The 576,716-nt window shown below is 42.3% G+C and overlaps 22 protein-coding genes and 1 long non-coding RNA gene across 50 annotated transcripts in view; 9 read left to right on the top strand and 14 right to left on the bottom strand.

Moving 5' to 3' along the window:
- smad5 (SMAD family member 5) overlaps positions 1-4,678 on the top strand; it is a 9,539-nt gene extending 4,861 nt beyond the window's left edge. The window contains exons 3-7 of the mRNA XM_058063774.2: positions 295-585; positions 1,446-1,553; positions 2,336-2,557; positions 2,621-2,877; positions 3,751-4,678. Of these exons, the coding sequence (XP_057919757.1) occupies positions 295-585; positions 1,446-1,553; positions 2,336-2,557; positions 2,621-2,877; positions 3,751-3,894 (1,022 nt within the window). The 3' untranslated portion in view covers positions 3,895-4,678. The remainder of the gene's footprint in view (positions 1-294; positions 586-1,445; positions 1,554-2,335; positions 2,558-2,620; positions 2,878-3,750) is intronic.
- A 1,724-nt stretch (positions 4,679-6,402) lies between these two features.
- syvn1 (synovial apoptosis inhibitor 1, synoviolin) lies at positions 6,403-13,268 on the top strand. Of its 4 annotated transcripts, XM_078788296.1 has the most exons (17): positions 6,403-6,618; positions 7,111-7,263; positions 7,358-7,450; positions 7,524-7,676; positions 8,380-8,428; positions 8,609-8,712; positions 8,783-8,909; positions 8,989-9,088; positions 9,781-9,846; positions 10,158-10,274; positions 10,591-10,745; positions 11,356-11,490; positions 11,571-11,717; positions 11,819-12,002; positions 12,435-12,529; positions 12,604-12,763; positions 12,849-13,268. In XM_078788296.1, the coding sequence occupies exons 2-16, from the start codon at positions 7,132-7,134 to the stop codon at positions 12,747-12,749; spliced, it is 1,803 nt and encodes a 600-aa protein (XP_078644422.1). In that variant the 5' UTR covers positions 6,403-6,618; positions 7,111-7,131; the 3' UTR covers positions 12,750-12,763; positions 12,849-13,268. The 4 variants fall into 4 exon arrangements, with proteins under 4 accessions (XP_078644422.1, XP_078644421.1, XP_078644420.1 ...); XM_078788295.1 differs by having other exon boundaries at positions 6,409-6,618; positions 7,117-7,263; positions 12,604-13,268; XM_078788294.1 differs by having other exon boundaries at positions 6,409-6,618; positions 7,114-7,263; positions 12,604-13,268.
- A 151-nt stretch (positions 13,269-13,419) lies between these two features.
- Positions 13,420-16,374, bottom strand: gpr137 (G protein-coupled receptor 137). Its single transcript, XM_078788298.1, has 8 exons — positions 16,212-16,374; positions 15,241-15,669; positions 15,105-15,154; positions 14,775-15,015; positions 14,558-14,707; positions 14,371-14,496; positions 14,164-14,282; positions 13,420-14,096 (listed from the first exon to the last, which is right to left on the bottom strand). The coding sequence occupies exons 2-8, from the start codon at positions 15,622-15,624 to the stop codon at positions 14,000-14,002; spliced, it is 1,167 nt and encodes a 388-aa protein (XP_078644424.1). The 5' UTR covers positions 15,625-15,669; positions 16,212-16,374; the 3' UTR covers positions 13,420-13,999.
- Positions 16,375-16,389: 15 nt separating this feature from the next.
- Positions 16,390-24,170, top strand: pld7 (phospholipase D family, member 7). 2 transcript variants are annotated; one of them, XM_078788291.1, is made up of 12 exons: positions 16,390-16,644; positions 17,023-17,121; positions 18,968-19,861; positions 19,942-20,120; positions 20,878-21,055; positions 21,127-21,241; positions 21,626-21,753; positions 21,930-22,121; positions 22,194-22,333; positions 22,473-22,638; positions 22,709-22,808; positions 22,878-24,170. In XM_078788291.1, exons 1-12 carry the CDS (start codon positions 16,525-16,527, stop codon positions 23,078-23,080), a joined length of 2,514 nt encoding a protein of 837 aa, XP_078644417.1. In that variant the 5' UTR covers positions 16,390-16,524; the 3' UTR covers positions 23,081-24,170. The 2 variants fall into 2 exon arrangements, with proteins under 2 accessions (XP_078644417.1, XP_078644419.1); XM_078788293.1 differs by lacking the exon at positions 16,390-16,644 and adding an exon at positions 16,681-16,896.
- Positions 24,094-25,221, bottom strand: smim19 (small integral membrane protein 19). The gene is made up of 3 exons (XM_058063650.2): positions 24,928-25,221; positions 24,523-24,647; positions 24,094-24,441 (listed from the first exon to the last, which is right to left on the bottom strand). Exons 1-3 carry the CDS (start codon positions 25,059-25,061, stop codon positions 24,389-24,391), a joined length of 312 nt encoding a protein of 103 aa, XP_057919633.2. The 5' UTR covers positions 25,062-25,221; the 3' UTR covers positions 24,094-24,388.
- Positions 25,222-25,845: 624 nt separating this feature from the next.
- On the bottom strand, positions 25,846-29,633 carry fam199x (family with sequence similarity 199, X-linked). The gene is made up of 8 exons (XM_058063003.2): positions 29,493-29,633; positions 28,532-28,710; positions 28,036-28,255; positions 27,809-27,967; positions 27,580-27,741; positions 27,335-27,518; positions 27,158-27,261; positions 25,846-27,077 (listed from the first exon to the last, which is right to left on the bottom strand). Exons 2-8 carry the CDS (start codon positions 28,696-28,698, stop codon positions 26,904-26,906), a joined length of 1,170 nt encoding a protein of 389 aa, XP_057918986.1. The 5' UTR covers positions 28,699-28,710; positions 29,493-29,633; the 3' UTR covers positions 25,846-26,903.
- commd5 (COMM domain containing 5) lies at positions 29,592-32,190 on the top strand. The gene is made up of 7 exons (XM_058063007.2): positions 29,592-29,831; positions 29,945-30,105; positions 30,347-30,375; positions 30,460-30,510; positions 30,580-30,675; positions 30,756-30,831; positions 31,282-32,190. The coding sequence occupies exons 1-7, from the start codon at positions 29,711-29,713 to the stop codon at positions 31,381-31,383; spliced, it is 636 nt and encodes a 211-aa protein (XP_057918990.2). The 5' UTR covers positions 29,592-29,710; the 3' UTR covers positions 31,384-32,190.
- A 1,423-nt stretch (positions 32,191-33,613) lies between these two features.
- Positions 33,614-43,497, top strand: LOC131110176 (LON peptidase N-terminal domain and RING finger protein 3-like). Of its 2 annotated transcripts, XM_058062998.2 has the most exons (12): positions 33,616-34,413; positions 36,276-36,394; positions 36,467-36,589; positions 36,699-36,815; positions 36,879-37,047; positions 37,108-37,168; positions 37,250-37,364; positions 37,759-37,880; positions 40,290-40,448; positions 40,518-40,680; positions 40,758-40,907; positions 41,123-43,497. In XM_058062998.2, exons 1-12 carry the CDS (start codon positions 33,699-33,701, stop codon positions 41,303-41,305), a joined length of 2,196 nt encoding a protein of 731 aa, XP_057918981.2. In that variant the 5' UTR covers positions 33,616-33,698; the 3' UTR covers positions 41,306-43,497. The 2 variants fall into 2 exon arrangements, with proteins under 2 accessions (XP_078644234.1, XP_057918981.2); XM_078788108.1 differs by having other exon boundaries at positions 33,614-34,413; positions 36,699-37,168.
- A 4,157-nt stretch (positions 43,498-47,654) lies between these two features.
- Positions 47,655-76,668, bottom strand: LOC131110173 (uncharacterized). Of its 12 annotated transcripts, none has more exons than XM_058062988.2 (17): positions 76,111-76,668; positions 62,053-62,102; positions 60,608-60,690; positions 59,814-59,988; positions 59,006-59,132; positions 57,288-57,428; positions 57,165-57,218; positions 56,156-56,299; positions 54,489-54,588; positions 54,218-54,422; positions 53,696-54,149; positions 52,220-53,537; positions 52,036-52,139; positions 51,219-51,363; positions 51,016-51,134; positions 50,803-50,896; positions 47,655-50,702 (listed from the first exon to the last, which is right to left on the bottom strand). In XM_058062988.2, exons 2-17 carry the CDS (start codon positions 62,100-62,102, stop codon positions 50,224-50,226), a joined length of 3,792 nt encoding a protein of 1,263 aa, XP_057918971.2. In that variant the 5' UTR covers positions 76,111-76,668; the 3' UTR covers positions 47,655-50,223. The 12 variants fall into 12 exon arrangements, with proteins under 12 accessions (XP_057918971.2, XP_057918972.2, XP_078644239.1 ...); XM_058062989.2 differs by having other exon boundaries at positions 60,608-60,687; XM_078788113.1 differs by lacking the exon at positions 76,111-76,668 and adding an exon at positions 67,866-68,576.
- A 134-nt stretch (positions 76,669-76,802) lies between these two features.
- On the bottom strand, positions 76,803-79,125 carry dcps (decapping enzyme, scavenger). Its single transcript, XM_058063005.2, has 6 exons — positions 78,816-79,125; positions 78,324-78,474; positions 78,119-78,264; positions 77,944-78,057; positions 77,629-77,739; positions 76,803-77,546 (listed from the first exon to the last, which is right to left on the bottom strand). The coding sequence occupies exons 1-6, from the start codon at positions 79,011-79,013 to the stop codon at positions 77,280-77,282; spliced, it is 987 nt and encodes a 328-aa protein (XP_057918988.2). The 5' UTR covers positions 79,014-79,125; the 3' UTR covers positions 76,803-77,279.
- A 763-nt stretch (positions 79,126-79,888) lies between these two features.
- On the top strand, positions 79,889-86,532 carry ids (iduronate 2-sulfatase). Of its 2 annotated transcripts, XM_058063000.2 has the most exons (13): positions 79,891-80,117; positions 80,409-80,545; positions 80,613-80,790; positions 80,881-80,969; positions 81,081-81,281; positions 81,576-81,746; positions 81,824-81,950; positions 82,198-82,359; positions 82,529-82,635; positions 83,768-83,884; positions 84,555-84,665; positions 85,035-85,160; positions 85,223-86,532. In XM_058063000.2, exons 1-13 carry the CDS (start codon positions 80,051-80,053, stop codon positions 85,307-85,309), a joined length of 1,680 nt encoding a protein of 559 aa, XP_057918983.2. In that variant the 5' UTR covers positions 79,891-80,050; the 3' UTR covers positions 85,310-86,532. The 2 variants fall into 2 exon arrangements, with proteins under 2 accessions (XP_078644423.1, XP_057918983.2); XM_078788297.1 differs by lacking the exon at positions 83,768-83,884 and having other exon boundaries at positions 79,889-80,117.
- Positions 85,821-184,141, bottom strand: aff2 (AF4/FMR2 family, member 2). The gene is made up of 26 exons (XM_058062976.2): positions 183,918-184,141; positions 150,501-150,621; positions 146,114-146,783; positions 145,141-145,532; positions 127,907-127,951; positions 125,272-125,358; positions 124,520-124,556; positions 122,314-122,374; positions 119,446-119,500; positions 114,624-114,661; positions 105,056-105,173; positions 103,732-103,837; positions 103,491-103,641; positions 103,069-103,284; positions 101,829-102,030; positions 100,558-101,583; positions 100,307-100,422; positions 97,125-97,347; positions 96,522-96,658; positions 95,531-95,594; positions 94,807-94,943; positions 94,105-94,176; positions 92,952-93,045; positions 91,880-91,932; positions 90,391-90,602; positions 85,821-89,280 (listed from the first exon to the last, which is right to left on the bottom strand). The coding sequence occupies exons 1-26, from the start codon at positions 183,968-183,970 to the stop codon at positions 89,159-89,161; spliced, it is 4,608 nt and encodes a 1,535-aa protein (XP_057918959.2). The 5' UTR covers positions 183,971-184,141; the 3' UTR covers positions 85,821-89,158.
- A 7,247-nt stretch (positions 184,142-191,388) lies between these two features.
- On the bottom strand, positions 191,389-200,975 carry fmr1 (fragile X messenger ribonucleoprotein 1). The gene is made up of 15 exons (XM_058062999.2): positions 200,525-200,975; positions 198,431-198,483; positions 198,250-198,343; positions 198,022-198,093; positions 197,695-197,843; positions 197,494-197,587; positions 197,214-197,330; positions 196,977-197,147; positions 196,640-196,718; positions 196,331-196,473; positions 195,559-195,645; positions 195,216-195,444; positions 194,920-195,114; positions 194,772-194,851; positions 191,389-193,796 (listed from the first exon to the last, which is right to left on the bottom strand). The coding sequence occupies exons 1-15, from the start codon at positions 200,573-200,575 to the stop codon at positions 193,602-193,604; spliced, it is 1,809 nt and encodes a 602-aa protein (XP_057918982.1). The 5' UTR covers positions 200,576-200,975; the 3' UTR covers positions 191,389-193,601.
- Positions 200,395-205,885, top strand: LOC131110185 (uncharacterized). The gene is made up of 3 exons (XR_009120856.2): positions 200,395-200,432; positions 200,924-201,016; positions 204,812-205,885. It is a non-coding gene; the product is annotated as an uncharacterized LOC131110185 (long non-coding RNA).
- On the bottom strand, positions 201,709-207,299 carry rab33a (RAB33A, member RAS oncogene family). The gene is made up of 4 exons (XM_058063006.2): positions 206,855-207,299; positions 204,794-204,934; positions 204,000-204,080; positions 201,709-203,915 (listed from the first exon to the last, which is right to left on the bottom strand). Exons 1-4 carry the CDS (start codon positions 207,212-207,214, stop codon positions 203,691-203,693), a joined length of 807 nt encoding a protein of 268 aa, XP_057918989.1. The 5' UTR covers positions 207,215-207,299; the 3' UTR covers positions 201,709-203,690.
- A 2,003-nt stretch (positions 207,300-209,302) lies between these two features.
- On the bottom strand, positions 209,303-224,023 carry LOC131110170 (matrix-remodeling-associated protein 5). Its single transcript, XM_058062972.2, has 17 exons — positions 223,578-224,023; positions 221,285-221,408; positions 221,055-221,191; positions 217,956-218,085; positions 217,385-217,623; positions 217,157-217,308; positions 214,083-216,803; positions 213,843-214,012; positions 213,454-213,739; positions 213,173-213,370; positions 212,482-213,000; positions 212,240-212,411; positions 211,880-212,140; positions 211,647-211,773; positions 211,470-211,550; positions 210,243-211,389; positions 209,303-210,155 (listed from the first exon to the last, which is right to left on the bottom strand). Exons 2-17 carry the CDS (start codon positions 221,369-221,371, stop codon positions 209,602-209,604), a joined length of 6,981 nt encoding a protein of 2,326 aa, XP_057918955.2. The 5' UTR covers positions 221,372-221,408; positions 223,578-224,023; the 3' UTR covers positions 209,303-209,601.
- A 5,140-nt stretch (positions 224,024-229,163) lies between these two features.
- Positions 229,164-233,602, top strand: hdac3 (histone deacetylase 3). Its single transcript, XM_058063001.2, has 15 exons — positions 229,164-229,349; positions 229,540-229,622; positions 229,768-229,910; positions 230,062-230,143; positions 230,499-230,555; positions 230,802-230,857; positions 230,929-231,062; positions 231,345-231,425; positions 231,520-231,593; positions 231,742-231,806; positions 231,881-231,970; positions 232,036-232,094; positions 232,189-232,268; positions 232,385-232,542; positions 232,903-233,602. The coding sequence occupies exons 1-15, from the start codon at positions 229,295-229,297 to the stop codon at positions 232,970-232,972; spliced, it is 1,287 nt and encodes a 428-aa protein (XP_057918984.1). The 5' UTR covers positions 229,164-229,294; the 3' UTR covers positions 232,973-233,602.
- myot (myotilin) lies at positions 232,838-245,570 on the bottom strand. Its single transcript, XM_078788192.1, has 17 exons — positions 245,481-245,570; positions 245,282-245,405; positions 245,140-245,199; positions 244,750-244,891; positions 244,594-244,617; positions 244,256-244,375; positions 243,987-244,168; positions 239,485-239,724; positions 238,547-239,418; positions 237,282-237,432; positions 237,115-237,216; positions 236,556-236,593; positions 236,327-236,465; positions 236,042-236,249; positions 234,996-235,161; positions 234,783-234,916; positions 232,838-234,639 (listed from the first exon to the last, which is right to left on the bottom strand). The coding sequence occupies exons 1-17, from the start codon at positions 245,486-245,488 to the stop codon at positions 234,497-234,499; spliced, it is 2,853 nt and encodes a 950-aa protein (XP_078644318.1). The 5' UTR covers positions 245,489-245,570; the 3' UTR covers positions 232,838-234,496.
- A 6,941-nt stretch (positions 245,571-252,511) lies between these two features.
- On the bottom strand, positions 252,512-286,544 carry LOC131110175 (traf2 and NCK-interacting protein kinase). Of its 4 annotated transcripts, none has more exons than XM_078788360.1 (33): positions 286,178-286,544; positions 284,578-284,741; positions 276,187-276,243; positions 274,119-274,244; positions 273,875-273,985; positions 272,291-272,381; positions 272,026-272,156; positions 271,716-271,770; positions 271,523-271,601; positions 270,335-270,507; positions 268,286-268,358; positions 268,033-268,156; positions 267,672-267,773; positions 267,458-267,592; positions 266,579-266,638; positions 264,456-264,809; positions 264,021-264,155; positions 263,615-263,749; positions 262,436-262,506; positions 261,846-261,916; positions 261,310-261,398; positions 260,955-261,052; positions 260,690-260,777; positions 260,394-260,537; positions 259,983-260,091; positions 258,839-258,994; positions 258,613-258,756; positions 258,003-258,137; positions 256,717-256,817; positions 256,255-256,404; positions 253,592-253,751; positions 253,339-253,478; positions 252,512-252,844 (listed from the first exon to the last, which is right to left on the bottom strand). In XM_078788360.1, the coding sequence occupies exons 3-33, from the start codon at positions 276,217-276,219 to the stop codon at positions 252,761-252,763; spliced, it is 3,657 nt and encodes a 1,218-aa protein (XP_078644486.1). In that variant the 5' UTR covers positions 276,220-276,243; positions 284,578-284,741; positions 286,178-286,544; the 3' UTR covers positions 252,512-252,760. The 4 variants fall into 4 exon arrangements, with proteins under 4 accessions (XP_078644486.1, XP_057918978.2, XP_057918979.2 ...); XM_058062995.2 differs by having other exon boundaries at positions 284,578-284,643; XM_058062996.2 differs by having other exon boundaries at positions 260,955-261,049; positions 284,578-284,643; positions 286,178-286,543.
- A 2,714-nt stretch (positions 286,545-289,258) lies between these two features.
- Positions 289,259-495,103, bottom strand: il1rapl2 (interleukin 1 receptor accessory protein-like 2). 6 transcript variants are annotated; one of them, XM_058062863.2, is made up of 22 exons: positions 495,049-495,103; positions 494,626-494,736; positions 471,167-471,436; positions 435,342-435,453; positions 351,694-351,712; positions 351,543-351,621; positions 350,526-350,629; positions 342,676-342,862; positions 342,429-342,582; positions 317,594-317,668; positions 306,537-306,669; positions 304,345-304,490; positions 298,227-298,367; positions 297,697-297,757; positions 297,244-297,353; positions 295,780-295,925; positions 295,578-295,655; positions 295,395-295,511; positions 292,903-293,025; positions 292,357-292,599; positions 291,907-291,937; positions 289,259-291,707 (listed from the first exon to the last, which is right to left on the bottom strand). In XM_058062863.2, the coding sequence occupies exons 4-22, from the start codon at positions 435,430-435,432 to the stop codon at positions 291,619-291,621; spliced, it is 2,127 nt and encodes a 708-aa protein (XP_057918846.2). In that variant the 5' UTR covers positions 435,433-435,453; positions 471,167-471,436; positions 494,626-494,736; positions 495,049-495,103; the 3' UTR covers positions 289,259-291,618. The 6 variants fall into 6 exon arrangements, 5 of the variants coding, with proteins under 5 accessions (XP_057918846.2, XP_057918843.2, XP_057918842.2 ...); XM_058062860.2 differs by having other exon boundaries at positions 351,543-351,712; XR_009120848.2 differs by lacking the exons at positions 471,167-471,436; positions 494,626-494,736; positions 495,049-495,103 and adding an exon at positions 467,499-468,486 and having other exon boundaries at positions 289,259-290,264; positions 290,789-291,707; positions 351,543-351,712.
- Positions 495,104-504,109: 9,006 nt separating this feature from the next.
- LOC131110128 (pro-neuregulin-2, membrane-bound isoform-like) lies at positions 504,110-543,442 on the bottom strand. 2 transcript variants are annotated; one of them, XM_058062868.2, is made up of 12 exons: positions 542,327-543,442; positions 524,073-524,235; positions 523,369-523,487; positions 522,261-522,384; positions 518,821-518,879; positions 515,105-515,128; positions 512,016-512,118; positions 511,505-511,634; positions 510,727-510,854; positions 509,761-509,976; positions 508,677-508,860; positions 504,110-507,844 (listed from the first exon to the last, which is right to left on the bottom strand). In XM_058062868.2, exons 1-12 carry the CDS (start codon positions 542,736-542,738, stop codon positions 507,368-507,370), a joined length of 2,139 nt encoding a protein of 712 aa, XP_057918851.2. In that variant the 5' UTR covers positions 542,739-543,442; the 3' UTR covers positions 504,110-507,367. The 2 variants fall into 2 exon arrangements, with proteins under 2 accessions (XP_057918851.2, XP_057918852.2); XM_058062869.2 differs by lacking the exon at positions 515,105-515,128.
- Positions 543,443-546,125: 2,683 nt separating this feature from the next.
- Positions 546,126-551,235, top strand: LOC131110131 (transcriptional activator protein Pur-alpha-like). Its single transcript, XM_078788303.1, has 2 exons — positions 546,126-547,471; positions 547,922-551,235. The coding sequence occupies exon 1, from the start codon at positions 546,218-546,220 to the stop codon at positions 547,061-547,063; it is 846 nt and encodes a 281-aa protein (XP_078644429.1). The 5' UTR covers positions 546,126-546,217; the 3' UTR covers positions 547,064-547,471; positions 547,922-551,235.
- Positions 551,236-551,519: 284 nt separating this feature from the next.
- Positions 551,520-576,344, bottom strand: psd2 (pleckstrin and Sec7 domain containing 2). Of its 2 annotated transcripts, XM_078788300.1 has the most exons (15): positions 576,062-576,344; positions 569,369-569,897; positions 568,010-568,735; positions 559,304-559,501; positions 559,141-559,221; positions 558,740-558,852; positions 557,736-557,794; positions 556,370-556,459; positions 556,234-556,277; positions 555,963-556,153; positions 555,768-555,838; positions 555,255-555,412; positions 555,035-555,179; positions 554,784-554,927; positions 551,520-554,667 (listed from the first exon to the last, which is right to left on the bottom strand). In XM_078788300.1, exons 1-15 carry the CDS (start codon positions 576,111-576,113, stop codon positions 554,437-554,439), a joined length of 2,832 nt encoding a protein of 943 aa, XP_078644426.1. In that variant the 5' UTR covers positions 576,114-576,344; the 3' UTR covers positions 551,520-554,436. The 2 variants fall into 2 exon arrangements, with proteins under 2 accessions (XP_078644426.1, XP_078644427.1); XM_078788301.1 differs by lacking the exons at positions 551,520-554,667; positions 554,784-554,927; positions 555,035-555,179; ... (3 more) ...; positions 556,234-556,277; positions 556,370-556,459 and adding an exon at positions 557,161-557,286.
- Positions 576,345-576,716: the final 372 nt, after the last annotated feature.

Here is a 576,716-nt window from a genome sequence, read left to right as displayed (position 1 = left end):
CTGAGAAGCCTTTTGCCAAGGTGAACTTTCATACAGTTTTTGAGGTATTGAAGGATATGCATATCTTTAACGATAACCAACCACCTTAACTGCAATCCCCTGTATTATTGTATTATAAGATAGTGGGTTTATAAAGGAATTAATTGGTTTGGCTTCTATCAGTTAGCAAGTGCGTGTGTGAATAAATGTATTTGGAATGTCGTCTGAGTGCAGTGCCTTCTCCAGCACACAAACACTGGTATGTTCTGCCTCTTTTACAAGCCAATACTAATAAATGTTGTTTGTTCTGACCAGTGCTCCCCCCTGTCTTGGTACCACGACACAGCGAGTTCAACCCGCAGCACAGCTTGCTAGTACAGTTCCGCAACCTGACCCACAACGAGCCGCACATGCCCCTGAACGCTACTTTTCCCGAGTCCTTCCAGCAACCACACAGCGGGGGCAGCAGCACTGGCGGAGGTGGTGGCGGAGGAGGGTCTTTTCCCATTTCGCCCAACTCTCCTTATCCTCCTTCTCCAGCCAGCAGTGGTACTTACCCCAACTCTCCTGCCAGTTCGGGGCCCTCCAGTCCATTCCAGCTCCCAGGTAAACTCAAGCGATGACCCATTGTGGTATACGGCTGCGATGAATGATGATTGTCTTAGTGGACTAATCCGAAGCTCTTTCCATTGAGTAATGGATTTGGCTGTAGACCAGTTGTGTCCAAAGTGCAGCCATTTGCAGCCTGCTAAAATAGAAAGATCTACAGTCATTTTACAGTTTTATATTAAGACCAACACTTCTAACAAGAAAGTCATAATGAGGGGGAAAATACCGTCATTTCAGTAGCATATAGTGAAAATAATATAATCCTAATATTCATATATTCATATTCATAATATGAAAAATAAAATAATTCAACTTTTTGATTAATTGAACACCAAAATAGGTACCACATTGTAATTGGATAATCAATTCATCCATTAATTGTTGCAGCACAGCACCAGACGACATTTTTGTTCTTGATTGCAGACATTAAATATCTCCATCAAGCACCTAATGGAGTCACTCCTCTTTTCTGCATATATTTGAATGTGGAAGAGTGAGGGTGTGGCAGCTGGTGAGGTTGTTCCTGAATCGTCGTCCTAATCTTTATTTCTGGCCTGTTTACTTTGGACTTTTGCATTTTCATGGTACAGCCTTGAAAGTAGACGTTTCTGTCTCTCTCGATATGGTCTCAAACGGCTCATATTGCGTCTCTGTCGGGAATCGCTGGCATGTGACTGCTCGGCAAGCCTCGGACATGTGAAATCTGACACCTTTCTGTGGGACTGATAGTGTGATGATTGTTCAGATCTTGTGTGTGTGTGTGTGTGTGTGTGTGTGTGTGTGTGTGTGTGTGTTGAAAACATTTACCAGCAGCAGCAACTGGCTCATCCTCACTAACCACTCTGTTCTTGTCCCAGCTGACACCCCACCCCCAGCATACATGCCTCCTGATGAGCAGCTGGGCCAGGAGAGTCAGTCCATGGAGACGAGCAGCAGCCTAGTGCCACAGAATATGGCCAGAGGAGGTGAGCAGAAGGAACAGCATTGTACTTTTTTCATTCAGGATATGAATCCCCCAAAAATGGTATTGTTTGAAATTGACTCAAACGTGCACGCCAGGTCATCCGAGATCCACTGAAAGAGCTGTATCAAAAATGCTAGTGACTGAAGTTGTTCTATAACTGCGCCATCGATAAGAGACAAGGTCACAAAGCCAAAAAAAAACAAGTCAGCACAAGCATACCAGATATTTAAAAAGTAACATTAGCGGGGATGCAATTGCAACATGATAAGTGTTGAACAGAGGGTCACATGTATCATCAAAATAATGAAGCTGTTTGAAGTTAAAGTTATGTTTTAAAATTACCGCACCAGCAAATTTGGAAGTGGTCTTTAAAGTGCAGTATTATTGTTTTTGCACATTTAAGAAATTAAGTTATTGTAGAATGAAGGGTGGTATTCTTAGTCAACTAAACTTTCAATAATGATAATATAACAAATATTAACATAAGGAATATTGTGTGGAATCTCTTGAGTTGAACACAATCCATTCATTCCATTCCATCCTGGTCTTTGCGTTTGAATTTAAAATTGGAAAATATCCTAAAGGAAATTGAATTAGCCCATTGTCCTTGATGAAGCCAATTTAGCTATACAATGGTCTCGCTGCTTCATGGTTCAAACATTGCTCCCTGGGAAGTAACTGACACTTAAATGGCAGCATTTTGCAAATTGTCTAATGAAATATGCTGGTGAGTAAATGTTTGTGCTAGTGTGTCTGACTGCTGTTTGCCTGGCAATCGACTAGATGTGCAGCCAGTGGAGTATGAGGAGCCAAGTCACTGGTGCTCCATTGTCTACTATGAACTCAACAATCGTGTAGGCGAGGCTTACCACGCCTCATCAACCAGCGTATTAGTGGACGGCTTCACCGATCCTTCAAACAACAAGAACCGCTTCTGCCTCGGCCTGTTGTCCAACGTCAATCGCAACTCCACAATCGAGAACACCCGTCGGCACATCGGCAAAGGTACGCAAATAGCCAACCTGTTACAGGCGGTAGTTCTGACCGTCAGTCCTAACTGTCCACCAGGCGTTCACCTGTACTACGTGGGAGGGGAGGTGTATGCTGAGTGTCTCAGTGACACCAGCATTTTTGTCCAGAGCCGTAACTGCAACTACCACCATGGCTTCCATCCTACCACGGTCTGCAAGATCCCCAGTGGCTGCAGCCTGAAGATCTTCAACAACCAGGAGTTTGCACAACTTCTGGCTCAGTCCGTCAACCATGGCTTTGAGGCCGTTTATGAGCTTACCAAAATGTGCACCATCCGCATGAGCTTTGTCAAGGTAAGATTGTTGGGATGAAGACACACTAACTTGACAAGACACACCTCATTAAGAAGAAACACTTGCTAAAAAAGATATTTATTTAGAGACCAATTCGTAGTATTAACATTTCAGCTCCTTCTCTACATTTTGTCTTTTGCATCAGTTTTGCTGGGCAAATGGCAGGCAAATAAAGTGGCTTCGAGCCGCACTTTGGGCACTTAACATCCTTCCAATGTTATATCCATAAAAATACAAACTAATGGTATGTCGATGTATAAGTCCAATTAGTGATGTAACGACATGAACATTTCCTATCACCATTATTGTAACCAAAATGTTCACAGTTATCATTAGCACTATATTGCCAAAGGTGCTCAAAATGTAAAAAAGTGCTGATACACATAAAGTTGATAATAAAAAAAAAACCACACAGTTGTACGCACACCCACTCTGTAAATAAGTGCCCTTTGGATGTTTTATTATTTTAAGACGATTATCTGCCAGGCACACACACTGTTACTCCTGTAAAAACATGTTGCAGTCTTTCTACTAGGATTTGTTTTTATGAATGTCTTTATTCTCCAAATGAAGTGGTTCTATGTCAGCGTTTCTCACTCGATGGGAAGGGAAGTGTTCCCAGCACGAGCACCAATTAGCCCCTAATACACGACTTTAGGTGTGAAACCTGCCCAAGCTCTATTGCATCAATTATTGAAGGGGTACTTTTGATAGTAGTAGGAAGGAAAAACCTACTTAACATGACCTGTCATGTTTCACCAACAAAGAGAAGAGAAGAGAAGAAGAAAAGATAAACCCAGAATCATAATTCAGCCCTCTAATGTTCCCCCGAAATTGTCTCCATTGTGTGACTGATCTCTTTGACTGCTCCAGGGCTGGGGAGCGGAGTACCACAGACAGGATGTCACCAGCACCCCCTGTTGGATCGAAGTGCACCTGCATGGGCCGCTCCAGTGGTTGGACAAGGTCCTGACTCAAATGGGTTCTCCCCTTAACCCAATCTCCTCCGTGTCCTAATAGTGGATTTGATTTTTGTTGTCTTTATTTTTCACCTTTTTTTTCCCTCCATCAGTGATTTAATTTAAAGCGGTCTTAATGGCTGAACTGTTTACACCTACTTTGGGAAGGGCTTGTTGGACTAGAACGGCAGCAGCAGCCACAATCAGTTGTTGAAATGTTCATGTCACAGGGAGAAAGAGAAGAAATTCCCAAGTGGACTTCTTGACAGCGCTACAAAGTGCATCCTTTGGGGCGTTGTTGAGCTTCGATAAATCCAATTTTAACCCATCACATCAAAATGATTTTTTATTTCTCAATTTTTAGTTTTGAATTGAGCTGAATGGTTTCATTACCTTGCCTTATTTTTGACAATTCTGAATTTATGGAACAATTTTCTTATATTGTTGTCTCAGATATTTACATGTGGAGACAGAGGCTCAGATATCACACATGCTTTCTTTTATAGTCTCTAATTGTAGAAATGAAGACTGGGCTCTACTGCCTTTCTGAGAAAGTTTGCTAACGTGATAGTCTTTGTGCTGGGAGATGGATCACCGAACACGTTATTCATGCCATAAGCTAACACATAGTGAATGTTACATCTGTTGCAATACAACTAGTCATGCAAGATCAGTTTTTACTTCTTTGTTGTTTCATGCTCCATCAACTTGCATTGTCCACACACTATTAACAATATTGTGCACTCGAGGTTTATGTGGAGGCATGTATTAAATGTTGCCGTGGGTTACAACATGTTGATGAATGACTTCATTAGCTCCATTAAATAAACTGGTTATTTGGTTCCTGTGCCTGTTTTTTTTAAGTTGAATGTTTTTTTTCCCCATTTCAGAGATGCAACAAATTGACACATTTAATGACACATTAATGTATTTAATTCCAATTTAAATGAATGATGCAGTTAATTGATGGTACAATTTTTATCCAATGAATTAATGGCACATGTGCATAAGGGTGATTATAGGGGTGTTATTTCATGTTGAGAGTGCTCTAATGAAAAGTGTATTTAGAAGTTAGTAAACAGGTTCTCTATGCTCTGCCTACAAAAATATTACATATGTAAATAAGTAATTCATGGTCAGGCCACGAACCAATTAACTGTGATAAATGAGGGATATTTAGATTTTTTGGAAGGAGAATAGCAGAAGTCCAACTGGACTAGATGAACAAGATGGAATACAGGAAGTGAATAATTGTAGGATTAAATCGGACTTGCTTCTTTCTACTCCTTTTGATTTAGATTTTTGTGGAAAGGTTTCAAAGCTGCTTCTAGATGAATATCACTTTGTGTCATATTTCCTCATGGCTGTTCAATAACTTGAGTTCTTGACTCTCACATACAATCATATAATTCCAATACTGTAGATTCCCAAAATGTAGCATCATTAATCATCATATAATTCCAATACTGTAGATTCCCAAAATGTAGCATCTTTAATCATCATATAATTCCAATACTGTAGATTCCCAAAATGTAGCATCATTTGAGCCTTTTTACAGTAGCCACAATCAGGCTGTTGTTACTTTGTCCGACAGTAGGCGGTGTTGTAACAACTAAAGATTTAACTTTGTAATGTTTATAAAACATTTAATTAGGATTAATCACATGTCCACAATTAACTTACAATTAATCACAGAAAGATGTTCTTATCGGTTGTAATTTGTCAACACAATGTATAAAAAACAAACACAACAGGGAGACACTGGCAAACTGTCCATCAATCCAAAACACCCGGCAACTAAGTGGAATGAAAAAAACACAGCGGTCAAGGACATTCCAGAACTAGGACTGCACCCATATACTGTCGTGCATAGAGGCGTTACTCTCCTCAGAGGATCGGAGTATGTGTGAGCATTTAATTGGCTCAAGCTCGTGTCAATCAAGGGTGTGTGTGTCGCTCTCTAATGTACAAGCATGGCAGCTGGCTTTATATGGTTGCCAGGCAACCTGTCAGCGCAAATGCAAATAACAGTGCAATCATTGGCTGGTCTACAGTACTTTTATTGTTGAAGTCTAGTCAACTCTCGACACTTAGCTTTGTACAAACCCCGGAAAAAAGCCCTGAAATCATATGGAGTTTTTGGTAGAACACCTCCGGGCTGGCTCCATCCCAACATCACTGCCCCCTGCAGCCCGTCACCTGAAATACAGCTTAGAACCTCACACACGCGCCTGCCTTTGCTACAATATGATATATTATAATTAATTGCGTAATAATTGCAATCTATGTAGAGGAGTACACGTTTATTTGCGCATATTCCAAAGGCAGCGTTTTAGTGATCACTACACATATAACTCTTACGTCACATATTGAGGCAGGCAGACAACTTCCGATTGGACCACGTTGATTTCACCGTAATTCTCATAAAACGTCGCTGACGTGTTGCAATCATAAAGCAGCTACATTATTATGCACAAACAATAGTACTGTGTATAGCTCGTATTTTTTAAGTTAGCGCATATAAAGTAATATTGAATCACCGGTACGTGTGATTTCACCATTTGAAATCTGGTTGCGTTAAATTACCGTAAGAGCCGGATGTGATGTGGCCGCCAGACAGCAAGCCAAAGATAAACACGTAGCCCGACAAACAGGGGCGAGAATTAGAGATACCTGACAAAGGCAGCTGTAAACCCTCGAAATGGAGTGACTGGCGGGGAGATAGATATCTTAGAAAACGAGGAAACGCTTCATAAACAAGACTTCCAGATACATTGGTTTGGTGAGTCCAGAAGAACTGACAGTTGTGAAGCTACCGGCTAAGCTAGCTAACGCTAGCCAACAGTTGCTAACCGTCTCATGTCCTTGTTACTTTTGAAACAAACGAACCGAGATCAAAATTCATAACGTGCGCATTTTCTGCCAGTGCTACATTTGTCAGTTTTCATTGTATTTGCAAATGTCTCAGTCGTAAGCTTCCGCAGGGTTTCAATTTCAAAGGAAATTCTTAATGGTGCGATTAAAGAGCATTTTGGTATGCTGATGAGGTCACAGTACACACTTGGGGGTTAGCATGATTTCATTTGCAAATGTAACCAATCACTGGCTTTGAATTCATTAGTTTCTTTAGTGTCTCTGGAGCCCAAGGCAAAGATGTGTCTCAAGACAAAAATATTGAAAAATGTTAATATGGATGAAAAGACTTTCACGCATCATTGCATGTTGTTCTCCTCAACTGCCATCTGACGCCTCTAGTTTCCCCTTTCCTTCACAAAAGCAGTGCTTGGAGGCCAAGATGGTGCGTGCTGCATTGGTCACGGCCACTAGTCTGGCATTGACTGCTGCTGTGGTGGCTCATGCCTACCTCCTCAAACACCAGTTCTATCCAACTGTCGTCTACCTCACCAAAAGCAGCCCCAGCATGGCGGTAAGACCGCACTCAAGTCAAAGCAAACACCACTCCTGACCACTGCTTGTGCGTCGTCATTTCACGGTCACCTGTACCTTGTGTCTGCTTGTAGGTGTTGTACATACAAGCGTTTGTATTGGTGTTTCTTCTGGGAAAGTTCATGAGGAAGGTGTTTTTTGGACAGCTGAGGGCTGCAGAAATGGAGGTACTTTTGATATGCTGTTTGTTGTTAATTGAGGATCATATGTCTCATGACATTCCTGTTTCTGTCCCATCAGCATCTCATCGAGCGTTCTTGGTATGCCGTGACGGAGACGTGCCTGGCTTTCACCGTGTTCAGGGATGACTTTTCCCCTCGCTTTGTTGCCCTCTTTACCCTTCTGCTCTTCCTTAAGTGCTTCCACTGGTTGGCCGAGGACCGGGTGGACTTTGTAAGTGTTGGCAGACAAATCTGATTCTTTTATCTCCTCATTTAAGCACAGGGGATGCCCTTTGAATCAACCGCACAGCATTTGAGTTATCTATTAGGCTATGTCGGCATGAACACAGATATTACCGTATGCGTGCCCTATTTATATATGAGAGTTTTACGTGTGGTAGCAGCTGTCACTATGGAGAGCTGCATAGGGAAAATAAGCTTTGAAGCTTATGGTGGTTGCAAATAAACACACTGCTAAATTCCAGGAGAGACATTGCGTCATTATAATTCTGAAATATGAGTCCATTATGTCTTTTAATATGCATGATTCACTATGAAGTGAATATATGTTGTTTTATACTACATCATAGTCAACTGAAATGTATGAAGTTTGGATGTGTGTGGAAGATGTATTAGAAATATGTAGAGAAAGCGCACAGAAGAATATCTTCCTGTGTCATCTGTCATTGCACCTGCCTTCCCCTCCCACAATGAGCAGCCATGCGAGTCTGCAGCTGCTTTTGAATGTAAAATTCTGATAATCTGCATACATCCTGCAGGCAGATTTACAAATGGACTATTGTGAAAGTGCTGTTTTTGTTGATCAGCTTTGCACATCTTACTATACATGCAAACCTTTGGCAGCGCATTCTAAGTCGCCATGCTTCATAAATTTGTTTTGGCATTTTTAATATGTGTGCTTTTATCTTTGTCAGATGGAACGAAGTCCAAACATATCCTGGGTTTTTCACTTTAGAGTGTTATGTAAGTACACGCGTCATCATTTCATCCCTTTTCACTTTTGTCTATCTTAATGCTACACTGAAAGCGGTAAAGTCAACATAAGGCAATAGAGGACTTTCCATGTTAGACCTCCACATAGAAACAACTCATACCTCCTGTACTCCTTTATAAGGACTCATTTGAGTGTGTTGTGTTCTGCAGCACTGATGGGACTGCTGGCAGTCTTGGACTTCCTTTTTGTGCACCACGCCTGCCAAAGCATCATCACCCGTGGAGCCTCAGTCCAGCTTGTTTTTGGCTTTGAGGTTTGTCACATTGGAATACAGATGAATTAGAGCTCCTATTTGGTGTCATTCTGATATTTTGTACACTCAGTATGCCATCCTGTTGACCATGGTGTTGACAACGTTTATCAAGTACGTCCTGCATACCGTTGATCTGCAGAGTGAAAATCCCTGGGACAACAAGGCCGTCTATATGCTCTATACGGAGCTTTTTACAGGTAAGGGGGTGTGTATTTCATTGTGTATTTCAAAGTTGCCATCCATATTGTAGTAATAATCGCGTACTTTTTTTTCCAGGTTTCATCAAAGTGCTTCTGTACATTGCCTTTATGACAATTATGATAAAAGTTCACACCTTCCCCCTTTTTGCTATTCGACCCATGTATCTGGCTATGAGGTGAGGCATCACACATATTGGGTAGTTTTAACACTTTACACCTGTTTGTAATAGTAGTCCTTTTCAATGGTTTGGACTGCCAGGATCACGCAGCTTTTTTAGCTAACCAAAGTATTGGAAAGGTGTATTAGTACAGTAAAACCTCATTTAGTGCAGTTAGTTGGTTCCAGACCTGATCATGATGAATTAATTTCCATGTAGTGGGAGTATTATAGGGTAATATTTTTGTAATTACAGCATAGATACTGTTAATGAAGCACAGTAATGCTGTTTTGTTGTTGAATACAGCCTGTTGCTAGTCAAAAGATGCATATTATAGAAAACCTGTTTGTTTTTTAACATATAGACATGATATAACACCCCTATAGTCACTTTTATAATCATATCACCCAATATGATAAGCATGATGAGAGAAAATGAGCCATTTAGTAGTAAGATATTGACTTACACATGCTAGCATTAGGGGAGTTGTTACTTTTTACGTCATTACTTAACTTTTTTGCTAATAGGCTGTAGTCAACCATAAAACAGTGCTGATTTTTGAATGAATATATTTGGAAAAACCACGAGAGTGAAGCTCTGAAATTTGAAGAAGCATAAAGCGGCGAGGAATGATTGAATCATGCATTTCAGCTCCATCACTGACATACTGGTTATGTTTTTAATGGGGTGTTCCTTCTCCCTCCTTTTAGACAATTTAAGAAAGCCGTAACGGATGCTATCATGTCTCGGAGAGCCATCCGCAACATGAATACACTGTGAGTAATACAAGCTAGTTCTCCCCAACTTTATTTGACATGCAGGAAAAACATCAAGTGTGCTCGATTCCATTTTATTGTCTGACTTAATATGAAATGACAGATGATATACTTTTGGTCTGGAAAATGAAACGTTTCCACGTACTCCCTGCTATTTGCTTGGGAATGACTGCCCTCAAGTCGGGTGTCCTTTCATGGGGACTTTAAAGGTCACTGACATGATATTTTTCAACGCAGCAACCCCCCAGTCATATTTAGATACAGCAAAACTTGTTTCTTCAAGCAGCATAAATCATTTGTTTGGTCATCAGCTACCCTGATGCTACACCCGAAGACCTACAGGCCTCTGACAACGTTTGCATCATTTGTCGGGAGGAAATGGTGACTGGAGCTAAGAAACTACCTTGTAATCACATCTTCCACTCCAGGTAGGTCCTGGGAAAGAACCCGACTAGACGCGCTGCCGCTTGGTGGCTCATTTTGACTCGCTCTTTCTTTTTATTGGTGGTGATTGTCAGGAATATGGGCAGGATGACTCGTGGACGTTTTCATGTGTTCACCATGACCCGATATTGCCGTCCCACTTAGCACCACCCAAATGTCATCAATCTGCACACTGACAAATGTATCATACATGACATGCATAAGTATGACATATGACATGCATAAGTATGACATATGACATGCATAAGTATGACATCCTGATAACCGAAGCCTCTCTTTCATCTTTCCCTTCACACACAGCTGCTTGCGTTCCTGGTTCCAGAGACAGCAAACGTGCCCCACCTGTCGCATGGACGTCCTGCGGGCATCCAGTAACAATCAGAATGCTACGCCTGCACAGGCTCCGCCCCCTGCGCCCGTTGCCCCTGCCCATAACGCTGTCCCCCCAGCCAATGGTGAGAGCAGCCACTCATCCGGCTTCAGTACCTTTATGCCCTTCGATATGGGCGGCTGGACTAAGTGAAGTGCTTCATTCATGTCAGTCTTATTCCAGAATATTACAAATGTACCTGAAAGGCATGGATGTTTCCTCAAAGTCCCACCAGGTCATTGAAGCATTTAGGTTTGAATGAAGCATTGGTAATGAATGTTTCCTCAAAGTCCCACCAGGTCATTGAAGCATTGAGGTTTGAATGAAGCATTGGTAATGAATGTTTCCTCAAAGTCCCACCAGGTCATTGAAGCATTGAGGTTTGAATGAAGCATTGGTAATGAATGTTTCCTCAAAGTCCCACCAGGTCATTGAAGCATTGAGGTTTGAATGAAGCATTACAGGTGACACAGTAAAGAAAGTAAAATGTATCACGTAGTTCATGTTTTTGGTATGGAAATGGAAGGAAATGGAACATTTCTGTTTAGAAAGAAAACACCGACTGACTGGTTTGAGGGCCCCCCCCCCCCCCCCCCCCCAATATGCCAGACGTGTCTAACGTACTTAATTGGAGGTAATGGCTTGGAGGACTGCAGCTTTCCAGGGTTGGTAACACATCTCTACTTGGCTCCCAGTCGCTCCCGGCATGTTGCCTGGCTTTCCCCCGGGCCTCTTCCCCTTCTGGGGTCCTTTCCCTCCAGCGCCTCCACCAGCAGCGCCCGGTGCTGCAGACGCTCCACAGAGTAGCACCGAGGCAACCCAGGCAGCCGGTACGTGATACGACCCTAAAGGTGTGTGTGTGGGGCGGGGGCATGGCTATGTGCTGAGCTCGTATGCTTGCTTCCATCAGGTACCAGCCAGTCCACCTCTCCCAGTGCGGACGCAGCCTCAGCCGCCGCTCCTCCAGGCTCCGCAATGCCAGGATTCCCCTTCTCCATGCCTCCTCCCTTCCCCAGTGCACCGTGGCTGCCCATGCCGCCGCCGCCTCCTCCTTTTAGTAAGCTTTAGCCACACCACAAACGCTCCGCATTGCATTTGCTTTATGCCTGTTTCTATTTAGAAATGACATGGTTGAATAACGCCTCCCTTGGCTTTCAGTGTCGTCTATGCCTCCTCCTCCTCCGTCTCTAGCACGCCTGTCAGAGGAGGAGCTGAGGGAGCTGGAGGCCGAGGGTCGACGGGGCCTGGAGGCCCGACTCCAGTGTCTCCAAAACATCCACACCCTGCTGGACGCCGCCATGCTCAACATCCACCATTACCTCAGCACCATCGCCACGCTCACGTAAGCCGACCTTCCGCTCGCAATCATCATAGCTCATCCTTCGTCTGAAAAAACACGTCATCAGTGCACAAATAATTTCTTTGTTTTCATGAATGATGCCCCCTATGGGTAGGCATGCTGCAACAGTTTCTCATCATTTCATTCATTTTCTACCGCTTATTCTCACGAGGGTCGCAGGTCTTTTTCATCCATTTGTGCATATTTTTGTCCTGTTTGTTTCATAACTCACACAGCTGCTGCACTAAACGTCATTGTATGTTTTCACTGCATATGATGCTGAAATAATGCTTTTGTACAGGCACACATGTTTTTCCTCTAACATTAACAACAATAATATACATAATATATTATCCATAATTTAGTTGGGACAGTTAAGCCAGAAAGATAATAGAAGGTTATGTTGCCATTTCTGAACCTCTGCTTTCTTGTCAGACCTCCAAGGGCAGACGGCAGCACGGCGTCATTCCCCACTGCTGGTACCAGCACCACCCCAGAACCCAGCCAAGAGAAAAACTCCTCCCCCGGCTGTAAGAAACCTCCATTCCATGAACACAAAGTTCACTATCAATCATGTTGTAATATTTCACTGTTGGCGCCTCAGTGAGCACAGCCCAGACGGAAGACTCTTTGGCAGATAAAACTGATGAAGGATCAGAGGATGAAGATGGCGAGCCCAATGCCGCTGAGCTGAGGCGCCGGCGTCTTCGGAAGCTGGAAACGCCGTCGCCCGTGCCTCCAGACAACTGATGGAACAGATGGAGGCAAACAGAGCAACAGAAAGATGACAGATGACATGTTGGTGATGCTTTCTGAGCCCCTCCTCTCTACGCCTCTCGCCTTCCGCAGGATCCGCTTTGAGAGCACGTCAGGCTGCCGGGATTTCTCACTCATGTGACCGATTCATAGCATGTTTTTGTTTCTTCTCTTCACTGGTTTGGCCACACAATAGTGGGATGGGAGGACTGCAGGCACTTTTGATGGACTTGGTGTAGAAGACTGGGTTAGGTGGTTTGCCTGAACTGTGATATTTTTTTCTTTAGTCAGCCAGCCTGGTAGGAAGCTTGTTATGCTGCACAGTGATCTTTTCAGATCTACATGAATGAAAGAGGAGGGTAGAAACTTTTTTTTTTCTTTGCACTTTGCATCCTGTTTTTTTTCCAACTTGGCAAGTGCTGTAACATACAGATTTATTTGAATGTACATACTGTATAAAGAGTTTTAATAGGATGAATTGTACAGAAAGAATAAAATGTGCGACTGATGAGTGATGTTGGGCACATTTCTTGAAATAGCAACAGATGCATACATTTTTTGCAGTGGCGTGTCTATAAGATAGCAGGCTTGTGACTTATACTTCACTGCAATGTCGGCAATCTAGCTAGCTGTTGAGCTTCATGAGGAAGCGAACCACAGGGACTGATGGACATCTGTACTTTTAATATACCAGCATGACAACACTCCACATTTCACTGTAGCAGTGTTTAAGTATCTTACAAATTTGACACTTGCGTTCCTTAGCGACAACCTGGACACGCTTTAGTTGATTTACACAGTAAATATGATCAGATACACAAGGGACTCACTTGTTACAATGAGCTGTCAAATCTAATCAAATAAGTTAAACATTGGTCAGAATTCTGAAGAATAAAGTATTAGAGTAAACAAAATGTATAAAAGAATAGGAGATGGGAATGGTTCCATAAACAACTGGAATAGCAGAGTGGGGTCTTATAAGACTTAAAAAGGAATGATAATGAGGGATTTTTAATGAATATACGGTGTTAGCTATTAAAATGCAACATCACTGAGTATGATGTTCGGCAATTCATGTCGGGGGGGGGGGTTGGTTCCTTTTGACAGATTTTCCAGGTACTTGTTTGCTGCTTAGGGACAATTCCTGAGGTTTTCAGTGCAAAAACACACTAATATACACACACACAGGTTGTACTGGCTGCTAAGCTGGTTGTCTTTGATCAAAGGACATCATGAGTCATGGGTCAGTTTTGGGGGGTGGAATAGAAAGAGTGGTGCTGGTGGTTTTGGTCCGCAGGCTTGTTGGCGAACAGCAACGGGGTGGTCTCTGATCCAAACCAGCTGAGAAAGAGAAGAACATTATAGATGGAAGCAGGACGTTGACATCATCAAGTGGCTGTCACCTGACCTTGAGTGCGCCTGGCAGCTGCGATTCCAAGGAACCGACTCCTCCTGGCCGCCGCCTTGAGGGTCATCAAAGAAAAAAGGGCGAGGTAGGACTCTGTTGTTGATGGTCAGACTGCTGACCTGTCAGGACCCCACCACAAATACGAATGTTGCACAAACATGGAGTTGGCCTCTGCTTTTGGTGGATAATGCAAATTAGGCAGCATACCTCCTGTGTAGGTCTGCGAACTCTGAAGATGAGAATGAGCAGACTGGTTGGCAGCAGCTCCCAGATGAAGAGGATGGCGCCAAACGCCAGGTAGCCTCGGTCGCCTAGCTCGTTACGCAGGTCCGCCTAGCAGCATGTTTCCTTTTATGAAATATGTTTTGGAATATAGATATACATATTTCACTACCTGATCAGAGACGTTATACCAGTCAAAGTCAAAAGACTCAACATGGTGGTTCTGGGACAGGACAAGGACGCTGAGGTTGTAGCAAGCTCTGCTGGTGAACAAAAATATGACCGCCGCTCCGAGTGCCGCCATGCGACACACGCTGGTCCCCTGCACACACCCAAATAAGAAGACCCATCCATCCGTCCATCAAACCGCGCATGTCATCCCTGCTCACCTTGCTGCTCAGGTACGGCCCGGTGGAGTGAGAGTGGCGCGTCAGCAGCAGCAGCACGGCCGCCAGCAACACCGCATCCAGAATGAAGAGCAAGTCGTTGACCAGAACCCGGACCAGGACCAGATTCCATGTCCTCTCCCCCGGCCCCGTGCCGTCACCGCGGTCCCCGAGAGCGGCACACACCACATTGACGCAGAAGAAGATGGCGTTCAACGCCCCGTATGTGCAGCGAGCCGCACGGCTGGAAAACAACAACAGGATGAGTCGCATGGGACAAACAAAGATATACAAACGCCAAGAACACTGTATGAATTAAAGATATTCACTCACAGTCGCCTGTCTACCTCTGCACTGTACGTTTCTCTAGCTTTGAGCAGCACCTGTGGTACCAAACAAGAACAACACAAGAATCACATAAACACATCCTGTCCTACGTTGCTCGTCATGAAAATTGCATCGACCTCACCTGAGTGAAATACAGGTTGATAAGACTGAGCGTGAAGAACTGCAGGCAGACGGGGAAGCAGTAGAGCAGCCAGTAGACAGCCACGGGAAGGTGGTTGGCCTCCAGCGCATTGTGGAAGTAGAAGGAAAACAAGGTGGTGCGAAGCGAGGCCCACAGCAGGCAGAGGAAGAGAAAGATGCTCTGATAGCTCCATCGCTTGTGTCGGTAGAAGTAGAGAAGCCAGAGCTGGGCGTACACCACCAGGAAGAGTGCGCCGTACAGGGTGGTGTACAGGACAGTGAAGCCCAGCTGGACCGAGGGGGCCAGAGCCGGATGCAGGGGAAGAGGGGCCGGCAGGGCGGAGGAGTTGGGAGGAGGCGGGGCGGCGGTGACTGGAGCTTCCATTGCCGACTTAATAAGACAAAACGTCCATTATGACCACACGTGGCTCTAAAATGGAAGACAGCGTGGATGAAGGAATCATAACATGGAATGACATCAATGAGTGTTATATCTGTTCATCTGAAATCACTGTACCCTTATATCAACAACTACAGGCTACAAGCTATTTCATTGACCTGCTGTTTGTAAATGAGCCCTAGAATTAGCTGGAAATGTCAAGTACAGCTAGTAAGCGACAACGAAAAACATCCTACATGGAATTGTAGTATCATTACTGTTGATGTCGTACATCAGTCTATTCATGACGTTAGCTCCCCAACACACCAGTCTAATAAACATGTACTATTAACAATGGACTTTTATTTGACTTGAGTCTGAGTGTGCAGCGACCTGTGAAGCTTGACTGGACAGTCAGAGGTCTTTAATGGGATGTTGGTGTCGTAAACAAGCTAGCTTTGAAGGGGCCAAGCTAACCGTCACTGACGCTGATCAAAAAGCAAAAACGTCAATCTAAACTATTTCATAGTCACTCCGTCATGTGTTGCCGATAAGACGTTTAACGTGACAAGCGATATGTGGGAATAACATACCTTATTCCAGTGGAAGCTGAAGGATCTGCAGACAGGCGACGTCAATGTCGTTATTTCCGTGTTACGTCACGTGCGTCACGTCGGATAGGCGGAGCCTGGACTGTTTGATCTCAAGCACCAATCAGCGATGATAGGAAATCGCGGTTTCTTTAAGTTTGTTGTTTCCTCGCTTAAATTGACTGGATATAAAACTACCTACACCAAGTGTGTATTTTGATGAAACGGGCAAGTATTCAGTCGACATTTTGGGGACTGAATGTGTTAATATCACGTTCACGCTTTTAAGTCCAAAGGCGCTATAAAAGGAGTGAAAATGCCGATGGTGTTGCGCTCTAGAAAGTCAATGTACCGCAATGATGGCGACGAGGAGAGGGACGTAACAACAACAGAAACGACGCGGTCGTCCCGCCTGCGAGAGAGACCCACGTCCACGGTGAGTAATATCACTTTTCCGCTTCCTCTCTCTGCAGCGGAAAGAAAAGTCGAGCGAGCCACGTAGTTCCTCGCTGTAGCATGTTTGGCTAACACGGACGCTAGCATCTTTAGCCCACTTGACCGGGAAAACAAAAGCAAACATTTTTATTGACGTGGAACACTTGTGTCGCTTTACCGTCATTATCTTACACCTGTCGGCTGAAGTGCGTTTTGCGTAAGTTTATTAAAGCTCGCCAGCTAGCGTGTCATGGTGAGTCTTTTTTATTCTGACGTCATTTGATGATGTCAGCGTTTGTCCTTTAGTGTACATCGCACACACCGCATTCATTTTTTATAGCGCTATCGTTACTTGCCGACTCATGTTTATTTTTTTTAGGAGCCGGAGGACGCGGAATCGGACGCCCTGCAGAGCCAAGTGATGGAGAGACTTCAGCCTGATGAGGAAGAAGAGGAAACTCTGGAGGAGACAGAAACGGTAGCAGGATTGTACTTCCTGGACACAAACTACTTCCTCACGTAGCATCTTCAGACAAATTCAAATGTGCTAAATCTATTATGATGTGTATGCACAGTATAGGCAGTGACGACCTGTTATATACACACATTGACCACATGTATGGATGTATAACTGCAGTGACGACCTATTATATACACACATTGACCACATGTATCTATGTATAACTGCAGTGACGACCTATTATATACACACATTTACCACATGTATCTATGTATAACTGCAGTGACGACCTATTATATACACACATTTACCACATGTATCTATGTATAACTGCAGTGACGACCTATTATATACACACATTTACCACATGTATCTATGTATAACTGCAGTGACGACCTATTATATACACACATTGACCACATGTATCTATGTATAACTGCAGTGACGACCTATTATATACACACATTTACCACATGTATCTATGTATAACTGCAGTGACGACCTATTATATACACACATTTACCACATGTATCTATGTATAACTGCAGTGACGACCTATTATATACACACATTGACCACATGTATCTATGTATAACTGCAGTGACGACCTATTATATACACACATTTACCACATGTATCTATAACTGCAGTGACGACCTATTATATACACACATTTACCACATGTATCGATGTATAACTGCAGTGACGACCTATTATATACACACATTGACCACATGTATCTATGTATAACTGCAGTGACGACCTATTATATACACACATTGACCACATGTATCTATGTATAACTGCAGTGACGACCTATTATATACACACATTTACCACATGTATCTATGTATAACTGCAGTGACGACCTATTATATACACACATTGACCACATGTATCTATGTATAACTGCAGTGACGACCTATTATATACACACATTTACCACATGTATCTATGTATAACTGCAGTGACGACCTATTATATACACACATTTACCACATGTATCTATGTATAACTGCAGTGACGACCTATTATATACACACATTTACCACATGTATCTATGTATAACTGCAGTGACGACCTATTATATACACACATTTACCACATGTATCTATGTATAACTGCAGTGACGACCTATTATATACACACATTTACCACATGTATCGATGTATAACTGCAGTGACGACCTATTATATACACACATTGACCACATGTATCTATGTACAACTGCACTGTGTAGTAACGGAGAGGTGCTTCTAAATTATTGAAGACTGGAGTGACTCAGCTCGGCTAACACGGCCCACAGCCCAAAGTAAACTAAAGCACAAATTAGACGGTACTCTGCTAACAAATGCAAAAAATGACATAAAACACACACCACACATTTGCCACTTGGTGCTTTGAATTTTGAGGTTGACCATGGTTTTTCTAAATATATTCATAAATCATCACTGTTGTGTCAAAATATACATGGTGAAGCAAATGTTGTTGGGCTTAAATTAAGCATTTTCAAACATAAAAGTGGCTTAAAATTATTTTTGTCTTACCTTATCTTATTATGTTGACTATTTTGGGTAATACAGGTGTAAAAGTGACTATAGGGGGTGTTATTTAATGTCTAGAGGGGCTCTAATAATGTTAGAAATCATATTTAGAAGGTTGTAAACAGTGTTTCCATCAATTACCAATTACAAATATATTCCATTTATAAATCATGAATCCTACTTTGTGAACTTTATTCACAATTATTATTTATACAGCATATAGAAATAGGCAAAAAAAAAACCCAATTCATAGTTTGCATCAGTTTGAGTGCTGGCATTGTTGCCAACTGTAAACACACAAGGTCTTCTGTCTTCTTCAGGAAATGAAGCACTGCAGTGTTGTGCTGGACCGTCTCCGTTTGCAAGATAAGGCTTCCAAAAGAGAATCCGAAGAGAGAGACGACACGACCCGCAAAAGTGCTAAGCCTGCTTCCCGCATCCCGACTTTTCATAAGCGGCCTGGCACTGGGAGCGCTGAGGTGTCCATGTCCAAAAAAGAGCTTCTGCTCCCAGTAATTCAGCCTGCTGAGAAGCCCACTGGTGTCTCTGTGGACACGTCCAAGTCCAAACCTGATATTGCAGAAAAAGCGCATCCCCAGTTATTAGGACGCATCCCGAGACTTGGCCTTGAGGCACCCACAGAACAAACGGCTGTGGGGTCTACACCCAAGTCGTGCATGTTGTCTGAGGGGGGGCAGCATGGTCTCTTCATGGTGAGCCCCAGGCCTGCCCTGAGAGCGGAGGAGGGCCTCTTCCAAGAGCAACCCGACAGCCGGGGAAGCACCGCCACTGAGATGGATGACCTCATAGGTCAGCTTCCATGCGTGGACCTCAGCCAAGATAATCCTCTGGAAGATACGCCAAAAAGTTCTGATGAGGGAAACAGTTCCCCGACCAGCACCGAGTCCACAGAGGACGCTTGCATGCCTGATGTTAGCCACACGGAAGGTATCGTGAATGAACAACCACCGTGGGAACATCCACACACACCCGAGGCAGACGACTTGAGGTCTTCGTCGGATGTGGACAGCGAGGATGAATTTGCGATGGGTGATTCCGGAGACGCAAAAGACCGCAATGAGGTGCACGTAACCACCAGGGCGGAAGCGGAGTACGTCTCAAAGGAGGAAGTAGACGATGACGAGGAAGACAAGGAAGCCTGCCTCGCGGCAGCAGAGAAACCTGGCGTAGCTCCATCCACCAAGCCAACAAAGGTGACAAATACTGAAGCTTGGGAATGCTGACACATTCCCATCCTTGTTGTCATTCAAAACGCCCCCCTCGCTTTCTCCAGGGATCGGGATGTCCTAGTTTTGTCCTCTGCTACCTGCTGCCGGCTACTCTGCTGCTGCTTGGGATGCACGCTTGGCACTTTGGGCTTCCCACGTCCGTCAGCCAGCTCGCCGCTCAGCTGGAGCTACACTGGCTGGAGGGGGTGGGCCTCATGGCAGAACCGTGTAGCAGGGATTGTCGGTAAGGAGTTTGCATCAAATGGGAAGGATTCAATCCAATCCAACCACTTTTAGTTCCATCCAATGCTGGGAATTCTTGACAAATGTTTGTGACTCTGCTATTGATGATATTGGTCTTTCCCACCCTTTATGGAGGCAAGGCTCATATTTGACATTACAAACATCCCATCTGCCAGCGAGACAAACAGTTTGACACATTTGGTCATAGACCCGAGTTCAATCCCACCCTCGGCCATCTCTGTGTGGAGTTTGCATGTTCTCCCCGTGCATGCGTGGGTTTTCTCCGGGTACCCCGGTTCCCTCCCACATTCCAAAAACATGCTAGGTTAATTGGCCACTCCAAATTGTCCATAGGTGTGAATGTGAGTGTGAATGGTTGTTTGTCTATATGTGCCCTGGGATTGGCTGGCCACCAGTCCAGGGTGGACCCCGCCTCTCGCCCCAAGACAGCTGGGATAGGCTCCAGCACCCCTTGTGAGGATAAGCAGCAGAAAATGAATGAATGAATGAATGATTTAATGAAGATTCGGTGATAAATGCTGTCATTCAAGTGTAAAAAGAAGTTAACCACCGTTTTAAAAAGTATTGGTACGTGGGAGTCTTACTGCAACGATTGGCCGTTGTCGTGTTGTTGAGGCGTGTTGATCTCTTGTCTGAATTGCAGGTAGGATGAAATGACACGAGAGGTCAAAATGTTGAAGACGGCAACCTGACTGTGGATGTGAGTGAATGAAAGCGCTTTAAATGTCCATGTTCAGGGTTCATCTGGTGGAGAGCATCCCCAGCGGCCTGTACCCGTCCAGCCCATTACCGCAGCAGAGCACGGCCACCAGCTGGCTCAGGCTGCTGGACAAGGCCGACGGCTCGGTCAGCATCGCCGCTTTCTACGTGGCCCTGCGGAGCAGCCAAGCCGACTTCGCTCCCCTGGACACTCAGGCAAGAAGAGCGGCCCCCCCCTCACGTGACGCACCAACCACCCCTCTGATGTTTCCGCTATATTTCTGCAGGGCAGGAAGGTCTTTGAGCGACTTAAGCAACTCCTTTCCAAAGATGTGAAGCTCCACATGGTCGTGAACAGCCCTCAGATCGCGAGTCAAGACACCGCCGAGCTGGCCGCAGCAGGTTTGCACAGTAGAAGACCCCTCTTCTCCTAAATCTTCTTTCACAGCTTGCTTTTTGTTTGGAGTCTTGAACCAGTCATGATGTGCTATATATATCACTATATTGACACTTACTATGGTACCCATTATGGCATTGGATGCTCATATCACCCAGTACTTCCGTACGGGACAAAAAAACCTTCAACTTTATTAGGAAAGCAGGAAGTGAACAAATGTAACAGTTAGTGATTGTAAAAGTACCAGATGGAGGGGTAGGATTTAATAAGCTTTGCTTCTTCCTACTCCTTTTGGACATGTGGAACTGGGAACTGATTATGGGATGCACTCAATTGGAATCTGATGCATGTTCAAATGAAATGAAACCATTCCCATTGCCATTGAACAGGTGCAAACATCAAAGAGTTGGATCTGAAGTCTTTAACTGGAGGCATGGTCCACACCAAGATGTTGGTGGTGGATCAGAGGCACCTCTACCTGGGTAGTGCCAACATGGACTGGCGCTCTTTAAGTCAGGTAAAGGATCCTTCCATTGCTGGATGTCTCCAGACTACACTGGACTGCAACATAAGAAAGCAGTTGAAGTTCCAAGGTGTTACACTAATAATACAACAGAAACACACTTTCCCCTGTGCGTGCGTGCGTGCGTGCGTGCGTGCGTGCGTGCGTGCGTGCGTGCGTGCGTCATCCAGGTGAAAGAGGTGGGCTTGGTAGTGGAGGACTGCAGCTGTCTGGCGCGAGACGCCTCTCGTATATTTGAGCTGTACGCGAGGCTCAATGGTTCCTTGCCACCATATTGGCCTGCTCGCTTCACCGCCCTGTCCAGCTCCCAGCATCCTTTGTGCGTCGACTTCAATGGAGTGGCCGCCCAAGTGTATTTATCTGTGAGTTTAAGCGTCACTTCCAAAGTACAATTTCAGTCAATTTCATCAAACACTTCCTGTGGTCTGCTGCAGAGCTCCCCCCCACACATCTCAGCCCGTGGACGCTCCGACGATCTCGCCACCATCCTGTCCGTCATTGATGATGCTAAGAAATTCATCTTCATCTCCATTATGGACTATCTTCCGTTGTCAGAGTTCACCAAACCACTCAGGTAACTGAATTGTATGTTCATTTTTATTTATTTGTATTTTGAATGAGTTTTATTTATGTGCTAAAATAATTCCAATTTCAGAAAGCGGCTTTAGCGTTGAACAGTTTTAACGCTCTCCATGTCTTGTCCCGCTCTCTAGGTTCTGGCCCGCCATCGACTCCGCCCTGCGTGCAGCAGCCTGCGCTAGAGGCGTGAATGTGCGCCTCCTGGTTAGCTGCTGGGAGAACTCGCCTGCTGCCATGTTCGTATTTCTGCAGTCGCTGGTGGTTCTCAACAGGCCTCCGCTTAAATGCAACATTGAAGTGGTGCGTTTAGAGCATCTAGCGTCTTTTTATTGTTCTGGACATCAGTCTTAAATCTTTTGTTTCCCTGCAGAAAGTCTTCACGGTGTCCTCAACCGCAGAGCAGATGAAGATCCCTTTGGCTCGAGTCAACCACGCCAAGTACATGGTGACGGACAGAGTTCTCTACATCGGTATGTCACCTCCTTGCCGCTGCTCTCATGTCTGCACATTGAATGAAAGAAGCCATTCATACATGACAGGCACATCCAACTGGTCTGAGCTGTACTTCACCGAGGTGGCGGGAGTGGGCTTGGTGGTCAACCAGACCGGCTCGGAGGTGAAACAAGGACAGCAGACGCTGCAGAGCCAAGCGGAAGAGCTCTTCCTCAGAGACTGGAGGTCCCATTACGCCAGCTCGCTCTCGGTCGCCGACGTCAGGGTGTGTCCTCGCAGACCACACTGAATTCCGGAATAATCCTGCTCGCTGCCTTTCCAATGTCCTCTTTGCAGGCCTGCCAACACGCACGCATTTTGACTTGAATATGCTTTGCTGCGGTGTTGATGCACGCTAGCTACACCAGCTTGCTCCTCCTCCTGCGTAGCACCAAAAAAATCTAACCTTGTGTGCCAGCTTTTGGAACATTTCCAACACAGCCCAGTCTCCGATTTCAGATCAACATTTGCAGTAAAAGTGTTGTAACACGTCGCTTAGTTGCAGCTGCATTAACAAGTTAATTCATTCATTTTCGACCGCTTATCCTCACGAGGGTCACGGAGGTGCTGGAGCCTATCCCAGAGGCGGGGTTGCACCCTGGACTGGTGGCCAGCCAATCACAAGGCACATATAGACAAACAACCATTCACACTCACATTCATACCTGTGGCCAATTAACCTAGCATGTTTTTGGAATGTGGGAGGAATTGAACTCGGGTCTCCTAGCTGTGAGGTCTGCGGGTTCATTCCCTTTAATTCCCATTGTTCACTCACAAGAGGAGCTAAGAAGCTAAATAGTGGAGGACCGTTGGGTTGCTATAAGAGCAGGGGTGTACAAAGTGTGGCACAGGGGCCATTTGTAGCCTGTGGCTCATTTGTCTTTTAAGTATACATACGATATAAATACAGCAAACTTTTTTGGCAATTTTACAAAATTAAATGTGTAAAAAAAAAAAACCCTCAAAAAATGGCCCTGGGTTCGGGTGTCTTAACAGAGAATATCAGCTTGCTGACTTGTTTTTTATTGCATTTTGTGTGTGCTGGTAATATGTATATTTAGCCATTTTATGACTGCTTTTCAAATCTTATTTTTATACTGTTTTTGTTGAGCGCTATTGAATTATTCATCTCACTTGTACACTTCCTCTTGCTTGAATCTATTTGTATATGTTGAGCACATACACCTCAAATCAGAATATGCTTCCAAAGAGCTGGAACGTGGAACAAAACCTCAATTTTCACATTTTGACTTTCCATAGAAGTTGAATCAGCTTGTGATGTCATATTTTCCTTTTATTATGAGTTCTATAATACAAACGTTGACTGGTACAACCCCCAATCTGCTCCTTTTTTTAGGCCTGAATTCTAACAACCATGGCACGTTTAACACGTAAAAAAATGTTACATTGTAGGTATTCTTCACCGTGGATGTTCTCCAGCATGAAAAAGTTCAGTGACAGTTTTGGTTCCTCTCTCCAAGTCACCTCACAGGTGAAATCCATCACAACATGAAGTGTCATGGTGTCCATTACAGAGAAGAGCTGCAGAGAGCCGTCCTCATTCCATGGAGAGTTGAACACTGTCCGCCTGCTGCTGCTCAAGCTTCCTTGCTAGAAGACCAAACAGGAGGACACGGGATGACCAAGACGACCACTGGAGGAGGGTGCGCGTTAAAAACCGGTGATACTAACCCAAAGAGTACATCTCCAACTGTTGTCGCAGACGGACTTTCTGCAGGCTGTCGTAGAAGTTCGGTTCCGGGTTGCTCCCCGCCGTGGGAGGCAGGGTGAAGATGCGCATGATCTTCCGCTTGTTTCTGCATGATGAGATACAACATGACGGCAATTATCATACATTAGATGGGTACATTTATAGATTATTTATGAATTACAGATTATAGTCACATGCAAGTTACTAATCAGCAAGGTAAGGACATTCAGTTGTAGCCAAGCAAACGTGAAATTGTATGACTTTCTAATGGAGTTTTGTGTGCTATAAAAGACAAGACGAACAAATAATATTTTCCAATGTGCTGCTGTGAGCAACCTAACGATGAAGGGGAAAAAAGCACAAGAGGAACAAAGATTATTTCTCACTTTCTGGCGTAGATCAGCAGGCCGAAGCTAACTAGAATAACCAGCAGGTAAACATTAGTAGCTTCGTTCCAGGCTTCGTGCACAGAATAGTCGATAGACTCGGGCTCGTTGCCCAAAAGGCCATGAGCCCCCATACAAACGCCACTGTGGTGCTACAAAACGCTATATTAGATATTTGTTTTCTTGCGTGCAAAGAAATTGTTGGCTATCTTATTCTGTTCGTGTTAACAAGCCAACGAAGGATGTAAACACGGCAGCTGTATATCCGTATTTTGTTATTAAGCAGCTTCAAGTGCACTACCGCCATCTACTGGACGGGAGAGTGGAACGGAGCAAATTCAGAAATACATATTTTGGCAACCGTTGTGACGAGCTGTATTTTGACTTAAAAAAAGTGTTGCGGTAATATTGTGTAAATGTTACATACATATATTGTATGTTGTTGTTCCGTTCGTGCTGATAAACTAGCGAAAGGTGTAAACACGATGACGTCACATTACAGACGTACATCCGGATATTCTTCGCTCTGAAATGGCGGTTGGCAAATTAGAATTAAGGCGCATTACCGCCACCTACTGGACATGAGTAGAACGAGTGCACTTACAGGAAATAAATATTTTGGCTGCCGTCACAAGAGATTTATTTTGCTTGACTTAAACAAAAAATGTAATTTTGAGTGAAAATTCTGAAAAAACGTATAAAAAAACTATACATGTCTTATACTGTCTTTTTTTGTAATACTTACCAGCAAGGAATAATGAACCTGCTCCATTTGTTTTAGTTTCATATAAAATCTTAATTAGGAGCAAAAGCGAGAAAAATACTATTTAAATACTGTTAAATATTGCAATGTGTATACACTTCTGAACAAAATCTCAAAACCGGTTTACATTCAACCAATCATTTCCCATGTGACAGTTATTTTTCCAAAGATGTTTAATGTCATAATCATCAAAACTTTATATACACAATTAATTGCAATGAATCACTGTCACTTTTCTTTTCAAAATTATGTTTTTCCTCCTCCCCAAAATAGTTTTTTTACTACTTCAACACTACGGAATACATAGAACTGCTTTGGAAAATAATTGCTGCAATGAAAAATCCATTCAGGAGAAATTCGAGTATACAATAAAGTAGAGACTTAACTGTGTGGTTCAACACATCAGAGATGCAAAGCAGAGATGGAGAAAACAAGCGGGCTGTGACTTTTAGCTCAGGTAGCTTCAATGCCACCAAACATTGGTCGTCCTTGCCTGGGTATATTAGCGTTCATCAGAAACCACAGCCGCTATATGTACAGTACATGAACACACAATCTTCCAATTCGCCCTACTCATTCACAAAGTGTTGGTGGCAGAGTTACATTCGGAGTGCTATCAGGAAACAAACAAAAGGGTTGAAAGCAACAAAGTAAACCCAAATGAGTCTAAATATGATTGCGCAAAGCGTCTGTGGCATCTCTATTGTCACACAGATAGGAAAGGAGAAAACATCAAATGAAACCTTTATCACTAGGGCTAATCTTAAAAAGCAAGCAGTAAATATGCAGTTATTTATTTACAACACATGGATAAGGGGCGGGTCGATAAAAGGAACAAAGTTATGGAACCATGGTGTGGGTGAGAACATGCAGTGCGTCAGTGCTCCCTCTAACGCCTTGGCAGTGCAACGGCACCAGAAGATAGGACAGAGCAGCTCAGTCCTGCACGTCAGAAATCCACTACTTAGATACGTGGGTGCTGCATCTGTCCTTCTACATGCGGTGTCTCGGTTAGTTAGCTTAGCTAGTCTACAATGTTCTCGATCGTCAGAGGCATTTAAATAGTGCAGGGATTAGTCAAAATAGCCACTGGCAAAGGTATCATGTAGACAAGTACCAGAAGAATGTTGGCGTTAGCCATGGCTAAGCATGCTAAGCTATCTACGGCGGCGAGAGCAGGCGTTTAGAGGGAGCACTGATTGGTTCACTGGTGTCACATAAGTATGTCCAGGTCGTCTCCGTGGTCGTCCTCCTCGGTCACTCGCAGCGACAGCACCTCCTCGTTGAGGAAGAGGCCGCTCAGACGCTCCTTGCGGGCCTGTCGCTGCTCCTTCAGCTGCCGCTTGCGGAGAGCTTTCTGCTGGAGCTTGCGTTGCTTGGAACGCTTCTACAAAATGGGGGGAAAAAATGGAGATGATTGATTCAGGCTGAAATTGAGTCAGGCTGGAAATGAAAGACATTCCTTACTTTGGAATCTCTGATGCGTTCTGCAGCGCTGGACAGATTGCCGTCGCTGTGGGCTCTGCTAATGTTAGCGACGCTGCTTCCGCTGCAGGCTGAAGCTGTGCCACCTAGAAGGTGTTACACACCAGCCCGGTCAAGTACAATACCATGTCATCATTATTCATGCGTGTATTTCGGTACCCGCTACAGAGTTGGATGCAGTGGAGCCCGTCGAGGAGCTCGCCGAGCTGACCATGCTGGCGTTGCTGCTGCTGACCCCGCTGACGCCGCCTGTGCTGGCGCTGCTGTGGCTGCTCCTCTTCCAGCCCTCTCGGATGCTGCTGGCCCGCTGCCTCGGGCTGTGCTCTCGGATGTAGTTACGCACCTGGACATGGCGCCACGTTAGGAGACACGAGGATGGAGCAGAGCCGTGTCACATGACCCACCTGCTTGAGCTTCTCGTCGGTGAGACAGTTGAGCTCAATGATGAACTCGCTGTCCGTGGGAGAGATCTGAGCGCAGGGGTCGATGATCTTGATGATGTCCAGCTGCTCTCGCAGGCCCATCTCTGTGCTGACCTTACGACTCAGGTACTCGATGTACTCCACCTGAAAGACCAACGCAGGTTTCTGCATGATGTCCTCCACATGCAGACCCCGCCCGTGTTGGAAGTACCTGTTCGTCATTGGTCATGGCGCTCCAAGGCAGCTCGTCCAGGTTGCGGTGCGGGTGAGCTTTGGGCTTCCTCTTGGGAACCAGACAAGGTGAACTCGGGACGCTAGGAATGATGTCGGACAGGACATCGCTGCCGCTGGTGATGTCGCTTCCTGGCAACTGGAGGACAGAGTCTTAGCTCGCATTCATCTACAATCATTTGAATGAGAACTGAATCGCCAACCCACCTGCCACTCAAACTCGCTGTCAGACCAGTCCCAGTAGGTGCTGATGGAGGAGGAAACATCACTGCACACGCTGCCCTCGGGAAACAGGTCCAGGGATGTAAGATCCTGGTCATCCAGTAGGGAGTAGCAGTCGTCCTGGTCGCCTACAGACACAGACGAGAAGAGCTCCTCGCTGCACTCGGAGCTGGCCACACTTGTCCCGCAGGAAGTCAGGTTCCACCTGGAGGACCACAAGCGGATGAATTATTAGTTTACAATTCATCAAAACATGGCGTGCTCGCTCGCTCCACAGTACATTCATGCACTTCATAAAAACAAATCAAAAGCGCTATACAAATAAAATGTATTATTATTAAAAGATAAGTCTTGGTAGCAGCGCCAACTCTCCCGGGCCTGGCCAGGCCCAAGAGGAGGACATGTCGGCCATTCTGTGATTATCATTACCTTTTACAGACAAATCAGTCCACCTCTCACGCAGGAGATGACGACTACTTGCCTGTTGCCGTGGAAGCGGCGGAGGGGGTCCGTCCTGTGACAGGATGAGAGCTGACAGCCAAAATCACTGACATCAAGGGTTCCCACGTCACTGAGATTGGCTCTTTGGGAGAGGAGAGGGAATGGCTCCTCGGGGGCCAAAAATTTCTCGTACAGAGAATCAGACATGGCTGCATGTACCTGAGGTCAAAGGTGAGACATTAAAATGACATGCAGAATAACAGTATGACAAAATGTTGACATGGCAAACTATCGGTTAACTATATTTAGGGATTCTGCAATAACAAATTTTGATAATTGTACTATAAATTATCATCAATAATCAGTATAGTTTTTGACAATTTTTGTCACCATATCGAGATGATATTATCTGAGCCAGTATCATAGTATAATATCATGAGCTGTAATTCAAAAATACATTCTAAACACGACAAATGTCAATATATGTAACCATTTGATACAATCTGAATTTAAAACATAGTACCAAACCAGTCTAGCCATTATGACAATTTAGATGACAGCCACTTTCAACGACAAAATCAATTGATAGCAACTAAATACATGTTATCGTTTCATTTTCCAGTGTAGGTTATAACTAAATGTTTTACTTGCTGCCACTTTGACGTCATCCTTGTTTCTTCATCGTTACATGAAACTTGCTCTCGTACACGCCAAGTAAACACGTAAAAGGAAGCTGAATTGTGTCTTTAGAGTATTGTTTGCGGTACGTTCTTCTGTTGTTTTTTACAAGTGTTTTTGTTTTGATCATTGCCGCACTGAATGCAGCAATAACGCGGCGCTAGCTAATATTGTTAGCTTGCGGCTATTGCTAAATGCCAACCAGGCGGCGACGAAAGCCATCAAATGGTACCAAAGTCAGTTTACCAACATACGAGTGACTATGAACACAATAAATTCAACTTGTGGAGATTTGTGGGGTAAAAATGACAAAAAGTACCAACCTATTGTCGTTCAAAGTCTGAGATTTTCCGCAACCTCCATTTGCAAATCCTCGCCAGTCGCCACCAACGAGCTGTGTTGTTCTCGCGAGAAGTGACTCATCGCGACAAGTACAACACCGTCATGTGACACAACGCGGAAGTTATCATACACACCGAAAGCTACGCATGTATGTAATTCCGTTCTTGTCACTACGTTGTAGGGAATTGAATGTGTTGTAATGTCACTAACCCAAGGAAAGGACAACAGCTTCCTGGGTGGTAGAATACCCCCAGAAATCGAATCTATGGCAAAATACCTCACGGATGTGGAGCAAGACATGTTCAGGAAAATACTGAAAGGTACTGGCTGCTGAAATCGACGATCGCTTGAAAACAAAACACGGATTTCCCATTTGAATTCTAATTCTACAACAAACAGCTGAGTGCTGTCATTGTGCGTTCTTTCATTGTAGCCGTGGTGAATGCCCTGGAGGGGAAGGACTGCACAGACACGATGAAGTCAATAGCAGAGACGAGTATGCTGCCACAGGAGAAGCTCAGTCACGTGGTCGCTGGAATGTACCGATTATTGTCTGAGGCTATCCGCGTACGACCGGCATTACTTAAACAAGAGGTGAGCTGTTTCTAATACTTTGAACGGTAGAGGTCAAAAGTAACAAATTGTGTGAGTATTGTTTTCCAGTAACGGGTGATGTCATTAATTCCTCTTTTCAAACATTACAACGAAAGTTGTAATGCATATGTTAGCATAGTATGTTAGCATATGCACTGAGCTCACACTCAGGAAAACATAGCTGGTAGTTATGTTTAGAATATCCGATATGATGTCTGATAAAGTTTATGTGCCTTCCTAGGCCTTCAAAGAAGATCTTCGCGACCTGAGGCAAGAATCTTCATTTATTGATCACCGTCCTCCATTTTGCTGGTACTTCCTGTCCTGTTAATGACTTCTTTGTTTTGACCTCAGGATACCAGAAGACTTCATTACTGATTTCTGCAGTGTGGTTTTTGGAAATCGGTACGTTTTGCGCACAGTTCCCTTTTTCCATTACTCACCTGAGAGTGAGGTATTTCTCCATATTTTCAGGCGTGCAACTCTAGAAGCAGCGACTTCTCAGAGGGACCCCCACCTGCCTACAATAAATGAATTTAAATGGAGAGTGGATGTCGCCATTTCTACAAGGTGAGGCCGAACCAACGTGCAGACTTTTTTTAATCCAGTTTGGTGACTTGTATGCTCATTTTTATGACATTTGTCCTCAGCTCTGTGGCCAGAGCCCTGCAGCCTTCTGTGCTCGTGCAGATGAAGCTGTCTAACGGACGTTCTCATCAGTTTGAGGTATTGGATTAACTGTGCGGATATTAATGACAATGTCATGTGCAGAATGTTTCTCATATCCGTTTTAGGTATTAGTGCGGGTTGAAATAAGTCATCTACAGTAGTACAATTTAACAGTATTCATAATTGAAATTGCAGAGCTGTAGCTAGTTCAATAGTTCAATAGTAAGATGCTTCAGTCGGGGAGGGGGGGGGGGCGGACACTCTCCTCACCTTCTCCTCAATAGAGGCTAGCGACTAGCGACTGCTGTAGCTGCCACCACAAGTGGGGGCAGAGGGGAAGTGGATTGAGTCTGCTGCCATTCTACCCGCTGGAGGTGTTATACAATCACATGACCGCACGTTAGCATAGCATCTAACACCAGAAGTGACTGTAGTCCAAGCAAAACATTGCAATGAAGACAACCAATGTCCAACCGATCCAAGAAGAGTTGTTGTTTTCCTGTGCAGGTGCCAGTGTCGAAATTCCAGGAACTCCGCTACAACGTTGCTTTGATTCTCAAAGAGATGAACGATCTGGAGAAGAGGAGCATTCTGAGGATACAAGATTGATGAACTTTGGGTTTTTATAGAAGCGACCAGAGAGCTTGAAATTGAAAATGATTTATATTTTTATTATTATTATTATTATTATATTAATTATAAATTATTAATAATAATGTTATATTAAAATAATAATAATTATATTATAATTATTTTAAATCGTGCACTAAATATTTTACAATAAAAATATATTTTTATAGAAGCGACCAGAGAGCTTGAAATTGAAAATGATTGATATTTTATTATTATTATTATTATTATTATTATTATTATTATAATTATTATATTAATTATAAATTATTAATAATAATGTTATATTAAAATAATAATAATATTATATTATAATTATTTTAAATCGTGCACTAAATATTTTACAATAAAAATAATAAAAAAATAATATTTGCAAAAAAGAATCATTTTTAATGACCTCTCATGGCCCACCTGCAGTACCACCGCGGCCCACACTTTGGGAATCACTGCCGTAGAGGATCCAGAATGACCAACCACAACTTTTCCTTTTTGGTGCTTTGAATTGATGGTAGTCTTTGGGGTGGACATCATGTCAGTGGGTCCATAATCTTCTTCCAACCCGTTGTGCCTCGTGTGACAGATACCAAGCGCCCGTACCGGTATCGATGACATTGCTCAGGGTGTGACCGATGCTATGTCCAAGCAACTACGTGGGATTTGGGTGCTGGATGTGCACCAGTACAGATCTGCCACCTTTGCAGTACGGTAGGAGCACGACCGATTGACTGTAGAGGTGCTACCATGATGTAACACCCCACCCACTATAACACCCCACCCACCCCACCCTCTGCATAAGCTAAAATCATTCACAGTATTTCATTTAGTCTTCAATGGATGGATCATATTTTTTTTTGCTATTGGTGGTAGCTTAATTCAGACATACTGTATGATGAGTGAAGCTGATAAAGCCATGCTCGATAGTTATGTACTTACAGTATATACAGTATTATTTGCTATTGTGTGTATTCATCTTCACACTACTTTTTATCCATTAAAACATATTTCATTACGAACAGTATTGGAGAAATGATTTATTGCATTACCAGTACCTGTCAAATGATGTGTTTTGTAACCAGGGAAATTAGTGGTGGAAAATTGTATATTCCCTTTCATCGTGCACACGAATGCATTGTTCATGAACACTTGTCTTTCCTGTTGCACACTGGAATGTTTTAATAGATCGACAAAGGTCACAGTATCACATTTACATCAGCGTCTGCCAGCTTGCATAAGTCTTTGTATTTAGTCTGTCTGTCTGTAAGAGTGTGTCAGTCTCGCTGTGGTGTGTGTATCAGCCTTAATATCTATGGGAGGGATTGAGTACACGGGCGAGACCGGTCGACCTATATTTAATAGACACTCTGGGTTACTACTAACGTGGACACACATCCAGCTGCGTAATCTTTTGCACTACTTCCAGATTACCAAACATCTTTATTGTGACATAGCGGGAAATAGCGATGGCGGAGTAAGGTCAGGTACGACCTGTCTTTCTTACCAAACACACACAACCAGTATGTGTCATTGTGGTCTATTTTAACACTGAATATTAATTGAATATTCAGTGACTATTCAGTGATTTTGTCGTTTTTAAACACTGGTTAATTGCTTTTTACACTTTTAAACTATTAAACACCTCATATGTGATCCCATACCTTTCTGTTACACCTTTGGCGGTCTATTAAAAGTCTTTTATTGTTTCCATATTAACATATTAACAACTTATTTTTATACTTGCATATCTTTTAATACACTTGAATTTAACCTTAATTCATGAAATTAAACTCATTAAAACACTTTTAAACATTTTATTTATTCATCCTGGAAAAAAATGTTTCAATTTCCAAGTTTTCCTATAAGACAATTGTTGATATAATTGTTTTCATTTTAAATGAATGAATTGTCAATGAATGAATTTGTGTCGAACTGACTGATCTCATCCACGAGTTACATTTGGGATTTGTCGGGGTATTACGGAGTGAGTGACAGACAATGTAAAAAGATAGAAGTATACACGAAATGAACGGTATTATGTGACCGCCCAGAGGGACCTGAATGCGGGTCAGCCCGGCTGCTGTCCCGTGCTGAAAGTGTTACATGGCAAATGGTTTTGTAACCGTTTCCCCCGCAATCGACCAATGAGAACCTCGGAGCGGCGTCACGTGACACCATTTTTACGTAACTTTTTTTTCACCCTCTCTCCGGGTCGCTCGTTCAGGGCTCCATATGAGCTTCATGGAGGCGCGGGCGAGACGTCACTCGGTGCTCCCCGGTGCGAGCTAACATGAGCGGGGATGCTCCACACACTCGCCACCAGCAAGCCCTCCACCATGGGGGCAGAGAGCGACAGTATGCTGCAGCTCGCCGCCGAGGCTTTCCGGGCCAAAAACTTCGACCTGGCGGCGGATATTTACGAGTGCCAGCTAGCGGCTTCGGGGGACGGGGAGTGCCGTCAGAAGTTGATGGTGAAGCGGGCTGACGCGCTCGCCTTCGGGGGAAAATTCTCCGAAGCTTTCGAGGTGTACCGACAAGCCGCGGAGATCGAGAGACTGCGACCCGTACACCTGCTCAACCTCATCGAGTACCTCACCTCCATCGCCAAGCCGGACAGCGGGGACGCTCACGGCGGCACCCCGGGCGAGGGTGCCAAAACCGGGACACCGACAGCGGGTAGCCCCGGTGTCGGAGCCGCAGGTCGCGCCGACGCAGACTTCTCCTGCCGGATATGTCTGAGCTCTCTGTTCGAGCCCGTGACTCTTCCGTGCGGACACTGCTTCTGTAAGAAGTGTCTGGAGAGGGACAGGAAAGAGGTGGTCTGCAAGCAGTGCAGGCACACCTCCAAAGTGGCCGTGCACACTTTCAGGGTCAACGTGGTCCTCAGCAACCTGCTGGCTAAGTGGTTCCCCAGGGTGCACCGGGCCGCCCGGCTGCGGCGGGAGGGCAACGGCCTGTACGCCGAGAAGAAGATGGAAGCAGCTCTGGAGAAATACAACCAAGCCATCCTCATAGGTAGGACTTTTCTTCCTCTAACTTGTCTTCTGCAAACTGTTACTTTGCGCCTTAATGAATGAGAGCGTGTCAGCCATTAGTGCGTGCGTGTGTGTGTGTGTGCGTGTGTGTGTGTGTTTGGAGAGGAGGTCTCCACGTGTTGGATAACATGCTTCATGCTGGCGGGGCCACTGGGCCAAACATTGCGTAAGCGTGTAACCGCCCCCTGGCTCCATCATTGTGTAATGTGAGAATGACACAAATGTGGGTCAAGGGTATTACTGCAGGTCACCACTAGAAATACACAACCCCCCCCCCCACCCACCCATAGTGATGCCAAGTGCTCCAATTGTGGCGTCCAGACATGGCAAGATTAACCTTGTGGGCATTTATAAACTGCATGAGTGACATTATTTACTTCAAGAATGCACTTTGGGTGTAAATATTAATACTTATAAATATTGTGGCGTAGAAATCATTCTAACTTACTAGAAGTGTTGCAGGCCGGGCTTGGTCTGGTGTTTTCTAACATTTTACTGTGGTGCATTTAAAGAAGCCCCATTTTGCACATTTCAGGGACTTTAAAAATACTATCAGGACACTATACTACATTTCTTTAAATAAAATACTCCATAAATCTATCTTTGTGTTTTTGACACTACAACTTATTCACACACAACAGTTATGACTTTGGGAAACAGTGATTGACATTTTTGAGTCAACATTAGCTTCAACATTTTGTAAAAAACAAAAATGGCGTCATCTCATATTGGGGTCAGTGTGGTCCTTTCATAATTTACTGGTCAATGTCGCCGTGTTTGACCTTTCCTTTGCCAAACGCTGCATGTGTCAAGTATTCATGTACACTTGCATGACTGAATCTGCCGTCCATAAACATGATCCAGGGCTATTTCCTGGTCTGTGGCTATTTTGGGCGGTGTGTTCGGAGATGGATCTTAGTTATTGGTGAAGTCAGGGCAAGCCCTCAGGGAGTCAGTGCAAGTCTAGCAGATTAAAATTAGCCATTTAGGAGTGTCTGGGAATGTAGAAAGGGTGCTTATCTTGGTACTGACTGATTAGCCTGCTGTGTCACATCCACAATATGTGGATCACCGTACGAGGATTCAAACCTTCTCCCAGGCTTTCTTCTTCTTTGTTTTGTTTATTGATTTGCTGTATTATCTGCATGCGTGCTAACATGACATCCAAGGTTATTCTTTAGGCTAAATGCTGCTTTTGCATAAGTTCTAATAGTTATGAAACCAGGAATGTGGGTGACCTTGATAGTGCTGCATGGTTTTGTAAGGCAGGCGTTTGTAGCCTCTCATGTAGCCTCTCATGCAGCCTCTCATGCAGCCTCTCATGCAGCCTCTCATGCAGCCTCTCATGCAGCCTCTCATGCAGCCTCTCATGCAGCCTCTCATGCAGCCTCTCATGCAGCCTCTCATGCAGCCTCTCATGCAGCCTCTCATGCAGCCTCTCATGCAGCCTCTCATGCAGCCTCTCATGCAGCCTCTCATGCAGCCTCTCATGCAGCCTCTCATGCAGCCTCTCATGCAGCCTCTCCGCGGTTTGAGATAGTCATTCTAGCACGGCAATTCTTCCTGCGCATGTTATGAAAAAGCCATTATTATGAACATTTCATGACGATGAAATGTGCTTTAATGTAGCTTACGGGACACTAATTAACGACCCTTTCAATTATTGAAACAAGTTTAGTAAATATAGTATCATTAGTGCGACAGTCAAATCATAGTTTAAAATAATCTACATTTTTGGGGGGAAAAATCAATTATATTAAATCATTTTATTGCTACTTTTTTCATTTTTAATGACATTACACATGGTAACCTTTTCCTCCAAAATATATGACACCCTTGCAGCACCCACAGACCACATACTGTTCAGTAACCGCTCCCAGATCCACTCCAGTCTGAAACACTTGGATGAGGCTCTGAGGGACGCCGAGATGGCCTGCAGGCTCATGCCTCTGTGGTCCAAGGTATGAGTCTATGATTTGATGATTTTTGTGTTTTGATTCTAATCGGATTAGCTTCTTCATCTTCGCCATCAGGGTCACGTTCGGAGGGCTCAGGCTTTGGTGTCCCTCGGAAGAACCGAGGAAGCCCTGAGAGAGTACCTGCAATGTCTGTCCATAGAGCCCGACTGCAGACTGGCTAGGAATGAGGCCAACAAGGTTTACACACTTCCTGTTTCATATTTGCTCATTTGGACTTGAAATGAGAGAGTCTGCCCTTTTAGTAACGCTCCATTCAATACATGTCATATTCATCCTTGTTTCTCAGCTCCTCAGTGACCTCCTGGCCCCAGTGACTGACCAGGTCCCTGAACACATCTCCGACTTCCCTAACTTCCTGCCCTCTAGAGGTCGCATCAAGAATAGCATCAACACGCCCTCCCAGGTAGGAGACGTCATCCCCGTCTGTGCGACCGTCGAGCGTAATCATCTTCCTTTCTTCTCTCAGATCCCAGCCACGTTCTTATCGGGTTCTGCAGCCAGGGGGTCCAACAGCAGCGAGGTAAAAGATCAGGGGAAACCCGAGGACAGGAAGCTTTATCAGTGTCTCCTCAAACGGAAGCGGAGCAGCATCAAGGAGGAGGAGGAGGAGGAGCATCAAAAAAGACCCAAGTGTGGTGAGCACATACTAGCATACTTTAAATCAAGTCCTGGAGAAATAATATCTGCTCTTTTAGAGCCAGCAGAGGTGAAGGACCTTCTGGACCCAGCAGATCTGGAATGTTCTCTCTGCATGAGGTGAGCTAGTCCTTGGAACTTGCAATGTGACGCTTCTATGTTAGCATACCTGCTAAAGCGTAGCCTGGTGTTCCCACCCAGATTGCTCTACGAGCCGGTGACCACGCCCTGCGGTCACACCTTCTGTCTCCAGTGTCTCAAGAGATGTCTGGACCACAACCCAAAATGTCCCCTTTGCAAAGAAGAGCTGTCCGAGGTATGGCGTACATCTTTGTTGCCGCGTAATAGACCGTATTTGAAATAAAAATAGGTTTTCATGTTAGCTGTTACTATGATATCGTATTTTATGGGCTATGAGACACTTTTTTCATAGGTTGGCTGTTCCTGCGACTTATACTCCAGAGCCACTTATAAATGAATACACTGTTTGTGTTCCTTACCCCCCCAAAAATGCGACTTATGTATGTTTTTTCTACCTAATTATACATTTTTGGTCTTGTGCGACTTAAACTCCGGAGCGACTTATAGTCCAGAAAATACAGTACTTGTCTTTGAATTCTATTAATAGTAACAATTAATTCTATTCATACTTAATGAATTGGTAATTAACTGTCCTGAAACTAAGCCTCATCACGTCTCCGTCCTAATAGTACCTGGTCCAAAGGCAGTACTGCAAGACGGCATTAATGGAGAACCTGATAGCAAAGTATCTTCCATCTGAGCTCATGGAAAGACAGAAAGTCCACCAGGAGGAGATGGCTGAGCTTTCCAAGTAAGTCCACAGCCATTGAACCTTGCCCCCCCCCCCCCCCCCCCACCCGCCTAATGTTACATGGTAAGACTGACATAACTGGTGCTGACGTATGACCCACTGACCCACAGTCGCTCGACTGACACGCTGACCTCTTAGAGGGTCATGGAGGCATGGAGTGGCACAAACAAACAACAATACAGCAACAATACAGCAAGTATTGAAATATTGAATAAATAACTACACACTCCAACCCGCTTCACTACACAGAGTCCACTTAAGTTGACAGACCCGACCCCTTATGTCGACGTCACGTTTAGGACCCAGAGGTTTCAAATACATAGGCTTCAAAATAAAAGCATTCTATGACAGCAACTTTATTGTCGTTGTCGTCAAGACATACCGCAAAAGCACCGCAGCAGCTCTCTTTGGAATGTCACATGAAAACAAGAAGCTAAGTAAAAAAGCTAAACTGATTAGGTTGAAAAGTCATTTCCTGTCTTTTGGGAGTAACTGCGTTAAAAATAACGTCTTAATTGTTATGAACATGGTCCAATATGAACATGGTTCAATATGAACATGGTCCAATATGAACATGGTTCAATATGAACATGGTCCAATATGAACATGGTTCAATATGAACATGGTTGAATACGAACATGATTCAATATGAACATGGTCCAATATGAACATGGTTCAATATGAACATGGTTCAATATGAACATGGTCCAATACGAACATGGTTCAATATGAACATGGTCCAATATGAACATGGTCCAATATGAACATGGTCCAATACGAACATGGTCCAATATGAACATGGTCCAATATGAACATGGTTCAACACGAACATGGTTGAATACGAACATGATTCAATATGAACATGGTCCAATATGAACATGGTTCAATATGAACATGGTCCAATATGAACATGGTCCAATATGAACATGGTTCAATATGAACATGGTCCAATACGAACATGGTTCAATATGAACATGGTTCAATATGAACATGGTCCAATATGAACATGGTTCAATATGAACATGGTCCAATACGAACATGGTTCAATATGAACATGGTCCAATATGAACATGGTCCAATATGAACATGGTTCAATATGAACATGGTCCAATACGAACATGGTCCAATATGAACATGGTCCAATATGAACATGGTTCAATATGAACATGATTCAATATGAACATGGTCCAATATGAACATGGTTCAATATGAACATGGTCCAATATGAACATGGTCCAATATGAACATGGTTCAATATGAACATGGTCCAATACGAACATGGTCCAATATGAACATGGTCCAATACGAACATGGTCCAATATGAACATGGTTCAATATGAACATGGTCCAATATGAACATGGTCCAATATGAACATGGTCCAATACGAACATGGTCCAATATGAACATGGTTCAATATGAACATGGTTCAATATGAACATGGTTCAATGCTACAACACGCTAAATAAAATGAGTTTTAGTTGCACACACTCAGGAAAACACTGCCCCCTTGTGTTTTGGTAGAGAATCGCAAGTCACAAACTCAACTATCAATAAATCCTGATTCTTTTATTTGAAGGTTTATCAAAAAATGTTACCTTCCCTGCTAACTAATTACATTTATGAAGTAGTCGTAATTAAACTGCCTGACACAGACGACCAATGAAAACGTCACTCAGTCCGAGGGGGCGTCGACATAAAGGTTCCAGTGTATCGTTATATAAGTCCCTATTTTTAAACCAGCGGCCTGTGAGTTATTAATAAATACATAATAATACACTTTAATAATACATTTTATTGTATTGCGCTTTTCCGAGTACTCAAAGACGCTTTACAGTAGAGAAAAAAAGAAATAAAAATAGAGTTCAGTAAAACAGAGTAAACGATGCATTAAAATACAATATTCAAACATTCATTCAGAGCTAAGAGCGGGCCAAGAGCGGGCCAAGAGCGGGCCAAGAGCGGGCCAAGAGCGGGCCAAAGAGCGGGCCAAAGAGCGGGCCAAAGAGCGGGCCAAAGAGCGGGCCTAAGAGCGGGCCTAAGAGCGGGCCTAAGAGCGGGCCTAAGAGCGGGCCCAAGAGCGGGCCTAAGAGCGGGCCTAAGAGCGGGCCTAAGAGCGGGCCTAAGAGCGGGCCTAAGAGCGGGCCTAAGAGCGGGCCTAAGAGCGGGCCTAAGAGCGGGCCTAAGAGCGGGCCTAAGAGCGGGCCTAAGAGCGGGCCAAGAGCGCCAGGCGGGGCGCATCAGACAAAAGACGTATGCACTAATATATTATATCATGATATTTTACGTTAGAAACAGCAGCCTTTATGTATTTTATGTTTATGAATAGAGTGCAGACTAATATGATGCCGAGGTTCCATTGATGAATATGAAATGAGTTTTGAATTGACATTCCTCTTGCTTCCCTTCAGCCTCAACAAGAGCGTGCCTATATTCGTGTGCACCATGGCCTTCCCCACCGTCCCGTGTCCGCTGCATATCTTCGAGCCCTGCTACAGACTGATGATTCGGCGATGCATGGAGACGGGAACCAACAGCTTCGGAATGTGTCTGGGGGATGAACTGAAAGGGTCGGTGTCTCGCATGGTGGGAAAACGTGCGGCTTTTGCCGGTCTAGTAACCCTCCTCCTTCTTCCTAGGTTTGCAGATTACGGGTGCCTGTTGGAGATCCGTGACGTGAAGTTCTTCACTGATGGCAGCTCGGTCGTGGACACCATCGGCAGGCGGAGGTTCAAAGTCATTCAACACCGTGAGCGGGATGGGTACAACACGGCGGATATTGAGTACTTGGAAGACGTGAAGGTAAGAGTGCAGTGGAGTTGATGGGCTGCTAGATTCCCGGGTGGTTGATTGGTCCTGGTTGGTGCTGGCGGTGGCAGGTGGAAGGCCTGGCGAGGGGGGAGCTGCAGTCTTTGCATGACACGGTCTACGAGCAGGCGCTGGCGTGGGTCAACTCCCTGAAGGCTGAGCAAAAGGAACGTATCGAAGGGCACTTTGGACCCATCCCCGAGAAAGACTCTGAGCTTCAGGTATCTCCTTATGATATATGTTTTTGGTTGTTTTTCTTCTTTATTTGGAACATGAAAAACATCCAAAGCACAAGAAAGCAACCAACATCAATAGAAATAAAAATACCTATGTACATGTAAACGTACACATGTTGGACCATGTTGGTTATGGATCCTCGTACCCTCACGTTATAAAGCAGTGATGTATTGGTGTCCTCTTTGCGCCCCCCCTCCAGGCCAGTCCCAACGGTCCCTCCTGGTGTTGGTGGTTACTTGCCGTTCTTCCCCTGGAAGGCCGAGCCCAGCTGCCATTCCTGGCCATCACATCTCTGAAGGACCGCCTGAGCGGAATACGCAAGGTTCTGCTCTTCATGGCCCACAGCAGACATCGGGGGCACCCTGTGGGCCAGCGGTCCTAACAAATGACCCCCCACCCCACATGTATCCATTCAACTTCCATTCATCCTCATACTTCTCACACCAGCCGGAAAGCACATCTGGATGAAGATGAATTCGAATCACGCTAACGTGCACACGCTAACGCCGCCGCCTGACAACTTGGACTTTTTCTTGGTTTTTATGTTGCAACTCTCAGCTCTTCCTTTTGCATCGTTCCCAGATGAAGCACCAAAATAGAATCTTTTTCTTGAGGGTGAGCTTTAAAGAAAGTCCAACGTTTTTCACACGAGAGACCAAACTTTGACTTTTTGCACTCGCTGCAGTTCAGTGAATGAAGTTATTAAACTGCACACGTGAGCAGATGTTGTTGCTTTTAACTTCACATTTGTCTTCTTTTCTGTTTTTTATGTTGGGCGTTTTGCATTTTCTTCATTATTTATTATTTTTTGGATTATTTATGCATGCAGTGACATTGTTTACATTTGTTTAAAAAGAGACTAGGAGCTGCTGGAAGATTCGTTTTGTATTTGCCATCAACATTTGCCGTCTTTCAGGGCAAATTAAAAGTTGAGGACAAATTCACGTCTGGATTTTACATCCCAACATTTATTCTCAATTTATGTTGTATTTCCACTCAACGTGGGGATTCGCCATTTGCATGTCTTCTTAAGAAAATGACTTCCATGTCAATGGAAAACACGTTGCAGTGCTGTTTCATATTTTCATGCAAATTTTTGTAATTCCAATTAAAATCCCCACAAATACAGTAATCCCTCGCCACTTTGCGCTTCAATCTTTCATATTTTTCCAGAAATCTATGAATAAATCATGCTGTCTGGTGTTGAAACTATAATGAGTCCAAAATATGCATATTTGATCATATTCTATGTATTTTTTTAAACCTAAATTAAGCATATTCAAGCATAAAATTCAGAAGACGCGTTCAAAGACATTGTGATATGTAGGTTCGAATTATCGCACAATAATCTCTAAAAAAAAACAAACTCAACCTCAACATCACTTCCTGTCCGCCCCTCACCGGAACACATTTACAAGAACACACACAAGCCTAAATCTTATTCATAATGTCTTACTTTCACTTATTATGTCTACGACGTATATTGGGTAACGTAAGTGTAAAGGTGAATGTAGGGATGCTATTCAATGTCTAGCAGGCTCTAATGTTAAAATACTACTGTTAAGTAATGTTAAAATGCTTCTATAACATAAAATCAAGTGTCTATGCTCTAAGAAACGGCTTCTCTTTGTGGAAATTCACTTATGACGGTCGGGTCTGGAGCCAATTGATAAACAAGGGATTACTGTATTATAGTAATAAATGAGATACATTATTGCCTAAAATATCATGAATTATCATGAATGACATCCACAGTGTAGAACCTGCAGATAGAGGGGACAACTCAACCAACGCATCATCATCACAACTTCATAAAAAAGGATGTAGCTTTCGTGTTTACATGTGAACTTTGACATTTTTGTCAATCAATTGTCTTCTAATGACAGAAGTTCTGGTGCCTTAAGTTGGACTTCTTGCTGTTAATCAATACCAACTGGAATGTGAGCAGCCTGGTGTTCCTTCAGTCACGTTATGAGAAGGATTTCATTCAATAACTCTTCCAAACATTGTGGTCCCCTTGATACCGTTGAGCAAACCGCGGCGTTTGACCCCCTAGTTTCTTCTGATGCTGCGTCATCAGTAGCTAAATGAGTACCTTCAAGGTCACAAAAAAAGTGACCAAGTCGAGATGGTTCGATGATCGCCACTTTCTGTGGTTTCATGTTAAAATCGACTAAGTGGCGCTTCATGTTTGAGCATCACGTTTTGAACATAAGCACATTTGAAATCATACATTTAATCGTGCTTCCATTCAACTTCCATTCAACTTCCTGTACTTCCATTCAACTTCCTGTACTTCCGTTCAAGGCGCTTCCTGCACAAATGTACAATGACTTCTTGCTGCCCGTGTTTTGTTCCTCAATCATTCTAATGTGTTGTATCACTGTCAAATAGATGGGATCCACCAAGATCCACCAATAGATGGGATCCACCATGTACTATGTATGGGTTCATAAGGGTTCTCTGTCATTCTGTAGCAATGAAAATAATCATAAATGTACTTGTATTGTCCAACTGGCAATATGATAATAAATGTGTGAAAGTCTATTTCTACTTATCTGTTTTGTTGCACTTTTTCCGGAAAATAAGAAAAACATGAAAAAGTCGTGTTGTAAGTTACCGATCCTGTGTACTAATGTACTAATATACTAATGTACTATAAAGTAGCGCTGGATTTAATCCTTTTTGGCAACAACATGTGAGCATTTTGGTTGTAATCTCATGTTCTTTACACCAAGTTGATCCAAGCATGCCATGACTGATGTATTTTATTTATTGATCAAAACTACACAGTACTATAGTACAGTATATAGTGTCCTGTCTTTGACCTTTCACCCACACGTCAAGGAGTCTGATCCCAGACCAACATGGTCTCCAGCTATTAAAAGGAAAAGGAAAACACCCAAGTAAAACAAGACTTTGGTCTCCCTGGCGAGCAGCACAACACACACATTATAAAACATGGAGGGCGGGAAAGCGGCCAAAATGGCTGTTGACTTGTTTTGACATTTCATAGGAGAGAGGAAATCAGGCACGTAAATGCATCAAGTGACAGCGTCTTCCACAACTCTTAAAAACCAACATGGTAAACGTTTAACAGGACAATGGCCACGCTGTTGTTTGGCCTCATGACACGAGGAAGGGATGGGACGAGTTTATGCAAGCTTTGCTAAAGTAGGTCAGCAATGAGGCTTAGACAAAAACATTATGAAAAATTGCAGAAAAGAAGGTCAAAAGCAACATGACATAACACAACATAACATTCACTACATCATTTAACACAACATAACATTCAATACATCATTTAACACAACATAACATTCACTACATCATTTAACACAACATAACATTCAATACGTCATTTAACACAACATCATCCTGACTACCAGGGAAAAGAATCACATTCATTTGGAAATTCACGACTCTTTCTAAAGTCATTGGAATATTGAAGAAGAATTAAAAGAATATCATGTGTTCACTACCTACCTACCTACCTACCTACCTACCTACCTACCTACCTACCTACCTACCTACCTACCTACCTACCTACCTACCTACCTACCTACCTACCTACCTACCTACCTACCTACCTACCTACCTACCTACCTACCTACCTACCTACCTACCTACCTACCTACCTACCTACCTACCTACCTACCTACCTACCTACCTACCTACCTACCTACCTACCTACCTACCTACCTACCTACCTACCTACCTACCTACCTACCTACCTACATACATACATACATACATACATACATACATACATACATACATACATACATACATACATACATACATACATACATACATACATACATACATACATACATACATACATACATACATACATACATACATACATACATACATACATACATACATACATACATACATACATACATACATACATACATACATACATACATACATACATACATACATACATACATACATACATACATACATACATACATACATACATACATACATACATACATACATACATACATACATACATACATACATACATACATACATACATACATACATACATACATACATACATACATACATACATACATACATACATACATACATACATACATACATACATACATACATACATACATACATACATACATACATACATACATACATACATACATACATACATACATACATACATACATACATACATACATACATACATACATACATACATACATACATACATACATACATACATACATACATACATACATACATACATACATACATACATACATACATACATACATACATACATACATACATACATACATACATACATACATACATACATACATACATACATACATACATACATACATACATACATACATACATACATACATACATACATACATACATACATACATACATACATACATACATACATACATACATACATACATACATACATACATACATACATACATACATACATACATACATACATACATACATACATACATACATACATACATACATACATACATACATACATACATACATACATACATACATACATACATACATACATACATACATACATACATACATACATACATACATACATACATACATACATACATACATACATACATACATACATACATACATACATACATACATACATACATACATACATACATACATACATACATACATACATACATACATACATACATACATACATACATACATACATACATACATACATACATACATACATACATACATACATACATACATACATACATACATACATACATACATACATACATACATACATACATACATACATACATACATACATACATACATACATACATACATACATACATACATACATACATACATACATACATACATACATACATACATACATACATACATACATACATACATACATACATACATACATACATACATACATACATACATACATACATACATACATACATACATACATACATACATACATACATACATACATACATACATACATACATACATACATACATACATACATACATACATACATACATACATACATACATACATACATACATACATACATACATACATACATACATACATACAATCATTTGTCCAATCATTTGTCCCGTCTCCTCACCTCTGGGCTTGCTTGTGATTGTGCCAACTTTGTTGGTTATATAACCTGTAAATGAGAAGGTCAGCACCCAAAAGTCATCTCTGTGGAGATCTCTTGGCACTCTCACACACAGTACCTCTTGACTGGTCCACTTTGGAGAGAGAGAGAGAGCGAGCGAGCGAGCATGGAGTAGAAGTAGGGCAGCAACAGCAGCATTACCTAAGTCACCCAGAAAAGACATCTGGGAAGTTTGCATTGCCCTCCAACACATCATAGTCTCACACACTGTACCTTGTCTGACTATATTGGGGGCACCAAGGTTTTTGTCTTTTACAAAATGAAAAAAGCCAAGAGCTATTCATTTGGTTTTATTTTCTTATTTCAAGGCCAACAAAGCCATCATGCTGGTTTTTTACGACGTCAACAAAATGTTTGTATCCACAACTCATATTTTGACTTTCACAATGCATTCATTTCTAGTTTTCTCATATTATTAACTAAAAACCTGAATGAAAAGCAGGTTTGCCCACCTCTGCTGGGTCCTTCCAGCCGCATCCGCTGCCTTATGAACCTTTTCCGTGCCCTTGGCATCCTGGAGAGGAGACAAAATACCAAACTTGTTGGTCATCTTGGTACCATTGCTGAAATCACAGCAAATGTACACAAACTGCGTTTCTGGCTTACGGATCAACGCATTCCGAGCTTCAAACTCACCGCACCCAGCCTAGTGCCGCATATATATATATATATATATATATATATATATATACACATATATATACACACATATACATATATATATACACACACACACACGTATATGTCCACAGCAGAAGTTGCTCTCAGCGCAGGAGCAAGGGAGCAAGAAAAGTATGTCCACATAGTTGATGCACAAATACATGTGTGTATGTGTGTGTGTGTGTGTATGTGTGTGTGTTTCATGGCACAAAGTGGAGGAAGCAGAAGGCCCCGGTGTCAACACAGGAAGTCGTGCAATGTAAATGTGCCTGCCATGTGTGACTGTGGAATAAAGTGGACGGTGTCGTGCAGGTTTTCAGTCACACCTGCTGTTGAACCTGAGAAGGTGCAGGCTACCATCTGGTGGACAAACAGCAAACTTACCAGGAATTCCCCAACTGTGATCTGGGAAGTCGGGGGTCCTTCTTTATGAATGCAATATTTCCCCACTTAGAGCATAGAAAACCTGTTCACGACATTTTAAATATTTTTTTTTACATGATTAGAGCTCTCTAGACATGAGATAACACCCCTAGAGTCACCATTACACTTACCCAATACAGTTGGCATAATAAGACTAAAGAAGAGCGCCATGCTTGTTGCTCTCTGCAGCGAGTGACTCTCACTCCGTGTTTTACTACTAATGGGTCGTATTCAACCACAAAAAATATACTTAAACAAGTGGAACGGATTACTGTACTCCATATATACCATGGTCTTCTTGCTGGTAATGCGTGGCTTGGTATGTTTACCAGTGTGTGAGTGATGACCTCATCCAACGGGTCGCCTTTTGAGCTACACAGGAAAAGACATCAAAACACAGAAAAAATAATTTCATTTGTTGTTTACTGCAGCTTTTATGTACACGACCAATTCTCCAAGGAAATACAAAATAGAATCAACACTGTGGGAGATAGATGACCCATAACCAAACCTTTCTTGCGTTCCTTGATGGAGTTCTCTGCATGAGCATCACGTCAACCTCTCAATGGCTGACGTTGTCGTCTGTAGATCATCACTTGGTGGTGACAACCATCACATGGCTGTCAACGTGATGTTACAGTAAAAAAACAACAACAAGAGACTTCAATCATTGATAAAACTCGTTACACACTGTTAACTGTGGTTTCAAAATACCCAAAAGTAAGCCTGGAAAATACACGGAGCAGCGGAAAAGTTTCCGATTCGCCTTAAGAGCTTGCAGGTGGAGATCAGCACATCGTGTTGGGTTAACTCTGTATGCTCTTCCAAAATAAATGGGTCCAAAAGTAAGCACTCGCACACACTGAGACAAAATGACCATTGCCTCTCACACTTTGCAACGTCTCCAATGTCTCCAACGTCTCCAACGTCTCCAACGTCTCCATCTCTTAGCAGCGAGTACGATGACCGCAATGGAAAGAAAAAAGTCCAACTTTGAGTTGTAAAGAGTAAAAGATAAGTTGGGGATAATTTCAGGAAGACAAACAATGAGCAGTTGGCCGTTGAGAGGTTTAGAGAAGGTCTGTCATGTCGGACTTCATGTTCATAAATTGAATTTGTTTTAGCAAAAGCACAGAAAACCTGTTTGGCTTTCTAACCGTTTTATAAACTCATTCTTATTTCTTAAAAACGTAACACCTCCACACGGAATGGTCTGAGGACCTTGTCTCACGCCATCATGTCGGACATGCCATGGCTGACTTGATGGAGTGTTGAGGTAACCAAATGTAAGGTAATGTCTCAATGTCGTATGTCATTACTGCCACCTAGTGACCAGAATACTACATATACTACATTGTATTTCAAGATGTTTTGACTAATAACGGGCCGTTATCTACTGAATATACGTCGTGTCAGAACGATAATCGAACCGTGATATTACGAGGGATGACTGTATCCCTCACTTTTCGTGAGTAGTGTATATCACGGGTATTTTTTACTAAAGAAAAATATATTTTTAATATAAAAAAAAATGACATCGTAATCCTATGACCAAATGTTATGACATTTGAATTCATCTGTGATATTATGAGCAAAAACGTTGAAAGCAGTTGAAGATTCTTATACAGTAGGGCTGCCAAATGATTTTTAAAAAAGTAAACTGATTAATCACACACTTAAAATTAATCACGATTAATCACCATTTGGAACCATGTCTGAAAAAAGCCAATTTCTACTGTATTTTAGTAACCAAAAGAGAAATAACAGGATGTGTTACAATTCCAAATGAGGTGAAAAATGTAAATCATGACAAATATATTTATGTCTAGAAATGATCATTCATCCAATCACTGTAAACACGATTAATTACATTAATTAGCTACCGCAGTTAGAAGCATTGTTTTGGACAGTTTTTGAAAAAATATCCAAATAATACTTTTTATTTACTCATACCATTCCTACCTTTACCATGTTTTCATAATTGTACTTTTTATTCCATTCTTTGTGTGCAGGAAATCCTTTGTCCTTCCTCTCCATCAGCCGGTTATACCTTTTCCCTTAATTAGGCACCTTAATGACCAAAAAGTGCACACGTATGGATGAACGTCATTAATGCTGTACAACATGTCAACATGAAGAATTAGCATGATGAAGACTGAGATGCTTAGAAACAAGACCAAAGCAGGAGAAAACATTTGTTCCTGTGCAAATGCAAATGGTGGTCCATCCAGGCTGTTAGTGGAGGACCAGACCTTTGCCAATGGTGGTCCATCCAGGCTGTTAGTGGAGGACCAGACCTTTGCCAATGGTGGTCCATCCAGGCTGTTAGTGGAGGACCAGACCTTTGCCAATGGTGGTCCATCCAGGCTGTTAGTGGAGGACCAGACCTTTGCCAATGGTGGTCCAGCCAGGCTGTTAGTGGAGGACCAGACCTTTGCCAATGGTGGTCCATCCAGGCTGTTAGTGGAGGACCAGACCTTTGCCAATGGTGGTCCATCCAGGCTGTTAGTGGAGGACCAGACCTTTGCCAATGGTGGTCCAGCCAGGCTGTTAGTGGAGGACCAGACCTTTGCCAATGGTGGTCCAGCCAGGCTGTTAGTGGAGGACCAGACCTTTGCCAATGGTGGTCCAGCCAGGCTGTTAGTGGAGGACCAGACCTTTGCCAATGGTGGTCCAGCCAGGCTGTTAGTGGAGGACCAGACCTTTGCCAATGGTGGTCCAGCCAGGCTGTTAGTGGAGGACCAGACCTTTGCCAATGGTGGTCCAGCCAGGCTGTTAGTGGAGGACCAGACCTTTGCCAATGGTGGTCCAGCCAGGCTGTTAGTGGAGGACCAGACCTTTGCCAATGGTGGTCCAGCCAGGCTGTTAGTGGAGGACCAGACCTTTGCCAATGGTGGTCCAGCCAGGCTGTTAGTGGAGGACCAGACCTTTGCCAATGGTGGTCCAGCCAGGCTAACCCAGTCAAGTACCAAGAGTCAAGTACCAGACCTTTGGCACTGAACTATCTGCGGCATCTCGCTCCAAGCTTTGGCCTTCTTCTTGGCCAGAGCCATCCAAGGCGGCTCATCCTGGGGCAAAGACGGAGGTGGAAGACCACGCTGGGGTCCCGGAGATGGACCGGAAAGCGTTGGAGCTCTTGGCCCCGGCAGGTGGGGGTGGATTCTTGATGAAAAAGAAGGCGATGCGAGTGTTGGCTTGGGTGGGGGGGTGCTTGTGGAGGGAGCGGGTGGGTTTGCGCTGGTGGGAGACTTTAGGGGAAGGGCAGTCGAAGAGGACGGGGATGGATGGGAGGATGGTTTGGGGGTGACGAGCGGAGCCACTGCTTTAGGGGTCACAGGACGGGCCGGCGGTTGACATTTAGGAGGCTGAGGTGGCACCGGAGTGGGGGGTGGAAGAGGCTTCTTGGTCTCCTTTTCCGTGGATGATGACAGCTTACTGGTTTCTGACAAAGTCACTGGAGGAGGGAAGAGGAGGTTCTGGATGACTTTGTGTCTCCAGGAGACATTCTCGGTATTTGTGAGTAGAACGCCACAAATAAAAGTTTGGTGTCTGACCTTTTCCGGTGAATTCGGGGGTTTTGTTGCTGATTTCCTTCTTTGCAGCAGAGCTGACGTACGTTGGCAGCGGAGACTTCTTGTCTTGTTCCTCCTGAAGAAACACGACATCAGCAGTCATGAGCATGGATGAACATCTGAGAAGACGGCCAATCATCTCTTACTAATCTGACAAGCTGGAAGAGAAAAATGAAAGCAGGGCTTGTAGATCACCTTTTTCACCGTCGTTTCATCCAGCGGGTTTTCTTTGTAGGTCTTCTGTTTCTGTTTGGCCACAGAGATCCAACTGGGACCTTCAGATCCAGGAGAAACACCACGGAATGCAGACGGCTCTAAATGGACGACACAGCCTGATTGGAACTTGCTTGTTTGGGTCCAATGTTTCAACAGATGATTACTAATACATAAATACGCACCCGTGACACGTTTGGCTTTCACTCCAACGTCTCCGTGAACATCAGGTTTCTTGGGCAGGGCGGGTTTGTTGCTGCTTGGCGGACTAACGGAGGCTTTGAAACTGGCGCTGGTGTCAACTTTAGACATGGCAGGCTGAGCTGGAGCCTAAGAGAGGGAACATCAAATATTTAGACAATTCATCTGACGCCCGATCCTGGGCGTTCAAAATCACATTCATAAAAGGCTTTGTTGTACCGTCCTGTACATCTACCTCTACCTGTACCTGTACGTCCGTCCGTCCGTCTTTCTACCCACCCGTCCATCCATCCATCCATCTACCCATCCATACATCTACCCATCATTTACCCATCCATCTACCCATCATCTACCCATCCATCTACCCATCCATCTACCCATCCATCTACCCATCATCTACCCATCCATCTACCCATCATCTACCCATCATCTACCCATCATCTACCCATCATCTACCCATCATCTACCCATCCATCTACCCATCCATCTACCCATCCATCTACCCATCATCTACCCATCATCTACCCATCATCTATCCATCATCTACCCATCATCTACCCATCATCTACCCATCGACCTACCCATCCATCCATCCATAATGCCAGCTCTGCCATAAAGATGACTATTATTATTGTACATAAACTATTATTGTATATACTATATATACTATGATTATCGTATATCCTACTATATATACTATTATTATTGTCCATGCTCTATATACTAGAATTATTGTTATATTATATTATACTATATATATACTATTATTATAGCAGCATAAACTAAGAGTAAAATATCCACCTGTGTGTTTTCCAGGTGGGAGTTGAATCCGTGCAGGACTGCGGTCTTCCTGAGTCGAACTCCAAAGGGGGTGTCGTATCTTCCCTCCACCACCACATGGTCCCCTGTGAACGGAAGAAGAGGAGGAACTGCAGTTCAACTGCTTGGAACCAACCTTTGAGTCATCTTCTAAAATGAAGAGGACCTTCATGGTGCACACCAAGTGTAGATCTGCTCATGCTCCATCTTGGTTCCTCACCTTCTTTGGCTCCAACAGCAGTGGTCTGAGCTTTGACTGGGACCTGAGACACGGTACTCAGAGGTTCGACAGACACTTCTGTATCTTCATGGAGGTCCTTCTTGATGCTCCCCTCACTACCTTCATCTCCAGGGCCTGTGTCGGCAGGTTGGTAAGAGAAGGGGGTGTCTTTGGAATCTCCCCCAGAGAGAGACCTCTGCCAGGCAGGTGGGACGGTGAAGTGGACTTTGCTCTGATGGGAACCACCTGAGGACACATCCTCCTCTCCTGCTTCCTCAGGTGAGGGAGGGCTGGCATCAGATACCTGTTCCACCTGCTCTTCAGCAGCAACTGCTTCTGCCACCTTGTCAGTTGCTTCTTCAACTTGTTCTGTTGTTCTGCCATGAGATGGTGATGGTGATGGTTCTTCATCAGTTGGGGACAACTGAAGGGCCAGGGTGGCTCCTGTCTCTGAGTTTGGAGAAACAGGGTTCCTGTGAATAGTGGTGGTCTCCATGGAGGTGATGGTATCATTTGGAAGGATGGTATCTCTAGGACTAATGCTCTCATTAGGACTGATGGTCTCATTAGGACTGATGGTCTCATTAGGACTGATGGTCTCAGTGGGCGTGATGGTCTCAGTGGGCGTGATGGTCTCACTTGGAGGGACGGCCTCAGTGGGAGTGTCATTTTCTCGTGAAGACTCAAAGTGCGAAGAAAAAGAAGGCATGGGTGATCTGGATTGTTCCTCCTCCTCCGTTTCTTCCTCCTCCAGATCTTCATCCACGTCTTGTTTTGCCTCCAAATCATCCTCTCTTTCCAAATGTACGTTTAAGTCTTCATCCTCTGTTCCTTCGTCTTCTCTATCGTCCCTTTCATAGTCAGGATTTCCATGATCAGTCGCTTGGTCGTCGTGTACGGTGGCGGCTTTCTGATCACGTGACTCTGGAGGAGTTCCATCTTCATCGTGTGTGATTTGTGTATCGTAGATGGCATCTGCACCTTCTACTTCCTTTGGCAGTGGGAGAACATTGCAAACATCTCCGCCTGCTGCATCGGGAGTCAACCCCTCCGCTATCTGTTGTTTCTCCTCCACCTCCTCTTCCTCACTCAACTCCTGACCTTCTTCCTTTTCCACCATCTCTGCTGTCTCCTCTTCCTGCACTTCTTCATCACCTCTAATCGCTTCCTGCTCTTCCCGTTGGTCAGATCTCCTTCGCAACGAGTCTTGTTCTTCTTCAGGTGTCTCATCCTGTGGTGGCACCTCATCTCCTTTGTCCTCCAGCTGAAAGAGAAAAACAGAAATATTCAAATAAGGGAATAAAGTGAAGATACGTCATTTTACTAACTACGATAAAAAGCCTTCATGACAAATCATCATTGAATGATTTGAACTGGAGAATCAAATTATTAATAAAAAGTTCTAGGAAAGAAAATACATACACAAGGTGGACTGAATCTTTCCACAACCAGCTCTTCTTCTTCCTCCTCCTCTTCATTAGCTTGGCTTTCCTCTTCTTCATCTGCATACAGACGTAAAGCAGCACTCTGGGGAGCTTCCTCCACCTCTTCCTCAGTGGTTTGGCCCACAAGCAAGGCATCAGATGGGGCATCCTGATGAAAGACAGGCTCCTCCTTCACCTCTTTCTCCTCCTCCTCCTCCTCCTCCTCCTCCTCCTCCTCTCTCGGCTCCTTGTCCTCCTCCTTCATCTCCAGGACAACATCATCGGAGTCCACACATGAGGAACAGGAAGGTAAGGAGCTCAGCACTTCCTGTAGGAAGGAGCCGTCTTCCTCCACAGCCTCCTCGAGCCCATCCATGTTTTCCTGGGCTCCACATGCAACAAGCGGATGGACCAGGAGGTTTTTCTGGCCAGCAGGGGGCTCTGGTGAGACCCTGAAAGGTACAGTACACATGGTTTGATTAGCAGGAGAAGAACATAACCAGGAAATGATGTTAACCACCTGGGACCGTCCAGAGAGGAGGTTCTGGTGCTGCGCTGTGGGGAGGGTGGAGCTTCCTCCTCTGATTGACAGGTTTCCTGACCATGTGACATATCCTCTTCTGCTTCCAACTCATCCTCCCCTTCAATGCTCTCCTGCTGATCTCCCAACGAGCATTGCTCTTCCAGATTCTCCAGCTTCCGGTCTAGCTCCTCCGCACTTGCATCTGGACCATAAAAGGAAGAAATACGATGGAGATGTTTGTGGTGGAGGAGAAAAACAAAGCCCTCACCTCTCATCTTCTCATCCTCTTGGACCTCCACAGATTCTGTTAAGGGAATGTTCAACGATCCATTGATGCCATGATGTTCCTCAGCTTTCACCTCAAGCCTCTGCAAAGGACCAGACACTAAATAATACTAACATCTTAGTATTATTGCCTAATGTTGCTTGTCATAAACGGAGCCGCCATAACTGATGTGTGTTTATATTATGTCTTATATGGCTTACTTTATGATATTATGTCTACTATGTTGGGTAGTACATGTGTAAAGGTGATTATAGGGGTGTTATTTTATGTGTGGAGGGCTCTAATAAAGTTCATTCATTCATTTTCTACCGCTTATCCTCTAATCTAAAGTAGTACTAACATCACGACTACACAGTGAAATAAAGTAGTACTAACATCACGACTACACAGTGAAATAAAGTAGTACTAACATCAGGACTACACAGTCAAATAAAGTAGTACTAACATCAGGACTACACAGTGAAATAAAGTAGTACTAACATCAGGACTACACAGTGAAATAAAGTAGTACTAAGATGAGGACTACACAGTGAAATAAAGTAGTACTCAGATGAGGACTACACAGTGAAATAAAGTAGTACTAAGATGAGGACTACACAGTGAAATAAAGTAGTACTAAGATGAGGACTACGTACACAGTGAAATAAAGTAGTACTAAGATGAGGACTACGTACACAGTGAAATAAAGTAGTACTAAGATGAGGACTACGTACACAGTGAAATAAAGTAGTACTAAGATGAGGACTACACAGTGAAATAAAGTAGTACTAAGATGAGGACTACGTACACAGTGAAATAAAGTAGTACTAAGATGAGGACTACGTACACAGTGAAATAAAGTAGTACTAAGATGAGGACTACGTACACAGTGAAATAAAGTAGTACTAAGATGAGGACTACACAGTGAAATAAAGTAGTACTAAAATGAGGACTACACAGTGAAATAAAGTAGTACTAAGATGAGGACTACACAGTGAAATAAAGTAGTACTAAGATGAGGACTACGTACACAGTGAAATAAAGTAGTACTAAGATGAGGACTACACAGTGAAATAAAGTAGTACTAAGATGAGGACTACACAGTGAAATAAAGTAGTACTAAGATGAGGACTACACAGTGAAATAAAGTAGTACTAAGATGAGGACTACACAGTGAAATAAAGTAGTACTAAGATGAGGTCTACACAGTGAAATAAAGTAGTACTAAGATGAGGACTACGTACACAGTGAAATAAAGTAGTACTAAGATGAGGACTACGTACACAGTGAAATAAAGTAGTACTAAGATGAGGACTACGTACACAGTGAAATAAAGTAGTACTAAGATGAGGACTACACAGTGAAATAAAGTAGTACTAAGATGAGGACTACACAGTGAAATAAAGTAGTACTAAGATGAGGTCTACACAGTGAAATAAAGTAGTACTAAGATGAGGACTACGTACACAGTGAAATAAAGTAGTACTAAGATGAGGACTACGTACACAGTGAAATAAAGTAGTACTAAGATGAGGACTACGTACACAGTGAAATAAAGTAGTACTAAGATGAGGACTACACAGTGAAATAAAGTAGTACTAAGATGAGGACTACACAGTGAAAAAGAGCCCAAAGAAGCAGCGCTAAGGTAGAAGTACACGAGTTCTTACGTTGGCAGGTCTCCTCCTGTTCCAGGCCTTCCGTCTTAGGCCCAGCTTGTGTTTGGCAGCCGAGTTGTCCAGGCAGCCAAAGGGGCTGGCAGGTTGACTGAAATCCCCAGGAACCGCCACAAGGGGGCTCCCTGCTCTGGAGATCTGGAAGAAAATGAGAAGACGTCACTTTTTAAAGTAAAGTAATATCACATATACTACTACATATACTGTAGGTATCACCCTGCATAGTCAACATGAGCCACTCCTCTGATTCAAGTCTGTAATGCTACATACAAAACACCCTTGAAAGCGTGTTTAATGATATCGTTATAGTTGATTCATTTCAATGGATTAAGTCCAGACAAAGCAGCTGACATCACACACGGGTCACTGTGGCTTTGGGAGGGAAACTTCCCAGGATTCAATCATGCTTGATAGGTGTTGAAAAGTTAGCATGTGGACTTGGAACCATGAAGCTTGCAGATAGGAAACGGACAAGGAACTAGAACACGAGTGTGTGTGTGTGTGAGTGTGTGTGTGTGAGAGAGAGTCCAGCTGTCTAAATATTGGCGGTGCTTGAAATGAAGCAGTAACTCCGGTGGTGTCTCTGCTCCACCAAATGTACGATATCACACTGTAAAGAATGATCATCAGACCAACGTCTGTCATCATTTCATATATAATATACATTATTATTCTTAAAGTGGCCTGCATATGTTTGTTATAAAGCATGGACTAACATCATTTTCACTCATATTGAAGCCACCTTTGCAGCCTTTACAAGTCTGGACCAGCTTTGGAAGACATTGCTACACAGCTGCATTAACCCAAAGTGGTCTTTGCACCACATTCCTGTGTGGAGGAGGCCCACCATCTCCATGATTGTTCATATCTACAGCATATTTTCATCTCCAAGCTAAATCATGATGCCTTTTAAAAGATGGCGAGAGATGGAGATCCATCAGCATGAAGGGGAGGGTTTATTTGGATCACAGATGCTAAGGGTGCTGCTCAACTCCTTCTTTACCTGGTCTTCATCACTGTCGGTCCCTTCCAGGCTGACGGAGCTGTTCCTCTGAACCTGAGCCCAAGAGTACAAATGTTAAAAACAAAGTGAAGCAGGTCAGAGAGGAATTGGTGATGGTCTTACCACGGCTGTGTGAGGTGAAGTGTACTCGGGGGGGCTGCAGGGGAGCCCATCATCTTCTGACATGGTTCCGCCATCTTCCATCCTCTTGACACACATCAGGGATGGAGGGGAGCCCAGACGGATGGCCTGCTTCAGCTGGAGCTGCAAATCCATGGAACTAAATGAAGACTACTCACAAAATGTTACGAGTAATATGACGAGTAAAAAATGCTTGGGAATGAAATTGACCTTGAATTGACCTTTTTTTAACTTTTTTTACAGAAACTACAGCCAAAGTCCTTGAGTTCCGTGTTTAAAAATGAGTAATTTTGGTCCGTAAACACGAGACTCTCTTGGGAAATAGTTGTAGTCCACGTCAGCACAAGAATGCGGTGTGGGCCTTGTGCAGGGTTTCAGACGCCAGTGTGTACCTGCGCAACCACACTCAGGAAGAATAACATCACTTACTAGTTAACGTTTTACACATCCTGATGCTTACCAAACGGCAGTACGCCAAAAAAAGCCATTACCATGAAAGTGAAAATAAACATCATTAAAAGCTCACAGAGAGGAGGCAAGTCTGGTTGAGTTCTAATCTTGTGATGTCTCCTTTATTTCACAACTACTACTGTTCCTTTAAATGGTGTGTTGCTCACAAGTCAGTGAGGGAATGGCGGCGCTTTCTTTGGGAGGAGCCACTCATGAGCTCCCAGTGCACTCATGACGATCTTACAAAGAACATTAAATCATCACACAGCAACTTAACAGCAAAAGGGATATCTAAGAAAAATACAAACTAGTACCAATACGACTTTAAAATAAATGAAAAACTATTTGGCCCTTTTCCTATAATGCGTTGTGTCCAAACTGCAAGCATGGGAAAATGTAAATTTGTTTTGTTTTCTTTTTTACTTGTATTTATACTAATTTGTATATTAGGTATACATTTTGAGTGTTAAGTTGCTGTGTGGTGAGTTTAGTGTTCTTTGCAAGACAACACTGTGAGTCATGACCTCTTGCAATTTCCAATGGGTTGATAAGCTCGTTCTGGGTTTTTTCATCGCTTGACTGGCTCACATAAAGAACTGCCTGGTCGTCACACATATGTTTGCATGCCACAATATTCCTTTTTATGATGTTAACATGCGACTTATGGTCCGGTGTGGCTTATGTATGTACTGCTCACTGTGTCGAGCTCCAGCTGAATAAAAAAAGAATGAAATTGGTTTCCATGTTTTAATTATAGGGTGTGGACTTCAATACTTCAATAAAAATAATGTTTTAGAAAAGAAAATGTAATTGGTGTTTAGTTTGATTAATGGAAAACTCATACAGTCACTCTAACTGGGACAGCAAATGTTTAATTTTGTGTGTGTGTGTGTGTGTGTGTAAGTATCACAGAAACTAAAACCTTATCTGTTTGCTTCATGTTACCTCAGGACGGATTTATTCAGGTGTGAAGACAAGCAGGGTGTTTTGTGTTTCTGACTTGTACTTACGGGTGCAGTGATGTTATCAACAATAACACACACACTGTGACAATATTTGATTCTGCCGAAGATAAGATTATTCATTTCTGCACATATTCTGTATCAAAAAGATTAAAAAATGACACTTATTGCGGGTTATTTTGGGAACCTATCCTTCCCAATAAACGAGGGAACACGATAGAAGCAACTTTGGACTTGCGAATTCCCAATGAACTTGTCGCTGGTTTTCACATAAATTAATAAATATACCTGAAGAGATTTCACTTTTCCATGAATGCTGTCCTGAGATGCCCCCAGAACCTCGTTGGCTTCCGACGAATCCGAGACAAAGACGGAGTCATGTGACAAGGCCTTGCTGCCCAGGCTGATCTTTGACCTTTGGACAGCAGGAAGACGCAGAAGAAACAAAAGAACCGAGTCACCATTTCACCAAAGCAGACAAGCCACTTGCATCCTTTTTAGTTTGTTTAGACGTGGGGCAACAGCCATCCTGGTAAAACCAGGGTAGAGCCACAGCAAGAAGTGGTAGCAAACTTCTCAAAAGAAAGGAAATGAGGAGTGTTCGCAGGAAGATGTGCTCTACTATTAAAACAAAAACAGGAAGCTACAAGACAGGCAGGATCAGGGGATGGACACTTAAATCCCTTTGTCATTCTATAAAAACCGTAAACCAATTCTGTGGTTTACGGTTTTTATAGAATATTCCCACGTCCTATTAGAAAAATAAATGAATTTATTAAAAATGAGAGCTATTATTAGCATGGATGCAGGATACAGAAAGTTCAGGCTGGTGATATGATATGATATGATATGATATATGATCATCCATCAGGCATCGGCTATGAAGCCTCGGTCTCAACCTGCTGTACTGCAAAATTTGGGATGATTACCGCCTCAGTACGGATTTTGGAGCATGCAGATACTCTGTAGTATTTTTAGTGCAGGAGCAACTGAGGTAAATTAAGAATAAAAACTCCTATGAATCCTATGAATGAAAAGCCAAATGACTATTAGACTGATGGCTTTCAACTTTTGGTGTGAGTGAATGCGGTCTTACCCAGAGCCTTTCTCCTTCTCTGAGCGACAGAGTGCACCGTTATCAGATGTTTTACTGATGTCGTCACTTGACTGGCTGCCTTTAAGATCCGCATGATCCCTCGATGAGTACGAGTCCTTTTTCTTCTTCCTGGCAAAGAAGTTTTTAAATGTCTGGAACTTGGACTTCTTCTTTCCTGAAGGGACAAATGAGAGAAATATGATGACAGACTCTTGCTTTCTTGGGGCTCATCTCCTGCTGTGGTGTCCAAAGTTCTCCCACTGAGGACTACATACTCAGCAGCCAAAGGATGCAGGAGCATCTAATTACGCACCGCCAACATATAAAGGGCAGTTCACACAATGTGCCTGCCGGCTTTAAAAAAAACCCACTCAAATGAACCCCCCCCCAAAGACTCAGCCAAGTGACTGTGACTCCATTAATACTGCAGTGCAAAACTCAACAACTCTTTTATAACTCCTTAAACATGGGCAAAGTGCTTTCAGTCAGCAATGTACTCAGACTGGGGGAAATACCCGCTGGTGCGTTGTCGGCCTTAACACACTGAGAGCACAAGCATGGACAGAAGAAAATAACTCCTTGTAGCTGCACTTCATATTTGCAGCTATGGAATAAAATCATAAATAAGCAGGTTTAATGATTATATTTGACATCCAGTTAGTTTGTGATAAGAATATCACAAATTTCACCGGATTTACGGGCGGAAACTATCCTCGCCAGCCATGAACCTCCCCACGCGTCACTGGCTGACGTTTTATTGTTTGGAGATGGAAAACGTGCACTAAGAGCAGTACCTGAGCACTCCTCCCCAGTCTCAGCAGACTCCTGGTTGGCCGTCACGTCCGGAGGTCCTGATGCCATGGTGGCGGCCTCGCTGCTGCGGGAGAGACATCAATGAGCATCCTTCCTTCTCGTAGACTCGTGTGTTTATTTGGAGCGTAAATATGGTATTAAATATTAAATCAATTGTTTGCTCTCTACTGGGGCTCAATCTATTCTTGTTGGTCTTCTTTAACGCTGCAGGGTGATCAGACATTAAAAGGGATTCAAGTCTAATTCGGGAATGCTGTATATTAAAATAAACTGTTTTTAACTTCTGTAAGAAAGTTCTATTTTTACCACAACCCAAGGATTGGGTTACACGTGAATCAAATTGCTTCTGACTGAGCAACCACTGAGCACCTCGGCTCTGACTTTCACTCTTGCTGCTGCTGATGTCCTTGGAGCTCAAACAGAAAGTGGAAAACATCCCAGTGTTAAAAGTGATGCCATTATGTCCACTTTCTCGTTAATCATTCAACTCTGTTGAGGGTCAGCTGGATGTTTTGCACCAGTTCCCTGTTGTCTGTACAGTACAGCGCATTCATCATTCATACTTTAGAAGCAAGCTGAGACATTACTCATAATATGGTTTACGGTGTTTACACTACTATTATTACATAATGTTACATTATTACATTACGTTACTATTATTTTGGAAAAACAGAACGAAGAGGCAAATGATAAAATACTGTGATGTACACAAACTTGTTCTTTTTCCGTGGGTCGGAAAATGTTCCCAATTTCCAAGTGAGCCATGTTCTCCATGTTTTTCCATTAAGGAAGCAGCCTAAGAGCTTGGTGTCATCAGTGTTTATATTGTATAATGAAGACAAATGGAAGCGTCTGGAGAGTTGATCAACAACCTGATGGCCTTTCCGCAGCATAAACATCCTGTCACCAACCTTATCAAAAATTGCGTTTGCCATTTTATTTATTACCTGCAGATGGGTTGGAATTGGTTTTGAGCAGAATGTTTTATCACTTATTCCCAGAGACATCGGGATGATGGTGGAGATGGAATCACTTCATTACACAACCCAACACAGGAAACAATGAGGTTCTCAGGGGAGAGGTGAGACCAATGTGACTGATTGATTGGTCAAACATGAAAATCAAAAGGAGGAGACTCGACTGTATATGATTGTATATGATTGTACATGATTGTATATGATCGTACATGATTAGCAGGCTCCTCAATTGAGCCCTGATGCCAAGGTCCAGTTCAATATGTTGCATATGAAAGCTTCTCCTGATGAATGAATGCGGCCAATGCATGGTTTCTTATTGAAGTCTTAGAAAGGGAAGTAGCACCAATGCCAAACTAGTCCTTGTACAGGTCCTGGGACAATCCGCTTGGTATCATAGCCTTATTGTCTGTGGGAAAAAGTTCTGCCGTTTGGGGGTCTACATGACTGACCTCCGCCCACTTCCAAAGCCGGCTCCCCAAGGCGACATCCTCCGCTTCATCTATGAGAAAGATGGGGGACAGCGAGAAGGAAGAAGGATGGAAGGGAAAAGACAGAGGGCAGCGATGAGGAGTCAAGGGCACGAATGAGGAGAAAAGGGGGAGTGAAAGAAAGTGAGAAAACAGTGGGGACAAATATGGGCGGAGGAAAGGGGTCACACATCGGGTTGTGGGAAAGAGCAACAAAAAGAGAAAGGAAAAGCAGTTAGATAAACTGGTGAATATTAGGAAGAGGTCAGAAGAAGGAAAACAAGACTTTCAGCGTAAAGCTTTTTTTGGTTGGAAACCAAACGAGACAAAAAGCCCAAAGCAAACTTATTTCTTACGGTCATAATCAAGGGAGGTGGGAGTTGGGAGCACAGTTACACAAACAAATCAACACACTAATGGTCCGTGCTTGCAAGGTCCCCCCCTTCAAGAAGACACAACAACAGCTGACTCGAGCTGAAATGATATGATCATTTTGCTATCATTTGGTATCATTTGGTATCATTTGGTATATTTCTCTGAACAAATATTTTCACAGAGACTTCAACAAACAGTGAAACACAATTGAAGACACGTGGAAGGGTGTGGAACCCCCTGGAGATATATTTGAAGATTTACTGGTTGTATTTAACCATGTCAAGAAACTGTAACCCCGCCTTTTAGTTTCCATTCACATATGAAAAAACATTCTAGAAGCCTGAACACGTTCTCTTGTGCAATGCTTCTAAAATGCAAAAACCTCAAATACCACCGTGAGGCTTTCATTCCTTCATTTTATCAGGCAAATGTTGTCATCTGACTCTTTCATGTTTTTTAAGACAACTATCTTAGTAGCTTTGAGAGAATTAAACAGTGTCTTTAGTTTGTGCCAGCCAAAACTTACATAACAATGGATTAGCACAGAAAGGCCTGCCTTTATTAGGCAGGTCAAACAACAATCACTCACCCTGACCCTGACCCTGACCCTGACCCTGACCCTATACACACACTACAATACATATTTCTTCCAAACAGACTGGAGACAATATGGCGTGTGCCGAGGTTAGCGTTGTTCAGATGTAGAAGTGTGCAAACAAACAAGAGCTGCGGGGGTGTGACTTGTTCTGAAGGCCCCTGCCTGCATGACGTAACACAAATCCAGTCTAATTCTCCTTAATTCCTCAATGAAACCAGTGTCACCAGACTCCCAGCAGGGTGGCCATACACCGCTTATTAATGAGCCACTGGGATTGCTTTATATCAATGATTTCATCATCATCGAAAAAGGCAAGATTGAATCAAGTGACATTAAAATGCCTTTACAACAGAGAACCAAACTAGTCTAGTCTAGTCTAGAACCAGAATGCCAGTGGACTCAGCAAAGCTAATAAGGGTTTGACTGTATTAGCAATCAGGGGGCCCACAGAAAAGAACACACAGGCGGTCCTTGTTTTGTAACGTTCTGTGCTTCAACGTTACATGGTTACTAACATACTCCCATAATTAATGGAATACTTCACACAAAGAAGAAGAGGATGAGTTACGTGCGCGTGGCAACAGAATACGTAGATGGAGCAAGTCCTGGTCGAAAACTAAAGTGAAACTAGGAAACATCGTGTTCCCCTTTCAACGTTTTTTTCCCCCCGACTTTACTTTTACCGTTTATTTACTTAGATGACACTCATATCTCAATTACAAATTCCAAACAGGGTCATGCAGACAAGAACTTCTTGTTCTATGTTTGAATAAAAAACAAACAAACATAGAACTGAAGTGAAGTCATGTGACTGATAATAAAATATATCTTATGCAACATCTGAGGCACTGAAGCCCAGAGGAGAGGATAAACAAAGGAGGAGCAGATGGGTCGAGTTTGGTAATGTGACATTGGTAAGCTGCTGATGAACCCCCGGCCCTGGATTTACAGGGAGGGAAGGATATGGATGACGGGAATCCAGAAACCAGAAAACCTAAAGATGACTGACACACGAATGGAGACATTCCAATTACAATGTTATGCTAAGAGGGCACTGGGCCGGCGCCAGTTGGTGCCAGTTTGCGCCAATGCAATTTGCTGTGGCGCCTAGTGTGGCCAATAAGGTGCCTAGTGGCGTGCAGTGGCTCAAACTGCCTCCCAACTGGCTCGTGGTGGCCCGTAGTGATGTCAAAAATTGAGTTTGGCGGCAAGAAAATTTCAAAATGTTTCAAATCTTCGTCGAAGTGTCCACCAAGTGGAACCAAATGTCACAAACAATCCGCCTGTTGGAATCCACTGGAATTGTAATGGCGCGAGCCAAGTTGCGGCAATGATGCTAGGAGTCCACTGGGCTGGCACCAGTTGGAGCCAGTTGGTGCCAAAGATTATGTGATTGGTGCGTAGTGGCTCGCTGTAGCGCCGAATAATGGCAACGTGGCAACATGCCGAGCGAACTTTAATTCAGCGCCACAGCGAGCCGCTATGCGCCAATCACATAATCTTTGGCGCGAACTGGAACCAACTGGCGCCAGCCCAGTGGACTCTTAGCATTAAATAAAAAAATGTACATCTGGGAATCCCAAGAATGCTTGTGACGTATTTGCACATGCTCAGACACGGCACTTGAAGTGCACGTCCAAGCCCTCCGCTTTTACCGATTACGGTTCTCATCATCTCAGCAGCGCCACTGACCTTGTTTGTCTGGTATTGTCTCACTTTCTCTCTCAGTTGATTGGTGTTCCTCAGCAGGTCCATAAATCACTTGGAACACACGCAGAGGACAAAATAAGTCATAATAAATAGAAAAAGTGAAACAAAGTGTGCTGGGCCTTCACATCAGCGGCGTCCACCGTGATTCTATTCATATTCCTACGTGTCAGGATAAGTCATCATCTCCCATCTCCCATCTCTCCTTGTCTTTCCAGCAAGCCTGACATTCTTAAGTGAGAACACGACTCCTTGGCCAACATACTTCCTTTTGAGACGCTCATCTCCTGCGTGGCCAGCAGACAGTGACTACGGGTGAAACTATCCAACACATTTCACTCACAATTCCAATCTGGCACTGGTGATATCGGCATTATCACGGGTGCAACATGCTCCCAAAGGGTCAGTGCCATCAATGTGAGAAGTTGAATTTGAACGCATTTTGGTCATCTGGCAGCAGTCAAGGCAGCTTGGCCACGAGCGGAGTCTTATAAATAAAACAGCCTGTGACAAAGTCAACTCGTCGAGGCCTGAATAGCTGCAGGGAAATCACTCAATTGGAGATTTGAGGAATTTGTCCGAGAGGATATCCTCAACTGTGTTCTACTTCTCATCGGAACAATAAGACACTTTAACAACGTCTTAGTGAACGAGTGGTTCCACGCACACTTGAAATAATCCATTCCCTTTAAAAATTCATTCATTATTAACGATTATTCTCATGTTACGCCCTTTGTATTGTGTTGTGGACTCCTATAGAGCAACTGCACTCAATAACCTGCACTTTCTAGATCTTCCAGAATTTGAACCTATTCCAGCTGTATTTCCTTGCAGTACCAAAACGGTCTGTTTTAATATACTCCACCCATGGCCCGCCACTGGGATTGATTCCACTCAGCTTGAACAGTTTGAACAGGATGTCACCGGCTGGATGGGTACACTAAGCACGATAAACCACGCAGAAAGCTTTCGAGACCTTCGACCAAATCGGGGGTTCAGAGAGGAGTTTCAGCTTGGCGTGGGTCAAGACCACGAGACTTGTTCCTGTTGTGAGACCATTCCAGCCTGCAATAAATGCCGATTGTTGGGATGATCAAGTCCATTCCAGTAACATTACTGATATCTAGTGACCAGAGTAGGATTCATTTTTTCGGCTTGAAAGTTTGACTGAAAGTGCAAAATGGCGAGGGATTACTGTACTCGCTAAGAAATAACTGAGGCCAAAAAGAGCTACATAGCTTTCTTGTAAACTTTCTCATGCACTACATATCATTATTAAAGAGGGGTAAGATTGAATAAGGTCCCTCCTACTCCTTTTCAGACATGTTGATGTGATGTTCCTTTTGGGGTTCCGTTGTCTCAGAGATCTCTATCTGCGACATGAGGTCCTCTGCCCCCCCCCCCCGCCTGAAATGGGAACGTGTTCTTAGCAATGAGCCTTACAAGGACTCCAGACAGAACCTGACCAAACATTGTCATCAGTCACTGTGTACTGTCTACATTCATTTTCCTCTGCATCGCCATTCCTGCTCAACAAAGTCATGTTACTCCGGCGCCAGTGTGCATCTCCTCACGCCAAAAAGCTTCGGACGAACACCAGCTTTGTAATAAAGCAAATCATCCATCAATTGCGGCACTGTAAACTTAAATGTTTTGCTGGTGTCCACTTTGTAAACGTCCCTTGCCATCCATCCCCAAATGAATTTAGAACAGGAGAACACACAAAGAGTGCAGTTATTGTTCTGTTGAAAAATCCAGTCATTAGCACACAGAGCTTCAGTCACACGGCCAGCTGCCGCGTGACGCCCCTGCACAACCTGAAGCTCCATTGTTCCATTGAAGGAAGAAACACAAGATGGCAGTAGCTACAGTCACCATCTACCACTGGTAGCTACTTTGCATGAGCTTTCCAATGCTGTGTGGAATGCATTCATTAATGCGTTAAGGCTAATGCAGTGAGCTTTCAGAAGATGCATTCAAAGATGTGATGATATGTAGTATTCTACACTGGTCACTAGGTGTCAGTCATTCCAGTGACTGGAATTGTTTGATGAAACACACAAGCACCAGACTTGATCCTCCCAGCAACAGGCTTTTATTGCAGGCTGGAATGATCTCACAGCAGGCCCAATGTAAGTGTAACACATGTAAGTGTTGTGGTCGTGACCTACGCCAAGCTGAAACTCCCCTCTGAACCCCCGACTTCCTGTCCACCCCCACTCAGTCCCCCCCAGGACGAGAACACATTTACAGCAACACACTCAAAAAACCCCCACTTGCCACACACCCCCCGTGTAGCAATTTTAAGTCAAGTTTTACAGGTTTGAAAAGACGTTTTCTACCGTAAAATATGCGCCTTTGCTCAAAAAAGGTTGGGAAACACTGATTTAAAGCAATCTGCCTGTGAGCTCACTGTGCCACACAAACAGACCAAATGTTTGCCAAGTGGGTCTTTTCAAGCCTCACATTGTTGTCATGTCATGAGACCCAGAAGAAACATCAAGACAGTAAAATGGGTTAAGCTCTGCATACCACATCTGGAACTAAAATGATGCTTGACTGTAGATGAAGGCAGCTCAAGGCAGTCATTATACAAAACCTCTATACTCCCAGCCCAGCAGATTGCTCAGTGTGTGTGTGTGTGTATATATATATATATATATACATATATATATATATATAGAACCCTTCCAAAAGCACATACAGTAAATCACTTTTAAGAACTTTACCGGGACTATCCAAAGCAAGACTGTGACTGATGCTGAGTCATGTCTGTCGTTAATTTCCATGCACAACAACACAAACACAAACAAAAGGTTCACTTCTGGGATAGTGTGAGCAATCATTCACTTGCAGCAAAACAAAAAAATGAGTCTATCAGCTCTGACTCATCCAGCTGACTGTCAGTGCCAAACTACAAGTCATCAACTGTCTCAATCAACGAAGACAAGAGCTTCATTAGCCAGCATACTGGAACAAAAGACAACTGTATAGGAACACATGCCAATACAGTATATGTGTGTGGGGGGGGGGGGGGGGGGGTGAAAATGACTGCAGTCTTTTGGGAGTGAAATAATTCCTCTTGAGAAAACATCATATTGAAGTGACAACTTACTTGTTGCTCTTGAAGCATCCATACAGTCCTGCCATGCTGCACTCGCGAGTCAAACCCTGTTAATAATAATAAAAGAAATAGTCCAACATGACGCTCTGGAGATCCCTCAAACTGCACACAAAAGATGATCTCTTCTCTCTGAAAGTGTGCGAGAAGATCTCTCGTCCCGGTCAAAGTCCTCCCACTTCTGAGGCTCCACTGTAGTCAAATTACATAGAGAATTCCCTTGAACCAAATGTTGGCAAAAAGAGGCCAATGTTAACTGCGCCTGTACTCGCATGCACTGATTCTTTGCAAATGAGTCAGGAGTTTGTGGTCTTTTTTCCTGTGGTAGCAACCCTGTGAGAGCGACAGACAGTAGAGTGTTGGAATAAAGAGGAAACAATGGACTACATGACTAAGTGGCTAAATGCTGCATGCCATGCTCCTCTCCTCCTGGTCACCATGGATGGTAATGCTGCACAGGGAGGAGGGCCGGGGGAGGGCCGCAGGAGCGGGAGGGGGACTACCCGCAAACCTTCCTTCACTCCTCCATCCTGTTATCTGAACTTACTAAGTTTTATGTCCTGGATGACAAGCTATAAAGTATTTATATTATAGTTCCAGGCTGTTTAAAACTGTACGTGTTTTGGGCCTAAATGAATTAAAACGATTCATTTTCCATCTTAAAGGGGACCTATTATGCCGTTTCCACTTTACTGACCTATAAATGTTGTTAGAATGTTGTTTTCTCGTGTTAAACGATGCCAAAGTTTCACATAATGAGGTTTGCCCTGAAAGACGCCTGGGATCTGAACACTCGGTTTTTCCAATACTGGTTCACAGTGACATCCATCCAGTCGGTGACATCCTTGTATGGGTGTGCCCGGGTACAAGCTGAGTGGGATCAATCCCAGTGGAGTGGGCGTGCCCACAGGCGGACCATGGGTGGAGTATATTAAAACAGATCATTTGGTAGTGCAAGGAAATACAGCTGGAATAGGTTCAGATTCTGGAAGACCTAGAAAGTGCAGGTTATTGAGTGTAGCTGCTCTATAGGAGTCCACAACTCAATACAAAGGGCCGAATATGAGAATAATAGGCCATATATATAAATATGAGGCATTCAGAAGACACTGATCATCCACAACATGATTAAACCTGACTTTGATTCCTTTAACAAGGGTGTACAACTGTACTCAACAACTGTACTCTTTGTCATATTTGGACAGTGTCATGTCCATTAAGATCAACTAAATATGAGAAGAGTTCTTATTATGACAGTATTTAGTGCAAATTGTCCCCACACTGCATTTGTGCAGGTTGCTGCTTGGTGTCTATTGAGTAGGATTTAACGGTTGCCTGGCACACGGCCATGTTCTACTTTCCATTGCCTAAAAATCAATAACACAGCTTGTATTGACGGCTAAATGCTAGTGATGGCGTTCCCGTCCACCCATGATGTCTGCATCACCGCAAGCAGAAAAAGTGGAATAAACTCTAGTTGCACTTGGGTCATCCTCATCTCACACTGACAACAGGTGCTCGCCTTGTGTTACTTATTTGATCTGTCTCAGTGGGGGGGGGGGGGGGGCGATCACAGTAAGTAGGGAGCTTACAGTAAATACCGACAGCAAGTACAGCTCCACTGGCTTATCTGTGTGCGACTACGAGGTGGCACGAGGTTTGATCTTGAGCGAGATTCTCCTATGCCAGGCACATCCTTTCATAGGATGTAAGCTCATGAAGAAGAAAAAGAAGGCGGACGTCCACATCGTTGGAGAATTAGCCAGCCTTAACGAGTAGACTCCAAGCTTACAGCAATGCCACAAATATAGCGCTTATAGTCTTCCCCTTACATTCACTTTCTACCGCTTATCCTCACCAGGGTCACGGGAGGTGCTGGAGCCTATCCCAGCTGTCTTCGGGCCAGGGGTGGGGTCCACCCTGGACTGGTGGCCAGCCAATCCCAGGGCACATATAGACAAACAACCATTCACACTCACATTCATACCTATGGACAATTTGGAGCGGCCAATTAACCTAGCATGTTTTAGAGACAGGGTGGAATTGATCCCGGGTCTCCTAGCTGTGAGGTCTGCGCGCTAACCACACGACTGCCTTGAAGTCCAATGGGAATCACTGAGATGCCATGAATCACCATATCACCGACAGACGAGGAGCTGGAATTGATTTCTCAATTGTGACATGTTCAGACCGATTCTTGTCTGTGATATTTATTGAAGATGGTGTGTGTGTGTGTGTGTGTGTGTGTGTGTGTGTGTGTGTGTTTCAATGTTTCACAGTACACAGGGTGTGTACAACACGCCAACAAGATATTGCAATCCTTTAGAAATGCATGTGGACAAAGGGAAGGTATGTTACAGCTGAGCTGGAACACATCACAATAAATCATAGCAAAATCCCGGCTACCACACAAACATGATGCTAATCTGACTGGACACTTAGTGATTTTTCTGGGTGATGTCATCAATTGGTCCTCTTTGCCGCTGCGGTGTGGCATGTTGGACACAAGAAACACTCTCACACACTGATTCGTTATTCATGTGTGCAACACGTGTGTCGGGATATGCTGTGATGCTGGGCCAGGCTGTGCGGTTCAACATCACACAATCAGTTTTTCAGTCTTGTGTTGAAAGCAATTGTCACCGTGTGACAAGTTACACCAGACGCTGGCGCATCAAAGCACAACCTTTCCAAGAAAAAGCAGTGCAACGTAAACCACATCAAGGTCATCTCCACTTCAATGTAGGTCAGCACACCTTGGACTTTTTGCCCATAAAACCACTCAGATTGCATGAGAGAGGTATGATTCCCTCCAATTATAGCATGTTGTTTAGGTATGGGAGTACCAGAGAGATGTTATTATTCCAATATGTGGTCAAATTAAATCAAAAATCAAGCACTCGTACATGGTGGAATTGGAGCGTGCATGTTGTCAAACCAATACAAATACAGTCCAACCTCAGTTTTCTTAAGCCCACCCTTTGGTATGATAAGGTTTTTCACCTAATTTTCACCTAAATTACCCCTCTCGGTTATGGCACGGCCAAACATTGCATGTAACAAAGTGGTCCGTCTACCTGTGTATCATTCCGCATAACCGAGAGCCCAAACAAAGCCGCAAAATAAACCACCATGGGGCCAAAGAAAATTGTGAGTAACAGCAGATCGGTAAAATGGTAATGGTAATGGTAATGGTAATGGTTTTATTTCATTTGAACATGCATCAGATTCCAATTGAGTGCATCCCATAATCAGTTCCCAGTTCCACATGTCCAAAAGGAGTAGGAAGAAGCAAAGCTTATTAAATCCTACCCCTCCATCTGGTACTTTTACAATCACTAACTGTTACATTTGTTCACTTCCTGCTTTCCTAAGGTTTTTAATTTTTTTTGTCCCGCACCAAAGTACGAGGTGATATAAAAAAAAAGAAGTTAGAAACGCTAATTAAGTCAAGAAGAACTTGCAGCAAAGTGCAAACTTGCTCTTCCTTCTCCAGAGCTAAGAACAATAGAAGTCAAATCGATGCTAAATATTCATTGAATTTGCCATTTAGGATTTTTCTGCATTGTTTTTGGCATGTAAAACTATACTTATTCTCTATAAAATGTGTATTCTCTTCTTGAAATTTATATATAACTTGACAGTATATCTCCAGTGCATGTGCTGCTTAGTAACGGTAAGATCAAAACTAGTCTACAAAACTGGTAGACACTGTAGACCGAGGAACCCCCGTATTAATAGGATCTTCACATCACAGTGGTTTAGCTTAACACCCTCTATTTAGATATCTAAGCCCCCTGGACCAGGACTTGGTTTTAAACCTCCACCAAAACACAAGACGAGTCCTTGAAAACACAAACTATCAAACGTCTCAGTGTGTGTGTTGACTTTCTCACCGCGTCACGGCGCATCCAAGAGCATGTGTGCACGTGTGAAACTGTGCGAGTATATATATTTATCAATGTGTTTATGCAGCCAAGAGGAATGTCGGTTAGTTTCCCTGGGAAGGAAAAAAAAGTGGATATTGGTATTTCCTGAAGCAGCCCTGAGAACACCCACATGGCCACTCGCACATTTCCAACTGGGCGAGTCTTGCTCTCCAAACATGAGACCATCTTGAATAGCGCAGGGTGGTGGTCCCTTTATAAACCCACATTTAGTCATGTGACATCCATGCAATAAATAATTACACAGGATCAAAAATACGCGTCAACACCCTCGGCTTTAAGAGTTAACGAAAGCAGTGTTGACATGAGGTGGATTTGACCTTTAGTCAGAGTCTCCGCTTATTATTGTGGGTGTAGTTTGCACTTGTGTGGAACTCTACTACATCACACTGTGACCTCTTTCTCATATTTGTATCTGGGTTTTTTTCAAGTGGCATGAGACGGACCAACAAACTGTCAGTAATTGCCAGGAAGTGCTGTGAACTTCCTCACCCCTAAATGACCACAGCGCTACTTCTATTTTTGTTCTGAATCAATCCCAAAAGGCCGGATGAAAATTGAAACGTGAAAACCAAAGCAATATTCCATTAAACAACCAAAAATAGGACTTATTAGATAGTATATCTCATAATGCAGTTTTTACCTTTCAATAACCTGACAGCACTGTTGGAAAAACCTGTGACATAAACATGACGGCAGCCATGACGGCAGCCATGACGGCAGCCATGACGGCAGCCACCGAGTAGTGGCGTGTCGATCATGAACGAACAGGTCAAAAGAACTAGTTTGTGAATGGAATGAAATATGTATTATTTACTGTATGTTCATGTGAAGAACTAAAGGGAAGGAGGAAGAGGAGGAGGAGGAGGAGGAGCTGTTCTCCGGCGCCCTGAATTCCACCTCACATCTGGAAGCCATCTTCTCTCTCTCTCTCGCTTTGTCAAACACTTGCTGATTTTCTGTGTCGCTCAGTGCTGTAATGTAAATAACCCCGTAATCATACCCCTCATGCCCCCAGTTTGCCGCCGTGCATGCTGCGTGCGTGCGTGCGTGTGTTCTTTTACATGAAAAAAACCCCCTCCCAGCACCATTTTCTTCATCACCAACATACACAACATTCAAGCTGAGTCTTTTATGAGGCGATAAAAACCAAACAACCTCTTCAAGTCTATGAAATGCTTTATGGCCAAGTGTGGTGTGTGTGTGGACATTATCTCTTTGTTGGCACCTACTCTGCTTCTTCTAACATTTGGCACATATTTTCCCCTTCAAAGGTTTTGTATGATATGCAAAACTGAAAATAAAACATACATGACACAACCTTGCATTCACAGGCTTGAGTTTGAGGTCTAGTTTCAAATACAAATAGACGTGTAGACATTGAAAGGGTGAAGGAAAATACATTTGTGGGGATCACAATAGATGAAAATATGAGCTGGAAACCTCATATTAAAAATATACAACATAAGGTGGCCAGAAATATTTCAATATTGAACAAAGCTAAATTTGGCTCAATCAGAAATCACTCCACACTATTGCTCTCTGGTTCTACCGTATCTTACTTAAAAGAAAGAAATAACATGTGGAACTGGGAACAGGTTATGGGATGCACTCAATTGGAATCTGGTGCATGTTCAAATCAAATAAAACCATTAGCATTAGCATTAGCATTAGTTCCTAGAGGAGCCAGTTGAGGTGACTTGGGCATCGAGTCCGGATGCCTCCCTGGTGAGGTGTTCCGGGAATGCCCAGTCAGGAGAAGTCCCCAGGGCAGACCTAGGACACGCTGGAGGGACTATGTGTCACAGCACTGAGAAACTGCTACAACTACGACTACTACTACTACTACCACCACTACTACTAATACCACCAAAAGAATAAGTTCTTTCCAGACAACCTATTCGATGTGTTTTATTGTCTTCCTGGGGCGGACATGACACCGTACCTATGATTACTATGATTATCTCCAGCTTCCATATTTCACTAAAACAGCAAAGACATGTCAGAACGTTTGCTGTCGCTTTGATACGGTGCCTGCCAAAAATATCTCAATACTGCCTCAACATTACTACGAAATTCCTGGCATTCCTGTCAAAATGACACTAACAGTAAATGACACAATATTGAAGCCAAGGAGATATTTTGCAATTATGCAAATATATAATATTCAACCTTATGCTTTGGAGTTATACTTTCTTCTCCCAGAATGCTGTTCTGTATCATCCCCACCACTCTATGCCACATTCAGGTTAAAACCTCATTATTTCAATTTCCTGCTAAAGACCCATGGACTGGTGGACTTGCTGGTGCGTTGTGGATCATTATCCTGCTGCAGCTCCGGCATTGAACTCCACCAAAGACAATCAATGGTGAAACAGCTTTTGCACGGTGACACAGTGTACATGACACCGTGGGGCCCAAACAAACACTGACTTGTCTTCCCATGTATGATGAGCCATCATGATAGGACGGCGGACGTGACGTCCCTGCACACGCTCACATGCTATGTCCAATGGCCGAGTGACAGATGACCTGATCAGCCCTCTAATCAGGATGCCTGTGACACACCCACACACCCCCACACCCCCACACCCCCACACACCCACACTACCAGCTCTGACATGCGGCGGCCAACAGGAGCAAAGGTGCATCAACGTCCAAACACAGAAATATAGGGTTGGGCTATGATATTGTACAATATTAGGGCCAAGTGTTTACCTAAAATCAACGTCTGCCATTCCTTTCCTTATGAGTTACACACTAAAGTGAATCGGGTACTCAATTACCTCAAATCATTCGTCACAAAACGTGTGCAGAAACTCGCAAAAGGATGGACATGAGAGCTGTGGATGCTTGGTGAGCACCCATGAGTCAGAGGAACTCGAGTCTTCATCAAGCACCAGTGAGTCAGTGAGTCAGAGGTTCTCCTGCATAAATGAGTCAGTGAAGCCGGAGTCTTCGTTTGAACACTTATGAATCTGTGAAAGGTGAAAACCGAGTCTTCATCCAGTCCATGCGAGTCGGTGAAAGTCCAAAGCCTGTGAGTCAGTTACATTTGAGTCGTCATCGAGCATCGTGTGAAAATGAGTCTTCATCCAACCCATGTGAGTCAGTGAAACTCGAGTCTTCGTCAAGCACCCATGAGTCAGTCAAATTAGAATTTGTTGGAACCCTTGTGAGTAAGTTAGACGAGAGTCTTAGTCGAGCACCCATGTGTTAGTGAAAGTCTCCGTCAATGAAACTCGAGTCTTTGTTCAATGATGAATTTGTCCCACACAAATGACTCACGAGTCTTCATCAAGCCCCCATGAGTCAGTAAAAGTCGGGTGTTTGTCTGAGTCGTCGTTGAGCACCAAGATCAAGTCAGTCAATGAAACTCGATTCTACGTGGAGCAGAAACGGGAAAGCAGAGTTTATTTGTGGCACAGACCAGATGTGTTGCTTCCCTACGGGCTAATATATTCGTACTAATGCAGTTAGCTAGCAGTCGCACAATTAGCGACTTGCTACCTGGTTTCCTTTTTCAATTTAGCTAGCATTAGCAGATGTGAGCAAGTGAACAGGTTAGCAAAGATAAGAATGTAAGTATGACATTGATAATTGACCAGTTGATGATGTGTACGTCCCTACGGGCCATCACGCTCATGTCTTTAAAGGAGACACCCCTCAGGTTCTGGTTTCTCCTGGCTCACTTCAGTTTTGGTCTGTGAACCTGCAGGATTTCTTTTAGGGGTTAGGGTTCGGGTTTTGGCATTTGAGGCATGTCCCCCTTGCATGTGTGATCATTTCCATATTTAGCATAGCATAAAAGACAGGATCTATCCAAGGCCCCGGATCACAAACACAATGATAGCATGATAGCATGATAGCAGGGCTAATTAGATAGTGGATCCCTCACAGTTAAAGATAACGGGATAATCTGGACCGCCCTTGACCTGTCCATCAAACGCTGGCACACTATGATCTGTCACATCTTGACATCGACTTCAGGGATGGAACAAGACTAAAAGAAATGACAAGACATGGTGTCTTGTCATCAGAAGTTTGTCTTCAATCACACCAAAGTAAAGTAAAGTCATCTTTCCAAACATACTCGCAAAAGTCCTTAGTTCCGAGATAACAGCATGTTTCCAGTGAAGTCTGTCCAAAGAGCACAGATACGTAGAAGTCACGCTTCCTGACTTGGGCGGACGCCCAAACTCCAACAAAGCACACGTATCGATCACCAATCACATCACCAGCGGAGCTCCAAACAAGGCCAAAGTTGGTCTTTAACGTCTTTCAGGACTCACCGCGTCTCCTGGATCTCAAACGGCCTCAGAATGAAGTCATCTCTCAGCGAGCCGAGCCAAGACATCAGCGATGTTGGAGGACTAATGACTGGATTATTGGATTATTATGGTCTCGGTCCTGCTCGGCGTCGTCCGCTCTCTCCTGGTGCGTTCAGGAGCGCCTCGGAAATATTAGAGAAGAGAGAAACCATCACCGCACTGTGCTGTTTATGTGTGCACGTCTGTGAAGAAGACACCTTTGAAGAAGACTCTTGAAATCAAACTATAACATTCAAAATGTGTATCAAAGAACTGCAAGTATTGTCTTTGTTTTTTTGCTAAAGGGCCAATGGATAGAGGTTTGAGCAAGTACGTCTCACTTTCACGGAGCAACACCTAAAGGCATCGTAGTTACAAAGCGAAGCACTGCCCAACTCACTTTTTGATCACAAAAAGAAGCAATTCAATAAAACATACGTCCATGAAACTAGGTTCTTTGTACAATTATTTTCAAATCAAATATTTTTCAATATTATTACAGGTTATTTTCTCGCACAGTAGGAAGAAGGAACTGACATTGAGTTAAACCTTCATTCAATAGAACACTGACATCTAGTGTTAGGTTATGGAAGCACATGTATCTCTACTTTTTTAATTAGAAGTTTTTAATTATGGACATTTAATCATAATTAAAGGATATGATAAAATATTGATAATGTTACATGCATGTAAAGTTTTTATTGTTGTTCCATAAAAAAATACTACATCCAGCAGTTTTTCTGATGACTACAGGATGTCAACATGAACACAGTCCTCATGTGGAAGTTAACACTTAGAACTACAAGAATTTTTTACGTAGTCATTAGACTGCTTCATTTTGAAAGCTGATGTTTAGAATCCACGTGTAGAAAAGAAGTACATAAATCATTTATGCACAGATTCAGCTTGTCACACAAAAAAAATACACTTTTCATACAAAAATGGTCTGCAGCTAAAAAGTACTTGGCTCTTAAGTGAAAGAAAGTGGGCTGCATAATACGTTTCATTTAAAAACTGCATTTTGTATTCAGTTGTGTTGTCATTGACTAACATGAACATTTTGGGATGATCTGCAACATTTAAGTGTGACAAATTAAAAAAGGAAATCAGGAGGGTGGACAAAAACCAGCTAGTCACCACGTTGTAGCGCCTTACAGTCTCCCAGCTTCTTTAAACCGAGTGAGCAGCCCATCGTCTGCCCGCAGGGGGAAGTAGAGAGTCCTTGTTTTGTAATGATTAGGGTCAGCCTGGAGGTTCTGGATGACATCTGCGAGGAGATGTGCACGCTCCACCCCGCAGCCTGGTGCCTCATAGCCCAGCTTGGTGAAGTGGACGTGGAGGTGGAAATAAGACGGCTGGTAGTGCAGGTAGACTCTCAGCTTACTGGCTGGGAGACTGTAATGCTTGACAATGGCCTCCTGGTGGGACACGCAATCAACAGATCTGTCACAACACAACAATAAGGTCTCAAGTACTTGGATAAAGCCGACGTGGCCTCACCTTTGCTTTCTGGAAGATGTTTTGAAGCAGCGGTAAGTGCTCCGATGTCAGGTCTCTCAGACTCTTGACGTTTTTCTGATGTGTGATGGCGATTAAGTACAAATCATCCAGCTGAAAGAGGACAGCCATAATGAAACACAGTTCATCGTATTGGACACCCACTGGCAATCAAGTAAACTTCTTACTACTCCTCATTGTGACATCACTGGGACATTTATTTATTATTTATTTGTGGTGGCCTAGCACAAACACATTTGGCAGTTTGGCTGTTGGGATGTTCAGAAGACCACGAGATACCATGTGCAAAAATCTGACCTGTTTCTGGTCCCATTTGAAATCTGGAAGGAGCACAAAACCAAGCTCTGGGTCTGGATCTTCAAACATTATCCGCTCGGACTCTGCCTTCTTGTCCAATATGTTGTAGACCCACTAAGGAGTGAAGATGTTAAAAACCTCGCATACAACATAAAGCGCTGAAACAGATACAGACCTGCACGCTAAAACTCTGCTTCTGGATGTAAGGCAGAGTGATGGACTGGTAGTCCTCTGCCGTCTCCTCAACCAGGAAACTCTCCTGACGCTGGTATTTATTGACATGCTTCTCAGTAGCTGGACACACCAGGGTCGCCTTGATCTCTGAAATCACAAACAAGTCATCCATCTTTCCTCTTGACAAGTCAGTTGTCTCGTCGTACCATTGAGGTGTGGTGGAGCCTGGAGACGATAGGTGCTGTAGATGTCATTCCTCATTTCTAACTTCAGAGTGGAAGCGGTGAAGATGTCAGCCAGGGCGTCTTCCCTGATGGGAGTCTTCTCCAGGATGACCACGGCGTTCTGATCGGCCAGCTGTTGTTTATGTGGGCAACCCAGACACCACATGTTAAGAATGCAGTGATGTCTACATGGACAGACATGTCCAATTACACCATTCGAGTTTAAACATTGATATCAGTTAAAATAATCATTTATCAATTTAACAGGACTGGATTATTACTCAATCGTTTCAATCGGGTGACAGACTAGTACTTTGAAATGCCATACCGGAAGTCCACATTCAAAGCTAAAACTACTCACAGTCGTTTGAATGAGAATTAAAACCTCAATTGGTCTTCATATACGTAGAGTTAAGAGGTTAGGAATTAGCAATACATTCTACTTTTTTTTAATAAAGCGTACACATGTTCTACCTTTCCGTGGACGAAGATATTTTTCTCCCTGGCAGAATCACTCAACACGATGGTGGTTTGAAAACCAGACAGAAGATTTGTTTCGTTTTCACTCTCCCCCCGACCATTTTCACAGTCCGTCTTCACCGTCTTGGTTTGATGAGATAATTCTTTTGTTGCCTCGGGATCTCGTTGGCGTTTCGCTGAAACATCCGCCATATTTGACGCCACTTTCTCACCGTGCAGAGCAAGTGTCCAGAGATTGTTAAACGAGAGAGACTGCTCACGCTGTACTCACAACCAAGGACATTAGACTTGAGTAGATCACGTTTTGAAATCCACTTCCGGGGTATGCCCTGTGCCGGTTTGGCCGCCATGATAGTGAGCAGAATCCAGAAACGTTGCATGTCCACGGAACACTGCTTAGAGCTCGTTTGTTTCTCTGGGTGATGAGTTGAATTCAGCCAGACAGATGACGATTAAGGCTATAGATTATCCATACAATTATCAATACAAGTATTATGTTGTATGTTGATTGTTAACAGTGTTTGTAACACTGTAAGGAAAGAAAAAAGTAAAATAAAGAAGGAAAAAGTAACTTTCATGCTACTGCTCATGTTTTTTTTAAATGGACATCTACACGTAGGTCCTATCTGCAGCATAATTGATTTTTACACATATAAATTAATTGTGTTCAGTAAATAACATTCATCTATTTCATCAAAGTGTACGTACAGCGTATAAATTTATACTCAATTTTACACTCAGCTCAGCGCTATCATACACTGTTGTGAGCCTAGCCCCACCAAGCTCACCATCATGGCGGACTTTCGGATATATATACAGACTATATAATTGCTTGCTTTGCTTCTCAGTTCCAACTACTCTTGTTGATTCATTTTTATGATTATTAACGACACAACGTTAATATACAATGTCCTTCATATTTACACAATTGTTCATGTTTTATTAAGTATGTAAGTAAGTATTTAAGACGGCCCGAGTCAAACTGACAGCGACGAGTGTTAAAGTGATTGACACCTTATTTAGCTAATAGATGTATTGTTTGTGGGCGGGGCTATACAAGGATGGGCGAATGAAAACGTGGCACTTCCCGAAAAGAGGAAGCTATTTAACAGCAACAATGCTTAATTGTTGTGACAAAAAGTTTGGCGTTTGGATGTGACGGCTGGTTTATGTTAACTTAACTTTATCCTAATGCCGCTTTAAACGTGTGAACGTGACGCCCTTTTAACATGTACATTTCTGTCCATATATGTCTGCTCGTCGTTGTTTCCGAGATTGCTGTTGGTGCGACAAAAGGTAATATTTCAAAGTTAGTAGTAATATTAATAAATACGGAACGTTACAAATAACTGCCTGTGATGTCATATCTGACTTTGAGGCACGCAGCGTAAGTGTTTAATGTAATTTATTAGCAGTGATTGGTAATAAACGGATGCTTGTTATCCACTGTTCTGCTGCGGGGATTAAACATATTGAGGCTTTTATTATGGTTTTCACTTCCTCTTATAACTTTTGAAAGGTTGAGATTTTTTTTTCCTTGTTCAATGAAGTCGGTGTGACAACATTTCTTTGTTTGTATGCATTCAGTGAGGCAAAATGTCTTATTCATGATTGCTGACGATCTGAGGACATCTTTGGGCTGCTATGGAGACTCAACAGTAAAATCACCAAACATTGACCAACTGGCATCCAAAAGCCATGTTTTCCTCAATGCATATGCACAGGTAAGATAATGTTGCAATTTGAAATATGCACGTTTTGATTTGATCAAGAAATGTGTGTGTTTTTCAGCAAGCTGTATGTGCTCCTAGTCGCACATCCATGTTGACAAGTCGCAGACCCGACACAACCAGGCTGTATGATTTTGAGTCCTACTGGAGAGTTCATTCTGGAAACTACACCACACTTCCACAGTACTTTAAATCAACGGGCTACAACACCATGTCTGTGGGCAAAGTCTTTCACCCTGGTGAGAAAGTGAACAGGATGTTAATTTTAAAGAACAATCTGCGGTGTTCTTGGCGTTTCAACAATGGTTGTACTGTACTTGTGTCTGCAGGAATTGCCTCGAATCATACTGATGACTTCCCTTACAGTTGGTCCGTCCCTGCATACCACCCTGCCTCATTCAGATTTGAAAAAGAGAAGGTACAACCTGGGGAAACAATAATATGTGGAAGCACACGCAACATATAATGTCTACTATTTGATATATTTGCTATGTTAATGTGACATAGCCAATGTACGCAAACCTTCCAGATATGTAAAGGAGAGGATGGTCGCTTCCATGCCAACCTGCTGTGTGCAGTGAATGTAACGGAGCAGCCTGGAGGAACACTGCCTGACATGGAGAGTGTCGATGAGGCGGTGAGGCTACTGAAGACTCGGACTGAGGATGATGCTCCGTTCTTCCTGGCTGTGGGCTTTCACAAACCTCACATTCCTTTCAGGATACCACAGGTACATCATGTGATCTTCTCATCTACATAATGATGGCGTCAACAAAAGCAGATGCCTAAATGGGACCTATTTATGCTTTTTCCACTTTTCGGACCTATAAATGTTGTATTTTCATGTTAAACTCACAAAAAGTTTTATTTAATCACATAACATAAAATAAGCAAATGGCCCTGATAGACGATGACATAGTAGATTATACACAATATATACTAAAAGTGCCATACATGAGTCGCCATGCATATTTAATTTTTTGTGCTGCTTTTGAAATTACAATTAAAACATTTATTATTACAGGAGTACCTGCGTCTCTATCCTGTAGAACAAATGACTCTGGCCCCTGACCCAGATGTTCCCAAACGCCTTCCGCCTGTGGCCTACAACCCCTGGACAGACATTAGGAAGCGAGATGATGTTCAAAAGCTCAACATCAGCTTCCCCTATGGACCAATTCCCAAAGACTTCCAAGTATTCTGTCTTCTGTACATGATCTCATTGTGTGTGTTCCTCAAACACCAACATCACAGAGGGTCGTTTTCTTGCAGCTTCGTATCCGCCAGCACTACTACGCTGCTGTGTCCTACATGGACGCCCAGGTTGGACGTCTGCTCAGTGCACTTGATACCTTGGGGCTGGCTCAGACCACAATTGTGGTTTTCACGTCTGATCACGGTCAGTGCTTTTGTAAATAGTTTGTGTGGCTGACGCTTTGGTTGGCACAAAGTGCAACACTCAAATGCAGCATGGTTATGTCGGTGAGTTGTGGCGACAGTAAACACCCTAGGAAATGTCTACCACTGGAGGGCAGTGTTGATGCTTCAGTAGTGATCATAGCTTTTGTTTGTTTGTTTGACGTCCCAAAAGGAAAGCTCACATGAATTCTATTATTTTCAAAATAGTTTTCTTTCTTTCTTTTCAGGTTGGTCACTAGGCGAGCACGGTGAATGGGCTAAATACTCAAACTTTGATGTGGCAACACGCGTACCTCTTCTCGTCTATGTTCCTGAGGATCCTGCCCCCCACAAGGGATCTTCCTTTCCCTTTCTTGATGTCTTTAGCCAATCAGAACCCACCTTCGAAAGTATGATCACACTCAGCATTGCACCAAACGCCGCCATGTTTACTGAAATTTGTAACAGTTTAACAATGTGGAATTTGTGGTGATGGTTACATTGTTATTTATGCTGTATGTGTTCTTATTACCTTTAGCTGTACATTTTGTCTTGATAGGATGGTCTTCTGTCTTCCAGACTATGAGGTAGTCAGCAATATGGTGGAGCTGGTTGCAGTTTTTCCAACAGTCTCCCACTTGGCTGGTCTGAAAACCCCTCCGCCATGTCCTGATGTTTCTCTCAAGGTATTTGTGACGGTGCTGGTCCTGGAATCATTTTGTCTCAACATTGGCTATTACATGATAGAAGTGCCACAAAATGAATAGTAAGTACAAAATGAATGGTAACTGACACTTTGATAGATAGATAGATAGATAGCTTGCACAACCATCACTTTGCAACATTGTGTTTTGAATTTTGCAGCCTCACTTATCACGTTTTTTTTTGAAAAATATAGTAATAAATCGTGCTGTTTTGTAGTCAAATTTAGCATATCATTACAAGAAAATCCATAATTAAGCACATTTGACATTTTATGTGTAGAGTATTTTTAAGCATCTAAAATGTTTGATGACTTCCTGTTGGTTTGTGCTGTGCAACCACATTTTATGGCCATCTCAAATGTTGTATTTTCCTGACTGTCGCACTTTTTTAATGGTTTGGCTGGTCCTGCGTCTTATACTGCACAGCGATATATCTGTTTTACACTGACAGCCCCAAGAGGGCGCTCTAGCCTTGCCTGCCAGTACCTCTGTACCACTGAAAACATACAACGTAAACATGAACTGAAAGAGACCAACACAAAGGCCACCAAAAGGAAAACCATATTCAAATGTGGCTTACAGTCCAGTGCTCTTCTTTATTGTGGAGCCACTTGTAGTCTGGAAAATACAGTACTTGCCAGTGCAGTGCCATTGGGTAATGGCAGCAGTGCAGTACTATTAAATCTAAAAATGAACCAAATCAGTTAGCAATGTTCATCCTGCTGTGAAAATGATCAACGCTCACACAGAGAAAGTGATTGTAGAAGAATTTTGATGATGTAAACAGCTGGATATGATGGGCGTCCTGCGCTAAATCACAAAGCTGCTCCCAGCACACGTCTGGCACACGACAAACACAAAGCTGCGTAAATCACTTTTCTCTGCCAACTCTGCTTTCCTTCAAAAGCATGCATGTTGGCTTAATTGGAGACGCTAAATTGCCCATCGGTGTGATTGTGAGTGTGCGTGATTGACAGGTGATCAGTCCAGAGTGTACACAGCCTGCCATAAAGTTGCTTTGTGTCGTCTTTTCAAATGAATGTGTTTGAACAAATTGAAAACAAGATGCAGACACACTTACACACGGAGGTAATTGAAAGTGACATTTCTTCAGACAGAGCTGTGTACGGACGGACAGAGCCTGGCGCTCGTCTTCCATCATAAAGAGAAAAGAAAGAACCGGGAGACTTTGGCTTTCAGCCAGTACCCGCGTCCTGGTGACACACCACAGGTAGCATCATTACGTTGTTTAACACATATCCTCACATATCCTTCACTTACTTTATTGATTATGCAGTCTGGGGATGGCCACTCGGGCAATTTCATCTGAATGAGAAATCAATGGACAATATTTCAGTTACATTAGTGTTCCTGTTTATTACGGGGATAGGTTCCCGTATTAGCCCGCAATAAGTCAAATTTGCAAAGTAGCCACCTTATTTTTTCAAAATATTGTTGTTATTATGTGTTTCAAAGCTGTAAACCCACCATTTTATCTTCTCTCTAGTTTAAACACACAGAGTTTAAATTTGATTGATCACCCTACAGGTTGGAGACAAATTAAGTGATTGATGAGTCATGAAGTGAATGAAATTTGCCCGTAAAGGGAAGAGTTGTTAATGGCACTCACTCACAGCTTGTATGCACATACGTACATGCCAGTAGTGCACACACACACACACACGCAGTCAACTTTTCCTGTGTAAGAAGACAGGATATAGAAAGTTGGGACACCAGCACCCCCACTGCAATATCCAACCATGACAACACATTTAAAAACATTGTCATTTCATAAAATGTTATATATTTCTCTCTGGGCAGCCATTGCTTCAAGTACAACAACCAGTAGAACCAGTAGATAAAAAAATGTAATATTTTAATGCACTGCTATCTTTTCTTAGGAGGACTCTGACCTTCCTTACCTCAAGGACATAAAAATAATGGGCTACTCCTTGCGCTCTTGGGACTACAGATTCACTCTATGGTTGGGCTTTGACCCCAAAACTTATCAGGTAAGACGTCACTTTTCACACAAAGTGGACCCTTGAATGAAAATGGCTAAATGATCTCAAGTAAATACTGTATTAGGCATTCAGAAGACTTATACAACAATGACCTGTCTTTTGGGGCCCCTGATATCCTCCTAAAAGGGTCCCTCCTATATGGTGCCCCTGGTTCTGAAACCTAATGGAGATGGACATAATCCATTCCATCAAACTTAACTTCATTTTGGTGGGACTGCATGACCTTTTGGTGCTCAAGTTGTGAGGTCCCCCCCCCCACCCGTAATGAAAGGACAGGAACTTCATCTTTCTGGAAGCGTGTCATGTGTCTCAGGTCGCTGATATTTGCCACACGCGTCAATGTCTCTCATCTTAAAGGTCAACGTGTCAGACGTCCATGCAGGAGAGCTGTACATGCTAGAAGATGACCCCTCCCAGGACAACAACGTCTACGAGGACTCCGACCACGGTGCGATGATGAGGAAGATGACGAACCTGTCTACTGTAAGTATGTAGGACCTTATTATCCATTCATTTGCTATCCTAATTGATGCAACGCCCGTCAGACTGTGAGCGTACAGACGAGGATGGAGCTGCAGCTCCTCCACCTCACAGCAGGAATGAAGAGGAGCAGGGGGAAGGCGTGGCGATGACGGAAGGAACGGTAACAGATGGCCGAAGAGGGTGTATGCATGCATTACAACCTCCATAAGGGAGAGCCTTTTTTCTGCAATATTTGGGAGGCTGTTGCAACGTACATCTTTCTCAAGGTCATCTTTTAACGGCATCAACTCCTTTCATGGACTGAATTAAAATTTGAGGTAACCTTCCATCTGAAGGCGCTCCATTTCAAACTTCTCAAACAAGATCGCGAGGGTTATGGAACAAAAAAGTCAAGCGGTAGACCCCCCAAAATGTCACCGGACAATCCAATTGGCTTTCTACCAAGACAAAAGGACCAAATGAAGGTTGTTATTGGCGCTGAGTGCAGTCCAATAACCATCAGATGGCATCTGGAAGACAAGAGTTTTAAGAAGTAAACATCTTCAAAGGCCTGGTTTCCCTTCAATGTCACAATACTTCACGAGAAATTTGCATGGGAGCACCACCCACTGAGGGACGAATAAAAGCATATCTTAATCTTAATAAAACATGGGACATTGCAGGGTGGACGAAAGTTTTATACAAAGAGGTCCCACCTGAAACGTTTTAAGGGGCACCATCATGATCTGGGGTGCTTTTTCCTTCCATGGAACGGTGGAGCTGATTACGTTTGTATTTACACAACGTTTAGGCTAGTCAAAGCATCATCCTGAATGTCAAAGTATTAGCAGTAAACTTGATGCATTTAAAGCAACACTTCTTTCAACAGAAACATGGCAGAGACAAATGGCCGTTGGTCTGACGCTACCATTTATTGCATGCAATATTTTTCATATCAGGCATTTCAGACAAACCCTCAAAACATCAAGGAAAAAAAAAGAACAACAACTGATGGAAATCTGACACTTTAAATCACATACTGTCTTTTCCTTAAAGCCAAAGCACAGTGTCATCATAAACGCTAGTAAAAAGCTCATGGAAACATTTGATTTTACCAAAAACAATCTCATATTTGTACCAATATGGTATGGAAAATCACTTAGATTCATTCTTTGTTCTTAAATAAATAGAGCAGTTCCCACTGGACACAAATAGAGGCACTTGAGTTTTTTTCTCTTTTTTTTTTGTCAAAGTGAAATTTTTCCTTGCACATCCGCATTGTCTTCCATACACATTCAGCAGTGGTCACATGATTGAGAACCAAAACACTCACTCTGGATGAGTTGGATTTACACAGACCATGACAGAAAAATAAACAAAACAACACAGCAGGAGGGGGGGGTACGGTGGGGGGGGGGGGGGGGGGGGTATACTGCCAAATCGGATCAACAAACCCAGGCTTTGTGCTCAAGATGCAGCTCAACAAAACGTTCCCAAAAGTTCCCCAAACAAAGTTGAAGTGTACTGCAACCGTGGTTATCAACTTACTTTGTCAAGTCCTGTTCTCGGCTTTGTGCTCCGTGCGCGTTCACATAGAAGTCATATTGTGGTAATAATATGATGTCATATTATTGGACATACGCTCAAAGCCAAGCGATCCCAGACACAAGATGAGCAACACTTGCTGCCAGTAGAGCGAGGGAGGACCGTTGGTAAAATAATACTGAGTGTGTAAATGTGCAAGTTAATCCTGATTATTATACTAACTATACTAGTTAGTACTAGTACCGTACTAGTCCCTTCATTGACCAACATTGCACAGCTTTGACATATTAACACGTATAGTACATAAAAGAAATGTTTTGTTGCAGTTGAAAGATGCCTCCGAGTGCTCATTCCTCCGCAAATATTGTAACAGAAGAGGACTGAGCACTCATGCAAGGACTACTGTGACATATACGTCTGCTAATGTTGGCTGTTAATATTTCATATTGCATTTTATTCCTGGTGCACGGCTCAAAAAGTGAGCAAAAGGAACATATTCTCTCGGCCAAAAGTCTCTTTCCCGAGAACTGAATCGGCTAATGCTAACTAGCAAATCAGTGTGATCCCAAAGTACCATTCCCATCTTAGTTTTGACCAAATTATTCCTGCTCCCACGTTCACCGGACTCTGAAAACTCAAAACACCTCGCTAAGCCACCTTTGCAGTATACCCCTGGAAACTCTGCCATAAATTAGTTGCTGTGTGAAGGCAACCACAATCACACACGCGCACGCACGCACACGCACACGCACACGCACACACACTACAGAATATAGATTTTCAACATCTTGTTTCACATCAGTCGATCGTCCATTCATTTTGAATTGACAAAAACAAGCACAACAACAACAACACAACAACGTCACTGTTTTCAGGAGTCACAGTCTATTATTGTGGAGCACAAACATCATTATTGTCCTCATGTTGACACAATCAGCAGCACAAGTACACACAACAACACAACACACGACCAAAATGTCCAGTGCTGATTGGATCCAATGCAATCTTGTCCAAAGTTGCCATTGCTCATGGTGGGGGCCTGGGGGTGGGGGTGCTTACCATGGGAGCTGGAACTGAGCCACGAGAAAGGACATATTAAATAGTAAGGCGTACAAATAGGCAGTTTGTGTGGCATTGGGAGATTGACTTGAATTCTTTGGTCATACTGTATAGTTTACATCAAAGCTCAGGTTTGGCAAATTTTAACACATGCACACGCACTCGCACACACACACACACACACACACACACACCTCTGCTCCAAATGTGAAAATTGTAAATAAATACTTATTTTGATGTTAAAAAAGCCCTTTTAGTATCACATTGTGATAGAAAGCAAAAAATATTTGTGTTATGCTTTTTTAGTTGGGAACTGATATTTTGCTGAAACTTACCTATGTTCTACTGCTGATTACTAAAGAGCGGATAAAAGTAGAGCACAATATTCTGTGTGCGTTGAAAGATCAGTCAGAATGGTCTAAAATGTACTGAAGGGGTTGAATTTTGAGTTTTGACTTAATGATGGTCATGACAGTCGAGAGATTCGAACCAAAAGATCGGCTATGCTGGCCGTGTCTCCCCGTCTGAGCTTTCCTTTTCTTTGGCGCAAGGCCACTTGGGGGTTATCCTTCCTGAGTGTGTCTTCACAGACACTCTACATTCCTGTGCTGCACTTGAACTAGTTTTGGAGCAGCTAGCTCATGTACGGACCAAATGAAGTTTTTGATGAACTTCTGGGCGAGCGTTGGTAACCACGGAAGCGCCTGTACAGCTGACCTTTACATACGTGTGTCAATTCTTCTTGATGTTTGGCATCATTTAAGAATTGAGTGCTTAATAGCTGGCCTCACACTAAGGGCTTCCACTGCCCTTTTAAAATGATTGACAGGACATGAAAACATGTATTTCTCAATGGCCGCCTCGCTCAGCCCCGATTCAGAGCGCTGACGTATCTCAGCCTTTGTTCATTCAGCTGTCGTGTTTGTAAAGGAGCCTCCGTACGTGCATGATGCTTATCTAATTGATGTATTGTATGACTTCCCCAGCTGGATCGTATCAGACGCACGTTTCCTCTCGACCGCTTCCCTCCAAAGCCTTGTCCTTCTTAATCACAGCAGCCTCTTCCTTTTCCTTTGGAAAACCATCCCATCTTGCTAAAAATACATCTAACTTATATTCCCAACTACATGCACCCAAGTATCATTGTTGTCTCTCCAAGAGCCACATCAAACACGCCTTAATTATGCTCATTTGTACCCAGCCAGTCCCAGTCACATGATTGCCTTTCATTCCTAAGTGACGATGGATTTTGGCCCAATGAATCCACCTGGTCAATGCCATTACTGCAGCGTGGTGTGATGAGTCATTGAAGCCCCCCAGGGGGACTAAAGCATCATTGTGGGTGTCATCTCGCTTATCCCAGTTCGAGCTCCCAGGCACATTTTTTTCATTTTTATCTGGCTGTGGTCCAGCGCCTACAGCAGGTGAGCCTCAAGGCGGAGCCAGTGCAGGCCTTGTCTGATGTATCGCACCAGCTCGGTCATGCTGCTCTGCTGACTCAACGGATCCATGGCAGAGTCCAGCTCCTCAAAGAAGTCTGCATGGGGAGACACAGACGCTTGAGCTGGAACACCTAACTGCACCTCTGGTGTTCCATCTCACACAGCTGACAACATTAGCAGGCTGTTGACAATCGTGCTATAATACACAATCGTGCTATAATACACAATCGTGCTATAATACACAATCGTGCTATAATACACAATCGTGCTATAATACACAATCGTGCTATAATACACAATCGTGCTATAATACACAATCGTGCTATAATACACAATCATGCTATAATACACAATCGTGCTATAATACACAATCGTGCTATAATACACAATCGTGCTATAATACACAATCGTGCTATAATACACAATCATGCTATAATACACAATAATGCTATAATACACAATAATGCTATAATACACAATCGTGCTATAATACACAATCATGCTATAATACACAATCATGCTATAATACACAATCATGCTATAATACACAATAATGCTATAATACACAATCATGCTATAATACACAATAATGCTATAATACACAATCATGCTATAATACACAATCATGCTATAATACACAATCATGCTATAATACACAATCATGCTATAATACACAATCGTGCTATAATACACAATCATGCTATAATACACAATCATGCTATAATACACAATCATGCTATAATACACAATCATGCTATAATACACAATCATGCTATAATACACAATAATGCTATAATACACAATCATGCTTCTGATGCAACAATCCACTCGCCCGCATCTACTTCTCAGCACTCCAAAATATGGACATGCTTTCATTTATTTTCAAGATGTGTACATCTTACACGGGAATACATCACGGGAATACATCACGGAATACATCACATTCCACATGTCCAAAAAGGACTCGGTACTCCGGTTTCCTCCCCCATTCCAAAAACATGCTAGGTTAATTGGCCACTCCAAATTGTCCATAGGTATGAATGTGAGTGTGAATGGTTGTTTGTCTATATGTGCCCTGGGATTGGCTGGCCACCAGTCCAGGGTGGACCCCGCCTCTGGGATAGGCTCCAGCACCCCCATGAGGACAAGCGGTAGAAATGAATGAATGACTAAAAGACAAGCAAGTAAAAGTATAACATTCCTACCTTGACTCCCCGTAGCCAATCTATCTGCTGTCTCCCAGTGTTCGTAGCTACGCAGGATGTTGTTGGTGATGTTCACGTGACTGGCCGCCATGTGGTGAATGCGTTGGGGAATGGCGACACTGCCTGACGAAACCGCCGCACCTCCTGATGCTGGTCCTACGCCGCTGGCCGGAGAAGGGCTGAGAGAGAGTGGCGATGGAGTCCCGTTGATCCTGGAGGACACAGAGAGGCTGTGAGGACCACGTCCTGCTGTGAGACTTAAAACAGGAACTTATTGTCTGCTGGAGGTCACAGTTCGGGCTTTGCTAGGATGAGAACCTGCTCAGACGCAAGCAGCAGGCGTTTTGCTGATTCAGCATGCAGATTCATTTCAGGGCTGCTGGTCCGCCCTCGTATTGAGATATCAGGCCGTGAAGTATTTACTTACTTACTCAGTCCCATCACTTCTATTCTTTACTTACTTACTCAGTCCCATCACTTCTATTCTTTACTTACTTACTCAGTCCCATCACTTCTATTCTTTACTTACTTACTCAGTCCCATCACTTCTATTCTTTACTTACTTACTCAGTCCCATCACTTCTATTCTTTACTTACTTACTCAGTCCCATCACTTCTATTCTTTACTTACTTACTCAGTCCCATCACTTCTATTCTTTACTTACTCAGTCCCATCACTTCTATTCTGTTCTATTCTGCTGTTTTCCTACAATTTCTCCGACTTAAATCAATGCATTTTTCCAAGAAGTGGGAACTAAAACCGCTAAAGTCTTCTTCATAATCACAATTCATAATTCATCACACCCTTTGTCAGCCTCTCTTTCATTGTCACACAAAATCCATTGGTGATATTGGACGGTTGGCGGTCAGAGCAATCCAAATATTTTAAGAATTTCCAAACCTTTTTTCTTGCCGTTATTGCCATGATTTCTGGCTTTGACCTCGAGTCCTGTCCTGCAGCTTTACTCCGTATGTGTCAGTATGTGACAGTGACGTCATGACTGTGATCGTGGCCTTGGCCCGAGCCGTTCTCCAGGCGTGTGTTGTAACGACCGCACACGCACTCCGCACACGCACTCCGCACACGCACTCCGCACACGCACTCCGCACACGCACTCCGCACACGCACTCCGCACACGCACTCCGCACACATGCTGACTTCCATTCCCGCTGTTATGCAGCGTCAGAGCTGCTCAAACTCATTAGCTTCACATCCACGGCTTCCACGGCTTCCACGGCTTCTCCACGCCTCTCCTCCTCTATCTATCACCACCCACTCCATCACACCTCCGTCGGCGCTTGACGGCCCCTCCAGCCTTCTCCTGCACGCACCTTCAACAAATCAGTCCCTTTCTTGGCTTTGTTTGTCTACAATATTGTGAGGGACATCATGCTATCTTGCAGAAGAGCTCTGTTGAATTCGGAATTCTAAAGGATCTACAGGGATGGATGGAAAAGGATGGAAGCGTGCATGCATGCGTGTACTCACTTCCCATTGGTCCTCCAGGGAGAAGGTGCTTGGTGGGAACTCTTGGCTGAGTTCTGGTACACAAAAACACATCAAAAAGATGCTTAGATACCCCAACTTGCACAATATACAGGATACTTTTAACTATACTATACTATACTATAGTATACTATACTTTTAACTATCATGTGGCACAAGGATAGTTACGTAATATTCCAAATATTTATAATGAATGTGATGTGGCCAATTTTTTATTTAAAAATCTGATCGTTCATTATTATTCATCATATGAAATTATGAATAATTATGTTTTGTTCAGGATCAAATTTATTTTAATTTATTATAGTTTAAGCCATTTTTAAGTTTTACAATAATTACAATTTCCATCCATCCATTTTCTATGCCGCTTATCCACACTAGGGCAGCGGGGGTATGCTGGAGCCTATCCCAGCTGTATTTTATATCCCAGAATTACCTTGTGGTATAAAATTAATCTGTAGAAATGTATATATTTATTAGTTTAAACCTATTATATTATTATAGAAGTCATTGGACAGTTTACATTCGTTATAATGAGCTGCTCCAGCAGATTTCATTGCTTTTTGTGCCTTCTTCAACACACACTGTGCAGTATTTTCACAGCCTGGGTCCCACACGCACACGCACACGCACACGCACACGCACACGCACACACACACACATTGCAGAACTCCCATTCCGTGGCTTCCCAGAAATCCAATCCCATCACAGCAAATGCTGCACTGTGATAATGACATCCTCTGTAATTAATTAAACTACACATAATTAATCAAAACAAGCACATTAAACCCTAACAATCCTCTCTGATGATTGATGGTGCTAATTAATGCGTTAATATCAAAGAGAAAGAATGGATTTTAATAACATGATGCAAAATTAATGCACAGGCGCCATGAAAATGAATATGAAATGTGTTTTAGGGAAGTAATTGGCTTTTGCATGTTTTTCACCCACAGAGAGGAAAATTAGGGAGGAAGGAAGTCACGTCTCAGTCTGTCTGCGTGCGTGCGTGTGCGTGCATGCGTGTGTGTGTGTGTGTGTGTGCGCACGCTACCTTGAAATACTCCATCAGCGAGCGTGAGTACTTGACAGCATGGTCTTTCTTCAGATGGAACATCCGCAGATACAGCAGAGACAGACAGCGGTTGCTATGGAAACAAAACCATTAGAAGCCAGATGAATCCTCTATACAAATTCCACTTTTAAAAGCCCTTTTCAATATTACTTTCACCCAAAGAGAATAGAATGTTGAGCTACAGCGTGATTGCAACAAAGGAGAGAAGTTAACAGGAAGCCTAAAGTGACCTAAAAGATGGCATTACCTGAGCCTACACAAGGATGGAACCTTGCAAGCCTAAATAAACAGAAATCCATGTAAGAAGATTTGATCTTCATTGTTTGCCATTGTTTCCTTACTTTTGTCCCTTCAGGGCTTTGCTTAAAGCTGCAAGCAGCGTTGAGTTCTTCATCATACTAGGATATCATCATCATCATCACGCATAGAAAATATTCCCGTCAACATTTTTCTGAGACCAAAGTAACCACCATGTAATGTTACTTTCTCATGAGTGTTTTCTACACTTGTTTTTGTAGGCTGCATGGTGGACAAGTGGTTAGCATGTTAGCTACACAGTCATGAGATCTGGGTTCAAATATCCATTGGAAAAATCTCCATTGTTTTCTCCGGGTTTTCTCCCAGTCAACAGCCAGGACAACATAGCGTCCTTGGGCATTCCCAAGCATCTGCTCCTACAAGCCACAGTCAGAACTTTGCAGTGTAGCGGTCTTACTATTGAGGTGGCTGCAAGACCAGAATCAAGGCTTCTAGTGGTCTTTACACAGAAAGACCACTAGACCATCATTTAGTTTCAGGCCACAAGGGAGCTGTGACGACTTTTCCTCTGACCATGTTTGCTCCATGTGCTACAGCTCACTTGGCTTCCGTTCAAAGTGCGGAGCTAATGAGAGATCAGCTAGCAGATACTGGAGCACCGTGAGATCCGTAAAGCCGGGAATGACCTGGTGACTTTTCCTCCCAGTCTGAAACATCCACAACGAATCATCCATGGAGAATCACGGAAAGACTCCAGCTTTGTTGAAAACTAGGACTACGGGTACTGATGGGGAACCACTGAATGGAGGACCACTTCACTGACAGAAAAATGGGATCTTTTTCCTTCTGCATGCATAAAAAAAGAGAATCCTACCACAACACAGCAAGTTTCTTCTCAGCAATGTTGGCTGAATGGCTGCTGAAGTTCTTCAACCTCATGGCATACCTGAAGAGGAGACACCCGTTACTGGGGTGAAAGGTCATGCGGATGCGTGGATGTAATTCCGACATTTGGCTGCGGACACGCAGCATCTATGCTAAAGCGCTAAAGCGGCCGAAGGAAGCTTGACATGACGCCTTGGAAGAGCACCTTTGACCTTTGGTTTTCACAGCCAGCCCCAGGGGTGGTCTGCTACCTGCTGCCCTCAGCGACCCGCCCAGCGACCCGCCCAGCAACCCGCCCAGCGACCCGCCCAGCGATTCATTCCGCCATGACAGGTGAAGCGAGGGAGACCACTTGGGAGACCACTTGGACATTTACGCTCTATTGATCTCTTGCTACATTTCCCCTCTGGACCGGAGAGACCAAAGGTGCAAATTAGCAGCCCTGAAGCTATAGCAAGGAGTCAGTGTCTTGCTCAAGGACACTTCAGCAGGATGGATGTGCTTGAACTGCAGTACTTCAGCCTTCAACTCAACGGAGGGAATGAATGTCCACTTCTGGCCATGAGCAGCGAAGTAGGCGAAATATTGCCAACTCATCTACAGTAGCAATTAGTTGATATCATTTATTTTGAAAATGAGGAAGGAAAGCAGGATGTTAAAAACTTCTCCAACCGGTGATGCCCACCCATACCTGATTAGCTCGACGGTTTCCGAGTACATGGTATATGGGGACTTGGCCTCCAGGGGATCTCGCTCCATGGCGTTCCCACACTCGATGAAAGAGAGTGCGCCGTCTGCGTAGTTGACCGCTTTGCCAAACTTGTCCATCTTCACCCAGAGAGGAATAGAGAGGAATAGACAAAGAAGGGAAACGTGGAGAAAAATGAAACAAGACAGCAATGAATGTCTAAATAGCCTGGTGTTGTTTATGAGCGATCCCCTACCAAGAAGCTAATCTCCAGATAAATCTGAGGAAACATAAGATAAATAACAAGTTGAATCAATCTCGTTTCATTGTCTGAAGGCATCAGATCATTTGGTGGATAACGTCTAATCTTGCAGGCATCATCACAATGCAACGTTCCCTGGGAGAAAAATGGTGCAATAAATAAGAGCAATTATACAGTGCAGTCCTTCATATGACAGATTTCACTTAAACACACACTTTAACACACACTAAACACACACTTCAACACACACAGGCAATGACGCACACAACTCAGCCACAACTCCCATAGTTGCAGTCAGCTAAGCCTTCCTATTGTGTTTTCCAATCATTTTCTTGCCATCTTTGTGTAGCTATCGTCCTGCCTGTACAAGGTCATGGAGGGAGGTGTCATGGAAGGAGGTGTCATGGAGGGAGGTGTCATGGAGGGAGGTGTCTGTGTGTGTGTGTGTGTTACTATTAAACTTACCAAAGCATCAGCCTTGTGCTTTAGCCTTTTAGCCTCCTGCATGTAGTAGTCTGCACTGTGGACTCTGTTCCGACAACATGAAAACAGATAAATATGTTGGATTTTAATTGAATGCAGGGAAAACGTCCAAGAAAAAGAATCATTTTGAACCTTAGTGAAGCTCTCTGGGGATTTTATTCATCCACTATATTTGAACTGAGGACGGACAAGCTGAGTCATCTAATGCCAACTGACTCACGTACATCACCTGTACTCAACTAAATTACTTTTAGATAGAAACTCCACTTGTTTTTGGATTCAGATTAATAATAAGAATGATACATTTTATTTATAAGCTAAAAATAAGCAATGAGCTAAAAATGTCATCCAATACTTCTCTACAAGAGAGGAGAAATATGATCTCAGGGAAGAAGTACATTTGAAACACTTCTATGCTAGGACTACGTTATGCTAGCCATAGCATTTCAGTATGTGGAATCAAACTATGGAATGGATTGAGTAAGGAAATCAAACAATGCACAACGATGAGCCAATTCAAGAAACAATACAAGCAGTTGATGTTTGCTAAATACAAGGATGAAGAGTCTTGAACCAGTCATGATGTGCTATATATATCACTATATTGACACGCACTATGGTACCCATTATGGCATTGGATGCTCATATCACCCAGTACTTCCATACAAAAAATACCAGATGGAGGGGTAGGATTTAATAAGCTTTGCTTCTTCCTACTCCTTTTGGACATGTGGAACTGGGAACTGATTATGGGATGCAATCAATTGGAATCTGATGCATGTTCAAATGAAATTTAACCATTACCATTACCATTACCATTACCATTACCATTACCATTACCATTACCATTACCATTACCACAACCATAAGCGCCTTTCAAGAAATAACATAAATCAAATGAAATATGAATGACAGAGAAAGAACGGGATCCATATGAGGCGTATAAAAAGTGGGAGGAGTTGTTTGTACATACGTGTCACTAAACGACAGTCTCCGTCTGGGCGCTTCTGGAGGTTCCATTGTTGGTTCCGACCATGCGTCTGAGTCCGACTGCCCATTGGCAGGGTAACTGTCTCCACAAGGCTTCTCACTATGACTGTGATCTGTTAGCTGGAAAAAAAGTGTGCCATAAGTAATGTGTGGTAAGCAGATGAGTGGTTAGCACACAGGGCCCACAGCTAGGAGACCCAAGTTCAATTCCACCCTCAGCCCTGTCTGTGTGGAGTTTGCATGTTCTCCCCGTGCATGCGTGGGTTTTCTCCGGGTACCCCGGTTTCCTCCCACATTCCAAAAACATGCTAGGTTAATTGGCCACTCCAAATTGTCCATAGGTATGAATGTGAGTGTGAATGGTTGTTTGTCTATATGTGCCCTGGGATTGGCTGGCCACCAGTCCAGGGTGGACCCCGCCTCTCGCACCAAGACAGCTGGGATAGGCTCCAGCCCCCCCCCACGACCCTCAGGAGGACAAGCAGTAGAAAATGAATGAATGAATGCGGCATAATAAGCCAATAATATAAGATTATTCTTATGGCATTCTTATGTTGCTAAGCAACGAGCGCATATCAACACTTACACTTCGAGCATTATTTCTTGCATGCGATAATGCTTTGCTTTCTCTCCTGTGTCTGTGCGTGGACGAGATGGGGCAGGGCAATGGCCCAGTGGCGCCGCCCTCCTGGCTGAAAGAAGAACTGCTCTCACAGGTCCTTTTATGGGGGGGTTCTTCGGAGAGGGGGGAAAGAAGCGGAGGAAGTAGCTTCTCATCGTGCCGCCGGGACTGTTTCCTGCTCAGAGATCTGTGGAACACGGGCAAACAGACACGTACACACCATTAATATAATAATAATAATAATAATAATAATAATAATAATAATATTGGCAGTGGCTGCCATGGGAAATACAAACTTGTAATGTTTGAGCTTCTTGCAGGAACTTGGATAAGATTGCCAAAAAAAAGAGATGATTCAAGTGGTTAATATCCCACAACGACCCCTCCATGTGTGATGCCTTGTTAATATTTGAGTGTGCTTTTATTTGGCTCATGGGTGGAATTTACCTCCCCATAATTATTATATTGACTTTATGCCAAACAAGCTGAAGCAACAAATGAATGTTTGTAAACTACCACAACGTACCCCCCTGGTCATACTTCAGCTGTTTATAGCGGGGGGCCCCAATACTGGGCTGTGGGACACAATGACAAAATTCATCGTGTTTCCCAGAGTGACGACCCTTGCCACTTTGCTCGACGGTCCTCGAACGCACCATAGTTGTGTGCTAACATTTTCAGACACAAAAAGACTTAATAATTATAGATTTCTCCGACCACCGTGAAACATTCCTTCCGTTCATCCACCGTACCCGGGCATCCTAACCCAGGGACACAACAAGCTGCCAGCTTTCTGTTGGCCCCCGACTCCCTTGGCATCGAATACATTTACAGCAACACAGGAGCACACGTCTTTTTGTCTTCAAAATGGCTTGTTTTCTCTTCATACGTCTACGATATTGGGTAATGCAAGGGTAAAGATGACTATAGGGGTGTTATTCTGTGTCTACAGGGCTCTAATGATGTTAGAACCGTATTTAGGAGGTTGTAAATGATACATTTTCAATGCTCCAATTATGAAATGAAATCAGCAATCCGACTTGGTGGAGTTTAGTTTCCAAAATAAGATTCATGTATTTTTTTCAACGACTTTGTGACCAGATTGTGTACTGAAAAGCATGCAAAAATATTCAGAAGTTAATAACAGCACAAGCATTTTCACTGCTTTGCTAATTAGTGACTGATGTAGCGGGATTTCATTGGGAGTTGAGCCGTGGGTTTGTCAGTAAAACGGTGCTTTCCTTTCCTTCCTGGTAGAACATCCATGATTAGTCCCTCAGTTGCCTTCTTGTTGCTCCTGTGACTCGTATTGTTTGCAACACCGCAGATCATATTTGGATGTTTTTCCTCTCACCAGGAGCTCTGGGGGATTTGATGCAATGCCAAAGTTGCTGAGCTGGCAGACCTGCACCGCGGGCCGAGACATTAGTGATAATATACAAAACCTGAGAGACAAAACTAATTAGTTGCTGTGTGTGTGTGTGTGTGTGTGTGTGTGTGTGTGTGTGTGTTGGGAAAAATGGATGTGAGCATACGACGATGCTAATGTGCGCGTGTGTACATCTCAAGACTTTGACAGCCTTTTTTGCATGAAAGGACCATATCATATCTGGCAAATATTCCACATTCAGTAGAAACGACCAAGCTGACTGGTTTTCAGTCGTTGGTTTCTATGGCGATGATTTCACCGACCGAGCGGCGATCATCTGTCAAAAAGTCACAGATTAGAAAGCGCTGAAAGGCTCGGAGTTGGGTAATCACATCAGCCAGTTTACGGCTTCTATAAAAAGCCTCTTGGGTGAAATCCAGACCATCCACACACCCGGGCGACTGCTGCGCAATGTCAAGGGTTCAACTCCAGGTCAGGCTAACTTTCCCTTGCGTCTTCCGTCCATATAATCTGCGCTAGAGATGAGATCGCTGCCACGGTGACGCTCACAGAGGGAGACGGTTATTTTATTCTGTTTTTAGAGACGTGAAAAAACATCCGGTGTCATTTTTGTGTCCCTGTATGATTTGTACTCCACGATGCTTTCATGAACATCCAAATCTAAACCTCAGTCAAGATAAAGAAAAAGACGAGAGGACACAGCCGAGACCACAGGGACGACATTTCCACATGTGGATTCTCTTCATGGTGGCCAGTGTGGTGAAAGGACTTGGCGATGGACCGCAACTGATCATGGAGAACGGAGGTTGGGACTTTAGGGTTGGGATGGGGCCCCCATCCTGCTCAGGAGGCTTTGGGATCCCAGTGTGGTATTATACAAAGTTTTTTTTAATAAGTTGTGTACAGGCTCCTTCTGCTTTCATCTTCTTTTGGATGAAACTCTTCCCTCCCCTGGATATAGACATACTATATATATATATATATACATATGTGTGTATGCATATATATAGTAAATACTCAATATATGTATTTTAATGCATCTTTTACTCTATTTTTTTAAAGCGTCTGAGTACTCAGACAGTACAGTGCTATACAAATAAAATGTATTATTATTTATACATATAGGTTAATCACCGATTAATCACAGTTTAAAATGAATTAATCCAGATTAATCACCATTAGCAACTATGTCTGAAATATGCCCATGTTTACTGTATTTAATTAAGCAAAAGGACAGGGTTGTACACATGTTTATGTTTTAACTGCTCATTTGGCAATATTTAATAGTAGCAGAACATTTGAATCACACTTTAAAATATTTTATTATGAGGGGTTGCGTTCAAAGACACGCAGTTGAAGGTAAATTGACTTGTTTTCAGGTTTTAAAGTAAGGTCAAAGAAGCCGTCTGTCCAAACCCCAACAAGCAAGGCGCTCTAAAAATAGAAGAGAAACAAAGACTTGTCATCTGCTTCCAACCACGCATTGCTGGCATCGCCCCAAACGATGTTCAGCCACCAGGCCTGCCAACGACCTGTTGTTATGCTGGCCAAAAACAACCACTGGGGACCGGCCCACCAGAATAGAACCACTAAATAAATACGGAGACAACTTCTAGTTCAGACGTGAAGAATCCTTTTGGATTAAAGGTGAAATGTCCAGTCGCCTCCAGTTGTGACTGCATGATTGCATGTAAAGGTAAAGTTGCCCCCACGGGGCGGGTCCTCCTCCCGGGGTGGTCTTCTCGGCCATACTTACTCCATAGAGCTGTTTTTGTGGTTGTGTATCGGAGAGATGCATGGTGGGAGCAGCTGACAGTCTTTGTCCAATTGCAGCTTTTTATTGCTATTGATGGAAGGATCACTGTGGTCCGACTGGGAAAATATAAGACAGAAAAGACAGAACACAAGCAGGAGTAAGAAGGGTGGGGGGGGTGTTTGGGTTGGGGTGTGGGGTGGAATGAAAGCTCGGTAAACTAAAGCAAAAAGCAAAAAGCAAAAAGCGCACACCTTATGTTTCCTCTTGGTCCTGCTGGTGTGTTTGTCTACCGGGACGACCGTGTTGCTGGTCGCTTGCCTCCGGTGTTTTCCTCCACCTTCTCCTCTCAGCGTCTTCCCAGGAAGTCTCGGAAGAGTCTTGTCCTGCACACAGGGGTTCTCCAGGACGGCCAGACCCGGACAGACCTTCTCCCGTCTTCCCTCTGTCACATTGTCTCTTACTCCTAAATTGAAGCTTTCTCTCTCCTCTCTGTCCGCCTGCCCGTCCCTCTCGGTTAGTCTTTCCCTGTCACCTTGCCTCCCTGCGTCCGCCCCTAATGGCTCATTTTCTTCCCCTTTGGGGAACTTCGGTCTTTCTCGGAGTCCTTGCCAGTCTCTGTCACCCTGTTTTTGTCTGTCTCTGTTCGGCACCGCCATCCGATCTCCTGGTCTTTCACACACTTTCCCTTCAGTTCTGTCCCTTTCCTTCATTCCCACCCGGGACATTTGACTAAAACCCCGTCCCGGCACCCTGTCAAGCAAAGCCAGGTCGATTTTCACCCAAAGACTCGGAGTCTCCTGGTATTCTCTAAGCGGGGAAAAAGGCAAATCTTGTCCAGTGTTAAAGTGTGGTGACATGGTCCCCAGGTCCTTGCAGGGCCCACCTAACCCTCCGGGGTCAGGAACAGAGGTCCCGAATGAACCGCTTATGTTGCTAATGCTTAGCGTGCTAGAGGTACTACTACTTCCACTACTACTGGTAATACTAGCGGCCCCACTGGTGCTACCATCCCGGACACAAAGGCCCTTCCCGACAAAGGCTCCCAAACTTCCCACCCCGCCGGCTAAGCCAAAACACGGGAGAGGAGGGGGGTACGAGTGGGATGGAGTCTGTGCATTCATCCCGGCTCGTGTCGACGGAGGCGGCAAAGCGCCGTTTTTGATGGCTTCCTCCGAATCCGACTGGCATTCGGAAGAAGACGATGACGTATCTGTTTCGACAAACTCTCTGGACTTGGGTGTGAGTCGACTACTCGGACCTCTGTGCTTTCTTTTTTCCTGTTGGGACCAAAAAGACAATGAAAGCCACATTGTGATCGTGGATAAAATGGAGGGCTTCACCAGGACGGGCGGCCATCTGCGGTAGAACGCCAACTACAGCCAAGCTTGATTGTTATGCAACAATAAATCCATCTGGAGTTGAAATACTCGTCCAATACCAAAACCCTGAACTTCTGGTTGCCACCGTCTAATAAAATGGAAACGGATGGAAAACCAAAACCAAAACCAAAACCAAAACCAACCTGATTGACATTGACAACGGGCGTCGGCACGCTGCTTTGCTGGAGTTCCACAGGGACTGCAACTGTGGTGCTTGACACGGTGGTACTGCGAGGTTCTTTCCGAGGTGCCGACTTTCCACTTGGGGGTTTGATCCTCGGCCTGGGGGGGTTCTGATGTTCCAAGGAGGAAGGAGGGAATTGATCCTTTTCCCTCACTGCAGGGCTAATGAGGAGACAAGAATAGCATACTTAGCATGACTAGCAGGGATACAAAAAGGGAATAATTGAGGCGCCCATAAGAATGGTGTTCCGTTCTCAGACCACCCACGGGTCGTGGACCCACTGATGGAAATGTTCATGTACATGTGGAACACACACTGGAACGGAACCACACGGGCTGGGCCAACATTCAAGTAAACGCTTACATGTAAATAGTTATTTATAAAGCGCAAGGCATGCTGGGTATCTTCCTGTTGGGGAAGTGTGTGGTGAATCCTGACCACGATAAGTCAAGTTCCTTTATTTTATTTTATTTGATATATCATAAATCATACGTATATTATATATCATATTATATTATCAACAAATAAATGACTTGGACTATGACTATGGAGATTATAAGCATATTCATTTTCCAAGAATACAAAAATCCTATTCTGATCAAAAGAGAGTGAATTTGCAGGGCCTCAAATATGCAGGAACCCACTGTACACTGCAGGCCCACTTTATTAGGTACCCCTGTACAAAGTGACGACTTTGCAAATGGACAACTCAGTAAGCCAGAGATGCAATTATTGTCGATTTTTAAGATGATCAAGATGATGATGATGATGATGATGATGCCCAGCGGCCTCCAGCTGCCAGGAGGCGCAGGGATGCGCTGAAAGTGTGGATCATTGTCGATTAGCGCAGTCCCAAAGATGGCTGGGATTATTTTCATTTCTCCTAATTCCACTCGGATCAGGGAAGATGTCACTGGCATTAAAGTCAAAGCCAAGCTGGGCTGATGCCTTCAAGCTGCCAGAAGATGAATGATTCAGATGAAATGAACGCATTACAAATACAAATACAAATACAAATACAAATACAAATACAAATACCTTTTGTGATGCCTTTGTTGCTGTTCTTTCTTCAGTAGTGCAACGTTTATCAGTGATTGAAGTCGCTTTTATTGACTCAATCAAAGATCATTGGCAGCAAACCTTGGATGGGCCACCACATGACCAACTGGACTGGAAGGTCTCGGATGGTTCCTTCTCACCTTGGTTGGTTTGCTCTGCTCCACGTCTGGCTCTGGTTGTCCTCCACGCTGTTGGACCTCTCTGTTCGTCTGGGCTGTTTCTTCCCTGTCGTGGTCCTCCTCGGTGTGCTGACCTCCGGTCCAGACATCGGTGCGGGTGACAGCCTCATCTTTGACCTCTGACCTTCCCCTGATGTCTTCTGGCTGAGTTTGGCCTTTGTTTTTTCTCTGCTTGGGCTGTGGGACACACAGGAACACAACATCTTCTTTATTTTCATTTTTTATGTAGAACACGCGAGGACTGTCATTGATGGATTAATCCATGGTTAATCGAATACCCAATTCATTAATTCATCCTTTTTTGAGATATTGACACATATCATCTTTGAAGCCTCACCTTGCTAAGCTAACAATTAGCGCTCAGTAACTCATGCAGTTCCTACCAGAAGGTTCCCCTGCCATCCTTGTGCTCCGCTGTCGGCGCTGTGGGAAGAGGCGTGCTGCTGGACCCGCAGGATTTGGTTTTGGCAGCGGCACCCAGTCCTGCCGCTTCACTGCGTTGTGTGAACGTCTCCTGAATTTTGGTGACAGAACCTGAGACGTGGACCACAATATTTTCAGATGAACCCAAAGAATGGTCAGCAGTATCTTTACATTCCGTCACTTTTAGATGTCTGGACGAACCTGCCACATGGTGGTCTTGCTGTGGGGCCACCAGAGGTTTGGTTTGGGCTTGGACTTTGTTCAACCAGCTGTCTAGCTGCCACTTGTTGGCCGAAGATGGCTCAGGCTAGAAGATAGCAACACATATTTCATCATACACATTCATGTAGTCGTATGAATAGACATATGTACATACAAGTTCTTACGTGTTTACAGTGACCCCCCCGCCCCCCATTAAATGGTGTTGTCTTCTCAGACCACCCAGGGTAGAGGAACCACTGATGTAAATGTTCATGTACATGTGGAACACACATTGGAACGGAACCACACGGGCCAACATTGAAATAAACGCAGTTATTTATAAACCGCAAGGCATGCTGGGTATCTTCCTGTTGCGGAAGTGTGTGGTAAATCCTGACCACAATATGTCAAGTTCCTTATATAATATAATATAATATATTATATCATATTATATTATATATTCAGTATAGTTATTCCAGACTCCATTCACTGTGTAATATCAAGCTCTAAGTGCAATATATGAAGTTCCAAGTGCAGTATTTCATAATACCTCATATTCAATTCACTAGCAAGATGTCATAGTGTATATACTGGTCATATATTTCATATTATCTTGCAAAGTGTGCTTGTATATAAAATGTTTAATTTGTTCATACTTGAGGTTGTTTATATTGTTTTTTAAATATTGTTTATTTTGTACTGCTTAACTGGTTCGGTCCTCTTTGCTGCTTTTCCCCACTGAGGGACGAATAAAAGTATATCTTATATCTTATTTATACATTTCACGTTTTGTAGTTGGAGCACAGACAACCTGTTTATGACTTTCTAAATATGTTTGACATTATTAGAGACCTCTCGGCATGAAATAACACCCCTATATCCACCCTTACAATCGCATTGCCCCATATGGTAAGCAGAGTTAGACTCACAGCAGACACATAACCCCAACCTACAGTTTGGTACATCAAGACCCACTTTTCACACCACCGTATACGTATGTATTTCACATCATTGCTAATGGGAAAAAAGGATCCGGTTATTGTCCGTTTCAGTTAGAGTCAGACCTTCTGGAACCAATGAAGGAGGTTCCAATGTGTTGACATTAATACTAATTCAGTTGGTAATATTTACACAGAGCCTCGGGTACAGTACACAAGTAGCAGTACCACAAGTACCAGTACCACAAGTAGCAGTACCACAAGTACCAGTACCACAAGTGAGTCAGCCACACTCGGCCACACATTTACTGTTAGAAGGCCGACTGTCAATATGCGGCGTAGCGCCTCCTGTAGCACGTTGCTAATACGCCGGCTGGTCATCTCACCTCAGGGGAGTTGGTGCGCGTGGCCTGGTTGTACTCGCTGTCACTGGAGCTGCTCTCTGATTCGTCCGTGTCCGACTCCGAGCTGCTCTCCGATTCACTGCTGCTCCCCGACGCACCGCTTGGGAACACACCAGGGAAGCACATTTCATCTACATGTCACAAAGTCACAAACAACAGAGCGACAACCAAGCCCGGTCGTGTCCTCTTGGCGTCGCTAACAGGGTCACATCCCACTTCACCACCGCTTTGTCTCTTTTTGCAACGAACCACCTGCTTGGAATATTCAGTCAGCTGAAACATTTCCATTTGAATGAAAATGAAGGTTTATGTCATCCACTCAAGGCTTTGACACCAAAAATGACTCAGTAATTCATGTCATCGGTTTTTTATCTGCCTTTTTTGCCCACAACGATGAATCATTGTATAGATGAAGATGATGAAGATGAAGAAGATCATTTTCTAGAGCTTGGTAGGCTGATCACGTGACATGCAATGCTCTGCTGAAACACAGGGGGCGCTGCTTTCCCAAGAGTCAACTCAAGGGAGAAATCACAGCTGTAATCCACCTATTAGCTTGTTAGCTTCCTTCATCGTGAGCAAACAACGGCAATTAAAGAGAATGTAATTACAGTCATATTTTTAGCAAATAAAAAAATGTAATTGTCAAAAGAAAATCCAATTTAAAGCTTGCAGGAGTCTGAGGATGAGAAGCAAGGCCAATAATTCACCCAAGCTTCCACCAGTGACGTCCAGGCAAAGCGTGTAAACAAACACGAACGCCAATTGGTTTGATGGCGGAGTGCTCAAACACGCCGCCATCGTGGCCTGGGTGAAGCTGTTCAAACGAAACCATTGAGGCTTTGATTGGTGTTGATACTCGAAGTAACACGGGACTAACTGCATCGCTACCTGACACGACTCACACGCACACGCATGTCATGTTTGTGTTGTCATGACATGAACTGCCATGTTTTTTACGGAAATCGATGCTGAAAACATGAAAAAAACATTCAACCATCAGAGTCATTTCCCCCCCCCCCATAAACGTGTTATGAAAAATAGGGGCCAATATGGCAGCCAATATGGTAGCCATCAGTACTATGTATATCTTACTCATCTAATGCTGAAAAAATAAGCCAAATGAGACATTAAAAAAAGCAAAAAATAAAAAATAAAAATAAGCATGAATAAAAAAGCTAATCACACATATCGATAATTGAATGATCTCTTTCTCGTGCTCTCGCTGCTTCATCCGTCCTCCTCCAGTCTTTTGAAAATGGTCTCCTAGAGGCAACACCGACGCTCGACACAACTTAAGAACACAAAAAACACAAGCCTGCACTCAATGTGTACTACTTGTGTGTGTTTCAGTGTGTCTGTGTGTCATTTCAGTTCAAGGCTGCCGTCACAGCAGGCGCCAATCTGGGGGAGCAGTCGAGCAGCAAATCCATCAACTGTTCCTCGGGCAACTCACGCGCACGCGCACGTACACACGCACGCACGCACACACACACGCACACGCATAGTGATTTCTTCTATCATTTCTCATCTCTTCTCATGGTCTCCCTCTCGCTTCTCTTTCTATTTCTATTCATTTTTCTATTCAGTTTGCTCTCCTGGTGTTTAACTCCTCTGGAGTCCGGTTGTTCCCAGCTGATTCATTTCAGTCTAATATTTTATTATTTGTGTGGTGAGCCCAACACAGTAATAAGATGACATATCATCTCTCCTTTAGATTTGGTTTATGTGCTATTTGGTCATTTTCATAATAAGAGAATATGAGCATTCATTCATTCGTTCGTTTGTTCGTTCGTTTGTTTTCTACCGCTTATCCTCACGAGGGCCGCATGGGGTGCTGGAGCCTATCCCAGCTGTCTTCGGGCGAGAGGCGGGGTCCACCCTGGACTGGTGGCCAGCCAATCACAGGGCACATGTATAACAAATAATAATGTATAATGTATTTAAAATCAATAAAAAATACCATAGCAAAAAGATTTGACTGCTTTTTAATTGCCAGAAGGTCACAAGAGAAATAATAATAAAAGTTATTATTTCATTTTACCCTCCGTCTCCTGTTGTGTGTATAAAGCATGTATCTTTTCACAAAACGCTGTTTTTATCCCAAGTTGAGAACTGATATTTTGCTGAAACTTATTGATTAGAAATGAGAATGAGAAAAATGATATGGGCTGATGTTATATTATTATTATTACATCCCCTCATTATTTGTTATTCATCATCCATCTTCTGTGCCGCTTGTCGTTACTCGGGTTGCATGATGGAGTCTACCCCAGCTGACTCTCAGGACTGTTTGACTGTCAACTGCAGTACTTTTCACCACAGCATGATATTACCATAAGTATTGTACGTGTTGGGTGGAGTACATCACACTTCTAAAGACTGTATGATTCCCAACGTGTCAATAAAGTCAATGAATCAAGTGGTCTCTTAAAACGTGATATCATATGGATAAAATGATGACTAATGAAGTCCTTCCAAGAGCTGCACTTCTACCACGGGAAATAAACACGACTACGTGCGGACAAGTCGGCTGTGTCGGGATATTTACCAAGCGACGCCGCCATTGGATGCTGAAACATTTGTGGCTTTTTTAGCCTCCTGAAGTTGAGGGAAAGGACGGGATATGTTCCGTGGAGTACGCTCCAGCCTATTTGATTCTGGCACCACAAACAGAGCGGAACAAGATGAAAGGAGGCGAGTACATGTGTGAATGCATTACATCTGGCTCGCGTCCCTTTTCTCTCCTCGGGAATCAGCCATCATCCGTCAAACATAATTTAGCAGCGTTGTCTGAGCCAAATTGAAATGCGGCACCAGCTGGTCCAATCTGACAGGCGGGCGTTTCACCGGACGGCTTCAATACATTCCACCGTGCTGGCTTCTCCATGGAGACACATCAAGTTCACCCGCAAGTCAATTGGAGCACTTTTCACCTTTCATACCGAGATATTTACGTCTACATTTACATTTACGTCTACATTTACGTCTACATTTACGTCTACATTTACGTCTACATTTACATTTACGTCTACATTTACGTCTACATTTACATTTACGTCTACATTTACGTCTACATTTACGTCTACATTTACATTTACGTCTACATTTACGTCTACATTTACATTTACGTCTACATTTACGTCTACGTTTACGTCTACATTTACGTCTACATTTACGTCTACATTTACGTCTACATTTACGTCTACATTTACGTCTACATTTACATCTACATTTACGTCTACATTTACGTCTACATTTACATCTACATTTACGTCTACATTTACGTCTACATTTACATTTACGTCTACATTTACGTCTACATTTACATTTACGTCTACATTTACGTCTACATTTACGTCTACATTTACATTTACGTCTACATTTACGTCTACATTTACATTTACGTCTACATTTACGTCTACATTTACATTTACGTCTACATTTACGTCTACATTTACGTCTACATTTACATTTACGTCTACATTTACGTCTACATTTACGTCTACATTTACGTCTACATTTACGTCTACATTTACGTCTACATTTACGTCTACATTTACATTTACGTCTACATTTACGTCTACATTTACGTCTACGTTTACGTCTACATTTACGTCTACATTTACGTCTACATTTACATCTACATTTACGTCTACATTTACGTCTACATTTACGTCTACATTGACGTCTACATTGACGTCTACATTGATGTCTACATTGACGTCTACATTGACGTCTACATTGACGTCTACATTGACGTCTACATTGATGTCTACATTGACGTCTACATTGACGTCTACATTTACGTCTACATTTACGTCTACATTTACATCTATAATTACATCTATAATTACGCCACATTTACATCTACATTGACGTCTACATTTACATTTACATTTACATTTACATTTACATTTACATTTACATTTACATTTACATTTACATTTACATTTACATTTACATTTACATTTACATTTACATTTACATTTACATTTACATTTACATTTACATTTACATTTACATTTACATTTACATTTACATTTACATTTAACTCAGAAGATAGCGTCTTTTTTTAGGATACAAGCATTTTTCAGGTGAGTAAAAGTATTGTGGAACACAGTACTGATAGTAGTTGCATTTTGTTGACGCGCCCCCTAGGGGGACCCAACGTTATGACGGGGGGCTCGCATGAATACTTTTCATAAGCCTTGAACATAATTTAATCTCCAAAAGCAGCAAATATGTGTGAATGTTGACGTCGGATCGGGTAGCTTAGAGTTTGCCTGTGTAGACGGCATTTAGAGGTGAAAACAACATCAACACCAGAGAGCTATCTAAGGGTGGAAAACAAGCAATTGTGAATCTGACAGAAAACGGAAAATCCATTAGAACCTTTACACAAAGCCCAGAATACTTAAGACCATTACAGACGTCGTCAGCTTTGACTGTGAAGCCAAGAATCTGTTGGTTGTTTGGGTCAAATCAACGTCAACAGGGGAAACGAAAGCCACCCGAAGTGAAAAGGGAGCGGTTGGCTCGATAAGCCCATTGGACCTTCCAAGAACCACATGACCCTCAAAGGCTGCGGCTGAACCACTGATAACGGCGCACATTAAAGACTGAAGCCTTGACGACTAAATGCTATTACTGTAATCCATACAATTAGTTTAAGTCATACATGAATGAAAACATGGATGAATGCAATTTTTAAAAACACAATAATTGCAGTTTCTAGTCACTTCCAGGAATATCGTAATTGAAGCCATCCAGCACCATTCTGTTCAGTGATTAATTGAAATTGTGATTACAATGCAACTCCTCATTTCAGTCACTGATAAGTTTTCTCATCATTTCCTTCCTGTTTCATAATTCTTCCTGTGATCTCAATTCATTGGAGAAGAATTTACACAAGCTCTCGTTGGTGCACAAGACCACCAATCACCAATACCATGGCGATTAAATGCTGACAACTACTACTAATACTACTACTACTACTAATACTACTAATACTAATTCTACTATCAACTATCAACGTTATGCTAGCCATAGCATTTCAGTATGTGGAATCAAACTATGGAATGGATTGAGTAAGGAAATCAAACAATGCACAACGATGAGCCAATTCAAGAAACAATACAAGCAGTAAATACAAGGATGAAGAGTCTTGACATTTACTTCAACTATATTAGGAAAGCAGGAAGTGAACAAATGTAACAGTTAGTGATTGTAAAAGTACCAGATTTGCTTTGCTTCTTCCTACTCCTTTTGGACATGCGCTAACCACTCGTCCACCGTGCAGCCCATGCATTAAAAATTACTGCAGGACCCGTGACCACCTTCAGTTTGGGAAAAACTGCAGTCGACACAAAAAACACTTAATGCAGTTGTTTGGTTGAAACATAAAAGTGATGTCTGCCTATGTCGTTGTTACATAGCCACACACACACACACACACACACACACACACACACACACACACACTCTCAAACTCCATCAACTAACTTCAGATTGAGAAACATGGCGCCAACTTTAGCGCTCCATTCTAAACTTGTGGTTGGCTGGTGAGTTCTCAGAAAAACTGGTCCCCTTTTCAGATGCCACACTAATATTCTCAGCACAGCCATGAGCGACTCGCAATGTCCAATTCCGATAGAGTTTATGACGAGGAGGGAAACGGCCAATCGTGTCCTAATAAGCCAGTCATGACGTGTTTGCAGGAAATGGATCCGTGTTTCCAGAAGCACGGATTGTTTGAGTTCCACACTGGTGTAGGTTCCTGTGAGAAGGAGACAACTCAAGTGATTGCAACTCAAGTTTTTGCCAGGGAAAATCGAGTTTTTGTGGAGTAGCTCTGAGTCAGTGACGCTCAGGTCTTTGTTCATCTTTGCAATTTGTCAATTAACCAGCAGGAAATGACCTGAAAGATCTGATTCCGCCCCCCCCCCCCCCCACTATATTGATGAGCCTTTGAGAACAATGGAGGGAATGTCTAGTGTCAGATAAAGCATAAGACGTAGCGGAGTTGGGCCCGGGAGGATCCGGCTGCACAACTCCAGTTGAAATGAGAGGTAAGTGTCCAGTCTCTTAAATTGTCCAAAAGCTGTGTGAAAACAGAAGAAGACTTGTGGCGGTTTTGGGACTTTGGAGCCAAGATGTGGAGCCCATCTGGACTCGGTTCATCTGTCATCTCGTCATCTGCCGTCCACTGGCTGCTTTTGCCCCCCACTTGGCAGAGCTTCGCCCTGCACAGCTGGCGTTGGAGTCGCACTCGCCGTCTCACTCTCACACGCTTGAGCAAGCAGACGCACGTTTGACATGACTCCTGCCATGTGTGCACGTGTTTGCATGCATGTGTACGTTTTAGACATCATAGTAAATATGCAATACAATTTGAACACAATTGATGTCAAATCCAAAAAGCAACATGATTTCATGGATGATGAATTCCAACGTTCCCGTGTGCCAACCCCAAGTGTGTTTATGTGCCGAGGGCAACACCGGAGGGGCGGATATAATAGGCTTCCATGTGTGCGTTGGTAGTAGGATGCATCTTGGCAGCACAGGTGACACACTGAAGAACTCCGTCACATTTCATACACCTGACTGGCAGGTGGAGTCGTACCTGTTGGACGCATCGGCAAATTGGGCCGTACGAGTCGCCATGACACTCGTATCGTAGAAGCACAACTGACTTGACTTGCCGATCATCCTCACAGGTCGCAATAAAATGGTTCACACGTTCATCTTTTATTTCTATTTGAGTTCTTCTTCATGGTCACAGAAGGCGCTGGAACCCGAGTGGACTTTTGACTAATCTGCCTGTCAATCACAGGGGGAATGTGAAGAATATTCATTCATTCATTTTCTACAGCTTATCCTCACAGGGACGCTGGAGCCTATCCCAGCTGTCTTGGCGCGAGAGGCGGGGTCCACCCTGGACTGGTGGCCAGCCAATCCCAGGGCACATATAGACAAACAACCATTCACACTCACATTCATACCTATGGACAATTTGGAGTGGCCAATTAACCTAGCATGTTTTTGGAATGTGGGAGGAAACCGGAGTACCCGGAGAAAACCCACGCATGCACGGGGAGAACATGCAAACTCCACACAGAGATGGCCGAGGGTGGAATCGAACTCAGGTCTCCTAGCTGTGAGGTCTGTGCGCTAACACTGACACTACGATAACCCCCGTGGAACACAGTAATGAGTCAATGATCTTTGCCATTATACGCTAAGAATACTACATTTCATGATGGACTACAGCTGATTATTAGTCAACAACAAATTGTACATTCTGTATTTTCAGCCCAAATTAAGCATTTTCAAGCATAAAGATGGCAAAATTAACTAAAACAAAATAAAAAGGAATTGAGAAGTTGCATCATCATCACCATCATCATCATCAAACAGCATTTCCACCATGGTTGTGTGTACTTATAATGCAAAAGTACATGATTCTTATTACTATATGAGCGTGTCGTAGGCGTACCAATGAAACAAACGTAGGCTAATCTCGTGTGGATGTCAGCAACAAGCCACTAGTTCATAATAATAATAATAATCATAATAATAATGAGTGAAAAGAAGCCACAAATAAATCCCTAACTGTGTTTCAGTGAAAACACCATCCTGAGCTGCATCGTTAGCATCAACGGGAATAATGGAACCATAGGATGAAAGAAGCAGGAAATGGGAGAAGTTCAAAGATGTTATGTATTCAATAGATGACACAATAAATAAATGTGTTTGCGTGGCAGCAGAATAATAATAATAATAATAATAGTAGAAGAGTGGAACAATAGCTTTATGTAGTGTTTACTGGATGTGATATAAATACATGTATATTTAGCAGTATTTTGCGTGTGTATGTTTCCATCGGATACAGCCCATGGATGGCTCGTAGCAAGTGCAGCAGCAGCATCCCTGCGGATACGTGTCTGTGTGTGTACTCGCTGTGCACGGCCAAAAGGGCTCATTAGTGGTAGCAAAGTAACACATGGCCTGGGGCACACACAAAACCATGAAACGTTCGCTCCTTCACACACACACATGCATATGTACACACACACACACGCACACACACACACACACACACACACGTTCACACTTGCTCGACAGACTGAGAGCACAACAAGCCTAATTTGGGAAGGAGTTTTATATTCTCATGCACCAGTTGGAGCTTCATGCTGATTTCTCACAGGTCATTAATCATTTTCATGTCATTGATCTTCTCTTTTATAAAAAATAAAAATACATTTTTTCTACGACTTTACCACCTCATCATGGTGGCTGAGTAACCTAGGAGCCATGTTGTCAGGGGGCTACGTGCTCCTGGTAGGGTCTCCAAAGGCAAACAGGTCAAAGGTGAAAGAAGGATTCAGAAGGACAAAAGACAAGAGGTGGAGTTTGGGTTGTGGAACTGAACTAGAATGAAGTACCTGCATGTAGACTACAGGTATTGTCGGTGAAGTGATGAGAGTAGGGTGTTCGGTGTTTAGTTCCCCCAAAAACAATATTAGGCTCAGGGTTAACACGTCCAAAATGGCAGCCATAGATGTCCGCTGGACACCTGATAAGTTGCCATAGATGGACTTTGAGACGTCCCCTTATCGCCAAACACAAAATCGGCGGCACTCAGCCAAATGTACCGAGCATAGAACATCACCTAGAACATTCATTCATTCATTCATTCATTGCCCGGGGAGAACATGCAAACTCAAAGGTGGAATTGAACTCGGGTCTCCTAGCTGTGTGGCCTGCGTGCAAACCACTCGTCCACTGTGCAGCCTAACGTTGAGACGTAACAGATTCTATAAAAATCTTGTGAAGTTCTCGTGCCTCACCATGAAAATGAAAGCAGGGGTAACTTAAAAAGAAATACACCAACCTCATGATATGGTACATCCACATCACGCACGAATACTATTTAAACATATACTAAATACGTATACATAAGTCTGGTAAAAGAGACCCCCTTTAATAAATATGCCTTTGGTTGGAGTTCAACTTGTTATAACTATAAACTAATCTGAAGCGTGCTTGTAGGGCCAGAAAGATTCTAGAAAAAGTACCAATACTATTTTTGAATATAAAGAAAGTACTAATGCATACTAATGCAGTCTTTGAACAATAACACTACGGCTCACAATAACAATAATAAAAACCACGTATGCTTAATGAGCCGCGCTTAATCTTCAACGTAACAAGAGACTAAAGATAAACGGACAAAGAAGTCACGCAGGTGGAGCCAATAATCAAGCTGAGAAACCCCCAACAAGACCATGGAGCCGGGCTAATGGGGTACGCTGTACATACATGTAGACAGATGTGCAGTTCATGCATGAACCAACCGACTGACACCTGCTACCTTGTGAGATGCCGTTTATTTGTGTTGGTGCAGGATGGCGATGGAGGACACTATAGTAAGCACATACCTTTACACCTTTGCAGATGTTTCAGGTAATTAGAGCCAGCGTGGCTCCACATTGCTAGATGGTATTTCATAATAAAAACCAGCATAACAAAAGGGCGTGGGTCTTACCTCAAGGCTGTCGCTCGGGCTTTGGGCTTGTCAGACACCTGTCAACACACACAGACACTCATGTTGAAGTATTCTGTATCGCAGTACTGTGCCAGTGTGTCCCGTACGCCTCAATTCATGGTTACTTTTGTCAGCAGTCACATCATCAATAACCTCCAGCAGATGTGTTCTACTGCTGCCTTGCAACGTGGGATTAGATCTGAATATACAAACCAGATCATGAAATCATGAAAAAAATAGATGAATGGGATGTAAACACGCCTTAAGGCTTTCATGATGTTCAGCTGCTTTACAGACCAATCTAGACGTTAAAAAAATTCCAATGTCCAGCTTCAAATAGGGATTTGCGGTTCTCATGCTTTAGTCTGGGATTTTCTTGTTGTTGTTTGGTTGCAAAATGTACCGGTTTTTAGACTTTCATGGCCAGAGGGACACACAGGAGTCCACAGTGCAGAGGGAGGCTGACGACATTGCAGCGCCCCGGTAGCCATAACAAATGAAATGCTTGAATTTCATTTTTAAATCATGCATTGGTTGTCCACTGGTAAGCATCATTGGTATTCGCCAGGAAGGAGATCCGGAATATTATAATATAATGATATAATAATATAATAATATTAATAATAAGTGCTCAAACCAAAATCAGCATGCGGATGAAAAAAGATCTGCTGTGGCGACTCTGAAATCAGGAAAAAGCCGAGGCAGCATTGCAGTGCCCCAGAATGAAAGAAACAAACATGCATTGTATATTTTTAGCCACCCTTTGAGTGTTAAGTTGCTGTGTGAAGATTTTAGCGTTCTTTCTAAGTGTGAGACTGTTATATTGAGTAATGACCTCCTGCAATTTCCAATGGGTTGACAAGCTCGTTGTGAGTTTGTTTGCAGTTCATGATTAGCTTGTGATGCTAGTGAGGATAAGCGGCATAGAAAATGGATGGATGGTTGCATTTAATCAGTCAATTTTATTCATGGCTGCATTAGTAACAAACAAAAACAATTCAGTTTTCTAATGTATTCATCTTCAGCTGCTAAACATGAGTTCATATTTAGCTCCTTTTCCTGTCTCTCAAGGAATGAGGTGATTAACGACTCCAGTTGTTTTGTGGTTCTGCGCTGCAGACATGAATAACAAACCTTGTCAGATCTGTGACTCAGGGAAATTTGCAGGGTTCATGAAGAGTATCTGTACGGAAATATTTCCCGTGTGGGTTTCAAGAAAAACACAGGCTGCAATTATTCACTAAACCTAACAAAACATGGCTGCCGTCTGGATGACAGGCCAGTGTAGATATGAAGAGTATTCAAAACATGAACATAATACACACTCGGTAGGACACAACGTTAGCTACACACAATCAGCCCAACAAAAGGGAGAATATTTGATAAAGCTCCTTTATTAGAGGTCATTAGAATATGAATGTGTCCATAATGGAGAGCCTATAGCGAATTTCACAACAACCTTTCCTTCTTGTATGCAAGACATCACATCAGGTTGGTTGCAGTTTGACCTTGCTGCTAAAAGTCTGACCTTAGCACCCATTTATGTCATTCATTTTCTAGCGCTTATCCTAACAAGGGTCGTGGGGGTGCTGGAGCCTATCCCAGCTGTCTTGGGGCTAGAGGTGGGGTCCACCCTGGACTGGTGGCCAGCCAATCCCAGGGCACATATAGACAAACAACCATTCACACTCACATGCATACCTATGGACAATTTGGAGTCTCCAATTCAACTAACCTGCCCCTATGCAAAGATGTGTGATTGTATATTATGTCTTACTTTCTATTATGTGGTGTAATATGAGTTTAAGGTTGACTATAGGGGTGTTATTTCCTGTCTAGAGGGCTCTAATAATGTTCATTCATTCTTTCATTTTCTAGCGCTTATCCTCACGAGGGTCGTGGGGGGTGCTACTCCTGTTTGCTCTCACATCCATCAAGCAAGACCATCAGTGACCAAGTCCTTCTTTTTCAAGGTCAATTAGCGAGAGAGGCTCTGATCTCCACTTGTACAAACGTAGACGTCCTCAAACGTTTTGCTGCACTTCTTCTGAAGATGCGATTCAACATCTCATTTAACTCACCTAATGAGTACAAAATCAAGTGTTTATCGTCTTTGATTTGGAGGCAACCCATGTTGTGATATGGTATGTAATCGGACATCAGGGGTGGACAAACTACAGCCCTGGGGCCACATGCGGCCCACCAAGCGTTTGAATCCGGCCCGCCAGATGCTTTCTAAGTATTTCAACTTTGAACATCCAAACTGGCAACATGACTTAACTTACAAGTCGGATGTCTTAATTAGTAAAAAAAACATTAAAACTGTCAAATTAAATGACATAGTTTGATGAAAAAGGGGAGCTGATAGTATTCAACTTTTACATATAAAATGAGACAAATAATTCAAGGAAAATTATAAGCATAAAATAGTGTGAGTGTTAAATATATTTTCCGACTCTCGGACAATTTTGGTAACTCAATGCGGCCCACGAGTCTAAACATTTGCCCACCCCTGCGGCACACCATAACCAGAGTTTGGTAGGGACGTTGGTCCGAAGGTTTGGTTCATTTTCGGTATCTGAAGAAAAGAAAGGGAACAGAAAGACGTTCCTTTCTTCAACAGGAGCGACCCCACTTTTACGTTAGCAACACCACCTTTTGTTAGCACGTTGTGCTTTTCAGAAAGTCTAATTACTTTGCGGGGGGGCTCATGTGGAGCGGACTTTGGCGCCTTTCCCTGCGTTCGGGACATTTTTACCAGCCGCAATTGAACTTTTATAGAAAAGCAGAGCTTTTAAGTCTGACCTTGCTCTGACCAAGGTGATCTGTCATCACAGAGAGAAATGTGCGGGGAGCGCGAGACAAAGGACATTGGTGCAGTGGTAATTGGGTTGCTGTTTTTCTTGCAGCTTTTAAAGTCGCCAGGAACGTCTCTCTCTTCCCTTTTGGCTCTCCCTCGCTTCCTCTCCTCTTTTTTTCCCATCTGCCCATCTTTTCTCAGCTCCTTCTTTCAATTCCCTGCCCTCCTTCATGTCTTTGCTCGGTGCAAAAACATATTCATCATACTCCTCTGCTGGCCTCCCAGCGCCGCGCCTCAGAATACTAATGACAGCGTGTCTGAGGCGTGTGTGAGGCTGCCAACGTTTGTGCAACACGCACGTGTCTGTGTATTTGATTAGGAGTGTGTGTGTGTTGTGTTTTACTTGAGGCTATAAAAGCTTGATAATACGCCGTGCACTCATTTGCTATAAGCCTATTAACTGCACGCACGGAAAAATGCCACTGGATTCATGTCAGCCTTTTTCTCCATGATTCTCCTTCTGCCTCCTTCTGTCTGCACTCCTCTTTGCTCCGTCTTTGTCTCTCCACTTCCGCTTTTTCTCTTCATTCTCTCCATATCCATCTTGTAATGTCATGCTGGAGGCTTAAAGCAAGAGTTCAACAACTTTGGAGAGATTCACTTTATTTCTCAAAGTAAGCCCAGGAAATGATTTGCATCCACGGCTGCAAAGATGCAGCCATCTTTAATTCCCCGAGTCAAAATACCATTCAGTCTTCCCGACTCACATCCCGATAAAATCCACGCCGCATAACCTCTTGAGTTATATACACTATATATACACTATATATACACTATATATACTCTATATATACACTATATATACTCTATATATACACTATATATACTCTATATATACACTATATATACTCTATATATACACTATATATACTCTATATATCCCAAGGGAAGAAATAGGGAGCCAGTGTGCATACGAGAACTCCTAAAGTACACTTTAGCGTTGCTGTAATCATGAATATACACATTATATAATTAAGGAAGCCACTTGCCACAATTCACTAATTAACAGATCCACTTTCAGCCTGATTACAATAACTAAAACCACTACAGAAAACCTGCCAGCATTCATAATTATGCTATCAGCGCATAATTATTCAATTAAAAGAGAGTGAAGGAACTGGTATATTTAATTAGCATTTCATGGACTCTTGATGAGCACTGACATGAGTGGGGGGGGGGGGGGGGGGGGGTTGGTGGGATGACCCCTCCCCTGGCAGCAGAAGTGTACAAAGATAGCGATGGAGATGATGCTCATCCATATTCACGTCTATGGAGCATCTGCTCGTTAGGAATGAATGTGCAAATTGTCCAATTGGATCAATTCGTTTCATGCCACACGTGGTCCTTCATTTGAAATTGGATTTTATTTCTACAATGTGGACCGTGGGCCAATAAAAACAAACGGGGGGCTGCACGTGCCCCCCGTGGGCCGTACGTTGGACACCCTGACTTAGCCAAAAGTTTTAGCACCGACATTTTGATCATTTAAAGAGGCAGACCCCTTCTGTGAATCTTAATTCATCATCTTGTCAAGACATCTGCTCTTCCAACTTTGTGGGAACAGGTTGGGGAACTGCACTTGAATGTTCCAGCATGGAACGACAGCAAGCAAGAATTAGCGTTTGCGTGACGAGAGGTTTCAGAGCTAGTCCAACACTAACGAGCTTTCACGACAGATGCATCCCACATGCGGTTGTTGTGGTCGTCACGGTCGAGGCAAATGTCCACGTAGTTCCCTAATTGCAAGCGGATCGCAAATGGAGCTAAGCATGATTCAACTGATGACACGAGAAAGGAAATGAATGGAACTTGGGCTCCAGCGCTTCGGTGAAACGATGAAACGGATGTCAGGCTGATGAACGAATCAGCGCAGAGAAGATCTGGTTGTAGTCAAATACGGCAAAGACAAACCGAGCTATGATATTGACAAATATGCTATGATACGCTGCAGAAGGCGCTCACCTGTTGCTCGGCCTCTTCTTCATCGCTGCTGATCTTCAGGTCATCCTCCAGCATGCTGCATCAACACAAGAGAAGACGTTTGACCTCAACATCTGCTTCACTTAGCTTGGCTACGCTGCGAGCTGGAAAGTGGCGTCCTGGTAAACGGATGCATTACATGGCCAAAGCTGCGCTGGCTAATGTTAGAAACCGAGGAGGAGGACGGTGGATGAGGCACCGCCGCGAAGAAAAGCCCACCAGATGTTCGGAGTTTGGGGAAAGAAGCCTGATTGTTTTTTCACCTGGGAACTTTTTGTCTGGACTGCTGACCTGCTGCCAAGTCGTCTTTGGCAACAAGAACCTGGGCTTGGACGACAGAACCCACTCAGTCAGGATCAAGTTGATTTCACCCGCCATTTGCAACTAAATAAACCCACACAGGTGGTCCTCGCTTTTTGTGGTTATGACGTCACAGAAATTCATAAAAAAATTATTTTGTTCCATAAACATGAGCGGTTCGAATCTCCACTTGGGAATCTCTGTGTGGAGTTTACATGTTTGTGGGTTTTCTCCGGGTACTCCGATGTAAGGAGTTAAGTTCATGGGAGACTCCAAATTGTCCATAGGTATGAATGTGAGTGTGAATGGTTGTTTGTCTAAATGTGCCCTGTGATTGGCTGGCCACCAGTCCAGGGTGGACCCCGCCTCTCGCCCCAAGACAGCTGGGATAGGCTCCAGTAACCCTTGTGCAACCCTTGTGAGGATAAGCGGTAGAAAATGAATGAATGAATGAATGAATGAATGAACGAATGAATGAATGAATGACTGAATGAATGACTGAATGAATGACTGAATGAATGAATGAATGAATGAATGAATGAACGAATGAATGAATGAATGAATGAATGACTGAATGAATGAATGAATGAACGAATGAACGAATGAATGAATGTATATTGACACATTTTTGCGTAGTCGCTTGTTGTTCCTTTTTTAACTTCCCGTTTCTGTCAAATTCTTCCTGAGGTGCAATGTATTGATTATGTGATGCACCAATTAATAATGGGATGCATGTTGAAATGAAATGAAGCCATTATTATTACCACGACTGACATTATTCTCGAGCTTTTGCAGGTCACATAAAATGATGGTTCACACACGGCCCCCGGGCCTTGTGTTTGCCACGCTTTAAATGGTTAAAGGAAGGCTGGCCAAGAGTCTGACTGAAGACGATAGAAACCGCCGCGTGTACGTGTGAGTGTACGTAAGATGGCCTCCCTGGTAGCAAATGATTGCGTATTAATGTTGCGTGCATTGGCAAGTTGCCATGTTTTATTGCTTTATATAAAGCATCCACGCACGCTGCTGTTATTTTGAGATAGCATTGCTATTGTTATGACAGGAGAATCCCCTAAAGGGATTTTTAGCGCCTCACGAAGCTCGCTCTTCAGCGCTCTCACCGCTAAGAAACACTCCGCGGTGTTGTGGTGTTTTCAGACGGGACCGTGTGAGTCGGGAATGAGAAAAGCTTCACAGATAAGGGCGGCGTGCAGCACAGAGGCCATGATAGATATATTTGGATAAATGAAAAATGGAGTCATACTTTATTTCATAAGAAAGGACGGATGGGAGAGGGAGATAGGAGGTAAGATGGAGATGATAATGACGAGGAAGAGGAGGGCAAGGACCCAGGAGAGCCAGCGGCAGCAGAGGGAAGGAAATGTGGAGGGAAAATGAATAAAACGCAAGGAAGTATCAGTAAGTATCCGCGGCAGTAAGTATCAGTAGTAAGTACATTGAAGCTTTCATTGAGCTATAAAGCACATTTAGTCACTGAAACGGAACCTCACACCTAAACGGAACATGAGCTCCCACACCACGTGAAAAACAAATGATGTTCATCCGCTTTCTCTGCTGACTGAGCTGGAGCCTATCCCATCTGACTTGGCCCGTATGGTGAACTAGATTTCTTTCCTCTGGAAAAAACGTGTATTTTCAGAGAAAGAAATTAGGGCTGGCCAAAAATGATCAATTTTAATCAGATTAATTCCGCTTTTCAATTTAATTAGCCATTTAACTGCACAAAACCGCACAAATGTAGCACTAAAAAATGATACCACTTTGATTGAATTCAGGGGGGGGGGGCTGGTTATGCAACAGATAGACCAAATAGACCAAAACTTAAAACCTTAATAACTCAAAAACCAAAGCAGCGCAAACTTTCATTTTTACTGCACAAACAGCACAAACGTAGCACTAAAAAATGAGAGTATTTGACCAGAGTTTTGAGTAGGGTGGGGGGCCGACCTCACCCCGGTGATTGGGTTCTGTGGCTAGATGGATAACGAGATGACACTAAAGAAGAGGGAATGTATGAATGACTGACAGCTCTTCATGGATGGGGAGGCGTATCCACGTTTCCACTCCCGTGGGAGCACATTGAGATTCCTTGCAGGTTTGAATATTAACATGCATCAAATCTAACTTTTGATGGAATTACAAAGCTGCAGCTGGACGTGTTCTGTGTAGCCAAACATTCATTTTGTAAAAGCAAACGATGAGACCCGTGTGGCAGATTTACCAGCAGGGAGCGCTGCCTTTCCGATCCCACCCAGCCGTGATTCCTGCTGTGTTGCTTTGCCAGGCGAGTGGAGTGGGCTGCAGCTAGAGATGTTGCAATGTGCCCCCGGCTTACGTTAAATTAATGGAGCTGCACTTTCCCGCTCTGATCCACACAATCTTTTTTTTTTCTCTCCTTCTCTCCTACCAGCGGTGAGTTTCATCCAAAAGTCCAACTTAATTTCACCTTGAGGCAAATACAAGACTGGGTCAAAAATTCCGTGTGTGTGCTTTCCTGTGGAAAGAAGGAAAAGAAGGAAAGATACGTACGACTTCTGTGGTGCCGTTGGTGGTTTCACTGCAGGCTTGTTAGACGATACGGGACAGCGCTCTAAAACACAACAGGGGACATTTAAGCGTCACCATTTCACATCCTGTTTGTTGTCTGTTTGTGTTTGACAAGAAGCAACACGAAGGACATTATTTCTTTTATTGCAGCCACTGTAGAATCAGTGGTAATTCATCAAATGTGAAATTGGTTGAGTAGAACAAATAATCACATTTTCATGGTAACTTCAACAGACAGTGCTTTGATGGCGCTATCTACAGGGAAGCAGCTATGAAGCGATCACAAGTCAATTCACGCAACATTTTCCAGCAGGAAGATCCTTCGACAAGACATGCTGTAGTTGTTCCTGCGTAAAACTGATTTTTGTTTTTTCACCAGCTATTTCTGAGCCATGAATTGATCTCATTACTGATTTCATAACCAGATTTAGTTGATAGATCTCAATGATTGAGTTACTTTCCACAGCGATACTGTTAATGATATACATTCCCTGGACGGACTTTCAATTTTAAAGCACAAAGATTTTGTACCGGGTGTATCAATATTTCAGTATTGATCTAGGCATGACTACGGTATTGTACTTATAAAATGTGTAGTTACGCAACATCACCACAAAGCATCTTCCAGCTGTAAAATGGTGAGTAAATTGACTTGACTGAGACAGCGCCCTCTTCTGGATTCATAGCTGCAGCACACTTTTTACCCGGCAGATGATGTATCAAACTAACTACTAACCCTAACCCATCAAACTACTCTGTAAAAAATGCTGAACTGCATGGTTATGTATGGTTATTAATAACCTTCAGCTTGAAAAGTACAATTAAAAGTAATAACAATACACAAAATATCCGTTTTGCATATTTTAGGATTTTTTTCACTAGTCAATATATTTCCTACTTTTCCTCTGTTGTGTCATTTTTCATACCTTTCCTGGTAATTGCTTTGGCCAGCTCTTTTTGCTCCCCCCAGGTGACAAACATTTCCTTTGCTGACGACGGCATCCACGTGAGTCGTACTGGGTTGGGACTCACACAGCCGAAAATGCAATTATTTTCTTTCCTTTCTTTGTTCTATTGAATCATTCTTCTGTACAAGGGAAGGGACCTGACATGTACAGTAAATAATAAGCAAGTACATTTGAGTGTACAGTTGATCAGAATTATTATTATATATTATTATGATTATATATTATTTGTCATTTTAAAAATGTCCAGAAAATAAATACTTTGCTTACTTTTTATTATTATTTTTTTATTATTATTATGTAATTTATAAATTTCATTTAAAACATATTTAATTACAAATTACAAACACAAAAAAAACTATATTATGAAAGCAGGAAGTGAACAAATGTAACAGTCAGTGATTGTAAAAGTACCAGATGGAGGGGTAGGATTTAATAAGCTTTGCTTCTTCCTACTCCTTTTGGACATGTGGAACTGGGAACTGATTATGGGATGCACTCAATTGGAATCTGATGCATGTTCAAATGAAATAAAACCATTACCATTACCATTACCATTACCATTACCATTACCATTAGCATTACCATTACCATTACCATTACCATTAGCATTACCATTACCATCACAAATACTTGGAAAGCAACTGGCGGGCCGGATTGAAACGCTTGGTGGCCCCCGGGCCGTAGTCTGCCCACCCCTGTAATAGACCACGTTTAAGGCCCAGACTGCAGTATTGTTTTCCTTTGTCATAAATTTGCATTATGCAAAGTCTGCCTTGCTTAGTATGACAACCACAGGTAAGCTCAGCCGATGGTTCAGTACCAAAGTGGTGAAAGAGACCCAAGGTTGACTACACCTTGTTAGGATGTGCAAACACTTGACTTGCCCTGGGCTGCTGCGACCCACGCGAGGCCACTGCATAAAACCGTTAAAGACCTCAGAGGGCTTTCAAGTTTTATTGCTGATTAGAATAACTGATGACACCGAACACCAGAAACGTTCTCAATTCGTGTATATTCCTTCGCTACGTTGCTCAGCATAAGAGGAGACGCAATTCTTATCAGGTACGCTGCTGGCCAAAGAAGAAGCATCCAATGAAATACGATCTATTTGGCCAGGCAGCTCATGTTTGGATGCATGGCTTTTCTTCTAGTAGGTGGGACTGCTTTTCGAGCTTAACGCTGGCAAGCCTGCAGGGGGGCGCCGATGCTGGGAAACTTACTCTGAGTGTTGTAGCCTGAGGTCACATGCTGGGACTCCTACGGAGAGAAATAGGGATAAAATGTGTTCCATGAATAAACCATCAAAGGTCATTATCGACCTCACATCATTAGAGCGACTTCATTCCGCAGCTTTGCCGTCTTCTTCTCATCATCTCAGTGCAGTTGAAGCCAGGGAAAGATCACTTTCACTTTGTGTGCTTTCTCCCCCAAAATACATGATTTCTCCTATCATCACAGACCACATGAAGAGCGATTGGAAGATCTCCTTGCGACAGTGAACAGAATCCATGACCACGCTAGCATTGATTGGCATCCCATAACCTTTATCCTGGACAGACAATATTAATGGCTGTGTCTTTCCCTGAGCTTCCACTTCCCTGGTGATGGCTTTCCTTTTCTTTGACACGCCCTCCGCCCACCATGAAGCTAGTCTCACGTTGACCAAATACACAAATATTTAACCATTCATTCATTCATTCATTCATTCCATTTTGGGAGAAAAGCCACGCATGCACGGGGAGAACATGCAAACTCCACAAGAGATGTCCGAGGGTGGAATTGAGCTTGGGTCTCCTAGCTGTGAGGTTTGCACGCTAACCACTCGACCGCCGTGCAGCCCATATTTAACTATACTTAAACATTTTTTTGTTTGTTTAAATCCTCCAGATTTTGTGTCACTGGTGGTTCTGGAATGAAAACCCACCATGGAGGAGGAGGGAAGACTTGAATGTCATAAGTGGGCCGTACTAACCTTGCTCGGGATGGGGAACTTGGTCTGATCCGCTTTTCCTGGCGTGTGAATGGCGGTGAGAGGGGGTGGCCATGAGTGGGTCATCTCCTAAACACAAACACACAATCGCACTTTAAGTCCGCTTGACCATACCGTTTACGTTCGTGAATCCACTGGGGTGATCGTCATACAACATGTAAAGATGTGCCATCGACGAGTCGTTCAAAACTCACGGGAGTCACGGGTAGGAGTCTTCTATTATCTCGTTGACTATCGTTGACTATCTCGCTAAATTATTCATTCCTTCATTTTCTACCGCTTATCCTCACAAGGGTCGCAGGGTGCTGGAGCCTATCCCAGCTGTCTTGGGGCAAGAGGCGGGGTCCACCCTGGACTGGTGGCCAGCCAATCCCAGGGCACATATAGACAAACAACCATTCACACTCACCCACGTGAGCCTCGTGAGGATAAGCAGTAAAAATGAATGAATGAATGTGTCGGTGATGTTCCATGCTCGCTACATTTGGCCGAGTGCCGCCTATTCCGTATTTAACGATGCGGGACATGGAAATCTGGCACCCGAGACGTATTGTGTTGAAGCGGTGTGTGTCAGCTCGGTGCAGGTAATGTCGCTGGAGCTAACCCAGGGTGACGATGCTTCAGGACTCCAGCATGGTACTTTTTATTAGTCAGCGGCTGCCAAAAAATATTGCGGGCCGGAACCAAATGCGGCGCTCATGACGCCACTGATTATGTCAAGTGTGGAGATTGTAGCCGCTGTGCCCGCCACTGACTACCCAAATACTTGTCAGTCTATTTTCTTCATTTGTGAATCCCAAAATGAAATTTTGGTGTTAAAAATGTCTGTCTGATATTTTCCCATATTGATGTGTAAATATATACATCGATGTAAACGATTATGGAACAATAAGTTCCAATTTGTCTTTACTTGGAACAAATACAGACGCTGCCAAACCGAGGCTACGGAGCCAAATGTTGAAACGTTACTGATGTCATAACGTATCCCCTCAGTGATTGGATGACACATCATCACATGACTCATGTATGAGAGCGAGAGCGGTGATATTTAGCATCATAAACAACTCCATAGTATACCCAGTATTACCCATAGCGTATGTGTAATACTGCACACTTAACCTGATGTCTATGTTGTTGCTAGGCAACTCTTCTCTGACATCATATCATGCATAATACGGCCATGTTTTGACAGACGGCACTCTTGATTACGCGTGTCTTATTTTAACGACGTGGGTTTGCTTCAATGAATGTGTTGCTATTGTTGTTGTTATTATATAATAGTGATTATCTCTGTCACGCTAGCTCACCCTAACTCACTCGTACGCAGACCAACATATCAATGGGATTTTCATATCGCTGTCATCTGGTCCCATGAATACTTATTCAGGATTCATTAGAAAACTAAATGCACTCGCTGTTGACTGGCTATTCCAGCATGTTTAGGCTCACACGTGCTGAGATGGGCTGCTTCTTGTGGTTGAATACCAGCAGCGCCACCATTTAGTCATGATGGAGGCTATTCATTCATTCATTCATTTTCTGACGCTTCTCCTCACAAGGGTCAAGGGTCAAGGGTCAAGGGTCAGAACTGCCCATGGTGAAGGACGACACAACGAAGGTGGCGAGTTCAAGTTTTCTGCTCCGAGTCGGGATCCAAAACACACCAGGCTGGTGATGTTGCAGGGAAATTTGGCACTTTGACGTACAACGTTTCATTACCCAAGATTAGTGCAGGCTTCACCGCTTGTGCCTCTCAACAAGTCGGGGGCCAAAAGACGTGGTCACCACGGTCCGCGCCTTTGAGCCCCTTGTGTGTAACGAGCTGATTCCATCTGCTGATATTTCAAGTAGGTACAGTCAGCAGGGTCAGTTGTGTGCACGGGGATGAATCCATTGCTGCAATGTTTATGTTTCATCGGCTGTGCCAGAAAGCGGGAATAAAAAGAGCAGCAGGCATCCTCACCCGTGTCACATTTTGAACTCTACGGTCTTTCCGCTTGAAACGGCTAAAAAGTACAGATTGAATTCAATAGCGCAGCGATTTTATTGACATAAGGCTTCTCATGCAGCACGCAGCACACGATCTGTCACACAGGCTGTTGAGCAGCCTATTGATTTGTGAAAGGGAGAGGTGGATGGCAGGGGCCACAGAGGGCTTGAACAGGCACACAAAGCCATGCAACCAGGGAGAGAGACTGGATGAAGACACTTCCGGCCATGACTGACAGAGGGAAGTGAGCAATAAGATGATTTGCACATGACGTGCGTCTTGACAGCTGAAACATTTGAGCTGCTGAACAAATGGCTCCACTAACCCTAACCCTGACCTCACAGATTCCAAAGACGTGGTGCATTCGTGGAGTTTGATGAAATGGTGATGGCATGCGGAAAGGAAATGAGAGTGAAAGGTGAAAGGAGAGCAAAGAAGAGGAAAGCGTGGAGATATGGATATCATTTGCAGAAACGTGATTAAATAAGTGATCATTTCTATGACACGTATTCCCTTTATTTATTTTTTTGTCCCTTGCGTCCTTCCTGGCCACAAAACAGCTGATGATCATTGTGTGTGTGTGTGTGTGTGTGTGTGTGTGCGTGTGTGCGTGTGTGTGCAACATACCCGCAGAATCTCTTCAACACAGCTGGAGTCATTTGGAATGCTGACCTACAGAAAACAAAGGAAAAATGTCCAAGCTGTTACTATTTATAGCATACAAAGCAAAACAGCTAAGAAGCAATGAGCTAATATAACCTCTGACCCCAAGTACGCCTCTCGTCTTCGCTATATCCATCCATCAATTGACTTTACCGCTTAACAGTATCCAGGGTCAAGGAGTGTGAATGCATCCCATGATCTCCCTCTAAATGATGGAACTCTGCTCAGACGGGGGATTCGGGGGACGGGGGACCCCCGCTCGCCCTCCAAACCCCGCCGCTAGCTTGTTGTTGGTGTTCTCCTCCAATTTGGGATCTACGTTTGCAGTAAGATTGTAATTTTGTAAGATTAGATAAGATGTAAGATCTAAGATGTAAGATTAGACTCCCCTTCTCTATTCAATATGCCCTGACACTTATTACACATTGCAGAGTAGCTGACGTAATTTCAGCAGAAAATGCATGTGACTGCTGAAGAGCTGAACTGTAATGTATGGATATTGAAATATAGAATATGCCGAATATGCCACATAAAGAGCCATTCAGAAGACCCTGTGCAATGTTCCTTGGGTGGTGGTTGAGGGCGGACACCTGGGCGACCTGGTCTTTGGTCTTACTCATCTGGTTCTCGGGGCATGAATATCACTTTTTGGTTATGACATTCCGACTACGATGTGGCCTGACTCGCCACGACCCACAGTTTGGGTTCAGGAACCAAACTCCTCAAATGCGGCTCGACGGCAGTTCAGAGTAGCCATCTTTGCCGGGGTGTATGAGAGGGATGGATGTTGAGGGACTGTCTTGGATTAAGCGTAAGAAAATGGATGGGGTGGTGTTAAGGTCTGTGTAGTTCTACTATTTAACCGGACCACAAAAAAAGCACGGTCCACTCCACAAAGCGAGTCCTTTTATGAAGTGAATAATTGGGAAAGGCGGCGCCATAAGCCAAACGCTCGACTTTCAGCCACGGTCAAAAGAAAATAAGAAAATAAGAAAATGACTGCCACACGATGAAAAGCCTCCCATAAAATGAAAGCAGAAGCAAAAAGCAGAAACAAACTGGATTCTTGGAGCAGCTGCTCTTTGTTGTGTCAGTTCAGCCAAAGTGCATGTTTTTCTTCTTCTATTATTCTAAACAAATCATTATTGGCGCTGCTGCATTGTTAAATGTACCCCACACAAGAATGAATGCCACTGCCAAACGAGCGTCTCCAAAAAGCATGTAAAAACAAAATAAAACCTTTTGATGGACTAGTTCCTGGCGTGGAACTCGCATACAGGCTCAATAAAGAAGGAGTGAGGGATAAAGGAGCAGATGGGGAAGAGGACAGCAATTCCCGACATAACCATAACCTCTGTCACAAAACGTTAAGTCACTGCAGCAACACGAGCAAAGGCAACATTTAGCAACCACCATGATGACGTTGACTGGATCGGCTGCTCTGCTGAACAATAGAAGTGCTTTCTAACCAACCAACATGAGACGACTGCTTACATGCGTATATATGTACAGTATGTCAGCATACAGTACGTACATACGGCCTCACCATTTGGCTGTTTAGATGATTTGGGTGAAATATCTCATTCTACGCTCACCAACAGCTGATGTGCCTCAAGATGAGCTGAGGCTTTGAAGCATGCGTCCAGAAATGGGGTGGAGCCCAAAGTGATAATGTCGGCACCCTCGCTGCCCTTCGGCATCACATGACTGCTTTGGGGAAATGGGTCAGATTTTGTTGTGAGGTTTGACAGCAAAGGGAGACTTATGATAGATAAAAACTGCAATGACGTGTGATTAATCACTTTTTGTGCACACTTGCGATTAATCACACTTCATGTCAAAAGATTAATCACAACAAGCAATTTGTGATTAATCACACTTCAATATTTGAATCGATCGACAACCTGAGTTGTGGGGTCACCTCAAATAAAGGAACGACTGGGAACGCTGTAATTCCAGGTTGCATTGCTGTCATTCTTTGACTGGGATACGCTGTGATGATGGTCGGACTGGGACCTGGCAGTTTCTCATCTGAATGTTGCTCAGCATGGAATTAGCATAATACCAATATATCGTCCAATATGCCAACAATATCATAGACAAAGAACACATTTTCGATCATGTTACTTGATTCTGTGTGCACTTCCTGAATTATTATTATTATTTTTTCCTGAATTATTACAAAAATGTGATGGTGACGTCCATGTAATTAGCCACTTGGAGCTCCAAAAGCTATGAGGCTCACATGGAAGTGCTCATGTTTTCCACGTGTCCATCTCTCACCACAGCGTTACCACAGCGACCAGTGTTTGTTTCCATGTGGCTGCATGCACCTTCAGGCAGGATGGCAAACAAAACGCATTCTAATAAAAGCCGCACTGCTCAACGGCCCCCAGGCTGGCTGAATAGCAAGCAGCTGTAATAGATTGGAAGGGTTATGTGACTCTTGTAGCGTGTGTGTTTATGAGGGTCTGTTTTGAATGTTGCCAACTAAAAAATGGTTGCGGCGCAACAAAGAAATTAAAAATGTGTAAAAAAGAAAAACAAACCTACAGCCTGCTGAGAGTGAAGGAAACAGACGAGATATGAAATATGAAAAAGAGAGCGAGAAGAGAGTATCGCCGAGGCAATTACTGAGGTAGAAATCCTTCTCTGTCTGAAATAGCAGCTCAGATGAGAGACGTCGACACACAAGAACACGCCGACAAGTCTCTTTCTTACTTTTCCTCACACTCACACACACACACTCACACACACACACACACACACTCACACACACACACACACACACACACACACTCACACACACACACTCACACACAAGGGAGTATTAGGGATACACAAAATATATCCAACAGGGATTCCGTTAAATACTATATAATACAATCATTGGTTGTGATACTAAAAGTATAAACAAGTATAAATAGTAATAATAGAGGATCATACTTTTATGAGATTTTATAAGATTTGGACGTTTTCACTGGCAAGCACGGAGTGAATGGGGCAAAGAGTTCCAGAGGGTGGGGGCAGCGATGGAGTAGGCTCTGTCTCCCCAGGTCCGGAGCTTGGTCTTACAGGGGAGGGCCAGGAGGTTGGAGTCTGAGGAGCAAAGGGGGCGGAGGGGATTGTGTGGATGAAGGAGGTCTGTTAGGTCTGGGGGGGTCAGATTGTGAAGAGCTTAGGGTTAGGGTCCAGTGGAGGTTTTTAAGGACGGGGGTAATGTGTTGACGGGAGATGGTGGGGCTGAGGAGTTGGACGTCGTCATGTTTTTGGGACCAATGATGATCATTTGTTTAGTTTTTTTGAACAGGACAACACATTGTTGAGTTTTGTGATGTGACAAATCACTTATTAGTCACAATTATTGTTATTAGTCACACATTTACTGGGATGTCCGGAACAGGCGGAGGGGGTGGGCAAGAGGAGGATGACAGCCAAGCTATCGTCCTTGATGGACAAAGACCCCCACCCCCTCCAACAAACACCCACTGCACGAAGGAGCTCCAATACTGACTGCTGATGCATCCGCAGCTCGTGAAGGAGGTATCGCAGGTCTTACCTTCCTGTACAATAACCGTGCAATAAACCGTGCAATAAACCTGTGTCTTGGTCAACATGTATACAGCTGGATATAATCTCGAGTTGTATTATTGATTGATTCTGCACTTTATGTGCTCTTGAGACTCTTAAGGGTTATATAAATACATTTACTCGACTTTGTACTATGCTCTTGTACTTTGTACTTTGTACTCTTGTACTTCCGCTGCTGTAAACCTGGAATTTCCACTTGTGGGACTAATAAAGGCATGTCTGAACTTATATTTACAGGAACTAAAATGACTCTTAAAGTCTCTTAATATTATTAAAATGCAGCCCCAAAAGTCAAAATGGCTCCCTTGTGTGTGTCTGTGTGTGTTTGTGTGTCTGTGTGTGTCTGTGTGTGTTTGTGTGTGTGATGACTGAATAAATGACAAGAAGTGAAAACACGAGATAGTGTCAAACGGAATGAAATCTGCTGTCTAATGAATGCAGACACTTTGTCCTTCTGTCCTCTGAGAGCCGTTAACTCAGCCACTCCACTTCTTCTTCAACTGCAACAGCATCTTCCAGGATTGCTTGTTTGGCACAGACCGGGAAAAACATTCCCATTCTTGCAAGAATGATGATGATGAAGTTAAGTCATTGGACATCTTCTTCCTTCGCGGGCGGTCATCATGTTGCCATGCAGTCACTAGAAGAAGGATGGCATCAAAGTGGAACGTTCCATCATCCGCTGGGCTCTACTGAGGTTTGTCACCGTGGAGGTCTGCCCGTGTTTGGAAAATTCTCAAGGATTTTTTTGTGCTCGTAGACTTCTTGTTTATTCAGTTTCATCTGCTTCTGTTATCATCCATATTTCAGCTGTTTACAGAAGAGCTGCGCTGACCACCATCGCTGGGATTACCAGCATGTCAGATACATCACAAGCTCTACCCACAAAGAAAACTCTCTCTCTCTCTCTCTCTCTCTCTCTCTGTGTGTGTGTGTGTGTGTGTGTGTGTGTGTGTGTGTGTGAGCCAGCAGTGAGGATGTTTGCCTTACTTCAGGACGTTTGCATCAATTGGTCTAACCATAATAACCAGTCTACTAAATCCCTTCTTGTACAATTTGAATATTATTCTAATGACTTTTCAAGTCTTTTGTCCAACACTGCTAACAGGTGACTACTACTGACTACTACTGACTACTACTGACTACTACTACTACTACTACTACTACTACTACTACTCCAACAAGGACATGTGACAACACACCAGTTATTGTATTATACGTGGATTAGCGAGAAGCTATCAAGTTCATCGTCAATGGAAGAGGGTGGGATTGAACTCTCCTAGCTGTGAGGTCTGCATGCTAACCACTCGACCACCGTGCAGCCCTCAAAGGTAGACTTATTATAGATAAAAACTGTGATAAAGTTTGATTCATCACTTTTTGCGCACATGTAACTTGCAATTAATCACACGTTAATCACAGTTAATCAGGTTAAAACAATAATCACATTTGTGCACAGTTAACTTGTGATTAATCACACTTAAATATTTCAATCGATGCTGAGTTGTCTACATCAAGCTAAAAGATAACACGGCCGCACGGTGGACGAGTGTGACTTGGGTCTCCGAGCTGTGAGCCCTGTGCGCTAACCGCTTCTCCGCCGTGCAGCCCCGAGGATCAACTTACTGGTATTTATTTTTAGGGGAGCTAAAATACTCCAAAATATGGTATTTCCATCCCCAAAAGTCCCACAATTGAACACAAACGGACACAAAAGAAACGTACGCGACCGCGCTTTCATCTCATTGCATTTGTTTCTCTCTTGTTTACATCCTGCCCCCCCCCCCCCACCCTGCTGCCTTTTATTTAGCTTTCTCTCCCCCGCCTCTCCTGTCCTTTCATATTGCTTTTCCCTCACCAGGCTGCAAAGAGGCAGATAAGGAGTTGATGGACCATCCAATTAAATGTCGACATTGAAACATTGTTTCAAATAAGTCTGTCATTTTAGTCCTGTGCTGATTGGACTTGATCTAGTATGCGTATGCATTAGGGTGTGAGCGGCGGATGGGGGGGGGGGGGGTCATTTTAAGTTCAGACCAGATCTATGTGTTCATGTTTCAGTCCAACACTTTTGCAATGACTGTCAAGGAAGGATCACGACTATATTCAAACGTATATTTTAGGTTATGATTTGATTTAAAGGTTATGAAGCACTAGGGTTGGGTAACACTTACATATTAACCGATATCGTTACTTAATTGCTATTTTTAAATGGTGTCAGAGCCCGAAGCCGTACTTAAAAGTGGAAACCATTTCTATTTTTATTTAAATGTACATTTTAGACATGCAAGCTAAACGATATACTTCAACTGAAATACTCCCAATCTCTGACCACCTCCTCCAGTCCCCAGGTCCAGTTTCCAAGGCCTTTCCAGGCCAGCTGTGGGACGTAATTCCTCCAGCGTGTCCTCGGTCTGCCCCGGGACCAACTCCCAGCTGGGCATGCCCAGACAGCCTCATCCGGGAAGCGTCCAAGATGCTTTATCTGCATCAACTGGCTGCTCTCCATGTGAAGGGAAGCCACTCTACTCGGAAGACCCAGCTCCTCTTGGGGAAGTATCAAGTACTTCTACCCTCCAAGCAGACCCTTTGACACAATCATTCTTACTTTCTTGTGGGTTGGATCCTCCATTTTCTTGTTGTGAACAAGACCAAACAACACTTGAACTCCTCCACCTCGGTTAAGACCTCGTTTTTTCAGAGGTGCTGAGTCTCAACCCAGAAGGTTCACATTCATCTGCCAACTGTCCCAGGAAGTGCAGAAGGTCACAACCCGATGAGACGCAATCCTAAGGTCTCTACACCGGACCCTCAAAGAATTCTGTCCATTAAAAGAATGAACAGAACCGGTGACGAAGGGCAGCCTTGGCGGAGGCCAACGTTCACTGGGAATGCAAACCAGACTCCTGCTCCGGTTGTAGAAGAACCGAATGGCAAAGTAGCAACTGTACTTTCCCAGCAGCCCCCACAGGACACGTAAAATCAAAGAAATCCACCACATATTGTCATAATTATCACAGAAAAGCCTCCAGAAGTACACAACACATGGAATCACACACGGAATCACCTTCAAGCAGTTCCAGCAGGGAGCTCCGTCCGCATTAACTTGGCACCAAAATGAGGCATTGATACTTTTGAGTGTCAGAATCAGTACCACGAAATAGTTCCCGTACGCATCCCTAAAAAGCACAACCAGGAAAGCCAAAGATTCCATAAAAATGTATCATTAAATAAAAAAGGTAATTCCTCGTGTGGTGATTGAAGTAGTGCTGTGGAAGTAACCGTGTCTGCAAGTGTTGATTTACTCATATGACAAGAACAGATTAGACACTTAAAAGGGCTTTTCCAATCCCAAGTACTGTAGATATGGAAGTTCAATCAGACACGTTCAGACTGACGCATATCCACTCAACATTCCAATAATTAATCACTTTCAAAGTGGTCTCCAAAGTCCAAAGTCATTTATCGGACACTTAACATTATTTGGCTATTAAATGCGGATGAGCAAAGGAGCGAGGCGGAGTAATAAAGACGAGCGACTGTATGATCAATTCCATTGAAGCACATAATTACACGAGATTGGCCTGCAGTTGAATACATTTGCTTTGTTTTCCAACCATCACAGCCCACAGACAGGAAGTAACGCCGTGTACTTTAATTAGCATATCATGTATTTCAGACGTGTTCTCACGTTATTTATTCTTTTGCAGTACTATCGGTATTGTACAATACCAGCGAAAAGTTCTCTTGTTGACATGCTAGGTTAATTAGCCACTCCAAATTGTCCATAGGTATGAATGTGAGTGTGAATGGTTGTTTGTCTATATGTGCCCTGGGATTGGCTGGCCACCAGTCCAGGGTGTACTCCGCCTCTCGCCCAAGACAGCTGGGATAGGCTCCAGCACCCCCATGACCCTCGTGAGGATAAGTGGTAGAAAATGAATGAATGAATGATGATGCAGCCAAATATCAGCAATACTGGCCATGTATTTATTTGGTATCGGTATCGGATCGATATCAAATCTAGCGGTATCGTACACCACTACACATACAAGCAACTCAAGAGGTAAAAATGTCAATCACTGGTTTTCCAAAATCAAAGCTGTTGTGTGGGAATATCTTGTTTTTCCGTAAAACACAAAGATAATAACTTTGTTCTCATGAATGACTAAAGAAAAGGTTTGAGACTCAGGAACCAGCGACATATGAATGTGTTCCACAGTACCCAATGTCATCTGTGCCAATATGGAGATACGTGGATATATGGAATATGGATATCAAAGAGGAAATGAAATGAGAGAGCAAAGCCTTCAGTCGGTGTTTTAGTTGCTACTTGAGTACAGCAATAGACTCTTGGGCTGGAAAAAGAAAGGACTAAATTGTTGTCTGTGTGGTCATAGACCCCCCCCCCCCCCCCCCCAACTGCCCCCCCTCTGTCTCCAGCACTCCCTTTCTCACCTCTCTTCTCCCGACTCTTCACATCACTCTTTCTCCCTCTCTCTCTTTTTTATATTCATAGGATTTTAAAATGTCTGTAATGGCTCTGCAAGATCAAAACACTCCTTCTCCCACTGTGTGTGTGTGTGTGTGTGTGTGTTTGTGTGTGTGTGTGTTTGTGTGTGTGTGTGTTTGTGTGTGTGTTTGTGTCTGATGCACTGCTCCACTTTGTGTGTGTTTATAGCCATGTGTGTGTGTGTGTGTGTGTGTGTCATTTGCATATTGTGGCTATGCTCTGATTGGCAGCCTGGCGATGGCGAGTCCAGCGGGGCGTATTTTGAAGAGGGTCTACCACACACAAGTCGGGCGCAGCCGCTGGTCTGTATCAGAAGCTAATGAATAATACGAGAGCGCTAGCAGCAGGGGTTCCCCATGAATTGTCCTGTAATGCCAAGAGCAATAAAGATTTTTTTATAACCATGTTTTTATGGCCACCAGACATAAGCTGTTATAAAATAGTCTGATATTTTATTAGCCGTTTGGTCTAGCTTTTATTGTCTCAAATGAAGTCGCCTTGCAATGTAATATATTTGACCAGTCAAGACTATCAAATATGATGTTTTACTACATTAATATCCTGGGGCATTAATATTATTATTATTATTATTATTATTATTGTCTTATAATATCAATCACTTATGCAATTTGTTTAATGCAACTACAACTACTAATCAACTACAATCATGAAGAATTATACTAATAAAATCATTTTAGCTGATACTTCATAATATTAAAATGTGAAATAAATGATTAGAAAAAGTAGAAGGAAGGTGCAAAATGATGCAACGCCTCTGAAAGTCCAATTTGTAGGCACTAACAGGCTTGGCTTTAGAGCCACGGAAAGGAACATACCAGCAACATTTGAGGTGTTGAAGCCCGTTGTAAAAAAAAATACATATCTGACTCCAAAACCGAGTTGAACTGGATTTATATTCACACATCTGCCGACGTTGGACATTTGGTTTGACCACAACACACTTCAACAATGTCCAACAATGTCCAACAATGTCCAACAATGTCCAACAATGTCCAACAATGTCCAACAATGTCCAACAATGTCCAACAATGTCCAACAATGTCCAACAATGTCCAAATGTCCTTAATCTCATTGAACATGTGTATAATGACAATAAAGACATTCTATTCAAAGATATTTCCCCTACTTATTATGGATAAAAACACATTTCTATCTGCGATTCAATGCGATTAATTGTGAGTTAACTATGGACTAAAATATGATTAATCAAAATCTAATATTTGAATCGATTGACAGCCCTAATTCTATTCTATTTAAAAAGGTACTTTTTACTCTATTTCTCCACCAACTGAAATAGAATGTGTCACTGTAATATGAATACTCATCATTTGGAGGAGATTGTTTACATGTTCCATTTACAGTTTGTCACCATGATTGTCATTGCAACACATCAGGTGCGCCATACCACCAAAAACCTGCAGTGAAAGTGCCCAGAACCACAGCACTACCGCGACCCCGAGTCCACCATCATCAGGAGCTGCAGTGTGTCGAGTGCCATGCCCTACCTGTTCTTGAACCAGCGACCTCTAATTCAGCAGCCTGATAACAAACGCTTTATCTCAGCAGCCTCTTGAAGATGTTCTACCCATAGCGTGCAAAATGGGGTTTTAGTTGGGGCGATATCCCTCTGAGGGCCAATAATACACACCTTCAGTCTCGCCCTGACGCTAGAAATCGATGCTGATGATTGCAGCTAATCCACAGTTGTAATGGTAATCCCCAAGGTAAACAGTCGCTTAGTCACAGTCTATGCTAAATAACTAGCCCTCTGGCCACTGCTGTCATAACACCAGGAAGGAAACGCTGAAAAGAGACGCCGAGTCACACCACATTCTTGGACTCCTTTCCCTACAATGCATGCTCACCAGTTTAACCATTGAATTTACCGTATATACCGTATATACCGTATATACCGTATATACCGTATATACCGTATATACCGTATATACCGTATATACCGTATATACCGTGTACTGGAACGGCTCACAATGACCTCACCAAACCATTTCACTGAATTGGTGGGCATTAGGGCAAATGCCAGAGGGCATTTATGCTAACAAATCAAGTGTTGGAATTGTATTTTCATTCAAATAATATCAAACAATAAAATAAAGGAGTGACTGATAGCCTCACCGTGGCCTGCGGACGATCTGAATGATGCAACTTCCTGTGGACCATGTGACTTGTAGAGTATTCCAAATGTGTAGGAGGGAGGTAATGTGGTTTGGGAACAGCGGGGAGCACACACAGGACTGGACTAATTCACTTTACTTATTATGAATTATTCATAAAATAATAATAAATAATAATCATTTATAAATAAATTATTTATAAATTGAATTTGAATTATCTGCCCCCACAAGACTACCCATATAATTATCATATGGCAGTAATGTGATTACTGAGGGTAGCTTGATGTAAATAAATTCCCCACATTAGATTTCATCATTTAATTTATTTATAATAATAATATTCTTATTTATTATTTATATTATTAACTTATTATGTGTTATACAAAATGTAACTATCTTTCTATTTATGTGTGGTGGTAGACAATTGTACAAGAGAGTTGGAAATTGCATTTATGAAACATGCTTAATAAAAAGTCCCTTTTATTGTGCATTTATTCATTTTATGTCTGGGAGATGCAAATGACACCAGTATGGTCATTATTTCTTCATACCAGACCCTTGAATTTAGTACCCACTTGAAGCTAAATCTTCCTCTCGCCTGAGTGACTGATGAGCAAACGCTCCAGACGTGGCACCCGGTGTACGTATATGGCGGAGCTACAGTATAATCAATGTATTTGTGTGCATGTCTTGGTCGTGACTTGACAGGCAGCCTGGGGGGTATTATGCAAATGAGGCCAGCTGTTTGCTGCGTTGGCAGACTCCACATAGCCGTGCTCCAGTTGAGCTGCGAGCGAGAGGATACGGTGTCCCCATGGCCCCCTGCTGCCACAGCCTCTTGCCTATTCCGTCAGGGCATCTCCGTGTACTTTCATTTCCTAGCCGTCCTTCTCCACACTCTTTTCTCGAGTCTTCTTCACTGTTCATCTGTGCTGTTCAAGTAGCAAATGCACCCGGGCAGGTAAACATTTGTTGACGTCTAAAAAGACCTCAACTCTCCTATACTGACACAATAGAATTCACCGTAAAGCCTTCCCACCTTAAAGGGAAATGTTGGAATTTTGCCCTAGCTTACAATGCTGTCCTTGGGAAAGCTATTTTGGCTGTGAAGCCTGCCTGGTTCAGATGTTTACATTAAACGCTTATTGTTGTTTGCATTGAAATGTGCCTGACACTCTGAAAAATCTGCCTGTGAGGTTTTGGTGATGTGTCTGCGCTGTGTGCCTGTGAGCCAAGCGCAGGGTGCGCTTCACCTGCGCCAAGAATAGACCAGGTGGCGAGTTTTCAGCGCACCTTTGGCGTGCTGTTGTGTCACGAAATTGGCACTGTGCCCAGTTGAAAATGTGGACACCTCCCCTGGTGCGCCGCCACGCCCATCTCGGCGCAGTCCAGTCTACCAAATTAGCAAATTGGCTGTGTCCAGTAGTGCGCTGGATGACAGTACCACTTTGGGGGCTGCGCCACGAAATTCGAGCCATTGTAGTCAAAGTGAGAGCGAGGGATCCACTCTTCCGTCTGTGAATGACGCTGAGACAAGCGCTTAGTTAGACGTTAGTTAGTATTAATGCACCAAGAAAATAAGCCTTGCTAGTGTTTTAAATACAGTTTGTATGGAGTGATTATTTAAAGCCATCATAAATGATTGTATGATTTGTGAGAGGACGTTGGTAGCTTTATTTCCTGTGCTGATGCCGGCTTTCTAACAACAGCGTCACCACTTAATAGGAATTACGAGCTCGGAGGACAGAGAGAGCGGCAGCACGGCTGGTGAGGTTTTTAAGAGCGCTCAGTGGGCTTATCTGAGCTTTTCAAAGATAAGAGCGGTGAGAGTGAATTAAAACAGTAAAGTTGTGGCCCACGGAACAGTCAGCTGGCGGATGATAAAACATTCGGCGGCGCTGGGGACAAGTGCGGATGATAACTCAGCAGGCTGACCTCGTTCACATTACACAAACTCATTTGATCCATCGCTAACATCAAATTATTTAGTACTTTGGCCAGAAGGCTGCTACTAAAAACTACCATCTGCAAGTTCATCACCGCCGCTACAACCCACGGCAGAAATCATTTTGATGAAATGAAGTCATCACTGGCCAGCGCATACAATCATATGGATAGAAATATGGATAGCGTGTATTTGTCAATGAGCTTTTTGTGTATTAACAAGATTTATTCATTTGTGCTCATCCCAAGATGGATCTGATGGCTAATTATTGACGGAATCATTGCAACATGGAACTGAAATGGTTTTTGATGGACCATCATCTCTGTTGTGGTGAATCCCAAAGGGGTTTCATCATCTTGAGGTCTGGGTTCTGTGGAAGTTCCTCCATACTAAAATCAAAAAGGTGATTTTTTTTTTTATGGATCTTTCTTTGTGTACCAGGGTACAATCATGCTGGGGCAATAAAAACCGTATTTCTGTTTTGTTCTTTGTGATTTTTGTAGTGTAGTAGGTAGTGTTAAAAGCACACCTACTGTGTTTTTTTGTTTATCTGAGTGTTTTAGCCATTTTCTTCAAGAACAACAAGAGAACAGTCCACTAAAGAAAATAACATTGGACTAACAAATAAGATTTGACTATGATTAGTTTTGTTTGTTGAAATCATATTTTTTTTATCATTTACATCATTACAATACAAATATGGTCACTCTATATGTGCGTTTTTGGTTTTGGATCATTTCTTTGTTTGACACATTTAGCTTTTTACCCCTGCCGGCCACCATAAAAGACTTTTGTCTCGGCCTCCTCATTAGAATTTCTCGCTGCCAACAAATAAACAAAATAAGTCGAATGAGAACATACGCCATAACCAGATGACCTTTTTTCCTACAAATAGGTTCCAAAAAAGGTGCCGACTGCTGTTTCTTGCACAGTTTCGGACTGTAGACGCTGGCATCTCGCTCATGAGACATGCAATGATCAGATGTCAGATTTCCCTCAGCACCAGTCCGCCTATCAACAGTAGCATATTTCCCCCGGTGAGTTCATGTAGTTGTGGTTCTACGACATTATTTGGCCAAAATGCTTATTTGGAGAAGTGAAAGTGAAATGTCAATGTTTATCAGTGTCCTGTTATGTGAGGGTTTTTTATGCAAAAAGGCATAAATGGATGCTTTCTGTGTGAGCAGAATGGATTTCATTGGCGTGGCCTTATGCTGATTACTGACTGGAGGTCTTGGTCCAGCCTGCTTTCTTATTTACCGCTACATTAGCGGTGAGGCTCCGTGTGTGCGTTTACACACGGCTGACAGAAATGCCACGGCGGACCTTCAAATCAGTGTGAAATTACATCAGCTCTTTTCTTTGAACTACTTTGAAATGAAGCCTGTCGCGGCACCGCTGGAAATGTCAGCTGTCAACTCAAGAGTTTACCTTTGAGCCCCCCTGCCTGGCACGTAGGTCTACATACGTGCCGGTGTTGGTTTTCTGTGCTGGGCAGGTAAAGGACACGAGTAGAGCGTTGTTTCGGGGAAGCATCCATGTCTTTGTCAGCTTCTTGAAACTGTCCTGTTTTTTCAGCAGTAAACACATCACTCACCCGAATGCAGATATGATCGCTATTGATATTGGTATCAGCCGATTTCACTCATGGATTATGGGGATCGGTATCGGCAGCATAAAAGCCTGATGGGAACATCCCCAGTGAAGAGCAAAGAATTGACTCCATTCTTGTTTCCCAACTCTGCATAGCTTTTTCAGATCTTTCAGCTCATTGATTCAATTTAACAACCGTTTCTTCACGCTTTGTTTGCTCCCCGCTCCCATCAGCCTCACAAGGAAAGACAGTGTTAGAAACCAGCCGCTGAAGAAAGCAGAGCAATTAAATCCAGATATTTCCCTTAGGAGATGGTGGAAACCAAATCAGGTCTTCACGAGGCAGATGCAGAATTGACTAACATCAACACCGTGTTGCTCTGAGCCTTGTAGGGGAATATTTAACCCAACTCGGTCTTGTTTCCGATTCTATTTTCTGTATGATCTGTATAATAATCTGTATAATTATAGTAGTATTATTATTATTTCAGGTGACTACCATGTCCAAACTGAAGTGGGGGAATCACAAACAGACCAGTTTCTCACCCTTTCAACACCAAAGGCGTCAACAGATTTATAGCTACGTACATTTTACAGAATGATATGACGCAGGTAATCCGGAACCGACGGCATGGAACCAAACTCGGAGCTCATTGGGCTGTCAGGAGGCCTGCCATGACTGCCTGTCACTTTAAGACCTGTTTGACCTGTCGTTGAACACGTGTAGAATTTTGGTCAGAGTGCCATCCCACAGTGCCATGGTGTCGAGTGCCATCCCACGGTGCCATGGTGTCGAGTGCCATCCCACGGTGCCATGGTGTCGAGTGCCATCCCACGGTGCCATGGTGTCGAGTGCCATCCCACGGTGCCATGGTGTCGAGTGCCATCCCACAGGAGTGTGTGACAAGGCTGGTAAGCAGCATCGGGAGCAGGCTGTTATATTTGTGTATGCTTCTTCCACATACTACATAAAAAAACAGCCAACTGTTGGTTTTTGATCAAACTATCTCAATATCTGTAAAGGCGTGCCGCTTGGGTCTGTTTTAGGACCACTGTCATTCTTCTTATATTTTAATGATGGTATCAGAAACATCAATTTCCACTTCCAGTTCAGTTGAAACTATACAATATCAAATTCAGACAAATCAAAATGATAATTATTTTTTGACAATGAGCGTACGTCATTTCCTGTACTGAAGGTTTGGTGAGTGGGACAATACCAAACGTTTCCGTGTTTGTCTAGGAGTACATTTAGGTCTACTGTAACTGTGTGAGGAAAGATCGATATTGTTATCACTCAGACGCTTGCACACCCAAACACACACACACCCAAACACACACACACACACACACACACTTGGGAATAAAAGGCACAAATCGATAATTCTATAGTGCTAACAGAACGCTTCTCTAGCAGTTTAAAAGCTTACTGCTTACATTTATTTATTGAGTATCAAAGTATTTAAAGGCATCTAAAATAATTAGTTACGTGTTAAATCAGTCATGGTATTTGCTTAGGTAGTATTCTGTTGGTTGTGAGGTCCCGTGGTTGGCAGTATTGTTTAAGTTGTTTCATGTGTGATGAATAATTTGATAAAGTTCTTTGCCATATTTCTATTAATAATAATATCCCTTTCCTACCAGTGCTTCAGCGCACAATAATAACAAAACAGGAACATTTTCCACAACATCATCACCAGAAATAAAGGAAATTTTATATCTGAAAGCCAGAAAAAAACTTGGTATCAAAAAATCACATGACCTTTGCTTGTAAAAGCGGTAAGAGTGTCGATGGACGCGTGAGTGAAAAACAGTTTAAGCACCTTCTTGCGTTCAATGACTTACTGTTGTTATCCTCCACTACGATAACGTTTTTTAAGTCCTCTGTCTCCCCACATCTGAATGACTTTCTCCTCTCCGGCGCCATATGCTCCAAGCTCCATCTTGGGCTCATTTAGAAAGCAACACACACGCACACGCACACACGCACACACGCACACACACACACACGCACACACGCACACACACCAGCTCCATCAAAGCAAGTGAACAGCTGGTTCGTTCGATAGGGATGACTACTCTCCTGTCACATAGTACACACATAGTACACACATATACACACATATACACACACCATCAAGCTGGGTGTTTCTAGCTGTTTTCAAAAGGGAAGTCAGTGAAAGATAAAGATGGAGAGCAGGTTGAAGTAAGAGAGTCAGATGGAGCAGACTGGAAGGAGTTCATTTCCCTGACAATACAATTGTATTTAATTACAGTCACCGGGTGCGAGTACCTATAGTACAACTACCTATAGTACAACTCCATTTGAACGTAAACGCGACCTGCATGAAGCACCGGGCTGCTCGAGGTATATTTGAACTTGAAGTGTATTTGAACTTTTGAAGGCTATCATTTTTCACCTTCTAACCTCGACGTTGGAGAGACCACGCAACCTTTACACAAACATAAGAGGAGAGTTTTGCAACGTTCAAATCCTGGATAGGGAGCATAGCTGGTGTGAAAGAGGTGCTGAAGGAGGCATTCAAAGACCTTCACTAAGGAGAGGAGCAGGTTTGCGCCATCACGGAATGATATGCTTATAACAATGTCCTGACATTTCTTCCCCAAATATCGTCTCATGGAAGAGTGGACACTAACCACACAGGGAAAGGACCTATTGTTATGCAGTACGGTCGTTTGTCAGCCACACCCGGCAAAAACCACGAGCCCATTGTGGTCACCTCCAGAACACACACCGCTAGAGACATAGATAGGGAAACTCCATCATTCAAATCCAGGACTGAAGACGTTTTTTTGGACTAACTTGTCCTCGACAAACAGGAAGAGTGTAGTTGCCTCGATTAGACAATCTTTGATGGATGCAGATAATTTGTCATGTTCAGGAAGTCACAAAAACACTCCTCTCAATGGTTTAGTATACAAGACAATTCTTGGTTAAATCGCCAAAATACTCCAAATGTTACAAATGTAACAGTTAGTGATTGTAAAAGTACCAGATGGAGGGGTAGGATTTAATAAGCTTTGCTTCTTCCTACTCCTTTTGGACATGTGGAACTGGGAACTGATTATGGGATGCACTCAATTGGAATCTGATGCATGTTCAAATGAAATTAAACCATTACCATTACCGTTACCGTTACCATTACCATTACCATTACCATTACCATTACCATTACCATTACCATTACCATTACCATTACCATTACCATTGGTGATTTGTGCAAATCATGACTAACAGCAAAAGCATTGTGGATGGATGGATGTGATGGATGCTTGCATGGATAAGAAAAGATTTTCAGTCATATCGCATATGAAACCGTTAGCTGATAATCAGTTGATTCATAATTCCTGGCTTAGTCAAGAGTTAAAAGCGTCTGCTTACCTCGGCGGTGTGGCTCAGACTCAGTTTTGGCAGTTTGTTCTTCATGTTCCCAGAGTTTCCACCATAAGCCGGACCACAGTTGAACCCCTCCGGTGCCACCAGAGGTGGTTTTAGTTGTGGCGAGTCGAAGGGCGCCTGGTCCTGGCCGTCCATTGGTCGAACGTACGCCGTTGGCTTCTGCTGCACTGCAATGGGCTTCCCTGATAGGCCACCGGGTGGGAAGGTGGCTGTGGGAGTGGTCAGACCAGGTACAGGTGTTGTTGACAAAAGCGACGTGGAGGCCAGCGGAGAGGAGGACATGGAGATGTGGGGGCCTGTTTCGTTTTCTAAAGGGGAGCCAGAAGATTTGCAGTGGCCGCCATCCATGGCAGAAGATCGATAGTTGCCAGCGTCTGTGAGTATGAAAGCAGAAGTGAGGGAAACAGCTGGGTATTGAAGTATATTGTATAGTACATAGCAAGTACACTGAGCTGTCCTCTGCTCTCTAAATCCAATCAGGGTCCGATGCCAGCAACCTACGCTTCCAGATGGATGGACCCATTCTCAGGAAAGCTAATTATTCCTGGCCTGGTGAGGCGGACATACAAGAGATTCTCATGTTAGGGTTACCTCCTACGGTAGCGCCTATAAAACACCATGCAGGTTATCCATAAATCCTGATATCGCGTCAAGAAGCGTCAAATCAGGGATTTTCCAATTCTAATGGCAATTTCATTAAGCTCAGTCAGCGTATATTGTTATATTGTTACGCTGTGCTGTGGCTTGCAATTTCTTGCACGATCTTACTACACCACCAAGGGATGGCTTTTAGTCACTGTACACCCAATCTTTGGGCACCCGACATGATGCATGTATGACATAAACCAAACCATAACCGTTACCATAGTTACCGCACAATAAGAACACACAAATTGGTTGATTGATTTCATAAGAGCTGGCTGATGAAAAGAGAGCCATCCATAGGAGGACTTACCTGGGAGAGGAAGTGTTTTCGAAGGGAGGGCAGGATGGCGTCTCCCAGAGGAGGCGGAGGAAGAGGAAGATGAAGACGACGAAGAAGGGCTCAAGTCTCTTTTGAGCCCCAGTTCATCTTTCAGTGAGCTGAAAAGCTCGTCGTGCCTTTGGATCTGCTGCTCCTCAAACGCTTTCCCTCTTCCATTTGCAGCTCCCGGAGCCTGACCTTGACCTTGACCTTGACCTTGCCCCGACCCCAGAAGCAGGTTTGTTCCCGTGGTGCTTGGCGCATGGCCCCCTTTGGACCACTCCACGGAGCTCCGAGACTTTTTGGAGTTGTGTGAACTTGATGATGATGATGTCGCTGGAGGGGGTTGCATGGACGAGGAGGTGGACGAGAAGGTGGACGAGGAGGTGGACGAGGAGGTGGACGAGGATACGCACCCTGTTCGTTTTTCCCCCCCGCCCTCCACTCCTGCCCCCTCGGGGCCCGTGTTCAAGGCTTGGTTAAAAAGCTGGGACTCGGTTGCTGAAGTGGTTGGTGTTTGCGTGTTGTTGCTGGCGGGGCCGCCTTTGGGGATCCCCACTAGGTGGCTCTGGTTTGAATGGCTGGTGAGCAGGTCTTTCATTTCTTCATAGGAGCCAAGCGTGTTCTGGACCCGACTCGCCAACGCGTCGCCTTTATTGGTCTGAAAGGAAGGCAGAGGAGACAGGAGGAAAGAAAAGTGACAGACGTGAGTATTAATGAAGTTTCCGCCGTTCCATTCCATCCTAAGCAGCTGATGAAAAGCCCTCCTTACTCATTGGGAGAGGAACAGGAAGAGATGAATTGGTTGACCACTGACCAGGCACCCGGGCATGATGATTAATTAAACCCATGCCATCCTTAAGAGGGTCCGGTCCAGGCTGGAGCAGTAAAACTAATGGAGCAGGAATCATTATTAGCCTGACCTCAGGTTCTCAAGCAATCACGGTGAGGAGGACAGTCTGGCTTCTGCTGATTTATGATCCAAAAGCCCCTTCAGCTGTAACGCGTTCGTGCTGAGATGTACGCCAGAATGGTTAAGTGCATTTGACGGCTTCCTTTATGATGAAACTCGGCGGTTTCATCATCTGCCAGCGTGTCTTTTGGAAAGGCAACGACTTAAAGAGCCGTAGTTCTTCTCTCATGTGTCTTTTCAACTGTGTGTTGCAAATATTCATCATCAGCCAACAGCGAACACTGCTATGATTTATAATTGAATGAAGACATGAAATGCCAGACTCAAAATATAAAGTACTTCCATTTTTTATTATGCTCTAGATGTCACTTTTCTTGTATGCTCAACAAGTGTAAAAATGCATTGAAGAATGAATAAAACCGTACTGTATTTTCTGGACTATAAGTCGCACTTTTTTTCATAGGTTGGCTGTTCCTGCCACTTATACTCCAGAGCGACTTATGGATGTTTTTTTCTACCTAATTATGCATTTTTGGCCTGGTGCGACTTATACTCCGGAGCGACTTGTAGTCCGGAAAATACAGTAATTATCATTTACAACAAGATGGAATTGCATTTATTTCCAGGAGATCATTAATAATGAATGGAATTAAAGTATCTATACTGTATATCCATAAATAATGAATGAGGATGGGTTTGTTGCTGTCAACAATCACACATACAGTAGTAATAATAGGCAATGATCCACGGAGAGGTCTTCTGTGTGTGTGTGTGTGTGTGTGTGTTGTAAATGATCCCCCCCATTGCATTTGCTCTCGCTGAATACAATTTGAGCATCATTGGATGATAATTGTTACTATAACTATTGCCAATTGGGTGTAATGGATGCTTTTAGCGCGGCTAAAAGTCATGGACTATTGAACTACCAGTTAGCATACTTAGCATAGTTACTCCATTATTTATTTCCTGTATTGTTTAAGTGAATGTACTCGGGGATAACACATTGGAGGTGAGACTGAAGTCTTCCACTTGCCAATAGCCTCCAACTCTTTAGGGGTTTAATCTTTGGTGTTGGCCGTGTCAGTCCAAGTGATGCATGGCACAAATAAAAAGTAAATGCGTGAGCTTCAACAAATCAATAAGCAAATGAGCCTAATAAATTGCTTAGAGCTGATTGTAGATTGCGGTATTGGGGAGGAAAACGATTAGTTGGAGTGGAAAAAAAAACAGGGCAATGATTCGGAATCAAATTAGGACAACTTTATCATTGTTCTCATTTACGGTAAATAAAACATACGTGAAGTCTCATCACATAAAAACACGGCAGTATCGTCGATCCCAATACTTTTACTTTATGTTTTTCCAGATCAATGAATGATATTGTGATTATTTTTTTAAACAGGGCACATATAGACAAACAACCATTCACACTCACATTCATACCTATGGACAATTTGGAGTGGCCAATTAACCTAGCATGTTTTTGGAATGTGGGAGGAAACCGGAGTACCCGGAGAAAAGCCACGCATGCATGGGGAGAACATGCAAACTCCACACAGAGATGGCCGAGGGTGGAATTGGACTCGGGTCTCATAGCTGTGATGTCTGCGCGCTAACCACTTGACAACCGTGCAGCCCTCATTATCAAATATATCCAATATCCATATATCCATATATCAATTTCAACATCAGAACAAAACACAATGCGAACATCATGTTAGTGTGGATCCGATATTTGCCTGCTTTTGATATCAATATTTGTATCGATCTGCTGGCCTCCGTCCTCCATTCCACGAATAGAACATCTCACAAAACCTTTATTTGCAGGAGTGGTCATGTAAATAATTCTAATTTCACCTTCCAATGTTTGACATACACACACTTAAACTACACACGTCGTCGCTGGGAATAAATTAGCCGACGCTTCTCCATCTCAGCTCATGAATAAAAGATCTGGTCACTGAAGAGGACGGGAAAAAGGCATTTACAAAGAGGCGAAATGGAAAACAGAGAAAGGAATGAATACCTGTGTGTGTGTGTGTGTGTGTGTGTGTGTGCGTGTGTGTGTGCGTGCGTGTGTGTGTGTATGTAGAGTGAAAAGCTCAGCCCAAATAACTGCTAACAACATTGCACTCTCTAAAAGGATTAGTGAGGGGATTAGTTAATAGCCGACACAGAGAAAGGGAAGGAGACAGTCAGAGAGTGACAGACACTCGACCGATATCGAGGCAGAGAAATGGTGGAGAAAATGAAAAAGTGATTGAAAAGTTCTGGTTAAATCCCATGCGATAACAACCTATAAAGTTGAGCAAACCGCGAGGGACGGAAGTGGGCGACGAGATTGAGGAGGACGAGTGATTGTATGTATCTTTAAAGCAACACCTTCAGTGAAAATGGAAATCTTTAGCCAGGCAAATAAATCAGCCGAGCCAAGCAGCAACGTGTGCCAGAGCCATTTGTCATGAGCTGCAGCAGGAGAGCTGAAGCGAGGCCATGCAAGGAGGAACAAGGCAGGGGGAGGCTGCAATATGAAGGCAATAAACATGAACTCCTGTGGATGATCAAGTCAGCTGTTTGCTTGACAAAATGTCCCATCAATCAAGTTGGATCTTAAAGGCCCATAAACATTAGGTACGCCTGCACAAACCAATCAGGTCCCGAACGACTCTCGTTGGCGACATCTTGATGACCGCAACAGAAATGAATAAAACCAATCGTTTTTAAACCGAGATTGTTGCGTCATCGTCTCTCCGTGTTAGGAACTGACCTCACCTCAGCACCATTAATGACCTGAAAACAATTAGTCGCATCCTGGAGGTGCGCTCATTATCACATTAACCTCTGCTGTGCTGCGCTCACACCATGAACTTGAAGTAATTCCTTACAGTATGTAAGGAATTACGGGATGGGCCTTACGGGACAGCATCAAAAAATGTTAGCCTATGATGGTCCACCTCGGGGCCATGATTGCTTTTATGATTGACAAGATGATCATTGAAGAGCAACGTGGGGCACCAACATATATCAAATGTTTAGGATAATCAAGACACAATTGCTGTGAGTCACAAATCAGATCTTCTAAATCATCCCATTCACCTCAATGAAAAGCTGATGTCAGGCACGTCCAGCTGACCTTGGGCAAAGGTCAATCAAGTCCAGTATGAAAACATCTCCACCATCTCAAGCTGATTTCTTTGACTTTCTGTCCTAATTCAGCATCTTTCTGTTTCTGATTGTATCCTGCTTTAGCCTATCGGGTGCTACTTCACTCATCATGGTTGGGAATGGAACCATTAACCACCATAAACAAGACACAGCCTCATATGTATTTTTAGCACCGTGAACATAATCAAAACAAGCTGTGAGCTGCAATTGGCCCCAGGGCCATACTTTGGATCCCAACACCGTCATGCTTGTCTTCAACGGGATCTACTCAAGGTGGAAACTTCCATCAGGGTCTCTTACTTTGTAAGGTTCTCCAAACAGGTTGAATCCGGTTGAGAACAAGTCTTCATCCTGCTGGACCTCCTGGTTCCTCCTCTCCCATTCTCTCCTTTTCAGAACGCTGCGCTCCGACTCCAAATGGCTGAAAGGAAACAGAGCAGTCGTTATGTTGGCAAGAAGCGATGGGTTTTTATGTCTGACATGTGGCTGCACATCACAGCGGGATCGGAGGTACAAGGTGCGCTAGTGGTTCCCACAGGAATGGAATCTATTCATGGTGGCCCATTTGCATAATTGGCCGTGATGCATCTGCATGTAATTGTGATGGACACCGTGGGAGAGACGCGTCATGTGGGAGGACCAAAAATAGAGGAAGAAAACGTGAAAAGCAGAACAAATATGTTTACAAAGTAACTTTCTTTGTCTTATTTTTCCATTTTTTTTTCAAGACTCAAACAAGACATCATCCTTTATGACTGCTTTAGGATGGGGGGGGGGGGTGCTTGCTGAGAAGAGCTATACATTCCTTCATGTCAGAGTCTCTGTTAGAAAGACTACAATTTTTATGTCTCTTTGTTTCACCGATGACGTTTCTGTCTCAGTCTCACCTGCAGTGCTTTTTTTAACCCATGGAATATATCTAATATCTAATATCTAATATATCCTAGAATGTAGTTTACAAAAGTCGTATTGTTGGCGCTACATCAACGATGAAAATGACACAAATCCCTTTAATCGTATGCAATTCACCCGGAAATAACAGATTTTGGCACAGCTTGCACACTCGTTTCTGTTAATTCAGTTTCTCTGCTGGGGTTCATGCAAGCACATGGCACTCAAACACGGGCTTTTCTCAGGAGTGGCAACTTTGCTTGTTCGATATCTTATTAGTCGCTGCTCATTAGAGGAACCATGCACTCCAGCTCTTTAAGCAAAACAATGTCTGCATTTCAGTCATTCATTCATTTTCTACTGCTTGTCCTCACGAGGGACGTGGGGGGAGGGACGTGGGGGGGGGGGTGCTGGAGCCTATCGCACCTGTCTTCAGGCGAGAGGACTGGTGGCCAGCCAATCCCAGGGCACATATAGACAAACAACCATTCACACTCACATTCATACCTATGGACAATTTGGAGTGGCTAATTAACCTAGCATGTTTTTGGAATGTGGGAGGAAACCGGAGTACCCGGAGAAAAGCCACGCATGCACGGGGAGAACATGCAAACTCCACACAGAGATGGCCGAGGGTGGAATTGAATTCTTGATTCTTGGGATTGAAAATCTTTTAATGTTTAATTCATCCCGGGTGCGTTCTTTCAGCGCATGCTCAGATATGACGTAGCTAGAGACGTTCCTCAGTTTTAAAAATGGAGGCCAGCAATCGGCACTGGACTGCTGCGGACAGTTTGTGTGGTGCTAACCACTCCATCACCGTGCAGCCTACCGCCTGACGTAGACAGAGGCTGTTTATCATAAAAGTGTTTGATTAAAAAAAGTAGGACAACCCTTGTTTATCGTGCTTAATTGGTTCCAGACACGTCCACACTTGGTGTTCCTTTAGGTACTTTAGGTACTTTAGGTACAATAGGATACAAGACGTAACGGATAAACTAATTCTTCCTCCAATAATACGATCATCCCAAAGGTAATCGTTTCCAACATGCAGCTCCTGACGTGAGGTGGCTACTTTGATTCGATGGCTTTGAATGCGAGTCATCTCAGTGGGAGTTGAGTGTTTCATGCGTGTAGTTTTATGACATCATGTCGCCACTGAAGGCTCCACGTTCCTTTCCTGTCATTGATATCATCCTATTAAAACGGCCTTTAATCTTACAACATCCCCGTGGCTCATACAACACATGAGTGCAACTGGGTATATGATTCGCCATTGGAGGTCAAATCTATGGGGAATGAAAGGGGGGGGTATGCTGGGGGGGTGCTCTCACATTGCATTTTGAAAGCAACATTTCCATTTCATCATACCCAATACCCAATATCTGATACCCAAGTAAGCCTTTTCCACTTAGCGTCCACTGAGAAATCAAGCGGATCTCTCACAAGTTGAAATTGAGTGTGAACCGCCACACGCTATGCACACGCTATGCACACGCTTGTGGCCCCGTGGCCCCCGTGGCCCCCGTGGCCCCGTGGCCCGGGAAAGGGCATCTGTTTCCCGCAGCGCGGTGCCAAGAGACGAGACAGAGTGGCTAATTAGCCATCAACACAATTAAAAGAGACTCTTTGCCTGCACCAGACTTGCCTTTGACTTTTAATCTCTCAGTAAGAAGCGAGTGGGAGGAGAAGAAGACTGGAGAGAGCCGTGGAGAAGAAGGAGAGAAGGTAAAAAAAATAGCTAGTTTCAGGGCAACCGAGGAAAGAAAATAACAGCATGATGAAAGCGGCGGGACGAGGACAGGAAAGTAGAATGGGATGAAGTCTGAGAAGCAATAGAGCAGTGGAAGTGTGTGCGTGTGTGTGTGTGTGCGTGTGCGTGTGTGTGTGTGTGTAGATCTCCAGATGCGGATCACTGTGTGCAGCGGAACTGTCGCTGCTCATCATCTGTCACGACATGTCGATACTGTAGGTGACGGCTGAGTCACATGGCACCCACATCATCATAACCACATCAGCCACCGTGCACAAACACAAGGCGTCTCTGTCCCTGACAGGGTTTCTCCTACATGGAATTGAACGTGGCGGTGCGCCATTACAAAATAAACAAGGGTCACACAGTCAGGAGATGGGTTCGAATCTCCGTTGGGCATCTCTGTGTGGATGTTCTCCCTGGGTGTGGGTTTCCTCCAAAAACATTCATTCATTCATTTTCTACCGCTTATCCTCACGAGGGCGGCAGGGGATGCTGGAGCCTATCCTAGCTGTCTTCGGGCGAGAGGCGGGGTCAAAAACATACATGCTAGGTTAATTAGCCACTCCAAATTGTCCATAGGTATGAATGTGAGTGTGAATGGTTGTTTGTCTATATGTGCCCTGGGATTGGCTGGCCACCAGTCCAGGGTGGACCCTGCTTCTCACCCGAAGTCAGCTGGTATAGGCTCCAGCATACCCCTAGTGAGGATAAGCAGCATAGAAAAAGGATGGATGTATTGCATGACATAGAGGACATTCATTTATTTGTTCATTCATTTTTCTACCGCTTTTCCTCACAAGGGTCGGAGCCTATCCCGTGCTGGAGCCTATCCCGTGCTGGAGCCTATCCCAGCTGTCTTGGGGCGAGAGGCGGGGTCCACCCTGGACTGGTGGCCAGCCAATCACAGGGCACATAAAGACAAACAACCATTCACACTCACATTCATACCTATGGACAATTTGGAGTGGCTAATTAACCTAGCATGTTTTTGGAATGTGGGAGGAAACCGGAGTACCCGGAGAAAAGCCACGCATGCACGGGGAGAACATGCAAACTCCACACAGAGATGGCCGAGGGTGGAATTGAACCCTGGTTCCTAGCTGTGAGGTCTATGCGCTAACCACTCATCCATCGTGCAGCCCATATAGGACATATATAAGCTATATACGTAGATACATATGCAGTCTACTATTTACACAATTTTTTGATAGTCTGCACTTAGCATATGTTAGCAGATACGCCACTTAGCATATGTTAGCAGATACGCCACTTAGCATATGTTAGCAGATACGCCACTTTCCCTCTGAATGAACAATAGCCCATAAATTGTGTAATCAATGGCGGCAGGATGTCACATGCCAGCATGTGTGATCAATCACGTTTGGATGTCATTCCACTTAGTTTCCATACGTACATACATACGTATGGATGACGCCATATAGCATATAGCATATAGCATATAGCTATCATCATCATCATCACAACTTTGTTGTCACTTAATGTTGCTCTGTTATTATTTATAGTTACGGCTTGACTAAGATCAGTTGTTATTGTTGATATAGTTATTAATGTATGTTTATATGTATTGCAGGACTTACCTTGTTTTTATGTCATTTGGAATAAAAGCGACGCATGTGAACGATACAATTGTACAGTATACAAAACAATAACCGTTATATCAGCAGGCAGCATATTGGTGATGCCGATGTTTGGGGAATGGAATGGTGCCACCTCTTTGTTTGTTTTCTTGTGTGAGTGTGCACGTGTGAGTGTGCACGTGTGTGTGTGTGTCCTGAAGTAATGCTGATAGCCAGAGTAAGATCTGGGAATTTAATCCCAACCAAGCTATGCTGTTCTCCCCTGATAACTATACAGACACTCTCACACGTACGCACACACACACACACATACACATACACACACACACACACACACACACACACACACCCAGGAGCGCGTACGTCACCTTACTCTTGAACATTCCCAGCACATTTTCAGGAGAAAACTCACGCATGCACGGCGAGAACATGCAAACTCCACACAGGGTGGAATTGAACTGGGGTCTCCTAGCTGTGAGGCCTGCGTGCTAACCACATCATCCGCTGTCCATATGTATTTATAAAAATTTGTAATAGTTTTTGCATAAAAACCATATTTGCAACACGTATTTTGTATTTCTGGTACGGATGAATTGGATTTCCATTATTTCTAATGACAAAGACGGATTTGGTTTGAGTCCGTTTTGGTTATAGTCGTGCCTTCTGCAAAGAAATATTGACACATTGTTCCACTGTAATTCCTTTCAAATGACAGTAATGAGGACTGAACTACGAAGTATATGTTACACTACTGGAAGTACTACTTGTACCCAGCACTTAAAGTACAGTCCTAAAGTACACAAATGAGTATAAAAAGAAAGACGTGGCTAATTGTAAAGCAGCTGTGAGGTGGGTGTTAAACCAGAAGATTTAGGCTTGCCAATGTCATCAAGGGTTTTGTGGGGCCGCCTCACCAAAGATCAACCGACTCGGCGGACTCAGGCAGTATTTGTGTCTTATGGGAGGAACTGTCAGATCTGTTCAAGGCGGCCACTTGGAATACATTTCAACTCATTTAAAGCCACGCAGACATCGGGAGCAGAGCTTTTCTTCCTTCCATGAGCCTGTGCACACATTTTCATCCAGCCGCTGGAGTCACTTGCTTTGGAAATGCAGATCATTTGTTTCTGCTCAAGCGAATACATCCGCATTTATATCATTTATATCTGAAATGATGTTTTGTAAATACGCAGCAAAAAGAGCTGATTTATGAGATGACTTTGAAGATGAACATTCATAACAGTGAACACTGACAGCACGCAGCAGCTCCGCTCATTTACATGAGAAAACATGCAAATGGGGGCTTTTATGTTTAAATGCTTCCCGCCGTCCTGATGAGCTCTTTTCACAGCAGATTTGATGATATGACGGAGTGGGGAAAGCACAGGTGTTGCTGAAGCCATTAATGATGCCTCTGCTCGATTCTGACAGGCCGGAATGTGATGGAAGTCGGGATGCAACTGCCGGCGACATGATGGAATACATTAGCGGACGTTTTAGCCCATAACCTAAATAACTTTATGCTTTTCAGGATGAATATGTAACTGTACTTAGGAGGTAAGAAGGACATTGAATTTGAGCAACTGTACCTGTTGATGCAACTAAATATGATGACATCACTACAACCAGGAGAACCAGCGTATGGAGCTGAGGGAGCCACCTGCTGTGGCCCAGCAAGGAGCTCCGTATTCGGGTACACGCTGGGAGCTGCCGGTATGACACCATGGAGGTCTCTTTGGCACTTATTAAATACTTTTTGTGTATTCTGTGTTCTACATTTAGCAGTTAGGACAGGACGTTAACTTCACAAGCAGGAGAAAAAAAAGAGCTTGATCTTGCCCGATTGGAGCGTTCTCTTAAATTATGGGTTGTCTGAACTATTTTTAATGTTATCGGATTAATTTACTCTTTACACTAAGTAAGGACTGACTCAAGTCTTTTAGTCAATTATCGTGCACCCTAGTATAAATTGATTCATTTGTGGAAAATAACTGTCAGGAGTGAAAAAAGAATATACAGAACATCTTATATGGTTATTAGAGTTACATTTAGCTGTTTTACAGCAGTCCATATGCGTTCTTCACGTATTTTTAATGACAAAAAGTCCGTCTTAGCAGCCTATTAGCTTGCTAATACGTGGAAACAGGAACTGAAAGTCGGCTCCATCGCCCATCCAGGACGTAAACAGTTGACTTTGCTAACAAACAAAATTAAGCACAATTAAGCCTCAAAAACCTGCACGGCGTCCAGGGTGGACCCCGCCTCTCGCCCGAAGACAGCTGGGATAGGCTCCAGCACCCTTGCGACCCTCGTGAGGATAAGCGGTAGAAAATGAATGAATGAATGAATGAATGAATAAGCCTCAAAAACATTATTATTCCATGCAGTCAAAAGGGGGGCGCTGGCCTCTTATTGTGAAACCAAAAGATGACCCCCCAACCTTTGGCTGGGTCTAGCTCACACTGCTGTCCAAGAAACTACACAGACGTTTTTTACAGGTAATGATTGTGATTTACGCCCTGCACAGCTGAGCCATGCCAAAGTGGGGTCATATATTACAAGGTCGTTCACCAGGAAGAGCACATGATGAGTCTCTCTGGTCTCTGGTCCCTGGTCCCTGGTCCCTGGTCTATATGTCTCCCCGTGTCATGGCGACATATGTGACCAGCGCCGGCACTCTTAGCGACTCCCACTTTGTACGATGGACCAGCTGTAGTCTGGCCATGCATCAAAAGTGGTTAAAACACTAAAAACGGACATGGATGATAAGCCTGCATGTCTGTCAGTCATCATCAGCGTTTCATCGGCTGTAATATGCAAAGTGTAATATGCCCTTCATATTTCCATCTGTGCATTTGATTCCGCCTGCAATAAGCCGGGTGGCTGAAATAAGCGTAAGCCCTGGAATGTTCCCGCTGTATGTGTGCACGGAGGAGAGCGGCGCTGCAACGAGTGCCTTGGAATGACAGGGAGGAGTGAGGGGGATAATGAGAGGGGGAAGGAAGAGGAATAGCTGTCAGGCTGCAGACAAAAGCTTTGTTTGAAGTGTCACTTCAACCACACATTTTTGCCTGTGTACGCTTGTGTGTGTGTGTGTGTGTGTGTGTGTGTGTGTGTTCATTCTGAAGGCATTAGACATCAGAGGAGATATCAGCAGGCTTTCTTGGACCCACAGAGAAGAAGAAGACGATCCACAATGCCATCAACATAAAACATATAGAGCCTTTTACTTTCTCTCTCTTGGAAAGTAGAAGAATATCACAAATCTCATCCTTGCGTCTCTGCATGTGTTAAACATCCCAGCATGCATTATAATGAGACGCGGGATTCTAACACATTCTTTCCATGCCCGTCACACAAACACGTGTGTTTGACACTGATGGATGGATAAATAGACCGGCAGCGAGGGCAGAGCAGGAAGAAGGGGATACTACTTCTTTGTGCTTTGCGTCTTATCACAGAAGACGCAAGACTTAGGAATGTATTCCTGTCTTATGTACATGCCGTGTCTCCATTGTGTTTATTCATTGCTCTTTGTTTTCTGCATAGAAGCATCTTAGTTTCATAACAAAACCATAGAAATGTAACATTGGCCAACATACGCCCATGCCACTTTCTATGCCGCTTATCCTCACTAGGGTCACTCGTTATGCTGGAGCCTACCCCAGCTGACGCTGAGCGAGAGGCGGGGTGCACCCTGGACTGGTCGCCAGCCAATCGTGGGGGTCCCTTGTTCTTTTTAGTGAACGATGAGAACCGATTTGCTGTTATAAGACGTTTGATATACCATAATATGCAACTGGGAATCACACCGTTCACTTCACTGATTCAACCCCAACCCATTCACTAGTCGCAATTTTAGACGACTTTGATTTTCTCTCAAGGAACACAAAATATTGTGTTCTATGGCTGTATAAAAATCTACCCTACTAAAGGACTATAGGGGTGCTATTTCATGCCTAGAGGCTTCTAATGTAAAAAAAACAGATTTAGGACATAAACTGGGTTTCTATGCTTTAACTATGAAAATTTCCCATTTAGAAATAAGGATTCCAACTTTGCGGAATCACTTCCCTTACCATGGTTGGGTCTGGAAGTAATTAACTAAGCTAAACGAGGGATTACTACATCCTAATTCTTTTGGTAACGCAGTAATTGAAGGAGTATTTCTCGATAACTCTTTTTATTTTTTGCCCAACTGTTGAAAACTATAAATCAAACCAAAAAACCCTCAGGAAGATGTTTTACATGTAAAATACTGAATACATATACGTCTGTCTGTACTGCATTGGTAGAAGTATGAGATGATGTACCTCAGACATAATGGCTTTAAGGAGAAGAAGAGGAAGAAAAGAAGGGTAAGAGCGGTAAGGAGGAAACGAGGTGGGAGGTGGAGATTGTGAAGTGTGACAATGAAAACAGGCCACTCAGAGGCATTTCCGTGAGCAAACACTTTTGAACAGAATCATTGGCAGAGCAAACACGGACTCCAGCGCCTCGAAAGGCCGCCGCCCCGCGTCCCTGAATTCATTTTAGACGCATGAAAAGCACCTTGCAACATTGTGGGAACAATAAATGATACAAAAGAACGGCCTGGATAATCCCGTTTACTTTGCCAAATACAAACTTGAAACCTTTTCTCCTTGACGCCTTGAGTGGAGATGACTTACTCCGATTCCAAAATATACCACTATTGTCAAGGATGTGGGAACATTCACAGCTCAGGTGTGAACATTCATAGTGTTTTAATGATTGACAGCAAAGATTAGCATCACCTGCTTATACTGATTGTGTAAGCTCCAGCTGTGCCCTGGTCACATGGACGCAAAATAAAGATGGACAATAACGAGGGATTCAATAAAGTCGGGGAAAAGACATTTTCACCTTCTGCTTCCTTAGAAGGCACTTGAAGGTGTGTTTCCCGAGGGAAGGGATTCAGGGCTGCACGGTGGACGAGTGGTTAGCACGCACGCCTCTCAGTTGGGAGACCGGAGTTCAATTCCACCCTCGGCCATCTCTGTGTGGAGTTTGCATGTTCTCCCCGTGCATGCGTGGGTTTTCTCCGGGTACTCCGGTTTCCTCCCACATTCCAAAAACATGCTAGGTTCATTGATTAATGAAGACGGCTGGGATAGGCTCCAGCACCCCCGTGACCCTTGTGAGGATAAGCGGTAGAATATCAATGAGTGAATGAATAAACCAAAATGCATGCTGGGTATCTTCTGGGTATGCATGCTGGGCTGCCAAGCATACTTATTTATGACCAAGCTTACTGTTTATGACTTTCTAAATATGGTTGACATTATTAGAGATCTCTGGACATGAAATAACACCCCTATAGCCACCCTAATTGGCCACTCCAAACTGTGTCCGCGCCCCTCATGGGCATGAGCGGATGCTATGCGGCTATGATGGCTATGATGCTGAAGTAGGCGGAGCTTTAGTGTAAGTACCTAAATCACCACTTGAATGAAAGAATCTGAAAAAGAAGAACCAACTCCAGTCGTCCGGCTCAATAATAAATTACTAAATAACCAGGAAGCTGCCTAGCTCTCACTGTCTCTTTCATAGGAGCAGATCCTTTCACGTGTTCACTGATACTTTCTCATTCGTTATGGAGGCTGGGGCGTTCACTTTGTCTTTCCTTTTCACTGACGCGCTCTCAAGGAAACAGTCTTCCTCGAGAGAAAAACGTTCATAAAAATCAATCAGCATTCATATATTTGACTAAATTAGTACATCCATGTGAATATTAAAAGCAACAATTCACTTGGGTGAGGGTAAACATTGCTAAAGAAATGGATGATGATGTCTGGAGACATCATGCAAGGGTTCATCCTAAGGAAAGATAAACATAAACCCAACATCAACATATGAGAGAAGCCGTCTAACTGTGGTTAAATGCATCGGAGAACGACGCGGCGGGGAAACAAAAGTCTCCAACTTTTAATCCTCCTCCTGTTTTATACGGTAATAAGCGCTCGGAAAATAAAGCAGTGACACGCTGTAAAAAAACGTATAGCACTGACATTTCTTAGGAAATGCTATTACAGCATTCAAGGACCTCCAGTATTATAGACACACAGCCACCCCCCCCCCCAAAAAATGTTTTTAATACATTTTTTATTAAAGCGACTCTCATAATTATTAGATTACATGTTTTATTGCATGTTTTTTTTTTAAACAGCATATGAACGTGCATTGTGTTCTGGGCCCTTGTGATGTATTAGAGCGATCTATGAGTGCTCTGTTGTATGTGTGTTATTGCATTTACTACTGCTACCAGTAGAGGGTGGTGTCTACTCAGGTGGGAGTTAGAGAATATGCAGCTCCACTCTTCTGTGTCCTGATTGGTTGTAGACCATTTCCTGTTGTGGTCAAGGTCGCTACCAAACTAGATCAGGGTGAGCTGCTTGAATAAACAACAGAAGAAGAAAAAGCGAATGGATTGTTTCAATAAGAGATAAAATGAATAAAATGTATAATTAGGAGTTTTATAGCCTTAAAACAGATATAATAATTGTAAACAAAGTTGGCTACATTTCACTTATTGCGGGTTATTTTGGGAACCTATCCTGTAGGATAAGAAAGGATTATTATTACTGATTTAGCATGAAAGAGTAATTCCAGTACATAAAATACTACAAATTGTCTCTGCCTCAGTGAATCATTACTTGTGCTTACGTCGCCTACGCAAGGGAAGAAGCGGATGTTTGTTTTAACGAGCAGGAAACGTGGAAATAGCGAGAGAAAACGCCAATAATGACAAAAGAGAAGCAGGGAGACCTTCTGGAAGGAATTATGACGTTCCCCAAGGTTCCAGTACACCAAAATATTTGATAGCTGCGGCCCTACTTTCCAGCACTGGGACATCAAACTCAGGCCACACTTTTGGCGTCTGACTTCCACGTGTGCAGACATTCCAAGACTTCCAGTTTGATGAAACTCCTCCCAGAAAAGACCAATAAGAAGCTGAGAATGATTGTTAAATGAATGAGCACTGGAAACAAAGACTGGTAATGCTGACCGATTAGCAGCCTTTTCTCCGTCTGCCAACACAACAAATGACGGCAAATTAGAAACGATGGCGTGCACAAAATACTGATTGCTCAATGTCTCCTTTTCAATGCAATACTGATTAGACCCTGATTTGCCAGATCACTGATGGGAGCGTTCTTTATCTCCTGGCTTTCACCTGATAACAATGAGGGGTTAATCATTTAACATACACTCCAAAAGACCCCCCCCCCCCCACACCCTCTACTCTTACTCATATTCCAGGCACACCTCCCACACCACGCTTAATCTGCTGACTATTAGCTGATGAGAAAGAATTAGTGCATGCTAAATGAGTTCATTAGGTAATGAATGAACACACTTAACTACATCCTGTAGCTGTGAGATGAGTGCTGGAGAGGCAGAGACGCTGCCAAGTGATCAGATAACAGGTTACGGGGGGGGGACAAAAGATGGAGAGAGCCAACGAGGGACGGTGAAGGCGTGTGGCGATGTTAATGTTTGGGAGCGCTGGTCTCAGTGACACACACACACGCACATGCACACACACACACACACACACACACACACACACGCTTGATAAGAAAAACGATGTTAGACAGGCAGTTTATCAAAGGGCCATGAGAGGCAGAGAAAGATTAGACGCCATCCTTGTGGTCGCACGGGAGCGTTTGTGTATACTATGTGTACTAATACGGGGAAAAAGACGTGTCCCTTCTAGCTCCTCAGATAAAGCTTGGGAACCATCGGGAAATCTTTACATTGACGACGCCCATGCCCAACATGTTCCGTGTTCCAGTACTGAACGCACAGCTTAAGCAGTGGTTGTAAAAAGTGCTTTTAAGGATGGTCCGTATGCTAATGAGATGTGTCATCTTGAACATAATGGCTGTGCTAATACAATCATGTCCATTATCACGCGTCTAATCTTTGTCTCAGACATTAGCGGCGATGTCAAATGCTTGTCAGAGCCGCCGCCTTCCTAGGACGCCACCTCGCCGTTGTTATAATGCGACAGACATTTGCACACCGCTGACATTTCCTCTGTTACTCACACTGAGGGAATTATGAGATTCTGGAAGTGTAATTGAAATGACAGCCATGTAATCCTCTCCCTTCAATATGGCTCATTTACATGCGTGTACATGCAGTACATACATTACACACGTGGGGCTGTTACACATCCGTAACGTTTGGCGTGGAACTTTAAAATATGTCCACTATTTACTCATTTATTTATGTATTAGTTGCTTATTTAAAACCTTATTCCTTGTTTACGTCTACTGCTGGGCACCTAGCAAGTTGTCATGTACGTATATGGACTTAGGGTCCATATACCCTAGGGACCCTAACCCTAAAGGTGTGACGTGACACGCCCGAAAAAACACAAGTCTGAAAGTTGTAGGAAATGTAGGATAGGGCTCCTTGAACGCAACATGCTCTATGGGATATTTATTCATTCATTCATTTTCTACCACTTATCCTCACCAGGGTCGCCTCTCGCCTGAAGGCTCCGGTGCTGGAGCCTATCCCAGCTGTCTTGGGGCGAGAGGCGGGGTCCACCCTGGACTGGTGGCCAGCCAATCCCAGGGCACATGTAGACAAACAACCATTCACACTCACATTCATACCTATGGACAATTTGGAGTGGCCAATTAACCTAGCATGTTTTTGGAATGTGGGAGGAAACCGGAGTACCCGGAGAAAACCCACGCATGCACGGGGAGAACATGCAAACTCCACACAGAGATGGCCGAGGGTGGGATTGAACTTGGGTCTCCTTGCTGTGAGGCCTGCACGCTAACTGCTCGGCCTCTACGGCATATATTTCCCTTTATTATTAAACCCATGTTCATTGTGCACGAGGGCCTCTACAACTTTATGCGTATGCATACAGGACACACAAATAGGCTGTCACCTTGAAAAATTATGATGGACAGTCCACATATCATTACACAAGAGGACTTTAAAAAGTGAAGTCAAGCATAAAAAAAACGGTCTTTGAACTCATTGTGGTGAAGTTAAATTCTTTTAAAAATAAAAAATAAAACATCCCTCAGCCAATCTTATCCTTCTTTTCTACTACTGCTGTTGGTGTTTTTGACCTGATTGGTTAGTGGAATTGGCTCCTTGACCAATGTTGGGTGACTATAATGTTGCTTATAAATCCCATGAACATAAACTGTACAGAGACACCATTCATTTGGGAAATGATTATGTATAAATATATTCTTACATTTATTTACTTTTTTACTTTATCAACTTTTTGTTGCTCTGAGCTCCAAGTGACCGGGGCCCTGCCAGTATTATTCATATGGTATATACGTACCAAGATATGTTTCACTACTCCAACGGCACCTTGCTGTCCCTGAACTACCTGTTGTACTGGTGGGGAAAACCAAAACAAAGCAAAAATAAAAGGAAGTGCCCTCCTTCAGTGGCATAAATAAACTATCCTGCAGTTCTAGCATGACCTTGTCTACTCTGCTGCAAACTACACTCGTCCTGCTTTTCCTTCAAACTGTCTCTCTTTCTCTCTGACGGCTTCTGCCTGGCAGCGTGAACAAGCTGTGCTGGCCGCAACCGGATAAACACGCACACGCGCGCACACACACACACACACTGCTCAGTCTATCTTGCACTTACACAAACTGGCAAGCTAATATAAATGTGTGTGTGTGTGTGTGTGTGTGTGTGTGTGGTGGTGGTGGGGTGGGGCGTGGGGGGGTAGTGTGTGTATGTCTGAAAAAGATAATACAATTTTTGGGACTCCGGCTTTACCTCTTCTTCTATGTTGCCATGGTAACAAGCTCTGGACCAGAGAGTGAGAGCAAGAAAGATGGATAGAGAGTCCCCTAAGGACACACACACACACACACACACACGCGCACACACACACATGCACACACACACACTCGGCAAACATGCTTATACCACCGCCTTCTCCTCTCTTGCTCTCACACAAAGGCTTTTTCAGCCAATTATCCGTTGGCGGCACATGAAGGGTTAATAACATGCGATCTGCAGCAAAGGGAATTTACCTCCAGCCATTTGGTCTTGGCTGTAATGGCTGCACACCATTCTGTTGCGTTACATGGACGCCACGATGCCAAATGGCATTCTGTTATTCTACTCAATGTGGCAAATTGCTTTAGCGGCGCCCCGGCACACACACACACGCGCACGCATACACACACACACACACACACACACATTACATTGCAGCAATATGACATATATGTCATATATGTCATATATGACATATATGACATATATGACTAACCATGTAGCAAGTGACAATGGTGCTGGTTACGATTGCCACAACATCGTTTCTACAAGCATCAGATGTCCCATCTTCACATTCGGGCTTTAAACGTGGCAATGAGGCCAAAGTACAAGCTGAGTAAACCTGACTCCTAAAGCCCAGCACACACATCACCATAATTGGGACCACTTTGGGCCAAAGCTAGACAAGACTAGAATATTCTTACAGATCACCCAGACGTGTGCGGTGTGTAAAGACTCATTATTTCCTTACGGAAAACTCTACAAAAAATACACAATATTATTCATTTTCTAGCGCTTATCCTCATGAGAGTCGCGGGGGTGCTGGAGCCTATCCCAGCTGTCTTCAGGCGAGAGGCGGGGTCCACCCTGGACTGGTGGCCAGCCAATCCCAGGGCACATATAGACAAACAACCATTCACACTCACATTCATACCTATGGACAATTTGGAGTGGCTAATTAACCTAGCATGTTTTTGGAATGTGGGAGGAAACCGGAGTACCCGGAGAAAACCCACGCATGGAGAACATGCGGGGGTCCCACCTTCAGACACTATGGTCAGTGAACACATCTTCCATCCTTTTTCTATACTGCTTATCCTCAGTAATGGGGTCGCAGGGGTATGCTGGAGCCTATCCCAGCTGTGTTCGGACGAGAGGCGGGGTCCACCCTGTACTGGAGCCAGCCAATCACAGGGCACATATGGGCATGCATGTTTTTGGAATGTGGGAGGAAACCAGAGTAGCACAACATTGTAACATTGAAATAGTCATGAACTCGATGACTGGAATGACTGGAAATACTGGGATGACTGGAAAAGCCAACACTGGTTGTTTGTTTTCATGTAGCGGCGTAGTCAACATGACTTGATGTCATACGTGACTATACATTTCAAAATAAACAGCAGCAGGTTGTGGCTGGAGCCAGCAGCCCCCCAGCAGGAAGTTAACCTTTGGAGAAGAGCATGCCTGACTGCACTGCATAAGCTCGTAGGCCTTTTTGTTTAAGTGTCAGAAGAGTCATCAAGGATCTTCTGTATGCGCTTTCTTCACCACTTGCAGGTGCGTGAACATCACCAGTCATTCATCTCATCCCTGACAAAAGCAACGCAGCCCTTTGGCGTCGACATCTGCACTGATGACCTTCTCAGAGAGGCTGAGGTGTCTTAGAGGCGTCGCCCAAAATAATGTGGAATTGTGGTCCAATTTATGGGACGCAAAGTGCTGCAAATAAAAATAAAGCGTGAGATCATCCGGGGGGGTTGCTTCTTCGCTAACAGCAGGTCAGTTGCCATGAAGACTAAACGGTACGTCACCATGAGATCCAGCTCTCTCTTATATCAGCAGGGCTGTTTGCTTTGCGTACAGATATGTTCTCCCACCAACACTCCGATGACATCGTAATCCTGGACGCATTACGAGGCTCCTGAGCTCTGCCTGCGGTTTGCCTGGTGTAGGAAAAGCAACCGCCTCCGTGAGAAGTGGTTGTAGACTTGGTTGGACCACCGATGCATGGAAGTGGAACTCAACGTGTGTCCATTGAGTTATCTTGTTACTAAGCCGCGTATGCTGGAGCCTATCCCAGCTGATTTCAGGCAAGAGGTGGGGTACACCCTGGACTGGTCGCATTTTTTCATATTATTTTATGACAAGTTGTTGTTTTGACTGATCTCCTTTGATTCATGACTTCTAAAAAGAACAATTTGTGAAGTTGTGCTTCAACACTGTGGTGTTGGCTGATTCTAATTGACAGGCGGCATCAGTATTGCAGTTTAGAATTCATTTGGAGCGCATGTCCCTGAGATTATGACTTGAATAATACTAAGATCATAATATTTATACAGTAACATTGAGATCATTTAAAGCAACTCCAAATATCTTTTTATTTTCTGTAAACTCATTCATTTTCTAGCGCTTATCCTCACGAGGGTCGCGTTGGTGCTGGAGCCTATCCCAGCTGTCTGCAGGCAAGAGGCGGGGTCCACCCTGGACTGGTGGCCAGCCAATCCCAGGGCACATATAGACAAACAACCATTCACACTCACATTCATACCTATGGACAATTTGGAGTGGCTAATTAACCTAGCATGTTTTTGGAATGGGGGAGGAAACCGGAGAATTGAACTCCGGTGTCCTAGCTGTGAGGCCTGCGCACCAGCCACTCGTCGACCGTGCAGCCTTTGTGTAAAGTTAAGCCATTTAAAAACATCACTAAAGTATAAATGTATGAGGTGTTAAAATGTAATTTTTGCATTCTGTGAACTTTCAGGGTTTCCAGTTTGTGTGATGGAATGAAGATCAGCTTTTCTATCTTTGCTATTCAAATGTTGATGTAAATGTAAAGTACCTTTACCTTTGGGTCCTCTATTGGGTTCCAGTAGGAGGAAACCAGACATGCATGTGTTGTTTATGGAATCAAAACATGAAATGATATCTCTCAAGGGGACTAATGTAAATGTTCTTTGATATCGGGGTTTTCCAAGAGGGCAGCCTACGTTTTCTAGGCCAGTTTTTCCCCACATGGCAAACCATAAAGGCATGCCTGCATGATAATGAATCCCAAAACCAGAACTTTGTTTTCATGTGTTGCCCTGGCAGGTTCTAGCGCCCATCTCTTGGTGATTGTGGCATTTCCACTCACGGTGAAATAACAATGCGAGTGTTTAGTCGGACTGAGGCAGCCGGTCAATACGCCAGGCAGACGTTGGCCCCCAATTACTGGGGGCTGTGAGGAGGTTTGCTTTGCATAAAGATTAGACAGAGCCAACCTTGCTCTGTCTAAGGATAAAAAGCTCCCTATTTACCATTTGAAATATCTGCCGAGCAAAAAAATAGATAAGGTCAGCAGTCGAGGTTGCTGATATTTTTATAAGTAGATACACGATTAATATTTAATTGCCTTGACACTGACTCTCAGGTCCAACAGCAAAAAAACTCTTTTCATATATGATCATTCCAGGGTGCTGCGGTATGCTGGAGCCTATTACATGATTATCTTATTGTCAAAATGGCCACTGGCGTAAATATGACAAGCTGCAGTAAACAAGTCCATACAGTGAACAAAAGGAATGACTAATTCCAACAACAAGATACGTCGTATTAAGATAAGTGAAGCCAGAATGATTGACTTGCCTTCTTTATCCGCATAAACATAAATAAGTGAAGGAAAAAAGGTGTGTTTATGTGTAAACACGTGGGAGCAACAAGTTGAGCTCTGTGTTATTTCCAAGGACATTCACAAGGTCACCTGCTTTTCCTTCTGTCTGTATTTTCTTTTGAGGATCATGCCCCTGAAGTGTGACGCCTATTGTTTGTACACACTTTTATTATCCTTATTATTCTCCTCCTGCTGCGTGCCAGCCCCCCCCCCCCGAGAGCTATGAAATGTCTGTTACATGCCTAATGATGTGCAAATGCCATCAAATGAAGTTTACTCTGATTATCCGAGTGCTGGTGCAATGTCAAGAAGTAATGCGGCTCTTTGAAAGCTGCGTACTGTGTAAAGTGGCCTCACGTCATTCCTGTTGTCAACTGGCGCTAAGTACTGGAAATACCTGCATACTTTGGTACATTGGTGACCCGGAACTTTTATTTATTTGGTCAAATTATTTGTTTTCTCAGAAAGTAGTTCACCCTAGGTTGCTAATAATTGATAAATACGTGATAATACAGGTCAAATATACGGAGGGAAATCTAAAATCTAAATTCCTCCCACATTCCAAAAACATGCTAGGTTCATTGGCCACTCCAAATTGTCCATAGGTATGAATAGAGTGTGAATGGTTGTTTGTCTATATGTGCCCTGGGATTGGCTGGCCACCAGTCTCTCGGCCGAAGACAGCTGGGATAGGCTCCAGCACCCCTCACCACCCTTGTGAGGATAAGCGGTAGAAAATGAATGAATGAATGAAATACTAGAATTCAGGTTGAAGGTCTTGATAGCGTTTAGGCCAGCAGAGAAGACATAGCTGGCCCTGATAGCACCTAATGATGTAAAGCCTGCATCAACACTTCAGAGGACATATTCATTTTATTTCTATATCAACACGATCCTCAATTTAGTCGTATGAGGTGGTCCTAATTTCCAAAAGTAAGAAAGTACATTTGTTTCTGGCGTGGCTTGGTAAACAAATACACAATATTTTTGTTGGAGAACTTCATCAATGAGGAGCAAACACTGTGTCATCTCAGCAGACTGAGTCTGACAAATTATTGATCACACGGCTTAATTATTTCAGGAGGCGACGTGAAACAAGTGTGAGGGAAAACAAAGCCTTTCTTTCATTCAATGAGAGCTGAGATCAATTGAAAGCAATATCAGGAAACATCATAGACAGACACAGATAAGCATGTCTAAGTGTGTGTGTGTGTGTGTGTGTGTGTGTGTGTGTGTTGCTGGAGGACAAAACAATCGACTCGCGCTCTAATATGAAGCCCTGATGTACGCTTTGTGCTTATATTGACGCCCTGTCTCATCGCTTGTGTGGGAATACCGTCGGAAGGAGAATGGAGGTCCGTCCACACGCCATCCAAAAGTCACCACGTGCAATTCAAGACAGCTGAAAAATGTCCCAAGACTCTTTTTGAATGGAAATGAAAGCAAGAAGTAATAAACGAGGCTTCAGTCATCTGTCATCGTTAGCGAGCTGAGCCAAACGTAATGAAAGTAAAACAGAGCAGACCATCAGATACACAAGACGGCGCCTCAGGATCGATACGCACCGTGTACACACACCGCGTGAGGTTAAAGATGCGCAGACGCGCACCGCCCAAACGTGCTCGTAGACACACACACGCTTAGCATATCGATCCAGACCCCGTTTGCCGTTTTCTGCACAGGCTGTACGTGAAGCTTACGGGATAGCACCAATCCTCCCAATCACACTCATCCATCTGCTGCTTAAGGAGGCCCAACTAAGATTTGTTGGGGTTTTTCTATTTTGACTTACTTAGCTGTCGTGTAACAAGGATTACAGTTATCCAGTATACAGTATAGTGGCTACTGTATATCTAACAGCAGGGTTCTATGCGTATCATGTGGTCTCCATCCTCACCCCTGCATCCTCACCCTGCGGCTCAAATGTTCTTTCCATCCGTCTGATGTTACCCAATGTCTTCAGGAATGGATTTAAAGAGCCACACGTGTATTAATACTAATATTCATGTATATTTTCTGCATCTATAGATGGATTTTGAAGGTTAGTCTATCAAATGTGCATATTTAGGTTAGAAAACTTAACTTCATTCGTAGCCGTGAGGCCCCAGAGGTCGTCACGCTATTTTAAGTGTGTGAATATGTGAATGGACAAACAGTTGTTTGTACTGCGTGATGTTTACGTTCTCTGTGAAGCGACATACATACGTACATCATGGGCATTATGGGAAAGGACAGACAAATGTTTATATTCATTCATTCATTTTCTACCGCTTATCCACACGACGGTCGCAGAGGTGCTGGAGCCGATCCCAGGCGGGGTCCACCCTGGGCTGGTGGCCAGCCAATCCCAGGGCACATATAGACCTATTGAACCCTAGTCTCCTAGCTGTGAGGTCTGCATGCTAACCACTCGACTACCGTGCAGCCCACATTTGGACAACAAATTCTAAATGAACTTTTTGTATGTGAATGGACAAACATGTCCGGGAATGGACGCGGCTATTTTCATTGTCTGGGTGTGAATGTACAGAAGGATGCTGAGTATTTGGACATTCCGATGTTTACAAATATGTGTATGTGGACGTTTGGACCAACATGTTTACATTGTGGACATTAATATTTGACATTGTCAATATGCAAATGGACAATTGTTGAGAATTGTTTGACATTTTTGGGTAACAATAAATGTTTGTATGTTCTCTGGTATTATCCTAAGTGACATTTTGGTAGCACTGTGAGTGAGTGAAGTGTACTTTTATAGTAGATTGGGAATTGGCTAGTTAAAGTCTCGCAGCATAATACGAATGTCCCAATAAAGGAAGCTGAAGGTTGAAGTGAGTCACTGCAGTGGACAGAAAACAAGGCAGCACTGACTAAAACCTTGAATAAATCACATGAAATCATGACTGGGAGTCATGAATGTCTCACCTCAACTTACATATATGTATGCTGTCACAGAACCACTCAGTTGGAATCCTATACAAATATTAACTTTTCCTAATATAAACAGCACCATGAATTCCTTATTTTTGATTTTATTTTCAGGTTCAGGCATACTGTATCGGCTTGCCTTATAAGCTTTCAGCAACAACCTCATGCAGCCTGGAAGCTGAATCACCCATAATACTAATTGTAACACATTTGGCTCTACCTGTTGGCTCTCGTTCGTAAACATACTACACACCGAGTCTGCCAAGAAGTCTTCCACGGACACTGAGATGGAGACCCTTAGATGGAGACCCCATCAGGACGTTAGACACACTAAAGCCGCTGCACACACACGGACACGGACACACACTTCTCAAGCAAGGGAAGACAGCCATGATTGCACAAATTACTGCAGAAAATAGACGCGTGCCTTGCTGGATTTCAGACTGCCAGCAGATAATAGAGTCACATGTGAGAATGAGGAGACGTCCAGAAAGAATGAAAAAAAGAGGACGGTGAGTAAGGCGTCCAGACAGCGTAATAGAGATGGTCATACAGGAAGTCAGCACAAGGAGCTGTGGTAATTACAGCTTCATAACACACATTCTCCAAAAAAAAATGCCAGTGAGGTGCGTGGGGGGGGTGGTTGAGGATTGGGAAAGGTTAAATAAAAAAGTAATAAGAAGCATCGTGGAACTACAATGAAGTAAATAATACACAGGTAATACACTTCAGATGGAGAAAAGTTGTCATAATTACATGACTCTTAGTAAATGGGTGGATCACATGACCCATGACACATGACAGGTTCATCAACATTTGGAACCCAGTTAGCATGCTAGTATGGATTTCAATGTGACAATTTTCAGCTCGATCGGTCTCGACCATCTGATAAGAGTGTGCTGGTCCAATTTACTTACGGCGCTTTAGGCCTGCATGAGCTGGCTGATCATACGCAATAAGAAAATCCATCTATCCCTGTGTTCATACACATGGAGACTACAAGCGTATCGTGAAGCCGGATTGGGCTCACGGTAAACGTAGTGGCCGCAAAGAGTCTAATAAAATGTTCCCGCACACATACGTATTCCCATCTAAAGGCAGGAACGCTGCAGCTGCATCTGAGCAGCCAGCTTTGGATCAGACACATCTTCTTCTATCCACGGCTAGAAAATAGGAATCATACTATTTACTCTGGCTGGGGTGTGCTGAGGAAGAGTGGAGCTGTGGTGTCGTAATCTGGGGTGACAGACGTATGTTGGGGTTGGACGGGACAGCAGTCGGCTTCCAGGTGGAAGTTGGACTACATCAAGGACCTGCCCCGAGTCCCTTCTTGTTTGCTATGGTGATGGACAGATTGACAAATGAGGTCAAGATGGAAAATAATGTTCACAGATGGGTGGAAGAAAACCCGGAGAGGTGGAGGAATGAGCTGGAGAGCAGAGGAATGAAGGTCAGTCACAGCAAGATGGAATATATACAACTGTGAGGGTGCAAGGAGAAGTTTAACTCCTTAAGAGAGCAACGGAGGATGTGGAAAAGAGGTGAGGAAGTGAGTTTTCCAAAATAAAACACTTTTTAGTTTCTTGACTTTATTTGCCTTTTATTGAACCTACAAATGTGTCACATCATTTTGCCTGACCCTGAATATGATCAGCGTTAATAAAATATCATGCCTTACTCTATTGAGACTTTTCCATTAGGAAGTTCAATGAAAATATGAATATTTCCATTAAACCCAAAATCCCAAACCATTTAACAACTAATCCCTTGGGCGCTTCCTTCACCGCATAGCCTACAGGATACACACACAAACTCAGGCATATACTGGAGTTGGTCTTTGGGGATGTGGGCTCTCCCTTTCAGGGGAATGAACCATCTCATATTTGATTCCGGTCCCGTGAAACAATAGTTCAAAATGATCTCGCACAATCACACAATCACACAATATAACACATTGGCTCGCTGCAATATGACAAATGTTTGAAATAACAACCTTCCTTTTCTCCACCCGTCTTTGGCTGCTCTCAGGGATCATCTGTCAATCAAATAGTCTCCGCGCTGCTCTGGCAGAGAGCATCTGTCAATCAAACACTGCGCCTGTCATTAAATTAGATTCCCTGTCGGAAGAGTTTGGCTTTCCAAGGGTTGTACTATTTTCTGCATGTGTCCAGTCGTTCTCATCCACTAATTAGACCCTCCCTCTTGTCTTAAGGCCAAATTCATGGGAATCATTACCTCATTTGGAGCTACGTACATTTCCCAGAGAAGGCGGCTACATGTTAAAGCAGGGGGTCCCTGAATATTTGGATGTTGGGGTGCACTTTCCTTGCAGTCTTAAAGGGTCCCTGACATGAATTCATAAAAATGACATTTGTAGTTCACGGTGGTATCACTCAGGGAAACAAATAATGCTGGCGTACGCAGCATAAGCAGTAGAAAATGAATGACTGAATGAATGTATTATGAACATCCAGCAGCAACACGTTTTTCCATGACTGCTAGTTTACTCTGCCTCAGCGGTGATGTCACTTCCGGAAATGAGGCTGAGCTGCGAGCGAGTTTGTCATGAATGGTACCATCAACATAAAATTGATTTTTTGCAAATTTCCAGTTTTCAATAAGGGAACAACATATTTAATCATCTTTAAGGGACCTTTAAGAGTGTAAGTAAAGCAAAGTACACGCCAACATTGAAATATTCAAATGAATGAATATGAAAACTACGGTGTGCAGGACATCGTGGTCCCTTGTCAGAAATATGGCTGCCCTGTTTGATAGGAGCATCATTAGGAGAATCTTGCCAAATGTCTTGAGGGTTCTTGTGTTAACCATGTGAAGCAATTACTGTCAAATATCACCCCCCCCATCCGCACCCCACCACCCCATCCGCACCCCGCCACCCCTTTGGCCTCTCTCTGCTTATACTCTCCGTCTTTCCCCGACTCCCCCTGCCTCTTTCTAGTCGGTGTAAATAATGTAATTTGTCACAGACAGGCCGCCGTGTAGGAGATGACCTTTGGAAACCTCACAGTAAATTGGCCTCAGCTAGAAAAGCTACGTCATTAGCCCCTCGCCGTCTCCGTGTCGCCACCGCTTTCCTCTCTCTGTGTCGCTGCTTTCACATTCACTTTTATGATTTTTGAGGCAGAATTTGAAAGTGTTTAATCTGTGCAGTCCCGGAAGGCTCTCTAGCTCTATGTGTCTTTCAAAGTCAAACACGGCATCGTGGGGGACTACTCCACTGGATGGTCTTCTTTTTGACTGGCTGGTGACAGGATGTCATTGACAACAGACTCAACACTCTTGTTTGCGCTCTAATTTATGGCTGCTACATTTTCTCAGGGGATGAAATCCACTGAATAACACATTTCTAGTCATTGTGGAACAGTTGGGGAGCGCAGTAGGAACCAGACATTCATCCAGGTGACTATCTTCTCAGGGCATCGGATCGATCGAACATCCCAAGTCTCATCGGAGACAAAAACAGTACACAGGACAGCCCTACTTTGACGAGAGCTGACCTATCTCATATCAGGGCATTGAATCGATTGCAAGTCGGGGTGCCAAGAGATCTCGCGAGATGTGACAAGATAAGATCTTTCTCGTGGGAAGGGTGCAGCCAGGAATCCATCAGGACCGTGAGCCACGGCATAGCTACTGTGAATCATAATACGCCTCATCTGAAAGCGGCAGTGCGTTAGGCAGGATTGGAAGCGTACATTAAGTGCTTTACACACACTATAAACCTTGCCATCCTTCTTGCACTCTGCCTTCCCACTCCCACTCCCACTCGTCACTCGCTTCTTTTTTTTGTTGAAGTTCAACAGCTGCCGCTGTGTTAGAGGTCTAAGCAGAGGTAGTAATTCTACAGTTGATTAAAGTTACTTTGTCAGTGACAATTTGTCAGATCCAAACACGAACGCTGCAAAGGAATTCTGTCAAAATATGTGCTGGTAAAGTCGAATATGGACCTTCTTCCTGCTTCCGTACCCTAAGGATCATGGGAACTGTTGTTCTCCTCGTGCATGCGTGGCTTTTCTCCGGGTACTCCGGTTTCCTCCCACATAGACTCAACTTGATGATATAATCAAATATGTACAACTCAACTTGGACTTTGACATCCATGACTCTGGACTTGGCTTGGACTTCAGTTTGATGACTTGAACATTCTGGAGATTTTCATTGAATGTGTTGAGTAAAATGTTTCAGATTTTATTAAGTTATTATGTCACTGAATGCATCTTGACTCCATCTTGGATTTGCACGTCTGAGCTTTGATACGAGACTTGTGATTAAACTTCCTCTAGACTTGCAAAACACAGACTTTCTCCCACCTCTGGTTTTCACATGAGTCATTTTGGTGGTAGCCTTGAATGTGGGTCAAAATGTTCTCAGTGTAGCAGCCTGGGTGTTTTATAGTCACATTAAAGGCGAACTGACATGATTCATCAACTTTGCCCAACTATATTATAATATCATATACTGTTTGTGATTATCTTTTACATCGTCAGATTTGTTGCAAGCCAATGTTAAATGAACCATTTATAGTTCGAAGCAGCTCCCAGGTCAGCATCATTTCCAGAAGCGAGGGACTGGGGGAGAGCAGATGAAAACAAACGCCAACGTGTTTCAGAATATTTCTCACCAAAATAATATCTAGTGAATGTTTCACAAGACAGAACACACGACAACAATCACGGTGCAAACACATACATGTCGACACAACATGCAACAGACATACTACACGTAGTACGGGGAAGAACAGACAACAAATATGCTAATTGGAAACATTCCCCTTTTGCATCTTTTTACAAAGTGCCGCAAGGCATGCTGGGAAGGAAGACAAAGCCCTGCCAGGTTTCAGGAGAAGGCAAGTTGTGAAGAAACGTTTGCGTTCTTAAGACTTATAGTGTGCATGTTGTTTGTCTAAGTGGTATTTACAAGGCTACAAGTCACATGAATTACAGTAGTTACAGTACGATATTTCTTCAGCAGAATGTTTCCAGTACATCATCATTCCTTGAAAGATTCCTCGTTATGCTGAGACGTGACTCACTGTGAGTTAGATGAGGTCTTTTATTGTTTATTTTAAAGCAACAGCACGGTTATTAAGGAACATCTGCTGATGATCCTCCCCAATTGTGTTTGTGTATTTCAGTAAACAAAATTAAATACATGACATGATTACTTATATCCACGTTATTTGCTGTAATTCTGACAAATCGCACACATTGCTTTTTAACATGATCCCATGGAATTACAGACGTGTTGGTGTTAGCTGATCACGGCCAGAGGAACTTCTTTAACAGGTGAGAATGGCTGCCGTTAAGGTGTTACACCAGGTCTGCTCCAACTACGCCGCTGCTGAGATGCTGAGGTGGAAGTCGCTAGCGAATGAACACCTTTCAAGGAGACGCGAGGCATAACACATGATGGGCTTCCTGGCTGAGGTGCAAATGATGGTGACGCCTCACTGATGCAGCACGCTGCTAATTGCATCCTCCACTGTCTTGAGCCACTTCAAATAAGTCCTCATGTTGGGGATGAATACTTTTGAAGCATCCCATTGCTGGGAAATACAAATATGCGGAATAAAACTATGAAAAACAACAATAGCAATGTGCTAACGGCATTGTCTTTCTGTTAATTAGAAGAAATTAGCATTGCAGCTTGTCGTTACGCCATTATGAGTCCCACAGCCAAGACAGTTGAGAACCAATATTAGAACCACCTGGTCTGCAAGAGAATAAGAAGACGAAGCAGGAGGGATCAGAATTGCCATTGTAGCAACTTTGTCGCTATACAGTGAAACCTTGGTTAGCATACGACCCGGTTAGCGTACTTTGCGATTTACTACATCAAAGACAGCTGGGATAGGCTCCAGCACCCCTGCGACCTTGTGAGGATAAGCAGTAGAAAATGAATGAATGAATGTTTTGGTTTGAGTTAGACCTTCTGGAACAGATTGATGAGGTTTACCGAGGTTGCACCGTGTCCAGGAAGTGATCAGACCCCTCTTTTTCAAAAACGCAACGGGCGACAATTCCAGAGACTTTGGTCAACTGTCAAATCCCAAATCTTTGAAATATTAGGAGGTTTCAAAAAGGACCACCATAAGTTACTAATTTAATTATTCAGTTTATTCACAAACAAATCTGCCCAACATGGTTTATATACATATATAATATATAATCATCCTAATTCTAATTTTATATATATATATATATATATATATAATAGATATAATAATACGGGTCCATACGGGTTTCTTCCCAGATGGACTCCAGCTGATGGCTGGGCTTGTTGGACAATTGCAGAGATAACATGCATGAGACAAAATGTGCTATTTTCTTTCCAGATAAAACCTTCTTTCTGTGTCGTCTGTGAAACCCTTGGCACGTTCGGTACCAGACACAGCTTCCTTTCACAGCCTCCGAGTCGCTGGTGATGTTAGTGTGAAGTAGCATCAAGTGGAACCTGATCACCAAGCGGGGGTACAAATTCCAACGTGATGAATGATTTGGAGCTTGCACGTGTGAGCGTGTTGATTGAGAGCTTGGGAGGATTGAAAGGCAGATTGACTGTGGGAATGTGACACTGAACACTCAATGTATGGACTATAAATGGCTCCTACGTTGATCTATCAGAGGCAACCTTTAAACACCGATTCTTATTGGGATAAATTCCATAAAACCATTTCAAGCAGCGATAATAATCAGGCTTCCTTGCAGATGTGCATTTTTAGGCTGCATAATTCACAGCTGGAAAGCCATCGTGATGTCATCAGTTCTCTAATTACCTACATGCGTTATTCACACCATCCCAATCAACATCAATTAACATCCACCAGCACATCTCCCTGATTCTTACATGATGTGATGAGCAGGCTACAAGCAACGGAAGCCTTATAGGAATCACACAAAGCCTCCAGATCCCATGGAAGACAAGTATTGAGATGGGAGGAGGAGGTGAAGAGTGCTAGGAAATAAGTTCACGTTTAAGGAACGCGTGGGGAGCTTCGCTATTGTTTTTTTTTTTTTCCTTGAAAGGAAAATCCACCGTCAAATATAGCACACATCAATTGAGTCGCTAACTTTTTACTGTGTGGGAGATTTGTAAAAAAGAGCGAGTGGCTTCTTTGATGTAGGAAATAAGTATTGTAGGATGTGAGGAAAATCCAAATGACAAGTCTGCTTCTCCGAGTGGCTAATCTTGGAAAGTTTTGTGCGTGATATCATCTATTAAGACTGACTCAGCAGCGACATCAAATGTGCTCAAAGGCCCTTTCAGATTTGGTTTAAAGGATATTAGTTAAGTGCAGACTCACTAATGGGAAGCATGGCTCACTTCCTGGCATGCATCATTACAGCAAACCCTGCCATCCCTAGAAAATGTCAAAAAAGTAAATAATATGCTCTTAAATATCTATTTACTCTCCTGCTAAGTTGACGGTCTCTCATTTCAGAGCAACATTTGCAATAAAAGTGGCTGTCGTAATGCAATTTTAGCAGCCCCTGAGTGTCTTGAACCAGTCATGATGTGCTATATATATCACTATATTGACACGCTCTATGGTACCCATTATGGCATTGGATGCTCATATCACCCACTACTTTGGTACGGGACAACAAAAAAAAACAACTTCAACTATATTAGGAAAGCAGGAAGTGAACAAATGTAACAGTTAGTGATTGTAAAAGTACCAGATGGAGGGGTAGGATTTAATAAGCTTTGCTTCTTCCTACTCCTTTTGGACATGTGGAAGTGGGAACTGATTATGGGATGCACTCAATTGGAATCTGTCATTGTAAGCATGTTCAAATGAAATGAAACCACTGCCAAGTTTTGAGTACAGCACGAAGCAGTTGAGATGCAGTCTAGTGTTCCCTGAAACATTTCATCTTCCAGCTCGCTGTGCTCTGCTGGCGTCTGCTTCCATTACTGGGAGACTGTCACAAAATTATTTTTATTTCTCTGCGTTTCATCCTTAGAGTATCATTAATGTGGAAGCCGCCGCAGCAGAGGCAGCTTTAGGGAAATCTTTCTTTCACCTCCTCCACTTCTGGCGTGTCGAGAGAGTAAACAGTTGAGAGTGCGGCTGTTATCAATTAGCGGTAAATGACACTAAATTACAGGCATGTATTGTTTTCCTGTGCATAGATCATGTCAATCAATTGCGATGAGTGCTTGGAGACAGCAGCTTCTCCGTTGTCGTCCACATCACAGTGAAGACAACTACAGTGAAGAAAATAAGTATTTGAACACCCTGCTATTTTGCTATTTCTCCCACTTAGAAATCATGGAGGGGTCTGAAATTTTCATCGTAGGTGCATGTCCACTGTGAGAGAGATAAACTAAAAAGAAAAATCCAGAAATCACAATGCATGATTTTTTAACAATTTATTTGTGTGATACAGCTGCAAATAAGTATTTGAACACCTGAGAAAATGAATGTTAATATTTGGTACAGTAGCCTTTGTTTGCTATTACAGAGGTCAAACGTTTCCTGTAGTTTTTCACCAGGTTTGCACACACTGCAGGAGGGATCTTGGCCCACTCCTCCACACAGATCTTCTCTAGATCAGTCAGGTTTCTGGGCTGTCGCTGAGAAACACGGAGTTTGAGCTCCCTCCAAAGATTTTCGATTGGGTTCAGGTCTGGAGACTGGCTGGGCCATGCTAGAACCTTGATATGCTTCTTACGGAGCCACTCCTTGGTTTTCCTGGCTGTGTGCTTCGGGCCGTTGTCGTGTTGGAAGACCCAGCCACGACCCATCTTCAATGCTCTGACAGAGGGAAGGAGGTTGTTCCCCAAAATCTCACAATACACGGCCCCAGTCATCCTCTCTTTAATGCAGTGCACTCGTCCTGTCCCATGTGCAGAAAAACACCCCCAAAGCATGATGCTACCACCCCCATGCTTCACAGTAGGGATGGTGTTCTTCGGATTGTACTCTTCATTCTTCTTCCTCCAAACACGCTTATTGGAATTATGACCAAAAAGTTCTATTTTGGTCTCATCTGACCATAAAACTTTCTCCCATGACTCCTCTGTATCATCCAAATGGTCATATGCAAACTTAAGACGGGCCTTGACATGTGCTGGTTTAAGCAGGGGAACCTTTCGTGCCATGCATGATTTCACATCATGACGTCTTAGTGTATTACCTACAGTAACCTTGGAAACGGTGGTCCCAGCTCTTTTCAGGTCATTGACCAAGTCCTGTCGTGTAGTTCTGGGCTGATTCCTCACCTTTCTTAGAATCATTGAGACCCCACGAGGTGATATCTTGCATGGGGCTCCACTCCGATTGAGATTGACCGTCATGTTTAGCTTCTTCCATTTTCTAATGATAGCTCCAACAGTGGACCTTTTTTCACCAAGCTGCTTGGTAATTGCTCCGTAGCCCTTTCCAGCCTTGTGGAGGTGTACAATTTTGTCTCTGGTGTCTTTGGACAGCTCTTTGGTCTTCGCCATGTTACAAGTTAAAGTCTTACTGATTGTATGGGGTGGACAGGTGTCTTTATGCAGCTAACGACCTCAAACAGGTGCATCTGATTCAGGATGATACATGGAGTGCAGGTGGACTTCTAATGGGCAGACTAACAGGTCTTTCAGGGTCAGAATTCTAGATGATACACAGGTGTTCAAATACTTATTTGCAGCTGTATCACACAAATAAATTGTTAAAAAATCATGCATTGTGATTTCTGGATTTTTCTTTTTAGTTTATCTCTCTCACAGTGGACATGCACCTACGATGAAAATTTCAGACCCCTCCATGATTTCTAAGTGGGAGAAATAGCAAAATAGCAGGGTGTTCAAATACTTATTTTCTTCACTGTACATCAGGTTGCTCTTTATTGACAAGAACTTGGACTCCACCCCACACCCTCAGACCGACCTGCCATATTTATTTACAGCTGCTATTGACATTTGTCTTTATGCTTCACTATAGCCTGACCACCAGCCTGAAGGCTACACCGTGAATGCGATTCCATAGAATATCTTACATAAGTCCCTCCTCACTGATAATACCAGGCGTCCAGATTCAACACTTCGTACAGCCGTCCTAGTTGAGTCTTATTGTTTTTTCCCTTCAATTCCTGGAACAGGCTCAACAAAAATGACAGAATTCAGAGACTTTTCTCTCCTCCATTCATGATGAGCGGATCAGACCATAGTATCATTTTATCTGCGTAACCACGTAAACAAAACCCAAGGCTCTCCCACGATGAATGTACCTGATTAAAACTGGCCTGTGTTTGAATTCCATCTCAACTGAAGGCTGAAGCTAAACTCTACGTTTCGTGTGAAGGAGCCATCATGGCTGTGGTCAAAGCAGCATCGGGTTAAACCGTCAGAGGATCCATCCACCACATCAATTCAGCCAATTCAAGAAACAATACAAGCAGTTGATGTTTGCTAAATCCAAGGATGAAGAGTCTTGAACCAGTCATGATGTGCTATATATATCACTATATTGACACGCTCTATGGTACCCATTATGGCATTGGATGCTCATATCACCCAGTACTTTGGTACGGGACAACAAAAATAAATTAAATTTTAAAAAAAAAACTTAAACTATATTAGGAAAGCAGGAAGTGAACAAATGTAACAGTTACTGATTGTGAAACTGGGAACTGATTGTGTGATGCATTCAATTGTAATCTGATGCATGTTCAAATGAAATTAAACCATTAGCATTAGCATTAGCATTAGCATTAGCATTAGCGACTGCCATCCTGGTTGTATTTTTGACGCGATTCCAGTACTGAATGTCATGAGCACACCTTATATGATCATATCGTTACAGCAAGATGGCAAACCCAATTAGAGTCCCTCCATGCTGCTAGGAATTTCATCCCGTCGTTTTCTCTTGTTCTCCAGCCTCAGTGAGAACATCAAATTAAAGTGCAAACCCCGACTCACGACTGCGATCTGTCCATGCTGTCATGTGACACGGTACACATGCAATCACACGCCAGTCACTGACGCTTTTGCCCAAATGTTAACACCCGAGCAGGGTTCATCATTTATGCATATTTCCATATTCCCTTTCCAGGAATAAAGCCGCTGTCTGTGCCAGCCCTTTCCCATCAGGAGCAGCTGTCAGCCGCTGTGTGATGGACTGGTGGCAGGGCGAGGGCAGCGTGTAGACACCCTGAGCTTGTTGTTCAGCCCTGAGCTGCTCCGCTGCAGCAGCGGGGGGTTAAGTACCTTGCTCCAGGGTCCTTCCATGGTGGCTGCTGAGGGACAGCGGTATGCGTGTTTCATGGTTCCCGCTAACATTTGCCAGCTAAGACGCAGATCCATGAAGCTAAGGAGGCGCTTGACCCAGAGAGGAGCTGATACACAATAAAACTGACTGAGCATAGACTGGGATATACAAATATATATACAATATATATACAATATATATACAATATATATACAATATATATACAATATATATACAATATATATACAATATATGCACACACGCTGTCACAATAATGCGCAGCCCAAACCGAAACACCATCACGACGACTGTTATGATTATTAGATTAGATTCCAGCTCCAATTCTGGTCGTCAGGAAAGCAGACTAGACAAGACGTTTCTCTAAGCCGCGTCTACATAATCCACACTGCTTGATTCTTGTAATTCCACTAATAACTCTCAGGCCGGATTGAAAGCTTCCGTAGCCAAACAATCTTATGCATCTCACAGCACACAACCATGATGAGTTCAAGGACCACGTAGGGGAAAAAACACCCTAAATACGTTCATTCATTCATTTTCTACTGATTTTCCTCACGAGGGTCGAGGGGGTGCTGGAGCCTATCCCAGCTGTCTTGGGGGAGAGGCGGGGTCCACCCTGGACTGGTGGCCAGCCAATCCCAGGGCACATATAGACAAACAACCATTCACACTCACATTCATACCTATGGACAATTTGGAGTGGCTAATTAATTCATTAGCATGTTTTTGGAATGTGGGAGGAAACCGGAGTACCCGGAGAAAAGCCACGCTAACACAGTTAGCGTAAACACAGTTAAATGCAACACAGGTGAACACAGGAAGAGGGCAAAGCAGGAAGTACTACAAATTAAGAGCATGAAAACAGGAACCAAGGCATAAAAGGGCAACATAAATAAACTATCATGGAAGCAAACATACAGCATATTTTTTGGGACCAAAAAACAGCCAATTGGGGGGGGGGGCAGGGGGGGGGGGGGCATGAAAGCTCATTGTGCCCATGATTGATGATTGATTCATTTTAAGGAAGTCATCCATGCATTCAGTAAACAAAGTGTGTAGAAAAAATACAACTGTGGGTTGTAGGTTTTGTTTTTGCCTACATTGAAATGGTAATATTTCATCTGCTAATAAACTGATGTTCATGTTCTTGTACTGACCATAAAGCAGTTCCCGGCGAGTAACCTTATCCAAGTCCCTGGTCTCTCCAGCGTCCATTGCACTCAATCCTTTGTTCCACAGACCACAGAAAAGCATACTGCATATGAGTCCATACATTTATGGAATATCTGAAGCAGGTAGGAAGTTCCATTGACAGCAGGAAGATCCAACAGCAGAAGATCCAACCAAAGATCCAAATGATTCCTCCACTAGTCTTTGTTGAATTGAGGACGTTGTTGCCATCTTATCAACTCCTGAGCACCAAGAGGTTCCATCCAAGTCCTCTGATGGCTCAAACTCATCCTTCAACACAACTTGAGTGATTGTGTCATCCGGCAGGCGCACTTCCAGGAGACACCAGAAGCAAACTTGCAACCTGTTAACAATGATTGTGGTCCTGTGTTGTCCATCGCTCTACATTGCATCATTGCGCACGGTAATAATAATAATAATAATAATAATAATGATAATGATAATGATAATGATGACATGATGCATGCATGGACATGCTTGTGTGCAACACAAAGAGAAGCTAAGCTAGACGCACTTTGGGCTTCTTGTCCATCAGCCGTGAAATCAAACCAAATACTTCAACCCGGGCTCGTCAGGGATCGGATTTGCTCGTTTAAAGACCAGGAAATATCAAGTGAATGGCAGGAAAAACCAGCACAGGACTCACCATGGCTGCTCCAGCTCCCAGTCTCGGAAAAAGTCCAGTTCAAAAAGATCCATGACCGATTCCTGCTGCCTGCCTGCCTGCCCGCTTGTTGGAAATCCAAAACTGGTTCTGCTACGTTGGTCTACGTTGGTCTACGTTGGTCTACGTTGGTCTACATGGGCTACTGGCACACTGTGGGTGCGTGTGCGTGTGCGTGTCGGGGGAGACGAGAGTAGACACAAGCGGCTCCTTCCGCCAGGAATCTGCTACGTGGTCGAAGCAAGATGACAGCCAAGCGGGCGGGGGGGGGGGGGGGGGGGGTGCACACACACGCGCACTCTCTCTCTCTCTCACACACACACACAAACACAAACACACACACACACACACACACACAATAAAAAAGGCTGCACAAGACAGAAACTGCAAAAATGTTTCCTCCAGAGTCACGACTATTATAAAGAACCACATCTGAATATGCATCATATTCAATGTCATATTTGACCCAACTTGGTCATTGCTAATGCTAATGCTAATGGTTTCATTTCATTTGAACATGCATCAGATTCCAATTGAGTGCATCCCATAATCAGTTCCCAGTTCCACATGTCCAAAAGGAGTAGGAAGAAGCAAAGCTTATTAAATCCTACCCCTCCATCTGGTACTTTTACAATCACTAACTGTTACATTTGTTCACTTCCTGCTTTCCTAAATATAGTTGACGTTTTATTTATAGTTATTTATTATTTTTTAATTTGAATGAAATATTTCACTATATATATATATATATATATATATATTCTGTTTGTCAGTTTGTTTAAAGGAGGATGCTTAGTTAGCCCTCAACTTGAAGCAGGGCTGTAGCTAACGCTTTAAATAGCCAGCTGAATCCCACAAGGCCCCCCTAAACAAATTTTGAAGGGGCCCGGCTATCCTGTTCATTTCAAGGGCTTCTCAAATGATATTAGATCCCACTAGTATGTTTCTTTTAATAAAAATACATAAATATTAAGCTGCGTACAGGGTAGATCTGCATTCTTCTCCATCGGTCAATAATTGGATCGTCAATATAATTGGATCAATATTGGAAAATCTAGAGTTAACGACGTATAACAAAAGACAAAGTAGCCAAAAAGAGAAAAAGCCAAAATGCTCAATAACGTAAGAACAAAAAGGCAATGAGACTCACCAGCACAACGCTGGTGTCGGTTCAGCAACAATCTGGCAATGGTCTGACGAGCCAGCACTGCTTAAGGAGAGGCTGATCAGTGATGGCCTGCAGCTGCGCTGGTCAAGGACCTGGAGACAGCAAACCAAGCAGAGTGTGAATCATGACAGTACCCCCCCCCACCCCCACCCCCACCCCTATTTATAAGACCAACCCTGGCGGTCCATCTGGTTTTCCTGGGTAACGTCTGTGAAACTCTTGATTAAGAGAGGGGTCACAGATCCAGGACAAGGGGACCCAGGAGTGTTCTTCTGGTCCATACACCTCCCCGCCAAGCAGATATTGCACATCAGTACTCCTCCTTCTGTAGTCTGAAAGAGACGTAAACCTTTTGACCCTTAATCACGTGTGGAGAACACCACCAGAAGCTGGCAGGTGGCAACTGGCTTGAGGCTGGAGATACGGAAGACTGGCTTGACCTTGAGGGTCGCTGACTGCAACTGGGCCAAGCTTGTATGGACCCATGAACCTAGGCACCAGTTTCCTGGAGACCAGTATGTCTTAAATGATGGCCCCAAAGCCATGGCTCGTGTTCTACTTCATTTCCCAGCCAGACCAAGGAACTGCAAACAGTAGCAGGTTTCCACTGTTGCATCGTGCGGGAATTGGAACACTAATATGTTCACCATGAAACATGTTCATGCACCAAATAATCATTTTCAACGTGTTTAAGTCTGAAAAGTTTCAAATGTAGGATGGATCCCATGAATGCACCCGGGTGGGGCAATGGTACAGTCCGCTGCCTTTTGTGCAGATGCCCATGCAGGGCCTGAACCCCCAGCCATTGGAAGGGCTTAGTGCTGGTCCCAGGCCAAATATATGGGGGGTGGGGGGTGTCAGGAACGGCAGCCAGTGTAAAAACTAAGCCAATCCACGCATGTGATTGATGTTCCATGGCGACCCCTTCCAGGAAAAGAAAAAACAAAAGACCAGCAATATTCGAGCAGAAATGCTGCAAACGGGTCACATCTGTGATATTTGGTTGGACTTCCTGTGGCATGGTTACGATAAACTTCTGCAATGTTATATTTATTTATGTACATTGATTTTTTTGTTTTATAAAATCATGTGTTGTATTGTTGATGAGAGATTGGGAAGACCAATGCCCGTCCACTTTGTAATAGTTCTTAACCCAATTTGAGTGGTTTCAGCAATTTCCACAAAGGGCCGCATATTGGATAATAAAATGGTTTGGGGACCATTTTCATTTTTCATTTTGTAAACAGACAGAAAGTTATTAAACATATTCTAAAATGTTATATGTCTTGTAGAATGGTGGCTACAAGTCATGTACCACCAGAGGGCCCCCAAGAGCCCTTTTAGGAGCAGGCTCACAATTTTTCATGCCATTGTATATATATTATAATATCCCCTAAAGTAGAAGACTTCAGTTGGCCCCATGGTGGCTTATTTTGCAGTTGCATGCATATAAAATGCAGGGACAGTGAGTCAGCAATGCGGAGACTTTGGGGGTTAGCATTAGCGACAAAACTGAATGCTAACAGAGATGACTAAACCAAAATTTGGTGAAATTTAGGTTTGATTCTACGTATAAAATTGTTATGAATGACTGAAAAGTGTGAAGGTCAGTAGCCTCCTTCGACTATTTAGTCCAAGTCTTATGTGGTCCACCTCTGTGGAGGAACAAGCGCGTCATTAAGTTTTAGGGCCGCCCTCCATGCTGCACAGCCATGCTGCTACACGTGCCCAGCAGCAAGTTGGACTGTTTATGCTTTGCCTTGAGAAATGATTGACCAGATGGCCCCAAACGTCTCACCCAGCATGCACGGTGGCGGGTCCTGGAAAACCGTGACTCCTTCGTGTGACATCACTGTCTCCCACGCAAACACTTGCATGTTTTTAAGACGACAGCAGAGCAACGCTACACGCCTAAATACGCCTAAATACGCCTAAATACGCCTAAATACGCCTAAATACGCCTAAATAACACTAAATACGCCTAAATACGCCTAAATACGCCTAAATAACACTAAATACGCCTAAATACGCATAAATACGCCTAAATACGCCTAAATACGCCTAAATACGCCTAAATATGCCTAAATACGCCTAAATACGCCTAAATATGCCTAAATACGCCTAAATACTAATGGAGGACGTGCTGCAGGCGCTGTGTGCATGTGGACGTTGTGTGTTTTGGTGGAAGGCAACATGCCAGCATTGGTGATGTGGACGTTGTGTGTTTTGGTGGAAGGCAACATGCCAGCATTGGTGATGTGGACGTTGTGTGTTTTGGTGGAAGGCAACATGCCAGCATTGGTGATGTGGACGTTGTGTGTTTTGGTGGAAGGCAACATGCCAGCATTGGTCTGCATCACAGCAGACAGATGACGAGGAGAGGAGACAATAATTTCTTATTTAACACAGCAGAGTAGAGGATTCAGACCTGTGTTGTTTTGTCGTCACATCCTCGGATGAAGTGTGTCATTTCACTTCACAATGCAGTAAGAATGGGAGTGATTTTTTGTTTTTTTTTACAACTTTACACAAAAAATACCCTGACTGTCTAGAGTTTTAAGCATCAAACACTGTGTGTGTGTGTGTGTGTGTGGAAGGGGGGGGGGGGGGGGGTTGTGTCCAAAACTAGGTCAGACATAGAGTGACTGGAGAGAGGGAGGGAAGGGAATACAAAGCCATGAGATTTAAAACACAAATTGCTGACAGATGAGTGAAATGATGAGGAAAAATAAAGGCACTGAAATAAAATGACATAATGCTTTTTTGGCATGATTTTCCCGAGTGTTATTTGCCGCAATAAGATGATTATTATTTGTATTATTATGCTATTTTTATATCATTATTGTGATATGATTATAATAGCAGTGAGTTGTCATCTTTGTCTAAATGAGGTTGACGCAGAGTGGCACAGTGAAGCCACACAGCACCACAACGCCCCCGTGTGGTATCTAATCAGTATTGCACCCATTCAACACAATACCAAACACATGACATTGATGTCGTTTGTTACACTGTAGATAATTCATTAAAATAACAGATTCTGTTCATATTTGAGGGAGCAGCCAAGGCACCGACGGAGTCCGGTTTGGGGGGCTTTTGCAGACGATGTGATCCTGATGGCCTCAATGGGCTGTGATCTTCAGCGTTTGTGTGAAGCTTCTGAGATGAGACTCATCTCCTTCAAATGTGAGGCCATGGTTTCTCAGGCGGAAAAGGTTGGGTTGGGCCCTCCGAGTTAGGAACGAGCAGCGTCTGCAATAATACAGTCGCTGTACCAAAGAAGGAGATTGTGGATTCAAGTGGCTGCAATGAGTTTCCTCCATGGGGTGGACTTGCCCTCAGAGATAAGGTGAGGAGCTTGGTCATCCGAAAGGGACTCAGAGTAGAGCCGTTGCTCCTTCACGTTGAGAGGAGGCCAGTGAGGCGGCTCGGGTATTTAGTCCGGATGCCCCCCTGGTGTGTTGTTCCGGTCATGCCAAGCCGGGATAAGACCCTGGGGCAGACCTGGGACACACTGGAATGATTATGTCTCACAGCTGGCCTTGGAACTGGAGGAGGTGGCTGGAGACCGGGAAATCTGGGCTTCCCTACTGAGACTGCTGCCCCCGTGACCCGGATGAACGGGACAAAACGGATGGACGGATGATTCATGGGTTGCATTTGTTTTACTGCAGGCTGCAGGTCACATGACCTGAATGGGGACCAGCCTTCAATGGCTGAAAATGGGGGTGACCACCCAAATTGATCGTATCGATCTCAATCACCCCAAAAAATATGACTCAACGTATAGACTGTGGGGCTGCACGGCGGTCGTGTGGTTAGCGTGCAGGTTACTTGGCCACTCCAAATTGTCCATAGGTATGAATGTGAGTGTGAATGGTTGTTTGCCTATATGTGCCCTGGGATTGGCTGGCCACCAGTCCAGGGTGGACCCCGCCTCTCGCCCCAAGACAGCTGGGATAGGCTCCAGCACCCTCGCGACCCTCGTGAGGATAAGCGGTAGATTCATGTATTTGCATTGTGAATTTTCCAGACTTTTCCAGAGTATCGAATCAGGAAGAAAATCAGTTGAAAAATTCCCAACACAAGTGTGCCTTCTCACTATGAACAAACTAATAATATGAAAGGCTTTAGTTATCAGAAGATCAACCTTTATTTATTGAAACTGCTTGCATACAAAATATATTGCACTATAACCAGACATGTAAACCCAGACACCTTAAATGCTAGTAGTATTTACAAAGGAAAAGAAAAAAATGCCCCAAAGTGCTCACAAGATTTACAGCTTTTTAGACTACCCTGGTTTAAGTATGTACAGATATTCTATGCGTCGTGCCGTTCTTCCTGCCTGGGACTCCAGCGTGTGTCCAGCTGGCATTTGTTGCCATATACATTCTGGATTAAGAAGAGAAGAACCATTTGCTGCAGACAAAAAAAGTCAACGTTGGTCATCTTGTGTTGGTTCCACACCAAACCTGTCGCAAGCCTGATGGGTACAGTTGATCAAAAATGATCCCATTTCAGCAGCACATTCTTATTCTTATCCATTGTTGTTAAATATGGTTTTTAACATGGTCAACATCAAGGTTTTATGTTTGAAGTATTGTCATTTCATCACATGGAGGACATCTTGAACCCTAAACCCAAACTATCGACATGGTCTTGTAGCCGCGGGTTGAAGGATTGACTCCTCAGGTAATGTTCATGGTACATTTAGCAGGTTGACACCATTGACATACATTCATACAAACTACACTTTCAGTCCAACAGTCAATCAAACTTTTTGTACAAAATTGACTTGTTCAAACTGCAATTTTTTCCCCCATCAATGATAAAAGTCACGTCCAGTTTACATTAGTCCTGTGATACGTTTTTATTTGGAAGTGGGCAGCCAACAGACGTCCGTGTTATGCTGCTATTTTAGTTAGCAACACTCAAACACAAGAATTGAACGAATTGTGTTGGTTTCTTCAGTTGACTGTGGTAACAAGTACGCTTCCTTAACAGGTTTGGATCCATCACAGGATACAATAAAAGCCGTTCCCAATTCACTTTCCGTTTCCGTTTCCCCCGACTACAAATGGACAGCATGCAGCAGTTTCCTGCCTCCTCCTTAAACTGTACATGTTTCTACGATCATACAAACCCTATTTGTTAGTATTATCCAATAAAACAAAACAATGCACACAAGTCTATTCAACTCATTCTGGTGCGGAAAAGTTGACATCAGTTTTTTTTTTATAGCATATCGTACATTAAGGCTGGAGTCCAACCCTACAGAGAAATCAGTTGCACCATTTTGACGTAAACTTGATATAACATAGCCTGGGTGGGACATAAGCTTCAGTATAGTACATCCTCCAATGCTGGCTTACAGGCTCCAGATATGGACAGCTAATACACGTGGTCCTCGCTTTATGGGCTTCATGGGCTTTATGGGCTTTATGGGCTTTAGTGGTTACGAGCACGCTCACACAACTTATTTCAAAAACTCATTTTCTGTAAACACGAGACTCGATCGAGAACTATTTTTTGGAAGATGAATAAATATCACCGACTCTTAGTGAACTTTTTATACTTCAATACATCTCCCAAGCGTCAAAGTGCGCCAAAGAAAAGGAAAGCCAACACCATGCACGGGAAAAGGAAGGAAAGAACAAGATGGCCGTCCCCCACGGAAAATAGATGGATGGATAAAAAGCTTTAAAACGGGAGACACGCCCACCAATATTGGCAGGTCTTTTGGTCCGAACAGCTCCACTGTCACAACCATCAACAAGGATAACAATTATTGAATGCTGGAGGGGTCATGGAGTCTGTGCGCTGTTACAAGGACAATCCTTCCAGAATAGCCTGCACAACAACTCCAGGGATACTTTTTATTACTACAGTATATTCTAGATGTCCTTCATGTGTTCTGTACTAAACTTGACTCTAGGAACCAGAGGACCACCCGTATTTTACCAGAAAATGTGAAGAAATACATTTTCACATTTCTCCCCCCTAAGGGACATTCTATGTAGATTCCTGTAATGGCTGGTAGACGCTTTGTATCCAACAATATTGAACGATGTTAGATTTCAATGGAAACAAGCTTGACTGATTCACTGCCTGGAATATTTGAGATCAATTTGAATAAAGTCATATAATGGATGGATGATGACTGGACCGCAACAATAGACAGTCCTCGAAACACAACTATGTAACACATTTTAGGACATCCACTCGTGAATGAATATTTTAGGACATTTCACTATCAATGTGACTCACCCCTGCTATGGAGGATACTTTTTACAGCAAGTTTATTATCAAGAGATCTAGCATTCAACTGATATCAAACAGCAAAAAAAGAAAGAAAATAAGGATAAGTGCACATTTGAAATAATAGTACAAATCTTTTTTTCTCCAGACAAATAATGACATCATTATATACAGTATGCCACCCTCGCTCTTCAAACAAACAACTCCATTCGGTGAATGTTTGACGGACAGTAAAAATATTATTTGTACTTGAACCACTTTTGGATGCTTTGCAGTGAGAAATAAATCATTGATAGTTCTGTAAAAATAAGTACAACGGAAAGGAAATACTGGCCTCAGAAATCACGATGGGAGCGTTTTGGAAAAAAAAATGCTATGAGACCAGACGGTAAGTGTGGGAACCAGAAATTAGCGTTGGAAGGGGTCTGAAAATAACATAAGCAGTCAAGTGCTTGCAAAAGAACCCAAAGAGAAGCATAAATCCAAGGCACGGAGATAGAAACAACCTTTTAAAAAGCTTTTTAAATGACTTTTATGCTCAGACTTCAATCATTTTAGTTAACTTTACAATGACGCACTTGTATTTTAAAAGCAGGGAATGAAGTTCTGCTTGAACCATCAAACATGTCGAGGTTGTATGACGTGGCTGAATGGCAGCCGTCATCGAAATGCAGTACACCAGTTGTCATCTTTTGTTCCACTGTAATTGTGCACAACAAACGAGTCTATTTGCAGGTGTATCGTTCTGTGGAATCACGTGACCAAACAAAGCGTCCAAACGTGTTGGTATACAGGCTTTTGAAAATGGAATACAACAGCAAAATAAGCCACCATGGGGGGAAATGTGGTATTATTATTCAAGTATTATTCAACAGTATTATTCAAGAAAGAACTTGTAGCAAAGTATGTTCATCATTCATTCATTTTCTGCTGCTTATCCTCACCAGGGTCGCTGGGGTGCTGGAGCCTATCCCAGCTGTATTCGGTCACCAGCCAATCACAGGGCATTCATCATTCATTTCATTCTTAATTTATATGCATTTAACACATTGTTTTCTGCATGTAAAACTATAATTATTCTCTATAAAATGTGTTTTTCTTTATAGTTTTCGGTGTTGCGAACAAATCTGACAATGGGAAAAATTGCTTTGGTTCTTGTATGATCTGTTTTTGACGCACTTTTGGAACAAATTACTGAGAAAAACCAAGGTTCCATTGTAGTTGATTTGCATCTGAGTGCCATGGACTTATGTTATCATATCATACTATCATCTTGGAAGGACAAAACACCAACACGCTTAAGATCCACCAAAAAAGTTGACCGATTCCATCCCAAATCATGGAAAAAACAAGGCTAAATACAGATCAAGCCCCTGTAAGGCGGGCCTACAAATGTATCCTGTTCTAACGCAGTAAAGGGTTTTCTCTACCCTGACATGAGTGAAATCCATGGCGATTTGTCATGTCGGATTTCAGACATCCGATTCTACTCAACACTGAAGTTCACAACTTTAGCTGTGTGCTGTCAAACGTCGTCCACAGACAACAGAGGGGTCCTGATCCCAGGAGGGAGGGTTCATGCTGCCTGCCTATCAGAGGAGCCTCGTGTGAAAGCAGGCTCAGGTCATGGATCAAAGATGAGTGTGTGGATGCCGTCCAAGATCAGGTCACCGTTGTGGCAGGATGACAGTCCGGTTAAGATAAGGGACATGTTGTTAGTACAAGTGCCGCTTCTCGTTACAATTATTTGCAAGTTGAATACAGTACAAGCAACCACAGAAGCTGATATTGATGCGTCATGGAAGATATTGCCCGTACTTCACCAGGGTGGAGCACTGGACTCATTGTGCCCCAAGCACATGAAAAAGGGATGTCTTAAGGTCAAGTAGGAAACCTCAAGGTGCAGAGAGAGTGAAGGCTAGCATGCGTAGCGTCACCATGTTGCTAATAGAGGAGAAGCGATGCATATAACTCAACGTTGGATGTGTTTCGACAGAAAGTTTGTTGGTCGAGAACATCCATGTCGCAGACCAGCATGGTCTTCACTACCATAAGCCTTCCATGCTGATGGAATTGAACCTCCTGTCTATTACCGTGATTACTGAAAACAGAAAAAAACTAAACTATGGATGGTTAAAGACCGATTGTGTTTTGTGTGACGTGTGTGTGGCTGTGTGCGAGTGTGTGTTCATTTCGGAGTATATGTGTCTAAGTGGGAAGGTCCTCCAGTGATGCATTTACGACACTCCGTTCACCAGAGGGGGAGCATCCTGTTTCTCCTTCTTCATCCCTCGGTCTCTGATGGGCCGGTGATGATGGCGTGGAGGCCCCTCGCTGCTGGCGCTGATGCCACCCTGCGATGAAGAAGGCCCACCTCCTCTCCCGCCTGAGGAATGCTGCACGCTACGTTCATTGTTCCCGTCCACACGGATCTGTGAGGGGCCAGGGAAGTAACTGGCTTTTATATTCTGATGAGTTATGTTGCTTTGCACATCAACATCTGGTATTCACCGTATACAGTAGACAAATGTCAGTACAGTAGATCAGTAGATCCTCGTGGAGAGGAGGACATCCGGTGTGGACTTGATGTGCACAGCTGAGGTAGACAGCTAGGTATCTACTGGAGAACAGTGCAGCTTCATGCAAAAGTTCTCCTTGTGTTGTGCGGGGGGGAGTTCCACCCACAATGAAGACGACCTGGTACAATATGACGGTGCTGGGAGGCATTACATCATACCCAATTCCATCTATTGACCCAGGCAGAGGGGTGGTTACAGAGGAACTTGTCCTTCTGTTATGAATAAACTTACCAACTAAAGTGTTGAATCAGAGCAACTGCAACTCGCCGATCCGATCCAGTAACAAGGAGACAAATTAAAACTACAGAAGCTTAAATAAGTCATATTTTTTAGTATATTCATATAATAAAACCTGTTTAATAAGAAGACACTTTTCAATTTCAACACCCAAATTTCATTTTTGTATTCGCAAATGAACTGACAGTATGTGAGAAACATATTTAGTACAGTAGACCTGGAATGTCCATATCCACCACTGCAGATTGCAATCCAGCAATTACAAATAATTCACTATGCAAGTCATTTCAGTTATTGCTGTTTTTATGCGGCATATGCTGGATTAGATCCCAGGTATTTTAGGACAAGCAGAGGAGGGAACCCTGAACTGGACCGACACAAAGAAACAGAACCACTCAAACCTTTGAGTCTTCAGTAAACCTTGGATCCATATTATTGGACAGTGGTAGGATGTTGGAAGAGAACCCACACAAGCACAGAGACAACATGCAAGGGTTTGAGCCAACACAAATTCAAATGCTCAAATAATACTATATATTCATAGAAACACCATATAACTTGATAATTCCACAAAGTATTAAAGCACTATACCTGTAGGGTGTCTTCCTGCGCTCTTGTCTTGGGGTCTCTGCTATGACGAGGCCTTGGGTCGCTCCACTGCACATCATCACCTAACCGAGACCGCCAGGGATACCGTATCAAACAAAGTATGTCCTGATAAGCCGAAAGTTTAACTCACTTTTATATCCTCCTCGTCCTCTACCCCCTCGTCCTCGAGGTCCTCCACCACCGCCTCTCCTCCTGCCATCCGTTCGTCTTGGCAAGGTTCCACCTCCTGTCATTAGCTCCTCAGTGGGAGCCAGTGACCAATCGCTGAGCTCGTCTCTGTGGTCTGACTCCGTCTCTGAAGCGTTGGATGCCTCTGAGTTGGTGCCTGGTGGACAAGGTCCACAAATGAAAGCACGTTGAAACCGACCCATTTCATGTGGCTCATAGTGTATGTATAAGTGTACACAACGGTAACGGTAACGACACCTGATGCAAACGCTGCACCCCCTCCTCTTCGTCCTCGACCGCCTCTTCCTCCTCCTCCTCCATAGGGCTTCCCACCTCCCGCTCCTCTCCCGAGGCCTGTGCCATTATCAAACACATAGCTTTTGTCTTTAGGATTTCGTGGGCCCGTTCCTCCTACACTGGCCCCGCCTCCTATTTGTCTCAGCTGCTCGTCGATCTGAAGACGCTCTAGACGAAGCTGGTCCACCTCCTGCAGGTACAGAGTCAGAACAACAAGCTCTAGATTATCGACATAACCAGAGAATGGCCAGCATCCCATGATATTGGCATGTAACAAACCACTGCATGGGCATTTCTGGCATACCTTCAGATAGTTGAGGTGGTAGTCCAGCAGTACCGTTGCATTGGAGATGCTTTCCTTGGTCCCCACAAATACAAATGGCACCATTCCCTAGGGAGAAAAAACTTCTATTACCATGTGCAACAATATGTTTAACAAAGTCATAAAAGAAGCCTTAACAAAATATAAGCCATCTTGGTCACGCATTGCTTAAAATGTGTATTTGAGATTGTCTGTTAAATATGACTATTTGGAATTTTAAATGATGTGCACGGCAAGATCATTTGCAATTAGCAAATATTTTTTACAAATATTTTTTCAATAATTTAAACATGACATGGTTAAGTTTGCTGTCCCAAATCAACTGCTGGAGATGCACACTTACCATAAATGACTACCACATTTATTCACTTCCTCTTCCTTCTTCTGAATGGCAACACTCGAGTTGGCCCCTTTCTTTTTGCTACACAGCCAAGATGGCGGCTACTGAGGGTGGTGACAGTTCATCACTGCGCACTCACCATATTGGGTGTTTTGAGCGCACTAGCATGGTCCGAACAGCACATTTTGCCATACTTACCACAGGATGTACTCAAGTCTCAGTATGCACGTGTGCAAATTGACTAATTGAGACTGATTCGATTACAATGAATACAGAAGTGAAACTGGTATGATTCCACTCCTCCCACACAAGTCAGTATGACTTATGATGATGATGATGATGATGATGATCGTGGCCAGTCTTGTAAAATGAGGCGTCATGTGCAGAGTCATCAAGTATTTCTTTCTGACTCACCTCGTCTCCTGCTGCCGCCGCCGCCACCGATGCCGATGCCACCGAGGGCTTTTTGTCATTCTCAGGCTCAATGCGAACACGCACCACGCCAGACTTATCAACCACTTCCTGGATCAGTTTGCCACTCTTCCCAATCACCTTTCCTAAAAGAATATAAGGATGATTACTACAGATTACAATGCAGCATATCAATGTATCAAATCAAATTCCATATTTTTCATGCTAGCATAGCAACTCCGATGTATGAAGTCATTGCTGGGATATTAAAGGATTGCAAAAAAATAAATAAATTGCGAGGATTTTTCTCACCTACTAAGTTCCGGGGAACTTTGATGACATCTTCGGAAAACTCCAGGAAACTCCTTGCCATACGAACAGCATCCTGGTCCTAAATACCAAACATTAAACGCTTTGTGTAACATTTTTATACGTCACAATTCAGTTCAATTCAAGTTTATGGGTGACAGTTATGCAGTCATGTTACTTTTTTCACCAAAGCAACATTATTTAAAGCCCGTTTTCCCGTTCATTATGTACTTATGAAATGTCAACATTTGTATATACGGTACAGGCTAATGAGGTATATACTATAAAAGGTAGATGCAAACATCTATAACTACACCATCTATCAGCTGAGCTGTCATACCTCTCCGTAAATATGGAAGGTGCATGTCTCTTCATCCAGATCGATATTAGTAACTCCAGGAACTTTACGGGCTTGCTGAATGTTGGCCCCATGAGTCCCGATGGCGAGCCCCATCAAATCATCACGTACTGCAAATTGTTCATGGAAGCGTGATGCCAGCTGCCGGGAGCTCTGCAAAGACAAATGTATTTTACTTTTGATAGGCAGGAAGGATACAATCTCTTGGCTCACACGTACCTCCAGTTGTCTGCTGGCCTCTTCATTCCTCAGCATGAGAGACAGTTTGGTGCGGAGGCTCCTGAAGTGCATGTCGCTCATCATGTTGGCCCGCTTTGCCGTGACCTCATTCACCGACTGTTAGAACAAACCAAAGCGCAACTACCTTTAATAATCTACCGTGGAATACTAATATGTGTCAGACAAGGGGAGTCAATTACGGGGTGTCACAGTTACAGTGTGTCTTGGCGGCTCCCACACAACATATATTTTTTTTAAGAAAGCAAGACATTTCACACACCAAGATGACGAGCTGCTTCTTCTCTGAGTCATAAGTGACACTGAACGCTCCCACGGCCTTTTTGAAGTCTTTGTGTGCTGATTCCTTGGAGCACCTGTTAATAAGAAGTTAAACATGCATATTATGATGACAGTACAACGTGTCCATGCATCTATTCTGAATCAATAGTCTCGTGTTTACTATATTTCAGGGCAAACCTACATCTGCCGTAGATCATCAGGGACGTCCAGTCTGATCTTGAGGAAGGTATTTTTGGTAGCTGGTTTGTTTGGATTGATCGGCCGTAACCGCTCCAGCGTCACAATCTCGTTTAATGTTGCATCACATGCAGCATACTCTATAACATAAAACTACAGACACACAAAGCGACAAGGCTTGTCATGTTACTGTGATGCTATATGAAAAGAACCGGAAAAGAATGTTTTCATGTATCAATGCAAGTCAATGTTCCTTCAATATAAACACTCCCACGACTATAGTGTGCACAGAAATGAAAGTAAGCACAAACGGGTATCGTTTGAGTCCTACCTCTCCTTTGACCATGCGAACCTTGGCCAGCCACCAACCACATGGTTCCTTGTCATTAGACCTGGAGTACACCTGACAAAACCCACAGCGTCAATATTACATATCACAAGCTTAGGCAACAACAATAAGAATAAAAGATGTCAATTACAGCGCCTGAGACAAATCATGCAAATAAAAGTTCATTTGTAAAGGATTTTTAGCTAGCGAGAAATGACTACAAAGTCTCACCTCAACCTCATCGCTCTCATTTATCTCTTTGCAGAACCCTGTTGGAGGAGGAAATCGCACATCGTGGAATGGGATCTGGCGCTCCGGCTGCCAGCTGGGATGAAAGCACATATTCATTTAGGCACTAGTAGAGTAAAAGTTCGATTTCCAGTTAGTTTGCTGACAACTATGCATCACTCACTTGTTTTCAAATGCTACTGTGACTGATCCTTCATGGACATCCTTCACAAAAGCCTGAAAGAAGCAAATATTAGATTAAGACATATTGACAGACTTGTCAAAATAAGCAGCAAGCAAAAGACTGCACATTCTGTTTTGTTTGTTTTCACTGCTTGTTAATGCAAACGTGCATTTTACAATGCCTATTCTGAGTGAAATAAAGAGCTCACAGTTAGTTGGTTTAGTTATTCTACATTATATGTTGGTAGTGTATTGTGTGCTTTATATAATTTTAAGTCAAAATGATTGAATATCTGTCAATAATTAATGGCACAATTATCGACAGGCCTATTTCCCTTAACCAAATGCACAGGCATTACAGCTTGTTGAGGACTTGCACACATTGTTAGCTACGTGTGTCCAGAGGCTGGGGGATTTTGTAGGGCCCTATACGTGGCTCTCACACAACCCATGAACTTTGCCCAGACCGTTTGGCTCACTCTAAGGTTATAAACGCTCTACCAAACGTTATAAGTAGGACACGCCATGCCTTGAAGAACACCAGACTAGAGTGCTGTGCCTCTAGCTTGCACTAGCCTGGCAAGCTAACAGTAAGTAACAGATGCAATGAAGCGAAAGGCGAAGGGGAGCAACCCAAATTCCCAGCAGACTGGAGGTGGGCTAACATTACAACCTGCTCAACCTCGCCAGGACATTCGCCTGGCTCATATAAAACATTGATCCATAAATTGGCCATGTTACTTTCCCAAAGCACTGCAATTACACAAGTAAGGTGGGTTGCTGGAAAAAGGGGATGGGCATAATACCAGAGTAGCTTATTGTTGAGAATTTTTTTAATAAAAAATTATTAAAAATTAATAACACCGGGTCTGCTATAGAATAAGAATATGTAGCAGGAGGGATCAGTGTTTGCAACCTTGCAACATTGTTGTTCCATTTAGCAAGTAATCAGACCCATCATCTAAAAAAAAGTTATCAAAATGGTGAGATTTATCGACTTAGTTGTCATAATAAAAAGACACCTAGAACTAGTATGCTGTTTTCATTGAATGTTGTTTTCCCGTTATTACAGCCCTTCAGACAATGAAATAACACCCCTGTAGTCACCTTTACACATGAATTATGCAATACAGCAGCACACCCTGCTCATTGAGAATAGCGATAAGTGCATTCATGTCAAAAGGTCGCTACATTGTTAGCAACGCTGATCCATCCTGCTACGTCTTCCTATTCTCTAGCAGACCAGGTGTATATGAAGTGTTTTAAGAAGCAGCCTTATGACACCTACTACCTTCTACTGCACAGCACTGGAATGACAAGCTGCATTCAAGAACAGTCAGGTGAGGGTGAACATGGCAGGCCACAAATAAAAACACTTTTATAGCACTTCATTGGCGTTAAGCACATGATGTGGTTGTCAAGCTAAAATGTTACTGGGGTGGTACAAATCTGTCATTCTATTGCAAATGCTGATATGAAATCAAAGAGGTGGGTGGTATTAAATCATACCTACACAGAAAATACTGTACAATAACGCCATTCTTTGAGTTATCACATATTGTTCGCAATGCCTGATTGTTGATTGGATATTAATACAAAAATTTCCGTTGATGTAGATCAATAAATGATCTGTGTGCTCTTCACTGGATGAATTCCAAACAATTGCTGTATATTGGACACGTTATACTCCTCCACAGTATGCCACCGTATTAACAAGTAGTACTTAAACCAGACGCTTTGGCAGCCTTACGAACTATAGGACTAAATAAATAGATTATTTCATTTTAAAATAATGAATTAGAAAAATACATGTTACATTACAAATTATTGACCAATTGGCGGCTGCTTTACTGATATGAAATCATCGTGTTCAGCCTAAATCATACACATTTTGCTATCTTGACATATCTTGCAGCAAAGACAGTCTTAGCTTTGTTTACAGCTTTGCTGTCCCATCCGGCGGAGGGTGCGAAGAGGCACGGAGGCCCGAAGACACCAAGCAGGTACCTCAATGCTAGTCCGACGGGGACATTCCACCCCAGCTAATTAGACGTTCATAGGTACAGAAAGACCCGTTGCAAAATCGCCAACTTACCTTATAAAAGGCGCCGCTTGTCCCCCTCACTTCCACTAGAAGCTCGTCCATGACGCAAGTTACCTCAGCTCGCTAGCTAGCTAACCACCGTTAGCGATACGAGTAGCTAGCTAGCTAGCTGGCTAGCCTGGCGCTAGCCAAGTCAGACTGTTCTCGGATGCAAGAGGAGGGGAACCAATTAATATTTGTGACGGTGAAAAAAAATATTCCCCGTTCCGCAAGGTCGTTAAATTTCAATTTTTGTGGAATGCGAGTGTGCCAATTGGGCTCTGCGATGATGTATCAAAGGCGAACCATGTAGAGCACGGAATGGTTAGCTTGTAGGTAATGTGTGATTAGCGCTGAGGCGGCTACGGCTGCTTGCATCTATGTGACGTCTCCACTCTCTTCCTCTACCAGCCTCCGAGGGCTTTCACATCCGTGGCAGCCTGCTGCTGCTATCCACAGGTTGCACACAGCAGTACCTCATCCAGACCAATATTTACAGACAACGTGAGTCAATATTTTACACTTGATTGATTTTGGAATGTAGACGTCTTAATTATCACGTGTGCGCGCACTATAAAGCCATAAAAAGAAGCAAACATATAAAATGATATTTGTAGAAAATGTCCTCAAGTGCACCGGACCATGGGGGGGAAAGGCCACCAGTGGGGAGGGGGGGTTCAGAACCGAGGATAGCGACCACTTTTTCCCAGCAGGTAACTCCCATTCTGTTAATGATTCACAGCTTCTTTGCATTGTGTGTTGAATATGACACATACCATGAAGGAGTTTTACATCTTTGTCCCTGTCCAAGCCTGAGCTTGTGTGAGGGACATTCAAACTAAACGATGGACTCGTCCACAGTTTGGTGTCTGGAACCAAACTGGTTATACCCTGGAGTTGCTTCTGTGTTGTAAAAAGAGAGGGTCACGTCCCCATGCCTTCGGGTTGGGGAAAGGGTCCCGACTGTTGTGTGTGCTTACATTCAGAGTCCAGAGTACCCAGGCTTCTTGGAGTCCATCAAAATGGAGCTGGAGGGCACCACAGCTGGTGACTACATCGTCCTACTGGGAGATTTCCCAGTCCCACGGCCATGTGGGCAATGACTGTGAGGAACCCTGTACAACATTTACACAACAGTACATATTAGTACATATTAGTACATATTTTCATAGAGTAAGTCTAACAAGCTGCAAATAGAGGATGGGGCCCCTTTAACAGTAACAGGGTCATTTTATTGTAACAAAACTGTTTACTGACATATTTCCTCTCATGTATCTGATAGTCTCATCCTCCCAGTTGTCAGCATTGCTCATCTGCACAATCCATTAATGGACACACAATCTGCTGAAGAGAAAAAAAATGGCAAAAACCACATGTTTGGAAAGGGGGGGGGGACAAGTAATCTAACAGTGGGAAATGTGGAAGGCATTCAAGAAAGCATTCAAAAGCAGAAGCACTGACCGTCAAGAGTAAAATAAAAAAGGGTGTAAAAATTATTACAAAAAATAATTAAAATAAATAAATACATTAAAAATAATCAGTTTTTAATTAATTGTGATTAATCACCAAGTCCGAAATATGCCCATTTTAATGTAATTTAATTAACAGAAAGATAAATGACAGGACGGGCTGATATATACAGCATTGTACTATGTATTAATATCTCCAAATTAACAGAATATGCAAATCAAGCTAAAAGCTATCAGACAAGTCAAAAAATCCATTTGTCTAACACCAGTTTCTTTAATAGTAGCAGAACATTTGGATTGCACTCATGAGCAATGTGGAGTTGCGTTCAAAGACATCACGGAATGTTTTCAGTGTATTTTCCAGCATACTTTCATCCATCCATCCATTTTCTATCATTAGGGTCGCGGGGGTCCAGCATACTTAAATGTACCAAATTGTTCATCCAAGTGAGTGAGAAGAGTATCTACTTAATGTTCTTTATCTTCCTGCTTATTTATACACACACACACACACACATTGTAAAGACGTTTTTGTGATGTTTCGAGATACATACAGTAGGGGACAGTACTGCTGTTGATGTGTTCAGGTCGGAATGAGGTTAATGAAGTTAAAACACATTGCATGTATTTCAGATTTGTATTCATAACCCACATATCCAGTGGTTTCGCAGACATGAATTTATTAGAATAGCGACAGAAGTCAGTTCGCTACAAGTGCCTCTCTTGTGTACGCAATGTAAGAAATAATTGAGGCCACCAGACTGTCAGCGTGGAGGGACGACACAAATGTTCACTCATCTGTTTTATTTCCATGTGTGGTATTAGACTAATTGGGGAACTCGATTCCTTTTACTGACACAAGTTCTTAAGATCCACTCACTGAAGTGAATCGGGTCATTGACTCGTGTCATGTCATCACAAACACATACAAATGTAGGTATGGTAACAGCTGCCCACTTAGCGACACGTTAATTCAATTAGGTAGCCGTAGCAGGGCTGAGTAAATGAGTTAATGGAGATCTTCAAATCTCACAGATCAGCAGCTGATCCTGATCCTGAAGACCGGGTCGGAACATCCCTAGTTTCTTCCTGGTTGTGGTTTTCCATGGTGTGTGTCTTAGATATGTTTAGTTTCCTCTGTAGTGATTTTCACAGTGATTTTATGCAAGTCATTGCAGTATATAGAAACGTATATGCGCCTTTCCCCAGATGAGGTCATTAAAATTATGAGCAGATGTTCATTTATCCCTTTCATTCATCATTGATATTTATTTATATGCAATTCAAATTGTATCTAGCTGTAAAAACAGGTTTTTGCTTCCTGTAACGCATTAATTGGATTTACATTATTCGTTACGGGACAAATTGATTTGGTTAGCATCTGTTCAGTTAGTGTCAGATTCTGAATGACTCTAACTGAGGTTCCACTGTATGTTGCACTCAATATGTATATACGTATGCATGAATTCATGTATTTCTTCTCATGTATTTCTTCTACCTTTCATTCCATCCTTGTCTTCTATCCACTTTTCTTAAGCTAAAGAATAAGTTCGGAGCATCCTCTTGTGTAAGAAGAGACACTGCGAACAGTTCATCGCCTTGCTCTTGTTTTGTTCCCCATCATCTTTCTCCTCCCCATCCTTGACATTCACAGTTCTTCTGTACTTCCGTACAGGTTTCCCTTCCATCACTCCTACCAATTCCCTTTTTCAACAAAGACAATTACTCTTTGTCTCAGTCTCTTGTGTTAACCGCACTTTCCCGTCCTCTCTCTCGACGTCTCTGTAGAGCAGAGACTTTTGGGCTTTCAGGCGACAGGCCAGTGCCATGAAGATTGAGTCCACATTCTGGCTCTCCTTTGGGTCCTTTGCAGATGTCTCAAACAGCAGCATGTTGTGGGAGTCTGCAAATTTCAATGCCATGTTGGAGGGCACCTGTAAAATTGGGATTGTTTGATTTTGATGATGGATTGTACCTGGAAATAGCCTCAGTTGTTTGTGCTGTTTGGGTCTACTGACCTGTATTTGTTCTACCAGGTCACACTTGTTCCCCACTAGGACTCGAGGTACTGATGCAGAGACCCTATGACCATTACACTCCTGTAATAAAATAGAACACACTGGATAATTGAATCAGGGAAAGAAAAATGTACACTCAATTACAGTACTTAATGAGGAAGGAACCCTAACCACTACTCAGTTCCTCATTAGTTCCTCAGTAAGTAATTTATGTGCCTTAGTCATTAGTTCCTCATTAGTTTCAAGTCAAGATGTAACAGACCTCAACAAAATTTAGACGGGATTTGAACCCAGGATACTAACCACTTGCACCTCACCCTCATCGCAACACTGGGTACCCTATTACTATGTACTGTCAAGATGGTTATGGTTCCCTTTATTTTGAATATGCTAAACTACTATGACTGCGAGTGTGAATGGTTGTTTGTCTATATGTGCCCTCCGATTGGCTGGTAACCAATCCAGGGTGTATACCACCTCTCGCCAGCTGGGATAGGCTCCAGCATACCCCTGCGACACAAGTGAGGAGAATCGGCATAGAGATGGGACGGATACATGACACGTTTACACCGTGTTTGCACAATTCAACGTGTACATAGGAGGAGGAAGAAACGGGGCCTTACGGTTGGACCATTTTTACCACTACACTAGAGCATGCCAAACCTCTTTTGTGAGAAAGTCCACTCCATCGGCTAACCTTAGAGATGGTGAAAACACTGGGAAGATGATGACGATGATGGAGCTCAATATGCCAAAAAGAGAAAAACACTGCATTAGTTGGTTGTTATACTGACCTCTATCCATGTTTGCAGGTTGCGGAAGGAAGCCATTTTGGTGACATCATAAACAAATACCACTGCATGGACATTCCGGTAGTAGTGTTCCACCATGGATTTTCGAAATCTCTCCTGACCTGCCGTGTCCCATACTTGTACCTGGAGAAGAGACAGGTATGTGTGTAAAGGTTTGGATCCAGTGGTATTTGGGACGGCTTCCATTTTATGTCAAGCCCTGATGCTACCCAGCCGTGGCGTATCACAGTGTCTTGCTTTTGTCAGTGCTCCTTAAGGGCTGAAAGAAATGAAGAAAAACTACTACACATAAAGGTTTTACAGATTCATCAGGCGGGCAAAGAGAAAGTGATTGTTCTTCCTCCCTTTGAACTAGACAGGTGCTTCGTTTCTCACAAGGGATATTTCATGGCACTCACCTGAGGGCTCTTATAAATAAATAAAAATATTGCCAACTTTTCTTAGATTACCATTTGAAAGGTCTGTTTTTGGGTTTGTTTTGTTTTTTTATCAGAGGATGAAAACAGAACATCAATGCCATGTGGGACGGAGGACTGGTAATGATGACTGGTTATTATTTAGACAGTAATTAATAACACATTAAAATAGCAAAGATTTGTATCATTGTGTTTGTTGGCAAGTTAAAATAACAATAATACCACAATTGTTGAACCGTCAGAGTTCAGCCTTGTCAGATGGCAACAAATCTGCTGCTTTTTATATGCCTCAAATCGGACTAAAAAGGTGAGGCATATGGCGAGGAAACGTAGGAATTGGGGCTTTTTAAACAGTGCTACATGTATGCTGTATTTTCAACTAGTATTACCAATGTCGTGTAAATGGGACGTGATTTCTGCAGAAAAAGACCAAAAACACCAACATTTTGTAAAAAGCTTGTAAGAATGTCTCATATTCTCGTTGTACTTCCGTCCATCATATACTATTTCAATGATTAATGATTCAATGATGACACGCTGACCTAATAGAATAAAATGAGTCAGCATTTTGGGCTTTCTGGAGGTTGCAGACAGGATAGGCTTGTCAGCTGAGACTGAAAATGGGGGAGGGGAGATATTATGCACGTGTGGCTTTGTTGCATCCATACTTGCTGGGCAGCTGCATGGGGGGGGGGCATAGTGGACAAGGACGCGGTGTCACTATGTCATTATTTGACATTATATCATGTTTGCTGTGCTATTGTATGCAGGGTTATATGCTTTGATGCAATTCAGGAAGCACAGCTAACCCTTTGTTTGGACTCTTTAACAAAAATGACAATAGGCTCAAGGAATTGCAGTCGTAGTAGCAAGTAGTATTATAAGTTTCTGTCCTTAATTAGTTAAATCATTGATAACGGTGCACCAGAAGAACACACAGTGATTAGATCGAAAAGAAAACATTGATCGTAGTAACCGGACTGAAAAACAAAGTAGCTAACATTGCCTTGTTTTGGTGCTAAAACAATAGTTACTATTAATTTAGTGACACTGAAATTAGACAAAAATGAGGTATGGCAACTCACACACACGTTTTTTTTTGTTCATTTTGTTCAGTTTATTTATATTATTGAAGTATTTAAATTCCCTGTTCAACTCGAATGTGACACAATTCTGTAACAATGAAAAGCCTGTGTGCTGGGACACAATTAGTATGTTTTCCTTTGTTTAAGTATCAGTTGAGGCATCATTTAAGCACCGTTTGGCACCGGTATCGGATAATGTGTAAACGATACCCAACCCTAATGCTGATGCTAATTAAACTATCTGGAATTGTTTGTAACATGTTAGTTGAGGCAAATAAACACTATTTGTATTGCAACACTGTCTTTGGACATAAAATGTAAAATAAAAATACATGAATAACACTTATATGCCAAATTGGGCATCGTTAGCCAGAGTAGTGAATGTATGATTCCAGGGTATTTTAGGAATAACTGGTGTGTGTGTGTGTGTGTGTGATGTTATAGAAAGACTAGGCCTTCATCCTCTGAGAGCAGATCAACAAGAACCCAGGATGTGATGGGGGGGGCAGGGAAACACCTCTTATCCACATCCACTCTCATACCTTAATAGTCTCCCCCTCAATCTCCACCGCCTTCTCCCTAAAGTCCACGCCGATGGTGGCCTCGGTCTTGTCCGGAAAACTCCCTCCGGTGAAGCGGAAGGTGAGACACGTCTTCCCCACATTGGAGTCCCCGATGACGATTATCTTAAAGATCCTCGTCTGGATGCTCAGCTCCAGGGAGGACCCGCTCAGATCCGCGGACGACGTGAAGCCGGCGCCGGCGTCGTTGCTGCTGCCGGCTCGGCTCCGGCTCCTGTAGACATCCATGGATGATGTCAGGATGGTCACATTGTCGTCCGCTCGGCTCGTCCGCGTCGTCCTCATTCCTCGGCTCTCCTCCTCCGGGGAGTCGTTTGTCATTGTGCCGGAGGAGGCGATGCAAAAACGGGGATGCGTGTGAGTGGAGAGGCGAGTGGATGGATGGAGAGAAGGGAGGGGAGAGGAGGAAAGAAGGAGGAGACTTGATATGCGATAAGACCGAGATGGCTTTTAAAAACATACGAACGTCTACATCGTCTCAACCAATTCACACACTTTGGTTAACTACATTAACTAAAGTAGTTTATATCTGGCATTTTAAAGTCATTTTAAGACACTTACCGTTTAAGGCAAATGACTTACCCTTATAAGTTACTTATTTAGGTAAACCTGCACAATTAAATGCAATACAGTGCAAGAGTTGCATATTTAAAATTTAAATATACTGTATTGTAGTTTACAGTGGGACTGTATAGAGCCTTTTTAAAAATATCCATCTCACATAAAACAAAATCACACAACATCCTTCACAATAATGTGCACTGCATATTATAGTGTCAAGTGTGCACTATGCAATTGGAATATTGCATAGTGCCTCACCAGCTTGTGTGAATATTCAACAAAGTTCTCACACCAGCTGGTCATGTGATCTGATTAGCCGCTCGTATCATCACATTCCATGAAGCAACAAGGCCTTAATGCACAGGATTGCAGTGTTGTCAGATTCCAACCCTTCTTTTATACATGGAAATACAGAAAATAGTTTATCCTTGCATACTTCTTTGTAAGTTATTTGCGAGTCAATTAGGCTACTGATGTAATAATAACTTCCAAACCAATCCAAGCCTTGTGCACCTTGCATGACAAAAATGTCAAGAATGTCGAATACAACTTGAAAGAAAGTACTAAAGTACAAAAATAAGACAGAAAATCTGTGTCACTCAGCATTTACAAAAAAATGTCGGCATAAAAAAAAGACTGCCAGACACTTAAGCGGCTTTGCTTGCATTCTGACACACTTGGATTTGATACGAAACACACACTTTCCCTCATTTTTTTTCATCAGTGTCTTTGTTATACACGCAACTCACACACACACTCATGGTGGCGAACAATCCCCCAGACAGACACAATCTCTTTTGCACAGACGCTCTTTTTCTCAAAGCGACATAAACATAACCTCCCACTCACACACACACACTCACACACACACACACACACACACACACACACACACACACACGGCAACGCGAAATGTGAAGAACAATCCCAACATTTGTGTTTGACAAAGCTGCCTTCTTCCGTCGTCAAAGACTCATTTGTGTGGAAGCGAGACAGAGTGAAACATTCACATTCTGCTGAAAACTAACTGAAATGTAGCCGGCATTTACATATATAGTATAGTGTACACATGTGCGTACAACGCATTCTATTCTGCTCATGCAAATGTTCTTGAAGTATACAGTGGTGATGATAAGTGGTTCAATAATCCTGGACAACCTGCATCATTCACGACTGATTCACTACAATACAAACAAAGACACTAATTTACTAGTATTTTCTAGTGACACAAGATAACCTGCACTAGAAGCTTTCTAGATCTTCCAGATTCTGCACTGTTTCCACTGTAATCATGGTCACTCTGACCATGATTCGTCCTGGCGCCATTCGATGAGACTGATTATACAGACTCATAATAAGACCCAACCCTTCAGCATGATCACCTTGAGCATGAGACTACATTTAGTATTTGTTTTTTTGAAAAAATATTCTTCTATATATTAAGCTTTTATATTAAGGCCTGGATTTTGCCCTAATGGATAATACTTGGTATGTGTGGCTAGATAACCTTTACTAGTGATGACCTCATCAAACTGTGCCGTGCTCCACAGTGCAACAAGCTTACTAGTCCGGTATGTCTGCTGTCCGGAATTATTTCCAAATGCAGGAGTTCTGCACTGTCAACACGGTCAACCATCTATGTAATTTCATTTCCAAAACTTTGACACATGAATCGACCTGATCTATGTATCTACCATTCAAACGTTTGCTGTACGTCTGATAGTTATTTTCCTGCTTTACTGCACATGAATAAATGTCAATGATACAAATGCTAATATACACTATGAGTATATGATTTGCTATCATGTACATACAAGACAGATCCATTCTTACAATGTAGTCTCCACTTCAAAGTATCCTTTTATTGAAAACACAACTGATCCAAAGCTACGTCACGAAGCCAGAGGTAAAAGGTCGAGGTCATGCATCCAATGCATGTTTATGTGTGGTGAGGACCACATAACTATATTCAAATGTAAAATACCAGGCTACCTACGGCCAGATAGCTAGTGGCCTTTCTCCATGGCATCCTAATTGTTGTATCATTGATGATTACTGACATCCTTATGGACAAATCATTCAGTCTTAATGCTGCTGGGAGACCTCCTGAACCTCACAGTCCCGGAATCAGAAACACACCATGACCCTCAGATCACTTGGAGGTATGTAGATTTAAAATCTGTTCCGAGGGCATTTTTAGCATTGCATTTGTAGATACCAGAGTTCATTAGCACGGGGTTCTGGATAACCAAACTACCATCCTCTGTCATGTGGATCCCTCCTTGGACTATGTAGCGGTTATGCGGAACCAATGTAGTACGGCCAGGTAAAGTCCATGAAATTTCTGGCTTGGGAACACCAGCAGCGACGCAATTTAACCTCACTGGCGATCCCCGACTGACGCTGGTGATGGAGGGCAGCATACTGGTGACACGTGGTGGATGAACCATTACCGTGATAGGATATGACAATGTTGATGAGCCGAATGCGTTCGAGGCTTTGCATATATATGTCCCTTTGTCAAACGTAGCAACCTGCCTCATCTGGAGGGTCCCATTGGCATGAAATGTAACCCGACCAACAGATTGCGGTTTATCCAAAGTAAAGCCGTTGGGTAGAGTCCATGCAATCGATGCCTGTGGCCAGCCCTCCACAGTGCAGGGCAAGTTGAGAGTTTGGCCGTAGGTGATCTTTATCCCACCTGGAAATTGGAAATACAACAATACTAAAACAGGAAAAGGCCCAAAGATAATCAATGAATGGACTGGAAATGAAAAGTATACTGTACCCGTTGGTCCTCTGATCGTCGGCTTCCTGCCCGCTTCCAGCATGTAGCGCTTCTCTGCTTGTCCTGCTATATTCTTTGCTAGACACCTGTAAACTCCCTTATCGCTTGCAGCCAGCTGAGAGATCCACAGCGTCCCGTTGGCCTGATGGTGGGTAAAGCGTTGCAGTCTAACACCAGGCATCAACATGGTTCCATTAGGTAGCACCCACACAAATTCTGGGTTTGGCTTGCCACGAGCAGGGCACTGCAGGTACAATTCCCTGCCATATTGTTGTATTGATATGATTTCAATATTAGGAACAGCAAAACTTGGCTTCTCTGCTATTGGAGCCACATCTAATTCAACTACTAATGATGCCTCACCCACATGGTTTTTGGCCATACACATGTACCTGCCTCCATCTGTCTTCCTTGCCCCTCTCACCTCCAATGTGCCATTTTGATGGACTTGGAAGCGGCCGCTGAGGTAGGAAGTTTGAAGCAAGTGGCCATAAGGAGTAATCCACCAAACCTGCGGCACAGGTTTCCCTTCCACCTTGCAGTCCAAAAGGACGGTTTGATAAGAAACACCTACAACATGTTTGGAAGTCTTTCCTTTGTTGCCATTGATAAAGGGTTCGCGGGGTTCAACCTCCAGAAGTACATTTTTAACGTCATCACCTGCAGAATTTCGTGCCACACATGCATACTTCCCTTCATCAGCAAGCGTTACTCTTTTCACCACTAACATTCCATTTCCCAGAATGTCAAACTTGTCTGATGATGGCGGGATCACATCATTGCGTGGTGAGATCCAAAAGATCCTTGGTGTTGGTTCGCCTGTCGCCCGACAGCTCATTTTAGCCAACTCTCCGTATCTCACAGTCACCGGTGACTGAGATTCTAAACTAATTCTTGGGGCGTTTGGTCCAACTTTTACACTAACCTTTCTCTCGTCTTTACCTAGTTTGTTTTTTGCATAACACGTGTAGTCACCCTCGTCTTTTCTGCCCATTTGATGGAGAAGTAATGTTCCATTGCCAAAAATAACATAGCGGCGGTTGTGATAGCCACTGTCATCAGACTGAAGTGCATTGTTGATTAGCGTTCCATCTGGTAGGCTCCAGGAGACTTCTGGATCCGGGAGGCCTGATGCGACACAGTCCACCTAGAAAAGATACAAAAACTGATGCATTTGTTATTTACACTTTACCCTATAATGCACCAACACCGAGGGTCTTTAAATACCTGGACGTTTTCTCCAAAGTTCACTTTTGATTGTGTTGTTCTCACATGTTGGATTCTGGGCGGCGTCATCAAGACATCCACCTGATACAGAAATATGTCATGCATGAGTGAGAAGATGCTCGACATTACCTCTCACTACTGCATGCTGCCTCGAGTCTCGATCTGCCCTAGTTATACCCGAAAGAGCTCCATGTCCTCTCCATTGGGTCGCTGAAAGATACACAGATAATTTCCGCCATCCAGCTCTGTTAACTGAAGTATCCTCAGAGTCCCATTCCGGAAAACTTTAATTGGTCTCTCTGGACTGGAGGTAGATGGATGGAGAAATTACTATAAGATTAAACCAGTAACTCAAATTTGAAAACATCTGAAAATGTTATTGTGTGGTGATTTAGAAAGATTTCCGTCACCTGTATCGATGCTCCATGATGGTTTTGGAGGGTAACTGCCAGATTGTACCCCTTGGGTATCCACTAGACTCTGGACAGTGTAAGTAAACAGCAGAAGCATACATAGCTGACACTGAGTGCTGACGGGATGGAACGGCATGATGGTGTATCGGGGGGAAAGGAACAGGAGGATGGGGGTTATTTGACAAGCCATCAGCCCTCACTTCAATCCGCACGGTTCTTTTGGCAATGCCTACAGTATTTGCAGCCAAACATTCATACCTGTGGGGAGACAACAATGTTAACATTCTTGAACCCAACCAATATTTTCATATGTACACTGATAGGGCAGTTAATTAAAACATGTCCATTCTAACATACCTCCCTGCATCAGCGGGTGAGACATTTTTCACATACAGTGTCCCATTGGGAAAGACAAAGAGCCGATGTCCCAGGAACTGTGATGGCTTCACATGGACCCCTGATGGAAGTGCCCACTTCAAAGTAGGAAATGGCTCACCTTTCATGGAACAATGGACATAAACACTCCTACCTGTGTAGATGTAAGTAGTTACTTCGTTACCCATTGAGTTGAATATTTTAAGTTTCTTGATTTGATTTACCTGCCGGAATGATCACAGTGTCACTTGCAGCTTCGCTGATGCTTGGAGGCAAAGCTGCCACGTGAACATGGTACGTGATCGTATCAGCACCGGCTGCATTGCTGGCGATACATTTATAGTCTCCTTTACTGGAGAAATTGGTCGACCGCATTTGCAACGTCCCATTCACGAGTAGTGACATTTGAGGAAGTCGGGAATGAACAGTTCCGATTTCACGAACAAATGTTCCATCTGGTAGAATCCAGGAAATTTGGGCTGGTGGTTTCCCAGAAGCAAGACAATCAAGGGTCAAACTTTTTCCTAAATAGATCGCTATCTCCGTAGACCTGGCAGGTTGGATCTTGGGGGCCTCAGTCTGGACTGCTAACGTGATCACCATACGGTCTGATCCAAACCTGTTTTGGGCAGTGCACAGGTACTGGCCTCTGTCCTGAAGCTGGACTGTTTTAATTACAAAAGTTCCATTTTTGAAGACTTCAAACCGGGAACCATGCTTGGTGTTGGCAGGTATGGTGGCACCTGATGGGAGAGCCCAAAAAAGGGAGAAGAACATGAAAGACCCAACCACATTTAGGATAACTACAATATTCATGTTGAGATAAAGTTTCAAAAAAATGTACATATTGTATTAACGTTTCCGATTTGTTGGTCATGTCACCAAACTCATTTGTCTCTCATTTTAGCAACTTACCTGTAGATACTTTTGTCCATGCGATGCTCGGGTCAGGGTTCCCTGTTGCTTTACAATGTAGAACAGCATCTCCTTCTGCCAGCACTGACACACTGGCTTTGTTTACTGTGGTGATGCGGGGTTTTGCCCCACCAACCCCAGCTCCCAACACCCATGGGTTCGGAGGTGCAGCAGTTGGATGTTGAGAGCCAATTTCAGCTGAAGACACGTTTAAAATGAAACATTATAAAATAATATTCTTATTTTACAATATAGTGTTGTCATTGACTTGCGATGCCTACCTCGAACAGGCCACTGGATTACACCCCCTGGCTGTAATCCTGATTTGGCAAATGGCTGAGGATGAGAGGTTGAATTGGAAGCATCGAAGGATGATGTCGTAGGTTTAGTAAAGTTTGAAGGTTGCAAGGCATTGGAGGGTGTTGGTGCTTGTGGTCTAGGAAGGAAGGCTCTGACTGGGTTGAGAGGTATGGGACTGGGTTGAATTGGGTTTACAGGTTTGTTGGAGCTTAAGCGTGGTTTTGGTGTCACAATCTTTCCAAGCTGTGAGAGACGATCAAGGTATGCCTGAAAAAAAAATGGTATAAACAGCAAATTTCAAGCCGTAATAAATACTTCACTGTTAGCACTGGTAGTATTTTTAAACCCACTAACATACTATACATCGTACCTGTCTGTATCTGTTCCTCAGCCGTGATAGTAGGAGTTGATCTTTCACCTGGCTTCTGTGAGTGGGTGTGGGCTTTACCGTTTCAGCTGTGATCTCTGGTCTGTTGGTAGGAACTGGGTTTTGACCCTGAGGTCTGCTTCCCTGTGTGGGTACAATGTGTGGCACAGGACCTTGGAGGACAAATGAGACCTTTGGCCTAAAGATCTCCAAATCCCACCAATGTAACACAGATTTACTTACCTTTTTTGGAAGAAAGAAACGAGCGTTCCCCGGGCCAAGGATGATACACAGGATGACGACTAAGGCTTGGAGACCAACGGGAGGTTGGTGCAGCGTGGGGAGGCAAAGTAGGGCTACTGAGATCCACTTCTCTATTTTTGTCTGAATATCTGTCCTTGTGTGTTTGTGGCACCTGTGCAGACGTTGGTTGGTCCCGTTCTTGGTTGTACTGGTGGAGCCAAGGGTGAATCGGCTGAACTATAGGAACATATGGGATTTCAGGATTTGTTCTTGCTCCATCTGCCTTTTTGTTTTCCTTGGAAATGCTGTCCTCTTTTGTTTTGTTTTTGTTTATAAGTGAAGTTGCCACTTTGGATGATGAACCTCTGGTGTGGGTTGGTTTATTTTGTTCCGGTGAAGTCTTTGGCTTTGGTGTTTGGATTGTGGAAAGTGTTGTATGCCACGTATTGTAACTTTGGGTGACCAGCTCAATCTCAGATTCTTTGACTTTCTCAAGCTCTGTGTACATGTCATTTGTGGTGAACCTATTTCTTACATCCGGAACAGTATGACGGGATTCAGAGTTGGATTCTTGTTTTTCATCGAAACCACCAGCGTCCTTGTTATCATATGTTTCATCGACTTTGTCTTCCTTGATCTGGGAGTATGCAGTGACTGTACTTTGTGCAGATGTTGTCTTACCAGTTGTGGTGATCGTGACAGGAGTAATAGTTGTTATGATTGGTGGGGAAACTATAGATTTAAGTACGTTTGATGAATGACGGAATGGTTCCAGATCAGGTTTAATTCTCCTCATTGGAGGTTTTCTACGCCTAAAAGGTGGCCTTCTCCGATTGGAGTTACCAGGAATAAATTTCCTTTTACCTTGACCAAACCTTCTGTTTTCTACTTTTTCAGCTTGGGTTGTAACAATTGATGACTCGGTTATGGCGTTGTTTATGTCTGTGATCTCATTAACCTGCTGCTGGGATGGCTCTGTGCTTCTGGTAGATGGGCTCGGTAAAGTTTTTGGTTTTGTTACCAGCAGAAAAGACTCGGAAATTGTTGTGATGGGCAAATGGCTTGCTATTGGAAATTGGGAAATGGTAGTTGCCGGGTTGGACAAAGTGGCTGGGACAATTGGAGTGGTGGAATCTGGTAGTGGCAAATCGGAAGCCTGTGGAATGGGTAGTTTAGCATGAGTTTTAGCCAAAACCTCTGTCCAGTAATTTGGATCTAATTTCTTTACAACAATGGTGGGTTTTCGTTTCAGATCTTTCCTTGGGAATTTGTTTGCTTCGGGACTCTGATGCTGTTTTCCTTCCATAGAAACCTGTGTCACAAAGCGGCGAATAGTTTCCTGGTAATCTCCTGCTGAACCCTCTTCCTCTTCATCAGTGTTTAAGATTTGCTGCTCTGTTTGTGTCTTGACTTCAGAGCTCTCCCCTGTGACTTCCACGATGTGTGACAGCATGTCAACGCCATAGAGATTTGAGGCCAAACAACTGTACTCCCCTGAATCCTCTTGTATCAACTTCTTTACCACCAAAGTACCATTTTCCATGACTGTTGCCTTTCTTGTCTTTTGTGTGGGAAGAAGAACTTTGTTTTTGGGCATGTACCAAACTGTTTGGCTAGGTTGCACTGATGTTACATCACATGGGAGAGAGATTGAGCCTCCCTCTTCAACTAGCATTTTCTGACCATTGAAAGCAGTCGGACTCGGTGATCGTTCTTTAACAGTAAGCCTCAGAGATACCAGATCCACACCAGCCATTGTTCTGATCATACAGTGGTAGAGACCGGAGTCAGATTGTGATGTATTCATGATAACAAGGTCCCCTGCGTCGTCAATTTTGACTTTATCAGTCGTACTTTCCACAATGGACAAATCGGGAAGCATCCACTCAATTTTCACATCCTGTTGTGAAGTGACAACACTGCATCGTAAGTGAACCTCTGAGCCCTCCAGAGCAGTTTTCACTCGTCCTGCAGTTCCACGATGAATCATTGCCCAAGAAGAAGGACGATCACTGTTGTCTTGCTGCCCTCTTAGGTCGTTCATACGCTTGGTGATCACTGTGCTGTAATCCATCACCAGTTTCTTGGTTGTTGTTTGCTGCCGATTAAGCTTTAAAGTGACTCTGGGTTGAAGCAGCCATGTGGGCTCCCCTACTAAATAACCCTTCAAGTCTGTAAAATACGGGGAATTCTCATTTGCAACTTGTGCATATTTATACGTTGTTTGGCTGGTGTTTGCTCTTTGTTGACCCCTCTCCAAGATGGCAGGACTTTCGTAGTAATACGCAACCAACTGCCAAAGGTTTTGTAATTTCTCACGATCAATCTCACACTCCAGGACAGTTGCCAGTGACACATTAATAGACAACCCTTGTGCTGTCCGTGGATTGGCTGCCCAGCTTACAGGCAAACTGTCTTCTGGGTGACGCACGTCACAAACCACGTGGGCATTATTTCCATGGCTATCTGACAGAGCAAAGCTCAGGTGGCCCAAGGGCTTTTCAAGGTCACGCGTGTATGGAAGGTCAGGCTCCGTATCGGACTCAGCCCACACGGGGTTGTCCCAGAGTTTCAGGGAAGAGTGAAGAGCTGGCCTCTCACAGGTTAGCTGGTCTTCAGTTAACCCGAGCAGGAGGGTCCCGTTCAGGGGTTGAGGTGAGAAACACTGGGGACAAATCTCAACGGTGCTGGTTTCACGTTCCTTTTTACACTTTATTACTCCTGGAAGCAGAAAAAGGACATCGGGAGAGACGATAAGTATCGCAAACGAGGACTTCAAAGAACTAGAGAACATTGATGAACGTTGGTTCATAGAGAACCTTGAAAGATCTGCTTGAATCGTCTAAAATAGCCAGTACTGGTCGGTCTTTTGAAAAATGACGAGGATTGAATGAGTTCATGACCTGAACTCTTTTTTTATCTGTTTTTCTATCTTTAGAACGCACAAAAAAGAGAAAGACTGTGGACTGAGGATTGTCGGAATGGGGGAGTCAGTTTCCGTACGTCATACATACCTACAAACAAATCAAGTATGATGACAAATGACCATATTTTGTACACATACAGTATCGTACCTTCATGTGTGGAGCTCCACTGTACCAACCAGTGAAGTTGACAGTCGCAAGTCCAGGGGTTCCCATGAAGAGAGAGGAGCTCCAGCCTGGGAGCTGTGGTCAATACAGAGGCAGGGAGCTGATCCAGCATATTGTCTGAAAGGTGTAAGTGTCTGAGAAGAGTATAGTAGTATGTTACTACAAGAACAACAACAACAACAACAAACAAAGCCAGACAGATGCTCTTACTTGAGTCCAGAGGTCCAAAAGTTTCCTAGCATGGAGACTGTAATGAAGGTATGAGGATGGATCTCTTTAAGAAGATTTCCCTCCAGTTGTAACAGTTTGAGAGAAGTCAAACCCGAAAAGGAGTATGGCTCGATAAAGCTGATGAGGTTGTGGTCCAGATGGAGACGAACCAGACCAACAAGACCCTCAAACAAAGCAGGGGTTACTGTTGTTAGCTTGTTGTAACTCAGCTTCATTATCTGGAAGAATGTAGAATTGTTGTTAGTCAACAGAAAACTAAATCTGCATCATAAAGCAGTGTGAAGTATCGTGAAGTTTTAGTTTTGGGGTTCTAAACATACAAAACGATCAACCCAACCCAAAAAGGTGCTAGCTTCTTACTTTGTCCTTCTTCCTCGCTTCAATTGAAACACTTTATTACTTCTTGGATTTCCTTAATTGTGTAATTGGTGTATTTGAAATTGATTTATTCACATAGAATAGATGCTCTTATTAGCTGTTAGCGATAGCTTCTGCTCCAATGCACCGTAGGATAACACAGAAGAACCCAATACCATCGTGTAGACGCTACCTGTAGCGATCGCAAGCTGTAAAAGGCTCCATCCTGGACGCTGCTTATGTCGTTACCATGTAACATGAGCATTTCCAGTTGCCGTAGTGACCGGAATGCGGAGCCTTCCACCTCAGTCAGGCTATTATATCTGCCAGAGGAAGTGAAAACAAACACAATCCTGATACATGATGTCATCAAATTAGTCGCCAGTATATCATCGATGGTCGGGACTACGAGGACTACTACTATAATCCACAACAGCCCCCCCTTGTAGACACGCTTGTTGGACTGTTCTGCTCTGTTAATGACAGCAACATAAAGCGGCAGGAGTCTGTGTGAACAGAGCTTAGGCACATAATCATACTAATCATACCAGCTATTAAAATACAAAGAGCTATTGAAAAACCTGCCTTGGAGTCTTACAATAAGTATATCCTTCCAAGAGGGTTTTCTACACAATGTTTTCCTATTATGGGAACGGAAGATTGGCAGTGCGAGTGCTTTGCTAAATGTAACACTATATTGAATATGACTGCAGGCATAACTTTGTGCATCTAGTCAGAAGTATACAGGAAGTATACCGAGAGCTTAAAGTAGACACGATAGTCCAGCAAAGCAAAGTTTGACCCCATGGGAACCTCCACTTCAAGGTCATACCACACAGCGATAGCTGCCCATCTGTATATGGTATATTGTTGCAATAATCCCTCTGACATTTAGTCATTCATCCCGTCCATTTGAAAGCTTTTACTTGCATCTTAAGTGGCGACTACTGATCCTTTCCTAATTCCTTGTATCATATGCATATAAACATATGTATTATTTCTATTTAAAAGGGCTAAATGCTGTGTTGTTTTTAATTTTAATTTTAAGTAAGCATGAGTCTTTCGGAAATCAAAACAATGGGAATATGTTTGATGTGTTCCGAGCAAACATCCCAGATATTTGATATACTTAAGAAAACATGTTTCATAATGAAAGTGAGTTTGGGTATATAATCCTCCATCTTGGCAGTAAAATTCATGAATGAATTAGACTGTCTGCTAGCTAGTGTTGCTGGCAGAAACAAAAACAAAACAATGCTGTCTTTTTCTCCGTGGGAGGACGGCCGTGACAAGCACCTTCCAGCTCACTCCTGACCCCTTCAGGATGCAGCGGAACTGCCAGTGCCTCCCATGTGACATTTTTATGGAATTTATTGACCAATGAGCAAAATAATGATATCACACAGTATTTATTTGTGTCTGTACTTAACAAAATCAGACATAATGAAGCTAAACAAAAAGGCATCAAATGTAAATAAAACAACAGAGAACATTCCTGGCGTGAACGTACAGTACCCCAAATCAGCAAGTGGGTGGTCTTGGATTTTGAAAATACCATTCCGTCATCTCCCTGAAGGCCTGGTACGCCTCCAAATGTCTGCTGTGCCGATGTGTTGTCTTTATTCCTGTCTGCTGGCACGCTAAACATGCATGGCACATCAATAATATGCTATGATATTGATACAGTTACTTATTGTGAGAGACGTTCATGCATTCATTTTCTACCGCTTTTTCCTCACGAGGGTGGTGGGGGTGCTGGAGCCTATCCCAGCTGTCTTCAGCCGAGAGACTGGTGGCCAGCCAATCCCAGTGCACATATAGACAAACAACCATTCACACTCACATTCATACCTATGGACAATTTGGAGTGGCTAATTAACCTAGCATGTTTTTGGAATGTGGGAGGAAACCGGAGTACCCGGAGAAAACCCACACATGGGGGTGGAAGTGAACCCTAGTCTCCTAGCTGTGAGGTCTGCGTGCTAACCACTCGACCGCCGTGCAGCCCAGTGAGAGCCGTTCTTGAGTAAAATGATGTTCTACCAGGGGCCCGTCATTATTTCTTCCATGTGGAACACAAAGCCATGTTGTGTGGGTCTGATTATGTTTGATGTGTGTTTATGCGATGTCGGACTCGAGCTGTGATGTTCGTGAACAGGCCTGCTCGTTTAAGCAAACCATGAGAACCGATTCCTGGTTGTATATGAAAAGAGCTTATTCTTATTAGGAAATTGCCCACGCTGTCTTCATGTTTCAGCACCTGTGGGCCGTATGAGTTTGAGTTGTTCACGCTGCTGTATTAGGAAGGAGGCGATCAAGTCCGACTGACTGGACTCCAAATTTAAAGCCGTATCACACCACATAAAACGAGTCAGAGTCAAAGGAAATGTAGCATTCCAAAAAGTGTAATATTCTATACTGGTCACTAGGTGTCAGTGATGTTCCTGTAATGCTTGGTGAGACACACAAGCACCACACCGACAGACCAAAACGCAGTAATAATCATAAGCACAATAATAATAATAACAATAATCCCTAACTGGAGCTTCCTGTCCTCCCCCACTAGCTCCCTTAGCACTGGAACACACAGTAATACAGTAACAGTACAGTTTTACAGTACAGTACACACAAAGCACAATAACGTGAATAATGCCAACAATGACATTGATTAGAGCAACAAATCCAATGCACCTCAATCGGAACGTACTTTCCTTTTCATGGATCCTTTATGCAGATTATTTTCATCCTGCAACTTTTGGTGGCGCCTGTCAAATTGATGATCCAAATTCATATTTCCAGCAATACAACAATTATGAGACCACAGTTGTTAGCACCAAAACAGTGGCGGGGTTATTTCCCTACTTGCCAGAGCACGGCACTCAAAGCCCCATCCAATATGCAAAGAGCCACATGGAAGTGATTAGGACCCCCCACCCCCCCTCCCTCGGAGTCAGTTTGGTACCACATGCTGGTGCTAAAACCTTTAGCTCCTGGCTTTCAAGCAGAGGTTGTCATATGAAATGCAGGATGAATTATGTGTTGACTATCTTCCCGATTCCTCGATGCCTGCAGGTTTAATGAGCATAAATAAGTGGTTGTAGGATCATACACGTTGGGACACGAGGCAAAAAGTGATCTGCATTAAATACCCGGGTCATTGAAAGGTTGTTTATGGTTTCATTTCCATAAAACACGAGAGACGCCAAAGTATTTCCTGTGGGGTGTTAAGTTTTGCCCCAACTTGTGTAGCACGTTTAGATCTTCAATAGCACACCTTAAAACTGTAACTTACCCCAAGTTGAGCCTCTCTGTGTCTTTGGGAAAGTTTTTTGGAATGGCTGTGAGATGTCTGAAAGTACAGTGGACGTCTTTGACGCCTGGGCAGCTGCAGCTCCGTGGACAGGAAGGTGCAGCATGGGCGGGGGGGACCTGCAACGAGAAGTTATGTTATTGCACGGAACAAAATAAGATAATAACACGGAATAATTAATCCCAGTCCCAATATCTTAAGCTGATATTTACCGTCAGCCAAAGTAGCGCTGTGATGATCAGGGGAAAGGCCGCTGCAGCCAACCTGCAGAAGATCTTGGTGCACCACCACGACGCCATAACTTAATCACTGAAGCTGCTCACGCCATTAATGCATCTGCAGGAAGTGATGAATTGTGTTCATTTGGCCGTTTGCTGGTGGTCCTGGATCTAACCTCTAGGTTGAAACCTGAAGACATGATCTGGAATCTGGACTATTGTGACGATACAGAGTATGAAACCATTACAGACAAGTCACAGGTTGGCTTGTAGGAAGTCGTAGGAAGAATTGACCTGCGTGTTGATGCTTCCTCAGAGGAGTCAAAGGTCAGGGTGAACACAAGCTATGGGTTTCTGGAATGCTCCTTAAACCTGGACCCTTGTGACCTGGAGACGACCTGAGACCTAGACTGTGACTTTGCCTTAGCCGTTGTATTAGACTGGTCCTACCATGTGATATTTATAACTTCGTGTAGTAATCACGTCTACACATCATCACCTCTAATGCTGCTAAGGGAGAGCAGACCCTTCTGCCGTGCCGTGAAAGAGTAATAATGATCTTTAAAACTGGTCACCACTGTCAAGTGGCATGGAATTGTTATCCTGGGTCAGAGATGCCGGTGGACTCGGCCTTCCTCACTAATGGTTTTACCATTCTCCCTAGAGACAGAGGGAGAGGACGGAAGTAAGAGACAACACTAAAAACAGAGACCATAGTGTAGAACATGGTGCCAAAAATCCACTTCCGCATTGTGACGATGGGGACTACAAAGGCTGTGATTGGTCAGCCTTTAGGACATTATTTCCAGTGGGTACGCTACTCGTTCAGAGGGCATACAGCCCACCTTTGGGAAAGCTTCTCAAATTTCCGCTTGATATTTGGCATAAAATGGACAATTACACTCTCCATCTCTCTTTAATTGCCATTGTTCAATGAGTTACTCATTTTGTTAACTTGCCAGAAAACACTGTTTTGGTAGAGAATTGTTTACCAGATCTCTAAAAGGATCAAGTCAGCTTCGGAGGGGAGACAAGTTTCAGTTGAAAGGATATTGGTGATGATGAAATGATGAAAAACAAGCACAGAAAAGTGACAAATATCGAGATTGGCAGCTTCACGTTCATTGGCTCATGGATGGAGTTTTATACGTCTCGGCTACTGAGGGTGACCTCTAAACCAAAACCCCTGACCCTTTGTCCTAAAGTTTCCAAACTTGTCATAAATATGCCACTACATTTTCCCTTTAAATGTAATATATTGCCACAGTTTCAATGCTTGTAGGTAGGAGCAGTCAGGGCATACTTCATACGTGGCATAGAATTCCACTCCATCATTCAAACATACTACTAAATCATTAGTAAACATGGACTAATATGGACTAATATATAAGGTCACAGGGGTATGCTGGACCCTAGGCTGCTGTTTTCAGCACAAATGAAAACATCCAATTTGTAGTGATATGTAGTCTAACAACAGATGGCTGTTGGGATGACGCCTGAGGAATTAGGGTGAGGCTGGCGTTGTGGTTTCAAGCATGACAATGCAAGTTTACATTACAGCTCATGAGGAAGTTATCTCGTGTACTCGTTAACCCTTCCTTATGAGCCATGAGTGATTTTGCCTTTCAACATTTCACCACTCCATGTTTAATTCCAATTCTGCAGTATATGAAAAGCACATGGTAGTACTTGTCCCTAGTAAGGATATGGCTTTAATATCACTTTAGGTAGGAGGATGTCCTGGCCGAGGTAGCCATTTGGTGCCTCAGAGGGGTAAGGAGCACATCTACATGTCAAAAACATTAAGCCGACTCTGAGCCAACTTTTTTTTTCCACGTTTGTTTCCATTCTGGTCTGCAATATAGAAGTAATGTAATATGTAATATAGTACTGTGCATTCACAAATCATGCAGTTGTGGTGATTTAGCAATGGGTGATATTTGGAATATGTATTTCAAGAAATGGCAACCTATCACCTGTTCTTTAGAAATCATGCAAGGATGCTGACGCGGCTAATCTTGAAGGAGTGACTACACAGAGACGTACTGTACTTGCATATAATCTGTTAATACATGTCTTGTTGGATGCGCTGATGGGCATTCCACTCCTTTCCTTTGCCATCTTTGTGGAATTCATTCAGTTATAGATAAGATATTGTAAGATAAGTACATGTCAACATTGGAAATGCTCCAAAAAACGTGCATTTTTACAAAGAATTAAAAATGGCATCATGGTGGGATTTAAGTTAAGTTAATGAACATCTGAACGAGTGCCTTCACACACTCACCTGGGAATTCCTCTGGAAGAAAAGAAAACAAAGTATAGAAAAAAGAAAGAAATCCTGTCGATTTGACTGCAGCAGGTTTAACAAGACAACGCAGGCGTAAAAAGTATCCAGTTGATCTTTTAGTCCGGCCGATGCCAGTTGACTTGTAAAAGTCTGCAAAAACAACAGAACACAAGAAGGGATGGAGCTCTACGACGATGTGACTGTTTGGATTAGTTTGACCCTCTGTTGGTCCTTAAGGCATCTGGATTTCAGATTAACTTCTTTTCTCCTTTCTGGTCCCGTTTGGTGTGTTCAGACAGGAATGCAGCACCACTTCTCCATCCCCTCCTACACCTACGCTCGTTCCCCTCACCTCCCCAAAAGGCCGGTCTGCTGGAAACATTAGCACGTCCTATTCATTTCCTGCTTTCTTTCTTTGGGCCTCCTCTCGCTTTCCCACCAATTTGTTGGAAACATCAACATCATAAGGCAGAAGATGCATTCAAAGACGTGACGGTGATATGTGCTATTCTACACTGGTCACTAGGGGTCAGTAATGTTACTGTGAGAGACATAGACCAGACTTGATCGCTTTTATGACAGGTTAGAATTATCCATCTATAATTCTAGATTATAGATCAACAATACTATCTGCCCCAATGGCTGCACGGGACACGAAAAAAAAACTAAAAAAAAATAAAAATTTTAAATCAAAAATGATCTATGAACTATTATCTATCTAGACTCAAACACTGGCTACTGTCATGGCCGTAACACACGCCAAGCTTAAACTCAACTCAGAAACCCCAAAGTCACTTCCTGTCCGCCCCTCACTCAGCACCCCAAAGTGGCAAAACACAATTACAGAAAGACACACAAGCACAAGTCATTTTTATGCCTCAAATATCTTATTTTCATTTATATCTACTAGAGTATGAGTAGGATTTGTATGGCTTGTCAGAAATGTTTTCAAACCTTGGGTTTTGTATTATAATATCATTCACTAACTGAGTTTGCATTCGTTTTTGTAATAGCTCCCTCAGACCTTGGTCAGGGTCTGTGACATTTATTTGCCTCATCCCTGACTGTGATGATATGGAGAAATCAAAATACGCATTTCAGGTACATCTGCTTATGATACTGATACTATGACTACTAATACTACTAACATCTGCTAATGATAATGATACTACGACTACTAATACTACTAACATCATGGCAGAAAGACCATGCAGAATTAAGAACGACACGGATCTCCTAGACTAAAGTATCCAGTAGGGACGTGGGGGCCGTGATCACCTGGAGAAATACTTTTGTGTATTTAGTTTGCCTTGCAACAATTGGCAGGCATGCAGCGTTGTTCATGAAATATGATCCCATTTACCGGATCCACGGTTATGTATCTGTCCATATTGTCTGTGTTTGCCATAAACTGGCCCTTTTGTCACACGGTAGCATGGCGAAATGGGAGCCCAAATCTTTCTGTTTGATCTTGTTGCCACCATTTGGAATCACTTAAGCTGCAGTCAAACGCTAAACAAGTCTCAATGGGTCTTTTGTACGCAGCTCTTTGACTTTTGGAGGAAAAGACCAAAGACCACCATGGCCATCAACGTCATCATGTTTAGACCTTGTAAAACATGATTGGTGCGACTGTTGGAATGACTTTTGGGGCACTTGGCGTGCTTTGTTTTGAACAATTGTAGGAAGAATGCCACGTTGTATTCATTAAATACCATCATTAACTGTTTTTGCAGCCTTTTGATCTGGGATCAGCATAAACTCCTGGAATGACTGAGGACGTTTTGTTCGTGCAGAATGAGTTTGGATAAGAACTGTGCAAGAATCACAACTCGGGTAAAAATATGATTACAAAATATATTTATATATGATTGAACAAAGATTAGTTTTAACACCCCTGACTTATTTATTGCTAAAATCAGTCAGTTGTGGGATAAAATAAATGTCAGTTAATTAGTTAGTATGAAATATTGCTCAGCACAAACACCACCCTTTTGGAGAATAAATATCGGACTTTTGAGCTCCGGTTCCCACATTTACACAAGCTGATTAGATAAAAAGACAGAAGCACATTCCTGCTAAATGACTTTCTATAGATAAGATATGTGCCAATTTTACTTTTAATCTTCATGTCTCAAACAGAAGACAACTGTACGTCACTCATCCCGTCCTGTCTGCACACACACATAAACTTCACTCATCACTTTATCATAAAAATGACACCGGACAAGGCCAAATCCCGCTGCTGGACAAGGCGTGGAATTCTTCCACCACCAGCATGTGTGCATACAAATTCAGTACAGTGGAGCCTCTGCATTCAAAAACAACTCTATCTATCCCAAGTGGCATCAGCACAGTGAGCATCTGAGGATGGGGTGCAAGATGAATACTGAACTGCAAAACATCGATTCATCTAACAAACATAACCCAACATGTCCGACGAGGCAACCAGTGCTGGGGTGACGATCAGGCAACCGTTGTTGTATTGGCTAAGAAGAGCGAACACCACCACAGTTTTCACTTTTTCTTGAACTTTTATACAGCTGTGCCGCTAATTTATAGATATGTAATTTACCTCAGAACTACGACTAATTGTTTAAATACTGTGCCGCTAGCGAGTCAGTCAGTCAGTCAAGAAACAAGCTTGTCAACCCACCGGAAATCACAGAAGGTCGTCACTCAGTACAACAGTCTGACTCACGGTTTCATCCCAGAAAGAAGGCTAAATTCATCACACAGCGACTGATCACTCAAAAGGTAGATAAAAGGTGGCTGCTCCGCTTGGGTATCTAGTCAGTCAACCAGGCTCTGCTGTACTGCTTGAAGTACTAGCATACTTCTACATCCTGTTTTGCCAAGTGTTCTTCATTGTTATCTGAGCACATACGCGTAGTGACTTTGTATGTTTGCATGTATACCTAAACATCAGCCATCTCCAAATGTTTGTGTTTTGATAACATACTGTATGCTCATCTCATATGTTTACTGTGATTATGAGCTGTAAGTTCAGTGTACAGTCATGTTATTCTGTCTTAGTCTGTTTATACATTGGCATCGTCCGTCCCCGACCAGATATGTTCATCTCGCGCTCAAAGAGCCATGGGTCTATACCATCCTCGCTTTGCTATTTTAATAAGAATCTCAATCATCAATATGCTGTCCACCGCATTCCTTTCATGCACTCGTATTGTTCCACAAGGTGATACTCGTTAACGTTTTTATTGTCAGCTCAGAAGAAAAGCTGACGCTGACGGAACAGTGCCTTGAAGTCCAGTCATGTGTTTGATGTTTATCTGTCCAACTGTATATTGCTGGAATCTCCGTTTGAATAACAACTTCTCCGGAATTTGTTGACTTGTATGGCGACACTTATCAAAAGTACATGGAGGGAAATATGTATTTTTCTATTTGACGATCAATGGTCTACTTTTTTTCCCTTGATATTCCTTCTGTCCAGTGTTAGAAGGTTTTCTTTTTTTCTTGATGGAGTTGGAACGTGGAGCTCATTAGCTGTTGGCTGGACTGTGATTTGTTTGGCTGTCAGGCCTGCTGAGCTGGCGCTTTCCAAAACCATTACCAAAAGTTATGTTTTGTGATATATCAGCTCTTTTACTACATTGATTTGCCATTCTGCTCTCAGGGTAAATGTCCCCCTGGACCATGAACGCTCACATCCTACATAAATCTGACATATTATAGGGATTCTTTGTGTCACATATTCCTTGCTTGGTTGTATCGAGATGTCACAAATACATGATAGTAAATATATATATATATATATTTTTTTTTACTGTTTGCACTTTATATCACGTCTTTTGAATGTCTTGTATTTTCGTTATTTTTTTTTTACTAATACATAACAAACCATATTCAACCACAAAACAGCGATCTTTACTGTCAGCCAGCCCAAATATTCATACTTATTCTGATAGCTTTTAAGGATTTGTTCATTTCATTTCATGTTTTTATTTCTTTGGCAGTTGTAAAGTGCATTATCCAATGTGGAAAATAAAGAAAATGCACTACTACACATCTCAGCCTTTTATTATATTGTGCACATTTATTTTTGTTAATTAGCAATTCCCACAGATGCAAATATGTGTGAGAGTTAAACGTTTGTACAGCCTAGTAACTCAGCACCTGGGATCATTCATCATCCACTACAAATATGAGCTGTGGAGAGCACCAGGCAAAGTTCTACACTCTGCTGCCCACGAGGCATTTGCACTTCCACTGGTGCAAAGGCTGGGTGTCCAATCGGGATGAAAGCAACAAACACACCTGATGCATACATGCATTAACGTGGACTTGCACAGCAACCTGTGGTGCTATGCTCCAAGGTGGTACACATTGATCTCCTCTATATGGCACCTCTGATGGCATGTGTTGGGATTCAACATGTGGCATGCAGCAGGTGATTTCAAGGGTGAAGAGGACTCTGGGGTGGACTCCAGCTAGCTGCTGAGCCGCTCTCAAACCAAATAAAGCCAGTGGCACATTGTGGACAGAACTGTTTGGACTGCAAGGTCCTGGGGTTCAACACCATGGTCTAATACTTAGACCCCGCAGAGACTATGCCGGGGCGCTGGAGCCTATCCCAGATGTCTTTGGGCGAGAGGCGGCGTCCACCCTGGACTGGTGGCCAGCCAATCCCAGGGCACATATAGACAAACAACCATTCACACTCACATTCATACCTATGGACAATTTGGAGTGGCTAATTAACCTAGCATGTTTTTGGAATGGGGGAGTGTGTGTACTCAGTATGATGTTGTGTAATATGTGTGTGTTTGTCTGTAAGGTTGATTGTGGTGTGTCCATCAATCACAAAATGTTACATAAACCTTCACTCGAGGGTTTTAATGTTTCCCTCTTGTTCATTCTCTCGCTCACACACACACACACACACACACACACACACACACACACACATCTGGTCTTCCCATCCTACATTCATGAATAGAAAAAGAAAGTTGTCAGCCAAATGTGTAACAAACACAGAAATAAGACGAGTAGAAATATGTAAAATGTTTACTCTTCTCACTTACCTTTCACCATTTTGTGTGGAGAAACCCATTTCTGTAATGTAATAACCTGGAAAGGATATGACAGGCCATATAAATAAAGGTAAAATAAATGTAACCCCCACTTGGTTCTGTCCTAGCATGGTTGTGGCTGCGTTTATAAATCCTTTTTGCTCAACTAAGCCTGCAGAGACATGCTGTCATACACAAATGATTTATTTACGCCAATCCCTTTAAAATCCCCACACTGAAATACATGAATGGCACATTTATTATGTCCCACAACAAAAAGTCAATGATAAACACGGTTTTATTTCATTTGATCCTCAGGTTTTGTTGTTGTTGTTTTCATTTGATTGTTTTTAGTACCTGGCTGTCACTTATACTAATTATTAAATAATTGTCTTCTTCAACAAAGTCTTAGCCTTTCTGATTCAGAAACTTTGTGAATAAAAATGGACAGTTTTTACATGAAAGACATTTTCATATTTAGTTTTTCTTCTCAGGAATCCTTTTCTGATTAGGACCCTCCTCCCGCACTCACCCCCGCCCTTCCCTTTCGTCGCTGTCGCTGCCTGATGACGTAGATCACTCTGTTTGTTGTACCATGGCGGCGGACTCTGCCAATTGACAGTCAAAATGCAGTTTTTATACTTGTAAGGCCATCCGGAAAAAAACATTTTGCTGAAAATGTCCAACAGAACGTCTTATTTTTATGACCCCGACGTGGGTAACTTTCATTACGGTGAGTAACGATGCTTGTGTTAGCTTGAGGGCCTAGCAAAGCAAATGGATGCTAATGCTCTCTCGGGTTGTGTTTTTATTTTCTTTTGCGATTTTGGTCCCTCGTCAACATTTTTGTGTGCAACCTTTTTTGTGTAGTTATTATTTGACATAATCGTCGTACCAAGTCACAATCCAAATTGTATCTAAAGGTGCTGGTCATCCTATGAAGCCTCACCGGTTATCCCTGACTCACAGTCTGGTGCTACACTATGGACTCTACAAGAAAATGATGGTGAGCTCAACACACATCACTCGGTGACCACACCATTAGGTACACACTGTAATAGGATCCAGTATAAGAGCCAGGGGCGTCACTGGGATATAAAAGATGGGGGTGCAGCGTGTGCAAGCCACAACAATGTGGTTTTTTTTTGCAGGTGTTCAAGCCATATAAAGCATCACAGCATGACATGTGTCGCTTCCATTCTGAAGACTACATAGACTTCTTGCAGAAGGTCAGCCCCAACAACATGCAGGGCTTCACCAAGAGCCTCAACACGTTTAATGTTGGAGATGACTGGTAAGTCATCACTGCTACCAAGTATAGTATTGGCCAAGTATAATACTCAGAATTAGGCTCTCATTCTGCAAATTAGTTTCAATATATGTAATAAAGTGGTAAATTGCCATGATTATGTATGGAGCCCTCACGTATGGCTTGTTTGTCTCAGTCCTGTCTTTCCAGGTCTTTTTGAGTTCTGCTCCAGATACACAGGAGCCTCGTTGCAGGGCGCCACACAACTCAACCATAAGGTAAGGATCGTCAACACACACACACACACACACACACACACACAACATAGATGAGACAATATTTCCTTCCTATCAGAGGCAGCCTGTGCTAAGTTCACCTGATTTACTGGACATCGTTTCAATTTGCTACAATGACACTCACAATCTAATGTTTCCCACAGGACTACAAACATACAAATATTATAGATGAACACTTATAGCCGTGATTAATTACAAGTTAACTACAGACAACATGTGATTAAGCATATAGTTATACGTGACCACGTTCTATCAGTGGGCTGCCATAAACATATTTATGGGAAACACGGCCATAGACTTCTAGTATATCTTTGCAATGGATTGCTTTATTTTCCAGATCTGTGACATCGCCATCAACTGGGCTGGAGGATTGCATCATGCCAAGAAGTTTGAGGTCAGAACAAAACGCTCTCATGAGCTCACATTAGAAATCAGACACAAGAGCTGTATCAATTCTACAAGAGGTATTAATTCAACACAATGTACTTGAACTTCCTCTATCATGTTATACAAAAAATAGGGAACAAAGTACAACCACAGCAACAAGCACATGATTCAGTGAATCCCTAATCATTGTAAGCGGATGTTGTATTGTTAGTATGTGTCCTGATGGGCAAAGGGGATCTTGTTGTGTTTGCAGGCGTCTGGATTTTGTTACGTCAACGACATTGTCATCAGCATACTGGAGCTTCTCAAGTGAGACGCCGCGTCATTAAACAACCATCAGTACGTCCATGTCCTTCTACATCCATGTGTCCGTCTTCCAGATACCACCCCAGGGTCCTGTACATCGACATAGACATTCATCACGGTGACGGTGTACAGGAAGCCTTCTATCTGACGGACCGGGTCATGACCGTGTCCTTCCACAAATACGGGAACTACTTTTTCCCAGGGACAGGTGAGGGTTATTGTGTCTCCGTGTGGGGATATTCACTCTTTCAATGAACGTGCAATTGTTGCACCTTGGCATTTATTCAAACGTCCTCCAAATAAGCCCGTCTCTCCCTCCCTTGCAACGCCCCTTCCGGTGTGTTATCAGACGTGTCAAGTAAATGCAAGCCCTCTGGTTTGATCCGTGGCTCCTCCAGACACGATGTCTAAGTGTGTTTGCCTCGCTCTGCAAGTGTATAATTACGCTATGTGTGTGTGTGTGTGTGTGTGTGTGTGTGTGTTCCTGAAGGCGACATGTACGAGGTCGGAGCAGAGAGTGGTCGCTACTACTGCCTCAATGTTCCTCTCAGGGATGGTATCGATGACCAGAGTGAGTCATAACCCACCAGCACAAATGACTGCCTCAGATTTGGTCATTATTAACGGTGTGTGTGTGTGTGTGTGTGTGTGTGTGTGTTTTTTAGGCTACAGGCAGCTGTTCCAGCCAGTCATTAAACAAGTAGTGGATTTCTACCAGCCAACTTGCATCGTTTTACAGGTCAGCCCGGCGAGTATTAATTAGCATAAGGAGGTAACTTAAGTATCGGACTATAAGTTGCCAATTCATTAAGAACACTTGTGATATCAAAAGTCACTGACGTTGAACCCGCAGCCACCCCACCTAAGTGCCACGTGTGGTTTTTCAGTGTGGAGCAGACTCTCTGGGCTGTGACAGGCTAGGCTGCTTTAACCTCAGCATACGAGGGCACGGGTATGTACCCTTTAACGTCTTTCACCTCCTTGGCGTCCCTTTTCTAACTTGAGTGTTTTTTCCCTGTCCTGCAGCGAGTGTGTGGAGTTTGTGAAGAGCTTCAAGATTCCTCTGTTGGTCCTGGGAGGTGGCGGCTACACAGTCAGGAATGTGGCTCGGTGCTGGTAAGTGTGATTAGAGCTGCGGTACATGCTGTAGACTACAAGCTGTGCTTTATCGCATCGTATAGGACGTTCGAGACGTCTCTCTTGCTGGATGAATCCATCAGCGATGAGCTGCCTTACAGTGGTGAGTCTTTCAGCCTTTGGCGCCATCTGATGGCCAATGAATGGAACTGGTTTGTACCGCTTGCCTCTGATACTTCACTCTGTGTCCTTTCCAGAGTACTTTGAGTACTTTGCTCCCGACTTTACGCTGCATCCTGATGTCAGCACCAGGATAGAAAACCAGAACTCTAGACAGGTGAAACACGAGTGCAGGATATGATTATGTCACTGAAAAATAGTTTTACCACATCTTCATCTCCTTGCTGGGACACTATGATGTCATCACTGTCTCCAATGTATCCATGTCTGCAGTATTTGGAGCAGATCCGCCAGACGGTGTTTGAGAACTTAAAGATGCTGAACCACGCACCCAGTGTTCAGATCCACGACGTCCCCTCGGACATGCTGAGTTACGAACGCACAGACGAGCCTGATCCCGATGAGAGAGGGAGCGAGGAGAACTACACCAGGTGAGAACACCCACAATGAACAACCACAATGCCAAATAATGACGGAACCACAGTGGATCCCTGCACACTCGCCACTAGAAAAAAATCTATATGGATATTTGTGGGGCATATCAGGGTTTAAGTGGGCATAAAGGGAAGTAAATAATGGCAAAGAGAGAAAGAGCATTCTGGAGTTTAATAAGTACGGCTGCAAATTTTATAACAAATGTTGATCCAAAATCAGAAAGAAAGCTAGCAGGTCCTATTTTTGTCCCTTTTGCCGACAGAAAGCAGGGATCTACTGTACATGGGTGGGTAAAATACCACATTAACAACAAAGACTGACATTTAAGTTACTTCCACTATGTGTCACGCCCACAGGCCAGAAGCAGCCAATGAGTTTTATGACGGTGACCATGACAACGATAAAGAAAGCGATGTGGAAATCTGACGGTGAGCAATGGACATTTAAAAATATTCACATTTGGATTATTTTTAATGGACATGCACAATAACTTGACACAATTTAGCTAATAGTTTTTAAAATATCTTTTTGTTATCTTGGTTGGTTAGTGAGATACATTGTCACCCGACACTTCATTTATTGATATTCAATGCATTGTTAGATTTTTTCTCTGGTTGTAACCTACATCAGGATTCAGTCATATTACTTTTAAAGGAACATGCACAAGGTTCTATCATGTTTAAAAACAATTACTGTTGTCTTAGGAACATTTCTCATGTGCCTTTGTGTTCCGCTTTATGTTTTTCTAATAGTTTTCATTGTGGGTTGCGTTGTACCAGTAAATACAGTATACTGTACGTATGGACCAGCATAACCACCCAGTGCAGCCGTTTCCCAGCTGTTTGACTTGATCTTGTTTCATCTGCCAGGTTGCTTTGATATGTGTGGTTTTTGTAATAAAATGAAGATGAGAGTGAAATCCCTCTGGCAGAAAGACTGTTAGGATACCAGAGCACCATGGAATGCCAAGTTGTTTGACTTTATTCCTCATTCATCCACTGATATGCTGAACATAGACACAACCATAGCCACAACAACCTGTGCTTTAAGAGCAAACACACGTCTACCTGCAGCTTCCTGTTAGAAGAGACCTCCTTTGGCACGCTGAGCAAAGCGCAGATTTTGAATGGGAGGGTCTGACCGGTATCCAACTTTTGAGAGTCATAACTTCAAATATATTAATTCACATAACACCATATATATATTAGCAGCAATTAACTTTGAAAACAAAAGGTATGCTGAACAAAACCCAGACTGAGGGGTTTCATGTTTCCAGTTGCAGTAAGTACACATGATGAACGGTAGGGGGCGTAAAGTGCAGTATTTCATGCACTACTAACTAAAAGTCATGGATCTTGGGGCTTTGGGGCGACTATTACCTTTACAGGGCCGTTCAACAACAAAGTTGAATATCCTTAACTTTTAGTGTTTATGTTGTGGGTGGGGCCAATGCTCTCAATCCTTACCAGGCCTGAAAATAAACTGCGCCTTTCCAAAACGCCTTCTTCATCTCAACAATTTGCAGTTTTGATGATTGATGATGGAAATGATTCCTGGGCTGTAGATGAATATTTTGTTGAGCTGCCAGGATAAAAAAAGGCACCAGAGCTGCGTGTGTCACTACGCATCTATAAATACATGCAAATGACCTCGCCGCCGCCACCACCATTTTGCTGAGAGACGCCATGAGGGCCAGAGAGGCTTCCAGGCACGAATCCAACATGAGCTCTGCAGCCTGAAACGGCGCACGCGGTCCGAGGTGAGCAACGGCAGCAGCTGGACGGCAAGACGACTGAGGCGACGCTGCTGGCAGGAGTTACAGAAAAAAAACAGAAAGGTCTCTTGGGGTGAAGACTAATGTGCACGGGCGCTTCATGCACTAATGATCAATGGTCTGGTCTGGCCCGGGTTGGCGCTTGTTAGATGTTAGAACGGCAGAGGAGTTCGGATCTACAGCTCCTCGCTCTCATACAAGGGGGCGGTGTGCTGTGGGGGGCGCTCCACTGTCAGGGCGGGCACGTGGCTCACGGATGACAGCAGCCTCAATGACTTAGAGCCGGGGGGTGCAGTTTTCACGGGCGGGCCTGCTCGGCCTGGCGGGGGCGCAAAGAAAGATACATGTCAAAATAAAAGATGGCGATCGCTTCGCAGAAATGAGCATGAATGTCAGGCATGTAGAAAATGGGAGTAAGGAAAGGGTGCAGGCAAGTCTGGGTTAGCCAGGTTGAGGACTTACAGCTTATATCCAGCCTGGCATTGCATGTGGACATGCCAGCTTCATTGATGGCAGACAGCGTGTACCAACCAGCATCAGACTTGGTCAGCCGCTCTATCAACAAGCACTGCCTGCCCGATCCATCCTGGTAGAGACTGCACACGAAAAGACAACCTTGCAAAATTAGCATCTAAAAGAGCACATTTTTGTAAACATTTGTCAAATATGAATCACCTCATTCTGTTTGGGTCGATGCGCAGCATGTCTTTATCTTTTTTCCAGAAGAGTTGAGGAGGAGGTGAAGCATCAACTTTACATTCTAATCTCACCGTGTCGCCCTCTGACGCTCTGGAGTTGGACATCTTTTGAACAAAAGTGGGAGGGCGTAGAGCCTCCTGGGCTGCAAAGAGGCAAAGGGATATCGGCATCACTCATTCTTTCATAAGCATGATACTATGATAATGTTACTGATACACGTCTGTCATAACATTATGACACTAATATGACCATAATGATGCTAATACACATCGTTCATAACCTCGATACCAATATAATCAAAATGTCAATACACATCAATGTGTCAAATCATTTATTGGGAGAAGGAAAACTATAAAAAAAAACAGAATTAATGTGGTTGCCTAGCGTGTACTTTCAGGGGTTCATATTGACTCTGCTGAGCTGATCTGGTGGAATATCCCCTGGCATCAATCTGTTGACAAGCCAGAGTCAAAACAGTTATAATTTCCAAAGGGATATAAAAATGACTGAAATCGTGTTATTCCTACAGGAAAAAATACATTTTTTTACTCACTAAATGTACTGCAAAAAAAGATCAGTAAGGATAATTCATAATGCCGCCTACAGAGAACATACCAACTCCTTATTTGTACAATCACAAATACTTCAACTTGCTGACATAGTTCATCTTCAAACAGCTAAAATAATGCATAAGGCTAAAAATAACCAATTAGCTAAAAATGTCATCTAATACTTCTCTTCAAGAGCGGAGTAATTATATATATATACACACACATACATATATATTATGAAAGCAGGAAGTGAACAAATGTGACAGTGATTGTAAAAGTACCAGATGGAGGGGTAGGATTTAATAAGCTTTGCTTCTTCCTACTCCTTTTGGACATGTGGAACTGGGAACTGATTATGGGATGCACTCAATTGGAATCTGATGCATGTTCAAATGAAATGTAACCATTAGCATTAGCATTAGCATGACATATGGGTTCCTCCACGTATGTAAGAAAGGGGTTCTATTTTACCTATGACATCAAGCCTCAAGGTAAATCTGCTTTCCCCGGCACGGTTCCTGGCCACACACTCGTACACGCCGGCATGGTGCACGGTGACAATCTCGATGATGAAGGAATGCATCCCTTTCTCACACACCAGCATCTTGTGGTAGTCGTCTGGACGTATGGCTTTACCGTCCAAGTACCAGCAGACATCCGGGGTTGGAAGTCCCCCAACCTGAATAACCAGAGAAAATATTCCAAGAAAATCTCCCCCCGGATCAAAATAACATGGATGCTTCCAAAGCGTCTCACCTTGAAGTCAATCCTACAGAAGCGTCCCTCCTCCACGGTGAGATCTTGAGGGATCTGCATGAAGCGAGGGGCGTAGCATTTTTCCTGGATGGCTGATCCCTCGTTCCCTCGCTCATCGGTCCCAGAGTGGTGCTTCCCCCTGCAGGCGGGGGTCAGATCATTTATAGGGGGAAATCACTATGAATGCTGAAATGAATGTGACACCTTTAAATTCTGGAATCATACTTACCACAGCCCCCCAGTGTGTCTTCCTTCTGGCGAGTCTGGCTACAGCAGAACATGGCAGAACATGGTTAATTGCAGATTTCCATATGGAATATGTGTATGTTTTCATATGATGAAACAATCATCTAACCGTCAGCAACAACATGGGGTCATTCCCAGAAGGCAGGGAGGTCATCAACGTTGACTTACCACCCACTTGGTCCCGTGAGCCCAGTTGTGGTCGAATGTCGGCGATGAGAACCATAGTTGTGGTTGGTTGCTATGGTTACTTCGAAGTTTGGCTTCTCAAAACAATATGTGTTGCAAAGAGTCATGAAAGTGAAGATTGTTTCGAGAAGCCAAACACCTGACTTGAGTAACCCCAGCAACTAACGAATTAATCCGACTAGAACTGGACTCATGGGACCCAGTGGAGGTAAGGGACTGTTGATGTACTACACTACTGTTGATGGGGAGGTCATAAAAATCACAATGAATACCGAATGGAGCTTTAACATATACATGCTAATCCATGCTAATCCATGCTAATCCAACTGGAACATCTTCAGATTATTTAACTGCACCTGGTCAAGTTGTGAGTCTGAAAGACCGTCTTGGTCAAACACAGAGTTGGCGTTGTCTGGACCCAGCAGCCTCCGAGCCATACGCTCCTCATAGGAAAGCTTCTGTCAAGTATAGAACACGTATGTGCTGATGTGTTTTTAGCATGTTTCAGGACAGAAAGACGTACCTGGCTGCTCCTCCTCCTGGCTTCTTTAGAGCGCAGCTTCTTTTCCAGATCCTGGATGAGGGCGTCCTTGGAGCCCTGAATGTCTTCATCTGTTGAACGAGAAGAAGATGGCCTGGAAGCTACAGTCTTCTTGAGAATGGGCTTCGGAAGACTGGGATAGAAAGAAGACATAACAGGAAGTCAACATAAACGTTTATTTGTTATGATTGTTACATCTCATCCACTCTCGCCTCATTTAGTCCATCATTTGGACTTACTTAGTCCATCATTTGGACTTACTTAGTCCATCATTTGGACTTATTTAGTCCATCATTTGGACTTATTTAGTCCATCATTTGGACTTATTTAGTCCATCATTTGGACTTACTTAGTCCATCATTTGGACTTACTTAGTCCATCATTTGGACTTACTTAGTCCATCATTTGGACTTACTTAGTCCATCATTTGGACTTACTTAGTCCATCATTTGGACTTACTTAGTCCATCATTTGGACTTACTTAGTCCATCATTTGGACTTACTTAGTCCATCATTTGGACTTACTTAGTCCATCATTTGGACTTACTTAGTCCATCATTTGGACTTACTTAGTCCATCATTTGGACTTACTTAGTCCATCATTTGGACTTACTTAGTCCATCATTTGGACTTATTTAGTCCATCATTTGGACTTACTTAGTCCATCATTTGGACTTACTTAGTCCATCATTTGGACTTACTTAGTCCATCATTTGGACTTACTTAGTCCATCATTTGGACTTACTTAGTCCATCATTTGGACTTACTTAGTCCATCATTTGGACTTACTTAGTCCATCATTTGGACTTATTTAGTCCATCATTTGGACTTACTTAGTCCATCATTTGGACTTACTTAGTCCATCATTTGGACTTACTTAGTCCATCATTTGGACTTATTTAGTCCATCATTTGGACTTATTTAGTCCATCATTTGGACTTATTTAGTCCATCATTTGGACTTACTTAGTCCATCATTTGGACTTACTTAGTCCATCATTTGGACTTATTTAGTCCATCATTTGGACTTATTTAGTCCATCAAACAGGAACCCAAACTCATTTTGAACATGGAAACCAAGGTTAGTCTCAACTAAGGAATCAAACGTTCCTTTCAAACTGGGAACTCTCCTGTTGAGGATTTTATTTTCTCCCTGGAACCTCCTTAAGGACCCAACCATGCAAAATGTACAACGGGAGTGCATATCAATAAATAATAAGCATGAATGTGAAACGGCCGTTGACTTACGTGTTCGGCGTCCCCTTGTAGTTGGCAGGCAGGGAGACCACAGGGGGAGGACCGCTGTTTTGATTATTCGGGGGGCTGGGCTGTGGGAGCGAAGAGGAGCTGGGATGAGGGAAGGAAGGAGACAGTGGAGGAGGCTGTTGAGGGAGGGAGGAAGGAGAGGAGGCGGCTTTCATCGGGAGACGAGGGCTTGAAGGAGCTAGTGGGGACCGGGATGGGGAGGTGGAAGACCGGAGAAAGGTGGAGTTGGGGGTGAGTTTGGAGGAGTACGGGGAGAAGGAGGACTGAGAGGGGAGCACGGAGCAGAGGTAGGCAGCGGGGGCTGACATGGCGTCCTGATTGGCGGGCAAAGTGGCACTGCCCAGGCCGCAAGCACTGGGGGCGCTGGGGGTGAGGGTGATGGTGGAGCGCATGGTCGTGCGTGGGAGGGAAGAGGAGGACGGGAGCGAAGACGATGAGGCGGCAAAGGAGTTGGGAGCCAAAGTGGGGGAGCTCAGACTGGACGAGGAGGGCGACGACTTGCTCGCCCCGTTGGACGGCGTTTGATGATGACTAAGGTGGACTGACTGAAACTGAGACTGAGACTGAGTCTGAGACACGGACTTGGACACGGAGTGGCTTTGAGAAGACATTCGAGTTGGACTTTGCACTTCAGCTTGTGATCTATGCATGGAACTCATCGGGTTTTCCTGGGAATCGTTCTGCTTTTCCTGAGCGTCCCTCATCACGCTTTCGTAGCTGGGAGCCTGGAAGGCCGACTGGGACTGGATGAAGTGTCTGGGCCGCTCATAGTTGAAGGCGCTGGGAGGGAAGTTACTGGGAGTGAAGGTCGGCAGGTCTGACAGGTTCATGCTGTTGCCTCCTGGCTGGGAGGGCTGCACAGACAAAGATCATCAACAGAAAGCAAGGCGGCCAATCATAAACGGACCAGGACTCCTTACGGTGAAGCTGAGCTTGCTTGGAGCGAACAGCTTGCTTGTGGGGGCTTTTTCTTTGGCTTGTGCAGGCGGTAATGCTGGTGAAGATGGAGGTAAAGGGCTGGGCGTATGGACTGGCACCTCTGGTGACCGATGGCCCTCAAAGCTCAGCGCAAACTCGTCCTCCTGACTCTGGTCCAAGTGATCCTCAGAGGTGTGGTTGGCCAGCCGAGGTGCTGGGAACCTGACAGAAACAGACAAAAACTAAGGTTCCAGGATACCATAAATACCATAAACAACGTTTCTCTTTGGACTTCCCTTCAGGGGTCGCCACAGCAAACCAACCACCTCCATCCAACCCTGTCTTCTGCGTCTGTCTCTCCCACACTAACTCCCCTCATGTCCTCCTTCACTACATCCATAAACCTCCTCTATTGTCTTCTTCTACACCTCCAACCTGGCAGCATCCTTCTACCAATATATCTCCTCTGGACCCGACCATCTCAGTCTGGCCTAAAGGACTTTATCTCCAAGCCTCTAACATGTAATGTCCCTCTGATGTACTCCTTCCTGATCCTATCCATCCTGGTCACTCCCAATGAGAACCTCAGCATCCTCATCAGCTGGTGTGACCACATCCCACCAAATACCAGAAACATCTCCAGTAAAAAAAGGGATTCAATAGTGTTTGTCAACTTCTTCATCAAACGCTGGCACTTTCTTTGGCTCCATGTTGGGTTATTTTCTTACGACAATCAAAAAATGAAAATTTGAGAGGTTGAAACACTACAGAATTCATAAAAAAGAAATCAAACACAAATGTGTCTGTGTTGATCTTGCCGTCTTTGTCAACAATCACATCTTCAATGGGGGTGAAAATACCTTTTTATTTATAATAATTTCTATATATATGTGTATTATGGATGGGGGGGTTACTATAATCCTAAGGCTATTGAAACATGTTTTGTATACTAATACATGGGATATTTTTGTTTGTTTGAAGTTTACATTGTGACAGCATCTCAGCGCCCCATGCAGTTCGTACTTACTGTTAAAATGTTTAAACGGTGGAGGAAAACAACGAGGGTGGTTGCTTATAGTTTAACATTCTTTCACTGGAACTTTAACAATAGCCAAATTCCAAACTTAATGCCTGGATGATCCGATGCCTTGGATGTCTGCGGGCTGTGGGAGGGAGAAAGAGATTAAGTGGCCAAGCTATATCCGTCAAGGAATTCGGACATCGGCTGGCAGGTGCATGTGCACAGGCGTGCACAGGCGTGCACAGGCGTGCACAGGCGTGCACACGCGTGCACGCTAACATACGACGCTCGCATGGCATGGACAAGCACATACCATCCTCTTAGGCCTCTGTGAGCAACAACAGAGTGAACAATACTTTTGGTTACTGTGTCTGCCATCTTGAGTCATCATTACCCCCAAAATAGAAGCAAAGCAAGAAGATCATCTCACCTTCAACTCTGCCACTGGTCAATCCTGTATAGGCTTACATCGGTAATATTCACATACATACTTGTCATTTAATGCACTTACGTTATTTTGGTAAGCATCCAATTCAAATAATCCATTCAGTCAACATGACAGCCCATAATCGGCCGTAGAACCTCAACATGACCTCAAAAGGCAGACCCCAATGTCCCCAATGAGAAGGAACACATGAGCCACACTGAACGCTCTGAAGGACAAAGTCGCCATGTCTGCCCTTCACATTACAGATGAGATGATATCTCAGAAGATACTAATATAGATAGCTAATAAACAAAGCACCTGTGAAGAGATACTCGACTGAGTATTGAATCTAACACTACATGACATGAAGATACTGTCCAACAGCAGAGCTTCATCAAACAATACCAGAACACACTGGAGAGAAACATGCTTGAATTGGGAATATTCTTCCACAGAGAACCAAGCATGCATGAAGAGACACACCACCCTCCTCGGATGAGCTCATAACTTATTCTAAGGTCCCACTTGGCTACAATATGAGCCCCTGGCATGCGTCCTCACACAGCACAATAAAGATATTTATGGCCTTTTCACAAGTGGACCCTCTGATTAGATCAAAGGGAACAAGATGATGGGAGAAGTTCACCATTTTAGTGAATGTAGACGACGTCCGTGTTGGTCAAGTCAAGGCGACACTTCCACCTTTTACCATCTTTTTACCGTTTTAAGATACAAATATTGTTCTTGTTTGTACATTGTATTCATATTTATACTGTATTTCTAAGTAAAAAAAACAAGCTGAGATCTACACTATGACTGACTCCAACATCCAAAAGGTGGTCAGCACTGATACAGTGGAACCTTGGTTAGCATCCGCCCTGGTTAGCAAGTTCTTTTGAATGGATTTATCGGCTCTTCATTATTTCTCATGAGAAAAGTTGATTGGGTAATTGTCCGTTTTGGTTTGAGTTGGACCTTCTGGAACAAATATTAAGTGTCAGTAGATTTAAATTTATGTTGCAAGATTACTGTCGTTTACAGACAGCCATGTACTATTGATGGCAAAGCATATTATTACCTTTCAAGGGTTTAGGTTTGCTTTTTTTTCTACATTTTGTTGTTGTTTAATTGCACTTTTAAGAACGTGCCTAATAACAAAACGAACGGCCCACGGCCCACACTTTGAAGACCGCTAGATGAAGTCATTTACTGTATGAGTGACAGGTGCGTCCATTTTTATACACCATTGTGCTCTACAAACACAACTTTACAGCTTAAGACTTCCTTAAAACGTCATTTGTATTGTTTCTTTTTATCAGAACATTATTATATTCATATTTAAAGCAGCAAAAGTTGGTTAACGATTGACAGTACAAAAGATGAAAACAGCGACAAGTTCCCGGAAGGACAAAAAGGATCGTAAAGCGTATGAAGAGACTTCTTACCTTGCAAAAGTACCCTCTGTTTAAAATGTTGTGTTTGAGTCTGAGAGTGGACCAAGTGAAAGGTTTTATTTCCGTGAATTTAGTCAAAGAAGCCAGCGTGGAAGCAGGAGGACACAGGTGTCACAGGGCGACCACCCTCGACTGGGGACGAGCAGAGCCCGAAGAGCAAGCCCGCCAGCTGATTGGTTCTTTTGTCCCCGTGTTTAAGCGACATTACCCCCTTGTGGTCTTATTTGGCTACTGCACCCACATTACAGTCGACGTCATTCGGACAAAATGAATGTTTTAAACTAAGCCTTACTGCAAAACCTTGACTTGCTCGAGGAAAACACACGTCAGTTTGTGTCTTTACGTAATAGAGGGCAGAATAATTAGTGATGATGAACATGGTCATACGCCTTCGTACAGGTACAAAACCAGACAACGGCGACATCTGGTGGAATTAGCCGGTAACTACAACAGAACAAAAAATCAGGGCTGGGCGATACTGCAAATTTTGGTAGTAATCCGCCAATGTCGATACAGTCTTGTATTTAAATACAAGAATGCATTTTATCCACCAAATAATAACAATAATTCTCTTTTATGAAATAAAATTGTTTAAACAAAATTAAGGATTAAAGAGTAAAATTCAAGCAAAAACTACTCTTCCTTGCTTTTATGCCTCACTGCCCATTCGGTAACAATACTGACACCTAGTGGCCAGTGGAGAATACCACATGATGGAACCAAAAACGTATTAGTTTCTAGTTTATGTTTACGTATTAGTTTCATGGATTATGCAAATAATACATGCAAAACAACAATATTTTATACTCATGTATAACCTGCAAGGTATGCTGGGAAGCCCACATGCACACTTCCTCAACAGGAAGTTACCAAGCATGCGTTGTGAGTTATAAATTAGTCTAAAATGTCTTTAGTCTGTGGTGCAATTACTTTTAAGGTTAAGTTAATCTAAGCGTAGTGTTAGTGTTTAAGTACGTCCACTCACCCTGTTTCACTGGTGAAGTTGGCATCACCGTGTTCACTGGTGAAGTTGGCATCACCCTGTTCACTGGTGAAGTTGGCATCACCCTGTTCACTGGTGAAGTTGGCATCACCCTGTTCACTGGTGAAGTTGGCATCACCCTGTTCACTGGTGAAGTTGGCATCACCCTGTTCACTGGTGAAGTTGGCATCACCCTGTTCACTGGTGAAGTTGGCATCACCCTGTTCACTGGTGAAGTTGGCATCACCGTGTTCACTGGTGAAGTTGGCATCACCCTGTTCACTGGTGAAGTTGGCATCACCCTGTTCACTGGTGAAGTTGGCATCACCGTGTTCACTGGTGAAGTTGGCATCACCCTGTTCACTGGTGAAGTTGGCATCACCCTGTTCACTGGTGAAGTTGGCATCACCCTGTTCACTGGTGAAGTTGGCATCACCCTGTTCACTGGTGAAGTTGGCATCACCCTGTTCACTGGTGAAGTTGGCATCACCCTGTTCACTGGTGAAGTTGGCATCACCCTGTTCACTGGTGAAGTTGGCATCACCCTGTTCACTGGTGAAGTTGGCATCACCCTGTTCACTGGTGAAGTTGGCATCACCCTGTTCACTGGTGAAGTTGGCATCCAGTGGGCTGCTGGGCCAGTCGGGCATCAGCAGACTGGTCGAGTCCGGCAGTAAAGTGGCAAAGTCATCACAAGCGTGAAGAGGCGCACTCTCCTCCTCGAACGCTGCCTCCTTCGCCTGTTGGAGAGACTCCGCTTCCTGTTGGCGAATGGCCTCGCTCTCCAGCTGCTCCTCCAGGTCTACACAGGTGGGTTTATGGGGTTAGTGACTTGCAATGACGAGGTGATGGAAGGTACGGAGAGAGAAATCCAGTTCAAAACACAAACCGTTGTAAACTTCCAGCAAGGCGGAGCACGAGACGGTGCCAGTGGAGTTATGGGCGATGCATTTAAATACGCCCGAATCTTCTGGAAAGGCCTCAGTTATCACCAGCGTACAAAGCTCCTCTGCAGACATCAGCAGAACATCCATACTGGGTTTTTTTTTTGCATAAGTATACATCATCATGTCACATTTTGATCCATTGTCATTTTTTTGCTACAGAAAACACGTCACATCAAAACATCTGGTCAGTAAATGCATCTAAAATGTACAGCATTAAGATCATAATAATAATAATAATAATAATAAGCAGCATAGAAGATGGACTGATGGATACACTCACCTGGCACGGATGCAGAACTGGCCTCTGAGATAAAGAGGAAAAAGATTGATGTCTTAGTGACGCGTACAAGGTTGGTCTTCAATGAGGAAAATGTATACAAAGATAAACTCTAATGAATATGAGGGTAACTTTGCAACATTAATACCAAACACTCACTTTTACGTAGTATCCTGAAGTCGTCAGAGTCCAGTATCTGCTCGTCCTCCCGGTACCACATGACCTGCAGGGGAGGAGTCCCCCTAAGTCTGCACTCCAACACCACCAGCTGGCCCTTCAGGGCACACACATCATGGAGGCACTGGGGGAGGGGAAACGGATGATGATGAATGGATGGAGCATTGGTGCTATCGTTACAGAAATAATAGCTACTGTACATGCGTTATACTATGAATGCATCCAAGTTCAGGGTGGAGGGTAGGTATGAAGGTATGGAAGATGTGGAAGAAGCCATTTAAGATACCAAACAGTAACCGCCTTAGCTCCATCACCTCCAGTATGGTCTGCTTACAACAATGCAGGACTTTGATGCTCCTGAATGGGGTCTACCTTTACAAAAGTTGCCGGTACTCCACCTCCAGACTGTTGATTGTTGACGGGACTCTGAGTCTGGGCAACAACATCATAATACAGTTATTTTTGTTCAACGGTGCCACTGAAATGAAAGAATGTTCTGGTTGATGGTACTGACCCTCTGAGGGCTGACACAAGGCGACTGCACCAGGCGGGCGTGTCTTTGCGTGAGGACGGTGGACGATGAAGATGAAGCGATGGTCAGAGACACAGAGCTGGTCTTCTTCTGCACCCTCTGGATGCTACACAGTAAAACACAAAAAGTACATACAAACCACGTACTGTTGAACGCAATCCTGACGATGACAAGTACTTACTGGGCCATGTTTCAGGCGTTCCAGGAGGCAGGAAGTGGGCTTGATTTGTACTCTGCAAACAAACAAGATTGAAAGGAGCCACGTTCATACACCAGTCTGGGCAGCACACATTTGAAGGAAAATATCATAACTCATTCCATTCATTTTGTTCCTCACGTTTTTTTATAACACATCATACATCTACATAAGTCCTAATGTCATTATATTGGTCAGAACTTTCACCCGGTGTCTGTGAATTGTGGATGTGCAGCATGAAGGATGAATCAGTATCATCATCCCGCTACCCAGATATGAAACATGCATATTATACTGTATATGTATACACATGCATATTATACTATATGTATACACATGCATATGTGTGCACCTGAGACAGAGCCATAATCCTCCATCCAAAGCAATCTGCTGCTATTATTGAGGCCAAAGAGCAGCTAATGAGGCCTTTTAAACGCACACATAAAAAGAGGCGGTGTTGCTGCAACCCTAAACCCCACAGAAGGAGCTGACAGACAACACTCAGGTTCAAATTCCCAAGCTAAATTAAACCAGGACCTCCTGAGCCAAGCAGAGCCTCTCTGACCTCAGATAAATCGCTTACACATAAAAGACAACTTTGCTGCACAAGTTGGCATTATGAGAGTCTGCACACAGATTTGCAACATGAACAATATCAACGTGTGCATGCGCTTTTCCATACAGATAATCACATGACCAGTTCAGTGTTTTATTGACTGGACGTAACAAAATAACATGGCAACCAATCAATAACTTTAGAATTTAGCATTCATTCATTTTCTACCGCTTATCCTCACAAGGGTCACTGGGGTGCTGGAGCCTATCCCAGCTGTCTTGGCAAAGACTGGTGGCCAGCCAATCCCAGGGCACATATAGACAAACAACCATTCACACTCACATTCATACCTATGGACAATTTGGAGTGGCTAATTAACCTAGCATGTTTTTGGAATGGGGGAGGAAACCGGAGTACCCGGAGAAAACCCACGCATGCACGGGGAGAACATGCAAACTCCACACAGAGATGGAATTGAACTCGGGTCTCCTAGCTGTGAGGCCTGCATGCTAGCCACTCAGCACCGTGCAGCCTAGTCCAGTGCAGTAAGAGTCAAATTAAAGACACATACAAATATATAATGTGGGAATATGATAAATACATTTAAATTATACTAAAATAAGTAAAAAATAATACTGTATTAATACGATGAAATACTATATGACCAAAATAGTAGACTAAGGATTCTGCTTTGAAATGCATAATGTAAATAAAGCAACTAATGGAAAAATATGCCATCATCGTATTGTTCCCATACTATTTAAATATGAGTGTTGCAACATGAAAATAACCCTCCACGGGGCCACAGTCCACTTTGCTACATTTCCAGTAGCCCCCCCACAGTGTAATTCCAGCCGTGCACCCAACACCAGCAGTACTGAGCCGTGGACACTTTTAGAAGCACCGTGGCACATCTTGCCATTGCATAAGCGTCATGGCCGTCACTGGAATGGACCGTCATGGCACCGACTCCAATCACAGTGGGGGAACGCCTCGCATGCACGTGGACTTCAGTGATGGAGGATCAATACTGGGGAGGTGAGTGGGGAGGTGAGTGGGGGGGGGGGAGTGGGGAGGGAAGTACATCCTGGACGGTTTGTCAGTCAATCCCATCGCATGTAAACACAACACAACGTAACAACTACGGCTGTCAAATGGTTACACATTTTCATCAGATTAGTCAGTTTTTAAAGGAATTAATCATGATTAATCACCATTTGCAACTACACCTGAACTATTGTATTTGACCTGAAAATGTAAACAACAGACAGCACTCTGTAATAATAGCATAGCATTTGAACCGCCATCTTGTTATGAGCAATGAGGGGTTGCGTTCAAAGTCATCACTTTAATTACGTTAATGAAAGTAAATGAATTAAATTACGCTGTGCCCGGTCCACACTGGGGGATGCTGACCTTGACTGAGGATAGTCGGGCAGTGGACGGAATACTCGGAGGCCCTTCTCTATCCCACTGACATACCTTCCATAGAGGATGCATAAGCTGGGAAGCCCAGAATTCCCTTTCCCTGGCTACTTTGTTGGACTTCTGCCGAGCCATTCCCAGGCCAACTGAGAGACATGGTCTCTCCAGCGTGTCCTGGGTCTTCCCCAGGCTTCAGATGGGGAGTTATATTGATAAAATATCATAGTCGGGGCAATCTTACTGCAATGGCAGCCGCCTTAGTTAATGTGCTGGAGTTAATGTGGTTGGATGCTGCATTGCTAGCGAGGCTATTGCCCCATAATACGCTAAAGTAGTAAAACTGCGTACACATGACGCCTCCCAATTTGACTGCTTTAGCATATTATTTTGAACTCATTCTGACATGATTTTAGTTGCCATTTGCTCGAATGTCCAGTTGCTCCATCAAAGAATATTTATCAGATTCACTCTGGCACCTCACCACATAACAAACCCTAACCCTGATTTCTCAGCTTGTCAGCTGGCGGTGGACACATTTAGACTGGACACGGTCACCTGATCCCCCGGGCCCACCAATCACAGTGGAGAGTTGGACTTGGACTTTTGCACTGTGGAGCACAACTCTGCACACCCACAAGCCTTTGCGTGGCGTTGCCTCACCACATTCCTTTTCCAAACCTTCCAAACGTACGTTTGTTTAAAGGATGCACATTTGTGTTTATTATCACCAAATGAGGTCTTTAACGTCCTGTCTAATTGTACCATGTGACCACTGAACGATACGGGTGGGCCACGCTACCAAAGTATGGAGCTGATGAAAAGTAAATACAGGACTCATGATTACCGATACCAATACCGATACTTCTGGACATTTATCAAGATTGACTTTGTTAATTAATTATTTTCATGATTAGAAGGCGAGCGTAAAACATCCCATAATTTTTCCTCAAAATAGACGTTTTTTTTAATCAGGAAAAAAATCACTGATTTTCCCTCATTATCTGGAAAATGTCATTTATTTTTGCTTATTTTCTGGAAAGTTTCCCTTATTTTTGTCTTATTTTCTAGATCTTTTTCTGGAAAATTTCCCTGAAGGAAAACTTTCCAAAAAAAGGAGGGAAATGAAAGGAACTTGAGGAAAACAAAATAAGGGAACATTTCCAATACATTTGGGAAAAAATATACATTATCATTATTATATTATTATTATTATTTTTTTACAGAAAATAAAGAAAATGTCCCAGAAAAAGAAGGACTGGAATATTGACCTGTTTTTTCTTTATTTTCTGGAAAATGTCCGTCATTTTATGGGCTTTTCTAATCGTTTTCAAATGCAAATATATATGCTATTCCATGAGTTTGTAAACAATATCTAAATATGAACACAACAAAAAACACATATTTGTCCAAACTGAAAAATATCGACCTCATCATGCTTGTATCACTTTGATATCGATACTACCTTAGTATCAAGAATACTAATATTTGGATGGATGTGCCCACCTGTACTGTGTAAGTCTATTAAGTCTATTAAGCCACTTCTCTGCCAATCAAAACAACTCCCATATGTTGTATGAATAAAATGTTAAAATGGTCTTGGCTGATATGAAGCATTTTATGACGCACATTGAACTGTCAACATCATGCTTTGCTGCTTACCGTCACGTTTTCTCCCAGAGGATTAAAAGTCTGTATTGATCCAGGAACAGGAAGTGGCAATGATCCCATGTGTGAAGTGCTACTGCGTGACCATGTGGAAGCCAGTCATGGCTTGGTGGCCTCCTCCACGATAAGCCGGCTGACTTACACACAAAGACGCAGTCAGGGATGTGTGAGTGTATTGGTTTGGTGGTGGGGGGGGGGGGGGGGGGTGCAGGGAATCTGAGGCTGCTGTTGCTGGTTGGGGTGCTGGGGGGGCAGCTGGAGAGGCAAATTTAGAGCACAGCATCGTAAAGTGGGACAAACTCATCTGAGAGTTCCAAATGGGGCTCATGCCTTTGCTCCCATGAGTAGGCGGGAACAATCATTTAGCATGCCGGCTTTCATGGAATCCTTTCAATAATGGCATAAAAACGCCAAAGCGCGGACAGGGTGACCTGCTAACATCCATGAGCGTGTTGAGCGGGGCCAAGAAAGCTGCGACTGGTGCCAGCGAGTCTTCATGGATACTTGAGCTGGCTGCAAAAGGAGACAGCAGCAGATACACGTCACTGCTTCGTTGGTTCACAAACACTTGTTTGGACTTTCAATTCATGTCATTGTTTTCACACTACGATGCTTTGTGTTGTCATTACACAACACAACGCAACGCAAAGCAGACACAAGTTATTTATTTCATTCAGAAATATATACTGTATCAATTTTAAAACCAAAACTATGAATATCAATCATTGTTACATGAGTGATGATTTTTCTTCTAATTCTACAATATTTCCTATCTATGTGGCGATGCAACAGGGGACATCCCTGGATTGTGTGGCACTGACCAGGTTTGTCAGCAGGATGAGACTGCAGTTCACAACGGACGGACCTCTTCCAGAGGAATATCCTGGCTGCTTTGGACCATCCTGCGTCTTCCCCTGATCTAAATCCAACATTCCGGGGATGGATGGCAAGGAAGTTTAGAAAAAGTGACATACATCATCTTTACCACCCGCAGCAACGTTCCATTACATTTTTTTATCAACGTGAACACAGTAGACCGGAACTTTGAACTTTTGCTTTCCATCAACGGAGAAGACTCAGGAGTCAATTCAACATATTTATTCTTGTCATCCGCGTCCTTGCATACCATCATACGTACATTAGCATGTTGGTACACATACACATCAATCCAGTGCAAAGATAACCCAAAGCAACATTAACAGGATGGTAGATTTTTTCATGACATAATACTGCATCTAATCAACTTTGCCTGTCAGCATAGCTGCCAAGCACCCAGTTGTTTCTATGGCCAAGTCGTTCTTTCGCCTTATAACAACTGAGAGTTGCTGACTTCCTGGTCACCTTCCCACTTATCCACGTCATTCCAATGTTATTTTGTGATGAAGTCAGTTTCTGTCGGTCAGTAAAAAACCAAAAAGCATCTTAACACAACATTCAAGGTCCTTCTAGCTACGAAACCTGCAGCAAACACCAACTTCCATCTTGTCTTTCGATACGCACCGACTGCATTCGGCGACGCTACCAGAAGCTGAGTGATGCAACTACAACCACTGCAGATCAGATGTTGGAACAAAGACAGGAAAATGTGAACCGGAGGAAGATGAAAGTAGAGAGGAGAAGGGATCACCTGGGACGTGTTGACAAAGCCAAAAGAGACGAGGCGTTGGCGGCGGTGGAAGGTTGAGATGTAAGCGTCATGCATCACGGCCTCAATCAGTAGCGGGGCAATAGTGATGACGATTCCCAAAGAAGCATCACAGTTCTCTCGACTAAGAAATGGTTTCTTCCATCTCAACCCTGTACTGAATAAAACAGCTTTGGCCAAATCCTGGATTGGGATACTGAATGATCTCAGGAAGCACGACGCGGCTTTGAAGACTAACCTCCTGGAAATGACCGGCAGCATCAGATGATTGATATCAGACTGGGTCACTAGCCTGGAGCTGGGTCACTAGCCTGGAGCTGGGTCACTAGCTTGGAGCTGGGTCACTAGCTTGGAGCTGGGTCACTAGCCTGGAGCTGGGTCACTAGCTTGGAGCTGGGTCACTAGCCTGGAGCCGGGTCACTAGCCTGGAGCCGGGTCACTAGCTTGGAGCTGGGTCACTAGCCTGGAGCTGGGTCACTAGCCTGGAGCTGGGTCACTAGCCTGGAGCCGGGTCACTAGCCTGGAGCCGGGTCACTAGCCTGGAGCCGGGTCACTAGCCTGGAGCTGGGTCACTAGCCTGGAGCCGGGTCACTAGCCTGGAGCCGGGTCACTAGCCTGGAGCTGGGTCACTAGCCTGGAGCTGGGTCACTAGCCTGGAGCCGGGTCACTAGCCTGGAGCTGGGTCACTAGCCTGGAGCTGGGTCACTAGCCTGGAGCTGGGTCACTAGCCTGGAGCTGGGTCACTAGCCTGGAGCTGGGTCACTAGCCTGGAGCTGGGTCACATAGGATCTTCCAACTATTAACTGGAACCAGAAGCAGTTTAATACAGTAATTTAGGCAAAAAAGATCTGCTGTAATCAAGAAAAAGCCGAAAGAAAACAAAAAAGAAACAGGCTAGGTTCACACTGCAGGGTACGATGGCCAATTGTGATTTTTGGTTAAAATGGGACCGATGCATCCAGGAAGTGACACATATACACACAATGTGTTTACAGAAGAAACATGCCCCCCCCCCCCCAGTTTCAAGGACTCTGGCCAACTACAATCAACGTTTTCTTAACCAAGTTATTTTGCGTAGGAGATTACGACTTGACTATGGCAGTCCTGCAGCGTGACTTGAGTCGCTGTACATTACTGTGTACATTAGTATTATAACATATTTCGAAATGATTACTGACTTTGGTGAATGAAATGTGACACGATACAATAGCAAAAATTCCCAATGTGCGTGGCTGTGAATACTGAAATATGTGAACACCCCCAATTGGATGTCATTTAAGTTCATCGTTGATATTTTTGCCCAAAATAAGCTTGATTCTCTGCGCCAAGCTGTCATGACGGCTGTGTGGCGTCTCATCCTCTGGAAGCAAACATTGCAACAATCCACTTTTCCAGTCACAAATATTCACAGAACCAGCTGTAATATACAGTAATACTAAGTCCATAACAATAACCAAATAGCAAAAAAAACAAAACATTTGGCACATTTTCTGAGAGCAATAGAAATCAATACATGGAGGAATGTAACACTGAGTCAACCCTGCTCAAAAAGTCTGACTTCTTCACATAAGGAGGTCAAATAATAAATGTTTGTCTTGGGATTGTCACTTGGAATTATGATGAAAGTACAACACAACCACGATCGTCTTCAGCGGTTGGTTGGTGTTCAATCTTTAGCTCATCAGTCGATTACAGAACATAAGTTCCCACTGGATAAAAGCCATTTCCGTTTTTCCACCTTTGACTCCTTCAGTAGCAGAACCTCTGAGCTTCTACGTTAGATGCTAACAGATCCACAAGTTGAGCTGACCAGGAGAAACAAATCCAGTGAACGTGTCAAACTCAGTTCTTCAGCTCCAAAATTGTGTCAGCGTGTCGTCTTTGTATGACAAACTTTGACAAGCGTGGGAAAAAAAACTCCAGGATGATGGAGTCCGCCGCAAGCAGCTGCTCCCTGTGTCGCAGGTCCACTTCTCACCAGTTGAAGAGAGAGTTCTGACCCAACGTCATAAAGTATATCTGGCTGCTGCCTCCTGACTGCACGGATGCAAAGAAGACCTGCAACAGGAGAAGAAACCACATCACATCATCACGTTGTCGCTTAGTTCAAGTACGGTTATGCCTCGTTTATCGTGGACCGGACCATGATCATGTCCGCAAAGTAGGGTTCCTTATTTATAAATGGAACACTGTTGCAGTTAGATTACAGAAAAACAGTTTAACACCTTCTAAATATGTCTTTGAATATTATTATAGCTGTCTGTGAATAACACCCCTACCTTTATACTAGCATTACCCAGTATAGTAGACGTAAAAGCCATTTGAGACATAAACAGGGACCCTGTGCGCCCAAGACGAAATACAAAAAATAGGGGATCGCACTTTTGCTTATTAATTATGCAGACTGGCTTTTGATACATAATGATTATAGCTGTGATTCTGAGTATGTATATTTATTTTGTTTGAGTTATTTTGATCTTATCCTGTTATTACAAAGAAAACGGGGTGATAAAAAGGATGATATTTTGGTGGAAGATGTAGTAACAACATACCTTGTCATTCCTTTCACACAGGAACTTGAGCTTTTGGGCCTTTTTGTGCATGAAAACTCCTTCCAGGTTCCCCGTGTTTGCAGACCTGAGCTCAATAGCCTTTTCTCCCCAACCCATCACCTGGTTGGACTGCAGGTAGGCTGAGTAAACATGAATATTAGAAAACATTGTTCAATTCCCACCTCCCTGAATACAACTACTCCACAGTAATCTCAGTAAATAAAACAGAATGGTTGCGTCACAGGAAGCCTACCCACAGATGCAGGCATCTCTCCCCATTGCAGAACCGTATCCTTGGTGATGCGGCCATAGGTGTCAATGTAGACGCCCTCATCCTCATAGCAAACAAGAACCTCTGTTCCGGCACTGCCTGGCAAAATAATGATGGCATGGGGATGGATGGAACCCTGGATCTGTGAAACAAAGCAACCAATCAGGAACTTCATTGACGTTTGCACAAAAATGACAGTAGAAACAAAAAAACTGGTTCCAATGACAACACTGCAATACATCACAAATACTTCTTTTTCATTTGTGGATTTATTTTTGATCACATTTGAAGCAGCGTTACATGGGAAACTCACACAGGATGACGAGATTTATTAGCTATAACTGAAAAGATGACCAGTCCCTGTCAGTGGATTGATTTAAGTCGGGTTTAAAAGCTTAACTTGAGCCTTGAGCCTGGCTTAATTATGCCAAGCTGCCACTACATTGTGGATAAAACTTTTGGTAACGTTCCACACTCCAAATTAAGTAATAAAAGTATATTTGATTCACGCTGATATCGGATTGATATCTGTATCAGCCCATATTCAAGGCTACCTTATCGGAAGAAGTTGTATCCGTGAAACCCTAATAAAAAGCAAATAACAGAATTAACTTGATTCAGCATAGAAAAGTAAAGCAACCTACGGTGTAGAAAATTACTATCTGTAATACTTTCACCCTAGTAAGACATTCAGAATGTACTACAATTGCAAATGTGATGGTCAAGTATTGGAAGTAGAGAATCAGACACGAGCAATGCTTGAAAAAAGATACATAAAACTGAATTTATTCTACTGTAGGTTGACTAAAAACAATCATGTTGTAAAAAATGACGACACATCTAAAAGCATGTGATGAAATCTGATCAGAATTCCCAGACGTGAGCCCCCTAATATAGGCTAGAGAATATACGTAGTCAAGTTGTATACATCACCAGAGTGTTAGCCACCACAATCCTCAGCATCAGCACCGGCATCCACAGACGCAACGCAATCTTAATCCTCCGCCTTGGAACCAGCATTGTTACATCGTTGACGCACAACCACCACAACCACCACAACCAGCACAACCACCACAACCACCACCGATGCTTCCAGTGTGTGTTAAGTGTCTGCAACTTCACGTGGGTGGGTGATGCACTGTGTGTGTGTGTGTGTGTGCGCAACGTGATGCTTGAGTGGGAGTGAAGTGTTCTCAAGAGTCCTGAAAGACAGTGAACTGTCTAAGGGTGTGTGTGTGTGTGTGTGTGTGTGTGAGTGTGTGTGAATGAGTGCTGAAAGAAAAACATAAGGCGCCCGTGTAGTCGGCAGCTGTGGGTGAACTGGCTAATATACTAGAAGAATACACACGCGCACACACTTGCACACACACGCGTAAAAGAGGACAGGCAGGGTGTATTTTTAGCGTGTTTTCCCTTCGTGTGTCCGGCGGTACTCTCTCACCCTCATTACTGAAAGTAGCACATGGTTGAGGTGAGTGTGTGTTTTTGTGTATTGGAGTGTGCCAACGTAGTCAGGTTTACAGTGCTATCTATAGGTGTGCAAATACACCAGTAACATTTATATAGTACATATAATGCACTTTCACAATACAGTATATGGAAAAATATAATGTAATAATGCAGAAGAAGTTGTGTCAGAATATGAGTCACCAGGAAGCTGCCCACATACAGAAATACGCTACCAGCCATGTCTCTTGGATTCAAACAGCAAGAGGGCGATTTGTTTACATTGAAGACCGAGTTTGTACATGGATACGAATGTCTTGATTCAGTGTGAATTCAAACTGATCCACAATTTTTATGTTATGTTTTATGTCAATAGCCCCTACTTATCCTAACATGCTGTATATGTTTTTAGGATGTGGGAGGAAGGTTGAGTACCCGGAGAAAGCCCAAACATGCACAGGGAGAACCTGCCTGTCCTACCTAGTCAGACTAGTGTTGTCCCATCTAGTCATTGAGCATGAACCAATGAAGCCTGCTCAGATGAGATGGGGAAACAACCTAAATAGTCCATCTGTGGTTGATTCAATACGCGGACAACCCTTGGTAGAACAACTGAGTTGATACATTTTTTGCTATTTCTAATGGAATCTAACTTTTCTGGCAGATCTGTGAGGATTCCCAACAAATTTCAACCTTACTAGCAATGTATGCAGGCAGTTTCTAGTCCATAATCGTACCCTCGCACTCATGCTCTGCTCGGCTCGGCTCTCGGTTGACTGATTTCGATACCAGTCAGATTGATATCTGGAATTAGCGTGCTGATGAGGCACAAAGCACACACTTCATGCTCTCGTTGCCTAAATGATTTCTCTGTCCCGCGAGTGGAGCTACAAGACACAGAGCTCCAGGCTGATTTATTGGTCTGCTTCTCATTAGCTTCTAATATTAGCTACACAAATAACCATCATGTGCTTTATGAATGTTGCGTTCCTTCTTTCTGCCTACAAGATTGTATATCTCAACCTCTCTGATGTTGAATAACCCTGTTTGCTCAGGCATGTAAACCTTAACCGGAATATTGACTGCATGTAAACAGTGATGTCTTGCTCTGAAGTTGGTCATCCCAACTGATTCCTTCTTCGCGCAGAATGAAGCAGCTCAATATGGAACACAAAGTATTGTATTGTGAGGATACTCACATGCGTAGGCAGATAGAGGTCGTACGGGGTCCCAGAGTCTACATCAATGGCATGGAAACCAGATGAAGAACCATAGATAACCTTTAACCTTTGACCTTCCTCCACAGTCAGGTCTACAGACAGCGGCTTCTGCGGCAAAGACCTGAAGGACTGGGGCAGAAAAGAATGCACGCATAATCAAAATGGAAAGGTTTTTCAATGACTAAACAAGGCAACAAAAGTAGTACAGGCCACGGTGGATGTGGAGAAATGGGGCACCGCTTTATTGAGAATCTCCTGAGACTTGAGTCTCATACGCCTGCATGGGTCACATCCACATTTGAGGCACACATTGGTTATGGCTGCACCTCATTCACTATTTAGTGCATCTATGTCGGTGTTGATGTCTACAGGTACAAGTGTATTGTTTAACCAACATAGAGCTAGCATGCCAAGGAAATATGAGTAAAAAATATTACCCACCTTAAAGGCCATGAACTTATGGTAGGGTTTGGGGGCCCAGGCATAAACCTCTACTGCGTTCTTCAGCGCAATCACTAAAAACTTGATCTTCTCATATCGCACTGAGCAAAGAAACACAAACATTTCAAATAAATTCCCCACATGAAATATCGTAATTTCCGGTCCACAAGTGGCTACCTTTTTTCCTCACGCTTTGAACCCTGAGACTTATACGGTGGTACGGCTAATTTCTTGTGGGCTTCAGAGCAGTCACAGCCATTTAGACAAGGTCTCAATAAGTTACCCTGACTGGAACCCTGTGGCTTGTTCAGTGATTCTCATGATGCTCGGAAGTAGTGATGTGGACGGGCGAAGTGGAAGCTGATATCATGTTTCCAGCGATGTCTGATACATCATGAGTAAGTTTGATCAAGGGTTACCAGAGCTTCTGCTTGGACTACTTGGACCGCCAACCGTCCACCTTCACCAACGGGTTTCAAAAGGCTGGACTACCGTGTAAGGAAAAGCTTTAAAAATTGCTAATGGCTCGAGACGAAAGTGACAGAAAAAGCGTTAAAGAAAGAGAGAAAGAGAGGCTGATAAAGTGTGTGATGAAGGAATTATGAAGACGGCGATGAATGAGTTTTTCAGTAGGCCACTGTTTAACCCGCCATGTTCCAGGCGTCTTTGTGTTTATTTAATCAAATATTTTTACAAAAATCTTTCTGCATAACATCTTTTTCGTCTTCACATTTCGTGGGTGTAAGCCGGAGTACTCTACAGGCTGGAAATGACGGTAGTTACTTTCCACTGTGGACTGAATGACTGAAGTGCCAAAGTGTCGATATTTTGATTTGAGAATCAATTTTAGAAGCTAAAGCTCTGGAATCGGAACTATCAACATTTCTGTATCGCACATAGCTGCGCATCACGAATCATTGATCGGTGAAGAGGTGGTGTTATACGGCTTTAAAGTTGAAGCAGATCGATCTAGCGGTCGATTGATGTGCCTCGGGGCGTGGTTGATCGAGGGAGTGAAAACGAACGGAGAGAGACAAGCGGCGTGTGTGCTGAGGGAATTGTGGGGCTGTTTGATTCCAACACTTGAGAAAACGACTTGAGTGGCTTTAGTTCACAGGAGAAAACGAGGACAGCAACGGATAGCTTTCTGGTAGGCTACTGTTTAACCAGCCGTATTACATGGACTGTTTGGAAAATGACTGCAATATCTCACAGTAAGACTAAAAGTACAGGACGTGTCAATATATAATACTGACTAATAATATATAATACTGCATTGTACTTACCCACTTTATAGTGAACACAACCTTCCAGATCACCAACAGACGTCCAACCTTGCCTCTTCTCCACTTCCGGGTCATTCCTGAGGATTTTATTTCTCAACCAGGACAGGTAGTACAAGCGGAGCTTGTTCTTTTTACCTTGAAACACATTGAGATCAATCCTGTTTAGATTATATATACATTAAATGATACATCAAGTTAAGAATGCATGCTCCTCTTGAACTTGCCCTCAAGGTTTGTTTATCTTTGCTCATAAATACCGCAGTATTGTGAAATATTAATGATAAAAGGCTTCAACTGAACCAATACAATTTTCATCAACTCCAGGAAATTGCAAACATTATAATTATTACAATTAATTTCTTCAATGTAAAACCTGAGTCATGCTCCTTTTATGACAGGTTTGGCAGTAAACATATACATGTAAATATCAAATATGATCAGTTTTTCATAATAATCAGATGGCACACTCACGGCCTGACATTTGGAAGGCATCTATGGATTGATTGAAATATCCCTTGGAGAATGTTCAGTAATAATAATTGTCAATAGTCATTGTTCAATCAGACGAAAATATATAACCTGGAAGATTTACCAATCCCAGTGCCTGTACCTGATATGGTGATGAGCACGTTGAGTCCTTCCAGCACATCCATCTGCTGAAACCTTCTTCTGCTGATGAGTGAGTAGACCTTCCCCTGACCACTTCTGTCCAGCAGCCAGAGACCATTCTCTGTCCCAACCAAAAGATTCACTCCTGCAGGGTTTAAAACAGCCAAACAACAACATTGGTCATCTACACAACAAAACACCAAAGGAAATACTTTAAAACTACCAACCCCACAGTCCAGCGCAGAGAACCTCAGCGTTGAATTTCTTCTTGTATTTGCGGATCTCAGGAGAGTCACTCTGTGGTCGAATATTAGTTGGGTTCACGTTCACCACAGATCCCTTCCTGTGGTTCTCTCGCTTGATTGGCTCACCCTTACTGCATGCTACATGGGGACATCGACACCAACAGTTTCCATTTTGTCTGGTAGAGGTCAAATCATTGTCATTATAACTGCACTCAACACAAACATAAACACAGCCTTTGTTTTTGCTCCTGTTTGTTCATCAGCTGAACTCAGATGTTTTCACCCTCCAGGAATTGTGTACAGATTCTTGCAGCATGGGGCCGTGCCTCATCATGATGTGATAAGGAGTGATAGTTGTGGATGAATGACACAACAATGGGGCTTAGCGTCTCGTCACATTAGCTCTAGCATTCCAAATTCCACCAATAAAATACATCTGTTTTCATTGTCTAGAACATATGCCTTACAGGACACCACACTCACTGTGCATGTCGCCCATGGAGCATGTTTGGGAAGCTCTGGATCAATGTATGCGGTATTTGAGGCGACTCGTGGTATGTCTTTTGTGTACATCCTTGAGTTCAGTTCATGAAAAAAGGGAGCAAAACAAAAGTGTTACGTCGAAGTTTCTGTTGAGTATAAAAGTTGCAGGCTGCATGGCGGTCTCCGTGTGGAGTTTGCATGTTCTCCCCGTGCATGCGTGGGTTTTCTCCGGGTACTCCGGTTTCCTCCCACATTCCAACAACATGCTAGGTTAATTGGCCACTCCAAATTGTCCATAGGTATGAATGTGAGTGTGAATGGTTGTTTGTCTATATGTGCCCTGGGATTGGCTGGCCACCAGTCCAGGGTGTGCCCCGCCTCTCGCCCCAAGACAGCTGGGATAGGCTCCAGCACCCCCCGCAACCCTCGTGAGGATAAGTGGTTATTGGAATGTGGGAGGAAACTGGAGAAAACCCACGCATGCACGGGAAGAACATGCAAACTCCACACAAAGATGGCCGAGGATGGAATTGAACTCGGGTCTCCTAGCTGTGAGGCCTGCGTGCTAACCACTCGTCCACATAAAGGACATAAAATACATTTAAAAAAATAAATAAAAGTACTAGTGTACAAATGTATTTACTGGGGCTTTGTGGTGGTGAAGATATTGGGATCAATCTTGGATCAATGAAGGAGAAGAAGGAGGAAGAGGATGATGAGGAGATGTTTTTGCCAGTTGGGCTGCTGAAAGTCTGACAACAAAACAAAACAAAACAAAGTGGAATAAAAGCTGTATTAGATGGGATCAGAACATCAGAACACAGAATAATTGCTCATCATACTTGTGATCAGTACAGATGTTAGTATTACCAGATCACTGTACTGCTGTTAGTAAGCCACCGTCTTCCTCTAGTGGACTGATGGAACTAACGCAGCAACTAATGCTTTCCAAGGCTATCATTACTTCACAGAAGAATCCATTTCACTTTGGTTGTACAGGACTGCCACCTCCATTGTTATGTTTTGTAGGAGTCTTGTACATGACGTCACTTACATGGAGTTCCCGGTGGGTGGGTGATCGTGGTGCTGTGGGTGACCGTGAGTAACTGTGCTCTCCTGTCCGAGAAGAAGTCGGTGAGGATATCTTCTGCAGAAGGTCTGGTAGCATGTAGGTGTCATCTGATGTCATCTGAGACAGCTGGATGACAAAACAAACATGGATGCAAATGTGACGTTCTTGGCTTAAGACCACGTACGTATTTCACAGTTGAAGTGAAGTAACCTTGTTTGAGATGATGTAAAAAGTGAGCGGCGTTGTGTGTGTGTGTGTGTGTGTGTGTGTGTAAGGACCTGGTTAAGGTTGTGATGAGGTTGCAGCACGATGCCATCAGGAAATTGTTTGAAATACTTCTCCCCCTTTCCATTAGAGAGGCCAGAACTAGAGCGATGTCAAGTAGAGATGTTGGGTTTTTAGTCAGTATAAACTTTGTCATCATTTGCATTCGGTCTCTACAACTCTGATAATACCACATGGTTTGATTAGGAGATTAAATCAGTGCAATGAATTATTAATAAACCCGAGTCACACAGACAGAACTTGATAATGACATGTCACCTGTTCCTGCCTTCATCATCACTGCTGTCAAACTCATCACTGGAGGACGAGTACTCTGTGGCCTTGTTGAATGGGCTCAGAGCAGGCTTGAATCCCTGCTTTAGAAGGGGTACAATTACTACAAATGAAATACATAAATGTCAGCAATCAGAGAAGCAGCAGAATGTTTGTTTCTTTCGGCGTTTTCCCTGATTACGGGGTCGCCGCAGAATACATACAGTAAATAGACCTTTTAGACTCACCTTCTGTGAGTCAATGTGTTTGTTGGTGTTTATCGAAGCTAAATAATCATTCTTGATTGATCTTTGTTTAAACAAATCAACAAATTACACACTTCCATTAAAGTATTCTTTACTTGTGAATGTCTGCTGGGGATGGCGTCCTGCTGCCGTCTGTGATGCTGCCGACGTTGCTGCACACATGGACTTTCTTGCTTGAAGTAGTCTAAGGTACAGAAAGTCATATGAGCCGTGGTTCCGTTAGTTAGACCTTGTTAAATTGCTTCTCAGTAGCCTGCAGTTGACATGGATGTTCCATATTTGCTGCTATACTTTATCGCTATGCCAAAACACTTGTTTATTTCGACAGATATTTGTGTTAAACAGATGAACAGGTGTGTTCCCGTAGTCTTGTGTTAATGATGAGAGCATTATGTATTACTTTTATATGACTTTCAGCTATGAATATGCTTATTTGTCCCCCATCCGGATGTCATATTGTGTCTCAATACAGGGTCTGCGAAAACACTTCTTAGTATCGTATTGCTACAGTCCCCACAAATTGAACCTGAAGGGAAGTCACTACAGGAAACAGAATTCTTTGAGAATACGCTAAGAATACCTTTGAATATCTTGGTAAAGCAGAACAGAGATACCCCAGGGAGGAACTGACCTGGATGGCTACTGGTCACACCTTGAGACACGGACCTTGAACCTTTATCTGTCATGAGCACTGGACTACCACTAGATGGAGAGAGAGGCACACAGATGGAAGGAGCGCAAACTCACAGGTTAATTGCAATGAAATACAAACGGTTCTTCATTTTCTAATCCAGGATAACTCCTTTGCTGTGCTGATTTCCTTAGCATATGTTTAATCAAAGCAAGAGCTGACAACTGATTGTTTTTGTAAAGCTTTGCAAAAACAACCACACAATGAAGCAAATGAAATGTCTGACTACCACCTTGTCACCATGTCATTATTCAATACCCTTTAACTTTAAAATATAATAAGGGAAATAATAAGGGAAATAAAATCCTGATGAGTAGGAACTACCTCTGAAGTATTATGGTAAATATACTGAAGATGTACAGTGCTGTAAAGGAGACGATACCACACACATGCTCAAACAGCACAGATGCAGTCATTTTCTCCTTACATTAAGACACAGTTGCTTAAATGATTTATCATAGCAATTATAACTGTTGATTTGTGTCATTTTTGCCATAGTTAATATGGAAGTTGGAAAAACATCTCACTACCTGGAAGCAGCCCTCCTGTGTCCCTTCACCAGCTCTCTGCAGTAGAACTTCGAGGTAGTACGTTCCGGGACCTGCAAAATGCATAGGAAACACATAGCAAACAATCCTTTTAACTCATGCTGCAGTTTTCTATTTCACTAAACTGAAAACATACATTTTATAACATTTTCAACCATTTTACATACACAGATGGTTGAGAGAACATCATGAGTAACACCCGAATTGTTTCAATGGCAGGAAAAAAAATTGTAGTTTCCATCTTATGAAAGGAAATCCTTCCTATCTCATCACAGTCACGGCTCCTGGATGGGCCACATGAATCGTTTAAAACTATATTTGGATCACTTGGAATACTATTATTTTGGAGTACTATCACACTTGGAGGTCCTGTGCAAGGTATTTGTTGAGCCTCTTTACAATTAATGTGCAATATTATTTTTCTATGATTTTTTTTTCCCGGGCAAAGATCCATGTCTGAGTGAAAACCCAAAAGTAGCCCTCCAGTTGATTATCACTGAACTACAGGATGCCCGTCAAACCATCTGGTGACCTTTTGGTCTCTCACAACCCCGAGGCACCCCCGCCTAGTGACAAAGAGGAAAACACATCCGACAGAACAGGAAGTGAGCAGAATGCATATCATCCATTTGACAACTTTTTCACATCCTGTATCACATAAACGCACTGGTGTCTGATTATGTGGCAGCGTCTCTGAAAGCATTCTTTAGTAACAATCACAGGAGGGATTGAGTTATTAACTGCTCTATTGACTCCATATGGCCTCCTGTTAGTTCAGCAACACAACATTGCAAACAGACAGCTTTATTGCCCCTCCTGTCGTTGATGTAGTTATTAGTTGTTCTATTAACTCCATATGCTGTTAGTAAATACAGCTAACAGCATCTTGGGTTCAGACCTTTGAGGGGAGCAGGTACATTAGACACAGAGCAGTGGTGTGCGTATCATAGAAATGTCTTTGTTTAGAGCCATCACAGAAGAAATAAACACCTACAGTGGGCACAGGATGTTCAGCACACACACCAACATAATGCCATGTGAGGGAGTCTACATCCTGTACACAGTGGAAATGGACCTACAACTTCCTCCTTGCATGGCAGCGTGCCACATGGTCACATTAATGACATCATTCATGTGTGGCTTCTACCCAGGTAGTCCTACCTTAGGTGGGGTCTCGGAGTCCCAGAAGACATCATCAGTGGTTGACATCGGTGAGAAGGGGGACAAAGACGTGATCGCCATGTTTGACATGGAGCTGCTGTGGGAGGCACCTCGACTTGAGCTCAGATTGGCATTCTGGGGGGGGGGGGGTGCACTCATTATTGTAAATATGCAGTGGAACCTTGATTAATGTTTTTGGTCAGTTTGAGAAAGTCCGACTCAAACCGAATCATTTCCCACAAGAATGTAATGTAAATGTATTCTCCAGACCTTCTCAAGACCTTGTTTCACTGGGCATCAAACAACAAAAGATGGACCAACAGCATGTCAGCTTTATTTCCCCTTTTACTCCCAAAGAAGAAGAAGAATACTGCAAGTTGGTTTGTGTTTTGGAGCTGTGTAATACCTGGTGTAGGTGAGCTCTCTGCATGGCAGGGGTACAAGGACTAGAGCTGCTCCCAGAGCCGAGCCGTGAGTGCATCTGGCTGGGAAGGCCAGCAGCAAGAAGCATCCTGGCTATATTTGAGTCCTGGTAATCCACCTACAAAATGAAGCAGATCACGTCTATAGATGATGTCCAACATAACTCGGCCAATTCCTACACTTCTAAACGAGCAGAAGAAAAGTAATGGTAAATGAATCCCAACCAGACCTTGCTAAAACATTTGCCTCATTTAAGATAAATACTGAGATGAACGGGGCAAAATAAGTAGTTGGAAACAGGAGAAGCTCGGTGCTTGGTGGACATACAAGGACATGTCAAGGGCAGACAGACTCGATAACATATGGAGAATGGCTGTGATAAAAAAGTGTCTGATAGCTGAGGAAGACACTGCTTTACCGCTGAGCGCTGGCAATTTGCAGGGCGGCTGTGCGAGGAAGCAGCGGCAGGAGCGGCAGGAGCGGCAGGAGCGGCAGGAGCGGCAGGAGCGGCCGCGTTCCCACTGTTAGCCATTAGCTGTTGGACAGGTGCCTCTGGCTTTTCTCCGTGTCTCTCCCGCTCTCTTTCTCTCTCTCTGTGTCTGTGGTCATGCTGCAGGGACAGGAGCTGCGTTTGGTCTTTAGGCAGGGTGCGGTGGGATCTCCTGCCTGCTGCGGGCTGCTGATGCTGGCTCAGAAGCTGGGGCTTGGCTTGCGACTGCAGACGAGGCTGCTTGGCCTTAAGCTGAAGCAGCTGGTTTGGAGCCACAGCTCTCTATGCGGTAAACATGGAAAGCACACATAGAAACAGGACAGTGCCAGGGAGTGACCAATTCAAGCAGAATATGCGTATAATGTAGTGCGGGGTAAATTATTACACACAAGCAGCTTGTAATAAGATTGTATGTTAAACACATACAGAAGGACACTACGTATAAATACATGACAACAAGTGTTCAACATTGTGTGAGTCTGTATTTTGTCTTATTTATGTCAGACACTGTTATTTTCTCCGATTATGTCTGTAATAATGGGTAGTACATGTCTAAAGGTTATTACAAGTTATTTAGATTAAAATAATAAACAACTTTTCTATGTTCAAATTACAAAAATATTCATGACCACTACTTCATTCACAAATCACAGTTGGGCTGTATAAAAAAAACACCTTTACAATATGACAATAATGCTCAATTTGGATTACGCTGTGGCGATAGTTTGCAGAGGTGTCAAACTTGCTAAATAAGGTAACCAACATTTTACAAACATCTCCTGTGTCATCCTGGTGAGTAATCCCATCAGCAGCTCAGACTAATACACCATGCCGATGTTTGTTTTTTTTTTTTGCTCCATCAACTACTCCTGAAATGCTCAGCGATGGCATGAGGAGACATGCTGGTGAAATGATACGTCTGACTGCCTATCGAGAATGGATAGCAACGTTTTGGAAGGAATACTGAGCAACAGGACAAGAGGAAGGGTAGGAAAGAGGAGTGCATGCTGTGAATGCTGGAGGGAGGGCTACAGTGAGAAAACAAGGAAAAGGAAGAGAAGGCATGCAGCGTACAACCAAGACAGTAAGGGAAGGCTTTAGAACAAAAGTGAAGCGCCTGCTGTGATAAACGTTGGCTTAAAAGCTTGTCAGGATCTAACACCCCGGCTACAGCAATGGGTATGCCATGGCTGTCTGTCTCAATCCTAACGGGAGTCCCTGACAAACACAGAATTAAAAACAAATCCTTCTCACTTCACTTCACGCCAAAATGACAAACTTGGTCTGTACTACCAGGGGTCTAGAAAATCAATTGCATGGTTGAACTACATTCTGGTTTTTTCCTATTGCTAACCATACAAGGCGTCACTCTGCATTCTTTATAAAACAACAGCCACGTCTATCAGTGCTAATATGTGTCTTTAATGTTTCATTGTTACAGACAGGCTGCATCGTCCCTCATTGGGACACCCATAAAGAGAACAACAGATGGCCGCTTTTTGCAGGGGTTATGTTCCGTACCTACCCGTGAATAATGAAAATCAACTAATAGAGACGCCCATGACAAATATCTGTTTTTGACACACGACTCGTTCTCCGCTCCTAAACAAAACTGACTGTTGATGTTGATGATTGGATTGAGCTTCCCACGTCTCTTTTCGATTTCCATTGTTCCCTCGCAACACTGCACTTTCCAATACATTCCTTTTAATATGTCTAGAGTTTTGACAGAAAATGTCTGGTTTTTATTAGTAGAAATCTCTCTCTTGGAAGTGGACAAAATGTATGTATGTCAAGACATTTCATGAACGGTAGCAGAAATTGACTTTTGCATCAGACTTTCCTGGAAACTACAAGGCAGATGATTATTAGCAGCTGGTGCAGAAACCTCCACCTTGAATACACTAACTAACCAGCACAGTTAAACTGATTCTCAGAAGCAAGTTGAGTCCAAGCATTTGTAGACAAGTGCAATGTCAGATGATTCATGAACGGATGATTGACAGATGGATGGACAAATGCAGAAACAATTGTAAAATTGTTTTGTTTACCTGCTCTGATTCCAGAGGCCTTTTGGACGCATCGGAATTCCACTGTCTCTCTGCATGGTCCTGGCACACACATGAAAAGCCAGATTATAGGGCAACATTATGGAATTGTGATTTAAACATCATTATTACTGTACCTACAGTATGTACATGTAAATAATTAGGGTATATTGAGGGCCAGATGACTTCTGAGAAGTGGGAACTAAAATATTCTGAGATTGCAAGATGTTGAGGAGCTCTTTGCCAATGCCCATTACTAAATATTTCACAATGACCTCAAGTTGAATTTCTCCTTAGACGGCCATGACGTTGATTTCAATATTTTGCATGGATATGAACTAAAGTTAAGTTACACTGCATTCTATCAGCTGTAGGAGAACTCAAGTAGGGGCTGCTGTATTTACGTCTCAGCATGTGGCTGACTGGCTGTTGACATTTTTAGAAACAACGTTATAGCAAAGTGAAGACTGTAATGCTCAGAGCTATAAGGCGCAGTGACAGGTTCACATAACACCATGTTTATTTATTTTTATTTCTACCTTGACACATCTAACATGCTTGGAATCTTTACCAACCAGGTACTAGAAATAATAGCTGGTAGTACCAATACAGAGTAGGATGAGGCAACTAGGTACTAGGCAGTAGAAACAGTGGAAACAGTCACCTACCCAGCTGTAAGGTTAAGATAATCCTTAAGTGTTCCCCGTCCTTTAGTAAAATTCACATTACTTGGAATGTAAAAGCAGTCAGTGATATGCATCCCTTGTCCATGAATGATTCGATTTGTTTGCAAGTTAGAAGAAGAAGAGATACTTCAATTCATGAATGATGTCTCATGAATAAGGCAGGGGCCATCTCATCAAGCAAACATTTTTGTGTCACCTGTTTCTTATCACTCCTCGGATATCTGTCATCTTTCAGGATTCCGTTGTCTTGGCGATGATATTCCTCGCCGAGCATGATCTCTTGAAGTTCCGCCCACTGAAAGGCAGCATCTGACAGTTGCCGCCTTTGTTGCTAGAAAAATGAAATCACAAGCTATTATTATTACAGTTTTTGCAAGTTACATAATAACGCTGCAGTAAATAGCACTTACATCCTCTAATATTTGCCGTTTTTCATGTTGTTGTTGGATTCTCCTCTGTCTGTCAGCCAGTAACTGCTGCTTGTATCGCTCCTGTTCTAATTGTTGCAAAGCCTAGGTACACATCAAAATAACAATAAAATAATACATTTTATTTAGGCCACTCCTTACAGCAGCTCTCAAAAACAGAAAAAAGTCTGGTAATCGTCAGCATTATATATAAAAAGCTCAACACTTATTGGACAAAGGCGTTGATAATGTTAATTTCAGGGATTTGGATGAATTTTGGCACACAGCCTATGACCCCCTTGCTGACTCTGCGTGGGATCTTAGGAGGAAATAAACTATTTCATTGGGAACAAAACATACTTACTTGCTGCCTCTGCTGATCTGCACCAACTCTGTTACCCCTCTGTCGACCTTCTGCTCGATCCTCTGTCTGCAAACGCAGAAACTCTCGCCGTAACGTCCATTCGCCAGGTACATTCACGATGGAGCTAAGTCAGGAAACGGCAGAGGAGAAAAATATGGAGTGTGTTATGTTCAGGAATACTGCTCATGACCAAAAATGACTAAGATGATGGTAACCGGCATGCATACAGTACAGACACAATGCTGATGTTTACCTGGGTTCGCCTTCCTCCTCTGTGACCTCGTCCTCTTCCTCTTCACTACCACTGTACTCGTACTCGGGACCCTCTGAGAAACAGAGCAGGAAGGACGAGAGCATAATCAAATTTCTCAACTATATTATTGTTATTATTTGATGAAGAAAATCCAAACCCTGATCATCCCGATCTCCTGTGTGGTCAACACTTTTGCTCTTTTCTGATATATTGTGTACCAAACCACTGTATTTGGACCTTGCTCGATTCATCAACTAAGAAAATAATTGTTACTCGCAGCCTTTAAACCGATTTGTGAACCGCAACATGATTTTTTTTTTTTACTGTAGGTAGAAATAGCAAGAACAGCAGACACGCCAAACCACATGTAGACTTGCAGTTGCATGAGTCCCACCACTCTGCTTTCTGTGTGTCGGAAGCTTCCTGTCTGAAAACAGCAGTTTGTCTATAAAGTGAGCTAGTCGTGTTGGACAGATGATGTTTGGTGATGGCTGGTGCCTTGGGGGGAAAGGCTTTTAAGTACATACAGTGTGCTTCTGTGGATTCTTTCAGAGTGCTGCTCTTTGTCTTGATTAAGCATTCCACCATGCCTGCTGTTTGCACCAGCAGTGCCTCCTGCCAGTAGCAATTTTGCCATTATGTGGGCCAAGCTTTGAAAATACAGTGAAAGTCTTGTTCAGTGAAGAACCACAGGACAAGTCTCGTATAATCATTTACAACGGGACCCGAAAGTCTGAACCAGTTGACAACCGGATTTAAACAGCTATTTTGCAATTATGGGACGATCCATGACTGCATTTGATTTGTAAATCCCACTTTACAGCCCCAGTATGCATGTGAATGCAACAGTTCCTTCCCTGCTTCAGTTAGCATATTGTCTACTGAGCAGAAAGATGGACCAAGGGAGCGTGGAACAACATTTGGTCAACATATGGCCTGGAAGTATCTTGGGAAAACGTGAACATTTAACTGACACGCCATATGTTGAAAGTAACATGTGGAGCGGTTCGAGTGCAGGTGTTTGCTCCAACCAAAGAGAATGGGAAGATCAATTCTCCATGTGTCGAGGACAGAGGAAATCTCTCTGCCGTGCTCTCCGTTGGTGATGTCATTTGGGCTCGTGCCACTGCTATCTGAGACTAAAAGCATTTTGCTGAGACACAACACGTTTTATGCCAAAGTTTGATGACACAAAAGACACAGTTCTGGAGGGAATGATTCATCCTCTCAGATCTTGGCACTTGGTTGCAGTATCACTTTTGGATATGCATTCAATCACATCATCTTTTTGCATGTGTTCTTAATGAGTCTATTGTCTTTCTCAACGATATTTGTATGTTTACTCCACACACTAATATGACTATCATTTCTCTACACATATTTGGACAGTCATTAGCGTGTTTTTATAAGCGAACAGAAAATTAGACCCAGATGGCTTTTCTGCTCCCTACTTCCTGCCCGCCTTAGCTTCTCCAACTTGGTCTGCTCTCTTTTTAGTCTCTCCTTGAGACTTTCTTTCTCCTCTGTCAATGGATACATCTGATGAGTAAGACAAGCGCCTAATAAGGCGTAAGGGAATATAAATACATACTATACAAATGATGCGACTGTCCTCGAAGACACAAAGTGGCAACAAGATAAACCACCACCACCTTCCAGTTTTGACATGCGTAGCATCAAAGTGTCAACACTTTCAACACTCCTGGCCTGAACAGACCAGCAGTTGGAACCTTCAGTGCTGCTGTTGCAACGCCTTCTTTCCATGCATTATCTGTTATGATTGTTCTCTCTAAATTTAGTGGGTGCAGCTTCAACACCGGTGCATCTTACATATCGGAAATTGATTCAGTGCATTTTTAGCAGCAAGTATTCAAGGGTGTCCTTATCTGGAACCTCTGCTGAAAACACATAAATTACCTCCATGTGTACCTGACCTAAACATGCATTGCTGATCCAATTACCATACTGATGCTGCATCATCAGTAGGTGAATGCAGTGACCTGTGACCAAGAATGATATTGCTGAATGTTTGTTGAATGACACCATTACCTTTCTCCTTCTTCTTTCTGGTTCTGTCCAGGTGATCCTTGAGCATGATGCGCACTTGTCTCTCATTCGTCAAATCTCGGATGAAGGCATGCCTCAGCAGGGCATCTGTTGTGGGTCGGTGCAGATGGTTCTTAACTAGACAGCTATCAATGAACGATAAAAAGCGCTTGGACCTGTGTGAGAGATTCATAGAAGGTAACCATGAAAAAATAGCAATATGTATATGAATGTAAATTAAAACACACTCCTATTGATTTTTTTTTTAAATTACAATTCATCCAGAGAGCACTTTGTAGTACCAGTATTTCCTCTTTGCTTCAGTGAAATGTAGTCACAAATGGTAAAATAATTTATGCAATTGATATACAAATGTGGTTTATGACTCAGAATTAATTCAAAACAAAATAAACATAGAACTTACCTTTTAAACAAAAAGAAAACGTTCATTTGAAGGTTGAACTTTTATCAAGGAGTAATTCCAAGGCTCCCAATGTTTCAGAAAAGCATAGCCTAGCATGTTTAAAATGCTGCAAAACATACATTGGTATGCCCGGAGCTGTGCTGGAGCCTAAAGGCTGTCTTGGATAGAACTGCATAGCCCAGACCGTTGGAGCTATCTCAGGCTGTGATATGAACTTGGGTTTCCCATGACATGAATAGTGAATGAACACACCACTAGTTCAATCTGAAGAGTTGATCTATTATGTATCCAAGTGAAGCAGACGTGAGGACAGAAGAGTAGATGGAATGAGAGTGTGAACTTTTAACTTTACATTATGACAATTATCTTTTTTTTTTCGATGCTTATTATGGAAATCTTTTCTCAAAAGAGTTGACAATCTGTGAAAATGTCTGTTGCATCTCTTGAAAGTCTTAAGTGGTTGTTCGGTGCTACCAAAGCAGCTGAGTTTGGGCGAGAGGCGGGGTACACCCTGGACTGGTACTGCTCAAGCAACTGGGGCTTAACTTTGCTAAAAAATGTATTTTCAATCAATGTTATCTGCAGCGCTACCCCGATTAGGATTAAAAGTAGCAATAACTTTTATTGATTTTATGCTTTTTTGTGACAGTGAAGGCAAGATAAGGGGCTCCATTGACCAAGACTCACTCCAAATATACTTGCACCAACTAATTACTAGTAACATGTTTTAAAGGAAATAGAGTCAGATAGTGTGTGTGCGTACTCACCATTTCTTTGACTTGAGTCTCGGTGGAGGGTTCCTTGGAATCAAAAACAGAGCTCTCATTGGGTGCATGTCACACAGAGCTACACACATACACACAATGTTCAGACAGGGGCAGAGAAGAAGTGGCAGTCAAGATAAATCCCGAGTGGGGAAAATACATTTGATAAAAAGTAATAGTGTGGTAAATGTCTTACGAGGTGCTCCTTCTGCCATCTCTAAAGCAGTGATGCCTAAAGACCAGAGGTCACTCTGACAAGACGGATAAGAAAAAAATAGTCAATTGAGTGCACACACAAACCTCTGGATGAGTTCTGCTCAACATTGCTGATTTCATGTATTTATTTCTGCAAACATGGTGCCGCGTGTAGTTAGTCATATACACCAGGAGATGGCGGTGACTTTAATATGAGCAACAGTATAATATTCATTCATTCATTTTCTACCGCTTGGCACATATAATTAAACAATCACTCACATTCATGTTTAATTCATTTACTTTCATACCCTGTAGTCATATGTGGCTTCGGGGTTCTCATCACAAGCAATGACCTCCGGAGCCATCCAATATGGCGTACCAATAAAGGTATTCCTTCGACCGATCGTCTTGTCCAACTGTGCCGAAACCCCAAAATCCACTGAAACACACATAATAGGAGAGCCAATAAAGTGATTGTGCCCTTGTCGCAACATTCCAAGTGTGTGTATTGTTGTGCCTGCAGGGATGTGCATGTGCTTGAGATGCCACAGTGCATGTGTCCATGTGTCATACCAAGTTTGACTTCGGCATTCTCTGTAAGCAAAACATTCTGTCCCTTAATGTCCCTGTGAATCACATGATGGGAATGGAGATGGGAAAGACCCTGGAGGACAAACATGCGCACAGTCAGATGACAAATGAGGTCATAAACATTCACTGAATAGAGAAACGGTATTTCTAGCTTATTCAGATGCTTTTCCCCTTCAGGAAAGAAAATACCAGACACTATTGGTTTAAGTAGTCGAGAGGAAATTAACGAGTGGCGGTGTTTTAAAGTGGTCGTGCGTGTATGTGTGTGCGCACTCATTTCTTCAAAGGGGGTTAAATCAACAGAGGAAGCGGGTCCAAATTTGACAATGACTCCACCATGTGCTGAGGGTCTGCGTATGTTATGGTGTTGAAACAATATGAAGACAGCGTGGCTGACGACAGCAGAGGCGACACTGGCGGCAGTCCAGAGCCCATTGTCCCTCGTGCATTTAACTGCTAAGAAGCATCCTCGTTTTATTGTTGCCACTAAGTTGACTGGTTGTATTACAGGAGCACCCGGTTTGTTAGTGCAACTAAAAACACAAATATCCTGTCCTGTTTCTCAGGATCTTGCCATCTTTCATCACGATAACCATAACATCTCACAGACTTGTGTAGAAAAACAATAAATAAAATCCGCGACTCCCTCCATGCCATAGTAAACGTAAGAGGAGGTGTTTTTCAAGAAGCATATCAGTTTAGTCTCGCTGATGTTTTGGCAGACGTTCAAACTTTGCACTTGTTTGCAGGACGCCCCCCTAGGGAGGTGTTCAACCGGTAGCAGACCTCGGGGAAGACCCAGGGCACGTTGGAGAGACTGTCTCCCAACTGGCCAGGGAACGCCTGAGGATCCGCCGGGTGGAGCTGCACAAAGTGGCCGGGGAGAGGGAAGTCTGGGCCCCCCTGCTTAGGCTGCTGCCCCCGTGACCCGACCACGGATAAACTGGCAGAAGATGGATGGATGCTGTTTTGTGGTTAAAACCAATTATGAATTTGTTGCCTAAATTAAGCATTTGCAGGCATGAAAATGGCTCGTATGCAAATACAAACATTGTGTCGTGACATATAATACAGACTACACTGGTCACTAGCTGTCAGAAATGTGCCTGTAATGTTCAGTGAGACACACAAGCACCAGACTTGATTGCCACGTATACAGCAGGTTTGCATGATCTCATAACAGGCACAATAATCCCTAACATAAGCTTGTGGCCATAATCCACGGAAACAACAGTATCTTGAACCCCTGATAAATAAGGAATCCTACCTCACGGAAATGATATACGTATGTATATTATATCAAGTTTGCAAAGAAGATACCGGAAGGCAAACGCAGACACAAGAGCATAGCTAACAGGGCGTTTCATGTGTCTCACACTGCCCACAGTTTTGTACACCTACAAGCAGCAACCTCAGTACTCCTCCAATGAAAAAAGAACAGATTTCAGTAGCAAAAGGAAAATATGCGGCGGGTAAAAGTGCACCTTGATTCACACTATGAGGGAATCGAACTCACATGGCTGCAAAGTGATGTGTTTGTAGCTCTTAATGTGTTTGTAACTTTACCCTGAGCACCTCTCGGCAGATGTAAGCGATCCAGTCCTCTTTCAGACAGTTACCCTTTGTCTTTTTCACCAAGTCTGTCACGGAGCCGGCTCCACAGTACTCCATCACAAGCTAGGTGGGCAGAAGCCGTCGGACAAACACACACAAATAAACGGACATAGTTGGGGGGGGACAACAACACAGACCTAATCTAACATCTCAAATATGTTAATGACAATAAGCAATGGATTGTAGAGGAACAAACCCAGAGCTGGTGGTCCTGTCCAGCAGGATTCTTCTTCACAAAAGCGCCATAATAAGTAGCAATGTTCCTATGATGGGAATAGCTCTTCAACATGTTGATCTCCAGCTTTATTTCCTCTTCTTCCTCCTATTCACAAGAGACACATTAGGATAATTGTATATATTTCTTTATATAATAAAGATAATGTATAATATAATAAAGATAATATAATTTATAAGTGTCTTGAACCAGTCATGATGTGCTATATATATCACTATATTACTTCACTTCACTTCATATTACTATCACTTACTATGGTACCCATACAGGTCATTGTATGGTCATATCACCTTGTACTTTGGTATGTGACAGAAATAAAATATTAAAATGTATGACCAAGTTTCATGTTTACAGGACGCCAGGCAAATCTCTTTCTCTTCTTCTCTTCTGCTTCTAATACATTGTTGCAATGCAAGTATGAACAGTTGTGACAAATACTGTCAAGATGTCCTTTATTTATTTTATTATTATTGCGCATGTATTTTCTTGTTTCAGCATCTTTTCAAACTAAAAAGTAAGGCTTCATATAAAATGCTACAATGTGTCTGTGTAAAGGTTGGCCATTTGTTAGGTCAGATCACTTTATGGAATACAGCCATGCTGGGACAAAAAAAGGGCCATACTTACACGGTTTTCCAAAAAGTTGGAAGTGCATTGTGCAATAGGTCTTGGTATGATCAAGAATTAAGATTCAAGGGGACTAAGGGTTTGGTCCACAGACAGAACAGCCATGCAGCAGCTCAAAAATGTGCACTAAAAAGGCCCTGATTTGGAATAAATGTTAATTGCGCTACAGCAAACACGCTGAGGTTTGGCACAGTGTTAGGCTGTGATTCCTCAAAGGTAAATCACTCCATCAGAAGCTCATGGACAACTCAACACCCCACATCAGGGTTAATCAGTTGGACGGGAGGGTTGCACAGCAGTCTTTGTTTTCATTCAATAAATCCAGAAGAGACTTGAAGAACTCTTAAATCTAGGTTAGACGAGATGGGTAGAAGAAGAGGTGAAAAAGGTGGATGTGGATGTTAACCAGGACAGCAGGAAACCACACGGTGCTTCTCCGACTGACCCCCTCTAAATGTACGCACGAACAGCAGGGGGGAAATGACACGGTAGAGCTTGAACTTTAACCCCATGTCACACGCAAAGGACCCTGCCTGTGGCTGGATTGTGTTTTGCGATTAGAGCAAGCATGCTAATGAAACATAGGAACTGCTGGCTACCAAATGTTATCAATATTGGTTTAAAATAAAGGACTAACGACAGTATATATGTCCATATCACAATTTAAAATAAAACTGATGTCATAGGGCTCCACCTTTAGCCACCCCTAAAGCTGCTTCAAGGATTGATATTTTTGAGAAACTAAACCTAAACTAACAAATTCAAATAATCCCAAATTATTAACTTGATCAAAGCTGGTCCATGTCCGACCTTCCTGAAACATAATAATGCTATTATTAACAAACAAATAACCGATTTGTGCTCTTGTGCTCATTTGTAAGCACAAGAAAAAGTTAGAAAACCTCCCACCGCTCACCTGTTTGGCCCACTATGTAGCTGCAAGACCACAAAACAGACACAAACAAACACATAACATCAGACCAGGATAGAATATACTTTTAAAACAGAACTGACATTTTAGACCACATGATTAACAAGAGAATGTGCTTCTCTTCCTTCCTTGTGTTGATGCTTTTGGAACAGAAAGGCCAGAATATTGTTTATGCTCTAATGACTTGGCGGAGGGCAAGAAAACTGTTAATTAGGAAAGGAAGAGCAGAGACAGACATATTCTGGAGAAAAAAAAGAGAAACACGGAATGACGGACGCAAATTCCCGATTCCTCAACCTAATTACGCTGATATTTTTTTCCCCAATCTCATTTATTCCATCTTGTCTGCTGTTGTTTTCGAATATGGAAAATATCCAAGATATTTTCACCAGGTGTCGCGTTTATGTGGAAGCAACAGAGTAGATTTCTATGGAAAAAAATACCATACAGCCTGATTGAACGCTATTTTACCTCTGTGACTTCCATGACTTTGATAGCTGCCATCTGTCCTGTTTTGACATGACGACCCTGTTAGGACACATGAAGAGTGACATCATAATGACGGAAGTGCAATGGCTACACCAGAAAATGCAAAGCACTCAATAGCAAGAAGAAGGTTGAGGCCAGGATGGAATATGTCTAAAAGTACAGAGATAAGCCTCAAAAGGTCTGAGACAAAAGTTCCATGGTTTGATTCTTTTTTTATGGATAATGTTTTTTTGGCAAGCGCTAACATTTCACATTATGTTGTGTGCTGTGACCAGCTACAGCGTGACTCCCATTCCATCTGTTCATGGATCATCTCACATTATCATTCATTAGTGCTGCGTTCCTATACATTTTATACTATAAATGTTTGTGAGTTGGCATATTTCGGCCTTAAACCTGGATTACATCACAAGGTAATTGAAGAGAGAACGGTAGGGTTTAATCTAATCAAATCATGAGAGCAATTTTTATGGCAAATGTTGATCCAAAATTGGAGAACGTTAACTTCAATCAATCAGCAGTGGTCCTGGAACACATCTTTTCAGCACATAAAAGGAATTTTACATTGTTTCCAGTTCTTTTGGTCAATGTCCTCACACTTCATGGCTAAGTCTTCACATTATAGTGTTTTCATTTACCATCAAAAAGGACAAATTGTGTCAAGCATAAAAGCAGGGATGAGACAACGAGCAGGGTATAGAAATTAGAGTAAGGTGAAAAGGAAAATTGAATACCTTGTCAGGAGGCTGACAAGATAATATTGTGCCCCCTTTACGATCCTTTAAGCTGAGACAGGTCTCAAAGCATGCAAGGATGTGTGAAATAGACCGGCGGGTATGACAAATCTTACGGTCCTTCTTACAGTCGCTAGACTGACACTAAAAAATATGCTGGCAATAACTGTGTGCAAATAGGGACAGGAAAGAAAAATGTATTTTTCAAAATATTCCCACATTTTGTGTCGTTTCATATTTTCTATGAAAATGTTCCCATTGAAAATGAATGAGCATGAACAAATCATATAACATTAACATTAAGTAAATAGTAAATAAATACAGTAAGTCAAGTATAAAGTAAATTACACAAGTAAATTATGTGAACAACTATTTAAAGAGGCCGCACGGCAGACGAGTGGTTAGCACACAGGCCACATGGCTAGGAGACCCGAGTGCGATTCCGCCCTTGGCCATCTCTGTGCGGCCATAGACAGATAGCTGATATTCCTCTTATGAAAAAATACAATATATTTCTATAATAGATTGGAGAGCTCCTGTCAAGCCAACTAACCCTTATTCATTCTAACATTGACATAATTTCCATAATTGCACAGAATTTTGGCATATGAACTTGACTGTGATAAATAAGGAAATGGCCTTCCTGTCTTTCCTGTCTCATCGTCTGCTAACAGTGCTGCCACCGCAAGTTATAAATGTGATGTGTTTTACTGGGCTACTTATTAACGGCATGCATAAGTCACTGACACACACACACACACACACACACACACGGCTCTCAGCCAGGATTAATGAGAGGAAGCTTGTGGACTTTCTGACACTATCCAATACATCACACACACACACACACACACACATATATATATATATGCTCAATATTTGTGGAAAAGCTACACACAAACAAGGAAAGATACCATTGCTATCTCTGACACAAAGAGTATCACATTACACTATAAATATTGTGCCAGTGAAAAGGTTACTATAATATATTCATACATATGTTAATTAGATACAATAGAGACATTTATAATGTAAATGACAAATGTGACAAACACTTATTGCCACTTGCTGGTTGATGTCTCGGTCCTTTTCTCAATCTGTCTGCCTCAATCTTCTCTCTTTTTTTTGTCTGCAGCCAACAAGAACCTGGAAGTTATTTACTGTGAGAAAGGAAAACGGTGCTGCTAATATTTGCAGTTTATGCCCAAAGATGTACAATAGACTCGAGTTAAAAGCTTAATTTGTGGTTAAAAACTTAATTTGTAGTGTTTGTTCCATTAGATTGTATCAATTTATACAAGACTGATCCAATATATGTAGGATTATTATTTTGGTGCACATCTAAGATAGATGAAATACTTCAAATCAAGGTCAAAAATACTTTGGACTAACAAGATATTTTTTGCTGTGGATGTCACTACGCAAGTTAGTTTAAATACACATTGCGACCATGGGGGCGGCCATGTTGCATTCCCTTGCTAAGAGATTATTCCAGACCGTTCCACACTGTCAGGAAGTGGGAAATGTTGACTGTTAAACAGTACTGACTAAACTCTTCAGGGACCACTCATTCACATACCGAGAACTACGTCTCACTCCAAACCCCAACAGTAGCTCCTCCAAAGATGCTAATTAGTCCCGTCACTAGAAAAAAGCGTGAAGATCAGCAAGGGGAATTTTTAAGACTATAATGTCAATCCTAATGAATACATTACAAAATGACAATAAATACCAAAAATATTTTCTCCCAATTCATTGCTAAATGTTGGTAATGGTTCAATCAAGATCTTTCAACATTACTAATATGTCAGATATTTGAAAGTCTGGAATCTGGAATGTAAACAGGGCCCCGATTCAGTGAAGATGTTGCAGGATTTTGTGGTGATGGGACCGGGCCCCAGGCCTTTGTTTGCAGATGGGCGGGGGGCATTATGGCAGTGCGGGTGGATTTGTGGGCTTGCAAACTCCACACAGAGGGAGGGTGGAATTGAACTCAGGTCTCCTAGCTGTGGGGCCTGCGTGCTAACCACTTGATCGCCATGCAGCCCTCAAAATGATCAATTTTCATTTTTGGTTCAGTATGAACTAAGTAATAATTCCTAAAATTACTAAAAATATGACTTCTTTAAATGTGACAACCGACAAGGGACATGAGCACAATACAAAGCTCTAATTCTCTGGGGGGGCGGGGGGGGGGCTGTTTTCCTCTTCTCCAGTTTTCATCAGTCTCGTTCCCTCTTCCTTCCTCCTATACTTGGACTCTCTGCCTTTCACCTCTGCTTTCCTTCCTTTCGCCTGCCTTTCTCTCTCATGGCTCCGCTTTGTCTTTCTGTCTCCTGTTCCACTTCAAACACAAACAGACCAACGTGCGTTACAAGATATATTTTTCCATTTCATGCACCATAAGTTTGCTTTAAACCAATGAATGTATTTTGCTATATTAAATAAAGAATTGCATAAGATGATTAAAACAATTCACCTAACGTTGTCCTTTTTTGGATTGTTCTCTTTTAATCATCAGATGAATCAAAAGAAGTTCAGTGGGATGAGTCGCACCCCAAAAAGCGGAAGTGGAACCCTTGAAACCAAAAAGATTTGCAGAAGGCCGTGTGATTCATATTTAAAGATTGCATTCCAGCCAGCTTTGTACGGCCATGATATTTCACAATGATGTCAAACGTCACACACATCAGCTGCGTGAGCTGCATGGTGAGGAAGCTCTACTACAACTGATCAATGGCCGCAAGACGTCTTCTTGTTGCACTCGTTCAATTTATACTGCAGTTTTTGAGGTATTATCTCACAGCAGATAAAGGGTTATATCTTTGCAACATCATAATTCACACATTAAATGTGTGCACGCACACTTTCATGGCACAGAAGTGGCTTGCACGGAAGGGAAGTTCCTTCTACAAACAGGGAAACGCCCAGTGTGTGTATAAGTGTGTGTATAAGTGTGTGTATATGTGTGTGTATATGTGTGTGTATGTGTGTGTGTGTGTGTGTGCATGCATGCGTTGAGAGAGAAAATGACGACAAGTGGGTGAGTGAGAAGAACAAGCCCAATCTGCCTCAAGGTGATGCAGTCTTTAGATATTGGTTTCAATTTGTTGTGTATTTTTTGGTGCTTAACGATGTGTTTTCTCTTACCTTAACTTGAATTTCCCAAAATAAAATTCAATGCATTTTCTGTAGCGCTTGGTACCGCTCACTAGGGTGACTGGTCGCCAGTTCACAGCGGGAAACTTTTTTTTTTATGTGACATTTTTCTAAGAAGACTCCCAGGCTGTTAGAACAAGGCTCTTTGTCTGAGGGACATAACTTGTCCAATACTCCTACCATGTGACTCTTACTATTGCACATAATGCACCCTTTACTGCCAATGTGTGCGTGTGGGCTGCATGCCTTGTGTGCAAAAAACGGCAGTTAGCAATGTTGGATAAATAAGGAGGTCAGAGGGCAAGGAGTTCATTGTCTGATGATGATGATGAATCAGTGGTGACAAAACTGGAACGCTTCTAAATACAGCTGATGGGGTTTTTATCTATACAGTATGCTATATGAACAACAAATACGTAGCAAATGAACATGTGTAAAAGATGTAAATGTTATGTTAAAAAGAAATTCGCTTGTAACCAATTACTGCCATGACAATGGCATACCATTGCTTTGTTAAAACAGTAGTGTATAATATTTAAACCTTTACAAAGTAATAGTAGTAGTTATTGCCAGAGTGGCCGTCGGCCCTTTCTTATTTGATGGTAAAACTATGTGTCACATGGTCAATTTTTATATTGTATCCAAACTTGCCTAGTTAAAACCATCTGACTTGAACTACACAGTATGTTCCCCCTCAGTGAAAGTCATTTCTGTGCAGCAATTGTTCTCCGGGGTGACCCAAAACAACCACACATGACCTTTAGCAGGAAGAGGTCTCTCCAACTATGTTGTATAGTCTGCAAGGCTGCATGAAACTGTTCATGTTTTGAGCAGAGTTGAAACAATCTCAGATGTTCTGTATGAAATGTCACAAAATCATCCAAGGTTTCACAATCTCACAAAATGACTATTGTTGTCTAAGTTTATGATCCTACTTAGAATCCAAACACGTTTCTCTCATTTTGTAGCCCAAAATTCTCCGACCAACAATGTGAACTTGTTTGTGTTTGTCAAATATGTTTGTTGCGAGAAACAAAAGACCTCAAACAAGAGGTGTTCTTGTTGGTTAGCTCTGACCAAACAACATCGTGAACGGTCTAGGATAGGTTTTTTTTTTTTTAACCCAAACATCTCAGATGACCTTTTGCTGCCCGAGAAGCAGTGGATGTTTGAACTTTAGAGCAGAACTAATCAGCAACAGAAGCAAAGTTTGGTCCACAAACCATCACCACAAACTAGCTTGGTGAGCTGACAAAGCCAATATGCTAGTTTTACCAGAGCATGAACAAAATGCTGGTATCCACAACTAACAATTTGTATGTCACAATTAATTTCTTTCTCGTCTTCTCACATTATTAACCAAAAAGCCGGTTTGCCCGCCTCTGTTGGGTCCCTTCAGCTCCATCCGCTGCCTTCTGAGCCGCAGAACTAGCCTGGAACAATATTTAAGAAGGCAAGAAGAAAATCACTTGGTCTGACCCACCCACCCTACAGGTTTCTGGACAACCTTCTCAAACTCCTGAGCCACTTTTCATCAAACATCCACTCGGCGATGGCCATTTGGAGCCTCCATCTGGAGCAATCCCAAGCCAGCACAGGTAGAGCGTGCAAACTCCACACACCGATGTCACAGCCAGATTCCAACCAGAACCTGGCTGTGATGCAGACGTAACAACATGAAGAGATTATTTCTCTATTTCAAAGTAAAGACCCTATTAATTTTCAATTACCTCCAATCAAGCTGCTTGACAGAATTGGAGTCAAATATCCTATAGATTAATAATTTTTGTCAGCTCTTTGCCTGTAGCAATTTTCAACCAATTTTCCCCACTGCTAACCAGTGATTGCTTGATGGGGTTTGAACATTTTGCAGTGTCCAATCAGCATTCATAAAATAACCTAGGATCAAAATAATGATCATAATTGAGGTAAAAATCCTCCAAAGGTTTTGTGTAATTCCTCAAATTTTTGACATTTATGCCATCCATCCATTTGTTATGCCGCTTATCCTCACCCTGTGATTGGTTGGCGAGCATTCCAGGGTTCCAAAGACAGCTGGGATAGGCTCCAGCATACCCCCGGTATAGAAAATGAATGGATTCAGTTTTATAAGGTGACTGTGCATTTGGCCCACGATGACAATAACGTTACAACGTAACGGAATGATTGAAGTGGCACTTCATAGAAATGAGATGACAGCGGAATGATGAAATATGGCTACACTAGGGCTAAAATATTAGAGGGAATTCCATGGAAGACTTGTGGCTTCAATGTTAGCATTGTCTTCTTAGTTGGACATGCCACAACAATCAATCACATTAGATACCACAATCCAAATGCTTACTAGTCACATGATGGGACATAGAAAGAAATATTTCATATATATCATAAGGCTAGGCTGATCCAAAGTTTATTTAGGTCACCTCATCTGAGGGCCATTCTTCCACATCCTGTTTTTATGGTTAGGAAATTGTAGAATTTCAGTCATGGGATCAACTATGTACTTTTGTTTCCTTGTGTAAGAGAAATCTGTGTGGACATAGACGGAGCTTACTGTGCTTATTTTGCAATATTTCAGAAAATAAACTAAGCATGCCCAAACCAATTTTTGAGCAAGAATGGCACACCTATTTCACTGTCATGGTTGTTTGCAATAACTTGCTTAAAATCCATCTCACTCTTATCAGCTCTACTTAAAAACTCCTTCAGATCGGCCAGTGCAAAATGTAAATTATAATTATTCGACTGCTTTTAACAGTTTGATAAGAAGCGTACAGCATATGTACGTCTGGAAAAAGTGAAGTCGCAATATTCAAACTGTGGATCCCTGCACGCTAGCCATTTAAAATTCAAGGCCCCAAATTTGCAGCAATTCTGTTTTTGCAGAAAAACACATCTCATTCACCATAAAGTAGTAATAATTTATAAATATACCTTAAGTGCTACTTTATCCCACGAAAGAGCAGCACAAAACTACCACATGTAAAAGTGAGCATTGATGCAAAGAATACAATGAGACTGCATGATTAACTAAGTGACCTGAATTAGCACTTTTTGAACCCGCAGGAAAAAAAACCCCTCGTTACACATGGACTCCAGTTACATTATTCATTTGGATTAAGTCAGTTTCAAATCTTCTCCCGTATGAATGTCTTCATCATCATTCCCCAAACAGACCATGTATTATGAGGATGGGAAGGAATTTGAGCTTCAAATAGTGATAAAAGTGGCCACTACTTCCAATATGGCACATCGAGAATGATGAGGTTCGCCAAGACCAAAATGTTTGTTGGTTCACAAGACGTATTAATATAATTATATTAAATTTATTAAATATTACGTATTATAAAAAGACGTATTGGCACACACGCTGATGAAGACAGCACTATTTTTTTCATCACTACAAAAATGAAGGTTAGCTTTGTGTTTGTCCCCTTTCGTGAACTCATTTAGAATTTTTCTTCCAACCGACTGCTCGCTCCCAAAGACTTATTTAAACATCTTTTACGTCCTTTCTATGTGTGAGAGGCACAAAGAGGTGATGATGCAACTCCACAATAGAAGAGATCACGATTGATGCATTTTTAAGCCGAAAAAATGTCCACATGGTAGCAAATTACATTTTATTGAAATCGATGCGCTGCAACAACCAGGAAGTGAAAAGGCATGTAGCGCATAGGAGGTTATGCTTAATAACATGCGGAATAAATAGTAAAATAGTAAATAGTTCATAGTGTTAGATTTGTTTAAAAAAATGGCAGAGATGTTTGACATTTTGGAAAATACATATGGCTCAATTTGTGTCAAAGTGAAAGTTATGCTTGAAATGTATGTTTTTTTGTGCTTTGTTTTGAACTGATATTTTGCTTAAATGTTCCATGTTCTGCTGCAAAAAAAAAATCAGTCAAAATCATGAGATTTGTACCATCAACCGATGGCCGTAACCACAAACCACAACACTCACGCATGCATGCACAGGCACATGTCACCATGAGGAAGTGGACCAAACGTGGGACCTTTCAAATATGCTGCACATGCTGAAGGTGCCGGTGTGTGTGTGTGTGTGTGTGTGTGTGTGTGTGTGTGTGCGTGTGTTCCCACCCAAACGGAAGTAGCTAAAGTATGCGTTACTGGAAGTGACACAAATATTATGTTGAACTTTGTGTCCGTACTGACGCTGTTGGTGAATATTGAGATGATTTTAAAAAGTTTTAAAAACTAACTTACTGCCACAATCGAAGCCACAATGAATGTATTGTTGAAGACAACTGTATTAAAGGAAACTACTACATTCAGTGGTTGATGAGTATTTTTGGTAAACAGAGTGACTTTGAATGGCCGTCGTGTATAGGAAAGTCGCACTCATTTTCCTGGCTGCTCAGTACAATATGGCTAAATCATATACAGCAATAATAACCACTATAATTATAACAATCATTCGACATTCAATTGAAATGAAAGTCAGCAACATGGAACTCACCTTGTACACCTGACCGTATGTTCCATTGCCCACCACCTCCACCAACTCAAAGATACCTGCTGGATCCTACAGAAAAGGTGAAAAAGAATAAGAGACGTCTGGTAGGACTGTGTTCCATGGTTGTGGCTGAAGTTGCACAATGCAGAGTTGTCCTGGGAAAGAGACTGAAGAAGTTCAATTGCAAATCTGGATGACATTATGAGCTTTTGTTTCGACTATGACCAAAGCAGCTGTTAACGTTGTACTTATATTGGAAACAAAGTGTGATTAACTGTTTAAAAACAACTTAGTTATGTTACTTTACACAAAAATGCCTTTCTTAACTTTGTGGCCATGCAGGGTTGGGTGACACTGCGATTATGGTATCAAACCAACACCAAGTATTGCCAATATTGATACTGTTACCAAATTATTTTCAAGCTGCAACAACATCAAAGAACTTTCCCTATTCTAATGTGAGTTACTACATCTTCTTATTGCTTATCGTGTCTACTATCTTAGGTAATATGTGTGTAAAAGTGGTTATAGGGGTGCTATTTCATGTCTACAAAGCTCTAATAATGGTAACATTGTATTTAGAAAGCCGTAAACAGTGTAACTCCAAAACTATTTTATTTATTAATATTGATCTGGAATCAGTTAACCAAAATAAACCAGGGACGTCTGTACATGCTATTGGGAGCTGGTTTTAAAAAGCTGGTTGGGACCTAATTCATGCAATTTTCTAGTAAACACAATGAGTGAGACTTCAGGGTTCCTATTTTTTTGGACATGAAGTTGTTTGACATCCCCATCAACAGTGTAGTACATCAACTGTAACTTACCCCCCAATTAGTCTCATGAGCTCCCAGTTCCGTGACATGGAACATAGTTCTGTTAAGTTGCTGGTTTGGCTTCTCAAAACAACACGCAACTAAGCGGAGCTACGTTTCTTGTCACGGAAATCCAACCAGGACTGGACTCGGGGGACCAAGTGGCAGAGGTAAGTCACCATGGATGTACTACACTGCAGATGGGGATGTCATACAACGTCATGTCAAAAAATACGAACTGTGCCCTTAAAGACATACAAATAAGTTGTATCCCATCATAATCATTAATTGTGTTCATGCTGTTTTGAATATGTAGTGGTAAATATTTTAAAGTGCTGCATGGATTAAGCTTCATTTCCATGCATTTCATTTGCTTTACATATGCCACAGGCGATTCGTGTTCCAAAGATACTCAAATCAAGCTTAGATGGGAAAATTATTTATGACATAACAGACATGATGCAGACTTGAAAACATATGCTGGCATAATTATTGATTTGGTAGATGCACTGAAATGTTCCAAAAGTGTGATTTAAATCGGTTATTTTTGTTGTTCTGATCCAAAGTGAGGAGTAAAATCAGTGACGAAACTGACAACAGTGTCTAAGAATGTGTTACGAGGCACAAGACAAGTTGACACCCAACACCCTTTTCAAACAGCAGCTAAAAGTGTCAACATTAAAAGCAATGTCGGAACAAATGTTACGTTAACATTTAAAGCGACACTCCACCGTGTACTATTTACTTTACGCGCACACTTCATTAAAAGTAAAGGAATGCAATCTTACTCTGAGCGCAGCAAGGTCTATGCTGTCCAAACTTCGGGTGGTGTTTTCTCTCGACATTGCTGCCAATAATGTTGTGAAAGTGTTGATACTTGTGGTCACGTCACGGACGCGCGGATTTTCTCCTCGTCAAACTAACTGACTTGCCTCTTGAGTCCATTCTCAAGTTTTGCTAGCAGCATCAAGCCACCATTTGGCTATCATAAACCACTTCCGGGTGGACCTTTCACAACAAGGCTGTTGCCGGCAGTGCTGTGACTTTTAGAAACGTGACCGCGTCCTCTTTGTTTCAGTATGTCAAATTGTCACTTAATCCTATAACATTGCTGTACGTCTTTGCGCAAAAACAACATTAGTCGTTGTAATGTCTTGTTCACAAGTCTCGTTCTTTTAGGTCTGTATTTTGAAATTCGTCTTCTCCTCCTCACCCCTCTCACACGATTTCTCACTTGGCGTGTAGATCCGAAACTAACAGTTTTCTTCTTCCTCTTGTTAAACAGCGCCAAGAAAAACGGCATAAAACCTCAGTCAACACATCCCAACTGAAGGGGAAAACTTCATCGGGATTTTCCCCCTTTACCCTCATAATGTTGCTTAAAAGGTGACAATCTAACTGAAAAATTGACAAATGGAATCACAAATTTTAGTCGAAAAATATAGAACAAAAAAATCCAAATATGATTTACAACATGGCCAAAGTTGCATTATCATGTCATTTGATACAATATGATATAAGATGAGAGTTGACACAAAAATATGCTATCTATGTTGTGTTACGTTATTGTATGCTATAATACATTACAATGTGTTATGATATAATACCATCCATTTTCTATGCCGCTCATAGGCTGGAGCCTATCCCAGCTGTCTTTCGGGCGAGAGGCGGGGTCGCCAATTTGTTTTGTTACCATGTCAGGTCACATAACGTTACGTTACGTTCTCATACAATATGATATAATATGATGTGATGTAACGATGAGGGTTTACACAAAAGTGACTATTGCTCACTTTGCGTGTGTGTGTGTGTGTGTGTGTGTGTGTGTGCAGTTTGTGTCAGCGTAAAGAATGCTCTCTCTGTGGTGTTACATAGTGGGCCTGTTCACACCAGGGTCAGCTGCTGACACACACACAAACACACACACACACAAACACACATCTTTGGCATCAAATTAATATAAACATGACACAATTTTTAGTCACCGTACAAGCCGTACATTGATTGTTTTGTATTTTCTTGTACTTTCTTTCGGCATATACAGTACAGTCCAAGATCACAATATTCTGTGTGCCTCGAGAAATCAGTCAAAATCATCAAAAATGGCTGCCACGGAGGAGAACGGCTTTTGAAAAATGTCCGGCATTGAATGAGTTAATATCCTACGTCTCTCCGTCAGCCGCCATACTACCTCTATTCTTGTTCCCAGCCCGGTTACCTCGTGTTGATTATTGCAACTCTCTCCTCGTCGGCCTCCATCACAAACCCCTCCATTACCGTCCAATCGTCTGCATCATCACCAGAACCCCTTCAAAGTCCTCACGTCACCTCCATCCTGCAGCACCTCCACTGGCTCCACGCCACATCTACAATTGAATTCAAAAATTCTTCTGTATACATTTAAGGTCATCCACAAGCCCCCCCCCAATTCTCTGATCTCCTCAATACTGCCACCTCCTCCATCCACCTCACCATCCCACAGCATCCTCACCAGAGAACAATGTGCTGGAGAACTTGACAACACTGGGAAAAAAGGTATAGGAGAGACCGCAAGTAGAGATCGGACAGTCTGAAGTTTCTCAAGAAAAGAGGTTACTTCAAGACGCCTCTCAATGATAAGTAGCTGTAGCATTTTAGCGTTAGCTTTTCTACAGCATCAGTAACGTCTAATGTGGTCACTAATTGTGGTGGGAAAAGGCTGTTAGCAACCTCGCTCACTGTATGCACACTCTATAATGCTACACAGACAACCGTTATTGCTTCATAACTTACACAAAATAAACGCAGTTAGGACTGATACATTGTTACTTACCGCTTGCTCTTCTGACTCCTCCTTTGGAAAGGCACCGGCTAGTCCAGCTGCATAGTGGCCAATACTGTTGACAAAACCTGTGTGAAATTCCGCTGACAGATTAAAATGTATTTCTTTTGGTAGGGAATCAGGAACTCCAACCACTTGTACCTGGTGGTGGCGTCTTTAGCAATTGTAAAGCCATTGCTAGCAACATAAACGGGGGAGGACAGAGAGCTTATCTGGCTTACAGCCACGCCCATATAAGGAAGTCCGCTCCTCTGTGACATCACAAAGGGGGAGTTTTACCACGCCTTTTGAAACCGAGCGGTTTGAGCTAATTTCCAAATGCGCGAAAAGTCATTACGTGACATTTTGTCATCATTTAACACAAGAATACAACATTCTAACTACATTTATTGGTCAGAAAAGGGGAAAAAGTATCATAGGTCTCCTTAAAAAATGTGTATTTTTGGTTGAAACACTGTAATGTGCTTTGTACTATTAGCATAAATGCCATGTGGCTGTATTTCATGTATTCACAAATTCTATGCAAACAACTAACCCTAACACCTGTTACGTAAGAGGGACATCGCCGGCTTAGGAACCAAAAATGAAATAAAGTTGCCAGGTGAGATGGGCCACTGCACATTGTGAGTCATCCAATATGTGTATGATCAGATTTAGGCTTTTTGAGAGCTACACAACAAGCAAATGACCCTTAAATAGCTTCTCAGGGAGCTGAAACCATTTTCTTGTCTGAAGTTTTTTTTCTGTCGAGTGTGCTAGAAAGCCGTGTGTGCATCCAGGTGTTGCCGTGCAATGATCGAGCGCTTCCATCCATGGATGAAAACCTGTTAGACAGCAATTATATTTCCTGACAAGCAGTAATTGGAAAGAGGAATTTGCAGGGTAGGAACTTAAATTTAAAGAGGCAGTCATCCGGCTTTTGAACCTGGCATCGCTGCAGCCAGGATGGTTATCGGACCAATGAGGAGAAGTAGAAGATATAACATAGACACAGACTGAAGATGAGTTGGAAAAATATACAGTAGCAGGATGAGGAATCCAAAGTATATAAAAACAACTCATATGACTTTTATTGTCCTTTAAATTATTCCAACCAATATATCCAAAGAATATTCAAAGAAATGAGCATAAAGACAACCACTTGACTTGATATTGCCAACTCAAATATTCACTCTTGTATTGAATAATCTCAAATATCCAGAATTCATTGGTTCTGAAGACAATGACAGTACCTTTGCATAATGAAAAATCATCATCGTTCTTAAAGCTCACAAAGAAGAAATCTGATGTGGCGCTCTTGTTTGTTGTTTCCTGTTTGTTGGTGGTCCAACTTGAAAAAGGAACAGAATGACAGTAAACACACCCTGAATAGAAATTGTAGGGGGGGGGGGGGTAGCACTCCTGTATATATACTGTAACTGTACGTTATGGAAGCTGTACAGAGATTATTGTAACAAACAGACATTTCAAACTAATTCAGGTTAAACTCGCACCAACTTTAACAAAGAAGAAAACTGTCAACATAGAAAAACAAAATAAATAATAATAAAAAAAACATTTAGGAGAGACACCACTTTTTTTTTAATCTGTTAGCCTATCAATGAAAAGACATCCCTCCATAGCAAATGACTGTCTATCTATTCTTGTATCTAAATGGGTGATCATGCAAGTAGAAAAAAGCCTTTGTGCCTGCAGACTGTTCTGAAATGGCTCCTTTCTTCTTTTTATTTTTATCTCTCCGTCAAGCAAATAAAAAGTCTGTTTGTATTTGACTTGCACACGTATCAGCAGACTACTTTTACAATTCCAGTCATTCTCTTCTCTTCACAGTCTTGCTGAAATTATTCCATTTCAGATCACCAGCCTCAGGATAAATGTATCTGTTGATAAAGTCGCCAGATTGTTGTTTGAGACCACGTTGAACGGACATTTTCTGAGAATAACTCACATTCCAAGTTGTTATGAAACTAAAGAAAATATGTCAGGTGTCCTTGGTGGGCAAGTCACTGCGTTGCATTGTTGAATTTCATTTTGGTTGGAGTATTAGGGCTACACTGGAAGAAAAAAATACAACAGAATTAAAGTGGAAATATAAGGAAGTTGTGTCTATGGTATTAAAGGTGCAATATTGCAAGACAACTAAAAATTCGTACTGGAAAAAGAGGTCAGAATTTATGAGAGTAAAGTTGTAAAATTGTAAGGATAAAGTAATAATATTATGACAAAAAAAATCACAAAATAACATATGCAGTAATCTCTTGTATATCGTGGTTTTTTGGTCCCAGACTCGATCAAAATAAGTAGGATTTCTTATTTATGAACGGAATGTTTTTAATAATAATTAAATTAATTAACAATAAAAAATACATACAAATATGTTAAATACAGTATTTAACATTATTAGAGCCCTCTAGACATGAAATAACACCCCTAGAGTCACCTTTGCACTTGTATTACCCAATATTGTAGACATAATGAGAGAAATTAAGCCATTTCAGCCATAAAAGAGGCTTCTGCTCAAGTGCAACTGTGTTTTATCAGGGATTATTGTACCTGTATTATTATTATTATTATTCACCTCAGCTGCTTCAGGAAGGCGTGGGATTACTCTTATGTATGGACGTGGTAGACCCCCGTCTCTTGTCTCCTCGCTGGCCCACCTTCTGCTCATCCAGTAGTCCGCCTGACTCTCAGGAAGTTTCAACATCAACTTATAAAAACAAGTGAGAAAAATGGAACACAAATGCCCCCAAAAGAAAATCATATTTTGCAGATTACGTAGTTTACCTGTTCTCAATGTTATTGTTATTTCAAGATGAAATATCTGTTCTTGGTCTTTTTTTTAATGCCTCCAAAAGCTGGTCCATGTCCAGTACTACTTGTATGTTTTTTTTTTCATTCATTGTGCAATTTATACTACAAAACGATTTATAGTCCAGAAAACGTAGTAGTCTTGTCTCGGATCAACTATTTTTTTCTTTTCAGTGTTGCCCTCATACGACACCATGGCCGGTGGAACCCAAATATACTGAAACTATTCCATGTCCTGCACTTTTCCAAGGACTTTTCCAGGTCTCCACGTCAACAAATCAACACGTCCATGCTTGTTCTTAGGTGGGATATCTACCCTACCTATGGAGCAAGCACATTTCTGCTCACCAGTTTGGATCCAACTGGAACATGGTGGGAGCTTCAATAGAAATATACAATCAGTTTGCAGTCCAAACACTTTGAATCCACACGTTCAAATAGTATTTGAGCAGTTTTTGTTCATAGCGTGGGATGAAAAAGGCCCCAGGTCCATGTCTGTACAAGGTCCAAAAACCTGTCCCCAGTCAAAGATCAGTAAATTCTTTGTAAAGCGGTAGTCTTTAATCCAGTAGCAGCCAAGCATGTTTCTACCAGATATCAGAGCTTAGTTCTCTGCTGGTGAGTGGTACAAAGGTGCTGTTCAGGTGGACCTCGGCCTTCTTTCCAAGTGTGTTGCTCTGAGAAACCTACAAGACACACAACACAACAAGGTGATAAGCAGCCATCACCGCCATCGTTGGCTGCAATCTACATCCTAATCCTAAATCCTCCACTATAGCATGGCAGGGGTTCACATGAAACATCTACAGCCCAATCTATGACAAATACAAACATATGCAAGGGAGGGTGACATTTTCTTTCTACATTTGTTTTATCCAAACAGACCTCTTCTTCCCCAGTCAACTTCCCTGAACCCCTAGGGAGAAAAGACGGGTTTTAGTTGAAGTACGTCTGGGGACATGCACACAGACAAGAACATAAGGGATAAGAAAGGATACACAACAAGAAACTATGGGGGCCATTCCATCCAATCGGTGCCACTTGCATCCCCACGAAATAATGATTACGTTCATTGTGACGTTATGACAGATGGGAATTTCTATCGGCGATTAATAAAGTATCTATTTAAATCTATTAAAAATTAGTGGATTCAAATGTCAGTACATTTAAATGAAATGAAAATAGTATTTAATTATTTTTATTTTATGATTTATTTATTTTTTTTAATGAATGAGTCATCTTGGCTTAGGCAACTTGGACAGCAAAGAAATCAAGTTGTCAAATGGCACCGATGGGGTGGAATCTACCAGTTGATGAAGAGTGCCGTTTGCCCACCTGTCCATTCAGAAGGGTCATAGGGATGTTGCAATAGACATGGCGCCCCCCAGGGCCCAGAGTGGAGAACTGCATGGTGGGAGGAGGAGTTGGGAGGGGAGGCGACAAGGCAGAGGGCTGCGGGGGAAGATGAAACTCATAGCTGCGGCAGAAATGCCTCATTTGGGCTGCTGTAGCCATGTGACCCCCTCCGAGAGGCAAGGTCATCTGGTTGTAGTCAGGGATCTCTGTTGCCAAGGAAACCTACGAAAGAAACCAGAGTGTTCCTTGAACTTTTATCATGCAGCATGACTCGGAATGAAAATTCTACTGACCTTGTGAAGCGGTGCAGTGTCAAAAATGATCTTATTAGTAAGACTATAAATAGATATCAAGTCCATAAATAAAAAAAAACAAATGGTAGCTTTCCTAAAACCTGAATTCCATTCAAAAAAAACCTCCCCGACCCAACTTGTATGAAGTATTAGAAGCAGCTGGAAGAGTCGTGTCCACCGTGGTCGCCGGCTAGCCGGTTTAAAGTAATATGCTGCATCTGCAATGGCTGACCTGATGATGTCCATGTCGATTCTCACTCGGAGGCACCAGGGATGCTGAGGTGGTTGTCATGGCAATGGTGGAGACGGTGGTCTGCAGGTCTCCAAAGAGGCCCTGCTCACCTGAGTCCATCACCTGTTACCATGGAAACACAAATAATACACATTTCACAAATGTTTGATTATCCAAGGAGGGTTAACTTTAATCCAAGGATTATCCAAGTGATTGGTCGACAGACGACAATATCCTTTGTGCAAAAGGTAAAGTCCAAAAGTAATGAAAATATGAAGCCAAGGCGGGTCATCAAAGTCCACCTTATTGCTATTCGGGTTTCAGAGCAAGACGGATGGTTTGTGTTCAGTATTCTTGTGAAAAATGTGATCATTTGTCTAAGACTGGTCTGAGGCTTACATTGTTAAAGTTGACTTTCCATGGATGAATGAGCCAGACAATTACGTACATCCCAACCTGGAAAGGCCCTAAAGTTTGGCATTGTTGTGGGGACGTACGGGCTTTCCTCATGTTATGCCATTCCGTGGTTATGACCCCCCCAGATTGTTAATACTTTACTAAATGAAAAATGGGAATTGGGTAAAATAAATGTGGGTACTTACGTACTGTGTTTATCTGTTTGTGTTCAAAATCACTTGAAAAGTTCAGAGTGGATTTGGATGACATTTTTGGGAATTGTCAGAAATGGGATATGGAAGAACTGAGTCAATTTTGAGGCGGATCTGGATCACTCTCTGGATCCAGGAATTTTTAAAAAGATTCCTTGACATTGGGAGATGGGACCAATTTTGCCATTTGTACAAATAACTCCACAAAAAAATGGTCAGAGGACTTGGAAAAAAAATCTGGACAAGTTTCCAACAGGTTCTGCAAAATAATGGAATAATTCCGGATACAATTGCCAAGGAATTGGTCAAGGAATCTAAATATGTAGATCAAATAAACATAGGACTAATATGGCACTCTTTTCTAATCATGCTCCATATAGTTTATGGTTTACTGAATACCCTTACACCTTTCATGCAAAATGTTTGTTCTGTCATTCAATGCGAACCATAACATTTGTTGTGTGATACAGTTTTTTTACGTCACTGCTGCTTGATAATGTGTCCTTGGTTGAGGCTTGCGGCTGCAAACTCATCCGCTTGGCTTGAACACACATCAGGTATAGATCATAGTTTAATGTGATTTCATTTGCTGCGGTCATAAAAAGCCAGAAAGAGCTGCCATTCCCTGAAAGTGGGTCAGAGGAAAATGTGATTTAGGCCTCCAAATAAATATATTTCATATCTTGACATGTCATTTATATCTTCAGTAACCTTTTGAGAAGCATGTATCAGTGTCGCTTTTTTTGTTTTGTTTTGTACATGCTTTCAGCTGAAGAACATTCTACACACTTTTACTCTGCTCATTCTTTACAGATAAAGCATTGTAGAAATCAGTCATAGCAAAGTATGCCACGTACTGTACATGACTGACTATACATCACTTTGGCATACACGAGGCTGGTTAAGTGATGATTCAGTGAATGCTTTGTTTTCCTGTCATTAGCCTTCCGTACTTAGCAGCAGGAAAACATATATACCACCTGAGGTGGACACATTTTTCCCACAGTAATTCCTATTTCATACTCCCTATTAGCTAAATTTAGTCAGCATTTTACCGACCATCTGTTTGTCGTTAATGTCTGCATCCACGGGGAGAAAAGCACGTAAAAAGATTACATTTTCACACTCATTCGACTCTTTTTATGGTTTTTCATTACTACTAACGACCTGCAGTATGTGTATGAAGTATATTCAAATTGTAGTTTTAGCATATGAATCACTTAAAGCCTTAAACTGAACTGTGTTACAAAAAAGCTGGTGCAGTCAACTATTCATTTTAAAAACTAAATTAAAGGCCCACGTGCACGATAAAACTAATTTCAGTCGTGTTTTGATGGAGACAAATAATTAATTTAGGTGGATGCTTATATACGTAGGTAGATATTATCATACTGGACATTCATTCGTTCATTTTCTACCGTTTATCCTCACGAGTGTCGCGGGGGTGCAGGAGCCTATCCCAGCTGTCTTTCACAGGGCACATATAGACAAACAACCATTCACACTCACATTCATACCTATGGACAATTTGGAGTGGCCAATTAACCTAGCATGTTTTTGGAATGTGGGAGGAAACCGGAGTACCCGGAGAAAACCCACGCATGCACGGGGAGAACATGCTAACGCCGCACAGAGATGGGCGAGGGTGGAATTGAACTCGGGTCTCCTAGCTGTGAGGCCTGCATGCTAACCACTTATCCCTTCACGCTGACCAATGTTGGACAAATTGCATCATAATGAAAATGGTTTCTATAATATTCTGGTAGGTGATTTTTAAGCACGTCAGTACGCAGTCCTCCACTACAGCTAAATAAAACAAAATGAAGTTCAATGAAATGACATGAAATGGGTCATCAAAACTGAGCCTAATAATTTTTAATTTACCTGACGTCTGGACAATGTCTCTCTTCGCTTGGCTGGCATCTCGTAGACCACCTGTTTCCAAAACTTAGAGGACAGCTCGTTGCTCTTTGGACCCCTCCATTTAATGATGGATAAAACCTGATGGGAGGTGAAGATCAGTCAATATTTCATGACCCTCCACTTCCGTCGTCATCCTCTACATACCTTGATTGTATGCTTAAGTGCTTCCACCTCTTGATAGTTGATGACACTCTTTAGATCTGCACATTCTATCATGATTACCTACACACACGTACAAAAGTACATGAGTCAAACCCTCCACTCCATGTCCACTTCTGTCAAAATGTCTGCTGAGTTAATACAGATAAAGCTATATTAACAAAAGGTAATATAAGTTGATTTTTACCTTGATTTCTCCAGTGACCAACATGGAGTGGAGGCGTGTTTCTATCTGAAAGATGCTCCAGCCTCTTTTGGCCACAAACTCTGGCGTCAAAACAATGATCAAACGTCTGCTTTGCAAAACGCTCCTCGCCAGGTCCTCAATGTATGCTGGAAGACAGTCATGGACTTTTCATAAAAACACAGTCCTCACAGCTGGAAATTCATTCAAGTGTCGTTTGCTGCGAGTCACTGAAACGTAAGTCACTGAAACTCGAGTCCTAGCCGAGCAAACCAAAACACAGGTTTTCTCCGAATACTTGCGAGCTAGTGAAACTTGAGTCTTTGTTGAGTACATGTGAGTCAGTGAAGGCTTATCGTCAATTTTTTGGGGAATTTAAAACATTGAAAAAAACATGGCTGGACTGTAAAGCTGTGATTTTCATATGACTGCACTTTTAACCACATACTAATAAATTACAGTTGTTAGTGAATATTTCACATATGCAGTATAACACATTTAGAGCCAACATTTTTCCAAGAGGAGCCATGTGACGGACATGCTGGTACAAAATATCATAAGAGCCGTCATGGCTTATTTCTTCTTCCCTTTTCATTTTATAGTTTATACATTACAGCAAGCATTTTTATGAGACCATTGATGCAGAAGCCTTCCTCAAAATGCTTTCTAAAATGTTTTTTTGGTGCTGTCTGTATGGTCCTTAATTGTTTTTTTTTTTGAAATAAAGTCAGTCCCCTGAGGCTGTTCATTATTACAGATGATTTGCACGAATTGTTAAAATAATGACAGAATTTTCCGACACACCCACTGCAATTTCACACTCAGTAATTCTTTGGCACCAATATCACGGAAGATTAGTACAATTAGGCATGCTTGTGTTTCCTTTTCAAATTCACACTTTCTATTTAATGTTCATTTAAATGTATTACGCTTCCCCAAGTGTCGGATATTCTTATTGACTATTGTTGCACCTAGTTGGTGTCTTTGAACTTATGTAGACCATTATGCTCATGTTTTAGTATTATTAAAAAGTCCTCCATTTATGTGAGAGTGCTCGTGTGTGTAGTACGTAGACGTGTGTTTGTGGGTGAGGTCAAGGCATTGACAGATAGAGCAATAACAAGTGAATTTCCCCCTTGAGTACAGGACGGGGAGTGACACATAATCCCACAAATGATGACAAATTGTGTGTGTAGAATGCGTCCATTCGCGTGTCTGTGTGGGTGAGTAAGAAGGAGACCGAGAGGCAACGTTTGCATGTGTGTGTTAGCCAAAAGTAAGGACAATGACAAAGAGTTTGCAAGAGGTACAACTGTGATCAAATATATACATCCATGCAGTACAATGTGTGTCAGTGATGTATAGCAACATGAAGTGATTGCTCTGGGGGTTGGGATTCTGTGTGTGTGTGTGTGTGTGTGTGCGCAGGGGGCCGGGTCGATAGCAGGATGACCGATGGATACTTACTACTGCTAGGAATGAGATCTCTGTCTGGTATAAACAGCTTGTATCCATAATGTTTCTCCAACACGTCAGGCAAGATTTCCAAAGCAAACGTCTCCTCGTCGCTGCTCGGTCTGCAGAAGTTCAAAGTAGCACCAAGTCATCATGGAGTACATGACAAGATAGCGTAGGATACAATCTGATGGGGCGGCTTTTCCAATGCTGAGCTCCACCTTGGGGTTGCCTCAGCTCTACTGGCCGCGCTTTGGGGGGGGGCAGTAAAGCTGCGGTGAGTAGGGTATCACTCAGTGGAAAAGGGGCATAATGAGGCTTTTTTTTTTTAATTTGCACCCTTTTGCCAATGTATATATGAATGAACCATGTCCACTCAGTTTGTGTGTGCAAGTATGTCATATAATGGAATTGTAGAAGAAGTGACATTGTTGCATACAGCATGGATGCACAGAGATGGCTGACCTGCCCAATGAATCCAGATCCACTTTAGTATAAGAGAGATAGGCATCATAGTCTTTATTATCTACATAAGACACAGACAGAAATAGACTTAGAGAGAAAGGAATTATATAAAAAGCATGCAAACGATCCAAGGCAGATATTAAAATACAGTATGTACACTTGGTGCATTTATGTTTGTATCTGTGTAGCTTTTTTTTTTGTTTGTCCTGACTGGTTGATGCTTTATTTATTCATTTATTCATACAAACAATTCATACCTATGGACAATTTGGAGTCGCCAATTATCCTCACATAGAGATTTTTCATTTTTCCACTCATTTTCCCTTTTTTTTTTTTTAATTCGGGAAAATCTTTTTCCTCTTATTTTTAAATGCGAATGCAGGTATACTTTTGGACGACTTCCGTGTTTGGAGCATTTGGTTGTTGCTCTGCGTCTGCCCCTGCGGGCCACCATATACAAGTATTTACAGCTCACGTTGTCACGATAGCTGCAGGGCAAAACAATAAAATCGAGCCTCAAGAAAACTTACCATCTTCAGTTTCATCACTGCCAAAATGTCTCCTGTAGCACAGCATGATTTCCAGGTTGTAACACTTATAGAGTGCAGTTAGGACTCCCAGCAGCAGCAATATGACCCCCAGACCTCCAGCCAACTCCAGACGATACATATCTACCCGCACAGAGCAGGGATAGGAAAGACGATAAACAACATCACAGGTCAGTAGATTCCTGCACATTCATTCATTTTTTGGGCTAAATATTTTGGGAGAATCTAACTTAATTACAAAGCCGCAAGGCATCCTGGGAAGCCAACAGGAGGACACCCAGCATGCCTTGAGGATTATATATTTTGTTTATTTTTCATAGTGTCACGATTTCCCACGTTCTTTCATCGGTGACTTCCTTATATGGGCATGCCTGGGTACAAGCTGCAGGCCTGCCCTGCCTCCTAACTCTAACTAGAAAGCCGCCGTTAATAAGTGTTCGATGCCACAGCACTGAAGTTTGCAATGGCGAGTGTATGTCTTTGAATGAATGATAGTGCTATCATAGGCGGTCGGACCGGATGGGAGATTAATGGGACACGGTTGGTGAATGACAACGTTGGAAATGTGATCTATTACTATCTTGCTGGCACCCGGTCTCTTGGTGCCACGCACACAAACACAACACAAAAGCACATAGATGACTACTACTCAGACCATTTCACTTCAAACCCCGATAGGCACTTGGAGAGTGGTCCCATTTTTTGCACTTTTTTTTTTTAAATGCAGTCCCCTGCATGCCGCATTTCTATTGGGTGTACAGTTATAGGTCGGTTATTCTGAAATAAATGCATAAGGCTAAAAATAAGCAGTTAGCTAAAAAAACATGATATGCCCCTCCATTGATCTCAGGGAAGCTGGAAAACTTATTTTTTTTAGCTGGATGGCTTGCCCTTCCGACTCTCATGTTGTGGAATGGAGCCCAGGCGGACCATACTACACTTGCCACTTCAGGGGTAGAAGAACAACAAACAATGATACAACAGTTCAGCTCCGATTACTCTGTCGTGTACACAATGGGACACACCGATTTCGACTAGGAAGCCGTGTGCTCCTGGGTGGACAGAATCAGGCCTGGCATGACTTGGTGGTGTAAAACATCTAACTGTGTACAAACTAAACATGGGAGTTGTTCATACGTAGGCTTGTCCCAGCACAGATTGTCCTGCATAACGACACCAGAAAAATGCACAAATGCACAAACATTATCGGAAATTTCAGCATCGCTTAACACGGAAATACATCATTCTAACAACATTTATACATTTATAGGTCAGAAAAGTGGAAAAAGCAGAATAGGTCCCCTTTAATAATGTAAGATTCATTCTCCTTTGAGTTTTGCAACTCTGTGTTCTCTTTACTCGTCAAGGTTGTTGAGATATGTTGAGATGCCTAATTTGTGATTCCTCTTTTCGGACCTCCTGCCTGTGACCCAGGAATTGATCTCAGCATGGTCCCTTAGAGGACATCTCAATTACTTAAAATGCTCCTGGAGGAGCGAGGAGAGAGCAAGCTTGGGAAAGGATGCACTGGGTTTTCTTTAAAAGTCTTTTTCAGTTATGCGTATGTCAAAATCTGAAAGAAATAGACCTGAGCTGATGTTCCTGTGGAATTCATGAAATTCTCTCTGACAAATCTTTTTTTAAATAGACCAAATGATATGGCAGATGATTAAAAATGAAAGAAGATGAACATCACGTTTTGAGTATCAGGTGTGCCGTGACTTTTGTCTATGCAGCAGATTTGTGTGGCGTCATGTGACTCCCTGCGCTGTCACGCTTATGAATGATGAATCCATGCTTGGTGTTGAATTTGTCCATCTGTCAGTTTATGCGGGAAAATATGACTCCCCAGTTCAAGTCTGACATTACCGCCTTTCACCAGCAGAAGTCTCTCCAACGCTGTGACAAACTACTTCCACCGTATTGCCTGCAGTGTCGGCCTATGGCAGACATTGAACTAATTGCCAAATATTTACTCTCAGGTTACATGAAAGCAGTTGGCCTGATCATGTCATCTTTCTCTCCTCTGTCTCTATTCCTCTTCTCTCCTGTTCACGCTTCCCCCCTCGATTCTCCCTCTCCTGTATCTCACCTTCATTTAGCTGTCACACATTTTGCTAATGAATCTATTAGTGCTCAGCAGAAACAGTTTAGCGTTACAATGGCTTTATTGCTTACAACAGCAGTAATAAATGCCAATATGAAGTCATAACACATTTTACAACTTCTTACCTAACAATACTACAATTTTTACTTTATACTTTATACTGCAATCACACAGAGATGCCCAAGCGGAGAAGGTCCGCCCAGGTCTTTCTGATGTCCTGATTGCTAACCACTCGGCCACTGTGCGGCAATGGTTATGTATCGTTTTCACATTTGACCAACTCCAGGTCCTCCTAAATACCACGAACATAGCCACCAGCTACTAGCATAGCATTTGAAATGTCCTCATACAAATGCATTGATTCATAAATTCATGCATGCATTCATGAAGTATTAAAAATGATGCTTCTTATGTGAGTTAGAAGTACTTTCTTCAAGGACTATTTTGTCAGTAATGTAAACGGTCAGGTACATACAACAACTGGGTATATACATACTAGTTTACACTGTTTTGCCTCGACTTGGTTTAGCCTGAGGCATTGATGTCAAGGCTTCAGGGGGCTGTCGGACCTGAAGAAGCGGTCGATTTTCCTTTGAGGAGGGATATTTGATAATATTTTAGAAGATATTATATATATATATACGTATATATAGTATATATAGAGCTAGAGATATATAGTAGATAAGAGCAGGGAGGGGGGCTGCTGATCCGTATGCATCGTCATGCAAGGTACTATGTCATGCTAGAAACATCCAAAACCAAAGCATTAGCGTCCTTTGTATTGTTTTTATTCCCCAGTGATCCATTTTACTTTCTAGTAAGACTCATCATGTCGGCTCAGGGCATCTTTCTTCTCTGTCAGCTACCATTCCTGTCCAAGCGTGTTGAAGATACACAAACCATAAATGGATGCGGATATTACCCATTGGGTGACGGGGGCGAGAGTGCACTCCTAATCCAATCATGCATGCATGCACGTGTGAAATCAAGCTTTAATAACGTGTGCTAACTTAGCAGAACATGTGCTTTGTCCCGGCTGTTGTGTTGCGTTCAGGCGCTCTAACGTGGCCTTGCCTTGCTACAAGGCATCACACACCAGAAGGCGGGGTGTATGTGTGGATGTGGGGGGGGGGGTGGCGGTGGGGTCGGGGGTCGGTGTTTGCTATTTAGTGTGGTTACTGAACTTTGAAAGGCGAGGAAGAGGCGGAGGAGGCTAATTATTTGCTGCTTTCAATTGCCAAAATCAAATTCACTCAGTCAAGTTCATATTTCTGCTGAGCGCCGTTCCGAACGCCGCGATGGCGTGCTGATGCCTCTCGTTGACTTACTGAAGTTCACCGCAACAAAAGTGTTCTTGTAGATGAAAGCTCAGCACCCTGCTAAAATAGAGCTGTCACACGATGACTGACAGTTGTGTCTCAGGCTATTAACGATAACGATGGTGAAAGCTACTGATGGTCAGCAAAACTCAACATTGGGATGCCATTCACAGCACATCGCTGCTGCCCAATCAAAGGTAGACATTATCCTTATGCTTTTTAATTCATCATTTTCACATGGACAATAATTCAATTATTGACATTTCATTATAGAGGTGTAACGATTCATCGGTATCCGACGACATCCGTCTGTCTCCAGATTGTTTTTCACACAAGAGCTGGGACCGGTCCGGACCCAGGTGGACCCAAAAAAAAAAAGAGAGATGCAGCATGTCCCTGCCCCCCCACCTGCTAGCTACTGGTGACGGAACGAGAGGACAGCAAGTCAAGTGATCTGAAGACAAAAGTAAAATAAATACACATGCCGCTCCGAGAAAAGGGAAAAAATGGACGGTGCTTTCAACCCAGAATGGACACACTCGTTTGCGTTCATTCTTCCCTCTGGCGCTCAAAGCACAAAAGCAGTTTTATGCTCAGAGACTGTGTCACTCATAAAATCTCAAACTAAGCACAGAAGTTTTTCCACCAGACAGACCCACTCAATTCTGAACTCAGGTCACAGAGAGTAGATACCTGGAGCCACAAAATGGACGTGGCCTGGGGCTCTCCAATCTTTTTAGGGGGGGCTGTGGGACTGGACCTGGACCCTAACCCTGGACTTAGCTTGAGGAAATCTTCTTTATGTCGATATATTTGAATTGACAAACAACCATTCACACTCACATTCATACCTATGGACAATTTGGAGTGGCCAATTAACCTAGCATGTTTTTGGAATGTGGGAGGAAACCGGAGTACCCGGAGAAACTTTCCCGTGTTTATTCCACAAACTACGTATGTTCCGATCAACCACACACACGTACGCATTCCTCTCCATCTTTGTTATTGTACGGTTAAGTAATGACGACATGTCCTGACGACCCCCAATGGAGGACTGAGTCAGTTTGAGTGTGTGTGTGTGTGTGTGTGTGTGTGCGTGTGCGCGTGTGTGAGTGTGTGCTTCCAGGAGTCTCCAGGGTGCTAGTTAAGTATAGTAAGATAGATTTGACACTCAAGGCCTTCAGCAGGAGTCAGAGAAAAAAGAGAGAAGTGTTTTCAGTTCACCACCTTTCCTCTTGGACTCCTCTTGGATTATCTCACCTTCCTTTGTCTCTGTTTGTGCTCTCCTTACATCGGCCATCTTCATTCCTTGGTCTGGATCTGACAACTCTTTGTTTTCCCGGTGTCGTCCTTCTTCATTGATGTTTATTTTCCATCCCACCCCCAAACACCTTGCCCATTGGTTTCCAATTATGCACATCCGTGATACAGGATGTGTCATTTTCCTTTTTGTCTCCCGTTCCCTGGCCCGTATCTGGCAATGGCTGCCTCTCCAGATGCGAGTTACCACAAGGCTGGCTGCAGATGTTTTACACACGGAACGCTCATGCATTTTTCAGATGAACCTCTAAAGTGGAGACTATGAGATCTTTTCTTTTGGTTTCTTATCATGTCTGCCAGGTGCTATTTGCTTTCAGGTGCACTTCCTGCACACTACCTGTCTTACCTGTTTACCTGTCAGTCAAACGGGCTTTTCTAAAGTTAACACTGCATCCTCCTTATAAGGGGGGGGGGGGGGGGGGGGGCTATTTTGTATTGTACTTATTTTTTTTGGAATGGAATGGCCTTCATTGTCATTATACCAGATGTACAATGACATTGGAGAGCTTCTCCTTTAAAAAAAAGTATACAAAAAGTAAAGTAAAAAAAAAGACACAATATATACAAACTATCCAAGATATACACACATAATATTGCAAAGGAGCAGATATGTATTGCAGACACCAGAATATGTATGACAGATGAGTAAAAGTCACATATGAGAGTATTGAGTTGTTCAATAAATAAATATGTTTTCAAGGTAAGTCCACTGTTTTTGGCAGTGCTAAAAGTGCAAAGTGTAGATGGAAGTATTGTATATTGTATATTGTATATTGTATATTGTATATTGTATATTGTATTGTATCAAGGTCTTTGACTATGAATCACTATCTTTTAGCTTGCTGACTAGCGATCTGGAATCTCATGTGTGGATTTGATCCCCGGGAGTAGAGCTCCAACGATTAATCATTGAATCCATGACGTGTGCATCGATAAGTCGTCAATCATCCAATGAATCAATCCTAACTAGTATTTGCAGGTCTACTCCAAAGTGAGGTTTAGGAGGGTAATATAGCAGTCAGCAGGGGTGGCTGTGGAAGCAAACCCCACTCAGGGCGGCTTTTGTGGGTGCACCAGTTGGGTTAGACCAGCTGACTTTATGATGGTGGCACCGTCAATCCCAGGGCACATTTCCACAAACAACCCACTTTATCTGCTGGCTGTGAGGCAGATGTGGCACCAAGTCCTCCGCCACTTCATATTGCATACTGCAAATGAAGAAAGTCAGGAGGGGCTGTTGCGGCGCCATGGGTCCTCGCCTTTGTGACGTACTTGAACTGAGATGCGCCCCTTCAGCAAGTCTTTGGCACAATGACGACCTTATTGCAGCATGTGAGCACAGAGATTTCCCTACCTTTCTTCTGTAGTATTGCACTCCCACGCCGCCGCCCTATGTGGTTCTCCACGTAGCAGGTGTAATTAGCCAGGTCGGCCTCCTCGATAGCGTCAAACGTCAAGGATAGCTGTACCTCCTTTTCTCCTAAATGCTCCCTTATGATTCTGCACACAAACACAGAAGTTCCAAGACAGCAGTCAGATGTGCTCTTTAAACACGGACTTCACTGTCTGAAAATGTCTTTTTAATCGAAGAGAAGCGGTGTGAGAATGAAATAAAGAATAAAAGGGTTGAGAATAAAACGCATGTGTAAAAGGTGGAGACATGGAGGTCCATGTTTCACAAATTGCTTGCTGGAGACAGAGGGAAAGGAAACAAAGAGGTCTACTGTCGGGACAAAAGAAGAGTAGAGGATGATCTAAGAACATGAAAAGGGGTAAACGATGCGAAGAGTAATGTGTGGTGTTAAGCCAAGTAGAGTGCATTAAAAAGTAGGACAGAGGGAGTAAGGAGGCATGTAGAGAACACTGAAGCAGGTGCAAAAAGCCTCTGTCCTTATGGTGAGGTCACATCCTCCATGAGCCTGCAAGCAGGAGGAGGACAGGAGGCAGACTGAACCGACGCCTGGGGGTTGACATGTCTCTATGAATCTGATTCAGGGTCAAGTTCAACCGCGACCACAGAGGCCAGACCGCCTGTGCTGAAACAGCACATTTGGTCCCCGTAATTTGGTCCCCAAAAGTCTGGCACCACCATAGGAATACCTTCCTTACTTCAAGTGGCTGTGATGATACAAACAGCAGCCGATGCAAATGGTAATGGTAATGGTAATGGTAATGGTTTTATTTCATTTGAACATGCATCAGATTACAATTGAGTGCATCCCATAATCCCATAATTTTAATTTTAGTCTTTGAGTCTTGAACCAGTCATGATGTGCTATATATATCACTATATTGACACTTACTATGGTACCCATTATGGCATTGGATGCTCATATCACCCAGTACTTTGGTACGGGACAAAAAATAAAAATAAAAAAATTAAAATTAAAACTTTAACTATATTAGGAAAGCAGGAAGTGAACAAATGTAACAGTTAGTGATTGTAAAAGTACCAGATGGAGGGGTAGGATTTAATAAGCTTTGCTTCTTCCTACTCCTTTTGGACATGTGGAACTGGGAACTCATTATGGGATGCACTCTATTGGAATCCGATGCATGTTCAAATGAAAGTAAACCATTCCCATTCCCATTCCCATTCCCATTACCAGACTTGATGCGTTGAAACCTTTACATCACCCCAAAAGGGATTCTTCAGCGGTCATGGACTTGACCCGGGTATGGGGGCATATAAATTTGCCCTTTAATCTGGTGATGCTAAGCCAATGTATGAATGAGGCAGTTGCCCGTGTGTACATTTTGCAATTCAATGCACACAAGTGAACCGTGAGAACGCCGAGTTGCAAAATTGCTGAGTCGCTGGACAGCACTGGCTGGAATAATTCGAGACGCTATGCCGTGGCCTCGAGTAATGATGTGCAGATTTTATTTTCCATAATTTGTTCCCACAAATCCATCCTATTATGTATGATGAGTTCAGAGCGAGGTGAGGGAGTTCAACTTTGAGTCGTTTGCAAATGTGGCAATTTGAAGGTGAACAAATGTGTGTAATGAACACGGAGCCAATGCAAATAGACACACGGATGCATTGCCCACCGCCCACCACTGCCCACCGCCCACCGCCCACCACCGCCCACCACCGCCCACCACTGCCCACCACTGCCCACCACTGCCCACCACCGCCCACCACCGCCCACGGGGCAGCAAGGTGGATGGACCCAAACATGACGGATGAAATCTCTCCCTACAAATGAGATATGTTGAATTTGGAACAGTGGAATGATTGGATCGCAGGTACTCAGAGGACTAGTTGGAGAACTCATCAGGCGAAGGTTAATTAAATACCACGGGGCATGATTAGTTTCAAATTTAAATACCCCCACATCCTCAATACTATTATTCTGAAACAACCCAGCGAGTGGCCCTTCTGGAAAGCGAGGGAAATAACACGGAGTAAAACTGAAAGTAAAAGTGTTGAGATTTTCTCACTACAAGTCACACATTTTTCTTAACCAGCAACTTATGGTACAACGTAAATATCAAATATCATGTCCATTATTCTTTCTTCTTTCCATCATGGGTAATTACCTGACTTCACTTTCTTTAATGTGTCCTGCGAGTTCCTCAACAAACTTCTCTCCTTTCATCCAGTAGATGATAGGCCTCCTGTTTTCTCCACTGTAGCCAAAAAATGCCTTGCAGTCCAAACTGAGAGGCATACCTGCAACACAGAACACAATTCTTTCGTTATACGGCGGAACCTTGTTTAGCGTACGTCCTGGTTAGCGTGGTTTTTTTTTTAAATTAAAGTCCAAAATGTTTTTACGGTGATTAAAATAATCCATCATTCAGTAGATCAAAACTATAACCTAAGAATTGAGTGTGCATATCATGCAGTCGGGATGAGTCCTGGTTTCTTTTGGTGGCTGAAGCCGCTGTATTGCTGTCATTAATGTTAGCGAGGCATTGTAAATCAGGCTGGTGCATCATCATCATCATCATCATCATCATTTCACAAAATGCTGCTGATTGCACAGCCTCCATGTTTCTGTGACTTCCATGTGGATATTTTGCAAAAATAACCCAAAAGATGATTATTCTTCTTCTCTGAAAAATATTTGTATTCTTCTCCACATTGACTACGTACTTTTGTGCAATGTTTTGACAATATCAAACGACTGCTAAATAGCAGCGAGGACCGTTGATCATTACAAGCGGCAGCGAGCAGACAGGCAGCGTATTGATGTGCCAGCATTATTTCGGAGCCCATCTACTTGTGTACTTTCTATGAAATGCTCGTCAGTCTTCTTGTTTTGACACGGAAAGTTGAAAAACAAGTAAAAGTCTGAATCATGCAAAAGGAGTCATATTCTTACCGTAATGATTCATCTACTACATCGAGGTATCGATTGATATTCCTATGATCCAACTACATAGATCTGTGTACGGTGATTCCGGATCTAGTTGACGTACAGTATAACGATCTAACATCGTTACCTGGTAAGGGTGGCCGATGCTGAATATTTTGGTGGTGACCAAAGGCCAGTAATACAAGGCCAGTACTGCCGATACGCGTAACAAGACACACATTTTTCATGCATGTTTTTCATGTTTTTGCAACATCTGCAAACCCCAACATCCAAATCCAGGAAGGCCTTGGACCTCCTTGTCGCCAGTTCATGATGTCACCCCAATTCATGTAATTCGTGACCCTCGTCGCGCCACTTAACTACGAGCTACTTATCAAGATGAACATTAAATAAACATCATATAGTATTTTTCTCTTTTCCCCCTGAGTAAGCTAGCAGTATCAAGGAAGCTTTGCAAACATTGTGTGGATATGAATACGTCCTAATTAGCCAACTCAATCAATAAAACTAAAGTATGCTAACTTTTCTTCAGAGTAGTTGAACCAGAAATATTCATTCAGCATTTAGCATGATCGCAGTGGATAATGATGGCCGGCCGGCATGTTCCCACGGATGGATCGGCCATCCGGAGTACTGGGAATTTTTCCCAGTTTCACTTGCCTGGATTCAACCATTGTGCGTTATTAAAAGACTATTTACCTTCCCTACGTTGTAATACATACCCTCCTATACTATCCACACCCCATCACTCTCAAGCGACTATATGCTTTATTCTCACAGATGTTGGCTGTTCATCAAAATCCAAATGGCTGTTTAATGAGACTGGCAGTTAGCATGGTTCCCTGCGTTCCTGCTGTTCCTCTGAGGTAAATGACATTAAGAATGAAGACACCACAGGAGCAATACAGTATGTGACAGTTGCACATCAAAATATTATTTATTTGAAAAGTAGTTTGCAATGGACCAAGCGTTTCCAGCATTTAAGTTACGAGCCCAAAATGTGTCAGTAGTTGTCAGTTAATTCCAGATCAATAATCAATAATCATCAGAGGAGAGACTGTTAGGGTCGATCGATCCAAAATAATAGAAGAATAAACAAGTCAAAGAGATTAAAGCAATACAGTACAATTGAATGTGGAGTACTCAATACTACGTCTTTGTCAGCCTAAGCAGTAAATTAAGTCATATTAGATTACAGCATTGATTTATGTTATCTTTCTGGCATCCAGCTGGAGTCATAAGGATGCTTACTTTAATCAATTTACCTCCACAAGTTATATTAATAAAGAAAAAGTCCCTTGACAGAAGCTACATTTGCAGCCAAATTAGATTGGAAGGAAAAAAAAGTACATATTTGTTTCAGACAAGTTTTATATGAGATCCCAAAGTTGTTTTTTGTGGTACATTGGTGGCAACTAAAGTAACGATTGGAACACATTGATTAGTTTGTACTACAATAATATTGTCTTTCTCTCTTTTGCCTTTGCCATCGTTCACCACCGACAAAGGAAGCTAAAAAGCCGAATCGTGACCAAGTGTTATGGTTTTGGTTAAGGTACGTACACCTTTGGATTAAAAGCACCTCCGTTTTAATCCATGCATGAAGTAAATTTTCTGATTTAGATTTTGAACCTTACGCAGGCCTGTCAGGGCGAGGTAAAGGCCAGACGTGGCCCGAGGGCTGTACTTTGCCCAGGTTTGTGTAAAAATACAAAAATCTACTGAAGGGCACATCCAACACTGACCTGTCTGCCAGATTACACATGCTCTTCTTATCCATGAAAGGGAAACCGTTTGATTGTTTAAGATGAAAATACACCATATTGGGAAGATTGTTCACAATGCAGGACGGTGCAGAAGTACATTTCCAACTTGTCCATCTGAATACGTGTAAAATGATGGTTTTAATCACGTGTGTGTGGCTCAGGTATTGCATGGGTGGAAGTTGTATTGGGAACAGCTGAGTTTTGGATCTTGGGCTCTAAGAGAGCACAGCTGCACATGGCAACACAGATGGTGACACACACACACACACACACACACACACACACACACACATATCAGTGATGGGCAGCTCAGCTGTAACCTGCCAGGCTGTTGACTTTCTCATTTCATCCAGTTACAGCCTGCCTCCAACAAATGATTCCGTGTTAAATCCTTTCTTATTTTCTTATTCTGCAATGCCTCATTGCTAAATCCTTTCTTATGCTGTGTACCTGCCAGTGACACCCTTCCAAAATCACATCCCGTGTGCCAAATGCAGCTTTGAGGGTTGTCAGTGGTAATCCCTTTAAAAAGTTTTTAGCCAATGTTTCCTGCATTTTATTTATTTATTTGTTTTACAGAGCGACTCTTTCTACAGAATCGCTTCCCATATCTCATCATTCTGACTTCCTCACTTGAACTTTTTACCTAGCTGCAAAGCGCCAGGCTTCCAGTGATGATAACTTGCCTTTCTGCTCTGTGACAAGGAACAATAAAACAAGTAAACTACGTTATACTTTACTCATTAAATCACAGCAGCTGAAACTTCCATGATTTTTCCTTATCCTCGTTAGGGTCACGGGGGTATGCTGGAGCCTATCCCGGCTGACTTCAGGTTAGAGGCGAGGTACAACAAATTACATTTATAATAATAATAATAATAATAATAATAATAATGGAAAGAACGGGCCCCCGGGCCGTAGTTTGCCCACCCATACCCTAGACTGGTTGCAGGGCAGTTCCATGGTTTGGTATTATTTATGTCGTCTTCAACACTGTTTCCCTTGTTTAGTCAATGTATTTGCAGTATATTTTTATTTATCGTCTGTCCATCTTGCCTTCGGAAGTGATGGCACCCTCCGGTTACCCTCTCAGGAAACTCACCAAAGAGATTGGCACATTCTGAACTACGTATTATTATTTCAAATTCAAGTATGTATTTCGTTGAGTGAAATACCTCCAAGCCCAGGCTGATAGCCGAATATTCCATACTTGATCAGGTCAAAAAGTCAGGTCTGTGTTGGTCTGTTTGTCTTTGCGTCCAGTGGACACGAGGCGAGAACTGCTGGCTTGCCTTTCACTCTCTCCCTCTGCAACCAAACGGCCGTTCATGCAGCTACTGATGAGGAGCATCGAACTCTTAGCTTGCGATGGAAAGGCTGCTAAAATCCACAATAATATTTGTCACTACAGTACTGCAAGAGTGACAAGATATGATTTAATAAATATGATAATCATTTCTGCCAATAGCGAATCTCAATTTCCTTTCTGACAGGAAATGAAGCTGCCACAAAGAAGGCAAGTGATACTTGACTATTCCAAATCAAGTCAATATAGCATTGTCTTTTCCTTGCCTCCCTTCCCACACGTTTACGGTCCTTTACTGTCTCATATCCGTATTATTTGTCCTCACACACATTCAGCCTTCTTGGGTTTTTGAAGTACACACATTCATAACGCGAGGTGATTCCCAACATCTCTCCGAAGAAAGCAATGAAAGACAATCGATTCTTCTTTGCCCATATTTGGCAATTTCCTGACAGCTCTAATTAAAAAAGTTCCTTACGCTTATGTTCCCATTCTGGACATGTGATTGGCTAGGGGACTGGCCTCGTTAAGAAGACTTTAAATGAACAGATGAAATTAGAAAGGAGATTAGTGAGATATGCCTGACAAGGTTAATTAAATGACCGGTCATAAGGGCTTTGTCAAATTTGACAGTTTAAGAGCAGTCGGAGCAACGGAGAGGACGGCCGTGTGTTGGTCTGTTACAACTAGGGTTGGTCCCATCGGGGCTTCGTGCTGCTCATTCTGATAGGCCCCCCAGGCCAATGTGTCGCCAGGGGTGCCCTATAAGGGGGAGGAGTTAGGTCAATTCCTGGTTGCAGCCCTGCTACTGGCTGAATGATCGTCTGCGGAAACCACGCTCACAAGAGCAGATGTTGACACGATAACTAGCCTTGCATACAGGAAGTGTTTGTAAACAAACCGGATTTGCCTGCACAGCTGCAGTGTCATAGATTTTGTGGGTTGTTCAGCATTTTGGCTGCATTTACTGCCGTTTGACTGATGATCATACTGTCTTGCTAGCCTTGCTAACGCACCATACTCTGTAAAGTGTTTGTTCATCAAATTGGTTCAATATTAGCTTTTAACGTGCTAAGGTGGCAAGATATTTTTGTGGCATGTTTTGCTGGGTGCCTGCATGTGAAGGAAAGTGTGCGGGGACGATCACTTCAGGCTGTAGGCTGCAATGGTGGTCGGCTTTTGTAATCGCTTTAAAGGGTATTTATGGACATCATGCTTTTTCACGGAAATCGGCCAATACTGATTGGTGGATCAGAGCATCCCTCGTTCCCACGTTGGTGAATAAATGACAAGGTAAACACAAGACAAGAAACAGAGAAAGGGACGTGGAAAAGGTTTCAGAGCGGATGAGTTTGTTCTTGCTGGGCATCAGGTGATGGTTCAATGGGCATCAAGCCAACTGATTAATTAGGGCAATTAGGGCACTGAAGGAATATTTGTTGAATTGCGGTTTGCTTGTAAAGAACATTTATTTAACAACAGAACGTCAAGTTGTTGACTGACAGGTGCTGGTTTCATTAACACAGTGCTAGACGAGCAAAAGGGCTACAAAGCTGTCGTCTCCTTCCAAATTGTATTTTAATTAGATGTTCTTTTCTAGGAGGACACTTTGCTGTTCTTGACTTCAGCTCTCTTTAATCTATGCTGATTTTCCAGAGGATAAAACTTAGTTGCACAAGTTTGTCTGCAGGGTCACAGTATGAGATGTGAGATGTTCTGGGGAAGTGAGTTGACTTTTATAAAGTGCAGTAAGTGTAAGAAGAGGGGTCATCTTGTACAGTGTGGAATACAAAGTTAGATGAAAATGCCTCAAACTGAGGCGGAAGAGGACAAAGATTATGTGTTACTTCAAAAGAAGAATATACTTGTGATCGCTGCCATTGTGAGTCCTCCACAAAAAAGACAACAGAATGGGTCACTTTTGCTGAAAGTCAAGACAACAGCTCATCTATAGCAAGTTGGGGAAATTTGCCTTTTGGTGATATTTGTGAGATTAATGGCTTGCGACTTCTTTTTTAAATTCGCCTGGGGCCATTCCTGTAAATATTATGAAATAAGTTTTAAAAACTCAAGATCATGTCAAACATTTGTTTTAGTTTTTTTTCAATTTATTTTTACACATAACAATCCATATTAATGCTGAAGCCGGCGTTTTTGTCCGCTACAATATGCCATCTGTACAGGAAGCAGCCCTAAATGAGTCGGCCTGATAGTAAAGATCTTACGTATATTCATGGTGTTCCTTTCCCAGGGATGCACTCGGCTTTCATAAAACCGGGCAAAAGTTTGGATGTAAAAGAAAAAAAAGGAAAAGAAGGGAGCACGCAGGGTGTACAATTTTATGATATAATATCTTTTGACATGCAGACTAGCAACATATGTCAAGCCAGCGCAGTTGCTCGAGGTGTTGTCGGTGCTGTATGGCAGATATCCAACCTAGCACAGCCTCGCTCACATTCAATTCCTTCCTCCCTCCTCGAACGCACACACAAACCAGCGTGCACACACACGTGCACATCCTGGTTAGATAGATTTTTAAAGGGGATTCAGCTTTAATAACAATCCAATTCCAGCTCCACGGGATCGTTATCCCGTAGAGAAAGGAAAAATGTGTAAAAGAGAGAGAAACAGCAGGACAAATAATTAGACACTAATAGAGACACCAACGTCACAGTTTACCCGAGAGCAAACACTTTTTATTCAAAAGCAGTTGCTGTGTTCTTACTTCTGGGAGGAAGAGTCACTCTGAAAAGAACATTGGTAAGAAGGTTTTTTTCCTGTCTTTCAGAGTACCTGGCTTAATTGAAATGCTGATGAAACTAATTATGAATCAACCAGATGCTAATAAACTACAAAAGGTGAACCACTACGATGAACCCTGCAGCTTGTACAGCGGTGCGGCTACTCTCTGGATGAATTCTAATCTCCTTTACTTCAGAACTACTAGTAGTTGTTTAAATACTATGCTACTTGTAGGTCTCACTTTGGCAGCAGCCAATCACAATCATCAGTGCACAAACGAGTTTGTCAACCAATTGGAAATCACAGGAGGTCAGTATAACAACATAAGTCTGACTCCAGGTATCATTTCACTAAGAACACTACTAACAACTCTACATTCATCACACTGCGACTTAACACCCCAAAATATACCTGACAAATATACTAACATGTACCATTGTGATTGTGAAATAGAAATAAAAAAACTAACTCTTTTAACATTTTTCCATGTGCGTCTGAGCAACGCATCGATTGGGCTGCTGCATTTATATCAGCCTCCCCTTTTTGTAAGCCTCCAAAAATGGCGAATGTACAGTGATTAGCAAATATTAGGCAAATACAGTAATCCATCAAATGCATAGATTTTTCTGTCCATTGCAGAAAAATAGGACCAGAGTAGGAGAGTTGGAAGGATTCCGAAAATAACTGCGGCCCCTTGTCAGTGTGGATTCAAGTTGTTCCTCAAAAAGAAGGAAGCACTTGGATGATGGATGAAGGCCACACACTGCACTACTGCAGTACTTGACCTCCAGGGCAACAACAGGATTGGCTCATTTTTCCTCCAAAAATCTTTCTGGCCTTCAAGCAGTGGCCTGGGACTGTTGAGACCACTTCTCCAAACTAGATACCCCAATGCGCTGGTAATTTCTTTCCCCCATGAAAATGCATTAAAACCGGGTCACGTTTATTTTACGCTGAGCTTCTTCTCTCAGTCCGTCCTCTCGACCATCCAGCCCCTTCTTGATCTAAAATAGCTGATTATCAGAGGGTAGCAAATGAAAGAACGAACAATTTGTCTTGGATATGTCATCTCATAGGTCAGTCTTTCATTGGTACTCCAAGTATCAAGGCTCCTTCTCTGTTGTTCCAAAGGGTGCTTCTCTTCTTATGCTGCTTTGAGGCCGGTAGACGCTTACTTCCTTCATGTCACAAACGTGTGGTTTGCAATGTTTTATGTTTTCATCTACTTGACATTTAAGAAGGAGTTACCTCCCAAATCTGCAATTTGGGGGAAATGTGTTGGCTGTGGCCTGCACATGGAATATGTAGGGTAGTCAGAGGCATTGCAAGTGTCAGTGTTCAGTGGAGGAAGTGATTCATAACATCCACATGCATGCCGCTCGCCCTCCATCGAAATATTGGTAGGTTTTAGATCGTCAATGCGCCATGTGACGTGTCATGTCAGGCTGTCGTATGGTTCTCAGACAGGGGACGTGCAGTGTGGGCATCCTAGGAGGCTCGTGCAGCCCACTCGTTTCGATTGCAAGGTGGCCCGTACTGGCTTCCTAAGGCACCTATGGCTATCGTGAGTGTAGAGCGAGAGAAGCCGCCCGCCATGGCCGGGCAAGGGGCATCAATGTTGGATCCGCTAAGCCGGCATGCGTCCGCGGAGGCGGGGAGAACCACAGTGTAGAACTCGAGGAGGAATCACTGCCGTGGTCGTCCAATGTTCTCCCATGTCTGATGTACTTTGTGTCTTTTCTGTGGGGTTGAAAATTCTCTTGCGACCTTCCTCAGTTTTACATGTAGCCAGCATGTAGGAGAACATTTTTCATCTTTTGTATCCAAATTTCTGATTCAATAGTAAATATGAAATAACATGAATTGAATAATCCTCCGGTTTTTTGTTTGCCACCGTCTTTAATGCGTTCTTATCATCCGCTTTGTAATGCTTGATGCTGTAATATCCTCTTGTGTTGGCTGAAGGACAGGCTGTGGTTGATGAACAACTACAACAACAAACCCAGCCTTTATGTGAAAAGTGAATCCAAAAGAAGCCCCTCACAACAGTTTGAGCCACACCGCTCCATGTTATCTCTGACAATTCGACAGGGAATGCTGACACAACACATCCTCATTTTAAAGGATGTGAAAGCGGAGATGGAAGCAGTTGAAAGGGAGACACTGGAACAGCTGAAGATAGAGGTACCGGTGCAAGGGAGACAGACAGATGGAAATAAAGTCAGATAGAGGCAGACACCTAGCAGGGACAGACGGCGTGATGAATGCTATGGAGGTAAGAGGAGAGACAGACGGGGGGGCATAACGTATGCCACCCTTATCTTCACCCACCAATCACAGCCAAACTCACCCAGCCACTTCTTACACTATGTGTGTGTTTGTGTTATTTTCCTCTTCAGTGCACTTTATGGAAAGATGACAGAGGTTGAGGATAGAGAGAAATTCCTCCTGAGGGAGTAGCACCGGACTTTACTTGAAAAATAGGCTTAAGTGACCTCGGAAAAATAACGTGCTTATTATTTAGCCTGGAGAATAATCTGTTCTCAACCTCTGTGACACTAAACAACATATTAAAAAGGGAAAACTTAGTCTGCTAGCAACTGCAGCTTGATTGATATGCTTTTGCTGAATTTGGTTACACCTATGCTCACAATGTGAATCTATGAATAATTACTTTATGTAAATTCAATCTTGTTACGGCAAATTCTTATTTGCTCACCAAGGCAGAATATGTTCCTTGCTAAATACAAGGATGAAGAGTCTTGAACCAGTCATGATGTGCTATATATATCACTATATTGACACGCACTATGGTACCCATTATGGCATTGGATGCTCATATCACCCAGTACTTTGGTACGGGACAACAAAAAAAAAACAACTTAAACTATATTAGGAAAGCAGGAAGTGAACAAATGTAACAGTTAGTGATGGTAAAAGTACCAGATGGAGGGGTAGGATTTAATAAGCTTTGCTTCTTCCTACTCCTTTCGGACATGTGGAACTGGGAACTGATTATGGGATGCACTCAATTGGAATCTGATGCATGTTCAAATGAAATTAAACCATTACCATTACCATTACCATTACCATTACCATTAGCATATACAGTGCTTATGAAGTCATGAATGCATACAGACTATTTGTTGGTCTTTTCCCATGATAAGTTAGTACAAAATCAGGCACTTGTCATGTCAACAGGCATTGTTGTATTATTTTTAAACTTTTTCAATTTTTTAAATGAAACCATTACCATATGTGCCCAGCGCCTCAGATACTGCTTCCATAAAGGGGATAAAACCAAAGCGAGTAGTTTGGTAATGTTTTTATTGTCTCGACAGTACATTAGTAAAGGTTGAGCTTTTTTAAAAAGGCGTGTATTGATAGTGTCCCTCTAACTCCTTTAGCATCATTATTCATTATTTCATCCTCCGCCCCCTTTTTGAATCCAGTATACTAATATCTCCAATCAATCTTTAATTATGTATTTCATCTGCCTCTAGTCTACATTAGCGAGATAACGATGAGTTAAATGAATTGTGTTGATTACCCACGGTATTACGGAATGATGGAAAGAAGAGAAAGTACGGTGTAATAAGGCGGTTGGGGAAAACACGTGTGGTCATATGAATTAGTATCAATATGTGGAAATTAACAACATATCCGTGCTTGCTGATGTAAATCTCCCACAGGCTGAAATAAAATGATGATTAAAAAGATACGCGCAGATCCGTGAGTGTGTTTATTGCTGAAGGTAGTGTGCGGTGCGTGGTGAGACCGGGGTGTCCGTTCATTGCACGGAGGCCTCGGGGCCCATTTGTTACTACATCAATCTGGAATGAATGGAAACACAACACCCTTACTAGTACATGCAACCAAACACCTTTCTGCCTACAGTGCTACATTGTCAGCGAGCCCACAGCACAGCAGGACACAAATTCAGCCTGCCGGTGCTGCATCGGAACAACCGTGCAATTTAGTACACGGGCCAATCTCAAACAGACTTAATGACTCCCTTCCGCTTTGGTTCTTTCAATATAATTTCTCACCTGACTCTGCAAAATCACTTCTTAGGTTTGGAAAAATATTTCCTACTAAATAGATACATGAAACTGATGAATGTACGTATGTACATACAGTAGAACCTCGGTTAGCGTCAGCTGCAGGGACACAACAGTCCGGAAAAATTCCTTAGTTATTTTAAATTTAATAAAGTTTTTGAAACCGGGGAAGAATGATGTTTACCACTTCCACACAGAATGGGAGAGCTATGTTGTGTCGGACATGCCATGGCTGAACTCATGCAATCTAATCTAATGTCATGTAACATTAATGAGGTCTGGTGGCCACAATATTACATATATTTTGTTTTTCAATATTTTTTTGACTAATAACAGCACATAGTCAACCGTTCAAACTGCAATGTAGCAAAGGGGCAACGGTATCGGGTTTTGTTCTTACCGGGTGTGATCTCTATCACAGTGTCTTGTCTCTCAGGTGGGAAAAGGACCTTGGGTGGCTGGGTGGTCTGGAGAGCTGAAAAAAAAAAGACGGTCAGGAGTGTAGAGCATTTTCAGATACTCAGTCAACCATCAGGTTGATTTTTTTACTCCATATGCATCATTTATCTAAACACAAGTTTAAAATATCAAGATTGCAGACAAAAAAAAAGAATAATTAATCCCCGCAAATTGGGAGACTTTTGGGCTGGGCAGGAGGAGGACCAGGGGCTACAGACTGGAAAATCTAGAAAGCGTGTGTGGGTTATTGTGTGTAGCTGCTCTACAGGAGTCCACAACTCGAAAATGAGTATCATATGTCTCCTATAAATAAAGCCACAATTGGTACACGTTTATGTTTTTATGTTTCACTGATAATGTTTTTTTTGACAAGAATTGAAGATGTCACACTTTGTTCAGTGGTCCTTGAACACATCATAGCTGCTGTGAAAGTGACACCGAACCTCGACACAGTGACCCCAATTCCATCTCTTCATGGTTCATCTTCCATTATCATGCATTCATGAGTACCAGAGGGTCAGATAGAGCAGTTTCCCTGGGAAAAATGGAGGATTGACAGGTAAGTCTATTCTAAGGATGCGACAATTGTTTCCCTGAATCTCTTCATGAGCTCCTGCTCCTTAATTGTGTCTTTTGAGCAGGCTAGCCAATAACTAAGCCCAGGATGGAGCTGCCTCAGAGGAGTTCTCCTTCATATGGACTTTGCCTTTCAAATCAAGTTTGACCTTTTCCATGCAGGCAGTGCGGAACAGTCCAGCACAGAAGGTCAGACAGAGCAATAATCACCACAGTCTGCATCACAGTTTCTATGACAATCTTTAGAATATTTGAATCTGGACCTTCAAGCTGTGTGTGACTGTTAACTTTGTCCACATGAACACTGATTTTTCATGCTAGCTAATCAGAAGAAGAGAAATTCAAGAGGAAAGTTTGGGACTGCATGCGTATTACCAGATGGTGGTTCTACCAACAGCCGTCCTCACTATCTTTCATCAACCCAGACAGGGAAAAAACACAAGCGGCGGATACATGCTAGCCCCAGAACCCAGAAGATGACGACTTTTGGAATAATAATATGGGTTTTCATGCCAAATTTCAAGGCTCGCTGAACAGGGACCCCTGCTCACTTGTCTTGTACTTTGCAGTCTCTGCATAGATCTAGATCATAGTCATTAGCCACGTTTACATGAGGACTTTTTCTCTTTCCGAATGACCTTTCCCAAAGCAATGGTATACATGGAAAAGAATATTCCAATGGCGTGTCTCCATGCGCTGCTATAATCAACCAGAATAGTCAATGGGGCATGCCCACTAAAGTGTAAACATCAACATCACGTGATACCGACTTCCTTGAGTTTTTCTTTCACTTGTTGGAATAACTCCGTATTACCAGTTTTTCCTTCGTCCAGTCTTGAAATTTAGTTTGGATCAAAGACAAACTTTCCCCAGCAGTCCAGTGCCGATTGCTGGCCTCCATTTTTTAAAGTGAAGAACGTGTGGAGCTGCGTGTTACGTCATATCTCAGCATTGGCTGAAAGAACGCACCCGGGAACAGGAAAAGATAAAGTTCAATCTTGCTAATATTTTATAATTAAGCTCGGCACATGTTTTATATAGATATATATTTTCTTTTGGAATAAAAGTGGACTTGTGAATGGCGTATAGAAGGGTTTAGATTCTGTTCCACAGATGGCGCTAATGCACACCAAAGCTGCTTACCAACCGCTGATAAAAAACAGAAGAAGAAAAACACCAGGAAGAAGAACGCAGTCTGACAACTTTCCGATTGAGCGGCTACAAGATACCTCAATCGGATTGGGGAAAGGAATATTCCACCCCTGGGAATCCCATTATATATTCATTCGGATTGGCACTTTTCTTTGGGAATGAGGTGTATACAAAGGTTGGATTCTTTCCATTTAAGCAAACAACCCAAATGGAATTGGACTATTTGGGTCCATGTAAACGTGGCTAGTGTCAATCACTGCCAGTCAAACAACACACCTGTTATGGCGGAAATGAGCGCTCGCTTCCACGTTCAGAGTGTGTTTATGCATGTGTGTCATCAGTTATGAAGATATGTCCGTGCCAGGCAGCTTCCGAGCGCTAAAAGTTACTTCCACATAACTGAAGAGGACACCAGATGCTCCAAGAAGACTAAAACAAACAATCTTGTTGCAGCATCCCTCTCCTCAAACAGATGAAGACAGCCTGTGTTGAATGTGTTGAACCACATGTAAGCTTCCTTCCGCTGTTTAAATTTTAACTCTCGGAGCAGAAGCCTTCTTGAAAAAAGGACAGAGGTCATTAATTAGATTGGAAACAATATTCAGAGTTTGTCAGCATGATGTAAATTATTCATGCTCGGTGGCATATAATGTTTTGTGCAGCAAATGAAATTATGGTTGGATTTTTGGGATCACTTCTTTATGACCTTCTGTGTTTGATGTTCAGTGAAACACAAATGGAGCAGTTCTTTTGACACTTGTCATGTTACGCTTTCCTGGCTTTATAAGGAAATTTGGCATGAGGTTTTGTCAGAACAATTTCATTATAGCACAAAACACAGCACACACATTTTTCCATGATGAGTTTTAGTTGGCAGATGAAAATAACATGCATGCCACTCAATGCACTCATCCGTGAGTAAGTTGGCATCCGATGCGGATCCTCAACATACCTTAGGGATCTCTGTGTACAACGTTGTTCAACCATTGATCTTTGTGAAAATGCAAATGGAAACTAACTTTAGTAAGACTGTTTCTGTAAACACGCCCGAAGAGAAATACAAAGTTATCTGAAAAACAAGATTCACAAAACACGATCTCATTATGCACCATTTAGCAGGATAATCAGATACTATAGTCTGCATTTGAAACTCCTTTTGACCTTTGGGGAATGATTTTAAAAAGCATAGCGCAGTTAATATTGATATGGATGTGCTTGTTATGGTCAATTCACAGTTTCTTCTTTCTTTTGTAAAAAGTGAATGCAAACGTATTATTCAACACATGCGTGACTCGTGACTCGTGATTGTGTATGGAATCAAACCTGTGCCGAATGCGCGAATGAAGAACCAGCACCAACTGTGGCGTCCCGTCGGCCCTTTGGCCCCTAATGCACAGTGACCGTACCCCTTAAAAGGCATTAACACCCAAAATCTCCGGTAACATTTGAACGACTCAAGCAAATGTTAAGGTGACTCATTCAGGACAGCCAAAACAGATTTGACTGGGCTGAATCATGTCCGAGCTTATGCAAATCCATCTTAAATGGTAATGCCATTGTAGGGATCCGGTTTGTGAAATATAAATGAGCACATTTTTGATGTCCCACTCACTCCTTGAGAGGTCTGGCGGTGGAACAAAGGGTCTAAAGCTAACGTGTACGTGAGGGTTTAATGTGACCATGGCACAATGGCTGAGGTGAGAAAAAGGTACCCGTTTTATCTCACCCATACACACGCATCTCCCATTGTCGCCACATTTGTGACAATTGAGTCAAGCCCACATTGCGGCTGAAGGAGACCTGCACTGTTCTTAACTCCCCACACAGAGTTGCTGGAATAAAGCATAAATGCAAATGAAGGGTTAGGAGGTGAGGGAATAACGCTGAAGAAAAGAATAAAACATGAAGGGATGGGATGGTACCAATTGAAATTGTATAATAAGTTGCTGCCTGTCCAATAAGGAAACTCTGTGAGGGGTGGCATCACTGAATTCTTCTTGAATTGTCTACTTCCTTCCTTAGTGGTGCTTTCAGTGTTTGAGACCCAGATACTTGCCACTTTGGTGCTGCTCTTCTTTCAGCATTTTCCCAGTTAGTGGTCACCATAGCAACACAGCCACGTGATGAGTTGGGTTGGCTTTTTATGCCAGATGAGATGGTCGCTTTCATTTTATTTTAATACGTTCCAGTCTATGAAATATTCTCATGTCATTAAATGACCTGACCTTTCTGATTTAGCAGAATTGGAGGTGCAGGAGTTAATAAGGAATGGACCTAGTACCTAACCCCAAACCTAACCTCATTAGTTCCTCAGTAACTACTCTAAATGCATGTGCCATAGTTCCTCAATAACTACTCTACTCATTAGTTCCTCAGTAACTACTCTAAATGTATATTGTGTAGTCATTAGTTCCTCAGTAACTACTCTAAATACATGCACCATAGTTCCTCAATAACTACTCTACTCATTAGTTCCTCAGTAACTACTCTAAATGCATGTGCCATAGTTCCTCAATAACTGCTCTACTCATTAGTTCCTCAGTAACTACTCTAAATGCACGTGCCATAGTTCCTCAATAACTACTCTACTCATTAGTTCCTCAGTAACTACTAAATACATGCACCATAGTTCCTCAATAACTACTCTACTCATTACTTTGCCAGTAATTACTCTAAATGTATGTGCTTTTGTTCCTCAATAACTATCCAATCATCAGTTCGTCAATAACAGTAGTTACTACTACTGAGAGTTAGTTACTCACTACTGTGAACTACTGTGTTTTTGTGTACCTTATTGTAAAGTGAGACCTTAAAAGAAATAAAATGTTATCTTTACTAAAATGACTAGCATAGAGTTTCAGGGTAAAAACAGTCAATCATTAGCCTGACCTTTAATTCCGTGTGGGCGTGTGGGCGTGTGTCCGTATGGTGTGATTATACACTGTAATGACCATGGTAATAGAACATGGTAATAGAAAGGTTTGATGACGTAAGTGTGAAAAGGCTCGTGTGATTTCAAATCAAATTGGAGCAGACAGAAATGGTGATTACGCAATCGGCAATCCAAGGCAGCCTGCTGATGATCGTCTCTCGATACATTGATCTTGAGAGCAGAACAATGGACAGCCCATTTGGCTGTGACCCCAGTGGTCTCTGCCTCTGTGTTGCAGGCTGAAATGTTCCGTCGGCAGATGTTCAAATTCATCTCACAAAGCAGGAACAAGAAAATTAGATGGCGATAAAGCCGGTCAAATAAAAAAAAAAAAAAGAGGAAATACCTAGGAAATGAGGACGAGGCGATTCAATGAATGCTGTCAGCCAAAATGAATGTGTTTAGCCTGGAAGGACCGCAGTCCACCACGGCAAATTCTGTGGTGTGTGTGTGTGTGTGTGTGTGTGTATTTCTTCACTTACATATCATAATGACAAAGTAACCAATAACAGGATTTAATCAAATTGATGCCAGAGACACATTTGTCATGGAAATGTTAAGGTTTGAATACATACCCATCATGCATCATGGCCAGGCTGATTCTGGACTGGGGGGGGGGGGGGGGGGTATTCTGCCAAAGTGTCCGTGTATTCAAGTGTTTCTTTCTTCATGCAAACTGTGTAATCCTCACAAGAGGCTTGCCACCGTAGCGCAACTCAACCCGATGTGTGTACAAGAGGAAACTGAGACAAAACACACGACGTACTTGAAACCGTAAAAAATTGCAGTTTGAGACTCTTAAAGATTGAAATCAGTTGAAGGACTCTCTCCTCCGTACCGTGGGTCCCAAAACATGGATGGGAACACTATTTCGTGAATAGAGGCTTGCTTGGGGTGCCATAGGCAAACATCCATGGAGATGAAGTTAATTATCTTTCTAGCACCTGCAGCTGAGAGCCATCGCTCTCGTCCCTGATGTCTTTCCCAAAATTGAGGAGTTGGGAAATCTGTCATGTTGTCATGCATCAAGGTAAGTCATCGTATCTTTCTAAAGCTGACTGCCTGATGCTTGACAGTCAGCTATGTTGGACAATGGGTTAGCTTACTGGCTAGTGCTGCTCAACTGCCATTTATTCGGGATGTGAGGACCCTGGTTCAAGCCCAGGCGGGAGGCACATATCGCACCATAATGATGACTGAAGGTCCGAGTCCAGATTCAAACTCAGAATCACCCGACTTAGGCAGACATGCTAACCACAACGTTTGATCAGCTGCTTTTAAATGACAATGTGTGCAGTGGAACCTTGGTTAGTGTCATTAATACATTCCAGAAGGTCTGACTCAAACCAAAACGTACTCTAACTGAATACATGTTTCCCATAAGTAATAATACATTTACTTACATGGAAATTTTCCATTTCTTCAACGATAATTGTTGATAGTTCTGATTCATTCATAACCTATAACCTACAAAAGTCCTTGGAAACATTTTTTAAGAGTACTACTTCTGAAATGTAGATTATGATGACAAATGGCCACAGACTATGAGTGTGTGTGAGAGAGGGAATGTGTGTTACTATGTCTGCTGAGAGGTGATAAGGCCTTTAATGATGAGCTTGTTCCTTCTGTCATTAGTCAATTCGGTGTCACTCTCTGGCCCATATTCCGTTTTCATTGACACACTGAGAAAAACCGTAAGAGAAGGAGCGAGTTTAGGAACTATGCTAATGGTGGAGACAGTGATGAAGTCTTTCAGCTTGACACACATAAATACTCATCCTGGTGAGGTCATAGTCATTAATGAAACAGCCACGTACGTACAGTACCATTCTGACCATGCAGTCACCATCGGTACAGTATTTTATTTGTTTTATATTAAGTCTGAAATGAACATGGATTGAGAAGTTATTAATCAGCTTTACGTGTACTGTGTATGTGTGGAAGTGAGCTGTCATTTCTTGTACAACTTTATTTTTTTTCTCTTAGTTGCTTTTTCTGAAATGTGCCGTTCACAGGCCCATGAAAAAGTGGTCACCAAATGGTGCGCGGACCACACTTTGGATATCCCTAAATATGAAATATATATTTAAATATTAAGAGTTGCGCAAAGACAAAGTGGTAAATCTTGTTGATGCTTGTGTATGTTTTCCTTTTCTACAATTGAAAAAAAGAGATGTAGTTCTGCAGCATGGAAACACATTTATGTACATTTCTATTAATTTTTTAAATATTTACACATTCAGAAAGCAAAATAGGAATTGGGATTGTGACAAATCATCTTTTTGACCAATAAATTTGTTGGAAATAAAATAAAATAAAATAAAATAAAATAAAATAAAATAAAATAAAATAAAATAAAATAAAATAAAATAAAATAAAATAAAATAAAATAAAATAAAATAAAATAAAATAAAATAAAACCCTCAAACCCTCTAACTCGGGGTGTCACAAGACTTTGCGTCACAAAATCTTGCAACATTCCAATGTTACAATACAAAGATTTTAGAGACTGAAAATGCACCAGCTATTAGACTGTATCTATACGTATGTTCAGTCATAATAACAATAATATATATTAAACTAGACTGATAACATCTACACACATTAAACTGCCTGTCCAAGTTAAAGTCAAGTTATACACGCAGATACTCTGAGTACAGTAACTGACACAAAAGAGATGCCATACTGCACGGTCAGGTACTACCTGTACATTGCAGTACTCTGAGAGGCGCTGCCAGGGGAAGAGGAAGGCTTGTTTAACAACAAAAACTCAGGTTGTTGTCTTTTTATCAAGCGCCATCCTCCGCCCACAAGTTGTGATCATGATGTGGGGATTTGGAGAGGCTCCGAGACTCGAGTGATGCTTCATACATCAAGATGCCATGTCCTGATTTCGTTTAAGACGACAGCTTCCTCCATCCTTTGGTTGGGAGTGATGGCGTTAAAGGAATGATCTGACAGCTGCATGATGAGCATTCCCAATTCCCAACAGGCTCCCTGTGGGATCTTTTCACAATCTATCAAGTCCAAACTTAGTCTCACCTGCAGGGGTGCTCTGAACTCCAGAATTGCACACAATGAGATTTGGGACCGTGCATGTTCCTTCCCTGAAGTGAATACATTCATTAGTAGAGCTTATTCAAGCCCATTTAAGTATTAATTATGTTAAAACATACTCTGCTAAATCATATCAGCTGTAATAAAAACAAGAGCAATAACATTTTTTAAATATATTCATACAATTGAGTTGCTGGATTTTGACTGTCTCTCTTTGAGCATATGATTGCAGGGTACAATATGAATAGAATATGAATATGAATGCCGCACATTTCAGGTTTCCTCCTTTTTTTACAATGTAATGTAAAAATTATTTAAAAGAAAACTCTTTGAATTTGAAGGATCCCGGTTCTGATTCCTCGTTTCCATTGTGGTTCCCATTGATGCTGAAGACCTGACGCGCAACCCTAGGTGTGGAACCTTTACTTGTCATGTAAATAGACATTGTTGTATTATTTGTATTGTTAATTTAGCATCATTATTCATAAATGATGATTACATGGCATGAATTGATGCCAGTGGGGCTGAGGTTGTACATTTTGGCTGTAGTTGTATGTGTGTCACACAAAGTTTGCTGTAACTTTTCTGGCCGGGAGAGAAGGTAAACTTTGTCACTACTCCATAGCGGTGGCACACAGAGAGTCCTTTGAGCTCCTGGACCTCAACCAGTTTTTCTGTTGTCTTTACAGCCAGGCCAAACCTGGCTGGAGTGTAATGCAGCCAAACTCATTCACAAACTGGCTGAAGTCAAACTTGGCCTCTTAAGATGATAATAGCCAGTCTCTCTAGCTCATACAAAATGACACCGCCCGCCTGTAGTAATGGTTTATCTTCTCCCATTTATTCTACTGTACCTTTATGGATTGTTCTCTGTAGAATCAATGCTGGCGGTCCTGTGTCAGCCATCTGTCTTTGGTCTATCACTTAAAAATGAAATTTTCCATCAGTTGTAATCTAGTATGTGTGTGGAATGCCTTCCAACAACCTCAACGGAAAAATGTACAATCCACATCTGAATACATAATGAACGATACGATGAATGCTACTGCTTGTACGCAATTGTTTGGAATGTGTGTGCCTTCAAAACAATGTTTGATAATACATCCGCCTATAATTCTCCTGAGACACGGTAATGCAAGGTATCAAGTATTTCACAGCCTTCTTTGAAATGCCAAACACTCTACAAGAATAAAATGGGTTAAGCTGTGAAGAGGACATCATGGGCTTTGCAGCGATATGTGATTTGTTGGGGTTCGTCCAATAAAACAGAAGATCTGTCTTTCCATAATGGCTTCCATACTGACCAAAGGTAGAAATTTAGTGTTTAATCAATACTTAAAGGTGGTTTTGGAACAGGACGGAGCGCATTTATCCAGTGTCCTCTACTACACTTTAATATAAAACGATGAAGATGGTTGATGCATCAAATGCATTAGATACACAATGCATGTGTGTACCCACCCCCCGGTCCAAAAACCTGCTCCTTACAGTATATATTCATAATATCACCAACATGAATACCTTAAAAAGTAGTCCAAAAATACCATTGCATGAAAAAATAAACACATTTCCTGCCCCAAAATATCACCATCAGCATATTGTTTCACCCAAAGACAGGGTAGACTCCAGCATATGATCCGCTCCGCCAAGAAGTTGATGAGCTGCAATCTGCCTTCCATCCCTGACCCGTACGCCTCCAAGACTCTGAAGCACGCAAATAAGATTGCGGCTGACCCCCCCTGCTGTCCCGGTCACAAACTTTTCCAATCACTCCTCTTTGGCAGGAGTCTTTGGCCTATCGGGACCAGAACCTCACGCCATAACAAGACTTTCTTTCTGTCCGCCATAAGGCCTAGGATCCCCACGGACTCTCTACCCCTCCATCATCTATCCTATATGTTACATTAACATGTTCATGAATGCACATCATCACTGCTTGGTTAAAACTCATACGGATGTGTGTCCATTGTTCGTGGTCAGGTGGATAATGGAAATGACTAAAAAGTATCACCATGAGGCCAACAGCCAGAAGAGCATAAGGCATGTTTACGTCTCTGAGGTGCGCCCCAGATAACAAATGTTAACAGACAAGCCAAGTTGAACATATTGCAGATCAGGCTGGTGGAGGGGGGGGGGGGGGGGGGTCTGAGTGACCACTTGGCAATATTGTGGCCCCCTACCACCACCTAGAGAACAATTAACAAAGATGCTTACTTCATAGTGAAATAAATCACCACACACTAATTATTTGCATTTTGGTCATGGTCATGGTCATGGTTTTATTTCATTTGAACATATATATAATATATATGATATATATATATAAATAACTATAATATATATAATATAGTTGAAGTTTTTTTGATGATATGAGCATCCAATGCCATAATGGGTACCATAGTAAGTGTCAATATAGTGATATATATAGCACATCATGACTGGTTCAAGGCCCTTCAAGACTATAGGCGGCATTATGAATTATCCTTACTGACCTTTTTCGCAGTACATTTAGTGAGTGAAGATTGCTTTTATAGTTATTAGCCCATATTTCCACACAATAAGTAAGATATGGTAGAACCAGAGAGCAATAAAGAGTGTGGAGTGATTTCTGATTGAGAACAAATTTTGCTTTGTTCAATATTGACATATTTCTATATATATATTGAATATGTTTCAATATATGATATTCAATATATGATATTTTAATATAATAACCCAACACAGGCATGTTTTTTGAAAAAAAAAGCATGTTTTAACAACTTTACTCAAAATATTGCCAAGGCATTGAATCGATCACAACTGGACAAGAAAATCTGTTTTAGTAGAACTTTGTCAGTTCATGCTTAACATTAAATAGGACAGCTCTGATCTAGACTGCTCAAGACTAAATAGTCCGGCCTAGACCGCCTAGTTCACAACCATATTGATACCGTATCGATAGTTTGCCAAGTATGGGGTCGTTTACCCCTTGCCTGACTTTGACATAAGAGACATGGATCCAGTTGAAGGTGAGAATTGGCGTTGTCGCTTGAAGTGGGTGGGCACAACCAAGAAGGCCAAGAAGTGGTATAGAAAATGAATAGTCATGGTGCGCATGGTGCGCATGGTACGCATGGAAGGGCTATATTCAAGTACTCGAGGGATTATATGACAAAGGTACAAAATGTGGGAATGCAAACATTATGCCCTGTAATGGAAGAACCGAGTAATGATGCAACGGGGGTGTAACATACCAAAATCCACGCATTTAAAACCGACTGGTCAACACCAACGGTAGTGTTGCGATGCAGTTTAATTCCACTGCAATGCTGAGAAACAATCTCAGGCGGATGAACGTAAATCCCTCCTTTGTATGTTTGGATTATTCAAGCTATGGGAACACAAAAAAACCAAAACAGCTTGACGCAATCCAGTGAGTCACCAGCAGCTTCACGATGTAAACTGAATGATATACAGTACACACCACTGGCTAATGGTTATATCACTCTGTTATGGATAGTACTTGTGTAGTCCCATGGTATAACATCATTATGGAGTACAGTGTATACGTTCCCACACGCCTCAGAGGCTCTGCATATTGTGAAAAGAGAGAGGATCTAATGAGAGCTAATACAAGAGCAGGAGAAGGAGCAGGTCAAACATAATTAGAATAGCTTTCAGTGGAGCTTAAACCTTCGCTAACGCTGACCTGTTACTCCACTTTTTTTTTTTTTTGAGAACCATATTTGTGTTTATGTGTTTAACTTACTTCCATCGAGACTAAAACCAAAAGTGCAATACCGACTTTAAAGTTCATGGATAATTACGGTACCTGGGATGTGTTTTTAAAGTCACTGTGCCCTAAAGTTCCAAATGGTTAACACGGCAGGCCCCACAGTCTAGAGATCTGAGTTTGAATGCCCATTGGAACATCTTTAGCCTGGAGTTTACAAAGTGTCCCTCGGAGGCGTAGGTTTTCTCCGGGTATTCCGACTTCCTTCATAACATGCTCCTCTGGTGTGGTGAACTGTCCACATATTTGATGTGAACAATAAAACATACCATTAGTTGGTACAAAGAATGGTTTACTACAAATCCAAGTTGCACTGAAGAGTTTTAATGTCCAGCATCTGAGGGTTTTTCAAAGTCTAACCTTGGAGCCGTCTATGGGTTTTATGGCATACTGTACTGTAACGACACTTTTTAATGGCGTGGTCGCTCATTCTACTCCAGGGTGCCCATTTTGTCATCGCGTGAGCTAGCGGCCGATAACGAAGGTAGTGTGGGTCGATGGCATGAACCAAGAAACAAATGTTAAATGTTGCCCCCCCCACGCCCCCTCTGTGAAACGTGTTGCTCTGGCCAGTAACACAAAAACCACAAGGCAAACTTTTAGAAAGCGCGAGTCATGAGTATCGATTGTGGGAAAATCAAGTCCATAAGACGCATAGAATTCCAAATCAATAAGTGGCAGCTCTGATGTGATATTCCACATTTCACGTTGGCCCACGGAAACAACGCGTGGGCTGGTAAACACACGATGGGATCATCCTGGTCTCAAGCTTCAGTAGCAACATTCTAACACAGATAAGGTGCTCATCTATTTGAGGAAAATCTCAGTTTGAGCCCGAAGCAAGCTCAGATAACCTGCACATTTCAAAAGAACACACATTATAGAGAATTAGTTTTGGCTCTGAGCGCTCCTTTTTTCCACATTAGACGTTTAGCTTGCCTATTAATACTCTTTAAATGGGGGTCAGTGGCAGTGCTACGTGTCGAGGGAAAATGCAAACATAGATGTAAAACGCTCTGAGATCCAATATCTTGCGGGCACACGTACGCACGTACCGACACACCCGGACGCTAAGCTGTGGTTAATTCTGCCTTCAGTAGAGATCGAATCAGGTTAAGTAAAGTAATTAACAAAACATTTCCAACTATACTGCCAATAAAACATAGTGTGTGTGTGTGTGTGTGTGTGTGTGTGTGTGAGTGTGCATTGGGCTTTAATGAAAGCATGAATATTAAACGTGCATGAATGCATTAATAAAATACATTGTTATTCTACACACATGAATACTGTATGCATGTACATAGTCATATCCTGACTATGGCCTCCAGTGTATTGCATTACTGTAAGTCATTTTTGATGTGTGTTAATAGAATTTTTGTTCTTCGCTCGGGTGTATTGGGAAATTAAGGTTGCAAAATTAATTAAATGAATTCGCCCTCAGGACCCTTTCCGATATTACTTAACGTTGCTCAAAGGATAGACAGCAGACTGTCATTTAGACAGTCGGCAATGATGAAAATAAATGTCGCTTAGAGAGGACAAAGTACACTGTCATACACTTTTAATAAAGTAATAAATCATATCCAAACGTTCCACACTTTTTCATTTTAATTTCTGAAATGACGATGAGTATTCACAATAGGGAAAGATCCCTATCTTTACTCATTCAGTTCCTACAGGTGTGATGGGTGAAGATCCCAATACAGTCTACGGTATGGCTTCCTGTCAATCTTCCACAATAAAAAAACCTTTCATTTATTTTTATGTACTGTAGTAATGTGAAAAGGATGCAACCTAACACAATGTCCAGACTTCATCCATCACGTACTTTTACTGTTCATGTTACTGTTCAATATGTTTGCGCTTCAGCTGGTGGCTCGGGTCATCAACCCGCAATCCTTCCTCACGGTGCAACCAAACATAACATGTGAAACACACAATGTAGCTGCATCACACATATGAAGAGGGCATCAAAATTGTAGTCATATCCATGCAAAACAATAACCTGCAGAGCATGCTGGGTAACTTTCCAAGGGAGATGCAAGCAACTCCTACATACAGTCGATGTACAATACTTTATGTACTATATGCATCATGAAATCACCCCATATGGGGAGGCTTTTTTTGCTCTGAGCACCAACTAGAAAACAGCCTCTCTTGCTGACACACACACGCACACACACACACATGCACACACACACACACACACACACACACAGCAGCAGCTGTGTAAAGCAAAGGCATGTACTGGAAACAACTTGGGGCATTCCATATTTCCCCTAGTTTCCTGTAGTTGTAGCCACCTAAGGCGGCACACACACACACACATACACACACACACACACACACACACACACACACACAGTGCTGAATACACACCCCTCTTATTTAATCAAGCAACCCAGGGCGAGACGTCCACATAACATCTGTCCAACATTTATCTGTCCTCACTCCGAGATGGATGATATGATGGAAGGGAAAAACGGGGAATAAGACAGTTGCAGAGGAGCGCCGCAGGGGACGGAGAGGCAGGAGAAGGCAGGTGAAGACACCAAGAGAGGGATGCAATGGGAGGGAAATGGGATGGATCAGTGAGGAAACAAAATGATATGCTGATGAATCCCAGTAAATCTTGTTTGTACAAAGTCATTATATTCCTTTATGCACATTTGGCTTGAAGATCCTGGACATATAATCACAAAATTGTTTCAACTGACTTTCTTTTGTTTTTATTGAGCTATATGCCAGCTATTGCCACAATAGTATTTAGCATAACTGGTATCACAGGGAAATGAGCAGCATTCATAAAAATCTTCCTAAATGATTAGATTGCCTTGGAGGGAATTCAATCCACTCAAAAGAAAATGAGTTTGACTACATGATTAATTACATGCCTGGAAGCATGGTTCTGAACACTTTATATTCCCATTATTAACATACGAATGTGTAAAAGTGGCTGTTATGAGGGACTCCACTTTCAACGCCTTCATGGAATCAACCAAGGACCAGCATTTCTCTACCCTAAACGTAAATATGCAGTTCATTTGGTCATCGTAATGGTTGCATTGGATTTGAACATACGTATGTTTCACTTCAGTTTACATCACATATTACAGGTTGGTAAATCTGTAAATTGTCATCAGTGGCGTAGCTATGGGGGGCCCAGGGGTCACTCTCCGGCCACCCCAGTTTTCCATGATTATTTTGGTCGAGATTTCTCACTGTGAGGCAACAGCCGTAGCCGGTCGGCCATAATGAATGACACCATTAATAAATGTCTGGGGATATGAAATGGAAATGTTGAGGAATTATGACAAAACTATCATGTAGTACAACCTTCACTGCCTGAGCATAACCTTTGAAGACTGTTTTCTCATTCTGAATGAGTATTACAACTAAGCCAGAGGCTCTGCTAGCTCTTTACCCTGACACTTATTAATGCCATATATTAATACTTTAAATTCAATCCAGCGGTCTTAAACACACACGACAGTCTGAAAGGCCACTCTATGAATTGTGTGTGATCTTGAAAAAGTGGCATCTATCTGCAATTACATTTAAATCTCTCCAGTATGTTACACACGTTATGCACACTGAAAAAATACTTTTGTCGAAGTCAAAGATCTAAAACATTTAGTATACTTTTACTCGAATATTGCATGCTCCTAAAAACTTGCAACATCTGTGGCTTTGTGCTGTTTGAAAAAACTGCACATTACAGAGTGGCTTTTTATCATTGGTACCCTGAGGCACACCTGTGCAATAATCATACTGTTTCATCAGACATCATCATCAATTTCCAGGAAGTAGGATTGATTGTTCATAAATTGAATGTTTTGGTATTTAGAGCATAAAATAAACTGTTTGGGACCTTGTAAAAACAGTTGTTCAACATTACTAGAGAACATTCAATAACACCCCTATAGTCACCGTTATACTCATATCACTTAATATAGTAGACAGCTTAAGTATTGGGAAGTTGCTAGTTGAATTTCCAACGTAATGTAGGTTGATCGCATGACAAAATAACATCAGGTTATCATCCATCCTCAAGATGACGTTTGTCACTTGGTTGATATACAGGACAGCCGGTCTTAAAATTAATCTGCCATCCATGGATTGACATTACTGACGCCTAGTAGTTGCTGATGTCTTTCAATATATTTTGTGTGGCAAGGAATGACTATTTCATGCAATGCATTACAGCGGTCTGACTTTCCTGGAAGCTCACTGTGGCAATTTATTATGTCACTGGCCATAGATACCATAGATACCCGATTTGGTCACCTCTAAAATGAAAACAATACCTCTGCTGGGGACGAAGAGGAGTTATTGAATTGTTAAGGAAAAAAAAAGACAACAAAAACAAAGCATCATTTACTCTCACTACTTTCTCCCCCTGAGGATCTTGTCTACTGGTCTATTAGACGAGAGATTTGGGTTATATCGTGTCCAATAAAGGACTCACCTCTCACCACCTTAATATTGGTCTTTCCAAGTTTTTGGATATGTCACTTTTGGGAGTTTCTTCTCACTGGTTTATTCATAACCTGTATTTAAGATGCTTGTAGCCAAAACATGTTTAGGGGCCCTCAATTTATAATTGGGATGGAGATGGGCCAACAAATTATGAAATAAACACAGCATAATGTAATTCATCATAGGCTGATTTTGCAGAATAAGCGACTGGCCTCATCTGAAGACAAAAGTCAATCCTTAGCCTTGTTAGATGTTATTATTATTAAAGCATTGAACCTAGTAGCTCTTGTAGATCACTGCCTGGTGTTAGTATATGTTCAGGTTGAGTTGGACCATCCGGAGCGGTTTAACAACCAACAGAGCTTCCAATGTTTCTAATCAAAATCACACAATCTTGATGACGCTTCTTGGACGGAAATTTGGAATTATTCACACAGAACCTAAATTGTCTGGGATGACTTTTTGCCAGACCTGCCAGACAGAGAATGTCACCCCAAAACAGATTGAAACTGTCTGCAGTCGGGTCACGGTTAACAATCAGTTAAATGTGAGCTATAACTGCTAAAAACCTTTGGACTGATGGAGACTAATTAGTATCACAGTCTGTGAAGGGTCTAAAGTTCAAGACTTATTTACTGATGGAGTTTTGACTCCTGCTATATGGCAGGGAAATGGCAAATTTCTAAATGTGTTCTATGTCATATTTTTACCAAGACTGTCCTTTGGGATAATTTATTCAGGCTCAGATTAATTAGTCATATTATCATTATTTATTCAGCGTTTCATCATGGAAAGCATTGTGCTTGTTGAAGTCATCATCTACCGGGTAAAAAGATAAAGACTTGAGTTGTGGTACAGTCATGTACATTGATAGACATTGACCTATATCACATACCGAGTACATATTTCAGTATTTGCTCCTTCTGGCTTTGCTGGGTTTGTTGTCTTGCTCACTGTAGTGTGGACAAATGTGGATCAAACTGGCACTTTATTGAAAAGGTGTCAGAATTCCTCATCCTCAGTGTCTGACACAACATGGAAAACAACATGTGGATGAGAGCAGCTGAGAGAGCAACAACAACTACACACGCACATACATGCACACGTGTGTGTGTGTGTGTGTGTGTGTGTGTGTGTAGTTGACAGAGAAAGAGCGAGAGAGAGAGTTGAACACAGCTGAGTGTAATCTTAACCAAGCAAACGGGCGCTTCTCATTGTCTTTAAATGCACAGGGCCCACTGGACTGCACATCAGAAACCACCTCTCTTCCTGACAGTCACATTAAACACAGCAGCAGGCTAATCCAGGCATCGTGTTTGTGATCCACTTGCATTCATGCTGTGTCATCACCAAATAGCATAACCTTTGATGGCATATGCTGAAAATGTGGACACCTCTCTTGGTGCGCCGCCACGCCCATCTCAGCGCAGCGGTGCGCTGGATCAAATTACCACTGCGTGGGGTGCGCCACGTTCCGCCACCTTGCACTGTGCCACAAAATTAGAGCCCATCATCTCATTACTGGCACCTAGAAGTGATTTGTTTCTTTGATGATGTAATACATTTGCACGCAATGGAGGATAAGGATTGCTTCCTGAGAAGGCCTCTTGGCCAGACATCTACAGACCTTCATGCACTTTGTATGCTGCCCGACCCCTTTGCAAATGTACTGTATAATAAACTGCCACATCAGTCCCAATCAAAAAGATGCAGTTAAATTCCCAATATGCAGCACTATGCTTCAAGCTTCATGCTCAGTCTTTATTAGTGTTTCCCCAATAAATACGACTTGTTTTCACAGCTTGTTTTTCTTATTAAACTACAATGTGGAACCAAGACAATTTATCGTACTCGCTTCTATAATATTGTCTGCTGAAAAGTTAATGTGTCATAAACATTGTTTGATGAATCACATATTCCCATAAATGAATGAGGTTACAGGTTGTTCCCACACAATGAAGTCTAAGTTAACTTTATGCTTCATGTAGTCAGATTACAAGGCCAAGTCAAAAGGATGCCAGAGAGGGAGGGGGGCGACAAGATGAAGGCAGTAAGGGGTACTTGTAATTGTCTACAATTAATTGACGGCTCATTATTCCCATACTCATCTAACCTAATGTCTCACTCCTTAGTAGCATGTTGCAGTGGTGAGCGTTGCGAAGGAGCAGTTAATGAAATGGGTGGTTATCAAGGCAAACAGGCTTCATTAAGTCCAGCTTAATGACCTATGTCACATTTCATCTCCTCCTCTCCTCTCTATTTCAAGCCCCCCCACCCCCACTCTCACCGACGTCTTTACTTTTCACTCAGTGTAAGGGTAATCAGATACACACTTTATTGATCTTCAAGAGAAACATTTCCAGCAGGCCTGCAAACATGTCATAATAAACGTACTCACTTCAAAATTAAACAACCAAGCCAAGACAGGAGAGATAAAAAATAGAAGGGAAATACGGAACACTCCAAATTTCTACTGCGATATTACATAATTACATAATAAGTGGCGTTTATATCGCTCCCCCTCTGTTGTGTTGAGAAGCCACATAGCTTGGGGGAGGTTTTTCAATGGAGAAGGACAGTGATAGTAATCTGCCATTGGATCACACTCCAATTGCATTTTGAATGATTTTATTTGTATTTTTCCCAAACTATCCGACATTTACTGGGTGTTGTCTGTTTGTGATGGAATTTGTAATATCAGTTGGCAAAATATACTGATATCCAATACACTGATATTGTCCAGCACTTCATTTATGACACCGATATCGACATTAGCAGCAGCTGCTCACTTGATTCGACATACCTTCGGTTGGTATCGCCTTTCTACTTCAATGGCACAGTGTCGTGGTGGTGATTGGAGAAAATATACATTTTTAACGTTTCCTTCAAACATCAGTGCCTACACAGACAATTTACTATGTATGCTCTCTGATGTTTGTTGTTTATCTCTTCTTTTTATGTAGAGTCTTTTTCTGTCGGATCATGTTCTGACAGGCCTGACGCAAACGGCAACAACACGGCTGCATCCTTACATGATAAGTCAACTTCAGTCCCATTTTACATCGTCAAAAAAGGCAAGTTGGAAGCAGAGTTTGAGAAACTACAAACATTCCAAACAAAGTTGCATGACTTGCATTCCATTCTTAGCCCGTATTGAAGCAAGTGACGTTAGGTTCTGTTGAACCAATGATAAATGAACCATTGGGGTTCATTTATTGAAGTGAGAGCCAATTCAGAAGGCAAAGCTCTCACTTATGGTCATAAGTTTTGGGTAGTGACTGAAAGATCGTGGATGAATGTTGTCTCTGGGAACACCTCGGCGTCCCCCTGATAGAACTGGAAAAGGTGGCTGAGGAACTGGGAGTCTGGGTTTCCTTACGGAGACTGCCGACCCAGATAAGTGGAAAAAATTGAAAGATGAAGGGATGGTTGGAGTTTGTTAAATTAATTCTATGCATGATGTTTTTTTCTAAAGGAAGCAAACAGGCAATGGAATGTCCACACAAAGTTTGTCGAAGTTCACCTGGGGTCAACAACATTTGTTATTTAGTCTTGTGTAACAAACCTTACTTGAACCATTTGCATAATTGTTTCACGCTTATTCCCCAAAAACATGTTGTGCTTCACTTTTTGTTGTGGTTCTTTGCTTTGCTTCCTTGCAGAGGTATCGATGTGTGAGAGACAGAAGGGTCTGCATTTGAAGGGTGCCTAATGCAATTAACCAGACCTCTGTGAGATGTGTGTGTGTGCATGTGTGTTTGCGTGTTAAGAAGGTGGAAAAAAAAAAAACATGTTTGTGTCTTCAACATCGATGTATAAATAAATCTCGTGGACGTGTGTGTATACGTCTATACATAATCAGTCCCTTGACTCCTGTTTTCCAGACCAGTGGCTGAATTATGTTCAATCATGTTTAAATCTGTGAAAACCAAAAACATAAAAGAAGTCGATTCACCTCAACTCAATATTCACACGGCATTGATTACAGTAAAACAAGTACTGTATTTTTCAGACTATAGGTGGTACTTTTTTCCATGGTTTGGCTGGTCCTGCTACTTGTACTCCGGAGCGACAACCAAGGCCTTGTCCGCACAAATATGGATATTTTAAAACACATATTTTTCCATGTGCTTTGGTCTCTCAACCACATGGATACACAGCTTTTTAAGGAGAATAGGGTGAAGATGTGAAATTGAAAGTACAAAGTGACAAGCGATTAGTGTAGTGTATTATTTAGCTGTTGTAGGTTCATTCATTCATTTTCTACCGCTTATCCTCACGAAGGTGCTGGAGCCTATTCCAGCTGACAAACAACCATTCACACTCACATTCATACCTATGGACAATTTGGAGTGGCCAATTAACCTAGCATGTTTTTGGAATGTGGGAGGAAACCGGGGTACCCGGAGAAAACCCACGCATGCACGGGGAGAACATGCAAACTCCACACAGAGGGTGGAATTGAACTCGGGTCTCCTAGCTGTGAGGCATGTGTGCTAACCACTCGACCACTGACCACCATGCAGCCCCTCTGTTTTAGGTTGAGTCATATTTTTCTTTCCAATATCCTTTTTTTTAACTTAACATGTGCAATTTACCATGAAAAATGTATTTTTATTTAGGCAACAATTACAAAAACTGTTATACAATGAAGGTTATTCATTATGACGGAAAATATGTATTCAGACACTATTCAAATAATGTGTCATCACAGAAAAATAACATGGAAAAAAAATACAGCTTGGCCCTAAACTGAAGAAGCATGGAGTTTGATGCAAACCCTGACGCCGAATATTAAAAGGGGGCTTCATGCATCTTTAAAATGCTGATGCGAATAAGCCTGGAGCCGTTTACTTTTAAATAAACCTCACAAACACGCCTAACAACAACAGAATATTCGTGTGTGTCTCTTGTCCTCTCCTTGTGTGTGTTGTCAGAGAAGACAGCAAGAAAAAGCAATCGAGTATTAAGCTCATTCAAGCTCGTCCGTCTCTGGAAAACGGAGACAATTTCCCAATGAATTAGGAGGTGAGTGTCTAACGAGGTCAAACACACATACACATTAACGCTCATTACAACCGGGTCCAATTGTCAGAGTGTCAAGAGTCGGCGTGTGAGAGAAGAATAAGAAAACTAAAAGACAGGAGAGAGAATAGTGACACGATTTTAGTTATTACCACTGATTTATGACCCAAAGGTAAAAGGTCACGACCCATACATTATAGGCCATAAGTAATAACATTTTTCATAAGTCATAACTCAACTCGTGGGGTTGTGATTTATGAATTAATAAATATGACCTATGAAATATTTTTTATTATATATATTTTTTAATATGACCTATGAAATACTTTTGACCTCAAGATCACTTGTGATTTCCAGGTGTCCGTCTATGACTTACAGCCCTTTGATTTCAGTCACATGACCCACGATCTAAGAAATATTGACCTATGATGTATGAAATGTGACCTCTGGGATCATAAATCATTGTCATAATCATTAGAGCGATGTTAACTGACGTGGGCATCGTGGGTTGGAAGAGAAGGACAAAGCATCTTCTGAAGTCCCCGGTGCTATAGCCTCGATAAGTTTCACTTTTGCATCTGACTCTACGATGGTGTGTTCAAGGACTGCTGAATAAAGTGAGAAATCTTGACTCTTCATGAAAAAAAAAAACATTTTGAGTGTTTGTTGTATGGATACAACATATTTTCACTTTTCACTGTTACAGCCCATTTTCATTGGCGCTAAATGGAATAGTGAGCCACCAAATCCAGACGATGGAGATGCATCTGCAGGGCTGGAGAGGAACACCATGATCTTGAGTGTAAGTCAAGCAGAATTCCATCTTTAAAAACAGGCCCAATACCATTGACTGTGAATGCAAATCACATGATCAAGTGTACACCTTGCTAAGGTCTCCATCACACAGTTATAAACAAATCCTGTTTCCAACTACATAAACACAGCAGTCTAAGACAGTCAACCCAGCCATCGCCCGTATATTCTAATTTCCAGAGTCAAACATATTCTTGGGGAATCAACAGGAAACGTCATTGTAAACATAAGAGATTAGCCCACTTCCTTTCGGCGCACCAGTAATTAAAAGCTGCAAGTGAATGCTTCGGATGAAGCAAATCACGGCTGAGACAAACTGAACACGTTGAACAACTTTGGATTTATTTCCAGAACAGCCTTTGAGCTGTAACGACAATCAACATCATAGCCAACGGCTGAGCAGCAGCAACTGCCTGCGCCTTTTCTTCATTCTCCATTTAATGTTGAAAGCCCCGTGATTAAAAACGCTTTTCAAAATCTGTGCACTCGACTAAAGTATCAGGGATGAAAATGCATACTTTGGGTGCTGTACACATTGGCAGTTGTCTTAGAAGCTGATTCGTCCAACATACATCGTTGGCGAAGGCCAAGATGAAATTATAAGCATCACAATGTCAGATTGAATGAATGTTGCTGTAGATGAAGACATGAAATGATGTGTGATGATGTGCCAGTGCTGGAAACACATGCACGCCGACACACACACACACACCCAAGATACATTAAGCTATAATTTTGAATTGAGCAATGTCGTACTGTACTCTTGTAGTACTGAACACGGTGGTTTTGAAGAAATACTGTTGAGACTGACATATTATTTACCATGACTCACCAACTTCTCACGCATACACATGAATAATAAACAATTATATCAACTTCTCATCAATCAATGTCAATTTCATACTTAAAATAATGTACAGAATTAGACCCCACCCACTCTGAGTATGGATACTGGGTGAACAGATACAGATACTTGTTCATCCGTAGTATTTACATAAAAGTAGAAAGGACCATCAATGGAGATTTAAAAGGCATGTGGACCGAAGATGAACATTAACTGCATCGTCCATCGTAACATTAAGCACCAGAAGATCCATTAAGTTGACTGACAAGCTTCATTCAGTGAGCGGCTCTCCTTGATTGCAGTATTGCAGTTTTACATCTTTGGCCTTAGGCTCCCGTGTGTCAGTGATGCAGTTACTATGATGAATGGCCGAGGTGGGGGATGTACACATTTTTTTTGTTAGCAACAAACTTTGTCTTTTGTCATTTCCTGCTTTACACAAGCTGTTATTGGTATTTCATTGTATTGCTGTGTGGTGAAAGATATGATGTTATATTTATATAATGGATATAATGGATATAATGGATATCGTTTATAGAAACATGAAGGTGATCCTGTTTTTTTTCCCTCTTTTGACCTCCCATGGTTCCCTCCTGTCCTAGTTCTTAGACCACTGGTGTATTTACCCCAACTTGCGACTTTAAGCCTGACCATGTGGGGTCTGGTTTGTGTCCAATATAACCACATGTAGAGATATGGTGATAAAATAATAAATGAATAAACTCATCAATATAACCACATGTAGAGATATGGTGATAAAATAATAAATGAATGAACTCATTAATCCCAGCCATTTATTATCTTCTTGGTACTGGCTGCTTTTGATGATGTTGACTGATTTTTCAAGGCACACAGAATACCTGGTTTATTGCAATAGAAAAATTACACTCATCTTTCATCACAAAAAAAACTATACCTTTTTCCATTTTTTGGTAAACAGCAGGAGAGCTCAGTAGAGCTCAGTAAAGCTCTTATAAAATACACTTCTGCCACCCTGTGGCTTAAAACTGCACCAAACATGCTCTCTTCTATTGCGGAGTTGCATCATCACTTCTTTGCAATGAAGTAAAAGACGGATAAATACGTTTTCGGGAGCGAGTGGCTGCGTTGAAAGAAATATATCTTTGGTAGCTAATGAGTTGTGTAACAAATATGTCACCATGCATTTTGGTAAAACCAATGTATTTCTCAATCAGTTGTGAGAAGACCAAGCTAATGCTCCTTAACAAAACAGCAACACAAGGCAGGATTTAAGCAAGTTCACGTGTGCACTCCAGAATATAACACAGCGTACCGCAACTGCTGAAAGACAATGCATTCAGAATGCACACGACAAAACAACACAACGTAACCAGACGTGTGCACTCAATCGCAGCACTGCAATCCTTGCCCTGCCCAGACACACTTAAACTATGCAAAACTGCAGATGGAAGTCAGATGTTACTGCCAACTCAGACTTAAGTCAAAAGCCAATGAAGCTTGAAACAATGTACGTTTTAACTGGGAATGGGAGGAAAGGCACCGGGTAAGTACACAAATCGTGCCAGGAATCCAAGTATGGGAGTTTTGTATTCCTCACACACACAAAAAAAAGATTCGGGTGCTCTAAGTCCACAAAATGGGGTCTACAAAAGTACTGTTGAGGCCGATCACTCACCTCAGTGGATGTTCCACTTTGACAACAATACTTTGTACGTGATAAAAAAAACAAACAAACTTAAACTATATTAGGAAAGCAGGAAGTGAACAAATGTGACAGTTACTGATTTAAAAGTACCAGATGGAGGGGTAGGATTTAATAAGCTTTGCTTCTTCCTACTCCTTTTGGACATGTGGAACTGGGAACTGATTATGGGATGCACTCAATTGTAATGTGATGCATGTTGAAATGAAATAAAACCATTAGCATTACAATGAAGACTAGGTACAAGTGGAGGTTGGTATTAATCTCTTAATTGTCATCCACTACTCCATGAATACGCAAAATGTTGTAACAGTGACAGTATTCTTTAGGGCATCATCAGTTTTACAATACATTTTGAGGTCCCCCATGGCCCGGGGGATGGGGACCCCCGCTCTACCTTTCATTCATCCATTCATCCACCCAAGACCACATCGTCTCCTACCTGTGACTTTGAGTTGTGTGGTCCTCCGTACCAGTCTGGATCCATACTGTAATTCACAGGTGTAATTTCCTCCGTCCTCCTCCTCCACTTCAGGGATCCAGATATGCGTATTGTTGACTATGATAGAGCTTCTCCATTCCACTCGTTCACATTCCTGACAGCAGGACACACATCATACTGATCAAGAGGCTAACAAATGATATTGATGATCGGGTAAGGCTTATTTTTATTGCCGCATGTGACATACCTTGTACCAGGTCATCAGAGGTTGTTTATATGGAGCCAAATAGTCGTCGATATCACGACATGTGATCATTTTGCTGTGGGTAATCTCTGCTTTCTCCAGATAGCGGATGTTGCTGCTGAAGCACTTCCCCTCGTCGCTCTCCTCTACAGTCATGGACATGGAGACCTTCATGCAGTATGTTGAGTTCCTAGAGAAGATCACAAATGTAGAAAATTTGGACAAAATAATCATTAATTATTATTATTATTATTAATTATTAATAATAATTGTCATTTAATTGTCATTATTATTGTCTGTCTGGAACAGATTAATAAGGCTAGCCAAGTTTCCACTGTACGACGACAACAATGTAGCATTTCCATTATATATGCATTGGGGTGCACAATTTTCTAATAAATTCTTGTGAGAACCCAAATGTAGGGCGACTGTACTTACCAACCAGGACACTTGGCCAACTATAGAATACATTTATTATATTTTTTAAATATTTTTTGTAGTTTTGTAGGATGTAAAATTACAAATCGCTGTCACAAACTGCAAATAAGCTCAAACGAACAGGCGAATAGGCTCCAGCACCCGCGACCCTCGTGAGGAAAAGCGGTAGAAAATGAATGAATGAATGAATGTAGAAAAACCCAAGAAAGAAGTTGAAATAACTTGGTTATATGAAACCTGTGTAAGTTCTGCTTTCTAGTTGGATTTTTCCGCTTTTTGGCAAAACTAATAAAAAAAAAAACACCAAAATGGCAGCCTCTCATGGATTATGTCACAAACAGTAGAGCGCTCTAATCCCAAGTGGTAAGCAACCCCAGCCAACACCTGGAATCTACCTGGTCGAGCAACAATACACCCCGTGGCGAACATGTCAACAAAATGGTGCAAATACAGCTTTTGTGTGTATGATGCAACACATTTTCAGGCTGGAGACTTCAAAATCTGTCAAGGTGACTATATGTTTTTTATGTATATGCGTGTGTTGTTCCAAGTTCACCTCCAGACACAAAAGCACTCATTGATCTCTCTGTCATTCCCACTTCACACACTCATGCAGGGATTTCTGCAGTCGGTGACCTAAACAAGACCACCGAGTATTAAAATAAGGGAATAAAAAGCCTTTTAGTTTCTCTCCTCTTCACCGTGCTGCCTCGATCCTGCAGCATGTTGTTTTCCCCTCCAGTGATTCACTTACCTTTACCAGCATGCCCCCCCCCCCCCCAACTCTCTCGGTCTCGTTTTCACACACACTATTATCTATTATTATTGTCAGCCTTTATTTTTATCGACAACTTGTGAAATACACTCCAGCTAATTTCATTGAATTGGACACAGACATTGAAAAGTAACAGGCCATACAACGACACACAAAAATAAACTTCATACATCGTTTGGAGTATTCTCATTTAGTCTTCTGTCGTCTTGTAAATGGATCAGTCTTAAATTATCATCCCTTGTTCGTATGTGTGACAAAATCTGAAATCGACGTAAATTATATCCTCGCTAAATTTTATGGTGGAACATGACTCAAGCAGGCCACTATTGCATGTACTGTATGTACATCATGATGCTTTGATGGTATTGGTTTATGTATGTCAATAAAAACACGTGGAAATATGAAGCACTTAAAGCTAAAGTCTTAGCTCTGTTTTAATTGCATTGTTTATATTTTAGGTCATGGTCACATGGTTGAGGAATAAGTGACGGGTAAAAATTCAGATAGTGGTACAATGTCAAATTCACATGACACAGCTGAGCACAGAGTTATATAAAAAATATATAAACTATATATTTAAAAATTATATATATGTGTGTGTGTGTGTGTGTGTGGGTCCTGAAGCTGAGGACCTGAGGTCTACGCCTCTTATTAGACACCAGGTTCGACATATATGGCGTTTTTGCCACCCTAACGACTTTTTGATAATTAGACAGGGAGCCTCTCAAACTCTCCAGGGAAACATGAAGTTCTTTTTCCCCACTTTCTGTCTGCACGCCGACAGTCACGCCTGATTGCACGAGTAGCGTCATTAAGCCACGGCTCACCAGTGGATTTTGAACGCCTATTTGCGAATGGAGCAATTGAGTCAACAATGTTCATATTAAGAGATGTGGAACAACCTCAGAAGGCAGAATATTTCCTGGTCAAGTTTCTGTCTCAGCATTTATTTATACACTTGCCAGTCGTCCTTTAAACCGCCCTGACAAACCTTCCTAAGCTGGCTGCTGTGTGTGTGTGCGCGTGTAAAGCTATCTAAAAATGCCAATTACCTAAAATGCAAAACTAATTAATCTCCAAATCATCATGTAATCCGCCATATCCTCCTTGTCAATAAATCAAGTACACCCTCCTTGCAATTACCCTCGGCTGATCAGGCCAGCCTGCTGCAGGGTGCTTTGAGTTATGGTGCTAATAGAGGGGGATGTATCCTGGCCAGCAGGCAGCATGTTTATACCTGGATGGAGCTGCAGATTAATTTGACTATCAATCTAACTAACAGGCAAGCAAGGGGGAACGTGGACACCTGCGCATGCGGAGGCGTCCACACAAACAAGCACACAAGCTGTATTGCACTTGTTGCTATGAATGGCGTTTAAAAATGCAACATTTCATTATATGCGTCAGTGATCGTCCTCTACCTAACAAAGCCCTCCTTAAATGTTGACGTAAGCAGATCAACAAGAGCATAGCAACACTAGAAGTGCTTTTGTAAATCATGTTTCCATGCAGTCTTTTTTTAAATTGGCTGTTACTGAGGTGATCCTACCCTGATTGTAGCGGACTAATGAACCGATGGTTTATGATGGTCATAAAAATATAAAGTCAACCTGTGACAAACTCATTGAAGCAACATTGGGAAGCTGGACCGGATAAGATAAAATCCCATACATTTACTTTTAGTAATCCCTCGCCACTCTGGTCTTCCAATTTCAGGGTTTCACATTGTTGTGAGTTTATATTATGTTATGTGTTGTTTATTATTATGATGTATACTGTATTGGGTGTTATTTCATATGAAAATATTAATTTTTACAAACAGAATCCTACTTCACAGACATTCACTTATCACTGTCGGGTTTAGAGTTATTACATGTACAATGGTGTGTACATTATCTTTCAAATCAACACACACTTACTACATAGCTTGGATGCAAACCAAAAAGTTTGGTTGTACTTTTTCACACACAACCACTGGCAAATTATGCAAATTTGATGATGAGGTCCAAAATCAATTCTATTCAATTTACATTTCAATAGATTATTTTTTTTTCGGTTTATTGGATTGATTAAAAAGTCTGTCCTTCACATTTGGCCAATATATTTAATTAGGCTTGTTCAGGACTGTAAATGACTACTCCAAATGAGTCAAGAGGACGTCTGGTAAAGTAGGACAAAATGGTCAACTGCGCAAGGGGAAAAAAGCAATGCAATAGTATTTATATGGATAATATCCATATCACCTGATATTGCGCCTCATGACTTACAGCCAAGGCCAACAATCACTGGCAGTGCTGTAAGTGTCATGTCCTTCATGTAATGAGGTGGAAAGCAAGGCTTTGAAAGTTGGGACAGAGAATTGGCATGCAGCACATCCAATTTTCTTGCGGCGACTCAGAGACTCATTTCAGTCATAGAGCTTTAATATTTGCACAGATATAGCCAGTCAGGGTATAATTTCAGCCTTATAATATTGGTCACGGAAAAAGTGACAGAAAATAACCAAAGCGCTCCAGGTTTGTTGACCACAGACATTCGGCCTCAGTCACGGGTTTGCGGTAACATTAAGTTAAACAGTCATTCATAACACACAAATAACTAAATTCGCACTTCATCAATAACGAGGTAAGTAAAGTCTTAGAATCAACTATTGTATTTAACAAAAGATGGCTCACACGGAGCGACACAAAACTGCTACATAGAGCGCAGCTTGGGCTAACATAAAACTCACCGTGGGAGGTGGGAATGCGCCTGAGCAGGAGAATAAGAGCAGGGAACGAGGAACCCGCAACAAAAAGGCAAAAGAATGCATTCAACACAAAAAAAAAAGTATGGCGTCATCGCTCTGCGTGAAGGCTGCCCAGATAGGGAAGTCTGCAAAATACTAAATCCAAATACAGCTGACAAACGTGTCCTCCATTGAATGAAAGTCTGCATCCATCTTCCTGGCCATCTTCTCGTGTGTCATGGTGTGTGAGTGTGTGTGGAATATCCACCAATAGAAAAACCTAAACAAGAATCCAGACCTGTCACACAGACAGGCCCATGATCCCAAAAAGTTTCATAAACTCTGATCCCCCAACATTTGACTTCCTTGCAGGTGCTTTTCATCTCTACACGTTTCTTTGTCTTCTAACCCTCCACTGCACCACCAAGTCATATCACATTGCAGAACACCTTAAAAAACACGGAACTTCAAAGCAATTAAACCTTTTTTTCTTTTCTTTTCTTTTCTGAAAGGCTCAGCTCGAGCTTTCAAGCTGGCATGAACTGGCACACGGTCCAAACTGGCATGAGAGTGGTTCCGACTCAATGGCTGCCAAGCCATAGAGGACTGCCAAAGACACTTCAAATGACCACTCTCTCCTTCTCTCCTACTGCCATTGTGTACGCCTGCTCCCGCTCGCTGGCTTTATGCATGAAACTCTGATAAAGAGAAAGGTTAAACATTCATCTGGCATCACTAAACACCCCCGTGACCACGATGTGTGAGTTTGTTTTGTTGGATCGTCCGTAGATGTGTATCCACCCTGTAAAGGGAGACAGGTGGTTCAGCTTACTAGAAAGACCACTGGGGAGTAGCGGAGCTAGAAGAAGGCTGCAGAGGAGCACACGTCCTCAGGAAACAGATGGCTAACATAAATCAGATTTAAATCATTTCAATTCATTGACAAAAGCTAAATGCTGAAACAGACACAATATGCCGACATCGTACACTTGTACACTACACATCTCCAATATAATAAGCAATATGGCTGTGGGATATTCTGTACCTGGATATGTACTTTTCTACTTTTTGAACGCGGTCTGATTGTTGAGTAAAGCCTTTTGCTGTGCACCATTGCTGATGAGGTTGGACGCAATAAAAGGTCCTGGGGGTTATGGAACAAAAAAAGTTCATTGGTAAAACCCCCCAAAAATGTCATCAGCCCTGAGCCGGGGAATCGGATCCAGTAACTGACTCTTGCTGTTTTGTTTCTATTATGAATTAGTGTTGGTTGTCATCAATAGCATCGCATTACAGTCATTCCACGACTTGGATAAGTGTGGGCATGGAATCGTGCCACGGCCTCGACTACCCCTTCCAATCCCTTCCAGAGGAGGAGGAAGCGTGCCACGCCTGGATGCGGATCAGTGCACTCACACTACCCAAGCGTCCTGGACTTTATGCGTGAAGTGGGCCCCTGCATGGTACAATTAGCCTCGTGTCAGTCCAGACTTATTCCATGAGCAATATAGAAACAGTTCAAATGTCCGCCCGGCGCTCCAACAGTTGAACCCATTCTAACAAGATGCGCCTTAATGAAACAACTGCTGTTCAAAGCGTTCAACCCAGCTCGTCGTTAGGAAATGGCAATTTCTCAAAACTGCTCTGTTTGCGTCTACTGAGCTCCTGTCTCGTATCAACCTTTTTTTGCAGCAGCTTACATCTCCCACAACCTTGTTTTCTAGTACTTTTTGTCTGCAGCACTGCTGTCATCTCAACTCAGAGGCGGCTGTCGCTTATAGTCTTCAATACACGCGATACCCCGCACAGAAAGCTTTGTAGATCTTCCAGAATCTGCACCTATTCCAGCTGTATTTCCTTGGATTTCCAAAATGGGCTGTCTTTGAAACTGAGCGTTCATTCAGGGCGCACTTCCAGATGCCTCAAACCTCATTATCTAAATCTTTGGCATCGTTTAACACGATAATACAACATTCTAACAACATTATAGGTCAGAAATTTGGAAAAAGCATCATAGGTCCCATTTAAAAAGCGGAATGCATGCACTTTTCAGGTTTTTAATTTTTGAAGTACCGGTTTGGGCATCGTTTAACCACCAGTGGCATTTGAAAAGTACCACTTTGGCAGCGGCATCTGATAATATATCGATTATACTCAACCCGAGTTACCCTAGTCCTACTGCGATGCAACTTTGCAAAGTGACTGAACAGACATTTCCCACTTTGTCACAATCTGCTGGATCTTTTATATTTCTAAGCATTCCCACCTAAATGTAATGGTTCTTCGTTTGCCTCATACAAGTAAAGCAGTTTGGTGATACTCTAAGTGTGTGTAAAGATAAAATAAAGCTCGCCAGTTACAACTAAAAAAGGAAACGCACTCTCACCACAGAGAGTTCTGATAGGCAGAGTTAAAGACAAGAAATAACATTTTAATTTAAATGAGAAACTGAGATGAATCAAGCCCGCATTCTCATATCTTGATTGGGCCTGTAAATGTTACTTTCAAGGGAAGCTGTGGGCAACATGGTGTGCTTTACATACATAAGAAACAAGGGGAAATCAGGTAATTACTTGATTGAAGTGCATATTAGCAATGAATCGGGTATACGTAGTAGAAGTACGTCTTCTCATAATGTATGAACCTGATGAGGTTGTTTTGCATGTGTGTGCGTGTGTGTGTGTGCGTGTGTGTGTGTGTGTGTGCGTGTTGCAGGAGGAAGTGACAATGACAGACACCAAGCCCTAATTAGGTTGTCATGCTGAGAGAGGGGGAGCACAGACAGAGAGGGAGCTTATTAAGGAGGATAGGTGTCAGGCTCTGGCAGGAATAGGAGGTGGGTGGAGAGCACTGGAGGGAGTTGGGGGGGTATGATGATGGTGTAAAAAAGAAGTGGGTTCAGGCGTAAAGATGCAACCACAGATATACTGGGAGGAAGATGGACCAGGAGGCACTGGATGAAAAGGGAGCTCGATGTGCAGAAGATGGAGAGATGGAGGCAAAGCAGATTAGCTGTGGAGAAAAAAAGGGGGAGTAGGGAGAAGCCGAGTCGGTTGTGCAGAGGAGGAAACTAAACAAGATCAAACAGAGGAGAGGGTGGCGATTTTGGGTGCAATGCAAAGGAACGCTACTTTATTCCAGTGCACCTGAAGCTCATAGTGTGAATGAAGTAAAAGGGTCCCTTTAGTGTTATTTGCCTAAAGACATTATTATATATTAGTGACATTAGTCATATTCTATTAAAAAATGTCCTCATTAGGGTTGCAGATGAGCCAATCAACTGGCCACCACAGACACTCCAATTCACACCTGTCAAGGCCGGCTTGCTAGCTTGCAGTCTTTGTATGTTTGCAAGTTTCTCCCTGACAAAACCCACAGTGTTGACGGAACCTTCAGCACCCAAAAGGCAGAGGAGGATGTTAACCATCGCACAAAAGGTTGGACCTCGAGACATTTTGAAGGAATGTAGACATTACAAGGCTGTAATGCAGGAGTGGGCAAATATTTTGACTCGTGGGTCGCATTGAGTTAACAAAATTGTCTGGGAAACCAGAACATACATTTACCAAACACTATTTTATGCTTAGCATTTTCCTTGAATTATGTGTCTAATTTTATCTGTAAAAGTGTGATACTAGGCTGCACGGCGGTCGAGTGGTTAGCGTGCAGACCTCACAGCTAAGAGACTACTTAGAAACAGTTAGAAAATACTTAGAAAGCAACTGGCGGGCCGGATTCAAACGCTTGGTGGACCGCATGTGGCCCCCGGGGCCGTAGTTTGCCCACCCCTGCTGTAATGTATGGCTGAGACCAACCGGGTAGAAATGTGATCTCAGCAAAGCCTTGTTTACCGTGTGAATGTGATGTTTGATACAATAACACAGCAACTGTCTGCAGGACCAAACATCTTACCGTAGTACACAGGTGTAGAAACCGTTATCTTCCATTTCTGCAGACCGGAACCAGATCGAGTCATCTTCTTTACTCAGCCTGTGGCCTGAGAAGATGATAGGCTCCTGGAGGGTGAAGAGTAAATGCAGACGAGTGTCATGAATCAGATTTTCTTAAATACTTCTAAAAATGGAGTACTTTCCAATAGTGGTACACGTATGCTGTAAATTGTAGCTGTATTATCACAGGTGTGGCTCCTGTAATACAGTTGACCTGCACATTTTGGAGTGGCTCACTATTGTGGCCAACCTAAGCCACAGTTGTGCAATTATCATACTGTCTAATCAGCATCTTGATTTGACGCACCGGTGAGGTGGGTCAACTAGGAATACTCAAACAAACGCATTGATTTTTTGGTGAGAGTATAAATTATTACTGACCTACGGTGGTCTAGTGGTTAGCGCGCAGACCTCACAGCTAGGAGACCCGAGTTCAATTCCCCCCTCGGCCATCTCTGTGTGGAGTTTGCATGTTCTCCCCGTGCATGCGTGGGTTTTCTCCGGGTACTCCGGTTTCCTCCCACTAGGTTAATTGGTGACTCCAAATTGTCCATATGAATGTGAGTGTGAATGGTTGTTTGTCTATATGTGCCCTGTGATTGGCTGGCCACCAGTCCAGGGTGTACCCCGCCTCTCGCCCGAAGACAGCTGGGATAGGCTCCAGCACCCCCGCGACCCTCGTGAGGAAAAAGCGGTAGAAAATGAATGAATGTTAAATAAAATATGTTTATTGAAAAAAAAAAATATATATATATATATCATTAAAACCCTGGCATTTCCAATGTTTATTGGTAATATAACAGCGTAAGGGATACACACTGTACTGTAGATACTGTACATAGACACACATTACTCTCAGAGATGAATGGGGCCATTTGTGTAGGTTCATTATGTTTGCCAATACCGGAACTCCATTTCTACAATGCCTGCAACGTCACTTTACCTTTAGAAAAAGTAAAAATAAAAAAAGCAACTTCACCTCAGCATCTCCTTTGTTCTTGTACCAGATGAGACGCAGTTTGGCGTTGGTGGCCATTGTGTAGTTGGTGCGGATGTAGCTGTAGAACAAGGCACATTTCACTCTTGCTGGCTCACCAGCCAGAACATGGTACTCCTTAAGATCCACTGACCAGTCGATACACCCATCCACTGAGGAAAGAAAGAATACAAAACAAATGGATTTTACAGTCACATACTGTACATGCTGGCCATGGAACTTGGTTAAGAAAAAAAAATCACTTATTTGTCAGTGTAAAGTAAAACATTCATCAAAAGTGCAGAGTGTTGGCATTAAACGAAAAAGAAGACGAGGCGGTGGAGGGGAAATGTGGAATGTTAGAGACTTGGTCAGCCTGGTCAACGTTTTGTGGTTACGAACTCCTATAAACAAATTCAATTTTAATTTTGGCATGTAAGCACAAAACTTGCTTTTTTGACTTCATTCTGTTTCCACAGCTGCAGTTTACCAAGGAAAAGGAAAGCTATTGCCATGGAAGGGAAAATGAACATCATACAAAGCATGCGTTCATGTGGTCTGTGTGCAGTATGACTTAGTATGACTTAGTATGACCTACGAGTTTATTTAAGCATAACTTTTGACTTGTTTGGAATCCAAGGACCCGCTGTAGATGGTCACATGATGCTGGCTTTTCCATAAAGCTCTTATTTTCCCTTTTACAGTCATTCCCTTCCATATTTTATTTCTTTCCCCCTCACTTGCATGTTCCCGTGACTTATACTTTCCTTTTCATCTCGGGCTAAGATAGATGTTCTTTGCTAAAGTGCCGGCCTCAAGCACTCGCTGTGAGGCCTTGAAATAAAATGCTACTGTCCTGAAGAGATAAGGCCTCTGGACCTGCCACACGCCCACGAATACCTCATCAGCTTCGCATCCTTATTGTCTTCCTCTGTTTTATTTACCGGCCACAGCCACAAGAGACACAATGCAAAGTAGCTGTCTGTATTCTTTACAAATGTCTGATGATTGATGAATCACCAAATGTCAGCCTTTTGGATCATGGTTTCAGGATGACGCCAACACAAAGCAAGATAACCATTTCCAAGAATTTTTAAATGTAATTTATGGATTTTAATCCCTACGGAGACACCCCGATGCCCTGACAGACTGAATGATGTATTTGATTGATGAGGAGTGAATGACATCCGCACTTTAGCTTGGAAAAACAGAATTAGGCTGTTCGAAAATTTGTGCAATATAAGCATAAAATATTGGTAATATTTAAAAGGTAATGCATTGGTATTTTTATTGGTTTTATTGGTATTTTACCAACAGTATACAAATAAGAAGAAAATACAATTTTTAACTACATATGAATGTGCCATGCAGATGAAAAAAGTACGCAGTTACGGGACAACGGATGATTTAAAGACTTCATTTGTTTGAGACGGTGGTAGAAATTTAAGACCACATGCTTAATTGTCTGCATTTATAGCTTTAGCAATAGGAATCACGTCAGGGGAGATTTAGCATAGCTCTAAACAAACACTGTTTAATAGCAGTCATTCAATGAACACTGCTGCCCCCTCAAAATGCGATGCTTGTTTACGCAGACCATAACACAGAATTTAGATTTGATTATCAGATAAACTACTGTATTTTGTTTATATTTTAGGATCACTGCCGTTTGAGCAGTTTGCTTTTCATCTGACCTTTTGAAACAAATGACTAATTTCCAGCGTATGAGCTGCTACTTTTTTCTTAAGCTGCAGCTAATTTATGGCTATATTCTAATCTTGTGACACCTCCTCAACTTTATTACTAATCGTTTAAATGCTATGCGGCTTGCCAGTCAGTGAAGAAAAGGCAGGAGCCAATCACGTGCTATAAAGGAACTTACAACACGCTTGTCAACCAATTGGAAATCCCAGGTCATTCCTCAGTATAACACTATTTTAACGGCTTCCCATCATGCATTGCTTGTGGTAGACTACATGATATATATATATATATATATGTATATTTGTGATATATATTTCATACCTCTCGAGTGTTAAGTTGGTGTGTGATGATTTTAGCGTTCTTTCTAAGATGACACCGTGAGTCATAGTGCTACATGTCATGAGTAATGACCTGTTACGATTTCCAATGGGTCAGTAAACTCATTTAGAGTTTTCTCATAGCTGAAGACCCCTGATTTAGCTCCCCCAAATAAAATGGTGTTACCTGAGCTAGTCAGTGACTTCATTATTTTTGTCTTGAAAATTGATTCCTGTCAGCCGTTATGCTTATTCCATTATGCAACATTGTCTGAGAAGCACCACCCGCACCTTCTGTGTCAGGTGTGCATTTACCCTTGTGTAATGTCCAGCTATGCCCCTTCTTTGTGATTACTCTGTTGAGATGTGTCTGTGTTCAGTCTTTGTCCAATGATTGTACGCTGTGTGCTCATGCGTGTCAGTCGGTGTCTCATCCATTCTTCCTTTTCCAGCAGATTCTGTTATTTTGGGAAAAAAAATAGGAGTCCACTTCACTAAACCAAACCTTCGGAGACAGCATTCCAGATTTCCAAAAAAAGAGACATGACTTCAGCTTCAGCACAGCGAATGTTCTGCTAAGAGTGGTTTCGATTTAAAAAATGCTTTATTCAACAACTACATGAAATCAAGCATTAATGTCTATTTTTTCAGTCTAATAGCTCGGAATAATTTCAGTGTATTTCTGACTTTTCAGAAGGAGTTTCGGGACATTTCTCACATAGCACAATCAGAGTTGCGTAACACATACATTTAACTGGTGGAAAACTACTGAGAACCTGCTGGGATTGCAGTATCTTGGCGTATTTTTATGAGGCATTTATTGATACACACGCTAGTTCTGACAGCAAGACTTATGATGTCTGCTCTCATTGGGATGCCTGTTTGTTCCAGAAATGATGACGCAAACGAGCATCTTGTTGAGTCTTTGTAGCAAAATTGAGAGCTAGGTATCCACTCTTCCGTCACGGAAGGCGAGGGATTAGCGAGGCATCATGTTAGTCCGCAAGATAAAAATTGTTTTCCGTGTTAGCTGCTATAATAATAATAATATCACTGTAGCTTGGTTAATATACAAATCCGTTATGTAAGTGTTTTATTTTTTAGAGGGCTGTAGCATCAAAATAAGTAATTCCCATGACTTCCATTGTTAGCTAGCTCATATTAACTCATTTTGTCGCGTGTGATTGCACATAAAAGTGAATTTTTTTTTGTTTTTTTAATGCATTTTGAAAACTTTTTTGATTGTGTGATCATTGACTACTTTTCCGAGAGCAACACGATCCTAAGAATCTGGAAGAAAGATGGAGGGAAAGAAATAGCCATGACAATACACAGAAATCATAGAAAAGCTGTGAGTTTTGGCATTTTGTGGTTATTCGTGCACTGACATAAATTCTCAATACTAGAAATAGAGAACTAATTACATTAACATGGTAATACATAGTTTAGCTCTTTTTAGTTAACTAACTTTAATCTCATTACTTTTGGACATTGAGGCAAACTCCTCTGGTGGCATGGCGTACAACGAAGTGAAAGTGAAATTCGACATCATAAGACAGCAACACTGGCTGCCTGCCCGGTCCAAGCTGCTTGGATGCAGCAACTATCAAGAAGGACATCTTTGAACATGTGAAAGGAACCGCTTCTTTGAAATGGCCAGCGATAACTAAGCAGCGTAGTGGTCTCATTACTGAGGCTTCCTCCTCCCAATATGTTTGCAACGCTCGTTGTAGTGTGCAACACAATCACAGATATATAAGATTCTATATTTTTTATTACTTACCTATAATCCTTATATTTATTAATGTTGGTAAAAAAAAAAATCCAGCTTACACCAAAAATCGACTGATTCATGTCTAGGAATGGAACTGGTACATAACCCTTGGACCACCCATGTGTGTGTGCTGTGTTTGATTTATTATTTGAGGGGCGCACACATTGTGAGGCTATGTTGGTGTGTGTGAAAAAGAGTGTGTCGGAAAGGTAATAGAGGCCAGCCAGAGTCAGCCATTCGGAATACATGAGCTGGCAACACTTGAGACCGTGGGACACATTTGGGTCTATTATGTGTAGCCTATACACAATACACATACATTCTTAAATTAGAGAAGAAAATGCATTCAGTGACCATGGAGCCAGTCGGGCACACGTATCTGCCAACCATTCCACCAAAGTAGACTCCAATAGTTAATTCACCAGCGCATTCTCACGTGCTTATGCATGTGTGAGTGTGCATGAGTGGGTGTTGTATTTTTCTCCGTCATGGTTATGTGTCAGTGTGTGCATGGAGGAGCACAGCTGGGATTGACTGTGTGGGTGGGGTTTTAGCATGAGCAGATATTATCCCCTGCAAAACAATCTGCATATGGATTTTCCCACAAGATGCTACCAAAATACCACCACCTACATAACCAAGTGTCAGAGACTGGGAAAAAGTGGCACATTTCTGGCAAGACATGCACACAAACACATTGACCACACACAACTCTGAACAATAACATTGGCACAGATGCTTGAACTAGCAACAACAAAACTGGACGAGGCGTCCACTCTGGTTTGCACCAGTATTACAGACCACTTAAGGAGATGAACTGGGCTTGCAGTGGCAATGACAAGCACCTTTTCTACTTATTGCAAGCCAGGGGACTCCCAGCATGATTCTGAAGCTGTTATTTCACAGTCAAATTGTGACATAATGCTTTAAGTAGCAGTTTTCATGAAAGAGGCAGCAGCTACTGTGGCTGTCCATGGTCCTGAATGTCAAGCTGTTATGCTCCACTGATAAATACACAACATGTAATGGAGTGCCGGTTATATGTTATATGTTCATTCATTCATTCATTTTCTACCACTTAGCCTCACGAGGGCCGTGGGGGTGCTGGAGCCTATCCCAGCTGTCTTTGGGCGAGAGGCGGAGTATACCCTGGACTGGTCGCCAGCCAATCACAGACACATATAGACAAACCTGTAGCCACCCAACACACACACACACAGTCCTCATACAAGAATCAGACCTGAATAAATGGAGTTGACCACAACCTGCCCACTGTTTAATGCCGTCATACATTGGAATTTCCCACAAACATTCATTCTTGATTCCCTTACAAAATTCAGTATTGGAAAAATGCTATTTGACAGACACAGTATACTCTACATACAGTACTGAATAGAGGTGTGGTGAGACAATACATGAAAAAATATAAATATATATGCCAGTATATTGTAATGTACTCATATTTTCTACGACATAACATTCTTTTATATGTTGTCCCTCTCCTCACGTGCTAGCTTAGACAGCCAATAGCTATACTTACACCTTTAGCCTTGATCTCGACACAAAGAGTGTTACTCAAAAGTCCTGAGGCCATTCGCCTTCACACATTTACACTTGTTAAACCTGAGGCTTGATAAATTGCCTGGGTGCATTTTTAGCCACAAAGATTGCAGAACATCAAATTATTGTCAACTCAAGCAAATTCTGTCACTTCAGCCGCTTGTCTGAGTCGCCGTCTCTTCTCTGACGGCCTGCGAGGAGCCCAGCCCCGCCCTGGCGAAGCAGCTGAAAGGAGCTGCGTAATTAAAAAAAATGCAAAGAATGAGTCCTTCATTCGTCATTCTGTCAATTTCCTAGCAAGTAATCCCAAAATGTAATCACCTCAACATTCTGATGATATCCAACCAGCCTACTAGCTGGTGGGGGAATAGGTCAAACGGTCATTGGCACACACAATTTATAATTAATACAGAGTATAATATTGTGCATAAATGGTACAACCGCTGCGGTATAATTTCTTTGAATGGATTTGTTTGAAGCACAATAGGCTTAAAATAATTGCTTTCAGCTCAACATTTGCAATAATCGGTGAAAAATTGAGAGGTAGTTTAGAGGCTTCAGCATACCCCACAACCCTAGTGAGGATGAACTGGATTGGATATGATAGGATAGGATAGGATAGGATAGGATAGGACCCCCCCCCCCCCCCCACCCAATCCATAATCATGTTTTTAGAAATGATTACTGATGTTAGGATGATTGCTGAATCGCAAATGTGCGAGGATGCACTCCATGCCAAATATGCAATTGCAGCACAGCACAATGAGCTTCAAATAACAAAAATGATATTAGATTCCAAAATGATGAGAGTGGGAGCAAATGTTTCCTTAAAAAGTATCAGAGCACAGACCATTTCTGTCCCTTGAGGTTCAAGCTCCACCAAGCCGAGTAGCACCAAAGAGCTAATTATTGGACTCCAAAGGAAACTGTCAAGGTTAAGTGGTAAGCGTACAAAAGCAGTACTTTCTCAAAGTGCAATAAATATAGAATATACACTTTGGCTTGAGTCAATGACACATGACACACACTTTGCTAGACTTAGTTAGTTGACACTCAGCTGTCCTAAGTCAGGACTGGAGAGCCCTTTAGTCTTACAGACGTGCGCGAGTGCGCTTCCCGAAACGTGGTGAGACCATGACATATAAAATCAGTGGCGCTCCCCTTCACTTGAAGTTCTTATTCAAAGCAGCAAGTTCACATCATATCAGTACATGACAGCATAAAAGCAGAAGCACACTATGCTTTGCTGGTAAGTTCTGTCAAAAATGCTGCCTTGAAACTTTATGCATGATTAATGCTGAAAGACCTCGTAAAAGCACAGATCCGATGCTAAATATTTCATATGAAAATCCAAAGGCCAAAATAGCAAAGACTCCAAAGTTTTGAAAACATACATATATAGATATTCATCTTAAATGACTTATCTCTACATGCTTATGTGCATTTTAATTAAGAATGGGATTCAACAGGGTCCACTTCAACTACACTCTACAACTGGGTTTCATTGCTGATATGTACAATTCAAAAGTTGGGAATGGTAATGGTAATGGTTTTATTTCATTTGAACATGCATCAGATTCCAATTGAGTGCATCCCATAATCAGTTCCCAGTTCCACATGTCCAAAAGGAGTAGGAAGAAGCAAAGCTTATTAAATCCTACCCCTCCATCTGGTACTTTTACAATCACTAACTCTTACATTTGTTCACTTCCTGCTTTTCCTAATATAGTTGAAGTTTTATTTTTTTTTATTAATTTTATCAAAGTACGAGGTGATTTGTCCATACAATGACATAATGGGTACAATAGTAATATATATACAATATAGTGATATATTATATATTCTCAAAACAATATCTTCCAATGCTGCTATAGGTTGATTTTACAGGAAAGAAAAAGAGGAGATTTTACAGTACTGTGTTACAGTTGTGGTTTCCACAGTGGCATGTGTTGGAAGGATGACATTAAGCTAGCCTAAAATACTATGGAAATATCCTCTCAGCAGAAATAAGCATTCAAATATTGTCATGAATTTCGCTATGTGTATGTGTCGGAATCTTCATATGTAAACTTCTCACCGCCTCATTTGTCAATATGTCACTGGGACTTACAACACACATTTTCCCACATTTGTCACACACACACACACACACACACACACACACACACACACACACGGCCATTGTCCCATAGGCCCTCCTCATGCCTGTCATTAATAAAGAAATTGCTGCACACCTGCTCACTGACAGCCCCCAACAGAGAAGGAGAAGGGGAGTGAGTAATTGTGTACAGTACATATAAGCTAACGTACAAGGGTGTAAGACAAGTACAGAAAGTACAAAATAAAATCCCTTATTTTTTAAAATATTTTAACCACCAAAAAATTCTTGAACACTGGCTCGCCAATACAGCTCAAATAATGAGGGGGCGTAATTAAATTGCTGACCTTACTTAAGACAAGAACGTAAACACAATCCCAAACAGACCTTTTCATTGACCTTTTGTGCTTAACTTAACAAAATGAAAACATTTCTCCGGGTAACTTGCAAGCAAGTTAGCATTAAAATGTTTTGTTTCCATTTTGTTTCCATTCACACTCACATTCATACCTATGGACAATTTGGAGTGGCCAATTAACCTAGCATGTTTTTGGAATGTGGGAGGAAACCGGAGTACCCGGAGAAAACCCACGCATGGATATTGGATGTTGGATATTATTATTATTACTACATCTTTATGCTTAACTCTTAACTATATATACACACTTTAACACACATTGTTAAAAAGCCCACAGTGTTTACATGTTGATGTCTTCACTGATTTTGTTGTGATTTCGCACTTTGTTTGATGCTCCTTGGACACACCACGAGGCACAAAAACAAAACTTTGCCACTCTTTGTGCCAGTCCTTCTGAAGCCAGGACAATCATATGGCACAGGAAGTCTTGCCCGGTCACCTTGACCAGCTGCTGCTCGGCTTCCACCCACCCCCACCAGTTAAAAGCATAAACAAACCAAAAGTCGAGGCCTCCACAGCGCTGTGGGATTGCTCACTGCAAAGTTCCCTATTTGAATAGCAACACCTTGTCACCAGATGGAAAATCTAACTAAGGCGCATAGGTAATTTATCTATGTTTACACAGATCCAATCATTGCTTCCTCATTGCTCCATTAATAGCACTCACACTGTCAAAGCTCTTTGTTTGGTGGAGTGCTCCATAAATTATCATTGGTTTTTAATGAGATGCCAGTAAATTGACAGTACAAATGTTTAATAACTCATGCACTCATTACAGGCTGCATTTGTTTGTCTACAAATGAATGTCCTTAAAGCAATTAATGTGACAAGTGATCAAATTAACAAGACTGTATGAAGGGAAGAAAGGGAAAAGGATGTTTACTGTTTGGTATGCAGTGCAATTAACAACAGGGATAGCGCAGTCCTTGAATGTACCGGAATTCGGTGAAATACTTTCATTTAATAATATTGTATGAAGTTATAGGCTTTGGATAAGTGTGTATTTGCATATAAACAGTATTCAGTTGACAAGGTTAACATTTTGGTGCAACACTACGGAAGCTTTATTTGGACTCTAGCAATCCATCCATCATTGATTTAAGAACACAGGTTAGAGAAAGTGTAGGTAGGGTATAAAGGTTAAAGCATCATTTATTGAAAAGCTAAGACCCACGATGCACCTCCAAAACAACAACTGTCTATTCTTTTCTAGACGGAATGGCCCCTTTAAGTGTTGTCTTAAAGCCTCACTTGCGTTTTATAGTTTGGAGCTCTTCGGTGGACAAATGAGTTTGTAACTGGTTTGTTTGCGGGAGAACCATATCTCATTTTGGTGCAGCTATTTTCCCGGTGAGTCGGCCATATACATCACCTGCTCCCTTGAGCACTGATAAACATCAGGATGCTCCATCAACCTGAAAAATGTTAAGCAACATATACAGCCTTGGCGCGCAGGATTAAACAAGTACAAGCGAAAAGTACTATGAATGTGCCCCAGTTTGATTGCCATCTTATATACGGAAACTGAAAGGCAACTTTGTTTCTTTTAGATGCTAAACAGATTATACAGTTGGGATTCCAACTGTCACATAACACTCCGAGTGGCAGCTGACAAGTCCATACCACTGGGTGCCATATTGGTCAGAAAAAGATTATTATGCCGGTTTAGGGGGATCATGAATGGGGGTCCAAGGCTGCCCTCCATGAAACTGGAATAGAGGGAGCGGGCAAGAGGTCGACTAAGAGAAACAAGACGTGAAAGGATCAGAGGAGAAGGATACGTCGACAACATCACTTCCATTTATGTGAGGCGCGACTCTCCTGGGGAAGAGCACCAAGGAAAAGGAAAGTGAAAAGTGAATGGAGCAATCCGCTCAAATGCCATGACCATCAAGGATCTATCAATTCTATCAAGGATGAATATGGTTTTCTTGAACATGTTAAAGGATCTGCAACTAAGAAATAGACGGTGATAACTAAGCAGCGAAGTATACCAGTAAGTATTGATTTGGTTGATTAGGGCCTAGCCGATCACAAAATTAATCAAAACTTCAGCTTCTGATGAATAAACTAAGAACAAAATCAACAATGGTGATGAATTATGTTTTGTTTCAGTCCATCAAGTGGTGAAGGTTACGGGGGGGGGGGGGGGGGGGGGGGGGGGGGGGCTGAACCGAAGAGGAAAACGGAAAACCCTAAATTATCAACAGTCAATCACTGTCTTCAGTATTGTTTGCCAAAGCATCATCTCTCAGCTTGGATCCTTTTTCAGAGCCAATTTGTGCAGCTTTGTTCTTTGTTACGGAGACAATGCAGCATTTTGAAAGATATAGTTAGTATTAGTTTTGTATTTACCAGGGAGAATTCAGAATAACTGAACAGCTGCATAGAGACAGCAGCGAAGAGGAGCAGAGAGGGATTCTCTGAAGGACAGAAGAAGAGTTGCAGACACTGCACTTCTAATCAGATAGGAAAAACCCCAGTCATCAAGGTTTAAGCTCAACGTGTGTGGGCGTTCAAGCACGGTGAGAGCACACACTCCTGGGTATGTGAGCGAGAGCTTGCGTGCAAGCGTGAAAAAGTCCGCTTTGAATAGGCAGCAATGCAATGTCGTTTATGTGTGCATGGCCAGTGTCAGTCTGCTGATGAGTTAGCATGAGACACAAGCTGGTAAATCACTGCTGACACACGGAAAGTGTATTTTGAATAATGTATGACGGTGTAAGATCAGATCTATGAGTCCATGTATTCTGCAGTGAAATTAGAGGTGAAAACTTTGACTCTCAAAAATGTCAAGCTTTTCAAAAACCTCCCAAATGTGTTAAATGTATCGAACATGTCATTAAAAAGTAGTGCTCCAAAGTATTGTCTTACGGAATACTTAAACTGCTGAAACTTTTGGGAAAATTCAGAGTGATTTGCATTGCATGTACCCGATGACCCGGCGAACTCTGGAAGCAAGGATGGACTTCTTACTGTAATATTTTCACAATAAAATTCAATCACATGCGTATTTTTCCTGTGCGGAAGAATATTTTAAAATGACAGTTATACAATGTTCAAAAAAAGTAACAGCAAAACGCAAACCTGACATTTTTAACCCGGTAATGGAATGACTGAAGAACGAGGGAGTAGAACGCAACACACTTGTGGTGGGCAAAACTGTTGATTTCAGTGAACCGGATCATTCCGGTTAATTCAGTAAAAACATCCGTTCATTTCGGTCAATTTGTCGTTAGCCGGTCCGTGTCGAGTCAGTCTGTTCACGTTCTTCCGACTTTGTTGTGAACGGAATGAACGAGGTCACAGACAGTGTCGGTCAATCTCTATGTCTCGGTCTTTCAGTCAGCTAACCCCACCCACCCACAGAGCGAGGCGCGACGATAGGATAAGACAGGCAAGCACGCAGATAGATAGAAGGAACGATGGACTGACACTCCAGCCAATCAAAAAAAAAGCATTTGCAACTGAACGACTCATGACTCATTCCGTTCACGAAAAAGAACTAGTTCTGTTGTGACTCTATGCAGTGTTCTCGGACGAACAGATTGTCACATCAAGGGACTAAAAAGAAGTGGATTAGCCATTGCTGTTGGGGATCCGAACCATGGTCAGAGGTGCGACGTGCCATCAGAGTTAGATCTGCTGCTCCAAGGGTGACGTGGGTAATATCCTGACTTCAGGGATAATCCCCTTATTTCCTTTTGGTGGAGAAAATGTCTTCTGAGTGCAACTTTTATTTCAACACCAAGCTGCTTTCACTTTCTGTACTAGTCCTTCACTCACTCGCACCGAAGTGCTGACTGCTACTGGTAGGGTGGGGCGGAATGATCAGTGGCTCATTGGCATGAAACACGACACCTCCCAAAAACGGCTCCTCTGAACTATGTCGGTAATCATCCTCTCATCAACATTTAAACACTTCTACAGCTGGAGAATCACTTCTTTTCCAACCGGAGAGTCTGTGGTTCTGCCTGTTGAGGCCAGGCTTGCAACAGCATTTTTACATTTTTTTTTAACTGTTGAGAAATGAGTTGTTGGTATTATTTTTCAATCAACTCAATAGCAGACTACATGCAGCATAGCTGAACAAAGCCAAATTTAATGGTACCACCTGAGGGATGAGCTTCCTCTGACGTTTACGAACACTTCCATCTGTACACAAACAGCCACCACCTAAACTATACAATGCCATATGGGACGTTTGTCCAACTTATACATCTATCTTGAATGGCATCCCATCCCTGTGGGCTTGTGTGTGTAAGTGGATGTGGTGCACTGTAAGTATCAGACCTAGATTGGAATGGTGCAATGGACAGAAATAGGGATTTGGACAGTTTTAAGGGGATAATATAAGAATTTAGGTTTGGGATGATGTAGGATGGGCTCATTTATCAGGCAGATGGTAGGGCATCTGGGAACGGCCAAACTGTTCCAGGGAGCGGGACATGGGAACTATGCTACACAGACAACCATTCATACGCACGTTCGCAGCTGTGGACAGTTTGGAGTCTTCATTTATCCTCTCCAACAGAGTTGGGCAAACTTTAAAACAGTGGTTCTGAGCCACGGGGCAGCGCCCCCTTGTCACCAAAAATATCTGTTTTGCACAAATGGGACATGAAGGCCGCACATTCATATGTTTTATGAACTGGAACGCCCAATCCCGAAGACTTATTTATACATAATTCAAGTTTTTTTGCGCAAATATAAGTGATGATGCAACTGCACACAAATAGACGTCACTTTTAGAGCAGTTTTAAGCCATAAAAACGGCCACAAGGTTGACAGTTGTTGTTTAGATATTTCATTATTGTCACAAAAGCAAAACGTTTATGTAAAAGTGAAAGTTTTTTCTTCTTTTTGTGTTGGGAATGGACATTTTCCTGAAACTTACCTAAACTCCAAGTGCTACATGGGGTTTATTCAATGCCTCAAAAATAAGCAGGAATTCCCATCACCTCTGCTGTTGCTCCTCCTGCATGTCCTGCATCCCTTGTTGTCCGTCAGCATTTGGAAGATAAGTGAAGATCTTGACTTTACCCGACTGTTTTGTTCGCCACTTGTCAAGTCCCATTCATCCATTTGTCTATCTGTCATCTATTCTGTGTGTACTTAAAAGTCCCACAGAGACTGATGCTCTTTTTAAGTTATATTAACACCAATTGTAATACTCAGTTCCAACACAGCAGCTCACCTTAAACACACACACACACACACACACACACACACACACACACACACACATCTTCCTTTCCCACTTTAACAACACACTTTCTTATCCACCATTAACATTCCCAGCAAGGTGCATTCACGGAGACCACAATTGTTACAACACCAGAAGGTTGTTACAGTAAATAGTAGGCCCTAGGTTCCCGAAAACAGCTTGAATAAAAACAGCTTGACAACATCAGTGCCAAACATCGAGATTTCCGTAATGTGCTCATCCACACAGAAAGTAAGTTGTACAGAAGAAAGGTGACAGCATGCGGTTCTTCATTGTTCCGTGTGCATTACTGGAGATAAATGAGCAAATATGATGTCCGCTGTGCATTGAAAGTGTTTAAACCTGAAGAGTGCTGGTCTTGTTAGGTGGTGGAGTTACCGATCTGAGCTGTGAGCATTTGGCTCAGTAATAAGCCTCGTATTCAATTGACTTCAGAATCGATTTCTGGAAGTTATGTGCTTTTGTTTTCATAATTATATCCAATTACTACATTAACGGGCTGCACGGGGTCATCATATTATCTGTCATTAAGTGTCGCTACCATCTTTTTTACTTTACAGTATGCAAATGTCCCTTTTTGTTTATTTCCCATTTTCCTCGACAAGGAAAATACAACAAAATAGCAATTAACAGGACTGCAAAACTAAAAAAAACCACACCTCAAATATAAAATATCACATTTCTGTAGAATTTTGCCGCATAAAGCTTTCTTCCCTGTCTCAGTCCGTCCAAATCTGCTCTGTAAACATCCACTCTGCCCCATGATTACCGTAACGACACTTACTGTATAGCACTAAAGTCTCTCGCTGCAAACCCTATTGGAATGATTTGGATAATAAAGACTTATGGTAATTCAAAAGGAGCCTTGACAATTCAGTTGCCGGCAACATCTTGTATTTATGTAAAATACATCTTGTATTTATGTATTTTGTGTTAATCAAATCATTAAAACAGTGTTTAATTGTTGCCCAGGGAGCATCGAGGGATATGAAGAGTGATTTCTGTTATGTGTCTGTATTGCATCTTTAAAGCGTTTTTATGGCTCTATTAAAATATCCGTCTTCTGCTCTAGCGGCGGACAACACTCTTTCATCATTCCAAACTGAATGTATCCCAAGACATTTTGGTATGTGACCCATAAATATTTAGCAAACTGATATGGCACTTGAAGTTAAATAGTTTGAGCTTTCTGAACAAAGAGCCCTCCAGCATGTTTTAGATGAAAGGGCCTGTTAATCCCCAAGTTGCCTAGTTAGATCAGGGATAAAATCAAGACACTCTAGTCTTCTGAAAATTCTTGCAAAATATCAATAAACCATCTCATGGTTCAGGGACGGCGCAACAAGATTTAATCGGACAGCTGCGATTGCTATCGCACACACTCTGCCCCTACAGCTGCAGCATAATACAGAGATGATACAATGATAAAGAACGGGGGAGAGGAAGGGTAGAGGGGATGGGAGCAATGGTGGGAGTTGGTCTGGGGGTGGGGGGGTCGGATCAGAGCTGTGATGGAAGGGAGAGACAAGAAGTAGATGCAGAGTGATGGAGTAAACACGCAGGTAACGAGAGTTGGGGATTGTTTACATATTATCCGATGCCAGTGCCAAGTCAGTACTTTTGAAAAGGTACCAGTGTACTTTTTTCCAAAATTATTTAAACAAAGAAAAGAACCCCAACTCCACCACAGTCCAGCTCCACAACCCCTGAACTATTGAAAAGAGAAGACGCAAATACATTACTGATAATAACAATAATCATAATAACAAGAACAATCACAATAAATAATAAGTATAATAACAGTGACAATATTAACAATAATAATAACACTTTCCCCTTTAAATGCATTAAACAGTCACTAGCAAAAAAAATAGTAAATAGTTTGTGGCTGCACGGTGGTCGAGTGGTTAGCGTGCAGACCTCACAGCTAGGAGAGCTGAGTTCAATCCCACCCTCGGCCATCTCTGTGTGGAGTTTGCATGTTCTCCCCGTGCATGCGTGGGTTTTTTCCGGGTACTCCGGTTTCCTCCCACATTCCAAAAACATGCTAGGTTAATTAGCCACTCCAAATTGTCCATAGGTATGAATGTGAGTGTGAATGGTTGTTTGTCTATATGTGCCCTGGGATTGGCTGGCCACCAGTCCAGGGTGTACCCTGCCTCTGGCCCGAAGACAGCTGGGATAGGCTCCAGCAGCCCCCGCGACCCTCGTGAGGATAAGCGGTAGAAAATGGATGGATAAATAGTTCATGGTGTTATATCTGTTATTTTCATGTAAACCATTTTTTGTGTTGATTATGTTATGGTATAGTGGTTTAGATATTTTGTCTAAATATACATTTGCAGTACTGCATTTTCAAGTGAAACTGTATATATTTGCACACACATATATATATATATATATATATATATATATATATATAAACAGTGTTGAAAAAAAGTTGGACACCGTTTATTGCATGCACATGTGTGGAAGTACAGATTACACACATTTCCTTCTCTGTGCATATGCAATATGCATGAAAAAGCTGTCTGCTTCTTTAAATGAGGATGAAACATGTGCTTAGTGGGCACTACACACACACGGCTGTCGGTGGTCCTTTTGGAGGCCTCCAGTGACATCATGCATTTTAATGGACCTGTATGCTGAGCTTATAAGCCCAACATCCTTCCCCTCCAACTGGCCTTTGAAAGACATCAGAAAATGAGCACTAGCCAACGTGCTATTAGTACTGTCGGAGGTACAACTCACACCCCAGTATACCTCCCATAGTCACTCATAGCACCCTCCGGTCCAATCTTCTTTCTGAGCCGGGTTTAATCATTTAAATAGGTCAGCTGAGGATGCCTGCGCTCATGAATGAACGGTTGCTCCCTTTGTTTTTGTGCGGAATGGTTGCAGCACCTGGGAAATGCCTCCTACTTTTTTCTGCATAACTGCATTCTGTAATAGCAGCACTCTAGTGTATGCATGCGAGAGACAGTCACAGCATCTCGTTGATCTCAGGAAAGGGCTTTCAAAGGACCTTGCATGTCATATAAGTGCAAGGCTTGTGTGCTCGGTCAACACCTGTACAGTCATGGCGTGAAGCAGGAAAATAAGTGCATTTCCTACAATAAATGAACGCAAGCATATGGGAAATATGGCAGGGATTCAATTTGTGCAGTTACTTGGTCTTGTTCTGTATTATGAAGAGACCTTGTTTCATTTTGTTGCACAAACATCAATCTAATCAATTAAGGTGGGAAATGGGTTTCTTTCAAACCTTCACTTCCATTTCTGACTTAGTCGGACCAAATATTCCCTTCTGACTCAGACCAAGTACACTTGGTACACTTGGACTGATCAGCAGTGCTGACACAGGCTGTATTAACTCCGCTTGTCTGAGGTCTTGTTCACACTGCAGGGAAATCAGATTTGTTGATCCTGATCTGAGGATTTGTAGTTTCATCCTCTGTATTGGGGGTATCAAACTCAACTGGAGGTTGTGTCTGGGTGAGGCTCAGCTGCATCAAATATTCCACAAGGAAAGGGTTTCAAGTATTCCACAGGAAATACAAGCGACCTAATGTTCTCAATCTTCATGTACACATGGAGAATAATAACAACATTCTCCATGGTAGTGGTAGTTGCTCTACATGCGTTCAAGTTAGTCAAAGCAAAAGATGTTTTTATACGTTTTCGTAAACACACACACCCAATCCGACAGACGTATTTTTATCTTTAACGTTATTTGGCACCAGAAGCAAAAATAACTGGATTTGACTAATAGAGCAGTTTTAGGCCATAAAAACGGCCACAAGGTGGCACAAGTACATTTGGTAAGCGCTGGGAATGGAAAGCAATAAGGAAGTTGAAGAACCTGCAGGAGTGTAACATGCAATTTACGCATTGTTGGGAAATTTCAACACATGCACACGTAAACAAACTCCACACAGAGTCTGTGCGCTAACCACTAGACCACCGTGCCGCCTAATTGCAAACATTCAAATGTAAAATTTAGCAATTTGGCACAAAAAAATAACTATTTAATAAGTACAATGAAGCATAAAATCTGTCTTTCCCTGTTGACTGCCATGTATGACAAGTTGAAAATAGACGGAGAGACACAATGTCGTATCGATCAATATGCACTCATCTGGTCTTGTTTCACACTCAATTTCTGTCGCAGGGATTGTTTCTCCGCTGACATTATTGTCATCATTAATTTCAGCCTTATCTGCTATTGTGTGTGTGTGTGTGTGTGTGTGTGTGCATGAGCATGTGTCTGCCCCAGCAGTCAGTTCAAGTCGCTGCAGGAAACTCTGCTACAGTAGCCAATTAGAGTCCACACAGTACCGAGAGTCTTCACAGGCACAACACACACACACACACACACACACACACACACACACACACACGGTACATACACATCTAACAGCATAATCTACGAAGGAAATATGTCTATTCTTTCGACTGATCTTAAAGGATATGCTGTACTGTTTTAATTTAGCAGGCAATTTGCCTCCAAACTGTTGACAGAAACAAGAGCAACTACAAGTCCCATGAGGACAGAAAAATGCCGGAAGAAAATAACGCTTTCAAATAAACCATCATATTTAATCATTCCTAACCATACACTTTGAAACATTGTCAGTGCTTAACCTTATGGTCTAATATTACATCACCCCCCACCCCCTCCTCCCTAAGGTTATTCACGGTGATGTGTCTTGGTATGGAGCAGACAATGGACCGGAGAAGGGTGATGCTCCCAGAATTGTGTTGAACGACAGAACAGTGAATGAAGAATGTGAAGGGGGCGTGTCCGTGTGCAGAGGTTACACTGAGGTTCTGTACCGGGATTGTGAAAAGGACGATTGGTGTTAAATTGGGGTGAAAAGCGGCTCAGGTGTCAATGCTGTTCGAGACGGAGAAAGCAGGCAAGGGATGCAGGTCACCCTTCACTCCACACATGGATTAGATGCTACAGAGACATCGACACTGGAAAACTTGGCTGACAATGCTCAAGACCTGAAAACAAACCCGTTGTTAAACAAATCCCTTCAAAATCTGACTATTTTGTTATTAGCTGTCTTTTCAGTCACAGGTGAAGCATCGTTTATACAAGATATGTGTCAGTCCTTCCGGCTGCACTGCTGATTGGTTGTGATGCTGCAAGGGCCACTTGATATCACACTCAACATGGCAAGTAACTCTTACTGACTAGATGTAGAATTATGTCGCTGTCGCTGTCGTGAATCCACCCTGATACAGTTACACAATCACAAATCAAAGGAAATACAGCTGGAAAAGTTCCAGATTCTGCAAAAGTTTTCTGTGCGGTTATTTTGTGTAGCTGCTCTATAGAAGTCCACAATTTTTCAACTACCTAATAAAATGCTTAAAAAAACTGCTGGTATGGTTCTTTGACGTATTACGCAAAGCTCCTCCCCATCTACAGCCCACCCACCCAATGAAAAAGAAGAATGGGGGGTGTGTTGCGCCGTTTCTGGGGACACCGAGTCCAAATTGAGGTCAGCTGACTTCTTCATTTCCGAAGGCATTGAAGCAGACATGAGGATATGAATTGGAGCCGCTGGCATTATGGACTAATCGTGACACATAATACGTTTTCTGTGACTCCGGACAATCTGTTTGACAAGGGAGTCAGAGGACAGACACACAGTGGCGACTGCTTCCTAATGTCCGACATTGTTGCTCCCCAAACCTCATCTGTTTGCTCTTGTGTGGAAGACACATTGTCAGGCTGTCAGGGGTTGCGCTAGGACAGCAGTCGCCTCCTGGTGGGCCTCACCAAAAATGGTGTTCTCACGGCAGAGGCAAGATGCAAATACTATAATGGTCAGTCGCTGGTATCTATGAATCTACTATCTACTGTTTCTACTGTAAAGATTACTGTTCTACTGTAATCTACTGTTTCAGGACCAGCTGCAATGAACCAAAAACATAATTCATTCAATTTCAATTAAATCGTAGCTCACATGGGGCGAGGGGTGGGGTACACCCTGGACTGACGACCAGTCAAGTGCCAAAAACGTGGCAAATCATCATCATGTATCATCATGTATTAATAAACAATAACTGACTTAGAGTGAATGAGATCTCTTATCTATGAAAACATATTTATATTAAATACATATATTTTTGAGAATAACACACAGAAATTAGAAGTCAGTGAAAAATGATGTCTTTAAAAGCGAGAGATCAAGGAGAAACATGCAAAGACAAACATTCTCTTTATATATTATTTTACTTGAATTAATATTGTCATTGTTTGATCAGAGAAGGTCGTCTCCAGATGATTGCAAGATAATATGCTGGTGATGTTTATCTGCTCAGGTAACCCCTGACCAACTATAATGAGTTTTTCTCTTTGTCTACATCGACGTGACGGTATTGAGAGCTTTATTATATCGATTTTAAAAACTCTCGGCCAGATGGATTTGTGTCTGAGTGGATAGTCCTCAATATAGCGTTTCATATCTGATTATTAAGTTGCATGTTTGAAGTTAATTCTATTACTACAATCTTTTATAACCTACTACATTGAATTAGCATACATGTGTAGCCAGCGTTAGTCTTCATGAGCAAGTTTAGCATTATTGACGCGACAATGGCGTTACTGTTACTGACCATGAAATGTGGCGTGCTATTATGCATTGATTGTCCAGAAGTAAGGATATCAGTGTGAATGGTTGTCAATTTGTGCTTGGTGATTGACTCGCAACCTTTTACTTTTTTTCTTATATAATAGCTTGTTTTGTTTTCAGGTGTTATCTTCAACACCACTGCTTGTTCATTTCTATTCAAACACGAAATGCCATCATTTTCTTTGCTAAAACATTATTTAGAATGTGTTATACGGGGTCAGACAAAATGATTGGACATTTGTAGGTTAAATAAAAGGAAAATAAAGTAAAGAAACAAACTTTGTTTCTTTATAACGCCATTGTTTTTCGTTTCTTTTTCAGTTGCTGCCATGAATTGGACTGGTGAGCATGGCGCTTTCATTGTGGAAACTTTGATCAAAACAAACAAATCTGTAACTGCAACTGTAACTGTGTTCCGGTTACACTTCCCGTACCAGCTGGAAACACCTCTTGTTATGGGTTACCAAAATGAACCGGCCGACCTTGCACCACCAGAACTGATTTAATATTTAAAACACAATGAAACAGAATTGCATAATGTTTTTTCCAAAATATAAACACTTTTTAGTTTCTTGACTTTATTTGCCTTTTATTTAACCTACAAATGTGTCAGATCATTTTGCCTGACCCTGTACGTCACAGCAGGTACCCGTGCTATGTTTTAAAATCTTATTCATTTGATTTCCTTTCAGAAAAATATTGAGGTCAAGCCTGAGAGGCGGTATTGCTGCATGATCCTACAAGTGCACGGAAACACATGCTGTGCCTCTCTGTTGTTTCCATGTAAATTTAGAACGGAGCAGACTAGCGCTGATTTACTGTGTTATTGTTTCTTGCTTTTTATCATGCAATTCTGCACCGTTTACAACATGTGCTTGAAAATAGCAAATTGATTCAACAACAAGTACGGGGAAAGTAGAGCAGAAGAGAGTGTTGAAATGAATCATGAAATAATAATGCACGCAGTAGCAAGAGAAGTAGGGGACAGGTGTGAAATGTCACTCTGTCAGTGTGCGACAGGGAGATAATAACATTCAGACCTATGACATTTTAATGGAGCGTACCGGGGGTGGGGAGATCATGGGATGGACCATATTGTTGCTCATTACTGGTCCTCGCTGTCCAACACACATGAACACACACATGGACTGGTATGTGTGGAGATGATGGAAAGATGCCAACACCACGTTTCCCAGGCCATTAAACGCCCGTTCACTACTTTATGTCTATGACCTTGTGGCCTTAGGGTGCTGCCGTTGTATAACCCAAGTAGTTGTTGTCCCTTGCCATCTCGTGGCTTCACTCCATCACACTTCAAAATGTGACCCTATTTTCCCGACTATAAGTCGCACTTTTTTTCATAGGTTGGCTGTTCCTGCGACTTACACTCCAGAGCGACTTATAAATGAAAAAAAACTGTTTATGTTACATAAACAATGGACATCTTTTCTGTTCATGTTTATTTTTAGTGTAGCTGAATAAGCATTGTGTTAGCATATCTTACACCTATTCAGCCTGTTCTCTTTTCTTTTATTGTTAGAACTTGCCTTCCAAGATGGCATAATGTCTGTTTTGGTCAAGTAGTTTGGAAAATAAATGTAAAAAATGTGACTTATACTGCAGTGCGACTTATGTATGTTTTTTTTTTCTATATAGCGGTGGAGGATGGCCATGACAATGCGCATGTGAGTGTCTTTGGATGCATGAGTGTGTCGGCCTGAAGAAGTTAGCAGGGTGTCATCACGATAACACAGCAATCGTCATGGCAACAGACAACAGGTGTCTATGAGGAAAAGAGGACGCTGTAGCAACATCTTGGGAGAAGTTAAAAACCTGACCTTGGTTAGGGGTCCCATGCAGATTAAGGCTGAATCCCAATTCTACCCCTTAGCCTTTGTCTTACCCGTTAAAATTTAAAGCCAAGTGGAAGAAGCCACGAAGAAATGGGGCACCACTTGATTATCATTACATCATCAACCTTCACTGCTTGGTAACCGTGGCATAGCAGACACTTGGATTGCCAAAGTCAGCTTCCACAAAGCTGCTGCTGTTGTCCATCTGAATGGAGAGAAATCAGAAGGTCATGCATGTGAAATACTCCAAACTCCCTCAGAGAGGATCCCTCTCTTCCGGGCGCACCACAGAAGACCTCAACATGTTGAGTGGTTTGCGGCGAGTGCTGTCAATGTGACTTCAAGTTTCTTCCCTCTGACAGGCCAGCCGTGCAACAGAGTCCCGGTGGGATGTTTCCGCACCACCTGTTGGAAATGACTGTTGGAGGACACGGCAGCTATGGAAGGTCCGTGTTTTAGCGAGTGTAAACCCACATGTACCGCAAATCTTGCATCAAATGCAATTATTTTTTCCAAGCCGGTGCTTCTCGAATCCTGGGGGGCACACCAGTCAGGTGTCGGAGCAAAAATATAGGGAAATTGAAATTAAATAATACATTTTAAAAATAACAAAATAAAAAGAATAATAATTTCATTCAAAAAATTATGTCAATATAAATAATTCCATAAAATTACATAAAATATATAATAATTTTAAATAATAATTTTAAAAATAAAAAAAATTCAGAATATGCAGAGAGACCCTTCTACAAGGTTTGGTGGTGAACAATTTTATATTTTTACTTATTTCTGCTCATTAGGTGGACGGACAGTTCCCAAGCCCTGCTGCCAAGACCACCCTGAGTGTAATGGCGCCGCCAAGCGATAACATTAGCTAAGGCAGCGTCTGTATACTGTATATATGAACAACAGGTACACTGTATCATATTGATTGATTTCTCACTACCTTAATGAAAGTGTTTGGCGGCCATGCTGGAGTGCCGACATGATACTCCCCGTCAAAGCTGTTAATTACGCAAAATGGAGAGCTCTTTAACGAGCCAAGGGGGTGTCAGCTCAGTCACTTATTGTATGGCAAACGCTCTCCGCTTCCAGACTACTGTCATCGCTGTCAGGGCAATCGAATTAGCATGACTGAAGCACTTAGCATTAACATCAGTATGGGCGATGGCCCACAACACTAACTGCACTGCTCGACATTTATGGAAGTGGTAATGATCACCCCGCAACCATTATCACTCTCTCACTCCTTCCTGCAGGTGTCCCCCCGCCATCGTCCCTCCGTGTCCCTTCCCTCCTTCTTCCATCTAATCTGATTTTATACCTGTCCGCACGCTTCCTCCGTCCATTTTAATCATGTCGCTCGATTCAGCATAGCTCCGCCATTATACCTAGATTACACATGACGCTGGCGTCTCTCTGTCATTCTCTCGCTCTCTCTCTCACACACACACACACACATGCACACACACACACGATGCTAACGGTGGAGGCTGAAGTCATGTCAGCAATCTTGTTGCAAGCAACTATAGTCTGCAAACAAACACACCCGTGGCCACATGCCAACAGGCTCTCTTCTTCCAGTTAATAACATGTCACTAGTGCTGACATGGCACTCTGTACTTTACCAACACAATTTCAGTGTGTGTGTGTGTGTGTGTGTGTGTCAGGTACAATGGAAAAGAGCAGAAAGAAAAATGCGGCATTTTTTGCAATCCAGTTAAAGGAGACAGACTCTAGCATCAGCCTTAATGAACACATTTAAATGTTTTTCATTTTAATCAAAGAGTTCATGTTCAAATGCTTCGGGAAATGGCTCGGGTGTTTATTCAGACTTCTGTTTCTTTTCAAACACTCATTTGAAATAATCCCAACCGGAAAACATCACTGTGTAAAGTGACCCAGATATTTGCACAATTCTTTCAAGAGGTATAAAGAAATAAATAAGAGATAGTTTCTGGCTTATAGCCACGCCCATATAAGGAAGTGTGACTTATAGTCCGGAAAATACGGTATGTTGTGTATCTTATGTAATTAAAATCACGTAAAATCACGACTGCTGCTGAAAAAAAAAAAAAAAAATTTGACCAGATTAGGTTCTGCCTCTACTGTTTTCGTTGCATCACATTATGTATTTTTTTTCGAAGGATAATGTATAACCTTCACTGAAAATGCAAAGTGGAGCATTTAACGACAGAAAAAAGCCAGTTCTGACACGCTGGTGGTGCAAACTGGCAGCGATGCTTCCATCAGTCTGTCCTAGGGCAGGTGGTGCCACAGATGTCACGTACCACCCCCGGTGCTCCACTGTGGAGTAAAGGAATAATGGGCTCAGTGTAAAGCACTTTGCACGTCTAGCGCTACAGACAGTGCTATACAAATCCAATCCATTATTATCATTACGTCGCTGTGCTAAAATTAAACAGAAATCTACCTAAATGCTATTTTTCAAGAAAGAAAAGCAGAAATCCTAACCTGTCTCTTTTGCGAGTGTTATCATATTTCAAGGAGATAAAACTAATGGGCCAACCTTGCCGTCCTTAGATTGATGCTAACTCACAGCAGCAATGGAAAGATGTCAGCGTGAGTCATAGCAGACAGGCACAAATTACTCTCATCCGCAGACCTGACCTCCTCGTCGTGACTTTTTAACTCTACAAAAATGACTCCAATATTTTATGAAAATATTCTCAACTGTGTCTGAATTTAGCAGAGAAAATGATGCTTCTTTTTGAATGACTGGGGCATTGATGTTAAACTGTTCAGTCTATTAGCTCAATGCATTTTCAGTCTAATAGCTTCCCGTAGAAGACCTTCGACATACGGTAGCGCAGCTAGAATCATACAACACTCACATAATCGAAATGCTGAAAAATGCTGGAATACACACAAAGGATGCATATATTGCCTTTAATAATTTGGGTGTGATTTTGTTATCAGCACATTCAACTATGTCAAAGAACAAAGTATTTAATAGGAATATTTCATTCATTCAGATCTAGGATGTGTTATTTTTTTAAGCAGTGCTTTATGTATTTCCCTCATAATATTCCAACTTTATTGTTGTAAATTTACGACTTTTTCTTGAATATTATAACTCCAATCATTCCACTCACTCATGACGATTAATGCAGAATTTAATGTTTTCCTGTCTTCCTGTTTAATAGTTTAATGTTTACAATGCACCAAGGGCCATTAAAACAACAGATGCAGGTCACAAAAGGCCCCCCGAGCTGCACTTTGGACAGCCGTAGTATAAGGATTCACAAGATGACCAGATTTGAAATATGTGACCAATCAGTTTTTCCACAGAAATAGCAGTCAAACGATGACGGAAACGGGCTCATTATTCATTTTTGCTGTTTACTTGGAATGTTGAGCCAATTTTTGAAAGGTTGCTGCCATTTATTGCAGAAGAGAGATCATAAACACATAGATGATAATGTGTTCTGCCTCAGTAAAAGTGTTTTCCAAGGTATTTTGTTCTTGCCCTTGAATGTCAAAACCACCTCCCGGCAAATAGAAAGTAGTTTGCGGTTGCAGCTGAGTGGTATCCTAACCACTGCAGTGCATTGTTTTCTTTTTGGCGTATTACCGTGAAGGGGCAAAGCTGTGTCACCTCGCTGGAGTCCTGGATGCCGCATGAGGACAAAAGCACATATTTTATCCACAAGATTAGCTGGTACACTTCTATCTGCCTGTCTGGATGGTTTGACTAAGCCAGGATGGTTGATACTCTTGTAAAAGGAGGTGTAGAAATGTGCAGAGACAAGGGAATTACGATGACAGCAGAAGGACATGAAAGAGGAGGGCAAACATGGACAGGAAATGTCAGAATGTCAGTGATGAAAACGTGCACTGCACTTTGCTTGTGATCTTCCTCTCTTTTCATCTGTCGTCTGATTCTGGTGCTTTTCTCCACAGCGACTTCAGCTCAGTGAACATCTTAAGGCTTAAGTAAAGTGTGTTTTGCTTTTTTTAGCGCAGTATTTCTGGTGGCAAATCAAACGTGTGACAGTTGCATTGTGGTAAACATGATTTATCATCTATGGCAAGGGTGTGCAAACCTTTTCCACTGAGGGCCACACGCTAAATGAAAGGATGTAAGGGCCGCTTTGATATTTGATAAACCCACACACGGGCATATAAGATATTTCAATAAAAAATTGCATTTCATAATTGTGATATAGTTAAAAAACACATTATTAAAAAAACACATTAGTATCAATGTTTTTTTACTCCATATTTTTTCCCCATTTTTAAAATGATGTGATTTTTCCATTTCTGCAGGTCTTTAGTTTCCGTATTAAATTATATTTTTTATAATGTGATCCCCATTTGATGTTACATTCAGTGTGAAATCAACCACAACCTCAGAGGTTCCATTATTTGAGAATCAAACTCAACAAAAATATAAACACAGATTGACGAGACAGCATGATTATTTCACAGCCTTCGGCGAGCCACATTAAAAGTGTGGTGCCAAAATTTGCCGTTTTATCACATAGAAAAATGCCACAGACGCTGCAAATGTTGAGGGAAGGTGAAATGAGCGTGCTGACTGCAGGAATGTCCTCCAGAGCTGGTGTTCATGAATTGAAAGTTCATTTCTCTACTGTACGTCGTCTCCAAAGGCATTCATCTGGGCTCACAAATATTAATAATAGCCACATCAACACTGGAGGATTCTGGATGTATTGAGCAATTTGCCAAATGTATTGATTTGCTATGCCTATAATTGTTCATTATTCGTGAGGAACCATGTCTCCATCTTCTACTCCACATTCATCCAGAACAAAGCCAAACATACAGCAGACCAGTCTACTGGTAGTTAGCCAGTCAATTAGTCACCCATCCATCCGGTCAGACGGCGCTGAATCTGGCTCAGGCAACCAGTCGGGTCATGAAAGAGGAATCATAGTATTCTTTATCATTCATTCATTCTCTACCGCTTATCCTCACGAGGGTCGCAGGGGTGCTGGAGCCTATCCCAGCTGTCTTGGGGGAGAGGCGGGGTCCACCCTGGACTGGTGGCCAGCCAATCCCAGGGCACATATAGACAAACAACCATTCACACTCACATTCATACCTATGGACAATTTGGAGTCGCTAATTAACCTAGCATGTTTTTGGAATGTGGGAGGAAACCGGAGTACCCGGAGAAAACGGAGAGAACATGCAAACTCCACACAGAGATGGTCGAGGGTGGAATTGAACTCGGGTCTCCACTCGGCCGATGCGAGTGGTAGAAATTGAAGGATTTCAAGCAGTGTACTGGTCTTTTCTCATTTATGAGAGATTAAGCATTATTAAAAAAAGGATTTAAAGTACATAGCGGCCGCTGTGATCACCCCCTCTGTGTGAATAAAAGGTAAACAGAAGGGACCGCCTGCTCCTGTTGAGACAAGGACAACAAATGCTTGAGGGTACTTGGAAGTAACAATGACTCTGGGGGTCTTAGAATCAAAGAATAAAGCTTTAAATGACATTAAATGCACAATTAGCATCGATATGATCCAATAAAAAGCACATTTACAGTTACAATAAAACCTCTACTTTAGTTGGGCCCAAATCATCTGCCATCGGTGTCAACAATGAGGAATGCCGGGTTAAAAAACTGTTTGATAAATACTCCATCCATCGGTCTTCTATGATGCTTATCCTCACTAGGGTCACGGGGGCATGCTGGAGGAGGCACATACACTCAAACAACCATTCACACTCATATTCATACCTCATACAATTGTTAAAATTGCTAAAATGATCATGATCTTGGAATGTGGGAGGAGGCCGGAATACCCGGAGACAACATGCAAACTCCACACAATGGTGTCCAACCCGAATCTTCCAGACCCGACTTTGTGGCCAACATGCTAACCACTTGTCCCCCGTGCGGCACTATATATACTCATGTAACAGAAATACGTCATGTATGTCAGAAATCATTATTAATAAAAAAGAAAGTGTCAATGTGTGAGTCACTGTACCTCTGCTAAGGCTCATTATTGCCGACAGGTAAAAAAAATAGGGAGTAAGGTAAAGCAGTGCTGTCACCTGGTGGAAATAGCACCTTCACTGAGGCAGCTGCTTCAGCAAGGCACACTCAATCGTGTGTATAGTTAATGTCGAGGAAACTACTCGAAAGACACTTGAATTGGACAGGTTTCAGTTTTACAGCAGCAGTCAAACTGTGGGCAAAACCTGTCGGCAGAAAAGTCGCTGTCATGACTGTCAAGACGTCCTTGTTTCTACGTGTTATCAATGCAATTGGTACGTTGCCCACAGCCACCGATGTATGAAGTCATCTTTTGGTCCCTGGCCACTGTACATACACTTAGACTTGCACAAAGAGCCACAAATATAGCTCTATATATCCTATCCTGGACATCTGAAGTGAGCATATGCCTTTATGTTCCAAAAAACCATGTGATTCTGTCTTTTTTGTCTATCCCTCAGACTTGTTGATTTTTCTACATCGCACTCCAAAAACATTGCTTCTGAACTGCTGCAGCTCTGAATCAGCCATGACGCTTATCTTCATGACCATGTGGAGGTTTTAAAATAATTCTTTTGACAGACAGGACATCCTTTACCTACAAAAACACAGATCCTTGTGGACGTTGAGTTGTCGTCTATAAGTGACACACAACCCCACACCTTTGAAATGTCACACAAACAGCCAAGGGTACGGAACACAGCAGTTGCCATGATTCCAACTGGCATTTCATGGACATTATCATGCATTGTATACAGAAATATGCAAGGAACGGCATGCGGCACATAGCCTCACCACTGCTCTGTTTTAAATATGGAATATCACAAAATAATAACGCTGCTTTCAAGTGACTCACGTCCTTATTGTGTATTGTGCAGTGCAGCTCTTCAGGTGTTGGGGAGTGCTGGCACACCGCCTGGCATCCGTTCATCTTCAACACTATATTGAACATCTTAGACACACATTGCAAATATGAGACGTTATTTATGGTGCATTATGTGGCATGCAGCCGACCCTGGCTTGCAAATCTACGAGTGGAATGACTGCTATACAAAAAAAAAAGACTAATGTACTATGACATTTTTTCCCCATAGTCCTTCAGAATTGATTCTTGGCCTCAATGAATATTATATATTTTCAATGGTTTTCCTCTTGATGGTTTATTGATCAGTCCAGTGATTATTCAAACATTTCAGGATCCATCTAGGCAACTAGACAGGTTCTACTTCATCAAAACGTGGTGACTTCATTTGCATAACACACACGCCTTCTATGATGCAGGAGGAACGAAAAAGGATAGAGATTCATAACTTGCCTTATGCAATCTTTTATTGAAATCACATCCTCGCATATTCAACTGGGTGCATGCGTGTATGTGTATTCCAGTCGCTTCTCACTGTATCCCACATTAATTATAATCAGATTGGTTATTGATCACACACCCGTTCTTAGTATTGATCCAGCGAGAGACCCATGAAACGTTTTCTCCGTGGTGTAAAGGCTCGGAGAGAGATGCGTGTGTGCTGCAAGGGAAAAATGTTAGTTATGATGGTTTGTAAGACTTCTTTGAATTAACATAACCAAAGCAATTATGGCAGAATGTGAACTGATTGTGGATCTGTACCAGTGACGTGCAGTGAGGTACCCGGATCGTGAGGCACTGACTCCTATGGTTGTTTTATCTTCAGGGGATAACAAAAATCCCCCGTTTATTGTAGTTAATCGGTACCAGACCTGACTGTGATGAGTGAATTTATGCAAAGAAGGATTCAAGACTAATAAACTAATAAATGCTCATATTTACAGCACAGTTTACGACTTTCTCAATACACATGACCATTATTAGAGCCCTGTATACATAGAATAACACCCCTATAGTCAACTTTACACTCATATTAGTCAAAATAGTCGATATAATCAGAGAAATAAAAGGTTCATACTCGTGTGTGTTTCAACAAATGTCTTCTGGGCGTGCATACGCATATTGTGAGGTAAATATAACGATAGCAGATCAAGTCTGGTGACATCTAGTGGCCAAAGTGGACTACAGATGATGAACATACTTTATGTTGACTTGGCAGTCAAATGGATTAATTCATTCATTCATTCAGCAGAGCATAGCAGTATTTTTCATGCATTCGACTTTGACTATGCTGCAAAAACACACTGACATTTCCTCTCTATGGAAGGACAGCAAAGACAAGTACCTTCCAGCTCATTGCAGGGGTAGGATTAGCCAGCAATAAACAGAACAGCTTGATGTCGACGTACTGTATCTAATCCTGGCAAGGCATCCATTCATCTACATCTTGTTTCCTGAATTCACAGCTTGACTCTTGATTTCTGCCTCATTACACCCGGACAGAAAATGACTACGAGTCTCTGCGTGTGCATGTGTAGCACTCAGATGTGAGATTACCGTCCCCGAATCCAAGGACCGATTGTCCTCGGCAACTGGAGCACGCACACGCGCGTACGCTCAAACACGCATGTTTAGATGTGCATACACCTCGGCAGAAAGGGGTGCACACACACAACGACACCTAGTTGCACGCAGTTCTACACACACACACACACACACACACACACACCCCAATGGTACTGGAAATCACAGGAGGGTCAACATCAGTACAGTGCTTGCATAACAGAAATGGAGACATTTGTTTACAAGAATATAAGCTGCTTTAGTAGAATGCAAGCTGCACAGCAGAATTGAGAAAAGACGAGATAACAAGACCAGAGAGACACACCAACGAGACAGAAAACAACAACAAAGAGGAGGGGAAGGACATTGGTCAATATATTGTTCTCCTTTTATCTCATTAAAATCTAAATGAAATTAATATTTGGACTTCCCATGATGAATAACAGTCCATTCATCTTCTCTGCTTTCTAACAAATACAAAACATTTGTTTCTTCTCTATACGACTAGTGAACAAGAATAAGAAAAGCTTCTCCTCTCATTCCGTGTGGAAGTGGTGTATTTTTGTTTTCCTACATTGTCCTTCTTCCCCACTCCGTTTGAAACACTTTATACTATATTATATAAGTAAATTGGGGAGGCCTGCTTTGCTAATAGCATGCACAATGTGGTGTAAACAAAAGTTACTATGGGGTGTTATTTCATGTCTACAGGGTTTGAATGCCGTTTAAAAAACCCCATTTAGAAAGTCATATGCAGGTTTTGGATGTTATAACGCAAATATGCCGTTTATTAGGACTGAATCCTACTTTGTGGTAGGGTCTGGAACCATCCATCCATTTTCTATGCCACTTATCAGAGTCTCGAACCAATTAACCACAATATATAAGGGGCATCTGTAAAGGCATTCAAAGATGTTATGTAGTATTGTTCACTGGCCATGAGGTGTCAGTAATGTTACACTGTTGAGGAAATAGCCGCCATAGGACAACAAGGAAGTCTCCCAATGCTAACATGTAACATCTATAACATCTATATCATCTATATCATGTCTTTCATGTCTTCAGGGCTTTAATAATGTTGGAAATCGTACTGGGAAGGCCGTGAACAGGTTTTCTATGCTCCAGATAGGACATTTATAGTATTTGATTTACAAATAAGGAAACCAACTTCACTCATTCACTTACCACGGCCGGGAAAAGAGATTACTGTTCACTTATAAAAAGGAAAAGTTTCACATTTTGTGACATAATGAGGAGGAATACACTGTATTGTCTCACACAGTCATCGTCTTTATTGAACATCATTTCCTATCTTGGCTTGCATCAGATTACTTCCGCCCTATGAGACGCAGTGAGACACCATATTGGGACTTTAAGATTTCTTTTAGCTGCAGGGCACTTAATAATGAAGTGAACTACGACTCTGTCTTCATATTATTATCAGTTTGAACATGGCGCTCCAAAGACAAAGCCAAAGTTTAATTCAAAGTACAGTGAGGACCTTCGTTACTACTTATACTTTGAGAGGTTTGGAGCCGACACATTTTAAGGTAAATTTCACACGAAAACAACAAAAGGTTAGTAGTAGTAGTTAGCCGTACTATTAGTGCAGACTAGCAATAAGCTGGACACTCGTTATAAACGAGTATCCGTTATGGGTAATGCATTTTTGCCAGAAACGAGTATGAAACGACTATATCTTGCCATTATTTGTATTCATGTTGGCCAATCACAGACATGGACCACCTCACCGCACAGTAGCACAAAGCGGCATCAAGCATTCTGGATGACATAAGCGGGATAAAATATTACATCCCTACATTCCTCTCAATACTTTGCAGTATGCACCTTGCAATGGTAAACTTGTCTGATAACTTACACGGTGCATTTCGCAAGACAGGGGCGATTGAACATCAGTCACTAACTGTTGCAAGTCAGTTGCAAAACTGCTTGTAGTACTGAACGTAGTACAGATTATTATTATGTTTATTGCCACGTTTGCATGAATCACCAACTTCACGCAGCTCATCAAAAATAAAATCATGTCTCAAAGATCACTTCCACACATACACAGTACACGTGTAGTAGCTAAATAATAAACAATACATACATTTCAGATGTAAATAATACACAGATGCCCTGTGATTGGCTGGCAAACAGTCCAAGGTGTACCGCCTCTTGCCTGAAGCCGAATGTTGTTAAACAGCACAGCACATTTTGTGTCGGGTCAGGTTGTTCCGACATGCTTATTTGTAACCATGATGTGGATTTGGCCTGTGTGGTTTATTAAAACCAAATTGCTGAGAAGCAACAGTCCCCGCTGCCCTTTCCGGACCCAAAAAAGCCTTTTGCCACAGGGATGAAGACAAGACAGCTGTGCAATCTTGGTAAAAGTCTCAAGTAATAGGGTTGACTATGAATCACCTCAAATATGTTGCAAATTATGTCTTTTGTAATCAGTATTTTTGAATCAAATCATCTTTTATGTCAGAGCTGAGTTATTCTTTCTTTTCCCTGCATGTATTCTAATAAAAAAGCTCCTTTGTAGACGTTGGTGTGTTTGACCTAGAGCAAGGTTATCTGGGTCAGCTGCACACCTTGGGGCAGAGTGCAACTGTTTCTCTCACAAACATTGTCTCATTTGTGGATGCTAAGGTGTACTTGTGAGATTGCACTGTGGCGTTATAATAGGAGTAGCACAGAGCAATTTTGTTCTTATCTATTGAGGTTGTCTTTTCCCCCCCAATTGAGGTCGCCACGGTGAGACAATTGAATACATTTTTTCCTTAGTTTTTGCATTAGATGCTCTTTCTGGCCCACCGGAAACTGCACGTTCACGCGATAACTCGCCTTGTATAGCCGTGGTGTGGTACATTTGTGTTTTTTTGCTGCCCTTTGACTTCATACTATGAGTAACTACAACACCGTATCTTTTTCTGCTTTGTTATTATTAAATAGCGTTAATATTGTCGTTCGATATAGGTTGTTCTTTGAGTGTACAATGTTGATAGCTATCCAAATGATCACTGTAACGATTATGACTTTATTGTATTAATATGATGATGATATGATGTGAGAGTGCTCCGGAGTCTGCGGCATCTGAAAAAAAGTCCGACCCCAAACTGATTTTTCATTAGGTTATGCTAAGATATAGTTTTTTTTTTTATTAAAAGCCCAACATGAATTGATTTTTTGAATGTGACCGCATAAACCAAATAGACTAAATAGATAACAGGCCATTTAATTTCATAAAACAATACAATATATCATGTATATTGGCAAATGATGGCAGAGGAAAAGCCTATGTTATTCTACTGGGTACTTCAAGTAATGCTATTCACATTCAGTGTGAAGGATCACCAGCGTTGCACCTTTTATTGCACGCAAGTCTCTTAATGGATTAGATTTTATATTGCGCTTTTCAAAGTACCCAAAGTGTTTCACATTATTCATTCACTTCTAAGTCTCACACTGGTGGTGGTAAACTAGCACATCTGTATCCACAGCTGATGTGGGGAAGACTGACGGGAATATGGCTGCCAATTCACCAGTGGGGGGGGGGGGGGGGGGGTAGTACTGGAACTAAGGTAGGTCTTATTGCTTAAGAATACAACAACAGTGATTGAGAACGAGCATAGAACTGGCAACCTTTTGATTTCTGGACAACCTGCTCTCTACCGCCTCCTCAAATGCAAGCCGACCTTGCACAGGTTGCACTTGGGCACTTTGTGCACCATACACTGGATACATTTCTATTATGCATGCAAACAAACACGCTAATTGCCCCACTATATGTGCTGAACAAATGGAACCATGCTCAGCTGAGATTGCCTTAGCACCACAAAGTACATATACATATAATATATATATATATACACAGTATATATATATATATAAACAGGCGTGCAAAGATGCAAACACTGAATGTCACTTAACATCACTCAAGTGTGGTGTTGAATCATCCTGCATCTGCTGTGACGTCTACAAAATGTCAAGTGTTACATGATGGTGGCAGTGGTAAAACACAAATAAAAGAAAATAAATCACAAGTCGCCTTTTGTGAATCGAATAAACACTTTTTTTTTTTTTTTTAAAAAAACCTTTTCACCTGTTTGACCATGTGTTTATTTTTCCTACACATGCAGTTTGTGGTTACTGCATGCATGTTTCATAGACCTAAACACATTCAATATTAAGAGGGTCACACGCACACGGGTTCATTACTTATTTATTTGTGCACATAGTCCATACGGATATGTCCGAGGCAACTCAGATCCAGTTTAGAGCCTTTGGATCCATGTAAGATGTGGCATTTTCACATTGGCATGCTCACCGCACATAAATTTAGGGCGTAAACAACATTTGCAGAGACGTTACAGGAAATATTGCAGTACTTAAGAGCGTGTTATCTAAAACACCCATGCATCACCTTCTGTGGATGCTACTTGGAGGTGGAGGTTTGAAAACTATTTAGTGTGCAGTATAGACGGTTCTTGACAGCTGAAATGCTAATTCTAAAGTGCTACTGATCAACACCAGCAATGTAATTCTGCTGCCAAGAGATACTGGACCTAGACCTTCGCTGAAACTGGGATTGCTCTTGGAGTTCTCAGCACATTTTATGCTCATTTTATGTGTTGAGAAGTAACTTCCTTTGAGTTTGTGTTCATTTGTGTTCAAGCACTGACCTGGCAATTCAAGCACTGGCAATACGAGTTATTCCAACAAGTGAAAGAAAAACTCGCTTTACTGGGCATGCCCCATTGACTATTCTGGTTGATTATAACGGCAGTTGATACCATTGCTTTTGGAAAGATTCCATTCAGAAAGAGAAAAACTCCTCATGTAAACGTGGCTAATGTCATGTCAACTGGAGTCAACTAATCTTCCCATGGCCTTCAGAATCATGAGTGCTGGCCCAAGGGACTTAAACGCTATTAGGAAGGGAGCTGCTTGTTTATCACATTTCAGATTCGCTTCACAGCTAGCCTAAAGTAATGTCAGCATTTTTCTGCCCTTCCCTCCATTGTTAAAGGGCAGGGCAGAGTCGTTTTGTACTCTTATGTAATCCACCGGATCTACTGTCGCTTACATCGTTTGAGGCACTCACAGAATTTGCCTCACCGTTGCTGAGAGGAATATCATGTAACCTAACAGAAATTTGTAGCAAATAAAGATGAAATCCTAGACAAAATTGAAGTGTTCCTGTACTGATGCATCATTCAAATCCATTGTTAAGAGTTCTCACATTAAATATAAAACTATTTCTGAAGTCATTTTGGTTCTCTGTGGAAAAAGTGCAATTTTTCACGCTATTCTAAATAACGGCAATGAGACAATATTCAATATTTTTTTGGTTTTAGATACTAGTGAAATTGTGCATTTCAATAAGTTGCTGGGATCTTTTGCATATCAATGGCATTGTTATGTTTAAAATGTGCTCTGCTTTGTCAGTGCAATTTATTTCAACTCAACTGCACATATTATCTTGCCGTGGATCATTGATGCAAATATATTTGCATTAATTATGGGTCAGTTTCACAGGATTGGGAAGTCATTTTTCCAGGTGCACAATTATGAACCTGCGACCAATACTGACTGGCGGGTACAAACTAATCATCAGTCAATGGTGGGTCTCTTTCATATGGAAATGCCTTCCTGTATCTTTCTATCTTTTAGCCAGTATCTGCATTGTTTGTTTTAACAAAACAATTGTGAAATAACATAAATAGGATGCAATTTTTGGGTCCATCAGTATACTTTCCAAAACATGAAAGAGAGAAGACCTCCTTGCGGGTGACCGACCAGCACAATGTTTGTCTGCACCATAATAGACCAAGACATGTTTATGGCAAGAATTTTGATTGAAAAGTGAATTCTACAAAAACTGACGCATGCAAAATATTGGTTGTTGTCAGTCGATTATTATTATTTGTATTATTTTTCCTTCTCCTTTCTTCTCTCTTCTGAAGTTCCAATCCCCTTCTCTTTTCCAGTCCTGCAAAACTTGCTCCCTTTTTCTCCTCTCATCTCCTTCTCACGAGCACTTTTGTTTGGAACGTTATTGATGGGAAGCTGAATAGTAGAGGTGGAGGAGGTAGACATTGAGGAGCAGTAGGGGGTGGTGAGAAGATGGTAGCTCCTATATATAGCGGTGAGCGTGGGTAGCTATCGTATTGACAAGACCGACACATGATTTCTCTCCAAAATAAGAATAGAAAAAGGAGCGATTGCGATAATGAGACAGGGAGAGAGGTGGAAAAAAAGAACATTGACAAACATGATTGTTTGTGTCTGAGCGTGGAAGAATGGCAGTATATGATCCGTTACAGTAATCTACTTGACAACATCAGTCAAGCAAACCAATGTTAAACATCTTGGTTAGAAGCTTCAAGCCTATGGCATCTTATTCAACTATTGATGCTGGATTAAGACTTATTTTTTATGAATTGTGTGTAGAAGTTAAATATATTTTGACTTTTCTGGTTCGATCCCATCATAAAAACGGAGGTCTTTTGGTTTAGTTTGATTCTAATACCATCTAAAATAAATGCCAAGGTAACAGTGAACATAAGCAAACATAATACAATAACATTTTCGTTATAGTCTACAATGATAGAATAAAAAATATTTATTCTCTCATTCCATGTGGAAGTAGTACATTTTTGGCTTCTTAAGTTTAGAAAACATACATTTCACGTTAACTGGTTAGCCCGCTAGCTTGTTACCTAGCGGCTGTCTCAAGTCCCAACATTATAGGAGTGTAAAGGCATGTTATTTAATGTATGGATAACTGCTCTAAATATAAAAATATTCCATTGCATTGAATCCGATATAGTGGAGATTCGTTATTCAAATGTTATCAGGTTGGAAACCAATGTACTGCTATAATAGAGGGACAACTGTAGTTTCATTTGTTATTGTTTTTGTCAAACTAGTTAAGGTGTCATGACGACTTTAAGGTACTTTGTGGGAAAAAAAATGCTTATTTTTCCCAGAATTTATTTTTTTCTACCAGAAATCCACAAATATGGAAGGCCTTTGAATTCTGAATCACAAATGTACGGTGAGCCGCTGTGCTTTAAAAAGCTGTGAGCTCCTTTCACAGTCAAACAACTGAAATAGATGGCAGCAGAATCCTTTCCTTGGTGAATAAATAACTTTAACAATATATGGAACATAGTTACAAAAGTGAAGATAAACATGCCATTGCAAGAGTCAACAATCTGGAGACACCTTTCATGGATGTAAACGTCACTAAAAATGTCACTGGTAACATCAACACAACAACAGCAAAGCACGACGTCTTGGTCAGAAACTGTATTTTAAATCTGAAATACTACAATTCCTTTTACCTATGAATGTGCTGGGTTTGCACAGCAGTCTAAACTGGCTGGGAAAGACCATCAACTCCACCGTATCAAAATAGCTGATTCCTAAGATTATAGCTCTGTGTAACATTAATCACCAGTTTGGGGTTTTTAATTTACCCAAATGAAATCCATTAATTTTTGTTGCATTCCTCATCCCCGATGTCTGTAGGTGACAGACTGTGTGGGCTGTTTTTCTTTCAATACATGCACAATCAATACATTTCTCCCTCGGGCACTGTCACAGTTATTAAATAATCAATAACACTATTCTCATTTAAGTTACTTCAGAATCAATGCGGCATTCACGCTACAACTCTGAGGTCTACCAATAATCTAATGAACTTCACTTACCAGTGGAGATGAGAATTGTCTTGACAAAGCATTGATCAATGACATGCGGGTTTATATTAGCTAACTAGCTGACTGTGTCTTTCTGGTGGGCAAAGAAAATGGTGGCATTTTCCTTCCATGCAAACGCCCTCCATAGCCACGTTTCACTTTTCATACAATATTGATATCACAAACTGGCGTATTGGATGATACCGAGGGGGAGCTGTAGTGAAAAAGCTTGCCACAAATGACAGACCCTCTTTTGGAGGAACAAGGTGGGATTTTCATGAATTGTTCAGCCTCGGCAGAGGCATGCAATCAGCACTCACAGTGGCACTTTTATGTGGGAACAAAACATACCCGTCCGGAGTACTCAAAATGTTTTTAAAAAGGGCTTTTTTTCCAGAAAAAGTTTTGAAAAGTTAATAAAAAACAGCTTCCCTGAGCTGCAGGATAAAAAGCTGCGTGTGTGTGTAGGCAATGGCAAGATTGTGTGCCTTTGAGGTTCATTTTATTACCCACCTTAAACAAAAAAGTCAGAAAGCCGTTGCGGTAAAAAAAAAAACCGAATAGCTCCTTGTGAGGACTCTCCTGATAACTGCAGCCCCACAGACCATGATCTCTACAACAGGAAACCAAGGCGACCTGTTCAGAGGTAGGTAAAAGCCTATTAAATGACCCTTACTACTATGAACGTGCCAGCTTCCCCCAATGAGACGATACCCCAAGCAGGATGGACCACTGTCTTTAGACCGTCAGAAGTGTGAGGATCCATCTCCCATTTTGAATGTGTTGATGACAGTAAGATACAACGGTTTGACGTCGGATGAAAAGTTTGCAGTCAAAGCAAATTACAGCCTGACGCTGGGCTATTATGGTGATTGCGGCAAGTTATCAATCGCTGCTGTGATGATACTTGATGTGCAGTTACTCCACTTTCTAATTGCTGCGTCTGCGCTGACCTACCATGAGAAAGAAGGCAGGTCAGTGTTTTTATATATCTCATTTTTACCCGTCATTTCACTGCCCGATTCACACAATGTGAATCACTGAATAGAATTTAATGTTTAGCCATAATAAATGATGTTGTAATAATCAATATTCTGCAACATGAATTTTTGAGGGAAATAAAAATGGATGGCCGCATTCCATTTCACTGAAGCAGCATGGCGATGGTGAAGAATGAAAATGGATAGCTGAACAAGAAGATGTATGCAGTGGAATCACTGCTAGCATTATTAATCCATTACGGAAGGTCTGACAAACATAAACAAACATAATCAGAACTCATTATGTCCAATTAATTATTTCCATAAATGCCAAAATGTTACCAAAACATGTTTTTAGTTTTACAATCAAAAAATGAACACAAATTATAAATGACAACAATTAACATCACTTTATTCTTCATAATCGATGCAAAATTTGGGTGTGCGCTGATGGAGGTTGTACAGTATGCCAATTTCCTCCCATTTATTCTAACATATGCATACTCCATGTATTTTAATGATTCCATTTTCATCACTGAATAAGCTATATATCCATTGCTTCATAATGAGTCTTTCAAGATGAGTCTGGCACATAATGTGGCTAATTAGTCGCTACTGAGTTCAAACAGACTGTCTTAAAGATCCAGATCATTTAGTCGGTTGTTGGACATGACAGCTACGCAGACCACAGGCAGAGAGATGGAGAGCATCACAGAAATGAAAGCTGAAACACTGAAAAGAGGAAGAGGAAAGCTGTGAGTCAGTCGAGATGAGAAGACTCTTGAGAGTGAGGATCTCCAAAAGGATGTTAAGACAAAAACCTGCTAAATAGGTTGATTATATAAATGAGCTTAAAATATAAGAGGTAGGAAATGGAAGCCCAGAGGGAAACCATGAATAAACAAAACAAAGAGTAGATACATTCGTTTGGAGGATGGAAATGAAAACATTTAAATGGTCGAATTAACTGAACAAACAATCTGAGTTGGGACTCTGATGGATGCACATAAAGACATGGAAATGAGGGGAGAGGAAAGTACAAACAGAATGTGTGGTCCCAAAAAGACAGAGATTTGCAATAAAATATATAATAAATATTACTATTAAAGCAAACTGTGCACCCTTATATGTAGTTATATTATTCATTCATTCATTTTCTACCGCTTATCCTCACGAGGGTCGTGGGGGGTGCTGGAGCCTATCCCAGCTGTCTTCGGGCGAGCTGTGTTCTTTATTGTCTTTCCTCTGAAATAAATCTCAACGGTCACATTTCCCGATTACTGGGTTTTGTATGTATTTGGGCCACATTGACAAAAAATAATAAGCCATTTTGAGCATAAAGTGTTCATTCGTTGTCGCTACGCGGTTCCATGTTTTCGCCATTTGGAGATAATGGCTCTCATTGTGGTGTGCTGCAGTCCCAAAGCTTTATAAATGGCTTTATAACCTTTTCCAGACTGAGAGAGCTCAATTAATATATTATGTCGCCAGCCAATCAAAGCCACAATAGCAACCAACTAACACAAATCTAAAAATATTGATTACTTATGACAAATACTGACTTATGACAAAAATATGAGTAACGTGTGTGAATGTAGTTACCGGTTGAGGCAACTTTCCAACTTCCTCATGTGGACAGGTTTGCTTGAATATTCCATCACTTTAAATGAGAGAGCTGTTTGCACTCTGCCAGTGTGGCCACTTCATCGTTTGATGAGAGTGAGAACTTCTAGTCTGGCTTTGTGGTTTTAAGAGTATGCAGCACACGTCAACTCCTTTGTGGCCGTTTTCCTTGACAGCCCAAAACACCTTTAGTGCATTAAACATAAAGCTAAAGGCCTTGATTGGTAATTCGAGATGACAGCCTTAACAGACGGTAACGTTTTAACTTCTAATGGCTGTTGTGCTTGATTAAGGGGGGTGGGGGGGGGGGGGTACTATGGGTAAGTATGATCATAATCCCATCAATCATACATGGTGACTCAATCTTAGGTTTTACACTCACTAACAGACCATTTGCTAAAGTTCTCCCCTGAAAGATGAAAAGGTTATATTTCTTTGTTTAGCCTCATAAAACCCCCATAATGCATTAGCTAGCCAAGACAAAAAGAAGGTCACACTGTAATATTTAATTGGACTGCCTTCAGCAGTCATTTAATGTTGACCTACTTTTAATAAAGGTTATTTTAAGGGCCCGGGTCATGTTTCTGTGTACTTTTCCTTGACAGCTCAGAACATCTGAATAAAACATCATCTGTGAGACTCCATGACATAATTCCTTTTGATGGTTCTGACCACAAGTTACAATGTGATTCTCCCCCGATGGACACTGTAATTTCAATGCGGTGTGTGTAGTTGTGTGTGACTCATGAACATTGCTGGATACTTGTGCTAAGCTAGAATGATCACCGATGATGAACTGGTAACAGACCACATTTCATATTCATACAGTAATTGTGACGTATGTTTCGGTGTTAGAGCTAAGCAGGTCATGTGTTCAGTAGGACTGGGATGGCGGGGAGTCGGGAGAATGCATGTAATCCAGAAATATTTGCAGTTTGCAGTATCACCTCCTCTCACTCTTAGACAACGCCTTCGTCACACGCCTCAGAACTGGCCAGAGTCCTGGACGATACCATAAAGACAGAAAGAAATGTAGACCTGTTTATGATTGTGAGCTTAGTGTGCTCAGACAGAGTTTATGGACAAATAAAGTCTCACAACAATATGCGATAAAAGGCCAAAAAAAGGAAGACAAAAATGTGAGAGAACAGCTCGTTATAAGCTTCAATGTATAAATCTACAGATGATATACTGTAAAGTATACATCATGTGGCTGTAGTTCACATTTCCATCGTAAATAAACAATTTCTTTCACCCCAAAAAACAAACTTGTTAAGTTCACTGCCGAAACCACTTCCACAACCAAAGGAGTTATATGAGAAATAGATATATATGTGAGAAATTAGAGGGTTGATTTACATGACCGAAAATTACTGAGCACCAGTGAACTAGATGAATCAGTACAAATATTAATATAACTCACTTCAATTCACAGCAGGAGATTATAGCAGAATGCTATATGCTCTGTTTTTGTAACATTAAAAAGTCACTTCAATTCTTCAAAAAAAGTTACTTTTTAAAAATAAATGTCTCACCATTTGCTTCCCAAATGTTGTAAAAAAAAAAAGGTTAATAATGCAGCTCGCCTGATAATAAAACTGATCATTTTATGTGTCAAACAAAATCACTTTAAAAATGTAAACACGCAAGCCATCGTTGGTCCAACACCGGTGCCAGCAAACAGCATGATCAGCATGAAAAGAACATGGCTACAATGGTCATTAATATTCAGGTCACACAGGTGGAGTGTAAACAAAGGTTGTACCATATGCACGCTCACGCTCACGCTCACGCTCACGCTCACGCTCACGCTCACGCTCACGCTCACGCTCACGCTCACGCTCACTCACCTTGAACCTGACTTCTGTTCGGCTTGTCTGCCGCCACCCTCTCTCTTCTTCTGTTGTCGCACATGCGCCATGTGTCATTGTGATGGCAGCCAGCAGGATGGATGAGCACTACGATGTCCGAGGCCATAATGCTGACTTTAAAGTGCTCATTACACTCATCTTATTAGGTTGAAAAATAACAAAGAAAGGCATAGTATTTAGATGTCTACTCCAATATGGAAATATTTATATATATATATATATATATATATATATATATATATATATATATATATATATATATATATATAATGCAGGCTTGTTGTGTTGGAGGCTTTTGCTGGAACACTCCAAGAGACGGAGTAAGCTTGTTCACATTTCTAAAAGACATCATTCTTCATATCAGAGCAAACTTTGTGGGACAAACGTTACTACTCCGCAGATGGAAATAAAAAGTCCAAAACCCACAAGACGTTTGACCGTAGAGAAGCGTGCTAAGGTGGAAGTCAGTCAGTTCACATTTCTCCTGCTCACCGTCTTGTCACTTTCTTTGCATGCGGTTACCGGTGTCACCCGTAAATGTTCTAGACCCGGAATTCTTGCAGTCACTCAGTCTTTCTAGCCTATCAGCCTGACATCTGTGACAGAGGAAAGAACACCGAGGAGGCTTCCTTTCCATCATGGATAACCAATGCACAGCATCACCTCCCAACAGAAGAAGGCTTTCAGAGGCAGATTACTCTCACTGTCCCGCTCTACTGAAAGAACAGATCATTCCTACCCCATGCCATGCGGATTTTCAACAAAAAAAGATCGTGTGTTTAAAAAAAAAAACGTCACTCAATTTCTGGATCTCGAAAATTAATAAAGTACCTGTCAGTTTCAGTACGTAAATACATATTTGGATGGTAAAATAAACACTTCATTTCACTCTTGTTTCAATGTAATTGTTTTACCAAGTGAGTACTTTAATTTGGTTACTTTAATATTTCTTTTTGTACTTTTTAGGTGTCATTAGCATACAGAATACAGTCAATTCTCCATAGAAACAGATGACTGGATGCTTACTTGGAAGGTTTTTCTAGTAAGAATATAAACATGCAATGCAATTGTAATGATCCCCTGAGGTAAGAGGAAACCTTTGCAGCAGTGAAACTTTGTACACCTACTGTATCTCCTTCCTTCACATGCTGGCCTTTGTTCTTCCTTGTTGTTCTACTCTGGTGTTTCTAAGTAACTCTCCCAACTGAAGCAAGAGGAAAAACACTCGGAAATATGCATGCACTACAATGTCTGCACACGTTTGTGGTGATCTCATATATTTGAAGGGAAAAGTACCTCTGGGGAACAGGAAGTGGCCCGCTAACATTTAAAGACAAAAACAACCACCAATGTAGAGCACCGCTATTTTAAGCTGTTTATTTTCCAGACTTTTTCACAGTTTGGCTGCTCCTGTGACTTTTAGTGAGGTGCGACTTAAATGGAAATTTATACATATCATTTAATATCTTCTTTATTGGTTAGCACGCAGGCCTCACAGCCAGAAGACCCGAGTTCAATTCCACCCTCGGCTCCAGCACCCCCGCGACCCTTGTGAGGATAAGTGGTAGAAAATGAACAAATGAATGAATGTTCTTTAATATTAATTGATTTAATTTGATTAATTTGATTTAATTAATTAATTGAAACAAGGAATGGGCTCAAGTCATTGAGCAGTTCCATGCAACTGGAACTTCCATTTGCCTCTGATGCTAATTCAGTATCAATATTTATCTATTTTTTCTATGGCAGAACACCACACACCGGTGTACATCGGTGTACAACACCGATGTACACCACTAATGTACACTGCCTTTGTTATGCAACATCTATATTAATTGAGGTCTCTCAGTGTGGAAAAGCTTATAAAGCCATTTTAAAGCTTTGGGACTCCAGCACACCGCAATGAGAGCCATTATCTCCAAATGGCAAAAACATGGAACCGCGCAGTGACAACGACTAAACACTTTATCCTCAAAATGGCTTATTATTTTTTTGTCAATGTGGCCCGAATTCATATTAGACCCAGTAATAGGGAAATGAGACCGTTGAGATTTATTTCAGAGGAAAGAGAATAAAAATTTTCCACAAAGAAAATTTAAATATGAATACTACTCAGTCGTTCATCGAGAATTATTTTCATTCTCCTTCTTTGAGAGGTTTGTAATGCGTCTGTCATACCCCCCCCCCAAGCCCAGCTACTTGCTTTAGTCTCCCTCGGGGGAACAGTAGCTCTTCTATCTCCCTGAAGGTCTACTGTCAAATACCCACTTACCTCTGCACTCTCTGTGTTTGTGTGCGTCTGAAGCGCTTTACCAGTCTGCACCCTACAGACCTACATCACTGGGATTTGACACATTTACTCGACTGTCTTTTGGGAAACACATATGGGGGTAGAAGGAAATACAGAAGAGGTGAATGTATTGGGGAAAGTGTGTACAAAGCTTGTACAAGCACACGAAACCACCAGAGAAATTGCATCTTAGCAACACATCCCTTAATGTTTCCTGAAAAAAAAAAAAGATTCAGAACAAAATAACCAACGTTAATGAATCTCTTTCATCAAGATTTCAATTATTTTGAAACAATCCGATGAGAAAACTACAGCACCAATGCAAAGGTTCAGAGGATATACAAACACAACTGGATAAAATAGGTTTGTGTTGCTTTGTTTTCGTTTCTTGTGTTCACTTCCAGACGACAGTGTTGTAAAAATGATTCGTCACACAGAACAGCAAAAACGACAAGACACTGTAATTGGCATTATGTGTCAGTACAGTACTCAAATGGCAGCATGGTTGTTTCCCAATCCGACCATTTACAGTAAAACCAACGCTTTTGCCCGGATTTCATATGCCCCGGTTTTCTGTTGATTCAGGTTTCGATGAAAATGTTCACCAAAATGTTGCCTTGGTTCTCCTACACCGTCTTGGTTATTGTACAATATTTCACTTACAAACTGTTGTATCCATTTACCTGCCTCCTCTCTGTTCCCAGCTTATGTGTTGGATTATGTTCTGATTTAATTCACTAACATTCATAATGATCTCAACTTTAATAAATCATTGCCCCGAATTATATGCATGACCAACTACATTACTCACCTTAATTGCATTATTCACATTTAAAGATGTATGGTGGGAAAAGGTTGTATTGATTTTGATATTATGTTGAAAATTAGATTACGTACTTGCACATAGTAAGAATTAATCATAATATTTGCATAGTGTGCTACAATAGTTCATAAGCTTTGCTGCACAACAGAGAGTCCGAAATCACGAATCCTCTTTTTTTAAATATTTTTTTAATATGTGAAGGCATCACAGGGAACTGGAGCCAAGAAAAAAACACATCTTTAAACCATGTATTAAACATGACTAAAATGTATCGCTCTATTCCAACATAACTCTCCACATTGAGCTCACGTCATCCAAATTCCTCACACCCACCGCATGCATGATTCATTCGAACCACGACAAACTTAAAATGGCACCCTGAAAAGCAGCCCACCCAGCATGCCACCTGTTTCAGCCACCGCTTGCTAGAAATGTGCTAACACACGGTGTACCTTCCAAAATGTCATATTCCATGCTGTCTGGACAGCGGTAATACTCATAAATTCAAATGACTGAATATTTGAGTCACCTTAGATCAGTGCTCCATTTTGTTGCATTTCACTGGCTTCAGTTTCGACTTCAGCCTGTACAAGGCAGATGCAGATCAATAAATAGGTATCACACCGCCATGACACGAAGCTAGCACAATCAGAGTTGCACAACACTTACATACGACTGATGGAGAAAACACTGCAAGCGGAGGGAGATGCACAATAGATGCTTTGTTATCACTCACACAAGCTTCACTTTCGAGGGGGGCGTGGTAACGGCTGTATGGACTCCGTACTTCCTTTCTGGGAGCTGAGGAACTATTGTTCTTTTTTTCTAATACGCATTGAAAACATCTCAAATGGTGGACTACTTCTCCAATAGTAAGCGGTCTCAAGAAGCAGAAAGAATAGTTAAAGAGAAGTACTAGCCTTTATAGTAACAGTCTGTGATACCTTTGAGAGCCACTCATAATTTAGCCTGTGGAGTACTCTATTATGAAACAAGGTAATACAGAGCTAAGACAGAGGTAATACAGAGATGTTTTTTTTCCAACGGTCGCCAGGCATCTTATAAAACAGGCATTGTAGTTAAGTACGTCACAATTATAAGTACTTGGCCGCGGATCATGCAAAGACGTTTGGAGGAAGAAACATAAAAAGGGCTCACACTGAATCACACTTGTGCCTGCGGGCATAACAGTACACCAGGCCCAGATTTGTCTTTGTTCCACGCTGGCATTAAGCACGCTGCTTGGCTCTTCTACCACACAAACAAAAATAGATAGCATGCTTACACGCTAACAACCAGTCTAGATTGGCTGGCCAGCCATTAGTTACTCATATCTCAAAACATTGTAGGACTAAAAATAGGTCAGACAGTGGTTTAAGCAGAGCACCGTGGCCTAAGGTAGTTCCGGGCCAACGAAGATGCACATCAAGTGTGGTGGTTCCATTTTAATCCAAGACGTTTGCTGAAAATGGGAAAGTGGATTCATGTGTTGCACATATGAGTACAGCAGATCACTAAAATATGTAATTAAATATAAAAACAATTATTTTTCTCAAAAGCACCACGTTAAGTACTACAAGCAGTTAAGAAAAGCACCATCAGTGACAGTGACAGATGCACGATCGTGCCCACCGTCTTGTGAAAAACACTGTATTCTATGAAACAAGTTTGTGACTGGCCAATCACGGACCATAAAGAGTGAATACATAATGAGCATTTTCTTTAAACGCGAATACGGATAATGAAGAAAGCACTGGTTTCATACTCATATCCGGCAAAAATGCATCATCCGCACATCCCTAGTTGCAACCCAGCAATTTTCACCTGAATTACAGGACAAAAACAACTTGAAAGTTAATGAAAGTCAAAATTCAGGAAATCCACTCCAATCAATTTCCTTCCAAGTATGAGTGCTGTCCAGGAGTCTAATGAGGGTCACCAAGAACTACACATAAGAAAATATGCTTAGATTAAAGTTTCTCCGTTATGCTGTGTTCAAATATAATAATGAGGACAGGAAGAGGAAGTCATTTTTAACGTAAATAAACTTATTGATGAACGTAGAAGACCTCAGCATTGGGTGCACATTGGGCCTGTTTGGTGCATATACCCACACAACATGCATCAGCATTCGAATGCAACAAAGAATAACCTGAAGTGTGGATTTATCATGATGCTGGTGTAATTACAGATTACTGGGGGATATCAAACACACACGCACACACACACACGCTGAGTGTAGAATATAAAGCTTACTGATCTCTGACTAGCTTGTCACAAAGATGATGAGGTCAGCGGATTGGGGGCGGGGCTGGATCCTGATTGACAAAGACAGCCCGGACAGACTCCGCACCAATCAACCAGCCTCCCACTGTGTGTGTGTGTGTGTGTGTGTTCAACACGACTAAGACTGCCTTACAGACTATGTGCACGCTTGTTTGTGATGTATTCCCGAGTGCCAGAGCATATTACAGCTGTAGGTCCTTTTTAGCCTCTTTAACATCAAGCTACCTTTTATCAGGTTTACACTCCCCTATATTGTACCGAGCAATGGCAACATAATATACTACCTGGAGAAAGGCTGAATATTACATAGAATTTGTGTTAAGCTCCTTCAAAGCTTAGCCATAAAATACCAAAACTAATCCTTCATTTCTCATAACAGTTATGAGACATCATTGCTTTGTGTGCTTCCAGCAACATTTTCTTCTACGAGGAGACTAGATGTTGGATTTTGTCTTAATGGGGACCCTTTGTGTCTTGTGTTCTTAAAGCATAACTCTCATTTCACCCCACAGTCATTTCCTTCGCCTCTTATAGGGAGGCACTTGAAGCTATTGATCACAGAAAAGCCACCAGAGAGGATAAACTGGACTCATGTTCTCTGAAGCTTAATTGGCATGCATATTACATGTACTGTAATTTATGGACTACAGAGCGCACCAGTATAAAAAAAAGGTGTGTACATGTATAGGATGCACCGGTCTATAATTTGCAGGTATTCTCATCGTAACTTGGTATATTTAATACACAGAAAGATGTTCCTCCTGGGGAGAAGTCAACTTCTTCGCTGCATTAGCTGCATTTTATAAGCTGCAGGGTTCAAAAAATAGCGGAAATTGCAGTACTTGGTATTAGTATTGGAATATGTTTTAGATTAATTCATAATTAGATGAGGTCAACCTTGCTTGATGTGAGAAGTGACAAGTCGAGACGTGCGAGTCATGAATGAGTGGTTGCCTAAGTGATTCACGCAGCCCACGAGTTTGACTCACAGGTTGACGACCATTTCGATTTGCAGAGTCGGTCTCGGAAGAGGCGGCCAATCACAGGGCGTGAGGAGGAATACATAATCAATATTTTCTTTAAACACCAATACGGATAATGCAAATACGAAAATGCATAACGCATAATCGAGTATAACGAGTATTGTAGCATTAATTTTGAAAGAGGTCATTTATTCATGAATTCATCATATATGGTCTGTTAGTTCCTTGTTTTCCATTGGCTTCTTCTATTTGCCTTCCTTGCCTAAGCCCTGCTAGTGTGTGGTGATGTTTGTGACTTGGTGTTCCGCTTCTTCTTCTCCTCAAAACGATTTACGTTCCATGTCAACGTTCTTCCTCTTCTCCTGCTACAACATATTTTTTCTTCCTCAATTGCTCTCGTCTCTTTGACATTTCTTTTATTCTTGAAAGCTCTCCTGTTCTTATTCTTCTACGTGACAGCCTGACCGGTAATGGGTTCAAATATGAAACAGCTTCATTAACATAATTACCCAATGCTACGCTTCACACGTGATACGTCAGTCACTGAGTGAAGATCACAGGCAAGCCACCCACGCATGAGGTGATGCCTTACATAATGTCTTAAGCAAAGGGAAATTCATCCTGTTTGCATGTTGCAGCACTGATATGATCAACTACTACGTACACCACAATGGATTCTGCAACTGTTTTTTTCCATTTTGTACTATCGTACACCGACATCCTTTAACCTTTCCGAGCAAATGTTGGAATGGAAGATCGGTCGTTCATTATGGTCCCAGCAGACTTAGATCTCTTGATACAAAAAGAAACCATATCTAATTAATCAACTATACAGTACAATTAAGATTCTTTTTATTTTTCATTTACCCTATAATGCACATTCGCAGGTTTATTTTAACTCAATTATCAGTGAGTATTGATGGCAAAAGCTGATACCAATCGCTGTTAATTGACTTTGAGAAAAGGATAGCAAAGCTTTAAAAGGTTACACTTAAAAGAAATGGACTCAATCCATTCCAACATCAGAGTGTGAGGATAATTGCTACACCTGCCCGTAAATTGGATTAATGTTTGATGGAGTGATAAGGCTCAGCTGATCTTCACTGATGGGCGACTCACTTAGTTTTCCAGGTTGTGGAATTGCAGGTGAAGCAGCTCTGGCGTCAAGGGCGTTGAGCCAATAGCGCTGTAGATTTAAAAACAAAAAAAGGTGTCTGGATGCATAGTCACTATAACTTTATAATGAAGACAGATGCCAGTCTGGCTGCAAGCCATCAAACGTACTCTCGGCGTGTAAAGAGAAAACAAAAGATGATAAATGTAGGGATGTCTGGAATTGGAATAGGTTCACATCGATATCAGTTTTTCTGCTGATAATGATATCGGCTCCACACAGCAGCAGTAAGATTGCGAGCTCGGTGTGCCAACGTCTTCGGATTGTAAATTAGCAATTTATTCCTCTTCCATTCATACTAGTAATCTCATATCACACGGGCTCACAAGCAGCTAACGTACATGCAGCAGAATGACTTTCATACTTTGACTGTTCTTATATGGATGTTTGTGCCACATGCAAATGTGCAGCTTTCCAAATTCTGGATGGAATTGTCCTGTTTTTTTTTATAATAATTATTACCCGGCTGCACAGTTGTCGAGTGGTTAGCACGCAGGCCTCACGGCTAGGAGACCAGGGTTCAATTCCACCCTCGGCCATCTCTGTGTGGAGTTTGCATGTTCTCCCCGTGCATGCGTGGGTTTTCTCCGGGTACTCCGGTTTCCTCCCACATTCCAAAAACATGCTAGGTTAATTGGCCACTCCAAATTGTCCATAGGTATGAATGTGAGTGTGAATGGTTGTTTGTCTATATGTGCCCTGGGATTGGCTGGCCACCAGTCCAGGGTGTACCCCGCCTGTCGTCCGAAGACAGCTGGGATAGACTCCAGCACCCCTGCGACCCTCGTGAGGAAAAGTGTTAGAAAATGAATGAATGAATGAATGAATGATATCCAATATTCCGAGGCCCCTGATGGAATTGTCCTAAGTCTAGCAGCCCTGCTTCGGATGTTCAAGATGTCAAAGATGGTTTGAAGCTATTTACAGGATGTCATACGGATCATTAGCCACCACTTAACTCTGACTTAACATCCTAATTTTACATAATCGACTCACTGGCTGATGTTTTAAGTCGAGGTAGACAATCCAATGAGACCTGTATCAAAAATTCAGTCTCGGGGGGGGGTATTCGAGATACGATTAGCACATCTACGTCACTGCTAGAAGGTTCTGATTTTGTTGTTGTTTTCTAATGCATTCAATGGAGTATCACTTGTTCTGTTTCAGTTTATGAAGAAAAACCTGCAAGAAAACATCACATTTTAGTATATTTCCATAAACATTCACACTCTCATTCATACCTGTGGACAATTTGGAGTGACCAATTAACCTAGCATGTATGTTTTTGGAATGTGGGAGGAACCTGGACTAAAAATACTCTAATTGTTGTTGTTGCAAAGCTTCTTTTCATTGCTTCCTTGTCCGAGTTGTTGGGCTGACCAGGATGTGACATCCAGCACGACTTTTAGGGTTCAGGATGATTGAACAAGCAGCGTACATTAGCACATCCACACTGGCATACGTTACAAAAACACACCAATTACAATAAAACGAGTCACATGGTTTGGAAGTGACAGTCGTGTCAAGGTTTGTGGTGCCGGGTTAGAATACCAAATTGTTGTTGTTGATGTTGTTTATTTAGTATGCTTGGCTCCAAGACAAGTCCTTGTCCTTTGGGCTGTTCGGCAGCGGGGGCGGACACTAAAAAAACATCTGTAAACTTTTTGACCCATCCCATCCCACAACCTGGCCCAACACACACAAGATATGCTTACCCGAACCTCAAGGATGAGTTTCTGACATGCAATTCCCAATCAAAACACTAAGGGGCAGTGTTTTCATAAGAGTGAGCAACCGCAACTCGTTGTGACTAGCTGTTTAGCTTCCTGGAAAAACAGAAATTGATGGATAATAACGCGTGACATTTCACCTATGATTTTCAGCTGTCAGGATGGATTTCGTGAAAGTAAAAAGCGTATTAATACAAAGCTTAACATATGTATTAACACATGTAAAATATATACTTTTTTGTACATTCAGGCGACAATCTTTAAATTAAATGTATAAATGTTTATTTAGTGTTTCAAAAGGGATTATGTTATCAGCAAGACCTTGGGGAGAGAAATATATGTGGAAAACAAGCAAGAAAAGGATATCAGCTGAAGTAAACGTTTCTCCGCGCTTGTCTTGTTGTGATAGCTGCTGTGGAGCATTACCTTTTTATTTCATAATTCATAGGATGTGAAAGGCAGGCAGTAGTGCGACCTCTTATATTTCTCTGACCCAGAATGACTCCTCTGCTCTTCTTCAAGTTGCTACAGGGTTGCATGTCTCTGGGAAGCAACATACTGGATGCCCTTTGTAAGTACAATGAATTTCATTCATTCATTCATTCATTCATTCATTAAATGCATTTTTGCACGTATCCTGAAATTATCCTGGAGATTTGAAATACTTTGAGAGTATCCAATTGTGCCCGAACGCCTCACAACACAAAGCGCACGATGACAACAGAAAGGACGGAGAGCATGAAGTTCCTCGCTTGTGTAAGTTACATGGTGGTGAAATGTGGTGAACATGTCAAGCTCTTACAGCCATCTTGTGACCCGTTATCCGTTTGTGTGTGTACCCTCTATACGTGATACGTGCGCCACACAGCCCACGTGTTTATCACACGCCGGTGAAATTGGTTTGACCGTTTATAATTAGTATTTGTGCCAATCTCCTGTCTGGGGTAATATGAAGCAAAAATACATCATGAAGGTAGCAGAGAAGGGGCGGGGAGGAGGGCTGTTCTAAGGAACGACCTCTGTAACTGTCACACAATGCTGGGAAATTATATGCTTCAGCATTGCACTCATTCATTTGTGACCCTAATTATGGCAGCGTTGCGTGTCAGTCTTGTTACGGAAAGTGCTTTCAAAGTTATCAGAATGTTTGGAACTTCCAAAGGTGCTGAGGCTAGACATTCTCTTAGTGATTCCAGACGTGTTGGTCGGTCTGCACTATTTGAGAAGCAAATGGCTTGTCCATATGTGACCTGTAATTGGCTGGAGATCAGCTGGGATACCGTGATGTGGATAAGCGCTACACAATGTATGGATATATTATCCTATTCAGGATGACAAGGAATGTGCTCCCTCTCCCAACATTAGACCCCGGGTTAATCACCAGTCAATCACAGTATGATTGTGGTCAGGGAATTTCGCCCATGCCAGCTTTTTAAAAGTGAACACTCCACTTCCAAAGGCTCCTTAACTGGACAACATTTCTCCATTAAAATAAGAACATCTGTTTTCTTGGTCAGAGAAGTAAACCGTGATGTTTTTCATTCATCTCAATGGTTTCAACAAGAACCATTGGCTGCTTGTCAAGCTTGTACTACGTCGTTTGCTACTTGCCAGTGACACACAGTACCTACTTGTTGATCTGATTGGCTCGTGATGGATGTGGTAGACGGACTCAGAGTCTGTCCATTTACCTTCCCATTGTCTTCCTTTTCCAAAACATTTTTGACTGAACTAGTATACTTTTTAAACACAAAGTAGTGAGTTTTTAGTGGGTTTTCAGAACATAGTATTGTTAAAATCAAACACTGTTTGTAGTTACCATTAGGGGTGTGTATTGGCAAGAATCTGGCCATACGATACGTATCACGATACTAGGCATCACGATATATCACGATACTGTTAACAAGAATTTGTTTTTTTGTTCTTCTTAGGGTTAGAGTTGGAGTTAAAGATTATTTCCTGGAAAAACTGAATTACACCAGCAATATGCACTTACTAAACACATTTTTATTTGATTAGAACAGTATGTTATGCTGTATCACAAACTTTCCTCTGTAAAAACTTAAAGTGTAGCATTTGGATAAATGAAGCTTTAACATCCAGCTTTAAATTTAAATTTTAACTTTGCCGTGTCTGCACTTGAATAAATACCATATACAGTCTATTTTAAATTCCTAAAATATCAATATACTTTTTAATATTGATACAGTATTGAAACTATATTTTTTACACCCCTAGTTACCACCAAATGTGATATTTATGAGTTATAAGCAGACTTTATTTGATGAGGTCAAGCCTAAGTTAACCATTTTCAGCTTGCCAGATCTTTCTGTTGATAGGACATTTTGAAAGACCGGTTGCTATGGAAACAACTCAAGAGGCTCTTTGTTGTCGGCTCTTGTGGGGTGGTAAAATGCCTTGCCATCATTTTGATGCTCGTTGGCCTTTTGTTTAAAGCCCCACTGGCTGCCCTTGTGTCTGGATGGGTAAAGCAAAATCTTTCTCACGTTGACCTCTGTCTTGGACCTCTTTCCCACAGTTGAGAAACACTGGAGGGCACGGCTTCATTCAGCCTAAGGCGATGGATGGTGCTCCGCGGGTTGGATTCCATCATACGGTTTAGTGGGATACATCTTGTTCTCATATTCTAGACATCAAATTAAAAGAGTAAAAATGACACCCATAAGGAAGTGCATGGTGACTGCCACTATGGTACAGGATAGTTGACATGCAAGCAGCACAATTGAAAATCAGTGTTTCCTAAGTGACATGCCAATGGGCCAGGGTCGTTCCTCCTTGAGGCAAGTAGTCTGTGCATTAGCCAGGGAGCACACTCAATCAAACAACTCCACTGTGAGCATTTTTGACACCAAAAGACCCACAGTGTTGTGACTCGAGTGATATGTGTGAAGAGAGGCAGTTGCCAGGTCATGCTGAAAATAGTACACTTAGCACCATCAGCAAAGTGATGGAACACATCTGTGTGTGTGTGTGTGTGTGTTAGGAAAACAGTAGTTCTGCAGTGCTAACACCACTATTCATGAAAGATTATAAAGTAAAACAAATACTTAGTATACAATACAATAAACACATACAGTATACTGCATAGGTAGCATCAGATTATAAGTATCATTTGGCAGTATTTATGATGGTGCTATCATCAGAGGGCGCTTTTAGTTCGTCGTGTCATGGTGCCAACAACATCAAATACTGCCAGTGAGCAAGTGTAACGCTGGAATGTCCAGTTTGTCGAGTCAGGAAACCGATCAAACTGACGCTCGCCGGAATGCCTACCGTTTTCGATGTGAGTGACACTGTGCTGCAAGACGGATTGGATCAGGGCCGCCAGGGTGACATACTTTAATTAGTCCCCTAATTAAACAACACTGGTTGCTCTTGGCATAAGGGTGGGTGCCTTGGGCTGGGGGAGGGTGGTTGGCTGTGGGGGTTGTTGGGTTTTTCTGTGTTGATAAGAATGAATGTATGTTTTTTGTTTGGATGAGGTTAGAATTTGGGTGGTTAGGAGGGTACGTACACATATGTATTTTATTTTTATTTATTTTGTATTGGTTTTGGTTGGTTTGTTGTACTCTGAATGTTTTTTTAATGTTCGAAATAAACTAAACTAAACTCTACAGTCTAAAACAAAACTATCCCTTTATGGCCTCCGTCCATTTTCTATGCTGCTTATCCTTTCTCTATGCTTTTTTTTTCCAATCATAACTTTACATGTAATTGTATTGTCACTTCTTCCCACAGACACACAAAACATCTGGTAGAGCTAATTCTTCAACAACATTAATTAATATAAAGCAACTTTCCTTTCATCTGTAACAGCTAGAGTGTGTGTGTTTGTGTGTGTGTGTGTGTGTGTGTGTGTGTGTTGCAGGCCAGATTCTTGCATGCCAAGAGCATTGCATGATGTGGCTAACAGGTTACGCATGAATGAAACTGTTGTGTTGTGCCTTTTAGTTCATGCTTTATTAACAGCAGGGTGTTTTCCTTTATGTTAACATGAATTGGTTTGTTTCCTGTCACTACGAGACACAAATCAGTAATTGGAAAAAAGACCTACTCGAAGAATATAACAATGTTCTTGCACCGGCAGTCTTGAGGAACATCTTTTTTGCTTCAGGATTAACATACATCTCTGTGTGTAGTTTGCATGTTCTCCTCGTGCATGTGTTGGCTTTCCCGGTTTTATTGGCAAGTCCAAATTGTCCATAGGTATGAATGTGAGTGTGAATGGTTGTTTGTCTATATGTGTCCTGTGATCGGCTGGCCACCAGTCCAGGGTGGACCCCGCCTTCAACTAACAAAGAATCAACTGTTGCAGATTACCATGACCTGGATGACAGCCATTGCTCCGGCAGAGTAACAATCACTCTTGTATTCCTCCAGTGTATCTTATGAACGTGTCATGGCTGTGCGCCCGTCTCCTCATTGATAGCCGACTGAGATCAATGACATCACTGGTCGACTGACTTGAGAGACCTTGATATGATGTATGGGCCTATTGGGCTGTGTACTCATGTTTGTGTATGTGGCTGCAGCAGTGTGTATGTGAGGGTGTACAGAGAGGCTAATTCATAATCATGACAGGAAATAGTCCATCATATCGCAGTCATCTTTGGCAAACAGGGACGAGAGCGAGGAAGAGAGAGGCCACAATAAAAAAAATAAAAAAATAAACATGGAGGGAGGAGGATTGAAAGACGTGGAGGTAGAGTGAGACAAAGATGGACAGGATGCAAACAGGAAGATGAAGCATGCTAATTCCATTCTCGCAACTTTGTCGTGAAGACTAACGAGCACACGAGCAGTGTGACACTCATCTTATGTCAAATTTCGCCAGCAGAGTCGTGACAAATGAGACGGAAACCCAGAATAAATGAAAAATACAAACATGCCGATACCTCCGTAGAGAATTGACTTGTTACAGAATAGTTTCAGGCACAATGTTTTGAAACTGTGCAGCAGGCCTCGTCTGGGAGAAGAATTTAAAGAAACAATTTCCAAACCTGCTAAGCTTAATTTGGGTACGTTAAAAGAAAAATGAATTTGTTAGCTCCTACTGACTGAGTGAAAATGTTCTTGCAGACTGTAATAATAATATCTTATAATATATCCAGATGTCAGCATGTTTTAGCATTTAGTATATTTATTAAATGCCTTAAAAATAAACTAACTAAATTACATAAAAAAAATATATAAATGAATTTAGCACTCGTGTAAAACTAGTCAATCATTCAGATTATCAACCTCAATAAATCACTGAAAAATGTGATGCTCTTTTGTGCCAACTGCCTGGGGGGGCCTGGAGCAAAAACACCCTGTTGGTCTAGACTGCTTCCACCAGTTTCACTCTAATTATAGGAGCGATATAGCACACACAAGTTCCATTTATTCCATCATTGTTACTTTCAGGACAAGCATTATGATATTCCGAGGGAGTAGAAATCATGTCAGATGACATTTATCCTTTGCAGGCATGAGTTGACTTCTGGGAGCGGCTGGGCTCCCTCAGCTTGATAGACTGAACAAGTCAGCACTTTGGAATGACCCGCTATTGCTAGTTGCTGTTTCGCTTTGAGAGGAGACGCTGTTGGCGCTGTTCAGTATTCTTGGCATGAATGACTGAGGGAAGACCACAGGGCACACCAGGGCGTGCAAGACCCTCGGAGGCAGCTGGAGAGCGACAATAGGGTGAAGGCGTTCTTTTTTTTTGCTATGCTTGCTGTTTTAACACTTAACAAGGTAAACAACTTGAATGTGAGCTAAAAAAAAAAAAAAATCCCAGTAGACCAACTGCATTTGACAAACAAGTCTAGCAACACGAGTTATCAATTATTTTCCGTTATGCCCCCCCCCCCCACACACACACACACTTGGGGACAGAAATGTGAGACCGTGTGACAAATTGCAGGCGTCCCTTGGGGGGAGTGTTTGTGGCATATTAGCATACCATGTGTAAACAATCACTGTTGTGCCAATGACTGTTTGACCACTGCTAACAATCTCATCATCAACATTGCATGTGTGATTTACACCCACTGGAACACATTAGAGATTGTGTGAAAGTGTGTGTGGACTTGCTTGCTATTGGGGATGAACCTGATACTTGTTAGAAACAAGTACTGGAGAACGGAACCCATGCCTTCCCGATCTCACCACTCGTCCACCGTGCAGCCGCCATCAATCCCACAGCTTCCTAAACTGATTTCCTGGAGCCTCTCACCCTAAAAAATAAACTTTTTGCTAAAGAAAGTACAAAAATACAGCTTTCTTTTTCAGTCCATGATTCCATTTTAGGCTGTATTGTATCATTCTGTATTCTGCAAACATTTTTATATTCCTGTTTTCAGTTTTAGGTGTGATTTCCATGCCTTCTGCAAGCCCACCTGCTTTGCCCAGAACTTATTACAAATAAAAGTCTATTTTAATCATCGTGTCCATGCCAAGACCAAATGCATTCATGAAACACTCTGCCATTGTTATGTTCTGCGTAAGAAAAGAACATTTTGGAGATGTGTAATAAGAAGTTTCACAGATGATCATCAAGAAAAACCCAAGAACTGGAGTGTGAGTTTTATGAGTCAGAAACAAATAACACTAAATAAAAGGATAGAATTTATTTGCAGACAACGTTCTTGCTCTTGTTATCCTGCAATAGACGCAGCATTGGGAGTTGAAAAGAGACATTGTTAGATGATGAATATTTATAATTGGGGATGAATACCATTATGACTAAAAACATGTTTTTACTTTTGGAACACATGAAACCGCCTTTATCTTCCAAAGTAGAAAAAGCATAATAGGTTTCATATTTCGTCCACGATTACGGGTGATTGCCGTTACCAGCACCTTTTGCATCTGCAGCTTCACTTTCATTGGTTGAGCACAGCAAAACACTGGACGGTAAAATGCTTATGTTATTGTAGACCAGATAGCTGGTTCTGTGAGGCATATCTACAATCTGATTGGTTCAAGAAATTGCTAATAATGTTTAAATGTCATGGCTCAGCACTACTGATTCTGAAGGCACTGGGCACATTAGTAAAATATTATAATAATACATTGTAAAATAGAGTCAGGCAAAATGATGTGATACATTTGTAGGTTAAATAAAAGGCAAATAAAGTAAAAAAAAAAAAATAATTGTGGACTCAAATGTACCGTTACTGCAGATGGATAAATTCCAAATCAAATTCCTTCAAAGTTATTTGATGATCTATCTTTGCGTTGTCGTTCTTAATGCGTCATTTTGTTGCGGAAAACAATTCCTCTGTCTGATGGAGCAGCTCTGACTGACACGGAAGGTGGGAGAGGTCACCAGCTCCACACTCGACAATCTGCGAAGGTTCTCAAGCATGCTGCCGGAATCCAAGACAACATTTCACAGATGAATTCACAGTTAAACAAGGGCACACGGGGAGGTTCCAGGGCAATGATGAAAAGGGGTGTTGGTGTAGTGGAATGGCTTAGAATTTCTCCAAACAATCACCAGCGCATTGTCTCATTGTCATTGGCTCCGCATCGAGCTGAGAATCTCCCAGGCAGTCATTCTCTGGTTCTACATGGCTGCCCTCCAATTGGAATACCATTATACACGCTAGGTTCCACACACGAGTGGATACCCCACATGAAACACACATCTGCAGTGAAACCAACGACTCAATCACACAAAAAACGCAATCCCGTTCATAGACAAGGAGAGACTCATCATTTTCAGTGTTCTTTTTTTCAGTCTCGGTGTCGATGAGGGCCCACTTGACAGTTCTGTCTTTTTAATGTCAGCGATGTCAAGGGTGTGTTTTTACTCCTCGCACTTTTCCACTATAGGACATGTGCCACACGAGACGCAGACAGCACCATTTGTATCACCACTCATCCACACCACGGCGGTGGGTTTGATTTGCACTGGGCTCTGACCCGCTGTCCCCACAATGGAGCACTTTGATTTGTGACCCGCTCAGTCCTGTCGCTGTTTTCACATTTTGATTTGTCGCATCATCCTGCCAGCGGGTCGAGAGGGGTCTAGCGTGGATGTCCGGATGGTGTCCTTCAGTCGGCGAACGAGTGTCTCCAGCTTTGCCGTGATTTCTTCAAGCGCAATCCAACAAAGTCAATGATGAATTCCAACATTTGCATATTGAATTTCAACCGTTGACATTTGGATGACAAACTGACATCGGTCGCTATCACACTCCAGTCCATGAACTGGATTTACTCTCCTTATAAAAGACAATGGCTGCTAAATGCCATATCTCTCCGTGATAGACTGTGCAAGCATGTGTGTGTGTGTGTGTGTGTGTGTGTGTGGGTGTGTGCAAGCCGTATTTTGTCTATTACCGTCTTTCAGGCACTCGTGTCTGCAAGAAAATGAAAATGCCAATCTCACTGTCATCCCCACTTTTTTCCTTCAACTCGCGGCAACCGTAAACAAGCCAACTGATTTTTACTCGCCGGTTGCTTTATTACTGCACTTAATTTATCAGTCGCATTTATTCAATGTGACCTTTGACGAAAGACGGAAAGGGCAACAGTCTGCAAATGGATGGGGACGATCGAGAGGATATGGGCATATAAGAGTGTAATTCAAAGTATTGTCTGCAAATATTATGGATCTGAATCCCAACGCTAACCCTAAGCCCTTTCCCTTGTATTAAATATACATATTAACGTGCATTGTGTTCTCCATCCTTGTAGTGTATTAGAGTGATCTACCGGTGCGCTGCTCTACTGTATGTGTGTTGCTGTATTTACTACAGTTATTCCCCACTGAGGGACGAATAAAGGCCTATCTTATACTGTACATTTTACTAATATAATCAACCACCTTAAAGTGTATGAGATGTATTTTCTAGCAAAATAATTAAAATAAAAAATGTACCATTATTGGGCCCTAAGATGTCCGGCGGGCCCCAACATTTCATAAAAACTGGAGCTATAGAACTCACATGTTTAATGGCTGACAGGGAAATACTATTTATGTACTTTGTTTTAAGACTTTAATTATGAAACTGGTGAGAAAGTAGATTATATCGACAGTCTTGAGATGCACCTTATCTTCAATTAATCACAGTCACAGTTGGAAATTGTTGAGGGATTAGTTTGGGGGAGGCTCTTTCTGGATGAATGGGTAAAAAGTATACAGACACACTGGAAAGTTTTAGGACAAGTGAGGAAGCTGCAAAGGGGGAGAGCTGCTCTATTTGCTCCATGTCCATTTCAGGTTTCATCTACATATGATATGATATGATATGATATGATATGATATGGGAATATGTCAATGAATATAATGAATAACGATACTAGAATGGGACTAAGATGACTCAGATTTTGTCTTCTAACTACGTCTCCAAGAACGGCTCGCTCTTTAAACCGTTACCCACAACACACATCGTTATAAAAGCAGCAATTGCCAAACCTTTTCCTGTCAAATGAAAACATACGCACACACTCGACTTTGAGGAACACACATTGATGCTTCCAGAAATGCTTGTTATCGTGCAAGAGATGTAGTGTGTCTGATTTGTAGATGAAACAGATGAAACAAAGACACAACGTTGTCCTCCCACATTCTTGGATGTGTAAATGCACATGCATGTGTGTGTGTGTGTGTGTGTTTATGTGTGGGTGGTGTGTTCCCACTGAGATTGTGATTTAGATTCAGAGCCTCTGCTACGACCCACCAGGCTCTTGGCCAAGTTTAGTGTTTCAGTCAAACGCTAGCATCCACACACACACACACACACACACACACACACACACACACACTCGACCTATTAAGTTGTTGGTGCAATAAAAGTATCAAGTGTATTGAGAAGGAAGTGAGGTTATTTAATCATTTTTCTTGACACTGACTCAGTACGCCCACTTTCTGCGTAATCGAGCTCGTCTCGTTTAATTATTTCAACTGTGAAATAAAGTAATAAATAATAAGTAAGTTTAACAATTTATTGGATGTGCACTTGGAATGCCAGCACTCGTCCACAAGTCCAGCAAGGTCCGCGTGTTCTGTAAAAGTTTAAATCAGGGATAAGTGAGTACACCACTATTATCACTATTATCACTATTATCGGTATCTGTATCTGTACTCGGAGGGGGCGGGGCATAAACTGGTGATGTGTGTGGTTTAGAGGGAAATCTGTGGGGTTTACTGTACGTTATTTTAAATTGACATGGATTGATGAGACATACCAAATAAATATAGTTCATGTTAGCTGCAACGATAACAATATCGCTGTAGCATGGTTAATATAGAAGATTGTTGCTGTTTGAGGTTTTTTTGTGTTTTAGCATCAAAATACATATTTCTCATGATGTCTATTGTTGGCTAGCTCATATTAACTCGTTTTCTGGTTTTATAATGCACAGAAAGGGGAAAGAACTGTTCTTGTGAATGGCTAATTTCCCCCCAAAAATACAGTGCAATGACTGCATTGTGGCAATATATGGAGTTACAGTCTTTATTGCAACATATTTATATGTCAACTGATATATTAATGTTGAAGTAATAATTATGTTTAAGTAATGGAAAAGTACTCGTAAAAAAACATTTTCTTCCACGAGCGCCTGAGCACACCAACTCCCGCTTTGACCATTTAAAAGGACATTCCATTACTATTATTGAAACAAAATATAATCTAGTGGCAATCTGGCGGAAGACTACTGATTGTGTGCATTTAGTACTTGCATTCATGTGTGTTTGCACGCATGAAATCCCTGTTCTAGTTATGCGAAACAAAGATGCATTGTCTTATCTGTAAATGCGTATGCAGCCAATCCATCATAAAAGGAACCGTGCGAGCAAGAGTGTACGAGCGGATGCCAGAGAATATCTGATTAAATAGGCTAACTGCACATTTATCTATTATAACTATGATTTAACCTACTTTTTATGTCAAAATAAAAATTCCGTTTGACCAAGTTAGCTTGAGCTTAGAAAAGCATGGTTACATGCAGCCATGGTTACAACAACGAGGACATGATTTTGTATAGGCGCTTTGATCCTGATTAGTGCTTTTCCCTCCCATTTAAATGCCAGATGTGTGTTAAACTATTCATCCCCCCTAGATCTCCCCCAAGTGGATCTTGTCACTTTAATTACATTACCTAAATTCCTCCCCTTACTCTACTAGTAATTGCTTTGGTAGCTAAAAAGCCAAGACAACGATGCCGTTACTGAAATATTAAACATACAGTTTGGCACTGGGGCACATGGAAAAATTAGGGATTGTGGCGGTTGTCTTGAGAAGAATTATTATGGAGGTGTTTTAATGGAATGAAGCCTGATGGAAATGTCCATTCCCCGCTGATCATTTCAAATAGTGTTGCCCCTCAAAATATGCAGTAACACTCCGTCCACAAAAATAATCTCAGTTTTACTGCATCTGGATCCAGATTATGACTAATATGTATATAATAGGTGTGAAAAATATAAGAGGTGAGAATGGCTCAACGGTTCCTTTGCACTGAACAGGACGCCACTAAATGCGTGTTTTGTAGTTGTGTATTTAGGCAATAGTACGTCGTTGTTGTTGTTGTTGTGTCACACTGCAGTAATGATGTTGTACAACGACTGAGGGAAGTATTTAATTCTTTTTCAGCCATCATCCTTTTCGCTTATGACCACCCCCCACCCCCCCCCCCCCTTATCAACTGTGTGTGCTGACCTCATAACTCTCACTACATCTGCCTCCAGTTGGAAAGTCTAATTGAGCCACAGGGATACACAAACTCAACTGATGTCGTGGCTGATGAGGTTATCCTTTCAAGCAGACACCTTGTCCAAATCATTACATTGCATAAGTCATATTTTATATTGATGTGTGAATTTAGTATCACTTCTGTAAACTGAGTGGAACAATTTCTTGAATGACCTCCAAAAAACTTTACATTGATTAAAACCCAATTCCGGCTGCAGAGTGGTTAGCACACAGGCCTCACAGCTAGGAGACCCAAGTTCAATTCCACCCTCTATCTCTGTGTGGAGTTTGCATGTTCTTCCCGCGCATGCGTGGGCTTTATTGGCCACTCCAAATTGTCCATAGGTATCAATGTGAGTGTGAATGGTTGTTTGTCTATATGTGCCCTGTGATTGGCTGGCCACCAGTCCAGGGTGGACCCCGCCTCTCGCCCGAAGACAGCTGGGATAGGCTCCAGCACCCCCTCGACCCTTGTGAGGATAAGCGGTAGAGAATGAATGAATGAATGAAAACCCAGTTCCTTGCAAATCCTTCTTTCATCCAAGGTTGGCTCGGAGGATGGCGCTGTCCTTGGTACTTCCAGGAGAGTGGTGCAGCGGCTTAGAGGGAGGGTTGCAGACACGAGTTGCAGCATTGGTGTGGGGGCATTTTATTTTTAATACAGTATATTTGGCATTGTGGGGTTGTGGTGTGTTGTGTCTGGGCATTTATGTGAGTTGTTAGGACGCATCTACAATGTGACAGTAGACTGTTGACACGATATATGAACATGGGGCATCATGGGTGGTGTCTTGGGTGCTATGGAACAACTACTTGAGCCTCTTACTTTGAAAGTATAATTAATTTGCCTCTCAGTCAACTATGTACATACTTTAATGTGTGTTTGTAAATGGCTGTGACCAAACTGGTGACCCACCCTCACAATCAGTTGGGTTCTCCGCCACCCTGTGGGACCCCTTGAAGTGTTAATAGACATTGGACAATTAATTTGGAATTGATTTGCTAATCCCAGTTCTATGTGTTGACGTTTGAATAGCCATTCAGGGGAGGGAATCAAGAGTTCCACACACAAAAGCACACGTTATAAAGTGCATGCGTTAATTACACAAAAAAATGTAACATTATTAATAAAAAATGAATTAGTCACGTAAACAGTCTCTTATTTCATTCAATACCGAAGATGTAGGTTAGAAATCTGAATGCCCGATCCCAACAAGACACACAGCTTGGTAGTCGGGAACTGAGTCGTATATAGCCATAGAAGACAATATACTGTGTGCTTAGGAAGATCAGTCAAAATCACCATCATCATCACATGCTGTGTGCAAACAGCAGACAAAGAAGGCTGCAGGCACAAGGACAAAGTACTCAATACCAATGGAAAACAAAATGTTGACTGGGAGCCACACCAGTTGTAATCCATGATGTAATTTATGTCCATAATATTTTATGAATAACCGTACAGGTATGGGTGAGTTTGTTCATTTTCCACACATCACAGCCACCATAATATTATTAGTGAGGACTATTGAAAAGACGTATGCATCCGGGAGCCAGGTGTAGGCCAATTGCGTTGCATGTGTTATTACCATGGAGACTGCCTGACAGTAGTAAAATACCAGAAGTTTGCTGCAGAAGTCCCAATAAATCATTAATATACGCAGCACAAATACAGAGCGGAGAGGGGGGGGGTTGGGGGTTGGCATCATTGTTTCACCAAAATAGCTATATTTGCTGTTTATATTTATCGATTCTGGAAGAGGTTTGAAATAAAAATGTAAGATTCGCACCTCTAGGACACAGATGTCGTGTTGATGCAAGGCTGAAACAGTAAAAAAAAAAAAAAAAAACATTTATAGGTCACAATAAAAGCTCACCAGGTGTCTCGGCAACATGAGGTGTTGCAAAGAGCGGACGTGGGTGTGAACAATTTGCGGCCGATTGAAGCCTTGTCACTCTCTGCTTCCATTTCTCTTGATCAATGTTTTTACACCTTTTTCACCCTAACTGCCTCTTTATTTGGTTTACTCCTCTGCAACCATTTTTCTTTACTAAAGTTGACACCTTTTTTTTCTCAAAGCCTGAGGAACATAGTCACATTTTTGCATTATAAGCCTCTCTTTTTCGATTTTTTCTTTAATTTAGGTCAGGTGCATTGACAATTTGCAGCAACACACTTTCTCCTCACAAACGTCCAGCTTGATTATAAAAAAAAACACTTCAAGAAATGACTAAGTTGTGCCATCAATCAATCATCTTGGGGGTTTAAGGACCCTCAAAAGGGGGGGATTACATAATTGAACATCTTTGTTCACATTCTTAGCATTGAACCTTATGAGTATGAAGGCTTTGTTGGGAAGATATCTGATAAACCAGGTCATTGTTATGATTTCGAGCCAAATGGGAGTTCAGCTGAACGTAATGATTAGCAGAAGTTGCTTAGTCTAAGTTTGGAACCGCACGTGCAGTTTTATACACATTGCAATGTTTCCATCTTGCTGTGTTGGTGCATTTCACTTTGTGACACAGTACAAGATTGCTCTTTTAATAGCTTCATGTACCTGAGTGGCGGCGCTGTCACACAGCTCATTGCCTTTCTTTCAGCTTTCGCAACTTTCTTAGAATCCTGTAGATTGTTTCAATAGCCAAACCTGTTTTGATAGCACAGTATGACATTTCATTTTATAGCAACAAGCAATCCAGCGGAATGCTGATACCTTTGTTGTTGGCAAAAGGATATCATATTGGATATAAAAGTGTGCAATGATGTTCAAATGTATTAGCGGCGCTTCTAAGGAGGAAATGTGAAACTACAGTATGTCATCAGCCCAAACGATGTGGCGGATCTCATTTTGACAGGTAGGTAGAAAAGATAAGAAACCATACAGATATTGAAAAAAACAATGGACTTTCAGTGCAGTAGAATCAATCTGTACTTTTGCTGCTGTAATATATAATCCCGATACAGTAGGCATCAGTTCTTACGTTAAACTAAATGCCAGTTCACATCTCGCGTGACAAATGAACACATTATGTTTCTTTTCATCTAACTTTTGCCACACTGAAATTAAAGGTGATGACTTATTTTCCTAAAAGCAAGCTGATTGTATATTTCTGACGGACAACAGCTTCAACCATTAGGCGGGTTTATGAGGTTACACCCCTGTATTCTCATTAGTCTAGCTGTCTTGCAAGGTTAAGACTACATCTATTTACTTTTAAATTGTACGTGTGTTTGATACCTGCATACCAAGTCCTACTCCAGCTACACCCACTTCAAGTAATTACAGTACATGTGTGTCTTAAAGAGTCTCCTAACATCTACAATTGCTCGCTGTTACTCAGTGTAGCGTGACAACCTAATTAATCTGATTAATTGAAAGCTGTTGATCAATAACCAAGGGGGTGCTTTCATTAGCTGGTGTTAATGCAGTGTTCTTGTGTGTGCATTCAACTATTAAAGGGGATCTAATATGCTTTTTCCACATTTCTGACCTAGAAATGTAGTTAGAATGTTGTATTCTACTGTTACAACATGCCAAAGTTTCAGATAACGAGGTTTGTGTATTTGGAAGTGAGTCTTGAAAGAAGTTTGGGATGGCTCAAAACTCTCCGTTTGAAAAGGTGTGGTAAAACCTGCCTTTGTGATGTCACAGAGGGGCGGACTTCCCCATATATAAACTCTCGGCCCTCCCCCTAGCACTGCGCCGCTGTTTCCCTGCTCGCAAAGCCTTGAAAGGGAATGCCCCATTTATTTACAATTCCTAAAGACGCCACCATCAGGCACAAGTGGTTCGAGTTCCTGATTCCGTACCAGCAAAAGAAATGTATTTTAATCCCTCAACTGCATTTCACACCGGACTGTTTAGTGAACATGGGCCAGTATGCAGCTGGACTGTGGAGTTGCATCATCACCTCCAAAACATAAAGGACAAACAAATCTGTAACTGCAAGCTGCAAGCGTTCCGTTTGCACTTCAATCTTGGTAGACATGAAACCAAAATCAACCACTCGACCCCACACCGCCAGAACCGATTTAATTTTTAAAACATAATGAAACAGAATGGCATTATATGTACTTTTTTAAATTTATAATTTCATTTCTTTACTTTATTTGCCTTTTATTTAACCTACAAATGTGTCAGATCATTTTGCCTGACCTTGTAGAAAGACCATAAAACTATGGTCCAACAACTGCAGCAAACCATAATGACCTTCACTATACAGGGGTTAGGAAGTATGGGAACCATTTTACAGCTTGACGCAAACATTACCGAGGGGAAAAATTAAGAGCACATTAAAGGGAATTATTATACAATAACATGGCTATCTTTTACATGTACTGCGATTATACTAAAAGAAGAAAAATAGGAACGAGAGAGGGCAAAAAGAGGACAGCAACAGCTTCCATTATTTATGCAAATTGCATACGATATTTTCTGCAGTTATAACGTTTACATTGGGATGTGAGAATCCAATGTGAGACATCATTGTTGTTTTGATATTAAATGCATACACATTTTTAAGTTAACATACTGATGGACACACAAGTCATTCTTTTCAAAGATAAGAGCTCCTTCAAAACTCAATTAGACTGTGGGGCAAAACCTCCAAAGTATACACGCTCACTCGCTCGCGTTCTTTTAAATGCACACGGACAAGCAGGCCAGTGTTTTAGCTTTCTAACCTGCAGCTATTTTTTGTATTAAATGGACTCTGCGCTTGCAAAAGAAAAAGCCTGTGCTATGGCATGGACCTAATTGCACTGTTTGTCTTGTGTACGCGTGTGTGCGTGTGTGCGTGCATACTTTGGATAGTACACAACCTTGCCTTAGCTACCAACATGACCCCCCACACATACACACACAAAAATAGACAAATACTAGATCAGATTTTTCATATAACACTCAAAGAAAAATGATCCATTTAAAAGGTTACCTTTGACTCCTTCTTTTTTTTCTCCTGATTCATAAATTAACACCTGATTTGTTTTTAAAGGCAACAAAGGTATTACTAGGCCAGTACTTGTGTGGGTAGTTTTGGAATGGGTTTCAGATATACAGTAAAAGCATAATACTTGACCAAGTTCCAAACATCTACCTTCTACTATAAATATAGAAATTATATATATTTACTATAAATATGTCTATTTATGTACAATATACACATGTACTTTTCCAAGGTTCCAAGCCAGAGTGATCTGCATCTTTCTGTCCGTTTCTGACTCACCTCCAACGTTCTCTTCCAATGTTGGATCAACATTGGCAATAAAAGTGACTCTTGTACCGCCTCTGCAGCAGTAGTACTCCTTCACGACCTTCCCATCAGCGAAGCATACAATCATTAGTGGCGACTGCTTTCCACGATGCTGTGCTGAAAAATTTATGTTATGATTCTCGTGGATTTTTCTTGCTGGACTCAAAGCTACTTCATTTTTTGTGCTCTCACATCAGTGGTGGATACTTCCCCCGGAATGATGGCTTTTGTCAGGTAATGTTGCATCATATTTCTTTTGATCAGCACTGCACTTTCAGTTGATATGCGACACAGCGGATTGACACTGGATTCTGGATTCCTTCCATTCGGTTTCCTCTATCAACTTTCTTAGCAACAAGCACAACAAGCCACTGCTCACTTGGGAAGTAAACAAACTATTTCATTGGCTCATTTTGAGTGAAGGCCATCCCTGCGTCTGTATCCAAACCAAGGTCCACCATTTGGTGGTGGCTGCTTTTACAGTACTATACTTACGTTGGTTTACATTAGTTGGCAGGTTAGCGTCTCCATTCATACCTGAATGATGCTGGTGCCAGAAAACTCATACAGTGGTTTATACAGATAAATAAATAATACTACAGGTTATCAAGAATATTTCGAATTGGGGAAGAAATGTTACCCAGGGGGGCATGACGGGTACCTTTGACTGACATGTATAGTTCTTGGGAGCTGCACCAACTACAAGTAATGTAATACTGTAGTTTCTCACACAAAATCCAAATAAATTTGATTGAATTTTAAATGTAAGCGAACGTAAAGAAAGGAGGGACTTCAGAAGGTCAGAGAATATATCTCCAATGGTACCTCTGATTAGGTTATCAGGCGCACACTCAGTCCCCAAAGTTATGTGCTAATCTTTTCTGAGAACAAAATCAATCTGGTGGGGTGACAGACGTTTTAGGCTACTTTAGCAGGAAGTTGCAATGAGAGAATGAAGTGAAACTGTGTGTATGACTTTGTGTATTAATAAGAATGTGTCTATGCGACTGTGCGCTCTAAATCCCCCAATCTGCTCCCTTATATGGGTCACTAGTTATTAACCCCCAGACAGTCACCTTGACACACTCCCTCGTTCCTAACACACACAGTAACGGAACTGAGCTGGTGACACACACACACACACACACACACACACACACACTCAACTTGTCAAAAAGACAACGTCTTTATCAGAGCTCTGTGACCTGGCCCACTGCATGAATTAGCAACCATCAATCCAAACATGGATTATCCGAGACTAGCTTATGACTCATTGTAGGAATAACCATTTTCTTTGATTAGTCCATTTAAAGCACGGCTTATATGTTATCAAAACATAAGCCAAAGGAAATACAGTAATTGTCTGCAAAGCTCTCCAAAAGGAGTTTCTGGAGAAATATATCAAGGTGGATTAAGTACATAATTGAATTAACTCTTGAGAAGTGAATGAAACCTGAAAATGAAGAATGTGTGTGTGTTGGGGGGGCGTGGGGGGGGGGGGGGGGGGTGCCTGTTGCTTTACCAGAGACACTACACTTGGAAAATGACAGCATATCATGAATTAAACATAACATGTTGGAAACAACAAAAGATGACAACTCTTAATAACTCTCTCCGAATTAATAATTCACCTTCCTGTCTCCCTCGCAGCTCCTCAACCACTTTCTTACCTCCTGTTTTTCCTCCCCGCCCCCCAATAAATGCAGGCTAATAGCTGTGGAGCATCTGAGACTCTTCTTTTCCCTGAAGTATCTAATTAAGATCATCAAAAACACTGACATTCTGTGAAAGTCTTAACAGCTAACAATAAACTGTTTTATCTGTGATTTGTTGACGATCCCTTATCATCAGGCGAGTGAAAAGGAGCCAGGTCCTACATTTTATATTTAACACCCAGATAAAGAACTTAGCGGGTGGAATTCTGGTAATGCGGCAATGACGTGCACGCTGAGTGATCTGATCCGAGGTATCTTTAAGGCCGGATTTTCAATGCATGGTTCAGATAACGGCTATTTCTCCATGTGGCCCAGCTCAGATATCCATCATGGCAGCGTATCTAGAAACACACATCTGATATGAATGGGATATCCAGCACCCTGTCATTGCGACGCCCTCATGAAATGTGCAAATCATACATACGTGTACGTAAGTACGTGTACCTAATGGAAAAATGTGGTAAGTCAAAATTACAATGGGTTAATGCATTAATTTACTGTAAACATAGTTCATTACAGTTGCATAGACCAAAACCATGGAGATAAATACACCAGTAATGTGTCAAGGTTTGTTGCATTTAGCACTTTTGAATTCATTTTATTTACTGCTCATCTTCAGGGCCACAAGTGAAGAGCAGCCCATCCCAGCCCAGTTTAAACAACTGTTTTGAGTATTAAGTATATGTATTTTTTCTGTAAAAATCACTATAGTGTATATTCAATTGACAAGACATGAAATATGAAATCTATTGTGTCATGAAAAGGGCTACTTCCGTGTACAGTATTTGACTGGCTCCACTAAATTAGAACAACATGTGCAAGACTGGCCTGAAGGTGGTCACACTTTCCTTTTGTTATCCCCTATGCGACGCTATAGGACAAAAAAGTCATCAGAACGGAACATCTTCTCGTTAATCAATTAACTGGCTTTTTAACTTCCCTTTCACGTCACTACAATATAAAGATATTGCATACAAGCGGCTAAAAAGTACACAAGGTGCACAGGCGTAGTGAAGAGTCCAGACAGCCATTCCGAGTCCAGCCACAAATCCTTCACCTCCAGAGGCGACACTCTGGTGATTTTGGCAGGTTTGTGAGCACATCTAGTTTGATTTGCTGTAAGAAGTTGAAACGTAAGTGTGCAGAGACGCTGGCGAGGGGAAAGTAGTCCCCAGCCAGTCCAAATGGAATTAGGAAAACGACATTACAAAGGCAGAGAGCCATGGGTTGACTGAGAAATAAAGACTTTTTTGCTGTGTATTTTATCATTCATACTGAAACTAAATGGTCGGTTTGTCAAGTAAACACTTTGAAAGAGAAAAAACAACCAGACTACTGCATGGATGTGTGATGCTAATTAGATTGGGGTATATCATTTGGCAGCAAAGTCGTCTTGGATATGGTGTGGTACTCCAACAGCTTGAACATCATCATTCTTCCAGTCAATCAGTATTTTCCCCAAAATCTGGATTTATGTTTCTCGTGCTCATCTGCCAAGCAGCAGATCAGAATCAACAACTGGTTGACAAACAAAAGTTTTACAATTCGATTGAAGAGAAATGACTTCCTTTCACTCATCCGAGTTGACTTCCTCTTCAATGAGATGCAAGTCCCTCAGCACATTAGTGCAAGCTGACAAAGTTGTGCAACTTTGTAGTCATGTGTTGTTTAAGCACGCAGTAAACTTTTGGAGCGTCCAACACTGAATTCCTACCAAGACAAATTAATGCAATACATTAGTTGGAGTACTTTTAGCATACTAATTATAGTTTTTCAAACTTGTTTTCTTTCCATGAAGGGATGTGGATAATTAGTTGACTGAATTTAACACAATGTTAAATAGGAAAACAATTATTTTATGGTCACATATTTACTCAGAAAATGAGAAAATATGCCTCATTCTTTAATAACTGATGTATTTTCCCAGACTATATGCCACCCTTTTTGTCATAGTTTAGCTGGTCCATACAGATACAGAGCAGACAGTTTTGTTACTAAATACAGTGATGCTTTGGTTAGCATCATTAATCCACTCCGGAAAGTCCAACTAAATCCAAAACAGACTTTAACCAAGACGTTTTACCATAGAAAATAATGTGAATTCATTTAATCCATTGCAGATAGTCTTGGAGTTAGCTTGGGGATGTGGAACTTGGCATCTTTTGATGAAAGTGTCATTTAAGGATGCTTATTGTTTTCCAATACTTGAATTAACTAGACAGCGTTGTGACACAACACATTATGCTTGCTGTGTATGATGTCAACAACTCAGTGGTAGATGAACATGGACCCCTGGTCAACTAACAAAACACCGATGAGCAAGTCCAAGAGCTCATGGAGTGACAGCAGAGATAGCCAATTACCAGTCAGCAAAAAACAACACAACCCAATTGAAGACACTGGTAGTCCAAAGGAGATAGCCTCCGCTGTTTCAATTTCCATGTAATATATCGTAACATTGTGCAAAGCGTCAATAAATAAACGGCTGTCCATCAGCCCATTTTGGCTGGCTCGCCTGGAAAACTCATGGTTCTCCGAATGGCCACGATGTGTTGTGGGTCCCAGCAGAAAAACCAGTGGTTCAAAGAGCATTGGAAACCTTGATGAAGGAGGTGTGGAATCAGAAGTGACGACCAATAACTGGCTGGGACTGGAGCGGCCAACATACTAACGACTAGGCCACAGTGCGGCCTGGGCCCTGCCTCGTGCCCGAAGTTAGCCGGCATAGCTTCCAGCTCACCTGTGACCCTAATGATAACAGTATTAATAATAATTAATAACGGTATTAAAAGCTGATGGATGGTTGGATGGAAAAAGGACAGTTGATGTTGATCGCATTGTTTGATGTGAGGGGCATCGTCCATTACAAGATCAAGCGGCACGTAGAGGCAAGAGTTGTGTCAGCACAACGCATGGCTGCTTCACCATGACAACATACTTGCTCATAATGCCCCTGAGCGTTTAACACTTCCTGGCCGAGAAAATCGCCATGCTGGATCAAACTCTCAGCTCAGCCAACTGGGCTCCGTGTGATTTGTCCCTTTTTCCAGTTAGAAGAGGAAAAGTTGGAGATTTGAAAAATATCATTTATGAATCAAGTACTGGAACATTTCTCTTCCCAGATCTGAAGGAAAAGTGATTTTCCTGTTTTTTTAGCACATGCCGCGCCAAATCCCAAATGAGGTCCATCTCTAGTAGTTTATATGTACGACCATTCTCCTCATAACCTGCCAAAAGTCTTTTTTGGTGCTGGTAATTATTTGTGTGTAACCACAGGCTCGTGTTTCCTCTGTGAGTATTAATTCTGTAAATTCTAACCTTAACACTTGCGGTTACCGCATCCCTGGATTCAACATAATGACTTAGCATTGCAGAGTTTGAACACTCTGTAGCGACACCCGGCTGCTATTTTAACAAGACAAATGTTGATTCTTTTTTCTTTCTACCAGATGGTTCTCAGCATGTCGGGCTCAGGATCATGTTTCAGTCCATAAAAAGGTGTTGGTGAGCGTATTTTATTTTGAGAATAGAAAGTCCTAATACTAAACAGAACTGCATCCACGAAAATTATTGGCATTACATTACTCTTTCTTCATGCTCTACAACTGGTTGACATGTAAATATATATTTTTTTCCCTGTCAAATTAGAGTGGGAGAGAGTCGCATTAATGTTTTTTAGGGGTGTTCCAATATGATACCAATATTGCAATAAAATGTATGGGCCCATGCCAATATCGATGCAATCTGATCTGACATCAGCATGAATAACAAAGTAATGGCCAAAAGTATTGGCATGCCAAAGATACCAACGTTTTAATTGCATTTAACTGCATTTAAGTGTGCTTAGAAATCCGGCAAAATAAACTAAAAACCTGTGACTTTGACTGAAATTACAGTAAATTCACCAGAATTGTCAAATTCCCTGAGTCATTAATCCCGAATCGCGAATGTACGGAGATATGCTATACAACAACACCACCAAATTGTTTGCATATGATATGATGCATGCTTACAATACAAATGGAAACTGAAACTGTACATGAATTACATCCACTTGCTAAACACTTGAAAATCTGTCAATGATTTGTTGTTATGTGGCATGAAAACAACAACTGCCATCATTGTTTGACGGCCTCATTTACATTCCGGGTCTGAGGCTAAGGATCTGTAATAGACAGTGATGGTATGTATTACTTGTCTGCTGCTCTTCATTATGCAGTTAATGATTATCTGTCAAGTTCAGTAAATGAGGGAGGCACAAAAGTGTGTATGGGGTGGGGGAGGGGGTGGGGGGTAACGAGTAGAAGGGCAGGAAGCTACTGGTTAAACATTACAATGGACACTAGACGCCCTTCTCCATCACTGAGGCAGATGCAATATGTAAAACTTTGCTGATGATGCAATACATTTAAGATGTGTAATGCAACTTCGTATACAATTTACCTCAGTGACATGTGGATTATCTAAAAAATAAATCAGCATAATATTCTGTCCATGTCAGAAAGATTTCATAAATATTACAAATTCAGGAGAGAAACTCCCAAATGCAATATTGATCATGAAATATGAAAGGTCACCTAAATTCTGGCATTTTATCTTGACAAATGTTTAACCGACAACATAAATATAACCGTTGGTAGGCTAATCTTGTATCTCCATCAGTTACTTAGCAACAGCCATGTAGAAGGGCAAAAAGCACCATGGTGCATGGCTGAGCACAAGAATCTAGAAAAACCACTAGCATGTACCACTCCGCTTTGATTTTAATAGGAGTGTATCATTCAGTGTAATTATAGAGCCAATAACAACTCCCCCCAAGGGAATACACTTAGCGCTCATATATACACACATGCTTTGAATGGACACACATCTGGGCCAACATTATTCACTGGTAATTACATTGCCAATACGCAGCGGCGGCGTGGCCTCACACCAGCCACTTTAACAGATAGACACACACTCCTTTAATTGCCTTTCAGTCAAATACTTTAGCGCTTATTTCCACCCAGAACATACACGCACATACTGTACAGTCCCGCTTGGGCTTTGGTCTGTTCGGGCCTGCACCTTATGTGTGCATTGGCAAACACACACACACACACACACACAAGGTCACAGACTTAGCAGTGGGTTCATCAGTGTCACCTCACACTCACTCTTTTAAAGCAACACCCAGTCATTTCCTTCTCTCTCTCTCTCTCTCATGTCCCAAGAGCTTTGCAAATTGAAAAGCCATTTAATCTTCCTTATCTCTAACTCGCTCTGTGATTTTCTCTCATTTAACCTTAACCTCTTACCTTAAATCAATATCGGTTTCGCTCCTCCTTCTGTTCATTTTTATCCTTCCTGGGTGTTTTTAGAGAGCAACAATCCACTTACAGCTGAAAAAATGAATTGATTAATTTCTGATTAATTGATTATCCAATCAAGCAACAATATTTTCTTAGTCATCCATGAAAGCAGACATACTGTATCATTTATATTCTATAGTAACATCATTGACAAAACATTTGCCTGGAGGGGGCCGTGGGTGGAATATATTTAAAAAAATTACAGTTTTCGCGGGAATCACAAAATCCAAAGAAATACAGCTGAATAGGTGCAGATTCTGGAAGAACTAGAACGCTTTCTGTGCTGGTCATCATGTGTCCACAACTAAATATAAAAAGGGACAAAAATGAGCATAATAGGTCACCCTTTAAAGTGTTATTAAAGAAAATAACACATTCAATTGCACGGTCATATTTCTGCAATCTTGGGAACGCATTTTCAAAAAAAAAAAAAGATCTCCTCACATCTCATGTGGAAGTGGTAAGTTTTTCTCTCCACTGTATAATGTTGGGCACACCAAGGCTGACATTTTCTGACACACGTGATGCATTGAGGGATGTCTGCGTATAAGAATGCCCCATGGAAGCATGTAGAAAGGCGGGGTTATGTGAAAATTGTACAACAAATAAAACATTTCAAGCCTACGACACCTACTGTGTCACTTTCATGCAAAAATTCATTACGACAAGCATAGAGTTCATGTTAAAAAGCTGTGTAAGAGCCAACATTAGAATTGCCAGCCCACACACGACCAGATGCCGAAATCAATGGGGGCACATGTTCGCTTGCTAAGTAAATATTCATAGTTCCTCTCATTTTCACTGGATTACTAATAAACAATAAACTCCAATACGACCCTCTTTGCACACACATCGGCCCGTTTTTGTCTTTGGTGTTTGTCTCCATTCTTTTTCTCTTGAGGAGTTAAAATGTCAGCGGGTACCCCATGAACGTGACAGTCATCATAGCTTCCCTGTGGGGCAAAAACGAGCTCCAAACAAACAAAATGACAAAATGTCACCAGGGTAAAAAAAATAGGAAAAAAAGCACATTTGGACCAGTGGCTAGACAGATACATAGCTATTGGTAGCTAGCTGCTGCCAGAGAGGCAGAAGATGTCTAACTGTACTACCTACAGTCGACAACAAAAAAGGCTTTTTTTAGTGACAGTGTCTATGTCCGACTGTACAGTATATACATATTGTGTAAAATGGATATGAAGTATAGGAGGAATATGAAAAGGTTACACAGTCCTATGAAGGAAAGGACTGCTGAACCGTAGAAGAAGAGGGCGAAGCAACCATGACAATATAATAGTGACCTGGCAGACAGCGTTGCCTTGACTCGCAGGAAGGAGACGTTGGCATGGCGTAGCACAATTGCTGTTCTGTCATGTTTGGCAGCACAGTGCAAAGGTCAGAGCAGCTCCATTTTGTCTGACAATGGCAGTTCACACTATTTGCTCATGCCAACAATAGAGAACATCTTCAAGACTGGACAGATAAGGAGGCACCATCAATGTTGCCAGATGTGACATGAGTCAAATGATTGTATTGCTTAGTAAACACGTACTCATTTTTATTCATGCACACTATTTGATCCTAACCTTCTGGTGAGGCGATATAATCCTCCCCCTTCAGGATGAAGAGAGTACTGCAGCGCCTCAGAATGACATCTATTTGTATTTTTATTCCAAATTCCAAAATAAAAACACAGCAGCAGTAACAGCTCCAATATGTAGCGTTACCCTTTGGTAGTGTTCTAGGGCATTGTGAGCACCGTGCAGTGGGGAGTGTGTGGTGAAACTAGTTGCTGGCCAGCTAATAAGGGTTTCCAATTACATGCATTCTTAGTTGCGTCTTTTTATATTTTTTAGAACACACGGAAATACTTTGGTCTTCATTACTGACATAGGGGTTGTGGATGATGGGTAAAACGGTAGAACGACGCCCCCTCGTGGCGATACAGAGGTATGCGTGAAATCAGGCGAAGTGCAGGCTGTACGTATCCTTTTCGTGTTTGCTGGTAGCCACATATTAAATTGGCATCATTATTATGCATTCTACTTTTGAAATTATTGATTTTACAGGGTGAATTTATTGTAGAAATTCAATAATTCTTGTACGGCTGGCAACACTGGACACCAGTGACTTCATTAACTTCTCCACACTCTGGAACAACTGGAATAATTCCCTGTGTCATTTAAATAGATGCACTTTTGTTAATTCCCTGTGTTCCTCACTTCCCGCCTGATTATTTCATTCCCTTGTCTAACTGATTTCCACCTGTACAAACGATAACTGGAATTAAATTGCCGTTTTACTGTCACTGCCGTATCCTCTCCCTTCAGCAGCTTCTACTAATTTCTCTGCTCCTCATGTTCTTGTTCTTTGTCACCTCCAGCCTCGTTTCCCCTGTTCTTCTGTCTGCTCTCTTGGCTCAGGCTAAGTCAAATTACCCGTTGTACAGAGCAATGGAGACAGAGTTCAGAACTTAATTACACATTGGCTGACAGCACGGGCTGCGTATTAGTGTTGTTACCCCCCCACCCCCGTTTCTTTTTAATAGTGCCAACTCTTCTACATCCAACTGTCTAACTTTCCCTTTCTTTTGTTTAGTACCCTGTGATTAACCATTGTTTGCAACTGTAAACTCCATATTGTAGCTTTATGCTTATTACAGCTGGTAGGGCATAGCCGATCTTTTGTTCGACTGGGGGGGGGTCGAAGAAGTTTGGATGAACTGCAATCAATATGGGGTTAAAAAAAAACAGACACTCCAACGATCTATTATTATTATCGAGTATATGTTTCTTGGCTTCATAACTGTGTGGTTGCAAGTTCAGTCGGTACAGTACAGTAAATAAAAACATTTTTCCCAGTAGTATGGCAAATGGTGGTGGTTGGGGGGGGCAGTGAGGGCATGACGCAGTGACGACACACACAGATTCAGACAGACTACTGAAGAATTGATTGATTTAGTTCCTTATTTATTGTTCTGTTCATGCTAACCAGCCTACACAATGAGGCTGGGTGGCTAAGCTAAGTGAAGCTAACTTTAGCACCACTTCAACCATTCAATCTCCAATATATGAAGTATATATATATATATGAAATATATGAAGCTCCTAGGTAGTGCTCCCAGTCGGCCACAGCAGTGTCTTCCTGTTTGCTATTTATTGGTTAGTGTGTGTGTCATGTGATCAAGGGGTGATATCCTGATTGGGTGCACAGAATCACATGAGTCAACCCTCATGATTTAAATCACCTGGTTGCTGGGTGTTGTATATTAAAACATTTCATTTATATTATATATATATATATATATGCACTTATAATTATATTAAATGGTATTAAGAATGTATAGTATACAAGTATATATAAATAAATTATGTTATCAATTTCACTTGGGTTACATTGTTGTGTTATTATTAGCGTCCCCCATTATTAATTCCCCTCCTTTAATTGACCAATCAGTTCCAACCATCCCCCCCCCGGCCCTGTCCCTGGTCTGTGTCTTTACCTCTCTCCATGTCTGACTCAGATGCATCTTGTTTTGTAATTAGGGTTTATTGAGTTTCCCTGTTCTCGCCCAGCACTCGTGTTTATTAATGCTTGACTATTATTAAATCTTGACTCTTGGGATTCAACACTGAAGTTTGTAGGTATGTGTTAAATACAATGATTGTTATGTACAGGGACCGTCCACAAATGGTGAAAACCAAGCGTAATTGATGAACCCTTAAAAATGTTTTACACACAGCTTGCTCCCATTGCCTCTCCAAACTCTCCTGCTCGCTTCATGTTGATGCTCTCCATTGATTTTGGATCAACATTTTCAATGCAAAAATCCAAAGCCTTATGATAAAAATGATTTAAAAAATGAAAAAATGTAAATATTAATATTTGTCCATTGAGCTGTTTCATAAATGTTTTTTTTTGTATGATTCCAATCATTTAAGTAAAAATGTGCACTGCTGCCAAGGGACCAGAATACGACCAATCACTTGTATTTCAATATGTTTTGACTAATAATAGACCATGTTTCCACAAAACATATTTTTTTTTAATTTAATTTCAGAGAAACACAATATTGCAATGGATGTTTTTTTAAAAAAAAAAAAAATCAGCAAATTTGCAAAGCCATAAATGCTGACTGGTACTCTCCGATCTGCTGTGCAACACAGCTGGAACATTTGTGCATCTTTCTGGAAATGGGGTGTGTGCATAAGCTAAAGGGGTAATTAATAGAAGGCTCTTATTGTCAAGTACCCTCGGGCCTCCTGTCCAAATTAATAACTGTCAACACACACACACACACACACACACACACACACACACACATCATTTGTTTTTTTCCCCTGAACAAACTATTCCTTGGAGATGTTAAGATTTACTAAAATATACAAAGACAAACCTAATAATCTGAAGGCACCCGTATATCAATTATTTGTGTTTTTCCCACAACTTGGTGTAAAACTGTGGTTTGTGTGTCTGAGAAAGCAGAACCCCTCGCTGTACTTAGTCAACGTTGTGTCATCTTTTATCAATATTTGAATGCAGAACAAGATAAAGGATGAATCTTTAATGTGACCTTGGAACCCAACGCAGACATGGAGACAAGAGGAAGGAAGACAGAAAGTGACAGAAAGTGAGAGGGACAAAGTACACTCGTGGAGTGGAGGCGCGGTCTGAAGTGTAAAAGAGCTGGAAGGAGTTCTGCTTTGGGGTAACTGTAATATTACCATGCGCAGGCTTAAAGTTATTATATAGTTGATTGGATTATGATTAACATCTTAGCAGCAATATACAGTATCCCACATTGTCTCGAGACATTGGCATCCTGCAGCTAAACATAAAAACATGACAAAATCCAATTGGACACAGCTGGGGGGGAAATGAGGGATTGATAGCACACGACAAAGATGCTAATATACTGATAAATATTGTGTAGAACACTGGATTACATCCTTCAGTCTATTCTTTGTCCAATAATATTCATTCATTGAGCTTAATGGAGTACAATGATACTGTCTCAAGTCACATTAAGTAAACAATATTCCACATATGGATTTCTTTTGCTTTCCAGGAGTCTCCCCAACTTTGCAATCCATCGCCACAAATGCACTTCAGTTATGTGGGAAACACTGAACCCTATTCCCCACCCCCATATGCGATTGTGATCTATACATCCTCCCCGCAATTATTAAAAACAAAATTGTCATACAGCTTGAGAGTGAGATTTTCACAGCCCTCAGAGATCAGCGTGTACAGCAGCTGGTTACTAAGCGAGCCTTTGAAATTGTGTCTTTTAGTTCTTCAGTGAGCTGAAGCACACACAAACAGCCTGTCATCTTTGGCTCGCCGAGGCAACAAATGTGCAAAGTGTGCGGTGGTTGGTGTGTGACCATCCTCCCACAAACGCACACATGCACGCTTGCAGCGGGGAAAGCGGCTGTGACATGACAGACATTCTATGCTATGCTTAGCGTAGCCACGGAGCCATTCCATTTCATTGTCAAATGAGTTGGTATTTTGTTTAAATGTGCTATGAAAAAGTGTGAGGGGGAAAGACGGAAGGACTTTTTTTCAGGTTTTTGTTACAGGACCTCCGAATCAGCTTTAGTAACCAAGTATGAATTGACACATAGCTGGTGTGACTGGTGATCAGGCAGCCTGGAAATGACCAGACAAGACCACTCTTTGCCATATGGTCCTGAGCTCCGCCTCAGTACGGATTTGGGAGCATGCAGACACAATAGCCACGTTTACATGGACCCAAATTAAATGACTAAAAGACACAAATTCGGGTTATTTGCTCAAACGGAAAGAATCTAACCTTGTAAACATGGCTTATGTAGCACTGGAGGAACTTTTCGTCCGTTTTCGCTCATGATAGGGATCGGTATCTGCAGCATAAAACCCTGATCAGAACTTCCCTGGTAGGTATACTGTTTACATATCGACAAGGTCCTCATAAGATCTATCAATTGTTGCATATTACAGCTGCTCGTATTAATACTCGATACTGGAGTGTGCTGAAATACGCGTACTTCAAACGACAGCGTATGCCCTGACAGGCCATGAGAGAAGCATCATTAATGCAGATGTACTACACACTTGTATTGACATCTTGAAGAACCCGTCAGCAAGCATCAACAGTGCTGAAGAGGACCTAAGAATATATACATGCAGGAGGAGCAGATATGCTTACAGACATACTGTATATATAACATAAACTTTGACTATCATTGCAATACACTTTTATACTCTCTTAACACTTTTCAAGGTATTTACAAAAGGTAAAAAGTATGTTTAGAAAACAGGAGGTGAACAAATGTTGCCACTGACATGAAACTAATGAGCAGTCGGATTAAATAAGTCGGATTTTTGGACACGCAAAACTGTGAATTGTGCTGCGTGATTTCTCCAGTGTATCTTGTATTCATATTGAAGATGAATTAAAGCGTTCCCATTCCCACATACATCCTGTGTTTTATTTAAAACACGCTTCACTAGGTATTTTGCTGTATTATCTCCTGGAAGCCTCCCAACCCCCTCCACTCTGTACAATCTCCCATTTCTTATCACTGCCTGTCCCCTTTTAGCTGCAGTGGGTGCTGCGTCAAGGCAACGCGCAGAAACTGACACGAGGAAATTGTACTTCCTGTCCACATGGTGTCCAGTTAAAGACGTGCAAGCAGCCAGTGAGCGAGCGGAGATCTCTCATCCTATCTTTGGTAGAATGTAGCAGTCGCCCACATAAATGTCCGCTTGGCTCTGCTCTGATCACATAATTGCTTTGTGCACACCTCACCCACACACACACACACACACACACACACACACATTCAAAAAACGGTGCATACGCTGAAGCTTGCTTAGGGAGCTCACGCATGGCAGATCCACAGGCCTAGCCCGAACACACACATCATGTCATGAAGCGCAGGGCTCTCATGTGCAGGTATGCCTGCAAGCATACATGCCAATACCAAAAAAATCCCCCCCCCCCATCCCACCACCTACGCAGTCAACTCACTTTAGAATGTGGCGTGTACTAGAGACCCACAGAAGCACACACATTGGAAAAGGTGAAGGAGAAAAGGAGCTTCTCGTCTCTTGCTTTCCTCAAAAGACAGAACATGCTCAGAGTGACAAAGAGGAGGTGGATTGGTTGAAGGTCGAAAGGGGCGCGGCCCCCCGCAACATCTTTCAGAAAAATAAGAATTCTGCAATCACATTTATTAACGCACACATTCGTACTGTATTTTCCATTGTATAAGTCAGCCTTTTCATGCTGCGACTAGTATATGAAAATAAATATGCAACATGCTGCCTTTAAGTTAAAGTGGGGTGGTGTCACAGGGGGGGTATTTGTGGTTGTATCTATGTTGGGTTTTGAAGATGGGCCCATTCCCAGATTCCTATATGTCTGAATACTTAAGGCCTCTAGGGGCCAAAATGTGTATTGTAATGTCCTGACGCAGTCTGGAGATTAAAGTCATCATTAAGCATCGTCATTTGTGAATAACTGTCGAATAACTACGGCTGTTGTGATTCCAATACACGAAAAAAAGGTCTCCAGTAATAAAGTAACCCGGTTGTTCAGTTGGTACCATTGATAATTGCCGACTCCGGTAAACCTGCAAACTCAAATATCCAATGCAATGCAAGTAAATTAAGTGTATTAAACAGACCTCACATTAGATTTTGAAAGCAATTAATATTGTTGTACTTTGTGCAATGACAATAAAAGTATTCTATTCTATTCTATTCTATTCCATGATGAATTAATACAACAGCCAATTAAATCATCAACAAGACAAAGAACATAATAGCATCAGCAGCTCTGTCCTTACACAAATGACCCCACATTAGCATCACCGACAGCAGCAGTGATGCATGTAGAGGAAGGTGGAGGTTGAGGAACGCTCTAAGCTTTGATAGAAGTGGAATGTGGAATATGTATGAGAGCGCAAACAGAGTGGAAATTGCTGAAAAGATTTTTTTTAAATGGCTGACTCCAACAACAGTGTATAGCCTTGTTTCACATTAAGAGACATCTGAAAGCACGAGAGGGCTGCTGGGAAAAAGAAAAGGAGCTTTTGACAGCAACAGTGAGAATGCAATGAAGTTGAGAAAGGGAGACTGATGGGCGTCCGCAATGACAGAACTGAAAGTGAAACAAAACAAAAACAAAACGCCTGAAAGCATTCAAGGAAAGAAAAGGCCATTTTGAAGCCAAAGGAAATTAAAGAGCATCTGACTGCAAGAACCAAGAAGAGCATTCATCCTACCAGAGTTCCTCTTGGAGATGTACTTGACGTCATCACTGGATGCTGAGGCAAGGAAGGCAAGGATGAGGAGGAGAAAGAGTGAAGTCTTCATTGCTCTTTTCTCCACCGGCACCTGAAAACCAAACATAAATATCGTTACACATACCACATCATGCATTAAGAGGCATTTGGTAGATTTGGTAGGACCAGCGTTTCATGTCAGCTTCATTTTTGTGTCGGTTCCTGAATGTTCTTCCTTTAGAACTTGACTTTAGTTATAGATAGTGTTTTGGAGTATACCAATTTGCTATCCATAGAGCGGAGGCATACCTACATATATCGAACCTATCACAGTAATACACAGACAAACTCTCTTCTACGTGTTTTGACTGTCAAACTATGGCACGTTCTATGTGTGTATCAATCTGTTGTTGGATATCAAGAGTGAAAAAAATGAACTAAAACCATTTAATATGTCTTAGATGGAAAGACCGGGCTGACAAAATAGTACTGTATTGATCTGTACAGGTTTGCAGTGGTAGTACTGCAAATCTCTTTTCCGAAACAAAATTAGATTTGACTTCAAACACACACTCACACTCACACAAGACTTGGAGTGGACTGCATGGAATCACATTGATTTTCTCCTGCTTGTACACACACGCACACGCACACGCACACGCACACGGTGTAAACCATAAAACTGAAAAATGGAAAAAGATAAGAGACGCCAGGACTCATTGTGCTGTATTTTCCAAAAATATGACAATGAAGGGGACATACACTTCAGCTTGAGCGGTGGAATCATATCAGATCCGGCGAGCGGGGCAGTACATAATGACAGGACATGGGGTGTTTTTGATGTGTGAGGCAAAGTTGTTTACCATCAAATATTGGCTGATGATCAAAAAGCAGAAGAATATGCTTGGGTTGTGTGTTGTTGCCACAGCTAAGATATGACTCATCTCTGATGGCTTCAGAAACATCATGTCTGCCATCACTTGAAGTGGAAAGGAGAATATTCTTGTCTTTTCACTATTTCAGTATGAGAGGACATGGTGGTTGGTGTAATCGGTTCAGTATTTCAAAACTGCAAAATAGCAATTTAATGAAGAGCTAGGAGGGACTGCTAAGGCTAAACAAAATTGGTCATCATGGAGGTGGAAACAGGAACGCTCTTCTAACGAGAGAAAACAAGTTAGTATGGAGCTAGCAAATAAGGCACATCATTGACTTACCCATTTTGATGCTAAAGCCCTAAGCGACAGGGTTCCATTTCCATAACTGAATGGTATGTTAACCAAACTACAGTGATAGTAAAACATTCAGCTAATCCTCTGCATAATCTGGATTAAAAAATATATAAAGTTCTGGTTCCTCATTCATCCAAAGGTAGTCGTCGGTGGCAGCTCTAACAAAGTTTGCCCTGATTACTGACAGCAATCACACACACTCTATGCTACTGTTTATTGTTAACGAATTAGAATTTGGCATTTCAGTGGATGACACCGTGACTCATCTGGGTGGATGAGGCTATGGATCAGCTCAACACTGTCATTCCGTGGCTCAAATAGCAAGCCTCCTAGCTTGGTTAATTAACAATGCACTCTCACGGACCGCTTCTTATGCCCGCACACAACACAGCCTCTGACATTCATGAACGAGTCAGGAATCATTTGCATTGCAAGTATCTCAGAGTTCAGAATTTCTGTTTTCATATTCAGTCCACTGAATGATCATTCGGAATTTTACAAATATTAAGTCAATTTGGAATGTAATGGAACTTGAATTTGCCTCACGACTACTTAAAAAGATTGGTCTTCATTGACAGTCCACAGTGCTTCCCAGTGCTTTTATACTTTTAAGAAGAAAATGGCATTCACCAGCCGCTGTTTTCTTAAAGGGGACCTGTTAGGCTTTGACTACGTTTCTGACATATAAATGTACTTAGAATGTTCTATTCTGGTTTTAAACGATGTACGCATGTCAGTAACTGGATACAAGCACTAAATAAGAATTGATGGCTTACACCTTCAGCGTAAATCCAACCATTTGCACATGACAACAAATGCAATTTTCAAAAAGAAACACCACTGTTTGTTTGATGATAGCTTCTCACTTATGCTTCCTTGCTCCTCAGGGTGCATTTAAGGCATCGGAGATCTTTGATAACAACACAGCGTGAGATCAACTTCTGGTCGAAACACCAAAAACCAAGAAGCGCTGCAAATAAAGGATGAATTGCACCCAGCTAGTGGTCTGATATGCATACTGCAGCAGTATCATAATTGTGTGGTTCAAATGTAGGACTTTATAAATGCAAGTTTTAGCCAAATCGATTGTCATGTAAATGTGGCCCTGTTCTTCTCCTCCACTTTCACACACACACACACACACACACACACACACACACACACACACACACACTCTCTCACTTGTTCTAATACAGGTCCCCTCATCACCAAACACAGCACTCTTTATCTTGTTCGCTTTGCCTCCTCCCTCGCCTCCCATCCATCTCAGACACACAGACACACACACACACACACGACCATCAAGGTCAGTCTCTTGCTCTCTCTTCCAAGACATGAGCACGATACATTTGTTAAGAACCAGCAGCTTGTTTGATGTTTGCTCCACCGAGAATTTGAGCAAAGAGAAGCCCAAGCACAATGTGTATCTGCTCTCTGTGTGTGTGTGTGTGTGTGTGTGTGTGTGTGTGTGTACAGCCATACAGAAAGGAACAAAATGATTGGAAAAATTTAGTTTGGGATCAAACTTTATCTGCAGGGTGTGCACACGTACAATTCACACAGAGAGAGACAGAGGGAGAGAGCGGGGCAGAACAAACACTATTAGAGCATTACAATCCTCGTATCTTTCATCCTCTCTGTTGCTTTGCTTTATGTCTGTCTGTGTGTGATAATAATATGCCAACAGCCGAGCACAGGGAGGTCCAAGCAGGGTGAGAGTGTGTGTGATGCACATGTTGCATTATGTCACACATCACATACGCGGAGGAAGGCTGGGGTGTGTTTTGCGATTGCGTATTTGGGACACTTTTTTCCCCCCACCAGTTATACTATCATGCTGGGGACACGTTGCTGTATGTCTTCATTTGAGGATAAGTGAGTTAGAGGCATTGTTCTTTTTCTAGCGCTTATGCTCATGAGGGTTGCAGGGTTGCAGGAGCCTATCCCAGCTGTCTTTGGCCGAGAGACTAGTGGCCAGCCAATCACAGGGCACATATAGACAAACAACCATTCACACTCACATTCATACCTATGGACAATTTGGAGTGGCCAATTAACCTAGCATGTTTTTGGAATGTGGGAGGAAACCGGAGTACCCGGAGAAAACCCACGCATGCACGGGGAGAACATGCAAACTCCACATAGAGATAGCAGAGGTTGGAATTGAACTCGGGTCTCCTAGCTTTGAGGCCTGCATGCCAACCACCCCTCCACCGTGCAGCCCCTCCCCTGAAATAATGACCCAAATCGAGAAAAATGTGCCTCTAATGGGCGCCACACACAGGAGGTGTGTCACCCAGATAAGGACCAATCAGCGAGAGTTTCATTGATGGACCAATGAGCAGACAGGATGCGTGGATATTCACAGTATGTCAGTTTATCTTCAATACGAGACTCTGCAGTAATGTTGGTTAGCTTATTGGCTAAAGAAAAACAAACATAATTGGCAGAGCTCTAGACTTCATTTGAAGATGTGTAGCAAAGCCCTGGGTTTAACAAAGATTTTCTCAGTGCTGTGATGAGCTTACACCATTTTCTCTTGCACACTCCTGTGTTGCCCTGTAACAGACTGTTTATAATGCCAATATTTTTCCATGCGGTGTTGTCTAATTATACACGTTAGTGGAAAACTGGACTTTTTTTTTTAGAATTTTGCCCATGAGCCAAAATCCTTACGTTAGACATGAACACATACTGTATGTCTTTCTCTTGTCTGTGTGTTTGAAAGACATAAAAACATAAAATGCTACTTGCGTATGCTAATTGGGCATGGTGAAACACAGGTAGAACCTATAAGAAATATGGATTTTCATACATTGAGGACAAACGCCAACATAAAAGTCAATATACTTTGTGCAAAAGACAGCATCAAGTCATCCAGTCATGAAGCCGTCATGTCACCACACTCTGAAAAAGAAAGTCATGAATGTCAGCCTCTCTCAGTTCTCGTGCAGCACTGTGATGACTGAGTATTCTTTCCTCGACGTTGAAGCAGTGAAAGCCTCCTACCATTCAGCGCTACCTCTATCTGTGAATGCTATCCAGCTCTGGTTCAGATGAAAGGAAAATACAGAAATAAAGTGGATATCGAACATGACCTCAGAGTTGCTTTGTCGATGGTAACTCCAGACTTTAAGACTCTTAAAGTCAGGAGCAAAAAAACACCCCCAGATCTTTGCAAAATATTTTTCAGTATCAATATGTGAATGTAATAACATTCCCCAAATAATCATGGGACTTTTAGCCAAAAGGTTAAAAGTTCAGTTGTTAATTGCAATCTGCAGAAATATAATAACTGCTTTAATTTTGAGTCAGACTTTAGCGAAAACACACACACAAACGTACACATGCAAGCTGAGATAGCATGCTATTCTTGTCTCAAATAGACCAATGCTAAGCCATTAGGGTGCATCAGCCACACATCCAATATTAAAGACAGCCTCCAGCTCTTTTCTGTCACACTATCTCTTCTCTCCCAAACTGCATGAGTCATGCTGTTTTGGTTACAGAGGCAGTCTGTGTTTTACATGGAAGCATAAGCCACCTTGTCATCATTATGAAAAATGTGATATCTGTCACTTTAATCTCTTCCCGAGGACGAGTAATTAGTTTGAATCTGGACTCGTGTACTCTATTTAGGCTAGATATAAATAGTGTATGATGATTGTTGAACAATGTTGTGAGGACCTATGAAACCTTTGGCTGCCTCTGGACAAAAACAGTCCTTACAGACGTTATGTACAGTATTAGTGAACACTTCAAATTGTTTGAATTCTGTTTTTGACATAAAGTGGTGTGGAAAAAGCGTGCACACTCGGGTCCTTTTTAGGTATGCTCAGATACTAAACTTAATAGGAACATTTTCACACCACTATATATGCAAACATCCTGAACGTACAGTAAGTGTGTCGGGTGGTTAAGAAAGTGTGCAAGGTTAAAATCCCACATATCATAAGTCACATAAGTGACCATAGAAAAAATGGCCGTATCTTCTGCCTCTGTACCTTTTTTAATTGAAAAGTATTTAACGGTTGAGCGGTCACAGTTTGTGCTCACAGAATACATTTTAGTTGATGGAATACCTCCATTCATCCAAATGCAACAGGATGAGACATAAAATGCGTGACCGCCCTATCTACATCACTTAATTTGAAAGACACGGTGCATATCTATCAGGACCTGTCCAATTATGCACACCTCCTCCAGTGAAGATGTGTTGATTTAATCCAGCAGAGGACAAAATAAGTAAAGGACATGCGTGTGTGTTATCCCTCGGCAGATTGGTGATGGTCAGAGTATGATGGACAGACTTGAAATTTCTTGAATATCGAGCGTTATCTGGTGGTGCGGGGACACGGCAGCATAAAGTATAAAATGATAGGACAGGACAGCAAGCAAGCAAACGCCAAGAGAGTCAAGCGAGCAAGTAGACAACAATGTCCAAAAATGTAAAGTCCAAAATAGAAACAAAGCACAAGAAACAATATCATCATATGCCCCATGTGGCCCCCCAATTTAATACAGTAATTACAAATCAATTACAGCTGTGCCCCGCAGTTCCCTCAACCACAGTAAAGGGTCCACATCAAACACAAAACAGGAAATGGATGGACAAAATAAGAGCCCAAATGTCAATACATTAAAAGGGACCTATTTTGATTTTTCCACTTTTCTGACCAATAAATGTCCCAATGTTAATGATGCCAAAGCGTCAGATAATGAAATTTATATATTTGGACCTTTGAAATAATTTTGTATGGCTACGCACGCTTGGTTTTACAAAGCTTTTTTCTACTTTCTACTTTAGTTCTACTGACATCAGTGCGATTCGGACTTTTTTCTATGGGCTGCAGATTGCCTGCACTCAGTGAATGGGGACCGACATATCCGGAAGTCCTCGGGAGCACTTGGGGGTGTGACCAATCCCAATTCTGACTTCAGAATTTATGCCAACATTGTAGTTAACATATTGTTTACATATTGACTGGTATTGCTTGAGCAGTGATTCACCCTATAAATGTGTCGGGCTCTCGTAGCAACAAAAACAATAGCGTGTATATTGGGAGTAGGGCGTCAGGGCTGGTTTGTGTTCCTTAACTGTCCTACACTGTACATATGTTGTCTCTGAAAGTAAAATCTACATTAAAGACTTTCAAGGACAGATTCCTTTTCCATCCCCATTTATGGAGTTTGACATTTAATTATCAATTAATGTCACAAAATGTTATTTGTCTTTGCTAAATTGGCTTTTGTTTGCTGTAGCAGGCACTCCATAAGCTACAATTCTTGTTAAATGCCCAATGAATTGGGCTGTGAAGGCCCATTCATACAGGCTCATAAATCACCTTAACTTGCTTACGGAAATAAATTGGAAAGGCTTGATAATGGGTAAAAATAGATGCATCTGGATAGCAGTATTGTCCGAGAACTTCCTCCGTGCACAGCAAAACACAACTATTGGCGCTTATTAAGTCTAATGCAAGCCAAGGACACATTTCCCACATCATTACCCCATCGGCAGTGTGCACATTTGGCAGTAGGGAAGTTGGCATGCTGTACCAAACTGTAATCTTTAGGCCAATTCCGGACCCCGTTGTCATCATCTGCAGCAGCATGCAACGTAAGATAAGACCAGATTGCGTTACCATTATCTACTATCCAACATCGTGTCTCAACAGAAGCTTCATTCTCTCAGCCGCCGACAGGACAACAGGCTGGTACGATTTAGACTGTTGGAACCCACTGACTTGAAAATTTGACTTTGGCATGCGAAGCTGCCCTTTTGACCGCCACTGTCAAGATATTTTATTTGTATACTGAGTGAGTCTTACAACTCTCCCTGACATCCCTCATCAACATGACATGCTGTACCCTCAAGTCTGCAACTGCTTATGACTCAAATATCAAGACATTCATTCATTCCAGACACAAACAGTACAACTACTTCTGACACCAGGGATCGCACACACAGCCTCGCACAACATCATACAAAGACTCCTCATAACCCTCCTTTACCTTGACGTTCTCTGATTTAGCATCACCAAAGTGACTGTTATAATTATTACACTGCATTCACCTCCAGAGCCTTTTTCACTGTCTCCCTGTGACGTCACAGTGAGCCATACTTCCTTATATGGGCGTGCCCGGGTACAAGCTCTTATCTGTACAAGCCAAGTGTGACCAATCACAGCGGAGTGAGCGTGCCTGGAGGCGGGCCGTAAGTGGAATAAATTAAAACCGACCATTTTGGTAATAAAGCTGGAATAGATATATATTCTAGAAGATCTAGAAAGCTTTCTGTGCCGGTTATTGTGTGTAGCTGCTCTATAGGAGTCCACAGCTCAATATGTATGTGTTGTATGTTGACAGAAGGTACAGATTGATGGGTTCATGAATGACTAAACATTTTTGAATGGATTTAACTTTGGAAGAGCCTCCTGTGGCCGCCGTGTTACAGTGGTTAACGTTTTAAAAGGAAGTCTTTCAGTCTTTCACAGTCGGAATACCAGGATACATGACAGTGACAAACACATCGACACGCATGCATGCACGCATGCACCAAGACATGCACAGCATGAGGCGTGTACTAATGAATGCAGTACCACCTGTTCAGTGAATGATTCAATCACTCGCTGCTGATTCCCATTTCCTGACTTGTGTACTGTTGCAGCACCGTTTAACAGGTGAGAGAGGCTTCAGTGAGCTATGGTTTCGCTCACACCTCCACCAATTCAACATTTAACAGCATCTTCTGCCAGAGAGCACTGTTTGCTTTCATGTGAGGAAGAAGGCTGAAAAACGGATGAGGGGACCTTTCAACAGGAAATGAAAGCATGAGGGTTATGCGGTATTTTAAAAGGGGTCGTGTGAATATGCATCTCAGAAAGGAATACATATTCAAACACAGAAACATGAAAGATTTCGGATCAGTTGTATAATTTCTGCAAAAAATGATGCTTTATCAATGTTACTAATGGGTAGACAGAGGCGGCTGGATGAAAAGTTGGAGGTGTTGGAGTCATTCAAAGGAGTAATTAGTGCATCTCTATTGTATATTATTGTTTTCTATTATTGCTCTTAACCTTGCCCTCTTTATAATTCATATAAAGCGGATCATTGCACATTTGTGATTCAGCATTTGCCACCCTGCAATTTCGCTGATGTTTGTTTTCAAAAAGCTTTTTTTTTTTTGCAGAAAACACATCTCATACCCCTGAAGTCAGCAATACTTTATACATACGTGATAAACAGGTACAATGTACAGTATACACGCACCAGCTCACATTTTTTGTTCTTGTCTTTATGCTCCACTGGTCATGTTTTGTTTTGGATTTTGTGTGTGAAGCGTTGGGATGCTCACTGTGTTCTAGAAGAACCGTAGTTGTATCCTGAGACTTGCAGTACATGGCTTGACCTTTGCTCGGTTCAAATACGTCATCATAAAAAGGACCTAAATAGTTTTATTAGAATAAATATTTAGAGATAATCAAGTTAAAATCCTAATTCATTGATGTTCATAATGTACTTTGGAGAAGCAGCTCACATATTAAATGGACACATTGGCACATCACTTCTTGTTAGCAATGAGCTCAGAAGTTGGTGATGTGTGAGGAAGCCTTAAGGCAGTCACACTTCTCGATTTTGGAGGAAAAAAAACAAACAGTTATGTAAGCCTATTTCAGCGTGAAAACATGAATTTTCTACAGTTTTAAGTAAGTGGGTGTCGCACCGGGCTCAATGTATAAATTGTATCTGCAGCTGAGTTTGTTTAGATCCAATGCATGTATGTTTCGGCAGCCAAAACTGGTACTGCTTTATTAGAGGTTGCACATGCTATTTGATGGGGTACTGGTTACCACTTCCCATTGATTGACGGAATTCACAGTCAATTGTCAATTGTGTATTCTAAACTTCATAGGGTCTATACATAGCAAAACCGCTGGTAGATTGTTGCCCTCTGATTGTCCCCTTCACGTGTCCTGGTGTCCTGGCCTTTCCCTGCTATCTCCTCCCCTCACTTAACACATCCTGTGAGACACTGCATACCTTATGTCCACAGCATGTATTGATGTGCCACTATGGATGAGCGTCTCTCCCTTAGCAACATCTGTGAGGGGCAGATACCACCTCATGTTACCACTAGTGGCATTGACACTAAACGGTTATCACCTGCACAAGTCTTGATGATGACTTCTATACCTGCCGTCTGTCCTATTTGCAGCTGAATTTAATTAAAAAACATTATTGCTTTCTAATTGAATAGGGTGCTGCTATCCGGAAGTGTGATTGAGTTTGAGTTATGATGTCATCGTCTTAACTGCATCATTTGCCATTAAGCAAACACTGGCCAAAGTGGACATTATATATACTCTGTGTTTATTTGTGTGTGTGTGAAGACATAAAACAGAGGTTTTTGGTTCGTGTCATAGGACATTACAACATTATCTTCTTCTAAATACAGTTTATAACATTAATAGAGCCCTCTTGACATGAAATAACACCCCTATAGTCACATTTATACTTGTATTAAGACGTAAGATCCATACTTATGTGTGTTGCTGTAAATATGTTGTGGTGTATGAAGACATATGTTCTGTTTTGGCCTAAAATAAGAATTTCCAAGCATAAATAGTGGTCCGGTAATGGTCGCCTGCCTCCAGTGTCCCATTGGCCAATTGACGGCATCCCAATCGGAACGTGATTGAAGCACTCCTGGGAGTTGAAACTCCTGAGGACAAACTCTGCAAGACTTTCCCAGCAGACCCTCAATATGCGCTTGGGTCTGCCAGGTCTGACCGGCACCCTCCTCCATCATCAGAACCAACTCACCACCAGGTGGTGGTCCAATGACAGCTCCGCCCCTCTTTCCACCTGTGTCCGACGAAATGACCACAACGGCAATCACTGAACTAGCGCCTGGTGCCAAGCCTTTCCAGGTCTCACTGTTGCTGCCAACATGAAGTCCCAAAGCAGAAAGAGGGAACTGAGCCACAAAGCAGAGCTCTCCATTTACCAGTCCATCTACGTTCCTACGCTCACACACCAGCATATTTATTTAGGGCTTATTTACTCTTATTTTATCTACAAAATTAGGTAATACGAATGTAAGGGTGACTATAGGGGTGCTACTTCATGTCTAGAGGACTCTAATCAAGTTTAAAACCATAAGTACATGGTCATAAACAGGTTTTCTGTGTTGGAACTACCAAAATATTCTACTTGGAAATAAGGAATCCTTCACTTATCAAGGTCGGGTCTGCAACCAATAAACCGTGATAAACAAGGCATTGCTGTATTTGTGTTTTAGCTCATTTATCCATTTTTAGACTTAAATATATGCTTAAATATGCATATGTCGGACAAATAAAAGGGCAAATTCCACCACAAAGCAGTATGACTTAACATATTTTTGATAAAGCAAAGTCGTGAAAGAGGAAGCGTGAAGCGATGAGGGACAAATGTATATACAGTGTGGATTGTCAAGATGCCTCCATTCGACTTAAGTCATCGTCAGTATGTTGTTGTCCTAACTTCTGCTTAGTTCAGAAAGAGTGTGCAGAAAAGTATAAAAAGGTTATGCAACAAAAATAAATGAAACCGTCTAGAATATGATCTGCTGAAATGATTCAATAGCTGCTGTGTTTTCATGGTGCAAAAATTAGCATAATCCAATTCAATGTGACTACAGACTGTGTGTTATTCGAGGCAGACAGCAGTAAAAATGGGCTCCCATGAACTGTTTTCAGGCAAATAAATATGCAATAACTTGAACAAAAATAGTTTGTGTTGAGCTATAATGTATTATATTCTATACTTAATAGTTGTGTGCCTCATCTATCACTTATATGATATCTCAAGCTATTTGTATGCTTAAAAACAAAACTTTGAGTGCCAGCTTTGTTTTGCAATATTATTGCTACATTTAGTTGCTTAAAACGAGAGACCCCAGTCGCTGTTCTGGCTGTGCTTTTTTATGAGCAAACACATGATGTCGCATACTCTGCAAACGCTGCATATGTCTGTACAAACGCACAAACTAGACAAATGTAAGACTGCCATTAGCGGAACACATGATGCACTTTTTCCTTTCACTTCACCAGGGTGCGCCTGTGCATATTCTCATTCATGGAGGCATCCCAGAAAGAACAAAAGCAAGGTGGATGAGCAAGAAAAGGTAGCATACGCAATAGGATTGTCATCCCGTATGTCTCTGGTCTATCTGAGAAACTCAGAAGGAGGGGAGGGCGTTGATGTAGTAATACACTTTTTTTCTAATATTGCTGTGATCGACCGGCAAAGGCCCAAACGTCGACGAGTGACAAAATAAAAAACAACAACCTCTGTTCAATGCAATAGTAATTTATTGACAGTCCCTAGCGTGAATCACTCGCGGTTAGATCGGCACTTCCCATTTGAGCTCCACGCACCATGATACAGCAGTCCAGGCACAGTGAGGGGTAACTACCCCATAGCTACGCGGCCTACGTAGCCAACATCCAACGTGAAACTAACTTCATGTCTTTCTTGCGGGAAAATTGTCCTCTACGTCATTTATTTGTTGTGCTCCATAATCTTGTCTGGACTTGTGGAATTGTGAAAGCCACACAACAGCAGTGCAGCACCATTAGCATCCCCAGTGCTGCTTCAGTGTCTACACAGGATGTGCTCAACCACTCGACTGCTGTGTGGCCATCTGTCTCAGCACCACAACTGCACAAGTTTGAGTCAGAAAACCCTTAGAAAGTAACTGAATGATGTAATGAATAACGTATAATCATAACGACGGCTCAAAGCTGTTTTGACATGTTTCATAACACGCTATCGCCACTCCTTTCTGCAGCGAAAACGTAAAAAAATGGTTACATTTAAATGTGTTCCTAGGAATGAAGACTATATTTTTGCTTATTACGGAATTTCACAAGAACACCCCAGTGAGCCCCATTACCTTGCATAAAGGATATCCAAAACTGCCAATTTGCACCAAATTACCGCACTGTGTCTGCTTTGAATAGACCTCCACAGTTGAAGCAGTCACACTGATGCGCGTTCATCCAATATTTATCTGGAACCTTTTGCAGTGCCTGAGAGAGGAAATCATAACAGAGGACCAACCTCGCCAAAACTGCTGAGTTGAACTAGTTTTTGTAGGGACTACCTAAAAAGTGCTGTGACGCATTTCAGTAGATGTTTTCCATCTATGTGCTTTCTCGAGAAAGGTACATTTTCATGTTTTTTGAGAGGATTTTTCATTCTATTTGAGTGCAGGAGGCTGATGTGGATTTAGACCTCTATTGACACGTTTATGAACAATTCATTATTAGACATGCTGTAGAAGTCAAACATGGATTAAACTTACTGCGGTCTTGGAAAGCATTATAGATCGACTTTCCTCTCAAATAACTCAAATATTTAGTGTTAGCACCACTGTTATCTCACGCTGCCTTAATGCTCTTGGCCACGGAATTCACCAGTCGTCCACATTGATGACATTGCTGCTGGATGTTATTAGACACCTTCCGCTTGGGTATACCCCACAGGTGTGGAGCTCGGGTGTGGAGACCCTCCATCACCTTCTGCTTCCTCAGCTAGTCAATTCATCTTGGAGTGTTTGGGGTCATTTCCCATGTTGGAAAACTGCCATGCAGCCCAGTTCACGCTCACGCTGTCCTTCAGAGAGTCACAGTACATGTTGGAATGCGTGTCCCTCGATAAACTGCTGACGGCATTGATGGAGCCGCGTCATCTTTTGATGAATAAATCACGCTGTTTTGTTGTTGAATACGGCCTATTGTTACTCATAAATATATATTTAAGCAAATTTGCCTACATGAAGTACTTTCCAGCATTAAAAGCTATTCAACAGATGCACAACGATGGCAGGTAGTATTCCACGTTGGTCACTAGGTGTCAGTAGTGTTACTCTAATGTTTGGTGGGATACACAAGCACCACACTAAATTGCCACAAACACACAGTGTTTTCACTTCCCTACACTGCAGTGGTAGTAATACTGTAGTAGCAGTAGCAGTAACACTGGTAGCGCACACCACAACAAAAGTAACACATTTGGACGTATATGTCAAAAGTAAATCATCTTCATTTAAACCAGGGGTGTCCAAAGTGCAGTCTTGGAGCCATTGCCGGCCTGGGGGCCATTGCGGCAGTTTTTTTATTGGGTGCAGTACATAGTAGAAATATTAAAATCATTTGAAATGTAGAAATTAGAGCTCAAAGCTACTGTGCAAAGACAAAAAAAAAGGTAAATTCTAGCTATTTTTCAACTGGTTTTAAGATTGGATTGTATACTGTGTTTATATATATCGTATTTTCCGGACTACAAGTCGCACTTTTTTTCATAGGTTGGCTGTTCCTGCGCCTTATACTCCTGAGCAACTTATAAATGAAAAAACTGTTTGTGTTACATAATCCCTGGACACCTTTTCTGTACGTGTTTATTTCTTGTGTAGCTGAATAAGCATTGTGTTAGCATATCTGACACCTATTCAGCCTGTTCTCTATTCTTTTATTGTTAGAACTTGCCTTCCAAGATGACGTAATGTCTGTTTTGGTCAAGTAGTTTGGAAAATGAATAACCCGCAAAAAAATGCCACTTATACTCCAGTGCGACTTATGGATGTTTTTTTTCTACCTAATTATGCATTTTTGGCCTTGTGCGACTTATACTCCGGAGCGATTTATTGTCCAGAAAATACGGTCTATGTACATTTATACTGTTTATCTACACTCTCCTATCAAATCGGCCCCCGCAACGTTTCTGTCTGCGTCCCTTGCTGGAAAAAAGTTTGGCCACCTCTGCTCCAACCTTTCCATTTATAAATAAGGAATTCTCAGGTCCGGGACTAATTATCTGTGATAAAAGAGGGATTACTGTAATGAAATACATCTGAAGCCCGTCTGTCCCTGATGTTGTGCTACCAAAGCACCATCATGCAGCCCACGCTCTGCAGTGACATAAATATACAAATGAGCTACTGTGAAGTCAGACTTGTGCATTTAGCAGGTGTTTTACAATGGATCCCAACTTGTATTCGCCAGTCAGATTTGATAATGCTGAACATTCACCACCGTCTCCCCTGGTCATGAACAAGACATGGGATGTGTCTCCTCCGTTTAGCTGGAATGTCATGTCAACATACAGACTCCCACTGATGGGAGAGAGAGAGGTGATGATGAAGCTACTGTATGGGGAAATCCATTGAGATTTGCTGGATATTTCAATACATTTTTATGAGACCTAAAGCCCGAAAGACCAGCATCACCATTCAGGATTTCACATTGAAGTCGTGATTATGAGACCATCTGGAATTCCTACATTTGAATGTTCAGTCATTGATTATTTTCTATGCCATTTGTCCTCGCTGCCCTGTGCTAAATAAATACACAAACATGTGTTTGTGTACATTTTTTTTTTTTACATGTGGGCCACATTCTAGGTACATGTAGAGTATTCGATGACTTTGTTTGCAGTATATATCCAATATTAGATTAAAGACTACATTTTATATACTCAAGGTCAGAATTTGTGTTAATACCAAAATATGCACATGTTCAAATGCCTGTTGAGTAACTAAAAGACAAATTTGCCATGGTGATTAAAGTCAATGAAGTTATTAATTCGCTGTCAGAATGAATGTTAACTGGCCTACCATCAGCGGACTGAATGTGGGAATTTGGGTTTGTTGTTGGCAGCGGCACTGTAACACTTGGTGCGGGAACAGGAAATCAGTATCACTTAACAGAAAGGTGATTAAATGACACCAACATGTCATTGCATTCGTCTGCCATATAAAGCAGCAGCACACTCATACACAGAGATATGGAAACAACATGGAATTGGATGGCACATTATACCCGGGTGAAGCACTTTATGACTATAGCGCAGCCAAGTCCTGCAGGACATTTACCCTGGCATGCCAACCATAAATGAACTCTGGGTCACATACACACACATACTGTAAAACTGCAAAGTTAACAGCTCTGATGAGCCTGAAGATAACACTGTTCGCACGACAGGAACATATGACATCCTAACCCCACCCACAAGTACACAAACACAGCAGTGAGGAACACATGCTTAAATACACTCAATGCACATCCGTCGGGACAAATATTGTTTCACTGTAGTATTTTATGGAGTACAGCAGTTTAAAAGTAGATATTCCTGAGTTTTTCACATATTTTTCCTTATGTTTGATTTTCAAATTTTTCAGAAAATAAGAAAGTAAGCGAAATTCTGATCTTTTAGAAGGTGCTTATTTTCCAGAAAATTTCCCTCCAAGTTTGGCTCAAAATAGGAAAAAATAATGAAAATCTGATCTTTCAAAATTTTCCTTATTTTACTCAATTTCCCCAATGTTCTAATTTCCCATCAAATAAACATCCCAGTTTTTCTGAATTTGCCTTTTTTAAAGAAACTTTACCTCATTTTCAGATTTTCTCAAAAGAAAATAAAAATTTCATATTTTTCAATAGTTTCTACAAAAATGTCTCCCCTTATCAAAATTTTCAGACTTTTGAGAATGTGACTTTTTATTTTGAAAATGATGCTTATTTTTTAATTTAAAAAATAGATATTTTTTAATCTTTTATAAGAAAAACAATCTTTGAAAAAATAAAGCAAATAAAAAGAATAATAATAAAATAATGCCAAAGGCAAATGTCGACAGGTATGAATGCAAACAAACATTCCTGTTAAAGCTAAAGGAACTATTTGAGTGAAAAGGATGATATTTATTTGGCTAATTAGATGGATGTTAGACATTACGGTGGTGCAGACCATCAATTTCAAGACTACTGGACATTCCAATCTACCTTGAGACCCACAGCCGGCCATCCCGAGCATAATGTCACAAAAGTACAGCATGTAGACACACTTTCATATTTCCATAATTAAAACCACCATAAGAAAACACATGGACACTTTAGGTGCTGCCTGTAATGAGATGACTAATGAGTTGTGTCAGTGGAGGAGTATGCTCTATGCCTTCTACAACACTTTACATTTTCTTTTTCACGATGGCATTGTCCTTTGGCCAGGAAATAAAAGGGATGGAGAACATTGTCTCTGCCCCAGGGAGACAAAACGGTGAGTAGCCTTGGCCAGAATTTCTTGTCTGAAGATCCCCGCCCCCTAATTTATATATCTTTAACTGAATTCAGGAGAAAAGAAAGATAAGTCAAAGCGATGAAACAGTTCAGTATGCACTTGATGGTTTGTGTAGCAGTATTTTATCGTACTGGAACAGCTTTTTTGTGAACAGGATCTTAAATTATACGTTCCAGATATTTTTTTTTTGCAACTTAGAGGAGCAGTTGCCAACCTTTTTCACTGTTTTTACAAAATAAACAGCTAAGTCACTTGTGTTTTATTATATAATGGGTAAGAATCAATGATTGGTGCTGGGCCTTCAGTGCCTTCACTGTGGGGACGCTATCCACCTCTTAATATCATCACTACCACATCAACAATATTATAAAAATCTATTATATCTATTATAAAAATCTCCAAACTAAAAACCACAAATGTATCTAATACCATGGCAACCACAAAAAATGAAACAAAATACATCACACTCGCTCATAAGGAGTGAGGTCCTGTCAGGGCATTTTGTTTCCCGTCACACTGATATCATAGTTGAACTCCAGAAGCTTCCAGGTAGAACTTGGCTGCTGGTTTCCCCTCACATACGCGACTGTCATGTCTTCAAACTGTAAACCCACGCATACACGGGGAGAACATGCAAACTCCACAGAGACGGCTGAGGGTGGAATTGAACCCTGGTCTCCTAGCTGCGAGGTATGTGCGCTAACCACTCGGACACCGTGCAGCTCTAAAGCTAGTCTTTTGGCAGGAAAATGAGAATCTGACAATACGTATCAAATATTTTCCAACGTTTTAAATTGGAGGAATGCATCCTTCCAGTCCAGCCAGCTTGAGTTCTACCTCTTCATGATCCCCCACTGCTCCATTCAGCAGGTTATTGTATTCCAATGCAATCCTATTGACTGAGCAGCCTGGTCCAATTTTGAAAAAGTGTAGCGTGATAATCGGGAGAAAGAGATATAGATTTTCCTTTAAAGTGGTCACTGATCTGTTGAGGGTTAGATGTGAGGTGTGAACTAGATGATGAGAGAAACAAATTGTGACCGACGACATCGACTAGATGTACATTTGACGGTTTTTAGCATCAGTCAAGAAGCAAAGAGACACAAGCAAACAAACGGACTCGTCGCACGGCTGTGTGCTTCTGCCTTTGCGTGTTTGTGATTTTCTGACTATACTCTGTGGGCATTTGGAAGTGTAAGGCCTGTGATTTTGAGTCTGTCTTAATGTGAGTGTCTCAGTGTGTGTGGCGGAGAAGTGACACAATATGGCACCATTACGCCACTTCTAATAACATCACATTCAGCACGGAGCCTTTCAGACTACAATCACGTCTGTAGACAATGTTGTGGTGCATGCACACTCCCCTGCAGAGGTCTTAGAAAGGCTCAACTTCAGTGAGGAGCGTCCAGTCCAGAGTTCTCCATTTCGTTTTTAGGGGATATTCCTCAACAACCGGGAAAGTTACAAGCAAACTTTCCCTCCGCCGTTTGACTGTGTGCCCCCCTCCCAGGGATACCTGCTGATATCACGTCCCCCAGGCAAGCCAAAGAGGAAGAGAAAAGGCCGCCGTGGATTGTGTGGTGGTCGACCCATGCATGCACGGGGAGAACAGGCAAATTCCACACAGAATGGTGGAATCAAACTCGGGTCTCCTAGCTGTGAGCCCTGCATGCCCACCACTCCTCCACCGTGCAGCTAAGTAGAATATGACCTCTCTAAAATCATCAAGCAGGCAAAATCTGATTACTTTCAGAATTGAATAGCTGCAAATAAAATAAATTCCAAGGTAATCTGACTCCCATGTGTTCTTCTTGATCTTCTTCCCAGATAAGATTAGAGATATTAAAAACAAGATTCCAGCACCTTCTGGCTACTCGACCCGAGTCGATTCTCCTCCCCAAAACTGGTCTTTTAATCCTGTGACACTGGAAGACATTCCAGTGCTGAAATCCTCCAATTCTGCAGACATCCTTCCCCCTAAGCTTCTTGTCAGTGTTTTTGACACAATCGGGTCCCGGGTCATTTTTTAACTTGTCACTTTCGACAGGCTTGTTTCCCAGCTCCTTTAAACAGGCCATTGTGGAACCAAAACTATAGAGGACAAACCTGGACCCCACTGAACTCAAAAGCAATAGGCTAGTATCAAAGCTCCCCCTGTTGGCCAGAATCCTTGAGAAGACTGTGGTCCAACAGCTGGTAGCATTTTTGGAAACACACCAGACTTTTGACACCTTTCAGTCTGTTTTCATCTCAGGGTTTATAACATCTGGGTGATGTAAGTCACTTAGCAGAAAGTAACAAACTTCAGCGTCATTTTTGACCATGTCAGTAGAACACCATTTCAAACACCTTGGGAAAAATTGCTTCTTTCAATTGCGTGACATCTCAACCCAGACCCACAATGTTCAACAAAGAACTAGATGATCATTCATGCATCGATGTCTTCCCTGGTAGACTATTTTAATGGCCTCTTCACGGGTCTCAACAAGAGGGAGCTGGCTCAACTACAATCTGTTCAAAACGCTGCTTCAAGGCTTCTGACCCGCACATCACCCCCGTCCCCAAAACTCTCCAATCGTTACCTGCCTCACAGTCTGTTCATTTAAAAAATGTATATGAGCGTGTATAATATAATTGCTTGTCATTATTATTCTATAAACTCTACTGGTATCTACTTGCTGAAATGAAAGCACTTCTACCAAGCAGGTCGTCTTTCATGAAGGTTATGAGTCTTAAATACCTCATACACACAAAATCAAAACATTCCCCTTCCTGCAACACATAGGACATGCCTGGGTAACAAAACACACCCGTCAGTTACTTGTTGTGATAAGTGGTGGGCAAAACCGTTCATATCAGTGAACCGGATCATTCAGTAAAAAGATCCGCACATTTCGTTCAATCCGGTCAATCCGGTCAATTGGCCGTGCCTGTGATCTCCCCCTGTGCATAGACCCGGTCAGCCGTCTCGAGTCAGTCCGTCCACTCATGTTCACCTTCGTTCCGACTCAACAGCGCAACAACACGTGATGCAACACGTGATGACTCGTGTTGTATCGGTCATGTACAAACGGGACAAAAGAGCTAGTTGTTTTTTGTGAACGGAATGAACAAGGTCAACGACAGTGTCGGTCAATCTCTCGGTCTTTCAGTCAGCTAACTCCACCCACCCACAGAGCGAGGCAGAATGATAGGATAAGACGGGCAAGCACGCAGATAGTCCCGCCCTGCAAAACGAACGGTGAACTGACTCTCCACTAATCAAAAAAAAAAAAAAGGATTTGCAACTGAACGGACTGAACGGGTATTTTAATGACCTCGTTCATTCTGTTCACAAAAATGAATTTGTTCTTTTGACCCGTTCGTTTGTGACGGACACACCACTAGTTCCGATACATTTACTTAATTGATCGATGGGTGAGTTCCATGTGTTCGATGTTTGGAAAAAACAATAAATAACAAATGTGTACTATTACCGAGTCATCACTTGGAGAAACGCATCATCTACAGATCGCAATATTGAGACATAACAATCACAACATTCCCATATGGAAACACCATATGCACTCATCTATTAAACATACCAATGTATAATATATAACCCCGCACAGTCTGCTGAATGACACTAACACAAAAATTCATTGCCAGAGCCACACTCAGTTAAATCAGTCTAATGACCCATTTGGCATTGAGCAGCATCTGCTTAGCAAAACAAGTCGGGTATTCAAGATATGAATACATTTCTCCCTGACAGTCAGCTGTCTGCTATTTTAAGTGTATGCATTCAAAGGCCTCGTGAGTTCATCTTCTCATGATCTTACATGGCTTTATTCACGGCGCCGTGCCCCCCGCTGAGCATCAACATCCTCTTAAAATCAATCAACCCTCAGATCTGCCTCCAACTGTAGTTCCATGGTAAGGTACACTAAATTGTATTGTGTCAAGCTTGCCGTCAACGTCAAACATTTTTAAATGTTTTAGTTTAAAATGTGATTAATCTGATTGAATTAATCATTTGACAGTCCGACTTTTTTAGCAATATTTTGATCTGCCACAATAATGTCATCATTATCACTGATTTCCATCTTCCCGCTGAGGGTTGGAGGTCATGGTACGCCAGTAGTACCATTCTATAGCTGCTAATTTGCAGTTCTGATAGCATTTCTTGCTCCGTGTGGTGATGTTTGCAATCCATTTGCGTCTTGGTCTACTTCTTTTTCTCTTTCCCTCTATTTTTCCTTGTACGAGTCGAGTTTAAAATTGGCTGTGTCTGATTATGAGACCAAAGAACAGCATGTTTTTCCTTTCCATAATATCCTTGAAAAGTTTTCTTTGTTGATTTGCCATTGTTGGTACTTCTTTGTTGTGTTTTCTTTCTTTCCAGAATACTTTTACTATTTTTTGTTCACACCACATCTCAGCTTCCAATCTTTTTTCAGATGATTTAGTTATTGTCCAAGTTTCAGGTCCACATAATAAAGTAAATGTTATATAACATGTAAGTATTCCAAACCTTCTGTCTAGGGCTACGTTTGCACTGACTAACACCTTTTGGCTATAACCTATTGTACATTTCATTTCTTTCTCACAGAACCCTCCATTGATATAGTTTGTCGTAAATATGTAACCCCACTCACTTGCTCAATTGTCGGATATTGCAATGTTCTTCCTATTAACATTGGTGATCTTGGTTTTATTCCCATTATGTATCCCCATATTTTTCCTGTATTGTTTTCCAAGTTGTTTTCATTTTCAGCAAGCAGTACCGTATCATCTGTGCATCTCAAGTTGTTCACATTTTTTCCAACGATGGAAAAGCCTCTCAGATTTTCAATGCTTTTAAAAATTTGTTCTGTGTAAATATTAAAGAGGGATGGGGATAGAATACATCCCTGTCTCACACCTCTTTGAATATTTATTGCTTCGGAAAAGCAGTCTTTCAATCGTAGGTATGTTCTTTGTGTGCTACATAAATTCATAAGAAGTCTTGACAATGTAAAAATATTTTACATTGATTTTCCTTCTAGTGTGTATCTGTTTGCTACTACTAATCATGGCAGGCTTTGGGATAGCTGCTGCCGATGACAACTTTTGTACAAGCGAGGATGCAGAACCTTATCTTTTTGAGTCTGAATATACGGAGGATGAGCTACAGATTTTGGAACTCGAGCCTGCAAGAAGAGAGAATGAAACTTTGTAGCAGATGGGGGCAAGTCATCACACCAGCATGACTTAGCGGTGTAAATAAGGAGCTTCCCAAGCCATGCTGACAGAAATGGAGTGGCATACAGTGTTGCCATCAGTGCTGTGCAAGTTCATAGTTGTCAGGAAGTAGTTCAAAGTTCAGTTCACAGAGTAAATATGAATAGTTCGCTTTCATAGTTCACAATTTCAATTTTGAACTAGTTCAAAAGGTCAGTTGATTTCATTTTTTTCCGGTGAAACGTGAGAACAAAAGATTGACCTTGTGATGAACGTTGAACATTGAACGCATTCTTTTGAACTTCATGTACAAAACTAGTGACCATGGATGGAAAGGCTTCATATGTATGCCGAGGAGGACATGGATCCAAGAGAAAGACATGTCTGGATTGTGAATGACGGGCAAAATTCCCCCAAAAAGTTCAGATAACTTTAGTTTGCTATATAGTTGATGCAAGGCACAGGGCAAAGGAATTATTATGACGATGCCTAACGATAATGAGCTTGATCCAACCTGCTGGCATTAATTAGCATTAGCATAGCCTGTGGCAAACTGTTGTCAATGGAATCTATTGACATTTTACATATTAGTTTTGATTTGAACGGTAATTGAACGGAAGATTCAGTTTGGCAACCACTGCACATTTCCTGCAGAGGCATGCCCAGCATGTGTGCTCACATACACATTCACATACAATGTTGCAAATTGACACATTGGGAAAACAGATTGCTTGATTGTACAAAGAAAAATTAGGTTTTAATAATAAATAGTCACTCTCACAGACAGTGATAACTTTCCAATCCTTCAAAAAAATGAACAGCTAGTCCATTATCGCATGTCTGCAGCTTGTCCAATGCACAGGGGCTATAACACACTTGGCGAAGACCTGAGTGAAGTTGGCAAAGGCATCCTGATGCCCATAACAGAGTTAATTGGTGGAGTGTAATCTGTCCTTTGACCCTTTCACAGACAGTTGAAACAAGAAGGCAATACCGCACAAACACACACACACACACGACACAGGACATTTCACTGACTTGCAGGAAGGGGAATGTTTAATGCACAGATGCACACATACACCAACTACTTCAGTCGTGTGTACCAAACAACAAACCGACTCGGTTTCGGAGGTGAAAGGTGAATGTGTTCATGGTAATTTGCATTTAAACACCAGCTGATATAACCCACATTCATTTTATTGCTAGTTGATGGCAACCTCAATGCGAGTATAAATTGCAATGCACAGTCCTACGTGTACGGTATGCCTCTGTTTGTTTATGCACGTGTTGCTCAGTATGTTATCATGCCAGTGTTCGCTACTACTACCACTACCATTGCATGCTAACTCTTACACTTGATGGCAGATTGTGGCCCACCCCATCCTTTATGAAAATAAGAATTACAAATCACTTTTCTTTGGTGATAAGTCCCGGGACCACCAGCGAATGGCACAAAACCCCCTATTTATCACACGCGACTGCCCCCTACCCTCCAAACTCTTGATGTTCTATGATTTTAAATCGAAACAATAATTGCCATTGTTCACTTGCGACACAATGCAGACACCTCCCCTGGTGCGCCACCACGGCCATCTTGGCACAGTTCTGCGATGGACGAAATTACCACTGCACGGAATGGGCAACGCTACGCCAGGAAAATAGAGCCCTTAAACACAAATGGGAAAATAGACGCCTCAGTGTTGCGATTCGGTTAAACAAACCTTGAGAGAACAGAAGAGAACAATTGAGACGTTTTAGGGGTCCAAATCCCTCAGCGCAGGTAAACTAGATAAGCTCCAGGGCAGGAGTTGACATTACATTTCATTTCAATAATAACGCTGCCTTCCAAATATCCCCAGCGGGAACACTGAGTGCTCAGATAGACACACAAAACGACCAACGTGACGATTTCTTCTGCCTCCACGGATATTAAACTAATGTGAATTTACCCCTAAAAGCCTTGTCGTGAAAGCAATATTTAGACGTTGTCACGACCCCCCCCCTTACATACACACACACTTAATTTTCCATAATATTCCCTCTGCACCCGTTTTAAAAGCTGCTCTATTGACACTACAATAGTCCACTGGGAGTCTGAAGAAATAATGTAGAGGCCAGATTTATTGCTCACACACATACGCAATATACGTATTATTGTGAAAACAAGTCTTTTCACACATGTATGGAAACATAGCATCCGACTTCACACAGGGAGACAGTGTGGTGCAATATTTGTGCTCCACACAGACACACAAACATTTGCAGGGGGGGAAGGAACCAATTTAAATGCTAAGTAAGCAGTCTCTCCCTTTTGGGGCTATGTGATTATACCGCGGATCTCATAAGCAATGCTTCACAAATAGATTTGCACATGTAGAACTTAATTACAAGCGGCCTCGTTTCTCTTTGTGTGTCATATTCTCAGGAATCCATCTACGAGGGGAGGTGGGATTGAAGCTATTACCTCACTACAGCGTGTTTGCTTGTAAAGACCATCTATCTGCAGTTTAGATTCCATGAATGTTGACATAAACAAGTTGGAGCTCAGTTGCCAGCATCGCTTTTGTTTGGGTTTGTGTCACAGTCACAAATCGACTTTCTGCAAAACAAAATGAACCCCAGTGACTTGACAAAATAGGGTACACGCCGTGTAAAGGAAGAAGATACAAATGAAACGGGAATAAACCGCCTTTTGTATGTAGCCCAATCCTCAAAAGAGCCCGACAATCACATTTTCATGGTCGGAGACACGCGTTTTCATGTGCCACTTGCTAACCTGAGACCTTCCACCTTGGAAAACCATCAAATGGAAAGCCCTGTGAGAACAGTGGGCAACTTCTGGCAAGAAAGGACAGCATCTTCTAGGCTTATTCAGACTAACAGAGCAGAGGCCGCACCACTGTGGACTGGCTGGCCCAAAAGGAGGTGCTGTTCAGCATGATAATGTTCCAGCTGCAACCGCACACTTCAACCTGTTTTCCAAATTCCTTGTTTTTCTTTCACAACTATATCGCTGACATTTACAAATGACTTCTTTTTTTTCCTCCATCATCCATAGAACCAGAATGAATCTCTCAAGAGTTTGCACTCGGTCTACTGGAACCAGAAACTATGTTCTCTTTCTCTTCTTCTCTCCATTAATAAAGCCCCGGCCACTATGAACAGAGGCTGACAGAGATAAATGGAAAGAGAGAAGGAACGAGGGAAGGAGAAAGAATTGGAGAACAGGATGCACGGGGAGAGGAGAGGCCTCCATTGTTTCTTATTTTCGCAGGCGCGCATCCAAACAGGGTTTCTATTTTGTGTGTGCTGAGGCGACTGAAAAAGAGATTCCTCCGAGGACAAAGAGGTTAACTGAACGTTTTAAAGCCCCATGCACACACCTACACATAGATACACGGGGGGGGGGGGGGGGGGGGGGCATAGGTCTGTCTTCAAGTAGAAGCATAGCGAGCATCCAACATGCAAGAATTCATTCATTTACATTACAAATCACAATAAACTAACTGAAAATGATGCATTTGAGAGAAATATGCAAATGTTCAGATGGGTGGGGGGGGGTTGGCTGAGCTGTAGAGTGGGTGTCTAGTAAAATATTGATTATCTACCATCTTTGCTCAAACAACTGGATGCAATAAAATGGAATAGTTGATATTATTGCATTGACTTATATTCTATTAAAAAAAAATTCAAATTGACCTTGTATTTTCTTGGTATCAAATCCTCACCACTACAGTTTTAAAGTTGGCAAACTGCCGCCCGTGGGCCATATCAGGCCCACCAGACATGTTCTTACTTCTTATTGTAAACCTTTAGCAACGTCACTTTCGGTTCTATTGTGGCACGCTTGAGTCGTCATAAGTCAGATACAATCTGTAGCTGGGACAAAAAAATATCCAAACAACACGTCAACGCAAAAAATAACCTACCTACAGTACTGCACCATGTAGGCATACAAAGTGTATACACGATACACATTCCTACCGCAAGGCATGCTGGGTAGCTTGTGGTACTCTTTCTCACAACATTTTATAGGTTTACCCCCCCGGTCTAGAAACTAGTCAGTATCTCCACTTACCCGTTGAGCAAGATACTGTACTGAAGATGAGCCAGTTACTTTTCACCCATGCCAGCCTCCAATACCCTTATTGTGTGAATGAATGAGGCGTCTTTGTAAAAACTGTCGAAAAGGTACTACTGTATATAAATACTGCACCTACACCATGTCATTGGCTGTTTGGCAGAGCATTTACACCTCTTATATTGTGCGCCTTAAAGTGTTCTGTATTATTATGTATGGGAAATCAAAGACCAAAGCTACAAAAATTGGAAGCTTGAAACACAGACTATTTGAGCTTTTATGTCAGTTTGATTTATGCGCAAGTCAACAGACTAACAACTGGCACTTAACCGGCAATGACTGTGTCGTGCCTGTTGGCTATAACTCCTCCGCTGTTGATGTGAAACCAACTAAAACTGGCTGTGACAACTTTAATCCCCGGTGATTCAGATTTTGCTGTATTTGTAACAAGCAGTTCACGACAGTTCCTGCTGACAAAATAATGACCTTCCTAAATAAAGCTTGATTTTAGATGATGAACTACTCCACACTGATACAAGCAACAAATGATGATATGCTGCGAACTGACGACGACTCGGAAAACTGTCCAGCTTTACAGACTTTGGTACAACTGCAAGAACTACTAGCATCTTTAAATGTTGATGACAGAGCCTCTATTTTTTCTCCCCTGCCTCCCATTGTCATTTGGATGCAACCATTTGGACTATGAAGCTCACTTTATTAAAATAAGTAAATAAATAAAAAGACAGAAATACAGCTGGAATGGGTGCAGATTCTGGAAGATCTAGAAAGCTTTCTGTGCAGGTTATTTTGTGTAGCTGCTCTACCAGAGTACAATAGGTCCCCTTTAATGTCATGTAATGGTTACTATATTTACTAGTGGAAGAAAATATGATATTCTGGCTATGTTTTTTATATCCTGCCCACTCGGGAAAGGAAAGACACGCAGTCTTCTGTAGAAGGCAGGGAACAGCGTGAGCCAGATATGCTGGTGCCATAAATGGGCCCTAAGCACCCCCTTATCTTGCAAACCGAGTGACGTTCCTGCCAAAAGAGCTGCTGGGACGGAACAATGAGGCAAGACAGGAAGGTTGGAAAAATTCATAAAATATCGTTAAGGAGGATTGAACAAAAAGCAAAATGTGGTCATACCAAGAATCACCGAAGGCAAACTGGGAATGAAGCAGCTCTCTTAGTATCTATAGAATGCAGAGAAACCATCCAGTGTCATCGTGCTAGAGCCGCCATGCTGAAAAACACTGATTTGTAGACCTAAACTTTAATCACAAGTGGTTAGTCTTAGTATAACCCATTTCCTCCCCAAGCATATATTGGTCACTCCTCTTGTAAAACACTAAAAAAACCAACTGTGCAGTGATAGACGTGTGTTAACTACAGATATTCATGGATTGAATGGATAAAAGTAAAGCTATCACACGCTCACATTCTGTTCCTTTGTGTGTCAAATCATGTCAAAATGATGATTGGATTCTGACCTTCCAGATAGCACACCCCTGCAATCTGGGGTTGAGATGATGATGACTTTCATCAAAGTAAAAGTCAAGTAAGAAGCCAACTAACTTAGTTTGCCTTAACTTCTGTGCCAAATATAAAATACAGTACGTGTTGAGATTAAAACTTGCTGAGGCTCAATGCTTTAATACGGCGACTGCACTGTGATAAAAGGTTCATTATATTATAATTAAAGTCAAACAGATACCTTTAATACGCCAATCGGAGCAACAGGAAGCAACAATACTTTGAGCTTCATTTTGTTTGGACAAAACGGGGCAAACATTCACGTGATTACTTGTTTGCCCATTTTTATTTTTTCGTAAACCAAGGCAGGTGCACCATTGGGAATACATATATTTACACGTACTATCTGTTTGCCATTTGTCAGTGTCAGTCGGGTGTATGCAAACCTGCAAATGTCTCCTACACAAATGCAAACAGAAAAGCTTATAGCAAAAAAATTTGTTTTATGCACTCCTAAAACATTTTAATAACACTTATTTACAATGTTTCATTACTATATATTCTAAAACCTCTAGTGTCGGTGCACTTTAAGAAATTTCCTACATATTTGTTGTTGTTTTGTGGGTTTTTTTCCTGGGTAATGAAGTAGAATCAGCACAGAAACATGTCGAATCAGTTTTGCAAGATGCTGATCTTTGCCATATTACGGCTGCTGTTTTAGCAGGCCGGCACTGCACTGTTGCTGCTGTGTACACTATTACTCCATTTGATCAGAATCCATAGGGACTAGCCTGTCAGACCACGTTACGTCAACAAAGGAGAGGCTACAGACACGGGTAGATTTGCTGAGGGGTGTACTGGAGAGTCACGGTGATGAAGAGGATGGGGCCAGCCCTGAAAAGAGAGTGCAGATCTTTGCAGTTCTTGTATACTTTACTTAGATTATGCATGATATCACTAGATTTGTCCATGGGACAACTATTTCCTCAACAGACACTGTGGGGGCTACATGCTATTATTGTACAATAAAATGATTATCAATATATGAAAGTCAATTTTGGAGAATTTATTAAATGACATAAAAATTGCAAGACCAGAAGACCAGATATTCCACTTGATATTGCCATAATAAATACACACACACATACATATGTATAGATACTTTTCCTATATATACATATATACTGTACGACGAAGATTGCCTTCAAAATATAATGTCCTGCAATTGGCCTCTTCTACCTCTGATCTTATGTTGGCTATACTTCAAATCCTTCTATTTCTTCTTCAGCCATAATCCTATTTACTGTATCAGATGACCATGATGAAATGAAGACCATCAACAACGCCCCACATCTTTCTAAATGGATACCTTGAAGCAATTTTCCTTTTAAGTCTCCTAAAATGTTTCTGCTTGACTCGTAAGGGGCTTACTATTTAAATATTCTAAACTGCTGCATATGAAATTAACTCCACGCAATCACTGTAAGACAATGTTGACTTTTGAAGGCTGTATCGGCAGACAGCTTGAAGGTTGAAGGCTGTAAGGTACATTTTATAGCTTAAAAACACTTGAAACAGCCGACAGCAAGATAAAATACTTTGGTGTTCTGCTCCGTTGCCAAGGTTTCCTCAACTTCGTCCACCCTGGATGCAGATGAAATATGTCCTCTCACTCTGGGATCCAAAGTCATTTAAGCATATTTCCTCTTTTGTCAAGTGAATTGGGAAAGAGGCCTGTGACCAGAATGAGGAAGACAAGGACAATTAATAGCTGCCGTCCAGACGCTGTGCCCGCCAAGATGGCTAACACCGCGATGGAGCCTGTCTCCTGTCAGGGATGCCATGAGTAACACGGGGCGTTAAAGCTGGACAGCATTAAACGGCACCTCCACCCTGTTCTTACTTTACACCCACAACACTGCAGGTCGACTTAACAGCGACAAGTGGAAAAGCTAAATAAAAATAGCATTGACAATGAATCAGCTCTTCGCGTTCATGTGAAATACAGCAACCTTCAACCCAGGGTTCCCGGTTCAAAGCCTTTGTCAGCAGACAGCCACCCTTCTGAGTGAAAGCAAGATACTGAATCACCAAATCCTTATCAGCTGCAGGGCTTCATTCTGAGCTCAGCTTGTCCTCCGCTGTGAACTGACCTACAGGCGCCATAGCAGTTCTAGACACGGTTACTCGCAGTAGCATTTGCTGCAACAAGATTTTGAAGTACTAACTGCAGTACAGCCTGCATGCAAACATCAACCTCACTCATGAATTTCCATTACCTTGTACAGTGGAATGAAGCAGTTCTTCCCTCGTCAGTCACCCTAGCTTGGTGATAATTCAGATTCATAGCTATCTAGATGTTTTATTCATATCCAAGACATAAATTTACATTATTAATATTGTATTATATTTACATGATAATTCAGCTAACATGTACATACAATGTAGCACTGCTAGAAAGCCCACCATTTTTACATGTTCATGTCCTTATGCTTCGTTCGTTTGTTTTGCTTAAGCATCGAGATTTCCCGCTTCTTTTGGTGGTCCTTGAATGCACCATTTGTGTGCCGGCAACGGAAGCACTTGGTTTAAAAGTCGCTGGCCAGCTTATGCTGTCAATCAGCGGTGAGTGTCAATACATTTTATATAAGAAACTTTAATTTATTCAGTATTGAAATATTCACTAGTATTGAAAATGTTCACTCTGTCTATTTGTATTGGTAAACAATGTGATGTTATGTCATACAGACTAAAAATAATGTTAGCACCATATGAGGAGAGGTATTCAATATTCAGCTAACCCCCCCCCCCCCCCCCCCCCCCCCCAGGCCAAATGCCAACCTGCCTCTGCCCAAAATGCCATTGATCATTTTGGGACCTTCCTGTGACAAAATATGAAAGAGGCTTTGATCCTTTCCTCAAGCATGACATAAAACGTCACGGTTTTACATGAGCGTATCATCATTCATTTTCATTGTATGGCATGACTTTGATCAAAATGCACTCTGAAATTGTTGAAACACACTTTTGTGTCAAATGGAACATGTCTTTCGGGAGAAATAGAAGCCGTAGCAGAAGAGAATTCATTTACTTATGGCAGCCAAGTGTTTTAATGTAATAGTTACTGTATGAAAATCTGTTCTAAACTGTCACGATGGTAACTACGACTTTTAGGCTCGCAGGAAAACCAGGGTGCGTGACCCCATTGCCCGGCCAGGGTAGCGGCTTCTCCCGTAGAGGGGGACGTTGCCAGCTGTACACACGGGGTCTGCCGACAGGTCACATCACGTAGCCGACATTAATGTACCTTACCCGCCACGGCAGGCAGCTAGTCCCGGTTAACACTCTGCTTTTCCCCACCATGATGGCCGTAAGTACCATAGGAAGCGGGTACGCCCATCTTGCAATCGAACTGAGTGGGCTGCACGAGCCTCATACGATCCCCACACTCATACAGCAAAATAGTTGCGCAATGTGATGTAAACAATGACTAATGGGCATGTAAAGGTGACTAAGTGTGTTATTTCATGTCTACAGGGCTGTAAAAATGTTTCAAACTGTACTTGGAAAGTAATAAAAAGGTTTAGAACTACAGTGTTCCCTTGCTCCAACGTGGTGAACCTTTTTTTTTGGTATAAATTTGTCAAAGGCAGATCCTGGCCCTTTAAGAAGAATTGCACTGTGGGAAGTTGAGTGTCTCTCTTCCCTCTCTCATCTGTCTGCACCCAATGTCATCTGCATCCTGACTGGTTGTAGACCATTGTCAGTCAATCTCCTTCATGCTGCCCTGCCATGTCTCCGTGTCATCGCTAGCTTGCTGCTGAGATTGAGGCCTTTGTATGTTTGCAAGTTTCTCCCCGAATAAATACAGAATGTCAACGAACCTAACTCCTACTACAAATCAGGGGACACGGAAATTAAATTAGTGCGGTCAGGTCTGCAACCAATTAACTGCTATAAAAGAGAGACGACTGTAGGCTCAAGATGCCATCAGAAGGGTCAGTGTGTAATTCACACTAAAACGCCACTTACATTAAAGCAACGGAACTTGGACATAGACAGAGGACTTCCTGCACACGCACACACACACACACACACACACTAAGAATTCTTCCACCCTGATAATCAGCTTGTGCCTTATTGCTAAGCAGCCACCATTGCAAAACACATGGAATCCCTGCCCGAGTGTGGCTGTAGCGGCCTCACACAATTTGGACAACACGCATCGGTCTCCCTCTCTTCCAAAGCCATCTTTACATAACCAACACACACGTTCTGTTCTGTGTTCTCCTTGCAAGAGAAGAGGACATAGAAGAGTGGGGGGGGGGGGGGGAGAAAACACCTGCTGGGCTGTAAAGCACTCAGACAAACAGCGCCTGTATTTTGGGACACTTGAACAAATGGTAAAATTATACAGTGGATTCAGAAGAAGCATCCTTTCACCCAAAGGTGCTTTGTTTCTGTTGCTGGGTTTATTTCAGTTAACATGCAACAAATCAGAAAATGGTAATAAATCATAGTAAATATAGATGGACACAAGTTAAATGAAGCTGATCATCATTGCCTCGTCCAACTAGCCTTGATGTCCGGCTGGAGGCACTCGCCTTACACACACACAGCTCAAAATGAGTCACTGAACTAAAACTGCACTCTTTCTGTGCCTGCGTGGGTTTTCTGCGGGTACCCCTGCTTCCTCCCACATTCCCAATGTCAATGCTTGTCTATATGTGCCCTGTGGTGGACTTGCCACCAGTCCAGGGTACCCTGCCCAAAGTCAGCAGGGATAGGCTCCAGTACCCGCAACCCCAGTGGGGATAAGCAGCACAGAAGCTGGATGGATGGGAACTAAAACAGTCAGAAGAAACCATATCAACGTTTTTGTTGACAATCCTTGCCACACAAACTGCCACTCATGATTCCTTGATCCTGCGTGCGTAAAATCACGAATGCTCCCTCTTCCACTCGCTCTCTCCCACACACCTTGTCAAGTATCCCGCATATGAGCCCTGCGTAAATTTGGACAATGGCACCTCTTACCTGCTCTCTGAGAGCTTCTAGTCCGGTATCCAAAGCGATGCCAGTGATAGAAGCTTGGCCCGGTGAAAATGTTCTAGTGTTCAAATAATCCAACCTTTCTCCTCTCATCGCCGCTGCAGGCAAGTTTTCCCTCCAGGAGATCGACTCCCCTCGTCCTCTGCCAAAATCAACAGTGGGAAATGTTCAAAATATGTAATTTGATCAATCACGGAGCCAGGTTAGTACTTCTCCGTCCGCGCTTCACTTTTACGCATTCCAAAAACGCACACGAGTGGTTTGTACACAATCATTTCACTTCATTATGACAAGCAGCGCGGATGCGTGAATTTGTTCGAATACATAACTTGAGCAGTGTTACAGCAATGTTCATCAGTGCATCTCCACTTGCTCACAGCTGACCAGTCAATATCTGGAGTCAGTGAAGGCATACGCTGCCGATTCATGGATCGATAGCTTGAATGAGTATCGCCACTTCTGTTATATTCCACGCAAATCCAAGTTGCTCAAAAGACAGAAATAAATGTCCAAAAGTCAGTCAAGGATTAAAACAGACGACCGCTGCACAAAACATGTGCATGTTTGCACAAAAGTCGTTTTTTACGCAAAGATGGGCGGTGATGTCTCTCCAATAAGACATGCTTGGACACGACACGCCACAAGTTCCGTTTGTTTCACTCAGTCTGGTTGGTACTTTACTTCCACCGTCCACAAATTAGGGTCCATCCACTGGAGTGGAAAAAATCAAATATACAAAAAATACAACATCTCCTTGCAGTATGATAGAACAGCTTTTAAAGCTTGAGTCACTTCTTTTGCTTGCTTCTCCTCACCGAGAGGCGAAGGGAGGGGAGGAACCGGGTGAGGGGTTGAGAGGGTTGGTTGATGTCCTCGCACCACAGAACGGACCTTCCGGGATGAAGAGAGGATGAGGAAGAGGATATGAGGAAGGGGGGGACTCCGCTCATGTGACAGATCACCTCCACTTTTCCCGGTGGATGAATGCGCCTCCTCCTCCTCTACCTCCTCCTCCTCCTCCTCCTCCTCCTCCTCTCACCCGCCCCCCTCAGGTCTTGTGTGGGTTCTCATCCAAGTCAAGTAAAAAGACTCCACAGAAGAATACCCAATAAGAACGGGGTAGGTTCTTGGACATCCACTATAATGTTTTCCAGGCTCAGCAACACTGGGCATCTTCACCCACGCAAGGAGGACGCTGTTCTTCAGCACCACATTCCAGCACAGGCGGACCCACTCGGGCCACCGAGAGGGGACATGTTACTGTTACTTTTGAATTCTAATAGTTTTTGCCACAAAATAAATGAAAGTAGGAAAAAAGATCAGGAGTGTAAGAAGGGAAGAAGAGCATGGGGGGGGGGGGGTTCTGCCTGAAAAGTGCCACTATGCTGCCCCCTTTTGGCTGTACGGGGAATGAATATGAGGTACAGTATGAAGAATATATCACATCCTTCAATATAATTGCACACTTTAAAGTTAAAGTTGCATTAAATATCTGTTTCTTGCCTCATTGTTTTGATTTTATGACTGACTTGGCACACCCATCACCCATCACCTTGTTGATGTACATGGTATTCAGTCTGGTGGTGTTGACATGTTTGAGTCATACTGAGGCACCTCCTCAGTATTTCTAATGTGATGGCTCACTTATGTCAGTGAAAAAGAACACTCAGTAGCGCTTGTATTAACAGATAATGTCATGACTAAAAGGCTCGAATAATAATAATAATAATAAAATAATACATTTACTTTATAGTGCACTTTACATCCAATGATCTCAAAGTGCAACAGTTTCAATAGAAGAATAACAGCAAGTGTCACAATAATACAATAAGAACATCCGAAAGAAGTAGAGCAGTGGAGGTGGAAATTACCAAAGCCAAGCTAACAACACAGTGAACCAAAAACGTGACATAATAAAATAAAAAATAATGATAAACTCATTTATAAGATTGTAAACAAGCTTTCTTCTGTATGTTCCACTGCATATTTGTAACTTCATGGCAAAGGCACATGAGATTTCTTAAGAATTAGATGATATTGGTATTGATAAGATGCTATTACATTTTGGAATAATGCTGTAACATAAAATGCGGGAAAAGGAAAGTGCTATGAATACTTTGTCCAAGAAATAATCACCTCTCTATACTTGCATCTTCAGCGACAATGTAGTTTGTCTGGGATGGGGTGGGGGGGGGTGCCATACCACTTCAGCTGCCATTGCGACATCACGGCCTTGACTGACTGATGGAAACGTGAACGCGCCCCATTATTGCAGGAACAGGGACTAAAAAGCTGCCAATGACAGCGCAGTGAGAGCACGCTGAAGGAGACAGAAATGCAAGCCGCAGCACTGGAGAATAATTCATGGTCGTTTATATCATGAAAGCCAGAACAATTTCAAAACCATCCCTGCTTGTTAGTATCGCTTCACGGACAAGTGACTCGGAAATAGAAGGATGCCTGAACAGTTGACTCAGGGGGTTTTGTGTTGGTCTTCAGGAAATGCAGTGACCTGCATTAATACAGGTGGACATTGAAATCTCAAATATATATATATACACACATATATATATTCCAATCAGGGTTTTATGGTGGTAATACTGATCATTCATGAGTGAAATCAACCACAATCACAATCAATCACTCGCATAGTTGCATTGTATATGTTGTAGGGCCGCACGGTGGACAAGTGGTTACCATTAGGCATACATGCACAAAGATCAGTTGCCCTCGGCATCCCGGAGAGGAGACAAAATGCCGGGACTCGTCTATCAGCTTAGCACCACTGATGAAAATAGCACCTTTCATGTTAATGAAAGGACTAATTGAGCAGTGGCCGTTCGATCGGAGCACCCCTAATTTATATATATCGTCCTGATGCTCGTCGTTATAAGTGGCCAGGTGAAGCATTCTCAGCAGAGAAACTATCTTTTTTTTTTTTTTTTATCTGTGGAGTCTTCTCGTGTCTCACGGTCGAGCCCATTTTTCTCCCTGCACAGATTAAAGGGCCCTCTGTCTTTCAGACAAAAGGGAAGGTGCGGCGGTTTTAGTACTGAATTAAGTCACTCTCCGGTCGACAATTTTATGATGCAGCCACAAACAAATCATAAAAATGTGTATTGTCCATCCTTTTCCGAAAATGAGACCAAGGGGAACTCGTGGACTGAACTGGGTTAATGTACACAATATATTCTTGCTATTAAAAAAGTGCAACAGCTACAAGGTAACCCGTGAAAGTAAAAACTATTTGAGATGCAGTTACCAAGTTTAGGCTCGTGTCAAGATCATATCTCAAATTTATCAGAGACCTTATTGGTGTTTATGCTGCGAGACTTAAACATAGCACGTTGAGACAAATTGTGACACATTTATTGCTGTAATGGTATCATACCAGAGACAGATGGAAGCGTTATCAGCACCTGGCATGAAGGTGAGATGAGATGTCTGCCAAAAAGACCTCATTTGAACGGAGCATTTTCAGACTTCAGATAAGAATTCAACATAAAATAAGTCATAATGACGAGAGAGATTAATTACGGACATTTGTAAGATGTATCTTGTATTTTGTCCCAACCAAAATTGTGCCAGTGTGCCCACAAAAACAAAGTGCAGTGAAATCATGCAAATTTAACAAGCATGAAATATTCACCTACTTTTAGACGGAGAATTCAGTCGCACCGCATGGCGTTCTTTGTGATGAACCTCATCGACGGCACGGTGATTGTGCAGGTGATTTCGGAAGTCATGCCGCATTTCGAAAAGTGAAAGCTCCTGAACAGATGGCTAAAAAGATGTGAAGGGTCACTGGTGATCCTTCCGGTCCTTTTCTTCACTCTGGTGTCATGCTGCTCCTAGACGGAGGCCAGCAGACAGCCAAAGTACTCAACCATGCAGAAAAGATTTTGGATCTTGTCCTTGCAACCCTAGGAGACAAAGAATATAAACAGAGAGACTCAGTTGCAAAGTTATCACATGAGCTATTGGTTAATTTGAGAAATGACTATTAGTTTTAAAAATAGATATTAAAATTGTGAACATTATACATTCAACAACAACAGAGTGGTGTTGGCATCTATAGTAATAGCCGGTCAGATTATGCTTTTTCCACTTTTCTAACCTGTAAGTGTAGACAGAATGTTGTATTCTCGTGTTAAACGATGCCAAGTTTCAGAAAATTAGGTTTGCACATTTGGAAGAGAGTCCTGAAAGACGTTTGGGATGGCTCAACACGCTCAGTTTCAGAAGGCGTGTGTAAAACTGCCCCTTTGTGACATCACAGATGGGGGGGGGTATCTGCCCTGCCCCAAGCGCTGCTGTGCTGCTTACAAAAGGGAACAACACATTTGTTTCCAATTCCTAAAGACGCCACTGCACAAGTGGTTGGAGTTCCTGATTCCCGACTAGAAAAAAAAAAACATTAAAAGAGACAGTTTTCGCAAAAAGCACAAAATCAATGCAATGCAGATTCTGGAAGAACTATAAAGCTTTCTGTGCTGGTTATTGTGTGTAGCTGCTCTACAGGAGTCCACAACTCAATACAAAAAGGCACAAAATGAGCATAATAGGTCCCCTTTAAGGAACAACCCTGGGAACCAAAGAGGCTCAAGCCTGCCATGAAGTGAAAACCGAGAACACCAATGGCAGTCCCAAGTGAAGCCAGTGTTACATTTGAGTGGACGGATGTGCTGTTAGATATGATTACACCTTTAGATTTAGTCTATTAGCACTTTCAGTCCAGTACCTCCTCAGCCTTCAAATGCCTTGTGGACACACACCCTACCCTCACTTAGCACAATCAGTGTATCAACACTGAAATGGGAAAAATACTAAGACAATAGGCAAACACACAACAAATGCATTTGCTCTCTCTGTCTTTCTCTCACGCACACGCACACACAAGCTTAACTTTCACTTTCATTCTTGAGGGGAATTTATAGACTGTAATTTCATTCTGGGCTTTTGCTCAATAATCCTCCATTAATGCCGGAGAAAAGAAAAAGAAGCGATGGCCTTTCCAAGAAAGGTGCAATTTGCTGCAGTAAATATAGACATGGCAAGGGCTCGCCATACAAAACATTTTATGGTCAGAGAAGATAAAGATTGAGGCTGCGTGACCATTATAAAAAGTACAGTCATGGCCAAAGACATGAGTGTGGTCATGGCTGTATAAAGTAGGCTAACACTGAACCAACTGATGAGTACGGTGGCAGCATCATGCGCTAGCACTGTGTTACATCTAGTTGTATCGTTGGACTCTGCAAAGTGGATAGAATCATAAAAGGAGCACCATGTTCAGATTCTTTCAAATCGCCTCAAACTAACAGATACCGTAGAGGATGAAAAGTTGGCCATAATTCAGTGTTCCAGAGGCCAATGATCACAAATTCACATTTTGGAATGGCTAAAGCAGACTAAAATTAAGATGGAAATTCCCTCCAAATGCCCCAACGTAAAGACTATAGAATTTTCGTTGACTATTTCAATGAAATAATTCTGCCAGCAACAGTCATCAAATGTCTGGTCAATCCGAAATGAATCAAAACTTGACATCGCCCATTTCTTGCTTTTATCACTATGGATAATTATCCCCCAAGCAAAAGAACAATTCAAATAAATTATTAAGAGCACATAATTAATATGACAATCATGCCCAAGAGTGCATGGCAACTTTTGACCACAACTCTACAAAGTGTACAACCTTCCAGCCGTGTGCCAGAAAATATGCCTGCAGGGCTTGTCACTACATGCCAATTGTAAATATTGCATGGATTAGATATTATGTTTGCAATTCATTAACAATCCTTGCACATGATTCATAAGTGGAATCTAAAGAAGGTTTTCAACTGTGTATTCAGTTTCATTTATTTATTCTTAACACTTTTCTACCCCAACATGTTACAATAATTTCGTACCAGGTTAGTGGTGAGCCATGTATTTGGCATTTTTTTGGGACACAAAGCCTAGAAAACAAAATAATTTCGAGCCACGATCTCCTCTCCCATGACAGGAAGCCCAAAGCATCAAGTAAAACAGCCGCAATCACCGTTAAGTTTGCCTCGATACTACGCCTACGCCTAAAAAGTCCTTTATCTTTAAGTACATTGTCACAAATGATCTGCGGTAAACTGGTGAATGTAAAGTTGGCTAAATATGACAAGCATAAATAGAACGGGTCTGTTATTAAAGGTTAGGACAACTCTCGGTCTACCGACAAACTACTTATGGCAAAAACTAGACAGGCTAGTGTCAGACGAACCAGTCCCAAAACCATATCGGCAAGCTCACCTGCCCTTTCTGCACACAGCTGGTAAAAAGATCTGCTCCTATGAAAATGACACTAGTGTTTTCTGTTATTAGTTTCAATTAATTCTTGTATTTTGTGTTTTTATTACTGTATTTTATGTCCGTCATGTACTGCGTAGCGTGTGAATTAAGTGGCATTAAGTTCTGACTCAAAGCGAGAACCAAGTTAGTTCATCAGTTCAAAAACAGGTCAGGATTTATTATTTAAATGTCTTTAAATAGAAGATGATAGGATTATATTTTGCATATTTAAAGTATGTGTGTTGCACATTTCATTAAAAAAAAAAAAAGAAGAAGAAGAACCGCTGGTCACCCTCTGAGCCTGTCACTTGGTATCTGGTGTCTTCCTGATGCTGATGAAATCAGAGTTAGTCTTATCGTCAGCATCAGCAGCGTTGGGCGTTTTGGCATCACCAGCCTACCCTGCGCCCATAAAAGGCTATTTCCTGTCTGCGTTGACATCAGCAGTCTGGCCTCTTGTCTCTGCTACACTCGGACTTCCTTTTAAAACCAAATGCAGGAACACACGACATGAGGTGGCGTCAACCCAAATGTGATATTACACAGAAAATAGCATTGAACTACAAACTACAATATTTATGTCATCAAAGTCATTTTACACGTCCGGTCTCACAATGTCCCGAGACAGGAAGTGCACTGCAGGTGAGTGTGGTCTATGAGAGCTGATAGGAGGTTATTCCAACATGCCAGCATTGTCAGAGAGTCATCTAACTTAATCAAATGAAGCCGAAGGGTTCCAGACTCCCAGACATTCTCATGAACTCACACAAACACTTTCAATAAATCACTTGGATCCATTTAGGGAGAAGGATTTCTCCTCAGAGGACACAGAATTACAATACAATAGAATTTTCATTCAGAAAATATTATCAATTCCGTGTGTGGCATGGTGCGTGTTCTGACAAGCCTGACCTGATTTCATCAAGACTGACAGCTACGATAGATCAGCTGATCCCTTCCTGGCATGACACTGTCATACACTTGTGGTTTACTATATCCACTATATCCATTCTCATTCATTTTATTAAAGCTGCATTCATGTTGTAAACACCCACTGGTTCGCCTCCACGGTACCCACTAGTATACTATATCTTATATAGTAGGGAATATACCGTATTTTCTGGACTATAAGTCGCTCCGCAGTGTAAGTCACACAAGGCCAAAAATGCATAAATAAGTAGAAAACAACATAAGTCACACTGGAGTATAAGTTGCATTTTATTTTACAAACTACTTCACCAAAACTGACTAAGCACAAATCAGAGAACCGGACACGCCAAAGCAAGATGATAACCATCGTCGTTACACCATTTAGGTACGTTTGTTAACATGCATCATGAGCATGGAGCCCATGTTGCTCAAATGTTATTTTATTAACAAATGTATGCTTTAAGCAAAAGCGGAACCCTAACAATGTCTGGGGTGAAGACCGTGGATTTAGGGCTTCTTCAAATATTCAAATTTATCATGGATACTTTTCCTTTGGGTCTGGGTTCACCGATCCATGCTGCAATCAGTGTGCAGTCATTGAGATGAAGCCGCCATTAGGCATGTGTCAAAGTGCTCAGTTGAGGCCTTCCTTCCTTCCTTCCTTCCTTCCTTCCTTGATGGCCTCAGCTCAATCTTCTGCATCTGAGCGTTTTTGAAGACGCTATCATGACCCTCCTTTTTACGGAAAAAAATGTGTGATGGATGATAAAAGGTGTGTAAGCCTGTAAGAATAATTTACTAATAATCAATATGTGTACGCTTTTGTTGTGTCCATGATAAATTACACCCACGTCTGTAGGTATTTTTATGAATTGCCTCAGCAATGGTTAACCATTTTCAGTGTATTGCTGCTGACCCAATGTGATTGCATTTCTTATTATTTTACCCATGAGTTTGTGAAACTTAAGTTGTCAAGTAGGAGTGGTTAGTGCGCAGGCCTCACAGCGAGAAGACCCGAGTTCAATTCCACCCTAAATTAATTGGGGACTCCAAATTGTCCATAGGTATGAATGTGAGTGTGAATGGTTGTTTGTCTATATGTGCCCTATGCTACCAGTCCAGGGCGTACCTCGCCTCCGTGACCCTCATGAGGATAAGCGATAGAAAATGAATGAATGAATATATTTCCTGGCTTGTCTCTTCCCAACTAAACTAAATTTGAATATATCTTCTGTCACTTCATACTTTCCCCTTTTCCCCTTCCACTGCTGGCTTTTATTTCTATCCTTGCAAGCTCAGCTGTCCAGCATGGCTACTTGCTGTTTTAGCTTTTAGCTCACTTTGCCTTGTCATCCATTTTCTATTTTGCTTTCCTTTTATATTCATCAAGCCTCCGCAGTGGCTTCCAGCATCCCCCTAAAAGCATTGCTGGGCAGCCAGGTGAGGTGAGGGATCATTCTGTGTCAAGCAACCTTGGAGTAAAAGAGAAAGAAGCAGCAGGAGATGAAATTAACAGAAATGCAGTCCGTAAAGGAAATGCATCACCAATTCACATATCAATTGGTTTAAATACAGAATCTTTCATGAGGGAGAGATGGAATAGAAAATGACCAATGTATTGTTATTTACTGTATTTATCGACATGAGCGGCGGTACAATGAAACAAAAAGCTCCCTCTCTGCTTCAGTTTAGAACACTTTGTTTGACAGCTCTTGAACACACCACAGTTGCTGTGGAGTGAAACTTTGACACCATGATTCTGATTCCATCTTACAATATCATTTACTGGTACAGTACCTGTACATTTTATTAGGGGTTCACTATTAATTATCAAGACAATTTTGGAATTTTGACGTCACATTGATAAATCTGCAGTAATTGTATTTTTTGCTATTGTTTACTTACATAAATTACGTAAAGGCAGTATCGTGTCAGTGTGCTGGGCATGACCGCCTCAGAGCCATGCCCCCCCCCCCCCCGTACATGCATGGAGACTTGAGTGTATATTGTTTGTTAGTGCTTGACTGGGCCCCTCGCTCAAAGTCAGCTGAAATAGGCTCCAGCTCACGTGACCCTGAACAGGATAAGCGCTAGAAAGTGAAAGTGAATGAATGTTTTCTATATGGACAGCTTTTCTTGTCCCTATATTGTTTGTGCTTGACGACAGAACATGCTGTTTTAGTTAAGTTCAGATGCATTTATTTCACTTTGAACTATGCAAAAACCTTTTTTATTATGTAGATGGAATGCATAATGCAGAGAAAAAAACTATTACTGCAATACACAATGGCAAAACAGCCGCGGTTTGTCACACACCAAGAATACCCTTCACTCTTGTGTAATTACACCTCCACGTTATTGTATGTGTACTGGAAAACAAATTAATGTGTTCTAGCCATGGTCATTTATATTAACATTCTGAATAAAAACTGAAGCACGTTTTTACACACACACACACACACACAACAGCTTTTCCCTGCTGTCTGAAACACACATACACTCACAGAGTGATACTTCACGTACAATAGGGAGCATAGACTCTTATTAAAGCTCCCCTCATAGCTCTCAATAATAAAACGCAGCTTTATTAAATGTCTTTCTATTCAAGGTGCCAATGATTTATCTGGAAAAAAATATCACTCTGCACAAAGCTCAGCTCTACTTGAATTCTCAAGAATAACCCATTTGGGTTTTTTTACTTTGCTAGTAACAAGACGGAACTCAGCGAGCACCTAAAGAAAAAAGTTGTACTTGGAATCCTCCTGGTTTATCTGCAATCACCGCCTGTATGTTTTAGAGTATTGGCCATCAACAATTCTGAACTCCTGTGAGGTGAAGAACTAAGCAATGTTGAAGTATTCGAGCAATCACAAGTTGCCAGATGGAGGCAATGAATGTCGTTTGTTGGGCTGTACATGTTTCCAGAATGGAGGATCATAGCCTGCCAAAGATTGATTATATGGTGAGCTGTCTCTCTGGCACAAGGACAAGGAGCACCAAAGAAAAGATACAAAGACTCACTTAGTGTCTGCCACATCAATCAATCTCAATGGTCCTTCTTGGCCAGAAATGGAGAAGCCTGGCGAAACACAATACACCGATCTGTCTCCTGTGAGGCGGCTGCAAGGGCCTGCCTGGAGGGAAAGGGAGTGGGAAGGAACACTCCGACTGTAGCGCTCAATGCAGGAAGAATATCAGCAACTCGTGTAGCCATGGTTGACTTTATGAGCTTGACCTCCAGCATCTCGATATGCCACACCTCTGAGGTGGATGGATCTCCGAAAAAAGATAAGTGACTGACAGATTTGTAAACAATATTCAAGAGAAATTGGTAGAACAAGTTTTAAATCTTGGAATTCAGCCGTGAAAATTGGGAACAAAAACAGAAGTGTTGCATTTATATTTTTATTGAGCGTGGATTAATTTAGACACTAAGTGAGAAAGTAAAGGCAACCTTCTCATGGTGTTGCTTTCTGCCAATAGTTCTGCTCCCACACAGACTTTGTAGCTTGGATAACAAGTGAACACCCACTTATCCAAATGAAAGTAGCGCTAGGGACGGCTAAGAGACTTCAAAACTCCAGGTGCACTTTTTAGTGACTCACACGGTACTTCAAGGACAGTCAGCTGGAAATAAAATGTGTAAAGTCCTTACCGTCACTTGCCTTTATGGGATTTTGCTATGTCTTAAACATAAAGAGATACAACAACATCAAATATTATATGCCTGTCGGACAGTTTTTTTCATATATTTGTAGGAATGCCATGAGTTCGGTTCCCATTCATTTTATATTTGTAGCAACTGAGCATTCCTAGTAACTGTTCTTGTAAAATTGGTGGTCAGCCAAACGTAACGAGCCGAAATGAAACAGTTGGTGATAATGGGTTCAGAATCAATATTTTAAATCAAATAAATCTACTCACAAAATGTCAATTTCTCTGCCTCTGTCAGGCATTGTCAGCATAACAGTTTTGCTCTGATCAACTAACCAGAGGATGGAAAATGCTGACGTTACTGTAGGCAAGCTAGCTGGCCCAATGAGGAGAAATTGGAACCCTGATGAAAGAAACATCCCCGTTGTTTATGGTATTTAAGTGATATTGGCTGGCCATCCTGATTTAGATTAGACTGACATGACAACACATGGACGCTGAAATCTGATTGGCTGAAAAAATGCAATTGGCTCTCAACCAGGCCAAAGTCAAATGTGATCAACACCAACTCATCTGTAACCCTAATGAGGACGAGGATGGATTGAGTGATCATAACCATAAAAGCAGAGTTCACAGCAGAGCTTTTGTTGGGTGTGATTACATCATAGCGCCATAGTACCGATAACAAAGGGGCCTGCAAGTGCGCTGTACATTTTCACACACGGGGCTCTCAGATGAGTTAGTACTTTGAAGTGCAATTCTTCTCCCACTTGTTCATCCTGCTTTGTTAAGGAGGGATCTATCTGGAGCGCCCCTGAAGGCTCTTCTAAAAGCTTTTGCTCTTCCCTCAATACCTCCATGCTCCCCCCTGCAATTCTATTGCACTCTTCCAGTGCTTGACTGTCTAATGTAACATGAGTTCCATTTTAATAACATGCACAAGGTCTGTCATGTTCTCATGACTACTGCTGGTTTTTGAAACAATAGTATAAAGATGTGTCTGTTGTATGGAAATACAGTCTGTGCTATTTTTGGACATGAAGTTGTATGACACCCCCATAAGCAGTGAAGTCCGGCAATGGCGACTCAGGTAACACTTCCTGTCCTGAGCTGAGTTCGGGTCGGATTTCGGTGCTGAGGAAAGTTCCAGCTAATTTCTGGGGACAGTTAATGAAAGAGTTTGGCTTCTGAAAAGAATATATCACAAAAAGGCCTAGTTTTCAAATCACTCCTCTCATCTTCTGTGTTGATATGCAGCACATAATCTTTACAGTGCGGCCGATGTCTGCACTGCTTTCTAGTTTCTCAAGTGGTGTGGATGGACATTTTTTTTTTAATGCCGTAATGGGGAGAAAAGAGTGGAAAGTGAAGGCAGGGTAGATCTTTTTCTGCAGCTCTCTTCTGAGCTCTTAGTCTTCCCCTCATTTAGAGAAGTCCTGTTCACACCCCCTCTCGCTGACACACACCCACACACTCTCGCTTACAAACCACTGCACACACCCACGTGCTCACACACGCGTACGATACTGACACTAGAGGAAAGCCGGAATAGCCCTGAGTGTTTAAAGCCCACACTGGTTTCCGATGTGTGGATAACCACCCCCCCCACACCCACACCCCCCCACACACACAGCAATCTGAGACACAAGAAAAAATACATTTTGTCTTTTGATCCAAGGGATTCTTGCCTCGTCTGCACAACCACTTAGCAACGGTGCTCTTGTATAACCAGTCTGTACCATTTTGCACTTCCATCATTTCTCCAAGCTACTGTACGCTTTTAAAATCCTTACACACTAGTATCATGTTTCTACAGCATTTGGCGTAGTCGCTGTATCGTGGAGACTTTCTTCTCCTGATCCACACAGGAAGATGTTAGCTGTCGCTTCAGTATTTAATGACTCAATAACAAAGTGATAATCATAGCGAGAGACAGGCTGCTGATTACTTACAGCGAGTGGCTTGGCTCTTGGCCATACTCTCATTTTAAGCTGTTAAGATGAGCCTCCTACCCAGCAACTGCCAGAAATAAACATGTTTAAGGAGTATTTCCTCCAAGACTGAGCACTAGTGACTCATGTGTTTGTGAATAAGGAAGCGAATAGACAGCAAAACCACGCCACAAAGACTTGGCGATGAGGTCTTTCTTGAATTGAGTAGTCTTTCTCACCTTTATTATCAATTTAGCTGGCCCTTATTACTTTCTTCGGGTTAATTAGCAGCCGCACTCAATTAAAAATGCATGGCCAGTGAGTCAGTCACGTGTAGGATGTGTTGTTCGGCACTCGATTCCGCAGGATGACAGTTTCAAAGCTGTTACAGACTTTGAAATGTCTATACTTTATCAATAGTCCGGAGGTCGCTTCAGTCCAGTCCATTGTTCACTACTATTAAAAAACGGCTTTATGAATGCCGTCATTGTTTTCCAGTAATGGATAAAATCAAAATTAACATTTGTTGATCTGAACTTGTTAACTATTAACTTTAAATGTTAATTGTTAAGTTGCTGTGTGGTGATTTTAGCGTTCCGTGTAAGATGACACTGAGTCGGACTGTTATGAGTCAAGACCTACTGTGATTTTCCCTTTTCTCCTTAAATATAGTGGGTGTGGCTTAAACGTCTGTGTTTCATACACCAGAAATTACAGTAATTACCTAGCCAACAATTGTGGTTGCTCATGCCCAGGAAAACACTCCCCCCAGTGTTTTCGTCTGGAATTGCAGTCACAAATTCAAGTACTCTTTGGGGTTACTAAGTCGTAACTGCCTGTCCTACATTCCCACATTCTCGACCACCTTTTCTAACTTTCCACCTTTCTGACTTGCAATGTGACAAGCACATGCTTTACAACATTTACATAATTGAATCAAACATGTGCATATAAGAGTGTGTGTCGCAGTGTGAGTGCACATTTGAATGTGATGCTGCGGGCAGAAGCTGTGCAGGCAAAGCAGATTTTCAGTCAGGAATTTAAAAATAAAATCAACGTTGAATACCTGCGAATAGCGAGGATCTACTGTATGTCTAGTATTCAAATCTGATCATAATTGACTGTATGATTGGCAGTAGGCCATTTCATCCTTGGATTTTCCACCCATGCGATGATGTAATAATGTACTGTGGCGGTGTCCAAACTGCAAGCAGCCACTTTGATACATTTTTTGTTTATTTTGTAAAAAGGCTAAAAAAATGTGTGTTTCGAGAAAAATCTTATTCGATATTAGTATCAACATGTCAGGTTTTTCTCTTCACACTGTGCCTTTTTGCTCTATTTGTCAAATTATTCTATTAAGTGTACTAAAATTTACCACAATTATGTGGCTTCTTTCTCCTTCACCGTCTTTCAGATCTCACGGTTTACTCACGGTCCCCCGTCTCATTCAGCTACCTTTTTATCCATCATCAAATGCAAAAATCACAGATCATTTTGTAGGTACTCCCGAGATAAGAGCAAGTCAAAGAGGCGAGGACGAGAAAGTGAGAAAGCAGAAAAGAAGAGGGTGTTCACATTAAATTTTTGTGATGTTTGCTGTAAATAATTTATAGTTTGTGCTTTCTTTTGGTTGTGTTGGATCTGATAGAGATGTTTATTTCATGTAAGATATCATCAAATATGCAGGAAAATAAGATGACCGTGAAATGAACATGACCCCTGCAGTCACAAGATATTTTATTTCTTTGTAAAACAACATAATATATGTTTGACATTTCCGTGCTGCCTGTAGAAAGTAGCAACAGTCGGGCCAGATGTTCATTTAACCCCTGCATTGCGAGAGATCATCGACTACATCAATTAAGTCAGCATGTTGTCCTCCTGAGATTTAAACACATCAGTCTTTAACTAATTGCATCTTTAAGGAGCAAACCTTTGTGATGGGAGACCTAATCTGTTTGGTTGTACAAAATAGTTTGTAAATACTTCAGGCAGCAATTATAACATGTTGACTTTCACATTATGTTTTCTTGCAAAAAGCACAAAATCTATTCTTAACTTAATCAACTCAGATTTTAACCTGACTTTAACATTCCAAAAACATGCTAGGTTAATTGGCGACTCCAAATTGTCCATAGGTATGAATGTGAGTGTGAATGGTTGTTTGTCTATATGTGCCCTGTGATTGGGTGGCCACCAGTCCAGGGTGTACCCCACCTCTCGCCCCAAGACAGCTGGGATAGGCTCCAGCACCCCGCGACCCTCGTGAGGAAAAAGTGGTAGAAAATGAATGAATGGATCATTCCTAATATATGGGACTTCACTTGTAAACACGAAACACTGACACAAAACATGCCTGTATATGCCAGGGTTGCCTGTATACTCCTACAGCAGTACTGCAGTACTTTGTCACCCGGCCGAGTCACAGGTAATAATTATTGTAGAGCTAAGGTTCCAGACAGCTTCTTGTTTAGTAATTTGACTCTGTGCAGCAGGCCAAGATTGAGTCCGGGCAGAGAAGGTGATGAAGCCATGATTGTATTGTTCTGATTCAAGTGGAAACTGATTCCACCTCCAAAAAATCCCCAAAAAGAAAAACTGAGACAGGGACTGAGCCGTATGACATATACTGCACTCACTCGATATTGGCTTTCTTACAGAAATCCGATCTAGTCAAACACTTCATTAAAGATACCACAATCAATCAATGCCAATATTGGCAGCTGAACACTCCAAGCCTTTTCTACTCATTGGACGCATTTCACACAGTAAACACTTTCTCCAAAATAAAACAAATAATCGTTCTTGTCTACTTCATGCTTTGAATTTCACAATAGCTTAATATTAGTAAAACATGGACTGGCGACCAATCCAAGGTGTAGCCCGCCTCTCGCCCAAAGACAGCTGGGATAGGCTCCAGCATATCTGTGATCCTATAAGGACAAGTGGTATAGAATAAGAACGGATGGGGAAAACAATTGTGTTTCTCCCTTTTATTTGTGTATGAAATTAAAAACCATATTACACCAGAAAAGACGCTTCATGGCCAAATGATAGTCAACTAGTACAACTTGAATTTATGTTTACATCATGCGGCTTTATGTATTTTTGTAGACCTACATTATTTTCCTCTGTGGCAAAATAAACATTCTCTGTTTTCAATCTCTTAATCACAAATAGTAGATGGAAAATATTGAGATTGAAACGTAATTCTGTATTTGTATTTGTATGAACACACACATTGAGACACAAGTACACAGTAGAAACCTCAGACACAGTTCTCTGAATATTACAGCACTGCTTGGCTCTGTGAATGTCAAAGTAAAGCACTGAGATGATGACCGCCAAGTCCTCATAGGTCCTTACAGGCCATCATAGGCCAGGCTCCTCCCCTTTAAGTCGCAAGGTGCCGTCTGCACAAATCGCCTTGGTTTGCAAAGTTATAGCAGCGGTTCTCCAGTGGCTGGAGGATATTTCTGGCATAAATGGCAGGTCAGAAAATCCAACCTTTGTGAGAAAATGTTTGGATAACAAATTAATTTTGTACCAGGTATTATATTTGCTTTTTTATCATTGATAATTGTGATTCCCTTGTAAATGTCTTTCACATAGCCACATCGATCAGATCCCTCATGTTTAAGCATCCCTGAACATAAGCAGAACAAGCAGTGGAACAACATAAGGGTTATTAAAAAAAAAATCTATTTAATACTTGATTTTCTGCTTTTCTGTGAGTTTCAGTTTTGCATGTCCATTTTTAAGCAAAATGACATCACTCTTTGGGACCATTTAAGGGTGGATGATAAGGGAAATATGGGAAACTTTCCCAATGCTGACTTATCACTTATCATATCTAATATAGTCACTAACTTGACAAAGTGACTTATCACTGATAATATCTACTATATTCACTAATATGAGTGTAAAGGTGATTATAGGGGTGTTATTTCATGTCTACAACTCTCTAATAACGGTCAAAACAGTATTTAGAAAGTTATAAACAGGTTTTCTATGCTCCAACTATGAAAATATTAGATTTATTAATATAGTCTACTTGGTGGAAATTGGCTTTTCACCTTGGGTCTGGAACCAATTAACCGCGATAAATGAGGGCCGTCTGTACTCAGTAAAGTTGGGACTGCGGCATGTCTTTGCTATAAAAGTGAGCAATGCTCTTTAATGACTAATATTTCACTTTGTGTGAGAAGGAGATGACAAGGAGGGCGAACTTCAGCAGCTGGAAGTCAAACCATTAACAGACCTTTGACATCCCTGCTGTCAGCCTAAAACTGTCACGGAGGAACAGCAGGTCACCATCCTGAACCGGTAGAACACGTATTGGATGCTAGGTGAGAAGAAACTTAAATGATCCCTGATGGGAAATGGCAACAAAGCAATAATCTTTGCTCCATAGGTGTTGTAATTAAACACAAACACTAAACTATTTCAAGTGATTTAAGATATAACTTCCTTTGGTTATTGCTAACATTTCTCAAGAGTTTGATATTTGTATTACCTTTTCTGACAAAACATTTTTTTTTTTTTTTTATTGTTTTAAGCAAAGTACACTCACCAGCAATGGATGTTTTTTTTTTTTTTAATTAACGAGAAGACGACAAAGCTATGAGTCACCACCAAAAAATATACATAAAAATCATGTGTATATGTAGTAACTCACTTTCATGTAATATAGTAGTGCATGTAGTATATATAGTATTATATGTAGTAAGTCAGACTTTTATCATATTGACTTTGAACCCGGGCTGCACGGCGATCGAGTGGTTAGCTCGCAGGCCTCACAGCTAGGAGACCAGAGTTCAATTCCACCCTCGCAACCCTCGTGAAAATAAGCGGTAGAAAATGAATGAATGAATGAGTTTGAACCCAGACGTCTTTCTTGGTCCTTGTTGTTGCTATAAGGTCCATAGTCCACGTACCCTACCCGGCTGTTCAGCATACTCAAGGGAGTCTTCAGTTGTGGCGTATAGTTTATATCTTCTCCAAAATGACACTCATGTCTGGGCCTGTGTCCATTTCAAGTGTATTTCTTTTCAGTGTGTCGTCAGTGTTATGGCACCATGTATCATTTGAATGTCCCGCATCTGTGATATGGTACCATGTATCATTTGAATGTCCCGCATCTGTGATATGGTACCATGTATCATTTGAATGTCCCGCATCTGTGATTTCACCGAGAAACTTGTGTGTTTGGCTGTCGTCCTCTCGCTCATAAGGTGCAGTTACTTCCATAATCACATGGGACTAAAACCACAGCAAAATGTCCTCCTTTCCGACAGATGCGGCCAACACTCATCCACATTTGTTGCATTTCTATCCAGACTTGCTCACATAATGTCCTTATTGTTGTGCCTTTAGCATTTTTGTCTGTGCATGGCCGTGTTTATTATCTTTGTTAACGTGTGTCACAACGTGTGTAGCCTTGATGCTACTTCACTTGCATGTGCACTCCTCGCTCACAAATTCTGTCGCAGGTATTCTCATTCTTAGCATTGGCAAATGCACACGTGTCGGCTAGTTCATGCAGACTGTTTAAGTTGTTCTCCTGACTTTTCATTATGCAGACCCCTCTCGTCAATTGTGTCCGCTTTCAGCAAGTAATTGTACAGTTTCACTATGACAGTCTCATAATTGTGCTTCATATTGAAATACTGCAGAATAAGTGGCGAATCTGGAAGATCTAGAAAGTTTTCTATGTGGGACCTTATTGTGTGTCACTACTCCACAAACTCAATACAAAGTGCCGAAAATGAGCACGATTGGTCCCTTTTAAGAAATGCTATTCTCTTATGCTTGCTAATGCAGTTGCAAACAAGTCGAGTAATTCAAATTCACAATTTCAAATACATTCAGTTCAAAGCCGTTAGAAAAATGACCTTGTTCAAGCACAACACAGCATATCACTTGTGCTACACACACAATATAGTCCCGTGCATCATAGACCAGGTGGTTTTCAGAGGACTAGATGGTTAAACCAGTTCTCTCAGAGAGTATGCTTGAACTTGAATTTATCTTCTGGCCACCAATAAATCTCTACATATCCTTGGAGTAAATGTTTTATTGAATGCCTCTATGGGTGTTGGAGGAAAAATATCACCGAACTTAGAAAAATTGATTTAAAAGGGTAAAAGCTGAGTGCACAACACAAATGTAAACATCCGATCTGCTGAGGCTGATGGTCTGCCGGGTTATTTAATGGCAGGGCTTGACACAGCAAGCTGCTGCTATAATTATGAGTTGAGGTTAAAGACTCCCTCTGGCCGCGTGCCTGGAGTACTTCAGGTATTGTACTTTTGTGGAAACACTCTTTAGGATGTGCGTATTCGCACATTAAATTTAAATTAAATGTATATTGCTGAATAAATCATTCATTTAACTACCCCTGGAGAAAAAAAAACATACTGATTAACAAGGCTACTGTAGTAATAGGAAAATATTTCCTTACACAGTCACGTACACGCCTGCTTTGAAGTTTTGGAAAAATCGAATTGATCAAAGTTCTTTACCTCTGTTCCCGTTTATTACAGAATAAAATGTTTTAATTCTGCATGTAAAACCTTTATATACGTAACTTTTTTCCACACATGTGATGCAAAACAACAATTCAAACAGGAATTGGATGATGAAATAAAACAGAGGAGGATGTGATTAGAATTTGACTGACAGCATGCGTCACAGTATGTTTTCTGGATTACGTTAAAACCTGCTCCATTTATGTCCTTTTCACATGTACAGGCTATTGTTGGCCACAGTATGGAGGTAACAGGCCCACATTTGGCATTCTGTCATGTAAACTCACAATAGGCCCGAGTGTTTTATAGCTGAGGGATTAACTGTCACAATGCTGCATTCATCTTAAAACCTCTGAACACAAAGCTTATTAAATTCTACCCCTCCATCTGGTACTTTTACAGTCAGTAACTGTTACATTTGTTCACCTCCTGCTTTCCTAACATAGTTTGTTTTTTATTTTTTTTATAAGTCACACTTTTTTCATAGGTTGGCTGTCCCTGCAACTTATACTCCAGAGCGATTTATGTTACATAATCCCTGGACACCTTTTCTGTTCGTGTTTATTTTTTGTGTAGCTGAATAAGCATTGTGTTAGCATATCTTACACCTATTCGGCCTGTTCTCCATTCTTTCATTATTGTTGTAACTTGCCTTCCAAGAGGACGTAATGTCTGTTTTGGTCAAGTACTTTATAAAATAAATTACCTGCAAAAAATGCGACTTTTGTATGTTTTTTTTAACCTAATTATGCATTTTTGGCCTTGTGCGACTTATAGTCCAGAAAATACGGTATTTACACATGGACCATTTAAAACCTCCAATTAGCCCAGCATGGATGTTTTGGAATGTCCACGGACGCCAGACTACCCAGAAAACCCGGTATCACGATACGTAGGCCTGTCATGATGATCAATACATCAATTAAAAGCATGATTACTTAGGAACAAATGCAATCATTTTGCCGGCTTTGATGTATTGACATTTGCATGTGTGTTTTGATTCCATCGTGACGAGAAGGGACGAGAAGTATTGATGATGTCAGCGTGAGTCTTATAATATGGCTAACGAGGGATGACTATTTTAAAGTGGAAGTTAATTGGAGGGCCAGATTAATCAGAGGCAGGGGCCGTATCCAGCCCGCAGGCCACCGCTGTTGTCTTATGCAGAAACGACATCATGCACAAATGGGACCCATCAGCAGTGTTGAGTACACTTCTCTCTCTTCAAAAATATTTGTGACACTTTGGGGTAGTTTTGCCTGAAGCCTTTCACCAGGTTAGCGTGTATACGTTTGTGTATACGTGTGTGTGTCCTTGTTGCCGCAGGAGCAACAGATCATGTAATGAATTGATAAAATAAAACACTTTCATGTTTTTGTGATCATCAGACGCCCGGCACGCGTAGAAGGAGAGTTCAGTTCAGGTGTGATTTATCATTCAAAGCTGCCGCCGCAGTTGCATGGCTAAGAGGATGTACGCCATTGTGTGTTTGTTCATCTTTGCTGTGTGTGTACGTGTGTGTACGTGTGTGTGTGGGTGTGTAAAGGAGGTAGAGAGTAAGAGGATATGACAGCTCTGTGTCAGGAGCCCTTGCCTCCAAGGCCGGATTTATTTTATTCAGAAGCATGGTAGCTGACTGGTTTGTAGCCCGGAGTCTAAATCGATAGGAAGCACACATGCAAGAACTAATATCTTTGGGGGTACTTGAGGAAAATCCCCTTTTTTCCTACTAAATGAAATTTACGACTATATCCCTGCTCTTCTGAGCTCCTCCCAAGTCTGCACTATTATGTGCTGTTTTGGACAGTGGTTCATTTCAGGTTATGCATTGTCCAATATACAGTATTTATAATTAAGAATGGAAGGAATTTCCATCAATTGACTGTATGCGCTATACATGCTGAGCTTAAATGTCTCAGACATGACAAAACTGGTCAAAGTGAAACAGTTTTCTTCAATACAGCCCAGCTATTAGCCAATAGCAAAGAAACACAAGTAATTGAGCTGCCCATCAAACATCTATTTTCTATTCTTGGCTGCTTCGCCAGTTCACTCCTACGCCTCCAAAACGCTGCTGCTTGCTTGTCCTCCGATTTCAGATCAGCATTTGCAATAAAAGTGGATAGGAATAAGCTACAATAACCCTCATCTCTTGAATTCCTAACAAAGGAAGCTAAGCTTAAGCCTTAAACTTATTTCAGTGTTTTAAAATGTAGCTGGGCTGCAGGAGACCCGAGTTCAATTCCACCCTCGGCCATCTCTGTGTGGAGTTTGCATGTTCTCCCCGTGCATTTGTCTATATGTGCCCTGTGATTGGCTGGCCACCAGTCCAGGGTGTACCCATCCCTCGCCCCAAGACAGCTGGGATTGGCTCCAGCACCACTGCGACCCATTGACCTCCAACTAACTACTTTCACTTCAATCTTGTTCTTTCTTTTCATATGATTCTATTCTATATAGTATATCATATATGTATATATATATGAACTATTTATGTTCATTCATTTTAAAATAGACACATCATCTGCCACCATTATCATTTCTGTAAATCCCTGACCTTTTGCCCTTTTGCCTTCCAGTTCCTTTCATTGTCACTGGCCTTTACTGAATACTTCACTCTCCATCACCTCAGCCCCCCCCTCATCTTTCATCATATTTCTTTATGTGCTGTCCACTCTCCATCCGACAGAAATCATTTTCCAATCTCTCAGTGGTAAAGTCATAGATTGAAATTTAGTAAATTAAAGTAAACAAAAGGCCAAAGTGTCAATTTGTATTTAATATGGCCATCAAACTAATACGTTGCTAGAGCATTTAACATGTAAACATGCTGATATACAAATAAAAGTATTTGTATAACTACATGTCAGCAACTTGAGTGTAAAGCACAGATTTTGATGAGTAGATTTTCAATTTAGAAACTGCTAAACACCCAGCGGCCCCTAAATTAGAAGCTCACAGTGAAGTTGAAGCAACGCTGCCATGCATGAGTGAAAGCTTATATAATGTCATTACATGAAAAATGTGATATTGATTAAAATAATGGATGCTGATGAATTATTAATGGTTGATTTACCGTCTTTTTACTGCCTTCATGGGGATCAGCTTCCATTTGCTCACAAACCACCAGTGAGACATTTTTTGCAGGGTGCATATCACAAGACAGGAAGTCCGACACACGGCAGACATGCTTGTGCTGGATGCTGCAGTGGGGGCGGAGCTGATTGCCGGCTAGCAGCTAGCTTCATCACACACTCATCCACAGTGCATCACAAAACTACCGAAAAGGTAACATCGGCGCTGCCACCACTGCTGCAGCATGTAACGCTTTGCATAGTGTTTGTTTCTATGTTGCTATGTCAAATCAATGTACAAACGGCAAAATACTGTAATACATGGTATCATGAATGTGTCTGTGTGCAGTTGCGGTTCTAGCTATGGGCCATATGGGCAATTGCCAAGGGCGACATTCTGCAAGGGGTGCCGTAGGGGGAAAGAAAAAAAAATTATATATATATATTATTTTTATTTATTTATTTTTTTTACTAATGCTCAGTGTTCACTAAATCCTCATCAGGTCAGCACATGGCAGACGGGCCCCCTCTACAGGCGTGATACTCGCACCCCCAAATGTGATCAAAAGTCCACCATGTGATGTGGATGAAACCAAGCAAGATCTGAAGGGGGTGGGTGTCACTGGACCTTAGCCTTCAGGTTAATAATGAGGTAAAAAATTTGAAATTATGACAGTAATCGCTCAAAAATAATTCCAAAAAGTGCAGTTTTCCTTGAAGCGTTGAGATCAGTGGTCATCTTAATAAGTGCTATAACATACCTGAAAACAACGCAAGTACTGTGTCTGTCAACCCAGGCTTGTTATGGAGGAATGGACAATGTGCAAATCTGATGTCTTCTTTCACACACACACACACACACACACACACACACACACACACACACACACCAGATATGCGAGCTTGTGTTGTCCACGTGGTGCATCATGTTGGCACCAAGGGCTCATTATCAGATTTGTCACCAGAGAGAATGTGTGCCGAAGAAGCAAAAATATCTCAAGGGAAATGCCGAGCATGAGAGCGTGTTGCCTTTGAATCAAAAGGATTAAAGACAGACATATAGTGTGGAGGATGTTTTTGATGTAAATCATTATCTAACAAGATTTCCCAATCACCCACCTAATATGATCAATGTGCAGTTCAGAACAATGTCAAAGTGTGGAGAAGAAAGGCATGCTATGTACATAAAGCTGTGTTAAAAAGTACGGTAATTGACATTGATGAAGATAATGGCTACCAAACTAATACAATGGCACCTTGACTTTTGTATGCCCCGGTTTTTAAAGGATTTGGTTTTGATGAAAATCTATTAAAGAAAAAATGTCTCTTTTTGTACACGGTTTCAGTTATCGTATTGCCAAACGGTGCACCAAGCACCCAAACAAAATATCCACGTGTTGGTGTCTCAGTCACTTGGAAGAATAGGCAGTGGTTCTTATAGATTTGGGACACTATAGACAGATTCCAGACAATGAGTGTGTGTTTTGTTCATCAAATGTCCAGTCAAGTCCCGAGTCACTGCTGTCCAACTTGAGTTACAAGTCTTTGATGATATTGTCCTGTCAATCAAAATTGTGTCTCGAGTCTGATTCAAGTCAAGTTGCATAACTTAAGTCCACATATCTTCTATACGTTGACATACTCTATCAATAATGTACTCTCATGTACTTTTAATGTATTCGACTGGATCTAAAAAAAAAAACCACTGCGTTAGTGTGTGCATATTTGTGTGTACGTGTCCCGAGTGACCTCTGTGCGGGGCTTCCTTCAGTGTCACAGCATAATTAGGTGGAGTCCAGACCATCTGCAATCCATCGATCACTGACACACACCCAGTGGCAAATACTCACCTCGTCACCTGCAATACAGACAAAGTAATAGAAGTCACCGTCCACCTCTCCACTAAAAGTAGCACCCGGGTTAATCTCCTTATGCTCCAGCCATACTCAAATTCAGCAGAGTTCAGCTGCCTGGGGAGGTTATGTGGAGAATTTAGTCAAATGTCAAGGCTATAAATCCAACAAACACTATTAACATCCTCAACAATGTTATTATTTTTGTAGGTCAATGTGTAGGGCAAGGAGAACCATGTTGAGGGTTTTAATGAACTACTGAGTACATGTATACGCAGCATAATATGTAAACTGACCAACAACATTGGAAACCATTTAGTTCCAGAAGTATTTAGACAAAGTTACTACCGTTTAGCAGCAAATAGCCGCCATTATGATGCCGAGTTTCAGTATGCATTTCTAGTCTTCCTGCCTTCACCGAGTGAAGAGCAGCTAGCAAATCAAGATAGCACGCTGATTCAGCCAGCAGCAAGGATATATCCTGTACTGTGAAACATTAAATATTCAGAGTTGTATAAACAATCCATATGCAAATGACAGAACCCTGCATGAATAAGCGCTATAGCAGGTTTGTAGCACACGCTTATATTATATTTGCATTTGTACGGTATGTTATGGATCTTACTGCTGCCCTGCGGTCTGGTTTTTAAACCGGCGACTTCTTGGATCTAAAGAAATGACTCGCTTTTTGTACATTGTTTCACCACCCATTTGTATAAGTTCTTGTTCACGGAAGATGAAGACAAATGAGACAGCTGGGATAGATGTGGACGATCCTTAAAGGGCAAAAACAGAACCCATTCCACTAACAAGGGAAAACTTTGGGAAGCTGCCTGATTTTTGTCCGTCCATTTGTCATGAGGAGCCCACTTTGTGGTTGATGGCGGATGACATACATAAGAATGACTAGAACGAAAAGGAAGAGCTGGAAATAGCATGAATGAATAATTGTACACATTAAGAACGGCTGATATACTGAACAACCCAGTAGCCTGCAGGTAAATTCTACATGTACATTGACAAGCCACTACAGACCAGGCTGATTGCGCTAGGAAAGCATGAATGAGAGGACGGCAGAAGAAAAAAGAAAGTGACAGGTGCCAAAGTGGTCAAGGAATCACGGCTGATCTCCATGCCACAGTGCATTGACGTACGTGGTCGTCGCCTCACGTCTTCATCTTAGCGAATGACTCATAATGACGACAGTGTATGTTTCTGCACCTCCGGCTGATGTTTCCACTGTAATTGAACCTTGACAGTTTAGAAAAAAGCGGGTGTGCAGGTTAGAGCTATGAAAAGTGTAATTATACTTGATTGCCCACATCACGCACATCCGACCTTTAGTATCAGAGTCCTTTTTGGAGTATTATTAGTATTAAGGTATAGTGTTACCTTTTTGTGATTAATTTGATCCAAAGGGTCTATACTTAGGTCTATCCCAGTTGAATAGTAATGACATTGGACTGTGCAGCTAAGTTCACGGCTTTGGTGCCCCGAGTAAACCCACTCAACCATGAGGACAACATGCAAACAGATATACTGGAGACAGACTACAAAACCAAGTGAGATTCAAACACAGAACTGAACACGGTGCATGGCATCCCACTATATTATCCACAGTGAGCTTATACAAAAGAAAAAGAAAAATATAAATACCAAAGGATGGGAAAGTTACGAGAAAAGTTATTCTGAAAAAGAGCAGACGAGGTGCACCGACTCCAATGAAGAACATAATGACTTTGTTAATGACTTGATTGTTTCGCCCTGCATGTCCTGTGCGGAGTGACAGTTAGCTGTAATTTGTACAGGGATTCATCTCTGCAAGTCATTTTAAAAGTGTTTATAAACAGACACCTGGAGCTCCATATTTACCAGAGTTTATGTTGAACATACCCGGGGTGCCATATTTTCAAATGACTAAACATAAACATACCATTTGTTTTGCACATAAATCTTGGAAGCCGGTTGAAAACCACAGGGAAGAAAAAGTGTTTACTTGAGGAAAAGTAATCAGGCCGCATGAACAAAACCGTCCAAAACTGACTTTGATTCGCTGTTGGATACAACGAACAGGAAATGGTGTCAAAGTAAAAGTGGTCAAGACAAACTGCCATGTCACATGACATATCCAGACCTTGTTAGACACGTGTGGTCACAACTTTCATTTTGTGAACCGATTACATCACTAGGCTGCACGGCGGAAGAGTGGTTAGCACGCAAACCTCACAGCTTGGAGACCCGAGTTCAATCCCACCCTCAACCATCTCCGTGTGCAGTTTGCATGTTCTCCCCGTGCATGCGTGGGTTTTCTTGGAAGAGATCCAGCTTGGTGCCTACAGCAGATCCATGGAACTTAGTAGGCACCTCTTCTGTGGTGGGCAGAGGGCACTTGTAGTGTACCCAGTGTTTAATTAGTTAATTAGTTGACTGTTGGGGAAAATATCTGACTATGATCAGAAGGTAGGTAAGACTCAGGGAGAGAGTTTGCTTTAGGCAGTGCATTATTGATATTTACAAGCATAACCCCCAAAATATAACAATATACAAAAACAAAGAAGATCCAGGTCATACAGTAACAATTATGGTTCGAAGTTTAAGTGCTCAAGGTGGTGCCTGATTGAATGGCCATTCAGTGGGTGCTATTTACACGGATATACAAGTATGCAACGTGTGAGATTCACAATTGTTAGTTAGTCCATCGAGTCTTGGTGACCCAATAATGGAGGACTTCATTGTGAGAGGTAGTGACCCAAAAAAAAAAGGGAAAATTGGGGGAACAGTTCAGGTTGGCTGCAGCGCAATCAATTTCCTACCAGTCCTGAAGAAGCAGGTGGGTCGTCAGTTCATCCACTTGGAGTCCAAGCCGGTCCTGGCTCGAGGCCTCCTTCGCTTAGCTCGCCATCAAGTTCCTGGACCAAACTGGCCTGTGTAAACACAGGGCCACATCAGTTAACCAGATCAACACAGGATCTGCGTTATTGGTAAGGATCAGCGTGCACACAATTCTCAATTGTTAGCATGTTCTGTTCATGCTAACCAGCCTACACAATGAGGCTGGGTGGCTAAGCTAAGTGAAGCTAACTTTAGCACCACTTCAACCATTCAATCTCCAATATATGAAGCTCCTAGGTAGTGCTCCCAGTCGGTCACAGCAGTGCTAGTTGGTGCCTATAATGCATTTAGATGCAGCAGTGTTAAAACATATTGTTGGCTCTGAAATACGTTTGAACGCCTACCTGTGCAGCAAGTGTTTCCTCATGTGTCTTTTAGTGAGGGACTTCCTGTTGGCTATTTATTGGTTAGTGTGTGTGTCATGTGATCAAGGGGTGATATCCTGATTGGGTGCACAGAATCACATGAGTCAACCCTCATGATTTAAATCACCTGGTTGCTGGGTGTTGTATATTAAAACATTCTATTTATACTTTATATATATATGCACCTATAATTATATGAAAGGGTATTAAATAAATATATAGTGTACAAGTATATATAAATAAATTATGTTAACAATTTCACTTGGGTTACACCCTCCCCCCTTTAGCACATTAGTGGATTAGCACTATTCCTGGGTGTACCCCGCCTCTCGCCCGAAGACAGCTGGGATAGGCTCCAGCACCCCCCATGACCCTTGTGAGGATAAGCGGTAGAAAATGAATGAATGAATGAATTTCACCAACACTGTTTCTGTGATAATAGATCGTCATTCCTGTTGAAAAATTATTTATATTTCTATAAAGCATAAAGTATTATATTGGATAATTAGGGACGCTAACTAATTGACTCATTACAGCTGAACTATGCAGCGAAATTATTGAAATTCTGCACTAAACAGAATATAAGACTATAAATGTATTGACCAGCTCCGCATGCATATTTGATCCAGCTGACAGAGAAAGTCCAAAGCATGTTTATATGTTGCAGTAACCTCCTGCAGCGTTGCGTCACCGTTTGGAGAAGTAATGCTCATTCTCACATAAGTTCAATCAAGGTCAAGATAATTAATGTTCTTCTACTCATCCTAAAGGTCACAAGATTAAGAGAGGCTGCCTTCATTAATTGTAAATGTTCCTTTGCCTACCACGATGTCCTCGCAGCAAAAGCTGGGGGGACTTTTAAGCAGCAAAAGCTAATAACAGTACACATGGACGGAAGAACTCCTCCAGGGAAACCAGAATTAAACTGTAAGCCTCTGAAGTGTTCTTTCAACCAGACCAGCGAGAAGCAAGTGTCTTCTTTGAAGAACAAAGTTCCTCTCTCTCCAGCTTGTCAGTTCCAATACATAAATAGCCATGCAGCAGGTTTTTAATGGGTAAAAGAGACGGCCCTCTGATTGGGGTAATTGGTGTGGAAAAACAGCAAACATAGACAGGACTGTCAAAAAGCGGTTGGTAATTGAGCTAAATCGTGCTTTAATTAATACATCATATACGGGAGGTGGGAGGGAGAAAGTCTCAGTCTGAAGTCCTTAAAAAAAATCCAATTCAAGTCTCAAGTCAGGTGATGCAACTTGTTCCCGGCTTGAAAATATAACTGAACAACACTCCTCTTTCTGTCTGCCACTCTTGTATACATATTTGGAGTACTTCAATTAGTTTAAAAACATCAGCAGAATGATAATTCAGTCATGTTTTTCAAATTGCGATATTACAGGATGACAGGAAATAAGGTGTATACTGTGAGTAAGAGGGCTCCTCGTCGTTGTCAATGTCCTCTTATCTGTGTCCGTGTCCTTCAAAGGCTTCTTATTCATATTCATACAAGTGGAAACACTCAAGGACAGTCTTATTAAAAAATAAAAAAAAACAAGCACATGAAGACTGAAAAATGTGACTGTGATTGCGAGCCACATGATGAATGTGTCACTTGCACTTTGGACCTTTTGGACCAATTAGCGTCACATCACTTCTGAAACAAAAGGTGTCCCTGTACTCCAGCAGACACGCTTACAGACACACACACACACACACACACACTCGAGTATGAGGTAAAGACACACCGACTCTCATTCGCATCCTGGCAGCCCATCTGTTGCACGGCCTCTGTCAACTCAAATGTCACTGGATGACATCATAAGCCCGTCAACCTTTCCCCTCATCACACACACACACACACACACACACACACACACACACACAGACACACACACGTCTATGCACGTAACCTGATTCACTTTTTGACTTCTCCCCTCACAGTACCTTTCTTACTCTTCTTTTCTGTCCCACGTTCTTGTGTGTGAATATGTACAGGGTCAGGCAAAATGATCTGACACATTTGTAGGTTAAATAAAACGCAAATAAAGTAAAGATACAAAAAAGCAAAAAGTACATATAATGCCATTCTGTTTCATTATGTATTGAAAATGATTGATTGATTTTGGTTTCAATGCAGATTGAAAGAGTAGTCGATTAACCATCAGATCGCACCTGCGAGAAGGGCCTCGTCTATTTCAACGCCATTTGTGAACTACCAACAACCCGACCACGCGGAGGAGAACATGGAAGACTATGAGTCACCCTACAAAATAAGACAACAACCAAGAAAATGATGACAGCGGGCACTTTGCGATATATTGGAGTTGTTGGTAACCTTTATGGAGATGCCACTTTGTGGATTTTTCTGTTTCATCCTACTTGTAGGCTAATTAAAGCCATCAAATACACACACATGCACGCGCACACACACACACACATGCACGCACACACTGTGCTAAGAGCATTTCTCAAACTGCTAATTAAAGCATCTGTTTCTACCTTATCTCTGCTCTTTTAATCTTTAATGTTTGCCTTTTACACTCCGCTGCAGTTTCCTGATTGTCTTTTGGGAAAAGGAAGAATGTTACCACATTGCAGCATCACTTTAGACATCCTCATCATCAGCACCATGATCACATGTGATGTAAAGTGCTTTCGCAGTATTACAACCCCCATAAACGACTACAATATGACTCAATGTAGACTTCCACGTTCTGATGGTTAATAAATGTGTGCCACGTCTCAACACGGCCCCTCAAAAAGGACACTGTGACTATAGAGGGTAGTTCGGATTGCAAGGTTTATACTGTAGCATGCATTTCTGTGTAAATAACCCCCTGTTACAAAGTAGACACTAAAAGAGACCAGGTATCTTTTGGGCAAGAAAGAGGCTTTCATTTGTTGTGGATGCAGAAAGATGCTTTTAATAACAATTTGACCTTGGCAGAGTTCCGTGCTCTGAGTGCTCTTGTTTTGCAAGCGTGCTCTGCTTTTGCTGAAGTGTTGTTTAAGTGTATTGACTTTCTGCTACGTTACTTATTAGTCCATCAGTCACAAATCTGTTTCCTCCTCTTCAATTTGTCCTCTACCACATCAACATGTCAACCAAATACTCCTTGCTACTTTATAACAGTGGTGACGCTGGAAAACATTTGGTGGAATTCTCAAAAGGAAATTTCACTGTAGCTTCATAGATGGATGTGTACTTTTACCACAAGGGTGGTAAAAAATAATATTAAAAAATAATAATCATTGAGTGCTTGCTGAAGAGTATAATCCGGAAAGTTACTGGAACATTTTTGTGTTGAAGAATGTGTTTATTAAGTAAAGGGCCAAGGATCACTGGGCGAAGGCACTTTAAAAGGAATTTTATCATTTTTCATTTTTATATTACTAAGAATATATAACTTTTTTTCACAAGTTGGTAATAAAATTACTGCATTTGATAATCATAAATCATAAACAGCATACATGTACCAGCTCACAATTTTTACATGTTTATGTCTTTATGCTTCACTGGTGAGACTTTGATTGCTTGTCCTTGAACACACCATAGTTGCTATGAGACGCAAAAGTAAAACGTATATATTTACTTCATTCATTAGCTGTGAGTATCTATACATTTTGATGATCCAAAATCGGAGAATGCTAAGCTAGCTGAAAGGTTTTAAATGGGGAGCAATCCGTGTATGAGAAATTGACATTTTTATGACCATCTCAATTACAATTTTCCACTAATTGCTGTAGGTCCGGCAACACTATTGTATATGATTCATTGCAAACCAGCTATATCCGCTAAGCATTTTTTTAAGTCGGAGAAATATAGTAATTGCCTGCCTGCAGGGCAGAGTGGTCAATGATATTGATTTTTTAGGTTAAGATGTAAGACTTGTTCCTGCACTTACAAACAGCATGTGTTAGTATATGTGTGTATTAACCTGAATGGCAAGGGTGATACAAATATCACACTTAAATCGACTTCCATGCTTAAGGACATGAAAGTGAAAAAGTGTGTGTGTGTGTGTGTGTGTGTCAGCAGAATTTACAGTCACAAATTGAAAATAAAATTGATTTCTTTAGCTTTAAGTCACTGTGAGTAATCCCTGTCTGCTCATATGTGGAAATAAGTTATTTTACAGTACGGTATTTATGGATAGCCTTGTGATGCTAATGCGGCTCAAGTCATCTTTGTGATCCTTTGCTGACATCTAGTGGTGAACCAATAGCAATACAACACTCCATTATAACTGGAACGGAGCGGCCAGCGAGGGCGGGGCTAAATGCCCACGAGCATAAAAATGATAGACACATGAAAACACCAAACACCACCCTAATTGGGAGGGACGATGGAAATAAAAACAACAACAACAACACACAGCAAACCAAAATAAAGGGAGCGAATGTGCCATTTAAAAAGACCGGCTGATTAGTGCAGCTGGCACCTTGGCTGCCCATGATACGTTTGGGGGAGTGCCGGCCGTAGGACTTTTGGGTTTTCGAACTATAGCAGGATCTGAGTCACCAAAACCACCCCATTATATAACAAGTTAGAATTGTATTTCTGTCCTTAGAATAGGCAAACTTACACCAGCTTGCAGCTTTAAACATATCCGTTCTCTACAGAAACATTTTATTTTATTGCTAGTTTGCTAACCAAATATCACGTACAAGTACTTGGGAAGATAACTATACGGTTCAGTAAATGCCGTGTGGTATTATACATTCCCAGACTTTGAACTCCATCACACATAAACAAGGCATCATTCCCCTGATGTCATCATTATCATGTTTGATGACATCATTACATAACTTTGGAATTAAAGTCACTTAAAGGTTAGATATCCGGATGTATTGGTAGAAGTTAAAACATGCCTGATTCTATACGTCTATATGTCTTGTTCCGTTATGAAATGTGCCATTCTAAAATGACCTAAAATGAATTGAGCAATAAAATCACCATGACCCAAAAGGCCTCTGTTAGTTTAAATCTTAAAGGTACATAGTTTATGGTACCAAACTTTTAATATGGTAAAAATAATCCAAAAGTCACACTGCATGATAAAAAATGGCAGGATTATCTTCATCTTTTCTATTTTTCCTCAGAAATCCTCCCTCAAAGGTATAAGACACTAAAAGTCTTAGGGAAAGGCAGCTATGGAGTTGTTATCGAGTGTTTGGATCGGAAATCAAGAGAAAACATGGCCATTAAGATTGCCAGGCCAGGGAAGACCGTCCAACGTGAGGTGTGTAGCTGCTGTTAACCTGCTCACTTTTACATCGTTGAAAATATTGCAAAAAAATTTAAAAAAATTTAAATTAATTTAACATGCGTTTGACTTTGAGAATTTTAAGTTACCGTAATTTCCCGTGTATGTCCCATGACATTTTTCTCACACTTTGAACACTTATACAGTGACGTGGCTTTGTGAGTAGCCCATCATGGAGAACACGTGAGAGGTGCAAGTAACGTTGCTTTCAGGGTGAAGACAATCCATGTAGCAACTTTTGCTCGGGTCTGCGGGTCCGGAAACATACTCATTCATCTAAAGTCTTAGTAATCCCATTCATTAGTATTATATACTTACATATTTTATCATTTCATTGATGTAATAATTCAAACAGACACATGTATTGCAAATTTGAATCCAAAATCAGAGGAGAACATCGTCGAGTTATCAGCAGTTTTTGGAGAATTGGGGGAGCTGGGTGTTAAAAATGTTTTGAAGGCAAATCAATTCAGATTTTTGCAATGTTTTGTTTGAGTGAGGCTCACCCCCTGACCTCCGATCAATAAAAAAGATAGAAATCAGGACGTCTTTAGTACATCATTTAACTAAACTACCACTTGCTCCAATTACAAAGAATACTCTGGTGTATTTTCAGGCGTCCATACTGCAACTGCTAATGGACATCAGGCTGGACCGGGACAACATTGTAAAGTTTTATGGTCGCTCTTCTAGTGACCGGTACCTAGTTTTTGAAATGCTGGATATCAACCTGTCTCAGTACTATAAGGCACATGGTCGTATGCGTCTCCAGGACATCAGACTGGTCATTCAGCAGGTACTGTATATTCATTGGATAATTCATCATTCATTTACAGTTTTGTACATCTGTACATGGTTCTGTCCAGTTAGCTTCCGCATTTGATGCACTCAAGATTGTGGGAGTAATCCATGGTGATGTGAAACTGGACAACATAATGCTGGTGGATCGTGGAAAGCAGCCATTCACGGTGAAGCTGATAGACTTCAGTGTGGCGCTGAGTCGAGCCGAAGCCAAGAAGGTCAAAATGAGACAGGTTGCTTATTTCAGGTTGGCTCCATGGTTTTGTTGCTGTTACTGTTGTCACTTAGTCCTCCAAGTTACAGATTTTTTTTTTTTTTTTTTTTTTAAACAGAGCTCCAGAAATCATTCTGAGACTCCGCTACTTTGAGGCCATCGACATCTGGTCACTGGGTGTGGTCATAGTGAAAATGGTGCTTGGCATTTTTCCCTTCATGAGAAGCACAGACTACGACTTAGTAAGTATGTTGCTTTAAGTGTCACATGTTCCTCACTGGTGTTTGGGTCTATATCTGACCAAAGTGTAGGGTAGGGGTATGTGATGATTCGTGACCAAGTTGATACAGGACCAATACTGCTGATACTGAAACTCTCATGGAGCCCATCGAGACTTATCGTTCATACGGTTTCCACTCACGTTTGGTGTACGGATGATTATGTTCACATTTAAACAAACATTACAATAACACTGTGCCCAAATGTACAGTAGGTAAAGAGGAATGGTGTATTTGTTCAATGACTTTATAAGACAGGGGTGTTCATTCCTGAATGCTGGTTTGATTCCCTTCCTTTTAGCAAAGTTTTCTTACATCCTTGGACTACACAGACTGTACATGTATGAAGGTACCCTACTGACCATACTGTTAATGACATCTGTCTAGCTGGAATGCATGATTGGTGTCCTCGGGCTGCCGCCAGACAATATTCTTAAAGCCGGAAAGACAACGAGGCAGTTTTTCAACAAGACAGATTTGGGTCAGTGGATTTTCAAGGTACTGTAAGTACTTTTTGTTAAAAGAAGGTTACCTGAATCCTACACATTAAGTACATTTCAAGTGTAAGGCAAGGTGACTATAATCAGGAGATCGATTTTGAGATGTTTGAATCTGTACTACCATGCAGATTCAGGTATTTATTACATTTGAAAAGCAAGATGATGAAATGATGAAGCGGCCTAAACCTCATTAAACCTCATTAAACCAACCTCGTTAAAACTAAATGTTGTGACAATCGTACAGTAGATTCATCTCCAGGACCACATCCAAAAATCCTCAAAGTAATTGATATGCAAAAGAAATGTACGCCAAACAACTTCCCAGGCCTCATGGTAGCTTCATGTTGACGTTCTCGTCCGATTTCTGATCAACATTTGATCAAAATCTTTCACTGCTTTAGCTTCTTTAGCTAGTCGTCGCTAACACGTCTGTATTTCTTGTAGACACGTAAGGAATACTCAGTGGAATCAAACGACACCATCAGTAGTAAGATATACTCCCTGGCAGAAATGAGGAAGGTTGGTAGTTCCAAAAACAGTAGCTTTGTCAAACTGAATGCCATCTATTGTCCCACAATCCACAATAAGCCTGACTCTCGTTGGAACTAGATGTTTCCAGAGCGAGACAATGAGGTCGATGACTTTTTCAAGCTGCTGAACGCTATGTTCAAGTGGGATCAGAAAAAGAGAATCACACCCAGCCGAATCCTCCGGCACCCATTCATCAGAGGGAGTTACCTCTACAACAGCCCCAAACTCGGCTTGACTCAGGGACCAAATCAGACCTCCAAAAGGACATGTCGGAAGAAGAAGTGCACCATGAAACACGTCCACAAAGGATGCCGATGCGTCGTTGGTTCTCCTCATAATATCGTTGACAAACACCCCTTCAAGACAAAGAAGATGCACTGTATCAAACGTTTATTCTGCTGGATGAAGGACAAACTTTTGCTTGAAGATGCAGTAGGTCACATGGTGCCAAATATCCAAAGTCTGACTTCTTGAGTGTGCATGTTTACATTTGTGTGTTTTCTCCCATACAAAGCGTACCTACCTACCGTTGCAAAAACATGACGGGAATATTGACTCGGAATTGTAAATACAGTCATCCCTTGGTTATTGGAATTCATTTGGTTGTAGGCCTGGTTTGATTTTCTGCAAAATAAGATCCTTATTTATAGATGGAATATTTTGATATATATTTTTGACTTTCTAAATATGGTTTTTAACAGTTTTGTTAGAACCCAATACAGTAGACATAATAGGAGAAAATAAGACATAATAAAGAAATTAGCATTAGGAGAGTTCCTTCTCCTGTAATGGCTACTATCTCATCAATGTTACATTGCTGACACCTAGTGGCCAGTCAGAAACACTACATACTACAACGTGTCATTCAATGTGTTTTATATTTTACTTTACTTCAAAATACTTCTTAATTTAAGCCAAAAATAATTTGGGGTCGCAAAAAATACGCCTTAAACACGTGTACTTTTGGACTAATAATATTTTAATTCTTTTAATAACCAGATTCTTAGTTAATCATAGAATTAATCATCCCGAGTTGGGAGTACAGGTGGTCCTCGGGTCACGAACAAGTTCCTAGACTGATGTAAATCGGGACTTACTGTAACCAACTAAACTGAAGTAACTAAAGGAAGTCCTAAGTCACTCGCACTGTAAAGAAGAAGACAAATAATAAGTAAAAAGGTGGCCGACTGACAACAGATCCAATTTTGTCTCGTCACTTTTGTGGGGACGAAAATGACCAAACAACCATCTTTATTTTTCATAAATATAACAGGCTTTTTCTCCAAATGGTAGCAATAAAGTTTTATTTTTCATATGAACTGAGTGATTTTGGACTTTTTGTCTTTTACAAGTAGTATGTTGTATTTTTTTTTTCTTTGATCAAACTTGCAAAAAAATCTAGCATATTCCAAGAACGATGGACATGAAGATAAGGGGATTTATTGCTGAATGTTAAAATGAATACACATTTAATTTTTTTCACCAAGTGGAAAGAAAAGAAACAGTTTGCTGACTGCTTTTTCCATGCACCCAACTACCAGTACCACTAGGACATGCAGGGGGGGAGGGGAGGGGGGGAGGGCTGGGAGGGACAGAGGAAAGAAGAGAAAGGGGGGGAAATAATAATGGAGCCAAACTGCTTGACATACATGATGGGGCTGTGTGTGGCTTTGTGTGTGGCTTTGTGTGTGGCTTTGTGTGTGTGTTTGTACGTGTATGTGCTTAGCTGTGTATGCTGTGTGTGCACGTCAAGGGTGGTACTGAGGGACTGGGGGTCTCGGGTGAGGAGAAAGAGGGCGGGAGTGTTAACAATTCAACTAGCTCTAGAAGCACACTACCCTCACTTGCAGTATTTCCACATTGCAATTCCCAGATTGATTACAGTGATAATAAGACAAAACTAGGCAGACCTCAGAGCCGTGAAGCCAATTAATGCTTTTTAAGTAGAATTCTAATATGATTCCCCTGAATTGAAGGGGGTTCCTCTTTTTCAAAGGTGTTTTTCTCTGTGATCCATGCATCTCCTGTGTGAAAACAATATTAAAACCAACTCTTAAGAGTGAAGATTATTGTTGGAGGGGGTGTCTAGAGCCGATGCACTGTACTACATATCTGAAATGCACGGGTTTCTGACATGATCTCTCGACTATTTGTTTGCTGTTCACTAATATGTAGCCTTGATTCATCGATGCTTCTTCGGGTCTGGAAGGAGTAAAGAACGACATGATTGTGAGGGGACAAAGGGGGGAGGGGGGGTTACACAAGAGACATACAGAGCATTCAGTCAACATGACCAAGCAACATAAGTTTACCAATAAAAGTATAGAAATGCATACTAACGATGATGTCATTAGTGTTGCTAAATTATAAATAAAGACAGACGCCACTCTTCTTTAACATTTTGACCATCTTCCACAATCCATATGTCAGATGAGAACACGTGTCTTTCTTGGAGACTCCAAATTGTCCATGAATGTGAGTGTGAATGGTTGTTTGTCTATATGTGCCCTGTGATTGGCTGGCCACCAGTCCAGGGTGTACCCCGCCTCTCACCCCAAGACAGCTGGGATAGGCTCCAGCACCCCCGCGACACTCATGAGGATAGGCGGTAGAAAATGAATGAATGGAATGAAACCTGCAATAAAAGTGTGTTGTTCTGGCGATTAAGTCCAGAACTAATCTTTGACTGTGTCTGCTGAATGCCTTATAACATGCATTTGACTTAATATAGCATTTTTATGCTTGAAAATGCTTAATTTAGGCAATATTTTGGAAAAACTGATCGAGTGAAGCCACAATATTCATTACCGGAACTTTTTTCAGGGAGTACTGATTTTACAGCGAGGATTGCAACGAAGCAATGTCTTTGCTACCACTAAGTTGCCGTGGCCAACCACGAATAAGAGTCAAGAGTAGTCAAGAAGGGAGTGTGAAATGTCGGCGCAATGCGCTATTTCCTCGGTGTTAGCTCCTACAATAAGAATGTCTTATATACGTATAAGGTATAATAATAATAATAATAGCTTGTCTATAGCCTCTATATATTCTCTATGTAGTCACTATAGCTTGGTTAGTATGCAGGTAGCAACATTGGTTGGTGACAGTTTTTGGATGTTTTTTTAAGAGGGCTTTGTTAATGAAAAACTGCAGCTATCTAAAACACACAGAAAAGCGAAAGGTGTGTTTTTGTCTCACATTGGGATTGTCGAAGATGGGCAAAATTCCAAATTCCTATTAAGGGACTGTTTGCAACCTCAGGCGGCTGCCGACCGGGTGCGAACTTGCTGCAAATAACTTGCTATAAATTGTTATGTTGTTTTAATCCGCTAATATTTTATATATTATATTAACATATTTTAGTCAATGTTGTTCTTACTGTATATATTTACTGGTTTAAAAAGTATTTGCAAACAGTCCCTTTAATGCAAATGATGTCCTTTCCTATGAGAGCAGTGAAAGTGGATGACATTCCAATATGGTGAAAATAGCACACAAAGAAATGAGGAACCCAAATCTTGCCACATCAGAAATAAAAATGTTGTCTCGGGTGCAACATGCACGCCCACTTTCACACCTTTGGAAATTAAAAAAAAAAAAAAAAAAGTCTGAATCGCCCGTCAAAGTTCTCTGCACAAATCCGAAACCACGACCCTGACATGTATGCTTCCGAGGGGGGGGGGGTATGTGATGTGATTTTGGCCTGCAAACGTCGATGCGGTGACAGCTTCCTCTTACTCCAGTGATGTGATGGGGAAGTCCTGAGACACAGTGCGGCTCTCAGCTGCTGGCATAGGAAATGCGTGGGCTTGGCAGTCCACAAGAGGCCAGAGTCAGGCTGGATTTCAACTGGTGGGTTTGATGGGCAATGACTGCTCACAAGGGGAAGGGGGGGTCAGTGCAATGGAGATTCTGGCGCACACACAAACAAACAAACACGTTCACACTCTCAAAAGCAACCCCTGTGTTATGGCAGCACCCTGGTCACGTACATGAGACTGATGTCACATTCCCATTCACTATTCCACAAAAAAAAAATTTAAAAAAATCAAAGCTGTGAATGAATGACATGCGTTCATCCAAAACTACCCCCGCCAGTGACAATGTCCCTGTGAGACGAGCGTGCTGCGTGGATCAAAACCATGTAAACAAACACCTTTTACACAGAAGGACTCAATATTGCATGATGACGTACTCAGATCACAGTTCAAAAAGAGGAGGATCCCAAATCAGAGAAAAAAAAACCCAAAGCAAAAGTAAGGAAGAGGATTGGTCTCTATAAAAATGAGAAGTCTTCATAAGAAAGGCTACAAAACTCAATGGGACCTCCGACTTCAGCATACAGCAAAAGGCACCACAATATTATTCTATTTATCTAACTTGTGAAAAAATTGGCACATATTTTTTCATCTCTTGTACTGCTGTAAATCAAAAAACCTTTACATATAAATATCCCCCCGCCCCCGGTTATAAAAAAGTCTTTGCTGTTAGCTAGTAGACAATTTTTGCTGAAATGAAAATAAATATTTCATTTGTTTAGAATATCTGTCTGTTATACAAAATAAAAATATTTCTCCTTGGTGCAGGTCTCTAGTCCAGAAGAAGAAAGAGGCGTGTGCGAGGTGGAATAGTGTGTGTGGGAAGGGAGTTGGGGAGGGCTGCTTGGGTGAGTGTTGGGGGATGGGGGATGGGGGGGTGGCAGGGAGGCCGGTTTTAAAGGGGCATGTTGTCTGACTTGAAACGCTGCGACTGAGAGCTTCGACTCTGCCCGTTACTTCGAGTCCCCGGCCGACTGAGTCCGCGATGAGTCCGTGTGTCAGCCCCTGACGATGGATGGTAACCTGCCACGCTTAAGGGCAGGTCCATGTTCATGTTCTGCATACTGAGGAAAGGCGTGCGCTCCCCTTGACCGTCATCTTCCTCCTCCTCTTCCTCCTCTTCTTCTGATTGGCTGAAACTCTGTGACGTATAGTCCCGTAGGCCCGCAGACCTCTGAGAGACGTGTCCGTTGACGCGGTTGCGTCGAGGGCGGCGTCGACTCCGGATGGGTTCCCTAGAGGAGGCGTACTCCTGGGTAGTCTCATAGGCCTCTTCGTCAGGGAGGCGGTAGGGGCTTGATGGGAGACTTCCTGTGCTCTCTGTCAAGTATGGCCGCCGCGGTCGCCGAGGCTGCCTGTACAAACTGCGATCCTAAAACACCGAAGACCACAAGTGTAAAAAGCATTTGTTACACCAACACATTCCTAGCGCCGATGCCTGACATTCTCCAACATGTGTGGAAGTTTGCGTGTTTTTTTCCTCCCACATTCCAAAATATGCATATTAGGGTAATTGGACGCTTAAATTTTCCGTAGTCGTATCCATTTTCCCTGTGATTGGCTGGCAACCAGTCCAGGGTGTATCTGCTTCACAATACACTCAGCAAATGACACAAAACGATACACAATATTGGATTCAGAAGTGATATTTTAACATTACTTTGACAACTACAACAACAAGGTATCGGCCTTTTTCATTTAACTGTCCCAAAGAAGATCACAGTAGACCCACAGTTCCCATAATCCCGAGACGAAGTAGCTAAGTATTGAAGTAGACGCTCCTATGACATGTTTATTTTGATAGTCTTATGCAATGATCATGTTTTGATCAGAAAAATCTTAAGTAACTTTGATCAAATGTTGAATTACTACAGCTTCTACTTTGCCATTATCACCGCCGCAGCTGTTGATGCTGGGAACACCGATTTCGATTGGGTTGCAAGGTTTATAGTGTGTGTAAAGCACTCAATGCGCGGTTCCAATCCGGCCTTGCGCACTGCCATTTCCATGTTACGTGTGTTATCATTCCTAGTATTGACGGCATAATTCCCAGTGTGATTGGCGTCTGGGTGACCTGTTCTTACCGCAAAGCTTGTCGTCATGTTACACTTACTATTCTATTTCTATTTTGATTACTTCCTGTAAGAAAACTGGAAGTCAACCATTATGTTCAAGAGTAAAAGTTGTACAGTGTGTTTACATACATCAGGACAGCGTAGCAGCGGCTGGTCGTCATCTCTGCGGTAGGCTGCAGCGGCAGGTGGTAAGGAGAGGGCGTGGCTTGTGTTAGGTGAGGTGATATGGAAGGTGGGGACCTGGGGTGGCAGCGGGGGGTAGTGGAACTCCACCGGAGATAAGCGCGCTGGTGTGGTCAGTGCTGACACATACCTATATAAAAAGGCAACACATGGTCAGTGTAAATTTACTAGTTAAAGGTAAAGGATAAACAGCTTACATGCATTTATTATTGTACCAGAAAGGCATCCATTAATTCTACAATACGCCCTACCATAAACCCAGTGTCGTGTTTCAATGTTTATATTTCTAGTTTGGCCTCAGTTTGAAAGGATAGTTGAAATAAAAAAAGCTTCGTCAGAACTAACCAAAAGTCCATTTAATTAGATTTACGGCCTTATTTGATCGCTTCTGAGCCTCTATTGTATTTCAATCACCTGAAAACTTCCGAGTTGTACACACTTTCTACCACTAGATGTCGCCAAAAGCTAAATGCACGCTACACGGACTGGGCCTCGTGACCTACTCAGCTGAAGCAAAATCTTAAAGACACAGTAAGCAATGATTGTGGTTTCATACACTCAGGCGCCCTCTACCGTCTTGGAGTGTAACTACCGCTTAGTTAAGGTAAATGGAAAGAGAAGTAGTAATGGTAATTTATGAACAGGCTGATGTTGATGTTACTAACTCAACACTAATAATGATACAACATGCACTTTCAGATTGTTTTCTGGTGTGTTTAATACACAATAACAGGCTTCAATATTTTGACACTGACAGGGTAATCAGGACCAGCATTGTTCAAGCATGAATGACACTAACAGATCTGCCAACCTGGCAGAAAAGAGTATGAAGTCTTGAATCTCGTCCCCACTGCCTCTCAAGCCCTTCCTGACACCTCACTGCCCCCCCCTCAGGATGACCCGCCCCACTATTTGATAAGCACTGTTATAGACTAAAAGAAGGTATTCCGTGTTCCTCAAAATGGCTTATAAAAGCTGTTATTTTAAGGTCAACTGACAGCAGGTCTCCAGAAAAAGAAGATGTTGCTACCTGTCACTGTGCGGTGAATCTCTTAGCGAGTCATAGGAATCCCCGTACTGCATTCCTGGACTGGATACCTCCGTACAGCCCCAGTGGGCCGCCCTCCTTGCCATACAAGCTGGACTGCTGCATTTACTGGTTCCAACAGAGCTGGACAGCCCACCTGACTGGCAGTCGGAATTCATACTGTCTGTTCTCTCCATGCTCCACGTCTGCTCCTCATGTCTGCAGATGTAAGGGTTTAAAAAGGTTACAGCCGCACTGAGAAGGCAGGGGAGGGGGGCATTTAAGGCAGAAAAATGACAAAGCGTATTTAACATCACTAAAGAGTAGATTCACGCTTTTGGCACGAGTTCCATGGCGTGAACGGCGAAAATGCACGAGTAATTGAAACACCGTTCACTCGTCCTTTCCCCCCCAAACACTCCTGCTAGCTTGACATTCTTTTAGTTTCAGATCAACATTTACAATAAAAGTGACAGCTCCATTGTTCACTAGGTCGGAAGCTAACAAGCTAAATGCTAAATACACAATCCACACAGTTTAAATGCATTTACAGTTTAAAATGTACAACTATGATGCATTCAAGGACCGCTAAATCTCAATACTTGACAAAAACGTGAAGCATAGAGACAAATTTAACAAAATTGTGGGCTTTTTAACAGCAGTGTTTTCCACTCACACTTGCGGACTAGTCTCAATTTAACAATATGAGCCTGCACGGGGAGAACATGCAAACTCCACACAGAGATGGCCGAAGGTGGAATTGAACTTGGGTTTCCTAGCTGTGAGGCCTGTGCGCTAACCACTTTACCCCATGCAGCCGAAAAAGCAACAAACAACAATTATCTGACTCCACTGTGTTGCACTCAAGTGTTAATGAGCACCAATGTTCTTGGTCACTTGTGTTTCTTTGTGGTATTGAAGCACATAAATAAAACATGTTTTCGCCCACTCGATGTGTTTAAAAGCTACCTGGATGCATGAGAGGCAGTGGTCGAGTGATGCGAGCGGGTAGACATTCGGCTGCCTGCGTAGTTGCCGGCACCCTCAGCTCCATGGCTGATGACACACTCCGTGGTAGGGACACTCTTGGAGATGTACTGAAAACACACACACACACACACACGTTTGTGTTTCTCAGTTGACTGGGTTTTCAAAAACATATCAAATATTCAACAACTATTGTATACATGAAGCTGTGGATGCATACAATTTGTACTGATGGGAGTTTGTGTGTCATGAAGAATGCTTGCATATGAACAATATCTCTAAAGTTCTTTTAGAGGCCATTTTGACAAGTTGTTGCATGCTATTGTTCATACAGTTTTGTCATCACTATAAAGAGTTTGGGCTTGATTCCTATTTTGCATAGTATGAGACATTTAATATTCTAATACTTATCGCCGTATGAACTTGAACCTTGACTCTGTTTTACATTCAATATGTCCAATGTGTTGCACTCAAGAAAGCTTATTTGGCAAATTTGTCTGACCTCAACATACCTTTTTTTCCATCAGACTCAGCAGTTAATAAGCATGCATCGTTAGCAGTATTGTGCCATGCAGTGTGGAACTCGCGCTATAAAATGATGTTTTAAACTTCGTGTATAAGTGGCTGGATATCACCAGTCCAGCTTTTCCAACCACAATGTTGAGTGTGTGTTTTTGTAAAGGTATATTATTTGATTCTGACATGAGAATTACTGTACCTGTACCTTTCTCTGCTGTGTGTTTCTACTGTTTGGACTCACATCAACCATGGGAATTTCCTCGGGACCGGGCCCGGGGTGGTTGGGCCCATTGGCCAGCATGCGGTTTGGCTGCTCCACACACTGATTCTGGTTCTGATGTAGATGATGTTGCATCTTCTTCCTGTGCTTCCTGCAAGTTTCAGAACATGGAAACAATGAAGAAGTTGTAGAACATCTCACAGGGAGTCATTGTGTGACTATTCCGTCCTTATTGGTTTAAGATAGTGAGTAAGTTGCCCATATTTATGTTTGTCATAATTATGTTTTTCATTTTTATTCACCTACCCCCATGACAATTGGTGTACACCTGGGGGTATGCGTACTGCACTTTGGCGACCTAAAGCAATTCTACTAAAGCTCTGTATAAAATTACTGAAATAACTTTTTGTTGTAGGTCAACGCTTGAGAGAATGGATGCCAACTTGCGCACGAAGCTCCCGTCAGACCATAATAGACGGTTAAACAATGAATGTGTACTGATGACTTTGTATTGGTTTGAAAAGGCACATACTTGGTTTTGCAGTAGGCCACCACACAAACAATGCCAACCACCAACAAGGCCACACAGATGCCGGTGATGGTCAGCACCCGCCTTTGGTAGAGCTCCTCTGCCTCTGTGAAAGGAAACACACACACACACACACACACACACACAAGCCGATTCGCATCCACACATTGCAGACATAAAAACAAAAACACACAAAATAAGCACAGCACACATACACAAAACACACACACACACACACAGCATGAGCATGACTTACAGTACTTATGAAGCATATTACACAGTTTGTTGGCTAAGATCTGCACGTGAACATTATTTTTAAATTGCCCTCATGCCTTTCTGTTCATACACCAAATGATGAAAATGTAACTTGCTGCATTCGATGATCAGCTCATTGTTACATGTCTATTTGTTTTAGATACGCTACAGTCATCCAACGTTTCTATCACACACAATACAAATCTACAAAGCATTATGAAAGAGGACAGACATCTGAACACAAGCGTGCATGAATGCAAAAAACTGAAAATAAATTAGACATTTTTGGTTTACACCACAGTAGGAAAGTTTTACCAAAGTCTGTGCAACTAAAGAAATATCACTTTTATTATGTTTGATTATATAACTTGGGGAGTTGGTGTGACGTCATCATCAAAATCTTATCTCTTTCTGTGATTATTTTGAATTCATTCTCATAGAAATTGCTGTTTCGGTGCTCAGTGAACGGAGTGGGGGGGCGGACAGGAAGCAGGAAGTGGTGATGTGTGTTGGCATGGGTTACGACAGCAACCGTAGCCCTAATTAATTAGAGAGAATTCAAATACTGCAATAAAAGCCTGTTTTGCCGACCATGTCTGGTGCTTGTGTGTCTCACCCTTGTTACAGTAACATTACTGACGCATAGTTCTTCAGAAGTCTTTCAAAACGGAACTAAAGCGCCTGTGCAACCCGGTCAGAATTGATCTAAGAACAACTAGCAATTTTCCTTCATATCTTTTGTGCTTTTATGCCAATATGGATGTGAAATTGTATTCATTATGGTCTTAAAATTGACTTGTTGAAACCTACAGCGACCCTGTGAGACCACACATGAGCATTGATCTTGAACGGAATTGAGCTCATCACCAAACTTTTAGGCCAACGTGAAGACTTCCTGTTTGCTATGAAATAGTGACAGATGACTATGTAATCCGTGTGAAGTGAGCACTAAAGTGTTGAGGATTATCAGATCAAAACGGCAGCCAGAAAGAATGAGAATAGCCAATCCTTGAATGTTTCAATAATATCCTTTGAGAGGTTCAGATGACAGCAAACCACAAGAAACCTATGAACTCATCTGCAAAGGTTGAATCCAGGCAACTTGACATCAATTTGAAAGCTTTCGTTGTGGTTGCACAGTCCTGTGTCCTATGTACTCACTTCACACTGTAAAGGAACGGAGTGAGGCTGTAAAAACAGGATATCAGAGATCATATTAATTTGCACTACATTACGATTGTCAAGCTCTATGGAAGTCCCCAGTTCTTGAAATTACTGGTGACCCAGATCCTATTTAAATTGGACTACTGTGGTGTAACGCAGAGAACTGAGAAAGGCAAGTGCAACAACACAATGACAGAGGAGACAACCAAGGCAACAGGAAGGAGTAAAGGAGGGTAAAGGTGGGAAAAAAGAAAGTGATAAGGAGCATCAGGAGAAAATGATGAGTAGGAGAGGGACAGGGCTGAGAGGGGAACAGGAGGATAAAAGTGGTCCCCAGAAGCTACAACATAAGACTGTGCCTTCATCAACTTAAAGTGGATTTGAAAAGCTTGTCGGTCGTGCCCAGTAAGTAATTTCAAAGTCATATACCAGCTAACGGTGATTTCAGTTACTTTGCGTCATCTAAATTATAGCAAAACAAAACACGCAATCAATCAAAATAAGCTGTGCTCCTTTAAGAAAGAAAGACACCGATTGAAAAATACAGGTGGTCTTCAGGTTATGGATGACTTCCATTCCTACGACGCGTCATAAATTGAATATTAAGTTGGAACTGAACACATGAAAGACATAAAAACATATGAATAAAAACACTAAATACAAGAAGACACTGAACAAATTTGCCTGGTTATTAGTGTCGCTTTCATAGGAGCGGATCCTTCAACATGTTCAAGGATACCATAGCAACATGGCGGTTAAGTGTCATGTTCCTCACTGCGTGGATGTGGGCTGAGATGACGGTTGAGTTTGCTGATGTTTCGCCTCCTCTCCATCCTCACAACGCAGATGAGTAGCTGTTACAATACCATCTTTATCCTTAATGATGGCCACACTAAGCACGTTGTGTATTACGTTTTTCATGAAATTTATGACCTCGCATTCGTAACCACAACACATCGCAACACGGGTCATTGTGAACTGAGGACCACCTGTAACTGTAACCGTGAAATACGCGAGTCCAAGTAATCTTTACCTACCAATTCATCATTTCACCTCCAGAAACGGGGTTAGGGTTTTTGAATAAATGCCCTGAGAAAAGATTGATGAGCCTACGGCAATCTTGGCCCTGCATTGTATGAGAGTCACATGGTGGCGAGATACAGAAAGCCGTAGGGAATCGGGAATCGGGAAGCGGGAAGCGGAGCCAACATCATTTGTGATTTAGGACTGGCTCACCGTTTGTCGGAACTCTGACACAATCAAGGGAAAAGTAAGTAGAACAATGTGGCCAGCATCTTGTCTATCTTTTGGTCATAATTTGCAAAAATGGATTATTATATTCGCACATGTTGAATAGAGCTTTTTTTCTACAGTCCATCTTAACTCTAGACCATTTATATCTTTTTTGGTTGCTGTTTTCCTCTGCTCTTTCTAGCTTTAAAGCATTTGTCTCCATGAACATTAGTCTTCCTGCTTAAGCGAGTTAGTCTGTAAGAAGAGTGCATGCAGAGAAGGGGAGGGATGTTGCATGTCTTAAAATCAGGTTAGTGGGCGGGAGAAAAGGAGGGACAGGTTTGTTGGTTTTTAAAAAAAGGTGGCACAATAATGTGTGACTGTAACACAATCTTGGCAAACTCTTAAAGCACAGCAAAATAAATGATAATTTTCCATACCCATAAATTCAATTCTGAGAAGCTCTGCCAGCACAGAACGTTGGTCAAAAAAAGGAAAGAGACAGACAGGGTCAGCTGTAATGTCCACTTTGGAGAGGATCTGCTGTATATTATGTTCCTTCCCTGTTGTACGCTGAACCAGGAAGTTCATTAGTGCTGTGGAATCTGTCACTCGTGGTGATTGACATGTGTGCCGTCCAGTAACAGACAGACAAGTCATACAAGCTCAGCTCTGTAAACCCCAGAAATTCCAGGAAAACAAACAGAACCATACAAAACTCCAAAGCAAAAAGGGAGAAGATGAGCCAAAGGAAGTAGGAAAGAGAAGTGAGCAGGCAGGAAAAGGCATGCAGAGACCCACAGACGATGATAGCGAGACGAGAAGCTGCATCACTTACTGTCATATTGACTAGAGCGCTTTTATGGAACATTGGACAGAAACACAAAACAAACACCAAAGAAAAACACAACAGACACCAACCAAAGCAGTGAGATGCTAGAACAAAAGCAGCACAGCACAAATGACGGAAATTAGGTTGATGTTGTAACTCATTTGACAAATGACAGTTGTAATCATTTTCTACTGATTACAGTAAAAAACACAAAGTATCTCCTATCCCCGCTCAACGCTGTTAGAAGCTTGCGTGTGGGTTTCTGTTGCTTGGCATGCATTAGAACTCAAAAAAGGACCCAATCTTGTCCACCAAGACCTGCTCTACATTTTGGAGAGGGCTTTACGCTCAGGACACTAAATAAGCAGACAGGAGGGCATCGCATGGACCCCAAACAGCAGGGAGTGTTCTTTCAACAAACGTGAAGAACAATGCGAATGCAAGCTAATACAAATAAATCAAAGAAAGCATAGACAAGACAAGGCTTGGGGATGGAATCATATATTGTTAAGAAAGACAAAGTGTATCCCGGAGAAAGACGTCGCTGATAAGCAGCGAGGAAATCAGGTGGATTTGCAAAACAAAAGCACCCACGGTGGACCCTCACAAGTTAAATGTGGTTTACGTGGAGTGTTTTCAAGTGAAAAGCAACTAAATTGAGCGTTTCCGATAAAAGTAAAACTCTATATCAGGGGTGGGCAAACTACGACCCGGGGGCCACATCTGGCCCGCTAAGTGTTTAAATACGGCCCGACCGTTTTTTCCAAAGTATTTCATTGAAACATACAACCTGGCATCATGGCTTGAGCCAACATTTTGATGGTTTAAGTAGCTTTTTTTTCAATTTGGTTATTTGTTTGTTTACAAAGTGCTCCTGAAAACAGGGACGCAAGCACATATAGCAGGTTGCATGACACTTTTACAGATACAATCATTCCAGGTGGACTGTTAGAATTATGTGTGTAAAATATATAGTCTGCGAGTCCAAAAGTTTGCCCACCCCTGCTCTATATGCATACCTGCAAACAATAAAATGTGTCGTGAACCTTACCTTTGATGAGTCCCACCTTCAGTAATGTTTTCCTTTTTACTCAGTCATTGTCATTATTATTGTCCTCTTTGGCTCATTATTGTGTATACCCTTGGAAAAGCAAAAGGAACTCAGATTTATCCCATCTCACACAGGTTTTGGTTTGGATTCTGAATTGTTGTTGGACTATTGAACCACACAATGCTACAAAATATTGGTCAAAAATAGACTTAATCAATATTTGAGCACAGAGGGTCCGCTGTATGCAGCGGGGACATTTTGACCCCAGGGTTGTCGTTGAATTCTTGTTTTTGAGTTGAAAATGTTGCCACATATGAAGTTCCTTTTGTGGGTGTAAGATATGTACATATTTTGAATGAGGGTTCGAACATAGCTGCTCATTTTTGTCATCTCCAACCTGTTTTCCTCACAGCTAAACAGTATTTAAGTTGGAAAGATGATTATGCATTTTTGACCTTGAGCGACTTATAGTCCAGAAAATACAGTATTTAAATTGAAATGTTAGCCTGAGACAGAGTGAGGCTTGCTGGCTAATTACTTATATAAAGATAAATTCATCACATCGTGACCCCAGTGTTGTCATCTTTCTATTGTCATTGACGTAACTCGATATCAGACACCCAGGAAGATTCTATTCAAAATTTGTCCACATGCAAATATAAACTCATGTAACAAATGACCCATTGGTGCTGAAGATGACGTCACAGTAGCAACAGCAGGCTTTGGCCTCATTCAACCTCCATTCCGAATCCATCCTCCATCACCACAGAGGCAAACTCTCATCAGTAACAATGACTAATGTTTCTGTGTCTCATTACTTTGCTTGGCTTGTTAAAACACCCCACTTTAGTTGATTTCACTCGCCAATGTATGACACTCTGCACTCACGGCAGCTGTGACTGGCAGGTATTCAAAACTGAGACTGAGTACATTGTTCACCACATAAAGACTTGCATTTATGGGCTTGCTCCAACTATGCAGTTTAAGGCCATATGCTGTATTTCTGTACTGTACTCTAATGTACACCATGCCCCACTTCACTGTTGGCTGTTTCCTGTACTTGGATTTAAAAAATGCTGCAGTTCATTTGGACGCAAATAACAGGTGGGTGTGTACTATCTTTACTATGTCACTATGATGTCATTACCACAAAACGGGGTCCGCACATCAGAGATGGCAACTGTAAAGCTGAACTTTACAGTGCAAATTAAAGAGAAAGAGGTTCAGTTTGATGTTGAATGACAACTGGAAAACATTTCAACATAAAAAATGGACTATATCTATTACCAGCTGACAAGAGCCTGCTTCGCTTGGTGGGCGGAGAAAGAAATGCTCAATCAAGTCAAGAGGACTCTTCTTGTTTGTTAAAGACCACAAAAACCCTCTAAAAAACTGGTCACTCCAAAGACAAAATCCAGAGAAGGAAACTCAGTGATGTTGTTTATGCAGGGCAGTACAGTACAATGACTTCTACCGTGGAGAGACCAGGTGACCCTGATACAAATACAACAGCAGTTTCTTTGAGCCCACAGTCAGCAGTTCATTTGCCTCTCAAAAAGGAGCGACATTCATCTGACGATGAAGAGGCCATGTACGTATGTCAAACTGGAAAGAGAATGTTTGTGCTATCACCGGACTGGTCGCCAGCCAATCACAGGGCACCAACATTTCTCCCCCAAAGATTGTCTCATTCCACTGGAAAAGTGGCCACTAACAAGCTGTTATGCCACCAGGAAACCAAACAACCTATTGTTCACCAGCCAGGCCGGGCCACAATGACAACAACAACCCTAGTGTGCCCACCCCCAGGGGACGCACTCACCTGGGACATAATTGTGGAAAATCCAACACCTAAAATTGCATTACCAAAGAAACCTTTCGGACGAAAGGTGAAACATCAACAAATGGGAAGAGTCCACTTGCCTGGATTCAACCGTGACCTGGATGACTGGTGTACTGTTCGAACATCTACCAGTAACCGAGCAGCACCAATGGGTCATTTGCAAAAAGCACGGCATGCAGCAATCTGGCTACAGCAACTTTAAAAGACAGTATATCACTTGAGAAACACCTCAGTATACAATATAAATGTTGCATTTATATCAGGAGTCGATCCATTTCCGATATATCTGTCTAGTACGTAGGAGTGAAGAAAAGGGGCGGGGGCACACAAGCATGCAGCCACCCATCTCTCACTCTCAACACACAACCGCTCCAATGTAGCATGCCGCATCTCAGTGGGAGGCAGACAGGACAAGTGCAAATGGACATACTGTAGAAACCGGCCATGACGGAGTTTTCACAGCGGTCCCCCGTATAGTCATTGGGACACCTGATGGAGGGAGAACAGGACACAGAGGGAGGAGAGAAGGGTACGGGGTTAAAGAAGAGAAAGGTTGCAGGAGGATAAAAAAGGAGTAGTCCACAAGAGGGGAGGAGAAAGGGGGGCGGGGGGGGGGGGGGGTAGAGACACAAGAAAGCACAGAGAATGTTGAATTAGAAACAACACGATCCACAAAGTACAGAAAAAGAGAGATGGCTTGTATACTGTGACATCACCGCCATCAATATGACATCAGTGATACAGTAAAAAGACATCATCACAATCAGGAAGTAGGAGAGGTCAAACACACATAACACATACCGTACAAACACTTAATGTTTCGGCTTGTTGTACAGGAACACTAAACACGTGTCCTTTTGAAGATCAATATACTTTGTCTAAAAGTTGACATATGTGAATACTGCATCGCCGCTGCGGTTCAGTTGTGTACAATTGGCTGGAGAAGTGCTATCAGACTCATTGGCATGTGAAGCACGAACGCAACAACAACAGCCCTGGGGTCCACCATTGTTGTTGTGTCAGAAAATGTTCATTCATAAAGAGTGGAAGTGCCCGTCATTTGTTAGCCGCCTGTCTGGAACGGCATTAGAGATCAAATGTAGAGCATTATTCTTCGCTTTTCATTCATTTCTCTGGTACATGTTAAGGTTGTGTTGTCAGGGTAACCGTAATGATGTTGCTGACTCACAACTGGAAAACAAACAATGGTCTCCCATTTCAGTGTTATGCCAAAAACATGTGACAAGTGAGAAAAAAACAAAACACAAATACAATATTTCAATTCATTTCACACCTGAAGCAAGAACAGATGTGACTAGCAATATGCATTTAGTGTGCACTTATTTTGCTGTGAGGATGCACCAAATCTGTCAAAAATGTATTATAGTAAATTGACACACATACACAGAGATTGAATAGAATATTTTTGGTGTGTTTTGGGAGACATTAAAAGCATTGTTTTGCTTCTTGGTTACTTCCGAGCTGTTAGAAATCCTACAGCTGTCAAAGTCAAGACCGTGATACTAACAATAAGCTTCTAGCCGCATCCCAAACTTGGATATTGAATTTGCAAAAGTGCAGTATTGACAGTGACAGTTGGAATCTGAGACACAGTGTAGCCTCAAGCCTGGTCGTCAAGCCAGAGAAGGGGTTCTCCAAGCCCCGTTGCCCTGTTTCTACACTGCACACTACAATAATAAACACATTGTTAGTTTAATAGCTAACATCTGCTTAAAATGAGCTACAATGGGCTCTAGAATCTGGTCAACATGCTCAATGTTCAGTAGAAAATGCTTGCAGAACCCTTCGCTCATGTATGCAGTCCACAACACTTGCCGGGTATCCTTCGCTCCTCTTTCTCAGCGATAACTGGCATTTTGAATTAATTACAGAAAAAAAAACCTTGAAAGAGCCCACTCAGCAATTCTTAATAGTTATAAATAGAGCAGAGGGAGGATGGAGACACTCAGCCCTTTACCGCCATAGCTTTCACTGTAGGACTTCTTTTAAACCACTTCCTTTACTCTTACAGGCATAGCAACAAGGGTAGTGGTCAAGTACACGCTGCTATCATCCAGCTAATGCTTGGGATTTCTTTGTTAAATAAATTACAGGAAAGGTCATCACATTTACACCATTAGGAAATGATATTATGATATGTCACGCACTATTCCTCTGAACTCTTGGTGTATGGAAATCTGATCAGTGTTGATTTTATGGATCTGTCACAGGAAATCTAAGTACTAGTACTTCTACCAATAATTGGTAATGTATGAAAGTCCTGGTTGTTATTATTTCATTTTTTTTAATTACTGCTGAATATTTATACATTTTATAATTCAAAGTAAGAAGACAAAAACATACCACTTCCACACCATGGGAGGAGAGCTATTTCACTCTATCATGTCAGATATGTCCCACCCTCGGCCATCTCTGTGTGGAGTTTGCATGTTCTCCCCGAGCATGCGTGGGTTTTCTCCGGGTACTCCGGTTTCCTCCCACATTCCAAAAACATGCTAGGTTAATTAGCCACTCCAAATTGTCCATTGGTATGAATGTGAGTGGGAATGGTTGTTTGTCTATATGTGCCCTGTGATTGGCTGACAACCAGTCTCTCGGCTGGAGACAGCTGGGATAGGCTCCAGCACCCCCATGACCCTCGTGAGGATAAGCGGTAGAAAATGAATAATGAATAATTCAAAGCATTAAAATAAAACAACCAATCGGACATATTAGTTAAGGTGATGCTACCCAGGTGTACTCCATGGTACCGCTCCGCCTTGGCAATCAACACTCCACACTAATATTTTTCTATGATCAGATTTAGTCTCTGATTGGATTGAGTAGGAGTACCTTATATTACATGAGTCAAGCAATCCACTTTGTAATGGATAAGACCGCTTTGTTTTATTCATTTTCAACCCACGCTAGTTCCTCATTGCATATAATACTGCATTTATGGTGTCCATTTACATATAATGATACCAAGTGAAGTATGACCACAGGTGGTCATATATTGGAATGGTAGGCCAGCTTCTGGCTCTCTCCCCCTTGGTGGGACAGCAACAAAGCATGGCACAAGACAGAAAAATAACATACGTACATGTATCCCTGTTGGATAAAAAGCCCCAAATTTTTACATATTTGAATGTTTTTTTCCTAAAACATTGAGATTCCGTACTTGGTTCTGTGATCCTTGAACACAACATAGTTGCGTGCTGTGACTGGCTACACTGGGACTGTGATTCCGTCAGTTCATGTTTCATTTTACATTATCATTCATTAGCGGTGAGTACCGAGAGACATTTTATACTTGAAATAATGTGTTTAATAAGTGTGTGAGGCATATTGAAGACGGGAGCTAAGTGTTCTGGAGCCCAAGATAATCTAATCCATCCAGCACTCGCTTTACTTTCAAATGTTGATCTGAAAGCGGAGGATGGTTGGATTAAAAATAGACATTTTTATTAGGGATGCTCCAATCAAGGTTTGATGCTGCACATTTGGATACCGATCACCCAGGACGGAAATCGGCTGATACTGATCACATGCTAACTTCCTGTGTTTTGGTCCACGCTGCTTATGTGTCTGTAGATCTATGGCGCTATGACATTATTCCACTGGTGGGTAAAGAGGCTCCAGAGAGTGCACCCGTCCTCCTTTTAACTCTGATATTAAAAATATACATGTTTTTCACAAGTACATTAAAAAGGCTTGGACTTCATGCACTTTGTTTTAATTCTAATCAGTGAAATGGGCCTGCTGCAGAGGTGCATGAAGGGGGATTCAACCAGTGGACAAAATGACAAAAAGCAGACAGACACAACAAAGTCTGAGATAAGAGCGTGGAGAGATAGAAATTCAACTTACTTGCAAGAAAGCTGGTTAATACCATGTATGAAGTAACAGTCTCCACCGTTGATGCAGTAGGACTTTTCTGTGTCATTGCAGTGCCTCACATGACTGACACCCAGGGACAATGTGGTGGTGGTGACTGAGAGAGAAATACGTACATTAAATACAGAGTGTAATCAATTCAGATGCCACAATCCAACATATTCTCCAGAGCAGTTTCATTTGAATAGTTAAGCTTTGTATATCGTTGCCATCATCCAAGTTACACGCTCAGATTTGTTTCCATTATTTCGACACAGTTAGGGTAGGAAAATTGATTCCTAAAAGGAACTCGATGAAACCATGCCAGCAGCCATTGTGTGTGAATGCTGAAAAGCTGAAGTAAAACTGAAATGTTTTGAAAACGTATGAAAGTTGAAGAGGAGAATGAATGGAGGAGTATTTTGGAAGTTGAAGCACTGAAGCTGGACTGAAATGCTGTGGAAATACGGTGAAATGTATATGCTGTTAAAATGTATAAATGTATAAATGTAGGACTTACATTACACACAAATGCATGTGTAATTACACACAAAGTGGGAATATTTTGAGTCTGAATAGAGCGCCACCTTGTCTTGAATGAGCTGACATTTTGACATTGGATTAGTTGATAAATGAAGGAGGGGTTAGTGGATTAAAGCAAAAGAGGCGGAATAAGACGCAGCATCGGAATAAATAGATGAAAAACGATGCACAATTTTCAATACATTTGCCACGCCTTACTTTATAAATGGACAAAAGCAGAAACTAGGAGTTACCCTATGCAGCTATAACATCGAACACATTTCTGTGGATCTGAAGAATTTGTGCCAAGTCATCACAAAGAACATTTAGGGGGTCAGAGGTCATTGATGTTTGATGGGGTCGATGTCAGGGCCACTGCAGTTCTTGGTACAGATGGATTCATTAATTAATCAACAGGAGGAATCCATAATTTACAATGTGTTGCAATATCCGATCTTTGGATATGCAACAAATGACATAATGTCCTTTCTGGCTACATAATCTTATTTAGATACTGTAGTTATTTGTTGCTCTTATGTTGTTAGTAAAGACACAAGTACATGGACGGAGGAGTGCTCACAGATCTGCACGCTGATAATACTTGTGACGTTTTCTTGTCCGACTGAGTTTTCAGCCACACAGGTGTAGTTTCCGGAGTCTTCCACACGTACTCGACTGATCAGCACCTTGGAGTTTTTTCTTCAGAAGAGAAAGAAGAAAAACCGATACATACTTGGTTAGCCCAAAATGGAATATGAAAGTCATATACAAAGGCTCCTAGCCAGTCAGGACAAGTTACTCAGTCAATTTGAGAATATACCCATTATTACTTCATGACCATTATTGCTTGATGAAGGAATTTCAGTCAGGTAAAATTTGATCTTGATCTGAAGTAGGAGTGCGCCGATTGATCAAACGTTGTATGCAGTACATAACCAAGACAGACAGTACCTTTAAGGCAGTGTTCAAAGAGTGTTTTACTTAATGCTACTACAGTAAGGTTTTATATTGCCAACATTTTGACTCCAGCTTGCATGATATATTTTCTATATGGGGAAAAAATGGTTAGTAATATAAATTAACCAGAGGTGGAGCAACTTGATTAGTATGTTGTATCGTAAGCCAGCAAGAGTAATCTACCACTATCTGGCATCATTGTTTGGCCTTGGCTGAGGTGTGCGCTCTACTGACTTTTCTTGTTTTAAGATTGTGATTCATGAGACAAGTGGTGTGTAACCATGAAAAATATCGATACATCACGAGCAGCCGCTTTGGCAGACTTACTTGTTGGTTTTTATTCTGAGGTCTTTTCCCCCCTGAAGCTCGTGTCCATCCTTGTACCAGCGGAAGGAGGGGCTTGGATTCCCTGACGCCTCACACTTCAAGTACAGTTTGTCTCCTTCCACCAGAGACTGGCCTCGCATCAGTCGCAGCTTAGGAGCGGAGGCTGGACACGAGAGAGGAGATACCGTCACATTTTGGTTGACTGACACATACAACACGCACACTCAATGTTTTTACTCGGCTGCATAACAATATGTGTATTTTCATGGTGTCTATGTGGCACAAAAATCAGTTAGAGATGCTTCAAATGTCAGGGTCCAAATGTACAGCACAGACGGAACAACAATTCTGTTTGTGTTACGTACGCACAACCTGCATAAACACAAATACTGCATGTGCACGTACATTTTTGGCGCCTTGTATTGAGTTGTGGGCTCCTATACAGCAGCTATAGCTCTAGAGCTTTCGAGAGCTTCCAGATTCTGCACCTCTTTCAGCAGTCTTTCCATGGACTTCCTGCTTCCGACCCAAACGGTCTGTTTACTTTACCCCCCCCCCCAGCCTGCCTCTAGATACGCCAACTCCGCTGTGATTGGTCACACTGCCAAGCGCTCCAGAGAACTTCGGGATATATAAGTCAGTGTGTACTGAGTGCAGGCAATCTGCAGCCCATATAAGGAAGTCCGCATTGACATCAGTAGCACTCTGTTGTAAAAAACTCTGTAAAGCGTTTGTAAATAAAGCTTGCTCATAAAACCAAGCGTGCAGAGCCATCCAAAACTTCTTTCAGGGCTCACTTCCAAATGCGCAAACCTCATTAGGGGAGAGGCGGGGTACACCCTGGACTGGCTGCCAACCAGTCACAGAGCACATATAGACAAACAACCATTCACACTCACATTCATACCTATGGACAATTTGGAGTCGCCAATTAACCTAGCATGTTTTTGGAAACCAGAGTACCCGGAGAAAACCCATGGAGAATATGCAAACTCCACATAGAGATGCCCAAATGGAAAATCGAACCCATGTCTCCCGATCCCATGACTGTGACCGTGCAGTCCTACTCAGAACGTCAAATCAACTTAAATTCCATGGTGTTTTTGAACGCAACCCCACATTACTCATAATAACACGATTAATGTGTGATTCAAATGTTGTGCTACTGTTAGAGAGACCACCATCATTTCCGGTGAATAAGGTGTGCTACTTTTTTCATAAACTTTGAACGGTGCGATGACATCTCCTATACTTCAGTACTACTACTAATCATTTAAATACGGTGCCACTCAGGAGTCAGTGAGGAAACCATCGTCCTTTCTTGGCAAAGGGCCAATTACGAGCTATATGGGAATTCATGACTAGCTTACTAAAATAGATATGAACAGTCATTTTTGATAGAAGTACCAATACAAGCTGTTTCTTATATTAAACCCATATTGGCACGTGAGGTATATTTCTTAGCTACCTTTTGAGTGTTAAATTGCTGTGTGATGATATTAGTCTTCTATCTAAGATGAGACCTTTCGGAACATATTCCATGTTTCCCTGATCTAAAGCCAATTGACAACATTTGGATGGCAATGGAAGTTTACCAAATATTTCCATGAAAATGTAAACTGTAGTAATTGTTCAAGTGGTTTCAAAATTTAATCAGGGGTGTCTACATACAACATTTATGTTTCTGTTAATAAAATACAGTAAAAAAGTGCATATAAGTGGTGACTAACCTGATTAAAATGTTTATTGTTTGAGAGCCAGAAGTGTGTGTGCATATACATGGGGGTGTTACATTCCCTCTCCTCCCTCATCAAACACACAATGCTGCTTCCTAAGAAGCTACATTGCCCCGAGTATACCCAGTTTTCACCGTGTGCTGAAAACAACCACAACAAAATAACACTAAAACTTTCAAGGCAGTTCGAGCCTCACTGCTAGCATATTTTGTTAAACAGATGAAGACCAAACCTATGTTTTGTAGCACAATAGCTTCTCTGGTAAATCCCTCCACTGACTCAAGAGCTTCTTTTTGAAGTTTGCAGATGGCCCCGGGAGAAAATCTTTAAAACATCTTCGAAAAGAACCAACAAACATTCCATTTTTTTCTTTTCTTTTTACTAGAAAACTGTGATGTTGTCCCCTAAAAGCAACAATCACACAACAGCAGTGGGGGGACGTCTGATAGGTCAGCGTGGAACTCATAACAAACGTGGATTTTTAAAAATCAGCTTCCAATTATAGTTTGAAAGACGCCAGGAAAGATGATAGTTTTCCTGCACGAGTGAGGTATAATTCTCAGTCACGCCAAAGTAAATCATTTCAGTATGAGCGGATGCCGCCTCTCTTTATGGCTTATGCCTTTTAATAAGCTGCACATCATTGCAGTCGTATTTGGGGCAGATGGGCTCGAGCCTGATTTAGTTGCTTTCTTCAATATTTACTTCTAGAGGACGGTCCGGAAGCCATTGTGTCATTTCGGAAAGAATCGACTCCTTTCCCGTGCCACTGTCCTCAACTCCATTCGAGTATGGAGCAAATATTTTGACTCGTGGGCCGCATTGAGTTAACAAAATTGTCCGGGGGGGGGGCAGAACATATTTAACACACACACTATTTTATGCTTATAATTGTCCTTGAATTATTTGTCTAATTTTATCTGTAAAAGTATTATACTATCAACACATTGACTTTTTCATTCTTTTTGTAACACCACAATTCAGTAAAAAGCACATGAAATGGCATAAAGATGAAACACCGATTGCAGTCATACATCTATCCAGCAAAAATATTACTTTTGTGATCCTTTCATGGAGTTCCATCAACCCGTTGTACTTATCTGCTGAGAAGTGCTTGCCTTGTTCCTGAACGTCTGCATGATCTATGACAGTCACATGGCCAAGCATCCCTAAAACTACCCCCACCAACCATAAATCACATTTGTGCAATGGCCACTCCTGACCTGGCCTGAACTCCAGTCAATGAACTGCTGACATCGTTAATAGACACCACGCATCTGCAAATGACATTTGAGCTCAAAAATAATTACCAATAACAACATTTATATGATGCCGCCGCTTTACATTCATGTAATGTAACAATGGAGGATTTACAGTACAATGATTATACTTTTATTTGGGTTTTGTTGTTAATTTTGCAGAAAGGTGAGCCCAATCCACTCAATCACAGCTAAAAATCCAGTTTCCACTAATTACAATTAACATAAATATTGGCCATAGGTATGAATGTGAGTGTGAATGGTTGTTTGTCTATATGTGCCCTGGGATTGGCTGGCCACCAGTCTTGCCCGAAGACAGCTGGGATAGGCTCCAGCACCCCCCTCAACCCTCGTGAGGATAAGCGGTAGAAAATGAATGAATGAATGAATGAATGACCAAGAATATTTAATATTTGGACAAATATGTATGTTCAAACGGTGCTTGGCAGTTTCCTCTTAAGACAAATGGTTCTCTAAACGACAAGGAGCGGTCTGCTTGATGTTTTAATATCGTGTTTTGCAGCAGACAATCAGGAAATCATGGAGACTGTAATCTAATAACAATGTTCCATATGTAGAGATGAGATATGATTTCATTGTGGAAAGGGGAGACTTCAGAACGGTGGCGGCAGTATGGATGTGACATTTAGACAGCACAAAATGACAAAATACCTCAGAGAATAATCATCTTTCTTGGTATTGCACTTTTCAAATGTGAGTTAGGAAGTCACTAAATACATTAAAAATTTGAATAATCCACTGTGACAGAAGGAAAAATGTCAACTAAATACAAAATAGCGACGTAAACAAATGAGATACGTGCTGAGGAAAAACATGATATGACTTACAGTCACTTGCACTGTACACACAACACATGAAATACATGTAAAATACAGTAATACTTTTTTATCTTGTAGTTTTTGACATTACTATTTCAAAATGTTGCAGCTTGAAAATAGTTTGAGATAAAGGTATACTGTAAATGAGAAAAATCACCAGTATGACCCAAAGTTTGTGATGGGAGTAAATTTACCCAACAATGTGTGTACTGTGACGTCTGTAGGATCAGAATTTGCCAGATTGTTCATTTCATCATCATCGTCATTTTCATCTGGATCTTGAGCACCACTGCGGCCTCAACCACTGTTATTATTGCTATTATTACATAAATAGATAGAATGTATCCATCTATTACAGATATCCGCCATGTCTTGGTGTAAAGTATTAATTACATCAGGTACCAGATTCGCGTCTTTGGCGCTTAAAGGGCTATCTGTGTTACATAAAAATCATCTTTGACGTCACTTCATAAATAAACATGAGAGAAAAGTAGTCAGGTGATTTTTTTTTTTTTTTTAATAGTCAGCCACACAGACGGTGTCAAGACCCCCAAGAGGTGAAGGAGAGGACAGGCACTTTGTTGGACCATGAAGTCATCGTAACGCTTTCCCAATGGTGTTCAAGTCAGCATGCTGTTAAATATTAAAAATAATCCATCTGGAAATACATTCAACGTTAAACATACTCTGTGTACTATCGGCGATACAAAGAGGACAGCTGCCTCTTTGCATCCACTGGTAAAAATATTAAAAACACGCTCACTAAAAATGAAAACGTGAAATTTTTTATAACTTTGGACGTGCACTCGATCATCTTCCTTCACCGCGCTGTATATATATATATATATATATATATATATATATTTATTTATTTATTTTTTCCAGTATTTGCAACTACAGTTCAATGAAATTTCGTTTCTTCGCCATCGCCGTCTTCGCTCCAGCTGTATAACAAAGAAAACAAGGGTCTTTATATGGACGTCAGATTCATGACGTGCACAAATAAATACTATGTGAATGTGTGCGTCCACCACTTTTTATACAAGTCTGAATATTTCTGTCCACACACATTTTAGTCAGAATTCCACGCACACTTTTAGAGACGAGACCTTGCCGTCTCCACTGTGGTGTTCATTAGTGAAAGCATGCTACATTGGGTTGAAATCAGACAAACGGCTTTGATCAGTGAGGATCATTCAAGTGATTTGCCTTCAATAAAAAAAAAAGCTTCATCAGAGTGTTCCAAATAGCTATCGTCAATATGCACTGTGAAGTTTTGTAGCAGCAGAGATACCTCGCAGTTCATCTTGATGCTTCTGTCAGCAATCACCATAGAAGAAGTACCTTTTCAAATGTGTTATTTTAAGTCTATGCTAAAGAAAGTACAATTGTTCTATCATATGATTACATTTTCAACAACAAGTAGGATATAATTTAACGTGACAACAACATTTTTACTGGGTATTGATGACCAAGAGACCAAAGGAAGTAGAATCTGTCAAGCGTGTTTCATATTATTGGAAAGTGTTCGGAATCTAATGGCTCATCATTCTGCTAAAGAACTCACAGATTAGATTTTAAAGATGCACATTTCTTGCACTATAAGCAGTCCTTCAGAAGGGATTTTTATGCCTTTACGAGTGTGGAAATGAGGAGCAGGAGGTGAAGCTGGTTACCAATGAGCTCATCCCTCTCTGGGACGCTCTCCTCAGGCGCCATCATGCTTTCGTCAGCAGGGAATGTTAGCTGAAAATCTCGAGAAAATTACCCTTCATGGATATGACATCCCGATTTCAAGGATGTGAATGTTGGACTCATTGCAATTTTAACTCTTTTTAAGCTAATTTTCTGTTGCTGGAGTACAGAGTTTGGGAATTTTCCTTAATAATCGGCCTAGTCGGTTACACTAACCGTATAGTTAGACAACAACAAATAACTAATAACCTTTCTTACTCTTAATCCTGCAAAACGAGCAGTAACTTCATAACTCCAATATGCTAACATGCTAAGAAAAATGTCCACAAAAACACAGAATTTACAAGCATTTAGAAGGCTTGCCAACCTTGAAAAGTGTTGGTTTTTTGTATAATATTATTTCTACAATGTGCCATGAGCTATAAAAAAAAAACAAATGGCCCCCGGCCCGCACTTTGGACCCCCCTGCTTTGATAACACTTTGTCAGGGTTGAGAGCTAATAAGAGTTGACATGACTCAACCACAACTCTCGTCGACTATTCAAATATTTTTTCAAGTTAATCCATTTAGAATGACCACATTGCCACCCTAGAATTATAATATTAATGAGTGATGTCGACCTTTGAGTGACTGTGAAGAACTATATTTAACTCCCTCTGCCTGCGCTCTTGCCTGAAAAGTGATTAGCAAAAAAGACCCAACATCCATCTTGAGATCCCTGTCAAAATCTCTCTGCAGGACTTGTAAAACAATCTATTTTTGGCACACGTGTTTGCTAAGGAGCACCGTGAAACATCGGTCGCATTGAAGCGAAAACACTGCTTTGACTTCATTTTTAATTTGTCAAGTTGACGGTGAAGACGTTAAACCTGCGCCACACTTTTTCCCACAATTAGAGTCGAACAAGCCACACACCGAGATAGTATACTAAGTCAGCTACGACGACAGCGAGAACGTTTGTGATGCATATATGAGAATATTACGATGCATTTAAGGCACCCCTGAATGTACTTGTGTGTGTGCGTGTGCGTGTGTGTGTGTGAGTTAGGTATTCCAGCACTGTAAGTTGCTGATCCAAGCCTTCTGTATCACTGAGTGATGGGAGGATTCCTCAGCATGAGCACTGGGGTGGGGGTGTGGTGTGGGTGTGGGGGGGGGGGTGTGGAAAGCCTCAAATGGACAGCAGAGTGTGGCCAATAGTGTGTGAGTGGCCTTCAACGCAAGCCAATCACACATGACCAGCGGACCCATCAGCCATCCATCAAGAGGTCCTTTTCTCAAGGTCAGCTGATGCTCTTGTCCCCTCCCTCTCTCCTCCTTCTGTTCTTGCAATTTCTTATAAATCATGACTTAATAAGAGATAAAGATGCGGAATGTACAGGTATGGGAATGTGAATGTGTGTGTTACTACAGCCAAGTTAGGCTGTTATGTGTGTGTATGCGTGTTACTACTACTGATAAATACTGCAAACAGGCCACTGCTGGTCAGTGCATCTCTCGTGTCACCTTGCACAGTCAAGGGTTTGATTAGTCTGGATTTCAACCCGCACCTCTCTAAGAGTGTCTGAGTGTGTGAACATTCCCGTGCCCGTGTATAAAAGAGAGAAGCCTCTTCTATCTCACTCTCCGATCAGTGTGATTTCTGCAGCGCACAGCTGTCACCATGGAAACCAGGGAGGGAGCAGAAAGAAAAGGGAAAATGAGATTGAGAATGAGTGAGAGAGAGGGAGAGAAAGAGTGTGTGTGTGTGTGTGTGTGTATGTGTGGCAGTTGTTGGATAAGAGCCACAGAAGGCCTGCATGCAGCATCGCCCAACTAACCTCTGCACAACAGCAACACGAGCTGAACAGTCACCCACCTGTCTGGGTGTGTTCTTCATGTTTGCCAGCAAAGCCACAATTTATGCTCGCAAACATTTAGCTTGAAAATATACATTTCAAATAATTATCGATATCCAAAACATGGAACAGTGGTGAACCTTCCCAGGAGTGACTCATCCAAGAGGTCGCAAAAGACCCCACAACAACATCCAAACAACTGCAGGCCTCACGTGCCTCAGTTAAAGGTCGGTGTTCATGACTCCGCCGTAAGAAAGACGCTGGGTAAAAACTGCATGGCAGTGCTCCAAGACGATTAACACTGCTGAACAAAAAGGACATTAAGGCTCAATTTCAATTTTGCCAGAAAATATCTTCATGATCCCCAAGACCTTTAAAGATTACTCTGTGGTCTGACAAGTAAAAAGTTGAACCTTTTGGAAGGTGTGTGTCCCATTACATGTGGCGTAAAAATAACGCTGCATTTCAGAATAAGAACATCATCCCAACAGTAAAATACGGTGGTGGTAGTGTAATGGCATGGGCCAATTTTGGTCCAACTGGTTATTTTTCACACGGGGCTACGTAGCTTTTTTTATTATTTTTCTTGCAAAAAACTGCATTTTGTGTTCAGTTGTGTTGTTAAAATAAAAATTGTTGATCTTAAAGATTTAAGTGAAACAAACATGTAAACAAAAAGAAATCAGTGGGCAACCATAGGATACAAATATATATTAACAGATAGCTAGATAGCTAGCAAGATAGCTAGATAACAAGATAGCTAGATAGATAGCAAGCTAGCTAGATAGATAGCTAGATAGCTAGCAAGATAGATAGCCAGGATGTGCGGTGTAGGTTATGAATAGTTAATGAAGAGCTTGCAGGCAGAATGTAGCAAAAGGCTTTTCTCCCTTTTTCTCTTCCACTACCTCTTCTTCCTTTTTGGGTCGTGTGCAAGTCATTCTGGTTTCCAGCTGTCTTCAATTTATCTTTCTCTACTCTTCCTGAAATAACTCTCCCTTGTCTCATCCCTCGTTTTTGTCTTCTCTCCTTTGTCTCACCTCTTCCTTATTCCCTGTTTCCATCCATCCATCCATCCACCCCCCCCCCCACACACACACATTGCTTATCCACCTCTCACCCCGCCATTTCTCACCTCTCATCTTCACCTCAATGCCCCGACATTTACACACACACACGCGTACACACACACCATTAACTGCAGGCGTGTAAGCCGACTAACCGGCACAATTCTCCAGATAAGGGGATTGAGGCATTGATCACATCTGTCCTCCATGAGGAGCAAAAGGTTTGAAGATGTCCCATTATCCCTTTGAAATGCCAACAGGATGCCCTGCTGCATCTAGAAAACACCAAAAATATTCACTTTCTATGCAACTCAGGGCAGGTCCAGCCATAATGTTATTGGTGTATATTGTGATATTTGATCATGAATGAATGCGATATTTGATTGAGATTGCCGCTAGTGATGTATCGGTCATTGTTCACATCCATGTATCGTGCAACCTCGAGGTGCGATGCAGACAGGGTGAGATCTAAAATGTTTTTTAATCTTAATTAAATTACTACTCATTACACTCAAGCCTCATTCCAACCCTGTTGTGTGAGAACGTGGGACAGGAGAACGTTCCATGATAAATTAAACAAGCAGTCCTAACTGCAAGATAACAGGTGGAGGCTGGAAGCCAGTCAGCATGTAATTATTACACTGGCTAAAATTATTTTCATTAATATTTTTGAACGATTAGCCACTACCTGTCCACGCTCTCCTATTAACTTAGAAGCACTCAGACTGCTCAGTTTTGTTGGACGTCACAGAAGAAAGAGCCACGATAAATTGTACTTTGAAACATATTTCTTTTGCTTTTCCTGTTTTGCAAAGTCGACAATTACGTCATGTGGTCATCAATCATGGTGAAATATTGCTAAATGAGTATCTCCCCGAGAGGGTCAATCAAAGCTGCGCTCTGTCCTGCTGGTACTCACTGATTATTAGATGGAAGTCATAATGGAAAATCCATCCGCCCATCCATCTACCGCTTATCCTTTTCAGGGTCAAAGGGAGCTGGAGCCTATCCTAGCTGACCTAAGATGACTGGCTACTTCTATGACTGCCTGCCAATCAATCACAGGACACTATTGGAAAATCCAACACAGTACAACCCTGCTTTTCCAGGGGCTATGTTCCAGTATCACTGAACTTGAACGCTTGATGAAAAGCATTATTCATGAACAATAATGACTATTTTATGTTGTCTGAGCAAGGCATTTCACTGGAGGACAGGCTGCATAGAAAATGGATGGATGGTGCTGCAATGCTGCCTGTGTCCACCAGAGGGAACCCAGAGAAGAGCCCAGAGGGAGGCTGAGATTATTGCAGCATCCCGCCAGGCACCAATGAGTGCTTGCTTTGGATGTATGCATTATGAAAAAAATTTTAATATAGTTGTTTTTCTTTTCTTCGGTATACATTCTGAATGTTAAGCCGCTGCGTGATGAGTTCAGCGTTTTTTTGTAAGATGACACCATGAGCCAGACTGTTATATTGAGAGATGAGCTTTCCAATTGGTTGACAAGCTTGTGAGTTTTTTCATAGTTCATGATTGGCTGCCTGGTCCTAAATGATGAATGAAAACATAAATGAGCATTTAAGGTTCCTTTTACCTTCATTGAAAATGTGATTGTTGACAAAGACACAATGTGGGAGTGAGATCAACTCAGACACAAATTGATGTGTTCCTCATAGTTTTCCGATTGATCACAACTTCAAAATAAACCAAAATGAGCCCAAGAAAGTAGTAAGTGCCAACATTTTAGGTTGAGAAACAACTAAAATCAAGAAATAACTCATAGCCGCCACATTGTGTCATTGTCTTACATTTTCAGTGAACGTAAACGTAACCTAAATGTTCATTTGTCATTGATATGTATTTTGAATAGTTCCATGCATGTAAAACTATAATAGCATGTCTACTGGAAGACATGCGACCTGTCAATCGAGATAAAGATAGCCCATCTTTTTCCAGCCTGACAACAAGCATGATCAATGAAATAGATTTCATGAATGAAAGACCTTGCTCAAAAGCACCGAGCAGTTCTCAGCGGGCGGAGTAATACGTGACAGCTGAAAATGTCACATTACTTTACAACTTCATAAATACCAAGTGTTAGCTGACTGCATGCCAAACTTCCAGTAGGCTACAAGAAGTGTGCCAAACATCAAGTCCACCTGAGGACGCGTGCGGCGTACTTTTTCCCAAAGCTCAGTAAAGGATAGCAACTAGCTTGTCGCTTCTCAAGTGTCTAGTTTTTCCATTTTGAACGCACTTCCCTCATGTGATCAAATATATCTTAAATGAAGACGAAAAGAGGCGCTTTGCGGATGAAGTGAGGCACCTGCCGCATCGCCATGTCTGTGGGTGGTGTGTGCAGCCGGTGCAACAGCATTTGTGTGTTTGATGCGTGTGTGTGTGTGTGTGTGTGTGCAGTTACACAAAGACCTCCCTCATTCACAAACTAAGCCATGTGGCACTGAGTCGGCCCCTTTAAGAGGCATGAGCTTTCTACTGAGGCTGACTCCTGGAAAAAGATGAGTGCCGATACATTATTCACCAGCAAGGACACACACACACACACACACACACACACACACACTCTTACACGCAACATTACCAAGGACATGAACACAAGTTAGGCCGTCATCAGCGACATGAGCAACACTGAAGTATGCCATAATGAACTGATGTGACAGGAAACATACCGGAAGCATAGATGCTGTCTCTGCGTTTGGTAAATTGTACCTTTATCTCATATACACACAAACACACACACACAAACACACACACGCAACAGAGAAATCTTCAGCCTTCTGTTATTCTGTGTGCATAATTTATAGCAGCCCCAGAACTCCCCACTAATGACAGAACACTAGGGCATCTGCAGCACAGCAGCAACAGCTAACTGGTGTGGCTGTGTGTGTGTGTGTGTGTGTGTGTGTGTCGGTATAATGCTCTGCTGGAGCAAGGACAGAATGAGAGACAGAAGGAGACGGAGAAAGAAGAGAAAGAAACAGAGTGTCTGAAATAGACACAGATAACGCAACAATGAGGCAGACATGTGAGACCTCTCAGAAGACGCACACACACACACACACACACACACACACACACACAGAGACACACACACAGTCAAGTCACTGATTCAACCCCCTGCAGAATATTCCCCAACATTCAGTGTGTTAGTCAGAGTGCCACCTTTACACCATCTTAACTTCAAAGCCCAATTTGGATCAATTTGTCCATGCACCCAAAACTGTTTACTTGTCGATAACATCATTTCCTCCGCACCGACTGGAGCCGACAAGCATTCACAAAAATGTGCAAAGAGAAAATAACGATGAAAGCTGGTCAAGGGAGTGGCATTAGATACGATTCCTGTAGCCAGAATTGCCTTGACGTGCTGCAACTGAGCAAAGATCTGCTAATTCTGAGATCAATGCCAAAGTGATTCTGCCCTCCAGGTGATGTGCACACTGATGCAAGACTGAGCTAAGAGTACATGCTAAGACCTTTACCTGCTCAGAATGTGTACCATATTTAAACCTTGGCTGACTTCCGCCTCACCTGCCTTTATGTGTGTTTGTTTTATCCTGGAAAAACTACATAAGGCTGAATGGAGGCAACTGGACTCCTTTCACCTTTAGTCTAAACGGCTTCTATAGGTCCACTGCAGTGCACCGTGAGAGTGCAATGACCACCGTGTCGGAGAGACAAACGCCCTTTATACCAAAGCATGGCACAACATTGGAAAGTCAGCAGTTTGTTTGCATCTCATAAACAAAGGACATTGTTTTGAGGACGCCGATTGTGTTTAGGGAGGACCGTTGGTTTGAAATAAGCCATTCGAGTCCGACTCTCGTTTGCGGCCTCGCCTCGCCTATAGTCTGCTTGTAACAATGCAACATCCCCCCAAAGATTGTCTCATTCAACAGGAAGAGTGGCCACTCCCAAGTTGTTTCGCCACCAGGCCACCATCGGTAGACACAAGAAACAGTTGATGTTTGCTAAATACAAGGATGAAGAGTCTTGATGAAGAGTCATGATGTGCTATATATATCACTATATTGACACTTACTATGGTACCCATTATGGCATTGGATGCTCATATCACCGACTACTTTGGTACGGGACAAAAAAATTCCATTAGGAAAGCAGGCAGTGAACAAATTGTAAAAGTACCAGATAGAGGGGTAGGATTTAATTAGCTTTGCTTCTTCCTACTCCTTTTGGACATGTGGAACTGGGAACTGATTATTGTAATCTGATGCATGTTGAAATGAAATAAAACCATGACACACCCAACAGGGACACAAACAGGGAAAGCTCTGAACTTAGCCTAAAAATTCCTAGCAATGAATCTTAGCTAAAGAGTGACTAAGGAAGTTCCTGGTAGCAACCCTGAGCAAGGAAGGGACAGAAACCTTTATCTTCATGAGGAGGTGTGGTTGACAGTCCTCTATGAGCTGTGATTGGTTGTTACAAAAAAAGGGGGGGGGGACGACCAAATTAGAAAGAAAAATGCGCTCCACGCTCCTCGTAATGAATGGACAGTAAAATCAAACGATCACTTATAACCTGGACTGTATTTAGAAATGTATAATCGTGACATTAATTTTATGTCACGATGATGAAGCTCAACAAGATTAAATTAATTATGACTCATCAGCTTCAAAATGTTTAAACATACCTAACTCACATACCCGTTGTGTTGATATTATTATTATTATGTTTCTGTAATGTATTTGAAATGAATGGTGGCAGCCATTCCTGTGATTGCTGACTCTTTGGCTTCTTAAAAGTCCTCCTCCCTACTCCTAACATTTTGCTGCCTTCGGAGCTCTCTTCCAGCCTAAGACACATTGGAAATAACTCGAGTAAAAATGCAAGGAATTCTAAGATTGTTCCAACGGTGACATCACTAAGAGCTATTTTTAGCCGGAGGATGCTTTGTGAATATTGGCCCTGAGCTACTAAGATCCCCAATAAGGAGTCCTAAAGTGCTAAATGTCATACTAATAGTGGGCGTTTTGCGGGTGATCTACAAAGATTTGTAACCATTTTTAACAGCTGTAGAAGTGGTAGAGACTGCACTATTTTAAAGTTAAATGAGGATGTTGTGTGTAATATTTCTGGAAATGAGAGCGTTTGGGAAAGTAAAGGAAAAATGAGGTTTGAAGCCATGGAGTTGGTGGAACATGCAAATAAACACACCGGTGATCTCCATAATACTACTATATTAATAATACTATATTAGTCCATTTTGTCATTTAATACATGTTTTACACGATTAAATGATGACATTTATGACGTATTATCTTATGATATCCTTGTGAGCATGTGGATAATGTACTTATATAGTGTTATCTACTTACACATTACTTGGAAAGCTGCAAACATAGCCTGGTGAAATCCACAATGAAATCCACACTGAAATCACCCTGTGGTACGCACAAGTCAACAGGGCTTATTACAACGGGACTAACTGTGATGGTGCACGATTAATACGCAAGAAAACTGTTTTTCCATGGGAGATATGGCTCGTGACTGGCTTCAAATCGGCTCTTCAAGTATTCTTTCCCTCTCAACCTTATTTAGGCCAATTATTAAATAAGAAGATATGAGTCTGCCTGGTACAGCGAGCTTGTTTAAGGCAATATCCAGTATGTTGGCGTGAGGGTAGCACAATTGCACTCACTCATCTTGCGGCTTCATATCATGTATCATTGCTTCATCTGTTTGTCAGATCCAAGTTACAGGTCCCTCCTCATCCTTCTCCGATTCTACTCCTCGGTGTTTCTGACTAACAGCTGGGCAGGCTTAAGCTGAAAGACACTCCAACTGAAGCACGGGGAGAGGGACAGGTAAAGAGGGAAGAGAGCTTAAGAGTGGAGCGACGCAGCACTTGATACAGAATCAGTGACAGCAGCATTTGCAATCAGATAAGCTATTTTAGGAATATTCTGTCAATGTACCTCAAAAGACATGCCAAGAAAAATGATCAGAGTAGGTCGCTACCAGCCTGCTGCACGTAAGACGGGATGGGTGAACAGTTGGCACGCTTAAACTATATGTACAAATGTATTGAGACACCTATGAAGCAATTAAGTTATCAAAGGAAACACTGGTCTGAATATCAACACAAAGGATACTTGGCAAAGAATAGATTTCAGTTGGTGTGTTCGTTAAGAAAAAATATATGAACGCACTTGATGGTAGAAAAGCACTATACAAGTGAAAGTCCATTGACCATTTACATAAGTAAAGTCTACTCAGACAAAAACCTAAGCTGCCTCAAATGGAGAATATCTGAAACACATTCAGCAACACTCCATAAAGTCACTTAAAATTTCTGTTGTTTTTACTCTGTTGTCCCTGTAGAGTCGGTATGGGAATGTACCAACTTTGGAGCAGGGGTGAATGGCTTAATAGTGGAATGAATGTCACGCCCTGTGTTTGCCCCTGCGTGTCGGTCTGTGTATGTTCCCTTTTTGGGCTTTAGTTTCTGCTTGGACACTCTTATTTTGAATTTACTTGCAATTGTTATTAAAAAAAGACTTTTTACCTGCACTTGGTCCTGCTCTCTACATCCCGGGGTCGTACCACAACGCCTACAAGCCTGATTGTGACAGAATGATCCCACAAAAGGGAGAATCACACACCTGAACTAAATAGGCACAACAGAAATTAGAAACAGGTGTGGCTGATAAGCACAACACAGGAAAACAGACCAGGGCAAAGCAGGAAGTAAATACAAAATAAGAGCGTCCAAGCAGAAACTAAAACCCAAAATGGGAACATAAACAGACTATTTCACCTCCAATGCAAAAGACTTCAGTTCTGAATTTTAAATGTGGACTCTCCCTTTTTATGGGTGTGTCTCCAGGGGTGTGGCTTGTTTCCAGAAGCTAACTCTTGTAAGGCGCTAGTTGCTGCCAATGCCAAGTCCAGCCAGAGACAGCTAGGCAAAGCCTGTTAAGAAAGATGCAAGATCGATAGCCTAAGATGCTTTCTCGTGTTCGATGCACCCCAAAAAAACATCTTTTCCACGACCACATGATGGGTCTTTCAACATCCCTAGCTATACTGCACCAGTTCAGGTTCAATAACTGAAACATCATCACCCATACATTAATTATCCAAAGGAAGGCTCTTATGTTTATACTTTGTTAAATCCAGGTGATGTATTTTGGGATAATCGGAATATTATTACAGTAAGAGGTTAATAATAATAATATCTAAATGTTTGCAATGTCAAAGGTAACCTTGGGTATTGGATCAAGAGAAGAAGGATTGACAAAACCCGACACATGGTCAATTTCGGCATTGCATTAAATACACAGCAGTTTGTTTACACTGCAAAACCAGGATTTGCTGTCTCGTGATTTTTGTCCCGACGAGTGGTCCGTGCCTCTGAGACTTGCTGGGGGTGATGTAGATGTCAACACTTAGTAGACAGGCGCTAAGCCTCCACGGTGTTGTATGCTTTAGTACATGTGAGTACACACGTATGAGCTACTTTCCTCATGTGGTATAGTCATTAAAGAGCTCATCATATCACATCATCATAGTCATCATGAAGAGACATGACAGAGGCCAATGGATTTTGTTTGCTTGTAGACAATATCCAATTTTCTGTAAGTCTCAATTCCAGCATTGAAAGCACACTAAATGTCTCTTGTTATTGGAAGTCATCAAGCATAAATTGATTCCTGAAGCCAAAAGCACAACTGGAGCTCCAGCAGATGGATTCAAATTGGTGGGTGTGGACTAAAGTGTGTGTGTTTCGAAAGGACGGCTGTGATTGGCTGACTAGCATAAGGCCCAGATTTGGATTGGTCGGACTCAGGGTGTGTGTCTGCAGAGCAGTGGTGGAACCCTGGCAGCCATAGACATGTGGAGGAACACACTGCATTGATAAACTTTATATGTACTACCATTCTGAATAAGAATCTATATTTATAATGCGTATAATCCGTCAGCATACACTATGGATTGCCTTCTAGATTACTAGATTATATTTCATGTGTGTGTTTGTGTGTGTGTGTGAAAGAGAGCCTCCCTTCATGCAAAATGTGTTCTAGACTGAAGCCTGATTACAACAGCCGTGTCATAAATAAATGACTTGATCATTTTAGCATGTCACCGAGCTAAAAATAGAACATCATGTTGTTAGCTGGGCTTCGGGATGACTTCTATGTGCGGCCATTTCACTTCCTTCCTCTTTCTACTTCCTCTAATTCAATTGTATTTTATTTATACAGCGCCTGTTCTACACATGAAAAGTCATCTCCAGAAGGTCTCCACATGCTGGTTTGCTGTTGATGATGACGAGGGAGTTCGGTTTGAAAGCCTCCGACGGTGAGATAAAATCACAATGCAGTTGCTGGTCAGAAAAGGAGATGCTAACTTGAGTGGTTGCAATTCAAAATGAAAAAGGCGAGAACAAGAAGGAGCATATATATGGATTTGGGATCAAAATTTGCGCACTCAGGAACTAAGTACGCAGCGTACATGTTCTAGAAAGTGACGTCTAAGTACGAAAGTGTGGACTTTCAAGTTGTACATTTAGCATTTGCAGTGCTGGACTAACTTGAGTGGTTGCGATTCACAATTAAAAAGGAGAGAAGATGGAGAAGAAGTAAGTAATGAATTGGGAACAGCACCAAAGTGTCCATTTTTTTTGGAACTAAGTACACAGTGTACATAAAGGAACTATCCATGCATCCATTTTCTACGCCATTCGTCCTCATTGGCGTCACAGAGATATGCTGGAGCCAATCCCAGCTGAGTCTGGGCGAGATCAGAGGAAGGATACATACGTATTTAAATGTAAATATGGGCATGCACGGATTGAAACAGAGGCTGTGTTACAGTTCACAGACTTCCACACTTGGCATTCTGAGTGCATAAGTTTATGTACAGCCAAGTACACTGTGCTGTCAGTACCCAGATGTCAAGTTCTTCTACACCAAATGTATCCAGCCATGCCTTGAAGGGGCATCGGAGTGCGGTCATGCAAGAATACAAAAAATCAGGCCTTCCTAAAAGCATTGAGACGTCCGAACTGCCTCGCTGAGATGATTCACGTGGAACCAAAACACCTCATCCATCTCCTGACTGTTTCATTCATTGCTGAGGAGACGGGTCTCACTCATAGCACACAAACACATCACACATGAGGGTGGTTTTCTTAAACATAACAAGTGCAACAGATGTGTGTGTGGGGGGGGGGGCACTTTATGGCCACAAACACAGTTTCAGCTATCCAGGGAATAGGATGAGCTATTTGAACTCCACACTAGCAGGTCACTGCGGTCACAACTGTGATACATGTCATCATTTGACAACAATCGTCTGCAAAAGACACAAGGGTCACCTCAACACAAGCTTGCTGTCCACACACACACACACACACACACACAGACACACACAGACACACACACAGGAGCTCCACTCTAATTTGTGATGGTGCAGATCTTGCTGGCTATGCTCAAAGAGTTCGAATGATCACCAGTCAGCAAGAGTCTGCAGTGGATGGAAGGGAGAGGGTGTGTGTGTGTGTTGGGGGGGGGGGGGGGGGTGTTCGATTCCAGCAGCACACACACTCACACGCACGCACGCACATCCACACGACACACACAGTTTCCTGCCACGCTTCTCATTTGATTATGGGTGACCGGGTTATGGAGGATTGAAGTGTCAATCGGCGCGCATGCGTACGCGCAGACACTGTATGGAGCTCGCACGCGCACGCGCACGCGCACGCACCCGTCTCCTTACATCACCATGGCAGCCCCTTCCCGCCGTGCATGTGCACCTGAAACTTACCGCAGTCCTCGCACAACACTCTCTCCACGTCCTTCTTGAGATCCGGCTCGCTGGCGTCCACGGGGGCGTACGAAGCCTTGAACACGTAGGGGTCCCCGGTAGGGTCCATGAAAAAGATATATCTGTGGTCCTTCTCCACCGTGGTGCATGGGGCCTCGGAACCGAAGTCCCCGACGGTGACGAGCTGCTCCCGTTCGAGGCCGCCGCTGTTGACGGGCCACACGTCCAGCACTTTGACATTCACACTGTACGGCTCCCGGGAGGAGACGTTCTCCGGGGAGGAGCGCACCTCGCCCTCAATGACCACAGCTGATCGGTACGCCTGGTCCTGCAGGGAGTTGAGACTCGGGGCGTAACAGGCGAACGAGACCCCGATGACCAGCATGGAGAAATGCACTGGATCAAGCCTCATACCGTCAGCCTGTGCTGTGCTGCAGTGCTGCTGGGCGGCGGAGGGAGCTGCAAGAGAGAGGCGGCGGCGAACGGGCTCCGGTGGAGGAGGCAGGGCAGAGCGGCAGACCTTGTGGAAGTGTCCATGCCATCTGTGTGTGCCGATGCTTTCCCCATACGGCTGCTGGCCTCGGATGGGGGGCGCACACAGTGACACGCTTACGCACACACACAGCAGCCTAGGAACCGGAAACGGCCCGCTTCTTCTGCATGCTTAAAAATGTGACTGCTGCATTCTCCTTCACCAGCCCAGCCGCCCTCCCCCTCTTCTTGTCGTCTTTCCTGAAAGGCGAAACGAGACTCGTAAATTCTCCTCTCTTTCTCCACCTCCGGCTAATGGGCTAGCATCGCATGGGTGGGCGCATTGCCTCCCCGGGTGGCAAAAAAAGCTTGCGCACCAGAGAATCGCCGTCAAAGAGGAACACTCCACGCTGAGCTCGGGCCCCTCGTCCACTTGTGGTGGCAAAAGGGGAAGAAAAAGTCTCTGTCCGGTAAATCCGTCAGTCGGCGCAGAGGAAACGGGGGAAGACCAGACGGGATGAGATAGCGGTTATCCGGTGAGGCGGTGCAACAGTAGCGCGCACCCTCCAGCCGCGTCCCCTGCGCCCCTCATCACACGCGTGCGCCTTACGTGAGCAAGCATCACCTAACCGGGCGAAGGCGTCGGGATCGCACACTTCCTGCGCAAAAAAAAAACACCCCGAGATCCCAGCAAAGCGCCTCTAATATGCGAGCGGCGATCCTGGCGTGGGGTGCAGCAGACACGACGGTGTGTTGCCGAGCGTCTTGTGGTGACCACCGTGGATCTGGAGTGCATGCAGGAGGTGCAATGGAAGCTGCCTGCTACACACTGCGGTTGCGATGAGTAACGCTGCGAAATGAGCTCCGCACGCTAGAGACACTGGTCCATTTGCATACTTTGTGTCTGCCCGCCTCGTTGGTGCTGGTTTGGGGTCAAGTTACTCTTCCATGACCAAACAACAAGTTTTAATTCGGCGTCCTGCACGCCTCCGTCTGCATGTGGATCCATCGATCGCGACAGTAGCCTTTTACCCTTCGGTAGAGGTCAGAAAGCCTCCCATTGTCCACTCTAAAACAGATAGATATTTGTGTCCTACGGGGGACGGGATGGAGACGTTTCCGGTGAGGTCGTTTCATCAGCTTTGACAAACATAACTGCCTCCTTCATCCGGGTCACCGTCATCGACAGGGTCAGGTTGGAGCACGGTGTCTGTCCATGGCGCTGAAAGGGCTTGACAGGTTTAGGGCTCTGCACCAACACACCAATCTCGCATAGAAGGCCGGAGCAACGTCACTGGGATGTTTTTTTTTGTCATGTGTTCATTTAAGCTTCAGTTATTAAAATCTATGAAATCTATAGTTAACTGAGAGGACATTACTAGGATTGCTGCTCCAGGTCCAGGAAACAATGAACCACCCCACTACTTCCCCTCTTTATGCTTTAGTACTCGTTCACTGATCTTATTCAAGCCAAAGGAGTACAGTGGCTCTTCACATACTCACGATTCAGCACATTTGTGAATGTTTGGTTTTCCACTGACAACAGATCCCATTCACCATAAGTCCGTGACGATAAACAGATCAAACGTACAGCACACACCAGCCCACAACTTTTACATATTTATGTCTTTATGTTTCACAATATAATACCTTTTCGCCATACGTTGAGATTTCACACATTCTTCGTCAATCCTCGCATGCGCCGTAGTTCCTGTGGGACACAAAACTGAAACATAAATAACTTCTAAACCGGGACTCCTCGTCGATCTGTTCACAGATCGTCTTACATTATTATTCACTATAGTGGTGAGTACCTGTACCTTTTCAAATTGAAATGGGTTTATTAAAGAGAGAAGAGGGTCACTTTTATTGCAAATGTTGATCCGAAATTGGATGAAAGGGCATTTTTGGGGGGGCACGTTTTGCAGGGTGCAAAACTTATATCACTCGGACAAAGACAGGAAGTCCCACACAGCAGCGAGATAATCTAAGCTAAGCGGAGCTAATCGGATCAGCATTTTAAAACAAGGATGGATATTGGTCGATTGATCAGAGCAACCCTAATATTTATTTATTGATTTATTAAGGGTGTTTCGTCAAGATTTTATCCTGCTGATACCAATCCCAATAATCCCTGAGTGAAATCGACCGATACCGACCGATCACATACATGCAGTGTAAATGTTTAACTCTTTTTTAGGGGTCACCTAGGTTATTTTCTTGTGAGAACTACTTTTACAAAATAAATGGCCAAGAGCTACTCATTGTTCACGCCAAATAAAACCAATGATCTTGTTTTACCGGAACACGAACAAAAACCCTGGTATCCACTACGTTTTGCGTTTGTTTGTGTGTTGGTTTTGTGCTTCACAATGCATTCATTTCTAGTCTTGTCACATTATTCACTGAGAACCCCAAACTGAAACCTCACCACACCCTGCCAACTGCTGCACCAATCCAAACAACAGCAACTGCAATCAAGCATTTGCGATAACTTGCAAGGAGTCTCTTACAGCAATGTGGACACATTTTCAATTCAATTCAATTTGACGTCACAAACAGATTGTCCTTCAAGATTTTTTGACAGACAACAGAATTCACGGCTCCAATTGTCACAGCAAGACTTCCAGGCCCCGAAGCGGCAAAACATCCCTAGACCATCACACTACCACCACCATATTTTACTATTCCTGGGAAGATTCACCACTGTTCCATGTCTTTGCCATTTAACTAATTAACCAATTAATCTCAGTTAATATATGTTTTAATTTGGGGGGTTCGCAATCTTTTTTCCCACACAAAACCATAAGTAATACCACTACAGCGTTATTAATTAACATTTTCCTGACAGTGTCAATCAAAGTAAAAATGATGACGGTTGAAGGTGAAACATTTGGACAGCCCAGCGTGTGAATAGAAAATAGATTATGTTCCATCATGGCACATTGATAAAGCAAGCCCGATAAAGGCCATTAATAATCTCCCATTGAGAAACAGTGACACACAAGTCCAATCACATCACGACATTCAATACTCCCACCCAGCCGTTCATTCAGAAATCTCCACACGACACGCACACTCAAACGCACAGCGGCGCTGTCCGTGGTGCTGATCCACTCAACCCTTGCGGGTCGGGCAATGTGCCATGTCCATCAAGGCGTTAATGTCAATCAACGTATGTATTTATCTATGCTGCATGGGATGAGTCACGTGGTTCGTTCAGCGATAACTCCCGCAAGCTGTTGCAAAACGTTGCTAAACCCTCGGAGGTCTTGAACGCAGCCCCGCTGCAAGAGAACTACAGCCTCCTCTTCCGCTCACTTCTCGCGATAAAGCGACGAGGCGCTTTGACAAGCAGTCGAGGTTGCAGCAGGCAGCGGGAGAGACGGTGGAAGGAAGGTAAAGCAGGGAGGCAGCATCATGGCGGACAGAGACAGTGGCAGTGACCACGGAGGGCCCACCGCAGGCCCCGGCTCGCTGCCCCCGGGTGCGATGGGAGCCATGTCCAGGCTGCAGCACGACACCGAGGAGCTCGCCTCCAAGCGGGTCGACATTCAGAACAAACGCTTCTACCTTGACGTCAAGCAGAACGTGAAAGGACGCTTCCTAAAGATAGCCGAGGTCGGCGCTGGGGGGAACAAGAGCCGCCTGACGCTCTCCATGTCGGTGGCCGTGGAGTTCCGCGATTATCTCGGGGACTTTATCGAACATTACGCCCAGCTGGGCCCGAGCAACCCCGACATGGTGCAGGATGAGCCCCGGCGGGCGCTCAAGAGTGAGTTTTTGGTGCGGGAGAATCGCAAATATTACATGGATCTGAAGGAGAACCAGAGGGGGCGGTTCCTAAGGATCCGGCAGACCGTTAACCGGGGGCCCGGCCTGGGAAGCTCGCAAGGCCAGACCATCGCTCTGCCGGCGCAGGGTCTCATCGAGTTCCGCGACGCTTTGGCCAAACTCATCGACGACTACGGCGTGGACGAGGAACCCGCCGAGCTCCCGGAGGGCACCTCGCTCACTGTGGACAACAAGCGCTTCTTCTTCGACGTGGGCTCCAACAAGTACGGCGTGTTTATGCGGGTCAGCGAGGTGAAGCCCACGTACCGGAACTCCATCACGGTTCCGTGCAAAGTGTGGTCCAAATTCGGCAACACCTTCTGCAAATACGCGGACGAGATGAGGAAGATCCAGGAGAGGAGTCGAGAGAAACGGGCCTCAGAACTGCTACCTGAGGGCCCCCACGGCGGGGATGACGGCGACGATGACTGACTTTTTTTTTTCCTTTTCCTTTTTTTGGGGGACCGGAACCAAAACAAACCGCATCTTAATGTCAAGAGAGAAGATCTCCAAGGGAATCGCACCCTCACACATACACGCAAGGCACCGCAGACATGGCAGCACCTCGGCTGCCTCCTCGCTCATTTGACCGGATGTCACCCACTTATCCACCATGTCACAGTAAGCTGCTATCAAGGACTTGAACTGTAACATTTCTACTTGATTTCAGTGACGATGCTCTAGCAGAAGATTTTGCACATGTCCAAGCTATTTGAAACCTTCTCAAAGTCAAGAAACGACACCGGCACCGGCGCCGACACCGGCGCTCTATTAGACATGACAAGTCTGCTCATAGGAGATTTGGCATCGGCACAAAAAGAAACCAAAATTGCTCTACAGGTGAATATGAAAGGCGTGCTTGCAATTTGACCTAAAAAGTCCTACGATGCAGATCCCACGCACCTCCAACCAATGGGATAAGTCTATCTCCATCTCCATAGAAAAAGTGCTAACTTAGATGTACTAATTATGATTTTGTGAATCAGCTGTAAAAAGATCCTTATTAAGATACCCACGTTTTCTGTGGGGGGAATTTATGTTTCTTTCTTTTTTCCTTGAGGGAGGGTGGCAATGCGAAAAGGTTCACTTGGGGGAGTGCAAAGGCGTGAGATGAAATTAAATGATATATATAGCTATATATATATATATATATATTAAAAAAAGACACGCCTGCTCAGTGCAGGCATCCTCTCTGACGTCATTACAACTCGTGCCTTATACACGCCACTCGTTTACGTGTCCTCACGTGGATGGTCTGTCTATCATTTACGAGTGCTGTTATGTCGGCAGAAATATACTCCACACTGACCCTGGTGGGTGTGGGTGCCAGGCAGCGACACACCCAAGAGTAAGCTGGACGCTGCTGGGAGTCAGCTTGAGGCCTGGCGTGATGGCGGAAGGCGTTCTTGACATGGTAAAACAATCGCGGCGACGAAGATGGAAACCCGTAGAGTCTCGGTGAAACGATTTGTCAGAAGGCGGGGGCGTCTTCGTGCCCTTTGGATATCAGTGCAGGGCCAAGGCAGCGTATCTCTTTATGGTGCTATCGCCCCAACATTGCTCCTTTGCTCACCATACGTCACATATGCGTTATAGTCCGCCTCACCGCGTTGTGGGTTTCTCCCTCCCAGGCAGAGGTGGAGATGCTCACCGCATGTTAGTGTGCAATATTCCATGCCGTTGTGTCACACGTACGGACCACCACAAGGAGCAAACAGTACATAGGTATGTGGTTTATAGATATTTTAAAAGCATGATCATGTGCTTAACAATGTGAAGTCTTTTTTTTTCCTCATAGCTCAAAAGTATTTTGGATCAGTGTGTGGAGTTTGATTCATCCCACACATCGGGGTCTCACACACACACACACACACACACATACAGCGTCCCCCCTGCGGAGGCCTCATGTTGCTTTTGGAGAGTTTGGGAGGCCTCTACAGTACTTTCAATGAGGCTCGCTATCATTAGAACCCAGGAGAAGGCTTGGGGAACTCTCCTGAGAACAGGACCAAAAAAAAGGGATTTGTCCTTTTAAACTACAAAAGTCAATTTCATTTTGCAGAAAAGGTTGAAGGTTTTTGTGTCGGAGTGCTGGTGAAAGACCCGATGAAGTGTGGCAAGTCACTGCAAGGGCTCAGCACCACCATCATTGGTAAAAGACACAAATGGCCGTTTATTTTGTACACTTCCCCCGTTATTTGTTTATTTCACAAAGTGTGTGTCGGGAAATTGTACTTGACAACTGTGTCTATGTAGGTTCTATAGAGTTTGAACAAAATGCAACTAATTACAGTGGAACCCCTTTATGTCAACAACCTGTTTAAGTCGACCAAATAACTCATCAAGTCCCGGTCCAGCCAGAATGCCCGCTTAAGTTGACTTTGACACACACAGTTGAGCTTTCTAGTTGAGTTTGCAGGACTGGTAACGACCGTTATCGATTACGTGTTTTTGCAAAAGCAGACTTCAAATCAACAAAAACCTCGGCTTAACATCAACTCTCCGACTGGCAGAATCTTTCATGCCGCTTTCCCTTCATTACCTGGCAACAAAACGACCAGAGGTTCAAAATCCTTTATTATCTCCAATTCTTTAGTTTCTGGCCAAACTCACAAGTCGATGTTGAAGTAATGGCTATTTGGGTTATGTTGACAGCTGCTTGTGTCAAAGTGTTTTGTTGTGTACTGTATTGTGTTTTGTTGCCGACCTCTGATCCTCTAGATCTAGCGTGGACCTGCACTCGGTTATGAGTCCCCTATTTCTGGGATGTAAATGGAAAATGCTATTTTGTCCTCGGTTTTGGTTTATCACCCAGCGGTAGCCATCATGTTCCTTTTGTTTGTCGTCTTAGGGCATTGAATCTACCACGACTGGGCTGTTCAGGTAGTAGAAGATGTTTGGCCTCCCAGTTCATGCTTAAAGACTAGATAGGACTGCTTTAGCGCCAGTTGAAGACATGGACAGAGAGGTGAAACATCTTCTAAGATGGTTGGCCAAACTTTTTGTCCAGGGGCCAGATTATATATTTGATACATGCCAACTGTTTCACGTTTGGAATTCCAACAGTCCACCAGGAATAATTTATCCGTAGGAGTGTCATACATCCCGTCCCCTTTTTTTCAGGAGCATTTTAAACATCAGACCCCATCAAATAACCAAATAGAATTACTATAAAACACCGACACCAACATCCCTGACTACAACATGACTCGGACTACTTCAAAGTCACTACTAAGTGACTACTTCAACACAAAGCTGCCTGGCGGATGCCTGTCTATAAATCATGCGGCGGAAAAATACATAGCAATTCAAGTAAAGAACGCGAATATCGTTCCAATATATCGGCCTGCCAAAGTATCGGTCATCCTTACTTGTGAGCTGTCCGATCAAGTCTTTGAGCGTGAACCGAGGCCTGACAGTCCAGTTGTGATGGATTCAATGACCTCCAATGACCCGGATGAATGAGGACGTCCACAGGCCAAATGTATGTCATTTAAGCAGACAAAGTTTATGTTTTATGTATCAAAGGCCCACCAAGTGCTGGTCTCAGCACACTCGGCAGCAGGCGTGATGTCAAACAGCAACCTTGAAAAGTGGGCGGCGGCCTCTCCTCTCTACCAAACTAGGCAACAAACAGAACTTCTGGTTTCACTGGCGACATCTCTCATTGGTCATGTGTGAGTTCCCGGTTAAGCACGCAGCCAATAGCAGCCTCTGGTCACATGACTCGTCCCAAATCACCCACAGAGGAGCTCATTGAGCTCATCTGGTGTTTGCACTCACACCAACACGCCATTGGCAGGCTCTACAGGCTGTGTATCGTTTTAAAGACGTCCCAAAGGGATGGAGGCAAATGCACAATGAACATATCCCGTGTTTGGTTTTAAGCCCTTTACCATCCCATGTGAGATAATATGTTGTACCTTTCAAAAATATTTTATCTGTGGCGTATGTGTGTGTGTGTGTGTGTGTGTGTGTGTGTGCGTGTGTGTGCGTGTGTATATATAGCAAATATATATATATGGTTTGTTATATACAATGCTCCTCCTTTCAGAAAAAATATAATGTAAACAGGAAAAACATACTGCGTTTTTCTTTTGCTTTGTATATTTATACTGACAGAAAGCATTGAATAAAAACCGATACATACTTGCACTTTAGATATATTAAGAAAACTACAAATCTGCATATTATTTTTGATAGGGATCTAATTCAAAGATTATGAATTACAAGCTTTGTGACTATTGCTGGACAAAGATGTATTGAGTTCTACTTATTGAAGTATATTTTGTTTGTGTGTCAGAAAGTTTACTGGAGTAAATTGCATGATAAAGTAGTGCTATACACCGATATTGTTCTTTTTTTTTTTGAAGTTGGTAAAAAAAATGTCTGAAAACTGTGATAACAACCCTCTTGTTTGTTCAAGCGCTCCTCACCCTTTGGGGAACATTTCCTGTTGAAATATGGCCTTTCCTGACCACAAGACGATGGTGCTTACTTTGACTTGGACATCATCCTATACATCTCAACGTCATCATAACTCGTGTCCTTACACTCCATTCACCACCTTATTAAATTTCTGTTGATGGCAAAAAAGAAGAAAAGGTGTGCTGTTTTTGTACGGTGCTGTTTGTTTTTAATGTTTGGGGGAGTCTTGTTGTCTGAAAAATAATGAATCATGCAATAAAAGCTCATTCCATGTTTTCCTGTACCTGCAAGCCTGCCTCAGCACCACATGGATGTTATTAGATTTGCATCGGGCCATGCTCTTTTGGAAGAGGAGTTTATTTGAACCAATGTTCTACATCGGGGAGGACATTTTTCCACCAAAGGACGCATATTGAAAAATGAAAATGTGTGTGCATACCATATATAAAGCAATATGCATATACATATATACACACACCAGACTCATTGATTTAATGAGCGTTGAGGTCAATTACGATACTTGTATTCTTCTAAAAAGCCTTTAATATAGAGTACAAATAAATATGTACATCAGTGATGCCGTCTCCAACATATTCATAAATCACAACTACAATCCTCTCTATAAAAGCTTCTTAATTTATGAAGCACAGACTAAATATTCGGTAAATATGTCCTTTACAATGTATGAACACCCCCCCCCCAAAAAAGAAAAAAGTTCAAATATACAAACAAAATGACAGATCCAATGCTGACATCAAAGTGCCGAAGTTGTCTTTTTTTTTTCCAATAAAACAAAATAACCAAATTTTGCCACAGTCCTATTTAACAGCACAGGCCTACCCTAGAATATTGGGAACATCAATGGGAGCACAACAGCCACCGTGACTATGTATCCTAATATGAGATCCAAATCATCTTTAAAGGTGTCAAATCATGGATATATGACATCTCAGACAGTTGCGTGAAGGTCTCTAAGCTCTACAGTTGTGTCGTGTAAGACCCAGAATGAGGAAACGAGGCGTAAGGTGCTGACAAACAACGGTACCATCGCCACTCCAATGTCCTCCCACCACGAGGAAAAATTCTTTCATTCCTTTTCTACCGCTTATCCTCACGAGGGTCGCGGGGGTGCTGGAGCCTATCCCAGCTGTCTTCAGGCGAGAGGCGGGGTACACCCTGGACTGGTCTCCAGCCAATCACAGGGCACATATAGACAAACAACCATTCACACTCACATTCATACCTATGGACAATTTGGAGTGGCTAATTAACCTAGCATGTTTTTGGAATGTGGGAGGAAACCGGAGTACCCGGAGAAAACCCAGAGGGTTTAATTGAACCCTGGTCTCCTAGCTGTGAGGTCTGCATGCTAACCACTCGACCACTGTGCAGCCAGAGGAAAAATATATTTTGTTAAATATCTGCTAGATGGGGCTTACTGAGAAAAGCCAAACATCCTCTTCTTCGAAAACAAGTCTTTCGTAACGCTCGCTGTGATCCACGTGGAGGATGTTTTGATGGATATTCCGCGAGTGGAGTTGTTTTTCTGCTCCGTCCCACTCTTCGGACACTTTTATTAGCGTTGGTGCACCAAACTGGAGCAGCCCTGCTGCTCCTCTCGCCCAAAGATGCCAGCAAAGAAGATAAGACTTAAGAAGGAAAATCAGGGACATTTATTTATTCTGATGTTATTGACGTTCCTCTAAACGTATCCGTCCATTTATGCCGTTTCCAGGAATGTCTCTGACCTCAGATCAGCCACTCGGGTATTACTGAAGTGAATGTTTCCTTGCGGTTTTTACCATTCCATAAACATATGGTGCATTCGGAGACTGGACAGGGCCTTTATGCTGGATACACCACAACAACAGATTGACCACAGTCAGCTGGGGTAGGCTCCAGCTACCCCGTGACCCCCGAATACAATAAGTGGCAGAAAATAGATTAAAGTGTAGACTTTCAGCTTTCATTTACCAGGAGTGGATTATGATGATGAATGAATTAATACTTTCTTTGGTGGATAAAAAACATAAAAAAACACTTCATGGCATCAACAGATGTCAAAATTCTGGAGAAGTTGGCAGATCTTTGTCAAAATGAAGTCCTTCTTGAAGGTGCAAACCAGTGGTAACGTTCAAGTACAAGAAAGTCTTTTAAAAAAAAAAGTGATGTAAATTTGATTCCTCACTGAAGTGAATCAGGTACTCAAGTCACTCCAAATACCCGCCAGTGTACCCGTCATGTACTCCATTCCCAACTTGTTGCACATAATGCGTGTTTCTGCACTGTGAGACAGGCGAGTTAAGTGAATCGGGTACCCGAACGAGTTCCACCGAGGAACAGAGGCAGTAGGAGCCACTAGGCACCTTATTGGTGACACTGGGCGCCACAGCAGATTGCATTGGCACCAACTGCCACCAACTGGCATCACTCTGGACTCTTAGCATCAACCCGTCACATGTCACATGTCATCCGGTAGCAGGAGTGAGGGGTGAACGAGTACTAAAGTACTAAAGACGAGTACTCATGAATACAAACGGTAAAAAATGAAAATAAAAATCTCTAAAAAGTCTACACTCAAATCACATCTTGATTGTTTTATGTGAAATTCATCATGGGGGTGTATGAGGATTAAATGTTTCCAACCACGTAACGTCAAACCCGACCCTCATCAGTGCCCCCCCATCAAGTAGAGTGGGGCAGTGAGTCCCGCCCCCCCTTCCATCAAAACCTCGACTAAGAGATGATTGAAGTCCTTTTTTCCAATCAAGTTCTTCTTCCTGACGTGTGCTCACTAGCTGGTGTCAAGGTGCCGCGAGTAAGGCACTCAACCCCCCCCCCCACGAGTTCCTGTTCCGCCAGGGCGTCCCTCTCTGAAAAACAGCACGAGCCAATACAGGTTATATATTTGTTAAGAATTAAATAAATAAATAAATATGCTCTACGAAGGATGAAAGACGAAGGGAGAAGTTCTTCTGGAGATCCTGTAACGGGGTTTCGTGGCGTCACCTTCGCTAATCATCACACTCCACCAAAACTGTAGGTCCAAAAGGTGAGTGTGAAAACAAAACAAAAAAAGGCCAAAATGCTACAGTAGTACCATTTCCTCCATTTGTGTTCTAAACAAATGCAACAGAATCCAAAGTCAACAGCTAAAGACGACAGTATCACTTCCAAAAAATAATACTGACCATGTTATAAATACTCACAGTTCCGATCCTTTTAAATGTGCAATAGTACTGAGGTGGGGGGGGGCTTCTTCATCTATTGCTTAAGGGAACTTATCACCAGGGTTGATAAATTCTAGGAATGGTTCCGATTGGAACCCGATGACACTGGATTTTGGTTGGAGAGCTGCGGTCTCTGTGACCCCCCCCTCAGCTCATCTGTCCCGGGGCAGTGCACCCAGCGCCCCTCCCGTTCGAGCCACTGTGAGCTTGGCTGATGGACGGCGAGGACTGTGTCTTGCGAAGGTGGCGATCGCGGCCTGCCAGGGTACCCTCCATCATCAGGCCGCCCACCACGCTGGCCTCAATCTTCTCCAGATCATCCGTCTCAGCGCGGATTTTGGCCTGCAGGAGGCTGATGTACGTCTCGTAGCGAGTCTTCTGCTCATTGGGGGTCAAGAAAGGTAGAAGAAGTTAAGCCACTGGGTTGAATATTGATTGACGTGTCTATAAGTCAATAACGCCCGACGCCATAAATCACGACTTCTGTTCAATACCTCATATGTGAGGTAGTGCTCTTTCAGCCGATACTCCTCCCACTCGCGGCTTTTGGGGTCGGATGAGGGCGGGTTTTTCCGGTGCTCTTCCAGCTCCAGGCTCATTTGCTTCAGCTTGCTCTCGTGACTCAGCAGCTGCTCCTCCTGCACCAATCACAGGCCAGGCACACAAAACAGCCAATCAGATGGGCGTGCACACAAATAGAATATTTAAAGATTTAAAGTCATTTTCCTTTACAATATCGTCCCACCTGATTAAGTCTTGTGGACGAGGACGGCAAAATGGGACGACAGAATTTCTTCATGGAGCCAATAGCAGCAGGGAAGGCTGGAGCAGAGAAGAGTGCCGCCACAAGATTTATCCGGAAGATCCACGACATCATCTCCTCCTCGCTCCTGAAGAGAAAGACGGATGGCGGTGATCTGAGTGGAGATTCCAAGGAGGTAAATAAGGGGACTCGGGTGACGCACGGGGCCTGGAGCAGGAAAACTCTCCAGTCTGAGGTTTTGAGTTTGAGTACGTTGGCTCTCTTGCTGTAATCGGTGGCACGAGTGGCTAAAGCGTGGTGGATCCGCACGGCGTTCTTCAGATCCACCTCGGAAATGTCGGCATCTGGTTTATATTCATCCTGAATGAGGACATACGTATCTATGTCACGTTCTGTTTTGGGGCCTCATGATGCAATACAAGAATAGACATTTGAGACAAAAACTGTAGTCAAAGTTTATTGCTACAGAAAGACTGAAAAATATAATAATAGTGAACGTTTAACCTCTACTGTGCTGCAATGCAGCTTTACTCCAGCAGAGGGAGACAAACACACACTACGTGCGCCAAGGATCATTATCTGGCAAACTCTGCCTTGCACACAGACGTCGTGCTGTTCAACTCCTGGAGCAGCATCCACCACAGGCCACCACATGTGACAGGCCATGCTACATGTATGTTTCCATAGCAACAAAGCAGAACAGCAGGTCGGGTACCTTCTGGAGATATAAGATCATCCCCTTCAGAACCGCGTAGAACTTCTTCCAACCACGGCGACCCCTTGGAGCTAAAAGGAAGATATAAAAAGCCGAGCTTGTTCATCTTTTACCATAATAATAACAACATTATTATTATATTACAATATTACAAAACATTCTAAGATACCAGTGAGTTGGTGTTAGTGCACTCACTCCGTTTGCCATCCATATCAGCGTGGCTTTTGCGAGTCAGTACTCCATGTTTGTAGGTGACGGCGTTGAGGAGGATGGGGATGGCGATGAAAGGGTTATTGCTGTCCGTTACCCTGGCAACACGTTTACTCCCGCCCTCACACTGCTCCTCCACCAGCTCTGACAGGCTCTTCCTTAGCTCTTCTTCTTCACTACACACAGCAACAACAACAAAACACTTAGAGGAATAAGAGACGGACATATTGCAATCCACCATTTACATCTTACTCACACGGCCCACTCAAGCTTCTCATTCTTGATGGAGTTATATAAGACCTGTGCGGGATAGGAAGAACAAGGAGATTAAATAAATGCAAGCATAAAAAACAGGTTTGGAGAATAAAACACTTTCACATCATATCATGTACCTTGAGTAAGTCTTTGGGGAAATCTTTGCCATTGTTGAGACCATCTAGGTTACTAATGAACTGCTGGCAAGACATCTTCTTCCCAATGTTCTGAGAAGAGGAGAAAAACAAGAAACAAAGTGTTTGATTCATTAATGTACATATCCCTCACTAAAATAGAAATCCACGTTGGACAAGCCTAAAGTCCATGCAGTAATACGACTGTCCACCGGGTGGCAGTGCAGATCTTTTGGCAAACATCACAATTCATGCTTTGTTTTATCATCGTCATACGTTACCTAAACAGATGCAGCTCAGCCACTATGATTGACAAACCATAGACTTTTATGTGCAATGTTGCCTAGCAAATGTTATTCACATTTCTACAAAACTGGTATAGTGGTGATTAGGCACACATCGCCAGCACTTTCACTGCAAAATTATGCTATTTTTCGGAGATCATTATTGTGTTAGATGCCATCTGACAGGATGTAACACGCAGCGTTTTATACTAAAAGGAAGTACCTACAGAGCTGGCTACGGTCTTTTGGTTGTGTTGAGCTAGCAGACAGTTATTTTGAATATGATGTGAGAAATTGAATGTTCTCAACTCCTACTTCAATCCCTGTGTTAGATTATTGTGCAGAACAATGTCGTCCAATAGTTCATGAGGACCAATGATGGCTAGCATTGTGTTATTGGAGTCCACAGCGCCACTGCTGGTAGCAACCTGATAGTGCACTCTTTTTTTATAGATTCTTCACAATTGTTAATGATCAATCCATCAATCCATTTTTTCCCCAAACCAACCTTGAAATAAACATTCCATTTTCTGTAATTGTAATTTCCCTGGTCTCCTAATGCTGGTTGAAAAGGAAAAGGAGCACCTGCTAAATGAGGACCAAGTCCAATGCTGGCACAGGAGGAATACTTACCACCTGCAGGGACAGAGAGAGGCCGGGAAACCAGATGTGGTGAGCAGGGAAGGGTTTGAAAGGGAAGAAGAGGAACCCAAAAGAGAGAAAGGATGTTAGTTAAAGGAGGGATCGTCTACAACACAAGTGATGAGCACCATTTGGCTTCATGTGGACACGTTTGATGACTAGCGATGGTGCTATGTGGCTCACACCACCATGCTCCAGTTTAAAAGTGAACACATGAGACTATTTGAGGACAGGAGAGACAGAAACGGGTCAAAAAGTAGGCTGGGAAGCGAGAGACTGGAGAGTCGCTGATAGAGTGGGAGAGAGGGAGGATAGCGTGAGTCTTGAAAAGGAAAGAAAAATGCAAAATAAGATGATAATCACGCCATGCTACTGCATATGGAAGGAGATTAGATGGGCAGGAATGCACTAGAAAAGGTGCTAGAGAGGACGTAGACACTTACATGTCCGTGTAGATCTGTGTTGAGCAGCATGAGGGCGCAGGTTAGTGTGTGGGCTCCATCTGCAAAGAGATGGACGCACAAGCTTGAGGTCAACTTCATGTCACATTGCTATGCTAACACATTCGCTTACAGTGCAGTTTGCACAAGTACGTGTTATCGCAGAGTGCCAAGATATATGAATATAATAGCACTGCGGTATATTCACTCGCGACAACATTAGGTACCGCTGCACAAACAAATGAGATACATATAATTCTTTCATAACTTGCGGCGGTGCTGGAGCCTATCCCAGCTGTCTTTGGGCAAAATACGGGGTACACCCTGGACTGGTGGCCAGCCAATCCCAGGGCACATATAGACAAACAACCATTCACACTCACATTCATACCTATGGACAATTTGGAGTGGCTAATTAACCTAGCATGTTTTTGGAATGTGGGAGGAAACCGGAGTACCCGGAGAAAACCCACGCATGCACGGGGAGAACATGCAAACTCCACATGGAGGGTGGAATTGAACTCGGGTCTCCTAGCTGTGAGGCCTGCACACAAACCACTCATCCACTATGCAGATTGAGATATCATAGCATTGTTTTGACTTAGACTGTTAGAGCTGTATTCATTGAAGAGTTAGTACTACACTGCTGTAGAACTGCACAATATTTTGTGGATCCCAGTACATTCCTACGTTTAGCGTTATTTTTTTCTACACAAATAAGCCGTTTTTTCCACAGACAACATAATAAATCGGTAAAAATTTATGAATACGTGATGAAACAGGTCAAATGTACAGCATAATCTTATCAGTGTTGAAATGCTCACTATTTTTTCATGAAGCTTTGAGATTTGGTACTTTTTCTGGCGGCCCTTGAAAGCACCACGGTTGCTGTAATGGTGAGTACTTATACATTTTATACTTTAAAAGTGTGTCCATGTTATTCCATGCTAACAGTTTGTTTGCCTTCATCATTAAGGGTTCCCCTCAACAATATCATTTGCTCCAACCTTCGGACGTGATTGTTTGTTGGTTGCAGTGGCAGAAGCGTTTGGAGAAGTGCACGAGGACTCGCTCCCTTTCCTGCGTCTCCCCCATCAGTGGGAAGGCTTTTAAGAAGTTCCTGTCACACACAAATGACATGAAGAGGCCAACTGGAGGTGAAATGTCTCCCATTGAGCAAGCATTTAGAAACGTATATAAAATACGATGGTGCCGTGCTGAAAGACGGCACCATCGTATTGAAACAGCATCATGTCAGGTACAAGAACGTGCTGCATCCCCAGCTGTCAGCTCCACTGAGCAAGACGCTAAAGCCTTGTGAAGGGGGAACGTGACATCCGCATGCATGTGTAGAGCATCTACACCGACACGCTTGGTGTACAGCTTCTGTGTGCTGACTCAGCATTACCTTAGGGCGCGATCCAGAGACAAGCCGGAGAAGTCAAAGAAGCTCAGGTACTCCGACGCCACCAACTGACTGAAGTCATTACTGCAGAGGAGCATAAAGCGTGAAGTCATGAATAAATGCATGATAATGTCACATATGTCGGAGGACGTGCACGCATGCTCACTTCTTGCCCAGGTGTCTGGCCACATCACAGCGCTTGAAGCCCTCGAGGTGATAAAGGCGTTTGGCGAGCCTTTTGGCAGCTTCATAGTCAGCTCGGCAACCATTGGCCAAAGTGTCTGTACTACCGCGCTCCAAATGCTCCAGACTGCCCAAATCGCACTCGTCTGAGTCAGACAGCACGTCTGTGAGGTTGGCATCGCTGGAGGCGGAAGCACATACACATAAATGGGCAAAAGCACACGCACACACACAAGCAGGTGTTCAGGTGAATGAATGGAACACATAGTCATAGAACCCAAACTTACAACACAATTACCGACAAATATTTTAGCTATCAAATAACGGATGACACTGAACTCATTTTCTATTCCCATGATGCCCCTCTTTGTTGTTGTGGCTTAGAAAATACGGAGATAAGAACAAAATGTGACCTCAACACGATAAAAGTATGCCTGGTTTTTTTTTTCCCCCAGGATCCACTCTCTGGACTCAACAAGCCTCCAAGTTGCCCCTGAGCCAAACCTTCATGTGACCTACTAAATTGTCCATCTCATGCTCGCGAGCTGCCTATCTGAGCAATGAATGGATGGAAGAGTGTGACAGGCATGCCCTCCGATCCCTCCGAGGACAGGATGTACAGTACACGACTCGGTCACCCCCATTAGGAGCTGTTAGGCTGAAAAAGGATGACAACAGTTGAATGTGGACCTTGAGTTGCTAAATTATAACAGACAAATGATTTGCTTATGTAAAAAGATGTCAAGGTCACGGCAAAATGTTCCTATAGATCAGTTGGAGTACGCGCAACTTTAAACCATTACTTCTTTGTAAGAAATCTATTAATAGAGTGCCCCATTTTAGCAGGATGTTCTGAGCTCCTGTTTCAATTCCAGCATTTTACTGATGGCAAATAAATTCACCTGTGTCAGTCTAAATGGCATTTCTTCATGTCCTTAGGGTGTGCGTGTGCAGTGTGGCATGTCAGCATTCCCGCCAGATGATTCAGAAGATTTTTGCATAATCTGATCAGCCCAATTGCATTACTCTCACAAATTCAATACATTACCAGCCATTATCATTAGGGATTTGGCAGTTACCATAGATACGCAGGAAGCTATGCCGTGTGTGTTGCGAGGCATTCTGAGGGCTTCCAGTCTCTATTGTGCAGCTTCTCATAAACTGCCATGTGGATACACGCAGATGATTAAGATAGAGGCTACAAATATTTGACATGCTAGCTAGAGTAGCTGACTAAGCCTTACAAGCCCTTTGCCGACCCCTTCCCCGGCTAGATTTCCTTGTCTTGGCTGATTCAATAATAGTTTAATTAGTCCCGATGATGCTTCCGACCTTGAACCACTTAGCCCTGCATGGAACACCCTGCTTGGAGTCACCGCCCTCAGCAACACAACTCCCTGCTTCACATCTAAACCCATCAAACATGAGTAGACAAGACATGGCTGCTCAGAATTAAAGTCGGAGATTTCATCAGCTAAAATTCCTTTCATGTGTAGGGTGTCTGGGCTCATCCTTAGGGACAGGGTGGGCAGCTGTTACATCCGGAAGGAGTGAAACCATTAGAACAGTTATGGGTTAAGGCAATGGAGCCAGTTGCGGGGGGGTCTGATTAAGATCCTTCCTGTAAAGCAGACAGGGCACTTGTGTTTGCAGAAATTCATAACCAAAGCAACTTGGGCAGAGCTTAGCCAAAGTAGATACTGCATATGCATTCAGAATAGGAGTGCTAAATAAACATGATCTCATATCATTACAAAGAGTACCCATACTGTTCTGTAGGTGGGTTAGAATGAGCAAATCAAGCGCTCCTTTTCGCTCCTGCCTGTGATGTGCAAACTCACGTGTAAACAAACACTGTTTCAGAGGAAGACATTTTGTGTGCTAGTTGCACCAAATGTGCTCCATCAAATCTGCAAACAATCCCCAATGAGGGATCAAAACATGGAGCTTCAACACATGCAACCTTATCCGCCATCGCTACAACGCTTGTTCTTCTTCTTCTTGTTGCTGCTGTGTTTGAAAAGTGGAAAAAAAAGTTTGCCAGAGATGACCCGAGGACGAAAGTGATCTGTGACTTCATCATGGAAACTTTGCCATCGTTGAAGATGTTATGGTTTGTACTTTGGAGTCGCTGCTAATGTTTCGTTAATGCTGGTGATGGCATGATATTCATTCATTTCTACCGCTTATCCTCACGAGGGTCGCGGGGGGGTCATCACAGCTGTCTTCCGGTACACCCTGGACTGGTGGCCAGCCAATCCCAGGGCACATATAGACAAACAACCATTCACACTCACATTCATACCTATGGACAATTTGGAGTGGCCAATTAACCTAGCATGTTTTTGGAATGTGGGAGGAAACCGAAGTACCCGGAGAAAACCCACGCATGCACGGGGAGAACATGCAAACTCCACACAGAGATGGTCGACGGTGGAATCGAACTTGAGTCTTCTAGCTGTGAGGCCTGCGCGCTAACCACTCGCTGGTCATGATATTTACTTCATATACTGCACAATAATTCTTCAAAACATTATTCAACTTTGTATTCAATGATCATTTCTTAAAGAAATCTCGTCATCTTATATTCATAGGGTAGAAATGCAGTCCTAATGCAATGCATGATGTGAGAATGCCAATCCAGTATTTAGGCTGCATGCAGCGCCAGGTTGTCTGGAAGTGTTTCCATCAGGGACAGAGATACAGTGAGCATGATGGTGAGCATGATGGTGAGCATGATGGTGAGCATGATGGTGAGCATGATGGTGAGCATGATGGTGAGCATGATGGTGAGCATGATGGTGCATGCCAGTGACTCACCTGACCTCTTTGACTGTAGGAACACCTAAGTTGTGTCTGCCTCTAAGGTGTGATTACATGTGTGGGAGCAAGATTGGGACAGCTGATCCCATTCAGGAATTACGAAATTGTGGCATTTTACTCTTTAAATGTGACCCAACAGGCAAAAGAAAAAAACTGTGTGTGTGTGTGTGTCAGCAGCTTTTATCTGATGGATATGATATCTACAAAAATAACTGTTGCATTGTGTATTGGAGGACTTGAACAAAAAGGATTTTTGTGTGTGAAGTTGGCTCATATTTGACTTTGCAGAGCTGTTGGGAAAGAGAAGTCCAGACTAAAAGGATGGTTTTAGTCACCATCATTATTGTTTACGGCCCTATTCTACGTTTAGACGTGAAAACAACACGTATTATGTATATTGAGTTAACTCATTCAGTATTAATCGTTCCATCCTATTCATTCTGGCAACAACGACGCACTCGTTCCACTTTGCCACGCAGCAAATTGGCTTATTCGACAATGAAAGCTGAATGAAATGATTGGACTTACAGCAGCTGCAGCAAAAAGTCGAAGTGAGCATCATATTCCTCTTTCCACATGGTCTCAAGTCTGGGAAATCTGTGGTTAAAGGAGCGACGTCCGAGCGACACATCACCCGGCTATCGCTCCTCAAATCTGCATGCGTCCGCTTCGTGGTTCCAACTCCGAATGTTAGTGGAGTCAAGCGGAAGTCCGCTCCAAAAAGAAGCACAACCTCCTAATAATACGTAGCTGAGTTATTCCGACATAGTGGCGGCAGGCGGGGAATAAATGTGGACTTTTTCCTATATGTTTCCAGCGTGTCCGAAGGCTCCACGGCAGGGAGAGGATGTAGGGGCGGAGCAGACGCTGATGGAAGGTCTGATGTTTGTGCGTCTACGTACAATGGTTCCTCCATGTTCCCTAGCCGGCTTCCTTTGGGCCCGCAGCTCCTCCTCTTAAAAGTGTGCAAAGCTTTCTGGATGTTTGCCCCCTTCCATACTGCTTCAATGCGGCAAACTTCACATTTTGGAAGTTATGGATCAGCTCCTGCTATATAGGAGGCGGAAGAATATCATATCCAGGTATGATCGACTTTTTTAAAATTTCGCTGACCGAATCAGTCCAAAATGGAGCAACCTGTTTGTTTTTGTATTTCGGAATTCTGACATCCATGAATGCACCTCGCGTGTGATTGGTAGAGAATAAGTTACCGCCCCAAAAAGGTCATTGTATTGGTAACGGCATTACTCCTTCATAAAGATAATTTTTAGTCAAAAGTATTTATTGTGATACTTTTTGAAAAGCGGTCAAATACATAAAATAATTTAGATTCAGGCGCTGCACGGCGGTCGAGTGGTTAGCGTGCAGACCTCACAGCTAGGAGACCAGGGTTCAATTCCACCACTTCTGTGTGGAGTTTGCATGTTCTCCCCGTGCATGCATGGGTTTTCCCCGGGTTCTCCGGTTTCCTCCCACATTCCAAAAACATGCTAGGTTAATTAGCCACTCCAAATTGTCCATAGGTATGAATGTGAGTGTGAATGGTTGTTTGTCTATATGTGCCCTGGGATTGGATGGCGACCAGTTCAGGGCGTACCCTGCTTCTCGCCTGAAGAGAGCTGGGATAGGCTCCAGCATACCCCCATGGCCATAATGACGATAAGCGGCATAGAAAATGGATGTGTTCAAGGCCCCTAGAATGCAGGACAACATCCTAACACATCCTCACATGACCCCCTTCCTCTTTCTGTCAGTGGAAAGAAATGAAAAAGAAGCTCATGACAGAGAAGCAGCTGTGAAGTATAACTCACAATAACCATATAGATACATAAATGACATTTGGACTAATATCAACCCGTTTCAAGCCAAGATCTACAACGTCCAGCCAACCGGCCTGTCGATCTTGCATTCCATCCTTCCATCACTCGTGAACAAGACCCAGAGGTATTTAAGCTACCTCACCTGGGGCAGGATCTCACCCCCGACCCTCATCCTCCACCCTTTTCCAGGCAAGAACCAGGAATTCTGATTTGGAGGAGCTAAAGATCAGGGGCAAAAAGCAGAGACCCCATCCTGAATCCACCAAACCGGATACCCTCAACGCCTTTGGCTACACGTTCCGTCCATAAAAGTAATGATCAGAGTGGGTGACAACGGGCAGCCTTGGTGGAGTCAAACCCTCACTCAAAAAGGAGTCTGACTTATTGCCGACAATACAAACCAAGCTCTAAAATATGCAGTCCAGTACCCCGTATTCCCAGAGTACTGCAGTGCAGAGCATGCTCACTGGATTCTTTGAGGAATACAAAGTCCTTATCCAAGTACACAAAACACATGTGGACTGGTCTGCCACACTCCCATGCACCCTCAAGAACCCTGCTGAGAATGCAGAGTTGGTCCATAGTTCCACAACCAGGAATAAAATCACACATGCTATTCCTGAATCCAAGATTCAACAATCCGGTCAATCCTCCTCTCCAGAACCTTTGAATAGACCTGACCAGGAAGGCTGTCCCCCTGCTTAAATGGGGGTGGAATTTGACTTATCAGAAGTGCTGACAGGCACAAAAGGAAAGGCTTGTAGTAGAAGAACCTAAATCAACCAAACCTTTTATTGTTACAGTGTGAAACACACAGTGCAGCTATAAATAGACAAGAATAAATCTGTCAGTGCTAAAATGATTCAGCGACAGTGTGTGTGTGTGTGTGTGTGTGTGTGTGTGTGTGGGAAGGATGCAGCAGAATTTGTGTGTATTACCACTTTGTGTGTGCATACAGTATCTATTCCTGTCTGTGGGGTGTGTATATGTGTGTATCACTACCTTAGTGAGAGCCAGGAGGGGATAATCTGCAGGATGGTTTTGCCATGCTATAGACTCACGCTAAAGGTTTTATTCCTTCGTTGACGTCCTGTCATTTGCACATGAGAGACAGAGGATGTGCGATACGCCGTCATTTGATGTCAGTGAACATTCTATACATTTATGTTTGCATATGCACTGTATGCTGTTTCTACACATGACAGCATATGTGAAAGAGATTAGTTCTCAAGGCAGAGCTGCCTCTGTGATATGGACTCAACTGTGCCTGGCTTTTATCTGCTCTGCTTGGGCTTAGATGTGGTAGACTTGAACACAAGGGGGAGGAACAAACTCGCAGCACGGTTCCAGCATGGACGCGCTGAGAAGCCGTGAATGCATGCAAATGTGGCGCCGCAGCTGCTGCACACACGTAGAGAGGTAAAGTGAACCCCGGGTAAAAGATACGCATCTATCTGTGTCACAGCGCTGAAGGATTTCGCCATGTTGTGTGTGTGTGTGTGTGTGTGTGTGTGTGTGTATGCAGCCTATGTTGTTAAAGTTAGAATTCTGTGACAACAACAAAACAATGCCTCCTGCATCTAGCCATATACTGTGATAACAAATTGACCTTTCAACTAAATCAGACACATACAGTCATTTTGGAGTATCGCAAGCATACACACCTGTCACAAATTCTGCAATCGTGATGTTTACTCACATCTGCCTGACAGATGCTGCGGCTAGTAAAACACTTTAAGAAAAAATACTGGTCTCAAGAGATATTTAAAAATGTAATAATTGTCCAACATGGATCATAGCTGAAGACTATTTGGCAAATGCGTCAAAAGCCTCGTTAAATGGACATCAGTGACTTGTAGTTCATTATAAATAGATACCATCTTTAAAAGAACTACCCCACCAGATGTATCCACTCTTGATTTAATTGGCCAAATGTGTGGCAAGGCAGCTCACACAGAGGGGCAATAATCTCTCAAACACACACACACACATATTGTAAGAGCATGCTGGGTAGAGGGAAGCTGAAGACGATGATGTCATTGCATAAACAATAGCTCTTTCATTTTGGCACGGGTGGTCAGGAAGCTAGCCTGTGCCTAAAGGACAACATCTGGAGATGCGGGGATAGGACCCATGTCCAAAAAGAACTCTCTTCATCTTATTGAAGCTTACTGAGCTGTGGAAGCACCAGCAGAGCCCGAGAGCAAATCCAGCAGTTAGCAGGGAGGATCATGTCAAAGGTCTGCACATCTATTTGGCATTCCAGTCACTTAGTAACTGTAGAAACGGTGCGGGCGGGAACGAGTGTGTGTCGGCAAACCAAACAGCCATGCTACCATAGTTCAAGTTACACGGCTTGTCCCATATGGTTCCTGTTACAACCTCCCCCTTCAGGGACACCCATCTGTCTTCTTCAGCCCTCTTTAGTACTGTTGCGGTAATTCATCAAAAGTGAGTCATAGGCTGCTGTTACCCACATGTTTGTGGGGCCTCGGCAATCGATAGATAGTGTTGAGCAACTGTTACAATACATGCACCGTACCAAATATATCAACACACACTTTTAGTTTAGTGTGACTGGTCTGCAGAGGTGAATGATTTGATAAGAATGAAGGATGTGGAAGAGTAGAAATGCAATTAGTAATTCTGCAGGCCGAGTGGTTAGCGTGCATGCCAGCGTGTACCCCGCCTCTTGCCCGAAGACAGCTGGGATAGGCTCCAGCATACCCCCGCGACCCTAGTAAGGATAAGCGCCATAGAAAATGGATGTATGGATTATTATGATAATTATTTCTTTGCTTTTTTCTTTGCAATAATTGCTTCAAGCATTTGTTCAGCAATCTGGTCCATCCACATGCTCCAAAAGGGAGAAGAAGATTCATTTCATTTCATTTCATTTTCAACAGCCTTACTTAGTCTATAAAAATTACAAGACTACAAGTATGAATTTTTTAAAGGTACATTCCAGTTTGCTTGTTGTTGTACAGAGTAGGGTGTATAAATACAGCTTGTGTTTTCAGCGGTGAGCATTTGTTCACATTTGAGTCACAACAAACAAGCAGACCCTCATCCTTCAACCCTACACATCAGCCTGCTTCCTGTCACAGGCCTCACGCCACCTCCTGCTTTAGTCAAGGTCATTGCAAATGTCATGTTAGGGTCAGCATGAAGCTTCTATGATGTGGTTGCAGTCGGACACCTAGTGAAATCGACCACTATTAGTATTTAATACGTTATTTCATATGCTTCACTTAGGTCATGGCACAGCAGTACAAGCAAGTTGTCATAAAATGTGAGGGAAGGAGCCATTACTGACATTCCAAATGATTGTGTGATTTTTTGTTTCTGTTGCCGGAAAAAATTCTAATGTCTGCCCTCAGTTACTGAAAGACTGTTTTCCATTACTCATACAAGTTGCTTCGATGTAGTTTATTCATGCCACGTATTATAACACCTGGAACCTCAGTTTTCATATGATTGGAATTTTGATGAAAATTATTACCAAAAATATGTCTCGGTTTTCATACACTCTCGGTTATCGTATGACTAAACATTGCACCAAACAAACTAGTCCTCGACTTGAATAGCAAAAGAATGCCTAAACAAAGCATCCGCTCTATTTCTGTGAAGAACGAACAGTGGTTATTTTAGAATTGGGACACTATAGACAGATCCCAGCCAGGGAATTATTTAATCATCATTTTTATTATTTGTGCAACTTTGTGGCCGTCTCCTTTCTTCGTGCCAAGCGCATGACTCTGCAGAAAGTCTCTATGCGTATGAGCACCACTGCAAAATAACACTACATGAGGCCAAATAGAGTTATAAATTGTAGCATACTGATGTGGGGTGACGGAGTCATGACAGAGCGATATGTTGTGTGGCAAAGCATACGTGTGATTGCATCAGTTGGTGTAAACAAAGTTGTGTTGTCAAATATAACACCAGTGCCTGTGCTTTGATAAGTAAGGTGAGAAACTCAACGGAATTGAAGAACAACATTGTAGCAACGGTGGCATTCGTGTGAAAACAGATCTTCTCCTTACCTGACAGAATTGTGCATGGCTTCCTGGGAATCAGTATGGTATCCATTAGGGATGGCCCAGCGTCCGGGTTGACTCAGAACAAACTCTGACCGGCTCCCGGGTATAGTGGTTCTCAGGGGGCTTCCGCTCACTCCGGCCACAGATCCAGTCTTGGGCTCACTACCGGGGGCATCTGGTCCAGCCTCTGCCCCTTCCTGCTCCTGAACAGTTTCCAGCTCTAGCTCCAGAGGCTCCGGGCCTTGCAACAGAGCCCTCTGTTGGATGAGTGGTGTCAGTGGCGCTTCAAAGCTAACACAGCTGTCAGTCTCATCTGTCAGCGACAGCACGTCCAGAGAGTCTATGCTGCTGTAACAGGTCCCGCCTCTCAACAGGGCAGACTCCACGATACGCTCAAACGTGGAGCTGAAGCCATCTTTGTTGTCCACCTGACCTTTGACTTTCTCTTCCTTCGACTCCCTCTCCTCTTCCTCTTCGTCTTCCTCCTGCACCTGCTCAACAATCTGCTCAAACGCTGAGCTGAAACTGTCCTGGTTTCCTCTTCTACCTTCTTCTTTTGGCACATCTTCCTCCTCCTCCTCCTCCTCCTCCACTTCTGTGTCAGCCTGTTCCACAGTGGTTTCAAAGTCAGAGCTAAAAGTGTCTAAGTGTGTCCCGCCCTCGCCCCCTTCATGGTCCTCTTCACCACCTTCATCATCTTCTGGATTGTCGTCCATGCCATTGGTTAATCTGTGTGAGAATTAGGAATAAAAATAGCCTGTGATTTAATCACAAGAGAGCTTCATTGTTTGTATCATTCATATTGAGTGTTTGTCAGGACTCGTGCACACAATACACAAATGCTTCCTCCTGAATACCCACAATGAACCCACAGATTCACTAAACCTGCACATTTGTGATTTTTACCTCCAAAATAGGCCGCAGGGGCAGCTATACCCATCTGACTTTGCGAGGCAAAATACACCCTGGACTGGTATTATTGTTATATTATTATTATTGTATTATATTGGTATTATTGTTATTATTTATCGTATTTTGACAGTATGTATGTGTGTATTGTTTGTGGAAACCATGAGTATGTTTTTTCCTCAACAAAAAAGTCACAAAAAAGTGTGTCAGCGTGAATGTGCACGTGTGGTCCCATTTAAGGATGCTAAAGCTGATAAAATGTTGATAAACAGCTTATGTGATGCTCTGCCAAAAACAGATTCAGTTGTGGTGATTCTAGCGCACTAAGCCTGGGATGACCTAAACAGAGGAAATTGGAAGTCATGGATGGTTTTTTTATCCGATGTCATGTATCTAAAGCATTTTTATCGATGTTCTATTCATCCAGAGAGTGTGGTGAGTACTTGAACTCACCGTCCAGCTTGTTGGGGCTGAGCTGCTTTCTCCTCTGTTTGTGGTTGCATCTCTTCATTCTCTTTACCCTCCTCTTCCTCTTTCATCACATCTGCAGCATGTGTTTCCTCCTCCTCCGTTGATCTCACCTCATCATTTCTGCATCCATTCCCATTTGCCGCATCCCTCTCCTCCTCCTCCTGCTCGTCTGTCTGGTGATGGTGAACAACCTCTCCTCCCTCTTTCTTTATTTCTGGCCTGCCTTCAACATTACAGTCTGACTCCCCCTGTGCTCCCTCTTCTTCCTTGCTGATGTTGCCTTCTTGTTTCCCTTCTTCTAAGTCTTCAGAACCAGGATTGTCTTGCTCTGCCTGGTTCTGAGCCTCCTTGGGGAAGTTGCTGCTGGTGGTAATGGGCTCTGCGGGGTTCTCTGGTGGGGTGGGAGACGGCAAAGCCTGCCCCTCCTGGGTCATGTTGCTCTTCACTTTAGACTTGTGCACTCTGGTCAGAGGTGAGGACCAGAGCTTCAGATCAGCAACTGGGTAGGATGCTGTGGAAACACAGCACGGAGAAGTCAATTAGAGAAGCAGAAAGCAGCAACTAGGGGAATATCGTTGAACGTATACGTCGGGTAGAAAGTCACTCATTGATTTTCACTCTTGTACAAAGTCTCATTAAAATAGCCCAACAATGTTTATAGTCTTTGGGAGTTGCAATTCCACAGCACTTTGACTTTTGGTGCCAAACCAGTAATGAAAAGAGGGTGTGAAACACATGTCGGCACACAGAGATTTGTTTAATAAAGCCCAACTGAATCCTGTCAGAATGATCCAGTGAGCGCCTGCGTTGTCTGTCTATGCAGAGATTTTACAGCTGAATAAGTATGTGTTCCTATTCCGCTTTCACTGTGCTGTGTGGAAATTGCATAATGTGATTTGAACATGGGTCCTTTGGTGTTGGTGTAGTGTTGCTTTCACTTGGCAGCCAAGACCTCTGGAGCTCATCTTCCATCATTACTCGAGGGCAATTCCAATAAGCGGTGTCTAATTACAGACAGATTTGTGTGAATTAGAACCGGCTTCTCATTGTTTCTCTTTGAATGCTGAACAATTAGATAGGAATGAATTAGATACGCAGCTGGATTGGGTGCCCAATTTGGTTAGTGAAGTGAAGCCAATTAATAATGTTTCAAATGAAAATGTTCAAAGATGGTGATAATCAATTCATCCTTGAATGATATTAAAATGAACCGACTAGCGGTTGACACTCACATATAGTAATATAAGCTCATGTGAAAGTGATTTGATTTCAAGAGTTCATTTCAAGAGGCGGGGTACACCAAATGAAAATACTGTAAAATCACGACTTTATTTTGTTAAGCAGTCACTTATGATGGTGGTTGACTTGTCTGTGTTCCATGCAGGCTGCGGAAAATGTTCCCAGACTCACCGGTCTCTGCTTTGCTGAATCATCAACAGCAGAGAAAACAACAGTAAAATATTTACTGACGTTTTAAGTAACCAGCTGGGTTTTTAGCTCACAGTTGTGACGGGTATATATATATATATATTGTTGTAATAAGCCACAGTGATAAATACACACATATACTGTATAAAGTCCACAGGGAAAAGAATGCATTTCTACGTGAACAAAAACATGTTAACCACTAATAGAACTGTGTGACGGTACAAGTACATCATGTTGAGATATAAACATTCTCTGAGGATTTTAGTGTGCAGAAAAGACTGTATAAACACTGCACACAGCTCTGAAAAGTAATGTTAGCACAGATACTAACACAGAATGAGATGGCCGAGAGGCGGGGTCCACCCTGGACTGGTGGCCAGCCGATCACAGGGCACATATAGACAAACAACCATTCACACTCACATTCATACCTATGGACAATTTGGAGTGGCCAATTAACCTAGCATGTTTTTGGAATGGGGGAGGAAACCGGAGACCCACGCATGCACTGGGAGAACATGCAAACTCCACACAGAGATGGCCGAGGGTGGAATTGAACCCTGGTCTCCAAGCTGTGAGGTCTGCGCGCTAACCACTCGACCGCCGTGCAGCATATATTTTGTTATTTTAGGTCAAATTTACTATTACTGGTACTAGTTATTAATACACTGTTTGACTGCTATTGTAATCTTAATGGGAGAATAGAAAGTATTACTCATTGCAGGCAGATTTGATAAAACTGTGGAAGATTTAGAATTTTTGGCTTAATCCCTGAACATGACGATGTCTCTGGTCCACTTGATGTTTCCTCTCCTCTGCAAAAGGATGATGCAAATTAGGCAGAAGCCAAAAAGTGATGCAAATTCGCTCTGGGCATGTCTCCCATTTTAGACTTTCTCCACTTGGACTGACACGTAAACACAAAACTACTATGACAAAGAGACATACTCAGAAAGAAGCTATAGCTTTGGTTTGAAATGAAGACCTGTTTTTGTTGCAAATGTGATGTGATGAAAGGAAACGTTATTAAAATATTGTCTGACGTTTTCACAGGCAGGCACTGTGTGTGTCTGCTGGTGTTCTAATCCCTCTCACTGTTGTGTGATGATCTCAAAGGACGCTTTGAATGATCCCTCAACAGATTCTTTCTAAAAATGTGAGCTTCGATTGGCTGACACATTTCCTTCAGGGGGGCATAGTAATTGCAAACATTATCTGTTTACCAAACGCTGTCAATTTATTCCATCTGCAGACTTGACAGCACACTTCAGTCACGTTTTGCATTTCAATTAACTGAATGCATTGCAACACTCAAAGCAATATGCATTATAAGAAACTGACTTTGCATTTTGATTGCTCTCAAAATAACTAACAAGCCCACTTGCCTTCATTACCGATAATAATGAGTCCACATAGAGCTCGTGCAATTACAGTACTGCACATATTCTATTAAATTCCATTTCTGTAACTACTTAAGCATGCATTTGCACATATCACACAGAGTTAAATGTGAACACATACCCAAGCAAAACAGTCAAATCCTTCCATAAATGGAAACAGTGAAGGGTTATGAAACCAGACATGGAAAGTGGGAATTCTCTCTGTCTCGCTCAGTGTTCCGTTTCTCTTCCCTACACTCGTCTTCATCTGCTCTGCATTATGTTTCCTCACAGTTTAAATACGCTGTCAGACTCTCATTTTGTACTAATTGAGGAAAATGGGTCTTAGAAAAAGAGAACAGTGGGAGAGCAGATACACGTACCGCAAGGAGCGTGTGTATAGTATGTATGCGTGTGTCCGTCTTTTTACATCAACTCAGGGAGACTATCGCAATTTTGCCTTTGTCAGCAGAACACCATAGCTCTTAAACCACATCAATTTGCTTTAATTGCAATCTGACCACCTGTCAATCACGAACACACACCCACACAAGCACTCAGATACGTAAACCTCCAAACCACCAGTCAGCATGATAGCCGTCTCTTGTGCCTTTTTATATATTCTTCACTTTTTGTATTTCTTTCTCGCTTATGGGGATACACACACACACACACACACACACACACATACATACAATCTAATGTGCACAATGTGCACATGGTGAAATGTATTGATTCTTTTGACACACAGTCAGAGTCTCCTGGGAGGCTCTTCAGATAAGAATGATTGGGATCTGTCAAAGATCCCAAAGAGGCGACTGATGCAATCAAACAGGAATTAAACACACTCGCTTACTGGCTGTCAAATTGAACACAATCCACTTCAATACTACAATCAATCAGTGTATGAATTGTCTGATTTTATCTTTGCCTTTATTATAAAGTAATTTAGTCATTTTTATACACCTTTAATGTTACAATGGTACTTTAAGCACTTTAAGTAAAATTAACAAAAACAAAAGCCTCATCTGGATTGTCTGAAGCCATGTTCATACACTACGACCTCTAAACTGACCTTCACATGTCAGATCCATACAGCTGTGATTCATTTGAGCCATTGAGAGACAACTGTATATCTCATCAGGCAAGTGCACGTTGATAATGACTTGACGTTAATAGCTAAGCATAACAATGCAGAGGAACCATACTTATATTTGGTGAGAGTAATTTAAAATATATTTTATCACCTCTGATACCAAATGATTTCAATTGTAGTATCGGAAAATGAAGTGATGCAGTCACAGGCATAGCTTAAGATGACTCAATCAGTAACCGAATGTCTCTCAGTCTCAAACACAACAGAGACCAGCATTTCAAAACAATCAGTCACTATCTTAAACGCAGCTAATGCAATATGCATGAAGCTGAGGCTGAAGCTGATGCGATGAACAATGACAATAAGATGCGACATGCATGCCCCCCTCCTCCGCTTCTATCTATCAGAGACACACGCTCAGAAAAATACACTCGGTCTCATAGTAAAAATGACCCACTGACCCTGATCACAGCATGCTGGCAGGATTCAGCACTGCCACTGCACCCACAGTGCAAAGCTTTTGCGTCACCTTTTAAAAATGTAACGGTGTGTCATAAGTATACCGTATACAGATGCAAACAGATGGGGAAGAAATCATTTCCTGGTTGTCAGTCTGGGACAGGAAGTCAGGGAAACACAGAGTTGGAAAGAATCCACAGTGTGTGTGTTTGTGCCTGCATACAAAGTGAAGACAGCATGGAGACTCCAGTGGAGCGGAACAGTTCCCCCAAATCACCCCGTTATGTCACTACTAGGATGTCAAGGTCAGGCATTTGCTCGCATTTACTCAAACAATAGCCAGACATATCAATACATAGCACACAGCTGCTGCAGCTGCTCTTCTGGGAAGACATTCAACCAAGGAAATATTTTTGTTTGGCCTCAGACAGTCTTGGAGGTAAATATTCTCCATGCGAAAGTCCTGGTGGATGTACAGTCGTCCCTTGTTTATCGCAGTTAATTGGTTCTGCAGTAAATGAATTTCAGCCAAGCACATTGTGCAGCGGCCTTTTATTGTGGCCAGAGTAAGACCCACTTGGACAATATCATGCATTTTTATATGCCAACCTGTGAGAAGGATGGATTATTAGCAAAGCAGAGGAGCTCTCTTACGCAGATTTAGACATAATAGGCCATTGTGTATATGGAAATAGGTTTACATCTCATGAAATATGACAGCAGGCCAGAACGCGTCCTCACCGGGGCCCATTCACACCGGAACAGAAAAGGACCTTCCCCAGTTATCTAAAAGGTATTTGTAATTAAGGTGGAAACAAGGGGTGTCTGCAGCATTGCTGTTGGAAGATCACTTGTGGCAGCAAAGTGTGAGACAGCTCAGTCTGATGCAGCTGCTGGAGCTAACACCTTGACTTCTAGATGGATACTGTGGGGAGTACTGTCGTATCCGGGGAGTGAATTACAAGGAATCTTGACTAGACACGCAAATGTCTATAATTAACATAATATATCTGTGCGTATATGCGGGTGATAATTATGGCGCTTTCACACTTGTGGTCCAAACATATTTTATGTTGTCTTGAGTGTGGTTGGGGTTTTTTTTCTCTGTATTTTTGTCAGAAGATCGAATAAGGCTCTCAGTTAAGCACATGTGAGTCGGTTTTGATTGACTAGCACTTTTGGACGGCAAAGTTACAATGTTTGTAACTTCTGAACAACAGAGCAAACAACGGACAATAAGGGAACCTTTTTGTGATCTATTTATTTTTGTTTTGTTGATTATCACATCAAACACCCACAACAATACTGCAACATCTGTTGGAATTATGGGGGAAAACTGCAGACATCTAAAATCTGATGTGGAATATCTTGGGCAGGATAGGTTAATTAGATTTGCTGATATCCGGTGCTTTTTGGAGTTAAGATTACAAAAAAGCTGGTGCAATGCTATTGAATATATCACAACTTGGCAGCCAAAAAAGCTGCCATGAAATCAGGAAAGGATAGTCTTCCAAGTGCATGTTACCCGGAAAACGTCATGTTTTGGATGGGTGAGGTCGTTGGACAACGTTGAGGCGCAACTTTATTAAATGCTTATCTAGTAACATTATTTGGTCTTCTGACAATCTACCAGTGTGAACAGGAACCCGACTGCACTGAAGTGACCACCAAGTATCATTGTTGGAGTACTGGACTACAAGTGTGAAAGCACCCTTCATGTTGCAAATTGTGTTAACCTGATCTCATCTGTTAGCATGGCATGTACTTGCACCGTTTGCCAAAGCGTCCCCCAATAGACTTTAAAGGACACTAACTAAATAGACAGGGCTCATTGTCTCCTTGCCCAGTGTGTGTGTGTGTGTGTGTGTGTGAGAGAGAGAGAGAGAGAGAGAGAGAAAGTGAGAGAGAGCGAGAAAGAGAGCGATGTCCTCCCAGCCTCCTCGAGCCAGTAACCATGACAACAAGATGGCTGGGAGACATGGTTCAAGCTCAATTGAGGCTGGTGTTTTTCTTTTCCTCTAAAATAGACCCTTGATAACGTTTCAAAAATGTACTTATCCGCGGAGGATGAAGCGAAAAAATAACACAAACACAAATTTAGCATCTAATTTCCCGACACGTTCACTGTATTAGCTAAGCACTGCAGCTCTAACCCGGTAGCCTTTTTTTAGATTAGCAAGAAAAAACAACACGTCAAACGTCAAAGCAGGAATGTCTTTACACCGAGGATACCGTGAGAAATAACATATAAGTAAGCTCGCATTTAACATAACCGCATGTTAACCCCAAGAAGGTGAAGATTTCCTCACTCACCGGTAAAATGGGTGCCTGAATGGCTCCTCTTCCCCGCTCTGCCTCCGTACATCCACGCCGGGTAATAAGACGAGCAGACGGCTTCGTTTCTCCCTCCCCTTTCTCTCTCTCTTTTCCCCTGGCGTCTCTTCGGAGGACTTCCAGGACGACGGTGAATGGACGGATGGACGACCGTCCCCGCCTCCACGAGATGCCCCAAAAGAGGGTTTGAGTGGGCGGCTGGGATGCTCCGAAGCTCCGTGAGAACAGGACGCCTGTCCTGGCCCTGTTGATATGAGCCTGCAATGGAGCCTGCAGGGGGGGGGGGGGGTTGTAGCACCAAGTAGTAGCCCACTGATGACAAGCTGGAATACATTAAACAATGTCAGTGTGTTGGAGAAAGCAGATGTAAGACTGAGGGAGCTCTGGACTGGTCTATTGATTTGACATCACAAGAGTCTTGATTTGGGGGGGGGTTGAAGAAGTGGCCTGAAAAGCACAGCATGCAGATGATTTACCGCCAGTCAAATAGTTCTGTCCAAGGTCTAAAGTACCACAGATGTCATATCCACTAAGGGGAGGGGGAGGGGGGGGGGGGGGCGATACTGGAAATTTTAGAGTCAGTCCGACACCAAGAAAGCAAAGTTCAAATAGTCAAAGCACAGACATTATGTGG

The sequence above is a fragment of the Doryrhamphus excisus genome, linkage group LG22 (assembly GCF_037039965.1).
Source record: "Doryrhamphus excisus strain RoL-2023G ecotype Guam linkage group LG22, RoL_Dexc_Guam_v1.1, whole genome shotgun sequence".
In the NCBI taxonomy this organism is placed as follows: domain Eukaryota; kingdom Metazoa; phylum Chordata; class Actinopteri; order Syngnathiformes; family Syngnathidae; genus Doryrhamphus; species Doryrhamphus excisus.
The sequence above is the reverse complement of the archived record's forward strand: the minus strand, read 5'-3'. Positions and strand labels throughout refer to the sequence as shown.

Coding starts and splice junctions, on each gene's coding strand:
- fmr1 (XM_058062999.2), bottom strand. CDS start 200,575: ATGGACGAGCTTCTAGTGGAAGTGAGGGGGACAAGCGGCGCCTTTTAT. Junction 198,484..200,524: donor CAAGCGGCGCCTTTTATAAG/GTAAGTTGGCGA, acceptor TGCTTCTTTCAG/GCTTTTGTGAAGGATGTCCA. Junction 197,331..197,493: donor AGAAGCAGCTCGTCATCTTG/GTGTGTGAAATG, acceptor TTGTTCTAACAG/TCGGTGAATGAGGTCACGGC.
- LOC131110170 (XM_058062972.2), bottom strand. CDS start 221,371: ATGGCGTCGTGGTGGTGCACCAAGATCTTCTGCAGGTTGGCTGCAGCG. Junction 217,309..217,384: donor TTTTGGACCTCTGGACTCAA/GTAAGAGCATCT, acceptor TACTCTTCTCAG/ACACTTACACCTTTCAGACA. Junction 211,551..211,646: donor AGGACATGGAGCTCTTTCGG/GTATAACTAGGG, acceptor TTTCTGTATCAG/GTGGATGTCTTGATGACGCC.
- LOC131110175 (XM_058062995.2), bottom strand. CDS start 286,234: ATGTCGAGAGAAAACACCACCCGAAGTTTGGACAGCATAGACCTTGCT. Junction 268,359..270,334: donor CAGAAAGAAGAAGGAGAAAG/GTAATGGTGTCA, acceptor TCTGTTTCTCAG/AGGGTCCCGAGTACGAGTAC. Junction 253,752..256,254: donor ACCTCTATCTGCCTACGCAT/GTGAGTATCCTC, acceptor TTTGTTTCACAG/ATCCAGGGTTCCATCCATCC.
- fam199x (XM_058063003.2), bottom strand. CDS start 28,698: ATGTCTGATTCTCTGTACGAGAAATTTTTGGCCCCCGAGGAGCCATTC. Junction 27,968..28,035: donor ACAGCGAGTTTGAGTGGCAG/GTGGGTTGGCGA, acceptor TCTGTCCTCCAG/TTGCCAGGAAGCGACATCAC. Junction 27,742..27,808: donor CCATGACCAATGACGAACAG/GTACTTCCAACA, acceptor TTGGTCTTTCAG/GTGGAGTACATCGAGTACCT.
- rab33a (XM_058063006.2), bottom strand. CDS start 207,214: ATGACAAACGACTCCCCGGAGGAGGAGAGCCGAGGAATGAGGACGACG. Junction 204,935..206,854: donor TTGAGGGGGAGACTATTAAG/GTATGAGAGTGG, acceptor TCTCTTCTCCAG/GTACAAGTATGGGACACGGC. Junction 204,081..204,793: donor ACCTGCAAACATGGATAGAG/GTCAGTATAACA, acceptor ATTTTATTACAG/GAGTGTAATGGTCATAGGGT.
- commd5 (XM_058063007.2), top strand. CDS start 29,711: ATGTCACTAACCCAAGGAAAGGACAACAGCTTCCTGGGTGGTAGAATA. Junction 29,832..29,944: donor GTTCAGGAAAATACTGAAAG/GTACTGGCTGCT, acceptor CTTTCATTGTAG/CCGTGGTGAATGCCCTGGAG. Junction 30,676..30,755: donor GATGTCGCCATTTCTACAAG/GTGAGGCCGAAC, acceptor ATTTGTCCTCAG/CTCTGTGGCCAGAGCCCTGC.
- hdac3 (XM_058063001.2), top strand. CDS start 229,295: ATGTCCAACAGAACGTCTTATTTTTATGACCCCGACGTGGGTAACTTT. Junction 230,556..230,801: donor ATCATGCCAAGAAGTTTGAG/GTCAGAACAAAA, acceptor TTGTGTTTGCAG/GCGTCTGGATTTTGTTACGT. Junction 232,543..232,902: donor AGCGAGGAGAACTACACCAG/GTGAGAACACCC, acceptor TCACGCCCACAG/GCCAGAAGCAGCCAATGAGT.
- syvn1 (XM_078788296.1), top strand. CDS start 7,132: ATGGTGCGTGCTGCATTGGTCACGGCCACTAGTCTGGCATTGACTGCT. Junction 8,429..8,608: donor TTTTCACTTTAGAGTGTTAT/GTAAGTACACGC, acceptor TGTGTTCTGCAG/CACTGATGGGACTGCTGGCA. Junction 9,847..10,157: donor ATCCGCAACATGAATACACT/GTGAGTAATACA, acceptor TTTGGTCATCAG/CTACCCTGATGCTACACCCG.
- aff2 (XM_058062976.2), bottom strand. CDS start 183,970: ATGGATCTTTTTGAACTGGACTTTTTCCGAGACTGGGAGCTGGAGCAG. Junction 125,359..127,906: donor GTGTTGAAGAGATTCTGCGG/GTATGTTGCACA, acceptor GTTTGTGTTTAG/GAGATGACCCACTCATGGCC. Junction 119,501..122,313: donor CCAACGGCACCACAGAAGTC/GTACGTATCTTT, acceptor GTGTTGATGCAG/CATGCTGGAGGATGACCTGA.
- il1rapl2 (XM_058062857.2), bottom strand. CDS start 467,606: ATGAGAGGAGAAAGGTTGGATTATTTGAACACTAGAACATTTTCACCG. Junction 435,454..467,498: donor TAGAAGCTCTCAGAGAGCAG/GTAAGAGGTGCC, acceptor TTTGGTTTTCAG/GTGCCGGTGGAGAAAAGAGC. Junction 297,758..298,226: donor CAGTGATGAAACTGAAGATG/GTAAGTTTTCTT, acceptor TGTCTTATGTAG/ATAATAAAGACTATGATGCC.
- smim19 (XM_058063650.2), bottom strand. CDS start 25,061: ATGGGGGCTCATGGCCTTTTGGGCAACGAGCCCGAGTCTATCGACTAT. Junction 24,648..24,927: donor CTGCTGATCTACGCCAGAAA/GTGAGAAATAAT, acceptor CTCATCATGCAG/AAACAAGCGGAAGATCATGC. Junction 24,442..24,522: donor GTTGGAGATGTACTCTTTGG/GTTAGTATCACC, acceptor TTGGTCTTCTAG/CAAGGAAGCTTGAGCAGCAG.
- LOC131110128 (XM_058062868.2), bottom strand. CDS start 542,738: ATGAGGCTTGATCCAGTGCATTTCTCCATGCTGGTCATCGGGGTCTCG. Junction 515,129..518,820: donor CGTCATGGCCGGTTTCTACA/GTATGTCCATTT, acceptor CTGTGCTGGCAG/AGCTTCTCAGAATTGAATTT. Junction 507,845..508,676: donor CGCTGCTACGCTGTCCTGAT/GTATGTAAACAC, acceptor TCGGTGTTTTAG/GATCGCAGTTTGTACAGGCA.
- gpr137 (XM_078788298.1), bottom strand. CDS start 15,624: ATGGAAGCTCCAGTCACCGCCGCCCCGCCTCCTCCCAACTCCTCCGCC. Junction 15,155..15,240: donor TCAACCTGTATTTCACTCAG/GTGAGGTCGATG, acceptor TTGGTACCACAG/GTGCTGCTCAAAGCTAGAGA. Junction 14,097..14,163: donor AGCTGCCAGGCGCACTCAAG/GTCAGGTGACAG, acceptor TCTCTTTCTCAG/CTGGTTTGGATCAGAGACCA.
- myot (XM_078788192.1), bottom strand. Junction 244,376..244,593: donor CAGTTCTGCATCCGTGCCAG/GTGAGTGTATCC, acceptor TGATGTCTGCAG/AGGAGCTTTGTACGCTGGTG. Junction 234,917..234,995: donor ATCGACCCAAACAGAATGAG/GTGATTCATATT, acceptor TTTCGTGTGCAG/TCTCTACCAGGATGGATCGG.
- dcps (XM_058063005.2), bottom strand. CDS start 79,013: ATGGCGGATGTTTCAGCGAAACGCCAACGAGATCCCGAGGCAACAAAA. Junction 78,475..78,815: donor ATATCTTCGTCCACGGAAAG/GTAGAACATGTG, acceptor CATAAACAACAG/CTGGCCGATCAGAACGCCGT. Junction 77,740..77,943: donor TCAAATGGGACCAGAAACAG/GTCAGATTTTTG, acceptor GTCCTCTTTCAG/CTGGATGATTTGTACTTAAT.
- LOC131110176 (XM_078788108.1), top strand. CDS start 33,699: ATGCTCCACACACTCGCCACCAGCAAGCCCTCCACCATGGGGGCAGAG. Junction 34,414..36,275: donor CAACCAAGCCATCCTCATAG/GTAGGACTTTTC, acceptor ACACCCTTGCAG/CACCCACAGACCACATACTG. Junction 37,881..40,289: donor GAGATGGCTGAGCTTTCCAA/GTAAGTCCACAG, acceptor GCTTCCCTTCAG/CCTCAACAAGAGCGTGCCTA.
- LOC131110131 (XM_078788303.1), top strand. CDS start 546,218: ATGGCGGACAGAGACAGTGGCAGTGACCACGGAGGGCCCACCGCAGGC.
- ids (XM_058063000.2), top strand. CDS start 80,051: ATGTACATTTCTGTCCATATATGTCTGCTCGTCGTTGTTTCCGAGATT. Junction 80,118..80,408: donor TGCTGTTGGTGCGACAAAAG/GTAATATTTCAA, acceptor GTATGCATTCAG/TGAGGCAAAATGTCTTATTC. Junction 85,161..85,222: donor AGATGACGAACCTGTCTACT/GTAAGTATGTAG, acceptor AACGCCCGTCAG/ACTGTGAGCGTACAGACGAG.
- psd2 (XM_078788300.1), bottom strand. CDS start 576,113: ATGTACGGAGGCAGAGCGGGGAAGAGGAGCCATTCAGGCACCCATTTT. Junction 568,736..569,368: donor CAGCCCCAACAAGCTGGACG/GTGAGTTCAAGT, acceptor ATTCTCACACAG/ATTAACCAATGGCATGGACG. Junction 559,502..568,009: donor GCCATGCACAATTCTGTCAG/GTAAGGAGAAGA, acceptor TTCCGCCTCCAG/CGATGCCAACCTCACAGACG.
- LOC131110173 (XM_078788110.1), bottom strand. CDS start 64,798: ATGGACCTGCTGAGGAACACCAATCAACTGAGAGAGAAAGTGAGACAA. Junction 60,691..62,052: donor GGCTTTGGAAGTGGGCGGAG/GTCAGTCATGTA, acceptor TCTCTCCCGCAG/CAGCGAGGCCGCCACCATGG. Junction 59,989..60,607: donor GACTGGGGAGGAGTGCTCAG/GTACTGCTCTTA, acceptor TTGTCCCTTCAG/GAAAGAAGAAGTCCAAGTTC.
- pld7 (XM_078788291.1), top strand. CDS start 16,525: ATGCCGATGGTGTTGCGCTCTAGAAAGTCAATGTACCGCAATGATGGC. Junction 16,645..17,022: donor GAGAGAGACCCACGTCCACG/GTGAGTAATATC, acceptor TATTTTTTTTAG/GAGCCGGAGGACGCGGAATC. Junction 22,639..22,708: donor TTAAATGCAACATTGAAGTG/GTGCGTTTAGAG, acceptor GTTTCCCTGCAG/AAAGTCTTCACGGTGTCCTC.